The 576,716-nt window shown below is 32.1% G+C and overlaps 56 protein-coding genes, 2 long non-coding RNA genes, 1 other non-coding gene and 15 pseudogenes across 68 annotated transcripts; 39 read left to right on the forward strand and 35 right to left on the reverse strand.

The window, feature by feature from the left end:
• The first annotated feature begins 2,594 nt into the window (after positions 1-2,594).
• Positions 2,595-8,046, forward strand: LOC114403540 (protein indeterminate-domain 5, chloroplastic-like). Of its 2 annotated transcripts, none has more exons than XM_028366560.1 (4): positions 2,595-3,150; positions 3,277-3,493; positions 3,888-4,284; positions 6,662-8,046. In XM_028366560.1, the coding sequence occupies exons 2-4, from the start codon at positions 3,316-3,318 to the stop codon at positions 7,734-7,736; spliced, it is 1,650 nt and encodes a 549-aa protein (XP_028222361.1). In that variant the 5' UTR covers positions 2,595-3,150; positions 3,277-3,315; the 3' UTR covers positions 7,737-8,046. The 2 variants fall into 2 exon arrangements, with proteins under 2 accessions (XP_028222361.1, XP_028222360.1); XM_028366559.1 differs by having other exon boundaries at positions 3,286-3,493.
• A 4,050-nt stretch (positions 8,047-12,096) lies between these two features.
• LOC114402967 (protein indeterminate-domain 5, chloroplastic-like) lies at positions 12,097-20,210 on the reverse strand. The gene is made up of 4 exons (XM_028365680.1): positions 19,552-20,210; positions 18,749-19,145; positions 14,925-15,965; positions 12,097-12,416 (listed from the first exon to the last, which is right to left on the reverse strand). Exons 1-3 carry the CDS (start codon positions 19,703-19,705, stop codon positions 14,936-14,938), a joined length of 1,581 nt encoding a protein of 526 aa, XP_028221481.1. The 5' UTR covers positions 19,706-20,210; the 3' UTR covers positions 12,097-12,416; positions 14,925-14,935.
• Positions 20,211-31,189: 10,979 nt separating this feature from the next.
• LOC114402711 (putative Myb family transcription factor At1g14600) lies at positions 31,190-35,775 on the forward strand. The gene is made up of 6 exons (XM_028365368.1): positions 31,190-31,539; positions 31,852-31,928; positions 32,078-32,114; positions 33,898-34,036; positions 34,602-34,824; positions 35,465-35,775. Exons 1-6 carry the CDS (start codon positions 31,413-31,415, stop codon positions 35,744-35,746), a joined length of 885 nt encoding a protein of 294 aa, XP_028221169.1. The 5' UTR covers positions 31,190-31,412; the 3' UTR covers positions 35,747-35,775.
• Positions 35,776-36,436: 661 nt separating this feature from the next.
• LOC114402712 (uncharacterized protein At4g15970-like) lies at positions 36,437-40,045 on the forward strand (the record flags this gene model as incomplete). The annotated part of the gene is made up of 4 exons (XM_028365369.1): positions 36,437-36,655; positions 38,099-38,464; positions 38,801-39,282; positions 39,416-40,045. Coding segments are annotated over 4 exons (1,125 nt in total), but the record flags the coding sequence as incomplete, so codon positions are not given.
• A 4,370-nt stretch (positions 40,046-44,415) lies between these two features.
• On the forward strand, positions 44,416-47,404 carry LOC114402767 (annotated as a pseudogene).
• A 1,443-nt stretch (positions 47,405-48,847) lies between these two features.
• Positions 48,848-50,978, reverse strand: LOC114403507 (annotated as a pseudogene).
• A 2,827-nt stretch (positions 50,979-53,805) lies between these two features.
• LOC114403320 (squamosa promoter-binding-like protein 14) lies at positions 53,806-59,600 on the reverse strand. Its single transcript, XM_028366206.1, has 9 exons — positions 58,880-59,600; positions 57,265-58,079; positions 57,056-57,130; positions 56,843-56,950; positions 56,641-56,758; positions 56,328-56,463; positions 56,098-56,242; positions 55,354-55,956; positions 53,806-54,995 (listed from the first exon to the last, which is right to left on the reverse strand). The coding sequence occupies exons 1-9, from the start codon at positions 59,478-59,480 to the stop codon at positions 54,567-54,569; spliced, it is 3,030 nt and encodes a 1,009-aa protein (XP_028222007.1). The 5' UTR covers positions 59,481-59,600; the 3' UTR covers positions 53,806-54,566.
• An 8,085-nt stretch (positions 59,601-67,685) lies between these two features.
• On the reverse strand, positions 67,686-74,065 carry LOC114403664 (plectin-like). The gene is made up of 9 exons (XM_028366767.1): positions 73,853-74,065; positions 73,120-73,748; positions 70,436-72,727; positions 70,183-70,341; positions 69,902-70,084; positions 69,547-69,750; positions 69,331-69,429; positions 68,625-69,224; positions 67,686-68,273 (listed from the first exon to the last, which is right to left on the reverse strand). The coding sequence occupies exons 2-9, from the start codon at positions 73,738-73,740 to the stop codon at positions 67,926-67,928; spliced, it is 4,506 nt and encodes a 1,501-aa protein (XP_028222568.1). The 5' UTR covers positions 73,741-73,748; positions 73,853-74,065; the 3' UTR covers positions 67,686-67,925.
• A 2,563-nt stretch (positions 74,066-76,628) lies between these two features.
• LOC114403509 lies at positions 76,629-78,700 on the reverse strand (annotated as a pseudogene).
• Positions 78,701-86,274: 7,574 nt separating this feature from the next.
• Positions 86,275-89,982, forward strand: LOC114402567 (mitotic spindle checkpoint protein BUBR1-like). The gene is made up of 11 exons (XM_028365189.1): positions 86,275-86,542; positions 86,621-86,680; positions 87,299-87,443; positions 87,523-87,680; positions 87,924-88,005; positions 88,095-88,158; positions 88,239-88,293; positions 88,516-88,675; positions 88,811-88,893; positions 89,331-89,408; positions 89,496-89,982. Exons 1-11 carry the CDS (start codon positions 86,337-86,339, stop codon positions 89,557-89,559), a joined length of 1,155 nt encoding a protein of 384 aa, XP_028220990.1. The 5' UTR covers positions 86,275-86,336; the 3' UTR covers positions 89,560-89,982.
• Positions 89,983-90,245: 263 nt separating this feature from the next.
• On the reverse strand, positions 90,246-93,800 carry LOC114403510 (annotated as a pseudogene).
• A 273-nt stretch (positions 93,801-94,073) lies between these two features.
• LOC114403058 (splicing factor U2af small subunit A-like) lies at positions 94,074-97,777 on the forward strand. Its single transcript, XM_028365776.1, has 3 exons — positions 94,074-95,415; positions 97,112-97,209; positions 97,350-97,777. Exon 1 carries the CDS (start codon positions 94,254-94,256, stop codon positions 95,058-95,060), a length of 807 nt encoding a protein of 268 aa, XP_028221577.1. The 5' UTR covers positions 94,074-94,253; the 3' UTR covers positions 95,061-95,415; positions 97,112-97,209; positions 97,350-97,777.
• Positions 97,778-101,746: 3,969 nt separating this feature from the next.
• On the forward strand, positions 101,747-103,832 carry LOC114402818 (annotated as a pseudogene).
• Positions 103,833-105,932: 2,100 nt separating this feature from the next.
• Positions 105,933-108,258, forward strand: LOC114401616 (cytochrome P450 71D11-like). Its single transcript, XM_028364175.1, has 2 exons — positions 105,933-106,957; positions 107,457-108,258. Exons 1-2 carry the CDS (start codon positions 106,055-106,057, stop codon positions 108,078-108,080), a joined length of 1,527 nt encoding a protein of 508 aa, XP_028219976.1. The 5' UTR covers positions 105,933-106,054; the 3' UTR covers positions 108,081-108,258.
• Positions 108,259-110,626: 2,368 nt separating this feature from the next.
• On the forward strand, positions 110,627-113,422 carry LOC114401534 (cytochrome P450 71D11-like). Its single transcript, XM_028364057.1, has 3 exons — positions 110,627-111,639; positions 111,999-112,613; positions 113,073-113,422. The coding sequence occupies exons 1-3, from the start codon at positions 110,659-110,661 to the stop codon at positions 113,091-113,093; spliced, it is 1,617 nt and encodes a 538-aa protein (XP_028219858.1). The 5' UTR covers positions 110,627-110,658; the 3' UTR covers positions 113,094-113,422.
• A 75-nt stretch (positions 113,423-113,497) lies between these two features.
• On the forward strand, positions 113,498-116,232 carry LOC114401536 (annotated as a pseudogene).
• Positions 116,233-116,865: 633 nt separating this feature from the next.
• Positions 116,866-118,101, forward strand: LOC114402311 (annotated as a pseudogene).
• A 3,540-nt stretch (positions 118,102-121,641) lies between these two features.
• LOC114403409 (pyrophosphate--fructose 6-phosphate 1-phosphotransferase subunit alpha-like) lies at positions 121,642-127,158 on the forward strand. Its single transcript, XM_028366362.1, has 19 exons — positions 121,642-121,912; positions 122,028-122,200; positions 122,298-122,410; positions 122,625-122,699; positions 122,788-122,901; positions 122,994-123,061; positions 123,216-123,299; positions 123,690-123,743; positions 123,874-123,954; positions 124,039-124,132; positions 124,218-124,291; positions 124,476-124,586; positions 124,684-124,728; positions 124,830-124,886; positions 125,371-125,475; positions 125,576-125,692; positions 125,821-125,924; positions 126,170-126,335; positions 126,660-127,158. Exons 1-19 carry the CDS (start codon positions 121,823-121,825, stop codon positions 126,786-126,788), a joined length of 1,854 nt encoding a protein of 617 aa, XP_028222163.1. The 5' UTR covers positions 121,642-121,822; the 3' UTR covers positions 126,789-127,158.
• A 2,516-nt stretch (positions 127,159-129,674) lies between these two features.
• Positions 129,675-131,672, forward strand: LOC114403044 (annotated as a pseudogene).
• LOC114403511 lies at positions 129,728-130,334 on the forward strand (annotated as a pseudogene).
• Positions 131,673-141,400: 9,728 nt separating the features above from the next.
• LOC114402727 (G-box-binding factor 1-like) lies at positions 141,401-147,143 on the reverse strand. Of its 2 annotated transcripts, XM_028365388.1 has the most exons (12): positions 147,052-147,143; positions 146,009-146,116; positions 145,868-145,918; positions 145,662-145,751; positions 145,120-145,194; positions 144,721-144,896; positions 144,598-144,646; positions 144,366-144,414; positions 143,907-143,983; positions 142,893-142,970; positions 141,913-142,038; positions 141,401-141,656 (listed from the first exon to the last, which is right to left on the reverse strand). In XM_028365388.1, exons 2-12 carry the CDS (start codon positions 146,066-146,068, stop codon positions 141,591-141,593), a joined length of 897 nt encoding a protein of 298 aa, XP_028221189.1. In that variant the 5' UTR covers positions 146,069-146,116; positions 147,052-147,143; the 3' UTR covers positions 141,401-141,590. The 2 variants fall into 2 exon arrangements, with proteins under 2 accessions (XP_028221189.1, XP_028221190.1); XM_028365389.1 differs by lacking the exons at positions 144,598-144,646; positions 144,721-144,896.
• A 6,445-nt stretch (positions 147,144-153,588) lies between these two features.
• LOC114401270 (deSI-like protein At4g17486) lies at positions 153,589-158,505 on the forward strand. The gene is made up of 4 exons (XM_028363746.1): positions 153,589-153,826; positions 156,293-156,543; positions 157,280-157,567; positions 157,968-158,505. Exons 2-4 carry the CDS (start codon positions 156,333-156,335, stop codon positions 158,222-158,224), a joined length of 756 nt encoding a protein of 251 aa, XP_028219547.1. The 5' UTR covers positions 153,589-153,826; positions 156,293-156,332; the 3' UTR covers positions 158,225-158,505.
• Positions 158,506-160,985: 2,480 nt separating this feature from the next.
• On the reverse strand, positions 160,986-161,057 carry TRNAQ-CUG. Its single transcript has one exon. It is a non-coding gene; the product is annotated as a tRNA-Gln (tRNA).
• Positions 161,058-171,477: 10,420 nt separating this feature from the next.
• LOC114403676 (long chain acyl-CoA synthetase 2-like) lies at positions 171,478-178,348 on the forward strand. Its single transcript, XM_028366780.1, has 19 exons — positions 171,478-171,961; positions 173,120-173,183; positions 173,512-173,601; positions 173,695-173,751; positions 173,895-173,943; positions 174,093-174,169; positions 174,754-174,793; positions 174,883-174,977; positions 175,103-175,267; positions 175,753-175,863; positions 175,963-176,050; positions 176,168-176,234; positions 176,308-176,383; positions 176,460-176,577; positions 176,789-177,034; positions 177,119-177,258; positions 177,439-177,621; positions 177,720-177,839; positions 178,037-178,348. Exons 1-19 carry the CDS (start codon positions 171,813-171,815, stop codon positions 178,082-178,084), a joined length of 1,983 nt encoding a protein of 660 aa, XP_028222581.1. The 5' UTR covers positions 171,478-171,812; the 3' UTR covers positions 178,085-178,348.
• Positions 178,349-181,742: 3,394 nt separating this feature from the next.
• On the forward strand, positions 181,743-184,946 carry LOC114402806 (extra-large guanine nucleotide-binding protein 1-like). Its single transcript, XM_028365486.1, has 4 exons — positions 181,743-183,669; positions 184,069-184,173; positions 184,267-184,371; positions 184,461-184,946. The coding sequence occupies exons 1-4, from the start codon at positions 182,683-182,685 to the stop codon at positions 184,806-184,808; spliced, it is 1,545 nt and encodes a 514-aa protein (XP_028221287.1). The 5' UTR covers positions 181,743-182,682; the 3' UTR covers positions 184,809-184,946.
• Positions 184,947-188,771: 3,825 nt separating this feature from the next.
• Positions 188,772-189,872, forward strand: LOC114402243. Its single transcript, XM_028364746.1, has 2 exons — positions 188,772-188,968; positions 189,384-189,872. The coding sequence occupies exons 1-2, from the start codon at positions 188,933-188,935 to the stop codon at positions 189,762-189,764; spliced, it is 417 nt and encodes a 138-aa protein (XP_028220547.1). The 5' UTR covers positions 188,772-188,932; the 3' UTR covers positions 189,765-189,872.
• Positions 189,873-192,687: 2,815 nt separating this feature from the next.
• Positions 192,688-194,640, reverse strand: LOC114403512 (annotated as a pseudogene).
• A 241-nt stretch (positions 194,641-194,881) lies between these two features.
• LOC114402365 (cold shock-like protein CspE) lies at positions 194,882-195,653 on the reverse strand. Its single transcript, XM_028364904.1, has one exon. It carries the CDS (start codon positions 195,405-195,407, stop codon positions 195,111-195,113), a length of 297 nt encoding a protein of 98 aa, XP_028220705.1. The 5' UTR covers positions 195,408-195,653; the 3' UTR covers positions 194,882-195,110.
• A 5,936-nt stretch (positions 195,654-201,589) lies between these two features.
• LOC114401467 lies at positions 201,590-203,470 on the forward strand. Its single transcript, XR_003664277.1, has 2 exons — positions 201,590-202,258; positions 203,180-203,470. It is a non-coding gene; the product is annotated as an uncharacterized LOC114401467 (long non-coding RNA).
• A 2,494-nt stretch (positions 203,471-205,964) lies between these two features.
• Positions 205,965-206,868, reverse strand: LOC114401683. Its single transcript, XM_028364257.1, has 2 exons — positions 206,711-206,868; positions 205,965-206,550 (listed from the first exon to the last, which is right to left on the reverse strand). Exon 2 carries the CDS (start codon positions 206,542-206,544, stop codon positions 206,161-206,163), a length of 384 nt encoding a protein of 127 aa, XP_028220058.1. The 5' UTR covers positions 206,545-206,550; positions 206,711-206,868; the 3' UTR covers positions 205,965-206,160.
• Positions 206,869-208,581: 1,713 nt separating this feature from the next.
• LOC114403430 (B3 domain-containing transcription factor VRN1-like) lies at positions 208,582-214,316 on the reverse strand. 3 transcript variants are annotated; one of them, XM_028366397.1, is made up of 5 exons: positions 213,932-214,206; positions 210,739-210,856; positions 209,605-210,283; positions 209,305-209,504; positions 208,582-209,215 (listed from the first exon to the last, which is right to left on the reverse strand). In XM_028366397.1, exons 2-5 carry the CDS (start codon positions 210,739-210,741, stop codon positions 208,847-208,849), a joined length of 1,251 nt encoding a protein of 416 aa, XP_028222198.1. In that variant the 5' UTR covers positions 210,742-210,856; positions 213,932-214,206; the 3' UTR covers positions 208,582-208,846. The 3 variants fall into 3 exon arrangements, with proteins under 3 accessions (XP_028222198.1, XP_028222197.1, XP_028222199.1); XM_028366398.1 differs by having other exon boundaries at positions 208,600-209,215; positions 210,747-210,856; positions 213,932-214,205; XM_028366396.1 differs by lacking the exon at positions 210,739-210,856 and having other exon boundaries at positions 213,932-214,316.
• Positions 214,317-215,617: 1,301 nt separating this feature from the next.
• On the reverse strand, positions 215,618-228,322 carry LOC114402470. Its single transcript, XM_028365050.1, has 15 exons — positions 228,098-228,322; positions 226,784-227,186; positions 226,511-226,688; positions 226,284-226,423; positions 224,514-225,192; positions 224,221-224,321; positions 223,750-223,894; positions 223,591-223,659; positions 223,415-223,460; positions 221,840-222,279; positions 220,551-220,630; positions 218,867-219,002; positions 218,077-218,275; positions 216,307-216,389; positions 215,618-216,187 (listed from the first exon to the last, which is right to left on the reverse strand). Exons 1-15 carry the CDS (start codon positions 228,213-228,215, stop codon positions 216,062-216,064), a joined length of 2,943 nt encoding a protein of 980 aa, XP_028220851.1. The 5' UTR covers positions 228,216-228,322; the 3' UTR covers positions 215,618-216,061.
• A 1,273-nt stretch (positions 228,323-229,595) lies between these two features.
• On the forward strand, positions 229,596-232,033 carry LOC114403045 (pollen-specific leucine-rich repeat extensin-like protein 1). The gene has a single exon (XM_028365756.1). The coding sequence runs from the start codon at positions 229,664-229,666 to the stop codon at positions 231,905-231,907; it is 2,244 nt and encodes a 747-aa protein (XP_028221557.1). The 5' UTR covers positions 229,596-229,663; the 3' UTR covers positions 231,908-232,033.
• A 6,047-nt stretch (positions 232,034-238,080) lies between these two features.
• Positions 238,081-239,024, forward strand: LOC114402644. Its single transcript, XM_028365292.1, has one exon. It carries the CDS (start codon positions 238,224-238,226, stop codon positions 238,734-238,736), a length of 513 nt encoding a protein of 170 aa, XP_028221093.1. The 5' UTR covers positions 238,081-238,223; the 3' UTR covers positions 238,737-239,024.
• An 8,135-nt stretch (positions 239,025-247,159) lies between these two features.
• On the forward strand, positions 247,160-253,153 carry LOC114403699 (3-ketoacyl-CoA thiolase 2, peroxisomal-like). Its single transcript, XM_028366812.1, has 15 exons — positions 247,160-247,179; positions 247,289-247,433; positions 247,872-247,945; positions 248,983-249,067; positions 249,270-249,396; positions 249,560-249,658; positions 249,740-249,807; positions 249,886-249,993; positions 250,079-250,156; positions 250,231-250,363; positions 250,462-250,558; positions 251,195-251,318; positions 251,703-251,811; positions 252,073-252,156; positions 252,911-253,153. The coding sequence occupies exons 2-15, from the start codon at positions 247,329-247,331 to the stop codon at positions 252,955-252,957; spliced, it is 1,338 nt and encodes a 445-aa protein (XP_028222613.1). The 5' UTR covers positions 247,160-247,179; positions 247,289-247,328; the 3' UTR covers positions 252,958-253,153.
• Positions 253,154-253,664: 511 nt separating this feature from the next.
• Positions 253,665-259,264, forward strand: LOC114403718. Its single transcript, XM_028366836.1, has 9 exons — positions 253,665-254,078; positions 254,799-254,996; positions 255,451-255,548; positions 256,428-256,515; positions 256,604-256,807; positions 257,318-257,574; positions 258,275-258,365; positions 258,452-258,665; positions 258,800-259,264. Exons 1-9 carry the CDS (start codon positions 253,905-253,907, stop codon positions 259,009-259,011), a joined length of 1,536 nt encoding a protein of 511 aa, XP_028222637.1. The 5' UTR covers positions 253,665-253,904; the 3' UTR covers positions 259,012-259,264.
• Positions 259,265-260,579: 1,315 nt separating this feature from the next.
• On the forward strand, positions 260,580-263,320 carry LOC114403697 (protein DMR6-LIKE OXYGENASE 2-like). The gene is made up of 3 exons (XM_028366810.1): positions 260,580-261,111; positions 261,909-262,236; positions 262,764-263,320. The coding sequence occupies exons 1-3, from the start codon at positions 260,669-260,671 to the stop codon at positions 263,070-263,072; spliced, it is 1,080 nt and encodes a 359-aa protein (XP_028222611.1). The 5' UTR covers positions 260,580-260,668; the 3' UTR covers positions 263,073-263,320.
• A 73-nt stretch (positions 263,321-263,393) lies between these two features.
• Positions 263,394-264,722, forward strand: LOC114403698 (annotated as a pseudogene).
• A 1,699-nt stretch (positions 264,723-266,421) lies between these two features.
• Positions 266,422-271,652, forward strand: LOC114401577 (probable N-acetyl-gamma-glutamyl-phosphate reductase, chloroplastic). Its single transcript, XM_028364125.1, has 13 exons — positions 266,422-266,631; positions 266,810-266,944; positions 267,422-267,529; positions 267,809-267,895; positions 268,021-268,071; positions 268,184-268,255; positions 268,502-268,621; positions 269,508-269,568; positions 269,673-269,753; positions 270,393-270,472; positions 270,570-270,659; positions 271,006-271,134; positions 271,243-271,652. Exons 1-13 carry the CDS (start codon positions 266,578-266,580, stop codon positions 271,348-271,350), a joined length of 1,176 nt encoding a protein of 391 aa, XP_028219926.1. The 5' UTR covers positions 266,422-266,577; the 3' UTR covers positions 271,351-271,652.
• Positions 271,653-272,784: 1,132 nt separating this feature from the next.
• LOC114401674 lies at positions 272,785-276,446 on the forward strand. Its single transcript, XM_028364249.1, has 4 exons — positions 272,785-273,029; positions 273,684-274,112; positions 275,082-275,325; positions 276,125-276,446. The coding sequence occupies exons 1-3, from the start codon at positions 272,931-272,933 to the stop codon at positions 275,274-275,276; spliced, it is 723 nt and encodes a 240-aa protein (XP_028220050.1). The 5' UTR covers positions 272,785-272,930; the 3' UTR covers positions 275,277-275,325; positions 276,125-276,446.
• Positions 276,447-279,530: 3,084 nt separating this feature from the next.
• LOC114403492 (serine/threonine-protein kinase SRK2E) lies at positions 279,531-283,835 on the reverse strand. Its single transcript, XM_028366517.1, has 9 exons — positions 283,164-283,835; positions 282,258-282,332; positions 282,063-282,164; positions 281,923-281,976; positions 281,739-281,831; positions 281,405-281,497; positions 280,703-280,807; positions 280,529-280,627; positions 279,531-280,089 (listed from the first exon to the last, which is right to left on the reverse strand). Exons 1-9 carry the CDS (start codon positions 283,338-283,340, stop codon positions 279,793-279,795), a joined length of 1,095 nt encoding a protein of 364 aa, XP_028222318.1. The 5' UTR covers positions 283,341-283,835; the 3' UTR covers positions 279,531-279,792.
• Positions 283,836-284,361: 526 nt separating this feature from the next.
• Positions 284,362-287,760, forward strand: LOC114403394 (pentatricopeptide repeat-containing protein At2g15820, chloroplastic-like). Its single transcript, XM_028366336.1, has 2 exons — positions 284,362-284,836; positions 285,591-287,760. Exons 1-2 carry the CDS (start codon positions 284,462-284,464, stop codon positions 287,427-287,429), a joined length of 2,214 nt encoding a protein of 737 aa, XP_028222137.1. The 5' UTR covers positions 284,362-284,461; the 3' UTR covers positions 287,430-287,760.
• Positions 287,761-289,978: 2,218 nt separating this feature from the next.
• Positions 289,979-293,080, forward strand: LOC114403864 (myb family transcription factor EFM-like). 2 transcript variants are annotated; one of them, XM_028367066.1, is made up of 5 exons: positions 289,979-290,621; positions 290,957-291,201; positions 291,298-291,637; positions 292,063-292,139; positions 292,224-293,080. In XM_028367066.1, the coding sequence occupies exons 1-5, from the start codon at positions 290,402-290,404 to the stop codon at positions 292,446-292,448; spliced, it is 1,107 nt and encodes a 368-aa protein (XP_028222867.1). In that variant the 5' UTR covers positions 289,979-290,401; the 3' UTR covers positions 292,449-293,080. The 2 variants fall into 2 exon arrangements, with proteins under 2 accessions (XP_028222867.1, XP_028222868.1); XM_028367067.1 differs by having other exon boundaries at positions 289,985-290,621; positions 292,066-292,139.
• Positions 293,081-298,196: 5,116 nt separating this feature from the next.
• On the reverse strand, positions 298,197-301,452 carry LOC114401385 (annotated as a pseudogene).
• A 2,145-nt stretch (positions 301,453-303,597) lies between these two features.
• On the forward strand, positions 303,598-304,993 carry LOC114402825. The gene is made up of 2 exons (XM_028365509.1): positions 303,598-303,946; positions 304,362-304,993. The coding sequence occupies exons 1-2, from the start codon at positions 303,685-303,687 to the stop codon at positions 304,628-304,630; spliced, it is 531 nt and encodes a 176-aa protein (XP_028221310.1). The 5' UTR covers positions 303,598-303,684; the 3' UTR covers positions 304,631-304,993.
• A 4,196-nt stretch (positions 304,994-309,189) lies between these two features.
• Positions 309,190-313,804, forward strand: LOC114403862 (pentatricopeptide repeat-containing protein At5g39710). The gene is made up of 2 exons (XM_028367064.1): positions 309,190-311,744; positions 312,524-313,804. The coding sequence occupies exon 1, from the start codon at positions 309,222-309,224 to the stop codon at positions 311,556-311,558; it is 2,337 nt and encodes a 778-aa protein (XP_028222865.1). The 5' UTR covers positions 309,190-309,221; the 3' UTR covers positions 311,559-311,744; positions 312,524-313,804.
• A 6,672-nt stretch (positions 313,805-320,476) lies between these two features.
• On the reverse strand, positions 320,477-321,722 carry LOC114402702. The gene has a single exon (XM_028365356.1). The coding sequence runs from the start codon at positions 321,616-321,618 to the stop codon at positions 320,827-320,829; it is 792 nt and encodes a 263-aa protein (XP_028221157.1). The 5' UTR covers positions 321,619-321,722; the 3' UTR covers positions 320,477-320,826.
• A 12,222-nt stretch (positions 321,723-333,944) lies between these two features.
• On the reverse strand, positions 333,945-337,275 carry LOC114403254 (pentatricopeptide repeat-containing protein At5g13770, chloroplastic-like). The gene is made up of 2 exons (XM_028366086.1): positions 335,291-337,275; positions 333,945-334,078 (listed from the first exon to the last, which is right to left on the reverse strand). Exon 1 carries the CDS (start codon positions 337,174-337,176, stop codon positions 335,347-335,349), a length of 1,830 nt encoding a protein of 609 aa, XP_028221887.1. The 5' UTR covers positions 337,177-337,275; the 3' UTR covers positions 333,945-334,078; positions 335,291-335,346.
• A 2,700-nt stretch (positions 337,276-339,975) lies between these two features.
• On the reverse strand, positions 339,976-351,213 carry LOC114403332 (tobamovirus multiplication protein 3-like). The gene is made up of 11 exons (XM_028366229.1): positions 350,875-351,213; positions 350,683-350,773; positions 350,518-350,570; positions 350,283-350,375; positions 350,077-350,148; positions 349,259-349,331; positions 349,119-349,164; positions 346,856-346,919; positions 341,563-341,616; positions 341,401-341,478; positions 339,976-340,411 (listed from the first exon to the last, which is right to left on the reverse strand). Exons 1-11 carry the CDS (start codon positions 351,043-351,045, stop codon positions 340,319-340,321), a joined length of 888 nt encoding a protein of 295 aa, XP_028222030.1. The 5' UTR covers positions 351,046-351,213; the 3' UTR covers positions 339,976-340,318.
• A 4,357-nt stretch (positions 351,214-355,570) lies between these two features.
• On the reverse strand, positions 355,571-359,225 carry LOC114401721 (protein SRG1-like). The gene is made up of 4 exons (XM_028364303.1): positions 358,948-359,225; positions 358,014-358,261; positions 357,045-357,369; positions 355,571-356,035 (listed from the first exon to the last, which is right to left on the reverse strand). Exons 1-4 carry the CDS (start codon positions 359,191-359,193, stop codon positions 355,769-355,771), a joined length of 1,086 nt encoding a protein of 361 aa, XP_028220104.1. The 5' UTR covers positions 359,194-359,225; the 3' UTR covers positions 355,571-355,768.
• Positions 359,226-361,784: 2,559 nt separating this feature from the next.
• On the reverse strand, positions 361,785-366,824 carry LOC114401722 (annotated as a pseudogene).
• Positions 366,825-368,874: 2,050 nt separating this feature from the next.
• LOC114401391 (GEM-like protein 4) lies at positions 368,875-370,353 on the reverse strand. The gene is made up of 4 exons (XM_028363905.1): positions 370,060-370,353; positions 369,839-369,919; positions 369,449-369,723; positions 368,875-369,194 (listed from the first exon to the last, which is right to left on the reverse strand). The coding sequence occupies exons 1-4, from the start codon at positions 370,196-370,198 to the stop codon at positions 369,021-369,023; spliced, it is 669 nt and encodes a 222-aa protein (XP_028219706.1). The 5' UTR covers positions 370,199-370,353; the 3' UTR covers positions 368,875-369,020.
• Positions 370,354-374,165: 3,812 nt separating this feature from the next.
• On the reverse strand, positions 374,166-376,134 carry LOC114401296 (GEM-like protein 4). The gene is made up of 4 exons (XM_028363784.1): positions 375,872-376,134; positions 375,621-375,692; positions 374,792-375,066; positions 374,166-374,668 (listed from the first exon to the last, which is right to left on the reverse strand). Exons 1-4 carry the CDS (start codon positions 375,996-375,998, stop codon positions 374,495-374,497), a joined length of 648 nt encoding a protein of 215 aa, XP_028219585.1. The 5' UTR covers positions 375,999-376,134; the 3' UTR covers positions 374,166-374,494.
• Positions 376,135-378,789: 2,655 nt separating this feature from the next.
• LOC114402292 (glycine-rich cell wall structural protein-like) lies at positions 378,790-379,639 on the reverse strand. The gene is made up of 2 exons (XM_028364808.1): positions 379,488-379,639; positions 378,790-379,144 (listed from the first exon to the last, which is right to left on the reverse strand). The coding sequence occupies exons 1-2, from the start codon at positions 379,591-379,593 to the stop codon at positions 378,939-378,941; spliced, it is 312 nt and encodes a 103-aa protein (XP_028220609.1). The 5' UTR covers positions 379,594-379,639; the 3' UTR covers positions 378,790-378,938.
• A 3,179-nt stretch (positions 379,640-382,818) lies between these two features.
• LOC114403516 lies at positions 382,819-385,128 on the forward strand. Its single transcript, XM_028366532.1, has 2 exons — positions 382,819-383,983; positions 384,305-385,128. Exons 1-2 carry the CDS (start codon positions 382,819-382,821, stop codon positions 385,126-385,128), a joined length of 1,989 nt encoding a protein of 662 aa, XP_028222333.1.
• Positions 385,129-389,973: 4,845 nt separating this feature from the next.
• On the reverse strand, positions 389,974-390,876 carry LOC114401632 (probable H/ACA ribonucleoprotein complex subunit 1). The gene is made up of 2 exons (XM_028364195.1): positions 390,724-390,876; positions 389,974-390,432 (listed from the first exon to the last, which is right to left on the reverse strand). The coding sequence occupies exons 1-2, from the start codon at positions 390,830-390,832 to the stop codon at positions 390,167-390,169; spliced, it is 375 nt and encodes a 124-aa protein (XP_028219996.1). The 5' UTR covers positions 390,833-390,876; the 3' UTR covers positions 389,974-390,166.
• Positions 390,877-395,112: 4,236 nt separating this feature from the next.
• Positions 395,113-396,216, reverse strand: LOC114401386 (glycine-rich protein-like). Its single transcript, XM_028363898.1, has 2 exons — positions 396,062-396,216; positions 395,113-395,494 (listed from the first exon to the last, which is right to left on the reverse strand). Exons 1-2 carry the CDS (start codon positions 396,168-396,170, stop codon positions 395,298-395,300), a joined length of 306 nt encoding a protein of 101 aa, XP_028219699.1. The 5' UTR covers positions 396,171-396,216; the 3' UTR covers positions 395,113-395,297.
• A 6,836-nt stretch (positions 396,217-403,052) lies between these two features.
• LOC114401665 lies at positions 403,053-403,859 on the reverse strand. Its single transcript, XR_003664319.1, has 2 exons — positions 403,717-403,859; positions 403,053-403,354 (listed from the first exon to the last, which is right to left on the reverse strand). It is a non-coding gene; the product is annotated as an uncharacterized LOC114401665 (long non-coding RNA).
• A 6,974-nt stretch (positions 403,860-410,833) lies between these two features.
• LOC114403709 (transcription factor SRM1-like) lies at positions 410,834-421,614 on the reverse strand. Of its 2 annotated transcripts, XM_028366823.1 has the most exons (3): positions 421,461-421,614; positions 419,101-419,826; positions 410,834-411,725 (listed from the first exon to the last, which is right to left on the reverse strand). In XM_028366823.1, the coding sequence occupies exons 2-3, from the start codon at positions 419,484-419,486 to the stop codon at positions 411,221-411,223; spliced, it is 891 nt and encodes a 296-aa protein (XP_028222624.1). In that variant the 5' UTR covers positions 419,487-419,826; positions 421,461-421,614; the 3' UTR covers positions 410,834-411,220. The 2 variants fall into 2 exon arrangements, with proteins under 2 accessions (XP_028222624.1, XP_028222625.1); XM_028366824.1 differs by lacking the exon at positions 421,461-421,614 and having other exon boundaries at positions 419,101-421,427.
• A 5,743-nt stretch (positions 421,615-427,357) lies between these two features.
• LOC114401550 (annexin D5-like) lies at positions 427,358-428,581 on the forward strand. Its single transcript, XM_028364080.1, has 3 exons — positions 427,358-427,606; positions 427,696-427,785; positions 428,156-428,581. The coding sequence occupies exons 1-3, from the start codon at positions 427,514-427,516 to the stop codon at positions 428,357-428,359; spliced, it is 387 nt and encodes a 128-aa protein (XP_028219881.1). The 5' UTR covers positions 427,358-427,513; the 3' UTR covers positions 428,360-428,581.
• A 5,358-nt stretch (positions 428,582-433,939) lies between these two features.
• LOC114402992 (purple acid phosphatase 17-like) lies at positions 433,940-437,479 on the forward strand. The gene is made up of 7 exons (XM_028365702.1): positions 433,940-434,413; positions 435,112-435,268; positions 435,452-435,559; positions 435,774-435,898; positions 435,987-436,115; positions 437,016-437,083; positions 437,178-437,479. The coding sequence occupies exons 1-7, from the start codon at positions 434,231-434,233 to the stop codon at positions 437,389-437,391; spliced, it is 984 nt and encodes a 327-aa protein (XP_028221503.1). The 5' UTR covers positions 433,940-434,230; the 3' UTR covers positions 437,392-437,479.
• A 1,499-nt stretch (positions 437,480-438,978) lies between these two features.
• Positions 438,979-447,758, forward strand: LOC114403488 (tRNase Z TRZ1). 3 transcript variants are annotated; one of them, XM_028366505.1, is made up of 10 exons: positions 438,979-439,131; positions 440,765-441,490; positions 444,223-444,427; positions 444,645-444,807; positions 444,880-444,950; positions 445,401-445,496; positions 446,316-446,429; positions 446,808-446,876; positions 446,964-447,038; positions 447,316-447,758. In XM_028366505.1, the coding sequence occupies exons 2-10, from the start codon at positions 441,105-441,107 to the stop codon at positions 447,388-447,390; spliced, it is 1,254 nt and encodes a 417-aa protein (XP_028222306.1). In that variant the 5' UTR covers positions 438,979-439,131; positions 440,765-441,104; the 3' UTR covers positions 447,391-447,758. The 3 variants fall into 3 exon arrangements, with proteins under 3 accessions (XP_028222306.1, XP_028222307.1, XP_028222308.1); XM_028366506.1 differs by lacking the exon at positions 438,979-439,131 and having other exon boundaries at positions 439,192-441,490; XM_028366507.1 differs by lacking the exons at positions 438,979-439,131; positions 440,765-441,490 and adding an exon at positions 443,449-443,851.
• A 1,006-nt stretch (positions 447,759-448,764) lies between these two features.
• LOC114403465 (RNA demethylase ALKBH10B-like) lies at positions 448,765-455,836 on the reverse strand. Its single transcript, XM_028366464.1, has 8 exons — positions 454,917-455,836; positions 453,855-453,977; positions 453,484-453,542; positions 453,235-453,352; positions 451,231-451,353; positions 450,976-451,088; positions 450,733-450,887; positions 448,765-449,734 (listed from the first exon to the last, which is right to left on the reverse strand). The coding sequence occupies exons 1-8, from the start codon at positions 455,515-455,517 to the stop codon at positions 449,140-449,142; spliced, it is 1,887 nt and encodes a 628-aa protein (XP_028222265.1). The 5' UTR covers positions 455,518-455,836; the 3' UTR covers positions 448,765-449,139.
• A 1,684-nt stretch (positions 455,837-457,520) lies between these two features.
• On the reverse strand, positions 457,521-459,578 carry LOC114403517 (annotated as a pseudogene).
• Positions 459,579-461,118: 1,540 nt separating this feature from the next.
• Positions 461,119-463,785, forward strand: LOC114403518 (anthranilate synthase beta subunit 1, chloroplastic-like). Its single transcript, XM_028366534.1, has 6 exons — positions 461,119-461,122; positions 461,251-461,428; positions 461,576-461,613; positions 461,768-461,878; positions 462,117-462,252; positions 463,488-463,785. The coding sequence occupies exons 1-5, from the start codon at positions 461,119-461,121 to the stop codon at positions 462,149-462,151; spliced, it is 366 nt and encodes a 121-aa protein (XP_028222335.1). The 3' UTR covers positions 462,152-462,252; positions 463,488-463,785.
• Positions 463,786-469,946: 6,161 nt separating this feature from the next.
• Positions 469,947-473,281, reverse strand: LOC114403491 (probable xyloglucan endotransglucosylase/hydrolase protein 28). The gene is made up of 4 exons (XM_028366516.1): positions 472,824-473,281; positions 472,645-472,745; positions 471,928-472,136; positions 469,947-471,021 (listed from the first exon to the last, which is right to left on the reverse strand). The coding sequence occupies exons 1-4, from the start codon at positions 473,032-473,034 to the stop codon at positions 470,511-470,513; spliced, it is 1,032 nt and encodes a 343-aa protein (XP_028222317.1). The 5' UTR covers positions 473,035-473,281; the 3' UTR covers positions 469,947-470,510.
• An 11,220-nt stretch (positions 473,282-484,501) lies between these two features.
• On the reverse strand, positions 484,502-488,038 carry LOC114403519 (annotated as a pseudogene).
• A 1,710-nt stretch (positions 488,039-489,748) lies between these two features.
• Positions 489,749-491,791, forward strand: LOC114402982 (probable ascorbate-specific transmembrane electron transporter 1). Of its 2 annotated transcripts, none has more exons than XM_028365695.1 (4): positions 489,749-490,110; positions 490,208-490,256; positions 490,831-491,030; positions 491,462-491,785. In XM_028365695.1, the coding sequence occupies exons 1-4, from the start codon at positions 489,958-489,960 to the stop codon at positions 491,600-491,602; spliced, it is 543 nt and encodes a 180-aa protein (XP_028221496.1). In that variant the 5' UTR covers positions 489,749-489,957; the 3' UTR covers positions 491,603-491,785. The 2 variants fall into 2 exon arrangements, with proteins under 2 accessions (XP_028221496.1, XP_028221495.1); XM_028365694.1 differs by having other exon boundaries at positions 489,757-490,110; positions 491,422-491,791.
• A 4,064-nt stretch (positions 491,792-495,855) lies between these two features.
• Positions 495,856-499,854, reverse strand: LOC114402820 (protein OBERON 3-like). Its single transcript, XM_028365503.1, has 2 exons — positions 497,680-499,854; positions 495,856-496,653 (listed from the first exon to the last, which is right to left on the reverse strand). The coding sequence occupies exons 1-2, from the start codon at positions 499,640-499,642 to the stop codon at positions 496,076-496,078; spliced, it is 2,541 nt and encodes an 846-aa protein (XP_028221304.1). The 5' UTR covers positions 499,643-499,854; the 3' UTR covers positions 495,856-496,075.
• A 4,365-nt stretch (positions 499,855-504,219) lies between these two features.
• LOC114401462 (zinc finger protein 7-like) lies at positions 504,220-505,724 on the reverse strand. The gene has a single exon (XM_028363976.1). The coding sequence runs from the start codon at positions 505,339-505,341 to the stop codon at positions 504,406-504,408; it is 936 nt and encodes a 311-aa protein (XP_028219777.1). The 5' UTR covers positions 505,342-505,724; the 3' UTR covers positions 504,220-504,405.
• Positions 505,725-512,621: 6,897 nt separating this feature from the next.
• LOC114403520 (HMG1/2-like protein) lies at positions 512,622-515,820 on the forward strand. The gene is made up of 4 exons (XM_028366535.1): positions 512,622-512,720; positions 515,396-515,440; positions 515,564-515,644; positions 515,740-515,820. Exons 1-4 carry the CDS (start codon positions 512,622-512,624, stop codon positions 515,818-515,820), a joined length of 306 nt encoding a protein of 101 aa, XP_028222336.1.
• A 1,164-nt stretch (positions 515,821-516,984) lies between these two features.
• Positions 516,985-518,844, reverse strand: LOC114403091 (uncharacterized protein At4g06744-like). Its single transcript, XM_028365822.1, has one exon. It carries the CDS (start codon positions 518,709-518,711, stop codon positions 517,347-517,349), a length of 1,365 nt encoding a protein of 454 aa, XP_028221623.1. The 5' UTR covers positions 518,712-518,844; the 3' UTR covers positions 516,985-517,346.
• Positions 518,845-537,590: 18,746 nt separating this feature from the next.
• On the reverse strand, positions 537,591-540,030 carry LOC114403527 (UDP-glucose flavonoid 3-O-glucosyltransferase 7-like). Its single transcript, XM_028366541.1, has 3 exons — positions 539,866-540,030; positions 538,393-538,537; positions 537,591-538,006 (listed from the first exon to the last, which is right to left on the reverse strand). Exons 1-3 carry the CDS (start codon positions 540,028-540,030, stop codon positions 537,591-537,593), a joined length of 726 nt encoding a protein of 241 aa, XP_028222342.1.
• Positions 540,031-553,634: 13,604 nt separating this feature from the next.
• Positions 553,635-555,764, forward strand: LOC114402839 (transcription factor MYB3-like). The gene is made up of 3 exons (XM_028365527.1): positions 553,635-553,948; positions 554,461-554,590; positions 554,882-555,764. Exons 1-3 carry the CDS (start codon positions 553,819-553,821, stop codon positions 555,291-555,293), a joined length of 672 nt encoding a protein of 223 aa, XP_028221328.1. The 5' UTR covers positions 553,635-553,818; the 3' UTR covers positions 555,294-555,764.
• The last annotated feature ends 20,952 nt before the right edge of the window (positions 555,765-576,716 follow it).

Genomic DNA, 576,716 nt, shown 5'->3' on the forward strand with positions numbered 1-576,716 from the left:
CTGTTGCTAAACATTCTTTAGTGAGAAAATGAGATGTCACCAAGAGAGTATATATATTTCGAATCCAACAAATTAAAGAAGTTACCGGAAACAAATTGGACTGAATGAGCAGAAAATCAGCCTTTTTAGTCACGATCGAGTTTTCATTGAAAACCTTTTGTATTTTTCACTCACGAAGCTTTACCGACAACTTCTTCAGTGAAAATTTTGGATCGTCACTGGTAAAGACACACAAAATAAAATGTTGAAAATAGGGAGAATAAGAATAAATCAATAAGAGACACGATTATTATACAAACAGATTCACAATTAATGTGGGTCAAGCCTTATATATATATCTAGTGGCTCACTTAGGAGAACTGATATTACGACCATGACAAATCTGTTGTGTAATGAAATACACAACAGTACATTTCTCTTTGCCCAAGACTATTACGATGATAAAATAACTTGCAAAAAAAAAAAAAAGATTTTGGGAGACAAAACTTGCGAGTATTATGAAACTTTGAAGGCAAAAATGCAATTAAGCCTATTTCGAGGCATTAATTTAAATCCAGAAAACCATTAAAGTTAATAATATTTTTAAAATACCAAAAATAATTTTATAATTTTTTTAATTTGCCCGTTTACGTACATATGCACCATAAAGTTTAACCAAAAAGATTTTTTTAGAAGCAAGAGATTCAATTAATGGAGATTTTGAAGCTGAGATTTTTCCTCGATCATTAATTGGTTTAAAAGGACATTCATAATACGATCAAATAAGCGTCACTTATTTATATCTGAGCATTTCTTTGTTGGAATCAAAGAGAGATTCAACAACTAAAAGAAAAATCAATTTTTTGTTGAAATCTTTTTCCTTTCTTCAAATGAAATAAACAAAGATAAAATCAGACCAATTCCTCGTGTCACCAAATTAAGTCTGATTCTTGACACATCATTTGTATGAGTATCTATTTAAGTATATGTAGATATATGAATCTTAGATGATTAAAGAATAGATGCATTTTTAAGTATATTTGCTTAATATATAATGAATTATATTTTTTTTTATTTGATTTTGTTTACTTTTTTTCTAGGCTACCAAAAAAAGTTTATATTTCAAAAATATTTGAATAGTTTAATTAGTTGGTTGAAAGACCTAAAGTCTAGTCTAATAATAAGGAAACAACAACTATTATTGATACTAAGTACAAGGGTATTCGACCTAAGAGATGCAATCTAAACCTCAAAGCTAGGTTCCACCTATAAACAACAAATATTTTTCATTTATTTTAATAAAAATATTTTTTGGTTATTTATAATTTTTTTAAAATAAATTTTGAGCTCTTATACTTTTTTATTTTTCATTTAAAGATTAAAATTTTATTATTTAGTTATTGGAAAACGAAAATATTAGGGACTAAGACTGATTTTAAACCCCCATAATTGCTTAATATGGTTTAATCACTTTAGCATAATATTTTCTGGCGATTTTTAATGACAAAAAATGAACTGTAGTATCATATCATCACTTAATTCGAATAAAAAAATATAATTAACCTTTTATTCTAATTACATTTTTTTTATATTATATATTTTACTATTAATCTTATATTGTATCTTAAAATACTTTTAACCAAACCTAAAATAAAAAGTAGCATTCGATTAAGTAGACATTATACTTTCATTGATTAATATGACAATATCATTGTCTATTTTTTTAATAGAATATCACTGCCTAGTTTTAAATATATAGCTTAGTGTATTTGTATTGTCATACTAATTCATTATTAGTATCTTGAAAAATGATGTTAAAATAATAATATAAATAATCAAATAGTATGGTGGCTTAAATAAAAAATAAAAATAATTCTTTTGAACGAATTTTAAAAAATATCATATGTAAAAAAAGAATAAAACATATACACTCTCCAAAGTTGTTGGTATAACATAATTAGATTCATACTACTTCACTGTTAAATTTTGACAAAACTATTTTAATTTAAAAAAAACTAGAATCAATTTTTTGGTGAAAAATGAAATTAAATTGTTTTGTATCACCATGATATTAACATAGAATACCTATAAGTTTTTTTTATGATTAATTTTTGTTAAAGAATATGAATTATCACTTATAATAAGATCATTTATCGCAATTAATTTTTTTCATCCAAAACACTTAAATGTAACCACCAATTGAAGCATGTGAATCAATTGGAGGAAAAATTGGATTTAAGTCCTATGTATGTAATTGCCTTAAATATTAAGAGGAAAAATTTTATCACTAATAATGATTGTATCTAATTCAAATAAGATTATTTTTAATGAAAAATATTTGTGGTTTATATAAGAGAACAGAAGAAGACAGGAATATGAGATTTTACTTAAGGAATCTTAATCAAATTTAATTATATTTATGAAAATTTCATATCTAAAATAAAAAACATTTAAGATTAATAACAATCATAATAATAATAATTCACAAATGGCCTGTGGGAAAGGAAACGAGGCAACAACACAAGTTGTGTGTTTGTTGGCAATAAGATACGAAACAAGAAGGAGAGATAAGGAGAAACTGTAAGGCCTACGGGTCGGTGGCCCCAAACCATCCTCTGCTAAGGGACACAGTAGACTGTGTGCTGTGCAAGAGCTGCATAATATAGGGACATAAATTACCCTCCATCCATCATTTTTGCTACTTCTTCACCACACTTTAAATTATTTTCCCTTCTTACAAAATAATGCACAGTTCACAAGAATATGAGGAAAATGTATTGTTAGAGGGGCAAGGAAACAGACAAAAGAGTGTGTGTGTGTGAGAGAGAGAGAGAGAATTTGAGATAATATGGGTATGCGTATGGGTGGACAAGTATGCTAAGTATTATTTATGTAGAAGACATCAAATGATTGAGGAATAAGGGGAAGAAAAGAAGGTAGCTAGTGAAGCAAAATTTTATGCATAACAAAACAATAGCTAGCTAGAGAGAAGAAAGAAAAAAAAAAAGATGAGCAGGTATTCAGAGTGATATTGTTTCCTTCCTCTCTTCCTCTCAGAATTGTTGCTGTCTCCTTTTGAAAAAATCCTTCTTGGTGTTTTCTGGGTTCAATCTGAAACCTTTCAAAGAGACAAGATAGCAGTGAAAATCAAACGTATATAGCTTCAGTCAGGTCCTAATTCTTTCTCCCTTTTCTTTCTTTTTATGCCTTTTGTTTCCCTTCTTTAATTTTATACATATGGTTAATTTCCAAGAGAGAAGAATTAGATTTTTTTTTTCTTCTTTTTATTTATATAAGAACTTCCAGATTTGCTTTCTCAACTTTGGAAATTACAACATGGCTTCTGCTTCCTCATCCACACCCTTCTTGGGAATCAGACAAGAAAATCAAAGTCACGTTACACAACAGCAACAACACCAATCCTCTACTACTGCTGCTTCCTCTACTACTACTACTAGTGCTACTCCAACCACAGTGCCTCAAAAGAAAAGGAGGAATCAACCCGGAACACCATGCAAGTAGCTCTATTATGCATTCTTCATTAAATTTGATTGCTTTAAAGCATTTGCATGTTCATGGAAAATGCCCCATCTGTAATTTCTTTCTAGATTTTTTGTCTCTCTAGAAACAACATGACAAGAAAACCCTAATTAAATCGTGAATATTACATAGGAATATGAATTTCTTTAACTCAATAGAGGTCAATTAATAATTAGAATGACAAGGCTTCTTAATTTCCTTTATACATTATTCCTTTTATTTAAATTTTTAACTACTTTTTAAAAAAAATCTTAATTTTCACTTTCAGCATCTAATTGAAGTAAAGAATTTTCTAATAATTTGTTTTTTGGAATTATTCAAAATAATTTATTTTTTCTTTCTTGGAATGGAAACATGTGTGTATGCAGATCCAGATGCTGAGGTGATAGCACTATCTCCAAAGACTCTAATGGCAACAAACAGGTTTATATGTGAAGTGTGCAATAAAGGGTTCCAAAGAGAGCAAAACCTACAGCTACACAGAAGAGGACACAACTTGCCTTGGAAGCTAAAGCAAAAGACCAACAAAGAGCCAAAGAGAAAGGTTTATCTGTGTCCCGAGCCCACATGTGTTCACCATGACCCTTCAAGGGCTCTTGGAGACCTCACTGGCATTAAGAAACACTACTCTCGCAAACATGGTGAGAAGAAGTGGAAGTGTGAAAAGTGCTCCAAGAAATATGCTGTTCAATCAGATTGGAAGGCACATTCTAAAACCTGTGGCACTAGAGAGTATAGATGTGACTGTGGCACCCTCTTCTCCAGGTATGTAACAACATTAATTTCGCAACTTAATTAATTATATGACAAATTACCTTTGGTAGTTCTTTTTTATATATATATATATATTGAATGTTTGGTGTAAATGAATTATATTATAAACCAACTTTTCAGCTAAAGGCACTCTATGCGCATTTTGATTGAGCAGGGAATAAGATACGGATATTCTAAGATATTACATACACACTTTCCACCTAACTAGTTTAAGAAAAGTGAGTTTCTTATGGATACTAAGACTAGTAGATTTGGGTAAGTTTTAAAGTGAAAAGAAAAAAAACAAAAAGAATGTTAGCATGGTAGTTTTTTTTCGTACTCTTTTTCTTATGGATACTAAGACTAGTAGATTTGTGTAAGTTTTAAAGTGAAAAGAAAGAAAACAAAGAATGTTAGCATGGTAGTGAGGAAAATATTTTTTTTTCGTACTCTTTTTCTAATATTCCATGAACTTTTTTTTATGTTTTCTTTTAGTTAATTACATGTCTCATTGTGAGCTTTCTAATGTAATTTTCTAAGTAAGTGTAAATAGAATGTAATTCAAAATGAGTATCATAGCTCCATACTCATGTAAAACTATTAAAAAAACACCTTTTTTCATAATAAGAAACAGGGTTATGAAAATAATCCAAATTCAAAGAAAAATTCTCTAACAAGCAAATATCCACAAATTCTGATGTTCTCACGTCCTTTTTTGTACATTTTTTCACTCTTATTATTTTTTTCATATTTTTTCTATTACATCATCATCATCTTTTGTTTATTTATATATATATATGTCACATTTTATAATTTTTTCTCTCTTTTTTTTATATCTTTCTCTGTGAGTGTAAAAAAAAGTCTTTTTCCAATGTTAAAATAGAGCAAGACCGTTCTACTTTTTTTCTTGTTAGTTTTATGAGTGGGTGTTAGTGGAAGTGGCAGAAGACTGCTGGCACGTGAGTACAGTGTTATCAAAAGTGTTTAAAAAATTTGAAATGTTATTTGAGAAGGAAAAAAACAAGGCAAAGCTGATCAACTTTGTGTCCTCGGGAACAATGCCTCCCTTATCATTATTCCCCATATTCACGTGTAGCTATAAGCAACAATGTTAAAAGGCGGGCACAGGTTTATAGACACAGTGATACTGGGTTTGTTCTCACATGACTTGGAGTTGCATTGTTTTGTTTCGTGTTGGATACACACACACACACACACACATATATATATATATATATATATATATATATATATATATATATATATATATATATATATATTTCTACGTGTACGTGGTTTCAAATAGGGTAGTACATTAATATTCTTTGCCATGGGGTACAATACAATGCATGCTAGCTTCTTCATGTGATTTATTATGCAACAAATTGATGAAATTCTCTCTGCAATATTAATGTGTCGCATATGATATCTATAGTTTCATGTTTTTTCTTCTTCTCTCTCACTGAGAATTTTCCGAGAATTTAGCTAACCTTTTTGCTGGTGGTACGATCGTTTTCACAAGAATTTTTCTCAGGGTAGAAAATGGACAACTCATGAGGCAGTTTGCATTTATTGAGGCTGGACCCATGCTGGCCTTATTATTATTATTATTGACTTTAATCAAATGTGTAAATAATATTCTTTCTCCTCAGTGATCAAAGAGAGGACTCAAAGTGGTAGTTCGATAAGGAGTTGTTGGTGTGTATCAGATTTTGGCATAATCCTCTGGGCCAGCCCCTCTCTTCCTGCCATAATTTTTTTTAATTAATTTCAAAATAGTAGATCGAATTTCAACAACTATAAAAATATTTTCCAAATTCAATATGCTTAATTTGTTTTTGTTTTTGTTTTTTTTTTTGGACCCTATAAATATGCATTTGATCAGCTATATATAATTCTGTGTTAAACTACCTTTTTCTCAAATTCCGGCATCACTGATCATCACCACACAATTAATGATCTCACTTTTTAATTTTATATTTCATTCTTGTTTTGGCTAGTGTGAAATTGTTTGTTAGTGGTTGTGGTTGCATTGTCACTAGCTAGGTTCTTGAGATTGATAACTAACTAGGAAACTTCTTCTAATTGTTTGCTCTTAATTCTTTTTTGTTTTAGAGCCCAATTATGTGAAATGCTCATGCATAGGGGACCACAATACATTTAGTGCAATAAGTCTTGGTAGACAGCGGTTGTATATATTTTTCTTCTCAACCCTTTAAGCAACATACTTGCACGAAGATTTGGTCATGATTCATGAATCATGATACAATTGTATAAATCTAGTTTGGCTTATTTCCCCTGTGCTAATTTGTATTGACTAGAATTCTGGAATCATATATGTATATATCATTTATATTCTTTAGTTCAACAATATCTTAATTTATTGCAGGCGTGACAGTTTCATAACTCATAGGGCATTTTGTGATGCTCTAGCACATGACAGTGCAAGACACCCTTCAAGCCTGAACCCTTTGGGAACTCATCATTTGTATGGCACAAACCACATGAGCCTAGGCCTTAGTGCTCAGCTTCAGAACCACCAAGCAGCTACTAACAGCATATTGAGCCTTGGAAGTGCACCAAAGTTTGAGCACTTAATCTCACCAAATCTGCACCACTCACCATCATCATTTGGAGTGCAATCACCACCACCACCACCCCAGTCATCATCATTCTTCATGACTGATCCAAACCAAGCATTTCAAGACCTCCAATCTCAGAACCAAGGACACTTATTCTCAAACAAGCAACTTCATGGTCTCATGCAACTCCCTGATCTTCAAGGAACCACCAATATCAATTCCACTACTTCTGCTTCATCAGTGTCTGGTTCAGCTAACAACACCAATCTCTTCAACCTAAGCTTCTTCCCTAACACCAACGCCAGTGGAAGCATAATCAATGATCAATTCAGCAACATGACTGGAGTTACTAATAATAACCAAGGAACAGCAACACTCTACAGTACTAATAGCCCTGTGAATAGTAACCAAGTTGGTTTGTCTTCACTCTTTGGAAACTCATCAGTGCAACAAGATAACATGTCCCCTCACATGTCAGCCACTGCTTTGCTTCAGAAAGCTGCACAAATGGGTTCAACCACAACCACCAATGAGTTAGGTATGAGATCAAGCATGGAGGATGATGAGCACAGCAACCATCTACGTGGGTTGATGAACTCTTTTGTCAATGGAAACAACCTTGGTCAGTTTCACAACGTGGTGGAGGAGCCTAAGAAGATGCCACAAAACAACAACCTTGGTTTGTGCTTTGGAGGGTCTGATAAGTTGACCTTGGACTTTTTGGGTGTTGGGGGAATGGTGAGGAACATGAACAATGGTGGAGGGTTTTCACAAAGAGAGCAACAACAACAACAACACTCCATGGGAATTACTATGAGCCCCTTGGATCCTAAATTGGAATCAGCGAAAGCAAACCAACACTATGGAACCTCAACACTCTAATAATAAGTTGTTGGATAATAATAAGAGGTAAAAACATACGTGATTCATGTCTATGCATGCTTTTGAAAGGGATTAGTTTCTTCTCGTATTAAGAAAAAAGTTGGGTAAATTTATTAGGCAGAAAAAAAATGTTTTTTATTTTATATATTTTCTAGTTCTAAACTTTTCTTTTTCTTTTTTTTTTTTCCTTGAAGAAAGTTCGATTGCCACTTGATAAGTTAGGGTTTCATTTCTAAAGTTATGCAATCCATGTATTTTTCTTGAAACATATATATATATATATATATATATATATCGGTCCCTTTCCCTATCCACTCACTTTAACCACTAAGGAAATTCCATTCTCTTTTGACAGTGATAGATATCTAATAAATTTACTGTTGCATTGAATTTTACGACCCTGAGGTAAATTTAAGCTACTAATACTAACAGTAAAATTAGCACGTGGTAAAGACCGGGGCTCTGTACAATACTCACAAAACGAGGAAGCTGGCTCTCACTTTCTGAGAATCTTCACATGTTGGCTATATTCCAAGGGAAGTGACAAAAGGCTATAGCTGATTTCATTTCAGTTTAATTATTATTCTCTCCTTACATGTGATAACTCAAAGGTGTTCAAACTTTAAAATAAATAAGTTATTTTTTGCTTGACTATTATACCTAATATACCGTATATATTTTAAGAATAACTCTATGTATATGATATATATCAATTAAGTTTTATAACTAAGACAACAACTACGTGACATGATTTTCAGATACTTAATTAATTAATTCTATTGACATTGCCTTGATTAACAACGGCTCTAGCATTTTCATATATATAAGCAAATATTCCTCATCAAGTTGACTAACTTTGAAATTGTTAAACTCTCTGTCTCTTTTTCAACTGGTTGAATGATAGCATGCACTGTAGCGTACTTCCTTAGTCGTAAGGGTTAGCTCTCACATAATTTATTCAAGTTCTGAATGATTTTTAGGAAGTTAATGAAGGTGCTGGCTGACCGTACTGTATCCAGCAGAAAAAAGTAGCCTGTAATGTTCGTTAGAGTAATTATAGGTAAACATTATGTGACACTTTTGTCGCATGTGTGATGCCATCTGATTCCACATATGGGAATCATTTAGTCCGTGACCTAGAAAAGCGAGTTATGTTACATCGCCTTTGACAATGTTGTTAAAGAAAAGGGTGCGACCATTCGAGGACATTAATTCATCAACATATTCACAAATTAATAAGTTCTTAGTTAACTTAAGGTGAAACTCTTTAGATTAAATCAATTTAAAATTCCTGAATTATTTAAATATTTTTAAATAGATTCTTCTAATTTTTTTTTAAAAAAGTATAATCGGTTAAAATTCATTAAGTATATATAGGAATTTAATTGAAAATTAAGAACTAAATCGATAGTTGAATTATTCAATTTCAATAGCTCTTCTACCTTATATATTTAATAAATTTCAACTAATTAAGTTCTTATATATATATATATATATATATATTGTCTTTCTTACTTTTTATTTCTTTTTCTTTTATACTATTGTGTCTCTCCTTTGTATCATTTTAATATACTTAAACAAAAAGTGAGAGGGAAATTAGAGGGGATTGGCAAAACCTAACTAGAATTAAAGCTCTTAATAATACCAAATGATAGGAATCCTGCTAAGGAATTAGCATGATTGTGATTAAATTGATGTTGCTTGGACAATTATCAAATAAAATGAGTGAAAACCTTCATCCCAAGTGTTAATATTGTCCATGGCCTCATCAAATTTTATATATTTTAAGATATTATTTAGTTATAACTTACTAATGCACTAATAACATATGGGAATGTGGGGGAATGTAGAATTAGAGCGGAGAGTACGGTGAAACAAGACAGGCGAGAAGTGGTGTTTGGAAAAGAGAGAAAAAAGAAGGTTAATTAAATAATTTTTTATTTTAAAAAAAGTAGTGTAATTATGAAATGGGGAGGTTGTAAATAACAAAAGACTTACATCTTTGTCATAAAATCCAAGGTAGCTGTCTATATAAAATGGGCCAGGAAGCTCTACGGCCCAGATGACTATTAGCATACCCAATACTCTTTTGCTACATTCACTCGGTTGTTTATCTGTATTCTTTTCCAAACACACGTATCTGGACATGCACCTGCTCCATGTAATGCGGCTACAGTTCCAAAAGTTCCTCCTTTTCATTGTTGCATTTCCCAAACCTTTCCTCTCAAGCATGTTGCAAAATGGACTATCAATCAATAATATCAATGTTTGCACAACCTTTAGTTAACGGTGAAATATTTATATAAATTGGATTGAGGTATGTTAAAGTTGACATTACTTTTCTTACATGTAATTTTTAAAAGTCGTATTATTTTAGTGAATAAATGTGGTAGAACATGAAAGCATCTTCTAATAAATGGAATGTTTGGACTGTCATTAGAGCCTCACCAAGAAAATTACTGTACTGGTTTGTGTAAGGAAATCTCTTTGAGAAAAGTTTTCTATCGTGTTGCATTGCAACTTTGGTTTTTTCTTTACATCTTCGCCTACCATATCTATACACACACACGAGTTTATACGTTCCAATTAACCAATGCATATTTGATTCAAACTCTCTTCTATCACATTCCCCTTCCTCTTAAACACCTGTCACAATTCTTGTCTAAACTGACCCTGGAAGTTTGTAAAATACAAAGAGCTAAGAAACTGTTCCAATTGAGACTTAATTATTTTATGACTTTGATCAGTATTTTCTTCCTTCTTCGATGGCCTTAATTATATTTGCATTGTCCACTAGCTAGTTCTCTATATATCCTCACTCAACCCATCATTTGCTCTCTCCATCTTCTTGGTCTCACCACAGTCCATACATGCTCTCTCTATCTCTCCTCTTTAATTATCTCTTTCTGAGTGTAATTGGGTTTTTAGTGTCCATGCATGAATCATTTTTAAATCTGTAAATATATAGAAATGGTTTGTGATATATAACCTAAAATCATTCATATATATATATATTCCCTAGTAGCTTATAAATTTCTAGAATTGTTGGCTATTGGAGCTCCATTCTTACTGTCCCTATTTTTCCAATAAAAAGCTAAATCTCAGCATATATAAGTCGAGAAGCAATCTAAATTTGATAAAAGGAATTGAACCTTTGCATAAGAAGTGCAAAACGCCAGCACAGAAAGTTAGATCCATAACCTCCAATACCGCAAATAAAAAGTCCTCTCCAAACCTCGCGAAATGCTTATTTGAAAAGTACGTAGCATCAAATAGCAGTGATCATAAACCAACGTTACACAAGACAAAAGAAAGAATAGGACTCAAGTATAAAATTTAAATGAATATATAAGATTGACTTAGTGATTTAGGAAGAGTGAAGGAAAAAAAGAAAAATCATAAATTTAAATCCTTTGAGCTGACATTTATAAAAAAGTTTACGTATGCATGTTACTCGATCAACAACTAAATTAGAATCCCTTGTTTCATAAGTTAGATAAGTATATGTATTATTCGGGGTTTTTAATACAAAATAACTCTTTTATTAGAGATATATTATTTATAAAATATTATATATATATATATATATATATATATATATATATATATACCTATTATTAATTTTTATATTGTACTTTTTATTTAAATAGGATTATATAACTTTTAAATTTTATATTTTTCTTATTATTTATTTGACATGTTTGAATTTTCATATATATATATATATATATATATATGAAAAAGATTTATTTAATCCAAGAATAAATATTTAAGTTTACTCTCAATCCTCATTCTTGATTACTATAAAATAAAAGAGGATTTTTTCTTCTCCTTTCCCTCCTCTGTTGTTTCATTTTCCTCGCCAATGTTGTATATGTGCCTTTTACAATTTTGAATTCCAATTTTTTAAGCTACTACGTTCCTAGATAAAATTCTCAAAACACAAATATGAGGTTTTCAAAATAAGAAGCCGACCAATGACCATTAAGCAATGTTGAATGCCAATTTTCTTTTTCATTGGAATAGAAATTTCTTTGTCCCATTATTCCATAAATATGCTCGACACAAATATGCTTCATACCTCTTTACTAATGATTTCCTAAGGTTCCTATTTGGATTGGTAATGGTACGGCTAGGAATGGTTCCTTTCTAAGTGAAACGAAGTTGCGGTTTATGAATAAAGAAGACGTTATTTATTAACTATAAATTATAAAAAAAATTAATAGATAAAAAAAATATGAGATTGTTTTTATAATCGGTTATCTATTGAAGTTATGTGTCCTCTCAAAAAAAAAAATAGTGAAGTTGTGCCAAAAGACTGTTTTATCTTTTTTTTTGTTTGTCTAACTAAAAGAGTGGATGATGCTAATTAATATTTATATATATGGCGCTACGAAGCGTTATGGCTGGTATTCCTGACCATTTACATATCAAATTAAAGCATTGTCTAGTAACAAAATCTACTAAGTAAAACATGAAAAATATGAAACAAGTCTTGTTTGAAATCCTAACACCAATTGCTTACGGTTCAACAGTATGATCATCAAAGGAAGTCAATTTTCATTTTGTTTGAAAATGTTGAGACTAGCTAGGTCTATACAGAAACTCCAATATGCTTCCATGTTGCTCCCGAAAACCGAAATAGATGATCTAATTAGTCAATGGAACAAGTTGATACCCCTGCAAAAATTAAACCAAAGTCGAATATTGTAATTGTTATAGCATATAATAGGCTACGTACTGTCTGATAACAACACACTAAGTTTCAAAAAAGTAAAACTATGCAGATGATGATGAATAGATATTGTTGGCATTACATAACCTAATTTTTAGTCTCCTTGGCTTCAGAAAAGAAAGAAAGAAAACAAAGAAAGCTTCTTAAAGCTTTGTTTCTTACCCAAGTCATCCCCACTCTTAAAAACAGTACATTGAAGCAAACTGTTTACAGTGCATTCAACTTGTAATATTAAGATGAAGTTTTTTTTAGGGGAGTATTAAGATAAAGTTTAAAAACATAGAAATTACTATTACTAGGTCGAGGCTATTTTTTTTAACACAAGGGTGTAAAAGAGTGGAAGTAAGAGAAAGAAAAAAAATGTGATAATTAAAAGAGAGAGAAAAAAAAGAGCTGAGAGATACAAATGGAGTTTAAAAGAAACTATGGTGTGCGAAAGAAAAAAAGTAAAATATTTAATACAAATAGTGAACAACTTAAAAATAAAATAGACTATTAAGATAATTTAGTCAATAAATCTTAAAGACCTGTAGAGATCTATCTAAGATATCCAAATATGGAATCATATAAAAAAAAAAGACATGAGATACAATCAAAATATATTGACTGACACTAAAGGTCTCTGTCCAATTCCATCTCTTAGAGGGAGGGAGGGTACGATTGTTTTTTTCTTTCAAAGAGTTAAATAATGAAAATAAATAACTGGGTGTCTGCATGGTCAAATTTGATCGGACCATGTGATAACAAGTAATACAAATTCTTACGATACTCATTCTACTCCATCGTCACTTTCTTTGTCCTCCCATGGGACCCCATTATATTCTATATATACAAAAATAATAATAAAACATAATAAACTTATCATCACTACGCTTCAAATTATACTATATATAATTTTAATTCAAAACTACTATTTATGGTAAAACTATGGATGCAATAAATTATTTACGCACAAATCTTTTGTTAAGGTCGTTGATACATTCATGACTCCTCTGGTTAAATTATTCTTATACTGTAAAAAAGACTGATTGGACAAATCTTATGGATAGAATAAAATTGTAGTTCACTTTTATATATATATATATATATATATATATATATATATATATATATATATATATATATATATATATATATATATTGATAAAAATACATTTAACCCCTTAAATTATGTAAACAAGAATTGCTTTATAACTCTGAAACTTCAAATATTCACAAGTTGTTAAGGTATTTTTTTACCTAGAATTTTATAAAATTTAATGAGTAAGACAAAAATTAACACTATCTTTCAAGTTTTAGAAAATTAATAATTATATTTCAGTTCTAAATATTATTGTAGTTTATATACAATATTCACTACTTGATAGTATTTATTTATATAATGAAAAGTAATGTATCATTTTAAACAACAAAAATTTATATAAAATGAACTAAATAAAATAACACGTGGAATTTAATAAATAATATTTTATAAAAAAAATAAAAGTTTTCAAAATATTTTAATATATTAATTGTTATATTTTGTTTTTTCTTTATTTGTGGCGTTGTTGTTAAGCTAACTGTGACTTAAAAGAGAGAAAATGACACATAAGAAAGAGACCGAATAATAATAGCATCAAAGTTGATATGTTTGGCCATGCCCCTCCAATTAGGTTGAAGGACACTCGTGACTCTGCCAACCCATATACTAAAATATCCAAAAATTAATGAAACCAAATGAAAAGGAGAAGACACTAGAAGAAACAAAGTTCTGCACCACATCGTTGTCCACTCCACTCCATGCAAGACTGTCAGGATCAGAACACACAACACCCCTTTCATTCAAGAAAAAAATTGAAAAGCTGAACAAGGATCATTATGTCTTTTGAAACAAAATAATAATAATCTTTCACAGTTTCACGATAGAGTGTTGTTTATCACTCCGAGAGAGAAGAAAAACTATATATATATATATATATATATGTGTGTGTGTGTGTGTGTAAAGTAAAGATTTAAATCCTCTCTGGCCAACTTAACCATATACGTATTGGAATGAAAAGAAGATAGAGAGAGGGATAAAAGAAGAGTAGAGTGATAAAAATGTAATGAAGAATAAATAAAAAATAAGACAGAAGAAAAAATGAAAATATGTTGAATATTTTCCAAAAAAACAAAACACTTATGAAAAGGAATCTACTTATTTCATGTATTTTTCACGTGTTAAATATATACCTTAACTGCAGTAAAAATCTTGTGTAATTCTAAAGTCGGCAGATGTAAAAAATAAAAAATGTTTTGTAAATTATAACTACCAAATTAGAATAATAGAACCATTTTTTATTTTTAATAATTTGAAGTTATATTTTTAATATATGCATATTTAAAAGAAAGATAGAAAATAATAATTATGTACAACATTTCATGCATAATCATGATTTAATAATGTAGACAACAATAATAATGTTTTGACGTACCTTTTTGTACTTCACTGAAAGTTCCCACCACTTCCAAAAGATTGACCTGACGGCGCAGCGTTATTGTTTGTCTCTGCTTCCAAAGAACTCATCAAGTTAAACCCTTCTCGCTGTTGTTGTTGTGCAACTCCTAGAAAGTCCCTTGTGAGCCTATCAGAGCCTCCAACACCACCGAGTTTTTGTTCTTTGTTCATGCCACCATGATGATCATATGCTTCAAACCCTGAAATGTTCATCATTTCCTGAACACTGTTGTTGAAGATGGTTGCATAGTTTGCAGCAGCACCACCACCACCGAGTTGCCTCTGATGATCAGATTTTGATGCTAAGCTTCTAAGAAGAGAGGAGGCACTAGTGTTGTTGGTGGTGGTGGTGTTGTTGATGTTGATGCTGTTGCTTGAACTTGCAGAGCCAATTTGAGAAGCTTTTTGAAGCAGTGCAGTTGCGGACATGTGAGAAAGGTGGTTGTTTTGAAGGGAATTGGTGCTGAAGAGAGAAGGGACAGTGGTGGAGCTAGTTTGGTGATCAGTACTGCCAATATTCATGGTGCCTTCTGAGAAGAAATTGGACCCTTCAGCAGTGTTGAATTGTTGTTCCTCAGAATAGTTGTTGCTGTTGATGGCACGGTTGGAAAGAAAAGGAAGGTTGAAGAGGTTGGAGGCAGAAGGGTTATTGTTGTTTAGGTCAGATAATTGTATCAGTCCTTGGAATGGCTTGTTTGAGTCATGGTAGGTTTGGTTTGATTCTTGCAAGAAGAATGGAGGGGTTTGCATGGAATGTCTAAAGGGTGATGATGAGGCAATGTTGGGTGGGAGAATGTGGTCAAATTGACCAGCCCTTGGCGCACCACTAAAACGCATTAGTTCACTAGGTTGAGGGTTTTGGTCATGGATGGAAGGGATTTGAGATAAGCCTAAGGACATGTTGTTGCTGTTTCCATACAGTTGGTTGCCAATGGCACTGCTCAGGTTTGGTGCCTCTCTTGCACTTTCTTGTGCCAAAGCATCACAGAAGGCTCTGTGTGTGATGAAACTGTCTCTTCTGCATTATCAAAAGAAAATAAATTATGATATATATATATATATATATATATATAACATGATTTTAAGGTAATAAAAAATAGAGATCAAATCGTAAAAAAAAAAGAGTTGCTATGATATTCAACTAATCTATAACTTTTGGTACTATTATTTTTTGAGCTAATAGTTAAATGAGTTTAGGCACAATGAAACTCCTAAATTTCCAAGGTACTATAATTTTTTTTCTAAAAATATAATAGAATAGAATGTTCTGAAAGTAAAAATGGTGTGGGTGAAAGAAGGGTTTGGTTGAGCAGCTTACGTATACTGTAATTTGTAACTTACCAGATTCTTTTAAGATAGTAAAATAAACTTTAATTTATGTTTATAGTGTAAATTATTTTCACATAAATACTTAATATGAATTCACTATATTGACATACCATAGTAATTGAGCCTAAAACCATTTTTTTTCTTTTACCAACTTATAAATATTACAATTTACAAATAAAGGGTTGCTAGTAACTGAAAAAGGTTTAATTAACTTATTATCTGTGGTTTCCCGACGTAGTTCATATATAGAAAACATCGTAAATTACATTGAAAAAATTACATATTTATTTAATAAAACATTTAAAAAATGAATAATCCTGCCACAATGCATAAACATTTAAAAAACATACATATTTATTGAATAAAAAATTTAAAAACATATTTATTTAATAAAGCATTTAATTGACCAAAGAAACGCAGAAACTGACGACGTTATGTATTCAAAAATATTATTTAATTCATTGTCGGTGTATTCAGACAAGTTCTTATAGTTGAGTTTGAATAACGTTTGAATGGCACTCATTTTTTTTTTTGTACTTATCTCTACTATCTCATTTATGGTAAAATAGAGAGAAAAGAGGGAAATTTAGTTAAATGTGAGTTTATATCCGATCCCTTTCCCTTTTATTGGTATAAAAAATTAAAGTATAAAATATCATATAGGTGTAACAGTTTTGTTCAAATGCTATGAATTAGTTGAACTCTAGGCAATTTTCAGAAGGTTTGGACTATATTTAGTCTTAAGAAATAAATTAATAAGTCACATGAAATCAAATTAACCGCTCACAAATCACTCCAACATAAAAAAAATGGCTATCAAAACAGTTACTGCTATCAAAGATCCCTGAAATTTATAGGAGGACTTTGGCATTCCCTACTCCCTAGTAAAAGACAACAAAATCACTTAAAAAGGAAAATCTTAACACAAAGGACAATAATAATCCATAATGAGCCCAAGGACAAATATTTGCGTGTACTTATGAAACGAGTAGCTAATTAAAGAAAAGAACAATGTGAACGATACTTCAAGTGATTAAGAAAATGTGTAAAGATTACGAAAAAGACAACTTAGATATAAACGATGTAGGTGAAATAACTTAACCAAAACTTGACTAAAACATTTCAAAATTAACTAAATGCCCCATTTCAAGAAATTGATATTCAATAAATGAAACTGGAGAATGTGTATAAAGTTTGTCAAAGTTAAGTTATCAATATTCAATCAAGATCCCAATTGAAGGCTTTTGTTCAAACGGATTCAATTTTTTCTTTATGTGTCATGGAATATATATATATATATAATTTCTTTCGGTTCATTTTGTTTAGTTTGTATAAATCCAAATCTACCAAAACTGTGAAATATCTGTTTTGTACTCATTTTGACTGCAGTTCTGAACCAAGCATGACCACTAGCTCCACCAAGTTTAACATCAAATAATGTCAAAGAGAAGAGAAAGAGAAAATTAAAATAGTGCAAGCATGAAATGAGGGAGGTTGTTAGGGCCTGACGTTATCGTGAAAAGGAGCACCTGCGAGAGAACACAACACTGAACACATCTAGCCAATTCACAAGAGAACAATCCTCCCCCCCTAACAATAACCAAACTGCACTAGGGCCCCTTTCTTTCGATCTACTCAGCAAAACAGCACGTGAATAGGAAAATTAAAGGAAAACATTTCCTATCCCCACACTCATTCATGCATGTATGTAAGTAAAGAGAGAGAATATATTTTCCTAAACACAAATAGATATGTGTAAGAATAAAATTTGAAGGTTTCAATCAAAAACTCCCTAAATATGCCAAAAACAGCTGTAATTTTTAGATAAAATGAGAACTTTGGAGTTTTTTAATTTCAATTTTTTCTCTCTTTTTGGTTGTTAGAGAGAGAGAGAGGATGTGCCCTAAGAGAAATTATTATATATAATTTTTATGTGGCATATAAATAATTCTTTTTTTTATAAATTAATGATATGTTATGTGGAAATTGATCCAACCACATAATAATTTATTGTGCCGTAAACTGTTCTTCCTTGTGCTTTTTTCTGATTCTCAGAGATTATTCACGTGGGGGGATGTTTCCTTTCACTTCACCTGGCCACCATGCCAAATATATATACGAGAAAGATGACAAAGGAAACCATGCGAGAGAGGGAAAGAGAGGACAGAATCTGAATCAATTGGAAGGAAGCCAAACTCAATAGAAAAAGAAAGCATCAAAGCCATTTCCTCACTATAGTCACTTGAAGAATCTAATAATACTAAGCCTTAACCCCAGACCAAAAACAAACCTAAATCAAACCAAACTCTAGTACTTCTTCCTTCCAATGTGATCATGACACCAATTCTCTGTTACATGATAGCAACTAGAATTGCATCATTAAAAATAATGCTATAAGTAAAAAAATATCTTGTTTTTTTATGTCAATTGTCATATAATTAATTAAGTTGCGAAATTAATGTTGTTACATACCTGGAGAAGAGGGTGCCACAGTCACATCTATACTCTCTAGTGCCACAGGTTTTGGAGTGTGCCTTCCAATCTGATTGAACAGCATATTTCTTGGAGCACTTGTCACACTTCCACTTCTTCTCACCATGTTTGCGAGAGTAGTGTTTCTTAATGCCAGTGAGGTCTCCAAGAGCCCTTGAAGGGTCATGGTGAACACATGTGGGCTCGGGACACAGATAAACCTTTCTCTTTGGCTCTTTGTTGGTCTTTTGCTTTAGCTTCCAAGGCAAGTTGTGTCCTCTTCTGTGTAGCTGTAGGTTTTGCTCTCTTTGGAACCCTTTATTGCACACTTCACATATAAACCTGTTTGTTGCCATTAGAGTCTTGGGAGATAGTGCTATCACCTCAGCATCTGGATCTGCATACACACATGTTTCCATTCCAAGCAAGAGAAAAAATAATTATTTAAAATAATGCCAAACAACAAATTATTAGAAAATTCACATGATTAAAAAAATTATTAAAGAAAGCAATTAATTTTTTTGAAAGCTTGAAGACAAAGCCAAAGGTTTCCAAGACATACCCTTTTAATTAATTTCTATGTTCCATTTCACATTTATGTTTCAAAGTCAGGATTAGGAATTAGGGTTCCCCCACCCCAGATAGGGAATTACATCATTGGAAAAAAATTATAAGAATAATGGGTGGCCGAATAAAATGTTTGTAGACATGAAACCAAAAAAAGAGAGAAAATCAATTCATTTAATTGATGAGAAATGAATCAAAGATTAGAATTCTTTCTACAAAAAGTTTAAGATACTTGCATGGTGTTCCTGGTTGGTTTCTTCTTTTCTTCTGGGGTGGTGGTGCAGCTGGAGTGGTTGATGATGATGGTGTTGAGGAATGCTGCTGCTTCATCTGATTCTGATCCTCTTCTCTGATTGCAAAGAGCGATGCTGCAGAAAAAGGTGCTGCCATATCTTATAAAAAAAAACCTCTATGTATAATTAACCTTCTTCTCAAAGTGTTTCTTTTCCTTCTTGTATTTGAAACCTTACACCTAAATCAGAATTCTGAAAAACCCACGTGCAGTTTGAGTCCTTCTCAATTCTTATCCCCAATCTCAAAACTCAAAGGCAAGGGAATTTGGATTCTCTTGAACCTAACAGAGAAGTAGAGAAGAGAAACTAATAAAGGGAAATTTTTTTCTTGAAAATTTTTTTGAAGCAGAGAAGAGAGATATAGGAGATGAAGAGAGAGGAAGAAAAAAGGAAAATTAAATCAACCCCCATCATGGCCACTTGATATGAATTTTTCTCCCAAGTTGTCTTTGTTTTAAATGAGAAATTTCGAGGTAGAGGTTTTGTGAGTATCTTCCACTGATTTGGTGTCATGCAGATACACCAACACATATGCACACACAATTTTACTGAATTGTTTCTTTTTCTTTTCTTCAAACTTTTTTCCAGATTTTGCTCAATGCTTTTTCAGCAATAAATGAAAATTTACAATATATTGAAAATTGATGTATGTGAGAGAGAGAGAGGCCTACGGCACTGTGGACCCAATCCTTAGTCACATAACGACATGAGATGTGTGTAAGCAGCATGAAATGAAACAGCTATACCTCTCTCTCTCTCTCTTTCTCTTTCTTGTTTCGCATATTCTGACTCACTCTCAGACAAACTTTCACTAATCACTCAGCCCCACTATGGACCCTACGAAAATTCATAAGCAAAAACAAATAAAAAGGTGATGAACTGAAACCGCGTGTGTGTATACACAAAGATTGATCCATAAAACCGTATGTGCAAAACACAAGTTACCATGTTGGATTTAGGGATAAAAAAAAGTTTAATTTCTTCAAAGTAAACTTTAAATTTGAATTTTATAAATAAAAATAAGTATTAAGAGGACTATATCTTTATTAATTAATGAATTCATCTACATCAACTCAGAATAATTGAAGTTCAATATGTACCTTTCCAATACAGAAAAGTCTCTGACAATGATAATAATAGAAATTAAATATATAAGTATTCTTACTATTTATAAGTCATTTTGTACTCTCACTAACTTAAATTAAGTCAAATCAATTTATTTAAGGAGATAAAACTCTCCTCACACCTATATTTTTATATACAATGCACCTAAACAGTGTCTCCAGTAAAGTTCTAACTTTATTTAAAAGAGATACTATTTAAAATATGTTTGTGTACGCGTTATATTCAATTGATATACGTTTCAAAGCACCGCTTCGTGAGAAGTAATAATTTCTAACTTACTTTAACGTCCGTTTGAGAGGCCCAAAATAAAAATCAAATGTAGTATCACTTTTTATATAAATGACACAAGTTAATAAATATGACCTAAAATTATTTAGTAGGTTTCTCTACTATTTAAGAATTTTCAAATAAATTCATAAATTATTTTTTAATTGGATCCTTAAACTAAAAGGATAAATACATGTGGTTAATTTTTTGAAGGCTTGAAATTGTTAGAAAATGATAATTTATGTTTTAAAATTTTAAAAGCTTAATAAAAAAAATTATATAACTAATAACCCGATTTAAAAAATATTTTGGAAACATGTTTAAAAATTCTCAATTAGTTCGAGAGCCTTCTTAGTAATTTAACATAAAAAGAGCGTTGATAAAAACAATACAATAATTTAACTAAAAATAAAAACAAAGATAAATACAATTTAATAAATAAGATGTTGAAGTCTTGAAGAGGAGTTTTTAATTTTTATATTATTATGTACATAAATAATTGCTTTTATGGAAGTGCAAAGCACCTGAGGATCGATTGGGGAAGGGACTGAACAAAACTGTTGTCTGAAATTCAGCAGAGGCAGAGTGTACTGTGGCATTACCGTTTAGGGACATTGAACATGGAAAGGGCAAAAAAGCTTTCTGAACCTACCTTTACTGTGTTTAGATGCCTTGGGCTGCATGCAATGATGCAATGCAATGGCTGGCTGCTACTTCCCCAAAGTCACATCAAGGAGGGACATGGAATAATATTAGAAATTACCTGATATTTTTACAACATTATATATATATATATATATATATATATATATATATATATACATATATTTCAATTTCAATTTTATCGTAGTACCTGTTATATTTGTTATTATTTTTCTTTTTTACTTCAATTATATCAAAGATGTAAAAGTACAAGAAACTTTCATCCTATTGATTATTTTTCACAATAAAACCAACCCAACCACGTACTAGTAATGCAATTATTATTAATTTGAAAAGTGCTAATTAGCAGCACACTTGTCTTAATATATATTCTTTCTTATTGAGAAGAATTTATTTAAAACTATAAATTATGAGTACATTTGATTAAATAAAGAGTGGAACTCCCATGATTTTATGTTTTTTTAATAAATTTTAACTAATAAAAAAATTGTGTTAGATAAGGCGTTACGATATTTCTCTTATTAATATTTTAGAAAGGTAATTTGAACATTTAGGAAAACAAATTATTAAACTGGTCCTTAATATATTGAAGTATGATTATATTAAAGTTTTATAATTAAACTAATTCTTTAAAAATAGAAATAAATATTTAATTTACTTTTTATATATCATCACTTTTGCATGTAATGAAAATGTATGTAAAAAAACTTACACTGTATTTTAACGGTCTAAGTCGAATTTCTTGTTATTTTTATATGATGATTACATTAAGAGTTACACCAACAATAATTTTTTTTATTGATTAGTAAATATTTTTCACATTTAAACTCTTTTATCTTTATATGAATAGTTTAATTTCTATCCATTAATTTTAGTATGCATTTTCCATCAACAACAAAAGATAATCATTATAAAAGTTAATAAATTTTATATAAGTTGATATTAAATTATAATATGCTACTTATTCTTATATAAAAAGAAAATAATCATATTTATACGTTTTAGAATATTAACATTTAAAATTCCAGTGAATAGAAAAGGAAAGGGGAATCTCGATTAGAACACTCAGTGGAAAACCTAATCCAACCACTCTGGATAAACAAATCTCCCTCAGACATGTTGAGAAATTAGAGAGCACTTGCTATAGTCATAGCTTAATTGTCTTTTACTTTCAAGACACAGTTGAATTCTGACGGTGGATCGTGTGTAAAATAATGATCGTCTACGGAATTCTTTTTTTTCTTTTTTCTCTTTTTTGGACGAAACCATCTACGGAACTGAATAAAGTGAAATGCGTGCCTTTTGGGAATTATGAGGTCTTGAAAGGGATAGTTATTTAGCATATTCTCCATTTTGTTTTTAAATTAATTTTATCGATAAATTTTCATCCCTTTGATTCGAAGATTCAGCTCTTCTTGTACTCCTTTGTCCTTTTAAAAAAAAATATTTTATTGATAAATTTTCAACCAACAAACCAATAGTTGCTGGGGCAGCTGTCATTCTTTGAAATAATGACAGCTTAACTATAAATTAGATTTTTGAGGTTCATATTATAAATTATGAGATAAAGCTATAATATTTTTTATGTGGATGGCATGGAGTGAGATTAGATTAGATGTAGCTAGCTACAACTATGAGCATGCCCTCTAACCACCATATACGTACATGCAGCTGTTAATTTTTCTAACCAACCTACTTATTTGGGAAAGGTTAATGCACATAGTTGTTAAAATGGCTCCATCTAGCTGAATATGTATAGAAATGCCAGATACTAATAAGACTGACCCAAATATTTTTGACATATGGGACACGTTTAATTAGCTGGTAAAATAGGACATATTAAGAGGATTTAAAACATCAAAAAATCATGTACTAGTATTGTGGTTCAGGCTCATAACTATTGCTATATATGCCTACAATCTAACAGACAACTGCTATATGTGTAAGCCCATTAATTTGTTGGCCCCCATTGTCTCGTATGCAAGTCAGTGAAGGCCTCACTTTATATACCTAGGACAAAGCATTTCATTAGAACATGATTAGCAATACATTTTTTAATACAGTATATTATATATAATTTGTTTCAATTTGTCGTGATTTAGGAAACATTTTAAAAAAAAAGCTTTAATAAGTTTTTAGTTCCTCAAATTTGAGATAATTTTGTTTTTGGTCTTCCAGTTGGTCTTTTTTTGTCCTTGTAATTTTTTTTTAAAAAAATCAGTTTTAATTCCTCAGTTCAAAAGTTTTATGCTCAAACTTTTACTATTGTGGTAATGAACACTAATTGGAAAGGAAACACAAATGTGACAGTGTGTGCTTCATAATATAGATACAAAATCAAAGTGTGTTATCATGTAAGCGACCTACATCATCATGATCTTTGTAGTATAATTTTACTTTCCTTGTTTTATGCAAACAAATCATCAATGACAGTTATTTAGAAAAGAGGGAACGAGTACTTACCTAGTTTGCGTCCTAAGATGTAAAATGGGCTTGGACCAATTGTAATTAAAAATAATGAAGTGAAATAGAAAAGCCCAATTAGTTGTAACATAAATAGTGTAACTCTACATTTTTTGGACACACTGTATATTGCTATAATTAAAATAGTTTTTCTATTGCTTTTTGGGTTTCCGTCTACTCCCATGTGTTGTTAAGTTCTTTAATTAATCAGTGCATATTGGATGACATTTTATACTTTCAATGGATATATTATTTAATCTATTTTTTAACTATATTATGTTTCTTTAGAAGTTTCCATAGTTAAAAATGTGATATTTTATTAAAGTACTAACAACACTACAAGTAATAGAAAAATTTATGTATTTTTCTTGAAAGCATATTTTTTTTCTTTTAAATTTGGAGATATTTAATTATTTAAGTCATAGTTTATTTTCAAAAGGAATTAAATGACTTAATAATTTATGAAGTGACTAATTTCTTAAACAAGTTTCATAACCAAAGGTCTTTATCAGGTCGAAGAAAAAGCTAACTTGAGCCATTAACTAGTTTTTATCTTCGTTTTCTTTTATCTTTTTATGAATAGGCCTTCAAATAATTATAGGATGCTTCAGATTTACTGGACAGCCTTAAGAATGAATTTTGACAGGGCATATTGGGCCACTATGACGAGTTTGGCCCATCTAAAAGCAACATGAGCCCATCTAAAAAGCGATCAACAATCCAGATTAGAGAAAAAGAAGGAAAGAAAAGAAAAAACAATCATGAATTCCCAACTTAGGAAAGTTTTAGGAGTCGTTAGATGTGGATTAAAATGATCTGATGGTCAGTTTGAGAGTAGCTAATTAAGCGGTTTATCTGTTAATGATGTTAGTTAAAATAATGTTTAATTATTTTTCCACGTGTATAAAAACTTATACAAATGTACTTGGAATACGTGTGATGGTGAGCAGCGATGTTGTTCATATTTTCCGATCTCTTTGGTTATGGTGGTGCTAAGTATTTTTGATGTGGGTTAGAAGGAAGTTGAAAATGAAACGGGTGCAGATGACAAAATTGGGGAACCATTTCAAAATGATGAAGAAGATGGTTGTCGAAGATAATATGGTGAATCTTTTACACTTGCAAAGTAATTCATTATTTTCTATCTTAAGTAACATCATTATCAGATAAATCATAGAGTTTCAAGTCAAAAGATAAAATGCATGCACATTGAAAATTGAATATTTTTATCACTAAAATTCAAGTGGTTTAAATGTAAAGTGAAATATTTCATTTTATTATATAAACCTTAGTTGAATAGATACATTGAAAGTTATTTTTGTTTCAACTTTCAATAAAACTTATTTATTATAGTTGATGACAATTTTCATTATAAATAGAAAAGAAAATTAATGAAAAAACACAACATGAAGAGAGAGTGTGTGAGAAGATAGATTAAAACAAAATCATTTTGTTGAGAGAAAAATGTTTTTGTGTGAGAGTGTTATCATTTATTCTAATCATTAAGTGAGAGTGATACATTATTTGAGGTGAATTACAATCTTGTAATCATTTTTTTGTGATAATCAAATACTTTTTCAGTCAGTTTTATGAACTTAGACAAAACATGCTGAATCAGGTTAAATTCTCTTATGTTTCTTATGGTGTAATCTTTATGTATGTTCTTACAATCCTTCATAGATGTGAGTAATTTTATTTGTGAAGATGTTGATTATCAACACTGATATCACAACATTGATCTCCTAACATAAATCACTTAAATATTTACTCTCAAATTGAACGTCAGATCATTTTTAATCGGCATCAAACGACTCCTAAAAGTTTCTCAACTTGAAAAGCATAAGGATGGCTCCCACATTAGAAGGCATACTCCTTTAAACATATTTTATATCGGTTGTGAATTTTATCTAAGAAAAAATACATGCGTGGATTATTTTGTCGCCCCTAAATGTTTCGTACAAAACAATTACTAAAGATTTTTTCTTAATAGCTAAGATTAGTTATATATGAACAGCTGATGAGGCCCTTTAGATAGTTTTGTGCATAACAGGAACAACAATGACAACATTATCATTGTTCAACAAATTATTTGTTCAATGAAGTATAAGAAATGACCTTTGCTTGGATGTCAATTAAAATCAATCTAGAAAAGACATATGATAGATTAGAGAAGGATTTCCTTTCCGAATTTGGTTTGACATTACATTGTCAGTGATTAAAAAAAAAAGCTTTATAATGGAGAAACTATTGAAGACTTGTTCCATTTAAAAATATTAATAATTCTTTCTGCTAGATTCACGTCTTCTTATATTTGATACTTCTGTCCATAGAAACTTACCATTTAACAGAATAGACTCTTATTTTAATCCATGAGTGTCTCAAATTAATTTCTAATATTATAAAATATTTACTTTAACACTAGCTTTATAATAAGAGTCCCTCTCTGTAGAAACTTACTATTTAATTTCTGCTAGATTCACTTCTCTTGTTGATATCTGTCCCTCTCTGTAATCTTTTGTCATTCTTCACTGTATAATAGAATAATAAATACGACACCTTGACATTCTAAGTCAAATATCATTATAATATAAAGGGTAATAATAATAATAAATGAGAATAAATAATTGTTTTATCTTAAGAATCTTACACTTTATTACATATCTTAATGAGTTTTGGGATCCATGATCTTACCTTATTACTAATGTGATGCTAATATTTTATTATCCGATAATGTTATCTTAATTCAAGGATTATGCCTCTAATGTTGATCACTTTGTCGACTGTAGCAGAGTCGAATTGTCCCCAAAAGTTGAGTACTGTTAGGTTATGTGGTTGCCCAAGGGTTCTAGGCCCCTATAGGGTACAGTTCTTTTTTAATACAAAATGATACTAAAAATTAAAATATAACAATTGACTAAAATAAATAATATTACTGTAGAACAAAAAATTAAGAAAATATATTTTTATAAAATTAGGAGAATTAGAATAGTAACTTACCTGTATTGAGTAAGGGAAAGAGACTAGCTAGGTAGTAGTAGATAGATACAAAAGTGGAAACACAGTTGCCGAGACACATTACGATTTGCCTGCTTGCACAAGCCAAAGGTACCCCTACCTCGAATTGACCCCATCTGTTTTCGTTTTTTTTTTTTTCCTTCAATCTTTTCAGTGTTTACCACTTTACCTTGTGTGAAAAACATAACAAAAAAAAAAAGCAAGTTATCTTCGTTGTTGTGGGCAGTGCAAATCGCTTTTGATCACAAAATTACAACTGATGAAAGGTTATTTAATGCACATATGAGAACAGTAGTAATGATGGTATTAAATTTAATGTGGGTTTTGGAGTGTTTCATACACATCATGCCATTTGCACAGGAATTTCCATCATTCCCTCTCTTTAACATCAGACTCTGACAATCACAGAGAAGATAGATAGAAAAGAAAATCTTGAGAAGCTGTGCCATCTCTCCATTCTTTTTGCCTTGTAGCCCCACACAACTCTGCAGTTTCTGCCATCCTAACAACAATTCATTCTGAATAGCTGTGTGTTATTACTTTGTTTCTTTCTTCTCTAGCAAATGGTCAACTGGCTTGAGATATATGGACACACGCCAAGACCTAAGATCAATTGATTTGAATCCTTACGATGTTGTGTTTAGAAAGAAAAAAAAAATAGTTGAATTTAAATTTAATGAGTCTTATATAAAAATAAAAAATAATAACTATATATTGATCTTAATATAAATAGAAATGGCATATAATAATTATTAAATAATCATCGTGTTAAGAGTACCCTCCCCTGTAGTGTTTGGTTATTGTAGCTAGTTCTGTGACTGGGTTTTGAGAATGTGTAGGGTTTTTTGTTGAACGGTCACTGCATGGTCTTGGTGCATGTGTAATATGATCTCAGAGATGGTTTCTTTGACATGAGTTTGACTGGGTTGTTTGAAGGAAAATGTTTGGAAGAGTACCTTAGGTTTGGTAGAGAGAACAAAATGAAAAAGAAAAATAAAATTTCAAATTTAAATTGAAAAAAACGAAAGATTTTTTTTAAAAAATTCTTGGTTTTTAAAGTCAGTTTTTTTTCTTATGATTTTTTCTTTTTACTTTTTCTTCAACAAAACAAAAAAAAACATTATTATGAGTCTCTTTTTTTGTCTCAATTTTCTTTCTTTCCACCTCTTAAGTTGCATATAAAAAATCACTTCACTGACTGACAATAAATCTAATTCAAAAAAATAAAAATGTGGGAAGACAGATGCAACCGTGTTTATCTTTTCACTAGTATATAATAAATTAAGTAGATAATTTGAAGTGTGATCAATTCTGTTTTATTTATTGTAATTGATATACCAAATCATGTATTATAATTGATATTTTCAATACAATCGGACCGTGCATAGCTCCCTACATCCCCGTTGCATGATGCCATAAAAAATAAAAGACTTCTTGCAACCCTTGCATTTTTTTTATTAGTTATTAATTATAAGAAAAAATTAGTTTGTGGGATAAATTTGGGTAGCTTCCTTCACGATTTGATAAATTTTGGATTAGTAACTTCTTGGAGTTTATTGTTCCATTTTGGGTGTGGGAGTTGAGGAACCTGGTAAATCGAAATTACCTCTGACGCCTGTAAATCGCTATCTAGAAATTATTTAATGCATTTTAAATATTTTATCTAAATAATTTTTGACAATTTTTATTTGTTAAAATAAAACATAATAAAATATTAATAAAATTAATGTCATGTCATCTTATAACAATAATATTTAATGACGAAGATTAAAAGTATTAACAGAACAAAAAATGTAAGAGTTAAGACTGATCAACCTTTTAAAACCTAATTAACTCATTTTGTATAGAGGTTCATATAATTCTTTTTACAAAAGAAAAAAAATCTATCCAGAACGTGTAGTGGCATAAATTTTTTGGCAGCTTAAAAGTTAACATTTTTAGTCCTTTTAAGTTTATTATTTTAATTTTAGTCCTTTTAATATATTTTACCATTTTTAGTTCTTTAAGTTTATATTTTTTCAATTTTAATTCATATAAGTGTAAATTTACGAAGACTATAAATAAAAAATTAGAATATTAATGAAACTAAAATTAAAATAATAAAATTTATTAAGACTAAAAATAAACAAAAAAAAAACTCACCAGAAATAAAATTAAAAAATACAAACATACATAAACTAAAATTAAAATAAATAAACTTATAAAGACTAAAAATAAAAAAACATTAACTTACAACAACAAAAATATATTAAGCTGCCTCAACTTCATTTTATATTAGTCAAATTATCAAAACTATTTATTTATAAAATTCATCAAATATTTTTCAAATTGAGAAATGTATTATATATTATTTTATTATATAAAATTGAAATTAAAGAATGTTTTTTTATGGAAATTAAAGAACAATGAAATACGAATATTGATTGATTTTGATAGGATTGACGGGAGATGAAATTCTACACAGGAATGATCCATTTCTCACACGCGCGTTGACATGCAAATTTCTTTCCAAGTTCCAACCATTCATTCATACCTTCAATAATGTACAACTCAAATGTCACCTTATTTTCTTCTGTGACAAGAAAGGCATTCCCTGGGACTTGTAAGTTGTAAATGTCTAGCCAGAATGCATGTGACATTTTGGGTCATTAGCCATTTTAGGGCATAGACATCATGATTATATATTATTTTGAAAATATCCATTTGATAATGAAAACATTTGCCTGTATTTTTTTTTTATAATTTGTGCCTTTCATCGCAATAATAGTTTTTTTCACGAGAACTTATAAGTTGTAATCATCATATACCTTGAAAGTTCAAATAGCACACTTTTTTTTTATTTCCATATTCATGACACAAGAAAACTGCAAAAAAAAGATTTTTTATATAGTATGGTCTTTAATTACCGAAAAAAAAATTAGTTATATTGTCTATAATTTCATCATGACCACAAATTTTCTATGACCATTAACAAATTAGAACCTATACATAAATAAACATCGTCCTAGTTTATTTTTCTAGATCACAAACAATCCTATTTTAATTAATATCATCATTATAAGTGATAAAAAATTTCATTTAAATACATTGTAAGACTTAAATCCGATATCATAGATTAAGCTGAGACAACCAACGTTTATGTATATGCTAGGTGATATATTTGACGACTCTTTATATAATAATTTTTTTTAAAATTTTATATTTAAAATAACTTTTAATTATTTGATGGTATAAAAATTATTATATTAATAATGAATCAAAATTAAACTCTAAAATATGTACAAGAGAATTGAAAGAGAAAGATAAAGTAGAGGAAAAAAATATAAATAATATGATATAAAAAAGAATTTTATTAACATATACTATTCATTTAAAGTTTTATTATATCAATAATTAAAAAATATATTTTTAAATAATTATTATAAAAATTAATAAATTTATCCCACGTTAAAAATATATGTGAGAAGACTTTATATATATACATATATTATTATTTTTTTGTTAAAAAGAAAGACCAAAATATATTTATATATTCTGTTAACATGTCAATAAAACAGTCCTCATCAGAAGATAACAAAAGGATCTGAAAAGTATTTTCATGGCATCCATGTATTCTCCCCAAGTGATTATGACGATGTTGTCGCATATATTACTCACTAGTCACTAGTCCATCATCTAGAGAGAGAGGGTGTAGAAAGTAGAAATTAGAGAGAGAGACAAAGGTCAAACTTTGGCAACACACAGACACTATGCATTGGCATAGGCATAATCATTTCGTGGCCAAGCAAAACAGCATACATCAATCAGAGTTCAGAAAGCATCCTCGTGATTAATTACTATTATTTTTTTTTCATTTCAGAAAAATAAAAAAGGCTTTTGTGTACGCTTTTTGAGAGATTTCAGTTCCTTGGTGAGTTTTCTCTTTCATTATTTTTTCTTCTTCTTTTTGTCATTTGGCTACACGCTGGAAGCAGCAACAGCACCTACCATGAGGTATTATCAGTGACATGTTCGGGAATTTGCAGGACTTCTTCCCTCGTCATGTCCTTTTCTCTCGATATTTTCCCCTTTCACTATGATGATTCTGTGGTTCTGTTGCTTGTTTTTTTCTCTGTTTGCTTAGGGAGAAAAGCTGCATGGCATTATGTTTTATATATATGAAGTGAAGTGAAGAGAAAATCCAAGTTGTGAAGCACGAAATAGAGGGTTTTGTGAAGACCCTTTGGGTTTGGAAAGTGGAAAGTGAAGATCTTTGGAGAGAAGGAAAAAAAATGGGTAGTTGTGGAAGAGAAGGTGTAGTGAGGCAGTATATAAGATCAAAGGTTCCTCGTTTAAGATGGACCCCTGAGCTTCATCGTTGCTTTGTTTATGCCATTGAAACCCTTGGAGGTCATCACAGTAAGTATATTGTTTTGCCCCAACCCAAATTTTTCTCTTTAAGTTTTTGTTCTTTGGTTTTTGGTGTTTCTGAGACCTGATAAACTTGATGGGGTGTAAGGGGTGGAGGGAATAGAAAAAAAATACTAATAAATGGTGTAACTGATAAGTTATGTGAGATATTTAATGACATAGAGAAGAAATGAAAGAAAGAATAAGTTTATGTCGAATAATTTTCTTGATTATTCTTGATTTTTTTTTTATTACTACTATGATGAATTTTCTCATAAAAGGTTTTTTTTCTATTTTTTTTTCTTTTATTCATGTGTGTAGAGGCTACTCCTAAGCTTGTTCTTCAACTGATGGATGTTAAAGGGCTCACAATTTCACACGTCAAGAGCCATCTGCAGGTTGGTCATTTTTATTAACCTGCTTAGTTATTACAAAGTTATGTACATTAATTCCATTATCCTTGGTCAAAGTACACCCTTATGTTCACAACTCGCGAGGCTTTAATCTAAGGTTCCTTATTGGTTTTTTTTCTATTTTTCAAAATCAGATGTACAGAAGCATGAAAGGTGACTCGTGCAGACAAGGTACCGAACGTTGTTAATTTAATCTGACCTTCTTTTTACTGCAGAACACGTGTACAACTAGTAGCTTTAGTTTCCTTGATCATGGCTCTTCAATAACTCCCTCCTACCCTCATCTGATATATATGTTTATTATTCTGTAGTATTCATAAGGTGATATTTATCAATAGATAGATTTGGATATTATAAGAGATTACCTTAGGAGGAAAAAAAAGTAAAGGTTTTATGATTCATTATTCAAAAATGGTTTCTTTTTACACCTTATTTTTTTATACGGAAGAGACTCTTTTCGACTCTCTTCTTAGTGCATATTTTACGTGATCCAAATTTATATGGCCATGTTTAATTTAAAAATGGGACTCACTATATATATAAAAAAGACGTACTCATATTTAATTAAATTTACATTAATTTTATTCTCTCGGGTAGGGAATAAATTTTATTCTCTCGAATAGAGAATAATAGAAAGTGTCTCCCTAGCATTCCTCTTTTATTAGCCCCAATGTTTCCTATTTATGGTTAAAAGAAAAAGGAGAAAACTCGACCGAGAGAACTCAAATCAATAGAATAGAGAAGTCTCTTTCCCACTTTTTACTATAAATGGAAGTGGAGGAATAGGATATAAAAATATAAGGTGTGAATTTTTTTGTTTTGTTAATTAATATAAATCGATTTCAGGGGTACCATATAATTTACATAAGAATCACCTTTTTTTTTATGTTTGACTCAATCATTCGTTAAAACTTGATTTTAACAGAAAATATATAATAAATACCTGACTGATTCGTTTATTCAGAAATGTTTTTTGACACCTTATATTTTTACAGAGACCCAAGGTTTCATTTTTATGTTTTTTTTTTTTGTTGAGAAGCTTTTTATGGGTTGGCTTTATTTTAATTTTAGTAGAATACAAAATACACATTAATGTTCTTATTTTCTTAACTAAGATGATTTTTTTTATCTCCTTCGTAACCAAAGGAAGTACGGAGATAGAGTCTAAAAGTTACAAGTTCCATGGAAACTGGTTAAGGAACATAAAGCACACATATTTATTGAAAAAGTGTTTATTCTATGTAAACATAAAGACTTAATTATACACTATATGATTTTTAACTAATACTCATCCTAAAGAGTAAAGACAATGGTAGTCTATCTATATTGATGGCCACTTACTACTGGTGAGCAAACTGAGACAATGTTACACTTTTGCTTAATTTTAATAAAAAATGTTAATTAAATAAAAAATATATTTTTTAATATTTAATATTAGTATCTTGGTTGTAGCATTTATTGGTCAACAAGATTTATATTGATGATGGTTTTATTTATCCACCCTGCACATCGTACATTGAATAATGTAGATGCTTTATGCATTAAAGGCATATACAGACTCACTCAATCGTTGTTTCCCTTATTGGTTGCAAGTTGTAGTTCAAAATCAGAGCCAAAAGCTAGTCTTCATGCATGAGTTTAGGAAATTTTCAACTGCATTGCTCATTTATTAGTCCCTTTCGTATGCATAGTTGATGCCAGAATAGACAAGGGAGAATGATAAACCAATGTGCTTTTACCATCTTCTTATGATGGTATTTTGATGAAACCCACAACTTTTCTGCTTTCAACATTTAAGATGATGGGTTGGTTCATTAATGAATGACCTGTGTACAAATCCAAGCCCTGTTGATGCTACTATTGCTTTGGACCCATAAATAAAGTCTTGATTGTTTTTTCACTAAACATTTTACTTTAATATTTACTAGATGTGTGTTGGTTTATCTGTTGACAGATAGGACTTCTACCCAACATAGGAAACAATCTTTTCAGAAGCATGATGAAGCGAGTGATGTTGGTTTTCACTCTTGCTTCAAATTCATTAGAAAAGAATCTGATTCCCTCTCCGGCTACAGTAATTTCTCCTCAAAAAGGTAAGCTTATCTATTTTTGGAATAAATTAATAATAATAATATATACTTACCGTGTAATTTTTTTTACAATATTATTTAATAACAAACTTTTATACATTACTATAAATTTGTTAATTTTATACTGCTATGTAAAAAAAATGGTTAATTTTTATAATAATTATTATCTTAAAAGTTATACTAAGGAAGTTTTAAGATAATAATATAAGTTTTTTTTTAGAAATTAATGCTTTTGAATATATTTTTTATTGGTTAAAATTTATTAAAAATTACAAAATTTTGTAAGTTAAGCATCAATAAAAAAAAATTATTTGAAAGAATATATTAAAAAATGTATTATGAGTCCTTCTCATCATTTTTAGACTAACCGTACATGCTTGTTAAACTATTTTTTTTACCCGTTGAAATAATTTCAAACTTTTCAAAGGGACTAAAAAGTGGTAGGATGGAAAAGTAAGAAAACAAAAAGTCATGGGTCTTTGCTTGATCTTTGGTTTTTCTGAGCCAACTTTTACGTTTTAAGAAGATAAAGAAAAATATAAATCCTTAACGTTTGGATTCTCCTCAGAACTAGAATCGAGAAGACAAGTTTACTCTCAGGAATCCTACAATGCAGCCAAAGAATATGTGAAGCAGATCCAAATCCATACACTACTTTTTATGATTACCTGCAGAGCATGGCTAAGGAGAAGGGAATAAAGAAGATTTGTGTTGGTTCAATATGGCAGCAGACTCAACCCCTTTCCACAACCTTTCATATGCTAACAAAGCAAGAATCAGATTTGCTCCAGGTACTTTTCTCATTTCTTATTTTTTGTACTTCATTTGTCCTTCTATTATATATTGGGGCTCAAGTGGATTGTCATATGTGAGATGTGGCCCATGATAACTTCTCAGTAGTAGGACTCACCCTAAAACAAATAAATAAATGAAAATGACATGTTCTACTAAAATGTGAGTTTCCCCAGCTAGTGAAAAATATCAATTCAAAACACTATAATTTCTTTTGATTCCATCCCTATTGATAGCATCATGATTTTTCAAAAAGTATTTGCTTTGCTCCCTTAATTCAAAGCATCATAATTATTTTTGGTTTTCCACATATATTCTTCTATAGAAATAAACAGTTCAATGGTTTCTCATTAAATATAGACATTTCACTCAATAAAAATATGAATCATAGTTCTGCTAAGTTATGAAGAATTTAATTTTTTTTGCTAGACTCAACCTCAATTGCTAGTATAATTCTTTTTTTTTTTTAAAAAAAACTATTTGCTTTGGTCCCTTAATATTGCCTCCTTTGTGCATCAGAAGATGTGTGTAATCATCAAATGTTAGATCAAATTTGTACTTTTTTGCAAAATAAAAATAATGCCCTTGAATTGTCACTTTCTCATGAGTGTTCATTCCCTTTTCACATATGTTGGACAGGTTGCCAAATTAAATGATAAGCAGCCTTTGAATGAAGTAGGGAACACTTGGAGAAAAGGACTAGGAGCAGAGAATGAAGACATAGGAGGTTGTGAATTGTCATTGTCAATCACATTGCCACAACCCCATCCTTCCTCACAGAAAAGTAATACTTCTTCAGTCAGTGAGACCAGTGAGGCATTTTCATTGTGCCCTGAGTTTAGCAACAACGTTATCATGGGCTGTTCTAGTTCTTCCAATGTCCCAAAAACAATTAATTTGGACCTTTCTTTGGCCATTTGAATGTTAGTATTAAGGACTAATTTACTCGATCTAATTACTCTATTCATTTTAGAGGAATCAAATCAGATATTAACATGTCAAGAAATGTGCTATCTATTGGAAGGGCAGTGTCAAAATTGAGTATAGTGCCCGTTTGTTAAATTGCTAGAATTAATTTTTCTTATTATTACATAATGTAAAAATTATAAAGGAGATTATTTTAGGTTCACATTTTAACTTTTTTTCCTTTATTTCACATTTTAACTATATTTAACAGATTCAGTAAAAAAAAAAAACTATGTTTAACAGATTAAAATTAATTTAACTAATTTTAAAAGAACGTCTGATGTACTTATATCATGCTCAAAACCATATTATATGTCTAATAGATACTCCAACTAAATTAGTGACTTAATATATTATTTGAATTACATCAATTTGACTCTTCAAAGATTTGTAATATAAAAAAATTCAAAAAAATAAAATAAAAATATTTTTGCTTCTTTAAATATATAGAAAACTATTTAATATCACAAAAGTTAAAACGATTACATTAATATCAAGTAAATTATCGAAGGACACTAATCCACCACTTTCTCTTTCTATTCTACGCTTAACAGTAAACCCCACTACTCACTAAATCACTCTTTGTCGTTTTGCTCACACCACGACGCCGTTCACCGAAATGACCCCTCCAACGACACCCAATAATGGCCCCTTCCAACCGCCGCTAACTCCGCCGCCGCCTCCCTCATTTCGCTGGAATCCACCGCCCTCCGTCTCCGGCGGACCCTCGGCGCCGCGCTCCTCTTCTTCCTTGTCTCTCTCTCCTGCGTGCTCCTCTTCAAAAACGCCTATTACTCTCTCTGCGCTTCTTCCAATCCCTTGTCTCGCCTCACCACCGTTTTTCACCCCAACGATTCCGTCGCGGTACGTTCCGTTCTGTTTCTTTCTCTTTATTTGTGTTGTTTACGTGTGAGGTTTCTTGTTCTTGAAGCATTGGAAACTGAAATTTAGTCATGGTTTGCAAAGTGTTTGTGTGTTTGGAAATTATCAAAGTTTTAAACTGCGGTCGCCATTGCGGACAAATGCGGCGATGCGATCACACTTACGGGTAGCGGAAATTCCAAAATCCTTGTTGTTACCAAAATCGTGATTCTTGAAAACATTGGATTTGATTTTCCGAACTGTGGAAGGTACCCATCGCGATTATTTTCTACAATGTAAATGATCGGGGTGATTTCGGCCGCAACGTCAAGGTTTATGGAGTTTTCATAACCGACATCGCCACATTTAATGTTTTCGCAAGAAAAAACATTTGTGACCGCATGGATCACATTTGTCTGCAATTTCCCGTAATAGCGACGGAACTGTGACTGAGATCACAACTTAAAGCCTTGGTTTTGAGCTGAAAATTGTGTTGTTGAATTTGGCTGTTTGATCATTTATGTGTGTGATGAGAAGCTGTTTGGATGAGCGAATATTGGTGAATTGGAACAATGCATTGTTGAGCCATTTTTTTATATTAAGTTTTTATTCTCACTAGTTAACAATGCATAGAGTGAAGTGAATGAAATTCAGTGCCTGAAAAATGTTGTGGCCCTCTTATCTCTGTTTTGGTATTTACTTGAGAAAGATTGAGGTGATGATGAATGAGAAATGGAAGAGGGTGAAATCATGTTCTATTTCATTTTATTATTTGAATGATTAATTTGGTAACTGGTTAAATCTTTAAGGGACTAATTTGGCTACAAAATTAAAGACAGACTGCTGCTTTAGAAAAATATTAGTTTCTTCATTGGAAGGAAGACTGTACATTTTTAACTATTTTTAGATACATTAATTTCAAATGGTGAATTTCCATCATTGAGTTCTTGTAGCATACATTACGGTTGGTTGCTATAACAGGGAGTGGACTGATTGTCCCTTGCTAGCAGAAACAGAGCTTCCATAATTTAGTTACTCTTTGGTCTTATGAATATAGAGAATTCAACCATGTTTGTGTTTAAAAACTAAATCCTTTCTTGCTTAATTTTAGTTTCATAAGCATAGCATGCCTGAAAAGTAGTACATTTACCTAGATCCCTGATACTTTTATATCCGATTGCATCTCTGCCACAATGGTTAATCTGTCAAACACGGGCCTCGTGAAATTATTGGGCCAAAGTATCTTGGAACAATTAGGTTGCATTTCCTTGATGCCTTTTCGTTTCTGAAATTATGATGGAATATTACTATTTGGGCTGGATCAGCAAAAATATGATAGTCATTGCCTAAATTTGCAGATTTTATTATTACTGTGGTTTGTTTGTGTAATTTATTAATGGAAGAGGCAGTCACATATTTGTTCTTTCTGAAATGATTCTTTTGCAGGTAACCAATGACTATTCACTAGAAAATATTCTGAATGAGGCTGCTATGCAAGACAGAACTGTTATCTTGACCACATTAAATGAAGCATGGGCTGCAACAAATTCAATCATTGATCTATTCCTTGAGAGCTTTAGAATTGGAGATCGTACTCGTAGGCTTCTGAATCATTTAGTTATTATTGCTTTAGACCAGAAAGCATTTATGCGCTGTCAGGCAATACACACCTATTGCTATTTGCTTGTCAATGAAGCCACTGATTTTCATAAAGAGGCATACTTTATGACTCCTAGTTACTTGAAGATGATGTGGAGACGGATTGATTTCCTACGTTCTGTTCTAGAGATGGGGTACAATTTTGTGTTCACAGTAAGTATTTAAATTACTAACCTTTTCATGTTTAATTAGGCTGACTTGTGTAATCCTTGAGATCATGTAAACATGGGAATACTTTCAAAAGTTTTGAAGTTTGCAAATCATTTAAATTTACCTAATTTTATATCCAGCTGCTTAGTATAAACTGTATCAGTAAGCAGAGTCATTGCAGCCAAATTTGCAGCTTTGCATTTTTATTTTTCTTTGATTGTTGTTTCTCTTTGTGCAGTAATTTCCTTTTCAAAATAGAACTTTTTAGAGAGAGAGAGAGAGAGAGAGAGAAACTTAAATCTAAAGATATCTAAATCAGATACTTATGTCCTCTACCAGGATGTTGATATCATGTGGTTTAGAGACCCATTTCCTTGGTTTCACAGAGATGCAGATTTCCAGATAGCATGTGATCATTTCACAGGCAGCTTTGATGATGTACAGAACAGACCCAATGGAGGGTTCAACTTTGTAAAGTCCAATAATAGGTCAATTGAGTTTTACAAATTCTGGTATTCTTCACGAGAAACCTATCCTGGATACCATGATCAGGATGTCCTCAATTTTATCAAGGTTGATCCTTTCATTACTGAGTTAGGACTGAAGATGATATTCTTGGATACAGCTAATTTTGGAGGGCTTTGTGAACCAAGTAGAGATTTAAATAAAGTTTGCACGATGCATGCAAATTGTTGCTATGGTATGGATAGTAAACTTCATGATCTTAGAATCATGCTTCAAGATTGGAAATATCATTTGACCTTATCTCCAAGTTTGAAGAGATTGTCAATTATTTCCTGGAGGGTTCCTCAGAATTGCAGGTTGACCATGTACTTGTCATTCAAATATCTTGTTCTTTATTAATTGTTCTTTTTTCTTTTGGTCCATTTTATTAACCATTATTGATCTGCTTTTTAGTCCTTTTCCTTTCATTAATTGGTTGTTTCTTTTCAGCCTCGATTCTCTCAAGCATTATCATGGTTCACCAGAAAAGAGTGTTCAAGAGGATTGAAGTTGTCATGGCATATGTTAACTACTAAGACATTGACAGAGAAGTTCAGCTGAAATGCTGCTGGACCAAAGTTTTTTTTTCTTTAGTTAGGTCTGCTACTGTAATCGACTAGAATGGTGGCTAAAGTAAAGACAGCTCTGGCATATACAAATTTGAAGAGAAAAATCAATTTTGCTAAACTAAGTAGGCAAGTACCGAAGAAGTATCATCTCTACACTCAGAATTACACTTGTGCAATGTGAAAGATACAACATTCTGTTTCTCTTCATTGAATTTTTTTTTTTTTTTTGTGCTTTGCTCAATTTTGTGCAGCATTATGTTGTATTAGTTTCTTTTTCCAGTGGAGGGCGAGCCCTGGTGCAGCGGTAAAATTGTGCCTTGGTGACTTGTTGGTCATGAGTGTTCAACTCTCCGTCTTGTTTTCCCTCGAGCAATACAGAACACAGTAAATTTCAAACTCCAAGCATTATATACTTTTTACTCTAACGCATGTTTCTTTGCTTTGTAGGAATTAGGATTTATAGTTTGAAGAGATTTGTAGTTTGAAAATGGGCATATATATTGCTTTATTACGGATCCCGAAAGGTTATGGTGTATATAAAATAATTAATAAATTGTTCTTTTAGTTTTGTTTGTTTCCTACCTTAAATTAGGTTTCGTATATAAAATAATTAACATTTTGATTATCAAAGTATAAATATTTTCATAAAAATCAATGCATATATATTTGTCCAATAATTTTTTTTTTATCAATGCCCCCCGCCGCTCAAATATCAAAGTCTGGCTCCGTCCTTGAACACGAGATAGGTTACCGAAAATTGTAAAATTCGATTACCAACAGTTTGTAAAACTAATTTGAATGATTTTTTGTAAAGAAATTAATAGAGAGAGATCGAGAGAGAAAAGTATAAGATAATTGAGAAGATGAAAAGAGTTGTATCATTGTATGAATAATATAACTCATGAAAATACTTTTAAATGTAATAATTAAATAAATTCAATGTATGATAAAGAAAATTTGAATTAGACGAATCTATGTTGGACTATAAAAGGGAGAGGTATCTCCTTACTCATTCAACCTCTGCATGCATCTTCTTGTATTTATTAAACAATGTATTGAATTTTATTAGCAGTAGTAGGCATTTTGTTGCCACAATACAAACGTTTAAAATATCCTAGCCAGCTAAAAGATTTATCTGGAAGAAACATAGGGGCTGCGTTAGGTAACGAATTTTCTTTCCCTCCATTAGTTTATTCGTTGGGTAAGTCTTAACTATATATAACAAAAAGTGACAACATAACAAAATGAAACTATATGGTGGAAATCTTTTGTGGTGCTAAAAGTCTTAAGGATTAAAGATAGGAATACCGAATACGTATCTTAAATTTTTCCTTTTTGCTGTGAAGCTTGTGGATTTCTTGAAGCCAAAATGGGATAAAGCAAATATACATGTACGAATAATATAATGGGAATCACTTGCAACACTCAAACAAATAATAATTGGGAATCACTTTCAATGACACTTAGTCAAGTGATTGAAAGAGGCATCTAATAATCCTTCAAATATATGGTTTACAACTCAGAAAAAAACAATATAAAATCATATAGGAGTGCAAATCCACATAGCTTACATGAATCAGAAAATTTTATTTTACCAAAAATACCCTATTTTATCCCGAAAGCAAATAACCAATTCAATTGCTCAAAAGAAAATCTTGACTTTGGCGGCAGGTATCGCATTTTATTTCATCTAACTTCAACTTCGCTAGAAATCTCAATTTTGTTGGCCCTATTTGGAATCAAAACCATATGTTGGGCCCTAAACTATTCTAATGATGGCTTTCCAAGAAACATATATATAGGCCCTAGAAAATTGGTTCTATTACGTGTCTTCCTTCTATATATTTTCAAGGAATAGATAAATGATTACCCTCGCACTGTCCATCCCTTCTTTTTTAGGGCTGTACAAAGTACAGAGTAAAAGAAATTAAACTAATTAAATTAATTGGTTTGATTTGATTATTATTTTTTAAATCATTTTGAACCAAATTAACCTAATTAAAAATATTAGTTCAAATTGGGTTAATTATTTCTGCTTATATATACGTTGAGATTTTTTTAGTCACCATAATGATGCGTAGTAATGTTTATCAATAAATTACTATTTTTTCAGAGTCTTGTATATTTTTCATTCATAAGGCTCGTATTTAAGATTTTATTTTTGTGAAGACCAAATCCAACATAACTTGAATCAATAACTTATTTCTAAATTTCCTCAAGCAATTATTATTTTAAAAAGTATTATATGTATGATGCATGCATACATGAGAATAAAAAAGGTGGTTTTAATGTTTTAAAAATCATTGATGTTATCGTCTAAGGGTAAGGTATTAAATAATAGAGATCGAGTAATTTTTCAATAACAAAAAGTGCAAATTGACACTAAATTCAAAATGTTATTATTTCTCAAAAAATTGCTTAAAATGTGGGGGAAAAGCATAAATTCTTTTTTTTTTTCGTCGAATGTATGATTATGATGATTGGTACATCCAATATTAAAAAGTATGTTTCAACACAGGAAAAAGACGCGTTTTGGATTAATTGGAAAGCAAACCTAATGTATATGTATTAAATAAAGATTCTTACGTGATATCCACTCATATTTAAGCATGAGAATAATCTATTCTTATGTTATAAATGTAATGATTTACATTTGAACCAGATTTTTATATATTTTTCTCAAATACGATTGTTTAAATTTAATAATTCAAAGTTTAAAATTTTGATATTAATTAGTTAATGTGAAAATGATATTCCTCAGATAAATTAGTTTATTAATTATGTAATTTTTGTTCCAATTTAAAAATATTTATTCTTTAATTTAATCATTTGGAATAAAATAGAATTTTTTTTCTTCACAGGAAAAAATTGTTATATATAATTAATTTAAAAATCAACAAACTTATCATACATTCTAGAATATGTTATAATTAAATAATTATATAAAATATTTTACTGTACATAATCCTTTTTCTCAAAATCCTTATTATTGACAATGATGAACATATCTCCTAATATATCTTTATTAAATAAAAATGGGTCATTGCCCCTCTCTTAAGAGTTTCATATATTTGTTAGCAATATTACAAAGAGTTTTATGCCTTCAATAAACGCACAATAACCAATACTGTGAAGTTTCAATAGGCTTTTGATATTACTTGTAGACTTTAATTAACGCACGATAGTCATGTTAAAGCATCTACAGCGGTGACTTGTCAAGTTGTTTAAGCGAGTTTTTAGTGAGTCTTACACATCACTTCACACTTAAAAACTTTTATTAATTTTTTTTTGAAATTATTTATTGAAAAAAGTTATTGTTAAGACATTGCTAAGTAACTCTGCTCAAATAAGTAATGTCCTTTAATGCTAAAATAGTGAAGCATCATTACTTAACTCTAAGAAATTGAGATAAGCAGCCGCGTTGGTATTGTTCTAAGATAACAAAGTTCACCTATTAAATGAGTTAATATCAAAGAGTAACAACAACAATTCTGACAGACAATATTCTTTAAGTTAAATGTTTAAAAAATTACAAAGGTAAAAAATAGAACAACAAGAACACCCCTAAACTTTACTTTTTTTTTCAAGCAGACATCCTAAATTTTAATTTGTCTCAATTAATCCTTAAACTTTAACTCATTTGCAAATAGACATCGTGAACTATAAATTTATTATGATTAATATTTAAACTTTAATTATTATTTTTTGTAAATAGACACATTGAACTTTAATTACATTTAAATTGATCTTTAAAATTTATCCATTTTACAAATATATTTTTTAAGTTATTTATTTTAAATGATAACCATTCATTAATTTGTTTTGTTACAACTCATTTTTCCATATTTAAAACATAAAAAAAATATAATTTAGAAAATATATATAAAGAGAAAATAATAACGTTAATAAAACAAGTTTTTATATTATTTTTTAATTCTAAATTTTATTATGTTTTTAATGTTTGAAAAAGTGATTTATAAAAATAAAATTAATAAACAAACAGTTGAGATTTTTTCCGTTATTAATTTAAGTCCAAATTAATATAAGAGATTACTTATGAAAGGGGTAAATTTTAAGAATTAATTGAGATGGAATTAGAATTTATATATATATATATATATAAATATATATATATATATATATATATATATATATATATATATATAAAGATAAATTTTTAAACGAAATTAAAATTCATGGTGTATATTTATAAAAGAGATAAAATTTAAAGATCAATTGGGATAAAATTAAAGTTTATAGGGTGTCTATTTGTAAAAGGAGCAAAGTTTATGAGGTTTTATACTTTTTTCCTCTAAACAGACATTTTTCTTATCTCGTCAATTTTAGGTGTTTATAATTTTTTTTAATCAGACATCACATTGGATCAGAAACTAATATTATTTATAATCTGTAAAAAAAATATAAAAAAAACACTAGTTATCCAAAAAAAATTGTATAAATGAAAACTTTCTAAGATCAAAATATAACGCAAAATGTCATTTTCAAGTAGCAAATTAAATAGTTATTTTTCTTAATTAAGAATTTCATTTTATCATATGACATTTTTTTTAAAAAAAAGTAAAATAAAAACCTGAAAAAAACCGGACACAATATTTTAATAGATAAGTATATTTGAACGGGTGTCCATAGACCGAAGGGGAGAGTACATGTTACAGGGTAGCACAATTAAGCAAAAAATGCCCCAAAAGGCTAATACTAGTACTTCCATGCAAGATGCTTTGATGCATGGCATCTTCTTAATTTCAAAAAGCTAGATAGGCGTTTAATTTCCAAAGACATGAACAGTGCACTTTACTTTTGGCATGCCCCAATTAATATATATTCTCCACAAGGTGTGGCCATTTGTTCCACACCACTAAATTGGAGTTGGAAAAAAAAACACTATAGCTAGGTTATTAGCTAGGCAGAGAAGAGAATTCAAATATATACTTAGCACCACCCACCATGATGAAGAGCCTAAAACAAGTGAGGAAAACAAGAAGCTACAAGCTTGAGAGATCTTCATCAGCAATGGAATACCAAATCACATCTCCTAGTGATCACCACTACTCCACAGGCTATGTGACCAAAAAGTCCCCTCCTCCTCCTCCACATGTGGAGTTTCCTACCTCTCCACAACTCATATTTGGGGAGGAGATTCTTCACTTCAGCCACCCTCAGCACCCTCTCTCAATGGTGGATCTTCCTGACTTGTTCAATTGTGTGGGGTGCAAAGAGTATGGCTCTGGAAAGAGGTTTGTTTGCCAGCAATGTGACTTTCAGCTTCATGACTTCTGTGCCTTGGCTCCTCCTGCTCTCAAGGCACACCCCTTCCACTCACAACACTCTGTCTTGTTCCATTCCAAACCAGGTAAACATACATATATATACTTTCTTTTGAGGTGTGTTTGGGGCATGCAAATACAAGCTTCCACTTTCCAAATTAAGCACAAAAATAGTAAACAACAATATGTTGCTTTTCCGTTGAACAGAAGTTTGAAGGTTTGCAACACACTTTATCTCTCCCTCTTTAATTCTGTATCAATATGAGTGCTTATAAGTTATCATAATTTATACAGGCCAATACTAATTTTATTTCCAGAATATAATGTTTTTAACCTAATAATTGAATTATATGTATTCGTGAGTATAAATGTATAATTTTTTATTTAAAAATTATATTATAGTAAATGAAATTCATACATATTCATGTTTAAGATTTATGAAATTTTTTAATTTAATATAGTTCATAAAATGTTTTAATTCAACAATAAAATTAACTACTCAATGTTTATAGATATTGTTAAACAATACAAGTCTAACTGATCTCAGAATATAGTGTAATAATAAGGGGGCTTTGAAGTTAAATTCCTAAAAAAATTGTATTGTTTCTAATCTTCATAAGGTTTTAGTACTATTATTCGCTTCTGCATGGCTGGCCTTTCCTCAAGTCATGATTATTATGTCTACCTAGCTAGCCCTGCAGCTTATAAGTATCCAATTCAGTTGATAAGTATCAAATTAAATACTTCAATTTAAAACAGCGGTGTATAATGAAGTATCTTTTTGAGGAAACCAACATAACTATTTAATTATAAATTAAACTTGTAACATATAAATACTTTTATCTAGCTATTCTTTAAAAAATCTAATAAATAAAATTTTAAGTGAATTTATATCTACATGAGTTTCACGCAGATAATAATATAAAACGAACTATGATAAATATTTATATAATTAAAATCCATAATTTTTTTAGTTACAATTAATTTTTTTCAGTTAAAAATTAGGCTCTCTTTTATTAATCTTTCATTTAACTATATCAAAAAAACAAATAGTTATACCATCATCTATAAAATAACGTATAGAATGAATTATAAGGTCTTTTTTTTTTCTGATTTGAAATATAAGTTCTTGTCAAATAATATGATACTTTTCTCTATCAAAACTTCAAAAAAGTCAAGTATATAGATGCTGATAAATTAAGATCCACTTACATTAAAAATAAATTTGATCAAATTAATTCATTTAATAACTTTTTGTGAATAACGAATCCTATCAATCATACGAGATTGATTTTTAAAGTTTACACAATCAAATTTAACAAATTTTAAAACTATACTTAACGAGTCTGTGTGTGTGTGTTTTGGATCAAAATGCTTTTTATAACGAATGTTTTTGTAAAAATTAGCACGAAATCGATAAGCATCGCATATTTTTTAGTTTCAACTATTCAATTATCTATTTTCTCTCTCCATTATCTTACTCTCAATTGGTCATTTCGTCTTTCATTACTTTTTGTAAGAAAATTATTCCTACTCAGTATCCCAACTTTTGTTGTTTTTTTTTTTCGTATTCATTAATTAACTAACGAGATACCATTATCACACGCTATCTTCTTTGTTTTTTATTCGTCTCACTTTTAATTCTTTCTTTATTTCACATCACATAATTTATTAAACTTATCAATTTTTCATATCTTTGAATTTATTTTCCTCTTTATAGTAATTATGAAATGGTTTGTTGAAGAATATGCATGAATTATATAAATTTTGTATATATGTGTTCCATTCCTAGGATAAAAAAAGAAATGAAGAGCATGAGGCCTTAATATTAATATTGTGTACGTGCATGTTTCAGTGAAGAGTGGGATGGCAAAATCAAAATGCGATGTGTGTGGCAAACCAACAAAGGGCTTTGGCTTCCTATGCACGGCATGTGCCTTTCAGATGCACCCATGCTGCGCCATGCTCAACAACGAAATCGAGTACCCAGCCCACTCCCACACTCTCAGAATGCTCCCAACAACCGTCCTCTTTCGTCTGCGGCGAGTGCAAGAAGCGGAGGTCCGGGAAGGTGTACCGTTGCACCGTGTGCGAGTATCATCTCCACGCGGTGTGTGCCAAGACCAAGATCAATGGCCTCCAAGCCAATGGCATTAGACCACCTGAGAAGTCCAGCGTGCTTGCTGCTGCAGCACGCGTGGCTTCTCAGGTTGTCATTGAGTTCATTGGAGGACTCGTTGAGGGCATTGGAGAGAGTGTGGGAGATGTGCTTGTGCAGAATATTGCCAAGGGAAACAATGCTCCTGCTAATGCTACTCCAAAACCCCGATACAAATAATCATCAGGTCCATTCAATGTGGACATATTATAGTTTCCTTATAGGAAAAAAGAATTGTATATCATTGATTGATGCAACTATTTTATATTGTTTCATTCTGTTTTATAATTTGTTGTTGGCTTGAGGAGGGGAGTTTTAAACGGTGGCTAGGGTTTATTTAAGCTTTTTCTGTAAATTGAAGTATTTCTTAGGTGTGTAAATTGTAAAATTTCAACTATAAATATTAATTGCGCGTATTAATTTGTCAGTTTTATTTTCTTTATGCTTTTAAAATTTATTTGCGTGCTATTGACTATTTATTTTATGTTTGGAATAATTACAGAAATTCAATTATTTGAATGATGATTATACATAATTAATTGATATTACAATTGATTATAACTGTTGATTCTCAACGTGGTAATACATACATTTTTTTTAATATAAAGTAGTAATATTTATTAGAGTAAAAGAGGTACTCCTACCTTTACACAAATGCTTCACCTACTTAATAGGTTTTCGTAAGTCTATCACCATAAAACTTTAAACAATACATAAGATGATAGGATTCATCCACCACTCATAATAAATCATACTTGTCTTCTGTCAACAATCACAACTTATCTACAGCACCTCTTCTCTGTCTACAGCCATACTGATCAGCAGATAATTAACCATATAATAAATAAAATGCTTTTCCAAGATTCTTTTGTCATCATATATTATCAGTAAATATTGCGAGGAGTGACTTCTCCAAATTAGTATTTATAAAATGTTATTTCTACACCAAACCAAGTATTAATTCTTTGCACAATTTAATTTAATATAAGTACATTTGAAGAATACATGCTAAGTTGTCACCTTTTCTTGCTTGCAAAGAACACGTGTCCTTGGACCATTATTAGGTGGTAGGATTCCCCTTTTCTGCAAATTGACCTTTGATGGAATTCTATCTTGAATTAAACCTTCCATGCAAGTGTTGTCACTTTCAATGGAGTCCGTTGCATGTGACCAACATTCCTTCTATGCAGATTTTTCAGAGTAAACTCCAGTATAATTAAGTGATGATATAACACTCTATTAACCTTTCACATTATCACTTAACCCAAAGATGTGACTCTCTATTAATCTGTCATATTATTACATAATGGATTTTTATTGATAATAGATACTAAAATCAAATATAAAAAAAAAAATCAGGAATTAAAATCAAAATAATTATAAATCATTAAACTCAAACCGCATTATACATCTATTATAAGAAGAAATCCATTAATTACATGTGTTTGCAAGCCTTTGATTAAGTTCAATAACTCGCGAGCAGGAGGTGGTATCAGGTATGGCACTCGCTGGACGTAGGCTTTGTATGCCACACGAGTAGAATGAGTGTGGTTGGTGAACTAATAAAACTATATAAATCACCATTTAAAACATTCATACAAAATTGCACATGTTGAATTACCTGAAAGATTCTGAAGTTACACTAGTTTCACAATGAGAGACACCCCAAGAAAAAATCTATATGCCACCTGACTACATCGGTTCCCAGTAGTCACCACATGAACAAACACCATGCCAAAAATGATGGGACCGATTTATATCTCTGATAACAATTTCTCTCTGCACAATTTTTTATATCAACTTCATAATAGCATGACAATCTACACAAATACGAAGATTTTTAATGATACGAATAGTCTGTTGCATCATGTCAAATAAATTTAGAGCCTCCACAGATTATAGCATTCCATGAAACTTCATCTCGTTTATCCATCTTATCGAATGCTAGTCGTGAATCGTCAATTCTACCACATTTGGCATACATATCTATCAAAGAATTTGCAACTACACTATCCTTGTTATACATGGTTTTGATAGTTAAGGAATGAATTTGACGCCCTGGCTCTAATGCTACTAAACTAGCAGAGGCACGCAGAACACTTGAGTATGTCACTTCAGTTGGATGTATGTCATATCCAAGCATATTTGAAAATAAATTTAATGCTTTCTCCCCATCCCCTAACTGAACATAACCAACAATTATAGTGTTCCAAGTTACCTCATTTTTCTCAGTCGATACAGTGAATAATTTCACGGAGTTCTCAATTTCACCACACTAGGCAAAAACATCCATGAGGGCATTTGACACAAACACATTTGAGTCAAGGCCAACTTTCAATACATTAGAATGAATTTGCTTTCCCAAATTCAGTGAAACCGAAGATGCACAAGCTTGCAGCACACTAGCAAACGTAGAATTATTTGGAACAACAGATGACTGCCTCATTCGACAAAACAACTCCAAAGCCTCCCTACTTTTATCACTCTGAGCATACCGCGCTATCATGAGACTCCAAGGAATAAGATCATCTTTCGGCATTTCTTCAAAAAACTGCTGCGTCTCAGCAATCTCTCCAGACTTGGTTAACAATTCAAGCAGCACAGTGCCAACATAAAGATCCCTATCATAACACGCTTTCAAAGCACATCCATGAACACTTTTCCCAACCTCAAAATTGTTCGGTCTAAACCCCATAACCCTCATCTGGCAGAAAAGTAGCAACGAATCTTCATGGCAGTAATTCTCAGCATAGCAAGCCATCATCCCAGTCCAAGATACCATGCCCTTACAACAAATCCCATCAAAAACTTGGCACGCAGCGATAACATTTCCAGACAGGATACGCATCAATAAGCGCATTCCCAACAAACGCAGCAGCCTGATGACCAAGCTTATAAACATATGCATGCTAACTCAACATGTATCCGCCAAATCCATGCTCACCAGCAACTTCAGAAGAGTCGTGAAAACAAACTGGTTCACCTCATATCCTTCTCTGAATAACCCGCGCTAGGGATGCAGTCACATGAGAGATTAAAAACTAATTAGCAAGTAGGGTTTTCACCAATTGGATTGGATCAATTTTTAAGTGAAAAACCATCTTGTTTAATCACTTTGGTTTTCTTAATTCATCATCTAATCTAAAGCTGATTCCATTGGATCAGTTTTTGATTTTAGTCTCTTTTTTTTCTTAGCAGAAAGTATTAAATAAAGATAAAATATACAATAAATACAATAAAAAGTAACTTAAAATATCAAGTATCTCATCATCTATAAGTCATTGTACATCTAATAGTAGTGTAACTCTTCAAACATATATTATTAAAATAAATTTACACAGTTTAGTAATGATATTTATATATGATAAATAATTACAAATATATACGAAATAAAATATCTTAAACTAATTCACTGCATAAACATTCCAACTCTATATATACCTTTACTCAAATAATTACAACAAATTATCTATAAAATATATATATTAGTATACATTTTGTAATAACTTTACAAATATATACGAAATAAAAATGTGTATCAAATCCGAAATCAAATCCAATAAAAAAAATCAATTTTTGATCTTTTCAGTTCAGTTTTTTGTCTTTTTTTTTCCTTTTATTGGATGGGTTCATGATCGTCCTACAAGCAAGTAATTAACTAAATAGTAACTAGTAACTAGCAATTGTAAAAGAAGGTTACTTGAGAAGCAAGTGAAGGGCGCGGTGGAATTGGTGGGAGCGGGAGAAACCCTGGGCCAAGGTGACGAAAGAGACGGTGTTAGTGAGGGGCATTTGGTCAAACAGTTTGGAAGCGTCCTCCAAGGATTCGAATCCAACGCAACTTGGAAATGGTGAGTAGAATAGAAGCATGGCGTGTGATGCTACTAGTACTATCCTCAATAGCTTTCTGCTATCTCATCATCTCAACACTATCAACTTCTTCTCTTCTTCTTCCGTTTTCGCGGTTAAAGCAAACCTCAAATTTCACCTATTCTTTTTTACTAGAGATAGATTACAAATATTAACCATTTTTTAATTAAGATACAAATTTTGTTCATTTTTATAACCGTTCAAGGTTAGAGTGACTTTTAATAAATTAAATTATTTTAATCATTAACAAATCATAATTAAATGATACATCAATATAGCTTTTTTGGGAGTACTAGCACCACACTTTTTTTAACACACTTTTTTATAGGTTATAGGTTAAAACATATTAAAAACTATAAAATTGAGACACTTAAAAGAGAGAGGAGACTTATAAAATTTTCTAATTTTCAAAAAATTTCAAACGGTAAGAATATTATTAAGGTTGTTATCTTTTTTCCACTAATTTAGTAATTTGACCCCACCGAAAATCTTGTGGCAGTGAATTGTGTTTTAGTTTCAAGTAATTGTTTTAACTTCTTGACATGTGCAGGTGGCGATGGATAATGGGCTAATGGCATACTCCAACTTACGTAGTTATTAAATAGGTGAAATTGTCAGTTGTGTGAGGGAAAAAGAGGTAAGGGGTGGGAATATTTTTAAGTAAATTTAATAACAAAAAGAAAAAAGTATGTTTTTATTTCTTCGTAAAATTTTATTTTTAATCCTCAAAGTTTTATATTATTCAATTTAACCCATATACTTTTAAAAAACTTATTTTTAATTACTTTTCACATAATTCTCACAACAGTATTAAATTTTGGCTAACATGATAAATAGAGTCTTTTAAAAAAAAGATTAAAATGATGTGAAAAATTATTTTATTTTTTAATAAAATAAGTTGTTAATATATCTTAAACACATTTAATTGTAACTTTTAAGGACTTTATTTTTGTCTTTGTTTTTTTAATGGTTGTTGTATGGTCTTATGCCTTATCCTGATTTTATTTATTTCTTGAATGATACTTTCATGAATTCACATGATAAATAAACAGTATAATTTATTTGTTGTATAAGAAATTATGTCTACACCATTTATGTCGAGGGACTAAAAATAAGTTTTTTTATTATAAAGTATACGGACTAAATGGGATGATATAAAATTATGAGACTAAAAATAAAATTTTATGAAAGTATAAGGACTAAAAATATATTTTTTTTCTTGAAAAAAAAAAGAAAAAAATATTTAATAATTATGAAATGTATGTTTAACAATTGTCAAGCTCTAACGACACGCTTACTTAATAAGTTCTCTCCTATATCAGGAAATTTGTAAGCATAAATAACTAAGTATGATAAATCTACTTTTTCTCTCTAATCTGATTTCTTTGATGGCACCCTAACTTAAAGGCTTATGCCAAGTCTCTACCAATAATAATAATGTCTATATCTTTTTGGATTAAAAGTTAGTCTTACCATTCTCAGACCAGAAAATTGAACCCGTTATGAACATAAATATTCATGATATACCTAATACAGCGCTGGACCTAGTATCTTTGATTAAAGCAATTCGAGAGAAAGGTGAGGATATTACAATATCTTTTAGTTTACTTTTGTAAATAAATCTTTGTATATCTTTTTTATTAAAAGGTGAGGATATGACAAAATAAGAAAAATTACATATTCTAAAGAGTTTTACATATTTATTTATTTATTTTGTCCATTTCTAAAATTATCCGGTTGCCTTTTCAAAACATTTTCAAAACATTCCAAATGACATTGATCATTTTATTCACTGCTTTTCGGTCTAAGACGCAACCATGTTGAGGAACACATGGTGGTGGCTGCCCACTAATCAACATGCACGGTTCCAGTCTCCAAATTGAAATTAGTTCCCTCTCATAGCGTGTTTAGAAATTGGAAATATATATATCTGGCATCCATGTTTTCATGTCAAATCATGTAGAGCATATGTAGAATTAACGCAACTCACAAGCAATTTCGCTGTTACTTTAGACTTATCTCACATATGTAGGCTCCAAAGGCAAATCCAAACACGTTATTTGACACCTTTGCATAAATAAAACCCAAGTTATGGGCGATCACGATCCATTCAATTATAATTTACAAATTGAGAAACAAGTCTGAAGTCACCTATGACTAGAAAAAAAGCATCTAAGCAAATATTCATAAGAACCTGTTTTTAGTGGTGCGACGGAAAATTCACAATGGGTCCGAAAAGTCATGCAACTAGAGTGTTTTTTGCATTCACCCTAATGCAAGAAAATGGAGTTGATTATAGTTGAGGTTTAGAGCTATCAAACTAAGCTCAGCCCGATAGACTCTCACATGTCTCTTTTTTTTTTCCAACAAATCACATCTCTAAGTGAAATTAATTTTGGTAATAAACGAATCGGCCCTTAATCTCACACCATGTGCCACATTTTTTTAAAAACAAATGGTAAAACAAAGACACTCCAGAAATTTAAAAAAAAAAAAAAGGGAAGGTGAGTAAAGAGGAGAAAGTGTTCTGAACCCATCATATGGATCATGTCCATCCAAGAATTCAATAGTTGGATGGGTATACGCTTTTCTCACTTTCCAAGACACGTTAGAACGTAAATCTCGCCAATTTCACTCTCATGGGTCATTGGCAATCTATGGTGCACAACAGCTATTCAAGCAGATCCCAAATCCTGCTTCTAACAGTTTATGAAAAACCTAACGGAAAATCAATCTATTATACATTATACATACATAAATGCATCAGTTAATTTAATGTCCCCCAACTTCAAGTCACAGAAAAGAAACACTAATAAAAAAATTAAAAACTCTTGAGACTAGTCAAGCATTCATCATTTCTCATTGCAACCCTAAGTGCCCCACTAACTAGAATGTCTTGCATTGGAAGGTTGTAGCAGACTGAAAGGGGTTGATACATCACAATCTGAATCTAGGAACAAACAGAAAACGAATCTGGAACGTGAATTAAATTAGATATAACTTGAAATATATTACACTTTTTAATCATATAATAATATGGTCAACCCTATGTATGATCAGTCACCTCACATCAAACTTTACAGTGTCGAAAACTTATGCATCAGAACACCTTGGACTTGTAATTTTGACTTAAATAAAATAACATAACAATTAAAGGGAAAAATAAAGCATGGAACTTTTATTGGTTTATCGTGTTGGGAAGGAGGCAACGAGCCCAAGTATTGACCTTCACCAAAAATAACCAACATTTACTCACCACAGTTCTCTTTATTCCGAATGCTTACTGCTTTCATAATTGTTTGTGTTTGTGGCCACAATTCACCCTTCCATTCCAACTTATATTGGGATGTCAAGTTTAATCTGGCCAAAAAAGCTGAAACATTAAACTCAGAACTTCCAACACCAATCGATAAACATTCAGGTATAGCTTGTTATATCCTTAAACTCCGGAATTAAAGAAAATATGCAGCATTCAAGTCAGAATCTCTATACACAAGGCAGCCATACTTTGTTGTTTCCCCCGGATCTGCCAAACATCTCCACAACTCTATATCACCACATGATATGTTTACATAGGGCTCTTGTGACAAAATGCCCCATTTTCCCACAGAAGCAGTTTTGCCATGTAATGGTAAAAAAAGCAACAATTGGGTTTCCCGCCTGGTTAATGCCTTCCATTATCTTTATCCAAAATGCGAATCTCTCCTAATCCAATAGTATTACATTGTGCCATAATCCAGATTTTCCCAACTGAAGGGAGCAACTGAGCCAACAAAAGGGCGTCCACGGAAGAACACGCAAACACATACACAAACAGCTGCAACAGCTAGCATTGAATAAATAAAGGGGCGGTGAAGCAAACCGTGTGAACCTGGAACTCTTCTGTTGAAGCGAAATTCTGCATTCGCACACTTGGCACAAGAACTCTGACCACGTTTGACTAAGTTACTTTGCTTTTCTTTAAGCTCCACTCTCAGTGACTGTTGCTCTATCGCATTCTCAATTGTTACCGAAATTTCACCCCTTCGTCTATCAGCAAGTTTATGGGCAACCAGCGCATTATATGAGTCATTATTCCTCATCATGGCATAGGCATGTGGAGTCTGTCCGTTTGCATCCACAAGGGATTCCCAACACTTCAACCCAATCTATAGCAGCACAAAGGACCCACATGTTAAACGCGAAATACAAGAATGAAGGTTGAGAAATATAATCGTACAGTTAAAAAACAGCATTAAAAAGTATGCTAAAGTGAAAAACAACATGGAAATTCAACTATAATATATTTTAGTTTTCAGTCTGCCATCTCCCCTGCCCCCTTTCCTAAAAAAAACAAGAAAACAACAAGGAAAAGAACAAGTGATATTTACCCACAATAACTACCACAGGAATTCAGTGAAACCCAATTAATTTTATTCTTTTTCCTTCGGTTACTCAGAAGACAACAACTGATGAGGCCCATTTCTTCCATAAGGCATAGTACTAGAATAGGGAGAAAAAATTTACCTCCTGTGGGTCACTTGTTAAAGAGTCAACGACACTCTCAGAACCAGATGTGCATGCTGCCAAGTGCAAGGGTGTAATACCACCAGGACCCTCAAGATTCGGTGGAAATACGTATTTCCTGGATGTACCATTGTTGCTTGGTATAGAATAGTGGATGAGCAAATCAACCATGCCAACGTACTTTCCTTTCACTGCTCTATTTAAGAGTTGGATTGCATTCAACATCTCCACTGACCCTGTTGACAACCATTCCCCTTGCAAGTGTTTACCAACCAGCACATCCAGAAGGGTTTTGACTAGCATGCAACAGTTTCTTTCCACAGCAAATGTGAGTACAAATTTGAACCTGTCAAGCGAATAATATGGAACCTCATGCACATATGAGAATCTTTCTCTTTGGAACAGCCAGCCAAGCTCATTCAAGAAATGCAAAGCCTCCTCCCTTGATCTTGGCCTTCCAAAATGATGTTCATGCTCCTCTGAAATGGCATCACATATTTTTTCCTCCTCGTCAAATTCAGACTCAAGTGGTCTCAATTCCTTGCAAATGGTCTCATCAGCTATTATCACTGGAAAACTGTTGCCCTTGAAACCATTTTCAACCTGATCATAAATATAAGTCACACATCTTATTAGTATATGTCACATTAACACATGAAAATTGCTCTAGACATGCATGTGTCTGCAAGCACACACAGTTCGCTATGGTAATAAAATGCAAGATTATACAATATAGAAATCTACCTCAATAAAACAGCGACCCAGAACACCATGCGATACATCCTGAACTTTAAAAGCACTCAACTTTATCTTATCATACATCACACCAGAATATGCAGATCCTATTACTTCTGCCGATGCGTAAGAGCCGGTACCTGTACAGTGAATCCTGCAAAAATCAGGGACAAATATTAGGAAAACAGACTAGAAAGAAGCATATCACATCATCCAAAAAAGGGGAAATTAATACTGACTTTGTGCCTGGAGTTGACAGGTTTCTACCCTTCAATGAAATAGAGGTTTCCTGTCCACTAACAATTGCCAAAGGGGACACAGATATCAACTCTGGTGACTTCCATGTTCTCCATGGTTTGCATATGCGTATCTTCCCTGGAATTTCAGAACAAATGGATCTAATTCAACCCCTTGATAAGAAAAATCCAGCTATATCCAATTTATGGAAGGAAAAAAATAGTCCAAAGAGCAAAGCTTTGAACATAATAATATTCAATCTAAAATAAAAAAGACAGACCACAGTCACAGATCAGGACTAGTTATGGTACTCACCATCTTTGTGTGAAACAAACTGACTGCCAGAATGAACTAGAAACCTTCCATTTCTCCAAAAATCGGAATCTGAATTTTGAATTAAAGAATGAACATGTTGAAGGAAGTTTTCTTCTAGCTGTAAAAAACACAACATGCAAGCAATCAGCAAAATAGAATCATAAAAGCTACAAATATACATCACAATCAGCAGTTCACTTACTTTCTCCCAGTCAGCAGAAGACATTGAAGCATAAATTGATAGGACCACACAACCAGGCCGTATGTAGCTCTCCATGTCTGATGGCCTATTAGATAGCCAATTGTAAATCTAGAAGGAAGAAAAAAGTTATTAACATCATGATATATTCACATTTGACAAAAGGACATTTCATTAATAAAAATAACTTCGCCAGATAAAGGGAAGTGCTAACACCTGTGCTCTCAGTGTTCCTGGGAAATGGCTGGGATGCTTGTCAAATAGTTTAAACATTATTCTCCCAGTGCGATCCTGTTGGAAAAGCACAAAATAGATTCAACCTCAGAAGATTAATTACCTAAGCTAAGCTTAAATACAATACAGATAAAGCAAAGTACAAATTAAGTAAAAAAGAACACGGGACTGTAAAAGCCCAAACTAACTACCTGAGCATCTGAATTCAAACTGGGAGGTGAATGATCAGAGCCCGAAGATGTATACCCAGCTTGAAATGGAACACTTTGAAGTGAACTAGGTTGTTGGATCCTGTTATTTGACCCTTTAAACAAATCAAGAGAGATATTAGAACTATGACTTTGGCTAGCTTCCTTATTAGCAATAACTTCTCTTCCAGAGGATATGCTCTCTGGCTTGAGACCTCTAGCCCCACCCTGCAAATCAAACAGCATCTCCACAACAGGAGAAGACGATGGGGACCTCTCTTCAGCAGGGTTACTACTGTCAGACGAGAAATACTTTCTAGAAGATGCTAGTTTAGGCAGGCTGTCATCTTCCGGTGAGGAGCTAAAGAGTTGCAGTGGTAAATTAACACGAACATCCTCCTGACAGTCTGAATCTTCAACCGGAGACCGGGAACTGCTACTGCTTCTTTCCCCACCAACCGAAAAGAATTGCTGTTGTCTCGTCTGGTCAGCACTGCCACCATCACTGTTGCAGCTGTGGTTTTGAGAGGGCGACGCACTGGCATCAGGGGCAGACCCCCCAGAAAGAGTGGTGGAAAGAACAGCAAGCAAGTCCATAGTTAATGGGGCAGCCGGGGTGTGGTTCAGTTGGTCATGAGACTCGTGACGTTGATAGGAGGATGGTGTCTGCAATTGCACTTGATCTTTTTTCCCATTAACATTGCCACTGCCAGCATCCAGCAACTTGGTTGCAAGATCTGCAGGCAAAGGTATCCTGTTGAGAATCTGAACAAGCTGCTCTCTAACCGGTACTTGTGACCTTTTTTCCTCAAATTTTCCTACACGTGATATTAACCATCACAACACAAACAAACTTGGTGCATGCTTGTTTTACACTAGAAAAGGAAAAACCATAATTAACAACGGTATGCTGGTTTTGACTTATTTCCTTATAAACAAGCCATTATTTTCGACCATTAATTGCTTTATTTTTTTTTATTTTTTTTGCACGAGTTCTTTCAAAAACTTAAAAATAATTATTTAAAATAATTTTGACATCAGTTTATTATGGGAAAAAAAGAGAATTGTTTTCTTTTAATAGAGCTTAGCAGCTTTAAAAGGAAGAAGAAAAAAATCTTTTTTCCATAATTAACTCTCCAAAACCCTAAGCACTTTTTAGATTAATCAGCTGTTATTCCGAAAATCTAATTATTTATTTGGTTAAAGTGTGTTTTAGATTTTTAGTTCAATCTATTTTCGATCAAAATTGACCTTTCGTCCATATGCTTTAAAAACAATGATTTTGGTATTCATATTATTAATAATTGATGAATTCATCCGCTCTTTATGAAACTTAGATCCTAGGGTGAGGGCCGAAATCCACCAATTATAGAAAACAAGATCAAAATCGTTGCTTTTAAAGGAGAATAAGATTAATTTTGACCGAAAAAGAAGCACTTTACCCTAAGTATTTATCATAGCTTCAAGATAAATCTAAATATTCATGAAATAAATACTCCTTTAATATGTACAGTTATTTAAATTAAATACTAGAATTGAACAAAAACTAACCTATTTAAAACAAAAAGCATTATTTAATTTCCTAAAAAAAACTAAATTGAACGAGACTCGGTCTTACCCTGCGAAGCTCCAGCTATGGCAGTCAACAAGTCGAAGATTTCCAAATTCGCGGCGGCGGCTGGCGCGGGAGTCGCCGAGGTAACATCCTCGGGCTGCGTCTTCCGCCGGCGCCGGTTGTGTCCGGCGAGTCTCCGGCGGCAGCTCCGCTTCCCCTCATCAAACTCCGAGAGAGGATGAAACCTGCTACACTGCTGGCAGAATCTTTGCATTTGATTCGCGAGAAGCGCTTTGGAGGCCTTGCTATGAGCCTCACACACCTTGTGTCTCCGGTGATAGTCCTTCGCCTTCGACAGATCCTCTCTGCAGTTGTCCACCTGGCACATCGGATACGACGACGTTCCGGGGGACCCTGACCTAACTCTCTTGTTGCTGTTGCTGTTGTTCGTCCTTCCCCCGAGGTTTAACTGCAGAGGCGGCGCAACACTCTCCTCAAAAACGACGTCGTCGTTTGGGGAGGAGAGTGGTGGCGGTGGTTTGCCGGCGAAACGCACGCTGTCCCAGTCCCAGCTCCAGCTCGGGTTGGGAGCAGGCGAAACGACGGCGTAGGAGAGATCGCGCTTGCGGTGCATGAGAATCGGAGGAGGAGCAACTTGATCCATTTATGAAGATTTATGATTTATTTAGCTAAAATCCATGATTCAAAGAAAATCCTTGATTTCTGGAGCTGAGATCTGGGTCCAAGAAGATTCAGGTTTTCTTCCTTGTTATTTATTTAGTGTAATCGTGTCGAGTCTTTGTTTGTTGGATGTGGGAATGGCAGAATTGGTAAATAGAGTGAGTTTGGAGGGGGGGTTTGGGATGCATAGAAGAATCCAAGAGGGTTCCGTACGAGTGCTTTAAGATGGAGGGATGTGATGGGAATTCCACTGCTCTTATTAGATGAGATCAAACTCACTTTACACATCTACTCAATCCATTATTTTCTTTTATGTGAATTATTATTTTCTTTTATGTGAATTATTATTTTATTTGTTTAAAAAACTATCACTCAACTTAATGAAACATGTTAAATGCAGGAAAATCTTACATGATTTAATTAATCCATTGGATTATTGGTTTATCCCATCATATCATGTGTGCCGTACATATAAAGTGGCTGCTGGTGTCTATGATTCAAATAAATGGTTAGATATTCAAATTTACGCCTTCAATTGTGTGTCTTTGGTACGGAAATCTCTTTTTTAGTGCTTGTATTGTATTTATTTCGGTAAATAAATACGTTGTCACGTGTTATTGATAAAAATGTAGATGGGCTAATGTATGGATTTCCTTGGGATCATTGCTATCGTGAACCACTCTCGTAACTGGTCAGAAAAAAAAAATTAGTTAGATTAGTTTACCATTACATTAATCTAATATTCAAGTAAGTCAGCAAAAAAAAAAAAAAAACTCTAATATTCAAGTTAGATTAGTTTTTTCATTATAAAAAATAGATTATTTTAAAATTAAACATTTTTAAAGGGGATTGGGTTTAGTCCCTTCATTAGCTCAACTTTTTTTTTGTATATATAAAAAAAGGCAATTAGCTCTAAAAAAGAGTTATCTAGGTCCAATGATTGAAAAAGAAAAAATTAAGGGAATGAGAGGTCATAGTTTGAATTTCCCAATTAACATTTTTAACAAAATCTAATAAATAATATTTATCAATAAAAAGTTGTACTACCGGAAGAAATAGTTGCTAATAATGTAATAAATCAATGCTCAAATTTTGATTGAAAAAAGATGTTTAGATCTAGTGTACCAAGGTACTTCAATCTGAATTGCATTCAAAGGAGGATAATTTTTTTTGACAAACAAAAAAATTATAGAAAATGAAAAAAATGTTAAACCTTAGGGACTAAAAATATATTTAAGTCTAAAAAAATATTAGATAACGATCTTGGTTTTCTTAAATAACTAAAGAAAGTCTTGTAAAAAAGAAAAATATATTAATATTTATACCATAAATAATTATTAGAGTTTATAACTCTTGATTTTAAGTTCTATTTAATAACATTTGTTATTTTTATAGGTATTTAATAAGATTTATTTGTACTTCTCAACATGTATACATTCTTTGTGTCTAAAAAAAATAGAAGAAGATTTCAAAACAAAGAAAATAGGATACTTTTATACTTCAAGCTTAATAAAAATGTCTCAAACCTATGTTATTATTAAGGAATTTTTGTTTATTTTCATTATTTGCAAAAATGATTTGAACTTATTATCAAATAACCCTTAAAATGTAAGGAAAATTGTTTCTTTCTGCCTTTAAAATATTATTACTCTTGACTTCAATAGGGAATCATCATTATAAACTTATCATCCATTTTAAAGTACCCTTTGTGAAATAAATCTCTTAATGAATGAGATATAACTTACTTAAACATGACTCACGTAATTCTATCATTTTGTCATTTAAAATTCACTTTTCAATCATAATCACATTACGCATGAATCATACACTCCGATCAAGACATAATAACACATCAATTTCATAATAAACAATTAGCAAGTGTATGTAACAGTTATGCTAAGACTCAAGCCAATATACAATGTGGTACCATGTCAATGAAAAATCTCCCTGGGACACTTAGAAGTACATAACAAGAAACACCACAACATGAGTACGTCAGGTCACTCTCACTAAGTAAAATCATAGGGAGACCAGTCAGGGTCACACTGTTTTTCGAGAATGCTCCAACCATGTGGGATCGACACAGGCTTAAAGGAGCACTCAAACCGGGTGACCCCCAAGGCCTACACTCCAAAGAGTCCATTAGGGTCTCTTCCTCCTGATTCAGGTCCAACCCCTAAAATATTTTTTTTTGCATGCAGACACCGCTCATGAATTATACAATATCCACGACCTAACACTCGTGTTTCAAACACGTTTAACACATTATGCTACAATTTAACACTGGTTCCTAAATAGGAAACTTATACTTTCTCTTTAACACTACGCATCAAGATTTTTCTCTATATCAACACTGGTCGGGTTATTGTATAATTCACAGCTCACAACATAATTATTGTCATATAAGTGTTGAACACACACACTTATTTACAACCAAATATCATGCCCACAATTTAACATCTCATAATATCACAATCAATCATCTCATGTTTACATGTATCTAGCAAATTGACACATTCTACTTGTACTACTCAATCTCCATAATAATATTATAATATCATTATAATAATTTATTACACCTCATAATTCATATACACATCACACAGTAATCATATTTGCATGACACACTATATCTTTTGATATGATTCGAACCAAATTCTTTGAGACGTGTAACCAAACTTGTATTGCTCTTCCCTGTTACATTTCCAACCCATTGTTTTACTTTTATTTTCTCTATCTGCATCAAATCCGCATTCATACGATACCATTTTGAAATATTCCATTCCATAGCATGAGATGGAACTTGGAGTGGGTGTTGGAAAACAAAAGATGTATGAAAGTGATGTGGTAGGGTACTGCTGCTGGTGGGTGTTTTGGGCTTGGTTACCCACTTGATGAACAAGAAGCTTCAAGCTGTACTATTAAGGTACCATGTATCCATTCGAAAGATTTTCTGTTGGAAAGTGATTTTGTTATATAATGAATTAGAATAACAATAATTTTGTTATAGAAATTTTAGCTCCATAATTTCCTTTTTGAAAAATAATTTCATTTATTTAAGGTTTAAATATATTATATTCTATCAGTTTTGTATGGGTTTTCATGAGAATAAACTTTGAAATCACTATTGAAAAAAAATCACATTTAAAAACAATTAACACCAGTAAGAAATCACCTGGCAATGCAAATTAGAATTTTCGCAAGCACCAAAATAAGTAAAAAAGCTTAAACCATACAAGGTCTGGTGACTATATTTGTTAAAAGAGGGAAAAAATGAATCAAACACTGTAAAATAACAAAGAATAATACACTAAATTAGTCCTTAAAATTTTTCTTTTTTTGGATATTATAATTATCTTCTACCGAAAATCTGTGGTTTGTTTATACCAAAAAAATCTCCAGAAGACAATTTGAATATTTAAATATAAATGCTTACTTATGGTTCAAACCAAACTATTAATTAATTAAATTGAAATTTTTTCATGTGTTCATCCATGTAAGTAGATGATAATTACGAACAAAAGTTAATTAATTTAGTCTTTTATTAAAAATAAAAAAAATCATTTTAATTCTTGAAACTAGCTAGCAACAATTATTTTGGTATTTGACGTTATCAAATAAATGAGTTCTTTTTCTAAAGTTAAGTTGATCGTTATTCATACTTTTAGAAAATAAATTTGCGTATTACTAAAAAGAAAAGGTTCTAAAAATCAAGAGAAATTTTAGCAGGAGTTTTGAAGCTCTGAAAAAAAATCCTCCAAACGGAGTGAATCACCTTTATCATCCATTTTTTTTTTTCATATCACCTCTTCTTTCAAGGCTTTATATGGATAAATTTTTTTATAAGCACTTATATAAGAGAGAAAAAAAATTATGAAATAATTTTCTTCATAATTTAAAATTATATAATTTATGCATAAATTAATTTGTAGATATTTTCTTATATTAACTTCTTAAAAAACTTATTTTTAATTTATACATAATCTAATTTTTGTCTATAAAAAAATTTCATTTTTATTTTTTATAAGTATTTATAAAAATAAAAATATCCAAACAAGTCCTAAATGAAAAAGTCACGTTATCATTATTAGCAACCCAATATATAAGATTAAGTTGAAAACACGTCGTAGCTGCGACCTAAACGCAAAGTTGTTGATCAGCATGGCCACCTCAGACTTCGTAGATGCATCATATGTCATCCCCTCCCCACCACTGCCAAATGTCGATCTTTACGTAAATTTAGAAAAAGTTGGGAACAATTTAAAAGATATATAGAGAGTATCAAATTTAAACTATAAATCCTTAAGTCATATTATATTTTAAAATTATATAATTAATTATTTGTAGAATATGATTATTAAATATTTTTAATCTTAATTATTTATATATAATTGTTTGGTCTAAATTTATAGTTCTCCTCTTTTTCAATTAAAAGAGTTATATATATATATATATATATATATATATATATATATATATATATATATATATATATATATATATATATCTAATGGTAATCAAATGAATCTTTGTGACAAATGTTCTTGTTTCATTTGTAAATTCTAACATGCTTTTGAACATCCATGCAGCTTCCCATTTTCACTTTATATATATATATATATATATATATATATATATATATATATATATATATATATATATATATATATATATCCAACAAAGTAAAGGTGCTTGATGCATGCTTTACTAAGGCATACACCACGTACGACACAATTCTCTCAAATTTTGAAGTATATAATATATATATTTACAACCAAATAATATTAATTACTTTCAAGGGGAGAACCTAAAAAATATCTACTAGCAAGGATAATGAAACTATAAGATCAATAAAAAAATATTCGAAAGAAAGAAAACTTTCAATTAATCTATTTCTTTTTTAAGGGATTAATCTATTATTTAAAAAATATAGTTGTGTTTTGTTTTTTTATCATGTATATAGTTGTTTTGTTTCATTTGTCATGGGTGATTTTATTTTGACTCGTGGACTGTTAAATAATTAACACACGTCTAATTAGACCACTTTCTAATAATTAATATATATTGCAATCATGTACACTTCTCAAATCTACATCATAACTCATAGTGTAGGAAAAAAAATTAAGTGTAGTACCTTAATCAATTATTTTTATATTTTTTCCATTAAAATTAATTTTTCTCTTTGATAAATAATATTTCTTCAATGTTAATTTTTATTGTATAATTTACTGAATTGAAACTTAATCCTTAATTAAAAATAATACCCGTCACAGTTTAAAGCTACTCAAATTTACATCCAAAAGACAATAAAGTTCACAGCAATTGTACTCTTTCACCTTCTTTAATACGAGTTTAAAAGAAAAGAAAAAACATAAAATCATATACCTGTAATCATTATTTATTTTGAATCTGTAACATTCAGTTTATTTGAAAATCACATTCCTCTAAAAAATCACATTAGTAATCTTATTTCTTTAATTTAAATAGATTTTTATTAAAATTTTATGCTTATATATTAACTCTTATATTAAATTTATTTTATAATATGTATTTTGTGTGTTAAATTTACAAGTTTTATAATTTACATATTTTTGCATTTTAAATTTTTACTTGTAACATCAAACACACGATATGTAATTGGAAAAAAATGCTTAATTTATCAATGTTTCACATTCACAATAAAAACAATAACAGGACAAACAAAAAAGAAATAAAATTAAAGGAACAAAACGAAAGACCTAACTGCATGTCAGGAGTGTTGATAATGCCAATTCTGTGGTGTGACAACAAAAAATCCAACTCTGAAGGAGGTGGCTGAGATATGATTGTTTAGCAAAGAGAATGGGAAGAATATATATATATATATATATATATATATATATATATATATATATATATATGATTGGCCTCTCCAACTCCAAGCACATGCATGAATCAAGATTAAGTTATACGTCCACTTCTTTTGCACAATGCAAGCGACAAACTTGCGTAGAATCCGTCTCACAGCTAGCTTTCTACCCCATAACCAAGCAACTTTAGTTTAAGTACCAAGTCAGGCAAAAATGTCTGGCTCCAACCATTGAGCATTTTCTCATCAGTAGTGTGCTCTCAACATCTTACACAATTGCTGACACCACAGTAAAACAGAATGCCCGGGGTTTGTGTAAAAGTAACCTAATTAACCAAGGCATAAGTTGTGTATCAATTTCTTCTTTGACTGCATGTGTCATTGGTGAAAAAAAAAAGACTTTTAAGATTATTCTAAGAGAGATGTAGAATCAATTAACCAATGTCAATATATAAAGTAAGTCTTAATTTTCTTGATCAATTTTAGAAATGATTTAGAAATACACTATCTAAATCGATTAGAAATAGAATCGATCTAGAATTAATTAAAATTCACTTTTGAGATTGGTTGTGGTCACGAGTTATGACCAACATATAAAGTCTTTTTTTTTAATAGAACTAAAATAAACATCTTCTTTGATAAAGAGCAAATACATATCAACTCGATTTTGCATAATTAATTCACCACAGAATTACCTATTCATATAGAATCATAACCATTTTCTATATATTTAGTTACAATATATGCACAAAAATCATATGGCGGTTTAGGAATGAAGTATCTATATATTTTTAACTTGAGCTTATTAGCTAAATACAGATAAAGATGCTTAGTTAATTATAATGTCATTTTTTTATAAGTATGATAACATAAGTATGTTCATAGAAGAATAAAAAAAACTTGAATTACGAGACATAAATATATAATGGACTTGTAGGACTCACATGAGCTTGTGGATCCCATAATCTCATTATGTCTTTTTGCTTGAAAAATCCAATAATCGGACAGAATTCAAACATGTTCATAGAAGCTTATTGATAAACTCCTCTAGTTCTATATGGTGGAGGAATTTATATATGCTAGATAAAGACTATTAAAAAATGTGTAGAACCTTTCATTTTCTCAAAGTGTTATAAGAAATGTTAATTAGTAATGGAGAACAAATTTGTTTTTGGCATGATGTTTGGATTGAAAATGATAGTCTAAAATATTTTTTCCTCGGTTATTTCAAATCTTTTGGCATAAATGAGAGATCTCTCTCATGTTTTTATTTTTCTCCATTTCTCAATAGATCTTTTTAAGTTAAATCAACTTACGATATTTTATCACATTCTTAGTTGTAGTCAAAGGACTTCAAATCCTTCTAATTCTTTTATCCTTAATTATTTTTAGAAGTTTTGCACCCTTCAAGGTGCTTGTGTTTTCTTGGCAAGTTATCATGAATAGATTTCCAAATCAAATTAATTTATGTAAAATATGTCTCAAGCATATAAGATATTTCTTGTATATTTTGTTTCTTTAAACAAGTTGGTCTAGTCTAGCCTGAATTTTTTGTTGATCAAGATATTGATAAAAAGTTGTCCTTGCTGCTAGTGATAAATCTTCATTGGAAACTATGAATACACACAAAGTAGATAACCTCCTCCTAACACAATTTATTTCATAGCTAAAGGCTAACCAAAATTCAATCCTTAAACCACTTTATTAAGAAATACAAATTGTTATCACTTATATCAATAGTTGTTTTTGTTAGTCTGGTCTAGTCTGTTGGTGGAATAATCAAGGTCAAACTGATATATATATATATATATATGAATTTTAAAGAAAAATAATAATAATAATGATAATATTGAGGCAAATAAGCCAGATGATTTGAGGGCCAACATTTTCCAAACTCAATTGTTTTTGGGCTTCTATTTTAAGTGTTCAGCCTGTGGAAACAATTTTCATCTATGCATATTTTTATATATGTGTATATATAAAACAAAACTATCGTACGACTTAATTATCAAAATTGACTTATACATACACTTAATGCCACTATTTTTACCATTTGATATGTATATCCCTTAAAATTTCTCTTAATTTTCTCTTAAGCCAATCAGATTGAAGCATATCTAATGAAGTTATGCGTTAGAGCTCGAGCATACATATAAGCAACAAATGAAAATGCTTATATCACCTAGTGAAATAAGGTGTTTTTTTTGTTGAACGAGTTTTATGATATTCAAACGAAAAACACAGAAGAAATGAGCTAAAAAAAAACTTGGCTTCTTCTATCATAGTAATTAGAAATAGCCACGATAGAGAGAAAATTAGAAGAATAACAGTGAATACATATATATAAAGAAGGCACAATCACAATAATTTATTATTCTCATAATTGGTGGCAGAAGCATTCAGCAATCACATCACATTCCAAAGTAACAAATCTCAATATGAAGAAAATAATGGCTATAAACCAAAAACTAGCAGGAAAAAATTGCAAGGGCAAGAAAGAATTGCATCTATATGTATGTATGTCATAAATATGTAAGGGTAACTTCCCAACAAACGCCCAGTGATTGCTTCCGAGTGTCCTCAGTAACCAAAGCCTTCGAGCGAAGATCTCAAAGAGCAGTTATGGCCAACATAAAACAAGGCAACAGCAACGACAAGCGCAATTAGAACACATACCCATGGTTGAATTCGCCTCTTACCCCGGTTGCGAAGAGCTGCGGGTACAGATTTTACCTTGGTCTGCCTCGTGAATTGAGATGTTTTCTGTGGCTTTTTTGTTACCTCAGCTGTTTTCTCAGTCTGTTCAAACTCTTCCACGCTTCTTGTTAGAGTTTCTGGGATAGGAGCAGATTCTTGTTCTGTATTCTCTGCAGTGACAGCAGAACCTGCCTTTCTTCTTTCCTTCTTCTTTGCTCTCTTCTCCCTTTCCTGCATGAAATATGCCAATGGTTATATCGTTGAAGAAGAACATGTAATTTGTTATGGGTATGTTTGGATTAATAGAAAGAGATGTGATGAAATGGAATGAATTGAAATGAAGAGGAATGAAACAGTGGAATAAAATTTTCATTCTGCTAAATGAACAAAATGCTAATTCCATCTCATTCCTTTCAAATTGGGGTGAAAAAAAAATGAAATTAAACAATAGAATAAGATGGAATAGGTTCTACTAGTTTTCATTAGTATTGCATCCTAATTTTACCAATCCAAACAACATAATACCATTACATTCCATTTCGTGCATTCCATCCTCTTTGAGTCTAAATTATATATAGTTACCTTCTCTTTCAGTTCGGCTTCTTTTTGTGCCTTTAAGGCAGCCCTTTGTTGGGCCTTCTCTGCATTACGCTTTTTCCTCAGCAGGGCCTCCTTAGCTTTCTCAATCTCCTCTAGCCTCCGCTTTTCCTTCAACTTTGCCTCCTCTTCCTCCATCCTTGCCTTCTCAGCCTTCAGTATCAACTCCTCTTCCTCCTTTGTTCTCACAGGTTCTTCTTTTTTAACTTCATCTTCATCAGACTCATCACCCCAACGAGCCACATGCTTCTCTAAGGGAGCAGGTTTGGTAGGCTTCTTAGCTTTAGTTGTCTGACTCGTTTCAGTTCTTTGTACCACAACCTTCGAAACAGGTTCATCCTTTACATTAACAGATTCTGTTGGTGTCGATTTCTTTTCTTGTTCCAGAGTTGACTGCAAGACCATGGGAATATTTTTGGAAGCTCTTTCAGTTATTACATTAGGAATTACAGGGGGCTCTTCATCAGGACCAAGTGATCGGCCATCCAGGGTTTGCAGTCTCCTCAGCGTACTCCTAGTGTTGCATCGGACGTAGTCCCTTCTGAACCCATCATTTTTGTTCCATAGCTCCATAATTCTCTCAACCTATAAATTGGTTACTCATAAATGCTGAATTCAATTTATTTGCCTAATAGAATGCATGAAAGAAAAAGATAATCTCTCTACTTGATTAATGTCTAAAAAGAATCACCTGATCAACACAGAAGCATTGCAGCTCCTCTTTTTTTCCTCCCGCTGCTAGTTCCTGTGCTTTATTTGCAGCATCTCTGTATTCCCAGAAATTTTTGCTCTGTATTATCAGTACCAAAATAGGATCAATATTTGTACATGGCATTTGCAATTGTTTTATCGAAGAGAAAAAACCAAAAAGAAAACGAATAAAGTGGAAAGAATGGAAAACTCAAACCTTCTCATGCAATTGTTTTTTCAAAGCCAGTAACTTAGCATATGCCTCTTGACGAGAATCATCAGCGGCCCTAAATCGAGCTAGCAACTCATTCAGTTTATCACATTCATCATTATATTTCTTCTTTGCGGCTTTAGTTTCTGTATCTGACTTCAGAACATTATTTCTAAGCACTTCCATTTCCTTCTTCAAAAGCTGTAAATGCTGAAAACAGTGAAATATTGATTAATGCATTGTCAAAGATATTAGAAATCCCCTAAAAATAAGTACCCATACTTGATATCAATAGTGCCTAGGAAATGCAATCAGGTATTTAATTCAGGAAATCTAGCAAAGAGAAGCTTTCATATGGTACCTTAAAGTGCTCTTCAATATTGTCATCCTTGTTGTCTACAGATTGTTGTGATTGATCCTGCTTTTTCATATTAGAAGACAACTCCTCACGGTTCTGCTTCAATTGTTTGATCTCGCGTATCAATTGCTTTTCTTTATTTAGAGGCAAAGTTTCATGCTGGATCATGTGTTCCATGCTTCTTATCTGCCAATAAGTCATATATCTAGACAAGTAAACACAACAAAACAGGCAGCAGAATCAAATCCTTATAAATATCCCCAGGAAGAAAATTGAAGGCATACCTTGTCATCTATATCCCCAACAGAAATTGCATTGTTTAATCTGTTCATTGTGGATTGGACTGAATCTATTTCCTGGCGTTTGGATTTGAGCAAGTCACGAGCAGCTCTATGGGCTGCTATTGCAGCCCTAAACTCTTGGTCGAAATCCTTACAACTGGCCTGCCCATAGTAGGATTCAAAATAATTACGAAGATTAGTCTCAAACTTACAGAATACAAAAAAGCATCTTTTGTTGCCTTCAAAATAATATTACCTTTATAGTCTGGCTTTCGATTCGAATAGCATCTCGAATTTTAGTCTTCTCCTCTACTTGGTGAAGAGCGTTTTTTATCTTCTCTTTTATGTTTTCATCATCATCATATCTGGGAACCCTGATCAAATAGTAGAATGGCTTTTTCACTACCTCTGTACCCACATTCTGTCCATCCAAAGCATCTGAGGCAGGTCTTGAATCTTCATCTCCTTGATTACTACCTTCACTTTCAACAGAAAGCCCACCTTTAACTGAAAGTTCAGCTTCACTGTCAACTGCATTAGTTTTCTTCTCAGACACATCAACGGAAGGTTGAGCTTCACTCTCCACTGCATTGTTTTTCATCTCAGACACAACACAAGCCTCTCTTTCACTCTGCAGGGCACCACTTGAAGTTTCAGCTTCACTATTCACTACATCGTTTTTCGTCTCACACACATCAACAGAAGGTTCACTTTCACTCTCAGCTACACCATTTGAAGGTTTAGCTTCACTCTCAACTACACCATGTGAAGGTTTAACTTCAGTCTCCACTGCACCACTTGAAGTTTTAGCTTCACTCTCCACTGCACCACTTGCTGTTTCAGCTTCACGGTTCACTGCACCATTTGAAAGTTCAGCTTCACTCTCCACTGCATCTTGTGAAGGCTCAGCTTCGCTCTCCACTGCACCTTGTGAAGGTTTAACTTCACTCTCCACTGCACCATTTGAAGGTTCAGCTTCACTATCTACTGCACCTTGTGAAGGTTCAGCTTCACTCTCCACTGCACCATTTGAAGGTTTAGCTTCTCTCGCCACTGCACCATTTGAAGGTTCAGCTTCACTCTCCACTGCACCATTTGAAGGTTCAGCTACACACCGCACTGCACCATTTGAAGGTTCGGCTTCACTCTCCACTGCACCATTTGAAGGTTCAGCTTCACTCTCCACTGCACCATTTGAAGGTCCAGCTTCACTCTCCACTGTACCCTTTGAAGGCTCAGCTTCCTTATCAACAGCACCATTTGAAGGCTCAGCTTCACTATCAACTGCACCGTTTGAAGGTTCAGCTTCACTATCAACTGCACTGTTTGAAAGTTTGGCTACACTCTCAATTGCACCATTTGAAAGTTCAGCTACACTCTCAACTGCACCATTTGAAGGTTCAGCTTCACTCTCTACTGCACCATTAGAAGGGTCAGTTTCACTCTCTAGTGCACCATTAGAAGGGTCAGTTTCACTCTCGACTGCAACATTTGAAGGTTCAGCTACACTCCCCACTGCACCATTTGAAGGCTCAGCTACACTCCCCACTGCACCATTTGAAGGTTCAGCTTCACTCTGCACTGCACCATTTGAAGGTTCAGCTTCCCTCTCAACTGTACCATTTGAAGGTTCAGCTTCCTTATCAACTGCACCATTTGAAGGCTCAGCTTCCTTATCAACTGCACCATTTGAAGGCTCAGCTTCCTTATCAACTGCACCATTTGAAGGTTCATCTTCACGATCAACTGCACTGTTTGAAGGTTCGGCTACACTCTCAACAGCACCATTTGAAGGTTCAGCTACACTCTCAACTGCACCATTTGAATGTTCAGTTTCCCTCTCAACTGCACCATTTGAATGTTCAGTTTCCCACTCAACTGCACCATTAGAAGGGTCAGCTTCACTTTCTACAGCACCATTTGAAGGTTCAGCTTCACTCTCAACTGCACCATTTGAAGGTTCAGCTACACTCTCCTCTGTATTGTTTTTCATCTCAGACACAATTTCACTCTGCACTGCACCATTTTTCAACTCTTGCACATCAACATCATTTTCAACTGCAATGCTTTTCAACTCACAAACATCAACAGAAGGTTCATCTTTGCTCTCCACTGCAATGTCAGACACAACATCACCATCCCCAGTCACATCTGTGCTGTTTAAGGCTGTTAAATTTTCTCCTTGAGGAACTATTTCACTTCCTGCTTCCTCCTCGGACCTTTCCAACTTACTGCCTGGTTCACCTTCAATAGCTATCTCATTCTCCTCAGTGCATTCACTTGGCTCCGGCTTTGCCAAACCTGAGACAGACTCAACCTGCCCCTTCTCTGAACTGTTTCGAGCATCTTCAGGTTCACATTGCTTCAAATCTGTAGTGGCAGAGACACCATCAGCATCAACAAGAATCTCATTCTTCTCAAGAACTTCTTCCGCATCATGATCACCATCAGTTACAATGTCCTTCTCATCCAAAACATCTGCACTAACGACATTTACACTTTCCCCACTTTTATCCACATCTTCATCAGATACAGACTCACTTCTTCCCTACACGTTAGAAGAAAACTGATAAAGAAATCAAGTAGACTAATCAACCAAAATATGGCCTAAATAATTTAATTTAGTCAATTAGTCCTAAAAATAAAAAACATACAGATACATTGTCTCAATCGCTAAAATGACAAGTGATGCTAATCCTTATAATCATAATTTCAACAACTAAAACGACCTCCATCTGGTCAACTTAGGAGCTTAAACGAATTCACAGACTAATTTCAGAGTAATTAGCGACATAAACTACCACACGCACTAAAATGACATTTTTTTTGTAATTTCAGAGATTGATTTCAAGGACTAAACAGAATTAAGCTAGAAAAGAAAAACAAATAAATTTATTAAAAAAATAATAATTAAAAGTACTATTGTTAATCATTTCTTACCTGAACGTCATTTCCATTTCCAACGTTCTGATCAGTAGTAGCAGTTACTTCTTCCTCAACTGTTTCCACCGCGACATCATTGTGAACATCAACACATTCGAATTCGCGATCACTGTGATTCACATCAGCATCTCCCTCCACAGCACTCACAACGACACCGTTTTCATCTCCCGAACCCTCCGCACCATCCAGCATTTCGCATTCCTCAACTCCGTTAGCGTTCGCATTCACATCATCACCGTTCTGAACATCCGAATCACCGACGACAACGTATTCATCGTGATCCGTAACCAACTCCTCCGCAACAGCATTAGCACTCTTATCATCATTCTCCACGACGCCGTTTTGAACGGATCCCGTGTCGTTTTGACCATCCGCACATTTTAATTCATCATCCCGCGAAACGACATTAACCATCGCCGTTTCGGAAACTTCCTCTGCCGTACCGTTAGACACTGCATCTTTACAAATTTTCTCCGACAACGCAGCACCGTTGTTGTCGGCGGCAAGATCCAAATCGCCACCGACACCGTGAGCAACTCCATTGGCCTTGACGCTGCGGTGATCGGTGACGGAATCGCTTACTTCGCCGCGCACATTCACCACCTGCTCCTCCGTCATAGTAATCCCTGCGACATTAACATCAAAATCAAAATTCAAAACAGCAAAAACACGTCAAAAGAAAAGGATCCAACGCGGATCAAATCGCAATGGCGGAATCGAATTGGCTTACGGAGATGCAGAGTCGGATCAAGCGTGAGCGAAGAGATCGAAAGTGTTAATATGAGAGAATAGAAGAAAATGAGAAAACGAAAACGAAACGAGCGTTTAGGTAGGAACAGAGCGAGATGCAGATACGGATGCAGATATATAGCCGACACAGAAGAGAGAAATGAAAAAAAAAGACGAATAGAATAAGAAAGGTAATGCCAGTGTTCCACTTGGTTTCAAAAATACTAGTAATTGATTAAGTTCGTGAATTTGTCTTTACATTTCAAATTTGAATTTTTTATTTTTATTTTTTGGAATTTAGACTAGATGCATCTTTTATCTGGATTCTTTTTATCAAATCAGAACAAATTATGATGCCATCGCTATATACTGTTTCCTTCCTTTATCTCCACTAACAAATCATTATCATTCTGTGTATGTGTTAATTGTACTACTGTTTTTTTTTTAATAAGTAGCAAATAATAATTGCACTACGATTTGAAATATTAATATTAATTAATGTAATTAAGCAGGTGTTAACTAGTAATCTTAAAAAAATAATAGTCCATCACTCTCAAAATAGTTATCTTCTAGATTGTTTTATAAGGACTAAAAAACATAAATAAAAAATAATAATTTTATAAAATTAAACCTATATAATTAATTCATCATTAATATATTTATACATTTTGTAGTTCATAATTAATATTATAACTTATAAGGAATATAAGTGAAAATAAAATTAATGTTACATTAAAAAATTAAAATAATAATTATTTTAAAAAAATTTCTTACACAACATTTGTAATGGGACAAAAAAAGTGTAAAATTATAAGAATTAAAAGTTAAAAAATATTAAAGACAATTTACTTCTACCTCAATCATTCCATATTTTAGATATACAATTGCTTCAATACTCGAAAGACTTGTTATCTCAAGAGATTTAATAAAGATACTGCAAACTCATTCTAATATGTTTTCTTTTAGTTTAATTTTAATATAGCTAGTATTTTAGTTTGCTGAATTTGTGTATAGGATGCATGTATATTTTTATATAGTAAAAATTTATAATGAATAAATTTATAACAAACAATACTTTTTAATCTTTATATTTTATTTTAAATTCATATTAAATTATAATAAAAAAAAGTTATTTTTAAGAACCGGCATAATGTTAGTCTAAGTAAAACTAATCTCATTCTTTAGATAAGGTTTTGACCTGATAAAAAAAAATTGTGAAAACTTTGAAATCTACACCAATAATATGATTACTAAAATAAAGTTATGGTATTTTTTACGCATTTAATATATATGTATTGTCAGTCTAAAGATTTCACATGCTTAATCAATAAAAAAAATCAGTTTTAGTATGACTTTTATATTAATATATTCATTACAATAGTTTATTTTTTAAAAATATTATTGACATTTTTACACTTTCAAAGTTTTATTGCAGTCAATTAATAAAAATCTATTTTAGTATAGCTTGTCAGATAATTATTATAAATATGAATAAATTTATAATATATGATAATTTATTAGTGGATGATAGTATAAAACATATATTATTTATTTTATTTTTAATTATTGAAATTATTAAAATATTAAAATTTAATTTAGAGATAAAAATTGAAAAGGATAAATACTTAAAAAAATAAGTATATAAATAAATTTAAATAAAATTAGAAAAATAAGATAATGTAAAAACTTTCAAAAGAAATTTTGTGTTTATGTTACTACCGGCTATTCTTCCATTTTTTAAAACAATGATAATAATTTAATGTTTACATTTTTTTTCCGCAACAGTGATAACGATTTGAACTTAGTTCTAGTATTAGTAGATTAAATAATAATTTTGTTCTCATTAATTTTCTAAGATTTTGGTTTCTTTAATTTTTAATTGTAACATTTAATCCCTCTAATTTTATAAATGGATGATTTTTGTGATTATTAGATATATTAAATTAATTATGAATTAAATAAAAATTATTAATTATTAAAAAACTTTAATAAATTTTTTTAAACCCTATTGTGATGTTGCTCTAGAGTTACCTACGACAATGAAGATGGAAGAGGTATATGCAGAGAAGAGGGAGAACATAATATTTTAGAGAATTATGATTAATAATATTTTTTTATTAAGTTTTTAATTATTAATAATTTTAATTATTTTATAATTAACTTAATAACTCAAATAATCAGAATTATTTGTTAATAATTTATCAATGACCAAAATAGCCAATTTATAAAATTAGAAGGACCAAATGTTAATTAAAATTCAAAGAGATCAAAATTATGAATTTAAGAAATTAAAAGAATTAAAATTATAATTTAGCCAAAATATTACTGAAACTTTGAATCATTAAGTTGACTCTAGTTGGGTTAATCACTGTCTAATTTTTTTTTATAGAAATACTGTCTAAATTTAACTATACTATATTAATATAATTATAATAAATAAATGTTCACCAGTACTCTTAAAAAATAAAAAGTAAAAGCATTTATAGTAAAAAAATTGTTAAAATATATTATTAACACATTCTATTGTGATTTTTAATTTATTTTTAACATGATTTAAAAATTAATATTATTTTCTTAGCAGTGTTTTTCTTTTGTACAAAGGGGGTGTATAATATTATTAATTTCTTTAATGACTAGATTCCTTCTCCTTCTATTAAAACACCAACTTATTCATTTATACTTAACTGTCTTGTACGCATCAATGTTTAAGAACAATACATAATAAATATTTGAATACATTAAATTAGGTGGTCAATGAAAAGAGTTCCATGATTACCTCAAAACCTTTTTCGCATGTACTAACTCTCACCTTGCCTTGCTCCAAATTCAAGCATTGCCTCTAACTTAGCAACATCTCTTACACCCTCAACAAAATAGAGGCGAGGTTCAGCCACAAACTAACTCCCCTTCTTCTTCTTGATGGTGAATATTTCAGATACATCGTTAATAAAAACTTTTAATTCTTTAGTTACTCTACTGAATGAAAAAATTAAGGAGATTTTACTTTGTCCATCTATGAATCGATCGACATCATATAATAAAATTAAACTAGGTAACCAAGTTTTCTATGGAATCCACACTCAATTTGTAGGGTTCCATTCAAGCCAACAACTCAACACAAGGTCTTAGGTGATTTGGTGGAGACAACCATTACAAGCACTTATGAACATCCATTCTCCAAATGAAAAATGGATGATGTAAGGGTGATCTCGAGGAGGTAAGGTCAAATCCACGTGAGATATCATAGCTGAAAATGAAACCACCTCACACCCAACAAGCGCTCTTAACCCTATAATGAAATGCATACCCATATCAAGAATGAATTCTTCAGTGAAATTGCATCTGCAAGAGCTTGAAAAGTAGGGACTTAAACTCTTCATTGATCCTTCAAAGTATTTGTCCTCCTACTTTTTTGTTATGAAGCAAAAAAGCATTTATTTTGTAGTTTAATTCTCTTTAGATATTAGTAAAAGTAGTTCATGCATGAAAAAATAACTGATACTCTCCTTTAAATAATGTGTATCATGTTTATTTCATTTATTTTCCTAAAATCTCAGGATTCTTTTGATTTCCTAAAAAGCATAATACTACTGGACAACACAAACATTATTATCCCATGTTTGATTTTTAAAAAAGACATGGGATAACACAAAATATACAAAAATGTACAAGACCCAAAATCCACTTTTTGTTACTAAAAAAATCACATAATAACTTTTTATCCAAAAGTACAAAATATTTAAAAGATAAAAATATCCCCCTTATTCTCTCTCCTTCTCCCACTTTCTTTGCTTTTTTTTTTTTTGGAATTCTTTGCTTGCTTATTCTTCAATCCATTTGGTTGAATTGCAATTTTGACAGCCCCTTTAATTTTTTGTATGTGATTTTGGTCCTCTTGTCCCCACTTTTATTGCAATTTTAGTTTTTATATTTTAAAAAATCATAATTTTGATACAATCCTTAGTTTTGCATTTTTTTTTTATTTTAGTTCGATTAAATTTTAGATCTAACATATTCATTAAAGGTATCATAAAAAAATAATTTAATTGGTTAAAATATAAAAAAAATATGCCAAGTTGAGAATTCAGTCAAAATTGTCAAATTCTAGAATGTGGAAACTAAAATTATGGGAAAAAATAGGAGAGTCAAAATTATAAATAAATAAAAATCAAAGGTGGACCAAAATGGTAATTTAAAGAAAATATTAGATAGTTTTCTCATATATATTTTATCTCTTTAATTAATGACTTATTTATTCTTCCTAATCATTAGTTCCACTAAATATTGATTATGGGTAGTGTTGAAAAAAATATTTAATACAATATTAATGTTATAAAATGACACATATTTTAAAATGATTTTTTTCCTCTAAAATGTCATATAATCTGGAATGAATGAAGGGAGTATAAAACACAATAAAAGTGACTTTAACAACTAATCGAAAGAGACTCCAAGTCTTTAATAGAGGGGAAAACCTATTATATAACAGTTAACTAGCATAAGCTTGAACTTTAAGCCAAACAAATAAAATTTAATGGATTGAGTTTTTTTTTTTTTGAGAAATTGAACTAGGTCATATCAGCTTTAATAAGGCAAATTAATTTCTCAACCAAAAGCCTATGGTCAACAAGACTCAGTCAAGTGATTGGGTTGATTTTTCAAATAAACTCAATCAAAGTAGCATTATTTTTTTATGTTGTTTCTTAACAAAAAAAAATATGCATGGTGGTTGAGTTAGTTTGAGTATTGAATTGAAAGAAAGAAAAAAAAAAGTAAAAAGAATCAAACTACAGTATTTGAATCGATCAAGTTGAATTGGTTCAAATTGAATAAAACTTACCCAGTTCATGTTGGTTCGACTTCGATCACAATTAGACAAGTCATAAATTAAAGTAACAAAAAAGAGAGTATAAAACTGACTTTTTGTTGTTTAACATTTCCTCACTTTATTTCATAAATTGTTTGCATAAAGTTAATATTTTACTATTCCGTGTACCAAAAGAAAATGTTTTACTATATTTCTACTAAAAAAGAAGGTTAATAAGATTTTTTTTCTCTCAAGAGAATAAGACATTCATTAATATACTTTTTTTCTAATATATATTATTCATTGTGAAATAATTACCGTTTTAGGGTGTTATAAAGGGTTTTTAAAAAATAATATTTTTCTTAAAATTTAGAAAAATAAGCTATAATGAAACTATTTTTTTAACTATATATTATTTTGTCAGAACAAATGCTTTATCGTCAGTTCGTAGCCCATGGGTTCATGCCTTCACAATCACAACCCAAAATAGAGACCATGCTTATATATCAACTTAAGCCACATTGCAAGACTAAAGCAGCTTGCTTACGAATTCAAATCAGTTTACAATATGCTGCTGCTCCCTTATTTTTGTTTAATTTTTTTTCCTACCGACAAGTTCAAGCCTTGTTTTAATCTTAATAATAGAAAAAAAAAACAAAAAGATATTATATACCATGTGCTTGGATCCCATTATGTAGCTTAAACGTGTGCCACTTAAATAATTATTAATTAGTTGCTTTTGTTTGTATTTTGACTTGATAATTTTTTAGATATTGATTGACAATGATATTTTAAACATATTGTTTAAAATCAAGTCACTCCTACTCTTTTTTTAATATATTTTATTCATATTACCCTTGTTCTAGAATAGCTATCAAAGAAGTTTAATTCCGTGGGAAGTGAATTTTCAAAGTTATAAAACTATTCTCAAGCACGTGTATTATATAATGGAAAATTGATAATACCAAAATGCATTTAGTTGATATGTATCAATATTGTCACCAACTCACCATTTAGACACCTTGACTATAATAAAGACAATCTACTTCGTGATTAAGATTTTTGAAATAATTCAACCTTAACTTATGAAGTAAATTTCTTAAAGACAATCTCTAAAATGCTTTGGACCCACCCAACAATCTCTAGGGCAAATATACATCTAAGACTAATCTAGTCATGCTTAATGTACCCAAAGTTGGATATATGACTTGGAATTCGTGGACAATCCTGCTTAGCCTACAATCCATATATGCAAGCTAAACCCTATAAAATGAGTCCTAATTTGAACACAAGTTTTTCCAGTCTAGTTTGTGTAGTCCACTTACAATTGTAATGCATTGTATTTTATATCACATATTTGTTTTTAGTCTCTACCAATGTTTTTTCCCATAAGCTAATTAAAATTGAACAAAAAATTATAAGTATTAAAGTAAAAAAAAATATTAAAATAAAATAACAAGAATCAAAACTAAAAAATAAATAAATTATAAGGATCAAAAGTCAAACAAAAATTTTAAAGATCAAAAGAAAAATATAATTATATTATAAGAATAAAAATATATTTAAACCTTAAAATAATATAATTTGACGTGATAAAATTAAGAATAAAAAGATTTAATTGCTATCCATAAAATAATTTTACACTTATAATCATTAAACTCTAAATTTTTTATTTTATCCTCACAACTTTAAACAGCATGCAACTTTAAAAAAAATGAATAAGTTTATTTATTTATTTATTTACTTACTTACAATCTAGCTTTCATGATCAATAAAATAGAGTTTATACAAATAATTATCAAGATAATGAAAAATAATGTATGTATTATCGGTGTAAAATTATATTATATTGACACCTAATAAAATCTAACAATTTAGTCACATTAATTAGTTTTATTTGAAATTAAAAAATTAAAAAAGTTAATCAATCACCTATTTTTTTTTCTAATGACCCTTCTCCACCTTATTCTTTCATCTCTAAACTTCAACTTTCTATTTTTTTTAATCACCCTCCTTCGCCACTAATCTCAAGACCTCAACCCTCCAATTTTATTTTTGTCACCCTCCTCAACACTACTTCATCTTAAAACATCAACCCCGATAATTTTTGGTCACCCTCTTCAAACTCATTCCCTCATTTCAGAATCTCAACTCTCCATTTTTTCAATCGCCTTCCTCTTCCCCACTTTCCATGTCAAAACCCTACTAAGCTCGCATTGTTTTTAGCCAGCCTCCTTCTCTTTACTCCCGCATCTCAAAAAGGATCAAATTAAAATACAAATTTCGGGGGAAAAAAAGCATGAAGGAGAAGAAGAATGTTCTTTCTAGATTTTTAATTTAGAAATAAATTTTTACATGAAATGTTGACACGAATAATTACTTAAATTTTATTAGAGAATAGGGTAAAATAGTTTTACAATCTTAGTATATTAAGCTCTAATATTATATATTATATAATTTAACAATGGGATCAATTAAATTTAATTGTTATTAAAAATTACTAAAATATCATTTTCACACATAGACTTGTGAAATATTTTATCTTATCATTATAACTTCAAACAGATGAATAGTTTACTTTTGATAGGTTTATTTATTGATTTATGAAAGCTCGACGAATTGTTCTTTATGATCCGGTTTTCAATTGCAGACAAGAGATATAAATCATAAAACTCTATGGAGAATGGAAAAGTTTCCTTCAATAAAGCCATGATAGAAGAAAGAAAAGAGAGTATGAAAGAGGTAGAAATAGTAAAATGAACAAGCAAACAAAATATTCGATGGTCATGACCTAACTGTTATGGAAACATATTCGATCAAGGGATACTTATTTATAAACAGGTAAATTCCTCATAACAAAAATTTATATTCTTGTTGCCACATCAAAGTCATTCTTTTTGTTCATATAGTATATAGTTTGCATCATTCTAGCGTATGACACTGAATCAAACTATACCATTATATTAATTGCCTCCGTTGGTGCAACAACACAAGCTAGAGTCCAGCTAACGTAGGCTCTCAAAAGGGTGAAATTGATCAGAACTTCACTGAGTCACATAAATAATAGATCTAGGCAATACCAGAAGTCTTAATAGTCCAACACGTAATCCAGATTTAGTTTAGCACGTAGTGGTGCAAGTAAGGATCATGAATGTCAAAATATAAAACTTTCAAAATGTGAGGGTTGTCGTATTCAATCCTAATGGTAGTACGTGCACATGCGCTACTCATACAACTCATTGTACTCTGTTTTTGGCTGTCATGTAAGTGGAGCCATGTGATCAACACAGGGAAAGAAAACGTATATATATATATATATATATATATATATATATATATATATATATATATTTTTTTTTTTTATCTGTCCTTGTGAGGTTATTTAATATAATAATAATAATAATAATACTTATATTTTTAGTCGTTTAAATTTAAAATAGTTTTATTTTTGGTATCCAAATAAAAAAAATCATTTTAATCTCCTAAGTTTTTTTTTAAAAAAAATATGTTTTTAACCTTGGGAGTCTTAAACAATTTTAACAATGATGAAAAGTGATAATCTGACATTACCAACATTTGACACGTGTCTACTTTAAGACATCACCAAAATCATTTAAAAACATATATTTTGAAATTTAAGGAATTAAAATGAATTATTTCAATTTGAAGAATAAAAAATGGATTTATTTAACGAGTGAGAATGATGTATTTAGTGAAAGAATATGTATTTAATTATTATCATATACAAAATTTTCTTGAAACAACAATAAACATGAATCACAAGAAGAATTATTTTTTGACCCAAGTGGGTTAGAAGACACTTGTGGTTTCTAAACCATGAAAAAATTCCCAATTTTTAAAGAATAATAAGGTAATTAGTAATAATAATAAGTATGGTTCTCATATAATTGAAAACCATTTATTTATATATTAATTACTTTGAAATTATATTTAAATAATTTCTAATTGATAAGATAATTTTTGTATACTAATAGCATATTAAAATTTAAATTTATTTGACTTGGATAACTTAAAAGTCAAACTTTCTTAATAACATCTTACATCACTGACACAACTTACATGTAGGGTTGGTATGCAGAAAGTCCTTTCAGGAATGGCCCCAATAAAAATTAGCTGCACAAAATTGGCCCACAACTTAAATGGACCTATCGAATTTTGGTATCGCGTGGCAATGCAAATGTTTCACATTTTCTAGCAAAATTTTGGATTGGTTTTGGTTTTTTCCTTTTAAAATGCAGAAAGCCAGAAACTACATGGACCGCACACATATAGCCTATAGGTCATATTTAGCGTAAGTTGAATAAATTTATGGATGAATAAAACTAAAAGTTATTTCAAAATTATATTATGGCTTAAAAAAATGTCTGACTTTTTTGTAAAACTCATTATTAATGTATTTCAATCTTGATTATTTATCATAAATTAATCTAATAGTTAAAATTTATTTTTCTTATTTTTACGTAAAAAAATTATATGAATAGATACGTCTTTTTATATATGAGGAAGAATTACTTTTGGAGTATTTTTTTAATTTTTTTACTCTACTTAATAAACTTTTTATAAAATGAAAAATTTAGAAATTCAACCAACAAATTATGTTTTCATATAAAAAAATTAGATAAATTGAATGTGCATAGATATGTAATGCCATATCCAACATTTTTTATATTTGGAGTACAAAAAACTTCTTATTTTTTTTTGGATGGGTAGAAATGAATTGAAAAAAAAAAGATAGAATGAAACTACAATTTTTTTCATCTTCTGTTTGAGAGGATAAACATTTTTGTGGGACTCAAAAAAAAAAACCCCCATATTGGAATGAATTGGGAGGGAAATGATCTTTTTCTTATTTGATTAATTTTAAAATTATTCAATAACATTTTTTAAAAGTAATAAATAATTTTATGTTAAGAAAAACTATTAGATTGGAAAATAATTTTTTAGTTATTAGAAAATATTTTAATATAATTATTTATTTATTTTTACTTCTTTTTTTCACTCACCCAAACAAGCAGAAAGAAATTTCACTACTCCCTTTCTATATCTATCCATCCAAACAACATATTTTTTATTCTATTTCTTTCCCTATTCATATTGATTTTTTTTAGGTGACCTATTCATCTAGATATCACATATTTCATTTTGTTTTACTATATTTATTGCTCCATTATTTTTACTCCTTTACTGCTTTTGTCGTCCCATTAAAGTCAAGGTAACAAACCATAAAACAAAGAGTCAAGGTAACAAGTAATCTACTATAATTAACATATGATTATTATATTTTGAATTTTTGACATATATTCAATTCGATATTAATTTGTTGTTAGAGTGCTGGGCCGATATCAATGTAACTAAGGAATACATCACTAGATAAAGAAAAAGATTTTTAGGTACTACGGAATACATAAAATTACATATACATACTCATGTATAAAAGGTTAGGCCATCTTGAAGTAGTTGGCTACTTGGATTCACTTAGAAAAAGAAAAGACTTAGCTAGATGTCTAGAATCAAGCAAATTTATATTTAGCTAAATTTTTCTTCTAACTTATGAAGTGATGTCATGAAGAATGCAAACAAGATTGTAATTGTTTCCTCTACCATGAAGGTTGGATTTGTAACATGTTTTAGAAGCATGCTTGACGCATCATCATTGCAATTTTACTTTAAGGCTTGAAATTGACAACAATAAAACTAAGTCGTTAAGAATTTAATGTCATAATAATTCTACAATTATCTTTTTTTCCTATAAGAAATACTTAGTGTGCAAAATGTAAATATTTAAAATACTTGTGAGCCAAATAAAAATTTCATATGTGGCGTGTTACTTAAGTATATTGATATAAATTTAATGAAAATAAGTTCGTTGACTAAAAAGTTATTTGTAACAATTTTAATTGTCGATTTTTCAATGATTCTCACACTACGACATTTTACACAAAGGATGAGAGGGATCTAGAAACCGTGTAAACATGAGACTATATAACTAAGGATGACTTAAGAAATTAATTGAAACTACCTATACCATCAAGATATATCTACTTTTGGTAGCCCATCACATAATAACTTCATTATTAAGTGTGCTTGACTTGAAGTAGTTGTGAGATAAGTGACCTTCCGGAAAGTTTTTCGAAAAGTGAGTAAATGAGAACAAAACATGCTGAAAAATATTGTGTTGATTTGTAGGGTTGGTCATTGATCCTAGAAGTAGACAAAGCTGATTTTTGAGATCTCAAAAAGAGTTACATGTGGAGGTTTTTGACTAGTGGAGGATTCTGACCAACAAGGATGTTGAGTGAAATTTCACCGTGTGAAATGTTATAGAGTGAGAACCATCGATAAGTCAACAATTATGAATGTTACATTGTTGCCCTAAGACATTTATTCGCCTTATTGACTAAAGGAGGAAACAAAGAACATAAGAAATATATAAAAAATTGTGAAGTAGATTAGTTAATCACTAGAAAAGGAGTTGAATAGCGACACTTAAATGACTACTTTGATCATTTTCTGCACAAATATCACACTATTTCTTATACTTCTCAAAAGCTTTAGAAATTGTTTCTCCTTTTCAGAATATGATTTTTTTTAATAAAAGTTGATGCTATTTTTGAAGTTTTAAACTCTTTGAAAAACCCTTTTTGAATGAAAGATAAGTTAACTAAATTTAATCTTAAGGATTTTTCAAAAGCTAAGATAAATATGTAGCAACCATTCATATATGAGAAGAATAAAAGTAAAGGAAGATATCATATATAAATTTATATTGATTCACCCATAAATCTTGAGCTATATCTAATACCTATATATGTCGGATTTCCACTAAATTACAAACACCAAATACAAATGTATACTTTTTCCTCAATCCTCCTCAAGCTTTTTCAATATTTTTCTCAAACCTCTACAAGATGTGCTTCAATTCAGTATTCTCACCTTTTGTGAGTTATGACTAATATTCTAAACTTTTGTAGGTTGTACTTAATATTCTCAACTTCTATAGACCTTTCAACTAATATTCTTAGCTTATGCAAACTTTCACTTAATTGACATATTCTTTTACAAACCTCTCTATCTCTAGGCTTAAACCCAAACAACAATCTTTTGTTAACACACAACAACCCATAAGCAAATAAGATTGTTCCATAGATACCACGTTTTACAAAGGAAAAACATGAGATAATAAGAGAACGAGACGATCATGACGGGTTTTGATGATGTCACGTGAATTTTGAAGGGATTGTTGATTTATGTATTATTGATTGTTAATTTTACTTATCAAATCTCTTTTGTGTAAATATTAATTTTTTTGTTAAGTTAATTTACTATTATAACATTTTTTCTTGGACAATTTACTTATATTCTTTTCAGTAATTAAAAACTATTATTTTTTTCACTTTTATCCTATTTATATTCATCCAAATAACACATATTTCTCATGATATTTTTTAATTTTATTTTATTTCTTGCCTTCTTCATTCAATTGTAGTGAGATGATGATTCATAAAAAAAAAAGAATATTTTATTTGGAATGAGATGTAACGGCTAGTTGGCTCACCATATAAAATAATAATTAAATTTTCAAAATTTGAATCACAAAAGCCGACACCGCTCCCACTTAGCCTATTTCCCTTTGATTGATTGATTCACTGCAACAACAATGGCGGAGGCCGAGATGGAGAAGATAACAACAATAGACCCAGAGACGGAATTTCTGGCGTCGAAGCGGAAGAACGGGAACGAGTGGGAGACCTTCAAGGAGAACGTGAGGCCGCTCAAGAGAGGACGCAATGTCAACCTCTTGAACCACGCCCTCAACTCCCACACCGATAACCAACTCAAGAAATCCCTCGTCCAACAACGAAGGTTCCTTCTTCTCATTCATTCATTCATAAATAATTCTCTTTTGTGATTTCATCTCATTTCTGAGTTTTCCTGAAGCAGCAAACTGATTCAAGCCATCCAAGAATACCAGGGTGACGATCCTCTTCTCCCCTGGATACAGTGAGTATAAATATATCTCTTTCCATCCCCAATTATTTCACTTTTGTTTGCTTCCAGAAAAAATAATAAAAATGGGCAAATTAATCTTCCCACATGTCATAAGTAAATTGCCCCTTCTGAACCCTTAAAATATGCATTCAATAGCCCAAATCCCTTAAATTTAACAAAAAGTTATTAGAATGATCTACAGAGCAATTTCTGCATTAGTATCAGAACAGTGCTTGTAGTTATAATTATTTAAGATGCATTGAAATGATGATTAAAATTAAAAAGGTGACAAAGTTGTTTTATTGTAGTTATTAAAAATAAGTATAATAAGAAGTTCTTCCAAAAAAAAGTATAATAATAAGTATAACACTAACAATTTGTTTGCATGGAGAGAAAATTAGAGGAGAAAAAAATTTGGAAATGTCAATCGAGGGAGATTTTGAAATTTTGTTTTTTTAGTGATTTTCCCCCCATTTTCTCGTTAATCAAATGCAAACATAAAATAAAATAGTGTTAAGAATGTTTCATTTGATGTGTTTTATATATGATATGTGATTATTTAGTCATTAAGCAACTAAGAACTTACTGTTTTACTATTTATTTATCTAATTAATTTTATTGATGTTGAAGGTGTATCAAGTGGGTTCAGGAGGCCTTTCCTCCTGGTGGAGACAGTTCGGGGCTGGTGGTGATTTATGAGCAGTGTGTGCGTGCCTTTTGGCACTCAGAGCGCTATAAGGATGATCTTCGCTACCTCAAAGTGTGGCTGGAATACGTGGGTGGATTATCACACTCTTGTATGCATTATAATGTGGTTACTTCAATTATTTTTGACAATTTAAGCAATGTTGCAGGCAGATAATTGCTTTGATGCAGACGTTATCTATGCTTTTCTGGATGCAAATGGCATTGGAAAACCTCATTCCATTTTCTACATTTCATATGCTTTGCATTTGGAATCTAAGAACAAGTTTAAAGCTGCCAACCAGATGCTGGAGCTTGGCATATCTAGGTAGTGACCCTAATCTCCTGGAGCCTGTGTGAAGGAAATCTTTTCTTGTGTGATTTATGTTGCTACATTTCCCCTTCATTTCAAAATCTTTTCATGGTTTTGGAGTTTGTGGTTCACAAGTGTGTGTTCATAATCATATTCTGGTGGTATACTATCATGTACGACTTTGATGTTATATTTTTCATGATGACCTTCATGTGTTGCGAACTTGCAAATCCCTCATTTGATAGGTGCATTTTGCAGGAATGCTCAACCGATTGAGAAATTGAAGGCTGCTTATAGACAATTTTTTGCACGCTCAATGGCAAGGCCTATAGCTATAGATGTATGTGTTCCAATTGATTGCCTCTTTGAAACTGTTATACTTATTATAATATGATCTATTGATCTATCTACTTTTCTTTTGCTATCTAGGATTCAGTAGAAAAACTGGCACCCACGCGTAGCTTTGGAACTGTTCTTGCCAAGGGAGAAAATCGTGAGGCCTTTATTTTGTGCAATATCTTTAATCTCTAATTCATGAATATGAATTTTGAACAATCTTCCCTGTTGTGGCAGGTGCACCGCTGTCCATTTTGAACTCGAACCGTGATCCTTCTGCTAAGAATGATAGGTAACAGGGTTGTTTCTTTGGCTTTATTTAGTTGTTGGAGTTGGTTATCTGGTGGTTCTTCCCTTCATTTCCTTTTCATTAGTATTTTTGTATCATAAAATGCTTATTTTTCAAATTGCACACTACACAGTATTGCATTGTAGAGAAGTATATGAAATGTAAACTCCAAACTCATGCAACATTCCTCCCTGGGCATTTTTGAAATGTTCTCTCTTCATGTAGGACCCGAGCAGCTCCACTTTCCATTTATAAAGATTCAGCTGACACTGGTGATACTGATCCTCATAAGCCTGACCCGTCGCACTCTTGGCACACACTTGGAGCTCGAGCTGACAGAAATAAGGAAAACAATGCAATTCCTGGCAAGTGGAAGTCCTATAAGGTGCTAATTTTCACACTCTTTTTTTGCTTGCCTTTTCATGATTGATCATATACTATAACATATTACAAAACCGTACTTTCTTTTGGTGTGTGTGTTCTACATTCATTTAATGCCCAAGTTACTGAATGATTTCAGGTTCCACAGCGACCTGGGACTAGAGTTGGAGGGGCTACTCCAAGTGCCTTTATCCCAGTGTTTGTTGATGAAGAATGTCAAGAGTAAGTGGAATCACTTTCCGTTGTCAGTTTGTCTGTACGCAATTTTGTTCTTTCAAACTTAATTTACCTTACAAAATGGGGTGACAAATTTACTATTTTTATAATTTTTTATATCTATGTAATCCTGAAAATTTTATTCTCATCAAATTTTAGAGTACACAACTTGTCCTTTTTAGTTATCATTGGAAATGAAATTTGATCAGCATTAGTTTTAGTCATGTTTTTGTTTTTGAAATGTGGTGGATTTTATCCTTGACCCCCACCTTGTATTTCATTTTGACCTAACAAGGGACCGAATCCATCACATGTAAAAAAAGACAAGAGGGGACTTAAACGCATTTTACCTTACAAGAGAAAAAGCTTAACCTTTTTTTTCTGTGTGAAAAGAATAATGTTAAGAATGATTCAGTACTGAACTATTTTACATGTGGTAACAGTTCACAAAGTAAGAAAGCAGAGGGTTGTAAGTCCTCAAGTTTGAAGATAAGGCAAGAGGACGACAAGGAACTGAAAAGGTACTTATTAATCGTGATTCACGTGACAATTTCTAAAAAGAGGGTCCTCATGAATTGACACATTATCTGTATTGTTGTTCCTTTCAGGGAAACAGAGCTACTGAGGAAGAATCCATTACGCAATTTTCCTCAAAACAGCCTCCCTAGATAATTCAGTGAACTTTTGATGACAGCCATGAATTATTGCAGCAGTGTGCCATCATTTCTTCAACAGTTTCCCGCTCTCAGCTTTCCCCTGGAAAGCTTGACCGCATTTAACATGTGCTTTCTAGTTGGTGCTGGAATTTCGGGTTTGTTTGATTTGATTGGTTGAAAACAATGAACGAGTAATATTTGGACAGAGAATTTAAGAAATTTGTAATGTGGGACAACATTATTACCTCAATTCAATTCTTTTCATTTGTAAAATTGTTAGTCTATTTTGCCCAATAGAAGAAACCCTTGGGGCGTTTGGTACAAGGAAAATACTTTCTTTCCCAAGGATATGGGGATGAAACATTGTGGGAAATGTAACCCACCAATTTTTTTTTTGGAAACATTGTTTTATGAGAATATTATTTTCTTAAAAATCAAAGCATGAGAAACAAACATTTCCATTAATTTAAGAATTCTAGGAAACTATATTTCTCTTATTTGTGCTATTGACAGTCGCTATACTACATAATGAAATACGAAATCGAAAAAATAAATTTTGTTAAATACTTCGTTGTTGACTACATTTTTAATTTGATATTTTATATTTCTCATTTTACACATCAATAAAAATACCAACCAATTAAATGATGTAACTCTTCTCAACTAAAAATATACAGTTGTATAATAATGAGACAAAATATGTGTATATTTTAGAATACTTATATATAGGGGCCTTATTTTATTGTTTTGCAGGTTTATAAAATGTCAGGACCAACTTCGTTACAAAGGCATATTTATAAGACTTCACTTTACAAGATGATAACACCCATAACAAGTTGTTTGTGTACACTATTAGCTATGCCAATCAACTGAACTGATGCTTCATAGAATTCTCTCCCCGCCTCTCCTTTGTGCTTCAGTGTGCGTGAGCTGAGTGAAGGAAAAAACAATAGATAGTTATACACATAAATATGTATATATAAACAACATAACGAAACAGCCAAACAGGTAGGCAAACTAAGTTAAGCAGCCATAAAATGTATCTTGAAGAAGCCTGTTGTGAGAAGTGGCAGCAAATTAAAAATGATTTTAAAGTTGGTTAAAATTTGGAATTGTATGTTTACACAGAATGAGAAGACCCTAGCTTTATACTAATCATGATGTGCAAGATTATGAATGATGACAAAGACAATTAAGACAAAAATGATAACAATGAAGAAACCCTTTTGGAAATTCTTCAAACATGAATTTGAACATTCCAAAATCTGAATGAAACATGAATTTGGTGGACAGGCTAGTTAATTGGCCTCTGCCAATGATTGCAGGTGAATCAGATGATGAATGGGATTGGATTGTAATTTCAAACAGCATATTCTTGAAGGATAAAGTTGAAGTTAAGCATACAAAAAATAATTTGAATATTTCAAATAACACAACAAGGTACTAATTCTCAGATTTTTCCATTATCATTTTGTAATGACAGCAACACTAGGGAAATTAGAGAAACACAAGTAGAAACACAGGGAATGGTGAGGTTTCTTTAATATAAAAATCATGAACCAGACACCATAAAATAGCTGCAGAGTAATAGAATATGAGACTAATGAGATATGAAGCACCAAAGTGGAGAGTAGAAGTCATTCACACCAACACAACCTTCTTTCAACCCTTACTAAAATATTCATATTCATTTTTCGGGTTAAAATGTTGGCTTGGTGGTGAAGGGAGAAGGGAGGGGGGAGAGGTTGTGGGTTCGAATCCCCCTAGGAACAAAAAATTAACGACTAACTGTTAACATTTGCCGATAAAAAAAACTAAATATTCATTTTCCTTTTGCAGGGCACATTCATTTACAGTTGGTTCCCCATTTCAGCTAACAATGCGACTTTGCAATTTATTGCAACTAAATTTAACTTGTAGATATGGAGGTTCTTAATTTAATTGACACTGACTTTGGTTTCATCTAATCTTCAGTTCAAAAATCAACAAAGATAAACCAAGCTTTATTTCAGTAGTAAATGGATAGTAACAAATTCAAAGGATATAGCCTTTGCTTTTATGGTAATTTTCTTACCATGATAGGACGAAAAGTGATATGTATCAAGAATAGGTCAGCTTTTCTTGTAACAGTCACTCCAGATTGTTCAGTCATGTCCAGGTCCTCATTTTTCATTCCATTTGGAAGCTTCCAATCAAAGTGAAACAACAAAAATGCAAGTGCCAACTCAACATTTTTCAAACCAAATGTGCTTCCTGGGCATATTCTTCTTCCAGCACCAAATGGAATGTACTCAAAATTACCCCCTTTGTAGTCAATAGAGCTATCAATGAATCTCTCTGGATAAAACCTCTCTGCTTCACTCCAGTACTTTGGATCTCTTCCAATTGCCCAAGCATTCACTATGACCATACTTTTGACTGATATATGATACCCATCAATCTCACATGCTCTTGGAAGTAAAAGAGGAGCTGGTGGGTGTAACCTTAGGGTCTCTTTGACAACTAATTTCAAATATTTGAGTTCATCAATGCAAATTTCATCAACCTTTCCTTTCATATTGTATACTTCTCTCACTTCAGCTTGTGCTTTCTTCAATACTCTTGGATCCCTAATCATCTTTGCCATTGCCCAATTTATGGCAGTTGCTGCTGTCTCACCTCCAGCACCAAATATGTCCTGGATAGTAATTATTGACAAGGTTAAGTTAATGCAAAGATATCCAAAGAAATAATTAAGAATTTGACTTCTTTAGTCCTTTTAAAGTGAGGGGTTAAATTTTGAGAATAAAATGGAGAGTTATTATTTATAACTCTTGACTGAAAAATCAAAACTTGAGATTACAAGAACATGTATAACTAACTACTAAGTAATTAAAATCTCAACCATTGATTTTTCAATGAATGATTCCAATTTTACACTTTATCCTCTAAATTTCATCTCTCAGGAGCCAAATCCAAAATTGATAAGCTGAAAAAATCAAAAGTTGAGATTACAAGCACAACTAACTATTAAGTAGTTAACATCTCAACCCCTTATTTTCCAATGAGTGATTATAATTTTATCTCTCCGGAGCCAAATCCAAAAGTGATTAGCAGATGGTATCCAATAATACATGTCAGTTTGTGTACAACTCCAAAGAGCATATGTGTGAGATATTTTACGGTGAGTATTAAGCATAGCCTTGATATTGTTAATAGTTAAGCAAATATCCAGTTTGCTATCATTACCATCCTGGAATTTTAGGAGAACATCTACCAAATCTTCCTCTGCTTCACCCTGCTGGCCTTCTTTGGCTTTTGCCTTTGCCTCTCTGTGTTCATTGATGATGTCTAACAGTATCCGATCGATTTGTCGATGCAGCCTCTCAATCTTAGGCCTCAAACCAGTAACAAGTTGAAGCCATTTAGCAGAAGGAAACAGATTCCCTAAGTTAAAGCCTCCTGCAACTGTTACTCCTTCTTTCACTGCCGATATGAATTCTTCTTGGTCTTTGCATGTCATGCCAAACGCAGCTCTTGAGATGATGTTATAAATTGATAAAAGTACTGCTTCAGTGAGGTTTATGAGAATCAATCATTTTGATGAGGTTGGTGAGCTCTTCTTCTCTTATTGGCTTGAATGAATTGATACGTTTTTAGGTGAGAAGCTCCACTGTGCATATTTTTCGCAGCAGTCTCCAATAATTTCCATAGGGTGATCCAATAATGTTTGTGGAACCATAGGACAGTATATCTGCAGCCAGAATGAGAGGCCTTGATGCAAAGGTGACATCATGGGTTTTCATTATCTCCTTAGTATATTCTGCTGAGGAAACAATGACTCTGAAGACATGTGTCAATCCACTTTTGGATCATGACCAACGCAATAAAAGAAATTTAATATCCACTTTTAAATACTTTATTAGGATTATTAAAAATTTCAAAAAATAAATTTCAATCAAATGAAAATAAATATTGTTTTTCATTCTTAAGTACTCTTAAAATTCAAAGATTGCAAAAGAATATATTTTAAAGTTTAGATGCTTCTCCTAAAAGAATTTAAAATAAGTTGAGCATTTGAGAATCCATGGTGAAATGAGACTACTGCTAGTAAGGTTGGTTCTAGAAGTCCTGATAAAGATGGTTGATGCTGAAGGGGGAGAGTTGGGATTTTGGTTGCAGTAATTTGCTGCTTGTTCTTTCTAGTCTCTACATTCAGAATAAGATTACTTTTTAAATTAAATAAGATTACTTTTACAAAAGAGTCTTAATAATCATTACCGGTACTTAATAAGAAAGTAAAAAAAAAAAAATTATTATAAAAAGTTATAAAAAATATAAAAATATTATGAATTTATGTATTTAAATAAAATTACTAACACTTGCCTTTACAAATTATCTTAAAAATCATTTACGGATTAAACTTGAGTGTTAAATCTTTTGTCCATCACCATTAAACATAAACTTTCTAACGACTAGTACAATAATAAATGATCAAATAAAACAAAATGTGTTTATGTTAAGATAATAAATAAATACTAATGAATTAATTGGACAGGCGAAGGCGAAGGGAGTGCAAAACAGAAGGTTCGTTAAAGTCGAAGATAAATTAATGCAAAGTAGTTAGTTGGCAGATAGAAGAAGATCATCATCATAATCGATCCGTTACAATTAGGGTTTCTGATTGGAGCATAATAGCGTATTATCATCTCATCTCTCAGCAGCAGCAGCATGGCGGAGCACCTTGCATCGATCTTCGGCACGGAGAAGGACCGCGTGAACTGCCCGTTCTACTTCAAGATCGGCGCGTGCCGCCATGGCGATCGGTGCTCGCGCCTCCACAACCGCCCCAGCATCTCGCCCACCCTCCTCCTCTCCAACATGTACCAGCGCCCCGACATGATCACCCCCGGCGTCGACCCACAGGGCCAGACCCTCGACCCCCGCAAGATCCAGCAGCACTTCGAGGACTTCTACGAGGACATCTTCACCGAGCTCGCCAAATTCGGCGAAATCGAAAGCCTCAACGTCTGCGACAACCTCGCCGATCACATGATCGGCAACGTCTATGTTCAGTTCCGCGAAGAGGACCAGGCCGCCAAGGCGCTTCACGCGCTTCGTGGGAGATTCTACAACGCACGCCCAATCATCGCTGATTTCTCCCCCGTCACGGATTTTCGCGAGGCCACGTGTCGGCAGTTCGAGGAGAATAGCTGCAACCGCGGCGGGTATTGTAATTTCATGCATGTGAAGCTCATCGGGAGAGATCTACGGAGGCGACTCTTCGGCCGCAACCACCGCGGTGGCAGTGGGACCTACCACCGCGTCAGCCGGAGCAGGAGTCGCAGCCGCAGCGCGAGTCCGAGATACCGCCGGGAGAGACGGGAGAGTGATTCTCGTGGAGGGCGGCGGAGCAGGGAGAGGGACGGCAGCGGTGGACGGAGGAGACAACACGGGAGCCCTCCGGCCAGGGAAGGGAGCGAGGAGCGCCGCGCGAGGATCGAGCAGTGGAATCGGGAGAGGGAGGAGAATAAATGATTTCACGATGATTCTATGTTCATTTGCTTGCGATAGAATAAACCATCAATTTCATCATCAAACTATTATTATTACCCTGTGTCCCTCCTTAGTAGTCCTTAGAGTAATGAAATTAGTATTTAAGGAATAGATGGAGTACTTAATGTCCACCACTTTAGTCTAATTTAAAAGATTTTCTAATATTTGGAAGATTACTTGGCATGATTTAGGACTACTTAAATAGTTTTTTTTTTTTTTTTTTTTGTTAGTCGAGGAAAGAGGGTGATAGTGGAAGGATTGAATTGGTGGTTTACTTTGCATGTGAATGGTGGCAGCGCTAATAATGAAACCCTCTCACTGCTGTGTTGTACCTACGGTAATCGATTTCTCTTTCTCTTGTGGTATTTTGGTCGACAGAGAATGGAATGGAACTTTGTAGGAGCTTTTGTTATTGTGTTTTGTTTCCTGAGATTGCAGAATAATTAGTTTGGGGCTGTTCTGTATTTATTGTGCTGTTTCAGCTTTTGGATATGTGATGAATTGGGCTTCTATAACTATATTGAATATGCTAGCTTGTGCTTGTTACTGCTGAATGATATGGCCTCGTTTTAACTTTTATGATTACTACTTTGTTGTTGGGGGAGGGAGTAGAGTTAATACTTAGTATGTTGAGAGAGAGACAGGTGGAGTGGGAACCTTAAAATTGAAATTCGTAATGTTCTATTTTATTATTTGTGCCACAAATTTTCATTGTCCGTCACATATGCGAGTTAGTTCTTTTTTGGTGTGTGGCAATCTCATACTTGATATTGCAAGGGACATTTTTTTTCAGCTCATTAAAGGTTTGGGGTGTTTCTCTGCTAATTGAAGGTGTGCTAGTACAGTCAACAACTCTTTGATTGGATGTAATTTTGGTAAATTTGAATTGAATTAGAGCTTTTGTTAGAGGCTTCTATCGATTATTTTTACTTGTCTGGTTATTTCTGATTTGAGTTATGGATCAAATGGTTTCAGTCCTGATTGATAAATTGAGTGTTGAGTTGTGGCCCTGCCTCCATTGTCTTTTTATGTTGTTCATTTCTTGTTGCCCTTGTTATGCCAGACACAAAGCTAATTTCGATGGAGTGCATCCATGTGTTTTAATGGCAAATTCAGGCAAGCTTTGCGGCTGGGCTATGGGGCGATTCTCATTGGAATACTTCTTAGTTTTACCACATCTGGGCATAATAGTAAATTAGGACATCCTTTATAGACTTGTATTTCATCTTGCATTTTGGTTTACAGTTATGCAGTTAGAACATCTGGCCTTTATATCTCAAATTCTACTGAATATATCCCAGTGAATAAGGGATATGCGGATATCAATGAGTGATTTTTCTGCTTCTCTGTTAATTTTCCATCTTCCTTGGTTGGATTTCTTCCAGGTTGTTTGTAGATTCGATTCTTTCTCTCTTTTTCATGCTTAGGAGTTAAGACTAAGGCCCCAAACCAAAACATTCTCATTTTCCTGTGATGGTGTGATGCTTTGTTCTTCCTTTGTCTCTACCTTCCTCCTCCTCAGTTCTCCAGTTTTTTCTTTCCTGTATCTGTAACAATACTTTTGATTTTCTGGTGTTTTTCCCCCATTCTTTAATATGAGTACTGTTTTAATTTTGAATAGTATTTCAAAAATCGTATTTATTTAAATAATATATACTATATGCCTAAAATAGCTGCACTTGGCTATAGCCCTGCAAGCCAGCAATGAATTGCTACTAAGTGTGTTTGTGGTAGCTATATGTGCTAAATATTTTGCATTAACACATGCTATAAGGATATTTGTTAAGACATCGACACTTAAAAACATTAAATGAAAAAGTAAAGCATGCAATGTATTTGGAACTTATAAACAACTGTCGTTGATTTAATCTTTACATTTTTTATTCTTTAAAAAGTGCCTTTGGTGCTTTTAGCCAAACCTATCTTTAATAGTTCTTGTCTTGCTTGTTCTTTCTTTATTGTCTGTATTTTATTTCTTTCTTTTCAGCTGAAAATGATATCAAGATTTTTACATGCATCTTTTTCACCTGTAGGCTAGGTGCTATAGGGGGATTGGTAGTGCTGCTGCTGTTCTTGGAATGTAGGAATTGCAATTCAAAGATTAACAAAGTTGGGGTTTGAATTGCCTCTAGTAAGACTGCTCGTTTCTATTATTAGTTATTATCTTTATTTTAATGTTTGCATGTGAGATTGGAATCCTTTTCTTCAGAGGCCATTTCTGGCTGGTCCACCTGTGAATCTTATAACGTGCTTTCTTTCTTGTCTTTACAGCACTATAGGCATATAAAAGCATGTTTCGAAGAAACGTTTTTGATGAATCCAAGTGTTTAATTCTGTACAAATGAGACAACTAAGACGGGCAACTTCTGGTTTGTTATCGTGGGATTTTTTCCCACTTGGGCAATGGCAGTATTTGAGCTCGCCAAACTTTTGTTGACATCATTGCTTAGTGGGTTTTTTTTTTTTATCCATAGAAATCAAAGACAATGTCAAGGAGTTTACAATAACTCACGCACCCTGCTAAACCAATTGAGCTGGATCCCCTTGACTGCTTAGTGGGTGTTTGGTTTAACTTATTTAGGAGATATGGTCCCTTATGTCTTTTACCTTCTCGGGAGAGCTCTTGATAAATAGGCTATTATTTCTCTAAATTTAAGTTTGAACCAAGCCATCAATTTATGCTTAATCCAATTGATTTAGCCTTTGGTGTGTGTTTGGGAGTTTGGATTGGGAAGGGAGGGGAGGGTAAATTTTTTATTTCTAATTTTATAATTTTATAAATAAAAGAAATAAAATGATAGATTAATATAAACTTCTTTTATATTTTATATACAAAGTTATAAACTTAACCTCTAAATTTGCCCTCTCCACTTTTCTCATTCAAAACTCCTAGACTCCGAGAGGACAATTTAGCTAGGCACCACTAGGCAGCGTGACTTACAGGTATTTTATGGGATTGTCCAACAAAAGTTATCGTTTTAGGAAAAAGCAGTTCTTCACGTACTATCAGTTAGGAAGGAACAAGGATTATCATCATCTGATATAATATACAGTGCAGCAGTTTAGGTTCCTGAAACCCAAGATAATGGTGGAAAGATGCCCAGAACAGTATGTTCCCATTCTTGGTTAGACTACCTACCTTACCTCCTGTATCTGATTTGTTCATTTTTTTAAGGGGGAGGGTCCATTGACTGAACTTTTATTGTATGTTTGGTTGAGTGGAAAAAACATAGAGAAAAAAGAAATAATGATATATATATATATATATATATATATATATATATATATATATATATATATATATATATTTCTTTTCAGTTTGGTTACAGCAAAAATGGAAGGAAAAGGAAGAATGAAGTTGACTTCAGAAAACAAAAATTTGAAAATTTATAGTCTGTTTGACATAAAGTTTGAATTGAAGAGAAAGAGAAAGATTTTTTTTTCTTTCTGAATTCTTGTCTTTAGAAGCTGTATTTTTTCTCGATTTTCTCTCAGAAAATACATTGTCTTTATTATGTTTTCTTTTCTTTCTATCTTTTTCTTCCTTCCTAACATACCATCGGTATGAAATCTGTATAATATGATTATCATCCAACAAAATCAACTACAGTTGATTGAGTTCTGTTGTAGGCATATTGATCAGTAGAATTTAGGGTCTTACTGCGGTGGTTTTTTGAAGTTGCAAGAGGGAAAACTGAACTATTATGTTTCCAAGACAGTTTGAAAGTGAGCTAAGGGAATAAACCACCAAAACAACTGGTTGCCTGTCCCTTAACTTGAGATTCTCCCAAACGGTGCATTCAGAAGAAAAGGGGTAATCTATCTATAATTCAGAGAAAAAACAACTGGTCTTGTTCCTGTTTAAGCGGCTTATTTCATCCTTTTTGGTATAAATATAAATATTATAAGCATTGATGGATGTGGATGAAATTTAAAATCAAATTTGTGAGCAATGAAATTGTCGAGAAGTATGATTAATGATTTGTTGTTAATGTTTTCTCCTTTCTCCCGTTGCCATCGCCTCCTCGGGTTCCTCTTTATGCAACACACATGCGGCATTCTCCTTCCCCGTCGTTGTCCTGTGAAAGGAAGTTATAAGGGTTTCATCACTTTTAAAAAGATCCATTTTTAATTATTTTCAATACATTGTTTGTAAGAAAAATTATAGCCTTGATTGGTACAGCTTAACCAAAATCAATGATTTTATAAAATAGGAGGATTAAATTTTTTAATTTTATAATAAAAGATTAAAATTATATTTTAGTCTTAAATTTAATGAACTAAACATAGTCTAACCGTTCGAAAACAATATTGGATATGGAAAAACTCGAATAATAAACTTAAACACAGTTCCATTTGTTAGGGTAATGAGTCTCTCTTTATTTTTAAAGTGTTTTATTAATTAAGGATTTGTTTGAAAAGTTTTATAATAATTATAAAAAACTTTTCAAAATAAAACAAAAATCTTATGGTCCAGTACTAGAAAATTCATAGCTAGATAGAAAACAAAAGTTAGATAACCCAAAGAATTGACGTAATATTGTTAGATTATGTATGCTGTGTTTACATAAATAAGAACGTAAGATAACCCAAAGGATAAACGTAATAGACATTTGTGTTCTCTAACCTAGAACAAAAAAAAAAAAGCAAAAGTTAAATACAACTTAGAGTCTATGGAACGAATGAAAGTTAAGAGGTGAAAGTAGTACTCCAATTTAAAATACATACAAAGAGATGAAGAAAAAGATAAAAAGTTATCTTAAAATAGAGACTCTATAATTGAAAAGATGAAAGTTTAAAGATAAAAATAAATTAAATCTTAATTGGAGAAATCTTTATAAAATAATAAGATAAAAATGAGAAAATATTTTTGAGAGGATATGAAATATTAAATATGGCTAAAAAGTGAAAATGAGAAAAAAAAAAAAAAAAAGGATAGACACTTCCGCATCTTTTAATTTTAATCGTTCTTGACATTGCCTTTAATAATGCTATCGAAAATGGGTACACATATTTAAAGAGAAAGGTTATTCTTATTTTCTGTTTGGTCACAAAGAGAAATGTTATTCGTCAAAATGGTTGTACAAAAAAGGTGATCATATTGTTATGGGAAAAATGTGTAATTGTTCTTTTTTTTCTTTCTTTCATATTTATAATGAAAGTGAATTTCTTACGCATAAAATATACGAAAAATTCGACTATGATTAATTAAGACAATGTTTTGTTTAATATTTAATTGATTTATTATGCATATAAACACAGTATTTAAGTGATTGATTAATTGGTTAATTAATTAAAATATCGGTATTAGGATTATTAAATTTTCTAAAAATAAAAACGCTTAGTAAATTTATTTTATATTTCAGGGGTTTCATACCCATAGAGAAATAGCCATCCACACATACCTAAGTTCTTTACAAGGTATGACGCAAATCTTTAATTATGGAATAAACTTAGGAATCCTTACAATCAAATCTTACCCTTTTGTGATTATTCAATACATAAGAAATTTGTAAATCTTAATCTACCCATTTCAAGTAGTTGGATCATTTCAAAAATTAATATTAGAGTTTTGATAGTGATTAATTGTATATAATACGTGCATGTCTTCATGCACAAAATTTACTATATTTAATTTCGCTGAACTTCTAAAAAAAAGGAGCTAGCACAGACAGAAAGCCTGCATTGGATACCACTTTTATTGAGGACATACAACACCAACTAAGCACTCAATTAATGCCCATGAAAAATACCTTCCTCATCACTACTACAATCAATGTTGACCAAAGTTAGCAAGATCATGCATGATTTTAGGGTGCATTATAGGCTAGACAAGTAATTAAGTGGCTTCACCATTAGCAAGGGTGGTCATTAATAGGCATGCATTAGACGTAAGAGATAGAGATATTATACTAATATTCATTGTTCAAAACTATCTACATTACTAAAAGTATTTTTTTTTGTACCAATTAGATTTTGTTTCTTTTCAATTTAAGTGTAAGTATACAACGGGTAAGGGTGTAGTCTTCTCGTCCGAATTCACGACCATTCACACTCTTTTGCTTCATAAAATGATTAAAATGTCCTCTTCAACAAAAAAGACAAGGAATTTAACATTTCATGGGTTTCATCTACCCATAGAGAAAGTGCATGCTATCCATGCATAACCAATCTTTGCAAGGTTGTAACGCAATCTTCTTTAATTTAATGGAATATTCCCAAATTTATTGAAACATGCAAATCAAATACATATACTCTTAATGAAACTCACCCATTAACCGATACTCAGTAGCATTTTGATTATATGCATATTAATTTATAGTAACACTATCACGTAATTAATCCCTTTAAAAGCGTAAGAGTATCAGATTCATATTTTTCAGACTTCTAATTTCCTCAATAAGGAGGACTACTTAATTTTGTCTGTTGCCACTTTGGTGACTCCACACAAGTAATCGATACAAAAATAATAAACAATGTTGCTTCATTACTGCACGGAAAAACTATCGTCAGCACAAAAAAAAGTAAAAAAAAGGAAGTGGGTGGGGTGAAGCTATACATGAAAACATGAAAATTAATTAATTAAAGCAAAAAATATATACAAAAACTTTTCTTATTGGGTGCATATATGTATTTCCAACAGTATATAAAGGCTCAAGTCTTCCTTTTAATTCTCACTCTCTCTAATCACCTTCATTAATAATCCTTATTGCTTTGTTTTGATTTACCTCCATGGATTTTCAAATCTTTGATATGTTAGCTCCTATTTCCCTTTTCCTCTTCATGATTGTGGCATTGAAATTAGGTAGAAATCTCACCAAAACCAAGTCAATTCCAACATACCCCCTGGCCCATGGAAGCTACCTAACATAGGAAACATACCCCATCTTGTTACATCTACTCCACATCGAAAATTAAGAGACCTAGCCAAAAAATATGGACCCTTGATGCATCTAAAACTTGGGGACCTCAACCATAGTTGTTTCCTCAGCAGAGTATGCCAAAGAGGTGATGAAAATACACGACCTTTAATTTTCATCTAGGCCTCAAGTTCTAGCTGGCAAAATAATAGGCTATGATAAGAAAACCATAGCTTTTGCACCTTATGGAAACTATTGGAGACAGCTACGTAAAAATTGCACATTGGAGCTCTTCACCATAAAACGTATCAATTCATTCAGGCCAATAAGAGAAGAAGAGTTCAACATCCTCATCAAGAGGATTGCTTCAGCAAATGGATCAACCTGCAATCTCACTATGGCAGTGCTTTCATTGTCATATGGAATTATTTCTAGGGCCGCGTTTCTGCAAAGACCTAGAGAGTTCATATTATTGACAGAACAAGTGGTGAAGACTTCTGGAGGCTTTAACATAGGAGAGTTCTTCCCTTCTGCTCCATGGATTCAGATTGTTGCTGGTTTCAAACCTGAGCTTGAGAGGTTGTTCATAAGAAATGATCAGATATTGCAAGACATCATCAATGAACATAAAGATCATGCAAAGCCAAAAGGTAAAGAAGGCCAAGGTGAGGTAGCGGAAGATATGGTAGATGTTCTTCTAAAATTTCAAGATATGGGTGGTGAGAATCAGGATGCTAGCTTAACTGATGACAACATCAAGGCTGTAATTGAGGTAAGGATAATTAATATGGCCTTGTGAATATTAATATTTTTTTTTGGTTACAATGGTTGTGCTGAGGTTCGAACCTTGACTTCATGCATACTACTCCAATCCCACCACTAGGCTGATTCTAGTTGTTTTATTTGAATATTAATTATATGAACACAAACTTGTTACTTGCTGAAAGGCTTAATTAGTTATATGAATGTTTAATTAATTCTCATATATGACAATTAATTAGTATTACTCACATAATTGACAAATTGCTTTTTCAGAAAATGTTTGCTTCTGGAGGTGAGACATCAGCAAATAGCATAAACTGGACAATGGCTGAGTTGATGAGGAATCCAAGGGTGATGAAGAAAGCACAAGCTGAGGTGAGAGAGGTATTCAATATGAAAGGAAGAGTTGATGAAACTTGCATCAATCAAATGAAATACTTGAAAGCAGTTGCCAAAGAGACTATGAGGTTACATCCTCCAGTTCCTCTTTTATTCCCAAGAGAATGTGGAGAAGCATGTGAGATTGATGGGTATCATCATATACCAGTCAAAAGTAAAGTAATTGTGAGTGCTTGGGCAATTGGAAGAGATCCAAAGTACTGGAGTGAAGCAGAGAGGCTTTATCTAGAGAGATTCTTTGCTAGCTCTATTGACTACAAAGGGACTAGTTTTGAGTTCATTTCATTTGGTGCCGGAAGAAGAATATGCCCAGGTGGCTCATTTGGTTTGGTAAATGTTGAGGTGGCACTTGCATTTTTGTTGTATCACTTTGATTGGAAGCTTCCCAATAGAATGAAAACTGAGGACTTGGACATGACTGAACAGTTTGGGTTAACTGTTAAAAGAAAAAAGGACCTGTATTTGATTCCCTCCCTTGCAACATAAAGCTCACAAGCTGAGATTATAACTTTTGGATATTGTTAGGTTCACTCTTAAATAAAGTGTTGTCCATCTATCTTAAGATGTTTTAAGTAGAGCTGAAAACTTTCTAATAATGTGTCTCAGAATGGTGGCAATTGATTATATATGGAAAACTTGGTAGATTCGACCAAAAATGTTGTATGACATTGTGTGGTAGAACCGTATTCACACCTAATCACTATTACAACTTCATAAAATTCTATGTGAAACATTACAAGAAAACAAAAGATGATCTGTCAATTTTATATCTTTCTTACAAAAATTACATGTAAGATTATGGTATGTGGTCATCTCCTTAATCATATGCCTAATAATCTTTTAGTCAAACAAATTAATCAGCAAAATCTATTTGGGTAACTCATGTGTTGACAAGTTAGCCTCTCATGCTGCATAGAACTCAGGTTTTTCTTGGTGGATGACCCCACCTCCTTTTTTGTCGAGGGAGCTCCTTAATTAGTTATAGACAAGGACTACCCTCATATAGATTTAGATAATCTCTTCCTTGGGTTCGGCTTAGTCCCCTTAAGTGTTTTGTTTCTTCTCTTTATACTTTATATATTATCTGGTTTGGTTAGTTCTTAGGATCAGTAGGGGTTGGGGTGCCAACATAGTTGTGATGCCTTCCCCTGCTGTGAAGTTCTAGCCACTCCTCCTTTGCTAAAAAAATAAATAAATTTGGGAGACACTTGAAAAGAAGTATGGTGCGGATGATGCAGGTGTTCGTAAGTACATTACTGGCAAATGGTTAGGATTCCAAATGTGTCGATGATAAACCAATAATGGAGCAAGTGCGCGAGTATGAGAACTTGGTCTATAGTACGTTGTAATGGGAATTTCTATCACTTTTCAGACTGGTTCACTTGCCCAATAGATTGTATCTCCTTATGTGCCTAGTGTAGTCTATTTTTGAGTGTGTGAAGAGATGTCTCTTTGGAGGAAAACATTTGCTAATGAGATAGCAATTTGTGCTCACAATTTCAACTTGTATTTGGTAGTAATATGCACAAGAAGTTTCTATGAAATCAGAGACGTGACATTTCATTCATACATTCAGCAACAGATTGCTTAGTTTCCGATACGTATATTTCTTACAAAAATCAGAAACATGAAATTTCATTCATATATTGCTTAGTTAGTCTGAAAACACATTAACTACTGCATAAGGCATAAAATAAAATCGCACATCCTGAAACAGCAGAGTACAACAGAAATTTCAGCAACATCAAACTTTGGTTATTTGCTGCTAGTGTCATTGAAGGGAGGAAGGTATGTTCCTTTTCTTTTGTGATGCTTAGGAAGGCAACGGATGTGTAGGTCTCTTGTTTTGTACAACGTTTTTGTGGTGTGCCTGGATATTAAAACTGACATACTGTATGTGTCCTTTAGTTTGTGGGGCCATTATGCTTTCAGTGTCCTAAACTATGGTTTCTCTCTTTCTCTATCTCAGAATTCAAAACTTCTTATGCTCGTCGGGCAACAGCATTTCTTATTCTGCCATTCAGCTTTTTATTTCTTAAATGAATTTTTCTTTGCTTTTATATATATATATATATATCCAACTTGAGTCCGGGATATCCTACACTAATTTGATTTAATTTGTCGATTAAGTTCCATAACTTTTGATTGTCTTTATGTTAACTTGGAGTATTAATTAATGAAAGCTGTTAACTATTTAGTAGCACAATACAAGTTTTTTTATTTACGATCCACTAATGCAAGTTGTTTCAACTTAATAAAAGGTATCAAATTTGTGTCCTTACTATGTAATTACGTTAAATATTTAACAATTCAAGCAGTATTGTCCCCTGTGGTGAAACTTGGCATATACCTGTAATTCATAAAAAAAAATAAAAATTATAGCAACAGGAACTGTTTTATTGGCATGGTATGCGATATTAGCATTATAAAACAAGGTGATCCATTTCACTCAATAATGAAGACTAATTGTCCCCTTATTTTAAAATACATCCATCCTTGCCTTGGCAGACAATATGATAACTGCTTAATTGAATGTTATCCACAATTATTATGGTTCTGGCCTCCAGCAAAATATCATAAAGCTTGATAACGCTAAGATTGCATAGAAGAAGACGACAAAATCACGCAACAAGTTGTTGCTTAAATATACGCGGAAAGTCTAAATGAAATGGGGACATGCTTTGAAAAGTCAAAATTTTATGTTTTTTTCTACATAGATATCAAATAAGTGGCTGTTAAAAAAAAAGTTGGATCATAATATTAAACATTTAAACTATTAATATCTGCCGATATTTATGAAAACGAAATAAACCGGATTCTTTACTGTGAAGTGTGAACTGTGGAGTTTGCAGCAGCAGCAGCAGGAACAGAATCCACTAGAAAACAATAAACGGCAAACAAAATCCTCATTTTTATCAGGACTTTTAGAACCCCTTAGTGGTCTCTTTTGTCACTATGGATTCTGAATTACTTAGCATATTACCCCCTATCATGTCCTTTTTCCTCTTCATGATTGTGGCACTAAAAATAGGGAGCAATCTCAAGAAAACTGAGTCATCTCCAAACATACCCCCAGGACCATGGAAGCTACCAATCATAGGAAACATACATCATCTTGTTACATCTGCACCACACCGAAAATTGCGAGACTTGGCCAAAATGTATGGACCCTTGATGCATCTTCAACTTGGGGAGGTCTTCACAATCATTGTTTCCTCACCAGAATATGCTAAGGAGATAATGAAGACCCATGATGTCATCTTTGCATCAAGGCCTAAAATTCTAGCATCAGATATATTGTGCTATGAATCCACAAATATTGTCTTTTCACCGTATGGAAATTACTGGAGACAGCTACGGAAAATATGCACACTGGAGCTTTTCACCCAAAAACGTGTCAACTCATTCCAACCAACAAGAGAAAAAGAGCTCACCAATCTCGTTAAAATGGTTGATTCACATAAAGGGTCGCCCATGAACTTCACTGAAGCAGTACTTTTATCAATATATAATATCATTTCAAGAGCTGCGTTTGGCATGGAATGCAAAGACCAAGAAGAATTCATATCAGTGGTAAAAGAAGCTGTAACAATTGGGTCAGGTTTTAACATAGGAGATTTGTTTCCTTCTGCAAAATGGCTTCAACTTGTTACTGGTCTGAGGCCTAAGCTTGAAAGGCTGCATAGACAAATTGACCGGATACTGGAAGGCATCATCAATGAACACAAACAGGCAAATTCAAAAGGCTACAGTGAAGCGAAGGAAGATTTGGTGGATGTTCTCCTAAAATTCCAGGATGGTAATGATAGTAACCAGGACATTTGTCTATCTATTAACAATATCAAGGCTATAATCCTGGTAAAGTTTACCTCACTCCTTTCTCTAGAACTTAGACGAATGTTTAATACTTGCACCAGAATATTCACACATGAACCCTTCAAAATTGTGAACTATGCTCCAATTTCCATGATGTATTATTGGATGCCATCTGCATATACCTTTTTGAATTCAATGCCTTCAAAGTTGTTCTTATTAACGTGAAATTCAATCGTTGAAATATTTTAACTGCATAGTTTGTTATATATGTGATAATTGTTAGGAAATTCTACATTGCCTGCCTCAGTTCTCGGGAAACAACTTATACATCTGTTGGGTAACTTTACTTGGTATCAATTGGTTTTAAGTTGAAATTCAACAATAATATGTCTATGCAGTTTTTCACAATCTAAACAGTTGGTCTTCCAATCAACAGTTGTAATTGAACTTTATACTCAGTTTAGAGAACTCAAATCCATAACAATCTCTTTGTATACCATTGAATTAGCAAAAATTAGACTCACTGATAACTACTTTGCAGGACATTTTTTCTGCTGGAGGTGATACAGCAGCTTCTACCATAAATTGGGCAATGGCAGAGATGATAAGGGATTCAAGAGTAATGGAGAAAGTACAAATCGAGGTGAGAGAGGTATTCAATATGAAAGGAAGGGTTGACGAAATTTGCATCGATGAGCTGAAATATTTAAAATCAGTTGTCAAAGAGACACTAAGGTTACACCCACCAGCTCCACTTTTACTTCCAAGAGAATGTGGACAGGCATGTGAGATTAATGGGTATCATATACCAGTCAAAAGTAAGGTAATTGTGAATGCTTGGGCAATTGGAAGAGATCCAAAGTACTGGAGTGAAGCAGAGAGGTTTTATCCAGAGAGATTCATTGATAGCTCTATTGACTACAAAGGGACTAATTTTGAGTACATTCCATTTGGTGCTGGAAGAAGAATATGCCCTGGCAGCACTTTTGGTTTGATCAATGTTGAGGTGGCACTTGCATTTTTGTTGTATCACTTTGATTGGAAGCTTCCAAACGGAATGAAAAGTGAGGACTTGGACATGACTGAGCAATTTGGAGTGACAGTTAGAAGAAAAAATGACCTATACTTGATACCGGTCCCTTCTAATCCTTTCCAGGTAAGATAAACTGGTAAAGCCTACAAGAAAAGGCTAGAACCTTTGTATTTGTTATTACCCATTTACTAATGAAAGAAACTTTGCATTTTGTTAATTTTTGCGATGTAGCGTATATATCCGTTGAACAGTGTGAATTGGTCTTAAGATGAAATCTAAAAGATCTCTCATCCCATTCCTATCTTTCAAATCGTCAGATGGGCCTTGCTCACCCAATTTAAAGTCTGCCTTTTGATGATGGATGTTAATTTCGATATCCTGATTATAAAGTTGAACACTTGAACACACTTATCAGCGGAGGCATTCAACTTATCATTAATATTTCTGATTTTGAGGTTGTTCTTCAAGGATGCTATATCCACTGGATTGTTTTCTAACATGGCATGACATGAAAATGAATGTCATACGTGCGTATGATGGTGTTTAAAGATTTTCAGAAATTTATCTGTCAGCCTAATTATTGTTTGATGACTTTCAATTTTGTGAAATTAGGATATTTGAAGATTAAACATCCTAATTGTTGCAAAAAGTTAAAAGTCATCAAATAATAATGTTAAACTGGTAGGTAAATTTTTTTAAATTTGGGTTTCAATCAACATCATTATTTATTTTGGTTCGCATAGAATGAGTATTTTTACTTTAGTTATTTTTGGAAATAACAATGACTTATTTCCAAAGTATATATATTATTTACAACTAGACTTTCAACTCGTGCGTTGTATGGTTTTTTTAAAATTATATATATATATATATATATATATATATCATTTTATATTTTTTTATTTATTTAAATAAATAAAAATAATAATTTTTAAATATTTAGTACCATGTTAAACATAATTATCGTATTAATGAGAAAGTTGATTAATTATATTTTTAATTGAGTTAATTTTATCTTAAAAGTTAAGTATATTAACTTTTTTTGTAATTTTTTGTTCATTCAAGTAATAATAGTGATACAATATCTTTTGAAAAATAAATGTACATAAATAAAATTATTCATTTTAATGATTTTTAGTGAATTTTTATAAAGAATCAAGTGAAAAAAAGCAATAAACAAATAATATATTATATTATTTTAATATATAATAATAATAATAATAATAATGTCTACTATTTTATTACATATAATAATAATAATTTCTTAGAAAGTTTTAATATATATTATTTTACAGTATATAATATTATAAATATTTTTTATTTTGTAAAATATATACTTTAATATACATTTTCTTAAAAAATAAAATTAAGCATAATCAAATATTATTTAAATTACTATTAATATTTAAAATAGTATCAAAATTATAAAATTAGAGTTAATACATTTAAATGAATATGGATGAACTTCATTGAAAATTATATTTCAAAAATAAATTAACTTAGAGTTAACATTTATTTATTTATTTTATATAACATTAAATCTTAAAACTCATTCTCATATATATAACGGTTTCTATTAATCTTGTTTAATATGATTCAACAGTAGTTTAATACATGTAACCGTTAAAATCTTATTGGTATCTATTATGTAACTTCATCGTGGCATTAAAATAATCTAAAATATAATTAATTTTTTTTTATCATTGAATAAAAATTTATTTTAGAAAATCTTGTTAACTCTATCATACAATAAATTTTGTAATATATATCTTTACATATAGCTATCTTTATACAAAAGTGAAGCGAATAATATTTATTATTTAATTATTACATTTATAGTTTTTTTAAAAATTAGTTTATAAAATAAAATTTACAATAAAAATAATGTAAAAATTCTTATATATATATATATATATTAACTATTAGTCTCCTATCATTAATTTATATTTATCTAATTAGTTCTAATTTAAATAGTTAACATCAAATATAATTGTTAATAATTTTATTATATATATATATATGTAATTATTATATTTTTTTATTTTCATATTACATTATATTATTTTATAACTTTAAAGTGATAAATTTAATTTATTATTTTTCCAGAAATATATTTTAAAGTAACTAATTATAAAAATAAATAAATTTGTACATAGATAGTAATATTAAATTAGTGTAAAATTTTACATTTATTTTATTTAATAATTTTTCCTTCATATTTATTTAATATGTAAAATCAAATATTACAAATAAATTAAATTATTATTAATGTGAGAAGTTATTAATTTTATTAAAATATATCAACGACTATTAATTAGTATTACTTTGAATTAACATGGTGACACAAAATGTAAAATATTTTTTTCCTCCACCACTAATATTAATACGCTTAAAATATTTGTCCCATGCTTTGCACGGTCGCCCACTAGTGTATAACATATACAGAAAAGAATTATGCCAAATATTGAATTTTTTAGATGAGTAACTCTACACATGCCACATGCCATGGTTGTGCATAGACATCGATCATCACGACGAGAACATGCGCATTACAAAAAAAGGACAAAAGCAACCAACAAATTATTGCTTTGACACTGCATGGAAAGCCTGAATGCAATAAGGCCATATTAATATTTAATATTTGTGAAAATGAAATATAGTACTAAATTATTCATCATGTTGAAGATTGCAGCACAAGAAACCACTAGAAATGGCAACCAAACTAGTCATCTTCATCAGGACTTTTAGAACCCCTTACTGGTCTCTTGTCACCATGGATTCAGAAGTACTTAACTTATTAGCCCTTATCTTGCCCTTTTTACTCTTCGTTATTGTGGCACTGAAAATAGGAAGAAGAAATCTCAAGAAATCTGAGTCAACTCCAAAAATACCCCCAGGACCATGGAAGCTACCTATCATAGGGAATATACTCCATCTTGTTACATCTACACCACACCGAAAATTAAGAGACTTGGCCAAAATATATGGACCCTTGATGCATCTCCAACTTGGGGAGCTCTTCATAATCGTTGTTTCCTCAGCAGAGTATGCTAAGGAGATAATGAAAACCCATGATGTCATCTTTGCACAAAGGCCTCATAGTCTTGCTTCAGATATATTATCCTATGAATCCACAAATATTATTTCGGCACCTTACGGACATTATTGGAGACAGCTACGAAAAATATGCACTGTGGAGCTTTTCACTCAAAAACGTGTCAATTCATTCAAGCCAATAAGAGAAGAGGAGCTCGGCAATCTTGTCAAAATGATTGATTCCCATGGAGGGTCTTCTTCCATCAACCTCACTGAAGCAGTACTTCTGTCAATATATAACATCATTTCAAGAGCTGCGTTTGGCATGAAATGCAAAGACCAAGAAGAATTCATATCCGTGGTAAAAGAAGCCATAACAATTGGAGCAGGTTTTCACATAGGAGATTTGTTTCCTTCTGCTAAATGGCTTCAACTTGTTAGTGGTTTGAGGCCTAAGCTTGATATAATACATGAAAAAATTGACCGGATACTAGGAGACATCATCAATGAACACAAAGCAGCAAAGTCAAAAGCCAGAGAAGGCCAGGATGAAGCAGAGGAAGATTTGGTGGATGTTCTCCTAAAATTCAAGGATGGTAATGATAGAAACCAGGACATTTGTTTAACTACTAACAATATCAAGGCTATAATCCTGGTAAGGATAGTAACACCTTCTAAACCCTTTATTTTATGAAGATAATTTCACTCCTTTCAAGAAAACTTAGAAAATTATTTAATACTAGCACCAGAATATCTCACACATGGGCTCTTCAAACTATGCAGCATATGATGATTTCCGTGTTGTCTTAATGGATACTTTCTGCATATATAATTGTTGACATAGTTAACAACTACACAGTTAGTTGTACATCTGTACACGATCTGAACAGTTGACCTTCGAATCATCATTTCTCTTTATACTCTAAAGTACACTCCTCACATTTGAAAAGTCAAATCCATAATCTCTTTGGATATCCTTGCATTAGCTTAAGCTCGCTGATAATTACTTTGTAGGACATCTTTGGTGCTGGAGGTGAGACATCAGCAACTACCATAAATTGGGCAATGGCAGAGATGATAAAGAATCCAAGAGCAATGAATAAAGCACAACTTGAAGTAAGAGAGGTATTCGACATGAAAGGAATGGTTGATGAAATTTGCATTGATCAACTCAAATATTTGAAATCAGTTGTCAAAGAGACCCTAAGGTTACACCCACCAGCTCCTCTTTTACTTCCAAGAGAATGTGGACAGACATGTGAGATTCATGGGTATCATATACCTGGCAAAAGTAAGGTAATTGTAAATGCCTGGACAATTGGAAGAGATCCAAACTATTGGACTGAAGCAGAGAGATTTCATCCAGAGAGATTCTTTGATAGTTCTATTGACTACAAAGGGACTAATTTTGAGTACATTCCATTTGGTGCTGGAAGAAGAATATGCCCTGGCATCACACTTGGTTTGATAAATGTTGAGCTGACACTTGCATTTTTGTTGTATCACTTTGATTGGAAGCTTCCAAATGGAATGAAAAGTGAGGACTTGGACATGACTGAGAAATTTGGAGTGACTGTTAGAAGAAAAGATGACCTATACTTGATACCTGTCACTTCTCGTCCTTTTCTGGTAAGATAACCATACAAGAAAAATCTATAACCTTTGAGTTTGTAATTAGCCGTTAATTACTGAAAGAAATTTTGCATCTATGTTGACTTTAGTAAAACTGAAGATTTGTAATGCATCCCCCACGATGTTTTCATCATTGTTACTGTCTTATTTCAATAGTATTTTTCAAGGAATGAAACTACTTTGTCATTCTACTCTTTAATAAATAGTCTTCAATTCATCAGTGCCATTCATAATTCTGCACATCATAAATGTCTTACCATTAATTACTACTTTCAAATTAAAAGAAAGGGAATGATCATCCAATTGATGAACAGAACAAATGTAAACAAGGAGAAATGTGTATGAATCAACCAAACATGCTCGGTAAACATAGATAACAAATTGGCATTTACCATTTTCTAAAATCTTGTGTTAGGAACTTAGGAATTAACAGAAAAGTTGTTCACGATTTTGCAGGGAACTGGTGCAGAGAAATAAGCAGTGCAGGCAAAGAAGGCTGAGTAAGATTCAGTCAGAGGATCAAGAAATCCCTAATGTTGACGACACATATTTTAATCTGATACAGAAACAGTTAATATTATTTTATATCATATAAAAAGGATTTTAACTTCATCATAGGCCTCAATTTCACTATTCTCTGTAAGCATTGTAATTTTTGCTTTATTTCAGTTTCAAAGAAATATAATAATTCAGGACTGATTTTTAAATATGTTCCATTATTCTAACCTTCATGGATGCATATGCCAAGGAACTCGGAATGATACAAAAATGCTGGTAGTACCCAAATATAAGCAACATTTGTACAATATATATTCTTTTCTTTTTGTTCCTCTACATGTATTTTTTTGTTGTCGAATGGAAAGGGAGCTACGCTCCCGTACGTACGCTACACAAGCTTATTCACATGGATTTGGAACTCCTGTAGACTGTAGTTGAGAAGTAACTGCAGGGAGTGCAGTCTAATCTCTAACCATACACATCGATGGTTACGATTCATGCAGTTCAAAAATGAACTGTAGAAGATCTTGGTCCATGCTAACAGGTGGGCCATATTATTATTTTCTAATACTTGTCAAAATGAAATAAACCGCAAGATTTTTTATAGTACGAATACGAAGTTTGCACTTTGCAGCAGCTGAAACCACTAGAAATCAGTGACAATAGAAGCCAACCAAAACATTTATCTTATCTAGACTTTCAGAACCAAAATAGTAGTCTCTTATGGCGCCATGGATTCTGAAGTACTTAACATATTAGCCCTCGTCGTGCCCTTTTTCCTCTTCATGATTTTGGCACTGAAAATAGCAAGGAATCATACGATAACTGAGTCATCTCCAAAGGTACCCCCAGGACCATGGAAGCTACCTATCATAGGAAACATACACCATCTTATTACTTCAACACCACACCGAAAATTGAGACTTAGCCAAAATATATGGACCCTTGATGCATTTGCAACTTGGGGAGGTCTTCACAATCATTGTTTCCTCAGCAGAATATGCTAAGGAGATAATGAAAACCCATGATCTCATCTTTGCATCGAGGCCTCACACTCTAGTTGCAGATATATTGGCTTATGAATCAACAAGTATTATCACGGCACCTTACGGACGATATTGGAGACAGCTACTAAAAATTTGCACGGTGGAGCTTTTCACCCAAAAACGTGTCAATTCATTCACATAAAGGTCTTTCTATCAACCTCGCTGAAATAGTAGTTTTATCAATATATAATATCATTTCAAGAGCCGCTTTTGGCATGAAATCGCAAAACCAAGAAGAATTCATATCAGCTGTAAAAGAATTAGTAACAGTTGCAGCGGGTTTTAACATAGGAGATCTGTTTCCTTCTGTTAAATGGCTTCAACGTGTTACTGGTTTGAGACCTAAGCTTGTGAGGCTGCATCTTAAAATGGATCCGCTATTAGGAAACATCATCAGTGAGCACAAAGAGGCAAAATCAAAGCCATAGAAGGCAAGGATGAAACAGAGGAAGATTTGGTAGATGTTCTCCTGAAATTCCTGGATGTTAATGATAGTAACCAGGACATTTGTTTAACTATTAACAATATGAAGGCTATAATACTGGTAACGATAATAACATCTTGAAAATCCTTTCTTTTTGTGAAGATATTCTAACTCCTCTCTATAGAACTTAGACAAATGTTAATATTTAATTTCCATGTATCATTGGATGCCTTCTGCATATACTTCTTGAATTTGAATCCTTCCAAATTGAGACGTGCCATTTATAGGATCAGTGCAAAGTTATAACTGCTAAGTATTGATATATTTTAACAACTTCAAAGATTTGTATACATGTGTACATAATCACAATCTAAACAGCTGATCTTTTAATCATCAATTCTCTTTATACTCTAAAGTACACCTTCACATAATTAAGTCAAATCCATGACTCTTGTTGGATATCCTGATTCCTGATAATTACTTTGCAGGACATCTTTGCCGCTGGAGGTGAGACAGCTACAACTACCATAAATTGGGTAATGGCAGAGATAATAAGGGATCCAAGAGTAATGAAGAAAGCACAAGTTGAAGTGAGAGAGGTATTCAACACGAAAGGAAGGGTTGATGAAATTTGCATCAATGAACTCAAATATTTAAAATCAGTTGTCAAAGAGACCCTAAGGTTACACCCTCCAGCTCCTCTTTTACTTCCTAGAGAATGTGGACAGACATGTGAGATTGATGGGTATCATATACCTGTCAAAAGTAAGGTAATTGTGAATGCTTGGGCAATTGGAAGAGATCCGAAGTACTGGAGTGAAGCAGAGAGGTTTTATCCAGAGAGATTCATTGATAGCTCTATTGACTACAAAGGGACTAATTTTGAGTACATTCCATTTGTTGCTGGAAGAAGAATATGCCCAGGAAGCACATTTGGTTTGATCAATGTTGAGCTTGCACTTGCATTTTTGTTGTATCACTTTGATTGGAAGCTTCCAAATGAAATGAAAAGTGAGGACTTGGACATGACTGAGGAATTTGGATTGACTGTTACAAGAAAAGAGGACATATACTTGATACCTGTCACTTCTCGTCCTTTTAGTTACTAATTACCCGTTTACTAATAAGAGAAACTTTGTATCTTGGTTGACTTTAGTATAACTGAAGATTTTGTAATGCATCCCCCCCCATTATGTTATCATTGTGGATACTGTGCACATCATAAATGTCTTACCACTACTACTTTCAAAATCAAGGGAAAAGGATGGATAATCCTATTGATACATAGGACATATAAACAAGGAGAAATGTGTATGCATCAACCAAACATGCTCAATAAACATATATAACAAATTGACAGAAAAGCTGTTCAAGATTTTGCAGGGAAATGGTGCAGATAAGTAAGCACTAAGCAGTGCAGGCAAAGAAGGCTGAGTATGATTCAGTCCCAGGATCAAGAAATCGATCCCTAAAGTTGATGATACATCTTTTAATCTGATACAGAAACAGTTTGTATTATTTTGTAAGTATATAAAAAAAGATCTTAACTTCATCATGAGGCCTCAATTTCACTATTCTCTGTAAGCATTGTAATTTTTGCTTTGTTTCAGATACAGAGAAATATAATAATTCCGTTCTCATTTTGTAATATGTTCCATTATTCTTGCCTTTATGGATAATATCTGATCATCGAACTAGGAATGAAACAGAAATGTGTAACTACAATACAGACATACAAATACAACTAGGAATGAAACAGAAATGTGTAACTATAATACAGACATACAAATACAACTAAGCATCAGCCTTTTGTAAATATGTCACCTTTTGCTTTAGTCTTTCTTCCTCTTTTGTTTTTTGTCTTTGCAAGTATTTTATTTTTTTATTTTAGTCCCTTAAAATATGACTCTTTTGCCACTACAACTACTACCACCACCATGGCCGATACCACCACCACCACCATCGACACTACGCTGCCATCGCTACTACCATTACCACCATGGTCAACCACCGCTACCTTCCCCAACAACATTGTTGTTGTCACATGGCCATTGTCATTATTACTATCACACAAAAGTACTCATAAACTAATTTTAATAAGATAGGAAACTTTTAAAATGAATTTATTTTGAAACTAAAAATTGAAGAAAATCTAAAATCTGGTTGTTGGTTTTAAAATTTTTTAAACTTACTACTAAAAACTAACCCAAAAGGGGAAACATTCTCAAACTTATTCTGAAAAAAATGAACTACTGCCCCCAAGAAGACAAAAACAGCCAACAAGTGTCGTTGCTTCACTAGAAAGTCTAAATGAAATAAGGACATGGTTTGTAAAGTAAAAGTATCATTGTCTTTTGGTAGATACAGTATTAAATAGTATGGTCATATCATTAAACTGTTAATATTTGTCTATATTTACGAAAACAAAATAAACCAAAGGAATCTTATTGTAAAGTTTACAGCAACAGCAGCAGCAGAAACCAGTAGAAAGCAATAAACGGCAACCAAAATCCTCTTCTGTATCATGGATTCTGAAGTACTTAAAATGTTGGCCGTTATCATGTCCTTTTCCCTCTTCATCTTTGTGGCACTGAAAATAGGGAGCAATCTCAAGAAAACTGACTCATCACCAAAGATACCTCCAGGACCATGGAAGATACCTATCATAGGGAACATAGACCATTTTGTTACATCTACACCACACCGAAAATTAAGAGATTTGGCCAAAATATATGGACCCTTGATGCATCTCCAACTTGGGGAGATCTTCACAATCATTGTTTTGTCACCAGAGTATGCTAAGGAGATAATAAAAACCCATGATGTCATCTTTGCATCAAGGACTAAAATTCTACTTGCAGATATAATTTGCTATGAATCCACAAGTATTATTTTTGCACCTTATGGAAACTATTGGAGACAGCTACAAAAAATATGTACAGTGGAGCTTTTAACCCAAAGACGTGTTAATTCATTCAAGCAAATAAGGGAAGAGGAGCTCACCAATCTTGTCAAAATGATTGATTCACATAAAGGGTCGCCCATGAACTTCACTGAAGCAGTCTTTTAATTAATAAATAACATCATTTCAAGAGCCGCTTTTGGCATGAAATGCAAAGACCAAGAAGAATTTATATCAGTGGTAAAAGAAGCTGTAACAATTGGGTCAGGTTTTAACATAGGAGATTTGTTTCCTTCTGCAAAATGGCTTAAACTTGTTACTGGTTTGAGGCCTAAGCTTGAGAGATTGCATTGGCAAATTGATTGGATTCTTGAAGACATCATCAATGAACACAAAGAGGCAAAGTCAAAAGCAAAGAAGGCCAAGGTGCAGCAGAGGAAGATTTGGTTGATGTTCTCCTAAAATTTCAGGATGACAACGATAGAAATTAGCTTAACTATCAACAACATCGAGGCTATAATCCTGGTGGTGAGTATAACAACATCTTCTAAATCCTTTCTTTTATCAAGATAATCTCACTCCTTTCTATATATAGAACTTAGATAAATGTTTAATATTTACAACAGAATATATCTCACACATGAGCTCTTCAAAATTGTGCAGTATGTGATAATTTCCGTATTGTATTATTGGATGCCTTCAAAGTGAGAGGTGATTTTTAGAAGATTAGTTCTAAGTTATAAATCTTAATGTGAAAATCATTTATCACAATCTGTACAGTTGATCATTCAATCAACAGTTCACTTTATACTCTAAATTACACTTCTCACATGACTATATCTCTTTGGATATCCTGATTATTACTTTTCAGGACGTCTTTCTTTGGTGCTGGAGGTGAGACATCTGCAACAACCATAAATTGGGCAATGGCAGAGATAATAAGGGATCCAAGAGTAATGAACAAAGCACAGAGAGGCATTCAATATGAAGGGAAGGGTTGACGAAATTTGCATCAATAATGAACTTAAATATTTGAAATCGGTTATCAAAGAGACCCAAAGGTTACACCCACCAGCTCCAATTTTACTTCCAAGGGAATGTGAAATGACATGTGAGATTAATGGGTATCATATACCTTTAATGATTTGTTGTTTTTCCATTTTTAATATATTTTTGGCTGTACTGTTTTGGTACATCCTCTTTTGCTTAGAACCACTTCTTGCCCCCACAAGAAGTAAATACATAATTATAATTTTATAATCATATTTGAATAATAATTTTAATTTTAAAAATTAATATAATTTTATAATTTTAGGAATAATTAAATATAATTTAGCATAATTTAGTTAAAATTATATTTTCGTAACTTGTAAAAAAATTAAAAGTTATTTTTAAATCATATATAATTTCAATGAATAGTAATTTTTCCATTTGAACATAATTTATATGATATCCCTATTATTAGTGTGTATTAGCAGTAACTAAATAGAAGTAATTAATTTTATAAAGTACAGTAAGAAATAAAACAAAAGTGTGGATAGAAAAAAATTAAAATAGGAAGCTTCCAACAGGTTAGGAACGTACTCCCTTTTTCTATGGTCATGTACAATATATATTAAGGGAGATAAATTATTAAATTTATCATCATCTAGATTTTTTTTTTTCTTTTAAAAGGTCTATTACCATCTAGATGAAAACCATTTAGTCTAACCCTAGTCAAATAAAACAAATACATACATTTACCGTTAATTTGTCAACTGAAGCTATATATGCTGAATGCTTTTTCTTCCTCTAGAGCATAGAAAATTCTCTTCATTTTTTTCTGCTTCTGTGGGTTACGACAAATCTAGGTAGACTATTTTCTGTAAATGTTTTTATCATAATAGTAAAGTCACATCTTACGATCGAGTACTTGAAAACTATGGTTGACGATGTTAAAGGAAAAAAGAAACCATAAAAAATAAATGCAACTTTAGTTAATAAATTGCAAACTGCGAAGTACTTCACGTGAGAAGAATCAGAATAATACACCCCCTAGAATATGTGAGTTTGTTTATGTATTGAAATAAAATTGGATTTTGACAAAGTGAAAACGTTGGGAATTATAGAAGGGGTATAAAATAAACTTTGTTGTTGGGGTCACAAGCTATTGTCTTCTTAAGTTCTAGATGCTTTGACCATTGAAAGGATATACTAGAGAAAGATCGAATACATTTTGCTCCTGGACACAGAAATTCTCCACTCTCTAGTTTTAGAAAGGAGAAAGATGAATTTGATGTCCTCTTTCAGAATAAAGACGCATGCACGTCCACAGTGGTCAAAAAGAAAAGCACGTTTACGGTTTACATTAATTACCCATTCAACTCATACATGTACCCGAAGATTATGACTGGCTCTGATTATAGAAGTTGTAAACAGGAAAGTAACAGTTAAGTAAAAAACAAAATCAAAGAAATTATAAAATGCATAATTTAAATAAGTCAAGTAATTTATATGTGGGGAAAATAATTTTAAAATATAAACATTTATTTTGTATAATGCATAAATTAAAATACTAATTATAAGAACAATTGTAATACATAAAATCATATTGACTTGATTTGTATCTCTTTACCTCAAAATCAGTCAAGTCAATTGAAAAATATGAATTGAGTATCAAATACCTTTGGTTAGATAAAAAAAAACTTATAGAATAAATGTACAACATAAGCCAACCAAGAGGATAAGATTCTCTATTAAAATAATTAAAATTTATTGTAAATCATCCATTTTAATAAATTTTGCTTCTCATTCAATATAAATCGGATAAAGAATCATTAAATGAGAATCAAAACTTATAGAAAATGATGATTTTCAGTAAATTTTAATTCATAGAGAGATTCTTAGAAAGAAAGTATTTGGGAGAACTTCACTAGCAATTCTCATTCAATAATTTATGTTAAAACATTGGTGACAAATTTGGATGACAAATTAATAATGGACTAAATTTGCTAAATGTTTAATGCATGGAGCCAAATGTGCAATAGAAGTTTTTAGGAACTAAAATTGCAAATAAGAAATTACATGGACCAAAATTTGATTGAGTTTTTTTTTATTTTTAGATTAGGTGAGTTAGGTATATTACAAGATTCACCAAAGTTATGATAGACGTGAAACTAAAAAAACACTTACAAATTAAACGCTTACATATAGTGGAATTTAAATATAACTAATTTTTGTTAGTAAAAAATGATGATTAAGTTGATCCTTGCCCACATGACTAATCTTTGACAATAAAAAGATGATGATTAAGTTAAGATAAATTAGATAGTTAAGAGAGAAGAAAAGAGGAAAAGATGGTAGATTTGATTTCCTCTACTAAGAATTAATATTTTTTTATATCTATATTAAAGATATTTATTTAAATATTTATAGATAGTAAATAAAGAAAAAATAAATTACACATTAATAATGTAAAATAAAAATATTTATTTAAATATTTATAGACAATAAATAAAGATTTTTTTATTAAAAAATATAAAATAATTCCATAGGATCATCTGACTACAAATAATTAAAATCAACAAGAATCTTATCTATAATTTCAATTTGAAAAAGAAAATGCTTATCAAGCAATCAATTTATGGGTGTGGCGTGTGACACCCAAGCACACCAAATTTGGAGGTCAAATATAATTCAACACCAAATTTTGGGCGCACCCATTAATATTCCTAAGGAGAGGATCTCAATCGAAGCATAATAACCTTTTGAGATCAAACACATACGATCCGCTCAAAATTCATCATACTTTACTTTAATAATATTATTATTAAAACCATAAAGCAAATTTGATTTCTTTCTACCTACTTTTTCTACTACCTCGGAAAATGACAAAAGCATAAGCCAGAGGGAAATAAAGATAAGAATAAAAAAATCAAAAAATGAAAAAAAAATGGCTTTCATCAATGAAGGCATGGTAATGGTAACAACACTAGGGTTGAAAAAAATATAAGGCGAATATTCCAATAACTAAATGGTAAAGATACCCGAATCCGGTGGGCTTGTTAGGTCAGTTATTGTTGGATTTGGATAGATGAGTCATTTGTTTTGAAAAGGCAAAGAAAAGAAAAGAAAAAGGAAAAAAAATAAAAACCGAGTTGGGTAGGTGCAACTTAAAAAGGATACCCTACCCATTACTCAACATTTTCAACCAACACAACACCAAATAATAGTTACACTAACACACAGTAGTGAACAACAACTCCAACAACAACAATCAACAACAACAACAACGTTGTAGTGTGTTGTTTTGTTTTTTAGTGCAGTTTATTTTTTTGGCATCAAAGTGGTTGAATCCATGGATTCTGATTATGGTATTCCCAGGGAACTCTCAGATCTTCAAAAGATTCGGTCTTTGTACCAGCCAGAGCTCCCTCCTTGTCTCCAGGTACTGACTGATTTCAGATCTTGTGTTTTTCAGTGGCTGTCTGAGCATTAAGGGTCTGTCAAGTTTTGATTTTTTATTTATTTTGGTGATGACCCTTTTGAATTTTTGGGTGCAGGGAACCACTGTGAGGGTTGAATTTGGTGACGCAACCACCACTGCTGACCCCACTGATGCACTCACCGTCTGCAGGGCTTTTCCTAACACTTATGGACACCCTTTGGCTCACTTTCTCAGGGCCACTGCCAAAGTCCCTGATGCTCAGATCATAACTGAGTTCCCTCCTATTAGGTCTGTGTGTCTGGTTATCATGCTGGTGTGTCTATTGCATTGTTGTGAATCTGTTTATGTTTTGAATCTCACAATGATGTTGTTGCTGTTTTTGTAGGGTGGGGATTGTCTTTTGTGGGAGACAATCTCCTGGAGGGCATAATGTCATTTGGGGTATCCACAATGCTCTCAAAATTCACAATCCCAACAGTGTTTTGCTTGGATTTCTTGGTAATTTAATTTAATTTGCATGATGGATCTTGAGTTTTTTTCTTTAAATGATGAAAAAGTTGTATTTGGATGTCTTAACTATGTTTTGATTACTTTGAATATTCCTATATCTCATGCAATGTATTACACACCAGCATATACTTTCACCTTGAAATACAGATGTTTGTTAGACAACTGAATAACTTGGTCTGCATTCGCTTATTTCTGTCTGCAGGTGGTTCAGAAGGTCTATTTGCCCAGAAAACTCTGGAGATAACTGACGATATTCTTTCGACGTACAAAAATCAAGGTTGGTTGTGGCAAGTGAAGTTGTTGATGCTAGTCTGTCAATTGTGTTATTAACACCTTATAATCATACTATGTTTGTTCTTTTGTAGGTGGTTATGATTTGCTTGGGCGGACGAAGGATCAAATTAGGACCACAGAACAAGTTAATGCTGCACTTGCTGCATGCAACAATTTGAAACTTGATGGCCTTGTCATAATCGGAGGTATGCTTGAGCATCTCGGCCCTTCATGTATGATTGATTATTTTTACATCTTAAAAAGAGGTGTCTAAATGTTGTAATACATTATCTTTCAGGGGTGACATCAAACACAGATGCTGCACAGCTTGCTGAAACATTTGTTGTAGCAAAATGCCCCACAAAGGTGTTTTACTAGCTGATCTGGATTTTTTCATTTTGTCCACATAGATACAAAAGAGGGGCTGTTTTTAAATCTTTATATTTGGGATTTCTTTTATATTCATAGTTAGTTTAATTTCAATTTACAATTTATTAATCATGGTAGTTGGATTCTGCAGGTGGTTGGTGTTCCTGTCACTCTGAATGGAGATCTTAAAAACCAGTTTGTAGAAACTAATGTTGGTTTTGATACAATTTGTAAGGTATTTGTCCTGTAATGATTAGATTTATAATTTAAATATTATCCTTTGTCTTAACATATGATGAAGCTCAATATATTTTCTCTTCTAAATGCTTTATATAGAAATCGTGATATTATGAAGCTGGTAATCCTTACATTGTATCACCTATTATGAAAAGCAATAATGGCCAATTTATCTTCAATATGATAGGTTAGCAAGTATTAGGAATTCTCCCCTCTCTTTGGTGCATTGTGTTTGATAAAATAATTGCATATTCTCATTGGAGAGGGCCTTTCTCTCTTGACCAAAAAGAAAGACAGATTGGGATAATTGAGGCCATGATAGTTTGCAAAATTATGCTATGAAATAATGAGCAAATGAAGTACAGTGAAAATTTGCTTTTATTTTCAGGTTAATTCTCAGCTCATCAGCAATGTCTGCACTGATGCTCTCTCTGCAGAGAAGGTAATGAGTCTAATGTATCTTGCTTTTCTCTGATATCAGTGTGGGTGTATAAATAAATATATAAAGTAAGTGTTTTATTTTTTCATTAATTTTCTTTTCAATAAGTCTCTGAATGAAATTTCTTTTCTAGTATTATTATTTCATCCGTCTTATGGGACGCAAGGCATCACACGTTGCTTTGGAATGCACCCTCCAGTCCCATCCAAATATGGTGCGTATTATTGTCTTGATCATTTATGGCTTAATGTGTTATGGTTCCATGCTGACAAACTGTTTTTTTATATGCTTTATGCAGGTAATTCTTGGTGAGGAGGTTGCTGCATCAAAGCTTACCCTTTCTGAAATTGCAAAACAGATTACTGATGCAATTCAGGCTAGAGCAGAGCAAGGTTTGAACTATCTGAATTGCTCTCTCTCTTGTGTGTGTGTGTGTGTTTATTGAGATCTAATATCACATTCCTCTGTTTTGTTCAGACAAATACCATGGAGTCATTCTCCTTCCAGAAGGGCTGATAGAGAGTATTCCTGAAGTGTATGCCCTCTTGAAGGTACTCCCTTTCTCAATTGTCAAGCCCCATCTGAGCACAAAGCATAATGAAATTTGTCAATCAAGTATACATTGTGGACTGTTGAACCATCAGAAAATAACAGTTGTTGTCATTGCTGTTACATATTAGCATTACAATTTCTCTCTCCTTTGATAGTTCCTTCCAATACCTTTTTGTACCTCAGGAAATTCATGGTTTACTCAGACAAGGTGTTGAAGTTGACAAGATATCTTCTCAGCTAACACCATGGGCATCTGCTTTATTTGAATTTCTGCCACCCTTTATTAGGAGACAGGTAAACTCAATTATTGAGTTAAACACTGGCTGGTCTCGTGTGAATTTAGTTCTCAAGAGTATGGCAGAAAATTTGATTATGATCTTTAATGCTGCAGTTGCTCCTTTACCCTGAATCCGACGACTCAGCACAGTTATCACAGGTAATAATCATAAGATACTTTGCTTGTTTATATGAATTGATAGAGAATTTCAGGTTCCTTCATTCATGTCTTTGTTCTTGCTTCTTTGTAACGACTTGCAGATTGAAACTGAGAAATTACTAGCATATCTTGTGGAAGTCGAGATTAACAAGCGTCTGGTATGGTCACTCAATCTCTGTTCCATTCCGTCTCTAATGTTCCTCTTACTGGATTCTCCATTACTTTTGCATTTCTGCTGAATATTATCATGAATTTATTTTGTGTTTTTTGCAATGCATAGTATGATGTATATACGCAACCCTTGCTGTTATTCTTGGAGCTCCTTCACAAGCTATACCACATATTTCTTTTTTTTACTCCTATTTCTTGTGATTTGTGAAAATTTAATATTTTGTGACAAAAATGGTGGACATTTTTGGAATAATTTAATACTGTTTTGGAATCATCATGAAGGATCAAGGATGTGTCAGTTATGAATGATATAATCTTGTATCACACTTCTTATAAAATTACAATGATTAATTTCATTTTGTTGATGGTCTGAAAAGCATTGTGGATTGGCTTTAATTGCTTTTAGTGACTTGAAGGTAAATTATCCTCTGCTGCCCAGATGTTTAGAATATTTTCTTTTTCCTTTGACAGAAAGAAGGCACATACAAGGGGAAGAAATTCAATGCCATTTGCCACTTTTTTGGTTATCAAGCTCGTGGATCTCTGCCATCAAAATTTGACTGTGATTACGCATATGTATGCTGATTCAGTTACCTTTGATTATTAGTTCGTCTAATCAGTATCGTCTGTAAGTGTTTCCCTCTTTTGTTAATTAACCTTTTGATATAATTTTCAGGTCCTTGGGCACATCTGCTACCATATACTGGCCGCTGGTCTAAATGGATACATGGCAACTTTAACTAACCTGAAGAATCCAGTAAACAAGTGGAAATGTGGGGCTGCTCCAATTGCAGTATGTCTTTGTTTTTGTCATTATTTTTCTTGTATTACCTACTTAATGGGTTATTCATGATGGTTGTGTACCATATGCCAATGCTTTCCATTGTCTCATGTATTTTGCCTGTGTATGATGAACTGTAGTCTATGATGACTGTAAAGCGCTGGTCTCCAAATCCAGGAGCTACATCAATTGGAAAACCTGCTATTCATCCAGCTACTGTGGACTTGAGAGGCAAAGCATATGAGTAAGATTTTTTGTCATGCTGTATGATGCATGTGTGCATATGCCTGTATATTGAATTGAAGACTTAACTAGTGATTTTGTTTACAAATCATCTTGGTCTGCTTGATTTTATAAATCTCTCCGCCATTGGGTGGATTATTTGTAATGGGAACACTTAACTGGTTTTTTTCACCTCTGCTTGCTTGGTCTCATTTCTTGGTAGTGACTCTATTGAGGGCATTATCTGATGCATGATATTGATTGCAGGCTGTTGAGACAAAAGGCACAAAGCTTTCTTATGGATGACATCTACAGAAATCCAGGTCCACTTCAGTTTGATGGTCCCGGCGCAGATGCCAAGGTTATAACTCTTTCTGTTGAAGACCAGGACTACATGGGCCGCATTAAGAAACTTCAGGAGTACCTTGAACAGGTCTTGCCAATTAACCTTGTTATTTTAACAGCACTAGAGTTTAGGGCATATTTTTCTTATTCAATGGTGAGTGAGAAATTCAAATTTAATGCAATGTCTCTTGTGCAAGACTTCAAATCCAGTGACTGGTCGTCCTCATTGTGTGCTAAATAATTAGTTTTTATATTAATGATCATTGGCACCTTTTCTGGCATGTTGGAATTAGGACCTAGTTCTTGAGTAATAAGTTAACTCTTGATCCACATGTTGTTTCTATAGTTGGTATCAGGCATAACATTTTTTAAGACATGGTAGTTTTCATGAAATTTTTTCTTATAATTTCAGGTTCGAACCATTGTCAAGCCAGGATGCCCTCAGGAGGTTTTGAAAGCTGCTCTAAGCGTCATGGCGTCGGTTACCGAAGTTCTAGCTGCAATGTCAACATCTTATACCAACACCCTGGCATCCCTGTGAGAGTAGCAGATGGAAGTTGTATTCTTCCATAAAAATTCTACATTTTATAGCCATGGAAGTAGTTTTTGATTGGAAATAAGAGTTATAGCTGACATGGTGCACGTCAACGTGAGATGAGATTTACTGTAATCAAAGTTTTGGCTCTCTATGTTCCCAACTGGGTAATTTTTTTGTTTTTTGTTTTTTGTTTTTTGTTTTCAAAGACATGTGGGATCCATGTGAAATTGTTTGATAACTTAGCTTGCTGCTTGAAATTATTATTGTTCTTTTTAGGACATCTCTTTTGATATTCCAAACATTATATTTGAGGTGTTTTCTTCCTAACTTTATTTGGTATCCCATAATGAAATTCCGACCCTTTAAATTCTAACTTTCAGAACTAGCACGTGATTTAACCTGTAGTTTATAGTAGAACTTTGCATGTGCATCAAACACGTGGAAAATGGATTGTTCTTTTCAATGGGAAATTGAGACCATTAATATTGTTGACTAAATTATACACAAGCAAGGCAACTGTAAATAGTTATTGGGGGAAAAGTTACCTTTCTCCAATCACTTTATAAAAATAAATGTTGTTTGTTGGTCTGAGTTCCAAGGACATTGATTAAGAAATTAAAATAAAAAATATTAAATATAGAAATATAAGAGTGTAAAAAAAACTATGGGCATCATAATTTTTTGTTATCCAATAAAAGAATATATACTTAAGTTTCTTAAAGAGTAAGGACACTCTTTAACATCTCCTAAAATAAATTTATACTTAAGCTTCTTAAAGAGTAAGGACACTCTTTAACATTCTCCTAAAATAAAATGTACTTGCCGACTAAAATGTTAGTACCATAATTTATACATTAAGAAAGTTTATATTTATTTTATTTTACTAATCCCATTTAGAAAATAATGCCTTTAATTGAAATTTGATATAAAGAATAAAAAAAATCTTTAATAATAGAATTTTAATTAAATAAAATGTATTTTGGAAATGATATCATTAAATAAGATAAAAATTAATTAAAATTTATTTATATTTTAATCTATATTGAGATTGTTTATCTTTGTTCTGGAAGGAGTAATATGGAAGGAAGAAAAAGAAACGAATTTAATTTGAGATTGAAGAAATGTTGATTTTGATTTGATGCTAGTAGAAATTAGTTCACTGATTTCTAGATTTTATTCTAAGTGATACCATTTGCTGATCGTGAGTTTGAATGTTGAATATAAAATTGGACTTGTAACAGGCAAAAGACATTGGAGTTTTTTTTGAGTAAAAAAAATTGCTATATTCAAATTCAATTATTATAAAAAAAATCTTGTATGAACATTATAGTATATATCCTAGATGTTTAAATAGTAGTTCTGACCTCTTATTTCATTGTTTGACAGCTTTATGATATGACAAATTTGTATTAAAAAGTATTAAAATATTGGTGAGACCCATTTAAAATGAAAAAAAAATAAACTGAGTAACAAATTAAAATAACAATGCTGCTCTCAAGTGCCTCACTTAAGTTGCTCTCTAAGTCCAAGATGCTTTTACACAATTTATTTGTTGTCCAAATTGGCCTTTGATTGAGTTTTTATTTGTTTGCCAAGGGTCATATTTAGCCTTATGACTATCATGACTCATGAGACAATGAAGTGAACGACATTTCGCTCATTTATTTCTTATATATTATTCAAAAAAATAAAATAAAAATACGGATTAAACTATAGCAGTATTTGTTGTCTGCACTATGGATATATTTGACAAAAACAATAAATAATAATATATCCTATAGAAGTTGAACAAATCACATAGTGCAGGAGCAAATCACATTTTATCTCCACAAATCACATTTAAAACATTTATTTAAGATTTGAGTTGTATAATCTTTACCCAATAATAATAATTATTATAGAACACTGTTTGCGTATTTTGGTTTTGCATTTTTCAACTATTGACATGTGTCAACGTCAAATAGAAACAAGTAATACTCACTTTTACTATTGGGAACATTTTTTTACGTGAAATTATAAGAGATTGTGGATCATCAAAACAGATCCAATCATGCATTGTTTGCATGAATGTGCGTGAATCCATTTATGAGTGAAAGACTGTCAGATTTCGAAGCATAACAAAGAAAGAAAAAAGGAATTTTAATATGACAATAAACTTTTTAATTAATTAAAATAAATAAATTTAACTTCCCAAGCACACTCTCAATTCTATTTTTCTATTTTTAAGCATTTATCTTTATTTAATCTATTTCTTCTATTTCTATATTATAAATTTGAATCCTTGAATGATGAGTTTTCAAGAATTATTCTTTAACGATAATTTTCTTTTTTTGATAAGAATACTTTTAAGAGTTACTATCAAACTTTTTAATTTTTTTTAGATAAGAATACTTTTAAGAATTATTTTTAATTTTTTCAAGTGCACTTTTTAGTTTTAATTTTCTTTAAAAAAATAAAATAAAAAACAAAAATAAAAACTCTTTCTCGACTATCTCAAATTATCTTTTTTTCCCTATAAAATTATCTTACTTTTAAGTTTTATATTTATCCACACAGTAGATTTTCTGAACAGCTTATTCTTTCAATTCATCATTTTTATTTATATTTCTAAATTAAATTAGTAATCATTAATAGTTAAAAACAACTCTATATCACAACATGATTTTTTTATCATCTTTAAAATATAATTTATGTTAAAAATTATTTATTTATTATAAACTTTATCCATATAAAAATAAATATCCATTCTATACATCACGATTGCTACTAGTATTTATTTATTTATTAAATTAAAAAATTAATTGAATTTTCTCTAATCACCTTTGACACTATCAACGATTCCTTTCACTTTCTGATAATCACAACACATCATCGATTCCTTTCACTTTCTGATAATCACAATTCACAACACAAACATCCTTCGACTCGTTCATTCACCAACAACAACAATAACAATGTACCTCAAAAATGGTTATTCCCTGTTACTCAAACACCGCAAACCACCCTCACTCCCTCTCGTGCTCGCCACGCGCCGCACCCTCGACCCAGCATCACCACCTCCTCCTCCCTCCACGAGTCCCACGTAGCACACACGCTCCGCCGCTAACCCAACGTCTCTCACGCGCTGCAACACTTCCAGTACTTAACCAACACCCTCGCCTTCAAGCACACGCCTTTAACCTGGGAAGAACCTCCGAACTCGACGCGCTTCACTATCTCCTCCACCAGATGAAAATCGAACCGATCCCATGTTCCGAAGACTCATTCATATGCGTTCTGAACTCTAATAAAAAAGCTGGATTAGGTGAACGCGCTTAGAAGATGTTCTATAGGATCAAGGAGTTTGGCTGTAAACCCACTGTCAGAATTTATAACCACTTGCTTGATGCTTTGCTTGGTGAAAGTGAAAATAGGTATCATATGATTGATGCTGTTTACGAGAACATGAACGGGGAAGGATTGGAGCCTAATGTGTTTACTTATAATATTTTGTTGAAGGCGTTGTGTAAGAACGGGAAGCTGAATGCTGCCTGCAAGCTGCTTGTGGGGTTATGGTTAGGGAGGGGGTTAGGCCGAATGTTGTTGCTTACAACACACTCTTGAATGGTTTGTGCTGCAGTGGGAATGTGGCTGAGGCTGTGGCAGTTTGTGATCGGATGGAGAAGGATTGCTTTTGCCCGCTGAATGTGACTGCTTATAGCACTCTTGTTCACGGGTTTGCCAAGGCTGGGGATTTGCAGGGTGCTTCTGAAGTGTGGAACAGGATGGTGAATTGTGAGGTTCAGCCTCATGTTGTGGTTTACACGCCCATGGTGGATGTGCTTTGCAAGAATTCTATGCTTGACCAGGCTTATCGGCTTATTGATAATATGGTGGCTGATGGTTGTCCTCCAAATGTTGTCATATTCATCACGTTTATCAAGGGCTTGTGTCATGGTGGGAGAGTACGGTGGGCAATGCATGTTGTTGATCAGATGCAGAGATATGGGTGTTTGCCTGATACCAGAACGTATAATGAGTTGTTGGATGGCCTGTTTAGTGTGAATGAGTTTAGAAAAGCTTGTGAGCTTATAAGGGAGTTGGAAGAAAGGAAGGTGGAGCTAAATTTGGTCACTTACAACACTTTTATGTATGGATTTTCCAGTCATGGAAAGGAGGAATGGGTTTTGCAGGTTTTGGGGAGAATGTTTGTAAATGGAGTGAAGCCGGATGCCATTACTGTTAATGTAATTATTTATGCATACTCTAAGTTGGGTAAGGTTAGAACTGCCATCCAATTTTTGGAAAGAATTACAGCAGGAAAGGAATTGTGTCCTGACATAATAGCACACACTAGCCTTTTGTGGGGTATCTGTAATTCGTTAGGCATTGAAGAGGCAATTGTGTATCTAAATAAAATGTTAAATAAAGGAATATTTCCCAATATTGCTACTTGGGATGGGTTAGTTCGAGGTTTTTGTTAACAAATTGGGCCATATGGGACCAATCCGCATCTTGGATGATATCTTGGGAAAAGGATAATACTAAATGATTTTTCAGCTTCTAATAGATATTTTCAACAGTATGTAACAGATGATCTTGTTACCATACAGTGTACGCCTAGTTTGGAGCAGGATCAGTGGGTGGTCTGTGTGATAGGAAAGAACACTTGGTGAGAAATCATTTGTTAGGATCCCTGAAACTGGTTCTGACTTTTGAGGGATAAAGATAAGAAAAACAAAGAAAGGAATGGAAAAAGAATGTTTCGGCAGCATTTGTAAAATTATAGATAAATAACGTAAGGAGAAGATTCTCCTTCCAAAGGTTTCCCCATGCCATCCTAGGAAACACGCAGAGTGAAAACCGGTAGCAGAAAACTGGTTTGAACAATTTGTAGCCATGATTGAATTTTGTAACCATAATTGACAACCTTGAATGTTTTTCCTATACAAGTTTTTGAAATAGTTAAAGGGAAAAGGTTGCAGTACTTATTAGCATTTTTATAACAATAATTCCTCAATATTGGACATCCATATGCTGAATTCATATTTCATATGGCAAAATTGACATCAAAAAGAAGAAAATAAGAACTGGTAACTTCATTTTTGCATCACATGCAAATAAACATAACTAGCTGAAAAGTGGAAATCAATAAAATACGTAACGTATCAGAGAGGAAAACCCCAATCTTGACTTACATAGACCGTCCTTGACTTTCCATGATTTTGAAATAGATGGGTGGTCCGTGTCAAATTAGAAAAATCCAAACAAGGTTGAACCTTTTTTCTTGAGGAATTTGCTAACAAATGATTGAGCTCTATTGAAATCTCATATTGACTAAACACAAAGGCATGTTTATAAATAATAATAAAAAAACGTTAGAAAACACAAAGGTAACAACAAGAACTCAAAACGTAGAGAGAAGGACAATGAGCCAATGAGCATAGGGAAGAATGGCAGTGATAGAAGCGAAACTCACAAACAAGTCACAACATAGCAAATAGCAAATACAAAAGGTTTTTTTTTCTTCCTCTTTTTAATGGGTGGGAAAACTGTAAGAGAGAAGCTAAATTTGTACTGTAAATGTGAAAGAGAAGTTAAAAGGATTTAACTTTCAAATAAGATATAGTAATAAAACTAAAAAAATATTAAAGTATGAAGAAGGAAGCCGCAAGATAATAATAAAGACACGTAGTGTTATTGGTAGTTATCAATTCCACATGTTGTAAATGAATGATAATAATAAAGATATTGTGATGATTCAGTTGTAAGATGCTTCCTTCCTTAAGCTGAACCAGAGGTGCCAGGCTTCATGGATAGATTGGAAAGTGTATCCGCTACTGGTTCTGGTCCATAGCTCTTCCTTATTTGTGTGTTCTGTAGAATCTGTAATGTCTTTTTATTGTCGTTTTGCCGTCTGAGACAACTTTTTGGTCAATCCATTCGGTCAACTTTGAGTTGATTATTAAAAAATAATCCGGTTTACATTTATTTATATTTGGTTTAAATATGTTTTTATTTCTAATAAATTTGAAATTTTTTAATTTTGGTCTCTGAAAGTATTTTTATTTACTTTTAGTGCCGATAAATGTGTTTTTTTTTTAACTTTTGATTCCTATAAAACTTTTTTGTAGGTTTATATCTTTTAAATTTTAATCCTTTTAAGATTTTAATTTTTTTTATTTTTAGTCCCCATAAATTTGTAGTCACAGAAATTAAAATTGAAAAAACATATACTCACATAGAATAAAAATGAACAAAAAATAAGGACCAAACTTAAAAAAAAAAAAAAAAAAGACACAAACTTATAAGTACTAAAGTTAGACTCTGCTTATGTTAAAAAATTAGACCCTTTGTCAGTAACCCAAGTACTTGAATTGAAAGAACAGTAAATAATTCGATTGATGGAGTTCAAATGATGGACCTCAATGGCCTCAATTTCATTGCTAGTTTCCAGACACTCCACAGCTAGATTCCTGAGCCTCTGTGTGAGTCTCCTTAAGGAAGTTTCTTCCTTAAAGAGTTTCCATTCTAATGAGACTAATAATTATCAACGAAGGCAACTTAGGTCTAATGCTGTGCTCTATATTTCCATCCATAGTTCATAAGCATGTTTGCATCCTGCCATTGGTTTAATTATGCTTTGGTCGTTACTCCTAATAAGTCCTAACTAACTTACCCCTAATGAATTTGAAACAGAATATAACTACTTCTGCCTAGACTTAACCCTTTTACACTATGTTGTTTCAGTTATTTAATTATGCTTTGGTCATTGCAAAAATGTAGTAATTTAGTGTCGTTTTGCTGTCTGAGCCAGCTTTTTGGTCAATATCTTATATATTAAAAAAAATTGAAAACCTATCTTATGTAAAAAGAAAAGGTAAAAATAACTAAATCCTACCTTATGACTGGAAGAAGAGAAAAAATAATAATCAAATTGTATCTTATATAGAAAAGATTAAGAAAAATAAATATAATAAATATTCATTGACAAAAAGGAAATAAATACAAAATATTAGAAGTTAATGTTTTAAAAAATACTTCTTGAAGTAAAATGATAGAATTTATTAAAAAAAATTATCAAATAATTAAACAAATTTTTCAATTAGTAAAAAAAAATAGAAAGTAACTCAAATATCTTACAAAATATTAAAAAAAAAATAGTTAAAAAAGATAAGTGGAGCAAAGTAAGGAGTAATAACACCACCGATTGAAAACAGAGTTAGGAGATCAGAGCCATGTAAGAAGTTGGTAGCGATTCGAACGCTTAATTTCTTACTTTCAGAACCCTTTATAGTTCTTTAGTAGTTAAAGAACGTGATAATATCTTCATGGTGGGTAAAATAGCATGAGCTCTCATGGATTTTCTTTGTAGAGTTAAAAGAATGGGAGAATTAGATCCAAAACCTTTTCAAAATTAGTGATTGAAAAAGTACTCAGATGAACAATGTGCTAAGTTTTGTTCAGCATGGGAAGAGAATTTGAAGGATCCAACTTGGAATCCTTTCAAAAAAGTTGAGGTCAATGGCATATTACATGTAGATGGTTATATATTTTCTGATAGCACATGGGTCCATTCGTTTCAATGACTATCAATGGAAGTGAAGCACCAATTTTAAATCAGAAAGTTTTGTTGTTATAATGTTGACTTCATATGTTACATAAATAAGGTCAAGTAATTGTTTTGAGAATCTCACAATTTCAAGACACATTAGATGAAAATTGAAAGGTGAAGTTTCTATTAACATGATGTTTAACTCATAAATATTCTCTTTTTCTCTCTTATATTCAATATAAAGTTAAACAACTTATTAGCAATAGTTGTTTATGTAAATAATTCTATTCAATTTTAAGTAACTCAAAATTATGGGTAGCACACTTAAATAATATTTTTTTGATAAGCAATTTTCATTGTGGATGTTCTTTATACTAAAATATAATCCAAGCGATGTAAAAAAAAAAATGTAATCCAAGCAAGTGATGTTTTTTGGATAGTTCATCAACTGAACACTTTCATCATTAACAGTAATTTTCAGTCGTATATCCTTTATTATAACAATTATGTTTCGTAACCTTGCATTTCATCCCTTAACCTAAAAGAAATGAGCCAAAGCCAATTCATATTGTTATCATTCTTTTTTCAGTTGTAAGATGATTCCTTCCTTCATTCCTTCAGTTCTAAGAGGTGCCAGGCTTCAGGGACAATAATATATCTGCTGCTGCGGATTCTGGTCCAAGCTCTTCCTGTCGCCCCCACCAAATTCACACTCAAATTAGTACTAATTAATCTTGCTTAGAAAACAAACCACAATAAATACTAGCACCAACAACAACATTTCAGCATCATTCATCAATTGAAGGCTCATAATTAATTAACATTGTTGTTAACCATGCATCATCAAAGACTAGTGAATGAATAGTGTTATGTAAAAAACTAATTGAACTGGTGGGCATCATATATAAAAATTCACATAATGCAATTCTAAGTGATATTAGAGCTGATGGTTGCTGCTTAGGTTTGTGCAAAAACTAAACTATTCTAAGTGAAAAATACTTGAGATTCATTCCCTTAAATTGAGTTAGGATGTAGTGTTATGTTAGGCCTATCTCATTAGCTTTTGGATATTCCAACTACACAAAGACCATGCATACTACCATTCAGCAAGAACCTAAGTACTTCAATTGAATGAACAGTAAATAATTTAGCAAATAGGTGATGGAGTTTAATGATGGACCTCTATGGCCATGTCTTCATTGCTAGTCTCTGGACACTCCGCATCAAGATTCATGCGCATCAGTTGGACCATGGCAGTTTCTTCCAAATTACGTTTATATTGTTGACGTATCTCTTCAATTTCTAGCTGCCAAGAAACAAAAGGTGAAAACATCATATGAAATACAAACTTTAAGAAAACAATTATAAAGGTATTCATCGATCATCTATTTCAGTTGTGTTCCGACCTCAAATCTACAGGCATCATTAGGATTGCCGAATCCGAGGTATTATCCGTTTAGGCGCTGGATGACTGTCACGGTTTTGTTCTTGTAAAAGACATTTGGGTGGGTTGAGAGGAGAGACTTTGCGGCTACCGGAACAAGCCACCCAGTCAAGGCTAGGGCTAGAGTCAGCCAAGAGTGACTCTAGACCCTCCTTCTAGTGCTAATGTTCCGACCTCAAATTCACATACATCATTAGAGTTCCCGTATCCAAGGTATTGTCCGCTTAAGTAGTTGAAGACCACCATGATGGGTTAAGAGGAGAGCGTATTTATAAATGACCTATGACCTCGACGGAGAGTGTATTTATAAATGACCCGTGACCTCGACTCTTAAGTGATGTGGGACTTTGCGGTTGCCGGAACAAGCACCCCAGTCGAGGCTAAGGGGCAAGAGTGGTCTAGGCCGTCCTTCTAGCACCAATGTTTCGACCTCAAATCCAATGACTGTCACGGTTTTATTTTTATAAAAGGCGTCTCGGTGCGTTTAGAGGAGAGGATGTTTAAAGATAACCCATGACCTCGACTCCTAAGCGATATGAAACTTTGCGGCTACCAGAACAACAAGTTGTTTCGAGATAGAAACCAAACCACATTCTCAATAGATGTAATAATAGAAGTTAGTGAGAAAAGGCACAAGAAAAAATTTGCTACTTCAGTATCAAAGATATGATTTTGACTTTTAGGCAAGCCATGCTTCTGTGTTACAGAAGAAGGTATATATTGGTGGTTTTGAGAATATACTATAAGTTTATCACAATGAATTTATTAGCTTACTTTTCAGAAAAATTAGACCTTGCATTTATCAATGAAGGCAACTTAAGGTCTAATGTATCCTTTTAATCAATTGTGCTCTAGAACACATAAAAGTAGCAGTATTACCAGAAAAACAGAGCAATCAGGGTACAACTTTAAAAAAAAAATTACATGCACTTAAAGCAATGTGTCACATATCTACACTGCAATATGACTATAAACTTAAATGGTACAACTTACAAAAGGTGTTTTAATAAGTTGGTGGCTATACAATTACAAAATAGTCTATGAATCTTGTGTAGGCATGTGGTTATTTTTTGTTATTTTGCTATAAGGTCAAAAGTCAAACGAACAGTAAAAAAGAAGCACTGTACAGTGACAAAATGTGAAGTAGGAAACAATTAAGACAAATGAATTAAATTAAAACAATCACATTTAAAGGATCTAACATTTGTTCTTGTGTACAACAAAAGGGTGTATCACAAACACAATCTTTTTGATTGACAGAAAGTATTCATTTAAAGAACCAAGTAATTAATTTTCTTCAAAATCTTCGACTGGGTTGAGGATATATATTACTTACATTTAAGAAATAAACCTCTATAACCTTCCAGAATTCCAAAGCACATTCACATCTTTCGATTCGGTGAAGAAGCTTTGGATGCAAGGAATCAAGAAGCCACGTATAAAGAACCTGATCCTGCTCTATCCAGCTTTTGTATTCTTCACTCAACATGGGTGGCTGACCTCCAAAGTCCTTCATTGTGATGAACTTCTCAAGGCTGCTTTCTTTGATTTTTCCTAAGGCTTCAGCCTTCCATGCTGAGTAATTGTCATCATCCAGTTTGATTGAGATTGGATCCATTGTAGCAGAAGAAGAATTGAAGAGAGTGAAGAGATTGATTAATGAACTACTGAAGTTGAAGAGAGTTTTACTCGTAGTAATGCAAATAGAGAAGAGTTATTTATTACTACTAGAATTGAAGAGAGTTTACTCATAGCTGTGATGCAAATAGAGTTATTTATAACTACTCCTAACTGAAAACTACACTCCTAACTAACTAATTAACTGAATTTGTTACGGAATATAACTACTCCTAACTGATAACTGACTTAACCCTTCTAGTTTACACCTTGTTGTTTGAGTTATTTAATTATGTTTTGATCATTACAAAGTGTAGTAATGTCTGTCTTTGTATGTAGTGTAGTTTTGTTGTCTCAGTCAACTTTTTGGTTTGAATTTTGATGGATTTATATTATAAAAATTTAAAAGATTTTATAAATTTATAAGATTTGAAAGGATTTTAAAATTCTTAAAAACACATTCAAAATTTAGAATAATAATAATAAATTATCAGATTTGATAAAAAAAAGTTAAAATTAATAAATTTTTTAATATTTTAATAGTTAAATTGATTCTAATTTTATGTCCTTTTATACTAAATCTTCCTGCATTAATATTTTCTCATTTTTTGTTATTGGATTTTGAACAATAGATTTAGAAATGTACACTGCTTCTCTGTTTTTTTTTTTTTAATTACGAATTTCAATTTGATGGTTGTCCAAGCTCGATTACGTTAGCTTCAATTGCTATATTTTTTTATACGTGATTGCTATGTAGATTGAATGTTTGTGTTACGATTCCAGTAAAAGCATTACAAGGGGTAACCGAAAACAAATCCATGGAAGCTGCATAGTCACAAAATGCAGAACCCCACCCTCAACAACTATGGTTATCGAAACAACAAAGCCCAACAGCACCACAAATCATGACAAATATGAGCCCTTCCAATATAAACTATAAAGCCTTGCTACGTTAATTTCAATTGCTACTAGTTCTGCAGTTCAAAACACTATAAGAAAAGCTAAAAAATCCTTTGCTACTGTCACAAGAATTCCTTTACTGAAAATTCTTCGGAACGACGTTATTTGCAAAAATATTATGAGGAATTCTATAGTGTCTTTAATAAAGAGAGCAGAAATTATGCATGGTGAGAAATAGGGAAGTCTGGTAGCCAAGAAAGAAAAAGAGTTCAAGAAAATCCTAAGATTTTGGTTAAGATTGTTTGATGAGTGTTTTTTTTACTAAAGAATCAAATGAAATTCATTTTAATTTATCATAAAGAATAATTCATCAAAATTTATATATTTTTTAAGGTGTATTGAATTAGGATTTTAGAAGATTATTTTATCATAAAAAAATCTTGAAGATTTTGAATATTATCTAAAAATATTATGACATATTAAATTTCTTTACAAGATTTTTATAATAGTTTAAATTCTAATGAATTTATATCATAAGAATTTAAAGAATTTAAATGAACTTTATATATTTATAAGATTTAAAAGAAATTTATGAATTTTTAAAACACTCAAAATTACAAGAGTTGGTGAAAAAAAATAATAAAAAAGGACGATGTTTAGATGAAAAAGTAAAACTAATATAATTTTTTAATAACTAAATTAAGTATAGCTTTAAGTCTTCCTATATTAATTCTTCTTATAATAATATCTTTTTATTTTTCGCTTTTGGGTTTGAACAACATATTTAAAATTATACATTATTTTTTTAATTTTTTTTAATTATTACAATTATTTAATGATAAATCTAATTACATGTTTAAATAGGATGCAATAATAAGCATATACTAGAAGGGATTGATGAGGGTGAAAAATTTGTAGGAGAGTTACTAAATCATGGGAATGACAAAATTCAAGATGACGATCACGAAAACATTGGGTCGAGCAGGTGATAGACATAGTTAGTATAAGAAAAACATTATTAACCTTGACACATAAGACAAACATTAATTTAATTTAGAAAATAAACAGAAAAGTGCAAAGTGAAAAACTATATTTGACATTTTTTTTGTTCCAAAAGAATAGGAAAAACATATAGGTACACAAAATCTTGAAAAATATTGTTTTTTTGGCAGCTAATTGGTACATCTTTCAATTGAGTATATCTCGTTTTTGTGTTGGATATTGAAGAGAGAAGAGGATATGTGTAGAGAAAAGAAAGTTTGATAACCAACCGAAAAAGAAAGAAAAGAGTTTAACAAAATCTCAAGGATTTCTCAAGGGTTTGGATGAGATTATTTAATAGATCTTTTATACTAAAAAGTCAAATAAAATTCATCGAAATCCATTTTAAAAAATAATCCATCAAAATTTATATATTTTAATACCAAAAGACTTTTTTTAAGTTATAAAAAATCATAATTGACTACCACCAGATTTTGTTACATTTTTTAAAAAATCTTAAAAGTTTTAATTGAATACCACAAAACTTATTTATATCATTTAAAAATTTTGATTAAATATAACAAAACTTTTTTATAAAAATAAGTCTTTTAAAATCTTAATTTAATACATTTCTTTTTATATAATTTAAAAATATCACAAGACTAAAAAAGAAATCTTTTAATCCAATACACCCTAAGTTTAAATCGATTTAAGGTTATTGCTATTTACATCTACCGATTTACTAAGTACATTTTCCTTCTCTTTCTTTTTGGTGTTTAAATTTACCTAACTATCCTTTCTGTTGATTTTTTTTAATAAGATAATCCTTGTTTTGTCAAATTCCCTTTGTTTTCTAGAAATATTATTTAATTTGAAATCCTTTCTTTTAACGTTGTAATGAAATAAAATAAAATAAAAAGTATCAAAAATTACTTTCCAGAAACATAGAACTATGTTTTAACATAGTTTCACAAATTACTTCTCAAATAGGTATATGATTCTAAAAACTAATTTTTGGTAGCATTAAAAGAAGTCACATACAATATTGACAAATAAACGCAACATGGTGATGTACCTTTGGATAAAGTAATTGTTGCAGTGATTTATTGACGAAAACACAACTCACAATATCTTCCAAAATGCATCATTATGTATTGATAGAATATGCACAACACACTGTTGGAAAACACACAGTACTAATATCGAGTTTGATGAAAAACGTTATATTAAATGTAGGGAATGAAATTATCAAAAAAATCTTTTTTTTTTATGTAGAAGAAAAGAGGGGAGAGAAAACACATGTAATGGGTTTAAGGAATAATAAAGATGAGATACAAAAATAGGGTATAAAGAATAACAAAGTTGGGTTGGAAAATTAAGTTCAAAGAATAATGAAAATGGAGAGTACTAAAATGAGATTTAAAGAATAATGAGGGTGGATACAAAAATTAAATACAAAAGAATACTTTTGGTATTAAAATGTATAAAACAAAATAGGTGCAAATAGAAAATTATTGGATTAAATAATGCTCTCTTTACACTTTTTTTTTATCTGATTTAACCCCAATACTTAAATCAGTCTGAAGTTTTTGGTTTGGATCAAAAAGATTAGATCCACAATCGTTGTCGTTTTTATAAACCTTGCTCATTTTATCAAAATAACTTTATTATTTAAAAATGTAATATTATTTACGTTCTCTTATATTAAAAAGTAAGAGATATAAAATGACAATATCTTGAGTATCTAAAAAATCAAGTCAACTATACATTTATTTTTCTTATAACCGAAGCTATTTAATGTTTCAATTCTTGTACAACAATCTTCAAAGACATGATTATGAGTAATATTATTAAGGATAAATTATTTTTCAAAATAACTTAAACTACATTATTTTAAAAAAATCTACTTTATAAAAGATTAATATATATTATATTTTGATCCATCTTAATTTAAATGATTTCTTATATACAATTTATCGTAAAATGTAGTAGTACTTGGATATCATTAACGGGGCCAAATCCAAGCAAGAGAAGTTTCTTGGATAGCATTTTTGAAAGTTCAGCAACCGAACACTAAGGGAGGGGGTTGCTGATCTAATAAATTTAGAAGTGGTTAACTCAAGAATAGTGAATACCTTATTCCATCTTTAACTACAATTTTCATTCATAAATCCTTTATTATAATAATCCCTATTTTTTGTAACCTTACATTTCCTTCCTTAACCTAAGCCGACATAAGCAAGTTCAGAATTCAACTGGCCCTAATAAAAAATGAAACAATATATTCTGATTAGTTGTAAGATGCTTTCTTCCTTAACCAGCAACAGGGTCAGGTAGGCTTGAAGAGCAATAGATCTGCTATTGATTCTGGTCCATACATTTTAATCAGCTCTTCCTGTACCACCAAATCACACTCAAGTTTTTAGTAATCTAGGAAAAGAATTAAAACACAATAATCTATAATTTCTGTGATAATTACAATGGGATGTAGTGTTAGGCCATCTCATTGGCTTTTGGACATCCCAACTACACAAAGACCACTACATCCCAACTACACGAAGACCACTATCACTTTAGTACGAACCTAAGTACTTCAATTGAATGAAGGGTAAATAATTCAACAAATAGGCGATGGAATTTTAATGACGGACCTCGATGGCATCGTTTTCATTGCAGATCTCCAGGCACTCCTCAGAAAGACTCTTGAGCCTCTGTGTGAGCACGGAGTTTTCATCCTTAAGCATTTCCATTTGTTTATGTAGCTCTTCACATTCTTTCTGCCAAGAAGCAAAAGATGAAAACATCATATGAAATAGAAACATTAAGAAAACAATAAAGGTTTTCACCATATATCATTTGTCTCCAAAAAAGAAACCAAAACAACTGTATTCTATAATTTTGAGATTTTAAATATTTCATGCACTTCAAGCAATGTGTCACGTATCTAAATATGACCATAAATAAAATGGTACGGCTCAGAAAAGGTGTTGGTCAGTGGTAGTGTTATGAAGCACACCCACACAGGTCAAAACCATGGTTTATTTGATATTTTATCATCCATCTTCACTATCTAAAGTGAAGCCTAGGTTGGAGGTTGGAAGAGAACTGTCCCATGTTTAAATAAGTGGGTGGTTGTAAAATTACAAAATAGTCTATGAAACTTGTATAGGTATGTGGTTCTTTTGGTAGTTTCTTCACTACCGTTTGAATGTGTTTACGATTTCTTTCATATAAGGTCACAAGTAAAACCAAGGAAATAAAAAAAAAAACTATAGTGATAAAATGTGAAGTAGGAAAAAAGAATAGGACAAATTAATTAAATTAAAACAATTATGTTATTTCAATTATTTAATTATGCTTAGATAATTACAAAATTTACTAATTTATTAAGTGAATATAAAACTAAAATAAGGATTTAAAAAGAAAAGGGCACCAAAAGATAAGATGAAAAACTTTCGAACAATTCTTTAGTAATATAGGAAATGAACCAGTAACTTCATTTTACCTTTTATATTCAATTATTGTTGAATTCATAGAACAAATTCATATTTTTCTACAATTCTAATGATATATAGTTACAACTAATCCACAAAAATCTGTTTCCTGGCACAGTCATTTTACTAGTATATACCTCTTTCCGCATCCTTGATCTCCTCGCCGATTCCCTGTTTGACTGTCTTTTTCTTTCTCTTCTTATTTCATCCTTTTCCTGTCAAAAGAAAGACACCTCAGTAGGAAATAGTAGACATGGCAACATGGCAAAGAATTAAATTAAGCAACCTTATGAAGAGATTTACATTCTCAAATGTATTCACCAGAGAACCATATTTTCAATGCAGTACACATCAGTAGCTAGAATGCTAATAATCATATAGAGATAGCATCTCATATGAAAGGCTCCTAATTGACGGGAATGAAGTGTGGAAAGGAAAAAAGAAAATGCAAAATAAAGCATAAGAAAATTTTCAGATAAGTTGAAGATGTAACTTCTTCCAAGAGCAGCTGCAGTCCAAGAACAAAAAGCAGTAGGAGCAATATAGAACAGTAAATGGTGTAATAAATAGCTGTCAACAAAATTAAGTTTAACAAAATTTAAGGTGGAAAACTAATGAGTTTAATCTCAACCCGTATAATGTATCGTCTAAGGAGCATCTCATGTGTGATTCCCAATTAGAGTTGAATATCAATGTTAGAGATGTAAAATCACTCATGTATCTTTGCCTAATAGCTTGAGCTTTATCCTTGACAAATCTTCCGGAAGATAAACCCTTGTTTTGGGGGGCAGGGCGGGTAAGGATATAAAATCATTTTTGTTTATTGACAATAAAAATTACATTCCTTTTTAACCCTACAATCATATTTTCTTCTTTGTTAATTATATATGGCCTATGTAGAAGAGAAAATAAGAGGAGCTAATCCATATGACCTTTTCATTCTTTTGGTTTTTTTCTTAATATATTTCAACATTGAATATTTAGTTTACTACTAGCATTGAATGATGTAAATTTAAGATACAAAAGCACAATTACATAGATGTTCAGCATACTAATTTAAAAGGATTAGTAAATTGATTGTTCTTGCATTTTAGCTAATCCACCATAAAAGTTAATCAAACAGTATGAAAATCCATATAAGTTTTCCATACCAAATTTACAAGTTGAGCATTAGCGTCAGATGCATCTAGGCCTGTCTCCAAATCCTGATTCAGTTTGGTTGAACTTGCTGCAGAGTGGTGAGATGGAAGATTGTTAGTATTGGAAAATTGCCTTAGTTGCAGTCTCTTTGGGCTGTCTTCATTGCAGCCTCCAGCACCTTTATTGTGCTGGGTATGAGGGGATGTGTTTTGTCCCACATCACCTAGTGATATGGCCTAACAAGTACTTATAATGCTTAAGCAGTCCTCACCTAATCACCTTACAAGCTGGTTTGAGTGGCTGAGTTAAGTCTTAAGCCCAAATTCTAAGAATTAGTTACATAAATTTCATTACAAATTTCTATACCAGTCACCTTCAATGCATCTTCCCTTGCTTAAATCTCAGATCATAAAACATGAATTTTCATTGTTCAAATAACCAAAAGAAATATTTATGCCCTTAAAATATACCATTTTCAAGCATCAAATTACAGTGCTGCTTCTTAGTTGAAGGAAAATCCTGCAACATAAAGGATGTCATTAGACTTTTTTGGCCAAATATTCTAAGCATCTTGAACTACACAGAGTTCTATAAAAATAGCAGTATCAGAACACATATTACATTCCTCAGCCATATGCCCAATTGCCCATATACATATATGTGCCTCAATAAAATAAATAAATAAAAAATAGATCAACATACATTAGTAATGTGATCTTCATCTGGTGATCCCTTGTTTCCATTTGCTTCACTGTGGCACAATTTTTTTTTTATTTAGGTTTGCACAAATATGATCAAAATGGTCACCAGAAGTACAAAATGTACCTGCACAACACTCCATCCCTATTGGTTTTCATTATTGAAGATTTGCTTCCATTTTCTGTTGATTCCTTAGTTATTAAACTTTTTGGTTGCAAGTTTCTGGCACATTTTTTTATTGAATTCAGGTTTTGTTCGCCAAAAGTCCTGTGTACTATTTCTGAAAAAGCCAGTACAGCATCCTGATCAAAATGCAAAAAAGCAGTTTTATTGTATGCATCAGTGAATATAAGAACTGATACACTTATTCTCCATGGAAGTCGCTTTAGTTGGAAAAAAGTAAGTTTAATCCTAAAAGAATGTGAGTACACATTCAATTAAACCTAAACCAACTAGAAACTTGAATTTCATAGAAATTATAGTAGGAAAATGGTTTAAGTACTATGATGAAAGATTTAGGATTACCCCAGCTACTGTGGGTTTACTGGAGAGCATCCTTGGATCATGCAAAGCATCGGATTGAAGTAGTGTGTTGTTTACCTAGACCAAACAACAAAGAATGTGAAAATGAATCGTGAAACAGATGAACACCAATAGATAAACTGATAAAATATGATACTGAACAATGAAAGCACACACACAAAACAGTAAAAAACTTGCTATTGCAGAGACTAAGGTCTCCTACAGAGAGTATTCTCTGTCCACAAACTGCAAATACTACACCTTTCCTAATTACACAACCTACTATCAAATATATACTCTTACTCCATAGCTGCCAGCAATCATTTTCTATGCATAACTGCCATCATGCAGTTTCTAATTCAGAACTTCTAATACAGAACCAATTATTTTCTATCACTTATATTCCTAATAATTAACTACCACAAATCGATTAATGGATCCTTTCCTAACTAACTAGGGATCTCATTTCCTATCAGAAACTTGTCCCTTTGACATGGACAAAGAAAGAAACCTGATATAAGAGGCAATGGTATGTATATCAGTACCTGATTTACCCACATGTAGAGAGGCATGTGAGAACCAGCTGCCTGTTGATTTAAAAAGGGAGTTGGAGTAGACCCAGAAGTGTTATATGCCTATTTAAAAGAGAGATGTACAGAGTCAACCTTTTTATGTATGACAAACACAAGTGTGCATGATCAAGATACCAACACAAATTGGATCAAAGTTCAAACCAGAATATGTTTTTCACCTGCATAGAAGGAGTCCAATGTGATGGCAAAGGTCTGTCGGGAATTTCCTTCTAGAAACAAAAGAATCAAAATAAAATCAGCTATAAGCAGATTGCAAAAAAAAAAAAATTGGTTAAGATGGCCATAGCATGATTACTGACATCTTCAGGCACCATGTATTTGAAAGGTGCATCAAACATATTAGACTTTTGTGTCCCCATCAAGCTTGAGAAACTTGTGAACTCAGCAGTAGCTTTCTAAATGAATAACTGCTTTCAAATCAAAATACCAAGTGAATGAGAATCCAGCAATGAACACGGACAGGAAAATACAATGTGAGCTTGCTGTGCTAAAGAAAAACAATATAAGAGCACAATCCTTTTTACTTTCCATGCAAATTTGGTAGACTAGCTTGAAAGTTTCATTAGAAGTTCATCAATTACTTGACCAAACCCAATCACATTGGCATAATGGTTGATCAAGTTTCATTGATTCAAACTTTGAAGAAACAAAGAGATTAATGGTACATTTAGGTAAACAGCTCCATTAAGTGCTTACTAAAAAATCTTTCATAAAAAATTAATTCATAAACATAACTGTGAAGCTTCCTAAAATAAATTAAAGCACTTATTTTGAAATAAGGTTAAAAGAGTTTACAGTGTCATAAACTCTTTCCATAAGCCCAAATAAGCTCTTCCAAACGCCTCCTAAACAGATGTACCCAAATAAATAATAAAAGTAACTTATTTCCATTCAATAAATGCAAAATTGCAAATCTTCTCCCCGAACAGTGACAGACTGACAGCCATAACGTTTAAGGTGAACCCTCCAATCAGGTATACAATCCTCAATTAAAAAAAGAGGGTTTCTTTGATTATAAACTTCCCAGATTTTTTTCTTTTGCAAAAGACGTACAAAGAATGAACATTGCATTGTCAGAAGTACACAGAATGAATATTGCATTGTCAGAAATTTTCCAATAAAATAAATAAATTCACACATATTACTACAAACGATAAGACGAGCGGAGGAAAAAATTGAAAAGGTACCGTAGAGAGGACGAGAAGATAAATAACACAATAAACTTGAAACAAAAATAAATTAAGGAAAATTGAAGCAAACAACTTAAAATCTAGCAAAAACTGAAAGAATAGCGAATGTGAAGTTAACGAGAGGGCGAAGAAGAAAGGGGAGAGACGAAGACCTGAGTGGCGCGAAAAACACAAACTAGTGTGTAGTGTGTGGTGAGTGTACCCAAAGTTAATTAGAATAGAATCACTGTTTTATTACTTTGAATTCTAGACAAAAACAAATCTCTCGCGATAAGATTGGGATATTCTTCCCTTTTATAAAATATATTCTATAATTGTAAAAGAATAAGAAAATTCAAATAATCGAACCGTTATCACTCAATAATCAATAGTCAATTCTCAAATAATCTACTGCACCTGCAATTAATTATAGTTTTTAGGTCATAAATCCATACCTAGTTACCTACTTGTCCAACAAATATTCTCTCAATCTACTCGAGGCTCTAGTATGAGAAAACTGATCCCATCGTTAATCCACTCAAGTCATTGCTTAATGGGTTAGAAATCCAACTCATACATTAATTATTCACCTAGTTGATTTACTATTTATATTAAAAAATTAAAAATATATATAATGTAATCAATTCATACTCTATATGTTAATGAGCGGGTACGATAGAAATATATAAAATACATAAATATTAAATCATATGAAGCTAATAATTATTAGTTATTATATATTTTTATCAAGATTAAAATGATATTATAGAAAAATATTATATGCTAGTATTTAATAATTAGTTATTAATTAATAGTTTAACATGTTTTAAAAATTATAAAAAATAAATGAATTATAAAAAATAAAAAATGGTCAATTGGACCATCTGGTCAAGGTTATCAATTTTGATCAAATTTGACCAGATCAATCTAGGTCAATTATATTTTTTTCAATTCGATGGCTTAATCAGATTGTTGACTCGTTGACAAATGTACCAAATTGTTATAAATTACTGGGAAGTTCGAGTGTCGGATCCACAAGGACTTTGTTTGTCTTTAGATTAATGCAAATCAAATTTTTCAAGCAAGAGATAAGAAATTTAAAATAAAAGATAAAGAAAGATAATAGATAAGATAAAGAAAAGATAAAAGATTTCAAGATAAAATTAGAAGATAAAGGAAAAGATAAAATAATTAAAGATAAGATTAAAAGATAAAGAAAAAAATAAAAGATAAATTCAAGATAAGATGATATTAGGAACTGGATTGTCTTGTCTAAAATGTATGAGGTTATGATCTTTTAAAAAAAGTTTAAACATAAGATCCACAATGAATTATTATTTTTGTTTTTGATTCTTAAATTTTTTATTATTTTGAATATCCAATATATTAAAAGTTTTTGTTTGTATTTGTTGTTAGTTAAAAAATTTAAAATATTATTCCTAATGATTTAAAAATTGTCATTATTTATTTTAAATCTCTCTCTTTCTCTCTCTACATATACATACATATATATATATATATATATATATACATTTTAAGGGATCAACAGAGTCTAGCTTAGTTAATTGAGAAGCGCTTATGAGTTATTGTAAATTTTTTGACATTGTCTTTTGTCTTATGAATAAAAAAAAGTATGCATTTTAAAGGAACATAAAAGGCTCGCTAGTACATAATAGATGAATGTATAAATTCTTAAGAAACATTTGTTTCATGCAATCTTGTAGGATTCCCAAGAATGTGAGATGAAAATGTATATTCTCATATTTGTTTGAAGGTAATTGAAAAATATTATTGGATATCTTTTATCTTGAGGAAAGTGAGATGTTCATGCTTATATTAATTTTGTATTGAGTTAATTCTTATGAAAAGGGATATGGATTCCTATGGGATGGAAATCATATTAATCATGTAAAAAATTTATTATACACTCAATATTAATTTCTATCTATCCTTTTGTAAAAAAAAGAAAATCACATTTTGATTTCTATCGATCCTACCTTTGTAAGAAAAAATTCACATTTTGATATCATTATAATGAATTTCACTCGTGCAGTTAGTCTATTTTGTTTTGTGTTTACTTGGGTGTGATTAAAGCTTTGTTGTACATGCTTTTTGTGTTGTTTGTTCTTTATAAGGCTTAAGGGGATATTTTGGTGTTGGGTTTCTTTAATAATAAGGTGTAGTTAAGAAATTTATTGGAAAAATTTGTAAGATTTTTTTTATTGTTATTTGTAAACTGTAGTATGTAGTCTCATGTCTTGTGTATATGCATTTAATAAGTTTAATATAAAAAATATATTTTAGTAATATAACATATATTCCTAGGAAAAATAACATGAAACAAACACATTCTTTAAATATTCTTGGGAATGTAAAAAAGATTCACAACCAAATTTAATAGTTAAACAAACTTTTTTTTTCTTTAAATATTTAGGAACATCATTCTCATCTAATATTCATGGGATTAACATTCCTAGGAATGAAAAAAAAAAGTGAAAGAAACGTACTTGGGAATACACATATTTGTTGGCTCTTGCACCTCAATTGTTGTCTCTAATCCTTCATAATTATTTGTCCAGAATGAACCACATGTGAAACCTAATTTTTTGGATCACCAAGCACAATGTACATTTATCAACCAACGATAATTTTTGGATATATGCTCTAGCATGAACAATATGTTTGACAATCTAGTTATCAACAAATGAGCCTCTATGCATATATGCACCTTCGTCATCAACATACTTTTTAATCATTGAGCTTTTGAGCATATATTTCTCAATACTCATTTAATCAAGTTCCTTATAGTTTAGATATTTTTCCAAATCACTCGAATATGTTTGTGACTTTTTCCACCACACCATTGTCTACATACAATCCCATACCATGGATGAAATGTTATCATGCCACGTTGCCTACTCAAATGAGGGTCATGTGTGATGACCATGATGATAATAATAATGATTGTGGTGGTCATGATGTTGATCATGAACTTATGTGCACTTTACATCAACAAATGCACAAATGTGATAATCCTACGATAAAGGTAATACCTACAAGTGAACTACAATCAACTTGCCATGATGGTAAATCAAACGAAAGGCAATCAGAATCAAGTTAACAACATAAGGAGGAAAGGCCACAACATCATAGAAAAATAGCTACATGTGAGATATCCTCCTACAAAGAATTTTATTTTCCACATATTTGTAAGATATTTTAACTTAATTTTTATTACATTTCTATGATAACTTTCAAGTGTTTATGTATTTCTATTTTTAAAAATATAATTGAAAAATATAAAAAAGAAAAAAAATAATATTTCAACATTTTTTTTTAAAAAAAATACTCATTAAATTAACACCACATTTACAAAATAAAAATAAAAACACAAGTACAATTTTATAAACAAAAAATGAAAATTTAAACAACTTTTATTTTCGTTTAAATTAAATAAATACAGGTGGTGTTTTTATAAAAATAAATGCGATTTGATATAAATATAGACATTAATTTAATTTGAATTGTAAAAACATGTCATTCATTTATAACCCAAAATTATTAAAAAAATTAAAACAAATAAAAGTCATATTTAAGAGCATGAATTCATTAATTTAAATAAAAAATTGCTAAAGTTATTATTTCAATGATGATTTTAATAATTTAATTTTAAATAAATGAAATACTAGTGAAATCGTTATTAAAAACATGACTTCTAAAAAAATTCAGAAGAAAGTGAAGGAGGATGACATGTCCAAAGAGTGAGATATATTTGCAGGGAGGTGATTTCAAATGACAAAAGATGTGAAAGAGAGTGAAGTAATGGGAATACAAATAAAGTTAATGATTTATATATGAAAAATGCTAGTATATATACCTTGTTTTTTATATGGTCAGTATCTTCTAAGATTATGATTTAAATATAGAAAATGATCAATTAGGTTTCTCATAAATTAATCAGTTAAAAATTAGATCAAATATAATTTTTAAAACAAATATCGTTATATAATTGTTTAGGAATTGGATCAGAGTTTTTCTTTTAAAAAATACTTAAAACTTTCCCTTTTACTTCGCGTTCCCATTTTATTTTATTTCTGTCGGTTATAATAAAATATTATCAACATATGAAAATAAATACAAAACAGAGAATAATGCATTTTAATGTTGAATTATTGAAAAACAATTTTATTATTTAAAATGGGAAGGTTGTTACTTTTTCATCATAGGATTCCCTGCAACATCTGGAGGATAGAAAGAAGAATAACATATTATTAAAAGGACGATTGCATATATTATATATTAATCATATTCCAGCTGTTTCTTGAACGTGTGGGATCCTTACTTTTTGTTACAACTTGTGCATACAAACAAAAAGCAGCAAAATATTATTATTTTAAAATTCACAACTACGACATAATACGAGATATTTGGAGACATGAATTGTTAAACCTAGACAACGTATTTGATACTAGCTGTTGTATTTTTATTTTTTTATTTTTACAATCTACTAATATTTTAGGTCTTGTTAAGAATGAAACGAGTTTATATTTATTTATATAATAATGATTTCACTTTTATTATTAAACATAAAAATAATATTAATTACAACTTATATGGCGAACTTACATTAGCCCTACCCCTATGTTTGGTCGAATTTTAAAGTTTAATATATATATATATATATATATATAATATTTTAATATTAGAAGAATTATTTTTATTTGGAAAGTTTGATTGTGTGATATTTGAGTGTTATTTTTTTTAATTTTGACTAACTATTTTTTTTTATAGTTTTTAAAGTAAAGATAATGATATATTTTTCCTTTTAGAAAAATATTTTATTTATTTTTTAAAATCTTCATTGTGAAAATAATTGTATTTTTTAGATATATTATCAAACCTTTTTTTTCCTCAATACTATTATTTATTTTTCCCCTGTCATCTTTATTCATTTGATCATTGTCTGTGAAATTACAATGTGTGTTTTTTTTTGTCTCAAGGGCATGAGTTAGTATACATTATTGTCATATCAGTTATTCCCTCCATTCTTATATTTAAGATTTTTTTTCCCATAGATTAATAACAACAACAAATAAGTTATTTATTTAAACAGCTTTATTAAATTATTCTTACTCTCCATGAAATGTATTCCTTGTAACTATTAAGTGATTTGTGGTTGTTGATAGTTGAAAAATTGATAGACAAACTATTTAAAAAATTTATTAGATTGATGTAATTTATTTGGGGTAAATTTAAAATAAAATTTTAATATCTCATTAGAAATTGAAAACATAAGCTAATGTCATTTTTTTTATAATGTTAAAACATCAGTCAGTTTGAAATGAAAGAAGTAATTTGATAAAATAACGTATCTCTTTTGATTAAGTAGAGTTTTAAATCATAATTATTAATAAGATACTTTTCTTAAAAAATATGGTTAATGTAAATACCATTTTTTATTATTAACTTCCGGAGATCATTTATGACAAGTAAAACTAATGAGTTATATTTATAGTTTTAGTTTTTGGATTTTTAGTTTTTCTTATGTATAAATATATATTTCATTAAATTTTTAATAGATTAGTAATTTTATTAAAAATTTAAAATATATAATTATAAATATTGTAGAAATTTTGATTTGCATATATTTATTGGATAGATTTTATTTTTTTGTAATCCACCTCGTTTGCCTGTAAGATACTAGTAGCAGGTAGTAATAATATATACTCCTTATTAAATGAAAGTAAAAGGTAATTCAATGAAAGAAAAGAAATTCTATTCATGATTGCCTTGAAAGTATTTATTAAAGAATATTTAATACATCTTATTAAATACTCTGTACTTTTAATGTTTTAAATTCTCAAATCTCAATTAATTAGAAATTAATTTTGGTATGATTTTAAGATAATCATTATTAATCAGAAACTGCTCAAGCAAGCAAACTATTATAATATATTTTTGAAAATCTTATAAAGATAACAAAAGTTAACCAAGGGAGTTAGCTTTGTGAGTATTTTGATTATATTTTTTAACATTGTTTGAATTTAAATATTGTACATAGAACATATTTTGTTGAGTAAAATATGCCAAATTATATCATTACTAATTCTGATTGAGACAAAATTAAATTTTCTATAAAAATTAAATAACAAATTTTTCCACCATTTCATTTAAAAAACCATTTTTCTATTATCAATGAATATTGAGTAATGTTCTGTCCAAAAAAATGAACATTGAGTAATGTATACTGAATATAAACACACACTCCAGAGTGTTTTCTGGTAAGCACACAAATCACCTTATTAAAAAAAGGAAATCAATAAAGAGAGAGAGAGAGAGAGAGAGAGAGAGAGTAATTCATCGTTCAACGCAATGCCATGATTTCAGTCAATGTCAAAGTGTCAAATCTGGACAGAATTTCTTTCACTATTTTCACTTTTTAGTTGCAAAATTTTGTGTTTGTTACTTTTTTTTTCACTTTTTTATTTTATCAGTCGGAATGAAATATTTATCGATTAAAAATAATTTCTGTTAAAAATTCATCTGGTCAATTTTTTTAATGATGTTTTTTTTTTCATTATTCTTAAAACTCATTCAATATTACTGAAATGGTTACTTTTTTCACTCTACTACTTATTTTCTCCATTTTCCATATGAAATGGCTTATTTATGAAATACGAATGATTATTATCATTCCTCATTAGGCTCCAAAAAGAGACAAACCAGTTTTTCTGTCTGCACTCTTACTACATCACATTACATTACATACACACACACCCTTCACTTCTGTCAGAAGAGCTAAGACAATGTGTGAGTTTAAGGCACACACATTGTTCCATTATTCTCTTTCTCTTTTTTCTGTCTAAGACCCACAATGGCTCTTTCAAACTCCGAAGGAGTCTTTCACTTCATCCTCTCTTCTTTCAGCTACCCTTTGCAACACAAAAGGTTTGTTTGTGCCTCTCTTCTTTCCATGTTTTTTAAGAGCATTGCTTCACTCATTTCTTGTTTCAAGCTTCATTTTTCTTATATTCTTTTTGTAATTTTTCTATGCTTTTCTTTGTGGAAGATCAGCCACTCCATTGCTTGTTATCCTTGTCTAATTTATGTTTTCTTTTTTTCTTTTAACTTGGTTTTGGAATCTGATCTATGGCCTATTGTTTTTCTTCTCCTTCTGCTTACATTTTGCTAATTTTTCTCTCCCACCACTTTCATGCCACAGAAGTTGTCCTCATATATCAGTTAGATCTTCAGTTATGTTATTAATATTTCAAGATGTAAATTTTACTCATTTTTTGCTCCTATTTTTTCTGCTTGGAAGTTGGAACTTAACATGTCATGATTTATGAATCCATCTTTTAGCTAATTAGATTTGGCTTCGTTTAAAAGGAATAGATGGTTATGGGCATTTTATTGAGGAATCTGGGATGGCTTACATGAGTTGTCAGATTGGAGATGATTTTAAAATTATTACTTTTTTCCATATAGTATTTGCTCCAAATTCACTTTATATCGTATGAAATTGCTAGAGTTGAACCTTTTCTTGTTGTTGTTGTGGGTATCCAAAAAGGCATAGGTAAGTCCAAATGCTAAGGTCTTAGTTGAAGCATGGATGAACCTGGAGAACCTATAGCTTCAGTTCAAAACCCAATTAGTCGCCTCGGGCCAATTTAGTTGGTTAAGGTGCAGCCGTCCAGGATGTGATCTATCGACTCTCGCAACATGCTCTCCTCCTTTTTCATTTCCTTACCCCTCTGTATCTCCCCCTTGTAAAAAAAAAGTGGTTGTAACTAATGGATAGTTGTGAAGTTTGTTACTGTGCTTCGAGTCAAATGAGAATAAGGTATAGGTGGTAGTGTTACTATGGATTGCATTAAAGTAGTTAGTAGCTAAAAGTGAATTTATGTACTAATGATTTGTTCCCTGAGTAATGTGCAATGTCAAGTATTGTGGGCAATGTACCTTTGGATACCGGTCTACCCATTAGGAATATTTCTCTAGTTAATATACCAGTATTTTTTTTTATAATTGCAATTATGTTTGAAAAATTTTCTTTTGGAGGATTTCACAGATGAGTGGGTGGTCCTGAGATGTTTCTATGCATAAGATCTCTCCAGCAGATAACACTTCTGAATTAATACTAAATGTTTTGGTTATATTACAGAATTTCATGCAGTTCATAATAGAGGCACATTAAATGTCCTTATCATGTTCTTGAAGCATACATGACATGGCAGATATATAAAACAGACCTTGTAGATTCTGGCACATTTGTTATTGCCAACCCACAGAATTCTATTTACTATATTTTACATTGGCCAGGAGGAACTCTGTTTTATATATCCCTCAACTTAATTTTAATTTATTGACTGAGATATTGAAATTGCTTACTCTGAGTGTCTTGCCCGCCAATATTGACCAGATTCGCTGCACTCATACTTCTCATACTTTGATCTATACTTCATAGATCCTCTTTTTCCCATTCAACTAAATTTATAGTAAACTTTCTTGTTGGTGTTATTAGTCTTGAAAATATCATTTGTTAAAAGTAATGCACAGAGGGACCATTTCATAAACATAAAGGAAAATAGGAAGAAGATTCACATCCCTGTGTACAAGGAAATTCTCAAATTGATCAGGAAGATGGTTTACCTCCAATTTTCCCTTAAGCTTGAACAATACCATTTTGGCAGAAATGACACTTGAGGCCATAAAGGGAAGCCAACAAGACAATAAGCTCATTAGCTCAATGTAGCAGCGATGAGAATATTTTGTTGGATAAGTGAACATATTAGACAAGATAGGATCGAGAAAAAAATGTATTAGAGAAAAAGTTGGGGTAGCACCTATAGTAGCAAAAATGATAGAATCTCCTCTTAGGTGGTTTGGACACATGTGGAGATGACCTAACCTGTAAAAGACCTTGTGCAAAATTAGATGGAAAGTATCTCTATTGCTAGAGGTGTAGAGAAACCAAGAAAATCTACAAGTGAAAAACCATTAAGAAGGATTTAAAGGTTAATGGTTTGTAGATGGAAAGTAGTTCTATTGGCGAATCCATTTCTGGATACAATAGAGTCTGTTGACATGGTTTGCATATAAAGAAAGGAAATGATTTGGATATAAAGAATCTGATGATTTATCTGTTTCTGTTGTTCATTGTGTACTCTAGTAGTGTTTTTCTGCATGTAGATTGGTTCTGTTTATAAACCATCTCATGTCTTTTAGTGAAGTGATTTAACTTTTAAAGAGTCACATCATACATGACCCTTAAGCAAAAGTCACAATTTTTCATTTTGAAAATCTCGTAAAAATTCTATTTTGAGTATAATCAACTGCTTTCAATTTTGATGTTTTGTCAATTATATGGTCTTTGTGAAAATGATTTTTTTAGTTGTCTTTATGTATATGCAGGTAGGAAGTAGATATTGACTGCTTCCTGGGTTCACATACAATGAAATCAGGTTTAAAAAATGGTTGGCCCTCTGTTGTGCGTCTTCGTCTCCGAGACAAATCAGTGACACCCTTTTGCATATTCTCTAAAGTGAAATCAGCTGGCAACATACCTGGGAATACACCTGTCTATCTCAATGTCTATGACTTGACAACAGTAAATGGCTATATGTATTGGGCAGGCATTGGTATTTTCCACTCAGGGGTTGAAGGTCAGCTGACAGTTAAAACCTTTTCAAATATCTCCAAGAAAGTTTCTCTTCATTTTATACAAAGATATGTGCCTATAGTTTTTGGTTCAAAGTTGTTTCTATCTATGCAACCTTTCATGGAGCTTACATCCTATATTTCACCAAAAATGGTTTTCGATAGTATATCCATATGATCATTTAATGCTGTCATTTGATCCAAGTAATCAACTCCACCTGTGGGATGAGGCTTGGTTATTGCTGTATGCTCTTGTACTTCATACTTCAAATTTGTTATATCTTTTTTGTACCTTCAATTATTTAGAAAAAAATCAGTACTCCTGTAATACCTGTTCCCTGGATAGTAGTTATCCCTTCAATTCAATGGTTTCTTCTTTTTTTATTTAAAAACGAGATTAGAAAAAATAATATGTGCCAGGTTTGAATGGAGGGAGTACACACTTCTGAAGGACTAAAAATACATCTCCAATTATCATGGAGACAGAAATAACCTTTAATGTACCTACTTCTGAAAGACCATTTACCCCTCACTTTCAAGATATAGACTAGATGACTGTTTGGTTTCATGCATAGGCAAAGTAGTAAACTGATATTTCTTCATATTTTGGAGAAAGGGATTATGTATCTGTGTGTACTTATCACTTATATCTGTGAATATTTATTACTTTTGCTGTATTTGGAGAAAAGATAATTCTGGATTCCCTAAATATTTTCTAAAATGGAGTTATTATGCCGACAGTTTATGGAGTAGAATATGCATTTGGAGCCCATGACTATCCAACAAGTGGTGTCTTTGAGGTTGAGCCTCGACAGTGTCCTGGCTTTAAGTTTAGGAAGTCAATATTCATGGGAACTACAAACTTAGATCCCTTCCAGATTAGAGAGTTCATGGAGCGCCAGTCTGCAAATTACAATGGTGATACTTATCACTTGATTGTGAAGAATTGCAACCATTTCTGTGAGGATATTTGTTACAAGCTAACGGGCAATTCTATACCGAAATGGGTCAATCGTCTTGCAAGAATAGGTATATGAAATCTCTTTAAACTCCAGATCTATTCTATGTTTAGACCGTATCACTTTTGAGTCGGTTAAAATGATGCTTTAATATATCAGTTTTTCCTGAATGTATGCAAGTAATGAACAATTCGAACCTAAAAATGCTTTTACATTTCACTCTCTTCCGGTCCTGTCTAGTCTCTATTCTTCACCTACTTATAGCTTCTTAGCCTTACTGTGGTTGACTTAAAACTATGTGTTAAACTATATTATTATGATTTCATAGCAAAGAATCTCACAGAAATTTCACCTTTTCAAGGAAGGGCCATCTGAGTGGAATTCTGTTTTAGTAGTCAATTGCCTTCGCACACACCAAAAAAAATCTTAGTTATGCTTCTCTGACTTGTCATTTCTTGTCCTCCTTGTAGGTTCCTTGTGCAACTGCATACTCCCTGATGCTCTTAAAACTTCCACTGTTCAGCATGATGATCCAAACTTTCAAGGGTGTGATAGTGAGAAAAGAAGACTACGAACTGCCTTCAGTTGCTTGTCGTCAATCTCAATGCCTCAGAAGGAAGTGTCAATGTCTTCATTATTTATGCACTCTCACTATAAAGGTTGCCTACCACCATGGGAGTTAAAGAAGTCTAAAAAGGGCACACTAAAGCAAAAGTTAGAAGACTAGTTCACTTCTCAGTAACTCTTCTCTGCTGTAGAGTATCCATTTCCTTTCTGGTAACTGAATCACTTGAAAGAAATTATTGCTTTCAGTCACACCTGTGCAAGTGCTCTTCCTCAACTACAAATTTTTCTGTCAATATTTATTTTGAATGTTCAAGCTCATGGCTTTGTTGCTTCTTTTTTCTTTCCCTCTTTCTTTGTTTCTAGTTTTTGCTTGTAATCTTTGTTTGATTGTGAATCTATGTCAGATATATTGCTGTGTCAATTCAATTTTTCAAAGCTGGAGGAAAATCTTTCATGTCAAACAAACACACACATGGTATTTAAAAGTGTATTGAACATGATAAATGCTTATGTTTATGTATCTAAAACTTATAATAAATAAATGTTTTTAATATGTAAATTATATTATAAATAATTTTTTTATTGTGATATTATATGGTTATTTTTAATTATGTAATTTTTAAAAAATATTGAATTTCAATTTGGAAATAGAGATAAAAAAGATAAATTGAAAGAAATAGACAGCTAAGAAAATCATTACATCAATTAATACTTAATTAGAATTCTTAACAAATCCCCCCTTTATATAAACTATTATAATAATATGTGCCATCCTTGTAGAATATACTATAGGAAACACGTAATTATGGTAATATTATAAAATAATAGATCGTATGATTGTTATTGATTTATTAACACGTAATCAATTATTTAAGATAATATTGTTATTTTTTATATGGAGATAATATTGTTATTCGTTATAATAATTATGATAAGTTATTATAAAAGTCTTATGATAAAAATAAAATAATGTTCATTTAAGATTTAATTCATCAAAAAACAATTGACATAAGTAGTAGTAATTAATGTTCCTTAATCAAATGATTGGATGCTGATTCATCTTTGAATATGAAATAAATTGTGTTGAAAAGAAAATGTTCATCTTGTGTGTTAAGGTCTTTGAAAAAGATTTACCATGATTATAAAAAAATAAAAAAAATCTAAAATTTAGTTCATTAATTTAATCCGAGTATATAGTTGTTATAAATGTCTTAATTACTCTAATAATATATTTTTATGAATAAAAAAGAATTAAGCAGAAAAAAACATCTGTCCTAATAACTAAAAATCAAAGTCAACCTTGTTGAGGTTACTATCTTCTCCATCTTTCTGTTTTTTTTTTACTAAAAGACCTTACATCACATTTGGTTCATACAATTAATATACAGAAATAATATATGCACTAATAGTTAGTATAAAAAGATGTTTTTACCTAATTATCTAATCGTAAACCTATATATATATATATATATATATATATATATATATATATATTAAATTTATTAAATTTTATAATAATTATTTAAAATTTATAACAGATATAATTTCTGATTAGTTGACAAAGTCATAATAAAAATGATTTTTTTTTGGTTTACAGTAAGAAAAATTTATACCCAGTGCATGCTTATTAAACTCAACTAATATTATTTATCTCCTAATAAAGATGATATTTACTTCAAAATATAAATTTTATCTGTTTATGAATTAATAACTATCATGGTTTAAAACGGGTTCTTTAGTAGCTTTTGCACAAGTTGGCAATTTGCTATAAAATAATATTTTCGGACAATTTTTATATTTTGTTTTTTTTTTTCAATTTTGATAAACAGTAGCATAGCTGTGTATATAAGGAAAAGGATAAATTTGCGAAATTTCTTAGTATACAATTCTGGAAAAGAAAAAAAAAAGTTTCAGATAATATGCATGGATCTTGCGAGATTTTTTTTATTCAGTGCTTTAATTTCATTTCCTTCTCTCAATTTAAGTGATTAGATAAAGAAATAAATCTACTGATGGGTAAATTTTGAATTCATTATACAATTTCGAAATGATAACAAAAATTTCCAATATTATACTGAGATATTTTAATAAAATAAAAGGTAAATGAATTATAAACTCTTTAATAAAAATTAAATTAATTAGTGTAATATTTAATCACACCTAATTATTGTTTAAATATTTAATTATAGTTATCAAATTATAAATCAAAATAAAAACATCAATGGATTATTTGGATTTCATTTCTGAAAATTGTAGCATTAACTATTTTAAACATTTTAACAGAATACAAGTTATTTGAGCTAATATATACACAAATGATGGAAATTTGTATTCCGATTCTTAATTTAAGATATTCATTAATTTTACCAGAGATTATTCATGCCTTTATTATTACCATGGAATTGTTTGTTCATGTGTGCATGCATGCATTTTTAATGTTTTACAAACAAAAGTGTCAAATTCAAATTTTGCGTATGACAAAATATTCGTTAAGAGGGGTGTTTTTATTTTGTATTTGATTGTATCTTGAGCAGAATTATCCTAAAAAAAGAAACGTGATAAAGAAAAAAAAATCCTTGTAAAAAAGTTAATTTTATTGTTCTGTGAATGTTTCTAGCTCAAATTGAATTGGTTTTAGTAAAAAATATGTGTGATTTAGATTAAAAATATGCATTATTATTTTTATTATGAATCTTATATATTTTATTTTGTTAAAAATATTTTTAATTTTGCACCAACTCTCATGGAGATAAAATTTCCAACTTTTCGCTTTCGTTCCACGAAAATTTAACCAAAAATGCATTTTTATTATGAGAACTTTGTAATCGATTTTTGTTGGCAAATATATCTAGTAATTCAGGAATAAAGGATAACGTGTGTTTGTATTTGTAATATTCAACAATTATTAAAAACACAAAAAAAGGTCCTACCGAGATTTGAACTCGGGTTACTGGATTCAGAGTCCAATGTCCTGACCACTAGACCATAGGACCATTGCGAACATCTATTCTCGATTTTTTTAATAAATAAACAAAACGTTTGTGTCTGTCTGCCTGTCACACTAGATGAAAAAAAGTTAAACATACATTCATTTTTTTCTTCCATTTCACTTTGGCTCCATTATTTTCTTTATATTTCTCTCTTCATCTATACATTTATAAGAATTTTCCAATATATTGTCACGTGCCGACTGTTACTATATATATATATATATATATATATATATATATATATATATATTTGCTTATACGAGTGAGGTCATATCATATGACAGGTGTAGAATAGATAAAAATCATACAACACCACTATTATGTATACTTCATTCAAGTCCAATTCTCACAATCCCAAATACCAGAAAGACCACAATGTAACTTCAGCCACAAACAACACAAGCTAACTTCAAATGAGACGGGTGCAAGGAACTAGGAATAGGGTCATGCTACAAGTGTTCCATTCCTTCTCCTTCTTTGTTCCACCCTTTCTACCCCAAATGCTCCTTCCACACTCCGCGCTACTGCAACGCGTGCGAGAAGCCGGTGAAGGGGGTGAGGTTGTTTTTGTATAGGTCGTCTTGCAAGAGGTACAATTTGCATGTGGCGTGTGTGAGGGAGATGGTGGTGGAGTGTTGGCTTGAGGGTGGTGGCTTCATCAGTGTTGTGGAGGGGCAAAGGGTCTAGTAGTAGGGTGAGAAGGTGCTGTGAGGTGGCTGGGAATCATGGCTACTTCATAGATACGTGATCACCCACCTTCATAGATACTTCTTGTCTCTTCTTGTCAGCTTGCGTCTTCATGACTTGTTGTGCTCTGGCCAGATTGTTCTTGAGCTTAGCTAACAAGTTATCTCTGTTGATCAATTGTTCTCTTAACTCCACCGGATCTAAAGTAGTACAAGGCTGTCTGGTAAGTGTAGGAGGCTCTCTTCCATATAATGCTTTGAATGGAGTCAATCCCAAGCTAGTGTGGAATGCAGTGTTATACCAGAATTCTGACCATGGTAGAGCTTTGACCCATCCTTTGGGATTCTCATAAGTAAAACACCTAAGATACATCTCCAGGCATTTGTTCAGAATTTCAGATTGCCCATCTGTTTGTGGGTGATATGCTGATGACATAGCTAGTGTAGTGCCTTGTAATTTGAATAAATTCTGCCAAAAAGAACTAGTGAAAACTCTATCTCTATCAGACACGATGGATTTTGGAATGCCGTGCAGCTTCACTATATTGTTCATGAAAGTTTCAGCAACTGACTTACTACTGTAATCAGCTTTTAGAGGTAGGAAGTGAGCATATTTAGTGAGTCTATCCACTACCACCATAATGACAGAAAAACCATTAACACTAGGCAAACCTGTGATAAAATCCATAGCTACATTTTCCCAAACTTGCTGGGGAATGGGCAAAGGCTGCAGGAGTCCTGAGGGCAGTGTGTTACTCACTTTTGCTTGTTGACAAATCACACAATTTTGTACATACTCTTTGACATGTTCCTGCATCTTAGGCCAGTAAAATTGAGCCTTCAATCTTGCTAGTGTTCTTGTAATCCCCGCATGGCCACCAATGGGTGAACTATGGTACTCTTGCAAAATTCTTTGAACCATCTCTTCTTCCACTGGAATGACTAGTCTGTCTTTCCAATACAATAACCCTTGTCTTACTGCATAATGACTGGCTTCATTAGAGGACCTGTAATCCTCCATTAACTGCTTGAGGTGAGGATTTGCAGTTAGTTTACTTCTTAGCTCTTCTAAGAACAGCGAATGGGGCTCAGACCAGGCTAACAGGAACATTCTGGATAAGGCATCCGCTGCTTGATTATCTCTACCAGGCTTGTATTCAATTTTGAAATCATACCCCAAAAATTTGTGTAACCATGCTTGTTGTTCAGGGGTTTGAAGAGACTGATCCATCAAGCTTTTCAAGCTTCTCTGATCTGTTCTAATGATAAACTTATTGCCTAGTAAGTAGTGTCTGAACTTAGCCAATGCTTCTGTAATGGCTAGCAATTCCCTGGTGTAAGCAGATTGCTTTTGCATTCGAGGTGCTAATTTTTTTGAAAAATATGCTATAGGATGACCATTTTGACTCAACACTGCTCCTACTCCAATTCCCGATGCATCAGTCTCCAAAATGAATGGTTGTGTAAAATCAGGTAAGGCTAGCACTGGTGCTATAGTCATGGCATTTTTGAGCTTAAGGAAAGCTGCTTCTGCTTCAGAATTCCACACAAAATTATCTTTCTTTAAAAAATCTGTTAAAGGTGCAGCAATGTGGGCATAGGCTTTGATGAATCTTCTATAGTATCCTGTCAAGCCAAGAAACCCTCTCAATTGTTTGCTATTGGTAAGAGGAGGCCACTCCAAAACTGCCTGGACTTTAGTGCTTTCCATGGACACACCCTTGCCTGATACCCGGTGTCCCAAGTAATCAACCTCTGAAGCTCCACAAGAACATTTTGACAATCTGGCATACAATTGATGTTGTTGTAATATTTGTAACACTGCCTCTAAGTGTTTGAGATGATCATGCCAAGAAGAGCTAAATACCAAAATATCATCAAAGAATACTAACACAAACTTCCTTAAGGCAGACTGAAACACCTTATTCATCAGAGATTGGAAGGTGGCTGGTGCATTAGTGAGCCCAAATGGCATTACCAACCATTCATAATGGCCATGGTGGGTTCTGAAGGCAGTTTTAGCTCTGTCCTCAGGTTTTACCATAATCTGATGGTAACCTGACCTCAAATCCAGCTTAGAAAAATATTGGGCTCCATATAACTCATCAAGTAATTCATCCACTGTTGGCATGGGAAAACTGTCTTTCACAGTAATGGCATTGAGAGCCCTATAGTCAGTACAAAATCTCCAACTCCCATCTTTCTTTTTGACCAACAGGATTGGTGAAGAGAAAGGGCTGGTACTTGGTTGTATGATGCCTTGATCAAGCATTTCGTGAACCATTTTTTCTATTTGTTCTTTCTGTGTGTGTGGATATCTGTAAGGTCTCACCTTAACAGGCTCTGATCCTTGCTTCAGTGGAATGGCATGATCCTGTTCTCTTGGGGGTGGTAGTGAAGAAGGCACTTTGAACACCTGAGCATAAGTGTGTAGTAATATGGCAATTTCAGGGTCCATATCTGTAGGTAACTCCAGCAATGTATCTCCAGGTACTTCATTTGGTAACCATTGAATTGCAAAACATTCTTCTATTGCATCAGTGTTATGCAATCTTCTGAAATGATGAAATTGGGCTGGACTGGGTTTCATAGTACCTTCCCCTTGCAGTGTAATGAAATGACCATTTTGAAAGAATTTAAGAGTCAATGCTGCATAATCAGCAACATGAGGGCCCAATGTTGCTAACCAAGTTGATCCTAAGATCACATCTGCACCAGAAATTTGTAATAGATACACAGGTACTTTAACTTCTTGACCCTGAATATGTACGGGTAATTGCTGAATCATACCCTCTGCCTGTAACGTCTGACCATTGCCAACCAATACTCTGAGGTTAGGAGCTGGCTCAATTGGAAGCTTCAACACTTGAGCTACTCTTGGTTGAATGAAGTTATCCGAGCTGCCTCCATCCACTAAAATCTTGACCCTTATACTACCCACCTGGCCTGTAAATCTAATGGTGCCAACTCCATTAGACCCTTTCATAGCATTGAGTGACAGGTGGTGAGTTTCAGTTACATTTCCTCCTTCTTCACCTTCCTCTATAGTTGCCTGGTTCCGATCTGGCTGTAGCTCTTCATCATCCTCAAGCTGGAGCAACATGACTTGTCTGTTGGGACATTTGTGAGCTGGAGAAAACTTTTCATCACAGAAATAGCACAAGTTTTTCTCCCTTCTCAGTTGGATTTCTGCTGGAGAGATTTTTTTGATGTTTTGGTTTCTAGGGTTAAAAGGTTTGATCTGAGGAGTGGGTAAGAGAGGTGGAAGGTTGGGCTTAGTGGTGTGATCAAGTTTTTGGGAATTTTGGTTGTTTTTGTGGTTGAATGAAGTGTTTTGGCTATAATTTCTGGCTACATTGGTCATTTGGTTAGGTTTTTTGTTGGCTATATATTTTTCTTCAAATAATTTGGCTAAGGCCACTGCTTTGCTCAGGGTCCTAGGTTCCATGGCTTTCACATCCCTTCTAATTTCATCTTGCAAGCCACTAATAAAGCAATCAAGAATAGCTGCTGGGCTTAAACCATCGACTCTATTCACTAACGCAGTAAATTGTATATAAAATTCATTCACAGATGCAGACTGAGCTAGTTTGAACAAGGTAGCTCGAGGACAGTCATAAGCGGATGGGCCAAAATCAAGTTCTAGAGCTCGAGTAAGAGCTTGCCATGACAGCAATGGATCAGTTTTTTGCATCATTTGATACCAAGGTACCACATCATGATCTAAGTGCACAGACGCTATGAGTAATCTATCAGCATCAGGAGTAGCATAGTAATCGAAAAACTGTTCTGCCTTAAATATCCAGTCCATTACGTTATTTCCATCAAATCGAGGAAAATCCAGTTTGACAGATCTCACCTGAAAAGGAGTCCTCGTTTGTTCTTTGTTTGAGTTCGATGCACCATGGGGAGACACCGGAATGGATTGTAGTCGTTGCAGGATTTGCGTCATAGCAGAATTGAGCTGTGTAATCTGTGACTCATTTGCTATCTGAATCGCTTCCATCCTTTCCATATGAGCGTGGTTAGCACCTTCCAAACGCTCGATCTGACGATGGAAGTCCTCACTGACACGCGTAATGGCATCAGCATTTTTTTTTAATTCTGCATAGATCTCTTTCATGCGTGTGTTGTCTGCCATGATGAGATGAAAGCACCAATGTAATGAATGTAACAGTAAAATGGACAAGGAAAGTTGCACTTTATTGATGATAACTAACTCTGAGTTTTCAGTGTAGAAATTCAGAGTAAAGTACAAGAAGAAATTGCAGGAAAAGAAGTATCAGAGTAGAGAGAATAATCAGGGAGAAGGAGCAAATTCATACATCATACTTCATGCCTACTACATTCCACTATTGCTCTATTTATTCCCCTCATTCTGTTAGCTTCCAGCTTGGCCTCCTCACTCTCTTTCCACGTCCCAATTCCGCATCATCCGGAAGTTTGTTATTCATGCCTTCCACTATGCGTGACTCATCATCCTTGCTCTCATGCCCCGCACGTGCTCCACTAGCCGTTACATGGGATCCTTGATGTCAAGGGCTTGACTATATATGGATAACAGAAATTATTATATGATCGATGATCCTATGATCTTAATTAATTTTTATGTCACATGTTATTGTTTTTTTTTTATACTAAAAATGTCACAACTTGTTATGTAATAATTAGTTAAGATCATGGGATCTGGATCATACAATAATTTCTTGATTGGCATGAAATTGGGGTACGTTGATTCACTCGGAGAAAAAAAGAATTCAGATATATTTTTTAAGTGTTTTCTGTGATGTTCTTTGATTAAAAACTGTGCTTTTATCTCAATATAATTTATGTAATAAAGATTTACATAGTTATTGAGGTTGAAACTTTAATTGTAATTAGAGAACAATGTCAAAATTAAAGTATCTAACAACTACATCTAAGTTTTATTGAGCTACCGTGTGAGGTTACAGGAGATGCATATAAGTGAGTGAGTTGGATATCTGTAGTGTGGAAGGAAACTTAATTATGGGTTTGTGTTTTCCCCAATCCTAATTATGGTTTATCTAATGAATATGTATATATTCACGAGTAAGTTTCTATCTTGGATTCCTGTTTTGGAATGTCTTGGGTTTAATTTTATGTATGTAAAAGTTTTTGCAATCTGAGATTCCTATGGTTTTTTAAATTATTGTTATAGTTACAGTGTTCTTATGATAATTAAAAAAATGCAAGCAAATGTAACTATATATGGCATATATGTATTGCAGTAGGCTTAGGATCAAAATTTAAAATCATGAGCTTCCAAGTCTTGTGATGTATTTTGTACTCACTTGTGTTGCATCTCCAAGTTTCGCATTTCTGATAACTACTTACATGGTCCAGGGATATTCTAGGTCGCACAGTGATTTTTTTTCTTCTTTTTTTATAATTAAATGAGAATCTACAACAACTGAATAGTTGAGTACAAGAAATACTCAACTGAATAAAGTTGGATAAAAGTGGTAAACAAGCCAACCCCAGCAGAATCACAAAAAGAAATCTACCAACCAATCTTTTTACAAGGCCCACCTCAAAACCAGAATGCAGAAGCAATGTCTTATAACTGCTCCAGCCAAAAAAACGTATTACATAACCTGAAACAACTCACACACTGAGGTTAACAACAAAAAGCAACAATACTATTAACACACAAAAAATTCTGAAAGTAGTGATTGTTGATCCTTGGATAGTGGTTGAGAACAACAAATCAAAACTTGATTTGTACTACTCCTTTAGTACCCGCTTTCCCTATAACACTTGATACAGGATAAGACTTATCGGTTAATGTCATCGGAGAGAGACTTATGGAGAATGAGGAAAGTGTGTATATTTCCTGGGTACTCTAGGAGTAACAAATTAAAAAATAGCCGTATTAGTAATAAAGGAGCGTGCAAATAGCATTTTCCTTGTCTCCCATTTTTACTGTTCACTGACAGTGTTGTCCTAATTAGTGGGCCCAATTCTGCTTAAGCTTAACTGACTAGCTAAATTTGGCCTTTTGCTTCATGCAGCTCCATATTTTCTAAATTCCAAAATTGACCTTACCTTTTTTATAAGCTCCTATCAGCCTTGAGCTTCTTCACCCCATAGCTATTCAACAAAAGAGATCTTGATGGTTCTGTGGGGCCACCATTTCCCTCAATGATTTTCAGCACTCTTGAAGGAATCAACATCCTTTGAGATAATGTTGTCGACATCCTAATTTGGTGGAAGCGGTTGGACCGTTTTGGATTGATAAATCTAGAACTGAAATTATTATTTGCCATTCTAGATTAAGTAATTTGGAGAAACAAGTTGTTTCCAGAAAATATAATTCAGAACTATGTTTACATAATTCTAAATTATGTTTTCCACAAACAACTTGTTTTCCAGAATACTTAATATGGACTTGTGTTTTTAGAATTTTGGATAGCGTGTTCCATAAGGGAGAAATTTCTTGTATATTTTGGATTCATTATTCTGAAACTCATTTTATATTGTTCCAAATTCATTTTTCTGAAATCCAGAATATTGTTCTCCTAAATACTTGCATACTTATGGAACAACTTTTCCAAACATCAATAAAGCCTCTGGAATGGGTAATCTGGACAACATTGATGGAGGACCTGCAAGAATAAAAAAAAGAAAGTGGAATTTTTGGCACACAAATGCAAAAAGGAAAAGGAGGTATTCAAAAAGGACATTTTTATTCATTTAAGGTGTTCTAACTTTCCGATGGGTGCAGGAAGCAAAAAATGGAATGCAGGAAGCAATGTCCCTCAATTGGTTATCCTAATTAGTTGGGCGTCTTATCTCAGGCCCAATTTAATTGACTATCTGATCCCAAGCCTTTATTAGTGTGGAATATCTGAGAACAATTTGGCCTTCGGTGACATGTTTAACTACCTTCATCCTATTTAATAATCTCATTCTAAAAATACTCTTTAATTAATTAAGATTATATTTCTAATGATTATTTTATTTTTGATATCAAATTCTAATGAAAGAATTTTAAAAAAATATATTTTCAAATATGATTAGAAGAATTAAATGATATTAATCAATTTTTTTAATTACCGTAAACGTTAGCTAATTTTTCTTATATCTAAGTCTGAGAGAGTATTAATTAAATTATTATATATATATATATATATATATATATATATATATTAATTTTCCAATCATCAGTTATAATTTTATGGCTTAAATTTATTTTTAATTCCTGAAATATAAATATATTTTTTATTCTATCAATTTTGTAAAATGCTTTTGTTAGTTCACCCTGGAAGATTTTTTGACAGTTTAAATGTACTACGTAATTTGTGACAATTTTTTAACATAAGAGAAATTAAAAGAAACATTTCATGAATTTAAGAGAAAAAAATAATTTGAAGAACTAAAAAAATAGACTCCTAAATTTAAAAGATTAAAAATATATTTAACCCTAATTTTATAATTCGTCATTCTTACTCTCAAAATTTCCAAATTTCGCATATGACGACCTACTTGTATTACCCATTTGGGGTGCCCACATGCCGTTCGTAATTAATGTTGCATGGATATATATGATGGAACGTTAAGGCTAGCACAAAAAGTTAGGTATGAGTTATAAGTGCCCATCTTTTCAATTGGCCATCAAATTAATGTTCCATTTTTCTTTTTCCTCTTATTAGTATCCTAAAAAATATATGCCGCTACAATGCTACATAAGAAATTAAAGTTTGACATAGTCATTTTGACAAATGGTATATATATCTAGACAATGTTTCTATTAGCACCCTATAAAGTTTATTATCATGGTCGTTTCAACAAATTTCCTCTTGTCGGGTCTGTTTAATTAAGATCACTTCAACCATCTGTTGAATTAAGATGTTTCTACTTTGTTTTTGTCCTTTTGGTGGATAAGCTATGTACTATATTGTTGTTAACATAGTCACGGCACCTAATAAGTTTTGTTACACCTATTTCCAACTGCATGCATCAATTATTCCATTAATTAAACCTTGCCCAACTAACTTGCAAATCTTTTTTTTTTTTTTTTCCTTCTGTGGTTTACTGCCCCCATTGATTATTTCTGTTCTAGATTCATTTTTCAATCCAAATTTACCAACTCATTAAAAAGTTACAAATTGGCAAATGGGAAATCACGGGGAATTAAGAATGCTGGAGACATAAAGTACATTTCACACAGCTAGCAAATATTAGGATGATGCAAATATAGAAGAAAAAGAAAATCAATACATGTATTTTATGCTGAAATTCTTAAAACTTGATTTCTGGAGTATAGAATGAAAAGCCGGCATTGGGTGTATGACTTTCATCGAGAAAATACAGAACCAACTAAGTATTCATTATTCAATTAATGCGCGTCTAAGACACCTTCGTTATCACTGTTCAGTGTTGACTAAAATTAGCAAGAGCAAGATCATGCATGATTTCAGGGTGCATTATTGGCCAGACAAATGGCTTCCCCATCAGTAATGGTGGTCCTTAATAGGTATGCATTAAACGTAGATAGAGATATTATATGTAATTTTAATCAAAACTCTCCACTGTCATCACATTCACATATACTAAAATATATTTTTATGAAAAAATATATTTTGTACTAAGATTTCTATACATGGGACGAAGTCTATAGCTTTGGTTTCTTTCCAAACAATAATAACAATAATAATAGAACAATACCATTTTAAATTAAGAATTTAATTTTAATGTATGCAAATTTTTTTACACTATCAATCTATTAAATATGAATTTTACATTAATTATTATAATAGTCATCGATGCTTTCTAGTTAAATTTTGAAAATAATAATTATGTGATATAACTTCAAATACTCCTACCGGTATTTTGTATTTTTAAACTTTTATACTAATACAAATAAAATTTCATAATTATCAGATAAAATAATAATATATTTATGTATTTTTAATACTCATTTCCATTTTTAAACAATCAATACTTCCTTTAGTTAAAATTTATAGTTATTGTTTTTTTACACAAGTATTATGGTTGTGTTGTATATTATTAATATAATGCTTCTTAAAATATAATTGGTAGATAATTGAGTTTATATATTAATATGCTGACATGGTTTGGTTACCTGATCAGGTGTATAAAAAAGATTTATTTGGATAGATAAAATTTGCTTTAATAATCTTTATGTTTAGAGAAATTAATCTTATGCCTTTTAGTAGGAGAGTAGCTTGCTTTTAGAAAGAAAAAAAAATTCTCTAATTAGAAAGTAAGAGAATAAAGAAGTTAATAAAGTTTGATTTAATTAGTAATAGTTGAGTCCATATCTCATAAGGATGTGAGTTCATGATATCCCATTATCAAGATGATGAGTGATAACATGTTGATAGATAATCTATTATCTATAAATATCTTTGCGAATGATATGTTCCTTAAGACGTGTCTCAACTTTAATGAATTTTTGAGATCCAATTTATTCATATTTTTGAAGGGCGGGAAAAAAATAAATAAAAAGATAAGAGAATAAGTGATGAATAAATACCCAAAGTGGTGCAATACAAAAAGAATAGAAGAATAAAAAAAATGAGAAGAAAAACCAGAAAGAATAAAAAGTAGGTATATGTTAAACGACATTTTCCTTTTCAAATTAGAACCAAAGTTTATAGGCCCTTTATTTTATTTTCTGTTAACCATTTTGTCTATTAGGAAAATGGCAAGGGTAGCTTCACCAAACTTTTGCAGCCAATATAAATGCTCATGGAGGGTGTGTTGCTGAAAATATGCAAACACAGAAATCACAGCTGAAAGAGGGTACTATCAATAAAACAGCGCTACAGATATTGTTCAGAAATTTCTGTACCAAAAAAGTAAACATTGAATTTATTGCACTGGCTCAACCCCCCTCTTCCTTTCTGGCTCACATGCACTTCTTTTTCTTTCTTTGAAGTTCATCTATCCACACATACATATCCCTTTAGCCTTTATTACAAGCCTCAGATATAACTACTTCACTTGTTGTGACTAAGCTCACTAATCATTATCATCATTCATCATCCCCTAGACACAGTTCTGAAACATTCCATTCCATCTTACAATGCCAGAGGTTTATACTGTGAAGGTTGAAGAGGGAAGGCTTGCAACTGATGGAAAGCCATCAGTGGGTCCTGTCTATAGGAGCATTTATGCTAAAGATGGTCTCTTGGAGGTTCCTTCTGATTTTAAGTCCCCTTGGGATTTCTTCAGGTTAGTATTTTTTTTATCAACCAATATTAATTGTTAGTGAGAGGAATTCAAATCTGCCATCTCTTCCTCTCCGTTCTCCCTTCAATCACCAAGTTAAGCTTATAACTATTTCATGTTACTATTTATGATTTTGTTTACTTTTCTTTTTCATGATGAAGTTATTATCATGTAAACTGAACAACTCTCAACATATCTATAATGCATTAAGTTATTTTGTAGCAGGATTTTAACCGTTTTGTTGTGTTTAGTGACACACCAGAACATGACATTGCTAATCATTAAAGGAAATCTCTTCTAAATTGAGTAACTCACTCTAGAGGGTAAAGTGAGAAATCATAGTTGTTGATGAAAAAATCAACAATCAGTTAGGTGCACATATATGACAAATCATGGATCTGTTGGAATATTGAAAATGAATTTTTAGTAAATGTCTAATTTTATATTTGTTTCTTAATAGATTTTTGTTTTATGAAGAATCTTTAATAAAATAATAATTTTTTTTTATTCTTGACACTTATTTCTAGTTCCTAATAAATTAATAAATTTTGTGTTGATTTCATGATAAATATTTTTCATTTGTTATACAAGCGACAATAAAATTTATTAATTTATTAAAAAATAAATACAAAATTTTCTAATTTATGAGGAACTAAAATAAAATATCAAGAATAAAAAATAAATATATTTTTTATTAGACACTCAATACAAAATAAAAATTTATTACGAATAAACACAAAAGTCAAATATTTATTAAAAATAAAAAATATATTTAACTCTTCATTTTTATATCAACAACTAGGATTATACTTTACCTTTACTCAATTTAGAGGAGCCAAATACAAATGGAATATATTTAAGTTCAGATTAGTTTAGTTTTTGGCACCAAATTAAGAACTAAGAAGTAACATTATTAGTACTATGCTTATCCAACCGTACTAATACAGATTTTAATTTATAGTTTCTTGTTAAGTAATTTTAACAAGCTTTTATCTTTTAATTCCTTTATTATAATTTTTCAATTTTTCAGTTACATGTAATGTTCTTCGCCCAAATTGTATATATCATAGTGACGTGTCAAATGACTATTTATGTCATAATTTTGTAATAAAACAGAAAGTACACGTCACTTATCAGAAGTTTTAATGCTTCGTTTGGCAGGGACTCTGTTAAGAGGAACCCCAACAACAATATGTTGGGTAGGCGTCAAAAAACCGAATCTAAGGTATCAACTTCACATATTTTGGTGCTTTTTAAAAAAAAAAAAGTATTTTGGTTCCATGCACCATTTGTTAGGATCAACTTTTTTTTTCCCCTGATTAAAAGGTGACACAACACATTAACAAAAATAATACTCTCATTCTTTATTGTTAGACTTTCTGCTTACATGTCACTTTTTAATTAACTTGACTACTTGAGGGAACATAAAAATGATAGGAAATGGAGACAAGTTCTCTTATTATGGATATCATTAAGAGTCTAAACTATTGGGGAAAAAAAATAATTCTCTCAAATTTTGAAAACTTCATGTGAACATTGAGGTGAATTTACAGTTGGGTTCCTATACATGGCTCACGTATCAAGATGTTTATGATGCTGCCATGAAAATGGGTTCGGCCATAAGGAGCCGTGGTGTCAATCCTGTGAGTTTCCAACATTTCTTGCTCTTTCAAGATATTGCATTGGAATTACTGAATGTGAAATTTATAATCTAACTAGTGGTTTAAAATCACAAGGGAGATCGTTGTGGCATATATGGGTCCAACTGCCCTGAATGGATCATTGCAATGGAGGTATAACACTTTCTTTGTATCACCATAAATTATAAGTACTTCATTTAATTATTACCACAAAGTCTTACACCTTATGTTAAATTAATTGGCTTTGTTAATTATTCCAATTGGACTTCACATGATTCAATTTTTGTGTTTTGCAGGCTTGCAATAGCTGTGCAGTGTCATATGTTCCATTATATGACACCCTTGGTATGTGTTTTCTGACTTGACAAATGTCTCAGTGACCTTGCTTTTAAGTGTTATCATTTGAAACATTTCTGCTGAAGAATCTGTGGACACAAATTGGAGCATATATCATCAGCTAGGAAATGACTTTGACTTGGGTTTATACCTTCCAGGTCCTAATGCAGTGGAGTTTATCATAAACCATGCTGAAGTTTCAATTGCATTTGTACAGGAGAAAAAGATTCCATCAGTATGTTCTAGTTCTTTGAGCACAATCTTTTATTATTTCAAGTTGGACTACCTAAAACATTCAATTGTTATATTATTAAGATTACCATATTGGTTGAGTCATCCTAAATTAGTGTGACAAATAGTTTTGCTGCTTTTATTATTTGGTGATATGGCTTTGTTGAAGCTTCAATTTCACTAGGATTGTCTGGTTCTTCCTCATAGTTGACTTCAGTAAATATTCATGTTATGGAAGGATCATCATTCCATTAGTTAACAATTAATTTGCAATATTTTGATGCTACCTTCAATAAATAATCATCTCCATCAGCTATCAAGTAATCAACAATGTCTTGTCTCCCAAGAAACTATGTGGTGAGAAAGCCATTAATCATTAGCATCCTTCTTAGATGGATTATGTGCATAAGTTATTATATATGATATTACTGTAAGCCATTTTCTTAAAATAGAAATGTAAAGTCAGGTTCATATTTTGGAATTGAAAATATGTCTTACTTACTGCAAGACCTTTTTAATGGTTGTAATTAGTATGTTATCCATTGAATTTCTTGAAGTTCCCTTCTGAACTAATATCTGTTTTCACAGGTTTTGTCATGTCTTGCACAGTGTTCTTCAAATCTTAAAAGTAGGTGAAGCATGGCCATCTTAGTTACTCCTAGATTAAGGGTCTTACCTCCATTTTATGCTGACCAAGCTCTGTGTGTCATGGTGTAGCTATTGTGAGCTTTGGAAGTGTTTCTACCACACAAAAGAAAGAAGCTGAGGGGCATGGCGCGTCCTGCTTCTCATGGGGAGAGTTTCTCCAGCTGGTAAGATGTTAAACTTGGTTTGCAATTGCCTATTTGGTGTTCCAAAATTAGGATCATGAACCATTTTATATGAGTATTCTGAGATATAATTATAACAGTTTAATATTTTTTCTTCCTTTCTCTAGGGATGTCTGGATTGGGATCTACCATCAAAAAAGAAGACTGACATTTGCACAATAATGTACACAAGTGGAACAACTGGAGATCCCAAAGGTGTCGTTATTAAGAATGAGGCTTTCATGGCTGAAGTGTTGTCTGTTGACCACATAATTATGTTAACAGACAGAGTGGTAAGAACTATTTCCCTTGAAGCTTCATTAGTTTCATGTTGTATAGCTTATACCGCAAACACTGCCAGCCGCCAGGTCAATGTTTCTTTGGCTGCCATGTTGATTAATGTCATAATGATTATCAAGTGGCAACATTGGCAACATAATAGTTAAAAGCAATAATGGGGAAATCAAACCCCAATTATTTTTCAATTAATGGATGGTGAAATCCTGATATAAAGTACGGTGGACAGAAGTGCCTATAAAAAAATAAAAAAAGGTGAACATAATTATGCTCACCTGGAGGTTTCAAACAATTACTTTCCTCGCATTAGACTAAGGAAAGTAATGCTATTCTCATAATTTATCTTGGAAAAATATGGTACATATTTTAATCAAATTCAAAATTAAAACAATGAGAAGATGAGTATGAGTATCTAATCTTTGTTAAATTAAACACTGTAGTGCTGAGTGCTGACAGTGAAAATATTTTGTGATATTTTTAGGCAGGAGAAGACGATGTGTACTTTTCCTTTCTTCCTCTTGCTCATGTATATGACCAAATAATGGAGACGTATTGCATCTCCAAGGGCTCATCAATAGGATTTTGGCAAGGCGTAAGATTTTGATTGACGTCATGGAATTAGTTTTTGGTCCATTCTTTAAGTGTTCTGTTTTTAATGACTCGGGTGGATTTTTCTTGTTGATTCATGCAGGATGTCAGGTTCTTGCTGGAAGATATTCAGGAACTGAAACCAACTATATTTTGTGGAGTTCCTAGAGTTTTTGACCGTATTTATGCAGGTAAAACAAGAATGCTTCTTATGATCATCTTTGGTTATCTAAATCATGATCTTAAACGATGACTATAAGATCCTTATCTCTGTGTGACTACATTAACTATAAGCTTTTCACTTGAAGGTATCAAAAGCAAAGTATCTTCTGCAGGACCACTGCAGAGTACATTGTTTCAGTGCGCTTACAACTAGTATGTTTCATCATTAAACTCAAGTGTTTAAATTATCTGTATGCATGTAAACTAATCTGGAGTCTAATGACAGCAAGTTAAAATATCTGGAGAAGGGTCTTCCGCAACACAAAGCAGCACCTCTGTTTGATAGGCTTGTGTTTGATAAGGTATAATACCACTTTAACTTTGTAAGCTCTTTTCATAAAGTTTGGTTCAAGACTGAAATATAGGTTTTATTGATAGACAAAACTAGCTCTAGGTGGACGTGTTCGCATCCTGTTATCCGGAGCTGCTCCTTTGCCTAGGCATGTGGAAGAGTTTATGAGGGTCACTAGTGGATCTACATTATCACAAGGATATGGTATGATATATGAATCTTCTACTACATAAAAAAAGTCTTTATCAAAATTTTCTGAATCAAGGGCTATATTTTGATAAAGTAATCTTGTGGGAGAAAATAGGTATGATGGTTTAATCCTATAAATAATTCTAGAATGATTTTTTTATTTGTCATGGTCACATGTTAATTGTGTACATGTTCATATTAATTTATTATCATTTTGATGTGGCAGGTCTTACTGAAAGTTGTGCCGGGTGTTTCACGGCGATAGGTGATGTGTATTCTATGACAGGAACTGTTGGAGTTCCCATGACAACCATTGAAGCCAGGCTTGAATCTGTGCCAGAGATGGGATATGATGCCCTCTCCAATGTACCCCGTGGAGAAATTTGTCTGAGAGGAAATACCTTGTTCTCCGGTTATCACAAGCGTGAAGATCTTACCAAAGAAGTTATGGTTGATGGCTGGTTTCATACAGGTAAAACCAGGTTGTCCTGGATTCAAAATTAACATAGTGATTTGTAAATCAACACAAAATTCACATACAGGTAAACCATTGCAGGTGACATTGGAGAATGGCAATCAAATGGGGCCATGAAAATTATTGATCGGAAGAAGAATATCTTTAAATTGTCTCAAGGAGAATATATTGCTGTGGAGAATATTGAAAACAAGTATTTGCAATGCCCTCTTATAGCATCGGTATGCTTCTAGTTCAATCACAACAGTTGATAAAAGTAGAGAAACAATAGTTATAGTTCATTTTTGGTCATATTAAGTTTACTGGGAAAGTTTACTTCGAAAGTAGTTTTGCAGTGCACCTATTATACTAAATTTGTGTAATTAAATATTGGATAAAAAAAGAAATTATTTCACATGCAGATTTGGGTGTATGGAAACAGCTTTGAGTCATTCTTGGTGGCTGTTGTGGTCCCTGAAAGAAAAGCCATTGAGGATTGGGCAAAAGAGCACAATTTGACTGATGATTTTAAATCTTTATGTGATAATCTTAAAGCAAGAAAACACATTTTGGATGAGCTCAACAGCACTGGTCAGAAACACCAAGTATGTATATATAATTCATTATCATATGCTTCCAGTTTCTAGTTTTATGATATATTTTGCCTGTATTACCAAACATTTGACATCAAAGAAATATTCAGCTTAGAGGATTTGAGCTGCTAAAAGCCATTCATCTGGAACCAAATCCCTTCGACATAGAAAGAGATTTAATAACTCCAACATTCAAATTGAAGAGACCACAATTGCTCAAGTACTACAAGGTTTTCTTCTTGTGCTTTGATCAAAATTTCATAACTATTGACCTTTTGAATTAGTAGTTTGATTCACAGTTTGTACCAAATGTGCATCAGTTTTGGCTTCCATGTTTAGCACCAAATGCTGATCTATAAATTTCAATCAGATGTTTGAGTGTGCATGACTTAAATAAACATTACTCTTTGCCAACATTATTTTGCAGGATCATATTGATCAACTATACAAGGAAGCAAAGGGAGCAATGGTGTAAACCATGCAGCAAGTGGCCATGCTGTGTGCAACAATTTTAAGATTTCTGCTAGTTATGAAGAAAAATCCATTTGGCATTCTGTGTATTTGGGTTCATTATTGTATTGACTGAAGTGCAAAACCATAAACATAGATAGAATAGGCTGTATGCTGAAACAGCAGCTCCATATGTCATTCTTGTAAAAAATCACATAATAAAATTGTGTGGCCCATGCAAAATCTGTATTTTCTTTTGGCAGATATGCTTTATTCTTTCATTTTTATAGTTTTGGTATGACTTAATATTTCAAGAGTACAATAATTACTCAGAATTATATCGTCTAACAATCCACAATCTTAGCCATCAGAATAAGGTGGAATTTTCTACAATTTAACCTTGTATTTTCACACAACCATCAACATATTTCTATGTCTGGTATTGTCTTTGGGTTTTTAAATGCTTTGGTTCTATCTGATATTGATTGATAACTTCTAAAATGTGGTGAAAACTACGATAGACATTAAATCCAAACCACACACTCACACACACATGTCTTTTGAATACACAAGCTTGGATACCACATGTCCACATTACTCATCATTTTTATTTTTAAGGTTCAATGAAAGTAAAAATTCTTTTCAATATTTCACTTCACATTTTATACAAAAGCAAAAACTATTGGGACATGCATGTTAGATTTCATCCGATGTGGGACTTGGGTATTTCCCAACAATGCATAAGTCACATAGGCAGGGTATTCTAGTCTCTAGACATCAGTTCCTATCAAATGAATGGCAGAGGAAACAAATTAATTGTTTCATTCACTTACATCAACCAAGTCCAAATTTGCTACTCTATATTTGTGTGCCTAACCAGCGTGCGTCCAGACAGGATAGACTAACAGAATGATTATGCCAATTGTGATTGATAACAAATACAGCAGCAGCATCCAAATTGTAGAGGAATATGCATATATAAAACGACCAAATGCTTGAATGCATTCTTGCAGCAGCATCCAAATTGTAAAGGAATATATATATGCCCGAATGCATTCTTGCAGCATATAACAGACAATGATGAGGCATATTACCCCCCCCCCCCCCCAACTGCATTACTTCTACAGCTGTTTGCGAAGAGACTAGGAGCTACAACAATAAGAAGAATCAAAGCTGCAGGCAGCTCCAGCCAATCTGAAAAAAAAAATCATAAGAGAGAATGCTACTTTTTAAAAGAAACTCTTTTTCAAGACATGTATCATTATTAAATTAGATCGGTCGACAGAAAAAGAAAACAGAATGATCAAGACCTACAAAGCATGAACTCTAACATTAGAACAACATCGACACCAAGACACGGCTAGTGATCACTAACAAATTGAACTAAAATATGAGGAGCATAATAAAAAATCTAGCATGATAATCAAGATTTGTGTATTCTTATGTTCACCTTCTTCCTATGATATTAATCTAAACTGATGTTTCTAAATGTCTAAGAAAATTCAATATATATATATATATATATATATATTAACCATGCTAGTGTCCTTGAAGTGTTTGTTCAATTGTTCAAGCCAATGATTTTTTTTACTGGATACCTAGTGAGGAGTGTCCAACATGCATCATACATACAAGTGACAAAAATGTGTTAGTATCAACTTGAGACAGATATACAAGTTGCCATGTCCAACAAGGGTTAATTATGTCATTTGATGGGCCCTGGTGAAACCATAGATAAGGTCCTCTTAAATATAAGTATTTTAAAATCTAAATATATATTTAGGGATTTTATAAACGGATGCAATTCAATAAAAATAAAAAATAAAAAATTTAAAAATCTAAAAAAATTAAAACAACTATTTTTTTGACTTAAATATGTTAATACTCCTTAATATATACCTGAATTTTGTTTTTGCTCCGTGATGTTTAAAAAGCTTGTTTGTTGTTAATCCCTATCGTTAGGATTCACGGGTGTCATGGCCGTTAAATTTTTTAAAACACGTTTTGTGGCAGTTTTAAAACCACCCGTGACGGTTAAAAATCACACTAGAATCAATTAAAGGAGGTAAAAAGATTAGATATCCATTTCACGAAAGATTAAATTATAATGTATTTTATCTCATCTTCATACTCTTTTCCATTAAAATACATAAATATGGTAGGGAAATCACTTGTGATGTTCTTCATACTATGATATAAATATATGAACTGGATAGATGTGGGTAAGTGAAAACTGAGAAGCATGCACACTTATATTTATGGATACCAGTGAATATAGTTTTCAGAGACACCACTTATGATGTGCTTCTTACAAACAAGATCCAGATTACATATCACTTAGCAAAAATGCTTTGGAAGAAAAAGGCGCAATACCACACCAGTGGGAGCAATCCATTTACCAAGCTCTGTCCTGTATAACCACAAAAGTAAGTAGAAAGATACTACTAAGAAAATTTTGATATTGGACAAAACTGAAGATATGAACTATGAAGTCAATAACAATAATGCATGACGAGCTAATAACCTCACAACATCGAAAATCCATGAAGACATGTGAAACCCTCTACCCCAACATACATATTTATATAATATCGTACATGAAAGTATAAAATTAATTAAAGAGATTTTATTCAATGAATAAGAGTTTACGTGGATAAAAGGTTCGCATTTAAATTAATCATCAAATTAAAAATTTATTAAATAAGGATATGAAAGCATCTTTGTTCCAAAATAAGATGTCCAATTTTTACAAAAAAAAAGCGAGTTAAACAACGGAATAACATAAAGTAACATGTTAAAAACATTATACAAATAATATAAAAATTCATGTCTCAATCTGACATCTTATTAGAACGTTGTGTCTCAACATTCTCCGGTCAGTTCCTTGTAATAACTAATAAATCTATCGGTCTTGCACTCGTTAAGATTTGCCTAAGTCTATTTGTAAAAGGTTTGATACTATCTTTAGTTTACTGCATCTTTTTATCTCTGTTTGAAGTTTTTTTTGCGCCAACTGTTAGTTATTAAAGGCAGAAATGAAAACATGGAAATTCCTGTTTTCTTTCCTTTACTTTCCTCTTTGTTTCATTGGCCAACAAGATGATGATGATGACTATTAATTAGTTTTGAATGAGTAGTATGAGAACACCATAGATAAATGGTTTAGTATTTTTCTGATTTACAAACAAATTAAAATTCCAGCTTGGGGTTACGATTTATGAAACTTACTCCAGTATCCATTTTTTATCCCATTAGATGCTTAGAAGCTTCATTACAAAAAGAGTTCAAACAATAACGTACTCCTTATCACAGCTACATATATGAGACATAGAAACATACATTATTTTTTTAGTGTATAATGGTCGCACGGAGATTTAAACCTAGAAGGCTAGAACATCATGAGCCAGTAGGTTTCCTATATGAGATCTAAGTGCTACATGGAAATTTGTTCCAGCTAACTTCCCTTGTTTGAATGGAGGTTATTCACATAATTTGCAAGGACTTGGATGCACCACCAAATCTTCAGTTCTACAAAAATCAACAAAGATACAATTTGATAAAAGGGTTTGAACTCGAAGGAAAAGGACATTAGGCAATAGTAGCGCACAGGGTGACTTCCCAAGGGACTTAATAAGTCTGAATAACACAGTACGTTGAAGCATTCTGAGTCATCATGCATTTTCCTTTATAATTTCCCTTCAAAGTTCAAACGTTTGGAACACGTCCACTACTTACTCTTTCCACTTCGGTCAACCTTTGTTTATTTACTTCTCACTCTTCCTTCCAATTCCACCATTCTCTCTTCTTCCAATTTTGCTCCTCTTCTCTTTTCCCACGGCACAATTCTCTCTTTCCCATCTGAAATTTGGCATGGAACAAGGGTGGAAGAACATGATAGCAAGGCAACAGACTTGAAATTAGGTATATGTAGGTGCAAGCAGAGGCAAGAGAGTTTTGGGGTAAATATTTTCATAGGGGTAGCTAGTGTTAGCTAGGTCCATGCAGATTGAAAACAATAAATTTGATCACAATATTGGGTCACTAAGACAAAGATTGATCTAGTAAGTTACCATTCAACTTGCTTGACTCGTTGAATCAACCAAGTCACTGATTCGAAATCCACTCAAACCAAATCATGGACATTTCTGATGTAATGGGTGGTGACTCTTACTGATTGAGTACTCGATTTCTGACCTACGGTTCAAGCCGAGTCAGATAGTTATGGTGAGAGGGCCTGCATTGTTATGTTGCTCTCCTGCGCTGTTATTGCTATCAATTTCCCTTCAAAGTTCAAACGTTTGGAACACGTCCATTACTTACTCTTTCCACTTCGATCAACCTTTGTTTATTTACTTCTCACTCTTCCTTCCAATTCCACCATTCTCTCTTCTTCCAATTTTGCTCCTCTTCTCTTCTCCCACGGCACAATTCTCTCTTTCCCAATATAGCTGCATCCTTTGTAGTGTAGTTTTGAGGCTTTGTTTCCATGTTTTTCCTTCATGGGGTGCTGATATTTCTCCCTTTTGCATCATTGGTTTTCCCCAAAAATGGGTTCTTTTGAGATGACTTGGTGAGTGCTGTACTATTTGTTTTGGGTTTTGGCTTCAATTTGGACTGCATGAAATGGATTCTTCTGTGCCTCCTGTTGCTTTGGAAACTGAAGACAGCATAAGCAGTTACTCCATTCCTGAAATCCCTGCTTTCAAACTTGACCAAATCCTAGTTGCAACCCTTGCTCCTCTCTCTCATGATGAGTTCTCAGACCCAGTTATCCAACCTCTTGGCAAAAGCCTTCACAAAAGAAAGCAGAATCTGTGCACGGCAGATTCTGCTGTCCTTTCAGGCCTGGAGGACTCTTGTGCAGTCATATCACCACCAGCACCAGACACTTTGGAAGTGCCTGATGATAGAGATGGAACCGTTCTTCACACAACTTCTGAGACCACAGAATCAGGTCCAGGGTCAAGTTCAACCTCTCTTTTTGTCTCTTCTGATGAGATTTGTTCCTTCAGAGAGGAAGAGGAAACACCAAGTCCAACTCCAAAGCATGTGAAACGTGTTTCTGATGTGATCTTCAGTGATCTTGAGTCAAACTACACAGATACTGATGAGTTTGATGATTCTCAGATTGAGAGTGTTCCAGTGATGGAACGTGCTGTGAGTATTTCTGTGATGGAACGTGCCGTGAGATCTGGGAAGAAGGGTTCTTGCTATAGGTGCCTCAAGGGGAACCATCTCACACTAAAGGAGGTTTGCATTGTTTGTAGTGCAAAGTATTGCCGCAGCTGTGTGGTGAGGGCTATGGGGTCCATGCCAGAGGGAAGAAAATGTGTGACTTGCATTGGCTACAGAATTGATGAGAGAAATAGAAGTAGGCTCGGGAAGTGTTCTCGTATGCTGAAAGGGTTGCTGTCTGAGTCGGAAGCAGCCCAAGCCATGGATGATGAAAGGTCTTGTGAAGCAAATCAAATACCACCAGAGCTTGTCTGTGTCAACTTGCAACCTCTGAATAGGGAACAGCTTAAGTTGCTCCTCAATTGTCGAAACCCACCAAAACAACTGAAGACAGGATCCTATTGGTATGATAAATGCTCTGGACTTTGGGGAAAGGTGAATACTTAACCTCACCAAGGACTTACTTTAATTTAATCTATTTCGGGTGTGTTTCAGTGGAAACACTTTATTAAACTCATCTTCAATAAGCTCTTATTATTATGTGGTAGATTATGCCATAAATTTGACCATAAAACTTATTGAAATAAACTTAAATGACATTATAAGATTCATGAAGAAGCTTATTGAAATAAACTAAATAGAGCTTATCAACCTTTTTGTGGATGTATCTCTAGGATTAGTTTAGTGTGCCTTAAAAAATGGCACTTAGAACTCAAGGAATGTGCCTTCAGTGTGATTTGATTTTACTTACAAAATTTAATTCATGAATCTTTCACCCCCATTTAATGTTTTTCCAAGTGAAGTTCTAATATGTTACATTAATTGATTTTACAGGAAGGTCAACCACCTAGTCACCTGCAGAAAAACGCAAGCAATGGAAACACCAACGTGTTTATAAATGTTCGTGAGATTACAAAAGAAGAGAAATTGGTGCTGCAGGTTTGTTGTATGGAACACTATGATATTTTATTGCTTACATATATATTTTTTGGAATGTTAAACCAAAATGTTGCATTGCATTGATTTATGCAGGTGGCTGGAGTGCCGTGGGAGGGAACGCGCAACTTTTGGGTGCATGCCGATGGATCATACACGGAAGAGGGACAGATATATCTTAGGGGCAGTATATGGCATAAGGTGATCATTGTTGAGATGCATGTTCCTATACTTGTTTGGTTTTTATAGTAATGAAAGCTCATCAATAGTTTTGGATTTCCCTTTTGCAGCGCATAGTAAGGTTGACTTGTGCAGTTTTGTCTTTGCCAGTTCCTTCAAAGTCTGTAGCTCTTTCTTGTGAAGGTGAAATAGCTAACACAGACAGCCTTAGTAAGAAAATACTTAACAAATTTCTACTTATTGGCTCTGTCAATTCTGATTCAAAAAGTTTTAGTTGGGCTGTGGACAATGCGATAATGAGTGAGAGTGAGACTGCATCAAAATTGGGAGCATCCCCTGTCCGTAGTTTTGGTTCAGTTGTGGACAATGCAATAAGAAGTAGTAGTGCTAGTGAAGCAGATTTGGGAACTGTTGCTTTGTCAGTGAACATGAGGATGGTAGTAGATGCACTACCTTGATTGTGTGCAAGGTTTTCCAAATCAAAGAGTACTAATGTATTTTATAATACTACCTAGTATCCAGATTCATGCTACATGGATTTTCGTCCCAGATGGATATTTGCTTATATCCTATTTTCGTCCCAAATTGATTTTTGACATTCAGTTACAATATTATAAGCATGTTTCAATACTTTAGTCCAAGCTCCTATATTACCGAACAGACAAACATTCAATATGTAGAGTGGGTTGGAAATAATATTATATGAACACGAGGTAACAATTATTCCCTTGATAATTTATAAGAGTAAAATATTGGACTGAGGTAATATTTTATTAATAAATGTATTAAATTTTATCATACTTATTTTATACACTTATCTCTCACAAGATGATGATGAGTGGTTAAAAAAGACGTAATCCAATTGAAACAGAAGAATGAAATTGACGGAGAAGGTACTGTTTTCAAAGTACGAGAACTAAAATGTATATACTAAAATCTATAAAATTTGATATTATTATCGTTCTTTATTCTTTTTGTATGAGTTAAGAGCTTGTTTAATCGAATAAGAAAAACCAATTCAGCATTTTGTGTGGTTGTGCAAAAGTAAATTCTCTTCTCTTCTCTCTCCCACATGATGGAACACGGAATGAACTGTTCTGAAAATGCTCTCAGATGAACTCAAGTTTTTTTTTCACACTTAAATTTCAATCTGTAAATATTATTGTACATACATCTAAAAATATTTATAAATATAAATAAACACATCTAAAAACTACAATTAATTTAAGTAAATGCATAAAATTATAAATTAAAAAAACTAAAATATAAATAAACACATCTAAAAACTTCCTATGTGCCTAAGTATAAAAAACAGAGCCAAAACATCCTTTCTACAACGTACACACTCTCTTTCACGAAACCTCGAGGCTCATTCCCCTTTCTATTTTCTATATAAACTCGAACAGTTTCACTCCAACCATGTACACCATTTAAAACATAAATTGAAGAGATTTAGAGAGCTCAAGAAACAAAAGGGGTTCTTAAATTCTACGGTGCACAAGTGGTTTTATTTGTTAAAAAGTCAATTTTAGTCTTAAAAGAACTTAGCTACAATAGCAAGAACTCTCTCTCACTCATTGATTATTGATCGAATAGAAAGATATTGCATTTTGGGTTTCGCAATAGCTTCATATTGTTATAGTTCACTGAGTTCCATTAGAGCTGAGACGATTCCTTGCTGCAACTGTCTTCGGTTTCCTTGGTTGGTGCCGTCGAGGGATGGGATGGGATGAAGAGGACAACTTAGCTTCTTTGTGCGCCGTAGAATCTACCCTCAACAGATAAGCGTAACTTGAGAAATTTAATTATTTGAGATTCAAGTTAAAAACCTCACAGCAAAGAAGCGTGGCTTAAGAAAAAAAATGTTAATTTTCACTCACACAGCTCTTTGCAACATTTTGCCATTTATCTCCATCTGAAATTTGGCATGGAACAAGGGTGGAAGAACATGATAGCAAGGCAACAGACTTGAAATTAGGTATATGTAGGTGCAAGCAGAGGCAAGAGAGTTTTGGGGTAAATATTTTCATAGGGGTAACTAGTGTTAGCTAGGTCCATGCAGATTGAAAACAATAAATTTGATCACAATATTGGGTCACTAAGTCAAAGATTGATTTAGTAAGTTACCATTCAACTTGCTTGACTCGTCGAATCAACCAAGTCACTGATTCGAAATCCACTCAAACCAAATCATGGACATTTCTGATGTAATGGGTGGTGACTCTTACTGATTGAGTACTCAATTTCTGGACCTACGATCCAAGCCGAGTCAGATAGTTATGGTGAGAGGCATAAAAACAAAGTGACACCTCATATCCGATTAAGTGTAAAATTAAACTTTGAGGGAATGTAAATAAAGGAGGGAGTGTATCCATTCGCCTTTATTTTATTTCAGATTTTATAAAAATAAGGGATTTAAGAAAGAAGATATATGTGTTAAAAAAAGGAGTGTAAATAATGATTTTTATTTTATGTCAGATCTTAAAAAAACGAGTTAGGCCCAATAGAAAATGGAAATATATATATATAAAAGGGGTGTAAATAATAATATTATTCTTTTTTAGTTTAAGATTGGAAGTCAGGGTGACCCGACCCAATCTGCAATTAGGCAACAGGGTTGAGAAACCCTAATTGCCTAACTTCTCAAAAATGGTGTGGCAAAGGGGGGACCACCATGGAGGGTGACATCCCCTGGCACCACCGATGTAGGGCCTGACGACGCAAGACCGCCACAAGGGCAGCGATGCAAACTATGAAGGAGGCAGGATGGTGCGGACAAAAAAATAAAGAAAGGAGAAACGTATGTGATTTTCGAATGTGTGAAAAAAAAACAAAAACAAAATGTAATAACGAAGGAAAAACTACGATTCAATCTACATGAACCTCATCGGCGACTAAGGTGCCACAAACAAGAAATCATGGAACAACGAAGCCACAAATCACTAAAAGAAAGAAAGAAGAAAGAATGGGGGAAGGGAAGAGGAAAGGATGAGAGGAAATTGTGAAAGAGTGAGGAAATGAGGAGTTACTTGATCCTTTTTTCTTCTTCGATGAGGTGATATAATTGGTCTATTTTCATCCTCGAAATTCATGCCCCCTTTATGCAACAGATATTTTTTTTAGTTTGAATAAATATGATTTTTAAGATATAGTATGACATAATTTTATTATTTTTTTGGTATATAAAATCTTTTCGTTTATACATTTAATTTGTTTTTTTTTGTTACTAGAAAAAATCTTAACAAATATTCAAATGTATATTAATATAAAAATATATTATATTGAAATTGATAAACATATATGTGTATATATTTAATTATTTATTTCTAAATTTCCATATTTGATTATTATTTTAAATAGATTATAAACAACTATTTTAATACTTTTATGTATTTTAAAATTAATATAGAAATTTATTTTGAAATTTTCTAGACTTGAAAAAACTATTTATACAAATATTTAATGTCAATAATGTAATAATATTTATATAAATATATTAATAAATACAAAATTTCTTACACATGATCTATTTTTGTTATTTAACTATTTTTTTAAAAAAATTTATAATTCTTATATAAATTGTCAATTCATATGAACAATACATATCAATATTTCACATATGTAACAAATTTATTTTTATAATTGTCACCTCAACACCCACCATAACCATGACAAAATCAATAATACACCTAACAAACCACCATCAAAGGAAGGAGAAGCTCACTAGAGTAAGAAGAAATGGAAAACAAAAAGATGGAAGAAGAAAAAGTACAAAACATAATGTTGAAATTAAAAAAAAAATGAATGGTGTAATTGAGATTTGGCTGGTAAAGGAAAAAAATCCCTAATATTTGATTCGTCTGGTTGTGGTGTGGGGGTTTTGTCCTTGTCCATTCAGTAAAATATAAAAAATAAAAATGTAAAATTAAATATGGCATTAATTATTTGGTGGTCAATTAATATAATTGCACATATTAGTTTTTTAATAATTATTGTTTAACTTTAAGATGATTTTTAGTCGGTTAATAATATAAAACAAAATCACAATATTAATGCATCAAAACTAGACTTAAATGCTTTATCATATTTTATATTTAAAAAATTATTATAATCGATAACTGTTACTTGAATTTTGGCTTTTTTGGATATATTTTTTAGTTTTGGGTTTGGTAGTAAACATAAACCTTGATTTATTTTCAAGTTAATGCTTTTGAATTTGTGTTGATAATGTGCGTTTATCTTATTTTCAATGTCAAACCGAATAAAAATATAAAAATATTCTTAGTAACTTCCATATAGACGCGGATTCAATTAGAATACAGATCAGATCCAAACATGCATTTGGCGTGCTTTGGAAGCATGTTTAGTATATATAAATGCTCACAAGTTTTTAACCATCATTCACTTCAGTTTACATCAATGGAAATCCCTAGTGAAAATTTACAAGATCCGGGGCATACCCATTGAAAAAGTAGCTATCTTGAGGAATCCTTGTGTTTATGTCTTTACCTTTTTCCAAAACATTTTCACCTTTTCTTGACATACATTTTGCAACCAGCACAAATCGGTTTGTATAACCAATATGAATTCTTTAATAGGACGTGGAGTTAATTTTCAGGTGAATTCATTTCTTCTCGATTCCATTTATATATGTGTTACGTGATTTTTATTTCTTTTAGGGAATGTTATTGAAAAAAAATTCTTGAAAAGAAAAAAAAAACTTTAATTATTATAAGCACTCAAGATTTAAGGCACTGGTTATTATTTTTGTCGTCACCGTTGAAATCCTCAATGTTGTAAATAAATTTGATAAATATGATTTCAATTGCAGTCACGGTACGATACAATTGTGTAAAGTCCAAAACCACCTTATGATCGTCGATCTTTTTTAAGCCCTTGTGAACACTTAGAGACTATCAAATAATATTTTTCCTCCTATTTTCAATTTAATTAGTTAATTGAGATTTTTGTTGGAAAATGGCTTTTTATATATGATTTTTATTTTGTTTAATGGATATTTGATGGATTCAAAGGTTGAAGCAGCACAGAAGGGAGTGAAAAAAAGAAGCTTGACTGAGAGTGGAATGAATGAGCATGAAAATTGTGTAGGCCTTGATTTAGAGTTGAAGCTATCACTAGCGGGATCAAGTTCGGGTAATTTATCAAATGCCTTAAAATCTACAACTTCAAGGACTCTGCTGCCATCATCATCATCATCCCATAAAGTGTACTTACCTTCCTTATTGGGAATCAATGGGAACCATGAGCCAACACCATTAATTGCAACGGGATGTCCTCATTGTTTATACTATGTGATGATATCCGAAGCTGACCCTAAATGTCCGAACTGCAAAAGTTATAATCTGATTGATATGTTTCAAGAGAATCCTACAAAGAAAATGAGGACATGCTAAAATTAATTTGTACTTTTTTATGATTAGAAGTTAATATCTTTTAATTCTTAGTAGTAGTTGTCTATCAATTATTTTGATAGTAGTTTCAATTGCATCCCATTATCTATAAAGTGCTAGTTATTATTATTATTATCACATTGGGAATAAGAATAAATGTTATAAAGAATTTTTATTTACATTTTCTATTGCAATGAGTTGTTTATTTTCACTTGGAAAGTAGTTGCGTACAAGTTATTATAACAAAATTTAATATATGGAAATTCAGAGTTACAATATACCAATATATATACCAACAAAATTAAGGCCTTCCTTTAAGATATATAGACAAAATAATGATGATCATAATAATAGATTGTGGAGAAAGTGAAAAATTTCTCAAAATCATTTAAACATTTAAAAACTCAATTGCATAATAGATAGGCTTAATTAAGTTGGTTTGAAGTATTTGGTGAGAGCACAGACATATGAAGTTGTTGAGTAAGGAAAGGAATTGAGGATTATGCAGATACTATAATCAGGGGCCGAGTGTGATAATTATGGTTAAAGGTATAAAAATGAAGTGACACCTCATATTTGATTAGATGAATAATTAAACTTTGACTATACCAACTAAATGACCTTCACACTTGATTGAGTTGATATATCTTGAAATAGAATTGACACCTAACATACCAGCTTATTAGATATGTCAAATTAAAGTCACACCTCATACTTAATTAAATGTATAATCAAATTTTGACTCTTAGTAACTAAGTAATACTTTGCATGCAACTAACTAACTTGAGACATCTTTAAGGACAATTAGCATAGGTTGTTTGTGTGAGAAACATTTGATAACCTTATTAATTTTCTCTAAAAAAATCATTCAAATTAATTAAAATAATTGTTAAATGCTGAAATGATTATTCATATAACATAAAACAATATGTATTCCCAGTCGGATATCAGGCATTAGACAAAATAAAGTTTTTTTCTCACAAATTAATAAATCTGTTGGTAAAACATAAGTTAAAAAAATCATTATCTTAAATAAAAAATTTAATATCTTGAACAATTAGTCACGGACTCTTAGATAGAGATAATACCTTAAATTTACCACAAAAAAAAAATGCATGAATGAATTGGTAAAACAATAACATTTGGCTGTTATACTAATACGATCGAGTAGGGATGCATTTATTAATAAAAATTGAATTTGAAATCTTTTTTTTTTCACAACCAGAGAAAATTTTATATATTACCCGTTGAGGGTTCAAAAGGCACGAAACATTATGAAATTGAGATCTTATGTAAGGAAAACTTAAATCCTTATTACTTTTATTACGTTACTCCTATATCATAAAAATGCACAACAGAGAGTGAGAATCTCACTCTCCCCACTATTTCAGTTCGACACTTTTTTTTTTTCTTTCTGTTCTTTGTAGGTAAATTCACACATTACCTCTGTAACTGATAATTTATTTTAATCTCAATAATCTCAAATTACTCTTTATTTATATACTTGATCTTTTCAATCTATCCTCTCTCTCTCTCTCTCTTTTTTTATCCCCATCTCTAAATTGAATTTCAATCATTTTTTCAAGAAATTGTTAATAGTTAAAAATGATCTTATATGACAACTTATTTTTAAAATTGCCATTATAAATCCGAAATAAGATTTATATATTAAAAATATTTGTTTATTTAAATTTTAATTATAATTGAATCAATATATTTTAAAAAAATTATTTTTAATTTTTAATTACACAAAATTAATATTTATTCCCTACAATACATAATATAAAATACTAAATGGTACGTGCGCATCTCCTTTAGTAACACTATGTATTCTGTATAAATGTTTGAGTTTAAAATAAAATAAAAATTAACATTTTTTATTTCCTAAATTAAAATAAAATAAATTGAAATATTAAATAACTTTGAAAAGATTCAAACTAATTTAATATACAAGAATTAATGGTCAGTTACTGAAAATATTCCACCCAGGTAAGTATTCCTTCTACAGTAAATCATTCAAACTAACTTTTATTTTTAATTTTATTTTTCTTATATTGTTGTTATAAAAAAAAATTACACGGTCAAATAATATATTATTTTAAATATAATTTTTAGATGATTATTTTTAATTTTAATAATTTTATGATACTTGACAATTTTAATTTGGTTCAGAGTATAAAAATCTTTTATCTGTCAGTTTTTTTCTTTTTTATTTCCTTTAGTTTTAAAAGAGTATTAAGTAAACACATATATATAGAATAGAATAGAAATAATTGTATATGATTGCAAACTCTTTTGTTAAATTTGAATTTTTTTGAATATTTTTTTTAATCACGAGAGTTTATAATAATTCATGTTTCTTGTAATAGTTCATAATTCATGTATCTTGTCTAATTAATTTAACTAGAATTGTTGTTCTTTTTTGCCACTGATCCTGACAGAGTGTTATTTTCAAATATCTCCTGTGTCCTTCTTCTTGTACTCCCACGATGACTTAGAATATTTGGTTGGGTTGGTGTTAATAATATTTGGGGATTTTCTTTTTACATCAGTCGAATCTCAAATACAATCCACAAAAAGAGTGAAAAATCAAAATTATCCTTCACTTACATATTGTCAATTCATCACTCCTCTTATAACATTAACTTACCGTTTCACACCATTGCATTGCACCTTTGTGAGTCTTTCTTCTTCTTCTCTTTAATCCTTTCATCAACTCCTCCTTCATCTCATTAATCTGTGCTTCCTTAATCCATCTTTCATTTTATTGTTCCATTGTTGCGACTGTGAGTACCACTCTCACCTTGCCTATGTGTGTATGTTTTTATTGTGTTAAATTTATACGGATTGACAATTCATATAGATCATACAAATGTGTTTGACATAGTAAAAAAATATTGATTATGATAAGTAAGCAATTTCAAACTTCGTAAGAAAGTCATCATATTCTATCTTAGTAGGACAATCCACAAGACTCTCCCATGCTTCCATCACATAGTCTCATGTGTTTTCCTGATCCACAAGAATTTTACATTTTGATTCAGAAAATACAATTTTCATTGCATTCATCAATGTTAAATATTTGTTGGTAACAATGACTTGAGGGAGTACATCACTTCTCATAAAAATCCTAAAAGTGGTTAGAATAAAATTTACCTTTAAACTGTTCAATAATTAGAATAAATATTACACAATTGGTAATCAGATGTGACAGGTCCATAAACTTCATGTCTACATTCTCTTGGAACTAGAGGAAATGGAGGTTGTAATCTTAGGGTCTCTTTAACAACTGATTTCAAATATTTGAGTTCATTGATGCAAGTCTCATCAATCCTTCCTTTTATGTTGAATACCTTTCTCACTTCAGCTTGTGCTTTCTTCATCACTCTTGGATCTCTTACATCTCAGCCATTGCCCAATCTATTGTAATTGCTGATGTGTCACCTCCACCAACAAAGATATCCTGGTTATCAAAAAGTAATTATATGTGATGTTAGCTAATTCAAGGACATCTCTAAAGAGACACTTAAAAGATAAAGTTAAAAATATTGATTGAAAAATCAAATTTGAAATTGTGATAAGATACATTACTTTTGATGTTAGAATCTAAAAAAATCAACAGCTACAAACTCTACGCTTAGAAGGGATTAATTTTTTTTTTCATATTGGAGAATCATAAATTTTAGGAATAATTAAAATATGTTTGGATGATGATAAAAATTCTTAGGAATAATTTTATATGTATCATGTGAATCAAACTTTTTATGCTTAATTTTAATATATATATACATATAACTTTTTTTATAAATTTAAATTATTTATTGCATTAAATAATTTAACAAAAAAACATGTCATTTTATTACAGTAAAAAAAATCGTAATTTGAGAAAGTTAGATTTTTTTTCATAGAAACAATTTTATGGGAAACAGGAGAACAACATTCTAAAAAAAACAATATTCTTAGGAAATGTTATTTTAAAAAAATTAAACCAAACATGAAAACCAAATATTTTTTAGATTCTTGTGGGAAAGTAAAAAAATTCTTTATACCAAACGTTACTGCAATAAAAAAGATCCAATGTGAGATAATAGAAGGTTATAAGTATTAATCGTAATCATTGATCTAAGTTCTACAGCTAAGTGCAAGATTATCTTCGTAAAAGGTTTTGCATGTTAATTAAAATCCTTACCTGGATTATACCTTTGAATTTGCCATTGGTTAAACAAATATCCTTGTCACTACCATCCTGAAATTTTAGGAGAATATCGACCAAATCTTCCTTCTTTTGTTCACATTGGCCTTCCTTAGCTCCTGACTTTGCTTCTTTATGTTCAATGATGATGTTTTCGAGAACCCTATCCATTTGTCGATGCAACTTTTCAAGCTTAGCTCTGAGACCAGTGACAAGTTGAAGCCATCTAGCAGAACAATACAAATCTCTCCCTGCAATCTCAACTTCTTCTTTCACTAGTGATATGAACTCTTCTTGGTCTTTGTAGTTCTTGCCAAAAGCAACTGTTGAGGTGATGGAATATATTGATGAAAGCACCATTTGAGAAACATTGATGGGTGATGATGATGATCCTTTGTGTGAATAATCAATAATTTTGATGATGAGATAAGAGAGCTCTTCTTCTCTTATTGGTTGGAAATAATTTACACGCTTTTGGGTGAAAAGCTCTATCGTGCACATCCTTCGTATCACTCTCCAATAATTTCCATAGGGTGCAGAAGCAATACCTGTGGATTCATAGTACAATATATCAAATGTTGCACTTTGAGGCCTTGATGCAAAGACAACATCATGGGTTTTCATTATCTCTTTGACACACTCGGGTGAGGAAACAATGATTGTGGTCGTTTCTCCAAGTTGAAGATATATGCATTATCTTTATTATAAAATCCCTATAGGATTAAATATTAAACATAAAATCTTTGTTCAAGATCTAACAGTAAAAATACTCTTAAAAGTTAATTAATCCATCTCTCACCATAGGATTAACTTATTTTGAGATAAAATTATTCCAAACTACTTTTAGACAGATTCACTCACTTTATTTTCCTCGTGGATTTTTGCATATATCCACAATCTATCAAACCATTAATTAAAACGTAGTCTCTTTAAAAATAATATAAATATATTTTTATTTGACATTAATTCGACACATCCAACAACTTACTACATAACCACGTTAAACACATGATAAATGTATTACAAGTTTGGAACCAAATGCCAATAACCAGAGATAATATAATAAAATATAAAATACCAATGGACTAGTATATTGTCCAACTATCAATATAAATATCATACTCGCAATTCAGGAAACTCCAATAATTCATTCTCACTTATTTCTCAACATTGGCAGCATCACCACCAGAGTTTTCCCCGTTACCGCTGTCACTAGATTTAACCGTGGTGGTCGTCACGTTGACGGCCGCGGCTCGCCCGCTGTCGTCCTGAGTGACGAGGAACTCTACTGACTGACCCTCCGACAAGGTGCGGAAGCCGCCGTCGGTTTGGATCGCACTGTAGTGAACGAAGAGATCAGAGCCACCATCTTCGGGAGTTATGAAACCGAAACCCTTCTCCTCGTTGAACCATTTCACTGTGCCCTTATATCTTTGACTCTCGGTGGTGCTCATGGCTTCCCAAGAAACACAAGTTTTTTTTTTCCTTCTCTTTCTAAGGTCTTGAAATCTTATGATGAATTGGAGTGTCAAGTTCAGCCTATTTATTATGATTCGTTTATTACCGTGCTATGATGAATTTGTCTATTTCAAAAAAAGAAAAAGAAAGAAGAACGTGAATATGTTTGGTGTAAATGGGGACAAATTATTAATATTAGTACTAGCTAGCTACCTATAGTGTTTGTTAGAGTAGGTGAAAAAATAGACCACTTCATTATTCAATTATTGTAAATTTGATTATATAAAATAAATTATATATGTTTTAAAAATGTTTAAGTAAAAAATGATTTTAAGATAATTTACGTATCTAGTGTACGTAGCAGCAATGAAGTTTAAACCTAGGAATTCATGCCAACTACTTAGCTAGTAAGATAATTTATTTCCTTTGAACGAATTAAAGCTTAAAATAATATTTTTTACAACAATTTTTTTTATAAGAAAAATGAAATGATTTGTAGTTGTTAGTTTTGTATTTAATTCAATCAATTGTTAATGACAAAATAGGGAATTAAAAGTAAGCTAAAAAAATAAAATGTTTGTTTTTAATATAAGCATCAAAATTATTTATGATCAAAACACTATTTATTTCATTTAATTTTATAATCATTGATTATATATAAACATAATCAAACACATTTGATTAATAATACTAACATTTTGTTTTCTATTTTGAAAGCAGTCTAATTCAAATATGCTAAAGCCAATTTAACAATAAGAAATAAAATGTACCAAAAAAACGAGGTAGAGCATATTTATTGTGATTGGTTCATTCCCATAGTAGAAAGGACGTAATTAATGAAATTGATGAGGTACTAACGTGAACATGTTTAGTGTAGGTGGAGACAAATTTGTACTATTTTTTTGTGAAAATTACCAATAGCTTTTCTCTTCATTAGAATATAATATTTAACCAACCTAGTACAGTCAGCAGATAATTAGATTCATTCTTTAACCATGTTAATGGGTGTTTAATTTTCTGATCATATATATGAAAAAGATTTTGTTAAAAAATATATAATTTATTTTAGTGATCTCTATGTCTCAAAATTAATCTTATATGTAACTTACAGTTACAGGAATATCTTGCTTTTAAAAAAAGAATATAATATTTAATAATAATCTAGTCCACACATGCTAGTTGGATATTTTTTATTAGGTGGATTAGTCCTTAACTTCAATTCTTTGCATCGCATTCAGATTGTTCACTCCTTTATATCAAGCTTCGTTACCCCCCTTTGCCATTCACCTTCTCCCTTTGTCGGCATTCTAGCTATAATATTGATATAAAAACATTAGTCATAATGAATGATTATGGTATGTGGGGCAAAGGATCATTAGGAGTGGAGGTGTCAACCTAGTTGGAATTTCTAATCCTAGTGTGATGTTCAAGCATGCCTTCTTTTGATTAGAAAAAAAAATGATTATGGTACAATTTTATTTGATTAAAGATTCTTGGAATAGTAATTTAATTTAAGATGTTGCATCTCCTTTGTATAGACACCAAATAAATTCAACAGGATCCATCCAATTTTGAGAATTGCCACAAAAAACCAGCAACTAGACCAACCAATTCTTAATTTTCACAACTTCCATTACAAACTTCGTACTCTTGTCAACTAAATCATACACAAGATGAATAAACAACACATTCTGAGCACCTAACACACATGCACGTACATCAGCATGGCACAAATCTATCCATAAGCAAGCACACTGTTGCCTCTGACATGGTTTCATGAGTGTCTCTCTGAACAGCCATCATAACCTTGTGAGCCTCCTTCTTCACAACTTGTTCTTCTTCTGACCCCTCTTTGCCTTTGGAGAAGAGGCTCTTTCGGGCCATAACAACTTTCTCTCTGAGCTTTGTCAGCTCCCCCTTCCACCCCTCAACCATACTCAACTATTAATTAGTCACTCCCGCTCACAAAAACTATGTAATCTAAGAACCCCTTTTGTTTCTTGAGCTCTCTAAATCTCTTCAATTTATGTTTTAAATGGTGTACATGGTTGGAGTGAAACTGTTCAAGTTTATATAGAAAATAGAAAGGGGAATGAGCCTCGAGGTTTCGTGAAAGAGAGTGTGTACGTTGTAAAAAGGATGTTTTGGCTCTGTTTTTGATACTTAGGCACATAGGAAGATACCAATGGGATATTCTTTTGAAAGATTTATTTATTGGCTGCTGGTTATTACATTCCATGAGTAGTAGTAGTGCTGCATTTTCACTTTCATCATTTTCTCTTTTGGTTACTTTGACTCCGCGTACGTGTATCAATTTATTATTACATATTTAAGTTTGTTTTCTTGTATAATACCATTTCAGTTTTTTTCTTAAATTTAATTCTTTTGAAGTAATTATAGTTTTTTAATTTATAATTTTAAGAATTTAATTAAATTAATTGAAGTTTTTAGATGTGTTTATTTATATTTATAAATATTTTTAGATGTATGTACAATAATATTTACAAATTGAAATTTAAGTGTGAAAAAAAAAACTTGAGTTCATCTGAGAGCATTTTCAGAACAGTTCATTCCATGTTCCATCATGTGGGAGAGAGAAGAGAAGAGAATTCACTTTTGCACAACCACACAAAATGCTGAATTGGTTTTTCTTATTCGATTAAACAAGCTCTAAATAATGTAACACAAGATATGGAAGTTAAGTATAAACAACAATGAGAAAATAATAATCTTAAGTCTGAGAGTGAGGAGAGATTATTAACGATCGAGTTGAAAGGATGCCCTTCCCATTGATTGAGTATTTTTGTACGTCTTGCTACATCGGTCCCCCCCAATGAGTCAAGAATGGCATATACATTCTGTAACGTTGTGAGAGCCACAAAAATGTTTATGAAACAGGACAACACAATTAATGGTCCTATTTAGTCTATTTAATTTTCTGAGAAAACGTGATTTGAAATATTACAAGAATACAATTCGTGTCTGCTGTATTTCCCAGCACCTTCCATTTTTCTTCTTTCCCACTTATACTTGCAAGTTGTAACTACGTATTCTTACTCGTGTGTTGTTGTTGGTGTGTGTGTGTTTGATCTAAGAGTAACATTTTGTGACTATTCAATTCACATTAGGGTCTGTTCATCATGCTCTCTTCCCATTTTTCTCAATTACTTTTCCAACACTTACTTACAATTTTGACCATTTATATGTGAGCGAATTTCTTAAATTAGTCAGACTTTAGGTCTAGAGATTTTAAAATTTTCTGTTAATTCTTAACTTTACAAAAAAAAAACATTCACTTTAGTTCTATTTTATACAAAATGATAACTAAAATAAAATGAATGAATTTTTATAAAGTAAAAAATTTATGAAAAGATAAATATTTTTTTAGTGACTAAAGTGTCTAATTTATATAATCTGAAAGACTAAGTTAAGAGTTTACTCTTTTATTTACGCTAAGGCATGATAAATATGTTAGAATTTTTGCTATAAATTCTTGTGGGCTGGTTACAATTAATTTTGATATTTTTGTTTTACAAAAAATAGGTTAATGTTGTGATCCATTTGATGATATTCAAGTTTATTAATAATATGATTAATTTTTTATGCACTTTGATTGCTTAATTTTTATCACTGTAAAAAATAATGAGTTTAATCACTAAGTTCATTATCGATATTTTAAATTCATATAAAGTATGAGTTGTTCTTTTTTGCATGATTTGATGATGCAGAACATTAAAAAAAACAACATAAAAATAATAAAATCTTATTTTATAAAAAAGATTAAAAAATCTATTAAATATTTAAGAACATCAATTAAATAAACATAAAATTCTAGAACTTAATGCTTAAAAAAAATTAAACAAATTTTTTAATTAATAAAAAGTTAAAAACTAACTAAAATATTTGATAAAAAATAACTGACTTTGTTTAACCAAGACAACTTGTGTAGTACTCTTTCATTCTTGCAGTTTTAAGGTTGCTTTAGCTATGGAATGCCAGGAAAGACCAAATTTTCAATAAAATGAATTTAATCAACCCCCGATTAATTTTTAGAAAAGCAGTTATTTTGCCGTCGTAGTCTTTGTTGTAACATACAAGCATACATCATATTTTAGTTACATATATTTGATCAGCATATATATATATATAGTTTATTATTTACATCAGCTCCTAGGTAGAAAACTTGATCACAAATTAAAATAACAAGTACAAGAGTAGGCACTTATCCTTTTTTGTTCTTTCAAGCACTGAAGCATTCGACAAGCATGGAAACTGAAGCCTCGGAATACATCATCCTAGGTGTGTGAACTTGCACGTGTTGTTGGCCAGCAACCACAGCCAACCCAGGTGAACTCTTCTCCTTTCCTTGAATTCCCTGGCTAGGTTCACGGTGAATCCAGCCAGCATTAGAGAAAATTGTCTCACCCTTTTCCTTCAGCTTGGTCCACATGTCCCTTGGTTCAAACATGACTAAAGGCTTATACAGATGTATAAAGTAGAGTGATCAGCAAAATATGAACTGAATTCAAGACTTATATAATAAGTAAGAACACTTGGGATATGTTTAGTTTAATTGAATCTGTTTGGTGGTGGTGGTAGTATAGTAATTGATATATATAGTATAGATGGTTACGTTAAGTACAAATGAGATGAATGAGATGAGGTTTTACATAATTTGGATAAGTGAATGGACGTGGCTCCCACCTTTCTTTCAATCTGTGTGCTTTTATGTGAAATAATGATGGAAAACAGGAGGCCAGGTGGGTCTTAACTTTGGGATTTGAAATCGATCTTATCTTAACTACATTTAAAAAATTAAAAGATATTCAAAACCGATGGATAGAGATGCTGGAATTTTCTTCGTGTTTCTTTCTTTATTAGAATCGAGGAAAGATACGAAAGTCTATAATAATTTACCTACTTTATTTATTCAACTAAATTAAACTCTCTTAATTTTATTGAATAGATTCAACGTGTGTGATAAAATTAGCGAAGGTTTAAACAAGATTTTTCCCTTATAAATATTTTAAGATTGGGTTTATACTCTCCGTAAGAAAAATGTTAGTATTTAATTTGCTGCCTAAGTTTTCAAGCATAAACAAAATTAGTTTTGGCTAACACTTCTCCAGCTCCATCATGAGTGAAGGTAATAAGGTGATATCGTGTCCTGAGATGGATTCCCTTGGGAGATTGGTTATTTTTAGCCAAGAATCAGAACTCTGATATCATAGTAGAAAATAAAAGTTGAATGGAATGCACAAACGACAACAATATGTAAGAGTGATGAAAATATAAAATCATTCAATCAATTTCTCCTGTGCTACCAAATGGATAACTAGAGAGAATAAAAATATAGCCTGTAAATATTCTAAAATGCTGAGTGTTGCACCAGCACCAAACTGTCTTGTATATATGCGGTCTCCTCTTTACCACATTTTATGGATTTTGAGGACATTAATGATGCAAATATGTATATCTAAAGACATTAATATTATTATATGGTTAATAAATAATCCCATATATTTAGAACAAGAAACTTGTAGTTCAACCTTCGTAGTTTGTTTAGTTTATTATTATTTTTATCAGTTATTAGGTAAAGGGGTACCTCAACTCATTTACAATATAAATTGACATTGACCTACAATTCTATATATACTTCTTACCCTCCATAATACAGCATAATACTGTAGAGCATTTCCCTCTTTTACAAAAAATACCTTCCACATAATAAAGTTGTCAACACCCTGCAACCTACTATATATACTTCTGTTACATTCGAAGTTATAGATACCAAATTTTGAAAAGCATTTTAAAATGTGAATTGTTGGCATTCCCCCTCCTTTAAAACCACATGGCCAAGTTGAGAACAACATCAAATTATGTGCGTTGGGAAGATATTGTGAGTTGTGTTTTCGTCAATAAGTCGCTGCAACAATTACTTTATCCATAGACACATCATCGAGTTGCATTTATTCGATCGTCTATATTGTGTGTGACTTCTTTAAATTCTATCAAAAGTTACTTTTCGAAAACATATACCTATTTTGGAACATAATTTCTGAAACTGTGTTAAAACATTTTTGAAAATTACTTTGCAGGGTATATGTTTCTAGAAACTAATTTTTGGTACTTTTTTATTTTATTTCATTACAACTTTATTTATTTCGTATTTTCTTCTTTATCAGCACTAATATAGCGAAGGTATGGGGGAGAGATATTGTACTCAGCCTTACCCTTGCATATGCAAAGAGGCTGTTTCCGGATTCGAACCCATGACCAACAAGTCACCAAGGCACAACTTTACCGTTGCACCATGGCTCGCCCTCATTAAAGGATAATTAAATAACTCACAAAAAATTGTACACTAAAGGATTAAGTCAGTAATCAGTTATGAGTAGTTATATTCCGTTACAAATTTAGTTAATTAGGTAGTTAGGAGTGTAGTTGTCAGTTAGAAGTAGTTATAAATAACTACTCTCTATTTGCATTACTATGAGTAACTCTCTTCAATTTTAGTAGTTCATTAATCAATCTCTTCACTCTCTTCAATTCTTCTTCTGCTACAATGGATCCAATCTCGATCAAACTGGATGATGACAATTACCCAGCATAGAAGGCTGAAGCCTTAGGAAAAATCAAAGAAAGCAACCTTGAGAAGTTCATCACAATGACAGATTCTGGAGGAAGGCTACCAAAGTCCAATAAAGAATACAAATTCTGGAAGGAGCAGGATCAGGTTCTTTATAGGTGGCTTCTTGCATCCTTGTCTACAAAGATTCTTCACAGACTCGAAATATGTGAATATGCTTTGGAATTGTGGAAGGCTATAGAGGCTTATTTCTTAGATGTAAGTAATATCCTCAACCCAGTTGAAGATTTTGAAGAAAATTAATTACTTGGTTCTTTCAATGAATACTTTTTGTCAATCAAAAAGATTGTTTGTTTGTGATACACCCTTTTGTGGTACACAAGAACAGATGCCAGATCCTTTACATGTGATTGTTTTAATTTAATTCATTTGTCTTAATCTTGTTTCCTACTTCACATTTTGTCACTGCATAGTGCTTCTTTTTTATTGTTGGTTTGACTTTTGACCTTATAGCAAAATTACAAAAAAGAACCACATGCCTACCCAAGATTCATAGACTATTTTGTAATTGTACAGCCACCAACTTATTAAGACACTATATGTAAGTTGTACCATTTAATTTTATAGTCATATTGTAGTGTAGATATGTGACACATTGCTTTAAGTTCATGTAATTTTTTTTTAAGTTGTATCCTGATTGCTTTGTTTCTCTGATAATACTGCTACTTTTATGTGTTCTAGAGCACATAATTGATTAAAAAGGACACATTAGATCTCGAGTTGCCTTCATTGATAATTAGTCTCATAAATAGGATATGCTTATACTTCTAACTATAGCAATGAAAATTTGTTAACATAAATGCAAGGTCTAATTTTTCTGAAAACTAAGCTAATAAATTCATTGTGATAAATTTATAGTATATTGATCTCAAAACAACCTATATATACCTTGTTCTGTAACACACAAACATGCCTTGCCTAAAAGCCAAATCATATCTTTCATACTGAAGTACCAAATTTTTACTTGTGCTTTTTCTCACTGACCTCTATTATAACATCTCTTGTGAATTTGGTTTGGCTTCTTTCTGGAAACAACTGACATAGATGGTGAATACCTTTGTAATTGTTTTCTTAAAGTTTTTATTTCATATAATGTTTTCATCTTTTGTTTCTTGGCAGCTAGAAAAAATTGAAGAGCTACGTCAACAATATAAATCAGCAGCAGATATACTGAAAAATGAATGATCACAATCTGTTGCTTTAGTTATTCTTTTTTGTTAAAGCAGAACTTGTTGATGTGAATTGGCTCTTTTCTTTTTCTTTTTCTTGAGTTCTGATCCTGCTTATAGTTTCATCGGCTTAGGTTAAGGGAGGAAATGCAAGTTACGAACCATAGGGATTCTTTTTTCTTTTATGCAGAAACATAAGGATTGTTATAATAAAGGACATACGACTGAAAATTACTGTTAATGATGAAAGTGTTCAGTTGATGAACTTTCAAGTTTCAAGAATGCTATCCAAAAAACTTCACTTGCTTGGATAACATTTTTCTTTTACATCGCTTGGATTACCTTTTAGTACTAAGAGTGAGGGGGGAAATAGTTAATGTGTTATCAAATTATAACATTATTTCTTTTTTGAAGAAGCAACATTATAATAAGTATAGTTTATAAACATTATTTTTGTACAATGAGTAAGCATAGTTTATAAACATGATAATGAGTATTGAATTTGATGCTCTTCAACGTTAAGAAAAAAGATAAAATAAACATTCAATATAATAAGGATGATTGTGTATCTAAGTGTTTTCACACTCATTTTTGAAGAAAGGTATGCCATTTAATAGGTGAAAGGCAGCATTAAACAAATCCGCCACAATTTTATTTTTGACCAATTTTTTAAAAAATAATGTGAAAAGAGATTTTTTAATTAGTATTTTTTATTTTGAAATATTATCTTCCTTTAAAGTTATTTTAAAAATATTTTTTTATTTTTTTATTTTTTATAAATATTTTAAAAATAAAAATATGTATAAAGGGGACGAATGACCAAAAAGCATAATTAAAAAAATGAAACAACATAGTATAAAAGGGTTAAGTCCAGTTAGAAGTAATTATATTTTGTTTCAAATTCAGTTAGTTGGTTAGGACTTCAGATTAGTTATAAATAACTCTAGCTATGTGTGTATTACTTTGAGTAATGATCAATTCTAGAAGTTCATTGAATCTCATCACTCTCTTCAATTCTCAATCTGCTGCAATTAATGGACCCACTCTCTATCAAACTGGATGATGACAATTTGTCAACCAGGAAGAGGAAAGCCTGAGAAGTTCATCACAGTAAAGTATTTTCTTGTTCTTTAAATGAATGCTTTCTTTCAATCAAATAGCTGCGATTCTTGAAAATGAAATAATCCCACCAGAGTTGCTTCAATCTTGTCAAGAACAGATCCTTTGCATTGTGATGAAATAACAAGACAATAATTGTTTTAATATAATTCATTTGACCTTTTTTTTAGTTTCCTACTTCAGATTTTATCAGTATATATATATATATATATATGTATAGTTCTTTTCTTTTTAATTACTTCTGAGTTCTGACCTTAATAGGAAAGGAATCATAAAGGCATATTCAAACGGCAGACATACATATACAATATTCATAGACTATTTTGTAAAACACGGGGTTTGTGCTATGGAATTCTGCATAGCGAGTGATAATGACAAGCCTGAGCAGTCACAGTGGCTCTAATGAGGTTGATTTTCAGGCAAGGGAATTGGTCAATTTAAAATTCAGTTTTATCTTTGCTGCAATTTTAATATTTGGAGAACTTGTTAACCTCAAAATCAGAAAAATTATCAATATACAAAAAGTATAATGAAGGTTTCAAGCAGACCAATTCATAGTTACCAGAGAGTTAATCAGACAGGGTATTTCTGCATTTTTAAGGCAATAACCTATAGACACTATAGAATACTAAATTTTGAAAATATGCTTAAATATCTCTATTGGAAATGTATAATTTAATTTTTAAGAATTTGTTAATTATGTTCCAAATGTTTAGGACTTATGTTTCAATAGAGATAAAGATCTTAGTCTTATTCTTATCAGTTATCATTTAGACATAAGTATATTATCAATTTCTTTTAAGATTAAGATGGTTTTAATATTTGAATTTTCTGTTAACACTATAGCTCTATATACAGAGTATTAGAACCTAGCAATAAAGGTTGGCAGACTCCTCAGCATAACAAACTTCTAAATACTAGCCCTGCTTTACAAAGTAACAAAGATGCTGTATCCAACTGTGAGTTGAATTTTGTAACTTGTGACAATATTTAAACAAAATTATCAGCTATATAATACTGGCAGTTTCTTTCAATTATGCAAGAAGAATGCTAGCTCCAGATCCCATTGATTACTTTAAGGATTCCCTTAAACTGACCAATTTCAGTCAGAGGGAATACTGTTCCTGAACCCTTTTTCAATCACAAGAAATGGAAACATATTATATAATCCGTTGTTAACAAAAACTTGAGGTGTCTGTCTTCTAATTTCTAGTCAACAAATTACTTCAGTTTCCGGTGTTGTAACACAGATGCAAAGAAAACTTAGCTGTTTCATAACAATTAGGAAGGCAATTGAAATGGATTTCTTCTTTAGACAACATACTTCAGCAAATTCTCAATAGGGTAGTCTTATAATGAAGGTTTTAAAAATGGTCCACAACTGCAATTTAGACTGCAATGCCTATGTTTTTGGGCCACTACAAGGCTACAACCACAATGCAGCCATAGTGGCTGCATTGATTGTATTTGTCTGTAATTTCCCACAATATAAAGAAATGTGACGAAATCGCAACCATGACCAAAATTTAAAACTTTGCCTCTAATCTTCCAAAAGGGGTGTTATGTTCGTTTTCATACCAATACCCAGTTCATTATTAAACATAGATCCCACCAAGTTTTCATGTCACAAGCCAGATCACTTTGTGTGCAATTTTTCTCCCCAAATAAAAATTCACATGGTACTATTCAGACACCCCAAAAATAATGTAGTTCTACATCATATCAAGAATTAAGGAAGATACAACTTTTTCGCTTTTTTTCTTCTTTATAAAAATACATATATGAAAAACTGATTAAAAGTTGATGCAATTCTCACTCAGACTCTTCCACAAACGCTTCGACTCGAAGAAGGACAAACCCTATTGCCACCCCAACAAGCACAAGGCCATTCATGATGGCTGCAATCTGGAAAATCTCACCAGCAGCATTGCATGTTGAAAAGGCAGCACCTCCACCTCTCCCCTTACGTGATGATGATGATGGATATTTCAATGAGCTCACCACCTTTGCAAAGCACTGCTCAGTGCACACAGGAAGGCCTAGTAATGTCACATTGTTCTGAGCCTTCAACCCTCCAAAAGAATTCAACCCTCTGATGAAGTTCACATTCCTCTTCCCACTCCTTCTGCTGCCAACACTGGGGCTAGCCGCCACAACAGTGATTGTGGCTAGAGTTGTTGCACTGGCCATTGCCATTATTTTCTGAAATGAGATAACATTACCAAAACAAAGGGTCAGTTAGTTAGATTTAGACACACTTGATGCTGTTGAAGTTTGCTTGAACAATATATAAACAAGAAATAGTGAAACAAATGTGTAATCATGATAGTGCTAGAGAGAGTTATGTTATGAGTACATTAACCTTTTTGGTGGTGAAGATTGTATGGATTTTCTAGTTCCTGTGGTGTGCTTCTGTAAGTAGATGTTACAGTGGTGTGGGAAGGGACTTTGTATTTGGATCCACAGGAACGAAAGGATAAGGTATGAAGAGTGTGGTTGGTTGATAAGAAAATGTGATAGCTTATTGATTTTGTGGTGTACAATTTTACATACATGCTGACCAACAAAACAATTGGAAAACCCATCAATTCATTTTGTTAGTTGAGTTAACTCTTTTTTATGAACCTTATTCCGCTAATTACTTCCTTCTTGGCTTTGAGAGTTCCACCTCGTCTCAATGAAGTAAAATGAGTTCAACTAAATTTAGAGTCCAAAAATTGGAATATGGCATTTGGGGGTGTTGGGTTATCTTAATTTTTGAGAAATTATTAATTTTTTATTAAGTTAATCCAAAAGACACGCTTAATTTTCATTGCTAGGTTTTATTTTTTTTATAAAAAAATTACAAACATAATTTCATATAATAATCAAAAGAATTAGCCTAAATATATTTTAATCTTAATTGAAACTTTTTTTAAGAGAATCATCTTATATTCTTTCATTCGTAATAAAAAATTCAATGGAAATACAATCAAAAAGTTATTAACCGCCATAAAATCTAGAAGTCCTAATAATAGTGTGAACTACTTGATTAGCTTGTCTACAAGTGTTCACAAGTTAAATTGGATCGAGTTTGACTAAATACATGATCCAATTCAATTAAAGATAAACTAGTTAAGTTAAATCATTTTCTTATAAAAAAATTATAATACTTAATCTTAATCAACTTGCTTATAAAACATTTAAATTTGTTTATTATTTTTAAAACTATTTTTTTATAAGCTAAAATTTTATTAAAATGAAGATGAATTCAGCACAAGACCACATGATGGAGGTATACATCATTTACCCAAATTTACAAGTTAATATAAAAGGGATAAACAAAAGTAAATACATAAAATAAAACTCCATGAACGTCTCTTAATCTTGATCATGAGTGAAAAATAACGTGTAAATGTAATTTGTTGTCTCAACTAGCCACTGTTACGACTAATTTTAATTTATAAATAATAGTAAATTAATATTAAAAACGGGAACAAGAAACATAAGGATGAACCACTTTTTTCTTGCACAAAAATTAAGAAAAATGAAAATTAGGAGGATCATTTTGCCAACAAAGACACTAAAATTATGCGAGTGGAACAACAGGGCCCATTAAGCAAAAAAGTCTCTACCACAAGCATAAGCCGAAAAAACCAATTTACACCAACCTACCTTCCAATTAATCAAATTCTATTCTATTGACACATTTCTCTTTTCCACCAATAAAAAAAATAGAAAGCTGAATATTTCATCAACTATTAGAGCCAAGCAAACTTTTGTAGAAATATGGTAAAAAGAAAGTGCTGAATTGCTGCTGTCTAAAGTGCAGTTTAATTGCACGTTGGCCTACAACTCAAGAGGAAGTGCTTAATTGCTGTCTGAAGTTCTGTTAAAAAATAACTATAACTATATATAATATAATAATATAACTCCAAAAATCTAGAAAACAATTTTTAGAGCCAAAAAGAGAGAAGAGAATCAAACAAGCCGAAATTCAATTCTCTGTATTTGCTGTCAACTAAAAATAATTTCAGTTGAGAAAAGAAAAAAAAACATGCTCCTCAACAATATGAAGAAAGCTATCATCCATGTTACCTCATAATATCCATATCATATTACAATTCTCCCAAAATCCTAATCCTAATCCTAATATAGATTAAATGTCAGATCAGATTAAAATAAAAATCAGCAAACAGTAGAAACACGCAGTAGAAACCATCATACTCATGCAGGTGGAGCTACAAACAAATATAACTTCATAACAAAAAATATTAAACCAAAACACGGCAATAGCACAAGCATTTCGACTCAGTTTATGATCAACTAGATTTAACAATCTATTTACAACCCAAATCAAAAACATGAAATTTGTATCAAAACTACAATAACTAAGTTCCAATGTTTATGAACATGTAAAGCATCAAAGTTCCAAGTGAAGAAATTAGATGAACAACAGATCACTCAGAATCCAGGGCTAAATGGGCACAATTTTACTATCATAAATTAAATCTCCCTGCTAATTTCTAATCAATTTGGTAGTACTGACGCGATGCTGCAAGTGAGGGTTCAAGAGTTTAGTGTGGCTCATATTTGGGATATGCTGCTGCTGCATCATAGGAGGCTGGTTCAACAACCCTGCATCCTCGGTTACGCGAAATACCGTAACTTGCAGCACAACTTCCTTCGTTCTAAGGAGCTCAAACACACAGACGTCACCTTCTCCCAAATTGTTCTCCACTGTGAATTCAAACCAACCTTGGCTTAACTTGGCTCGACCTCCCCTATAGAGGCAGCGAACAGACCACTGTCTACCGTTGGACAACTGAAGTTTGATGAATCCCGAAACCCCATTCAAATTCTTTTCAGCAAAGCAGGAAGGCAGATACTGGAAAACAGAGAAACATGAGTTAAGTCTGCAAGATAACATGCTGAAGAAGAAGAATGATTAAAACATCAAATTGCAAAACATTTCACCATTATGCATCCCCTATACAAATAGGAGGGTCGCAGGACAACTCGGCAGAAAGGATTAGTTGGTTCAAATGTTTTTGATGCATTAATTGCCCTTTCTCTTTCTTCTGCTGTCACGGTTCTTTTCCTTGCAGATGCACTTTCATAAAACCTATAGCGCATTTCTGCCTCCTCTTCATTTTCACCAGAGGGTTCCTCCCCATCTATAGTTCCACACATTGAATTAGTAATAAAAAGGAAAACATCATCTTTTAGATTACCAGACACAAAGAAAACTGGAAATAACAAAAAAAAAAAACTTACAGGGCTCTGATTTTCGCTTCTTTTTTGCAGTTTTATTAACTGTTTCCTCGTTAGAATAACGCAATTTCAATTCTTCAGTGGACCTTTTAAACTCATTAGCATTAAACTGAACACCTATGTCTCTGGTTGACTGATTGCCTTGTGAATTGGCATTCTTCGAAGAAAAAGCACTCCCACCATCACCCCAGTTTATGCGGTTGAGTTTTGATCCACCATTGAACAAATTCTGCAAAGCTGGAGTATGACTCTTCCCAGGTGTCAGTTGATCGACAGATCCAACACAACCCTTGTTTTGCAATGAACCAGGAGTAAGGTACTGAGGTGACAAATCCGACAAATCAAGGGAGTCTACATCTTCCATTTCATCAAAAATATGATGATAATTGGCCAAGCAAGATCCTTCATTACGGTTTCTAATGGCCGATTGATAGTTTACCTCAGAGGTACTCAAATTAAAAATATGAACAATGAAGGATGAATTCCCTTCATACATGAACACCAAGAAGTATCCAACACCAATGGAGTAGTGTTGAACAAAATCTTGCCAACCATCAACAAACAAAATTCTGTTGTCTGCTTTTTTCAATCCTATACGCCAAACACTACCATCAGGAACAGTGAGGGTAGCAATTGTAGAAAGCTGGGTCCCATATTTCCTCAGAAAATTATCTGGAATCCTCTGAAATTCAAAATACAGGTTAGATTCCAAATATTAGTAGATACTCAAAATACAAGACTAAAAAAGGAGATTCCATTTCCACCAACTTTATGATATTGTAATTAACTATAAGATTGGGAAATTTAATAATGAAAAAGAATGGGCAGACCATCCCTTCCATCACCTAAAAAAGGCCTCATCATCCCTACCTTCATGAAGAGTGTGGTGGAAGGTATATCCTATTCCTATTTAGGGAGAATATCATCTACCTAAGCTGTACTATTCCGATCTTATTTGTATAGCTATCCTACTCCCGTGTTTCCTCATTTACTTAATTTCCTATTATTACTGATTATACATCTTATATATAACGGAGTATGCTGAATTGCTGAAGCTAATTAACTCAAGCAATCAGTGTTATCAACAGCGGATGGCGGAACATGGCAACAGGCCGAAACTCCGCCATATAAACACACCATTGCACCTTATGGCACCGCCATGGTGGGCCTCCCTTCACAAATTGTCTATGGTGGTTGGCAAAAAATCTGCCACGTCATTCCGCCATGGAGGCACCATGGCCGCTATTTAACAACACTGCAAGCAATTCAGTAAGCCTTTGTCATACCAATAATCTTATAAGTAACAAGACTTCAAAATGTAGGCAAAGTTATTAATATTAGATGGGATGTGGTATTATAGTAGAATCATGACAGCTATGAAAAATATATATTTATATGCAAAGAAACTATATTAAAAATGAAAAATATAATTAATATAGAAAAACTGATAAATAGATGAAGAACAACAAACTAGAAACATGAAAAATTCACCAAAAATAACCCAATTTACATATTAATGGGATAATATCAGAAAAATCATAGCACAAAAAGAATAGAACTTATGAATTTATTTGTCTCAATATTTCTTTGTAAATAAAAAACTATCTAATGAAAACTAAAAAAGAGGAAGATAGTAAGATTGGAAAATAACCAAGAACACAAGACTATAGAATTGTCTGTTTTTTTTGTTAAAAGAACAGTATCTGATTTTTTTTGTGAAAAGAAAAAAAGAGTATAAAAGACCATAAAAGGATAAGGATAAGAAGAGAAAGAATGAAAAAGGAAAAGGGAGAGGGTGAGGAAGAGGATGCACAGAAACAAAAAGGAAAAAAGACCAAAGAAAGATTATCACTAAGACTCACTGGAGATGTCTAGAGCATAGTTATCAATCATAGATAGCAACGTGGAGCGGCCAACCCAAAACTGCTATAGCAGGATAATGGATAAGCAGATAGTGGGATGACTGCTATTCTGACATTTTTTTTTATTACTTTATTATATATTCTTTATTTAGCTTTTCATTAATATTATTGTTTAGTTTATTATATTTTTTATTACTATATTATTGTTAGTTTATTATGGTATATGATATGCTTTAAATAAAATATAAAAAAATAGAGAAGCTAAACTGGACCTAAATTGAGGCCCAGCAAACAAAAACAAAAATGTTTGGGCCACATGGACCAATTCCCCTGAAACCCAAACTCCCTAGGACCCAACAGATGCTAGATATGTATCAGCTCCTGTCATTAAATCCAAACTCCCTATGGGGAGAGATTGCAGATAGAGTGGGAGTTCAGTGGCACTAAGAGGGAGGTGGTACAGGCAGTCCAGCAACAGCACGGGTCGCAAAGCCTTTGTTGGACTTGGAGCAGCCAAATCATCACATCTATCCTTCCACCCCCATCAATAATGTCCATGAAACACCATCTGCACTGAAACACCTAGAGCAGCTGCTATTTGTCACAAAAGGCACAATTTGCTTTGCGATTTGGGCCTCAGTGATAGCAAACTGCAACACCACAACGTTAAGAGAAGGAAGGGGTGCCCACAACAATGCCATAGTGGTGTATTCGCACACGATTAACAACTATGGTCTAGAGGACAACATGACTAGGATGGAAGAGGAGGTGTTTCATTTCATAAGAATGGAAAGACCTTGCTGACATCAAAATGGACGTGTATTTTAAAAAACGATGCAATTCTAAATTGTCAGCAGCCAGTACACCACCAAGAAACCAGCAAATGCAATCCAGAATTTGTATCCGATTAGAGAAAGACTCGTTAACTATGACTATGCTAGTGACACTTATAGTATAGTTGCATGACATAAATATCTAAGGTTCAACCAGAAGTGGTTCTCCCTCCCTTCAAAACACAATCACATAAATATTGTATTAATACCAAATTGAGTGGATATATATGAAAACAAATAAAGAAAAAGAAAAAACACTTCTGCACAGTCATAAAGTTCTTTCCTTTCTTCCAGAACAAGTGACAAAGGAAAAGTGCAAGTGTTCAATGAAGAAACTAGAATTCTAAAGCAACAAACGAACTTAATTTATATTTATCAAGTAAACATCTCAAAAATCATAGTTATTAATAGCACATTTTCCCAGCAGAGCATGGCCACCAACCACTACAAAACCAAAACTTCCATCAAGGGGACATGTTTCTGTTGTGGACATTGCAGCCCCTTTTGCATCCCAAAATGTGGGATTTCATGGTGCTATAGTGCTGCTATGGTGTTGGACCGAAAACCCTTTGGCTCTCTGTTCTGTGGCTGCCTCTGTTGGTGTGACTAGAGCCGACACTTCACTCCTCTCTATTATGCCTCTGATTAGGGACTTCATTAAATGTTTGGAACTTTAATAATTAAGATATATTATTTACTTGACTTCTGTTATTTACTCCTATGTTTTGCTTTAGACCTATAACTTTCTATTGTCATTATGAATATATCATAAAATCATGAACCTTGAGTAGTTCATCTAATTTTGAACTTTTATATGTATATAGCATAAACATAAATTATATAACTATATAATCAGTATAAAAAAATATCACAATAGCAGCCATCCTGCTGGTGCTATGTGCTACACAGTTATAGCATTTTTCGAGTCAGCCACTATGCGCCATGATTGATGACTTAGCTCAAAATTTCCTTCAGTTAAAACCTTGTTCCACTAAATAACCAAAGTGGGACAAAGCTATATAAATGTAAATGACCAAAAAGTTCTCTAATTTACAGAGAGGAATACACCCAAGAGCATAAAATTTATCATGAAATCAATCTGACAGCACATCCTCAACTTCTGTGCCACAAGTTATGCCAGATTCATGTATCACTCCGAGAGTAGGTAATCAGCAACAACTCCTCAACCAACATATTCCAATTCCAAGAAAAAAGCCAACAGAGAAATTATAGGGGAGATTGTTCAATTAAGAACACCAAACCAAAGAAAATTGCAACACTTTACATCTAATGCATGCAGTGTTAAGATAAAGAGGTAAACTAACCCAACCCACTTTTAATTCTAGGACCAACATTCAGTTCAACCTACTTTTTTGAAGAAATCATAAAACCTTAAAAGAAAATCCATGACCACACCCCCCCCCCCCCCCACCCAAACAAATTCAAAGGGTCAAAAAATCAAAACTTGGTGAAAAGTGGAGTCAGAAAAAAGTGGCAAAGACCCAGAAAGCCTTTTTTCCTTGCAATCCTCACAAACAACCCCAAATCAAAAAAATCAAGAGCATAACATAACCAATTGCACACAAAAAAAATATGAAAAAAAAAACACTTGAATAAGAGAGAGAAAGGGGGTACCAGTTGTCTGGATTGGAGAGTAGTGGGGAGAACAAGCTTGTGGAAACAAGGGCGAGGCATTGTGTTATAGTGATTGGGGACTTAGAAAAAGAAAAAGATGAAGAAAACGAAGGTTCAGAGCATTTTTTTTAGGACCCTTTGATTGAAAGATGAAAACTTTGGAAGAATTTTTGCTTCACACTCAGATCTACTCCACTCTCACTTCCTTCACCTTCTTCTCCATCCTTTCCCTGCTTTAAAGTCAAACAAGGATTTTTAAACCTTAAAAAAACCCCAACCCTGTGATGACCTAATTAGAACAAAAACGAGTGCGCCACTCGCCCGAGTCAACTCAATTCCTATTTCACCAATTCATAAAACATGTCTTATAATAAATCAAATGACTAAGATCCAAACTTTACATTTTCTGGTTTTATATAGGTTTAAATGCAATTTTTGTTGTCCTCCGTAAAAAAAAATACATTGTTGCTGCAATTTAGATTTTTTTTCATTTTCGTTTCATGCATAAAAAATATTATTTTAATTCTTATAAAATAGGTTTGCTTATTTTTCATTGCACCTTAAACAGTATTTTAAACGGGGAAGAAAAGATTATTTAAAACAATTTAAAGATAAAAAATAAAACAAACACATATTACAAGTAATAAAAGAAAATAAAAAAAAATTTTAAAATTGAACTAATCTATGTTATAAAATAATTCATATAATTATATATAACATTAAAATTTATAATATATATTTAATACTCATGTAAATTTAAATAATAAATTGTGTAACAATTAATTTTGATATAATAATTAATATATTTATATATATAAATTTTAAATAAAAATCATATATTTATTAACATAAATCTACTAATATATTTTTTGATCTTATTATAATTAATTTTGATCTAATAATGTATTTTTTTACATATATAAATTTAAAAAAAAATCATAGATTTCATAAAAATTTATATGTGTAAACATATTAATTATTATATTAAAATTAATTATCACAAAATTTATCATTTAAATTTATATGCACATTAAATATATATTGAAAATTTTAATATTATATATAATAACATTAATTATTTTATAATATAATTAACTTATTAACTTAAAACGTTCATCTAATAATATAAAAGTTATATGTTCAAGTCATGCTCGGATATAAAACATATTTTTGAAAGAAAAAAAAAATGTTTGAACCACTTACGTTAGGAAAGGGCAAAACTAGAAAATCAGGTACACGTCGAAGTGTGTTGGCACAACTTTTGACGTTTCAAGTTTAAAGTTACAGCCATAAGTCTCTATTATATATCAGTGTTAGTTTTTTTTGTTCTCTTGACTTTTTTTCTCTAGCTCTATCCTTCTGCGAGAGATTATTTCAGCTTTAGTTTTGACTTTAAGTTATGAGAATAAAAATAAAATCTTCAAATAATTAACTAATGTTTATGTTTACTCATCATTATAGCATTATTATTAACCCGGTGTAAATGATCACAATCTCATGCATTTTTACATCCTACCCAAGTTTTAAAATGAGTTATTACATTTAAGTTTATGTAGTGTATTCATTTAAATTTTTTATACATTTTTAAGTGTCAAGCATTGGTAACGCTGGGTGTGGCTTTTAAATAAAATCCGTAACAGAAAGAAGACGAATAGCTAAACAAGTACTCACAAATAAAGAATTCCATTCAGTGACATACTAATATCATCATATTATGATAGAAAGACAAAAGTAAAATTAATGAAACTTACGCAAATAATGTTGGTCTTACTATAACTATTTTTGTGTCGATCCTTTTTCTCTTCTAACATTACAAAATTCAACATGGAATGATCTGATTTTTTGTAATACGTTTCATGAGTCTGCCACGATACAAAATTCCCGTGGAATGGAAAAATACACTGAGAAAGCATTCAGAGTCCACAAAACTGAATGCTTCTGTACACAATCTATGTTTACAAAACAACTTCCTAAGCTCTCCCCCATCAATTATGACTCTTGTTCTAGCTTATAAAATCACTACTAGCCAGCTTAACCATAACAATGGCATCATACAACAAAATACATGCATTGTCTTCCCAATCTCATGAACATAAGCTGGGGCCACTCCAAGTGGCTGTTAAGGAAACTCTATACAGGCTGGTGAACGTGCATATTCTCATGAACACTAATGACAACATTCCGCAACTCAGGGAAGATGGATATAAGTAGAAGTTCAAGTATTGCATAAGCAAGTTGCTTCACACATATAGAAGACTGCAATGAAATAATTAAGATAACACAATTGTGTGAGTAGACAACAAAAACTAGCAAAAAGAAAGAAAAAAGTCAGCAGTTACCAAGTGAATATATACATCAATGGGAAATAACTTAACCTGACTAAAGTAATATATATCACTGGCACAGCGTTTGTACTGCTTCTGACCAATTAAGCTAACTAAGGCTGATGGAGCTCCATCTGACAAAAATGGAGGCAAATTTATATGTTAAAGTCTAGGAATGGAAAAGTTTACTTCATAGTTTACAAGGTTACAAAGACCATACAAACAGCAAGAAAGTACCATAACATTCAAATTAGACACGTTCATTGGCAACAAAGCCATGAAGTTAAAAAGGAAACCTCTCAGAATTTGAGCTTAGAGACAAACTTTATTAGTTTATAAGCTGAGAATTGTCCAAACTTCATAAACTCTAAGTCATATATCTAATTGATGTCCCAAATAAGCCGCAATTAAGGCATGCTAGGGGTGACCACAATTAAGGTGACTTCCAATGCACCCGTCACACCTAAGGCTATAGGCTTGGAGCCTGACAATATATGTAGTCCAATAATAATTCTAACAAATTCTAATATCATGTTAGAATTTGCATATATGACTATATTGAACCCTAACATACTAACTTGTAAAGTGAGGATTGTCCAAACTTTATAAAGACTACATTGGTCACATCTTTAGTCGATGTAAAACTAAATACAACCCTCAAAATGAAGGTAGCCAAAGAAGCCAAGACATCTTTTCAACACATTCCCTCACGCCGAAGGTTATGGGCCTGGAGCGTGACAATACAAGTAGCCCAATAAAGAGGTTAGGATAAGTTCTCATATCATCTTAGAATTTAAACTTAAGACTGACTTAACTTCACATAATCAGCTTGTGAGGTAAGGACTTCTCAAACCTTATAAGAACTACATCTCTAGCCAATTTGGCACTAAACACACCTCCTGAGGCTGCAATCAATGAAGCCCCCAAAGAGGCCTAAATTAAGGTGACTTTCCAACAACCTTTCTTCCAACCGGTTTACAAAGCTAGAATACTGCACTACATCATGAATTCCAACTAACTAGTAATGTTCCACCATTACACTTTTACTTTTACATACTTTGATGGTTGGAGAAAAATAGTACATTAAATTTATCAATTGCATTTTCAAATGACAAAATCTATACCAGTGGCCCAAAAAACTCGTTTCCTATACAAATAAAATGATATATATTTAACTTTCCAGAAATTCAAAATTTTCATTAATTAAATTGGAATCCAATATTTTGTTCATACCAAGAGGAACTGAAAAACCATAATAGAGGAAGATAATAGAGAAAGAAATTTAGGAAACAAGTAAAAGATTACAACAAAAATCACTAAAAAATAGAAAATAAAAACCGAAAGAAGAGACACATAGCAATATCCTGTTTGGGAAAATATTCCTAGTATGTTAATAGAAGGTAAAATGTATAAACACATCCGAACTTCGACCAACTACCCCATCGAGTTTTGAATCATACATTCTGTGGTCATGAAATTTTTGTTCATAGAATGAAGTTACTCTCAAATTAATTATAATGGAACCATAATTTTTAGAAGTTGGTACCTTTTGAGTACTGGATAATCAAACTTGCTAAATGCCTTTATTTACTACTAAATTACATAATTTACTGAACCACATGGGAGGTGATTACAAGAAATTAATAAACCTTGATGATGTCTATGCAAATTGATTAAATTTGAACAGGATGTTTGTACTTGCCTAAGAAGGAAGATAAAGATATAAAAGAAAGAAATTTAAATAAAATTTCAAAAGAGCAAGAATATTCACTGATACATTTCAATGCATCAGTATAGGACTCTGCAGAAAATAGAACTAACCAAAGAGCAGTTTCTTCAATTCACTTGCTCTACGAGTAGCCTCAAGCTGTTGCTCGAAAGACCCTGACTGTGATTTGGGGATGCTGCTTCCACCAGATTCACTTATGGTTGCTGAAGACTTTTGATCACATGCACTGCCACCAATTAACACCTGAGGGGTCTGTACTCTTAAAAAAAATTTACCACCAGGCCAGAGGATCTGCAAGCATGAAGTAGACAACAAGAAACATAAGCACAAGCCATTGGCTATAATTTTATAATGTTTCTTTTTTTTTTGGCTGGTGAAGGTTGGACAGATTGACAGAATTTTTTTTATATTGATGATATCATAATATCTATTGAAATTAAAAACCATAGAGGATAAGATGTCCTGTAAAATACAGAAGCCAAAATTAAAAGAGCACAAAAATAAAAACTACAAAAATGAGAACAAGCAATGACATTAATCCATAAAAACTCATCAATCTTGCATGTCTACCAGAAACACAGCCTGACCAGAAACCACCTACACTCAAAGTAGTTTTTTCGAGTGTTTGATGAATATTTGGTTTGCTCTCATCTTGAAACAGTTTCTTTTGATTAGTGTTTAGAGCTTTCAGTGAGAGTAAATAGGGTATAGCTAGCAGTAAAATAGCCACAAACAATCCAGTGGTCTAGATGCTCACATCAAATTGAGAAATAGTGTGTTTAGGGTGTGATCCAGTTAATTTGCATTTTCTTAAAAAAAAATCTCTTGGTAAGTAAACAATGTCCCAGTAAAATATGTTTAAAAATTTGGTTCAATCCTTACATCTTGGACCCACCGAATCCCTAGGGCAACGGTCTCCTCTTTGCGGAGCCAATGAATCTCACTCAGGAGCCAATCATCAATAGCATCTTCCATCACCACCTGTAATATCTGTTTTGATATCCAAAACACTTGTCTTCTGCATGAACAGAAAGGAACTAGCATTAGTAACTTCTACGTCCTGGAAATTAAAGAAATCAACAGCATCATGGCACTTTATATTTGCTCTGTCAAATCTAATTAGCCTAAGTTTGAAATCTAACTACTGGTTATTAGCATGAATGTTGAAGAAAACATGAAGCTGAAATAAGCAGCCTATGGTAGATTATATATTCTTGACAAATAAAAAAATAAAAGGAAATCAAGATAGTACATGCCAAAGAGTGAATTTTATTTCTATCACACTTCCTCGAAGTCTAACAATTCCCTTTAGGTTCAAAGTATGACAAAGCATACATTCATCAATCATCACAAAGTTGTGCTAAAATTATATTAATTAGTGCAAGGATCAAATTGCAATCATTTCACCATGAAGGCTTTATAACTTATACCACGCAAGGGAATGGGACATACCAAAATCTTAAGCTGTTAGGTGAAATTGTAGAAATCAGTCTTGTCTCTCAATAGAATATATGAAGATGTCCAAAATATCTTGCTCATATCTTAGAGTATCTTAGATTGTCCTTTAGATTAGTTTCCATATTTATTCATTATCTCTTTGAACTTATTACCATATTTCCTTATCATATGAGTTGTTTATCCATTTAGTTAGGCTTATGATTAGTCTTGAGGTTTTAGTAACATATCATATTGTAATATGTCACAATCCAAAATAGAATATCATGCAAAGTCTCTCTTCTGTTTATTCTCTCAAATTGTTTCTCAATACCTAAAACTCCATAATTTCAACATGGTATCATAGTGGTATCATCTTCTGTGTAAAAGGGTTTGGTACCCCTAGTGCCTATAAATTTATAAATATATATATATATGTTTTGTGGGAAAAAAACAACTATTCCACTATCACTTTTTTAGTCACCATTTGTGAATTTTCCGGCCATCCCTTGCCACAATGTCCTTCTGGCATCTCCTCATGGTATTTCTGCTTCTGTCCAACAGCCATTTTCCAGCTACCTTTGTCACTGTTTGTCACCAGTCATTGCTGACGCAGCAATATAGCTAGCTTCTCAAAGAGTCTTCTGAGTCTTAAGTCTATAAATATGTACTTTATTATATTTTTCATTGTGGAATAATATCTTTAGCTTCTGATTCATTTTCTTTGAAAACACAAACTCTAGTAGGTTGTAAACGAATATTGCAATAGATTCATTGAATTAGTACAAGAAAAATGTTGAGCTTTACTTGGGGATTGGATTGGACATAAGTCATAAGTAGTTGGTGGCCGAATTAGGATAATTCTTTGAACTTGATTCCTTCTTCCCTGAACTCGTTAATTTCAATATTTGCTATATCTTGTGAACTTGCTATTGTTCATGTTGGAATTGGATTTTGTCTTGGCTTGCATCTTTATTTTACTCTTTCAAGTTGGTTTTTAACAATATTAAAAACATTAAATACAACACCAACAGAAGCTTCTATGAATTGGCATAAGATTAAAAGTTTTTGACAATATACAGACAATAGCAGTCAACATGGAATTATAGGAAGACCAGAAAGATTAATATACCTTAGCCATCCTCTTTTCTTAAGCTGAAATACTTTGTCAACCAAATTCAAAATAGGGACAGTAACGTTAGGTGGGGTCCACTGCAAAATGGTTAAAATTATGAAGGTTAATAGTGTCTTCTAAACCAAAAATAAAAAGGTTAAATTGATCCATGGTTCCTGTAATTTTTAAAAATGCTCAAATAGGTCCCTATAAAATTTATAATTGGGTCATTATAGTTTCAAAATTTCTAATTCGGACCCTAGTGTCAGCGCACCTATGTACTGTATTAATGGAGGGCTGAATTCATGAACTCAAATTAAAAGTTTGAACTTATAGAAATCCAATTAATTAATTTTTTTTAAAAAATTATAGGGACAAAATCAGAAACTCTTAAATCCTTATAATTTCAAAATTTTTTGATCGGATCCTATAATCTGGCATACTATTAGAGCACCGTAACAGTGTTTTAACTTTAGGGACCTCCTGATTTAAGAAATTTGAAATTATAGGGACTCAAATAATAATTTTAAAATTATACGTACTCAGTTACAAACTTTTGAATGTAGGAATGTATTTGAATATTGTCCATAAGTATAGGGACTGACAACTAATTTAACAAGAAAAAGTAATCATCAAAGAATGGACAGCAAATGAAAAGCCAAGATCCTGACAACATCCTGCTTATCACAAGTAAAACTTCAGTCTTGCTTTGTTCTAGTTCTTAAATAACTACTCTTTCCTTTAGAATTGACAGAGGGTTTCCAAAATATTTTCTCAGAGCACACCATCATTTTGCCTCGTGATGCTCATTTTTTACAATTAAAAACTATAGGAATGTAACATCCTGTTGAAAAGATTCCACTAATAATTAGGCTAACTGAGGTTTAAACACTTGAGCAAATCTAGAAAAATTAGGATGCTTCATATCAGTTCACCACACAAACGAATAAAACAAGCCTTTAGCCAGCTAATGGAATCAAATTCAATATAAACACAGATTTATTTTCGTCTTACCATTTTATTTGAAGGAGGGATCATCCCCCCCCCCCCCCCCCCCAAAGAAACCAACACTATTATAGTAATGTTGTACAGTTTTCATCAGGTATCATTAATCTAAATGTCATTCCCAACATTACCAAGTAGGCAGCAGCATAACATTCAACAGCTTGATCCCAAAGAGAATAAGCAGCTAATGCATAACTTAAGAACACATTAATAAGTAAAAAACAACAAACCAAATATCACAATCAACAAATGTGCAGTGCATATAAAAAAAAAAAGGATAGCAATCCCAGCAGACTACAGACCTCAGGTGGAACGTCCTCCAAATTATCAGGAACTAGATTGAAATTTGTAGCTGGCACATCCTTGCCAACCTTGGCTTCCACTGTTGCATCATGTTTTCTATCAAGATCCAAGTTACTAGATTCACTACCATGATTTATTAGGTGTTGTGAATAATCCTTTGAGCTCAATTCATTGTCAGAATTCCACTCATTGTCTTCTGCTACTTCTTTATCAATATTCTCATCACCTTCCTCATTATCAGAGCTTAATACACACTCTAAAGTATTTTGCCTCGAAATACTTTTATCCATTTCATCCACATTCCAGGACATGTTCCTACTGGTTGATGTAGAAGAACCTTCAGTAGAAGGGGATGATGAACCAACAACTTTTTGAATGAAACCATCTGAAACACCTTTAAACTGGCGTACAATATCATCCACTGCATCATCTACATTGACTGCCAGTATAAAAAAAGTTTGAGCATTATAATAGGAACTCATTTGCTGACAACAGTATAGCTAGTAACAATAGGTAAAATGTCTCTTGGTTAAACTGAAATGGAAAATAAAGATAGAAACACCCTCAGATCTTTGAGGGTCTGCCAACCTCCATTCTCAAAAAGCCTTAAAACAACCTTCACACAATTTATTGGCTAACTACTACTCTTCTTGTTCTTCACATTTATCTCAATCCCCATACTGAATTTCTCTCCTTTCTCCTCGTGCTATATTTGAAAATTTCCCATTCAGTCCTCCTGTGTCCTTACCCACACGTGCTGATTCTCTACTTCTCATCCCCTACCTAGTAGCATAGGTGTTACTACTAGGGGATCTATTTAGAATTATTAATACACATGAAAAAACCAAAAAAAAAATAAGCTTTACGTGGAAAAACCATTGCAAATAATGATTAACTTCAATAAATAAATGCTTAAATGATGGAAAACAAAGAAAGAATGATGAAAAATTAGTAAAATGGCATATTAAATTTCAACACACAATCTTCTCATGAGTAGCTTTACAGAAATCTAGTTCTGTGATAAGCTAAATGGAAACGAAAAGTCATTTATAAAACATTTTTCTAACAATTTGAGATAAACAATTCATTGGAAAAACATTCTATAAAAATACAGCTTAGGCTCCAACGTGAAATACCAAACACTAAAGGCATAGAAGATCTATATTCTACATCAACCGAAAGGTTTTGTCAATTGTTAAAAATGTAATACATTACAGAAGCTACCAAACCCCTGGTCAATCCTGGCCAACAAGCCCCACAACAATCATAAATATGCTAGATGCAATATAAAACCATTCACGTGTGTCTTCACCTAATAACTTAAGCTTTTGGGATAATTTGTTCATGATATGGTATCAAAGCCCTCTATGACAAGTGGTTTAAAGTTCAATCCTTGCTTGCCACCCCTCATTTTTCTTATTAAAAGTTGATTTTTAGAATAGGCGGACCTGTGCATTGTTCATGTTTTGAGCCCAAAGGCCCTTGCATGAGGGGACATAATAGAGAATCCTAACTTGTGGGTCACCACTTAAACAGCAAGTATGACAAAAATCCAAAATGTTTAAACCATATACCTGCCAGGGTCCTCATCATTGAAGAAGATTTCCCAAAAGAGTAGTTCTTCGGGTGAAAAACAGGAAAGAAAAAATTTGTTAGATTGTCGTTTTCCCCATCTTCAAGTACCGGAAAAAATTATACAATAGCCACTTGTGAATGTTATGATAAGAAATGCTGACGAGCAGATACAAACCTTTGAGGAAACACTCAAAAAGTCCCATACTTCGTGTTGTTCAGCAATATTAGCTATTGATAGGAGGTCCTGAAGCAAGACATCAATTTGATGCAATGATATAGATGTTAAAAAAACACAACACAAAAAATTAAGAATAGTAGAAATGACTGAAAATACCTGGAGATATTTATCGAATTGAATGCAACGCTGATAGACAAAGGCATCCTCCGTGCTTGAGGAAAATATCCTTTTGGGAGGCAAATGTAACACGTAATTGGGAATATCTTTTAGATGTCGATGCAATTGCTCAAAATTCCTGTATCTGAATATCACCAAAAGAAAGTTCAATGATGTTAAAGCACAAATATAAATATGGAACAAAACAATTTTGAAACTCCATCATACTCATTCCCCAATATCAAGGATTAGTTTAAACTATAAAATGGGGAAAAGCGAATGGTTCAACAAAAAATACAATTGAGTGGTCCCATATTTTATTGTTTGCTAAAAACTTAAAATCCAAATATGGAAATTTACAATCAGTATAAACCCAATTCTTATTAACTTGTTGGAAACTATCCAAACTCAAACAAACATAACTTGTGCACTCCACTATTATAGAAATGAATGTAAGCAAGTTTTCTCTACCTTCTTCTAACAAACCAAGTTTTCTCTTGACCATCAGTCACTGCAATTGAATAGACAGCAAAAGAAGTGGATCCTAGTTTCTCAAAATATGCTCCCAACACCTGTAGTGTACAAGTAGACAACAAACAACAATCAAATTGAATAAAGGAAGCACACCAAAATATCCCGTCTATCACAACTTGAAATCCATTCTGATTTATATAAGAGTGAATATTATATAGGTTCAAAATTGATTTACATTTTACAATAGTATAAATCAGAAGTTGCAACAATATCAGTAAAAAAGTGCATACCCGGCACCGAAGCTTGGGAACAACATGTGCCTCTCTTCTAACAACCATGTCAGAACTACTCTTTCCTCGAAATCCTTCACCATGTTTCTCAGATTCAGCAGTGTGGAACTCTGACCTTGGAGATCCTCCCTTATAAGTTTGGATTCCCACAAGAGAAGCACTCCTAGATCTCTTGAACGGATCCTTATATTTATTACAACTGAAGTCCTTCATATCCTTCACCTCATCAAGTGGATCTGCTTCAGAAGACAATTCCTTGTCATGATCTGGTGGAGACTCTGACCTATTTGTGCCTCCTGCAGTTAGGAGGGGATCTGAACTCACATAATGCAGAGAAGACTTTCCTTCTGGAATTGCATCTGTAGCAGGATTTTTCACAGAAGGGTCCTGAAAGCCAACTTTGGTTTTTTTATGCTGTTTCCGTCTATAATTCCTTCCTCTTGCCCACATGTTCTCAAGATTCTCAGGCATAAGAACTTCAGTTCTTCTCTGAGTTGCAGCCTCCAGCATTTGTGCCCAATCAGAAGAGGATGCATGGTTATCATGTCCACCCCCAGCAGCACCAGAATGACCATGATTATGAATTGTTGTATTAGTTGAATGATCGCCGCCCCCCGTCCAATTTATACACTCGTCATTAAGGAAAACTAGAAGGGATTCAATAAGCTCATTGATATACCTGATAATAAAGACAAATATGTTTACATGAATAGAAATTGGAATAAGTTAGTTAAATCTCTACAAACTTTCAGTCTTAGATAACCAGTGTAACACGGTAACAGGTTAATCAGGATGAAAATCCAGTTTCTTCAATGTTTGTGCATTGAAGTGTTTTCAACTGATTAGATAGCAAGCTAAATATTTTTTTTCTTGGATCAATAGACAAGATACTTTAGGCTTGTAATTAGGTATTAAATTAGCCCAGTTGAGAGCTTAACGTGAGTAGCATGTACTTTGTTTGACTTTCCAGTCTCCCAAACAAACAAAAATACATCTTAAGGGGGAAAAATCTTCTTCATCAAAGAGGACTCTCTAAAATAGTTAGTATGTTATTAGTTAGCACTTGAGTTGTTACCAATGGTATTCTTAAACATACAATTTTGACAATCAGGGTATTGATCACCATACATTGGATCTTCACATAAGCTTTAATTATGTTATTGGATACTTACTGTGATGGTCACTTGTTAAGTTATTTACATATAAATCTTTTTGTCAAGTTATTTACACTTTTTTAAGTTATTCACATAAGTTTAGAGAGTGCTCTTTGATAAAGCAACCATCTGTAAGATGACTGATAGGAAACACCCAAACCTATTGTTTCAAAAAGGAATCCCAATTAGTAGATGGGATCACAGGCACAGCACACTTTATTCTTCTTCATAAGCATACTTAAAGACCCATTCCTCAATCCAACTCTTAAAACCCTAAATCCCATAATATTTCCCCTAGGCCTTAGATGTTCAAATTTGGCTACTGCCAGGAAGTACCAGTAATACATACTTCTATCCACTCTTTTATATCTCAACCTTGAAGCTTATCAGAACAAAACCATGGTAGGAACTAGAAAGGTGATTTATGTCCCATATATATCAAGTCTGATCCGAAATCTCACCCGCTATAAATACAAACAAACTATAAAAAGTTCTGACTTCTATCTAAAGATATTGGCGAAGGAAACCCTTCAACAGATTACAAATTGTTAATGCCCATCGGCCCAACAAGAAAGATTTAAAGTAAGTGAAATTTAAGACAAAATATTCAGCTTACGCAGGGCTAGCCAAATTCATGACAGGTTGCACTATCAAACAAGTTACAATTTCTCGAGCTATAGATCGAATGACAGGACATTGAACTTCTCGTTTTCTTATTACTGTAGCTAATAATCCACTCATTAACCGCTGAAGAACCTAAAGAAAGAGAAATCATCAGATGGAGGTATGAGATGTATTTTGCAAAAGAAAAACATAGACGACATCTAGACACTCCACTCACACCTTGTACTCACTCTCTGGAGATATTAGTGCTGGATGAAGCTCCTTAGAATTCAACAGATGGAATTTCAATCTTTCATCCCTCTCCTCAGAAGATAAGGTTAACATAACATCAACACCTATAGCATCTTGATTTCTTCTGAAAAGGTCTATGTGATCGCCTATTAAATCAACTATGTCCCTGCAATCATAAGTGACACATAACAAACTAGAGAACTTGCCAAATTCCTTTCTTCCAGAAGCAAATAAATAATTGAAGAGGGAAAAATCATGCACCTTGTGAGCAAGTCAACGAGATTTATCTCTTTAACCCTCGCTGACACTTCAGCAATAGCATCCATGATTAAGTCACGTACCAGCTCAGGAAACTCCATATCTGGAGTAATGTCTGCGTACCACATATTTATCACAAAGTCCTTCAATATCAAATCAATGAAATCATTCAAGGCAGCCTCCACAACAGGAGAATCAATCTTCTTCTTCCATTTGGGAGTTGGAGGTGAAGAAGAGAGGCGTTCGTCATTCAAAGGCAGTTGATTTTTCTCCAAATGAGATAGGTAAGTCTGTAATCTAGGTGGCTGAACCTTCCAATGGAATTCCACCTTGTTCAGAAGAATGCGCAGAGCAGCAACAAACAGAATGGACATGGGAAGATTCATCCACATTGATTTACTTGTATCTGTGGTGTACAACAAAGAACAACAATAAAATAATAAATAAAAATGGGCAGTCCTAACTCTTAAGAGCATAACCCAAATAGAAAAATAGAAAATTTACATTTAAAGTTAAAGACTCTAAATTTTGCAGTAGGTGGGAAAAGGACAAAACTTAGATGCAGTTCCTTAGGTACTATTGGTGTTGTTCTCTAATCAAAATAGGAGTTTCACTTAAATAATCTGCTTAATAAAGGTTTGCATTAAATATCACCATAACTTACCGAGTTGAAACTCAAATTCTGACAGAAGTACAACACCAAAAGCACTTAAGGATATGTCTGCATCTAAGTTTTGGTTATAGAAAAATGGCATGTTTCGATCAGGACTCTATATTTGGAGTCTTAAAGCAAAACCCAGGTGGGAAAAAGGCAAGTTTCAATTAAAGACTCAAAATTTGGAGCCTTAAAGCAAAACCCAGATAGAAAAGCAATAAAACAGCAATTACAATCTATGAAGCATGGACACCTCTCTTGTTCAAAGTATCGCCATGTCAGACACGTTTCCGACACTGACATACCCAGAAACTTATACTACACTTCTTAGGTGTCTGATTCAAAAATTACTTGTTTGCTTGATTAACTTAAGTCATCACCTTTACCCAACAATACACTTGAGAAAACATAGAAGGTTGGTTTAAAAAAATGAATATTCCATTAATATAGATATTTTGTTATATGTTTCTCATATTTCATTTAATTAAAATCTCCTTATTCGTGTATGTATGTGGTGATCTTGTGTCGTATATTTTAGACATTAACCATGTCAGCAGTATCTGTCAAAATCCGTGGTTCATTTTGCAACAACAAGGAATCATTGTGAGAACGTGAGATTAAAAAGAAGACAGAAGGAATGGGGGGGATAGGGAATAACTTACGAGTGAAGAAATAGGAAATGGCGAATATACAAAGAGCCCACCATAGAAAACGGAGCTTGGCCTCTTCAATGAGATCATAGATGATATCCATTGTTGGAGTGGGTGTTAGAGGACCCATCTTCTTTTTCCTTCTGTAACTGAAACCGAACTCCTTGCCACTTTCATGAAAATGTCACACCGACAACCTCGCTATCTTTGTTCGGTTTCAGTTCGTTTCTTTTTTGTCCCCAGCCACCTAAGTAATTCTTTCTCAATCAACTCCTCCTATTTCTATATATATCAGCTTGTTATTAGAAATTGACATTTTTTTTTTAATTTCAACTAGTTTTTTGGCCCGTGCATGTGTGGGGAATACATTTTGAATGTGTTTGTTTATTTGCAATAAAATTCATTTTTGTATGGAGATATTAAGTTATCGAAGAACATAAAAAAATGAAAAATGATGATGTGATATTAAATTGAATATTGATAAAATGACATTATATATGAAAAACATGTCAAAATCATTAATATTGTATACATAGGATAAATATAAAAAAAAAAAAATCAGATAGTTGATCTTAATATGATACACATGATTGTTGCATTCCCCCACCACCAACATGGGATGATGATGTCCTCCCACAATTATGACCCTTTTCAGCCAAGTACTATATTTCATTTAATATCTAATATGAATATGATCCATATAACCCCCATATGATCTATAGGACCATGCAGTAATATTTAATTTTTGGCCATTGGCTTGTGGAATAGCCTTGAATTTGAATATTTATTCATGCACTCGTGGCCTATTTTTTTTTTTTCTTTTTGACCCTCTGCATGCATGATATTACATGAATGATTGATTGAAATTAGACGAACACCTACGGTTGCTTTGTCAGTACTCAAATTTCAAATTCAATAGCTATAGTTTGTCTAAATTTGTGCACCTCATAGATGCTTTACAGTGTGAATGTAAACCCACTCAACAAATTCGCAAAAAAACTTATAAAAGGAAGAAGGGAGATATATAAGATAATGAAAAAGGATAATAATTTTTTTCAATAAAAAACAAAATATTATATCACTTTTCTTTCACTTTTGTAGCAAGTTGATAAAATGTTATAGCCAAAGACCGTATAAACTGTTAAACAGAAGGTTGTTATAGTAAAAGATAAGGGAAAACCCTATATAATACCTACATTTGTCTGTCACAATCTAATATAGATATGTATTTTTAATTTGGTACTATAAAGACTAATCTAATATTGGATAGAAGGACCAAGTCAATCAATTTATTATTAATTGACTTGTTTTATACCAGGTTATCTCATCATGATCACAACGTAAATGCTCTCTAAACATGCATGCCCAATTATAACGATTAGAGGCATGCCAAAATTTGTGGGTATGTTAGAGAGTATCCATGCTATTCGGAACTAAAACTAGCAAGAGGCTATAGTTTTCTACAACCCTTAATGGTTGTCTACCAACAAACCTTGCTTTCTACCTCAATATGATGTCTTGACCATTCCCTCATATTCCCATAACTACGGAGCCTTGGGCCAACCAAGGTGGTCAGCTATGGCTCACCATTGTTCAAACAAGGCCTTAGGTTGCTACCTCCTATTTTCCATTGTTGTGTCTATCTTTTCAACCTTTACTTGTGCTCATTTTGATGGATTTTTCCCTAATGAACCAATAATATTCCAAGACACTAATGCTTATGCACCAACACTTGAAGTTGATGTTATTGAACCAACTCTAAAAATTGAAGATGATTCACAACTTGCTCCACCACCTGTAGTTGGTGCCATTCCACCAACTTTCGAAGTTCAAAATGATGCACCACTTCTAAATGAAAGGCTAAAAAAGGCCTATGTTGCTCTTCAAGCATGGAAAGAGGCTATTTACTCTGACCCTTTGAACACAACCGGTAATTGGGTTGGTGAAGATGTTTGCTCCTACAACGGTGTGTTTTGTGCTCCCGCCATTGATGATCCCACATTGAATGTGGTTGCTGGTATTGATCTCAACAACGCAGACATTGCCGGTCATCTCCCAGAAGAGTTAGGCAACTTGTTAGATATTGCACTTTTCCACATTAACTCCAATAGATTTTGTGGAATTGTGCCTGAGACGTTGGAGAATCTTACACTTCTATATGAGTTTGACATTAGCAACAATCGCTTTGTTGGTGGTTTTCCATCTGTGGTTCTCAAATTGCCAAACTTGAAGTACTTGGATATCAGATACAATGACTTTGAAGGACCTTTACCTCCAAAGCTATTTGAGAATGATCTTGATGCAATATTTATGAACAACAATCGTTTCACATCTATCATCCCAGATACTCTTGGAAAATCCAAGGCCTCGGTTGTGACCTTTGCTAACAACAAATTCACAGGTTGCATTCCAAAGTCTATTGTGAACATAAAAAACATGAATGAGATTGTGTTCACGGGCAATGACCTTGGAGGTTGCTTGCCACAAGAGATTGGAATGTTAGAAAGTGTAACTGTTTTGGATGCTAGCCATAATGGGTTTATAGGGACTCTTCCTAACTTGTCAGGATTGAAGAATGTCGAGGTCATAAACATTGAGCACAACAAGCTTAGTGGATATGTGTCTAACACTGTTTGCCAACTTCCTTTGTTGAAGAACTTCACATTCTCTAACAACTACTTTAATGGGGAAGCTCAAGCTTGTGTGCCTTCTTCCAATTCATTGGTGGCTTTGGATGACTCAAAAAATTGCTTATCAGGAAGGAAGAATCAAAAGTCATCCAAGCAATGTTTTCCATTGCTAACTCGCCTTGTGGATTGTAGCAAACATTGTGGTAGAGGCAAAGGTAATGACAATGGGAGTACTTTATCACCTTCACCTGTCCCAAAACCACCTAAGTCTAACCCTCCAAAGCTCGAGACACCAAAAGCTCAACCACCTCCAACCCCAAAGGTTGAGCCACCTCCAACACCAAAGGTTGTACATTCACCACCACCCCCCGTGTCCTCACCACCACCACCAATCCACTCCCCACCACCACCAATCCACTCTCCACCTCCACCAAAACTTGTTCTCTCTCCACCACCACCTGCTTACTCACCTCCTCCTCCTATCAACTCCCCACCTCCTCCTATCAACTCCCCACCTCCACCAGTCCATTCTCCTCCACCACAAACATCAGTTCTCTCTCCACCTCCCCTAATACATTTTCCATCACCACCAGTTCACTCACCTCCTATGCCATTACATTCTTCACCACCACCTGTTCACTCACCTCCTCCTCCTATCAACTCCCCACCTCCACCAGTTCATTCTCCTCCACCACCAACACAAGTTCTCTCTCCACCTCCCCTAATACATTTTCCATCACCACCAGTTCACTCACCTCCTCCTCCAGTTCACTCCCCACCACCACCAGTTCACTCACCTCCTATTCCAGTACATTCTTCACCACCACCTGTTCACTCACCTCCTCCTCCTCCTATCAACTCCCCACCTCCACCAATCAATTCTCCACCTCCACCAGTCCATTCTCCTCCACCACCAACACCAGGTCTCTCTCCACCTCCCCCAGTACATTTTCCATCACCTCCAGTTCACCCACCTCCTCCTCCAGTCCACTCCCCACCACTACCAGTTCACTCACCTCCTCTTCCAGTCCATACTCCACCACCACCAGTTTACTCTCCACCTCCACCAATCCATTCCCCACCACCACCAGTTTACTCTCCCCCACCACCAACATGGGATGATGTTGTCCTCCCACCACACTTTGGATCTGCATACTCGTCGCCTCCTCCTCCAACAATTGATGGCTACTAAAAGAGAAGTATGCAATGCCATTAAAATCGTTGTCTTTGTTTTTGTTATAGTTCCAAAAAAAAATTTTGTGCAAAGCTAAACTCCATCTTCATGAATTCTAATTATATAATATATACTCATTTCCAATCCAATGTCCTTTTATATCTTCTAACATATGTTCTTGTTTTTAATCAATTAATTCATTCTCTTTCCCCTGTTTTCTTTTATTTTTATGCTAGTCAATAGATTTGTACGTCATGCACATATTTGAATTTGAAAACTTTAACAAGTTTTAAAATTTATGATTTCAAAAAATTAATTGTAAATTATATAAAAAAATTAAGTTAAGAAATTCTTGGATTCTTTGTAAAACTAATTGTAAATTGTTAACTCGTTGGCAGGTGTACCAATTCGTTTTAAGTAGTAAAAGACTCGAAAGTCCGAATGTCGAATTCACAAGGATTTTGGTTGTATTTAATTGATGTAAACTCAATTATTAAGTAATTAGAAGAAGTAGAAGAGATAGAGAAATGTAAGTGTAAAAATTGGAGTAAAAGAAAAAGAAAGAAATAACAAGACAAATAAACTATGATTTAAATGCAGAAAGGTGAATTCAGAAAGTGATAATATTGGGACCTAACATGCCAAAAATATTTGTAATACAATGTTAATGATTTTCTGTGTCTAATAAAATATCTATTTCCACCCACATCTACTCATATATTTTATCTTTGGTTTCCCGTACGAAGAGCCTAATTTATTTATTATTTTCACCCAAATTCCTTTGCAAAGATAAAAATAATAAATCACATTCAGATTAGAGATGCATAAATTGGGCAAAACAAATATCAATTTATTTCTAGCAATAAATTTATTGAGACACTTCCTGAGTTCTTTAGAAAATAACCATTTTTTAATGTATTACCTTTTAAACATTATATGAATGATCAGACCATAACAAACAGAAAAACACATAGAAAAATAATAGAAACTAAATTGCATTAAATAGATAATGAAAAATAGTTGTTTGGCCTGTCAGACTCCCAACAAGGGAGGTTTAGCCTCTCATGAGAGGCTTCAGGTGCTAATGTGGATGGAAAAAGGAGTTAGATGACTATAACAAATAAAGGGAGGAATGGCTAAAGAAGGGGGATTTCTCCTATGAAATAGACTCAGACTTTGGATTTCTTCATTAGAGAGCTCTCAGACTCGATATGTCTTTTTATTATGCTTCCTGGCCTTCTTCTCAGACTCGATGTGTCTTTCCTCTAAAGCACTTAAATTCTTCTTCTTTTAAAGTTTGTTAATAAAAAACTATAAAGTTATTAATTTTTTTTTATTTCATTAAAAAAATAAAGTAAAAAAATTATAATCATTTTTAGTCAAAATTAACTATCAAATTAACTTAAATGTCACAGCTATCATAAACACTTATAATAAGTATATTAATACATATATTCAATATTTAATAATAAAAAATAACAATTTTTTATTATATTTCATATTTATTATTAATACTTATGCGAAAATAGCATTATGCCTGGTTAAACTTGACTTCCTTTTGCAAATAGATATTTTAAACTTCATTTTGTGTCAATTAATCCTTAAGCTTTATCTTTTTTAAAAAAAAATAAACAACATAAATTTTAAATTTATTTTGATAGATATTTGATCTTTATTTCTTTTGTACATAGACACCTTGACTTTAAATTCATTTCAATTTATCTTTAAAATTTATCCTTTTTACAATTTTTAAGTTACTTATCTAAATATTATCCCTTCATTATTTTTTTTTTTGTTACAACTCATGATTCTATACTTAAAATATAATAAAGAATATGAACATTGAAAATATAAAAGGGGAAATAATAACATTATTAAAAAAATATTTTATTCTTTAATGATAAAATTTATTATGTTTTAATGATTGGAAAATTTATTTATAGAAATAAGATTAATAAATAATTAACATTAAATAAATAAACAGTTTTTTTTTTGTTAGTAGTTTAACTCCAAGTCCAATTTCATATAAGAGAATATTTATTAAAGTGGTATATTTTAAGAATTAATTGAGACCTAATTAAATTTTAGGTGCTTATGAGAAAATGAGGTAAAGTTTAACGAATAATTTAAAAGAAATTAAAGTTCATTGTGCCAATTTGCAAAAAATCTAAAATTTAAGGATCAATTGAGACAATATTAAAGTTTATGGTATTTATTTGTAAAAAGAGTAAATTTTAAGGGAGTTGAATACATTTTTCTCATAATTATATTTCAATAAGTATAAAAATAAATTTCAAAAGAATAATTAATACTTGTATTTCAATAATTTTTTATAGGAATTACTAAATATAATTGCTAAAATATAAGTATTAGTTATAAATGTTATATACAATAAATATTTGTTATTTTATTATTAAATATATTTATTAACAGATAACAAATACTTTTAATAAGTACATTAACAAATTTATTTAATAAAAAATATCATAAATATTTATTATGCTTATTATTTGCAGTCTTGTCTGTCTCTTAAGGTTTCTTTGTTGAAACAAAAAAATGCAATAATTTTTTTTATTCTAATAAAATAATTTGTGACAAATAAGGGTATAATTTCTAAAGGAGTAATTAATAGAATCTTTAAATTTGAAAAAATGATTAATAAAAAAATTCTAATAATCTAAAAATTAAAAAGAACGGAGGGAGTATATAATAAATTATTATAATAAGTATATTACTGAATATATTCAATACTAATAAAATGATGAATATTTATTATATTTAATATTTGCAATTAATAATTACATTTAATAATTTTTAAAAGAAATATCAAATATACATATTAAGATGGTAATTATTAATTATACATGTTAAGTATAATAAATATTCAATCAATAGGCATTGTCGGGAACATGTCCAATAAGCAACCAACTATCGTTAATTAAAATATGTGAGCAGACAAAATTATTCTAACATCTTTATTAAATACTCAATAACAAATTAAGAATTGATCCTGTGAATAGACATTTCTTATTCTAATAACATTTTTTTCCTTTATTATTTGACTTTTACTTCATTATTGTTAACACTTGAAGAAGATGAAGTTTTTGATTAAGACATTATATCAAACACCTAGTCATAAAAAATAAATATTTCAAACAAAGGAGTTAGAAACATAAATACAAGAACAAAATACTAAAATTTGAAGCAAATTGTCATATTCAATCAATAGGCATTTGCTAGGAACATATCCAACAAAAATACAACAACCAAATGATCTAACACAAAAAAAAATGAACTTAAAAAAAGAATAAGAAGAAGAAAGAGTGTTAATATACGTACCAACAAGTTCAGTTCATGTCCAACAAAAAGTTAGGTTCACGTCCAATTAAAAAGAAAAAAAAAAGAGTGTTAAAATATTTTTAAGTTGAAAATGATGTTATGTCTTTTATGGAGTTAAGAGGAAGAAGATATAGATATTTTATATATAAATTTTCATTAAAAGTCATGTAATTAACATGTGTCTATTTTTTATTAAATTATTAGATGATGTTTAGGAGAGAGGGAATCTAGTGTAATATGAGCTAAACAATTAAGAGAGTTTTTGTAGGATGAAAAAAAAAAAGAAATGTGAGGTGTAATTAAAAAAAAAACATAAAAGTGAGTGTAATTTACTCTATATATATAAGTGAGTGTAAGCCTATTAATTAGTCCATCACAAAGGCAAGTAAATTTAATCATTGAGGTGATCTATCGTTGCTTTAACAGATCATAGGCAATAAACCTACTAGAGTTGGTGGTGGGAGGTTTAAATAATTTACATGAGAATTTAAATTCAAAGTTTATTGTTCGCAAGCCAGCAATTCAAATCCCACTAGCTAACTTCAACGTTGGATGCCATTCACACCCGTCTTGGTATTTGGCACATGCTCTTCCTTATGTTCCCACTAAATATTGATAAGATAATTATTCATGCATATATAAACATTAATTCGTTTAATATTGTTTCAAATGTACGTACAAATGTTGAGTTAATTATCAAATTAATCATTAAAAAAATATTTTTAAATTTTTAAATTGTTCTTAGCTAGCTAGGAAAGATTATGATAAACTAATACATAGTTCCTCAATAATGATAAATGAATTTTATGCTTAGTTTCAACAAATTAAATTTTCTAAACAACACGTTTTTACTAAAAATTGAACTAAAATAATTTTTTGACTCAATTCAAATAATTTTACATTTATTTTCAATAAAAAAATTGTAAATTTATTTATTTTTATATAAAAAAACATCATTCTTACATTTAATCATACTCTTTCTATTATTTGTCATTTTGATCACCTTCACCACAATCATTAATATTATCATAATCATTATTGCCATAAACACCACTCACATAATCAACTTTGTCATTACTAACATTCATCATATCATTATCGACATCATCATCATAAACATTGTCCACAATCATGATTACTGCACATCATCATTACGAACACCAATGAAGTACTAAAAAATGATAATAATAATTATATTCAACTGAAACATTAACCCTAACTTTAAGAAAATACTACACGTCATTGTACTTAGAACCTTCCACACATTTCTTTGGATCCAACGCGCAGCGGCAAACTACAAATCCCACGCCACACAAATAAAAGTACCTAACTCCCACAACCGCACTGGTCAACACGTCTCACGCGCACTTGAGAACTCTTCACAATGTGAAGTTCCAATGTATTCCCAACTTGACCAAACAATATTTCTGTGCATTAATTCATTGGCTTTTTAAATATTTTTAATAATTTTACTAATGAAGAGTTATACGATTAAGAGATTGATTAATTAAAAATTAAAAATATGTCTATTTTAAAATACTCTTAATTCTTTTTAAAAGAGTGTGATATGGTTCTATTAATTAGTATAATTTTTATATTAATTAAAAAGACCCCGGCCACATATATAAAATTGATATACACTATTTTTATTTTTTGGAAGAGCTGATATACACTATTTGTATATCATATTATTAGTAAAATACATTATCAAACTATCTGTGTAGACTCTATTTTTAATGTTAATAATTTAATTTCTACCAAACAAATTATAAGTATTCTAACAAAATTCGGAAGCAATGGCCCCTATCCAATTTAGTGTTTTCTTTATGATAGCTTGGTTTAAGTAAAATATGTTGTGATGACCTGGTTTTCAAGATTTAACGGAAATTTGGGTGTTTTTTTTGTTGATGATTCTATTATAATAATTTGGTGCTCTTCTGTTGTTACAGTCTTAACAAATAGCTTGATAGTTTGGCGTAATTCTAATCATATCAAATGAATTACGACTAATAGATCAAAATCTATATTAACTAATTAATTAGGAGACCGGTTAAGTTTTTGGTTTAGATGCATTTCACATAGGAGAAAGATTACAATATAACATATTTATTAGGATGATGCTTTCCATTATATGATATAAATTACATGTCAATGCATGGAATAGATTATTGCTACCAAGTAGACAATTTATTTTTGATTGATATGCATAGAATGTATTATACATTTAAGTGTCTGTATTTCTTTTTAAGATTGTGATGTTGATGAGGAGATAGAATAACTTTAAAAATGTATTAATTTTGACTTTACAATTACAACTAATGAGTATGATGTATATTTTTTTTAATAGATTAATTTGAGAGAATTGATATCAGTTCAGATATAACAAAGAGAGAGGGAGAGAATCAGTTGATCAAGACTTGAAAGTAAATAGATTTATTGCATTTAATAAAATTATGTTACGTCCGTACTATTTTATGTTATGCTCGAAAGATCTTTAGTAATTATTAAATTAAATTCCAGTTATGTTTTTAAATACTTTTATTTGTTGATTTTATAATTAATTAAAGTAGGAAAAGACATTCAATGTTAATTAAATTTCATGAACTGAAGTGGACATGTTTCATTGACTGAATAATAATAAAATTAAAAAAAAAGAAAGAAAAACAGGCAAAAACAAAAATCAAGTTAGCTAGGGAAAAGATAGAAATCTGGCCAAGTGTTTCTTGGAAGTTGGAACAGTTTTAGCCATACTTGGTAATATTTTAAACATTTTCCTTTATCTCAACTTTTTAAAACAAAAAAAAATCTCGTTTCTTAATTCACCGTATGTATATATATATATATACACTCAATCGTCCATCTTCGATTCCTCATGTGAGCCCTTTCTTTTCAACCCAAAACCCATTTCTTCTCTCTTAACCCCAATTTTCTCTTCCTATAGTTAGGAATTAATCTTTTTTGTTCTCCTTGTTTAATTAATTGATAATTTTTGGTGATGGGCAATTACATTTCTTGCACCTTGGCTCCTCCTTTGATGAAGAACACAAGGGCAGCACGCGTGATCTTCCCCACGGGCGAAGTGAAGCAATACAAGGAGCAAGTGATCAATGTCGCCGAGCTCATGATGGAGTGCCCCACTCACTTCTTAGCCAACTCCAACTCCCTACACATCGGACGCCGGTTTTCGCCTCTCGGCGCCGACGAGGAGTTGGAGTGTGGCAACGTCTACATCTTCTTCCCCATGAGAAGACTCAATTCCGTTGTCACTGCCGCCGACGTGGCAGTGCTTTTCATGGCGGCCAATATGACCGCGAAACGGATAACTAACGACAAAGATTTAATGTCATGTGATCATTTAGCTGAAGGTGTTGGAACAAATGATGATGTCCCAAGGTTGAGCTTGGAAGGGGTAGAGGTTGAGTCAGGGTTTCGGAATAGGTTTAGTTATTGTAGGTCAAGGAAGCCTGCATTGGAAACCATCAACGAGGAACCCATTTGGTTAAGGTGAAGAAAAGTGAAAGAAAATAGATAGAGGCGGCCAAAACATCAATGTACGTAGGTACGTTAGTGGTAGATTTTTATTAATGATCATATACAAGAATTGTTATGTGATATTTAATTGACAGACTTCAGATTATAGAGAGTTGTGGTAGATTCATATATATTTGTGTATATACAACACTTTTGATCTTTGTATACAAAGAGTTTGATCAAGGAGGTGTATGGTGGCTTTGTACAAATTAAATTGAGTTTCAGAAAAATATAAAAATTGTATATGGGCGTATATTGACTTAAATTCTTCTCTCTTTTTTTCGGGGACGATCTAGATATTTTATGGTTGTTTTCCCTCCTTTTCTTGTAGGTGGAGTGAAACAGACATAGATCATATATAGATTATATAGGCTATATATGACTGGTCTTTTTTTTTACAGAGATCTTATATACAATGTTTTGGAAAACGGTTGGTGACTGTAATTATATATAGTCACATCAATTATATTTGTATGTAATTTGTTACAATATTATAAAATACAAGGCAATAAGTGTAATCTTTGAAATGACAAGTACTCCATTTTGATTAGGTTTTTTTTTTTTTTTATAGTAACCAAAGTAGAATTAATAGGAACAATAAAATTCTGGTTGTAAATATTTAACACTCAATATTTAAGCTTGAAATTAGTGGCTAAGGTGAAATAACCACGCACATTGCAGCACATTAATATTAATTTTGGTTTTGACATTTGTTTTTCATTTTCAATGAGAATATTAATGTTGTGTGAATTGTTCAACCACTTTTTTTTTTTATCAACTTGTTCAACCATTTTTGTGGCTTGAATTAATGGTCTAGACGAACCAATTGGGAAGTTGCAGCGCGGAATATATAGAATGTTAATTAAGCTTGCAAGTTACATTCAGCGTGTGGACCATATAGAGCGAAATGAGAAGAGGAGTTGAGAATAGTCTTCTAGCTTACACTTGCAGTTTTAAATTAGAAGACCTTGTTTTCGTTTTTGAACGTTCGGTCTTCATTACTTTGCACACGTTTCAACCAATAAACACTATTCATTCCTTACATCTCGAATTTAAAATGGGAAGAATAAGGGTAGCTTTTGCATCAAAACTTGGTAATATTTAAACTTGTAATACATTGCACGATCAGAATAAATTTATTCATCCTAATGAATTATAATTGAAGCACAATTTCTGATAGACAAAGAGGGGTGCAGCAAGTAATAGAGGTGCAACAAGCAAACCCAAAATAGGGTACAAACAGCAACACAGAGACCCAAATAGAAGGCAGAGCAAAGAGGATACTTAACAAACCTTCATACCTGAAGGATTTCGTGTGATGAGGAATGAGCTAGCACTAGAAGAATCTGCAAGGATTTGTTGTCGAGGATCAGGGGGCAACCATAACAAACTTCCATATTTTGTAATCTTTGCACCTAGCACAGAATCACAATTCTGTTAGGAATTTCATTATAAATATGGACTAATTGTAATAAGCAGATTATGAATGAAATACTCAGCTTTGAATTTCTCTCCTTCCCTTTCTCTGGAGGAACTGGTCCTCGAAACCAGCCAAATTCATACCTAACATTTGGTGCTCTCATTCACCATGGCCGATCAACCTCACAACACCTCATCCTCTCCGCTCGAAACAGCCATCCTCAAGCTTACCACCCTACAGGTCTCCCTTGGGGAAACTGTTCATTCCATGGCCCAGAAATTCGATGAGCTCTTACTCCGGCTACCCTCCACTTCCCCTTCTCCATCACCTCAACCTACACCTTCCATTTCCCCTGTACCTGCACATAACCACAGAATGAAATTAGACATTCCGCGTTTTGATGGTACTGACCCCTTCGGGTGGATATTCCAGATTAATCAATATTTTCAGTACCACACTACCCTCGAACACGACAGACTTACCATTGTGTCCTTCTACATGGACGGCCGGGCTCTCGCCTGGTTCCAGTGGATGACCACGAACGGCCAACTCACCTCCTGGCCTGCCTTCATTCAAGCTCTTTAGACCCGTTTCGCACCTTCTCACTATGATGATCCCACTGGTAGTCTCTTCAAGCTCACTCAGCGTGGTTCGGTGACTCAATATTTGTCGGAATTTGAGGAACTCGCTAACTGAATCGTCGGTCTCCCTCCCCAATTCCTACTCAGCTGCTTCATATCGGGCTTGACTCCCGAAATCCGCCGTGAGGTGCAATCGCTGCAGCCTCTGACTTTGGTGCAAGCTGCTGGACTCGCGCGTCTTCAGGAGGAGAAGCTCCTCGACACGCGTTCATCCTTCCGCAACCGCGCTCCTCCGGTTCTCTCGGTTCCTCCACCGCGACAGAACTCCACACCTGCTCTTCTCCAGGCCCCTTCGTCTCCTGCGACGTCAGCAAGGCCTCCTCCGGTGAAGCGTTTGTCTCCAGCTGAAATCGCTTCTCGCCGTGAACGCGGCTTGTGCTTTACCTGCGAGGAGAAGTACCATAGAGGTCACAGATGTGCCTCTAGGGTTTTCCTCCTGGTGGCTGCTGAGGACGACCACCCTGACCCTCTTATAGAGGACTTGGACCCAGGACCCGACCCACCCGACAGTCCAAACCCAACTGCGGCCCAAATTAGTTTTAATTCACTATCGGGTAATCTAGCACCCGAAACTCTCCGCTTATTGGGTCTGGCCTCCGGCCACCATGTCGTCATTCTCGTCGATGGGGGAAGCACCCATAACTTCATTCAAGAAGAATTGGTGCAGAGCATTGGTCTTCCAACCCAGACCACCACCCCTTTACGGGTCTTAGTGGGTAATGGCCAGCACTTAGCTTGCTCAAGCTGGTGTCCGCGTGTCACTCTCACCATTCAGGACCTCACTTGTGACGTGGACCTTTAGGTCTTACCCATTGCAGGAGCAAACATTGTCCTTGGAGTACAATGGTTAAAGACATTGGGACCGATCCTTATTGATTACTCTCTCATGACTATGAAGTTTTTCTATGACCAGCGTTTAATTGAGCTTCGCGGCGACACTGACCTCACCATTAACATGCTCACTCCACCTCAGCTTCGCAGATTTTTGAAACACAATGAACATGCATCCTGCTTCCACATTGCGGTCCTCACAGAGGCAGTTCCTGATGAGCCTTCACAATTATTGGACCCTCAAATTCAAGCATTAATTGATCACTTTGGGCCATTGTTCCAGACACCTACATCCCTTCCGCCGGCGCGCATTACCGACCACCACATCCATTTATTTCCCCAGGCTACTCCTGTTAATGTAAGACCCTACAGGTACCCCCATTACCAGAAGCAGGAGATTGAACTCAAAGTCGAATCCATGTTGCAGAAGGGCTTGATTCGACCCAGCACCAGTCCTTTCTCCTCTCCGGTGCTCCTTGTCCGCAAACATGATCAGTCCTGGAGGTTTTGCGTGGATTACAGAGCCCTTAATGCCATTACCATCCGTGATCGATTTCCTATTCCTACAATTGATGAACTGTTAGATGAATTGGGCCACGCATGTTGGTTTTCGAAACTTGATTTGCTCCAGGGGTATCACCAAATACGAATGCATTCCTCAGACATTGCGAAAACGGCGTTTCGAACGCACCACGGGCATTATGAATTCAAGGTTATGCCCTTCGGGCTATGCAATGCTCCCAGCACCTTTCAGGCGACGATGAACATGCTTTTCCGGCCATTCCTCCGCCGGTTTCTCATTGTCTTCTTTGATGATATTTTAATATATAGCATCACTTTCACTGATCATGTTCTGCATTTACAGCAAGCTTTTCAGGTTTTATTAGAAAATCAATTTGTCCTCAAACTTTCCAAATGCACTTTCGCTCAGACAGAGGTCGAATACCTTGGCCATGTGGTGTCTCAGCGCGGTGTTGAGCCAGTCTCTTCTAAAGTGGATGCCGTCCGACAATGGCCCCTGCCTCAGTCCGCCAAAGCTCTTCGTAGTTTTTTGGGTCTCGCCGGATTTTATAGACGCTTTATTAAAGGCTATGCCACCATTGCGGCCCCTTTAGTTGCGGCCACCATTACAGAGCCCTTTCAGTGGACCCCTTCAGCCCAGGAGGCCTTTGACCAACTGAAGCAAGCCTTGTCGGAAGCCCCTGTGCTTACCCTCCCTGACTTTCAGCTGCCCTTCACGATCGAGACGGATGCATCCGGCATTGGGATGGGCGCGGTTCTCTCCCAAAAGGGACACCCCATAGCCTATTTCAGTAAACAATTCCCACCCAAGCTCCGCCATTCCTCCACCTATGTTCGAGAGTTATTTGCAGTGACTTCGGCGGTTAAACGGTGGCGTCAGTACCTTCTGGGTCACAAATTCACGATCATAACGGACCACCGCAGCTTAAAGGAGCTACTCACACAAGTGGTGCAGACCCCTGAGCAACACACATACCTGGCTCGTCTAATGGGGTATGACTTCCAAATTCAGTTCCGTTCCGGCGCCACTAATCAGGCGGCAGATGCGTTATCACGACTCTCTGAGGAAGACTCCTCTTTGTCCCTCATTTTGTCGGTCCCTTGTTTGACATTTATGGAGGAATTGAGGAAGCAGTTGGCTCAGAATGAGTCTTATCAGTCCAAACTTCAGGACATTCAAGCAACTCCCGCCAACTTTCCTGATTTCAGTATTTCAAACAACCTCATCTTACGCAAAGGCCGCATCTGGCTTCCTCCTCACCTGCCATTGCTTCCCACACTCCTCACTGAGTATCATGCTACTCCTACCGACGGCCACCTTGGCGTCGCAAAGACCATAGCCCGACTGACGGACAATTTTTATTGGGACGGGTTGCGAGACGATGTCGCACGGTTTGTCTCTACCTGCTTAGACTGTCAACACTCCAAGTATGAAACCAAGCGCGCCGCCGGCCTCCTATGCCCTCTGCCGGTCCCTCACCGACCATGGGAGGATCTCTCTCTAGACTTTATTACTGGTCTGCCTGTCTTTCAGGGGAACACCACCATTCTGGTGGTTGTCGACAGGTTCTCTAAAGGCATCCATTTGAGAATGCTTCCCACCTCACACACAGCATATACCGCCGCAGCTCTATTCATGAACATTGTCGGTAAAATTCATGGTCTCCCTCGTAGCATGATTTCTGATCGTGATCCCCTGTTCCTGAGCAGGTTTTGGCAGGACCTATTCCGTCTCAGTGGCACCCATATGAGGATGAGCTCCTCTTACCATCCTCAGAGCGATGGTCAGACAGAAGCCCTGAATCGCGCCATTGAACAATACCTCAGAGCTTTCATTCACCGGCGACCAAGCTCATGGGGCAAGTTATTATTGTGGGTGGAATGGTCCCACAATACTTCTTGGAATGCCGCTACTGGTTCCACTCCATACGAGATTACATTTGGAAAAAAGCCCTTTAACTACCCTGCATATCTTGCCGGAGATTCAAAGATCGACGCTGTTGACGATATGATTACGAACAGAGAAGACACCTTCCGCTTGATTCGTAAAAAGCTCCTCAAAGCTCAGGAATTGATGAAGAAATATGTAGATGCTAAACGAAGACATGTGGAATACCAGGTTGGTGACTGGGTTATGGTCAAACTCAGACCCCATCGTCAAAATTCGGCCAAGCCTTCTTCTTCTTCTAGCTCCGACAAACTCCAAAAGTGCTTCTACGGTCCATTTGAGATCACTGAGCGCATTGGTCCTGTGGCCTATCGTCTGAAACTCCCTGAGGGTGCTCGTATTCACCCCGTGTTTCATTGCTCTATATTGAAACCTTTCAAAGGGTCACCGGCATCTGCAGATTCTGTTTGTCTCCCTGACCAATTTGCTCACGGTCAACTCATTGTATCTCCTTTGGCCATTTTGGATTACCGTTACAATTCAGATAACCCCGACTCCCCGTGGGAGGTACTGGTGCAATGGGAAGGCTTAGATCCTGATGAGACCTCGTGGGAATCCTGGACTCAGTTGAGTCGTGACTATCACCTTGAGGGCAAGGTGAATTTCCAAGGCCCGTGGGATGATAGACAAAGAGGGGTGCAGCAAGTAATAGAGGTGCAACAAGCAAACCCAAGACAGGGTACAAACAACAACACAGAGACCCAAATAGAAGGCAGAGCAAAGAGGATAATTAACAAACCTTCATATCTGAAGGATTTCGTGTGATGAGGAATGAGCTGGCACTAGAAGAATCTGCAAGGATTTGTTGTCGAGGATCAGGGGGCAACCATAACAAACTTCCATATTTTGTAATCTTTGCACCTAGCACAGAATCACAATTCTGTTAGGAATTTCATTATAAATATGGACTAATTGTAATAAGCAGATTATGAATGAAATACTCAGCTTTGAATTTCTCTCCTTCCCTTCGAAACCAGCCAAATTCATACCTAACAATTTCATTGTTAACTTATTTTTCTTTTAATTAGTGTTTACCTTTTGTCCCAGTTGGTGTGAGTGTGTTAATTAGTGTGTTTTGGTTTTTGGTTAAGGTTTGATAAATTTAATAAATTTAATCACCTAAATGAAGTTCATCTTAACTTTGATAACAGTGGGTTAGGACTTAGAGTACATGAAACTGAAATAACTGACAATGCTTAATTACAGCATCTTTAACTTATTAAGAACTCAATTTGTTGGGGTTTTAATTCTATTTTAGTGCGTCTTTTACTATCACACTGTAAATTTAAGACACTCATTAATTTTTACAGTTTTTAACTTATTTTTAGAGGGTCTCATTTTATTTATTTACTCAAACAATAAATATCATTTTAACTTCTTTTTTACAAGACTATCGTTTTAACTTAAAAAATATTTTTTAATAGTCAAGCAACTTTGGTGATAGTTTGTTTATATAAATAAATTTTATAAAAATTCTACAAGAATGTATTTGCTCCAATGGCATTTTTAAATTGTTTAATTTTAAGAATAAACTTAAACAACTTCATTAGAGATGCTATTAGTGGATCATGTTTTGAATTCTCACTAACTATTACAGTTACGATATAATACTTAATTAAATGTTTATATAAAATATAAAATTTATTTGATGGTTAAAAAAAAAAAAGACCGTGAGTTGGTTCACTCCTAAAAAACTAACAAATTAACATTTATTTTGTATAAAAAAAACCTTAAAACAGCCACATTTGTTGCTAAGTTTCCATCTATATTCTATGTTTAAGAAAAGCTTAGGAACTTATTACTCTTACGTAAAGCTATGTAAAGGAATACACATATTGTGCTTGTCACTCCTATTGAAGAACCATAGAGAAAGGTTCGGTTCAGGGATGGCAAAGTATTATCATGTAATAAGATCTATAATATTACTCCATAAAATTGTCCATTCAAACCCACCAAGAATTGACTAACTTTATCTTGTTGCTGAAACAATTTGGAGTTTCTCATCACCAAACAAAACACATGCAACTGGGCAGGTGCAGTGCGGAATGGGTCTATAGTATACTGTTCAAGTTTTTCACATAAAACATCTTAAATCCGTGAAATACTATGAAACATTCAAGGTACCTAATCCAGATATTTCTTGTTGCAACTCAGCAACTTGAATGAAATTACTGTTACATCAATCGGCCTATAAGTTGTCTTCACAAGAATTTGCTTGTATTTCAGTGAATTTGTGTAATGTTATACTTAGACAATTATAAAATAATTCAAAATTTATAGGTACAGAATGCTATTTTTTATATAAATAAAATTAGAAGGACGAAAAATATATTTTGAATTTATAAAAAAAAATTCTCAAAAACAAATTTAATACATGTTTAGATTTACTTTAATAATTCATGTTTTCATACAAAATCATGTATTAATGTGAAAGTAAATATTATTTGTTTCAACTTGCACAGGGTTAAGAGAGGTGATACCAAACATACAGTTAGAGTTGATGCTTTTGGGCGTTTGGCCAAGCCACCTACTTTGGTTTTTCCTGAATCAGTCTTCATTCTGGTTAGTGGGTGTCATTAATCACGTTTTGGCCGGAGGTCTCGTTTTCCACGTTGTTCGAGGAACTTTGCCAGTGCATTTCCTCAGACTCAGCGACCGACAGATGCATGTTTCAACCAAAATATATTTATTACATTTATTTATAAATAAATAAAATTATCGTGCACTGCATGGTCAGTAGTAGCAAAATGAAAAAGTAACCCAACTTTTTTTGCTTTTTAAGTATTTCTGAATAAGATAAGATAATGGCTAGTTTGTTTAAGTTTATTTTTTAAAAAATATTTTTTAAATAAAATAAGCAGATTCATGTTTTTATGAATAACAATTTTTTGTTTTTTAGAATAAATAAATTCTATCTATTTCTTAAATATTTTAAAAAAAATAGTTATTTTAAAGTTAATTTTTCAGATTTGAAGAAACTCACCCAACATTATTCAAAGATGAATAATAAGTTTATTCAGTGAAGACATGACCCTTTTGAAGTCAATTTGTCCCTTTGGTATGTTACTTCTTACACAGAAAGAGTTTAATTTATATAATTTGCTATGTTACTTCTTATAAATAGAAAGGGTTTATTTATATACTTGTTTCTCTTGGCTAAAACTCAGCATCACATTCACTCGCACAACACAGTACAGGAGCTCAAATATGGATAAAGCAATTCAAAGACAGAGAGTCCTGCTTGATCATCTTCAACCCATTTCTTCAAGTTCAAATTTTTCTTCTCAAACCCATCAATCTACGGATCTCTCAGTAAGTGGGTGTTTCATTGTTTTTCTTTTAAGTTTCTCTGTTTTTCAAAGTTGAGCTTTTCTGCCTCTGCTGAATGCAACTATGATTGATTTCTAATCTTCAAGAGCTTAATTATGTTGTCCTGTTTATGTCAGTACATAAATTTGATCCCTTGTTAACTAGTTCATTAAATAACACATGGACCCACAAAATTTGGTGATTTCTAGTAAATTTCAACAGATAAAAGAGTGTATTGATGCATTCAATTTAGTGTATATTTTGTGATTTGTAATAAATTTCAACAGATAAAGAGAGAGTGTATTAAAAATAGTGTGTTACTAGCATTTCTTAATTGAGGATTAAATTTATTCATAATATTCTGAGTCTGTCCTTCACTTTCTGAAGCATATGTGGAAATGTTTTACCCCTTTTTTAAGGTCTTTTCCCACTTCTTGTTAGGCTTCATTATGTTTTGCCAAGAATTCTTCGCACGGTCAAATAGGTGGATCAGATGACGACGTGGTGATTGTAGCGTAAGTTTGCCTATATAAACCATCCTTTCGTGTGATTTCTAATTCGTTGTTTTGTGGTAATAATCCAATTAGTCCTTGAAATATACGTGTTCATGTTGTTAGTCCTTAGAAGTAGGAATGCTCATAACCCTTCTCGGTCTGAAGTATTTTTTGATGTGTTTGAGTTCAAAAAGTTAAATCTTATGCATTTTGAAGACAAATTTAAGTTGTATTTTGGGTTGAGATTATACTTCCGGTTGTCTCAACCTAGTTCAATGTCATATATTCTTTAAAAAAGTGTATTTTTTTAAATGATTATGTTTTAATAATATAATTTATTGGCTTAATAGATAATATTTTGAATAACATGATATTATAACAAATTATCATATATGGTAAGTTTATTGACTTTTACAATACTTATCTTAAAAAAAGACAGCAATGGTTTGGATGACAGAGTAGAAGTTTTTATACTTCTCATTAAACTCTATCTTACATTGATATTATCTATCTTGAGATATATATCTTAAAATACACCGTAATTATACATGTATATTTCTTCAATTTTATGATTTAACAATAAATAATGTTAAGATTCGTATATTGTGTCAACAAAGTGGGTTGATGATCATGTTTCATATATTGTGGGTCTTAATTGGGTCGAGTTCGGATTTAAATAATGATCCTATCAATATTTTGGATCAGGTAAAGACATGTAAATCCATGCCGCGAACACCCTTACTTAGAAGATGAGAAATATTACATCCGTGGTCCCTGAATATACATATGATCCTCATGTTACTGAATGTGTATTTTGATTACTGTCAAATTAGCCCCTAAGGTCAGCGATTAATTTGACCGAGGAAATACATATTCATGGATAATTGGATATCATTCAAAGACTGGACTAGTTTGGCTGACGCTATAGTTTTATTACTATCATTCAAAGACTAGTTTGATTGATACTACATCATTTAGGGACAAATTTGACTATTTACTCTATGATTTTGTTAATGGCATTATTGAACCTTTAGCTTTAATTTCTCTGCAATAACCAGTGCATATCGTACTGCCATCTGCAAAGCAAAGCGTGGGGGCTTTAAGGATACCCTTCCAGATGACCTGCTTGCCACAGTTCTGAAGGTAATTATTTGGTTTGATTAACTAATTAGTTAATAAAAAAAGATTGGAAAGAAAAGTATTGTATAAAAAATGGTTTAGTGAACATTTATAATGGTTTATGATTGGAACATGATGTCAACCTTGAAATGTTTTGAGCTACTTTTGTTGATCAGTAGTTTATTTATTTATTTCTGTAGTTTCTAAACTATGAGTTTTCCTATAGGCTGTAATAGAGAAAACAAATGTGAACCCAGCAGAAGTTGGAGACATTGTTGTGGGCACTGTACTGGCACCTGGATCAGATAGAGGAATTGAGTGCAGAATGGCTGCCTTTTATGCAGGTTTCCCAGGTACATTTTGTAGTCTTCATTGAGCATGGTTTATATGAAATTTCTTATTGACTTTACTGAATGTAGAAGTACTCATGAGGTGACTTCATTTGATTATGCTTGAAGTTAGTATGTATTTTAGCGCATTTTCTAATATGATGGATCTTCTTCATTTTTCAACCAGAGACAGTGCCTCTTCGAACTGTCAATAGGCAATGTTCATCTGGACTTCAGGCGGTTTCTGACGTAGCTGCTTATATAAAAGCTGGGTTCTATGAAATTGGTCAGAATGAATCTAGACTGTGTACTTAAATGCCATGGCCTTGTTATTTCTTTGGCCTAATCTTCCTAATATTTGATGCAGGGATTGGGGCTGGATTGGAGTCTATGACAGTAGATCGTGTGAATAGGCTTCGCAACATTAACCCAAAGGTATGGTGAAATTGTATATTATTATGTCCACATTTTCCGTTGAGGTATATTCCGCTTGACTTCTCATTATATTCACAGGTAGAAACCTTTGCAGAAGCCCGGGATTGTCTTCTTCCAATGGGAATTACTTCTGAGAATGTAGCGCAGCGTTATGGTGTGACAAGGCTAGAGCAAGATCAAGCTGCTGTGAGTATGACAAAAGTATTTAGTGTGCCAAGTATATATGAAAAAGATTATCAGGAAGCATGAAATTTTTAATTTGTATAATTAGGTTGAGTCTCATCAGCGTGCTGCAGCTGCAACAGCAGCTGGTAAGTTCAAAGAAGAAATCATTCCAGTTTCTACAAAGGTAGGTACCAACTACCAAAATGAATTTTCCTATAGTGTTAATAATGCTATTCTACTAATGATTTGTTTACAAAGTTTGTGGACCCTAAAACTGGAGTGGAGAAGAAAATTGTTGTTTCTGTCGATGATGGTATCCGGCCAAACACAAATTTAGTGGATTTGGCAAAGCTGAAGCCTGCATTCCAGAAAGATGGAACCACAACAGCAGGTGCTAAAGAAATCTTTTTCATTAACTTTGTTAGTCTGGGGGAAATCTTCTACCTTGTGAATATGAATGTATTTTTGTCTCTCTTTTTTCAATTTCAGGGAATGCTAGCCAAATTAGTGACGGTGCAGCAGCTGTTCTCCTCATGAAGAGAAGAGTGGCTGTGCAAAAGGGGCTTCCTATACTTGGAATCTTCAGGTACACAATAATAATGCATCGTCAAAGAAATTATTTTTAAATACTAGTCACATCAAATGTGAATCTAGACACAAACCTGCATCTGTCCTATAATGTGCACACCACCTGCATTTAGCTCGAAGTACATGTTTTCTTGTAGTCCAACTCAATGTCTATAGAAGCTGCACTTTCAACTAGTAATTTGATTAATTTTACATCAAATTAGAAGAAAGTTTAGAAGTCAATTCAGTTTCTGAAAGTATGTTTTAGATAAACATAACTACTAACAAAACAGGCATGTAGATGTAGGGCTTCTGTACAATAAATACTTACATTTGGCATCCTGCAGGAAAAGCAATTTAAATTGAGAAATATTCCTAGTTATATTAATGGGATACTTATTAGGTAATTTGTCTGAAAAAGTTGTTGTAATAAAGGATAAGCAACGCTTGAAACTGTGCTTCGCAGTTTTGATATTAGAATATTATATGCTGAAAGGATATTTGAAATCAGTAACTCATAAATATTACTTGGAAATCTATTCAAACATGGACCTAAACTGAAATCAGGCTTCTAATAAAACCTTATTCATTATTATTTTTTATATTTTTACTTTGAAAACTTGAATTCATCTCACAAGTGAATTCGATTTTTCAGGAGTTTTGCTGCTGTTGGAGTAGATCCTGCAGTCATGGGTGTTGGCCCTGCTGTTGCTATCCCAGCTGCAGTGAAATCCGTGGGCCTTGAACTTGGCAACATTGACTTATTTGAAATCAATGAGGTAAAGGTTTTAACAGTTGTCATTACAGGTTCTATTTAGATAAACTTCTCCATAAACACTGATAGCCTATAGGAGAAGAAAATAAGAAGGCAAAATTCATTGAGTTTCTCTCATAAGCTAAAATCAACTTATGCACCTTAACTTTTAGAGAAGTTAAATGTTAGAGCTTCTATAGAAGTCAAGTGCACAAGTTTATTTTAACTTATAAAAGAAACTCAAATTATTTTACCTTCACATTTTCTTATCCTATAATTGCTCAGGGAGAAGTTCATTCAAACAAGGCTTTAACTAATAACTACTTTTTATTGCATATTTTCACTACTGCTAAATCTAATTTCAAATAATCTTGTACTGAACATTTAGAAATATAATGGTCTTGTGTAGGCATTTGCATCACAGTATGTTTATTGCCTCAAGAAATTGGGACTTGATCCCAGAAAGGTCAATGTCAATGGTGGTGCCATTGCTCTTGGACATCCTTTGGGTGTTACAGGTGATGTTGAGATGTTCAGTCAGAAATTTAACTTACTTTTGCCTTATTATTTTCTTATTAAATGGAAGAGGTAATGCTAAAATCTTCAGAGAGGCACCTGCAACTGGAATCTTTATATTACTGTGACATGTTTGCTCATGTATTTTTCATCTTACGACAGGGACAAGCCGTCTTACACTTCCAAATGAACACATTTATTCTGTTCATCTTTCATGAACCTAATGCTGACTTTGTTGGTGAATTTACATGCTGCCATTTCAGGTGCACGCTGTGTTGCAACTTTGTTGAATGAGATGAAACGTCGTGGCAAGGATTGTCGCTATGGTGTAATCTCAATGTGCATAGGTGATTTCTTCTTCCGGCCTCTCTCCATCTCACACATAACAGTAAAAAGTTGAATATTTGAGAAAAAGTGAAAATTGAAGTCAAAATTAGTTTTGTAACAAATGCATGTCACTCAAAAGCTGGGAGATAAATTTTAAGAATACTTTCTTGGTTTGTAGGGCAAAATAGCAAATTAGTTCTTGTAAGTTGACACTAGTAGCCTGGTAGGTGTATAGCTAGCTTACACAGAAGATGGCTAGGCTAGGGGCCATGTTTGGATAAACTTTTTCATAAGCACTTATAGCAGGAAAAAAAGGGTAAAATGAAATAAACTTATTCCATAAGCCAAAATTAGCTTTGCAAAAGTTAAAATCAGTTCTTGGAGTAGCTGAATAAAATAAGTTTCTTACATAAACTAAAATTAACTTATGCATAAGTTAAAATTAGTTTATGAGAGAAATTTATTTCATTTTTCCTTCTTGTTTCTTATACTATAAGTGTTTACAGGGAAAATTATCCAAATATGGCCCTGACAGTTAAAGTACCTTGCCGAATAAGTTAGTGTATTTATTTCCAGAAAATGTGCTGTCTCAGAACAGGAAAAGAAAAGAAGCACAAGAAGAAAAGTTCTTACCAATAAAATTAAAAATGGAACTGAAATGAGAACAGTGAGTAAAACTAAGGAGAAAATAAACAGATTAAGAGTTCATGCATGTGAGAGTTTAGAGTGTTATTCCTTTCCTTTTTAACATTATTGAAATGTGCATCATTCCAGGGTCAGGTATGGGAGCTGCTGCTGTATTTGAAAGGGGAGACTTTTGAAGATTTGTGCAAGTTTAGAAGAGTTCATACAAATAACGATCTTTTGTCACCGTATGCTTGACATTAGACATCATTTGAAGTCTTTCTATTTTGAATTCAGCTTTGATTGAAATATTACAAAAAATTGGAAGTGTAAACAAGAATTATTTTAACCATGAATTATGACTCAACTATAGCATTGAGTTTGCTAACTCAATTTTGCCCTTGTTGTAAGATAATCTCTTTCAAACAAAAAGATAAGAAAATGAAACAAGGAAGATACAAAAATGTTAATGAACCCAAAATACAATTCTCGCTACTTAAGAGTGGATACTTTGACCATGACTTAAATATTACCTTGGCCACATAGCCTAAGTAATTTGTGGGTAAAGTAAGTATAAAAATTGTCTGTGCAGTATCCTATCTCCTTTCCCTTTTAGTTTCTGTACTTGTTTTTTGATTTTTTTTTAGCTTCTGGACTATGGTTTTAAATGTAATCATCTTACAACAAAAACCAAGTTTAGATCATTGAAACAAATTTTATTCAAATTGAAAAGTTTCATTTCAAAAAAATAATATAGGTTTCCACGTTCAGAACCAACTTTAAAGTCGCCTAAATTAAATAGGGCACATATTTAAAATTCGATTAGTTTAATTTAATTTAACACACCGAACATAAGGTGATGTTCACTTAAACACTCACATAAATGTGACGTAAAAACGACGTCGACTCATTCCGTCGTTCGTACGCTTAAAACCTCTAAAAACGACGTTTGGCATAGCATCACATTGCTTTTGCAAGAACACAGTTGCATCCTTCATCCAATTCAAAACGAAATTGACACAAACTCAACAGATCGAAAATCCATAATGTTGTTGCGTAAGCAACAATAAAAATCTCCCATTTGTGTTTTCTTCTCTTCACGCACACCAACAAAACCTCTCTCTCATCGGAATCTCCAAAAAGAATGGACAACAAAACGCAGCAGTCCGAGAGTAAGCAAAACGACAACGACGAGGAAGTTGCGCCAAAACGACAAGACCCTAACCCGTCGTCTGGCGGGTGGGGCTTTTCACCGCTCTCGTTTCTCTCCGATCTTCAGAAGGCCGCCGCTGTTGCAGCCGAAGAGATCTCTCGCAATGTGCGTTTCCAAACGACATAAATATGTGCAGTTTTGTTTATAATTTGGTTTTGATCCAGTGAATGCATTCATTTCAATCTCTGAATTAGTTGTTTATTTGTTGGTATATATGTGTTTTTCCCTTTTTATTATTGTTTTAATTTTTTGCAATAATTTTATCATGAAATTGGGCTTATCGGAATTCTGAAATATGCTGCACTAGGTGTTTTCGGTCAATATATTTGTTTTTTTTGCAATATAGTACACTTCGTCAGTGTGAGATTTTCTAGTAATACAAAGCATGTAGATTTTTTTTTTTTGAAGGAGACTATATAAGGGTTATGCCTGGTTGGAGTGAAAATGGATAATGTGGGAAAGAGATTAATGCTTTATTTTTCCAATAAAATCTATCTTGATTGCTTGTAATAGATAATATTGAATGAAAAAGTAGAGGCATTAGTTATTTAGCTATGGAGGATTATTGGGAAGAATGATTGAAGAAGACTAGATAAGGGTTATTTTTGGTTGGAGTCAAAAAGGGTATGTGGGAAAGAGATTGATGCTTTATTACTTCTAATAGATCATATCTTAATTGCTTAAAATAGACAATATTGAATGAAAAAGTAGAGGCATTAATATCTTGAAAATTATTTTGATTTGGAGGGTTGTGAACTTGTGAGGCAGAATCATTAGGAGGGTATCGAATTATTTGTTGTGAAATGATGGTGTTTTGAAATGCAGGCTGCTGTAGTTGCAGAGACAGCATCAAAGAGCATTGTGGAGTTGCAAAACAAAGATGAAGATTCAAAATCTTCCAAAAAGGTTGAAGGGGCTGAAGGATCTGCAGATGAGAAGGAAAGTGACGATGAGGGTTCCAAACTGCGAAAATCTGCTCTCGAAAGATTGGAGAAAGCTAGTGAAGAGTCACTGCTTAGCCAGGCAAGCATAAAAGGATACTTTCCCTTGGGGGGTTGGGGTGGGTTAATTTGCAATTTAGATGTTAGATTTTAATGGAGTTGAGCATCTAGCTCTACACATATTATGCAGATTTATTCTCATGTCTTTGCTATGAATTAGCAAATATGCAGATTTTCTGTTCACTATCACTTTTGCTCATCTTTTACACTGATATTTTTTCTGCTGAGTGATGATTGAAACTTGTACTATCTAGCTTCTAGAATATGCTCCTATAAGTATTCACTCTTAGAAGTTTGGTTTTGTCTCGTGATTGTCATGAGTTGTGACTTGTGAGTAACATTGATGGTGTAATTCCGTCGCACTGTTCTATCAGAGAAAAATAATAATTCTGTATTTGTGAATGCAAATTGTGTGCTTTTAGGTAGTCTGTACTCATTCATTAAGCACTTATACCTGAGCTCCCTAATGTGTGTAGGGTTTGAAGGTTTTTGATAACTCTGTGGAGACTTTTGCTTCTGGGGCATGGAGTGCTTTAGGGAATGCATGGAGAGGGGGCACTGATTTTGTTCAGCGGTATAATTCATTGCTTTATTTATTTATTTTTACACTGACCCACATGGGGGTTGTTCTGTATGTCTAGTTACTGATCATTGCTCTGATGGTGATATGTTGATATTTTGATGGAGATAAACATCTATGCTACTTGAAAATATGTAGAATTAATTATTAAAAATACTTCAAATATAGTAATAGGAAAATGCTACAAGTTGTGAAAACTTTGGATTTGTTAAAATAGCTTTTGTGAAGAGCATTTTTCTTGCACTCCCTCCTATTGGTGCCACATTATTTACAATTTCTGAGTTGGCAAGTTTGTTAGGCCATGCAGCATGGTTATTTGGGGAGGGGGAGTGTAGAGAGGAGGTGGTTTGTTATTTTGGTTATTGTTGGCTGAGAAATAGTTTTCTGGTGGTTCCTTGTAAGAGCTCAGGCTCTCCTTTCTACTTTCATTAATAATATTTGCTTATTTTCTGGTGTTCTACCGATTCTCTTTTTAGATCATTCAGCGTTCCTCAAATTTCTGGTATAGATATATCAGTATTATAGTTGCATAAAACTTCTCCACTCTCTTTGCTTGCTTCAAATATGCTATATTTTTCTTCTTTTTTTTCTTCCTGTCTTTTTATATTTAATTTATAGATCTGACTACTGTTGACTGAGAAAAATGTTTCATTTTTTAATTGAAACCACGACCATTGTAAACTTTCCTGCATTTTGTTCATAGTATCCGTTGATATTCAATGGAAGCCTTGTGTTGCCTCTAGTATTCCATCCAAGTCACTCAGCAAGGTTTAATTTTAGAATGCAATCATAAAAGATGTGGTTGTTTCTTATCATTCAACAAACTTTGTGTTTGAAGGCCATGAACCTGAATGATGTCCTTGTGTTCTGTAGGCTCGAGAATTCTGCAACAAATCTTTCAGGATCTCCGAAGCATGACGGGCCAGGAGCTGCAGGTGCTAATGCATCTTCTCTATTAGAGGTTTGGAAAATTTGTCATTCTTTGATTGATATTCATTATCAATAATTACAGATATACATGCATATTTCTTCTATTCATTGTGCTGCAGACAGGAAAAGCTTTTACTGCAAAGGGAATGCAAGTTCTTGAATATGTTGGTAAGGAGACAATGGACTTATTAATCAGTGAAACTGGAATTGAGGTTGAGAAGGATAAAAAAGAAGGTGAAGAACAAAATGATGAGGATCAATTATTAGAGGAAGTGACTTTTGATCGATGCTTTTACATTTATGGAGGTCCAGAACAATTGGAGGTATTCTTATCGTCAAAAGATATAGAAAAATTCTCAAAATATCATTTCTGTATGTTATAGAATATCTTAGAGTATCTTAAATGATTTTCTTAAACCAACACGTATTAATCCCAGTGACAAGAAGCTTGGTCCCCCTTAAGCAAGGTCTCTGGTTTGAGTTTCAACTCATGTGAATGAATAAAATAGGTGCTAGGAGAGATTAGCTTCCTTAAGTGAGTCCATCCAGCTCAACTTGGATTAGCTAGGGGTCCAGAGTGGCTTCTAGATACTCAGGGTCCTAGACCAAAACGATCTCTTAGAAGTGGTTTCCTTTTTTAGTTTTGAATTAGAAGTCTAATAATAGTATGAATAGGGTTGTGCATTGTATTATATTCTATTGTTCAAGAATTTGTTCTCTTTTTTCCTCCATCTCCACCTAAATATCCCTATAATTTCAACACTATCTTTTATGCATTAAATTGTGCTATTTTAGATTTTGGTTTAGCAAATTATTTCATATGCAATACTCAGGAACTGGAGGCTTTGTCTAGTCATTATGCCTTGTTATTTAACCGAAGAAAAGCAAAGTTATCAGCTGAGCAGAAGTCTGTATATGATGGGAAGCTTAAAGAGGTCCAACAAATATTTAATTTGAATACTGAAATTGATAGAAGCAATGCTGATTCAAACAAAGGAAAGACAATAAAGAAAGGAAATGAGGGAAGCAGTGATGAGATGAAGAATTTACACGATTCTAGTGTTGGCAAGGCTGCTGAAATGGCTGGAGGGTAATTTAACTGGCCTCACAATTATTGATGTTTTATTCCCCTACCATTGCTGCCATAAATTTGAGTTTTAAAGAGTTCCATTTCTGATATGCTAAAATATTACAATTCTATGAACCAAAAGAATGGTTACAGTTCGATCTGCAAGGATGTAAAAGTATGGGTTTAGAAACTCTACGTGTAGATAATTTGGATGTTTGTATGCAGGATAAAATAGATAACATGTAATTATGGGCACATGATTGGTAAAAGCAAACCAAGTTTGAATGTGTTTGCCTATTACTTTACTACAACTGTCATGAGCCAACTATCCCAAAAGCCATTAGGTGAAGAGAATAATGGTTTTACTTTAAATCTAACACATGCCCTCACATGCAAGAGCCCTTTGGATAATAATGCACAGCTACACTTGGTCTATACTTCTACTTATTATTAGAATGGAGGGTGGTAGGCAAGGATCGAATCTAAACCACTTGGCCACAGAGGCTCTGCTGATTTGTCATGTGCAAACTATTCCAAAAGCTTAAATGATTTCATATATAATATTACATCTCTTTAATTTCTTACCCCCTCCCACTTTATGATCCTGGTCTTTCTGAGTGGTTCTGATCATTATGCAGTTTCACCATTTACACAGATTGAGGATGCCTGCTTCACTTCACTATATTATATGCTATATGTGATGCCTTCTTACCTGTTGCAGTTTTGCTAACGCCTTGGCTGGACTAGCTGCTAATGATATACTTCAGAGAACTAATGCAAGATTGGAATCTCTTCATTCTGAGGGAGTTCACGTACGAGAAAATATTACAGAAATTGTGGGCAAAATTTATTCTTATTGTCATAAAAGTGAGTAAAATGGTGCTGCTTTTCTTTGCAGAGACTATCTGAAATGTGCTGTTTTGCCGTGTCTCAACTTCTGGTGTTGGGAAAATCCATCATTTCTCGTGCCAACAACACTGAGGATGAAGCTGATGATGATAAGGCAAACGTTGAGTGGCCCGAAGATGTTTCCGCAAAAGCTAATATCATAAGAATAAATGCCCAAACCATGATTGGATATGTGAAAGCAGTTTCCCACAGTTTCATTACAGGTTGGTTGCCTACTGATTTCACCCTTTATCATCATCACATATTAAAGTATATCCATTGTATTTGTATGCCACGAATTTCGATCATTCTATGCTCACTTAGGTTTACCATTTGGCGCTTGTGATGTATTTATCAGGCATATCTGATGTAACTGAGGCCTATCAAGCTGCCATTAAAGCTGTTACTTCTGAGTCTCTTTCAGTTGTTACCCAGAAATCAGTTCAGGAAAAAGCCAGTGCCTTCTCTGAGCACCTTCGAGCGGATCAAACCACAGCAGCTTGCAAAATCCAGGACGGGATGCAATTTTTAGCTCACGTTCTCATTTCAACCTCTATGAATGCTGCTTGAACACCAATGTTCCTATTTGTAAATAGTCAGTTTAATTAGAAAAGTGATACCACTCAACTATGCTTAGTTTATTTCGACCGTGCAGTGATGATTGAATGTTACTCGGTCTTAGTAGTGTCTGAACTGGGGCAAATTTGTCCTGTTAAATTAATTCATGCAGCTTGTTTTATTCTTTAATTCCTCAAACTGTAGAAACTGTCACATTTTCTTCAAATCAAATATCACTTCACATAATCTATATGGACTTTTCTCATTTCATATATGTATGTCATAACATTTTCCAAATCATTCATGTTATTAATTTAAAGCAACCTAGAAGTTGATATTAGTAATATATTGAATATTCCGCAACCCTTAAGTCGAGCTATTCCTTAGGTATTTATCACTGAACTATTCTGTTCTGGCGGTTATTTATGTTTTCGAGAATCCACCACAATGTTGTCCCCATTTCATACCATTCTTCTAAATTCTAGTCCGACCTTACATTTGCTCCTTTTAGGGTCAATTTTCACATATTGATATTTGATAACTATGCAGTTAGTGGTCATTCTAATTAATGGAAACTCACTCCACAAAGTAATCATAGCATAAAAAAAGTTACTTTCACATTACATTAGCTTGTGTCTTGGAATGTGAGTTTTTCCGTTGAACATTAGTTTAAACGCATAATCAATACTAACAGAGTCATGTGGAAGTGATTAGGATACATGTTTTTTTTTTATCAATAAATATTAGTTTTTGTTAAAAATATTATTGATTAGGATACATGAGATAGTGGTAATGTGAATTACAATTAGATTCACGTAGTAGTGTCAAGGTGGATTATTGTTAGCCAAATCAACACTTAACAAAACTTACTAATAATATGAACAAATTTTTTTCACTCTTAAAATATTATTGTTTCAAATAAAACAGAAATATGTTAGTGACTATGATCAAATTTTAAATTATTTATCAGAACCAAAAATTTATTGAAACTTATTTTGTACCACATTTTGTGAGGGTCTTATAAAATCCAACAAATTTATTATATATAATATTATATAATTCTTCTAAAATATATATTATATAATTAAATAATAATAATAATATACTAATATTTACATTATTTTTTAAAAAAAATTGGTAAATTGAATCTTGAGGCATAAAGTACAATTATAAACGTACTTACATATTATTCATCAACATCATCCTTAAATTGGCAGCAAAAATCAAACTCATGTTCGTGGATATAAGTTAATTATTTACCAATTGGACCAACGGTCTAATATTTACACTATTAATTAATGCATTCTAATTAGTTTTCTTTCTTTCTTTTAACAGCTTTATATACGCTGACGAGTCTTTTTTGTATATGGGGCAGTGCGATAAAATCCTTACTCAGTCACATGTTGGTTACGAGAAATTGTGAAGTTGCTGCGGTCCCACTTCAAATATGTTTACACATTTATTTGTCTTTCCTGCAGTTGCAATTCAGGCATTTTTGTCCGCATTCACCCTTCAATGGCAAAGTACTAAAAAACATGTCCAGATTCTATGTATTTCAGGCTAAACCCACACAATAAGAAACAACAATAAGAAGCAAAATTAAACTTGTGTTCTTCCCACAACTTAAAGTAAGACTCTAGTTATTTGCAAGTATAAGGAATATCTAGCTATGGGAGACATTGATCCAGCTTTTATACAATCCACAGAACACCGTCCCATAGCAAAGGTGGTGGAAGTTAGAGAGATTCCAGTGATAGACCTTTCAGAAGGTAGAAAAGAATTACTCATTTCAGAAATTGGCAAAGCATGTGAGGAGTGGGGATTTTTCCAAGTAATAAATCATGGGGTACCCTTTGAGATTAGTAGAGAGGTTGAGATTGTCTCCAAGAAGTTCTTTGAGACGAGCTTAGAGGAGAAGAAGAAAGTGAAAAGAGATGAATTTAATGCAATGGGGTACCATGATGGGGAGCACACCAAGAACGTAAGAGACTGGAAAGAGGTGTTTGATTACCTTGTTGAAAACACTGCACAAGTCCCATCTTCCCATGAGCCAAATGATTTGGATTTGAGGACTCTCACCAACCAATGGCCCCAAAACTCTCCTCATTTTAGGTAATCTTAATGAGTTCAATGTCAATTTCATTCTTGAAATTGAGATTTCTTATGTTATCTATTGGTTTGTGATAGTATGAAATAGTAAATTTAATCCTTGTTTTTGTTTGGTAATAAATAATAATCAATTGATTTATTTGCTAACTCTGAAATTGGTACAAATTTTCAATTCAGTTCTTCAGTGTTGTAACAAAGTATATTTAGTGGCATTGGTCAATGAATTTGGTCCTCAACACATACTAACATCAGGGTAGGGTCAAATTGGGTTTTTTAAACCATCATAATTAGGGCCCAAGTCATGATACCTTGGGCGTATTTCTTCATGTTTAAGTCCTTTAGGCCAACTATAAGACTAATTCTTAGTGTGGAATTTAGTCAAAAAAAGCTTCATGCTCCTCTTCAAGGATGTGTTCTGCCAAACTCGGCTCATCCCCACTAAGGATCAAATTGATTGAAGATTACTACAGTGAGAAATTAAATTTGGTTCTTTGTTAAATGTAAAAGGACCAAATTACCTGTTTCGTAATGTTAAGGATCAAGTTCATTGTTGGCATCAATTTATGACAAAATTGATGTTTTACTCTGGTGTTAATCATGCAAATGATCAAAAAGAACAGAAGAATAGAATTTATTTTGACACACAATAGAGATTGTTCTACACCAACATAACTCATGTAGGATCATGTATACTCTCGTTTGATTTGACAATAATTATTTAAAATCAAGATGAAACTTGCACATTTCAAAACTAAATTCGGCAGAGAAATATTCACGGGTTGAAGATTATGTTTCATTAGGGAAACATTGCAAGAGTATGCTCGAGAAGTGGAAAAGCTAGCTTACAAGTTGTTGGAGCTGATTTCACAGAGCTTGGGTTTGGCTGCTGACAAATTCCATGGCTGTTTCAAGAACCAACTCAGCATGGTGCGACTCAATTACTATCCCGCATGCCCTTTCCCTGACCTGGCACTTGGTGTTGGTCGCCACAAGGATTCCAGTGCTTTAACTGTGCTTGCCCAAGATGATGTTGGAGGATTACAAGTTAAGAGAAAATCAGATGGAGAATGGATTCCTGTTAAACCTACCCCAAATGCATTTATTATCAATGTGGGGGATATAGTTCAGGTATGTTATTAGTACATGATTTTGTTAACATCAACTCTTGAAGTATTACCCTTTCTCCTAAATGGTCCCTAAAGTCAAAAAAATACTTAAGTAGTCAAGTATTTGAAATCATTCTAATTAGTCTTCCAAATGTAAAAGAATCCTTTTCAAATTGGTTCTTAAACTTTACTCAAATATGTCAACTTAAGGACTAAAGTGATACATGTTCAACGCTTTGGAGATTACTTAAAATAGTTTTATTACTTTAGGGACAACTTAAGAGAGAGGATAATACTTTGAGGACGAAATTGGTGTCAAAATGTACTAAATGATTTGTTTCTTTTCCACAAAATAATATTCTATTATTAGTTTCTTAAAATTAGTCCTTCATAGGCTGATGTGAACAATTACTATGTAATATGCTTTAGCTTGAATCATCAATTGAGGACAATATAATTGGTTCAATCTAAATGCTTTAGCTTTACTCCTTCATGGTTGAATTGGTTCAATCTAAATGCTTAGGCCAATGTTGGGGGTTACTTTTGCAGGTTTGGAGCAATGACAAGTACGAGAGCGTGGAGCACAGGGTGGTGGTGAATACAGAAAAGGAAAGGTTTTCAATTCCATTCTTCTTTTTCCCTGCTCACCATGTTATGGTGAAGCCTGCCGAGGAGCTGGTAAATGAGCAAAATCCAGCAAGATATAGAGAATACAAGTATGGTAAGTTCTTTGCCAACAGAAACCGGAGTGATTTCAAGAAGCGTGATGTGGAGAATATCCAAATTCATCACTTCAGGATCTTGGATGAGGCATTTGGGTTGGCATCCTCAATATCATCCATATCTGAGCATAACTAGTTCTATCTGCTAGTTCCATCATTTCAAATCCAAACAAAATTGTGTTGGTTCGATTCTGCCAATAAATAATAAAATATTGAGCTTTAGTTCTAGTATGTGTTGTTCTCTAAATTTTTATTCTATATAAAGAGTTCAAGACATGGACTAGTGTAAGTTGTAGTGTGAGTATCTGGTAACACCTTAGAAGTCCTGGTTGAGTATAAAATCACTGTGAAATCAATACAAAAGAAGACATTTTATCCATTTTATACCCTTAATTGTAGGAACTCTGTTAATCTCTTCATATAAATAAACATGGTAAAATTGTCCTAACAGAGGTGTATTTGTTTACTAATGAATTAGTTTGATTAAATCCTCTTTTTCATAAAGTTAGTGACTAGTAGCCATTGTTCCAGTAGAGTATAGATGCGGCAGAAAAATCCCGTTGCTCCAGTAGCCGTCGCAGGAGTCGATGTACCAAAGTGATTTTATATAATTTCACCAACAAAAAAACTCATTTCTTTTAGCGATTTTATATAATATTGGCTATAAAAAATGTTCGTTGTTTCTTATAAAATTTTTAATATGTTTGAATCCATGTAAAATTAAAATATATAACTGTTTCACTTACAACTAAGCTCGGTCAACACAAACTAGCTCCAAGCCAAATATTTCAATTTTATACAAAAACTTTGTTAATCAGTTAATATTGTTTCATCAAAATTCTTTAAAACCGCTACAAAACTGAAATTACCAATCAAAAACTATATTAAAAAAATAGATAGTTTCATAAAGAAAAATTTTAGACAGTTAATTTATTTATTTCATTCAACCCTATTATTCTACCAATGTTTAACCTTGTTAATTGATTATGTTATACTGGTAATCTCATTCACCAAATACCAACAAAAACATGTGCCTAATGTCAATGTGTGTATATAGTTGAACACCAACACCAATATGATATATATGCCCATACATCCATACCATTCTATATATTACAATAACATATTTTGCTTCTTATAACAAACAGCCAAAAAACCATGGTAGAGATAGATCCAACTTTCATTCAATCACAAAAGCACAGGCCAAAGCTCTCCATCATTGAAGCTTAGGGCATTCCTGTGATAGACCTCTACCCTTTATTAAACAGTTCTTCCCTTGAAGAGCTTGTGAAGGAAATAGGCAATGCATGCAAAGAGTGGGGGTTCTTCCAAGTGATAAACCATGGAGCCCCTATAGAGCAGGGAGAAGATTGAAGCAGCTGAAAGGAAGTTCTTTGGGCAGAGGAAGGAGGAGAAGAGTAAGGTGAGAAGGGATAATGATGGTGTGCAGGTGATGGGGTACTATGACTCAGACCACACAAAAAATGTTAGGGACTGGAAAGAGGTGTTTGATTACACCGTGGAGGAACCTACCTTGATGCTAGCTTCACTTGGCCCTAATGATGATCATAAAGAACTCACTCAATAGTATAACCAGTGGCCTCAATAACCACCTGAGTTCAGGTACTACTACTTCAACTATATATATTCATTCTCATGATCTATATATGCCTAATTGTAACATGATGGGTTTTATGGTAGCTTCAGAAACTTAAAGGTTTTGGTACAATTGTTTTCTGAACTAACAGCTGAATGACTTTTGATACACTATAAAGAAAAATTATTATTACATGGTCCATATCTATCATAGCTCCAATCAATCTCTACGTAGCATATAATTAAGTGTTTTTTTACTATTACTTGTAAATTAAAAAAATCTTAAATATATATCACATAAAGATTCATTAACATATTTAATTGAGAGAAAGTTAATATATTTATTATGGATATCGTTCTCTGTGTGTCTGATGAAAGACTATAATATTTAAAATTGACATGTGCCACGCGCGGATATATTATAATGAAAGACTATTTCCCACAGTGAACAAATAAATTGACTGCGATTATCAACTTATAAACGGGCCATCCATAATGCAACTCTTTAATCTCCCAATTTCGCATAATGTTGGGAAAAACTTAACCCACTTAGCCAAAAAATAAAATAAAATTAAAATATATAAGTGAAGAGCAACTTTTACTTTTGAGTTAATTTTTAGGATTCAATTAAATTTAAACTTATGAGTTAACTTTTTTTATTTTTTTATTATTAAATTTAATTCCAGAAAGCGAGTTCTCCTCTGATTTTGAATAAGAGGTGCAACTGCAATAAATTCTTCTTGAAAAGTGGAAAGAGTAGGATTGTGCTATTTGGTTAGTAATTTTTTTTTACAAAAAATCCATTTTTACAAGAGGCACAATTTATTTGGAAAGTCAATGAGCAAAAGTGAGATTCAAACACAATTTGGAAAGTTCTCCAAGAAACAGAACACATCAACCATCTTTGGTATGCAACGCCATCAAATTCGATTTGGAAGCGATGGGAAATTGTAGTGTAGTGAGTACAAATTAAAGAAATAATAATAAAAAATGGCAAAAAAAAGTAGAAAGGATGTTCACAATCTAATTTAACGACATTATAATAATTATAATTAAATACAATTTTTTTTCTCTCTCCTATATTAGCTGCATCAAATTTTTTAACTTTCTCTTCTCTTTTATCATCATTAAAATTTTAATTTATCTTTCCTCTATCTCTAAAGTAAATCTAAATGCTAAAAAAAAAAGCGTGAAATCTAAGTTAATCAATTGTTGAGAAAATTGATTCAAAACTATAAAGGAATTTGAAAAGGCATAATAATAATAATAATAATAATAATTGTTTAACTTAAAGGAATTTGAAAAATCAACAATTTTTATAAAGGAAAATCACGTGAATTGGAGCGCTATTTTGTTCTAATTTTTATTTGATATATATATATATATATATATATATATATATATATATATATATAATATTCAAGATAGGGGAATTGTAATGGAAATATATCTCTCCATAAAAAAATATAATAGAAATATGTCAATCGTTAATTAAAAATGTTTTGACAACAATTATTTGAGTGCAGAAAATAATATAATAAAAAACTTAGTGAATTAAAGTTATAAAAAGGAACTGTTTAGAGTTATGTTTATTTTGCTGTCACAAAACAGTTGCGTTTATTTTCATATTCAACTTCTTTTTAATTAATTTGATTTACTTTCTTTAATAAGCAAATGAAATTATAAAAAAAAACTAGAAATCGAAAGAAAACATTTATTTTTATAATAATTTATAATTTTTATGATGCATTCACATTTATATTAAGAGGGGGGAGAGAGAGAGAGGAGGGAGAAGTTAAAAATTTAATACTAATAAAAAGAAGAAAGAAAAGAAAAAGTTTGAAAATTTAATTATAATTATTAAACGAGCTTTAAAAAGTAAAACCCGACCCGAATAGAAGTATCCGAAGAAGAAGAAGAAAGAATCAGTTCCGTCATCAGAAGAATCGTGGAATCTTCATGCAATGCTTCTTCCCATTTTCACACTTTGTTAACACTTAATTTTCTGATCCCAATCTCGTTAAGCTTCTTAGCAACAACACAAAATGAGCGCCATCTCTTTCAGTTCCATCCATTTTCACACTTGGAAAAACCCCAAGGTACTCTTTTTTTTTTTTTAAAAAAAAAAATTTGTTTTGTAAAATGTTGCCACACAATGTTTCGTTAGTAATTATTAGTATGCGGGGCACGATTTTGTTTTGATTCTGTCACTTTTTTCTTATTCTTCTTTTGTGGATAAATGAGTTTTATGTTGGTGTTGTTGTTGGTATTTTTCAGGGGTTTGGAAAGGTGAGAAAACAACCACATGGGAAGCTACTTGTAAAGTGTTCCAGCCAGAGTGGGAACCCATCTTCTTCGCAAAATGCGGTTCGTGTTGGTGTTGTTGGAGCTAGTGGCTACACTGGTTCTGAGGTAAGTTACATGGCACATAATGGTTCTAAGTGTGCTTTCTTGGTTTGGCATGCAGAATGGTTGGAAGATGGAGAATTAGTAGAGAGGACCGAGTAAAATTCATTTTCAACCCTAGTTATGGTTTACAGTGAGAATGAGTTATAATCAAGGATAATTTCGGCCCAAATGTCAATGTTTCTGGATCTCTACGACCTTAATTGTGGCTGCGTTGATCACATTTGTCTACAATTTCCCACAATTTCAAGTATTGCGATGAAACCGTGACTGAGATCGCAATTTAAAACTTTGGTTATATTTAATTTCTTGATTTTTGCTTGTGCTTTTGGTGTTTACAACTCAAGTGTAAACCGTGAAGTGACTTTTGTTCCAAATTGTTTGCATTGCCAATTTCCATGTACTTACCCAAGCAAGTTGAAGTCACTGTCTTTTTTTATCTGGTGCTACTGTGTTGTGAGATTGTGATACTTTTTGGGTTAGGTTCTGCGACTCTTGGCAAATCATCCACAGTTTGGGATTGCACTGATGACTGCGGATAGGAAAGCTGGGCAGCCAATCTCTTCTGTGTTCCCACATTTGAGCACTTGGGTATGGCTGGTTTTAGATATGATGTGTATTGTAAAAGATATTTTCATTCATTTTTAGTTAGTTTTTTTATTTTATTTTATTGAGGGTATGGTGTGCTATCACCTATCTGTTTTGCTTCTTCTAAGTGAAATTTGCGAACCTTTTCTATGATGATCATAGAGGTTGTTGATATTCTCAGTCATCATTTTCTTGAGCAATCCTCATGGCGTGATTATGAATTATGCATGTTGATGCACTGTTATGTAAATTACATAATTTGAACTTAACCCATGTTTGCAGGACTTGCCAGATTTGATTTCAATAAAGGATGCAAACTTTTCTGATGTGGATGCTGTATTCTGTTGTTTGCCTCATGGAACTACTCAGGTTCTTTCTTATGTCTTTTGAGTTTTGTATTTACCCGAGTTTGCCAAGAGAGTGCTTGATAAAGTATATCAAATATCAATGCTTAAAAGTTAAGACTATTCCTTAGATTTTCGTCTTGTTTCCAGGAAATTATTAAAGGCCTACCAAAGCACCTGAAGATTGTTGATCTTTCTGCAGTATGTTTTAAATAACTTTTGTCTCTTTTAATTTTTTTTTCAAAAGCAAATCATTATACAGTATGAACAAAGTTTTGCTTCATATCAGAATTGTAAATGAGGGATTTTGTAGGATTTTCGTCTAAAAGATCTTTCTGAGTATGAAGAATGGTATGGTCAGCCGCATAGAGCACCAGATTTACAGGTGGGACTCTTGTCCTCTTCAATTACACAAGGGTCTAATTTATCTAGGTCCACCTTAAATCAGTATAGCACGTTATCAACTTATATTATAGACTGATGAAGCACAATGCAATCACTATTTATGAATTTGACTTATCAGCTTTTGTTTCTGTTCATATATGAGAATCTTGAATCTCAAGTTGAAACCACCTTTCTTGTTGTATAATTTTGTTTTTAATGCTGAGTTAATCTAGTTATCTGTATCCAGAAAGAAGCTATATACGGATTGACAGAGGTTTTAAGGGAGGAAATACAGAATGCTCGTCTAGTTGCTAATCCTGGTTGTTATCCAACTTCTGTTCAACTTCCTCTTGTCCCATTGATAAAGGTCAGCATGCTTACTTTGCACTACACAATGCATATGTAAAATAAGTGAATTTTCCTTTTAAGAAAATGGCATGTGATTAAAATGCTAAAATTAATATAAAATTGTGTTCTAAATTTCTAATGCTTCTGTTCTGTGACTGTAACTTGTATCTACTAGCTTTGGCTTTGCATTGGCTTCAAATTTATGGTCTAGGCTGTTAAGCTTGATGTACTTTTCACTTTAACCAGATTTCTCCGATGTTCAGTTCACGGCCTGTTTAAGGGAATCAGTGTTTCAGAGATGTGAAGAAACTGATAGCTCTCCTGCAATGACTAGTTTTTAGATCACCCTTTTTTTGTCTTGTTTATTCTCCTTTTGTTTTTCCTTGATGATGATTTGATTTCTTATCCTCCAACCTTTTATACTTCTATCATTTTCTCTAAACAAATTTCTTGTTTTATCAATAAAAAATAACTATGCATATTTTGCATTTATTCAATAACATTTATAGCACAAAAGGGAGGAGTATTGAATTTATGTTGTTGTCCATTTAGTTTGCATTAAAAGGCATTACATGGCAATAGTGATATTACTGCTATCATGCTATGCATTTACATCTATCTAGTGAATTGGTGAAAAATATCCAGGATTCTGGATAACATATGAATTTGGCTTTTGGATGTGTACCTGTACTAAACTTATTTATCGAGTCTGTCTACCTTGACTTAAGTACTCAAGATGCTAGATCAAGAGTTGTTTTCAAGGATGGAAGCATTGTCCAAGGACTTAGGCTCAGCTTTATGCTTATTTTAAAAACTGATTTTTCTGTATTTATTGATTTTATGATGCTTGAAGTGTTTCAAATCCCCTTTAAGTTTCTTCTTTCTGAGTTTTCTTAGTTTTGCAGGCTAGTCTTATTGAGCTTAAAAATATTATCATTGATGCTAAATCTGGTGTGAGTGGAGCAGGTTAGAATTTTGATGCACATCTTTTGTATTTTATTGCATGTATTTCACAAAACATTCTCAGCTCAAGCTTTCCATGTGGTTCTGTTACTTGGTTCTTGTTGCAGGACGCAGTGCCAAAGAAAATTTATTGTTCACTGAAGTAACTGAAGGTCTCAATTCTTATGGTGTTACCCGGCATCGCCATGGTAAGTCTAATTTTCTTCTTATTGGATTTATGTATTTCGAATCTTACAACTTCAGCCTAACTAATGCACATAACATATTTTATCTTCCTGTTTATACTTTTGTGATATTTTGGAATAAACTAAAATGATATAAGTGAAAGTAATATTATAATAGTCGATTTAATTATTTATTTTCACTTATATCCCTTATAATATTAGTTTTTCAGCCTAACTAATGATGAAGTGTCGAGGGATTAGTTTTATTGTAAGAGCTGTGTGATCATACAATAACCACTTGAGGCAGAACCAATAATACTTGTTACACAAGTTTTCTGATATTTAAATTGGTAGAGCCGTAGGAGCCCCCACCTTTTATTACACTAGTGTCAAGAAGGGCTGAGTGATTTCTGCCGGGGCTCCATAATTTAACTGCAACTTGATCATGGACTGTGATTGTGTTGTGCGTCTCTTCATTAACTTACATTGCTGACCTCTTTTTTGGTGATCCCTTTCCCAATTGAACAACATTGGATTGAGCATTTTACCATCAAGCTCTTATCCTATTTGTTATATATTGCCAATGATTTGATTTTAGCTATTGGGGACATATTGGCATCTGAATTTGAATAGATCTAATTACCTTATTTTTGTTGTATGCAGTTCCTGAAATTGAACAGGGACTTGCTGATGCTTCAGGTTCAAAAGTAACTGTTAGTTTTACACCACACCTAATTCCAATGGTAAGAGTAGCACCGACAGTTCTAATGTTCTATCTTCTGTATTCTTTTCTTCTTGTTTGTCAAGTAAATTAACAAATGCTTCTTTGCCATTTATAAGAGCCGTGGTATGCAATCAACTATTTATGTGGAAATGGCTCCAGGAGTGAGAATTGAGGACCTGTACCAGCAACTGAAGCTCTCATATGAGGTTTATCTTTTTATTTCACTACTTGTCACCTACCACTAGTTTTCAAAAATGTAATGTATGATTGCATATATGCCGACAAATACAAAGAATGCAGGTTGAAAATGATACTTAATGGTTGTCCTTCATTGTTGAGGAGAATTTTTTTGGTCATCCAACTCTCCGCATCATATTGTTTGAGATCTCAGAATTCTCTTTAACCAAGGATTTATCCTGCCTGTTTCACGGGGCTGTGGAATGTGCTATCTTGATTCATGGTTTATTGCTTTATTAGTATACTTTTGGGTTCATGTTTGAATTTCTTGGTTTGACCCTTTATTAATTTCTCTTTTCTTTCTGGTGATTTCAGGACGAAGAATTTGTTGTTGTGTTGGAAAATGGAGCCATTCCTCGAACTCACAGCGTTAAAGGGACTAATTACTGTTTAATCAATGTTTTTCCAGACCGAATTCCTGGAAGAGCAATCATTATATCTGTTGTATGTTTTAATTTTTTTTCTCCTATATATCCAGCTGAAATTGTGTATTTAATGATATTATGATATTATTGTTGACATGACTCTAAGTATGTTGATGTGTTGTTGCAGATTGATAATTTAGTGAAGGGAGCTTCAGGTCAAGCTTTACAAAACCTTAATTTGTTAATGGGATTTCCAGAAAATTTGGGACTTCATTACCTGCCTCTTTTTCCTTAGAGTAGTTGTCTTGTCCAACTAGAGCTCCAAATCTGAAGCCACAGTTCCACCAAAATACTTGATGGAGCAGAGGAAATATTTTCAAGTTATGTATTTTCATTCTCTAGATTGTAATGTGAGATTCTTCAAGAATTTAGAAGGGAATTGGTTATGACATTGGCAGGGATATTAAAGCAATTTCTGTTTTTTTTTTTTTTTTTTTATCTGTAATGTTAGAATAAGTCTCGAAGGTGGTGGCATGTAGTTTTCCAAGGTTGGATATCATAAAATATTTAACAATAAAAAATAATCTAATTTGAATACTTGTGGCAAAAGATATATCACTCTCATGATATTGCCCAAACAGGGCATTTTATCTAAACCAACCCACTTTAGTAAAAGACTGGAAATAATCCAAGCGTACGCTAAATTTTAAATTCTATTAACATATGGTACGCATCTTCAACTTTTCAACAAGCGAAGGAACACCGAATATAAAACTATCTAGATAGTCAAGTTATCATAATTTAAAACTAACTGATTCATGTCAGGTGACAAGAGTCATGATACAACAATTTTATTCGTACAGCTAGTGAGATTTATGTAGATGAGATAAAATTGTTCTTGCAAAGCACACTATAGATTTGGATGCTAGTTTAAATGCCCACCATTATGTGTTCAGAGATTATACAGTACCGATCCAAAAGGAAAAATATTTAGGGTGAAATCTCAAATTTCTAATGAATGTTTGCGAGCTAAACTCCAGTTTGTCCATATGCAAGGATTCTAAACCTCTAAGTCAATATTTCTTAAAGATGGTGAAGTTAAAATTAGAGACCGTGCACCTTTAGTTGCTAGGTTTTCTTATATACCTCGCCTTAAGCCAAAGGTTAAGTTTTCCACGTGGTGTGTGAGGAGCTCCAATATCTTGAATTTCTTGATTTGCATGTATTCTTTACCTTGTCTTGTATAATTATAATTATATGTTTCATTATTAAGAATAAATTATTACAGGATGCTTCACTTGAGTTTTGGAGTACACATACTGACATACTCTACTTTATTATGATTGTTTGTAAACTATTTTAGCATTTATCTAATAATTTTAAAAGTTTACATCTTCACACCTAATAATTATCAATATGAAAAAACCCAGTCAAGAGTCTTATTACAAATATTGGGAATTCTCACAATACTAAATAAAATATGTAGATTATACTAATAATATAATTTACAATGAGGTGTGCAATAAATTTCCTTAATACAATTATGCTATATATATATATATATATTATAATCTCAACTACTTTTTCTTCTTTTTTTTCTCATTTACAATTTTATCCTTTCAATCTCCATCGAACAACTGAGAAAAGGAGGGAAAAAGAAGAAGAAAAAAAATGAAAAAATCTTAACCTTTGATTAAAGTAATAGTATATCCAATGGCTGTTATTACTTTCGCATCGTTCGTCCTGAAACAGACCTAGTACACTACGCTGTATGATTACTCCGTTCCGTTGGCACCTCTGCAAAACCCACTTGTTAAATTGCAATCCCCTTTCAAAAGGGTGTTCCAATTTGGTTTCAAGTTTTTATCTTTAAACATGTCTCACCTTCTATCTGCTGCTACTACTTTTTCTCGTTTCCAACTCTTGACCCTCAACAACACATTCACAACCCAACCTCCCTTTCTCGGATTCAAGGTACCCTTTTCAACGTTTTCTCTTACAATATTCTTGCTTTCTCCTAGTAGGCAAATGTGAAATGCAGCATGTATTTTTTTCATTTATTATATTATTTATGTTTCAGGGTCAGGAAATTTGTATATAACGCATTACTCAATCTGAACATTGCCGGTTATGATATGTTGTGGAGTTTTTGAATCTCTTAGTATAACCATGTGTGTATAAGTTGTTTCTACAATTTAACTAGAAAATTAGATTAAACTTTTTCATATAAGTTTCATAAGCTATCCTAGAAAGCTTTTTGAAAATAACTTATGAAAATATCATAAGCTTTTTACAAATACCATAAGATAAGTTCAAATAAGTTGTAAATAAGCTCTTCCAAAAAGACCCTAAATAATACATGTACTCACGGTAAATGTCTTTTACAGTGTCATCCAATCACAGATCATCGTGTATAATAAGTTCATTGACTTTTATAATAACCACCTTAAAAGTCATTCAAAGGATGATTTCTTATTGTTTGATAGCATAAAAACTTATATTAACAGTGTATGCCTATTAGAACTCTTTTGAATCTTGTCTACCTCTACATTTGGTTAAAAAAGTGTTTTTCTAAGGTCTGGTTACTGGCTTCATAAGGTAAAGTTCCCCCTTTTTCTTGTTGCACAGGGTACATCATGTTTTTTTGAGAAGCACAGTTGCTGCTTGAGTGTTAAACCATTTTGTGCATCCCAGAAGAGAGGGGCCAATATCTTCTGTTCTATGAATATGTCAGCACAGCAATCAGATGATCATGGGAAAATGAAGCTGGACCAATTAATAGACAAAGTGCAAAAGCTTTGGGACAGTTCTCCTGAGCCGGTGAAGAAATTCCCGCATAACAAGGCTTTAGACAACTTCATTCAACTTATTCTTGATCTTATTTTGGTTGTTGTCAAATACCTAGCTGTACCTGTATTCGCAGTTACCTCCCTCAGTGAAATGTCGTACTGTGCACATGAAAGGAAGCTAGTCTTTGTTCCTCTTCCGGTTCTCTTTGGAGTTGCTGTGGCTGGGATCCTTAAAGAGACTGCCCTTCAGTTATCTCCACGTCTAAGGGTAAGATCATTGGTTGGGCACCATTTTATATTTTAGATATCAGAGACATTTGTCGAATGTAGCATTAAGCTGTTGTTTTTTCTAAAATTACTTTCCCACATTCAGAACGAAACAGTTGTGATGCTTAAGCTCATTTTGTTGAATGTAGCATTATGTCTTTTACTCATTTAGTAGAAGATTTAAACAGTCACATTGCCTCCATATCATGAGTTGCTAACAATTGGGGTATGTTCCTTTTGAATCAGTTAATCTCACTCCACTTGATGAGTTTTCTTTGCGGATATTTGACAGTGATTAACAATACAATGACTACCTTAGATGTTCATTTATTTCCAAATTCCAATTTAGGCATCCAGCTTGTATTAAGAATTCAGGATGAATTTGATGATATATTTCAAAACTAGATACTTGCCTTGTTTTCCTGGGGCAGGTCTGTTAGGAACTTATGCTGATATTTGATAGGACCAGGGATAAGAGTTTGGACTTAGAAGGGAGGCCCAAGGTTTGGAGAGTGTATGTGAGGAGAAAGAGGGGTGAGAATAGTAAGGGTGAGGTGGCAAAGGCTGTAACAGAATTGGTGTGAGAAAGGGATTTGGGAATATATAGGGAATGATTAGGAGAGAGAGAGGGTTCACGTTTTTGATTTGTGAATTGTGTGATGGACGGAGGGCAGTAGCCTCTCTGTAGGAGCCTAGCTCTGTGGCAGTAGGATTATACTCCTTCTGTATGTTTCCTTTTTCTGTTAGCAAATAATACAAACATTCCCAGATTTATGTATACTTTTCCTTCTCTGTTTTTTGGTCCCTAACAATATTAATATATTTTGAGATCATTTTTATTTGTTATAATAGAAAAAGATATGAGAAACTCAATCTGGTGCTGCCCCCCTCCCCATTTACTGTGTAGTGTAGCTTATGTCTTGTTTAATTTCACCTTTGTACCATAGCTTATGACTGGTCTTGTTTTCAGGATTCAGAAGTTCCATGGCATTTAATTGCCATTGCAATTTTCTTCACATTGATCAAATTGCCTGGACCATATTACCCTTACTGGGTACGTATAATAATTCCTCATTTTGCAAATGGGGTTCTGTTGAGGACTCTATTGTTTGCAATATTGTGGTATAGAAGACCTAAAGCATTGAAGATGTTGGGTTCTAGTTAGTTAACTCACTGAGTTATGATACTTGTTGCCTGCAAAGTCAGTTTCAGTTGTAAGTACTATTATTAACTCATTCTACAATTTATTATCCTAAATCCAATACATGTGATTCTTTGGAATTTGCAGGAGGCTATAATGTGTTCTCCTGTTTTATGAGTAAATGTTATATATTGTGGGAGTTTAACAAAGCGGAAATGCTTGAGTCCAACCAAAATTTAGTTTTATCATCAAGCTCAAGCCTTGGTTAAATCATTTGCAAGTCCCTATAGTTTCACTGATTTTTTTAAATTTTTTTATCAGCAAATGTTAGTTTTGTTAGCAGAGGGGATCAAACCCGCAACATTTTTCCTCTTTCCTTCTCCCTTAACCATCCAGCCCACCTTATATCTTCTTTTTAAATTGGTTCTTATAATTTAAAATTTTGTAATTGGGCCCGTATGCTGTCCAATATTTTCAAATAAGTCTCCACTCATCAGTAAATATTAAGTTTTGCTAAAACTATAATGATATTTTTGAAAGATTTTAGATAAACTATAGGTACCTAGTCAATTTGCATTTATCAAATATAGTTTTTGGGGGGTTTTGTTTATTGCATTTATTTTTTAGTTTTAAGCCGGAACATGCTATTATTAAAAGATTGTTTAGTAAATTAGGCCTGGTGAAAATGTTTTGTATAATAATGGTTCTAGTAATAATTAACCAATATATTGAAGTTTGCTTGTTTTAATCCTGCAATGTAATATAGGTGTACTTGTCAATACCATGTATAAGTTGGCTTCAGTTGTTTATTCAATAATGTTTTGTATTAAAATGTTGTTGGTGAATCATTGACTATGTTTACTCTGATACAGGAGACCAAGTTTTTACTCGTGAAGATTTTAATGGAGTTAAGCAACCCGTTGAGATTTTGATTGAATTTGGATTTCACTTTGTTGAGAAAATAGTTTGTCTTGCGAATATGTGGTTGTGATGAATGGTGGGGGTAGATAAAGTATCGAGAAATAGATGTCAATGGTGACTTTGCTTGTTGTACAAGAGAAAAATTTCATCTTATATTATATCATGTTCGACTTTCTGTTTGGAGTGACATAAAATGTTGGTCCAGAACCTTTAGAGCATCATTTCACCATTAAATTTTATGTATAGCATAAATCTATGGTGAAGTAGTCGGTATGATTTGTTGTTCTCTTCTTTTCTGCTCATTGTGATGTGGATCATATACGAAATTTTTTACTCTTACATAATAAGTTATATTCATAATTTTGTAGTTTCTAATCAATTTTAACCGATAATAATGTATTGAAATGAGTGTGTTGAAGAATGTGTAACTAAAGAATAATGTGTAAAATGTCCTAGTGAGATCTTTCAGCCATGAAATACTAACATGCTCTTTTAAGCATCAATTTAGTTTACCTTACGCGGCTGATAATAGAGATGTTAATAACATTTTTTAATAATAAATTTTAGTATTGGCTAAAATTTAATGAAAGTTATAAAACTTTCTGAGTTTCATCTTATATTATTTATATTTTTTAATAAATTTTAATGAATAATAGAGTGTGTTAGAGTGCATTTCAGTAAACAAAAGGTAGTGATAAATAAAATAAGCCTTTTTTTTAAAACTCTATCAGAAAATTGAGGGATAAATAAGCTTGTTCAAATGAAAATAAAATTACAGATGAATTGTCACCACTGATCGAAATTATACACGGGTAAAGTTTGTCAAATTAGCTGTTTTATATTTGCACGTAACCTTCCTTTGCATCATTTCAATCTGTCGCGATCTATACTTGTGTAATAAAAATCTTACAGAAATTAGGTGAGGGTGGGGGACAGACACAGGGCACGTTTTTGTAATTATATCATGGATTTGTTTATTAGTTGTACGTTTAAATGAGCTTACTGTTTATTTTAAAATATAACGATTTGTTAAAGGGAAAAACATAACTAAGTGCATGCTTAATAAAAGATTATTTTAAAAAATAATCAACTTTTTTGTAAGTTGTTGCAAAAAGATTAAAGAAAATGAATATATCTTAAGAATAAACTAAACTAAACATGCACCAAGACATTTTATCAATTACATTTTGGTAGGTTTTCATTGTAAATGCAATGAACTAATTTGAACATGCACCAAATATTACCCAAGTTGTTGTCTCTATCTATTTTTGTCATTGCCGGTTACTACTACTTTGACGTTTGTTTCTTTGTTTCAATTTCCAACCTTCTCGCAATTGGCAGTTGACAATCAAGCATCAACCCTGCAGGCGAAAAGCAACTGTTGGGGTCCTTTTTTTACTTACATTTTAGTTTGTTATTTTGTTGTATATTTTATTATTTCATAGTATTATTTAATTGTAAATTGTCACATACGATAAATTTATTGATTTTTATAATAAATATTATTTTAAAAATCATAATAAAAATTATTTATGATTGATTGATAATATAAAATCTTACATTGATAGTGCTTGTTTGAAACTCTTTTTATAAGCTTATGATATTTTCTCAACCTTTGAACTTTGAAGCAATGCATTTTAAAATATGAGTATAGAATCCAGTGGTGTGCCCTTGAACATAAGCAATAAGATAAAGTAGAAATGAGTTTGGATTTTGCTGAAAATACCTCCCTAATAAGATTAAGTTTCATTTTAGATAGTTTCCCCCTATATAAACAAGCATGCAAGCCAAAAGGACGTTATTACCAACATTAGATTAGTTCGAGTAGAATTAAACTTTGATCATTTAACTAAGATACAGCCTTATAGAAAAAAAAATTATTAGGAAAGAAGATTCCACTATAATGAACACTTAAGTTTCTCAGTAATAAATATTCTTCACTTCACACCTATTTATTCCAGCCAAAGAGAAATGCCAATACAAGTAAAAATGCAGATGCTGTCTACCTTTATACGCCGAAAACACAAGCTTTCAAAAATGTATAAAACCTTTTTGGTTAATGGATTGCAGATGACAACAGGAGAAGCTTGGTTGAAAAAATATTTTATTTTCAACTTTTTACTTTTACTGACAAATATAAGCATACTGTCTTATTTTGTTTTATTTTCTACATTAAAAAACTAATAACAAAATACCCAAAAGAAAACACTAAAAGCCCCACGGGAAAGCGGTGCCAAGAACAACAGCCAAAACAGCGTTCGAAATGAAAGAAGGAACATAAAAAAAAAACAAACAAACAAACAACTCAGCTGAATATTAAGAGAGTAAGCAAAATTTCCTAATCTATCCGCAACCTGATTCGCTTCTCTTAAAGCATGAGACCAAGTAAAGTTGCCTCCTTCTGTAGAAAACTTTCTTATCATTTGCACAATACCATGGCAAGGGTGAGAATTCATGCACTGATGCTTGAGCATATTAATAGTAACAAAGAGAATCAGATTCAACCACAAAGGTCCTAAAGCCACGGCCTCAAGCAACAGAGATCCCAATGTAAATTGCCCAGAACTCGCCATGCATAATATATATAAACCATGTTTTTTTAAAAGAAACTAGTCCTAAGTTTTCATATTTAAGTAATTGGACATAAGTGATTAATGTGTTAAAGTTAAAATTAAATCGTTCAAATACTATCTCGATAATAATTCTCTGACAGAATTTTGGACTAACCAAGGTTTCTTTCCCCTAATGAAAAGGTTTAAGAGAAAAAAAGTCCTTAAGTTTTCATGAATCACCTATGATTATGACTCATTAATGCACTTCATTTTTAGGACAAAAAGTTAGGTCTAAATTTAATGATTCCAATCTATTGGCAACGCTACGCAAGAAAGCTATTTACGCATCCTTGTATACGAACCAATTAAGCATGCATGCATCAAAATTCAAACCACCATTTTTTCAGTTACACTTAGATACTAAGTCAGTAAAATAAACATTCAATAAAATATAACTACAATGTGATCTATTCATTAATATAATATAGTGATAAAGTAAATTCGTATTAAATGTCTATAGAAATATTTTATTAACCACGCATATAAATTGAACTCCCAATTTTCTTAAGAGTGGACCCCAACCCCCACCAAATAGATGATGCTAGAGATGAAAGAATGCGATTCGTTGACACATTAAACATTGCAACACCCATTTAACAGTTAACACCTCATATCACCAATCTTATCAATTACTTATTTTTATTCTCTTTTTATATTTATCTAGCATCATTTCTCAAAATGAAAATAACCTAACATATGACCACATGACAAGAACAGAGTACTACTTTCCAAGGAAAAGAAAAGATTGAAAGGGAAAGACAACCACTTCATAATATAACACCACCACAACTATCAATACAAAGCAGCATGTAATCATGAAAGGACCATAAAAATATAAGCAGGAATGATCCTCGCAACATAAAAAAAAAAAACAAACTTTTTCACAGAATCCTTCCCTTCAGATGTGAAATCTTTTTTTTCCCACATATTCCAAACCCACTGAACAACCCATGCTATACTATTTATAAATTGATCAGAGAAGTCAGTTTGCATTGTTTGCCAGCAGCTTACATTGCATAAACTATTTCTCCACTGCTATCAATGTCGAGGTCGGGATCCGTCTCTAGGTCCTCATCCATGTCGTCATCATCAATGTCCAAGCTACCGGTAAGATACTGGTTGAGAGACTGAGTTCCGGCTGCAGGAATTGTAGCCTCACTGATTATCTGCATGATTTCTTCAATGCTCTGCATTGGTTGATCAGGCTCCTCAAACTGGTTGTTCATTGTGTTCTCGACCATAAGATCAGCCGGCAGGTTCCTCAAAAACCACTCGTGATTTCGAATCTCGGGAATACTTATTCTCTGTTTAAAACAATATTAGTCTCCAATTGAAAGGTAATGCCATCATATTTTAGGAAAGAAAAACACACAAGAGGAGCATGCCTTGGAATTGATCATAATCGAAAACAATTAAAGATCCATTTCACTTCAACTCTTTACAAGGTAGTACAGGTTTATGTATAATAGGACTCCAGAAGACAGCAACATACTCTAACAAACTCTTTTGAACACACTATTATTGGTTGAAATTTAGTGGAAATCACATTTTTTTTGTGAATTCCACTTGTTTAATAAACCTCACTCGTGATTTTGTAGTTTCCAATAAATTTTAACTAATGTAGATAGTGTATCAGTGTGTGAGAACTTAGAAAGTGTTAGAGTGTGTTGCTAGAACTCCTTTTGGCCTCAATTGTATAAATAAAGCACATAATTTTCAGATTAATTAAAGGAAAAAGCTGACCTGTGCAGGGTCTGCCACAAAGATCCTTGAGATTAGATGACGGCACTCGGGAGATATATGAACATAATCAGGAATTGAGTACTGGACTTTCAAAATCCTCTGCAAGCAAAATCCAACAGTTTAAGTAATTCAATATTATTACTACGTTGACCTAAAAATGGTGCAGTAGGTTACATGAATTGTCTTCCGGAAATTTTTAGGTTCCTCTGGATCCTCAAAAGGATATGCACCCACCAACATGACATATAAGGTCACCCCACAAGACCACACATCTGCAATCTGAGTCATAGTAGAATGGAAACATCAATACAAGGCATTAGTAAATAAGAAAGGGAAAAAAAAAGCATAGCTAGCCTGAAATCAGTGCTTTCACATTAATATCTAATATCAAGTTTCTTGTGCAGGAGATAAAGCATAAAGTTACTCACAGGCCTATTTCTAACTGTAAATGAAAATCATATGTATTTCAAGCAAGACTGTCTATTACTCACACATTTATCGATTTTTTTCTCCTCAAGATTCACAACCACTCAGCTGAAACACACATTGAAAAAGCAATGAGAAGCAAAGAGCCTTTCAAAGTGGGGAAGCTAAAAAAGTGACAATCCAATTAAACCCCCAGTCATTACAGAATATATCATTATAAGTTTTTCCCAGGAAAACACCTTGAAGCTTATGTTGATAGTGTCTTTCCAGACATTAACTTAGTAGATTCTACAGGGGCACGAAGCCAACTAACAACTGGTTGTCGTTGTCACAATTTTATAATTATGAACTATGAGTTAAATTGTTCTAAGGAAAACAGCAAAGGTCCACATAAGCTACAATAAATACAGCTCAACGAATTTTCTTCAAGGGATAGAAGTTACATAATACCTTGCCGTCATATTCCTTCTTAAGCAAAACTTCAGGAGCAATGTATGCAGGGGTACCAACAGTAGATTTAGGTTGTGAATGTAGCACAGAGGACTGCAAAAGTAAGACAGTCAAGATTTGTGTCACAGATATTACAAATTAATTGTGTCACAGATATTACAAATTAATCAACCAAAGGCAAAGGACAGATAAAGAAATATTCTTGATCTTGGAGTATAATAAAAATGCAATGAAATTTCTAAACAATGCCCAATTCAAAAGTGATATCAATCTGGAATGCCGGTACTATAAGCCTGAACCAACCAACAGATATAACAGTACGAAGAAAGTGTACCTTCGAATACCCAAAATCACAAATCTTCAAACGAGGAGCTGGACTACCATCCAGCAATGTGTTCTCCAACTTCAAGTCACGATGGCATACTTGCTTTATTAAATAAGATAAATAGAAACATTGAAGTCAGCAACTCATTATACCTATTGTAAAAGTAAAGACTAAAGATGCCGAACTTATGTACCATTGCATGACAGTAGCTAACCCCTGATATAAGTTGTTGGAAGAAGAAGCGTGCCTGCAACAAAACATAATAGACATAAATGGTAAGCGGTAACTGCAACAGCACTGCAACAAAAATGCATGAAAGGAATAGATAAGAACCTCATCCTCACTAAACCGTCCTGCATTGCATATCCGCTCAAATAACTCTCCTCCAGAAGCGTATTCCATCACAATAGCCAAATGTGTAGGGGTCAATATTACCTACACTTGCAGAGAATGAGAATAAATTAAAATACATCAGGTAGGAAGAAATAGGTGAAGACATTGGATGTGTACAGAGTTTCGAGAACAAACCTCCTTGAACCTGACAATATTGGGATGCCTCAGTGATCTGTGATTTATAATTTCCCTTCGTACATTTTCATCTATCTGTTAAGAAGAAAGCACAGTTGAGCTCAATATCACGCAGGGAAAACCATATGCACACAACACAATTCCTTCCAAACTTCAAATAACTCTACCCCACAGCTTAGCATGCAAAATCCAATGAAATTGACTCACATGAACTCTAGAAGAAATAAAATTCCTCATAAGGGGGAATGGAGGTGTACATGTGATTATTGAACCAACACAACACAACCTTGTTGAGGGGTTAAAGCAGCTATACCAATAGTTATAAATTCTCCTATACTACTAAGAAGTTCTCCCGTCAAGCGTACTTTAGCTTTTTTACTCTCAATTTCACCACCTCATCCAACAAAATATGCCATTATGTATAAAAACAAATAGACTTCTAGCATCTCCCATTATGTCCACCAATTCACATAAGAGGCACATGGGGGCACCATATTAAGCTCAATAAATAGGTAGAAGAGGAAAGCAAAAACTAGGTTCACATTCAAATAAGCACCCACTATTACCCCCAAAGGCCTCAAATTCCATCCAGAAAACAAGAATAACAAAACAGTATACACAGTTAGATTGGGCAACACATCTCAAAACTTGAAATCAACATTTACACCCCCATTAACCACCAACACCTCTTTTAGCACCATATCCAACTGAAAACAAAAACACCACCACCGAAAGCACCAAAAACTTCAGTTGCCAAAATCCCCCCCCCCCCCCCCCCCCCCCCACACACACACACAAACCAAACTTTACAACAACCAACAGAACAAGAAAAGAAAACTCAATTTACTTAAAAAGGAAAAAAAAGGGGAAAAAGCATAGAAATTAAGCTGAACTTAATTAACAAACCTTATCACCTCTCTCAATATACTTGACAGCAACAAGCTCCTCAGTGTGCTTGTCTCTCATGAGCCTTGCCACCCCAAAATTCCCAGACCCAATATCACGGACCAGCTCATACCTGTCACTGTCATGCATGATCGGCATATCCATTCCTGGCCCAACAGTCATAGCAGAACGATCCATCTCCACCACCCCCTTTAAAAATCCCACCTTTTTTTGTTTCTTTCAATTATTACTATGCAACAAAAAAAACCTTAACTTTCACATTGAAATATCCACGACCCAGATCAGATCTTTGCAAAACACAACGAGAGTCGATGTAGAAAAAAAGAGACCGCCAAGTTAAAAAAGTTACTACCAACTTGAGCTCGTGAAAAGGTTTCAACTTTCACCAACCAAACCAAATGGAGATATTTTCTTTTTCTTTTCTTTTCTTTCAGAGCTAAGCTTGCAGTGGTTGAAGTTGAAGTTGGAAGTTGCAGTTGCAGGTGCAGAGAGTCGGTGATAGGCTCGTGAAAGTGTGAACCAGAACAGAACAGAACGTGAACGTGAACCTTCTTTGCTTTGCTTTTTTTTCTCTATCTCTCTCTTTCTTTCTGTGTGTCTTTCTTACACCAAAGTTTATCTTTTTTATTTTATCCAAACCTGATCATCTAAGATGCATGAGGCAGCAAATTTTTAATTTTTAATTAATTTATTTATTTGTTGCTTTGGATTTTCTTTCTTTTTTGTGCTTTCAGCAATACCAATGATGATGATGAGTTTAGAGTAAGAGTAGTATTTATTTATTTGTCACGGAATCAGTGAAACGTGTGATCCACAAACTGAGAAATTAAGGTGCACCTTTCGTATTTTTAGTTCAAGTAAGTAACTACACCTTTGTGTTTAGACTTGGAGAAAAGCGTAATGAATGACATAATTTTAGTAACGCACTTTTCTTTTTACTATTTTAATGGAATTGGATTCTCTACTATTAATGAATATATGGGTTAATTATTTAATTATATAAAATTTATTTATTCTAAAATTTGTTTAAATTTTATTTTTATTTTTATGTTTTATCCGTAATTTTAATTTTAATTACATACAAACAAACATTTAGCTTAAATCTTAAATATATTACATCCTACAATACTAATTTCCTTAAATCTTAATCGTAAGAAACATGTCAAAAAGCAAGTATTTACTGACATCTATCTTTTCCGCAACGAGGAGTTCGAATTTTATAATAATCACTTTTAAAAGAATTTTATCTTATCAACACTTCTTCTTCTTCCTTAAACCCTAATAATAATCTTCACTCAATGCGCTCCACCTTCACCCTCTTCCGATCTCTCGCGCTCTCTCTTCCCCACCTCCCATGGCCGCGCCCCTTTCTCTTCCCGCGCCCCCGCCAGTTCCCTCGCCTCGCCGTGACGGCGCCGGAGAGTGAGGTTCTCCGGTCGGCGGAGGCGGAGGCGAGGGGGCCGGAGGTGGAGATGGAGGTGTTGGAGCTGAGCGCGGTGCCGGAGGAGTGGCGGAGGGCGAGGGTGGCGTGGCTCTGCAAGGAGCTGCCAGCGCACAAGGCGGGGACTCTGGTGAGGATACTGAACGCGCAGAAGAAGTGGATGAGGCAGGAAGACGCCACATATGTCCTCGTCCACTGCCTCCGCGTTCGCGAGAACGAAACCGCATTCAAGGTAGCTAACTATTCTTCTTCCCACCTCGTTACCATGAATAATAATGTGCTAACTTGCGTTATCTAAGTTGTGTTGGATGGTTAAGGGAGAAGGGAAGAACTTGCGTTTATACTCTGGTCTCTGAAAGTTTGCGTGTTTCAAAAAAAATTGTTCTTTGAAGGTGTAATGTGGCTTCACCTTTGGGACCAATTTGCATATAGTATTAGTATTTTCAGGGAATAAAATAACATGAGTTGCCTCTTTAGGGAATGAAATTGTATATTGAGTTGTGGGAATTGATGAGAACCGTAGGCTTTCAACTGGAGGATACTTATGGGTGAGTTTAATTTATATGCATTGTCGGTGTGAAACATTTGTGGATAGGCATCTAATAGGAATTCACCTTGTCATATCATATTAATGAATAGGATTATGTGGTAAAATAATCAAATCCTATTGATTTGGTTGATAAAATGAAAATTGTTCTATTCTTGTTGGCTAATATATATTTTGGTGTGGAATAATGGATGGTGCAAAGCTTCCCTATTGCTAGTTTATATTGTTATTTGTCATGGAAATGTTGTTTTATTGAATGAGTCCGTCTTCCTGCCTGTGAATCGGTTGTTCGTTCTTTGTTTCTTCTACTGCTTGGGAATTGGAATTGGTATTTGGCTGTAAATATTGTGTTTGATTACTTAACCATAACATTTTACAGAATCTCATTATGAGCCATTAGGTGTGTTCACAAATTTAATTACTTTTGTCCTTCCTAAAGGTATACAAATGGATGATGCAACGAAATTGGTATCGATTTGATTTTGCTCTTGCTACCAAGCTAGCAGATTACATGGGTAAAGAGCGAAAGTTTTCAAAGTGCCGTGAGGTATTTGATGATATTATCAATCAAGGCCGTGTTCCTAGTGAGTCAACATTCCATATATTAGTTGTTGCTTATCTTAGTGCTCCTGTTCAAGGTTGTTTGGATGAAGCATGCAGCATTTACAATCGTATGATTCAGTTGGGTGGTTACCAACCCCGTCTTAGCTTACATAGTTCCCTCTTCAAAGCTCTTGTAAGCAATCCGGGGATCTTGTCAAAGAATTACCTTAAGCAAGCTGAGTTTATATATCATCATTTGGTTACAACTGGCCTTGATGTGCATAAAGAAATTTATGGGGGCCTAATTTGGCTGCATAGCTATCAGGATTCCATAGATAAAGAAAGGATAGCAGAATTGAGGGAAGCAATGCTACGTGCTGGATTTGAGGAGGACAGAGAGGTACTATTATCTATCTTGAGGGCTTGTGCAAGGGAGGGGGAGGTGGATGAAGCTGAAAAAACTTGGGTCAAACTTCTCAAGTTTGAAAGTGAACCCCCAGCTCTGGCTTTTGTGTATAAAATGGAAGTCTACTCAAAGGTTGGCATGCCGATGAAGTCATTGGATATATTTAGGGAAATGCAGTCAAAACTAGGTAGAACAGATGTTGCCGCATATAATCAAATAATAGAGATACTATGCAAAGCACAAGAATCAGAATTGGCAGAATCAATCATGGAAGATTTTGTCAGGAGTGGTCTGAAGCCTGTTACGCCATCATATGTTTATTTACTAAGCATGTACTTCACTTTGGAATTACATGATAAATTGGAAGAGGCATTCTACCAGTGCTTGGAGAAATGTCGTCCAAATTGTACTTTATACAGTATATATCTGAATTCTTTGGTGAAAATAGGTAATATTGACAAGGCCGAGGATATATTTAACCAAATGAATCGTGATGCGACTATCGGTGTTAATGCTCGATCATGTAACATCATCTTAAGTGGATACCTCTCTTCGGGAAACCACTTAAAGGCAGAGAAGGTCTATGACTTTATGTGTCTAAAAAAGTATGAAATTAAATCCCCATTAATGGAAAAGCTTGACTATATCCTGAGCTTGAAAAGGAAAGTTGTTAAAAGACCAATAAGCCTGAAGTTAAGCAAAGAGCAGAGAGAAATCTTGATTGGGTTGCTTTTAGGTGGTTTGCAGATTGATTCTGATGACCAAAGGAGGAATCACATTATTCGTTTTGATTTTGATAGAAATTCTGGCAGCCATTATGTCCTGAAGAGTCATATATATCACCAGTTTTATGAGTGGCTGCATCCTACTTGTAAGCCAGGTGACAATAGTGAAAACATACCGGATAAGTTTTGCACCATTGCAAGCTCTCATTTTGGCTTTTATGCAGATCAGTTTTGGTCAAAAGGTGAACCCACAATTCCAAAACTAGTCCATAGATGGTTGTCACCATGTGTTCTGGCATACTGGTACATGTATGGGGGCCATCGAAATTCATCAGGGGATATTTTGCTGAAAATAAAGGGAAGTCGTGAGGGTGTTGAGAACATTGTCAGAAAATTTAAAGCCATGTCCATGGATTGCAAAGTCAAGAGGAAAGGAAGGGTTTTTTGGATTGGTATTCTGGGAAGCAATTCAACTTGGTTCTGGAAATTGGTTGAGCCATATATCAAAGAAGATGAAGAGTTTTCTGAAGCAGGCGATGAGACAAAGGAGCAGGATACGGAGAAAACTGAAGATATTAACTTCAATAGTGATTCAGATGAATGAAAAAGAATGATACCACATTGATGATCATGATTTGGAGAAGGTTTTTTTAGGGAGTTTTCCTGGCCAGATGGTGCTTTTACACCTGTTTCTAGGACTTGTTTGATTTCCGTACTTCCACAGATGCATTTTACTATAGTCACTGCTATGGTTGCAAAATGAAGGCTTTCTTGAATATTTTTGTATCCATCCTCTGAAATATTCTAGTTGTATATTCCTAATATCTGATGCATAGAAAATTAGAGTAAGGGCTTAAAACTTTGTTACACTACACAAATGAATTTTATTCAACATGGTTGGAGCATTACATGGAATGTTTGTAATTCTATTTTTACAACAGTTTAGTTCTTTAAATAAATGGGAACTGCGAATTATCCCCAATCAGCTTCTTTAAAAAAAGCAAATGACCATATAGTTTATCTCCTTGTGAGTCCGGAAGGAAAAATTGAAAAATAATCTCAAGTTGTTTTTGAGTAAGGATTGGTATATAAGGAATGTAAATTTCAACATAAGAAAAGTAATGAGAATAATTTTTTTTACATGATTGATAGAAGAGAATAAAAGTATTTTTTTTTGTTATTGTTGTAAAAGATTTTTGAGAATGTTAATATATTAATGAGTGCAAATGAAACATTTTTTGTGGTAATTGATTGTAAAGCTATTAAACTTTTCCGTTGTAATCAATTTTAAACATATTATTAATAGAGAAGTTAAAAAATAACTTTTTTTTACAAACAGAAACTCATTCTAATTCATTCATAATAATAATAAACAAAAAGTGGATACATGGTGGAATAAAATAAAAAAATTTGTGGACTGACATGAAATCAAGATACTCCAGTTAAAGCATGAGCAACTATAATTATACTCTAGCTAAATAATAAATAAATTATATCATCCAAAATTTTTCAAGAATTTTATATATTGGAATGATATTCCCAAGAAGGTGATTTATTTAGAAATGAAAAAAATTATTGTTTCATGAAAAATATTTTAAATAAAAATATACCTATGATAATTCAATAAGACTTTTGAAAAAAAAACACCTTTTAAACAGAACTACTTTTAATGATTTCTCAAAAGTTAAAATGAGTAATTTAAAAAAAAAACCCTGATAGCAAAAATTTTAAGCACAATACCTTGATATAATAACATTATTACAAGTAAGGAAAATATGTTTGTGGTTTCTGTAATTTAAGTCAAATTTAATTTTAATCTTTGTAGTTTTAAATTAATCATTTTGATCTTTATTATATTTTAAAAATAAGTGAATTTAATTTCTATTTGGTCCCTCAGCCGTCAGAACGTAGGGGCTAAATAAGGATTAAATTTATCAATTTAAAAGTATATGAAATAAAATCAAGTTTAATTAAAAGTACTTATACCAAAAACATATTTTACCTTATAACTAATTACAATTACATTCTTCTCATAGAGAAATTAATCATTTTTTTTGTTTTATTTGTTTTATTCATATGAAGTGAAATTACCCTAATTAGTATTTTAAAAGTGCATAAGATATGATTTTTCAAGAACATACATAAGATATGATAGGAGAAGGAGAATATATAATATAATTCTTAATATAGGAAACAACCCCTGAAAGAGACAAGGATGCCAAACCCTTGAAAGCTTAAATATGCATCGCAATTTGGTGAAAAACTATCAGATGCCCGTATCACTTTTTTCTTTCAATTTTTTTTTTAAAGAAATCAACATTATATTAGTTTTTTTAAACCAACATTATATTATGTTTAATATAATTTTTATTGTTTAGTAATTTTTCATATAAATCATCCACATACCACATGGAAGCGGGGAAACTATTGTATTTAGTGAAATTTACATAAAAGATATATAACAATAAAAAAGTATACAGAAAAAAAGTGTCACTAACATTCTTTTTCATTGTAAAAGATTCCATCCTTTATAAAATAGGATTAAAATAAAAAACTTAAGCTGCTTTTATAATTATCATAGATCATAGATTGGAAAAAAATAGAAGAAAAAAAAATAGATGCCTTCATGAGCAGGGAGGTGGTGGGAGGCTGACAAAAATGCCTTGTACCCATGAACTAGAGCTAGTCTTCACGTGAAGGATTCTCTAGGTAAGAATTTTCATGTGTTTTCTTCTAAAGCTTAGATAAGGTATCTTATGTTCTTTGGATTCTCAACCAAGTTGGGGTGTTTTGTAACTTTTGTGAAAGTGAGAGCAAATTTGCATGTTCACATAACCGAGTGTAAGTGAATCTAATCTTTAGTAGAAGTTAAATATTGGGAGGGTAAGAACTCAAGGAGGTTTTAGTTCAATTTGTGGTTTGTTAAAATTGATTAGTTCTTTATTTTTTTTTCAAACTTTCATTAATTGGTTCCAATTAAAATCGTGACTTGTGAAAGTCCTTCTTAATTCCCTAAGAGAGGCCAACTTTCAAAACAAGGTAAATCACAATTTGAAGCTAGTTATTATTATTATTATTATATAAAAAAATAGTGTGGGTGTGTTGGGAGAAGCCATGTTAGATAAGTATGAAACTTCGGTCACTGTTACAGATACTATTTTCTTCTGCAAACAAAAAGTATGTAAGTTTTTTTTTATAGGAGATTCGAGAAGACTTTATTTATTTATTCATTTGAGTTGAAATTCTTCTGCAAACAACTCTGATTCGCAAATCACAATCAAACAAACCCTCTTTCATATTCCAATCCAAAGTCCAAACCCATGAATGATGAAGCCCTCCACCTATAAATTCCCTTTATTTAATTCCCCTTCTATGTTTTCCCTATTTCACTTCTCTCTCTTTCTATCATTCATTCCTTCAATCCTTCCCCACTTTTTTTACTCCAAAATCAAGGAATGACATAAACAGAATAATTAATCTCCTTACCACTGCAACTCACAAAACAAAAGAATAAAAAGAAGACCCTTTTGTCATCATAACAACTCTTTGTTACATTACACTGTAACACACGCCAACATGGGTTTGGTGGTTCCTGAAGAAGAACTAAGCTTAGATTTGAGACCCTCTTTTGTTCCAAAAACCATCACTGATTTTCTCTGCCACCTTTCCACCACCCCAAATGCATCCCACAAGGTGTCCTTGCTCGATGACTTTGTCCACAGATTGGAACTCGAATTGGCCAAGATCCAAGCATTCAAACGCGAACTTCCTCTCTGCATGTTCCTCTTAAATGATGGTTCGTTTTTTTACTTAGAATAAAAAACACTTTTGGTTGATAAGGATACAAACTCGTATCCCACAAGGATATAAGTTTGAATTCTGGTGTTGATGTGAGGATTTTGTGGGTGATAAATTTATAAGTATTTTTGTGAGCGTTCTTTGAACCGTAAGGTTTGTTCTGATCGTGATGAGTTCTTGGAATTTAACTCAGCTAAACTTTTGGGGAACATAGATAAATAAAGAAAAAACAATTTTGAGCCTGCTTTGATGGTTTTGGCACATGGGTTGTGTTTATTTTCTCATCAAGTTTCAATGGAATAATGCACTGTTCTTGTTTCTTTGTGGTTGCAGCAATTTCAGCTTTGAAGGTGGAATCAGAAAAATGCAGGGCTTGCAAGTCTGAGCCAGTGTTTGAGGAGTTCATTCCTCTGAAGAAAGAGTGTGATCAGAGGAAGGAAATTGAGAAGGAGAAGGAATGCAGGGACAAGAAGAATTGGATGAGTTCTTTTCAGCTTTGGAACAATGATGATAAAGCTGATAATAATAACAATGCATATGAATGTGACAAAAAACACAACTATAGAGTTGAAAACAAGGTACTGTTAATCAAACAGGATGAGAGTGTTTGTTTTGTGGGGTGCTGAAAAAATTATGAATTTACATTTTTTTTTTTTGTTATTTGATCATGGCAGAATAATGGAGAAAAAAGAAAATCTGTGACCAAGGACTTGTTCCAATATGGTAGAATTAGAAATGGAGAGAAGGGGTTTGTTATTCCTTTTTCCTCTTACCCTGCAACAAAGGAAGAAAAGGAAGATTGTGTTGCCAATGGACTTTCTCTTCAGACACCTGGAACTGCAGTGAAAAGCACTAGGGAGGGATCTGGTTGTAGAACCAGCTCTTGCAGGGTGGGTTCCTCCGCTCCTTCACCGCTGCATCAGCCACAAAGCAGCCGGAAACAAAGGCGGTGCTGGTCACCGGAGTTGCATAGCCGGTTTATTAAGGCTTTAGAGGTGCTTGGAGGTTCTCAAGGTTAGTAGTTAAGGCTAACAATAACATCAAAATTATCTTGGCACATGAATTTCATTAATTAGTAGTGCAATTATTTTGCTTCTTAGAATAGGGTCTTAATCACACTTCATCATTTTGATTGAAAGGAAATTGTGGATGGACTATTAAATGGATGATTGTGCCAAAAATGTCTTCTAGTGTTAGAAATTGAGGGATTGGATGCTGGAATTGTGTTGATATGAAAATAAGTTTTTTTTTTTCCAGTTTGATTCATGTTGAAGTTGTGAATTAAGTTAGGATCATACATTCATATTTCATTGCATATCATACTATCTGTCAACCTGAAAGTTCTTTACAGAAACACAGATTTGGCAAGTCATAATCATATTGTCTCTTATTTGGTTCATAATTGTCTAATTTAAATCTCCTGGTTACTTCGACTGCAGCAGCTACTCCAAAGCAAATTAGGGAACTCATGAGGGTAGATGGCCTGACCAATGATGAAGTAAAGAGTCATTTACAAGTGAGTTCATATTGTTCCATCTCCCCTTAATTACTGCCTTCTAATGTTTGATTTGATATTACATATGGTTGTTTATCATTGCAGAAATACCGGCTTCATACACAGCGAGTTCCAGTTGCTACAGCTGCAAATTTTAGTCGGTCTGCTGTAGATCTTGGAGGCTTGTGGATGCACAATGAATCCTTGAAGGGTGGCAGTTCTGGTTCTCCTCAAGGCCCTCTCCAATTAGCCACACAATCGGGGGAAGCAACATCCCAAACAGAAGGTGACAACATGATAGATGATGATGATGTAAAATCGGACTTATAACTGGAAAAAGTCACATTCAAAAAACATGGAAAAGGTGATGTGTAGATATTTTCTCACCATGAATTTAGCAGATAAAAGTAGAGGAGTTTTACAACTACTCAAGAACAACACATGATACATAAAAGAGGATGGATCTTTGGAGAGAGGCTTTTTGAGATTTTGAAGTAAAAATTGGTTTTTGCACAATAAGAAGCCGGAGCAGTTCATTTGTCCAAAATAATAATGATCATTCATTTCTTTTTGCCCTGAGAACACTGTAATGCTGCAGGAGAAATTACTCCAACATCTTAGATGGATTTTGGAGTTTCATGATTTGGTGGTTGACTTAGTTAATAGTAGTTTAGATGATTTATATTTGATATCTTGCACTTGTTGCATACCGTTGTGCCAAAATAGGAAAGGAAAGCTATCAAGTAACTCCCAGTTTTGCTCCCCAGTGTTTTCTAATAGTTGTGAAGGAGGTTGTGAAATTCGTCATCCGGGTCAGGTGCAAATTTACCATGCTAGCTAGATAGTGAGAGAGAGAGAGATAAAATGTTTGATGTCATTTTGTGTACAAAGTCCATAAGACTGTTAGAGAACTTGTTAAAATATGATTTTGAATAAAAAAATTATATATTGTTGAAGTCCTACATATGGAATGGTTGTGATATCTAGTGTGTTTGGTTCAACTTTTTTTATAGAAATAATTGCTTATTTTTTGTTGTTTTGTGAAAGAGCCTTTGAAAAATATGGAATTATTTTCCTTGAAATAATTGGTGGTGTTGTATAATTCTGTCCATGGAATTAAAGCAAAAGTTCCACGTGCTTATAAAAAAAATTGGATTTCTCTATTTTGCTAATGCAATGTTTTAAAGTTCCTGATTCATTTATTGAGTTAGCAAAATGTGCCCTTCAATCTACAGATAATATGGTGACTATGTTGGATGCACATGAAGATAATGCCAGGGAAATCGTCTCTTCATTATCAAATTATCTTGTCTTTGTCTCTAAGATACTCTATCATTAAGTGAGGGCTGTTGTCTATATTTAATTTAAAGATATGTCCATAACTTGAAGTTGACAGTGTCTCCAAATTTATGCTATAATTAATTAAAATACTTATGCAGGTTAGAGGAAGAGGAATTTGCTTGGAAAGAAAAAACAATCTATTTATTTCTATTTGGAGTGTAATTTTCATGTAACAGATTATAACAAGAAATAGAAGAGTCACATGAGAACAATATCCTCATGCTCTTCTGCGTACTTTTTCTTCAATTTGCATCATCACTGTGGACCTGTGGCATTGGTATCCAATGAACTTAGTTGGCTTTATCCAATGTCATTGAAAATTAAAAGTTTTAGTAAAGATTAAAGAAAGTAATATAGTGATGTTTGTCTGATACTAAAAGCCAAATGAAGCAAACACGTGTTAAAAATATCAAGCATACTAAGAGGTTACAAAATACATTAAGCATTACTTTTTTTTTTCTTTCTAATATAAGTGATTAAATAATTTTCCAATATTACATTACGTATTATTTTAAATATAAATATTTTCTTTTAATACTCATTTAAAAAGAATCCTTTAAGTTAGCATCTGTTTTTTTTTTAATTTGTAAAATTTGAAATTTAAATTCATATAATTTAAATTTATCTTTTATAAAATTAAGGAAGTCATAATCTTTTGTTATTTTATCATTTTTTCCATATATTTACTAAAAAAATTAGAGAAAATATTAACAAAGTGATCATATGCTATATAATTTAATTAAAAATTAATCAAATTATATAATCATAATTTCTTAAAATAAAAAACATTCAATAAGCTTCTGAATCATAATTTGATCAGTCACCTTATATGGCATGTTTTAAATAAATTATTAGAGTACATATCAGTATCTCTTGTTACTTGGCAATATATAATTCTACTTGAATTGTATTTTAATATCTTACTCTAACTTTAAAATAGAGATAGCTTCCTCTTAGCTTAAACTTATATTCATTAATTAAAAATAGGCCAAATCTAGGGGTAGAAGACTACCCAAATAAAAAGCTTACAAGCAATGAAGCTTGTAAGAAACCGCAGCCAAGTCATCCCTAAGCAAATTTAAACTAATCAACTCCACCGACTGACCAGGCACCAACAGTCAACCTAATCAAATGTTTGAACCTACTCAGTAAAAAATTTATCACTAAAAGGTTCAATATTTTATCATCAAGGTTTGTACATTTGGTAAATAACTGAGATTCTTAATCGTACTGACAGAAATTTAAATTATTAATTGTGTGTATGAAAAATTGTTGGAATAAATAAATTTATTTTGATAATTTTTACGAGGGTTAATCTGTTTATTTAATTAATGTTTATCCGTTTACCTAAGCCTTGTCATGATCGTGTAACAAAATCGCCCTTTTCTGATCTCTTAAGAAATAGAAGCACTCGGTTTCAATGTTTATCTTGTTGGAAGGAGCATGACAAAACGGTCACTCTCAAACAAATAATAGAGAAGAATCTTGCAGAGAGAAGGTTGATCATTGATCCTCTATGTATTGATAATAGCTCCAAAGTTATATCATATAATATTCTATATATCATGATTAATTGTAAGATTTATTAAAATCATTTATAAAATTGCATCTTTATTTTTTAACAAAAACATAGTACTATATATCGATATCATATTATATATTGCCAACGAATTAATATTTGAATCTTCACTGAAATTCAAGAATACTTCATATTTAGATCTGTTTTGATGATTCTTTTCAAAAAAATACTTATTAAAAAAAGAAAATAAATAAATTTCTTCATTGTGCATAAGGTAAGATAAGTTTATATCAAGTTAATTTGTGAAAACTCTTTTATATTAGTTTCTTTAAAATTAACCTTTTACTTATCTATAAGGTAATTTTAATTTATGTAGAAGTTTATTTTGTTTTTTTTCCTATGAATATTTTTAAAGAAGTTTATCTAAACATATTTTAATGAAGATTATATTATTTAAGAATAAAAAAGTTGCTATCCAATTTTGGCTCAGCTACACGCTATCATAATTAAATTAAGTTGCTTTGAAGACTTCAAAAACCATTCAAATGTTTTATTACACCTCTACAGGGGTATAATATGCGGAGAATAGTATTATAATATAAACATTCAAATAATCAAATCACATGGCGAATAAAAAAAACAAATGTGTGTAAGTTATATATAAATTAGGTTGGTCTTACCCTAGAAGAAAAAATTTCTTGAAAGATTCTTTCAGACAAGCCAATTGATAGCTATCTATCTTATCTATGTTATGGTATGAATAAGAAAGCAAATATAATATAAGATATTATTATACACACAATACTATAAGTATGAGACAAGGAAATACCACCAAAAATTTGGCAAAAAGGCCAATTGCCAACTGCCACCCACCAATACATGTTCAAAAATATTAATTTCCGTGCCTAAATTGCAGATATCTTATCTTGGCTTGTCCCAAAATCTATGTGAAATTTGATTTTGTTTAGCGTGCTTCTCTCTGTTTAATTCAATGACAATCTTTGCCATGGAACATTCACCAACAGTTCAGAATTTATTGTCCAAGGGTTGATCTATATATCTTGAACGGTTTTCATTAATTAATTAGATTAGATGACGTTCAACTTTTTCCTTAACGACAAAGAGTACCTTGTTTTTTTTTTTTAAAAAAAATGATCTGAGGTTTGTGTTAAAATCATATGAGTGGTTAAGATTTTGTTTGGATAAGTTTTTATTTGTAAGGAAAAAAAGTTAAAATTAATTTATGTATAAAATAATTTATAGATCTAAGAAAGCTAATTTTAACTTATGAGTTAATTTTAATACATGAGATTTTTTTTTATAAATACTTATAACTTTTTTTTTTTATCTAAATACGACCTAATAATTGTTTTTGAAACAAATTGTAAAACACTTGTGTTTTCTGTAAGCTGGAAGTTTTTGTCTTGCAAGCTGGAAGTTTTGACTTATGTAACATCTACTAGTCAGCAAGGATATCTTTTATTTGACTATCTAAAGAATTTTACGGCATATACTTTTTTTGTATTTTAGGTATTATAACTATTTTTCAAAAATGATTCTGTTACTCAATAATTTAGATTTTAGTATAATTATATTTCAAAATATTAATATTAAAGAATTAATTTAAAAAGGTAATTTATATTTAGGAATAGTATTTGACAAGTAATTTAAAAAATATATATTTTTTATCCAGGTAGTGAAGTAGAATTGTTTCTAAGGTATAATCATGAGTGTATGTATATTCACTTGGATTAAACATTTAAAAACCAATTGGTAAAAGGATTGTCTCAGATTTCTTAGAAAACTCATTTTTTTTTTGTGAAACATGCTAGAGAGAAAAACAAAAGAAAATCTCTTTTAATTCCAAAAATATTGTTTCCACTTCTAGTCTATTTGAGTTATTACATATGGATTTGTTTGATCAAAAACCCTTGATCTTGTTCTCGGAGGTAAAAAGTATGCTTGATCTAGTTATAAATGGATTTATTTTTTTTCTAAAGTCACAAACATGAATCTTTGAAAATCTTTGAAGTATTCTATAAGAATGTTTAAAATGAAAGTGTTTTTTTTTTTTTTTTGCATTTTTTTCATTTAGAAGTTATCATAGAACGACACAGTTTGAAAATGACGAGTTTAAAACCTTTCTGAAAAGAACGACATCTTCCATAATTTTTCTTCATAAAAAATAACTCAGTAAAATAGGATAGAAGAAAGGTAAAATAAAGCCTTACAAGAAATTAAGAGCATGTTGTGTAATTACTCACTTCCTGAGCATTTCTTGATAGAAGTTATAAATGCAGCATGCTTTGTGTAATTAATATATATAGCTTGAATATTGATGAGATCATTGTCAGATAATATTTCCTATGAACCACATAGTAGAATATCCAATATTTCATATTTCATATTTTCATCCTTCTTGAACTCCAAATATCAACTTGAAAAGTTTGGCTCAAAGTTGATAAGACATCTTTCTTAGATACTCTAATACTTCTAAGGCATATAGAGTGTTTACCATGTTATTTAGTAGATAAATTACAATCGCGTCTCTCTAAATTCACCAATTTTCTTTACATTACACTAATTATCGATTGGATATAATATTTTATTGTCATAAATTAAAGTATATCTGTGTAGGATTAATAAAGAACACTATGATATTATTAAATCTTCTTTATTGATGATAATTAAATAAGAACTAAAAAAATTTAACTACAACTGAGATAGTGAATGAGACAACTCAAACTAATGAATGATGTGAAAACTTAGCATAATATTACTGTCTATTATTTGTTTATTTTTACTTTTTTTTTGGCGCAATATGCTGAATCTAATTGAACTTGCCTTATTTTTTTTCAGATTGAATTTATTTATGTTACTTATCTAATAGTATTTATATTTTAAAAACATGTAACCAATCATACACAACTACACATAACAACTTCCCCTGTTTTTACATGTTAAAATCATTGATTTATTTTGTTTAAAAACATAATTCAGTGGCCTTTTTAACCGGAATTGGCTACAAATGCACTCATGTGATTACACCCATATTAGTTAATAATATAAAAATGTACTTTCTCAAAATAATGTTAACCGATCCCTATTAATAGATGCTAGACAGTGTAAGAGATTTGTGCGAAGTGAATTGTGAAATGAATTGCGTAACTAATTTTTGCACAAGGGGAATCAGAGGGCAATATGAACAAATGAACACACCTGCAAGGGATATTGTGAATTGCACAAGGGGATATCTAAGGGCAATGCAAATAATAAGCTAAAAGCTTTACGATTTTACATGTAGAAGATAATATGATAGAAAGAAAAAAAAAATATAGTATTAGGTTCGTTCAGCCTCAGTTTGTACATTGAAGTCCACAAATCCAATAGAGACGAGACGATTAAAATCTGCAATCATATACACTCACTTTTTTTCTTCAGAAACAAAAAAATTATTGGTGGGTATTACATTGTAAAACAATAGAGGTCAAAATTATCAAGCTCCAAATCCCTCGACCCATCTGTACAGTTGCTATGTGTTTGCTTTGCTTTCCTTATGTATTTCTCAATTCCATTATTAAGCAAGATAGTTCTGTCCAATAGAAAATGTGCAAGAAGGGTAACCATAATGAGCACACTTGCCTTATAAAATAAAATGTTACTACAAGGCAAGGATTACAAAACTACAAAAGAAGGAGAAAAACCGAAAAGAGTGCCAAGCACTGATTAAATGTATGTCTTGAATTATAAATATAAAGATCACAAATCATAAACTTGCCTGTTCTCTGGATTTCTCCATTGCTTGAATAGCGAGGTCACCAAAATAATAGACATAATCTGTGCCACAAATAAAAGCAATAAAATCATAACAGGTACAGGGTGCACAGATTCATATAAACTGAAAGGAAAACAAGTATATCATGAACTTTATAGATAAAATTCTGTCCAGGATATGGCCTGATACGAGTAAGAACCCAGTTTAACTACATTCAGTACCTTGTAAACCCTGATTACAGCCTTTCCACATTTCAACAACTATCATAATATCTAATGTCCATCCATTCTTTGAATTTCTATAACTAAATTGCAATCCTACAATGGAATAATTCAGTAGATGGAATGTCATTAAACCAATCTGACTCGAAAATCATTATACTTGGAGCACGATGTTTAAGACTGATAGTAATTTTAAACTGGCTGCCTAGATTAAGATATTGCAGGTTCTCACCTCTTGCAAAACAGAAGGGTCATCAGCAAATCTGGCTGAAAGTTTAATTAGCTTATCCATACCTCCTTTCCCAACAATTGTACTCTTGTTTGCGTCACTTCCTGCTAACTTATCAATTAAACAACTAAAAGAGTCATTCAACTTAATAAAACAAATAACACAAACACACACACATACGCAAAAAAATAAATCCTATTACATTTAAATTAAAAGATCTTCCAAGTTAGAAGATATCAAACAATGTATAAGTTTAAGGTCATTTAATTTTAAAGCACTCTCATGTCCAAGCAATAAAAAAAATTTAAACACAAAATATAAATGTTCAAAGAGAACTTTCAGTTCATGAAGAAAGAGTAGGACAACAACCATCAAAATAACAGAGAACGACACAATGCAATCCCTACAAATTAAAAAATTAAAAAATAATAAAAATTCTCAGGTGACCTGTCCAGAGAAAATCTTTTAACCTATACCTTTGAAAGTAATGAGCAACAAACTTTGGCCACAGCTTTGTTGCCTTGTTCACCACTGTCATCTATACGTCTGAGTATTGCATCAATACCACCTTTCTCAGCAATGGATTTACATATTTCATCCTGCAACATAAAAGGAAAATACTCAGCAGTGATAACACAAGGCATTAAGGCAATGCATACTTGAGTCAACACTTCAATTTGACAATGTTAGTAAGGCTGCAGGCCCAACATACCGAATTTAAACCTCGAAAAACATTAAAAATCTAAGGGGGATAAAAAGTAAAAGCTAGACTTCAAGACACCCAATTTACAAATCTTACAAACTACAAGTCCTATATAATAAACAGGCAAGTATACCTACCATTAGCCCTAAGTTTTTATTTCCACTAACATGTCCACCTTGATGCGTCAACTGACTCAAGAAAAGGAATAGCAAACATTGCAGCAACTCAACATTTGGATCATACTGGGAGAGGCAGCTCATAAAAGCTCTTAACAGCCATTTTGAGACAAGAATGAAGGATGACTGAAAATTTGTGTAGGATCAGTCACCATAAAAATCACCTAAAACCATCTGACCATATAGTTTTGATCCAACTGTTATTTTCCTGTGAACTTTCAATGCAAACACAATTTTTCATGCTCAATGTAGGATTAGATTTTACTTCACTTACATTTACGGCAATGGCCCTCAAAGTGATGCATGCTGAAATCAAGTCAGGTCCACAAGGGCTTCTTCAATTCCAATCTTCGCAAGTTTCCGTGCATAACCATACACCTGGAGATAGAACATATTGGACATTTTTAAGTCATGATGTACGCACAATTCAAAAGATGGCGATCCTACAATTTCCAAGGACCAGAATATAGGAAATATCCTGTTCACTGTTCACCAAATTAGGTTTCTAACTCTGCATCCGTTTCTTCTCTATTTACATGTACCTATGTGCATGAACACCCATGACACTTCAGGAACTATATAGTTTGTAAAAATATTTTCTATTATCAACCTTACAAATAATGGCAAAAATGTCACCCTGTTTTTATTTTACTTTCTATATTCATTGTTTCCTATATTCATCATACAAGTATATAAAGTAAAAATAACAATATTCTTGTAAGAATTTAATTTTCATGCACCGTCACCATAAACATTTTTACGATGTCAAACAATCTCTGAAACCTTGATCTTTAAGAGAGTCGATTGGGTCATATGATCTATATAGTCAACCTCACCTAGTATGATAAAACTAATAACAACCAATTAAAAATTATCTTATGCATGACTTTCAAGTAATTATTATGAAAGTGAATAAACCTACTAAACATTGTGATTAGATAACTTTTACCCTGTCAATGTATTCTAATTAAATTCTTTTTGTATTTACATGCGAATTCATGAAAAACTAGAAATGTCTTCTACAACCAATATATGGACACCTGCTACAACATAAAGACTCAATTGAGACATTTCATTTCTCTATATTTCTCCGGGGAAGCACGTGACAATGCCTGCGAAATGACGGCGTAATGAGATTGGGAGAGTGAGAAGGGAAGAAAAGAAGAGGGTGAGGGTTTGGATGGCGTCTAGGAGGGCCTCGGTGGGGTCCTCGATGTTCTACTTCACCACTTCTTCCTCGTCTTTGCCGCAGGACCCATTGTTGCTACGTTCCTTCTTCTGCTCTCAGTCTCAGTTATTATCAATATAAACTTCTAAAGACAAACTATTCATACAAAAGACTATTCAACTCTTCAAAACGGAATTCTGATCTCAAGTCATTCCAAATCAAGTGAAATTCTGTATAAAGATTTCAAACATATTTGCTTGTCTTTTTTTTTTTTTAAAAAAAAAATAGTGTTTTCTTGTTCACTTGTCTACATGGAGATAATTTTTTTAAAAAAATAATTCTTGTGCATATAAGTTTGCTAGTTTTGGAGTGTCATTTCATAACACTTCTTTTTGGTGGAATTCGATTCCGAATTTTGTGAAGGATTGATTCCTTAGGGATCAATATTCTTTACCTAATCATAAGTTTTGTTACTTTCCCTTTTGGGTTTTTGCATAGTGTCCAATTGTCATTTTTTTTTTGTTAATTTTAATTTGATGTTCTTTGGGGTTGGTGTGCTTGAGTAACTTTTAGGGGACCCAATCTAGTCGGGGTCTTTCTTGCCCCTCACCTATTATTCTCAATTTTTTTTTTGAAAAAAAAAATTAAAAACATATCATAAAACCTAATTGATTTCCTTCCTCGTATATAACCATTTATAGATATAGAGAAAGATGTTTTCTTTACAGTGTATAGACATAGATGTCTTAAAAAAAATATAGACATAGATATGCTTATACTCCAATCTTATGATTTGATATAAAAGTACATATTTCTTATGATGTTTAATTTATGATCATTTAGTTCCTCTTCTTTCACTTTCTAGCATTATTAACCTCAATCACGTTCCGTCATGGCTTAATTATTGTTCTTGATCTGGGGGTTTATTTACTCAGAGTTTTTTAAAATTATTTGATCAGCCTTGTTCAGTTGTTCACTAAAGAAAAGCGAATTTCTAAATTAAATTATATAATATTAGATTAGATAAAAAGTGTACCCAAAAAAAATTAGATAAAAACAAACTCTTGGTATACACGAAAATAAAAATTACAGTCACTTTTTAATTTTTGAAACCATGAAAGGAAGAAGTTAATATATATGTTGGCTTTCAATGTAATGATACGCCATTAATCCGTCATGATCGCATCACTCAAGTTGCAACGTATTTCATTCACACAAAGTATGAAACCATCCACACCATTTTGTGGACATTTCTACTACACTAGCTAAATTTCCGTTAGTTTTGCAATAATAATAGTGTTATCATTATCATTACACGCTGACTTTGATTTCGTTACTATTTAGACCTCTAACGACATTTTATTTTGAAACAACAAAGAAAATGTATTATAACAGGTACCTGGTGTACCACCCCTATATTATACAAGACAATGATAAACACGTTTTAGAAAGCCATTCGATCTGCACCACAGTTGCATATAACCATGGTATAGTGTAACCTGTTAGAAGAATTTCTGTTTCTTACCACTGTTACCAAGCCACTGATATTGCCTCTCACTAGACCATCACAAGAGATTAACTTTATTAAAATGTGAAAGTTATAATTGTTACGCTCTAAAAATCACATTTAAAATTTGGAACCAAACACACTATTTATATTGTTGTTTTTTCTTCTTTAAAATTTGTTAGAAAGTTCATAAATGATAACACTACAGGTGAAGAATTTAGTATATGGATTCAAATGAGAAATTATTCATTGATTGAAAAATTGAAGGTTGGTATTTAATTAATAACTGCTTAATACTGTACTTGTATATGCTTTTAACCATATTTACCATTATATAATCTTTTAATGATTATAATTAATTAAATAATTTTAAAAGTGTAAGGTAAGGGACCTTTTAGTAAATAAAAAATAAAAATCTAATTACTCGTATTAAATTATTATTATTATCATTATTATATATTTTAAAAAGTTATTAATACGTATATATTGTTTCAATTCATCTCTTATCATCATAATTCAAAATATACGAACATACACTATCCTCGCCATTTTCCTTTATCTAACAGAAAACAATACTACGATTAATTATTTATTCGACCAGGTCAAACACATGTTCCGTGAAAGAGGCCAGGCGTAGAACAAAAGTTGACCAGCCAGTGATTGGGAAATTAAAAACACAACTATTCAATTTGTAGTATGCCAACCAACAATTTTTTTTTTATTAGAAAAAATTAGAAGTTGATTTGGCCATTTTGCACCACCATATTTCATGACACGTTTTTCCCCCTTCACCCTCCCTATATAAATACCCATTAACCCCAGCAAACAACAACAACAACAACCAAATCATACTTTACATTGTGCACTCTAATTCCCTTGTTTTGTTTACCCACATTTGTGAGACTATATTATATTGGAGCATATATCATGGGTCTGAAGTTTACACATGGAGTGGTGATATTAATTGTTATAAGTGCTTCAATGTTTTCAGTGAGCATGGCCAACAAGGATTGGTCCTTTGGTTTCAACTACACTGATTGGTGGTCTAGATTTGGGAATCATCCTCAAAACAAAACACAGCAACAACCCAGGCAAATTCTCGTGGGTGGCTCAGAGCATTGGCACTACGGTTTCAACTACACCGATTGGGCCTTCAAGACTGCCCCATTTTACCTCAATGATACTCTAGGTGAGTTTTCTAGTAAAACATGAGTACCTTTAATATTTTGTTTAATTAATATCATATATAAAAGTGAGTTGGGAAGAATCCATTTTATTTATACATATACTTTAAATTTAAACTGCATTTAAATATATATACACGTTAATTTTTATGTATTTTTAGTATATAACTTCTTTTCACATACATGTAATTAGATTTTATCATCTTACCATATCATTCTTTTAATATGTTACGGGGAAAAGATGAATTATTGGACCTATTTTTTCAATATTCTACATTCAATTCATTTGTTGGTTGTTGTTAATCAAAATAAAAAAATTACTATATTGTTATCTATTGGTCATCTGTATCCCTGCTAATTAGTTGCTATTAAAGGATGCAAACACATGGGCATGAATTGATTGAATTTTTTGTGATGTAGTTTTCAAATATGATGCTCCAAATGCCACCAGTTTCCCACACAGTGTGTACATGTTCAAAAGTTTTGGGAGCTTCTTGAAGTGTGACATTAAAAAGGCTAAGATGCTAGCAAATCCCACACAAGGTTCGGGAGAGGGCTTCAAGTTTGTGTTGAAGAAGTGGCAGCCTCACTACTTTGCCTGTGGTGAGAGAAATGGCTTCCATTGCAACAACGGTACCATGAAGTTCGCTGTGATGCCAATGTTTCGTCCCTTCTGGAAGTGGCCTTGAGAAAGTTGCGCCGTTGCAGCTTCTTATATTTTGTTTTTCTTATATGTTATGCCTTAAGATTCTGTTGGCAATTCAGATTTTTCTAAGCTGTTATAATAAAATATTTTAATGACTCTGTACTTTTTTGTTTTGCTTGTAAGTTTGGTAACTTTGGTTAACGTTTGTTTGTGCTCAGAAAAGCAAGTTATAGCTGGAGGCTAATATGGTGCTCTCTTTTTAGCATAGCCATAATTTGCTGTTTGCTTTGTTCAATTAGAGGTTTTATAGCTTTTTCTATTATTTAAGATCTTACTATAATAATTTAGAGTGTGCAAAAGCTGTGTTACAAATATCAAATACAACAGATGTCATTATATGTTGTCAAATTTAATTGCAGAGTTGATATATGTTGTCATAATTTAATTGCAGACAGTGATGATATATGTTGTCATAATTTAATTGCAGAGTCTAAAAGATGTTATTGGCATAGAATTTTCAAATGTCTATGTATTTAATTACAATCATTTTATGGTAAATAAAATCATTTTTGTATTAGTAAAATGGTCTCTTAATTTTTTAATTTTTTTTAAAAAAATATTTTAAGATGATTATTATAAGAATTGTCTTAAAAAATTTATTTTCTAAGACGATTTCATCTTAAAAGCCTCATTTTTTATTTTTTTTTAAAAAAAGACATTTTTAAACAATTATTTTGAAAATCATTTTAAAAGTTTACTTTCAAGTCAAAATCGCTTTAGAAAGATAGTTTTTTAGTTACCAATTGGAAAGTGGAAAATCTTGACTTTCCACAACTTTAGCTTTAAAGACAGTTCAAAATCATCGTTGAATGTGTTAAAAAAATATCATTGAATATGATTTTTGCATTAGTGACATTTGTTTTTGTTTCCATCCTTTTTCATTTAGTTTCACAAATGGGAATATAAAGTTAACTTGGTGATGAAGGGAGAATGAAAGGAAGAGAACAACATTGTAGATTTAGATCTTTTGCTAATAAAAATTAACAATTAATATTTACTGATAAAAAAACGTTCCACCAAATAAATTTTATGGTAATTTACCTTTAATTTTAAGAACAATTTACATAATGTGAATAAGTTCTTGATGGCCTAGATATTGTTGAGACTAGCTTACCCCGCAAAGTAATATTAATTGGCACAATGTAGGTTAGTGGGATGAATTATCCCACTTCTTGGACTCTAACTATGAACTCTTTGAAAATAATCATGCTATTACATTTTTTATTAATTAGTTGACTTAATATTAGGATTAATTCAATAGTGAATGAAATCTAAAATAAATTTTGAGATATTTTTTATTGAAAGAATTATATGTTGAGTGTTTTTGTTAATATATATAACTTTTTTTTATCAATGTCTGTGACCTTTAGTGTTTTATTATAAAAATTAATAATAAATACATTTTTTTTTGTTGAGAAACCTAAAAATTAAATTTTAATTACTTTATTCTTAAACCAACCCTATAATTAACCCTTCTATATAGTTATGACAAAGGATATTTCCATCTCTAGATATATAACAAGTTAATAGTAATATATCAACATATAATTTTATTAAGCTTCGTTCTCCACTAACAAATAGCAAACACACATCCATAGTTATTAAATTACCAGCACAAAATCCAACATCCCACATCCCAGACATGATAAAATTAATGTATTAATTTTGATTTAAATATTTTATTTTTATATCTTTAAGTAATATTTTAAAAAATTTCATTTTTATAATATTATTTTTAATATCATAATAACAATTTATTGTAATGTGAGCCTTAGATGGATCTAAAGGTCAAGAAAATAGTCCACCATAGACTACATATAAAGGTGGTTCACCGTAACCTCCACCAATATGTATATAACTATAGATGAAACTTTTACGATTAGATTTAAATTAAGAGGAACTAATGCACCAAAGGAGGAAAAAAAAACATAAAAAGGAAGTAAATTTGTTGTCATTCCATGTAATAATACGCCATCAAGGCGTCATCGTCATATTACTCATGTTGTTGCCATGCATCTCATTTACAAAAAGTCTATATAAAACTAGCCACTAATTTGTGGACTTAATTCTACCCCACTAATTTGTGGACTTAATTCTACCCCACATGGGCACGAATTGATTGAATTTGTGATGCAGTTTTCAAATATGATGCTCCAAATGCCACCAGTTTCCCACACAGTGTATACATGTTCAAAAGTTTTGGGAGCTTCTTGAAGTGTGACATTAAAAAGGCTAAGATGCTAGCAAATCCCACACAAGGTTCGGGAGAGGGCTTCAAGTTTGTGTTGAAGAAGTGGCAGCCTCACTACTTTGCCTGTGGTGAGCGAAACGGCTTCCATTGCAATAACGGTACCATGAAGTTCGCCGTGATGCCAATGTTTCGTCCCTTCTGGAAGTGGCCATGAGAAAGTTGCACCATTGCAGCTTCTTATATTTTGTTTTTCTTATATGTTATGCCTAAGATTCTGTTGGCAATTCAGATTTTTCTAAGCTGTTATAATAAAATATTTTAATGACTCTGTACTTTTTTGTTTTGCTTGTAAGTTTGGTAACTTTGGTTAACGTTTGTTTGTGCTCAGAAAAGCAAGTTATAGCTGGAGGCTAATATGGTGCTCTCTTTTTAGCTTAGCCATAATTTGCTGTTTGCTTTGTTCAATTAGAGGTTTTATAGCTTTTTCTATTATTTAAGATCTTACTATAATAATTTAGAGTGTGCAAAAGCTGTGTTACAAATCTCAAATACAACAGAATTGTTTTGCTCCTCACTCATTCTTCATATACGTTTATATTTTTCTGGATAAGTCCAATACCTCTTTTTATGCTTTTTTTTGTTTTGTTTTTGTAACATCATATCAAGAGCTTCATTGATCTTTAAGGATCTGTTAGAAGAGGAAATTAAGAATCTTTAAGTTTTTGAAACTTTTCTCTATCGCGAAACTCGTTTTTTCCTTCTATACGTACCCTTAGTCCCTGGCCTTTCTCTTCAACACCAGCACACAGTTCTTTTTCAGCAAAAGGCAACACTCAATTTTAGGTTTTTTCTTATTCTTTTGTTACCAGTTTTCCTCCCTTTGCTCAATGCTTACTTTTCTTTTTCAATTCCTTATCTGATACTTTTATTCTTATTCATCAATTACTCATTTTGAATTAACATGGCTGACTAACAATGTCACTCACATATTAATATTGAATATTAAGTTAACAAATATACTAAAACTGCATAAACTTAAAGTATTAATGCAATAGTGTATGACTCTCCGGGTTTACATGTGTGAAAACAATTTATTTAGTGGAAGAATATATGTTTGATTCTCATCATGGGTAGAATTATCTTGGGTCAGGGTTATCCATGCACAGTGAGTAGGGATGAAAATAGGTCGGACTTTGGTGGACCTAAGCTTGACCCACACCACTATACTAAGCATAAGTCTGATTTGTTATCTGTTAAAAATAATTTATTAAGGTTTAATCCTGACCTACATAAAAGTCTGATTTGACCTAAAAGTCTATATATAAAGTTTGATCTAATTAATTAAATACATAAAAAAGTCTAAAAGTTTAGATTACTCGTGTGACGGATCAAGAGTTTAAAATAGGTCCACTATTGAAAGAAGGAAAATGAGGAAGTAAGAATGCGGAAATAGGAATGGAAGTGATGGACTGATTCTAAACTTATGCATCACATGATTCTTGTGACCTATATTACAAGTGACGTAATTGATAAGTGGATGTAAGAATATATTTAATTTAAACAAACTCACTATTCATCCTTAGTATGCTTTTTTTTAAGCTTACAACTTGACCTTTCTAATTAAAAAATCTTTTTAAAAAATTTAAATTTAACCTTTTTAATAAATAAGTTAGGCCAAGCCAGATTATAGGTTCTTGACGGATTGTCTGACTTATTTCCACCTTAACTACGAGCAAAGTTAGTCTGATTCAAGGTTAAAGGATAAAATTGACAAATTAATAATAATAACGGAACTTAAAAAGAAATAATAATAATAATAATAATAAAACAAAAAGTTAAAAAAATTAAAACACTGAAGTCACATATTTGATTGAAGAAAAAAAATGCTTAAACTATACTCATAATTAATAGTGGGAATTCTAACTTGTTAGATAGGAATGGATTATAAAATAAATTTACGTCTTGGTATATTACATTAAATTAATTTCTAAATTAAATTCTATTTTAGATTAGATAAAAATAAGTTTTTACTCCCTAAATTTTTTTAGATTTTAAATTTTGGTCTTTAAATAAAATTTTGATCAATTAAGGTTCCTACATATTTTTTTCTTAAAGTTTTAGTCTATGCCATCTATTTACATCGTTGTTAAATGATAACATTGACATTAATTTTTTCATTATTTTATGGTGTGTTTATTAAGAAGTATATAATATTGGATATTAGATAAATCAAACACTTGGTATAAACATAAAAAATAAGAAATAAAATTATAATTAATTTTTGAAAGCATGAAAGGAAGTTAATATGTTGCAATGATACGCCATTAATCTGTCATGATGGCATCACTCTAGTTGCCACGAATCTCATTTACTTACACTTAGTATGAATTTGTGGACTCAATTCAACCTTTCCCAGAATCACACAAGAGGCATTGGGCACAACACAATGGCTTTCCCTTCATCTTCTTCTTCTTCAAACCACTCTCTCATAGCCGACAAAGCAATCGCTTTTCTAAAACGCCACCCTCAAAGACTCGCATCTCTCTCTCCTCACTTCACTCCCCAAGCAGCTTCTTACGTTCTCCTCAATTCCCAATCCGACCAACGCACCCTCCTCAACTTCCTCACCTGGGCCCAAGCCCAAGCCCAGGCCCACAACTTCTTCTTCACGCCTCACTGCAAGTGCCTCGCCCTCCACATCCTCGTCCGCTTCAAGCTCTACCGCACCGCCCACTCCCTCGCCGCGGACCTCGCCGCCACCCTCCCCGACCCCACCGGCGCCTCCCTCTTCCGCCACCTCCACGACACCTTCCACCTATGCTCCTCCCCCTTCTCCTCCTCCGCCGTCTTCGACCTCGTCGTCAAATCCCTCTCCCGCCTCGGCTTCGTCCCCAAAGCCCTCACCCTCCTCCACCTCGCCAACCGCCACGGCTTCGCCCCCACCGTCCTCTCCTACAACGCCGTCCTCGACGCTCTCCTCCGGCGGAGCTCGTCGAATCATCGCGACTACGACGACGCGGAACGAGTGTTCCGCGACATGGTCCGGAACGGCGTGTCGCCGAATGTGTACACTTACAACGTCATCATCCGCGGCGTGGTTTCTCAAGGGGACTTGGAGAAAGGGTTAGGGTTTATGCGTAAAATGGAAAAGGAAGGAATTTCACCCAATGTGGTTACTTATAATACCCTAATCGATGCTTCTTGCAAGAAGAAGAAGGTGAAGGAGGCGATGGCGCTGCTGAGAGCGATGGCGGTTGGGGGCGTCGCCGCAAATTTGATTTCGTACAATTCAGTGATTAATGGATTGTGTGGTAAAGGGAGAATGAGTGAGGTTGGGGAATTGGTTGAGGAGATGAGGGGGAAAGGGTTGGTTCCTGATGAGGTTACTTACAATACTCTCGTTAATGGGTTTTGCAAAGAAGGGAATTTGCATCAGGGGTTGGTGCTGCTTTCGGAAATGGTTGGTAAAGGGTTGTCTCCCAATGTTGTTACATATACTACTTTGATTAATTGTATGTGTAAGGCCGGGAATTTGAGTCGCGCCGTGGAGATTTTCGATCAGATGCGTGTCAGGGGGCTGAGGCCGAATGAGAGGACTTACACTACTTTGATTGATGGGTTCTGCCAGAAAGGGTTGATGAATGAGGCTTATAAGGTCTTGAGTGAGATGATTGTTAGTGGATTTTCGCCATCGGTTGTGACTTACAACGCCCTTGTCCATGGATATTGCTTCTTGGGGAGGGTGCAGGAGGCTGTGGGAATTTTGAGGGGGATGGTTGAGAGAGGTTTGCCTCCTGATGTTGTTAGTTATAGCACTGTTATAGCTGGTTTTTGCCGGGAGCGTGAGCTGGGAAAAGCGTTTCAAATGAAGGAGGAGATGGTTGAGAAGGGTGTCTTGCCTGACACGGTCACCTATTCGTCGCTCATACAAGGTCTTTGTCTGCAGCAGAAACTGGTGGAAGCTTTTGATTTGTTCCGAGAGATGATGCGCAGGGGTCTCCCGCCTGATGAGGTTACTTATACTAGTTTGATTAATGCTTATTGCGTTGATGGGGAGTTGAGTAAGGCTCTTCGTTTGCATGATGAAATGGTGCAGAGGGGTTTTTTGCCTGATAATGTTACCTATAGTGTGCTTATTAATGGACTTAATAAGAAAGCTAGGACAAAAGTAGCAAAGAGGCTTCTTCTGAAGTTGTTTTATGAGGAGTCTGTACCAGATGACGTAACATACAATACGCTGATAGAAAACTGCAGTAATAATGAATTTAAGAGTGTGGAAGGTCTTGTTAAAGGATTCTGCATGAAGGGTTTGATGAATGAAGCAGATCGAGTTTTTAAGACAATGCTTCAGAGGAATCATAAGCCCAATGCAGCAATTTATAATTTAATGATACATGGACATTCTAGAGGGGGAAATGTTCACAAGGCATATAATCTGTATATGGAGTTGGAGCATTCTAGTTTTGCTTGTCATACAGTGGCTGTAATTGCTCTCGTTAAAGCACTAGCTAGGGAAGGGATGAATGATGAGCTGAGTCGGTTATTGCAAAACATATTGAGGAGCTGTAGGCTCAACGATGCCAAGGTAGCTAAAGTACTTGTTGAGGTTAACTTTAAAGAAGGTAACATGGATGCTGTTTTGAATGTGCTAACTGAAATGGCCAAGGATGGCCTACTACCTGATGGTGGAATTCATTCATCTGCTCCAGCAAGTACCTAATGTCTTTTGTTTTGTGTGCTAAACTGTATTATGCTAAAATAAGAACTTATCCTTCTAGTGGACACCTAGCATGATCAGTTTGGTGACTTACAATGTGGAAATGAAATTCTCTCTTGCTGGGAAAGTAATTTATCAATTTTTTTTTTCTGGAGCTCCACAATTATCTAAAGCCTCCTTCTTGGCCAGGTAAATCATCTCCTATTTCTGTCTTGTCTATGAATTCCTAGCCCAAAATTTACTTGTGAGGTATCTTGCAATTGAGTATTGTTTTTCTTTTTAAATCTACTTCCCATACATGCCTTAATTTTTATTACACCAAAAATCATTTTCTTGCTAATCACACCAAATATGTCAAATAATTCATAATTCAATTTCATTCCCATTCCTTCAAATGTCATTTAAACAAACCAAATATGGCCTTTTCTTTAGTTGTTTTTAATTGTCAAGTATGAAGTAACTTGCTTGCAATCATAAACGGACATTGTTGTGCTTTTTTATCAAAGCATAATTTTTTCTTATAATGGCAAATTTACTTAATTTCAAATTGTTGGTCTTTATCATTTATGTGTTATGAATGGGTGCTGTGCTGCTTAAGTCGAGAAAGCATAATCTGGGCATGATCCGCCCTTTATTTTATCATTTGAATTGTAAATTTGAATATTAGAGTCTTTGCAAAGCAACATGAATATGCACACATTCTGAATAGTTGGGTCGTCATGGTAAAGATTAAAATTCATGATATTGAAAGAAAATACGCTTAGTTCCATAGCAGTAGCGAAACCTTGCTTGAAAAGTATCAGCCAGGATTGATCAATTCGAAATTTTCATTGCTGTTTTTTATATTAAATGATTTAATGGTCGGTTTCAGCTTCCTCTCCCCTTTTTGATAGATTGTGCTGTTAATGTTAAGAATTACTTAGTAAACAATTTTTTAATCTGATTTGTAGTATATTGTCTTTTGCCAGAACGGAACTCGAGTTGATTGGTGATATTCTTAAAACTGTTATCACAAAACGAGACAAGGCACCACTTATTTGCTGCATATCACCTAGTGGGAGTGAAATCTTGTGTGCTCGAATGAGGTTTCATGGAAGGTATCTTGGGCTTGGGAGTAATTGGTAAAACAACCATGGCTAGAGCCATTTACAATGAAATCAATCAAAACCTTGGACGTAAATGTTTCCTTGCAAATATAATGGTAATTTGGGACCAAGATGGTGGCTAAGTTTATTTGCAAGAACAACTTCTTCCAGGCGTCTTGAAACTAGAAGGATGAATTTACATGACATTGAATTGAGGACTATAATAAGGGAAAGTCACCAGTGGGTTAGTCAAGAGAATAGATTATTCATCACAACTAGAGATGAGCATTTACTGAGGATAATATATACAGAATGAAAGGAATGGAAGAAAGAAAGTCTCTGGAGCTTTTCAGTTAGCAAGCTTTTACACAAGCTGTTCTAATAGCTAGCAGATATCATTGAACTCTTAAGAAGGGTTGTTGCTTACTCTGGAAGACCTCCACCTGCTCTTGAAGGTTTTGGCTCTTACTGGTTTGAAAAGGCTATTGCTGAGTGGGAAAGTGCATTGACGAAACTTGAAATTATTCCCAATTATCCAATACGAAAGAGATTAAAATTAAACTATGATGGTTTAAGCGATCGTATGGGGAAAATGTATAAGCTGTTTCTTTTTAGGTAAAGACTAACACTGTTGCATGGACTTTGTATGGCAGTGGACTTCATGCAAAAAGATTAGTTATATCTGTCCTTATGGAACAAAGTTTTCTAAAAGTTGACAAGAATGACAAGCTTCAAATGCATGATTTGCTGCATTGGCCATACAAACTCTGTAGTTGGTTGAAAAACCTAATCAGAAGCTCTACCCACACTTTTATGGCCATGATAAGATGCTGGAGGCAAGGTTGCATACAGGTTGGAATTGCCTGAAGACAGTTAGTTCACTCTATTTTTCATATCTCCTTGCTGAAGAAAGTGGCTACTGCTCAACAACAGGCACAACCACTGCCCCTTGCATTGTCAGATGCACACAAACAGTAGTACAGTACTTTTACCACAAGAGGGATGCAAGATTGCATTTGGGGAGAAATTATTTTATGGTCCGGAAACATCCGTGTTCATTGTTCCCGTCAATGAACATGTATCATGTAATTGAGTTTTTCAATTTACAAGAAAAGATTAATAAATAAATTATTATATATTATGTGATTATTAGTTAGGCTAAAATGTAATTTTCATTTTTTAAAGTTCACTTATTGAGATATTTTGTCCTCTACTTTTTAAAAATCCACAATTTAATTCTCATATTTTTTTAATTGAAACATTTTGTCCCTATTTTTTTTAAAAATATGTAATTTTAGTTTTCTTTTTCAATTTTGAGATTTGAATATGTATTTTTTTTAATAAATTAAACTTATTAACAATTAAATAATTAAAAAAATATTTGTGTGGATAATAAATAAATGTGTTAGTTAATATTTATAAAGTATATAGATTAACGATTGAAATGAGTAATAAAAATTAAAATTGTGAATTTTTTAAAAGTGATAGACGAAATATCTTAATTAAAAAATTAAAGATTAAAATTGTGAATTTTTAAAAAATAAAATGTTTTCATTAAAATATAAGAGAATTAAAATCGTATATTTAAGAAAATAGGATGACCATAAACATGGAATAATCTTAAAGTATATAATAATTTCAGTGTAAAATGATAATGCTTGAAAAGAGAAGACTTGGTCTGTTGCAAAGAGGGTGGTAAGAAAATATAAAAGAAAGAAGACACCATTTCTTTAAGGAGTAGACACCATTTTAGGGTGCTAAAGAAGACAAGGATTCCATGAAAATAAATATTATTTTCTAAATTATTTTATAGTGTTTCTTAAAAAACGTACTACATGGGCGTGCTTGCAAAAACGTCCAGTTGAACATAACGACCGTTTTTTCAATCCATTAGTATTATAGCTTTTGGATTTTGTATATTGGAAATCGTGAACATAAGGCATGTGAAATGCCAATCTAAACACGCACTATATCGTCATTTGTCAATAAAAGGGATGGCATTGGACATATATTTCAATCTTTAGGTTTATGAGTAGAAGGAAAACAGAGAGAGATGAAAACAAAAAAAAAGAGAGGAAATGATAATTGTAATAAATAATCTGATGTAAAACAAAAAAGAAAAAGAAAACGAAAAATAGAATGAAAAAAAGTTAAAAGAGAAAATAGATTTATAAATATATACAGCATTAATAGCTCTTACGAAAAGATAATTCTTCTTTGAAGGAACCTTGTCTAAGGTGTTACTAATAACAAAAAAATTTATTTTATGAAATTATCAAACTAAACAACAATAAATTTTATTCCTAAAATTATAATATATGATAATATTCAGTAATTTTAGGATTTGAAGTGTTTTTTTTTTTAAATTTTATGGACGAAAAGTGTCTTCGGTAAGATAATTTAAAAACTTATGAATTAATTTGTCCAAATTAAATTTGTTTGGTACATGCGTTTATTTTCATAAGTTATACTTCAACTAACTAATAAAAATAAGATAGCTAATAAGCAGCTATCTTTTTTAATTTTCTCAATATTATCTTCACTAAGTTATTTGAAATCTCTTATTATTATCTTTTTTTACTTATTATATTAATCTGAATGCATATGGCAACCAACTAGCTAATGGCCACCACTATTTCGTCGATTGTTACTATGTTGTCCTTTGACATACTCTTTTGCGACTGAGGCTACCGTGAGTTTGGCACGGTGCGACACTTTCTTTTTATATTTAAGAGGAAGTACTCATTTTTATCGTTAAATAGATAGTGTTAATAAATTTATCTTTTAAAGATAGAAATTTAAATTTTAAATCCAGGTGAAAAATAGTACAATAAATTTATTAATTCATTAACCGTCTATATTAATGAAAAAGACTATATGTGCAAGGACAAATTTGTTTGTACTCTATAAATTTATGAATTTTATAAGTAAAATATTACAATAAACACTTAAAAAAAAAGAAAATAAAAATAAATTAGAATAAGCATAATAATAAATATAATATTGATTAATTAACATAATTTGTTTATTGTTATGAAATTTTTAATATAATAATACTTTAGTCAAGATATGATACTCAAACAGAAATACACAACTATTAAGTTAATCTTTAAAAAAAATGAGACTAACTTAATTTTGTTATTATCTAATATTGTCACCATAAAAATTTCAAAATAATATACAGATTATACTTACCGATCAATATTATATTTATTATTATGTTTTTTTTTAACTTATATTTTTTCCTATATTTTTAGATGCTTATTGTAATGTTATACTTGTAACTGATAAAAGAAAAGAGAAAATGAAGATTAAATTATATTTTGAGTAAATAGTTATTTTCATTTGTCAAAGTTCCTACAAATTTGTCTCTTATGTCACATGAAGTATGCTTTTTTATTAATGGTGACAAAGAAAAATGGACCGATAGATAAATTTATTACATATTTTTTTAATTTTTAGAGACTAAAATTTAAATTTTTATCTTTGATGAACGAATTTATCAATTCTAAGACATTCAGAATTATTTACCTTACATTTAATGGAACGGATGATGACTTTTTCTTTTATTGTTTTCTACTTTTCTCAGTTTTTCTTCACATTCCCGAATTAGCCTGGCTTTCCATCTTCGGCTGTCTCCATCAACGAACGCCGCATTCATCTCCACCACAACCCACACCAGTTCACAGTGAAGGAAATCGACATAAACGCTCACCCAAACCATAGAGTGGTGCAAACACGTTTTCTGCTCTCTAGCGAGATATCGTGCAGCGAATGAATGTCCTAGGCTCCACCCATTGGCCTTACAAGAACCCTACCAACAAACGCACCTGAATGTTGCGCGTCTCCTCATTTACTTGCATTGCACAGTTTAAGGTTAGAAGTAGTACGTACTTTTAATCATACCAACTTTAAAATCATTCGTTCAACTGCTTTTGTTTTGTTTTTTTTTTTAATTATGGTCTTACTTTATAAGATTATAAGTTATTAAAAATAAATTAAAATATTGAAATATATATATATATATATATATATATATATATATATAATCAAATAATTAATATGTCATTTTATATTATTTAACATTTATTAACTAGCTTATTAATTAATCTTATAAAATATTTTTAATTAAATTAGTTAGTTTATAAACTGTGTTTATAACTAGCTTATAATTTAGCTCATTTATAAACTAGTTTTAAAGAATAATCATATCTAATATATACATTATTCACTGAGAACACATAATTGATGTATTACTCTGGGTTGGTTAACTTTTATACATTTTGGAGTGTTATTGCTTGTTTCTTATGATACCCACGCTTGACATAATTATCCAATGCGTTTTAATTAGTGATGACATCTTCAAAAGAGACCAGTCAAAGACGTGTAATTCAAGTTAATAAAGCAATCCAAGTTTAACATGATAACTGAAAAGTTAAAGACCTTGGTGAAAAAGGCCGACTTTTGTATAACTTCACTAGCTAGGCATAAAGGTAAGAAGTTAGTGCATTGGTATCTATCTTGAGGCTAAATGATTGAGTCAAATGAGTTAATTACTATGATTCTAATATTGGATTAGGCGATGACTTCTTTTTATCCATTCTAATAATCATTCATATTTCAACACTATTAGGTATTAATTATCTTTTTATGTATGCATATAAAATTATACTAGTAAAACTTTAGATGCAACTCGAAAAGAAGCGCATTCATGATCTTAACTCAGATTAAAAATCCTACAGAGTATGTTTGGATAAAGAATTTTAACTGAGAAAAGTAATTTATTATAAAATTTGAATTTCTGTGATCTAGAATTCATTATTTGGATGTTTTTTTTGAAGAATTTAAAATTTTGAAATTTTAAAACAGAATTTTAAACAATTAAAAATTTGGAATTTCAATTTCCTTCTAAAAGGTGAAAAATTGAAATTCTCTTCTTACGGTCTTCTTCAAAAAACACAGTATGAGATTGTGAAACATCGGGGTCTGAACATAGAAGAACATGTATAAGTAACACATAAATAATATCTTTTCTTTTTTTTCATTCATTTTTTTTCACCCTCATAATTTTAACTTTTTTTATTCAAACATAAAATTTTGAAAATAAAAGAATTTCAATTAAAGTATTTAAAATTCTTAGAATTTAAAATTTTTCAAAATTTTAAATTCCTACATCCAAACACACTAAAAAAAACTGAAATTTAAAAGAACAAATTACCAATTGAATTTGTATGTACTGCATGCTTCATATAATAAATGTAATAAAACTTTACGAACAACATCAATAGCCTTTAGGATATATAGTACCATTGCAATGATGATCCAGCTAAAACAATTAATGAGCATCAATATACATATATAGCCACATAATTAATACCGTCATCATGAAAATTTATCTTTGTAACCCATCAATGATCGTCATTAAATACACACAAGGAGACATATTTTCTCATGGGTATAATACGTGCACGGTTAAGTGACGTGCCCATGAAGCATCATGCTATCATCTACTGCTCCAAATTATGTATGCTATAGAGTTCAAACCTTCAAATAAAGGCGTAAAAATGGAAGTTAAAGTAGCTAAAATATGGTAACCTCTGCAATTGGTAGCATTAGACTTTACGTAAAGATAGCTTCTCTTGCATGCATGGCTAATGGCATTAGTTCTTCGTTCAAGTAGAGGTGGCATAGGAGTAGGAAATAAATCCCCCATTTTCATCTCTGTCTCTCAATTATTCTCCTGCTCCCACCTCTGACTCTTGCTTTGGAATAATTTCCTCATTAATTATGTTCGCTGATTCTCTAGCTAATATTAGACAAACTGTAGAGACCTAGAATAGTAATAAATATTAAAAATTAAATAAATTTAACAGTTTAAAATTATAAAAAAAAATGAAATTAATACATTTAGTTGTATTAAGGAACAGAATAAAAATATTTATTTATTAATTATTAAAAATAAGCATACATGTTTACATAAAATTAAGAATGAATTTTCCTTTTCAATATATCTAGTGAACTTGTGGGGTGCGAAGTACAATTAATTATTCCTCACCTCGTCCCCAAATTTGCACAAACAATTAAATATTTCCAAATTTAGGTCTTTGAATGAGGACATGATCCACGTGAAAAATTTCAAATGACAAAATAAATGTCACCTCTACTTTGTATGGCAAGAATAAAAGGGAAAGACTTACATGAAATGGGAAGGAGGCATGGAATAGTTTCATCTCCTACTAGCAGATCAGTCACGATTTCTCACTAACACAATCATAAACAAATATTCTTTATGTCATTTTTTGTTATAGCCAACCAACAATCTCAACATGAAATTGTCAACCCATGTATTCTTTAATACGAAATTACTCTTCACTTTCATAAACAATAAGTTTGATAAGATTACACAGTATATCAACGCATTGTGTAAGGGTATGAAGGAATAACAGATATAAACGACTTTGCAAAACAAAGAATAAACTATTGTGGCTCAGTGTTTTGTCCAAAGGTTAGAGCAAGAAAGTTTCCGGCCAAAGAGATATATAGATTCATTAAAGTTCTTTCTTTGAGTCTTGCTTTTATAGGCTTGAGGGACCATATGTTTGTTGTGAGAAAGGATTGTTTCAATCCCACTTGACTTCTCTTAGTCATTTTTCAAGTTGTATCTGTACTGTTCCTTTGAAATGATATCGTTTTCATGATTTTTAAAATTGAATCACAACCCTAAATATTAATACAACTGTTTTGTGACGTCATTTTAAATGGACAACACATGGACAATTTGAAAAGGGACAACAGACAACACATGGACAATTTGAAAAGGAACAACAGAGAAGTCAAGCCTATTTCAATCTTATGATTTTGAATCTTCATTAAATGCATAGAGACTTCAAGCACTAACATGTTTACTTCTATAAAGGAGAAAGAAAAGATAGGTGTTCTTTCTCTCCCAAAAAGACAATGACACATTCTAAAAAGAGTGCTGCTTCCCTACTCATGTCTACAAATGAAGCATACTACATAATTCTCTGCTTGTATTTTACAAAGCGACAAATGAAGCATACTACATAATAATATGCAGAAACTATATACACAGACATGAGTGGATGTGTGTATAGCATCTTTTCTCTTTCAAAGAATGGCATTTTCCAAAGTTTTCATCATCACAATAGTTATATATTATTTAAATATCATTTTTTTTCTTTATTTTTCTTTATTACATCATTTATCTTATTATGCACTTCACATCTCTCTCCTTTTTTCGTACATTATATACAAAAATAAAGTACAGTTAGCATGTCTCTCGTCTCAATATTTGTTGATGGCATAATAATCACCGAATTTTCGCACGCAGTCTTACAGTATATCTTTAAAAAAATCAAAGACTTTGGATGTCGAACTCAACGACAATCCTTGCTCTGTACAGCTATATTACAATCATTATTCAACATCCTAATGATATTGAATAAAAGCTTCTTTCTTTTCAAAGGTCATGTTTAATTTGTCCATAAATTAATTTGTGTTCTTAGTTATTTTCTTGGCATGCTATATGTTGTGGGCGTTTTCATAAACTTTTTAACTTGGAAAAGCTGTTACCAATCACCAAATATAAGTACCTAGTGGAAACACATTATGGTGGGTAACAGGCTGTTCTGGGTAAAATAAATAAAGCCCACTTTAAGAAAGAGTACTTAATCTGTCAAAAAAAAAAAATGAAAGAGTGCTTAATGTTTAATTTTAAAATCCTCAATAGGTTCCCCAAGTCCTAAATTCGGTACATAGCTTGACAAGTAGACTTTTTCCTCACCAAAGCAAAGTCATAAATACACGCAAAGAATATACAATATGTGGAAAATTATATTGCAACATGCAAAACTATCACACAACTTGTTAATGTGTAGTCTAACACATGATTTGGCTGAAGGGGACATTACAAAACAATTTTCCCGAGTCAACCAAATACAATGGACAAAATATAAAATACCAAAATTAATCCTAACAAAAGTTTACTGTATCTGTGTGTGAATAATTTCACTTTCAAATTTTCATCCAATTTAATTTTAGTCTCTTTGTGAATGAGAATGAATATACAAAGAAAATTTGAAATTACCATTCACGACACGAATGAGGATCATAATAATATTAACATTTTGGAGAACACCAAAATCACAATTTGATTAAAACGTGAACTAAGACCCATGCATGGCAGGGTTGAAGGCCAAGCAGCCCAAGAAGCCCTGCTTATAAGGCAACAACGTTTTCTTCTTCAACTCCACTGAAGCAGCCCGGTTCACGGTGTAATGCAACTCGTGAGCCGAAACCGGCCCTCTCCGTCTCGAAACCGAACCGGAACTGACGTTCCGGACATCCTCGTGCGCGGTCGTTTTGGACAGAACCGCGTACTTCCGAAAAGGATCCTTGTCCGAAGCTCTTCCCTCAGAGGCGCTTCGGAACAGAAGAAAATCCTTCAGCCTCCACTTTCGGTACCCTTTCCCGAACGAAATCGACGACAAAAATGAGGAGTTAGAAATACTCTCCGAGGTTTTGCTGCTGTTACTTTTGTCTCCCAAAGAGAAGGTCGTAGAGGAAACGGAAAATGATGAAGCTCTTTCCTTGCCTAACTTACGTTGTTGTGATGGTGGTGATTCTTGGATAACCCTTTTCTCTCTTCTTCTACTAGACGAAGGGGAAAGAGGTTTGAGAGGTCTAATCTTTCCGCCCAGGAATAGTTCCTCGGCGGAAAGGGAAGGCCTCTGGAGATGACCACTGAAGTCGAATTCGAACTCGTCTTGGGTGGTGTTGGGAGTGGAAGCAGAGGAGTGTCTGCGAGTGGGGCTGGTGGGGGCACTGAAGAAGAAGTTGCCAAAGCGTTGGGGGCTGGAAGGTGCAGTGATGTAAGGGGAGGAACAGTTGCTATCGAAGTTAAAGTCCATGGAAGAAGAAGGTGGTGGAGGAGGAGGCACTGCCACCACCACTTCCATGTCTTCTTCTGTTAGTGTTACTTAATTACCAATTGTGATTGTGAGAAATGGGTGGCGGCTATAAATATATAGATCAAGTTAAGAGACAGAGAGAGGACAGGGGAAGGAATGAGAGAGGAAAGGGGTGGAGATTTCACTATTGGGAATGATTTTGGTCATTAGAATTTTCTTACATTTGATTGGAATTTTCACCTATGTTTTGTCTAATTAGTATCTTCTCCAATTGTTTTGTTGCTTTCCATTGGTCTGAATAAAATGTAATAAATGGTAAATTTATTTTTAGGTTAGTTTCCTTCAAAAAAATATTGTTAGGTTATAGTTAATATAATTGAGATTTGTCAATCCTTGACTTGATCAACGACACTGCGAGAGGTTGGTTAGTGACAATTTGAAATTGGTCGATTTGCTTTGTAAATTGGTAAATGTGTTTTTAACTAGAGAAAGGGTGTTTCTTTTTATCGTCATTATTTTGTGAATATGATTTTTTTATTCACTAAAGTATATAGTAAATTTATGTAAGTCTTGAATTATGTATTATTAAATTATTAAGAAAATTACTGTCATCGTAATTGTTTGCTAAAAAAACTTGTTGATGTATATTGATACGTTCTATACGATAATATGAAAAATATATGACTGATCAAATATAAATTCATTTTTATTTGGAAATAAATAAAAGAAGAAGAGAATTCAAAACCATTTTCTTTTCTTATTCCGGCTAAAGTAAATTTTGATGTGGCGTGAACAAATATGGCCATTACTTCAGCATTTGGCTGGATTTAAATTGTTTGGCCAAGAAAAATAGTATTCCAGAAGGAAACTGATGGAGCAATAATTATTTTATTCAAAGGGTATAATCAATTTGGCCTGCGTAAATGATATAATATGCATGACTTTGCTTCGTTTAATTTAGGAAAGAGAGTGACAGTGGATCTAGAAGAGGAGAAAATTTGAAGAGAAAGAAACGGAAAGAGTAAACACTTCTTATTTTTCCTTGTTTGATTAAGAAAAAGGAAATAATTTTTTTTTAGAGGAGGAAATAAAATTAAAAGTTGGTAAAAATAGTTTTGTATCTTTTATTAAAAATCAAACTTCTATTATAGTTTTTTTAAGAGTATTAAAAATAAACTATAAAGCTAATAAAAATTAACGGCAAAAGAATCAGTAATTAAAATGTTTGAATTTTTCGAAAATCCATCCAAATCTGTTCATCGAAGTAAACATACAATCCAATCAAATTAAGCATAGTTTCTATACAGAAGGAAAAAAATTAAGCATAGTTTCTGATAATGTACGTACGTGGTCGTTCAAATTTAAAGAAAATTACCGTTGAAATTAAAGAGAAATAGCATCTTCTCTTCCCAAAAAAAGAGAAAACGTAAAGATGCAAGTGACAGGCAAAGTGCTTCAGAATGGTTTTACGGTATAATAAGGTCATTCAATTCAAGTTTTAATTAGAAAATTGCCGTTGAAAGTAAAGAGCACCGTGCTGAAGAAGCTAGGAAGAAAATGAAGATGCAAGAAAAAGACAAAGGAAGTGCTTTTGCTTGTTTCTTTGATTTGATGATATTATAACGAGTTCCGGGGTTAGGTTATACTGTTTTTTGTATCCCAGTTTTGATCCTGCTTTTGTTGGTTAAATTTGACTAGGAATAGTGCTGTCTTTTCTTGGTAGGTCTTTAATGGTCACATGCATGTTCAGATTAAACATAAGTTTGGTTAAGAAAAATATTGATCAACCTCCTTGAAAGCAATGAATATGAAATTGACTAAAAGACATATTCATATATCTACACAGGGTAACTGGCCTGTTAATTATTTGAAAAGTACTTTACCTTCTGTATTATAGAATTTCTTATTGTACTTTTACCGTCTTAATTCTTCATTCTATAACCTCATATTGTCACTTTAATATAGTTTTTATTTATTTATTGATGATTAATATAGTAAAAATACTGTTTATTTTCTTATTGTTTAGTTTGAAATTATCATTTAAAAATATATTTATATTTTGTATAATTATTTCTTTTCTTACAAAATTATATTTAACCTTTTAGCCTTTTTTTCCAACGAATTGTTGAATATTTTATTGATATTTTTAAAGGTTAACATTTTTATTTAATTAAATTTAGAAATTCCTTTTGGTAATTAATTTACTGTTAACTAAAAACAGATATTTTGTTACCAAAAATTACAAATTTAATATTTTCTGTTTGACCCATACAAATAATAAAATATAATTTGAAGGACTAAACACATTATATCTCTAGTTTGAAGGAATAAAAATATACATAAGTCTTAATAAATTTTTTTATGATAATAGTAAAAGTGATGACAAGTCGAATTTTGTTTATAACTAAAAAATTTAAAGACTATGTTATAAATATTCATTTCAAAATAATCAATGATCATGAATTATTTTATTAATTTTATAATAATTATTAATACTCTTATATACTTTAACTTTAGCAATTGTGTTATAGTTTACTGTTTCATTATAAATATGCTTTCATTTTGTTTCATCATTAGATTTTTTTTGCAATAATAATTTTGAATTAAATTTTAAAAATGCAATTTAACGCATTCTACGTTGTTAACTATTTTTTTTATTAATTGTAAAAAAAATTATATTTAATTTTACTGTGCAAACGCACAAGTGATATACTATTATAATATAAAATAACTAGATCAATCTTTGTTATTTGTTATTTGTTGAAGAGTGCGCATGAAGCATTCACACATTTATTCTAAATATTGTGCGTGGCAATGCTCATTTCATTTAATAATTAAACTTCATTATGACGGAATTTTGTATAAGTATTTTCATCCTAATTATGGTCTTTTGGAAGCCATTGATTTACTTGAAATAGTACTATTTGAATTTGAAGTTGTATCATTAATCGCAGTCAAACCACCAGAAAACAAAACATAATTAAACGGCCCTTATATTCATCATCTTGTGGATAGCTAGCTGGCTACACAATACACATTCTCTCCAAACAGATTTATAACAACTTGACCATTTGCACTTCCATGATAATTCACCAACCCGCAGGATTCTAGGTTGTTGGAAAATCTCGAAGATGATGTCTGTTTATATCTGTTCTATCTATAGACATAAAAGTACTTTCATTGTTTAACCTTGTCTCCCATGATTACAGGCTAGGATTCGGTTCAACCAATAACGTACTTTAGTGTACTGTACAAACTCTAATTATTAATCATGTCCACCTTATATAAAATTGATTTGGCACTACTTGAAAATTCGGTGAATGCTTTTTTCTTTTTCGTTTTTTAGCATTCTTACTTCCCCTTTGATTTTCTCTCTCTAATGATTTATTTTTAAAAATTTACTTAAATGTTCCTATCGATCTCTATTTCTTCCCCTTTGATCTTCATCCCAAAAGAAGCTTCCATGATATCAATGGGAAAAATAAAACTCACAGACTAACGCATAGCACAGCTGAAAGAGAACAAGAGAGAAAAAATTTGCTCCACACACGCGCACAGAATAGAGAAAGGGGCATGCATCATAACATTTAAGAGTTTTGTTTGGGTGAAATAGACATGAACAAGATGGTACAGGTCACAACAGGTTTAACCTGAACCTTAGGAGTTTCTAAGACCTGGTGTGGATGTTTCATTGACTCATAATGATCATATGAGTTAAAACTTAATTGCAAAGTTAGGTAACTCTAACTAGTCATTAGGTGGATATCAGCATCGATGTGGATGATGCTTCTTATGGATATACATATGCTCCTAGACTATTTTATGATAGTCTAGTTGATACCACATGATATACAAAGTAGAGTCAAGAGGTTGTATCAAATTTTTTTTTGGATAGATTATTACTGTTGTATGGATTGCACTTTCAACTATTGCATGGATATTGTACTACTATTAATTTTTTAAGTGTTTTTTATTATTTTTTTAAGAGTTTTATTTTTAGAGGTTTTTATGTATATGAACTATAATTACTTTTGTTTATTTGAAAAACAAATCTATTTTTTTAAATTGTGAAAATATGTTTATTTAGCTTGATCTTTCCTTTTAAAAAGAAAAGACGCATCAAGAAAAAGTTAGTCAAGTATTACCTAAAATGGTATACTAATCAGCCTGATTACCAAAGATGAAATTAAATTAAAAGGCCTAAAAAGAAAAACGAAAGAGAATTTAAATAACTATTTCTCGTTTACTTTGTGGTTCTACACTTCTACTTCATTGGAGTCGTTACACCACTTACCTCACAATTTTGGAGTACTCAAGAGACATTAATGACTTCAATGTCCTTACAAAAATCAAAGTACATAGAGATTTTACCACCTTGCAATTCAGCTTTTTTCACAACATCAAGACTATCTCCTTCCTTTTTCCCACCTGTATTAATTATCCATGACACCACTCAATGAACCCTCATGGAAAATTTGCCATACACTTCCTAAACTTCGTCCATAACACAATCCATAGCCTGAAGAACAAGCACCACGTTCATGTTAGGCTTCCTAGGCTTGATTTGTAAACGCAAATCAATCAAACCAAGCCTTTGCAACTCTTCCATAATTTCTTTTTGTAGATTTAATATATTCAATATAAACTTTTGATTTAACGGTTTGCATAGATATAATTTGATGTATAAAAGTTATTGAACGAAACAATTCTATTAAAAGTTACTATTAAAATAACTTAATTTCACTAAAATGTAATAGCACATTTTAAGTTTTCAAGCAAAGGATATATCAAACACCGGTGACAGTGACAAAGACAAACACCAGAAGGAATATAAACTGCAAGAGCATAACCTAAATTCACTCAGGAAAGAAAAATTAGCTACTCCATGGAAAACAAGACAACCAAAATGAGTACACAAAAAACAAATTTTCCAACAGACATCAGCCAAACGTTGTCCACACCTAAGACAGATATTATTTCCGCAAACAGAACCCCAACAAACCCCGTTCTGAGTCCCATTTGAAAATCTTTCTTTGCCGGAGCGGGACGTGGGCCTTGCCGATTTCCTCTTCCGCTCCGGCAATGGCTCGTTCACATTCAGCAAAGAACAACTTCCAAAGTGAACTTCACAGGAAAATTCCATGTGGGCTTGGAGCCACCATTTCTGTCCACGAAAGTCCTGATCTTTTGTTTGCCAGAGAGTGAGACGATGGCGTATACAGCCATCTTCTTGGAGTTGGCATCTCTGAGTTCCTTTGCGGATGTCATGTTCAGTTCTAGCGTTCTGTAATCCATGATCAGTGTTATATGCTAACCTAATGCTAGCTAGCTAACAGTGCAAAAGAAGTGATATGGTGTATATTTAGGCTGTGTTTTGGTATCTAAGCCTAGAGGTTATTAATACTATCATCTAAATTTGGGCTTCAGCCCTATTTGAAATATAAGTTTTCGTTGCATAATAGGTAATATTTCATGATGAGAAAAGAGGATTTATATTAGAAAGGTTTTCTTTTTTGACTTTTTGGTGAAGGATTCTTTTTATTGTATATTGAGTTTATTTTATATGTTAAACATGTATTCTTTCATTTAGGGATCGTCTAATTGATCTTAAGTAAAAACAATCTTAAGGTCAATTAGACAAATATCCACCTCAAGGGTGTTTATCTCTTCTTTGGAGTGATCTTGTAAGGATCTTTTGGCATGACTGCTTGTTGGTTTAGGGGTTTTATCCCCTCCCCTCATAAAAAAATCTAATAAAATTTAGATAATCATCTTATTTTAAATTCAATCATTAATGTTATCACTGTCATGTTTAATTAATGCTTTATTTTTAATTTCTCTTTCATATCATTTATTTATGTGTACGATTAAAATTTTATAATTTTTAATTAAAAGTTAATAATTAAAATTATAGTAAAATACATAAATATATGTGTAATATAATTATAAAATATTAAAATCTTAATAATTATTTTTTAATCATTATATTCTTTAGTTACCTTAGGAAATATATATATGATTGTAATTTTAATTTCTATATTTTTTTATCTATAACTTTTAATTAAAATTTACACTCTTTATCTAAAAAATTTAATTAAGAATTACAATAAAAATGTTGGGAAAGTATTTAAAGTATTACACTTAGAATTTATAAAATTAAAGATGATGTATTTAATGTGGTAGTCATAACGGTAATTGTAGATAAAAAGTCCAAGATTATATTTTCATTTTGTTAATATTTTTTATGAAAAATTTAAATTAATTGTAGATAACATTCCTATTTTTTAACTAATCAAATTATTGGTGATATAAATTGTAATTTTTTAAATTAAAATCAAATTAATTAAGATTCAATTTACCCCTTTTTAAAGTTCTATTTTTCCTTTTTTAATAGTAATAATAACAATTAAAATGAATTAATAATTAATGAAGATAGAAGTTATCAGTTGTAAAAATAATTGAATTAATTATTATAATTTTCCTTTATTAATATTAATCAAATTAATTATGATGTTTATTTGTAAAATTAGCCGAAACGTATATATAAACTTGAAAAACATTAAGTGTACATATATAAATTTAAATTAGCAAAAAACACATAAACTTGAAAAACATTAATTGTACATAATATAAAAATTTAAACAACTTTCATAATGAATACATACATACATATACATATATATATATATATATATATATATATATATATATTTGGTAAAAGAATAATATATACATATACCACACAATTTTAATACAATTTAAATTAAAATATATCTTCAGTTTTTAAATAAATTTAAAGTTTTAAAAAATATTAATCATATTCAAATTGAAACAACATTTCATAAAAAAAATTCCACGCAACAATCAGTGACATGGCCATCGTTAGCCGTGTTAGTGATTTTGTTAACGTCGTTAGTGATTATTAGAAATTAAAAACATTTTTTTAGATTCACATAAATTAATTGATTTTTAAAAATGCATGGACTAATTTTTTATTTATTTAAGGGACATAATGTTTAACCCATATTTTAGGAACTTAAAATATAATTAAGCCTTTTTTTGTAATATTATTCGTTTTAATCCTTTTTTACACATTAGTGACTATATTTATAAAGTTAATTACATTCTAACGAAAATATTTCAAATTTAGAAAATAAATGTCCGGTTTACATATAATAATTTCGAAATTGAAGTTATATTTGTGCTTGATATTTTTGCTAGCTAACATGAGAAAGGCAAAGAAACTTTATCCTTTTTTTTCTTTTTCTTTTTCTTTTTCTTTTTCAAAAATTACATGAATATTACAATAAGCCTCATGAAAAACTGAAAATTAAGCCTTATACTTATCTCAACATGCTACAAAACAATTAAATCTGGAAGAACATGATTATTGCAAACGGGGATATAAGGTACGATGCTCAAAGAATCAACAAAAGGGTTAGCACTTGTGGCTATAGGCAGGCTTGTATCCATAACATCATCAAACACCTCCCAATGGTCAGTGATCACCGTCTTGAAATCTAATTGCTTCTGCTCCAAAATGGTGGTAATGGCTCTACAATTATTGCCCTCATACACCACAATAGCATTATTATTATCACCCTCCAAATTTTCCTTCTTGGAGACACCACCATCTCTTACAATTTTGAGTAGTTCATGAATGTCTTTCTCATCAATCCTCACAATTTCGGGACACTCGGAGACATTAATGACCCCAATGTCCCTACAAAAATCAAAGTACATAGAGATCTTACCACCTTGCAATTCAGCTTTTCTCACAACATCAAGACCAACTCTTGCTTCCTCTTTCCCACCTATATCAATTATCATCGACACCACTCGATGAACCCTCACGGAAAACTTATCATACACTTCCAAAACCTCGTCCATAATACAATCCATGGCCTCAAGAACAAGCACCACGTTCATGTTAGGGTTCCTAGGTTTGATTTGTAGAAGCAAATCAATCAAACCAAGCAACTTCTCCAAGCCTTGCAACTCTTCCATCACGGTCTCTTCCTTCTCCTTGCTCCCACGCTTGGTCCCTTTCATTGCCTCCAACCGCACAAATGCGGATTTTTGGTCCAAATACGCAAAATAAGAACGAACAAATGCATTGAAAACCCACGCCTTATTAGGGTTTACGTGTCCGTCGCTGAAATGTGACAAATCAAATGGTAACCTTCCCATTTTTTGCACCGCGGGTAGGTCAAAACAAAACAACGCATGAGTGAGCATTAGCCCTTTGAGTGCCACCACCCATGAACGAGTCTTCTCCATTCTCATGGAGACAATGTAGAGAAGAGGTTTAAGGTACAAAGGTGAGATACGTAGCCATTTGAAAACCCTTTGAACGTTCTTGTAATCCATGCATTGTTCATCGTGGCTTGTGGCCTTGATGATCACGGTTTCGAGATCAGGATTCCTACATGGACCACTCGGTGAGAGCTTCGCAATCCAAATGCTATACGTATCTTTCAATGCACCCGAGGCCTTAATCCATAGCCTCATTGTTTTGTTGTTGTGATCGATGGTGCAATGGTTGCAAGAACAAGAAGGTTGTGTGAGGAAATTATGTTTTCCTTGTTTTTTAACCTTCTTTGGAATGTGTGAAGATTAGTGATAGTTTTTGGAACTATGTTGGATCTTGATGACACAACCGATTTGTCCAACCGTCATGTGCTGTACTCCTTGTTTATATTGTTTGTCTCGCCATGTATTTTGGGGATTGATCTGGTGGAATTCGTCAAGGGTTGTTATGCCGCGAGCTACAATGATGGATCATCCTTAAAACGCACTTTAATTTCGAAGCTTCTTTAAACGATGTATGCAACATTGTTAACAGTTAATTAATGTTGTTGCTATCGTCATGGTGTCAAAAATAGAATGATGAATCATGCATGTTGAACTTGTGACAAACTGTTACATTCTAGAACTAGGAACGTTGGGGTTTTCACTTGACACGTTTTACCCCTTAAAAGGATTGAAGTGTTGGTTTCAGACAAAATAATAGTTTTAGTTATGATATAAATATTTGTAATGTGTCATACAGCATATGAGCGCATTATTTTCCTAACTTATGATCTTCCAGAAATTATATACTTTTATTTAATTAAAAATTTTATTGTTAAATTTTGATATAAAAATAACTAAACTTTTTTTTTCATTTTTATTAAATATTTAAAATTAAAAATAAAGTAATATTTTTATAATCAAAAGAGTATAATTTATATATACTATTTTAGTGTAAAACTTTATTTCACAAAAATACAATAGGAATTCATCCTATATTGTTGCATCACGGTCTATTTGCTTCAAATCTTAGTCTCCTAGGATTATTATGCTTTCAGTTTTAATTTCAAATATGGAAATAAATTAGATACATATAAGAAACCCGATGAATAAGTAATGCAATATATTTGTGATGCAAGCAAAGAAGGTAAATATTCTCATTTCAGTGAGAGGGTTCTGAAGTGTCCATGGTTTACCATCAAAATGCCTTTACCAATTTCATGTTTAAAATTTTCACATACCTTGAGATCTTTGATGCATTCATTTCTGTTATAGGAGAATATACTTGACAGAGAGAATGTGTCAACACATTCTTTTCCCTGAAAACCTTTGGCTGCTTCTTCCAGTGCGAAAATGTCATTCCTTTTGAAAGTAGCGTAATTTCTTCCACATAAACAATTCTGCGGTGCAATGTCTGCATGGCATAATAAGCAGAACCAGTAAGTCCTACGTCATCTTGTTGCTAGCAAAATGAAAATTAACAAGTCTCAAATCATCATGAAGTCTACATCCACATGGTAACTGAAAGCAAGTTCATCTATCAATAACTGAAGCATTTAAAATAACAATTCTCAAAATGAATATATTAATGATGTCTTAGCATGGAAAAGATAAATTGGATGAGAAAAGCAGTACTTGCACAGCAAGTAAGCTACATAGCAATACCTGTGGCACAGGCAGTATAGCAGGGAACCTGATGTATTTGAAGAACTTGACAAGTTTGTTGAACTCTTTAGTCACGAAGGGATGTCTTATAAAATTGCATAAGATGGAAGACAGGCAGCATAATAGCTCGATAAGATGCTGTGTCTTCAGGCTTGTTCTTGGAACTTCTGATTCTTGAGGACCTGTAAACCAACATCGCCTCTTTACAAAGAATTTACTCATATGGAATTAAAGGCATCATTCTGAGATGTGCATAATAACGCCTGCTAGCTGCAGCCCCGAGTGGAAACCAATCTCCATTAGCAAAGTTTACTGATTCTCCACAGTTAAAACCTAGGATCAACAAAAACAATCAAATAATTGATAGAATTTGGTTACATTGTATTGACAGTATAAAAGATTTTTACACCGCCATCCTATTATAAGTTGTCATGTACAGTAAGTTTTTTTACTTTTATTATAGTTACTTTAAAATTTATACAAAATGATTTTTTATGTGTTAACAATATAAAAATCCTTACCCTGACCTTGCCTGAAAATTAAACTCTAATCCATGTCTAAAACTAGACCTTGTATCATTGTATGTCACTTTACATGTGTAGTCAAACTCACACTGACACCTGCAAAGAGAATGATGGATTACCATGACTAAATCTAGCATGATATGCTATGGGAAAGGTGATGATAAACTTGGCTTCTTTACAGACTTGTAAACTTCCACATCATGCTGTAGCAGGACATTTGGTTGGAAATTGTTTGTTTTTTGTGCAAGAAACATGAAAGCTTCATCATCTCCATGTTTTGTTAAGATCTAATTGCAATACACATGCTGTAAGACAGTCTTTTCAAATTGTGATGCTGCATAGCTAGGCACGCCATACCAAGTTTTATTTTGCACCTGAGTAATGATAATTTATGCTGCCATTGCTGTGAAGGAAATATATATATATATATATATATATATATATATATATATATATCTGGGTTAAGTTAAAGTTAAACAATGGTCAAAGGAAAAGGAAGTGGAAAAGCAGACTGTTCTTATATATACCTGTACAAATAATGATCTTCTACATGCCAAGCAAAACATACTGAACAGCATCCCAGCCTAAAGCGTGGGATCAGTTATTCCCTAAAATTTTGCGTTGGAATTAGAAAGAAGAAATTGTAACTTTTGAATTCATCTCAGGTTTCAAAATTTGCTTCTCACTAGAATTTCCCTGTCAAGTGTCAACTAAACGTAACGGGGACTGCAGCAACAGTTAGAAATTCTGAAATCAAATGCAAAATATCAATAAAATAATGAATACTTGCATAAAGAATGTTACTGCAAATAACAGTCTATATATTAACTTCAAATAGAAGACTAATTTTTTAGAAGAATGTATGACAACCAAAAATCAGTTGAAGGAGTGCTGATGTTAAAAGAGAACACTAAAAAGAAATGGAGAAAGCATAAAGTTAAATTGAAAAACAACCTTCAAAGCTTGTTCCAAGCCTGTCAGCAGGATCAAGTGAAAAGGCGCCACCTTCAACATTGACTCCATACTCAACTTTTCCCTTCTCTCCAAGAGCCATCTCATCTCATGCCAGAACTCTTTTTCCACATATGAAGAAGGAAGGCCTCTTACTGTGAAATCGACTGAAAAAAACCTTGTTTGCAAGAGCCTCAAATTCATGATATTTGTGAACAAATATATAATTAGATTGTTTTTTTATTCTTGAAACCATCAATCACTGTTAAATGTTTCTACAATTGACAGGGTGTAAATGACCAACGGTGGCACCTTAGTTGTGTAATTAAGTTAATCATGCAGTGGAGAAGACTTTCATAACCTACTTCGACAATTTCTATACCTCAAAAAGAATTCTGTCTCAAACTATCAGTTGGAGATATCTTTGATTAAAAAAAAATAATCATCCAGTATATTTGTAGACCAAATTTATTTCAGCCCAAACGCTTTGTATAGAAGAAGCAGGTTTCAGTACTTTATTATTAGAAAAAAAAGGATAAATGATCAAATTAGTCCCCAAAAGTGTATATAATTTTTAGTTGTTAGTCCCCGAAATAAAATAAATTCAAAACGTTCTTAAAAGTAGCTTCCATCATTCACATTTGTTCTGTGGATGATAGTTAAGTAACTTTGCTGAAGTAGACGGACCAATGTCAACTGTAATGCTTAGTTATAAGAACGAAATTGTATTTTAATGATAACATACAATGACTAAAATTGCAGTTTAAGGGTAACGTGTAGAGACCTATCTGAAACTAATAAATTAGCAAAGCATATTAAGAAGTTATCAAAGGCCTTTGTAGGAAAGGTGAACTACATTGAAGACGTGTTCTCTATCCAAGAAAAATTCCACAAGGAGGGATATTTTTCTATTAAGACATCTGGTTTTGTTGCAGGCTGAGGCTGAGGATGATCAGGAGATTTTGTTATCCATTGTATCAAATAGCATGGATAGAGCGTTACGGAGTATTAGTCCATGCGTGGAAAGAAGCTCTATTGGAGACTAGTTCTCACTTCTGGAGCGTTCATCATCAATTCTGATAATGATACCAAGGAAAGGAGAATGTTAGATGTTGCCAAAATTTTAATTAAAACATCTCTTCAAGATTCTACTAAGAAAAATTTCAGAGTCCAGATTAGTGGAAGAGTATTTAGTAGAGTTTAATAGCTATGAACTTATTTAGTGTGAAGATTTCTACACTATCAACCAATCGGAGACAATTGTCGGTATGACTTTTAAGATTATTATCGTAAAACTCAACAAACTTATTTAGTGCATGATCTATTTTTTCTTTAGTATATCTGTCTAGTGGAAGAAGCATAGAGTGTTTGGATAGCTACCACAATTGATTCTAGCCCCCAAAATAATAGTGGAAAATCGAAAAGGTGAAAGCTACTATTAGTTACTTTGGCTTTCAACGTGAAATTTGAATTAATTCTGGAAAAATTGAATCTAATCCAAACCCATTATACTTCGTTCACAAGACTACAGTGTTTTTTACCTTCTGGGAAAGGCCTGCAGTGCAAGTGCAACAAGGTCTGAGACCCTATTACTATTCTGATTCTGTTTCAATTTCCTTCTTTTATTTCCTGTTTTCTTTCATCAAAAACAAAGTATCATTGTTAATTTCTTAGGGGCTAGTCCCCATTATCCATCACTACTATAATATACCTCAGTTCTTAACATTGTTTAGCTACATTTCTCTTTTCTAAATGTTATTTTGTTGTGTCATTGTATATTCATGGGTTTTGAACTACGCTTAATATCCTGCAAGTCTGCATTCTGCAACGTTATAAATTGGGCCACAAAATTACTATTATGACGGTCACTAGAATCCTATATTCCCACAAGTTTAGTTTATGTCAAAATTTATAAGAAATTACTGCTATGAAGTCCAACAGAAAACAGAACCCCTGCATTGATGGATGCTATGCTAGTATGCTACACTGAATATGAAATTCTTTGACTAAATGTTATGTACATGTTTGTTTCAGAAAGACTTTACACTCTACGCAGTTCCATCTTGTGCTGCTACTAATGGCCTTTTACTTTGATTATGGAAGTCATAATTAAAAAGACGTTTCTTGAGTACAATCTGATTTTGGAAGCATACAATAGAAAGGGTATAAAGCTAAAAATTGTACAAGCAAGAGCCTTTCATCACCAAAACCTATACATGATATATATCTATGATAGATCTTTTTGTACACCTCAAAGTGCCTGAAGAAGCAAGCATCAAATTACTCACCGGTTTCGAATATTTCAGCTTCAGATTTGGCCACTGTTTGCAAAATTGAAAGAACACTATGTCACAAGGAAGCTCTCTTTCATCCACCTTGCCTGAATTTGCAACCCGGCATCTTTAAAAGCATTCCAAGCAGATTGGTACAACCTCTGATCTAGTCTTGTTCCTTCTGCTTTCATGTCTTGTAAAAGTTTCACCAATTCATCAACCAGACCAACTTTAGAGAACACACCAACCATTATACCTGCCATGGCCCTATCAATAAGCCCTCCATTCATCCTATACTCATTGAAAAACTTCACACAGGTTTCAAACTCACCTGCTTTACTATAAGCACCAATGATGCTAGTATAACTCACCTTATCCGGTGCTACCCTTCTTCTCTTCATTTCTTTCCACAGCTTCTCAAGCTGCTTCAAATTCTTGTCCCTCCCATGCATGTCTATCAAGGAGTTATAGATCCACACATTTGGTTTGCACCCTCTTTCTTTCATCTTGGCCACCAACTTCATCGCGCTTCTCACCCTCCCCGTTCTTCCATACATCACAATCATGGTAGAGTAAGCATAAACACATTTATCAAACCCCTTTTGCTCCATCTCTAAAAACACCTCTTCTGCTTTGCTATATTGCCCGAGACGCCAATATGCATTTATAACCGAAGCATAGGTGACTTGACCCGATTCATAGCCCTTGGAAATCAGCTCCTCAAAAACCTTAACCGCAGCCAAAAACCCTCTTTTCTTGCTGAAGCCATTGACAACAGTACATAGTATACAATCAGAAACCTTGACATCTGCATCCTCCATTTCCTTGACAACTTCCAAAGTCTTCTCCAACAAACCTTCTTCAATATACATATGCACAAGCTTCAAATAGACCTCAGGATCCTTTATCGTCATTTTTCCTTTAGCTTCTCTTAGAAGTTCCTCAGCCACGACAACCTCACGCAAACTCGCAAACGAGTATATCAATTTAGAGTAAATTGAGTATTCAGAAATTCCTTTCTTAGCCATCTCTGTAAAGAAATCAAGCGCTTCGAAAGCTCTTCCATGCCTCGCTAATGACTCACATAGAATCACATATATCTGAGCCAAATAACTTGAACCTCTTAACTTCCTACTCTCAAATTCACGAAACAACTGAACCACCTTCTCACACTCATTGAGCTTAGAGTAAGCTTCCATAATGTGTAAATAACCTCTCGAATCGAGAACAACATTACTCGATTTCATTCTTTCAAACACCAAAACAGTGTTCCTAAACATATGCAGCTTGTTGTAACTTCTCATGGCAGAACTAAAAGCCAAGAAAGCAACCTTACTATCATCTTTAAAAACATAAAGCAGAGACTCAGCAACCCTGAATTTCCTATGCTCAATGCAAAACTTAACCAACCTAGAGCAAGTAGCCCTATCAGGCAACACATGGTAAACCTTAAAGTCTTCTGAAACAGACAAAATGGAACCCCAACTCTTCAAACTCACCAAGTACCTGATCACGTGCTTCAGTGTTGGCTTCTCGGGTCTAAACTCTGGTCTCTCTTTCAACCTTTGGTAGTAGTCAAAAGCAAGTTCTTTAGTCTTTGGATCCTCAAACAACCCACATAAGAACTCGTTCAAGTTCTCAGGTTCTGGCTTGGAATATTGTTTCTGAACATCAGCAGCGAAGTTAACATCTACAACATGGATGATGGTGGGGGTGTTGGAAGAAGAAGGTTCTTCTTCCAAGATGGGTGTGGGAGAAGCTGAGAAATTGGCATGGAAGAAGAAGAAACGTCGGTGGTGGTGGGAGGGTGAGACAGTGTGCAAAGAAGGGAAGTGGCACGTGGGGATGATGGGTGCATGCACGTGATGGGGTGGTGGTGTTCTGCAAAATTGAGTATTCATTCTGCAGAACTTGAAATGGCCATCACAGTAGTTGTTGTTGTTGTGGTTTTTGTTTGGAAGAGAAAAACTTTAAGATTGAGGATTGTTGTGGTTTAATTGGGTTCTCATACATAGATAGATAGATAGATGTCATGGCATTATCTGAAGTACGATATCTTAGAAACATGTGGATCTAGTTAGCCACTCAAAAAATGACGTGTGGTGTGGGACAATCACAAACATACTATTTTCAGATTCCCACCAATGACGAACGTTAATGTTTTCTAGCCATAACCCATATTCCATTTTATCTGTTCAAAGTCAAATGAAAATTTATTTTGTGCGACATCACTGTATTTATGAACAGTGGTGGCTTGTTTATCCATAGCCAAGTTATATTTAATAAATTCTAAACATTTAAAAAATACTAGTTAATATTTTTAAAGTACTAGTAGTGGTTGGGGGAGAAAATTAATTTATTGTTTAAAATTTGCAAAAGATATTGTTTTTTAAAATTTTATCATTGTTTGATTAATGTTTTTTTAACTAAAATAAAACAATGTTGATGTTGAAAAAGAATAATCTGATTAAATATAATTATATTTAGCTAACCTTAAGATACTCAACAACTTTTTTAATTCTAATTTTTATATATTGTTTCTTGTAAAAAAAAAAAAACAAACTCATTCAAATGTTTTGAAATGAAATACAGTAACCTGGAAATGTGTAGCAAGTATCCAAAGGTACCGAAATTTGACAAAGTAATTGTTAACCGAGTGGTAAATGTACCAATTTTGTGATAAGCAATAAAGTACTTAAAATTTTGAGTATCGAATCCACGAATTTTGTTTGTATTTAGATTGATGCAAACTCAATTATTAAGCAATGAAAAAAGAAATAAAATAATTGATAAAGAAAGATAGGAGATAAGATAAATATTAAGAAGAAAAGATAAATATAAGAAGAAAAAAATAGAAGATAGAAAAGATAAAATATTTAAATTAAAAGATGATAAAGATAAAAGAAAATAGAAGATAAAGAAAAATAAGATAAGAAAAGTAAAAAATAAGAATAAAAGATAAGATGAAGATAAAGAAAGATAAGATGTTGGGACCTAGTCTGCCTTAGCCTAAGATGTATTATTTTAAATTTTTCTCTATCAAATTGGTGAATTTTTCCTACCTTAATATGCTCAACCCGGGTCTCTCACGATCAAGAGCCTAATTTATATTTTCTCTCCCAAATCTCTTTACAAAGATGAAATCATAAACATGTATGCAAGAGACAACAAAGTAACTCTGTCCTTAGAAATGCAATGTTGAGATACCTTCTCCTGTAGATATTATCATTTCCCAATGAATAACCCTTAAAACTAATGCATGTAAGACATTCCTTGTATTTCTATAAAGGATGATTGTCTCTCGAGTGACTAATCCCTAAAGATGATGCAAAAATGAATGATACATGAACTTAAAATAAGAAAGAATAATAAGAAATAGGAAAGAAAACATCTGATTGTATTGATAGATATAAAACATTACAATACATCTATTGACTTTTTAGATCTGTAAGACCCTAATTAAGGGGGGTTTTAGTCTCTCATTGTCATGAGAGACTTTTACACTTTAGGAGGTTGAGATGGATGGAAGAAGATGATGGATGACTAAAGAGGGAGGGTTCCCCCTAAGGGATAGACCCAGTACGTGGGTTGTGAGACTCCATGTCTTTTTCTTCTGCTTCCTCCTCTTTATATAGGCACTAGGGTACCTTAATTTTTATGTTGACTTCGGACTTAGCACGAACTTTCACGCTAAGCGTGTCTTTGGGTTTCTTCGTGGACTTTTTTTGCGCTAAACGTGTGTTGTGCTCTGGACCTGTCTTGCACGTTAAGCGAATTTTTCAATTCTTCCAATTTTTCTTCAAGACTTTTTCTTCCAATTTTTGTATTAATTTTTTCTCTAAAGCATTTGAAATCTTCTTCTTTTAAATTTTGCTAGTAAAAAATAACAAAGATGTTAATTTCTTCATTATTTCATTAAAAATAATAATAAAATAAAGAAATTACACTTACTTATTAATTCAAATTGACTATCAAATTAACTTATATTTTACACCTATCAGTAATGAATAATTGCTCTTTGACAAACTAATGTTATTTTTCATACTATTAATTCAATCACTTTTTCATCTCGTTAAAAGAATTTAAATTTTCAACTAATTTTTTGTAGGCAATTACATTAAATAATGTTACATCACAAGCATCTTATTTTACTTTATTTCTTATTCGGCATTAGAACCATTTATGTCGTAATGGAACAAAAAAAATAGTATTATATACATAACAATTATTTGCTCTCATTGTATTCAGCTAAAAAAATTCTTGACGTTTTAATGTCGTGTATATCAATTCAAAACTACCATTCAACCAGGAAGTCATACCAAACATTCAAATACTAAGTAGCTGATAATTCACACTAACACCAATTGACAATTGAATGACTGTTTATGAAGAAGCAGGTTCACATTATCGCTTAAGATTCCACAACCAAGCATAGCAGCAACTTTTTAATAATCACTTCATCAAATCTAAAGCAAATCTGACCCAGGTATGCAAATCTTCAAAATGTCATCATATAGAAAACACGTACTGAAATGCTTGTTTTCTTTTCTTTTCTTTTTTTCTTTTACTTTCTTTTGGTTGTATCTTAGTAATCATGATAGTATTTAGTATTCAAACGTGGTAATTTCAAGGGGGAACATTTCATCTAGGAAGACTCCGATTCCGAATGAATTTTAATGATCAAACTAAAGAATCAAATCTGTAAAAACAAAAACTAAAGCTCCACTAAAGAAATGAAATTAGGGATATAGTGCAGAAATTAATGTAGTAAGTTAATATGAGTGAGAAATCAAAGGGGCAATACATTTTACGAACTCGTAGCAGTTCAAAACACTAATTATACAAGATATCACTATATCCCCTTCTCCCAATTATCATCGTGTCGAAATGCTGGATCGCAAAACTAAACCATAATGTTCTAGAGACAAAGCATACAAGCTTTGCCACCGAACATAGAAGACTGACTTGTCTCTACTCTAAAAAATTACCCTTGGAGAGTGATAATCATTCAAGAAAATAGTGAACGATTGATAAATCCCCTTTTCAGCGAATTGGGTGATATTGTGTGATACCACGCTTAGGTGGAAGCTTCCTCAAAATGAAAAGGACCAAAGAAGAAGGCAATATTTCCACCACCTGCAGCAAGAATGGGAAAACAGTAAGAGGAATAGAGTGGGAGACACTTTCTAGTAGAAGACATACAAACACCTTTCTCAATTGCTTATCCTTGAGATGGAGGTTTTATTATTTTAAAGTAGAGATGGAGGTTCATACAACAATTTATACAATCTCTTTTCTTTGTGTCTATCTCCCTCCACCCCATTATTTATTACATTCAGACTTCTATCTTTTCTCTCTTTATATCTCTCGGTTGTACAACTTGAATAATTTGTTATACAGGAAGCATTTCTCTTTAAAGTATTATAGAGTAAAGCATTTCAAAAAACATGGTAAAAAATGCTATTATCGATACCTCACAATAGCAATCCAATACCCTTCCAAATGGAAATCAGAATATCAACATCAGAGTATCAATAGGCAATATTTTGAGAAACAACATCTCTGTGGTTGAAAAGTTGTTCAAGAGATATCCTCACTATGAATTGGTGGGGGTTTTGAAACGGATGATTTGTTATCCAATTTAGCTCAATTTCCATTTTGGTTGCAGGTAAAAAAAATCTTATCAGAACTAAAGGCTAACGGTAATGCCAAACACCAGAAAGCAAAGTTGAATTTAAGTAACTAACAGTTCAGGTTAGAAAAAAAATATAGGCAGAGGATATGTCAGAGCTTTCCTCACCTCACTCAGCTTAAAGAAAAAGTAACCAGACTAGTATAAAACAGACCCAAAAATACAAATGATAACTAGTATAGTGGCATCTCTGTGAGGAGCCAATGGCCTCAGAGCCTAGTGGCATCTCTGTTTGCCAAGGGGGGCTGACGCTGTGGTGTTCAAAGTTGGCGTTTCAATCACCCAACACACCATTTACCCAATTTCCCACCTATATTCCCTTATTTCCCTCCTATATAAAAATGGTCTTCTACCATACCAATAATTTAAAAGAAACAGTAAGGAGTATGGCAATATAAGTACCAAAATAAGGGAAGGAACACAAACATCTTACCAGGTAATATATGAAGTTTAGAATAGGATGATCCAAAACATCAAGGTTCGCATTTTTATCAAATGCATTAAAACACATCTGATACAACAAAATACAATCAAACTCAATTTCGAAACCAAGCAAACAGGAAACACTATGAATTAAAAATAAAAAGGGGCCCACCACAATGCATCTGACAAGGAAACATAAAAAACATATGGTTGTCACATATCCAACCTACAAAAGAAACATGTAGATTGTTAGAATATATAAAAAAATATTTTTAGATTTTCTACAAATATCCATCTAGCTATCATGTTATATTATTATTCAGAGACTCTAATATCTCTTTTTCCTTCTTTCTCTCTCTCTCTCTCTCTCCTTTTTAACTATAAAAGCCCTATAATTTTAACATTTTTTTTTTGGTCAGAAAAAGTATTATATATATATATATAAACAGTACAATTAGTACTAGAATCTGTACATCCCAGTGTGCAAGTTGTCAATGAAAGATTATGGTATGGAAATATGCAATATATATTAGAATACCATAATCCCCACCCCTAAATACTGGAAAGCGGAAACAACCATTACAAAAAATATCTATGGCCTAGTCCCGCCCTTGTACAAGAAGCCAGATTTAAATATCATTGTCTAAATATCTAAGCCACAACCAGCAGAAGAAAATTGCATCCTCCATCAATTTCTGTCCATTAAACTCCTCAGTTGAGAAAACAATTCTATTTCTGAGATTCCAAATGCACCATGTGAGGGAAGCCCACCAAATCCACTATCTGTTTTGGATTATTTCTGGTGCCTTACAATAAGAATGTTGAAGAAAGTGTTCCTTAGGTGATGCAGGGAACATGGTTACAGTTTCTGTCCATGCAAGGCTCTCCCACCAAAAAAGACATTATTCTTTTGCATCCAAAAAAAGTGTGGGATGCTCGAACAAAACGGGCAGAAATAATCATCTAACATCACATTTCTTCTTCTTAGGTTTGCTCTTTTTGGCAATCTGTCCCTCACCAACCCCCGAACAAAGTGTGCAACCTTGCTTGGGATTTTCATTTTCCAGATGATTGTGAATGCCCCATCATCGTTCTCATCCGCCACCACTTCATTAAGCAAATGAAGTCTGCTTCCCTCTAAATACAGCCCACTCACATCCCCTTTCCAAATCCATCTGTCTTGTAGGTTAGGCTGAATCCTCAATATCCTCCATAAAGCTGGTTGCTAATTCCATTTTCCCTTCCAGCATCATTCTCCGTCACTCAAAATTTCATTCCCATGATTCCCCCACCTCAACGCCCATCTGCTGAATAGTGTGGTGTTGCTGTTGCAATATGCAATTCTCATCCGCCACCACTTCATTAAGCAAATGATATCCACTTCCCACTAAATACAGCCCACTCACATCCCCTTTCTAAATCCATTTGTCTTGTTGGTTAGGCTGAATCCTCAACTCCTCAATATCCTCCATAAAGCTGGCTGCTAATTCCATTTTCCCTTCCAGCATCATTCTCCGCCACTCAAAATTTCATTCCCATGATTTCCCCACCTCAATGCCTATTTGCTGAATAGTGTGGTGTTGCTGTTGCGATATGTAATAGACTCTGGTACTTTTCCATCAAAAGCAGCCTGTCCTCCCTCTACCAATCTTTCCAAAACTTTATCCGCAACCCACATCCTATTTTCCACTTCACACCATCATTGAGCCACCCACCTTCCTCTTCTGATCCACACACCACATAAGTCCCACCATCATATCAACTCCTTATGATTCCTCCTAGCCTCATCTAAATTTCTCCATCCCCCATACTTCGACTCCAAAACCTTTGCCCATAAAGCGCCAGTATGCTGAAATAAGTTCCAACGCCATTTACCAAGTAGTGCTCGGTTAAAAGACACAAGATCCTTCCAACGCCATTTCATAGTCGACTTTAAAGACTATACAACTTTTTCTTCCCCTTTTTGCTTCATCAAAAGCCTCATTAGCAACCCCACGTTGTGCAAAAGATGTCTCCCCTCTATAAAGGCGCTCTGACGTTCATCAATGATAGTGGCCATAACCTTCTTAAGTCTTCTAGCTAGGATTTTGGCGACAATCTTGTAAATATAGCCTATCAGAGAGATAGGTATGTAATCATTTAGATTTTGGGGATCCCAAACCTTTGGAATCAAAGTCAAGAAGGAGACATTACTGCCTTTTGGGAAGCACCCATTTACATGACATTCAACCAAGAAGCATAGGACATCTATTTTCATTACGTCCCAAAATTCCTTAATGAATTTAAAATTTAGTCCATTAGGTCCTGGACTCTTGAAACTTCCACATTCGCACACCGCTGCCCTTACCTCATCCTCCTCAAATCAGGCCACCAATTTAGCATTTTTCTCCTGATTAATGGTCTTGAATTCTACACCACCCAATCTTGGTCTCTCGAATGATGATTCTTCAAACCTTTCCATAAAGAATTGTTTGACTTCCTCCCTTACTCTGTTTGGCTCCTCCACCCAACATCTGCCAATAAAAATCTCTCGCAACATGTTTTTGCGTCGTTTCCAATTGACAATCATGTGGTAAAATCTTGAATTGCAGTCCCTCTTTCAACCACTTTATTCTTGCTTTTTGCCTCATAATGGATTCTTTTGAGTGCGTAGTCACCCAAACTTCTTCCTGCAGCTCCTTCCTCAACCTGATTTCCTCCTCAGTCAGATCTCTTTCCTCCCTTTTCTTTTCCAAGTCATTGAGTTTTTGCTCTGCCCTCTTTAGCTTCTAGTGGATATCCCCAAACTGCTCTCTATTCCACACCTTTAATCTCTGTTTCAACAACTTCAATTTTTCTTTTAATACATAGCCTCCCCACCCTAGTACTGGCACTCTCTCCAGCAATCCCGAACTGTCTTCCTAAAGGATTTATCTTGAAACCAGCAGTCTAGAGTCTTAAATGGCTTCGGGCCCCAATCAGCAATGATTGATTTCAGCAGAATTTGACAATGATCTAAGTAATTCCTATCCAATATGAATTGTGTACTTCCACTCCATTTAGAGAACCATTCAGCAGATATAAGAATCCTATCCAACCAGCTTTTAGCTGTCCTATTTGGCCTATACCAAGAGAATTTACACCCTACACTTGACACATCCTCAACTTCTAGATCCGCTATCCAATCATTAAATTCTGTCATGACCCCCCCCCCCCCCCCCCACCTTGCTCTCTTTGGCCAACCCTCACTTGTTCTAATTGTCTCCTTACATAGTTGAAATCGCCAACAATACACCACAATTTGACATGACTTGCATTTCTTAATTGTTTAATCTGATCCCACAAGATTCTTTTTAAGTTTGCATCACAAGGGGAGTATGTATTTACAATTGTGATTTTTGCGCCATCATCCTTCCAAATACCTTCTAGTGAAATTAAGTCCACTGCCAATAAGCTCCTTCTTTGGTACAAAAGATGATTCACTCCATATACATAGGATGCCTCCAGCACTGTTCACTGCTGGACTGGTTGCCCATTTCACCTCTAAATCCCCCCACAAAGCCTGACATGTAGTTCTGTCCACCATTTCCTTCTTAGTTTCACGTAGACATAGCATATCAACTTGTTCATTTACCACCAGTTTCTTTACTGCTCCCCATTTAACACCCCTCCCCGAACCTCTAATGTTGTAGGTAATTATCTTCATTGATCACCCTCCCTATTTCCCAACTTCTCAAATTTAGACTTATCTCTTCCATCTAAAGCAACCATTCTAGTCAACACTCCATTTTCATCTCTTCCATCTAAAGCTCCCATGTTTTTAGCCAATTCCCATGTGCACGCAACATCCATCATAGCATCACATCTTCTCGGGCTCTTGTATATAGAACTTGAAGTTGACCCCTCATTATGCACCCCTTTCATATTGGCATCCCACATGGCCCTATAATTTTAACATGATATCTAAGTAGTACCATCCAGCATGATATGGTCTTGACACTAGTTGCCTGCTGAGTTTCCTAGCATCTGAAAAAGTGTCTTTACCTTTATCTCTTTGACAAACCCTAACTGCAGTAGTAGTTGGGAGCAAAGTTTTGTCATGTCTCAATTCTGGCATTCTCTTCCCTCTCAATACCTCAGATTTGGCAACATACCTTCCTACAACAATCTTTCTAGTGGTGACTTTTCTACTTACAGACACTCTGGTGACTTTTCTTATTATTGTGGGATGTGGATCATAGAGATGGTGATTTTTCTATGCAACTTATGAACCATAGTCATTCTACTGAGTTATCTTTCCAACGATGCTTATGTCTCTAGCACGAGTTACCGTTTCAACAAAGTTTTGTGGAGCCCACTTTATATTTATGTCATTTTCTAAATTGCATTCTCCTGATTAATATATTATTCAAGTGATTTTTCATAATATATATATATATATATATATGCACACACATTAATATTTGTCTATCAATACTCCACAACGAGCTATTTATATTTACTTTTTGTTCTTATGATTTAAATTTCCTTTCAGCTTTTTCTTTTCTAGTTAGCTTGCTAGTCACACATTTATGTTTTAGTAAGTTACTCATTACTTTCTCTATATAGGAACATGACATAGCTAGAATTATTTGATGACCTTATATTTCTAAATTTAGGTAATTTAATTATATCAAGACATTTCATATATAAGCTATGAGCTTATGTATTGTATTTTCAAAGTGAAGCATTTTGGTGTACAAGAAAAATTAAGATTAACTAGAATGTGAAAAGATAAAAGTAATATAATTACTTAAGATAAAATTGAACATCAATTTTTTAGGTGCGTTGTTAGAGAGGACTTCATAGGCAATTGGTAAATTCCATAACCTCAACCCAAAATAGAGCTACTATTATTATTAATTAGTGACCTTCAATTTGTATTAGTAATGCTACATTAGGTATTTGACCAGGTTATTAGCAGAGATAGGATCATTTGTGTAAGTATTATGTATGATATTATTACACACCATATCAATATAATCTTATATTGAGTATTCCTTTTCTGTCTCTTCCTTTTTGCTTAGTCAAGCCCCTATAATTTTAACATAGATTAAGATAGCATTTGCCTTGAGTTTTTTGAACTTTAAAGCTACTTTAAAATTGAATTTAAAATTAAATTTAAATCCATCTAGTAATTCCACAACTTTTTAAGCTTAAAAGTTACTTTTCAGTTGAAACTTCTTGGGAGTGTCATTGGATTGATTTGAAATTATGGAGAAGTAGAAGCCAAAAGCTCCTAAAACTAGCTTCCTTGAAGATCCTTTTTCTTTAGTTTTCTTCATTTAAAAAAAGCTACATTTCTTAAAGCTCCTTTTTAAAAATTTGTTTGACTCAGCTTCTCCTTTTAAAAAGAGGAGCCCAGAATAAGCTAGGCGATCACTACCTAATTCTGGGTCAAAGTGAAGGAGGGAAGAAGAGGAATATCCCATCATCAAATTGCATACCTCTTGCAGCTTCTTACATCGCCCTTTGGATTCAACAGGAAAGCGTTGTAGCATTAAGAATAGTCTGTAAAAAACAGTCAAGAAGGGGATGCAGAATCAGAAAAGTCAGAAGGTAATACAGATAAGTACACAAAGCATAAGTACATTGACAAAATTCAAATTTTTAATTTAAAAATTGAAGCTAAAAGTATCTATCTGCTTTAAAATTCTCTAATTTTATAAAAAAACTTCGTACCCCATTGCCCAGAGGCTCTTCGCTATGCGAAGGTATGGGGGAGGGACGTTGTACGCAGCCTTACCCTTGCATATGCAAAGAGGCTGTTTCCGGATTCGAACCCATGACCAACAAGTCACCAAGGCACAACTTTAAAATTCTCTAATTTTATAAAAGAGGAAATTTCATTTGAGAACCAGGTCACAGAGAAACAGAAGGATATGCTAACTAGTAAACGGAGAAGAAAATTGACATAGAAAGTCACAAAAGCTTAAAAATATAAAATGAGGTATGATCACTAAGTAGCTTGTAAAGGCTTGTGATGCAGCAACATAGCTCCCAGGTAAATTATGATTTATGATAACTTTACTGCTACCAAATCTAAAACCAAATATAGTTCGAAATTTTAAAAATCTTTGAGGCCACTCACAGCAGTATCCAAATCAGGGTAATAAATAAGACCATGACTAACTAAAGACGATTAAAAAAAAAAATCCTTCGACCTGTTAAGCTGATTATGTTTATTTTTGAAGGATTTACCAGTCCCAGTTTCTGTAAATTTCTAGTTTGGATAAATAAAAAATTGTCCATACTGGTTGCCACATTTTCAGATAATATCCGTTTCTTATCTTCACATACAACTGAGTTCCTTTGGGGTTAGGAATAAAAAAAATAAAGGCCAAAAAAAAAACACATACAAAAATTGTTTCTAACTTGATTCTGCTTTGTACATTGGATAAGTCTGAAAGGAAAGTGGATTGTTCACTCTCCTGGCATGTTTTCTTGTAAATTCCTTTTTTCCCAAAAGTCAATTCTTCCTTATCAACAAACCCATTTGGAAATCTAAAGCTCTCCAAATATTCTTTCAACTGCGGTGCTTAATAAGACATAAAAAAAAATGATTTGCTACAAATTTGTTAGCCTCATGGCAGCTACTGTCCCTTGGAACAATCCTTTTGGAACACTAATTCCTGCCTTTTTATTTTAAAGGTTTTGGTAAAAGTAAAGAGGCCAATATTTAGTGGTAGAGTAAAGCATACACAATTCTTTAGTGTACTTCTTCAGTTCATTCATTGGTCTGGAATGCATGCATTTTCATAGGTGTGGCATTGCCATTAAATCAGCTCTAGGACAATTAAGTTTTTATCTTCTCTTTGGTTGCAGAATACATGTTTGTTGCACAGATTATATAGCACTAATATGAGAGTCAGCCAAGAGAGTAAATGGTAAAATAGAGTCATGGAGAGAAACTTTAGAATTTTTTAAACAAAGGTAAAATGGGTCCATGAAGCGTCCATGTTTACCAAGATATGCACTAAAACTAGCTTGGTGGTGAAAATTGAAGATCATAATAACACATCATATGACAAACATTATGTCATTTCAAAATTAGGACTCTCAAAGGCCACAATTGTTATCCCTTTATCCTTCTTCATGGATATCCTGGTTACAATCATATATCCTACCACCTCACAAAACCAGGACAGTGCAACTAATGTAAGAAATTTCAGAGAAGACCAGATCCCAAATATTGAAAGCAGTAATCAAGACACAAAGGAACTATCTTGGAATTGAAAATAATTCATTTGTAAAAAAGATTTCAAATGTGGTAAAGATCAGTCTATACTTCTGAGTTTGACTTAAAAGATCCAACAATACAACAAACTATTTAATTGGGATGAAGAGTCCTGTCCACACCAATGGCCTATGAAGTTAAATTTTAGCTGCTATAGAGAATTACAACAGAAACTTCAATATAGGATTGGACCCTGATCTCAATACAGATGTATACCAATCTACAAAGTATGCTCCCCCAGGCCCATCTTTTAGCACCATTTTATTTCATCAGTCCAGAAAGGAAGAACTGACCAACCAGTAGCAAAAACAAAGGCAAATAATTTTCATTTCTGCTCATTCAAGGAGTCGTTATTCTAGATTCTACTTCATTTTTCTCTACACAACCAATCCCCAACTCAATGGGTGGCATCTTGTAACTTAATGCAATAGTTTCATGCATCAAAGGGAGTTGGATATGAATACAGCAATTACCTTCTACCATAGAGAAGAAAGCCTATGGCTGCACACAAAGAGACCCCTATTGCAACATATATATTATATGCGTTAGCAAAAACTGATAAAGGTGTCACAAATAATAAAAATGACAAACCAAATCTCCAGCATAGACAAACCTGCAAAGAACATCTTAGACAAAATGAGCAGTCCACTGATAGGTTTCCACCACAATATTAACCATAAAGTAATCTGATATACATTAAACCAAAAAACAAGATGGATCATATTCAACAAACTCCACTAGTCAACTTGAAAGTAAAAGCCATCTGAAACTTTCAATGCATCTTAAAATAAGAACTAATGACACAAGATAAATAAATTGAATATTAAATGTTAATTACCAACAAATGGACTGAGCAAAAAAAAAAAACGGATAGAACCCATAATAAAATAACTAAGGTATTTGTAAGAAGAGGGGAAAGGTGCAATGCAACTGATCAGACTATGAGGTGCGATGCACCTGATCAAAATTAGGAGAGAAAATAGTCTAACTAACTGCCTAATTGAGCTATGCTTCAGCTAGGCCTAGCTTGATTCACTTCTACATAGAGAAGGCAGAGGAAGCTATGAGAGTGGGAGTCACTTGTCAATGGAAAGAAGCATGTTAACAAATCTAGGATGCCAGCATAGAGGAAGCAAAAGAATTCAGTTTGATGTTTCAAGGTGAAATAGAAAAAATTTGAATCTAGTTTGTTATTATTAAATGCTTGAATATTGCTCACTTAGAATTTAGAAACCAATATTATTATCTATTCCTTCATATCTCTACAACCATAACCTAGTTGCACAACTATACTACTATATCCTATTATTGGATATCACACAAAATTTTCCTTCTAGCCACCATATAGTGAATCGCAACGACGCAACCAAAGTCAAACATCATTCAATAGTTGATCACATACACAAACTTTGTAAACAATAAAATTTTCACCTGAACAACATAAACCACAATATTAATCGTATAGAAACTTGGTTTCAGCCCATCAGTTGATACAGCACGTGCCTGCAAAAGCATTTAACACCGAGGCAGTAATCAGCCCATCAAAACCAATCAGCAAAACACACTGCCATGGAATAAGAAAATCACAGGAGGCAAACCAACCATGTAGAAGCAAATGCACCACAAATCAAACTTGCCTGGTAATAAATCTCAGCCCAGAACAGGACCAAAAGTGCATATGTTGTAAAGAAAGCAAGACTCGGCACGTCAAGCAAGATGTGTTGAACAATCTACAAACATAAGCAAACGCAGTGAGTGAGTATAAGTGAGTCTAACCACATTCTGTAATTAGAAAATAATAAACAACTAATCTTATGTTAAGAAAAAATTACTCAAATTAAATGTTACATTCCATTCCCTATACTCGAATACCTCTGGCTTCAACCTCTGCACGTTCCGATAGAAGATGAAAACTACACACCGAACTGCAAAATTAAAAAGAGTGCACAATCCCTTAACAAAGCGTCACATTATTAAGCAGTTACTAAACAAATAATTTCAAAAAGTAAAATAACAAAAGGTTTGAACGATACAAACCCCCATTCACCAAAAAATTGAGAAAGTGAAAGACCTTCTGCGTGGTCCAACCGTACTCCGGCACTCTCAAATGTATCCGAGCCAGTTGAACCTAAAGTTCAATCAAAATAAAAAATTTATAAAAAAAAAAAAACGAATAAACAAAAATAAAGCCCTAATTTGGAATTGAAAGAGTACGCCACGCGACGATACCAAAGCTACGGTGGCCACGATACCGTAGAGTACGGCGAGAGTGTAGGACATACGATCCTGCCACAGCGGAGAGTCGTCGATGTCGTGCCACCAGCTGGAGGCGTCAGTGAGCTCGACGGCCGCCACCGACATGACCTCCGCCACCGTCGACGGCACGCCCTCGCTGCCCATTCTGGAATAGACGGTTTTTAGCACGCGCGGCGGCGAGAGTGAATGAAGGAAAGAACAAACGATAGAGGGAAGAGAAAAGCAGTGGTATGATGAGGAGCTAGGCTTGTGTGTGGTGATAGCAATGAATTATGAATGTCTATGTGTACGTTGTATGTGATAACTTAGAGAGAGGGTCAGAAGGAAGATGGTAATCTTATAAATAATCTATATTTTTCTTTATCTGTTATTATTTATTTTTATTTTTATTTATCTTTTATAACTTTTTAATTATTAATTATCTTTTTATCTTCAAATGAATATACATTATCATTATCATTTTCTCTAAATTCAACTCTCTTCTTTTTTTTTTCTTTCTATTATTTTCACTTAAGTTATATTATATTTAACAGATACAGAATTTTAATTAATTTATTATTGTGAACACTTTGAATTGAATGTGAAAGACTTTTGGTGATTTTTTCTCATTTTAGATTATTAGATTAATCTAATGGTCCAGATTTTTCACTTATTTTAAAAAATATTTCATTTTAATTATTTTTTTATATATTTTAAAATTATAAAAATATTATTGAAAGCATAAATTAATTGGTATAGAATTATTTCACTTTAACATTTAACCTGTAAATTATCTCAGGTATTGTTCAGATTGTCATTTGTAAAAAAAAAATGGCAGTGTAAAATTATTAAAAAAATTATAAATATTGAATTGTTGGAATGTTTTTACTTTGAAAGATGTTTCTGGCAATTTAAGAACTATCACCGATTAAAATGAAATGATTTTTTTACAAGTTAATCTATACGTTCAACAATATTTTCTATTGTTTAAAAGTATAAAAATAAATTAATAATTAAATTAAAAATATTTTTCAAAACAGTTGAAAAAATTTGGATCCCTAGATTAATCTAGGAAATTCATCAAATGTCAAAGTCACTAAATTTGTTCCCATGAATGTGTGGGATGTGCCAATTAATTGCATCATGCAATAACGGTTAATGGAGAAATGGTGAGGCCTGATTGGTTGAACGGATACTAGATACAAGAGAAATTAAAAAGTGAGGTTATTGTCATTGTTTGATAAAAAAAAAAATACTTATATAACGTTTAAGTGATGATATAATATTGATATATTAATATGATAAATAATGTGAGAGGATTATATGTATGTTAAGATGAAATTCACTGTTTAAATTTTTATTATTGTTATCTGATTAACACATTGAGAGTATCATATCAAGATATATGTTAAATTATCATATAATTCATCATATCAACACATCATTACTACTTAAATGTTATGAATATAAATTGATGATAAATTAACTATAGAACATAATTGTTAAATTTTAAAAAGAGTGGGACCAAATTTACAATAAAACTAAAATTGCACAATCATAAATTATAAACACCAAAAGTAAATTTAAAAAGAAAAAAATGTGAAACTTATATTTTTTTATTTTTTATTGAGATGTGTAAAAACCGTCAAGATAGACCCATATTAAAACTTGTGCCATTTTTTTTACAACCAATTTGTAGCTTGGAGAAGGACTTATATCTTTGTTTGTTTTGTTTTTGTCAAGAATTATGCTTTTAAAAATATTAAATACTTTGTGATGGCATTTAGCCGCCACAAATTATTTCTTGTTTTTTTAATTTACTTTAAAAGAAAAACAAGAAACAATTTGAAAAGTCCTTCTCCCAACCAAAATAGCGTTTAAGATAAAAGCAGGAATAAAATCAATAACCTTGAATTGACCGTCTAAAGAATGACCAAATTTGGAAAGAACATCAGCAACCTGGTTGCCTTCACGAAGGGTGTGGGACCAAACAGAATCACAATCAAACCTTTTAATTCTAAACTCTTCATTACTATGAACCAAAAGTTGCACAAGGATGAGAATCAAGACACCCATGCTTCAGGAGATTGATAGCAAGCTAAGAATCCGACTCCATAGTGAACCTCTTGAATCCTCTTTGTCAAGCAATAAGAACACCAATTAATACACACAACCCATGATTCTGCACTAACAACTGGACAAATACCAATATCAACTACACATGAAACCACAACAAATCCACAATGATCACGCAGAATGACTCCCACAAAAGCTGAACCAGATTGTGCCTGAATCGAGGCATTAGAATTCTGCTTATAGCAATCAACCAAAGGGGGACTCCAACAAATAAGCTTGTCATGATCAACCGAATTATGGGAGCAATTAAGGCGATATGCTATCCGAGATAGCAACAACTTGGTGCAAAATCTTTGAATAGAAATTCGACAAAGAAGAGGTCTTATTCTTGATGACAAATTAATTTGTATAAATTATCTAGAATAACACCAAAAATTAAGGGATTTGAATTTCTCAAAAGCCATGATCTGAAATCCAAATTAAGAGCATCCAAATGATTGTTAAGGGGAAACAATGAGACCATACATTTTTCCCAAGCTCACATAAATGAAAAACATGATCAATATTTTTAGGACTACCCAAACATAAAGGACAACTTGCATTATCAAGCATCCCCCTTATTCTCATAGCATTGGTAACAAGAGAATCTTTTGCCCCTTTCCAAAGAAAAAATCTAACTCTTTTTGGACCCTTCCACCTCCTTATAACTTTGAATAAAGGTTCACCTAGGAGATACGCTCAAAAATCAAACTGTTACAAGCTTTTGCAATAAAAAACAAACCATATGAAGTATCAACCCAAACAATTCTATCACCTACTCGAACAGGGTCTGCAGTTGGAATGGAACAAATAAACTCACAAGTGAGGCTAGGAAGATACCTTGTACATTAGCTGGAGATTCTAGGCACCAGAATTAGTAACAAAGTAACTAACTGATTCAGCTTCAAGGTCACTAAGAACAACACATGTCGATTTGTGCGCCAAAGGATCTTGAGAAGGAACCCAAAGTTGGTTCCAAAAGTTGACAGAATTCCCATCACCAATTCGCCACTCCAGGTTTGCAGTAACATTTTCCCAATTGTGACAAATTCCCCTCCAAGTATTTGACCCAGGCTGAAGGACATTAACATTAGGCACAATAGAATCACCACACTTATATTTTTTCCTAAGGATTTGCACCCATAAAGAATTTCTTTTGCCACACAAGGACCAACCTAATTTCACCATAAATGTAACATTGAAATCTCTGAAGTCCAAATAGGGAGCAACATTCCTACTCTATAGTCAAAATGGCAAAATCCAAGATGAGGTGAATTGGATCTTCAGAGTTTTTCAAGCCCATCAAATACTTTTTTTTAGAAGTTTGATTGGATTCTTATAGATTTATAGATTCAATTAATTTCACAACGAGATGTAGAAGAAAGATTAGCCGAATGTGATTTTCTAATGTAAAACTTATATGATCAATGCTTGAACAACTTCAATTATTCAATTTAAATGATCACAAATAATCAAGATCAAGAGAGAAAAGTAGAGAGAAGATGACACAATGATTTTTATATTGTTCGATCACCCTATGTGCTCTACATCCAATCCACAATCAACCTAGATTGAGAACATGAGTTGTAGCTACTCGTTAGTCGTTCATTGGATAGAAACCCACCCTTTACGTGCATGAGTACTCCTTTAGAAACTTTATGTAGGTATCTACAAATATTCATGGATAACTCTTATAAAAAAAAATTAACAAAATTATTTTTTGTGATCTTTCGACAAACATGTAGTGACAGGTGCATCAAATATCACCATATTTATAAATTAAAGAGTTGTAAAAAGTAATTACTTTAACATGTTTTTTAATTATTTTGCCAATTTTTCTAAAAGAAATAATTGAAAAGGTCCACAAAATTGCATCTTTTAAATAAAACTTTGCATATTCGTCCCTATCCCCTTTACAAATGGGTATAGAAAAAAAATCAAATTGAATTACTAGTCGGATACTCATTTAGATATCGGTTCTATTTGTGATGGATTTCACCCCGTGGGTATTCACGAATGCAGTTTTAATTTGGCCATATCCCTGGATATGGACTGGACATGGAGAACATTAGCCACCTATACAGCAAAGCTGAGATCATTCAAACATTCACCGGAGGGAGGTAGAACATGAAAATCAATTTCAATGCATTAGATAATGTATAACGCATTCAAGTCGGTTGTTGAAGACCCTAATGTCGGCTAACGTCGGGTTGAGCCAACCGATATGGAATAGGTGCTCAATGTAAAAGTTCATTAATTTTTTTTTTATGGAAAAATATTAGTTACTAATTGTTAACTTTTTGTTAGGAGGAGAATAAACATTTGACCTCTTTCTCTCTCCCTTCTACTTTTATCAAAATACAAAAACTATAAGGAAGGTCTGATAAAGAGAGAAGGGAAATAGGAGAACTCACAGGCTTGAATCCTCTGTTAACAAAAACTAATAATATTAACTCTGTTAACAAAAACTAATAATATTAACTTTAACATTTGTCAATAAAAAAAAACAATAAAGCTCAACGATTCTGACAGATTGGCCAAAATATCTTATATGGAATTTTTTTTTAGTGTATCATTAACAAAACCAATTCAATAAAGAAAAATATAATTAACAGATGATGACTCAATCAATGATCAGCATTCAAATATAGAAAAGGAGTAAAGGACCAATCCACTCATGAGACCATATTCTATTGAAATTACACACAAAGAATATCAAAACAGTTACGGCTTCCATAAACTATACAAATAACTTTCAATTATTCCCCACGAGCTAGCCTTTGATGTTCTCATTTCGGATCCTCAAGACATTATTTATGTATGATTTCCCACGATGCTGAGGTGAAAGGTATCCCTGGTAGAAGTCTGCTACCCCAATTGTTTTGAACAATGCAGGTCTTTCTGGAGTAACAACAGATGGTGTTGGACCTATGTTTGCACTCCATTCCGGGCCACTAAATGTAGCTATGGATAGCCTTTCTTTCTGTGAGTTTACCACTGCTCGATGCTCACTGCTCTTGTATATCCCATTTGTCACTACCTATTAAACCATATATATAGAAAAGGCATGATTATATCGAATTGTCAACTTAATTTCTCTAAATATATAATAATTCATAAAATTCACTAATGTAATAAAAAAATAGTTTATAATACACTAAAGAGAAATGACACGTAAAATTAAGTTGCATGATATTAAAGTGGCCACTTGAGTTCGTGGAAAACTTATGTTAACTACGGAGTTAATAAATGAATTGAAGAATAAGTTAGTGGAATAAAGTCGTTAACATATGCGTGGACCTACTAGAAGGTTAATTAGTTAAGAATGTACTATACCTAAGTTTTCTCCCTACTATACATATATAAATAATATTAAAACCCTTAATTAAATACATATATCAACTTAAGTCGACAACATTTTTATTGTGAGTGATTATAATTAATTAAGAAGGTTAATTAATTATATTAACCTAGGTTGGGGTTGAAATGAGAAGTCAAAGGCTGGACAGTTCGGAGGTGAATGGTCTCAATGCTTTTTCCTGCATAAAATACTATAGCTAGCTAGGTAGTCTCAAATTTTTAGAATTTATATTTTCCTTACCTCTTGATTATATATCATGTTATATATGCTTCCGGAGAGTACCTATGTAGCTCTTAAAGTGCAGGTTTCATTGGTTAATTGCACGAGAAGTAAAAAACTACACAAATATATCATGATATGGGAAAATAGCTAGGATATAGCCATATAGAATATACACCAATAATAATAAAAAGTTTAGGCATCTACTCACAAACCATTACATAGGAACTCACAAGATAAGATGGTATGATAGTTGAGAGGAGAGATATGATAATATATCAATATGAAAAGAAAAAGTTTGAATTTTTTCACTAATAAAACATATTAATTATTAATATAATATTTACTTAAAGATCATATTATACATGATTATAAATTAATTGACAATACAAAAACTTTTATACTGACAAATGACAATGCATACTTATTTAAATTTTATAATTTTTAATCATAAATTTGAATCACTTACCTCCAAAACATCTCCAAGACTAACGATGAAAGCATTAGGGAGGGGTTTCACAGGAACCCAAGTTCCATCTTTCTTTATTTGGAGGCCTTCCACTTCGTTGCCTTGGAGAAGGATGGTGAGGGCAGATGCATCAGTGTGAGCATTTAGGCCAAGGACATTTTCTGGTTGGGGACAAGGTGGATAGTAATTGATCCTTATTGCTTGGCCTGATTCCCCTAATGTATCTTTAATTTCATTTGGTTCTGTACCAAGGGCTTTTCCAATAAGAACATACATGTTGATGGCAAGGTCTCTCATCTCATTACAATAAACCTCTAAATTCTCCCTGCAAAACGTTAACTTATTAATGTCATCATGATTTTCAGATACTAGCTACACGGCAATGACAATCTTCTAATCATGTGTGCATTCGGTAACAGAGGCAAGAATAATTGTTCATTTCAAAGGAGCAATCATTACATGAAAAATTGAAACCATAGCACTGATATAAAATATAGAGAGAAAAAAAGTTGTAATTTTATTTGAATATATTTTAGCTTCAATGCAAATTCGAATTGAAGATAAAAATTGAGATTCACGCGAACTCTACCTCTTACTACTTTATTATAGTTGGCACTAGTTGAAAAAAAAGTGGAGATTAATTACATTTTGCACTTCCCACATTAATCAAAGTTTAGGGAGGGGGAGGGGTACTTAAAGTGATTAAATATAAAATTATGGGAAGTTATATTTAGGAATCTCTTGTTTCTCATACCACTTAATAAGAGATAGAAATGAGTCAAATCTTTTTTAATGAATTCTACAAGATGTTATTTTCACAATTAATTTATATTTTACATTTAAACCCCAAAATCCATCTAATTTTGACCTAAAAAGATATAAAGTTGAAATAACTAATTTCTTATAATGATCAATTACGTTTAGATTAATCGATTCTAAAGAAAGGAGAAAAATAGACTTAAAGAGCACCTGAAAGGTTGTGGTAAATTAGCAAATATGTGGGGCTTCCTTGAGTGAGATGGAAGAGTTAAAATGTAGAAGCCATCTACCCAATCTGAGGGCTCCTCTTTAGGTTTGTCAATCAGTTGACCAAATCCTTCCATATCTCCTGGTTTCTGCCAAAGTTTTTTCTTCTCTTCCATTGAAAGATTGAAGAGTTCTTGTGCACCTTTCTTTACATCTTCCACCAATTCAGAGCTAGTTGCATGATTTATCAGCTGTTATACAAAAACCATAATTTGATAGATTAGCGTCGTCATGTTCTCTCTTTTAATTTTGGTCAACTTTCATTTTAGACTCTTAAAAATGATTAATCATCTGTTATACAAAACCAATAATTTTGCGCAATTAGACTTAATCTGCTTGTGTTTTATTTTGATTGTGTTTAATATTCGATCGATTTCATGCCTTCGAATTTAAATACAAATTTATTAATGATAAAAATAAATTAAAACATAAAATACTAATACATGTGTTAACAGTTTTTCATATTTTAAAATTAAATCTTAAAAAATATTTTTATGGATTAAAAATTATAACAATAAGAATGACCAAATATTTATTATGTTTAATGTTAGTTTACATTTTGAGTTGTATTGATTAAGAAATTAAAACACACACACACACACACACACACATATATATATATATATATATATATATATATATATATATATATATATATAATTAATAAATAAGTAAAGAAAATATTATTTAATTAATGTAATTGTTTACAAGACATATATACAGTATTTTATATGAAAACGATTAATGGCTGCGTCAGAATAATATAAAAGTCATTTTCACTTTTTATGACAACTAAATTTACTGTTGTGGTTGGAAAAAAAAAACATGGCATCAAATAGAAATAGCAAAGCAAGTGAAGGTGTAGATATATACCAACCTGAAAGAAACCCCATTCTTTGCATGCAAGGTCCAGCTTCTCCAGTTCAGGACCCTTCACTTCCTCAGCCAACAACTTGTTTAGGTCAATGACAGGGAGCTGAGGCAAAGAGTCTTTGTTAGATAGAATTGGAGGGTCAATATCTGGACGAACATATCTCTCTGGAACTTTGGTTAGTGCCTCCTTTGCTAGTAATTCTTTCACAGAATAAGGAATAACAAGCTCTTCTGTTGTTTCTGGTTCCATAATGCTCTCTCAACTCTGTAAGACAAGAGAATGATGTGTAATGTATGTATATATGTATATGTTTGGACATTGATACTGAATAATGAATATTCTAAGACAGGTTGTGGATTTTGATTTATTTTATTCAAAGGACAGTTGAGGCTTCGCTATCCGATCCGTTGACCTCAAATTTAATAATTATAACAATAACAATGAAATTACGGATGGCAGATTAAAGGTTTCACAAAACAAAATTATTATTTGTGGATTTCATCGTAAATGGCTTAGCTGGGGGTGGCTTATTTTCAGGCGCAGCCACGGGTCTTTATGTGAAAGAAACGCATTTTCTTCCTTACACGTAATTTGTGCGTGATTCCAAGCACATGGGTTGGAATTTATGTGATAATATAGCTTGAAATATAATGGTTTTATTAAGTTGCAATCAATGCTTATAAAATCATTTTGCACGCAGCCATTAATTTGTGAAGTTAATTTATACAGTAGTAGTAGTATAGTTACTTTTGTTAAAATAAGATAATAATTAAATATTAATTAATATCCTTTAATATTCTATATAATAATATAGAGTTTGATTAGATACATGCAATAATAGTATATAATGCTTTTCTAAATTATTGTCGAATGTAAGCTATAACATATGGTTTTATATTTTTATAATAATAACTATTTAAAGTCATATTTGTTCCCTTCAAACAAAAAAAGTCATATTTATTATGAATAATCATATATTTAATTATCTTTTATGATATTTTCTTATTTTTATTTATCTATTTGTAACTTTTCAATTATCTTTTATATTCATAAATAATAGACCATTCCTATTGAATAGATTATATACAATTATTTTTATATATTCACCGGAATCTTTATCTTATCTTTTTTTTCGGGTTATATTTTATTTAACAATATTAAAAAGATGTTTAGATTAATGAAAGGATATAAGAAGAAAAATATATATTGAAATAGAACATAATCAAATAAAAAATCTATTCCGTTACTTATTGGGTATATTATGATGGAATAGAAGCAAAATTCTCATTCTGTTGCTGGAGTAATGAACATAGCCTAATAAATCATTATCATTGTTTATTCCTACTTGTACTTTACTCTTCTTTAAAAAAATATTAAATTATTTTTCGTGAACATCTTATAATTTTCGTCCATACTCTTCCTTGTCAGTATCTGTTTTCATTACTTTTATTGTTGCGAGCAATGACATCTTCCATTGGTTTAGTGGTCACTAGCATGGTTGTAATATATACATGGTAAACAGCGACACTAGGTTATCTTTTTTCCAGTCTTTATCATTTAAGCACACTCGGTTATTTTAGACGTAGATCTTTCAATTAACTTGGTTCATCGACAAAGGAGCAGGTTAGGCATGGTATGCTTGTGTATAAAATAACGTCTCATAATAATTGTTAATATTTAATTTTGAACTCGTTCCATAAAAATTATAAAACAAAGAAATTAATATTTAATCGTGAACTCATTCCATAAAAATTATAAAACAAAGAAGCCAATTTTGATATGCTTAAACCCAAGGCAAGTCCCTCACGCATGCATGACTGTAACGACCAAATTAAACTTTCCGGCATAAATTCAGGTATAAATTAATAATCATTTTACGCAGTGTCGGCCCAGAACCATGCCTAATAGGAACCTAAATTTTTTAAAAGATATTATATATAGTCATGTAGTGATTTTTTATTTTATTTTTATTAATGGATTGAAATTGTTTTTCTATTTTTATTCAAATTAAAATATGACATTTGATTAAATGGTATAGAATTAATCAAGATAATCTAACTCAGTTAGTTTATTAGAATGTGTAAATGTTATAAATTTGTTAATATTATATTTGATTTCTACTGACAAAAAATAAAAAAAAATAATTATTATCAATAAATTTTAGTTAATAAAGAAAGTAAAAAAAAAAAAAAAGAGTATTGTTATCAATATATTTCTAACAAAAAGTCTTCAGGGAAGAAGTTGAAACAGAGGTGAATATAACTCCCAAATTCCTATGTCTTTGGTTGTGGACAGCACGAAAATCCCTCATGTCTGGCATATAAACCATTGGAACCTAACAAGGAATCGGTATCTTAATCTTACATAATTTTTATCTTTTTTCTTTTTTTATTTCTTTCTCTTACAAAGTATTTGATGTGATCCGAATTCCGAACTTAAGAGTATCGAAATCCGAGCTCCAACATGGGGTATGATCTCTGGTGTGCATTGAATGAGTTGGTTTTTTCATCAAAATCCGAGCTCCAAAAACATGGATGTCAAAACATATTTAAATCTTTAATAAACATATTTCAACCTAGATGTGTCAACTATAAAGAATATTTCTTTATCCCTATGAATCATGTTTCTTGGAACTATCATACATATATTTAACAAGTAAAAAGGAACTATCATACATATATTTAATAAGTAAAAAATATTTCCCAGAATAAAAGACACAATCATAATAAGAAAAAAAATTCATTTCCATCCTCTTTCACGGGAAAATTTTAGCGAAAAACCCAATTAAAAAACGATTCTAAAAAATGTTAAATTACTGAGATTATTTTTTTAAATTATTCAACCAAATATAAAAATTCTTATTAAACAATCCTAAGGAGCATATATACCTTTCTCCTTGACTATTAAGATACAAGTAGTAACTAAGTTTTCTAATCACCGGTCTCCTATCACCATTCCATTAACAATTATTACACCCTTGATAATTTTGGATGAGCAACATTAAGCCATGTCTTTCACATGCCGAGCACTTCTTAATTTGTATCTACTTCAATCCAAATCTTGTGACAAATAACTACATACGCAGTATTTGAAACGAATTCATTACATTATTGTTTTGTGAGGGTTTTGTATTCTGTCATGTTTCCTTCACTGATGACAAGCAAATTCAATTCTAGCTAGGAGCTAGCTAGCCTTTGACATGCCCATTTTGGATCCTCAAAACATCATTTATATATGATTTTGGTTTCCCAAGATGCTGAGGTGAAAGGTATCCCTTATAAAAATCTTCCACGCCAATTGTTTTGAACAAAGCTGGTCTTTCTGGAGTAACAAGAATTGGTGCTGGACCTATGTTTCCACTCCATCCTGGGCCATAAAATGTAGCTATGGATAATCTCTCTTTCTGTGAGTTTACCACTGCCCTGTGCATAGTGCTCCTATATATTCCATTTGTCATTACCTATGCAAACCATATATTAAGATTCAAAAGTGTAACGACATTATCAAATAATTAATCCTGTGGTATAAGGAAAATATAGTCTTAATTATGATATAAATCCTTTAGATATAATTTTTTAATTTTATATTGATTTAAAGAGAGACTAAATGATATTTTAAAATCCCTAAGAGGCATTGTAAAATCTTTTTTTGTGATATATTAATTTTAAATTCAAGACGCAAATGTGTACAAGTATAATTGTCAGTAATACTATTAATCTTTTTCTGTTATAAGCAAAGGTAATTTATTGATTAAATGTAGCCTAACTTAGCTCATAATGTGCCAAAAGTTTTACATAAAAAAGATACATATGAGATAAATAATCAATTTTGGTGCACCTCAAAATATATCCAAGTTAACTTTTTTTGCTTGGTGAATATATCCCAATTAATAACCAATCCCCTTTAAACCTCTATATACAAAATAAAAACATAATGCTAGCTTCCCTAATACATATTTTGATAACAATAACAAAGTCACAAATTAATGATCTAATACACCATACCAAATGTGACCAAGATCTAAAAAGTGTCATTAATGCAATCTTAACTAAATTTTAATTATTTACCTCCAAAACATCTCCGAGACTAACGATGAAAGCATTTGGGAGGGGTTTAACAGGAATCCAAGTTCCATCTTTTTTAACTTGGAGGCCTTCCACTTCATTGCCCTGGAGAAGGATGGTGAGGGCAGATCCATCAGTGTGAGCATTTAGGCCAAGGACATTTTCTGGTTGGGGACAAGGTGGATAGTAATTGAACCTTATTGATTGGCCTCCTTCACCTAATGACTCTTTAATATCCTTTAGCTCTATACCAAGAGCTTTCCCTATAAGAACAAAAATGTTGATGGCAAGGTCTCTCATCTTTATACAATAATCCTCTAAATTTTCCCTGTAGCGGTCAACATTAATTAACTTATTATCAATGTGATTTTCAGATGCTAGCTAGACAGCAATAATCACTACAACAATTTTATGAAATTGCAACACTAATATTGTTACTTCTGACTTCATATGTGCGCATTAGATGACAGAGGCAAGAATTTGTCATTAAAGAATTCACAGTTAACGATTCTGTGAGAACCTTACTTCTCTCACCTCTCAACGCAATCAATTCGAATTGAAGATAATAGCTAGTAAACTAAGCTTAAACTATATTGCTGACATCGACATTTTTTTTTCTTTTCCTTGGAGACAATTATGTGTTGAAATGAGTTAGACCAAATTACATTAAAACTCCAACCTTAATTTTTTTCTTGATCCAATTATAATCATTTTTTAAGACTTTGCCTATTTTTTCTATTTTAGGAAAGCTTTACCTGATTTAAAAGCCTATTTGAAGGCATAATTTGTAATAAGCTTTTCAAGAACCACTTCAAATTAATAGAGTAATAGATTCAAACTTTTAATTAATAGATATATGTATTTCAATAAATTATCGAAATATTAAAACATCCATCTTGTTGCCGACCTTTTTATTTAATTTCTTTCAATATTTTTAATTTTCAATAGCACACTTTGTTTCTCATAAATGACAATGATAGCAATTAACTAAGAGATGGTATTGAATTAGAATTTTAAAAGATTATTTTGACATAAAAATCTTATGAATTTTAAAAGATTTTGTAAGAATGTAATGACTTTTAAAAAAATTTAAAAGATTTTTATGTTTAGATTTTAAAATTCAGATTTTAATGGATTTAGAAAATATAAATTCATAAGATTTGGATGGATATTATGAATTTTTAAGATTTTACAAAATTTTGTAAATTTTTAAAAAAACATTTAAAGTTATTGATAAAAAAATCCATGAATGTTGTCTTTCTAACATTTTAAATAAAATTTTCTTATATAAAGAACTTTAAACCTGTTACATAACAAATCTATCTTGCCTAACATATTTACAAGCACAATATATTCATTTCTCTTCAATCATCAATCATATTAATATTATAAAAATTATATGCCACAATGTCTATGATAGAATATATAATTGTATTCATTCCCACAATAGTGATTCCACCAAACAAAAAACATGCAATTATTTGAAACCTCATTTATATGTTTATCCAGTTATATATGAGTCAACTTCCCACCTTTATTAAAGCTATATATTTCTTATATTCGTACATATTCATGTGTACATTTATATGCATTAACACGTAGTCAAAATGTTCCCAAATTTAAAGAATTGAAAAAATCTCTCCTATCACACATAACAGGAAATGTTGAATAAAAAATAAAAAGCATGTCAATTTACAGGAAAAGAAAAGAAAAAAAGTTTCATAAAATCTCAAGAGTTAACATGAATTTGTTTAATATGTATTTTTTATTATTTTAAAAGGTCTTATGAAATCTATTAAAATTCATTTTAAGAAAGAATTTGTGGAAATTTATTTATTTTTGAATATCAAAAGACTTTTTTAAGTTGTAAAAAAATCTTAATTAAATATTATAAGACTTTATTGAATTTCTTAAAAAATCTTAATAGTCTTGATTTAATATCAAAAGACTTATTTTTATTATTTAAAAATCTTATTAAACACCTAAATACTTTTTTATAATTTTTTTTCTTTTAAAATCTTTTGAAATCGTAGTTGAATATACCCTACAATAACAATTAACTATTTTATCATTAGAATCATTAATAATTAATTTATTCATTAAAAGAATATATAAAAGGACAAAAAGAATGAAATAGCACCTGAATGGCAGTGGTATATTAGGGAATAGGTGGGGATTCCTTAAATGGGATGGAAGTGTGAAAATGTAAAACAAATCTACCCAATCAGATGGCCCCTCTTTATAACCAAACATTTGACCAAACCCCTCCGTCCTCCTGGTTTCTGCCAAAGCTTTTTCTTCTCTTCTATTGAAAGGTTTAAGAGTTCTTGGGCACCTTTCTTTATATCTTCCACCAATTTGATGCCAACTCCGTGATTAACAAGCTGTCATATACATTCGTGACCACAATTTCTTAGAGTTGCATTACTTTCTTTAGATCTCTTTAACATTATTACAAATTACTCAGCTGTGAAATATTTTGAATATTGCTAGCCATTATAAACATATAATTAAATTTTAATCTCTTCCATTCATTTTTTTAATTATAATCTAAGGACTAAAATTGATAGTTCTTATTTCTGATTCTCATTTGAAACATCACATATCCTTCCTTTAACTGGTAATTTTTTTCTTTAAAACCAACGAACCAGTGAAATATAATGAATATATAATATTTTATTTTAAGAAAAAACTAATAGTCTTTACAAGGAAAAAACAGAAATAAAAGAATAAAAAGAGATAAAAGAGAGTTATTACACATTATTAAAACCGCGCACACACAACTCATGTCCCATGAAACTGGGTTCAGTTAAGGTGCATGAATATCAATTCACGTAAATAAACTTTTCTTGAATTTGTGTAATCGATAAAACATTGATTTATAAATATTCTATTATGTTTTGTTGATAGAATAATGATCAATTGAGCATTGCTATTTCGTACGAAACTTTTCTTAGACAAATTGCACAAATAAACAGGTGTCAATAGCACGTACACGATTACAGTTAACAGAATACAAAATATAATTTTAAAAAAATAACACCAATCTAATACATTCGTATATCTATTTACGAAATCAGTTTCATACCAACAAGCATTTTCCTTATCAATTATAATTAAGAAATTACAAAAAATAATTTATTTAGATTGAATAGATAATAAAAAAGAAAAAAGATTTATTTAATTTAAGCAACCAGTTGAAAAATATGTATTATAATATGAAAATATTTAAGATGCTTTTTTTTTTTTTTACTGCATCTAAGATACTAGTTAAGGAATGAAAAATAATAACATTTCATTATTACATCTCATAATTTCTAATGTATTGTCAACCTTATTTTTAATAAAATCTTTTTATGTAATTAATTCTGTGGGTGGATCAAAACAATGGGCAAGAAAACACGTACATAGAAATGAAAAAGGAGGTGAGAAAAGATGTAGATGCTAACCTGAAAAAAGCCCCATTCCTTGCAAGCAAAGTCTAGCTTTTCCAGTTCCGTAACATCTTCAGACAATAACTTGTTTAGGTCGATGATAGGGAGCTGTGGCAAAGTGTCTTTATGAAATAAAATTGGGGGTTCAATATTTGGATGAACGTATCGCTCAGGAACTTTGATTAGTGCTTCCTTTGCTAGTTCTTTCACAGAATCAACAAGAAGAGAGGATCCAAGCTTTGCTGTTTCTGGCTCCATTATCACAAACTCCGAGCTAGTTTCAGATGGGTGTTCTCTACTTCTTTTTATCTCAACATTTTTAAGACATGATAAGAATATTGATGTCAAATATGTTGTATATGGAAACAGATAATTATTTTCCAAGACATGTGTCCGATAGTTGAGGCTTTTGGCCAACCGTTGACCATATGAATGAATATAAAACAAATAATAATGAAATCATTGGTCGCGAAATATAGGCATGAGAAAACAAAACATTACTATTAACTCCTTTGCACATGGCTTTGCCGGGGTGGCTTGTTTTCCGGAGCAACCACGGATAATACATGTGGCATGCATTTTCTTCCTTACACGTCAGTTGTTGTTCCAAGCACATGGGTGTCATGCTTTAAAATTCATGTGATGGCCCATTGAAATATATATAGTGGTTTTATGAAGTAGCTGAAACATTATTGCTGTAATTGTCCCTCGCATATTATTGTAGCCAAATAGGATATGACGACGTATATTGTTGATAATTTGATAATATTCATTCAAAGGCATGGCGACCTTATCTTATGTAGTTAATTTTATACATGCATAACTATATATGGTGATCATGTGGGACGCGTGAAATTGATAGGGAAATTGTAAGTGGACAATCGTCATTAGTTAATAAATATGAAATTTACATGGACCGCGTTTCGATTTTGCAATTATCACGATTCAGTAGAAATAAAACAGTTGAGAAAATGTTGAAAATTAATTTGGAAAATATTTAGAAAAATTAAATTAATGATAAACATAAAAATAAACTAAAGAATATAAGACAATATTTGATTGAAATTTAATTTCAGATTTTGAAACATTCTGTGATTGGGAATTCACATCAAAACTCTTGTTCAACAACTAATATAACAGGGTTTTTTCTAATTCTTTTTGAATGGCGAGTTAATCTAATGTAATCTCCATTTTCTTTCAACAAATAAAAATATGCTTAATTGAATTAATTCTAACTATGGTGGTGTTATGTTTAATTAAATCCTTTGCATTCCTTACTAATTTGTTTTATCTATCTATAATTAATCCTATTGTCGAGAATTAAAATATAAGCTTTCTCTAAAATTCTTTACATGACCGTTGATAAGAAGGGTTTACCTAAGATAATGGAGATTTTGGATGTCTCCTCCATTATTTCTAACACCACAAAATCACATGGAATAAAACAACCCCTCATCTTAACTGGAACAGCCTCCACAATTCTCACAGGATGTTTGACGGGTCGATCCGTCTTTTGCAATGACATATGGTAGGTTTCTGCTCATCAATAGCAAGCTTTTTGAAAACAACTAAATAGGGACATTAGACTAACACTAGCCCCCAAATCAAACAAGGATTTTTCAAACATCGTGTATCCAATAACACATGGTACAAAAAACTAACTGGGTCCTTAAACTTAGGAGGTAATTAAACTACTTTGAGCAAGGGTCATGGTTTCAGGCTCAATAGCTAGTCTTCCTCCTATTAGCCAAATTATCCTTGAGAAACTTAGCATAACTAGGCATTTGTTCTAAAGCTTCTACAAAAGGAATATCCATGATAATTGTGTTGAGTTTGGTTGCTAGCTACTCTTCATTTGAAGGTAGAGAAATAGTCTATATTGTCTAAAACAGTAGTACAAGAAGTTTTAGTGATGTGTATAAGCAAGGCTGTAAGCAAGTTACTTTTTACCATATAGTTTTTGTTAGAATTTTCTGACGATGACTTCATTATGTTGTTATTGTATGTCAATGACATGCTTATTGTCAGAGATAATGCTTATAGGATTGACGATGTAATATTATATTGTAAATTTAATTTGTAAATCTATCCTTGAAATTTTACAAACTGGAGCATGCAATATTATATTATATTATATTGTAAACCTATCCTTGAGATTTTACACACTTGATCATGCAATATTTTATTGTAAATTTTTTACGACCTAATCTGTTACGTCATTGGGTTGATGTATGTAATAATAGCTCAAACATGATAGGCTGGCAAACTGAGAGAATTGTTTAAAATCTATAGTATTAATCTAGCGTGGCAAATTAATCTATAATATTACCGGCTTAAGTTAATCTAGCGTGACAAATTGTTTAAAATTGAAATTCGGGATTGTGAAACTTCCGAAAAATGTATAGAATCTACTTGTGGAGACAAGTGAAGAATTGAAGAAACAATTTGCTTTCTTTTTGCCAACAAGATTATGTACAACGTATGTTTGTGCCTGTGCTAGGCCTTTTGTGGCTTCACACAATAATTACTATACTAATGAAGAAATCATGAGAATGAGTAAAGTAAACTACTCCTTTCTCTACGCTTGAGAAATAACCTGCTTCAGGTATTTCAAAGCTTTCTGATAATTTAAGAAACCCATAAACCAGAAGTCAAAGTCATCCACTGTAACTATTTCTATGTACTTTTGCGAAGGCTTCTTCACGCGTTGACTTTGGTTAATGCTCCTTATCTTTTCAAGTGGGATCACAACCTGCAATGACAGTTTTTAAATTTTCTGTTAGAAAACAAGAGACACATATACAGAGGTTTTGTGTAAATTAAAATTAGCATATGGATCTTGCACGGGTTAAGAAATTAAAAAAAAAAGTTTTTAATGTGAAAATCATTGAAGAGTAAAAGAAAACATAATTTTATGCTTTTTAATAAAAAAGACTTTTTACTAAGTTTCTTAAGTAGTGTCTATAGAATACTGGTTAACATTTGTGTTAGATATAAGTGTATTACCTTGTAATGGATTCTGATCAAATGACCCTTTGAAGAATAGGCCTTGATTGATCTCTCACTGCAAAAGGCAACTTTATCGGTGGATATGAATAGGAGGCCTGCTAGAGGACCAGATGTGGTTGATAGGTAGCACTGAGATGCTTTTAGTAACTTCTCTCCATCTTTTACACTGAATAGTTGCATGAAAACTTTTTCCACTCCTCCAACTTGAAGAATTCTAGCTCCTAGACTTAATTTTCCTTTCACTGTATCAGTTATTTTTTGCCCAAGTTTTACTGCATGTCACCAAAATCATTTATCAGTCAATTACAACTTTATTGTGTGACTAATTATGATTTATAAGTTTAAATTATTTTATCTCTAAATGTGATTAGAAGTGTGTTTATATACCATGTTCCTTGAGTCCAGTTGCAAAGATGTTAGTCTTTCTTCCAAGCTTGTTCATCCTGGTAAGAACTGAATTTACTCTACCTGAAAAAATCAAGACATTAATTCAGTGTTGTTAATATTACCATACCTTTATTGAACACCTGATGAATAATTGTCTTTTCTCTCATTTTCTAATTAAACAATTGATCAAATTAATTAATAACTTTCAAATAAAATCTTACCTTGCTTTGAGCTTGTGGTAGATGTGATATATTGGGTGGCAGGATCTGGCAGGTACCTCTTTGATGATTTCTCACCCAAATATGCTGCTGAGGTGAATGGAAATCCAATTAGAAGCTCTTGAAGAAAGGATGCCATCATATCTAAACTTTCAAGTAAATTTCTTCTTCTTTATGTGATCTTCAATTAGATATATGCAAGATGCGCTCTTAATTTGGATGATGAAGCCTTATGATCAAAAGAGGTATATATAGCAATGAAGACATAGAAGATGAATCTTGACTTTTGTTTTAGCTGAGTCATCTGCTTGTCATTATGAAAAATAAAGGAAAATGGTTATTCTGTGGTTGAAGAAAAGTTTTCTGCTTGCTTTTATCAGAAAAAATTATGTTTGTAAAAGGGTCCTCATCAAAATTAACAAAAAGAAAGATCATCCCAAAATGTTGGATATAATGTGTATAATTAAGGTAACTTCTTAGTGTGCAAGGCTTCATGATGTTGATATATATTATTGATTATGAAAATGAAAATAAATGCTACAACAGTTAGAATATATAGGGGTTGCAGTTGGTTCAACTAATTAGTCGGTTCCTTTTAGGGCAATCATCCTTTATTCAAAATTATAAGGAAATCTTTCCAAAAGCTATTTGCAATTAAAAATATATAAAGGCAATCTTTTGGGAATCGAATAGCATACTCTCTCGCAATATGTTTTGAGGGAACATATCTTCGTTAGTTTGAAAATTTATGACATATACCTGACAAAATACGATTTATCACCTCCTTTTCTTGTATAGACTTCTTATTTGTGGGTGTCAACGAACTTTTTGAGTTGGCAAGTTAGCTTTCTGATGAACTAATATGCGATCTTTTTTTATGGTTGAATATATGCGATCTCTTGCAATAATAAGATATGAAATCTAGAGAAGAATAATAATAAAAGAAAATAAAAACACTCCACGAGTGTATACATGCACCTTTATCAGGTAGAAGAGAGATAAGAAAATGGGAGAAAATAATACTCTTGTCATTTCAAAATTATAGATGTTTTAGTATTTTTTTTATTCCAAAACTGTTGGTGTTTTACAAATTTTAAGTCCCATTATTTTTTTTTAAATATACTCCTATTTAAAATAATTATATATATTTATCTTTACAAGGAACACTACACTTACCGTATGTAAGAAAAACATTTCAACAAAACAATAAACTACGTACATTTTACATCATATATAAAATAAGCGAGTTTTAAACAAAATACATTAATATTTATTAAATGTCACTTAATTAATTGATGTGGATGAAGGTTAAACATATGTTAATTCCTTGAAAAAAAGAAAAACGTTAAACATATGTATTTTTGGAACGGATGGAGTATATGGTATGTAATATGATGAAAAAGAAATAGAGAAATACAGAGATATAAAGTAAATATAAAAATTAGAGTGTATATAAAAAAGTTAAAAATAAAATGGTCATCTTGCAAATAACTTTTTATACGTCAGACACATTTGCTTGGCATCCAGATATAGTTTATGGAATGACATCTATTTAATGTTTGCATAAAGATAAGATCAGAGTTTTTTCCAAGTTGGTTTCATTTTTCACTTATATTGGTCCCAGTAGAAATTAACATCAGCAGCCATCCGTGAAAAAGTAGTGTTCTTAATTTGATGATGAATGGAAATAAAACACCGCAAACTAAGCAAGTTGTTGAAAGATCAAGTGTTTCTGATTACTTCTCAGCATGTATACATGGTAATTTGGCAATGCCTGAGCCAGCTAAGGAAACATACACATGTTATTAGGTTGGCTATGAGAACATCATGTGGAGGGGAGTGAGGTGAGACACAACTTCTTCTGACAAAAAGGGAATGCCACATCGTTCCCACATCATCCTTATGTCCCACATGAAAACCGCGTTTTTTATTTTAATTTGAAATGAGACCCTAGATTTCTAAAGAAGATACTAGAAGGAAGGCTTTTAGAAAACAATTAGAAATTAAAACAAAAGATTAATACTACACTATTAAAATTTTAAAAGTTTCTATGCATCTATCCAAGTTTTTTATATTCACCAAAAGAAAAATCCATGTTTTTTTATAAGCTAAACAAACCAAGCTATTGAAATAAATATCTAATCTAAAGCGCAATATGCGATAAATGTTAGTGTTGGAAATAAATATATATAGTTAAGATTTAATTCATCATGTTATTAATTTTAATAAAGAATTGTTCTTTATTTTATTATCATATTTATTATTTTATTAAATTTTTAATTTGACAAGTTCTTAATTAAAATTAGATATTTGTTATCATGATAGAAATTATGATAATGAGAAACAAGTCATTTACAATTTTAATCTAAATTGTTTTTAATCGTAGAATTATTGTGAATAAAACATCAATAATTTCGATAGATTAATATATATATATGGATGTCATCATTAAACTGACTTAATTAAAAAAATTTAATAGTTAATATTATATTGATATGTCAATAGTCAAGAAGAAATATAATAGCTTCAGTTGACCTGAAATTACATAAAAATTAACAAATTATTTTTTATATTTTAATTTCAGACAGCTAATGTCTTAGAGTACTAGTTGAATGAATATCGAATATGATGATAAATACTTGTAGAATTAATGATTAATCAAGAAGGAATGAAGAAAAAAGTTTCTTAAGTCATTTGTTGATTAAAAGTGTTAGCTTATTGAAGTTTGACAATAATACTATATTTTAGAGTTAACCTTGAGGTTTAGTTTATTGGAGTTTGACAATAATACTATACTTTAGAGTTAACCTTGAGTTATAAACGATTGAAGGAAATATTATATTATTTTTCTATTGGTTCTTGAAGATATTCATGTTATTTGGATGTTGAGAAGTATTGTTACATGCCTACCTTGATTAGTAAAATAATTATGATTAGTTTATTATCGATTTAGTATCAAACCTACATGGTCACACAATGTTTTAATCTTTGCAAAAGAAAATAATTTATTTGATAATTAAATTAGAGAATTTAATTTAATTAAATAAATATTTTAGTGAAATATTATTATATTTTTTGCTAGAACCAAGAATATAATTAATATAAAAAAGGGAATATTATTTTATAAATGTGAAAGTTATTCATAAATTAAGAATAATATTCTATTGCTACATATTAGAATCAGATCATCTGATTAATTATCATAATTAGTCATATGATTGATTGTGAATTATTTTTGTTTTATATTAGAAAGTTTATTAAAATAAAAGATATGGGATGATTTTTATTTTTTTTATAAAAATAAAGAGATATAAAATTATTTTAAAAATCTTTCCTTTTTTCTTTGAAAAACAACCGAAATTCATATTTATAAATAGAAACATCCATTTGAGACATAAGACACAAACTAAAAAATTTAAACTAATTTTAGACTGAAAAAGAAGACTTAAGATTTTCTCTTTAGAATTTCATTCATCAAAGAGTTGATGGTAGAGATTGATTTTGATATGACACTATTAAAAAAAAACTTTGTTACTCTAAGAACGCCAATCCGAATATACAAACATGTTTTTCTGTATTTATTATTGTTATATATTTTTTAAATATAAAATAGATTAAAATTTTTCGCTATAAATGTTAAAAACACTTTTATATAACTATAGAGATACATAAACATATCCACAAGAAAATGCAAGTCACATACAATATCATGAAGAAATTAAAGCACCCTAATATAAAGGATAATATCTCCTTCAATAATTTTCATAAGGCCTAATAGTGAAATTAGTGTACGATGAAAAGTGTATATAACAGTACCAAGTTAGTCCCAGAAATTAAAAACCTTAAAAATATCTTCTGTCATTCATGTTCGTCCCTCAATAGATAACAATTAAGGTTAAAGGTAGTTGATGATGTGTCATATTTATAATTAACGACAAATCCTCACCCGGCCATTTGTTTGCCAACATACATGCATGCCAACTAATAACTTTTAGATTATTTAAAGCAACAATAACATTAATAGTTAATATTATTTTAAAATTCGTTATTATCAATAACATGAATAATTAATAAATCATACAAAATTATTTAAAAGTCATTATCTCATATTTTTGGTCTTCTAGCTCAACTTCATTCTTCCTTCCTTAAAAAACAGCTCAACTTCATTCTTTGGATTCTCTTATATATTTTTACATCAATTTCTGTCTATTTTCCTCCTTCCATTCCATTCCACTATATGGTATGGCAGTACTCAGTATATATGTATTCTATCTTCTACAGCATTAAGCCTCTAATATGAAGCTTAGTTCCTCCTCTACTGCAATATATGCCAATGCAGCTAGGTCAACTCTCATATCTTAATGAGGTGTGTAGATTAAATGAAGTTACGCTTTGAAGCCTTAGGTACAATGGGTGGCTTTAGGCTTTAGCTGTTCATCTAAGCTTGAGAAATTGCCAGCTCAAGATAATTGAAAGTTTTCTGATATTTTAAGAATCCCATAAACCAAAACTCAAAATTGTCTTCTGTGACTATCTCTATATACTTCTGTGTTGGCTTCTCAACATTTCTACTTTGGTTCACGTACTTAATCCTCTTCAGGGGAATTGAAACCTGTGACAAGACAGAATAATTTTCGGATGTAAATCATAATGTGAAAACTATTTTGGACTAATTAAGGAAACTAAAGTCAGGGATAATTTATTTATTTTTATCACTTCATCAATTATTAATTACCTTATAACGGATTCTGCACATTTCGCCTTTACTAGAGAAGACTTTCATTGATCTCTCACTGCAAAAGGTAACCTTGTCTGTGGAAATGAAGAGGAGCCCTGCTAAAGGGCCTGATGTGGTTGATAGATAGCACTGTGAAGATTTCAACAGTTTCTCCCCTTTTCTCACTGTGAAGAATTGGTTGAAGACTCTCTTAACACCACCAACTTGAAGAATTCTAGCCCCTAGTCTCAACTTCCCCATAACTGTCTCAGTTATCGTTGGCCCCAGTCTCACTGAAATTTCGTCAAATTTATAAATATTGAATCAATATAGGATTGTATATGGAGGTTAAATTGATTTGGAGAAAATTAAGTCAAATTGCATGGTTGAATTCTTTGGGTATGATGACAAAATAAAATTTAAACCTAAGTACTTGCGTAAATAGAAATTATAAGATTGAGTAGTAAAAAAATGAGAAAAAGATTATGGATTGTAATTTTTTCACTAACAAAAATCTAATAATTAAAAAGTAACATATGCGGTTAAAAAAAAAGAGTCCATGTTATTAGAAAAATTTCCACCAAAAGGTCAATTCTAGTAACTTAGTTGAATTGTACGTCTAGTTGAATTTTTAGGTGACCTTGTTATGCAAAAATTTATGTCAGTTGATCTCTATTTAAGATAACAATAAATAGGTAGGAACATACATATATTGTTCGGCATATTTATGAAAGAAAGAAAAATTATACAAAGAAGTTTTACATTGAACTAGCACCTCGTAGTGCATGCATTATCACTTGGAATGTGGGAACCTATATGGCTATATCAAGTTTACATGAATACTCACCATGTTCTCGTACTTCTTGCGAAAAGTTATCAGCCTTCCTTCCAAGCTTGTTTATAATCGAATATATTCTACCTGAAATATTGAAGCTCTAAATTAAGCCATTACTTGATATATATATATATATATATATATATATATATATATATATATATATATATATATATATATATATATATATATATATATATATATATATATATATATATATATATATAATTTAATGTTTGTAGGTAAAGAAAAGAAGGTTTTACTTTGCTTTGACGTTGTTGTTGACAATTGGCGTTCATTGGCAGGATCAGGTAAGAATTTGTTGAGTATTGACTTATGCAGTTGATTATAGGTAGCTATGCTGAGTGAACGAAGTAATGTGGTGTTCATGGCTGAATTCTGATGCTTCAAAGGACTTGAGTTTTATTGAAGGTGTAAGAAATTTATGCTTGTAATGGATTTGGTAAGTCCCTTGATTCTATTCCAAAGAGCTATTTAAAGAGAAGTTAAGCTAGGATGTGCATGAATATTCGCTTTTTTTTTTCTTTTTCTTTTTGGTGACTCATATTCTTAGATCATCAACTATGATCATATATACGGACACAACTTGCATGGCATCTTCAAGATAGTATAAAAGCCACATGGACTGTTTTGGTTGCTTTTAGAGAAAAATAATGGTACAGAAAGATCCATGTCATCTTTTTAACACTTAAAAATGTTTTTAAAGGAAGTTGCTTTTAAAGTTTAGAGAGAGGTTATGTACCTTAATGAGCAAGGCTCCATTGTGGTTGATCAATGATCGGTATATATTTAAGCAATAAATGACCTTTTTTAATCAATTCTTAAATTATTGCTGTGCCTGTGTGTTTTCCATGATTTTAATTAAATCCTTATGGAAGCGCGAAAGTTTTGAGCTCGATATATGTTTTTACTTAGTTACTTTTTATTTTATTTGTTAGTGAAGGATTAGTTACATGCTATTAGTTTATGCTCGGGCATTTACTTTAAGGTAGAATATGTGTAGCTTTAATTTTTTTTTAAATATGGCTTATTTTAGTTTTAGTCTTCTACTCTCTTTTTTTCTCTCTCCTAATTTTGCTAAATTTTTAAAATAGAATCTAGCTATCATCACTTACTGATGACATGATAGACATCTAGTAGACATTTTGGTATGTTGTATGTTACTTTAAGACAGTCATTGACATAGCTTAACTAGATGTATATACGTGATGAGGATAATTTAAAAAAAAAATTAGAAGAATTAAAGTCGAGAAAAATTGAAGATAAAATAAATTAGTCAAATTTATAAGAATAAAATGCATATTTACACCTATAATGTCAGTTTCAAAACTCGTGTGAGTTGACAACATGAGTCTATTAATTAAGAGTCCATAACTTTACCTATATTATCAATTGAATTTTTCCTCAGAGTGTTAATTTTTTTTTTTTTGCTTATAAAAAAATTCTAAAACATTTTAATTTGACTACTTTGATTTCTTTTTCTAGGAAAATCCATAGGTCAGTAGGTGAAGAATGTAGTCTTTTGCAAAGCGGAAAGTAACTTATAAACTAATGAAAAGAAAAAGTAAACATATTATTTGGTACACTTTTTAATTGCACTTGCTTAATAGGGTTGTTTATTGCAACTGCTTATAAATGTGAATGCATCATCCAAGCTTTTTCCAGCTGGCATTTTAACTTGTTAATGCTATACCGTTCTTTGCATTCTCTTAGGATAGGATAAGAAAAAAGTAATGATAAAATGCTGAAGTATATTCCATGTCATGTTACTCTTTACTAGAGTGCTCAACTTAAAAGATCATCAATTCTGCCGTTCTTTATCATGACCAATTGGTGAATGAAAGATATTCACTGCATGATAATTAGGTGATGAAACCTAATTCCGAATAGGATTATATATATATATATATACACATCAAAAAGAATTCCGAATAGGATTTGATCACCTATAATAAAATTGGCAGCTACATAATTTTTAAAATTAAGAAGACAGTTATTACAACATGCCACGGAAGTCAATTCCAAAAGAGAATGAAGAAGTGTGTTTGTTTTATGAATTAAATACTCATTTTTAAGAATGTAAATTTGGGAATGTAATTTTTTGTTGTGAGTTTTAAATAACCAATTTTGAATAGTTTTTAAAAAATAGATATACCATGTTTTAAATCATTTTTATTTTCATGTTGAAAGTTGAAAATATATATTCTCGTCAGTATGAGAAGTTATTTTCTAACTCAATTATAACATCTATTCCAACTCTTTTTTTTTATTTCAATTATGTGAAACAAAATATTCTATTTAGCATGTCATGTCTTGTGAAATTACTTCTCAAACATGTTCCATGGAGGTTAATTTTATCTCTAATCTATGTGTATAAATAAATATTTATTGGGAGATGTTAGTCTTTTGAATGAATCTTGTTACTTTGATAGATTATCTTTGATTTTCAACAGGGGATATACTCAATTAAAAAAAATAAATAAAGGAACCGATTAATGAAAGTCAAGTTTTAGTCTATACATGGGTCAAAATATGCCGACATAGGAAACAACACTATATAAATTATTTAATATTAATAATGGCTAATGTACATTAAATTATATCTATTGCATTCTGATACATATATTATTTAATTAATACATTTATCATTTAATATATGAATAAACATGATAAAAACATAAATAAATGAATATTGAAACAATAAATAATCATTGAAGAACTTATTACCTTAAGAAATTATATATTGTTAAATAAATATTATGATCATAAAATAAATATTTAAAATTTCAAAACGTATAGCAATCTTTTTTTGGGTTTAATTTTTATATATTGTAAAAGTCAATTATATAACTTTTTTGTTTTAAAAAAGTCAATTAATTTATCATCCATACAAATTGTAATTCATATATAGTAGTGCAAATTTTCTTTACATTGTCATACACATGCAAAATATTTTCTTTTCATTTATCAATTGCCAATGAATTCTTCTGAATTAAATTGATGTTATCACCTTGTTAATAAACTGTAATACATAATCTGGCATCCAGTTTTTCAATTCTATCAAATTCCTCTAGCAATTGCTTTCTTGGTCGTTGCAAATTAAACATGTAGTTTTATTTATATATTTAAGTTTAGCAAAATGGAACAGAGAGAACATATATAAAGATAAGAAAATACATATATAAAACTATTATTCCTTTATATAACAAGAGAAGAGAGACTTCCACTTTTATTACAACTACACTTCTCATGAAGTTTTATTTATTGCGAAAACCTAAACCCGTAAAGAAGCTTTAGCAAGTTTTCTTCTTAGTTGTGAGGGTTGCCATTAGGTCGACGCCAACCTCCCCAGCCACCACCGCCACCACCATGCCAGGGACCGCCCCAACCACCGCCATAATAAGGGCCACCCCAGCCGCCACCATAATAAGGGCCACCCCAGCCGCCATACCAAGGACCACCCCAACCACCGTAACCCCATTTGCTATCATATAACCCATTTGGAGCATGCTTCCCTACAATAAAAACAACAATATATAATAATAGGGTATCAGATGAAATAGTTATTTTAGATTATACTTTTGCTATATATTCCAAACAAAATGATGAATTTGACAAACTGGCGAGGTAGCCTGTCTCAATCTTAATCTAAATGCCTATGCAATTCTTGGTGAAACTATATATAGCAAGTTGTTATTTCAGTAAAATTGTCCACATAGAAAAACATGATAGGATATTCTTACAAAATCTTGTTAAATATCTTTATACGTATACTAAGTGCTATCATCAAACTATCTTGAGTTACAACCAATAAAAGCTATTATTAAAACAAACGAAAAAAAATATGAACAGAATTACCATCTTTTTTGTTAAAATTTTCGTTTTCATTGGCTGCAACCTCAGCAGAGATCAGAAGTATAGCCGCCATGAACATAACTACAACAAGCAAAACCTTGGAACCCATTTTTCAGAACTGACGGTGAACTTATAGAACACTAGCTAGTAAATATATGCCGATGTGAAGGAAGTGGCTTAGTGTTCTCTATTTATAGGCAAGTGAAGTAGAGTGAGAACAAGAAATATTCAATTCATTACTTGATGGGGAAGTACATTTCAATTTAATTTAGTCGTATCTTTTATCTTCAATTTCTAAAAATTATCATCAAAATCTTGTCAGGTTCCCCTTTGTTATCGTTTGCATTACCGTGTTGAAATTGAAAACAATCATCATATATTGTAGGATAATGTAAAAGCAAATGCATCAACGAGGATATGCATGGCCATTGCTATTTGACTTGCTAGAATTTGGAGTTGAGAACAATAATGTGGACTTTTAAGATTGCTATGACACTGTAAATATAAATGCGATTGGATGTTTTAGACTGCATGACAAATAATGCAATTAGTTCTCCGTGCATGCAACTCTTGGTACATAAACTATCATGACGCAAGGATTGCATTTCATTGAATGAAAGCAAGGTTCAACCTGTCTCTAGTCAACTCTCCATTTCTCTCAAAAAAAAAAAAAAAAACAAATCCTTTCGTTCTTGCACCGCCCAAAGACTAGTTTAATTTACATAAAAGGAGCTATAGTAAAGAAAACATCCACTGACTACAAATATTTGTATGATGACAATATGCATTATATGGATGCCTTAAACCCAAAATGAAACCAGAAATTACATTTCATCGATAGAAATCAAGTTTCAACCATTTTCTAGAGTCAATTTTCCATTTCTCTGATCAACAGATAAAAATAATTTAATTTATATAGAAATGGTAGATCTTAATTTAATAATAATTTATCATTCGTTCATTTTCTTTGCAGGAATGACGAAAGTTGACCTTTGAATCAGATAAAAAAAAAAACTAGTTGGGATCAAATAAAGAATAGAAACAAGAAGTCAGATATCACCAAACTTCTTGTAAACTGCATGGCATTTGTGGAACGTCAAGGATAATTAGGATATTTTATTTTCACTACTTCAAAATGGGGTTTTACATTGGTTGTATAACAACCGATATGGAAATATATGTCATGGCAATTTATAAGTTAAAAGCAATAAGTTCTCATTTTTAACCGATATAAATTAATTTACATTTACATTCACAAAACTACACTAAGTTCCTATTCGATCTCTCATTGCTTTCTCACATGGACGCAACACCTGACCCACACGATCCTCTCAGAAGACGAAGCACGTCGTGAAGAGCACCCCACTTAGAAGCCCAGCAACAGCAAAAGACAAGATCAAGAACCTAGTAGAATCATCGATGGCAGATCGAGACCAACAAATGTGGCTATCAAGTTTTTTGACAAGGAGGATGTCGTGATCTTCGAGACTTTCACTATTTGTTGAGGGTGGTGTAGAGATCTTTTTATTTAATAGGGTTTGTCAAGACTTTCTTTATGCTCGTATTCTTGTGGATTATTGATATCTTGCATATTGGAACTTTATTAAGAAAGTGCAAGTAGGTCCCTTAGCTTTGATCGATTTCATCTTTTTGAGTGGTGTCGTGGAGGCCTTGCGGCAATCGATTGAAGTCGTAGTGGAGAGAGAAAGATAAAAGACAATCTTTTACACGTTGTCTTTACTATTTGTATCAAAATATAAATAAAAAAAAAAACACTTTCATTCATAAAATTTTCAGTTGCAGATACCTAATAGACGATTCATATATCAATCTTATGTGTGCAACCTGGTGGAAGATCATTTCAAATATAAATTTAGAGTAAATTTTGTAAGACAAACGTAGGGATATCTAGTTCATCGTGTCTTATTATATAACTCTTTCAACTCATTCACACAAAATAATTATAATATTAAATTTATCAATTATTTATATTATTATTCTAAAATTATTAATTTATTCTTTTTTTATTTACGTACTTATTTTTCATTAATATCTCGAGAAAGAATATAACCTTTCGTAAACGTAATACAAAGTTTCATACGTAAAAGTTGTAAATGAATCTTATAACATTTTACAAATAAAGTAATTATAAATAGTTACGAAAGATATATAAGATCAATTAGAATCATCCAGAACGAAATTACAGGTCCTAATCCAACAAGGATGATACATGAACAGAGACTAACATCTAGTGACATCATTAACATCCTTGAGACACATTAGAACTACATCCCCTACTACCTGCGCACACATGATATGACTCACTAAATGAGTCAATAGAGGAATTCTTATCACTTCACTACTACTATTCCAAGAGAATGTAGACACACGCGGGAGAAGTTTCAATATTTTTTCCATTTGCAACTATCTTTCAATATATACATTATAATCGTAAGAGTTTTTATTTTCATTTTTTTTCTGTCTTCAAATTAACAGTCCCTCTTTAAACCAGTAAACTATACCTTAATTCACTTTCCCTCTTTTGAAATCGTTACTTAAACCAGTTGAATTCTTATGAATTAAGTTTTTTTTTAATCATTATTCTTATGAATTAATTAAGTTGATGTTATTTTGTTTTGCCTCAAGTTTTTCAATTCTTAGTTGAGAGAAGATAAGATAAGGAAACACATAAATCCTATATATTATTGCTTTATATCATAAGAGAAGAAAGATTTCCACTCTTATTACAACTACACTTCTCGTGGAGCTTTATTCATTGCGATAACTTAAACCCATATTATAAGCTAGCTTTAGCAAGTTCTCTTCTTAGTTGAGAGGGTTGGCATAAATCCCAGCCTCAACATGTTCATTAGGATGCCAACCACCACAGCCGCCACCATGCCATGGGCCGCCCCAGCCCCAGCCACCACCATAATAAGTGCCATCGATCCCAACCTCCATACCTAGGACCACCCTAGCAGCCCTTTATTTCATATATCCCATTTGAAGCTGGTTTCCCTACAATGTAAACAACAATATAATAATAATAATAATAATAATAAGGACTAATGAAAATAATTATTATAGATTATACTTTTTCTATATATGTCCCAAACAAAATGATGAAATTGACAAATTAGGTAGCTTATATCCTTCTGAATGCTTAATCAAAATGCCTATACTATTCTCGGTGAAATTATATCAAGTTGTTATTTGTAAAATATCTTTGTAGGTACAGTAAGTGTTATCATCAAACTATCATATGCTTGAGTTCTAGAGTGTTAAGAGAGAAACACTTTGTGAGTTGAGAGAGAAACACTTTGTGAGTTGAGAGATGACAAGCAATGGCTTGAGTATGTTTCAATTCCCTCGTCTTACCAAAGAGAATTATGATAATTGGTGTCGTCGCATGAAAGCCTTGTTAGGTTCTCAAGATGCATGGGAGATTGTAGAGAAAGGTTATGCCCAACCTCAAAATGAGGCTATTTTGTCACCAAATGAGAAGGAGACTTTGTTGAAGTCGAAGAAGAAGGATCAACAAGCACTTACTTTCATTCATCAAGGTTTGGATGAAGCTATGTTCGAGTTGGTGTCAAATGCAACCACATCCAAAGAAGCATGGGAGATTTTGAAAACCTCCCTTGAAGGTGTTGATAAGGTAAAAAAGGTGCGCCTACAAACTCTACGTAGAGAGTTTGAATCATTGCATATGAAGGAATCTGAATCTATCTCAGATTTTGGCAACAAGGTGTTGGCTATTGTGAACCAAATGAAGCGTTATGGAGAAAATATGGAAGATGTTCGTGTGGTGGAAAAGATCCTTCGCTCCTTAATCGCTAAATTTGATTATGTGGTTTGTGCTATTGAAGAGTCTAAGGATTTAGACTCAATGACCGTAGACCAATTGATGGGTTCTCTTCAAGCCTATGAAGAAAGGTTCAATAGAAGACATGATGAGCCATTGGAGCAAGTCCTCAAAGCCAAAGCTTCTTTGAAAGAAAATGGAGGAGAAAGTAGTCAAAAAGCACGTGGACGTGGAAGAGGACGTGGTCGTGGACGTGGTCATGGCCAAGGAAGAGGAGGAAGAGGAGATCGTGATAATTTTGACAATAATGAATGGAGGAGCCATCAATCCACTAGAAGTCATGGAAGAGGAAGAGGAAGAGGTAGAAACAATTATGAAAAAGCATATGAAAGGAGGTATGATAAATCTAATGTTGAATGTTTTAATTGTCATAAATATGGCCATTACTCTTGGGAGTGTAGAACAAATGTTGAAGAGAAGGTCAATCTTGTTGATGATAAAGAAGAAGTTGAAGAGTCAACACTACTACTATCACTTAATAATGGTGAGAAGGAAGACAAATGCTTATGGTATCTTGACAATGGAGCAAGCAATCACATGTGTGGATGCAAAGAGAAATTTGTGGAACTTGATGAGAAGGTGAAAGGAAATGTTTCTTTTGGAGATTCTTCCAAGGTGCAAATCCAAGGAAAAGGTACCATTTTAATTTCTTTAAAAGATGGTGCTCACAAATTAATCACGGATGTTTACTATGTTCCTAAACTAAAAAGCAATATTTTGAGTTTGGGACAACTTGTTGAAAAGGGGTATGAAATTCATATGAAAGATTGTTGTTTATGGCTTTGAGATAAAAATTCTAATTTGATTGCCAAGGTGTTTATGTCAAGAAATAGAATGTTCACTTTGAACATTAAAACCAATGAAGCAAAATGTTTGAAGGCTAGCATAAAAGATGAATCATGGTGTTGGCATATGAGATTTGGGCACTTGAATTTTGGAGCACTAAAATCCTTAGGAGAGGAGAAGATGGTGAAAGGGATGCCTCAAATCAACCATCCTAATCAATTGTGTGAAGCATGTCTCCTTGGAAAGCATGCAAGAAGGAGTTTTCCAAAAGAAGCTAATTCAAGAGCAAAGGAGCCTCTCCAACTTGTTTACACCGATGTGTGTGGCCCAATCAATCCTCCTTCATGTGGTAACAATAAATATTTCTTGCTTTTTATTGATGATTATAGTAGAAAAACTTGGGTTTATTTTCTAAAGCAAAAATCTGAGGCATTTGTAGCTTTTAAAAATTTTAAAGCTCTTGTGGAAAAGGAGAGTGGTTATGTAATCAAAGCTCTAAGATCCGATAGAGGTGGCGAATTCACATCAAAAGAATTTAATGAATTTTGTGAAAAATATGGGATTCGTCGCCCTCTAACGGTTCCTAGATCTCCACAACAAAATGGGATAGCGGAGAGAAAAAATAGAACTATTCTTAATATGACTAGATGTATGTTGAAGGCTAAAAATATGCCAAAGGAATTTTGGGCCGAAGCTGTTGCATGTGCCGCTTATTTGTCCAATCGCTCCCCAACAAAGAATGTCAAAGATCAAACACCACAAGAAGCATGGAGTGGAGTGAAGCCAAGAGTTGATCACTTGAGAGTATTTGGGAGCATTGCATATGCTCATGTACCCGACCAAGGAAGATTCAAGCTTGATGATCGGAGTGAGAAACATGTGTTCATTGGCTATGATGCAAGCTCAAAAGGCTACAAATTGTACAATCCAAACAATGGAAAGACAATTGTGAGTCGAGATGTAGAGTTCTATGAAGAAGGCACATGGAATTAGGAGGAGAAAGAAGACACTTATGATTTTTTCCCGTACTTTGAAGAAATAGATGAAAAAGCCTTGACTCCAAATGATTCAACTCCAGCACTTTCACCAACTCCTTCAACCAATGAAGCCTCATCATCTTCCGAAGGGAGTTCAAGTGAAAGGCCAAGAAGAATGAGAAATATTCAAGAATTATATGATGAAACTGAAGTTATAAATGATTTGTTTTGTCTTTTTGTTGACAGTGAACCCTTAAACTTTGATGAAGCAATGAAAGACAAAAGGTGGAGACAAGCCATGGAAGAAGAAATCAAAGCCATTGAGAAGAACAACACTTGGGAGTTATCAAGCCTTCCCAAAGGTCATGAAGCAATTGGAGTCAAATGGGTGTTCAAAATCAAGAAGAATGCAAAGGGAGAGGTTGAGAGACACAAAGCAAGACTTGTAGCTAAAGGTTATAAGCAACAATATGGAGTTGATTATGATGAAGTGTTTGCACCGGTTGCCCGCATGGAAACCATTCGTCTTCTTATTTCCTTGGCAGCTCAAATGAAGTGGAGAATTTTTCAGCTTGATGTAAAATCGGCATTTCTAAATGGCTATCTTGAAGAAGATGTCTATGTTGAACAACCAATGGGTTTTGTCATCGAAGGTCAAGAAGGAAAAGTCTTGAAATTGAACAAGGCGTTGTATGGTCTAAAGCAAGCACCGAGGGCATGGAATACCCGCATTGACAAGTACTTCCAAGACAATGGGTTTGTTCGTTGTCAAAATGAGTATGCTCTTTATGTTAAAACTTTTAATAATGGTGATGTCTTATTTATTTGTCTTTATGTGGATGACCTTATCTTTACCGGCAATAACCCAAATTTGTTTGAAGACTTCAAGGAGTCCATGTCTCGTGAATTTGATATGACAGATATGGGACTCATGTCATATTACTTGGGAATGGAAGTGAAGCAAATGGAGAATGGTATCTTTGTCTCACAAGAAAGGTACACAAAAGAAGTGTTGAAGAAATTTAATATGCTTGATTGCAATCCCGTGAACACACCTATGGAAGGTGGCTTGAAGTTATCAAAGTTTGATGAAGGAGAGAAGGTAGACTCCACGATCTTCAAGAGTCTTGTGGGGAGTTTAAGGTATCTAACCAATACAAGGCCCGATATTCTATATGCGGTGGGAGTTGTGTGTCGCTTTATGGAGGCTCCTACCTCTCCTCATTTAAAAGCCGCAAAAAGAATTCTTCGTTACTTGAAAGGTACAATTGATTTTGGATTGTTTTATTCTCCCTCCAATAACTATAAGCTTGTGGGATTTTGTGATAGTGATTTTGCCGGAGATGTTGATGATAGAAAAAGTACTACCGGATTTGTATTTTTTATGGGTGATTGTGTTTTTACATGGAGTTCTAAGAAGCAAGGCATTGTGACACTTTCTACTTGTGAAGCCGAGTATGTAGCTGCAACTTCTTGCACATGTCATGCCATTTGGCTAAGAAGATTGTTGGAGGAACTTCAGTTGTTGCAAAAGGAAAGCACAAAGATCTATGTTGATAATAGATCTGCACAAGAGCTTGCCAAGAATCCGGTGTTCCATGAACGAAGTAAGCATATAGATACAAGGTATCATTTCATTAGAGAGTGCATTGCCAAGAAAGAAGTAGAATTGACTCATGTGAAAACTCAAGATCAAGTTGCGGATATTTTCACCAAGCCTCTCAAATTTGAAGATTTTCGAAGATTGCGAGCAAGACTTGGTGTGCAAAAGAATTTTCCAATTAAGGGAGGATGTTAGATATTAATTAGAAAAATAATAATAACAAGTTTTATGAGCCTTAAATTGTGGAAGATGAAAGTTGTAAGGTTGTGAGTTACAAAGTCTTGAATAAGCAATTATGTGAGCATTTAGTATTATTGAATAAGCAAATTATGTGAGTGGTCACTCTATTTTAGTATAAATAGGGGATCATACTCTTATATTTGGTGTGGCAAATGTAATAAAATCTTCTTCTTCTTCCAACATTACCATCTTTTTTGTTAAAATTCTTGTATTCATTGGGTGCAACCTCAGCGAAGATCAGAAGTATAGCGGCCATGAACATAAAAAGAACAAGCAAAACCTTGGACTCCATTTTTTTAAAACTTGCTGAACTAGTAGAAAACTAGTACAATGCCAATGTGAAGGAAGTGGCTGAGTGTTCTCTATATAGGCAAGTGAAGTAGAGTGAGAACAAGAAACATTCAATTCTTTACTTGGTGGCCGGGGAAGTACATTTTAATTTAATTCAATCTTATAACTTAAGAGTGTATTTGATTTGTATTTTTATTTTTTATTTTTATTTTTTGAAAAATATTTTCATTTTCAAAAGATTTGAATTCTGAAAACATGTTTGATTTGACTTCTTATTTTTTATTTTCATGAAATATAAACACTGAAAATTTATGATATATTGACTTCTTGTCTTTTTTGTATTTTTATATTTGTTTAAAATTATATTCCTTTCTACCGTATTTTTATTTTACCCAAAATGAGATTCCTGTTTTCAATCGAAAATGATATTTTATTATTTTCATTTCCTGGTTGTTTCTTATTTTCATTTTCATTGAAAATGTTTTTAAAAATCTAACTAAACACATTTTCATCATCATTTTTTATTTTCAGTTAAAATAAAAACAGAAAACAATCAAATCAAACATTCCTAAGATTTTCAAAATTATCATTAGAAGCTTGTCAGTTTCTATATTGTTTTTTGGAGTTGAAAAGGGATCATCATATAGAACACCGTAAGAGGAATTGATCACTCAACGAGGATATGCATCATCATAACTATCTGACTTGCAACAAGAATGTGAGTTGAGAACAATAATGTGGAGGAACTCCTTATCCTGAAATGGACCCTCCGCTATATGACCCTCCTCCAAAACACAAAAAAGAAAGAACATTGTGGAACGAATCGATGACAATAATTGTTGTGGAATTTCTCCGAAGGAGTTTTGATTCGGAAGAAAGAGAATGAAAAACCTAGAGAATTGGAGAGAGAGAGAAACCAAACCCTAAGTGCAAGGGGGAAAATAGTAGAGAGAGAGGTTATTGTTTCACGGTCTTCTTCACTCTGTGCTGCGCGGCCTCAGTGGGCTTCTTCTCTGGCAACACCACGACGATACAGTGAGGGTTCTTCTCTGAAGCGTCCCTTTCTCCTGGGTGAGCTTGTTGTGTTTCTTGCTTTTCTTTCTCCCAAAAAAACTCCAACCTTCCTCTACGTCTTTCTCTGTGAGCCACCACACTCCTCTCTCAAGTTTTATATATATATATATATATATATATATATATATATATATATATATATATATATATATATATATATATATATATATATATATTACCGTTAGAACTTTTATAATTAACGTTTGAATATTTTAAGAAAAGTAATTAAATAACTAATTAAAATAATAAAAAAATAGACAATTAAAATAATAAATGAAACAAAATAATAGATATTGTTTAAGAATTTTTATAAATTAATAATTATTAAATAAATATTTAAATTTTAAAATATATTATTAGCGATTTTAATTTTCAATTACAAATGAATTATATATGCATATTAACGTTAGAAACTTTCTAACTAACCTTTGAATATTCTAAATAACTGATTAAAAAATAATATTAATTATGTGTCTTACATCGTTGTTTTCATTCTCATGCTTAACCCATGTTGACACCGTTTTTTTGTTTAAAATTCTGTATTTAATTAATGGCTATACAATCTGATTAATGGTTGGATTTTTGAAAATGTACTTAAAGTTCTAACAAAAAAATGTATATACATATATTGTGGGGTCAAATCTAACAAAAAAATATAGCAATATGAGTATGCACCAGTTAAATACACAAAGCCACTCATATTCTGATTAATGGTTACATTAGACCCCACAATATATATATATATATATATATATATATATATATATATATATATATATATATATATATATATATATATCAGTATTTTGGGTTGTCAAAAAAGTACTTAAAGTTCTAACAAAAAAAATGTACTTTAAGTAATATGTATTATGTATTTATATAGTTTATCTTCCATTAATTTAAATTTTTGTGATGAATAAGAATCTTATGCATCTAATTTAATGACCGGTTTATAAATTCTATTGACTATATATTGAAATTTTAAAGATATTTTAGGATATATATTATGATTACCAACATGTGTCATTATTCACTTGTTTAAATAAAATTAAATTTGATTCGAGTTTGTCATTAAAAAAATATAATTATGAGATGAGACTTTACTAAAAAGATAAGTCAGACTTTTTTATAAAAATTAATTATCAACAAATAAAAATCTATAGATATTTTGTTTTCTACTAATATATATGGTTAACTCCAAAAACACTATGTACTGATTCTATTTTTACGTTTCTTTTCTTATTTTTCCTATTCAACTAAATTCCTTTTTCTTTCAAGCCTCAAAAGTTTTTAAACAAATTTTCCTTGAATTTCAAACAGAATGAGTTTCGAACCGTCATTGAACCTGAATTATTTTTAATTAAGGAATCTCTTTGAACTTTCTTCGAATTTTTATCCATTTACTATCCTTTCATATAGAAATTATTGCGGTAGGATTTTTTTTTTCTGTCATCAAATTCACCTCTCTACAGCAATAGTAAATTATACCGTCACTTTCCCTGTTTTGGAACCATTACTTAACCCAGTTCAATTCTTATGAATTAAGTTGATTTGTTATTCTCTTCTTAATAAACTTCACTAATTAATCTGGCTTCTAGTTTCTCATTTCTATCAAAACCCTTTAGCAGCAATAGCTTTCTTGGATGAAACAAATTAGACAATATTATACAATTTTATTTATTTGAGTTTAGCAAAACAGAACCAGAGACAACACAAAGATAAGGAAATTCATGAAAGGTATTATTCCTTTACAAAGTTTTCCACTTCTATTACAACTAACCTTCTCATGAAGTTTTATTTATTGCGATAACTTAAACCCATATATAAGCTTTAGAAAGTTGCCTTCTTAGTTGTGAGGGTTAGCATCAACCCCAGCCTCGTTATGTTCATTAGGACCATAGCCACCACGCCCGCCACCACGCCCGCCACCATAGCCACCACGCCCGCCACCATAGCCACCTCGTCCGCCGCCATATCCACCACGTCCCCCTCCATAGCCTCCACGCCCACCTCCATAGCCTCCACGCCCACCTCCATAACCACCACCATAGCCGCCACCATAGCCGCCACGCCAATACTTGCTTTCATCTACCCCATCTGCACTAGGCTTCCCTACAATCAAAAAAGGAAAACAATTACAATAATAATTAAGTAGAGACTAAAATAATTTGCCCTAGGCAACCTTCTCAATGCTTAATCAAAATGCTTATACAATTAGTTCTCAGTGATATTATATAGTGAGTTGATATTCCAAATAAACTTATTAATCATAGAAATATTTGACATGTAGAATTCTTCCAACAACTTGAAAATATCTTTATATAGGTTTACTAGCTAAGTGCTGCCATCAGTACAACCAATAAAACTTATAATTAATGCAGAAAAAATTATGAACTAAATTACCATCTATTTTGTCAAAATTCTCGTATGCATCATCGGGTGCAACCTCAGAGGAGATCAGAAGTATAGTGGCCAAGAACATAAGTAGAACAAGCAAAACCTTGGAACTCATTTTCAGAACTTAGTATGAACTAATAGAACAGTACAAGTGTATATATGTCGATTTGAAGGAAGTGACTGAGTGTTCCCTATTTATAGGCAAGTGAAGTAGAGTCAGAACAAGAAACATTCAATTCTTTACTTGGTGGTGGGGAAGTACATTTTAATTTGATTCAGTCTTATCTTATAACTTAAATTTCCGATGTTAACATCAGAAGCTTGTCAGTTTCCCCATTGTTTCTGTTTGCAATTTGGAGTTGAAATTGATAATCATATACATATTGTTGGACACCGTTAGAGGAATTGGCTCAACAAGGATATGCATTTATCATGTCATATCTGATCACTTGCTAGAATGTGAGTTGAGAACAATAATGTGGACTTTTAAGATTGCTATGACACTGTAAATATAAATGCGATTGGATGTTTTAGACTGCTTGACAAATGTTGCTGTTAGTTCTCCGTGCATGCAACTCTTGGCACATAAACTATCATGACGTGAAGATATTGCATTTCATTATAAATGAAACTAAGTTTCAACCAGTCTCTAGTTAATTCTCCATTTCTCTCAATCAATGTATTTTGTCCTCATGTGCTTTGCACCGCCCTAATTTATATAGAAATGATGCATCTTGATTTGAAGATAATTTTTCATTCCTTTACTATTATTTAATGATTCATAGTTCATTTAGGCATGATTATCCTTAGTAATTCACACAATTTACTCATTTTAGTTCATGTTACTATAATTATTTTTCTATTTTCTATGTAGGAATAATGAAACTTGACCTTTGGATAGGAATAAATTAAAACTAATTGTGATTGAAAATGAAGGAAGGAAACAAGAAACCAAATATCACTGGTATCCCAATGAAATGCACGGAATTTATATGTTTTCAGGTTTTGTTAGATGTTTTTGTGTCTAGTTTAGAAATTCTTATCTTTTATTGTATTTTGGATTTTAGGATTTTTTATTTTTAGTATATTTAAGAGGCTCGCTTTAGAAGCTACTTGTAAAAGAGGTTTAGAAAGTTTAAGGCAAGACATTTTTTTTCTCTTGTGATTTTTTTTATTATAAGCAAATAAGAGAATATATTAATGAAAAACATAGGGGTACAAGAGGTAACCCAAGTGGCCAACCCTTTTAGAAAATAAGAATCCTTTCAGCCCTAAATTTATATTTATATACAGATCGAACAGAAGAAACATATAGAACATACTCAGCCTTCTCTAATCTGTTCCCCACCTTTAGCAGATTTAGCTTTAATGTTTCTATTGCTCTGTAGCTATACACCTTCCTATTTAACTTGCCAAACATATTTAATCCAGCGTTCCATTTTTTAACAGCAATGTATTCCTGTGCATCCATATATATGTTAGCTCCATATCACCGCGAACCACACGGGTCTCCACTTTAATAATTAGCATTAGTTGACTTCATGTAATGATCTATAATAAAGTTGATGTGCAATTTACACTATTTTCATTTATTATAAAAATCACAAAGGTACACATATAGTTCTACTCAACGGGCCTTGCAAATTGCCCCACTACAAAAAAAGTTACAATTTGTGGGGATAAAAGATACCACAAATGACAATTCTGACAGTTAAAAAACTATTAGTATTATGCATGTCACAAACAACTTTTGACGGATTTCCAATAGCAGCTGGTATTGACTCTTTAAAATTGTCAGAAAATCCTTAATATTTACTGGCAGCTAGAAACTGGTGGAAAATGCATTCTGAATCAGTTTTAATTTTGCATTTAGTGGCAGTTAATGGCCACCAGAAAATGCATTCACAATTGTTTTCGTTACATTGTGAGACGTGTTATGCTTGCCTTCTTTAGAAACCGATATCAGAGATGAGTGCAACCACACACTAAAATAAGTAATAAATCAAAGAAAATAACAAAAAATAGAGAAAGAGGAAATCGAAAGCAACCAACATTTTGCCTAACATGTTTAGCATCCACATACCAATAATATAATAAAACATGATATAGAATTTCAGATCCACGAGTATTATCTTGATGAATTGGCAATAAGGTTTCCAATGATGCAGACCTTTTCCACAAGTATTATATTAAGGAATTAGTAATAAGGTTTCCAAGGGTTTCCATTGACGCAGACCTTGCAAATTTCTTCAAGAACCTGCTTGCTTTTATTGCCATCCTGTATTGATAACAGAGAATTGTAGAACTTAAATATACCTAGACAAGAAGTTGAACCTTTATCTATTTATATTAGTAAAATTAAACAAGGCTTAGCATGCAACTCTTTAACATCCCGAGGAATTTTAGATGGCAAAGACATTCTCTTGACCTCTTTACGAGTATTAACCACACATAAAAGAATCAGTTAGAACAAATCACATATTTTCGTCGCCAATGTCGAAACGCTAGCCTCAATGTTTCCAACGCCGGAATTAAAATATTTAGGAAGACCCCACAAATTAATTAATCAATGCTAAACATTGTTTTCAATACTAGAGTGGTGGTTCAATCTGCATGACATGGCGTTAAAACGGGCATTGATTTTCTTAACAAAACTAACACTTGGCTGATAAAAAAAAGCCCTAGTCAATTGCATTAGTTTTGCTATTATTTCTTACTGAGTATAGGGAAATCCTCATAGAAAACAACAATAATATTTAGAAATTAAGAAGGTGCATAAACAAGATTCATGATCATTTTTATCAGTTTTTTTTTCATGGTTACATTATTTTTGTTTGCCTTCTTGTTAAATTTTCCACAATAACATGCACATAAATTCATTAAATATGAATTTACCATCTAACATAGTTAAATTTGCAAAATGGTAACTTTTTTCTTTATTTATTTCACCTACAATTTGTGTTTGATTTTCTGTTCTTATTCATTTCTGTGTTGGATGCGTCAGGAACACAAGGGGGGAACAGCAAGATATATATCTTTTTTTTTGTGTGTGTGAATGACAGGGAAAAACACCCCTTGGATAGATTAAAAACCCTGTGAAAACACGATCGATAGAGTTTACATCAGCCATATAAGGACATAAGAGATTCAAGGCAGAACAAAATCAAAAACCCTCATCTAACCCTCCAAAGATAGGGCAAATTTGTCATCCTAACTGGGACTTGATTAACTTTCTGCAAAACATGCAACCACTGCAATGTACTCACCTTCCAAGAAGAATGCATTAATTTTCTGAATCAAACTAAAACATGGATGATATGAACTGCAACCATGTTTAAGAAGATTAATCGCACTCAGATTCAACAATAAAGTGTTTGAAGCCACGATTCCAGACTATACCAATACCGAGATATATTGCCCACAATTCAGCATGAAGGACTAAATAAAAACCACATTACCACAATAGCCCCTAAACACCCCACCCGCAGCACCTTTCTTCATCACAGTTAAGCTTGTAATGGCCAACTGAAGGACAATTCCACACCGAATAATTGGTGAGTCATTATTCAAAATATCCACTGAAACAAATTGCCTCTGGACCTGATTGCTCATAAAATTAGTTGAACAATATCTTTAGGTTGCTGCCATATCTATAGAAACTGCAAATAATTGCACCCAAGTGAATATCACGCAAATTCAATAGCTTCCAATATTTAATTTCTTGTTGGGCTGCGATCACTTGCATTGGTGCATTTGGAATAAAAGGAACCAATGCATCTTTAGAGGTGGATGCTTCGGAATTGGTGCAAGAAATTAAATTCAATGTTTGGAGTTGGATGTGCCTAGTTTCGGCTTCTCCTTTGTGCAGTGGAGTTTGAATGCAGGGATCTTTTTAAGCTGCAAGCCCTCGTAGGTACCACAGCTGGTGTGAATAAATTTGCCTTTTTGAAGGGTTATTCTTAGATGATTTTAATTTGCTGGCTGTATTTTCTGGTGGTCTGTGTTAGCTGCATGTTTTCCATTTGCATCCTTTTTTTAGAGATTCAGTGTATGGAATTCCTGCAAGCGTCAATTGAGTTCTATGTTTTTTCTCAGTGAAATCTCTCAAAATTACTATTATTTTTTCTTCATTTGTCCCCTCTTAATTAAACCATTAATTCTTATTTGTAAGTTCATTGTGCAAAAATCCGGTGCCCAAGCATTTTCAGAAAAATTAACTGTTTACTCGTGAGAATCAACTTTAATAGCACTATTAATTTGTCATGATCTTCAAATTCTGTCAAACGCCTTTAGCAAATATCTTCTATGACAAAATACATTTCTTCTTTTTTTTTTGCCTATTTCATTTTACCAAACGAATGGAGAAAATAATAGACACTGAAAGAGGAAAAGAAATTGAAATGAGAATCATGCCGATTGCCAAATCCATTAATTATTCCTTTAGTAATAATGCACAGTGAAAGATTTTCACTTTTATTTCATGCATAACTAGATAAGTACACGTCTCATGAAGTACACGTCCCATGAAGTTTTATTTATATAGATAACAATAGCCTATACTTTAAGCACAATGTTCATGTTTAGTTGCGAGGTTGAGCATCAGTACGCACATCAACATGTTCACCAGGATAATAGCAGCACCTCCAACAGGTTTGATAGTAGTAGCTCCATTGACAACAACCATTGGGGCAATACCAACCACGGCGGTATCTATCCCAACCAGACCCCCAACCACCATAATATTTCATTTCATCGACTCCTTTTGTATCATGGTTACCTTCGATCAAAACAAAAAAAATATAATTAATCAGTTAGTTACAAATTACAATATAAGAGTTTAATGATAATGTAGTGATAATATATAAGTTTTTATGTTACCAACTTATTAGAAATCACAAATTCCATTATTTTTAAAGTAATTATATATTATAAAATTAACAAATTTATTTTATATATATACATATATATATATATATATGATATTTTGTGATTAGAGATGATAGTGTAATTTTTTTTACATTATTAATATATAGTCTATTTTCTCTTGCAATAATATTTATCATCATATTTTTTTGTACATATGACAAAAAAAAAACTTTTAGAAAGCTAGTTGATTGTTCAAATGCACATACAATTTTTCATGACCCTATGCAAGGTAGCTGAATTTTATCCAACGTATAAATTCTGTTTTCTAGAGAGAAAAAAATAGTTTTCTAGCTTCATTACACATTGTAAGATCACCTTAACAATTTGACACAAAAAATATCACAGATCTACAAAATTTTAGTATTAAACTTGTACCTAATAAAGCCAATAACGGTGAAAAATTCATGAAAAGAATTACCATCATTTTTATCAAGTTTCTTATCTACATCTTTGGATGCAACTTCCGCTGAAAGAAGGAGGACAGAAGCCAAGAGCATAACAAGAACGAGCAAAGCCTTGGAACCCATTTTTCCTAACTCAATGTCAAACAATTGCAAACTAGTTCGTATGTTTGTTGATGAAAAGAAAGTCACTTAATATTCTCTATTTATAGACAATGTGAGAAGAGGTAGTAGTACTAGGGGTGTTCACGGTAAAGGTTATATGCGAACTCGAATTGACTCAAATTGATCTAAACAATTTGGGTTGAGTCATTTATGTATTTGAGTCGAAATCGAATCAAATCGATCAAAACAGTTCATGTATGGATTGAATCACGGGTTTAGATTTATAGATCCGATCGAAACCGAACTGAACCAATCAAAATTTTTAGAGTTATTTATTTTGACATTAAATATTACTAATATTGGGACTACAAATATTGAGACTTCTAGTGTTAGAAACTTCTTAAGATATTACTTTTAGATATATTATTATTTGTTTAAACTTTTTTTCATATTTATTTTTTATCATGTTTATAATATTAATGGATCATATTTTGTTCATTTGTTTCAGTAAATCTGACTGTAATAAATTTGATTACAACAAAACTTATTTGCAAGAAATTAATTTATAAAAAATAGTTGTGATTCAAACTATTATAATAAATCTTGTTGAAAAATATTTTATTTTAATTTGTATTAGTCTATTTTAGAATATTATGTTGATAGTATTAAATGAATCAATTTTACTATTTTCAAATATTTGATAATATTTTATTAGTTGTATTGGATATTTGAATAAATCATGATATAAAATAATAGTTCTAAGAAAACAAAAGATCAAATTTAAATGGATAACTTATTGACCCGAATCGAACCAAATCATTCATGAATAAGTTGAATTGAATTTTAAAAAAAAATAGTAAAAATCAAACCGATGAAATTTGATTAAATTGGATCCTGAATTTAACCAAAACTGATTCGAATCAACGCACAAACACTCCTAAGTAATACAAGATCATTCAATTGTTGAGTTGGTATTGATTTAATTCAGTCTTATCTTATAACTAAGAATTCCAAAACATACGATCACCATAGTTTTGTCTATTTCCCTTTGTTTGTGACAAGGTTATATTCATGATCTTATCTGTCTGAAATACTAGTGTTAGAGTTACAAATGATCATGTAAACTTCTAATATATAAATACTATAACACCGTTAATGTATTTGCAAAAGCAAGCTTTGAAGTGCATAAGACACGAAATTCAATTAAGTTTCGGTGAATGAAACTCACGGCAAGGAATATCAGGACGTAAGTGTAAGACAAGAATTTTCATTTAATGAAACCTAGCGTCAATCCATTCTCTGGTCAATACCTCATTCGAGTCAATCCTCAAATTATACAAATATAGTCATCTGCATAATTGCCTGATAAAATGTTGGGTGATCGAATCTATGTATATATCTCACCCTGAGGTAATTGATTTTTTATACAAGCATATATTCTATATACCTTAATAGAGTATTAAGCAATTCCACAATTTTTTCTTGAGTATTAAACAGTTAATTTTTTGTAAAGCACGCTAATTTTATCAACATTTTATTAATTAGCAAATAGAAAAATGTATATTCATACAAAATAATAAGGTTATGAATGACGTATGACTTAATAAAAATCAAATTTATTTTTTGAGTTCACATAAGAGAAATAATTCATCGAGTTAACTTTATTTTATTTTATTTCATCATATTAATAAAACTAATTATTTTATTAATTGAAATGTGTGTTTAAATTATCTTTCTTTATTAACCATTAATATAAATTTATTATTTTATTAAAATAAGTAGGGCCAAATACACTTTAATTAATACTTTATTGTCTTACACATAAAAATAATATGAAGTAATATTTTATATCATGATAAAATTTATCAATGATAATTTGTATGTTTTAATACTCTCAATATATACTTATATATTTTCTAAAAAATATAATTCCAAACATTTTTTTGTTAAATAAAAATATATGATAAGATTCTGATATATACTTCATTAATTTGTAAAGATGATTTAAAAATTATTTCCATAATTATTTTAATTGAAAATAAAAGGGGTAAAATCAAACAAATTTTTAAGTTTTATAAATAATTTAAACAATCAATTAACTAAAGGAAACCATTTTTATTGAATGTAGTAGTAGTCATTAGAGGTGTAGTGAAATTTAGTTTTTACACTTCCTCCTTTTCGATATATAACAGTCTCCAAACCTAACATAGACTTAGTAGACTATTATTTGTTTTTTGACAGAATACACCATATGTATATTAAAGACTAATTTTGTGGTTTCTAATTGAAATGTGATTATAGACTTATTTTTTGTCACTAATAATCATAAAATATTATTTACTTTTTAATAAGAAACTCTCTCTTTAGTTTGTAATTGATATATAACTACTAATGGCATGTTGTGACATTAATAACAAATAATCTTATTCTTTAAGCATTTGATCAAGAACTCAATTTTAGTGCATAGTATAGAAAAATATCTCTTGAAAGAAATTATCTTCAATAGATCTCAATAACTCAATAATATTATGAGTTCACCGAAAACTTTGATATGTAATTAGTGGCCAATTCTTGATTGCTACTTAATTAAACATAATTTTGGATATCATTTTTTTCATTAGTTGAATTATGATTACAAATTGATTTTTCATTCACTATTAACAGATTTTAGACCCTAAATTGATCATATCTTATTATAGCTATAATAGCAGCCATGATCTCAGTCATGAAAGCACAATCAATACCAATGTTGACCGCAAAAGCCACAAGAAAAATGGGCTCTCTGATCTTTCTTTCTCTCAATAGTTGTTGCTCTTGTCTCATTTTAATATTCTTTCTCCCGATCATTCTCGGTCCTCTCTCATTATTTCTATCAATTAATGGTGAGGTTCTTATTCTTTATTCTTAAGAGACTAACGAAGCCCTAAGAACAATAAGACAGCAATGACTCACGTCGATGGTGTTTTTCACTTTTACTAGTTCTCAGGTTCTGCCATGAAATCTCCTCTTGTAAATCTCTCATTTAAAGACTTGTCTATAATTAAAGCTGAAAAACACAATTTTAACTTATTATGTACCTCTTTCGTTATTTATTTTTAAGTGTTGGTGGAAAGGTCTATCTAAATTAAACCTAAATTGACGCTCTCCATAAAGTTGATAAGCTAGCTAAAAGTTTTATAAAACATTTACCGTCCAAAAAGTGTACAGTGCATACCACTGCTTTAAAGATACATAATTTAAGAAACTCACCACTCTACGGAGACTCAAACAATTTTTTTCATCTCATTTGCAATATAATTTCTTTGATCTGAAACTTCTTGCGTAAAGCTTTTCCTCCCGTGAAATCTCTAAAACTATTTTATCTTCATTTGTCCCATCTTAAAACCATACATTCTTAATTAAGTGCATGATGCAAAAATCAGGTGCTGAGCCATTTGCAGCAACATTGTTTACTAGTGATGAGGAGCAACTTATATTAGTATTAATTTGGTGACACCGTCTTCAGATTCTGTCAAACACCAGTAGTAATTGTCTTCTTGGAGCGTATATAATTTTAGCCAAAACGATTGGAGAGAATAATATACACGGCAAAGAAAGGAAATTGAAAGAAGAATGTGTAAATCCATTATTCCTTTAGTAATTACAGTGAAATATTTTCACTTTTATTATGTGTATAAATAACTAAATAAGTACACCTGAAGTTTTCCTTATATAGATAACAAGAACCTAACTTAGCACAAATCTCCTGTTTAGTAGCGAGGTTCAACATCAGCATGAGCATCAACATTTTCACCAGGATAATAGCAGCACCTTCTACAGTTGCTTCCATAGCTCAAACGACAACAACCATAGGGAACAATACCTGCCATGCCATCCACCTCAACCACGGCACCAAACGCCATTACCATGCCCCCAACCTCCGTAATATTTCATTTCAATTACCCCATTTGTATCAAGATTATTATTTAGGCTTAAATATGTTAAAGGTGTCCGATATATGATCGAATTTTATTACAAATCTCTAATAAATTTAGGTTGTTTTGAATATTTGATATTTTAAAAAAAAAATTGAGTTATTGTCATCAGTTAAGTAATGACATGTGATATCATTATCACTGTTGAAAATGTTGAAAAGATTAGATAACACATCATCACACAATTAATAACAAACACTCAAAACAAAAAATTTCATATATGGAGGATTCAAAATAACAAAAAAAATTGTTAGAGACCTATAACAAAATTTGACCATTTATTAAAGATCTTAAACATATTTAAATCTGTTATGTAAATATATAAAAAAGGAATATGTTCAGTTAGTTACAATAATGTTTATCATCATTTTTTCTAAGTATGTGTTACTAACAAAATAATGATGCTTTTAGGAAGCTATAGCCCTCCATTGTTAATTGTACAAATTAGGGATAGATAAATGGGCTCAGGTTGTGGATCAATCTACGGGACCTGTGGTCCAAGCGGGCCATGAACCAATTTTTTTAAAAAAATTCATGATTATAGAGAATTTTAGGCCTGTCTTGCAAAATTCACAGGTTGTGCAGGTTTGGACTGTGGGGTTCACGGGTTGGCCTGCAAACCAGTAACAATCAGCTAAGTCCAACCCAAATTTAATTAATTTTAAAAGTCTAATCCAAAATTTCTTTGCATTTATGTTAAAATTTATTTGATTGTGTTAAAATTTTTGTAATTAAGTATTTATTAAAGATTTATAAAGACTTTTTAATATATATATATAATTGAGCCTAATTGACTATTTTTTTAAGAGAAAAAAAAATATTTATTTTGAAATTGCATTTTTTAAAAAGAAATGAAGATAAATAATTGCAAACGTGTTCCTATGTTTTCGATGAAAATGATATGATCGAATAATCTCTATTTATAGGCAATGTGAGAATAAATAAAACAAGATCATTCAATTCTTTAGATGGTAAATATTGATTTAATTCAGCCTTATCCTATAACTATATAAGCATTCCAAAATATACGATGACCATAGTTTTGTCTATTTCCCTTCTTTTTGTAACAAGTTTATAAGAATGATCCTTTTAACTATATCTGAATTGCTAGTGTTGGAGTTAAAAACAACAAAGTCTACTTCTAATATATAAATACTATAACAGCGTTATGTTATCTAGAAATGCAAGCTTTAAAGTGCATGTGACAAGAAATTCAATTAATTTTCGGTGAATGCATGAGACTCAAAGGCAAGGAAATTAAATGTCATGACGTGAGACTTTAATTTTCATTAAATGAAACCAAGCTTAAACCATGCTTACCAAAAAAAAAAAACTTCAACCATTCTCTGGTCTCAATATACATTCCTGCCGTGCCAAGCTAATTAATTGCCCGATGACAAGTAAACTTAATTTTTCACTCATATTTTTCAGCGTACAACCTTGGCCTTTTATAGGCAAATTACATAATATAATAAACACTATGCTAAGTGTCCTTTAAGAAACAGTGCAGTTGCACGTAGTAACTAGCTATTAATCACCCATCTAGCAATGTCGTAAAATCATGGAATTACTCTCTTTACACCACGTAACAACTTAATGGTACGTAGCGTAAAAAGGATAGCTTTCTCTCTGCTATATGGAGTTAAGGAAGTTAAAGTACATGAGTTTGCAGTATGTTTCCTAATTCTATTTGGCAAAAAAATGGATATATGAAGGTGGTTGGGGGATCAAGTGACTGTAATCCACTTTTTCAAAAAGGGACCTGAAAGAAGTGGTATTTAATTTGATGTGGAAAGTGGCGAAAGATGGCCTCTTGACCAATCACAGTAGACATAGGAGGGGGTATTTTGACTCTAAAGCAGCACTCTGATTCAAACTAAACCATTCTTGCTTCAGCTATTCAATCTTTCGTAAGTGATGCTGGAATTTTAGCATGGAACCATGCCTATCATCAGGCAAGTGGTGGATATCTTGTCCAAGTTTGGCCTTAGTTAAATGTCTAATTTATTAATCGATTTTAGGATTAATTTCAATAGCCATTTTTTTTAGAAAGGGGGACAGTCGATAAAAAAAAATATATGCAAATCATCATATTTTTAACTTTTTAAAATAAATAAAAAAGAGTATCCTTAATTGACTTGTAACAACACTTGTACACAAATCTTAAACTACATTGCCTTACTACTAAAAATAATATAAAAAAAAAAGATTAATTAAGTTGTTAATTCTCAATTTTTTCTATTTCATTTTTTAGTCTTTTAAAATTTATTTGTCAATTTTTAGTCTTTCATTAATTTTTTTATCAGCATTTTTAGTCTATAAAAAATTTTCTACTTTTAGTTTTTCATTTATTTTTATTACTCAAAACTAATTCAAAATATATAAAAAATAAGAGACTAAAATGATTAATCTTGAGTAATAAAAATAAATGAAAAACTAAAAATATTGAAGGACTAAAGGTACTAATGAAAATTAACAAATGATTAAAACTGATTAAAAACTTTTGAAGGACTAAAATTTAAAATATGAAAAAGTTGAAGGATTAAAAATTTAATTAACTTTAATAAATAATATATTAATTGTATCATAATCAAATTTATCAAAGATAATTTCAATAAATAATAAATATTTTTTAAAATAAGAATTTTTTGTAAAGTCTTAATAAATCTCTCCTAACTATATTAAATTTATCTTCATTTCTTTTAACGAAGTTCATAATACAGAAGTTAGGTAGCCACAGAATTCGGAACAAATTAAAAGAGTTCATTTGTGAGAATCAAGTTTATATGTATTAATTTGGTATAGTCTTCAATTCGGTCAAACTCATTTAGTTTGGGAAAACAAATGTACTTACTTATTTTGTGTATTTATTTTTTTGTCAAAACAAATGGGTACAGCACAAGACAAGGAAAACAAAGGAAATTGAAAGGGAAAACATGTCAAATTAATCTATCATTCTTTTGTTAAGAAGGAGAGATTTTCATTTTTATTTCATGTATAACTACACTTCTCATGTAGTTTGTGTTGCATTTCTCTTTATTTATATATAGTGATAGTGACAGCAACAACTAGTTCTTAGCAAAAGTTCCTTCTTAGGTATGAGGTTCAGCAGCACCTTATACACTTTCCACGGAACACATAACAGCAATTAGGAGGACAATGCTGCACCAGTTCGCCAACTACCGTAACCATATTTTATTTCATCTACCACATTTGTATCAACAACACCTACTAAACAAAAAAATAGGCTAGGAATATATAATTAATAAGGTACTTAAAATAATGTTGGTGAAATAATCATATTTTGGTTACGTTTGTATCACGAACAAAACAAAGAAATTGATATGAAAGTTAGCCCTCGATGGTTAACTAATTGTCCAAATGCTTTTACAGTTCTCCTTTGGCAATATAAAAATAAAATAGAAAGGGGTCAATTTCTCTACTTGCTTGAATAAACTTGGTCAGATTAATTAGCATATATATTAATGTGAAGAAAATATCTACATTTATCTATAAAATGATACTATATTAACCTATTAGAGTCGTACAACTAATAACTTATGCAGGTGAAAATTTCTCATGAAAAGAATTACCATCATTTGCATGAAAATTCTCATCCATATCTTTGGGTGCAACTTCAGCAAAAAGAACGAGTACAAAAGCCACGAACATAACAAGAACGAGCAAAGTCTTGGAACTCAGTTTTGCTAACTCACTGTGAAAGGATTGAAAACTTGTGCCTATGTTTGTCGATGAAAAAGAAGTGGCTGAATATTCTCTATTTATAGGCAAGATGAGAGGAGGTATAATAAGATTATTCAATTCATAAGGAGGTAGAATAAGTATTCCTTAATTTATAATCATGATAGTTTTGTATGTTTTTCCTTTGTCTCCGTTTTCATTTTATAGCTACTACTAGTACTATAGTAAGAAAGTTTTGGTGTATTTTTTGTCACCCAAAATAAGGGTGTTTTAGACAATTTATTTTCAGCTGTTTTTCTTTATATGCACATTTATTATTAAGAAAAGAGACTCATTAATGAGTATTTAATGTTGCCTATCACATGAGTCATTAATGGTACATCATTAATGAGTATTTAAATTTATTTATTATTACATTGGTTATTGTGTATTCATTTAATAGATCATAAATAATCATTTTTATCTTTGAATAGGACACCAATAAATTCGTTTTCGAAAGATAAAAATTTAAATTTTAGTTTCTGAAAGTAAAAAAAATGTGATAAATTCATTCATCTATTAACTTTTAGTTGTTACCGTTAATAAAAGAACTTACGTTATACAAAGAGACAAAAATGTCACAAAGATAATTATCAACATGGCTCCTCAATAGATTGGATCACCATGTCAATAATTTTTTATTAGACTAATTTGTTAGATCTCAACTTTTTGTTTTATTTAAGGATAAAATATAATTGAATCTTTATTTTTTTCCCTTTTTTATCATTGCTAGCATAATATTACAATAAACACTTAAAAAATAAGAAAGTAAACATAAATTAAAAATATATAATAATAAGCATGGTAAAAAATGAAAAATTAAGTTAATCCTTATAAAAAAAGAGACCCAACATTATCTTTATTAATCAATATTATGTTTATTATTATGTTTGTTTTAACTTATATTTGTTTTCTTATTTTTTTTAAGTGTTTATTATAATGTTATACTTGCAACGATAAAAAAAAGATGAAAGATGAAGATTAAATTATATTTTATCCTTAAATGAAATAAAATTTGGGATCTGACTAATTAATTCAATGGAAATTTATTGACATTTTGATTTAATGAAAATTTAGTGACATTTTGATCTAATTTATTTAGCATCCATGTTAACATTTTTGTAACATTTTCGTTCATTTGTACCATACATATACTCTTTCATTAACGGCAACAGACGAAAGTTAACATGTTGATGAATTTGTCGCACTTTTTTAACTTTTGGAGACTAAAATTTAAATTTTCATCTTTCGAGAATAAATTTGCCAACACATTCAGGATCGAAAATGATTATTTACCCTTCATTATATTTATAAATTTTAGTTTTTAAAATAAAAATACCATGCTAAAAAATGAAATTAAAAAAAAGAACAAAAGTAAAAAAATATAACAAGGAGGAGCATAGCCTAGAACCCATTTTTCTTTACTTACAATGAAATAATTTAAAGAGTTTAATATTTATGTACGGACAATCTTAAACAATTTTATACTGTCATTCAATTATATATTACTGTTTGAATTACTTTAATATAGTTATTTTAAAATACAATAAATTTACTATACAAGTTTCTAATTATACCCTAACATAATTACACATCCAACAAATTTCACTAAAAACTTATTAAATGTTTAGCTTAAATTATCATCTCACATTCTCTCTCTTCCATGTCATTATTAATATTCATTAATTACTTTCCTATCTTCATCAATGGATATAGACCAATAATAACCTTCAATCTCAATATTTATCTTCCCTAATAATGAATTATTGAGAATAGTATAAAAGACACAATTGAAAAATTATTATTAATATGTTAGTTTGTGACTTATAAATAGGATCAAATATTATTTTTAGAATGTGACCAATATATAAGATCAGAAGGAGTAAAAAATAAGAAAATAAAAGAAATTGAAAGAAGAATCATGCATGTCAAATTAATCTATAATTCTATTATTATTAAGCAGGATAGATTTTCATTTTTATTCCTCGTATAACTACACTTCTTATGTTGTTTATGTTAGTAGTCAGCATTTCTCTTTATTTATACTTTTTTTTATCAACAATAAAAATATCATTAGAAAACACAAGAAGTGATGAAACATCAAATACACAAGGGCCAGTTCCTGCACTGCTCTTTATTTATACATAGTGACTGTGATTGCAACAACTTGTCTTAGCATAAGTTCCTGCTTAGTTATGAGGTTTTGGAGGAGGAGGACCGCAGCAGTACTTTAAACACCTTCCATGGTACCAATAACAGCAAGGATGAGCACAACGCAATGGAACACCACTTCGCCAACTAACATAACCATCTTTTTTTTCATCTACCCCATTTGTATCCACAACACCTACTAAACAAAACATAAAGAATATATAATTAATAAGGTACTTCAAAGAATGCTAATAAAATAATCATATTTTGTTTACGTATGCATCGATCACTAACAAAACATTGAAATTGATATAATTGTCCAAATGCGCATACAATTCTTCGGTAATATAAAAACAAAATAGAAAGGGTTCAATTTCTCTACATAATAGTTCTAGCAACCTAATGCTTGATTAAACTTGGTCAGAAATTAGCATATTAACTTGAAAAAAACATCAACATGTATCTGAGTTGAACGTACAACTAATAACAAATACTGGTGAAAATTTCTCATGAAAAGAAATACCATGCTTTGCATCAAAATTCTCATCCAAATTTTTGGGGGCAACTTCAGCAGAAAGAATGAGGGCAGAAGCCAAGAACATAACAAGAACGAGCAAAGCCTTGGAACCCATTTTCCCCAACTCACTGTGAAACAATTCCAAACATGTACTTATGTTTGTCGTTGAAAAGGAAGTGGCTGAATATTCTCTATTTATAGGCAAGATGAAAAGAGATAGAACAAGATTATTCAATTCATTAGTTGGTATTGATTTAATTAAGTCTTATCTTATCACTTATAAAAAATAAAATTGTTTTTGCCTTCGAAAAAAAAAATGATATCCATGCATTTTTTGGGGTAAAGATCAGACATCTCCCGTTGTCTAAATATAAGTCGCGCATTTTTTGGATAAATATTTGGCCTCTTTTGGTGATCTAAATTTAACTTCCTGCATTTTTTTTTATAAAGAATAGAGATCTTTGGGTTGTTTAAAGTTAACTCAAATTATCTTATTGTAATTATAGTATGAGGGTACTAGTAACTAAGTATTCCAGAATTTTGTGTGTTTTTCATAAAGAATAGTTTTGTGTGTTTTTCCTTTGTCTCCGTTTTCATTCTATAGTTACTATTATTTTTTATAATATAAAGTAAGGAAGTTACATATTTTTGTTGCCTAAAATAAGGGTAGTTTAGATAACTTATTTTCAGTCATTTAATTTTTTTATTTATTTAATAAATTACACTTCTTATATTTATTTTTATCGTCTTTTGAGGTTTTTAAATAAAAATCAAGAAATTTAATAAATTTTCTTGATCATAATAAAATAGTTATAGGTTTTCTAATTTATCTTGTTTCATTTCTACTTCATAAAAACATGTGTAAATTAATTAAAGATTAAATGAAAATAATGATATAATTGGCAAAAAGAGTCGTTAATGTTATTTTAAACTGTGAAAAGACAGATAAATAGAAATAAAAATCTTTTAAAAAAATGAAACTTAAAAATAAACAAAAAAAAATTATATAATGATTAGTGAGACATTTAATAGAGCGATGTGAGTTTTAAATGCGCATTTATTACTAGATATTAAGAACAAGAATGAATTTTAATAATGTCATTAATGAATGTTCACGTGTCCTTCCTTGTTATTCGGTTTATTCATTTTTTTTTTTTTTGGAACATGACATACTATAGTTTTGTCATTGGGGCTTATGAGTTATGAGAAATAATATTTTGTTTAAGGGTATTTCTTCTGAGATTATTGGTCTGATGGATTCAATTAAAGTGAGGTTTTAGTTTTGGCTTAGCTCCAAGGTAAGAAAGGATTCTCCCTCTTTTTCACATTGTGTATGAACCCTCTTTCTTGTATACATATGGGTTCATATATTAGCAGCTAAGATGTATATGGGATTGAGTATCCTTCCCATATTTCATTTCATCAACCTCATTTGTATGCAAAACACCTATGAAAAGAAAAAAAAAATACATAATAAGGTGCTTAAAATAATGTTTGTAACAAAAAATCATATTTTGGTTATGTATGTATCACTAACGAAATAATAAAATTGATAGATCTAGTTGTTTCCCGGAGTATTCTTAAATGTTTTACGCTTTTGTTTAATTACTATAAGATATATCTAGCTGAGCTTTAAGCCTTCACCGAATTTGCTTCCTGTTGAACTGACGAGGATGGAACTGACCAAGGTGAGATAAAAATGAAGAGTAGTTGTAAAAATACTTCAATATGCTTAGGTTAACAGGGTTGTATCTAAAAATAAATGTCTTAGGCCAAATTTATGTTTAAAAGTTTAAATTAAATTAACCTGATTCTTCAATTTTCATATTAATTTTTATTATTTACTACTAAATTTTTATATTTAAAAGTTTTTAATAAGAAGAATTAATTTTGAATATTCAACTCTATCTCAATATAAAAAAAATAACAAATTCATTGAATCTATATTCTTTAACATAATTAATCTCAAACAAAATTTGAGTAATTCCAAATTAGTTTTAGCAATGGTTACAAGTATTACTAAATATATCTCAGAAGCAATATATGCATATTTGAAAAACAATATTTTAGCGTTTTATGTAATTTAATGCTTTTAGTACAACATATATTTCTTATGTTTGTATGTCTTGCAATTGGAAATAAATTAAAATTTTCAATATTAATATTACAATACTCTATACTTAAAATCCTTTTTTATTTAATTCATCTCCATCTAAAGTTTTGAATTTCTATGCGATTGAACTGAAAAACACAAATGTAATTTCATACTCTGAAAACTATTCACATTTGCTTTCAATATAAAAGATAAATTAATCTAATTAATATGTATATATAAAATAATCAATACAAAAAAGAGTTATATAGCTAAATGAGTGTGTTTTTTTTAATTAAATGTGATTTTAAGTAATAACATATCCTATATATATATATATCATATACATTTATTCATGAAATTCAGGATTGATTTCATTATCTTTTTCTGAGAAAAATGGAGGTAGAGTCGATAAAAATGTGGCATAGTTTTAAATGTGCATTTACTATTAGGTATTAAGAGAAGGATATAAAGGTTTTAATGGTGTGATTAATGAGTGTGCAAGTGGCCCTTCCTTGCTACTTGGTACTCGATTTATTCGTGGATGGGTGTGCAAGTGGTCCTTCCTTGCTCAGCTAAACAACACTAATTAAAACTTGGTTCCCTTCTTCATGAAAACAAGTTAGGTCTTTCTGTTTTCTTTTGTGGCATACTGTAGTTTGGTCATTGTGGCATATGGGGAATAATATTTGGTTTAAAAGTAGTTCTTTTGAGATGATTGGTATGTTGAATTTCATTAAAGTTATCAGTCTTGGTTTTGGTTTAGCTTTTAAGATAGGTAAGGATTCTCCATTTTTTTCACAATAGTTATCAGTCTTGATTAAAGTTAACAGTAAGCTCACATGTTTCAACATCAGACAAGATAAATAATAAATAAAACACTGAAGCATCATACAAATCTCACAAGCAAGACTCAAGAAAATCCCAAACTCATACAACGCTTTGGCATACATCTATTGGAAAACAACTATATGCAAAACAGAATTGGAAATGGAAATTGAAGATGTTGTATGTAACATAATAATTTTCTTAACTTATGATTCTAAGTGATTTGGAATAACTACAAGATTAATTAAATTTTACTTTGATGAAAATATAAAAAAATGAATATTCGATGATGCTTGGTGTGAGTTTCAGTGAGAGATTCTTGTTAATTTAATTATGAATAGATGTGGTGTCACATTTTTCTTAAATGACATAATGAAGTGCTTGAATAAAAAATACAAAATGAAACTAAATTTAAAATTCATGTAATTTAATAAGCTCAATAATAAAACACCATTAATCACTTATGTATTTGATGTGTTGTTAGTGTACCTTATGTTTATTGGGCCTTTGGTGGGCTTATGAACATTAACTTGGGGTGTGAATAGAGGAAGTGGGTAGTAACTTAGGAAATATGCATAACACAACCCCTCCTACGGCCTTAAAAATATTTTAAAAAAATCTTAGGGTGTTGTTAGGTGCACTCAGCATATTGCTGGTGCACCCAACATTTTTTGAAAATGTCAAAATTGTCCCTACACTTTCTTCGCATTTGTGATGGGTATGCGTGAGAATGATCTGTAAATCGTACAGATCAAGTTGATCCATAAGATTGATACGGATCATGTTAATCCGTATGTTGATATTAAGCGCATACGGATCAACTTGATCCATAAAAGACTTACAGATCAAGTTGATCCATAAGGTTGATACGGATCAAGTTGATCCGTATGTTGATATTAAGCGCATACAGATCAACTTGATCCGTAAAAGGCTTACGGATTAAGTTGATCCGTAAGGTTGATACGGATTAAGTTCATCTGTATGTTGATATTAAACGCATACGAATCAACTTAATTCGTAAGTCTTTTACGGATCAACTTAAAAGGCTTACGGATCAAGGATATTTTAGTCTTTTCTCCTTAAGTGTTAGGTGCACCGGTAACAATGCTGAGTGCATCTAACAACACCCAAAATCTTATTATCATCCACACAATAGCAAAAATTGTACCCACATTTGGTCCAACAACTTACTAACCCAGGGAAGAAATTCTGAAATGTTATGTTGATTAAAGTTGGTCGAGTTTAAAAGTACGTTTTTGAAAACAATTTATTTCTTTCTTCATTTGATGCATTTAGGTTTGTTTTATCATGCATTGAAATTCATAAAAGTATTTTCCAAACTTTAATCCAAGCATAACCTTAATAATTCGTGCCAATTCAATTGTAGTAACTTACACACATAAAGTTAAGGTAGACCATAGGCGAAGAGTTTATTTCCTACAAAAACCAAGAGTGCAACAATAATTTACACTTGAAATCCATAGAACCTTCCTCTATAGCACGGTTTAATAATAGCCAGTTCAAATGTCTACAAAACAACCGTACTTTTATGCTCTCCTATGTCAAGGCTGTCAAACATTCCATGGCAGCCTACACGGATACATTCAATTGCTTCCTCATATGGCTTATTTGAAATGACAGATTATGCATATAACTCATTGTTGCATATAATAAGCAAAAAGCAATTGTCAAGAAAAGAATTTCATTCACTGCAGAAGCCACCACTAGTCTCTTGTTTCTTTTGTACACTAGGCCTCTAAACAGCACTTCACCTGTGAGGAACAGACGTATGCTGCATAGGGTACGTCACAGGGCCCATATTTACCGGTGCACCAGGTACAACTGCACCGGGTACTGGGGCTCGGACCCCATATGCCATGTGTGCAGGTGCAGGAAGGTTCACTGTGGTGCCAACAGCAGATACTAAGGGTCCTCCTATAGGTTGTCCAATGGTTGGAGCTGCATAAATTCCAACACCTGGCACCCCAGTTGAGGCCGGGGTGGCCGCTTTGGCTGCTTTGGCAGTAGAATTTCCAGCAGAACCGTTTGTTTGACCGGTTATTGGCCCTTGAGGTGCTGAAATATCTCCATTGTTAACACTGGTGATATCATGTATGCTGGATCGCCTTCTATCTTTGTTCATTGAGTTCAAACGAATGAAGTATTTTTGGGCATGGCTTGCTACTTGTGTAGGAGTTCGTGTCACCACAAAGTTCCTTGATATGCTTCGCCAGTCGCCTTTTCCATACTTATCCAAGCCCAGAAGAAATAACCTGTTCAACCAATTTGAAATTTTAAAACAAAATAAAGCTTAGCATATGGATACATCTATTTGATATCCAAAAAAGAAAAGCATTCAATAACAGTAACCATAAAACTGTAAAGTCCACACAGATACAATCATTGATCCTCAGATTGTAACTCATTACTGAAGAAATTAAATATAGCATCAGCTGCTGGCACGTATTAAAGTCAGCAATTAGCTTATCAATAGTAGAGATATCATTAGTAACTGGCATATATTAAAGTCAGCAATTAGCTTATGAATAGTAGAGATATCATTAGTAACAGCTTTCCTGCTTGTTTAACCTCACTTGATAAATGTTACAAATGTCCTGTTCTAAACTTGTAATCCTAGGCAACACATAGCACCATTATAAGTGCTCTAAGTTTCAAAAGAAAACATCGAGTCACACTGACAGCACAGTATGTAAACTCCATGCTTAATCTAACAGAAACTGGATCAGAAAGGAAAGCCTCTATGAACAAGAGTGCTCTAAGTTTCAAAAGAAAACATCGAGTCACACTGACAGCACAGTATGTAAACTCCATGCTTAATCTAACAGAAACTGGATCAGAAAGGAAAGCCTCTATGAACAAGAGTGCAAATGATTCGCAGGACTTTCGAGAGGCCTGGACTCCCCCACAACAATCTGAATTCCCTCCCAAATCACAAGATACAATCTCCCTATCAACCCCTTTTCTTATTTATAGGCAACATGCCTTGTTTGTCTAATTATCTCTGCCTCTAACTAACTCAACTATCCAATTATTCTATGAAACTAACTATAGGGGTTACCAATCAATCTCCAGCTTCACCCTGAAATTTGATCCTATTTCTTTCTAATGTTTTTTGTTTTCCAGGTAATATCAAATAAAAAATACATTGTTTTTGGCAGGAAGGAAGAATAGTCAGCAGCTCATTCCCTGCTCAGTGTAAAACCAATTTAGGATGGGAGACCAGAATTTTTGGCAGTAAAGAAACTGGGTTAGCACATTGACAAGTGGAATTATTTTGAGGGACAAAGGAATGATATGTCAGGCATAAATTTGACAGGGATCAGAATTTATCATTGAATTGTGATAAACAATTCAGAACATGCTGCATGAATCAGAGAGAGGCTTTGTTATGTGACCATTTTAAAGTCTATGTGTGCCGGCATGAAGCAGGGATATATAGTGTGTGCTGAAAGAGCACCACAACCAAAAGCTTTAGATTTGACAAAAGGCAACCAGCAAGAAACGGAAAACAGAAGCTAAGTTGTAAGAGAATCAAGAGATGGTGCCAGGAATAATAAGTAATAACCAAATTTCCAAGCCTACTCATGAGCTTGTCTACTATACAATAAAAACAATACATGACAATCATAAGACATCAAAATACACACTGACACACATATGTGGACAAAACTTACATCAAGTTTTTTATATTATTGCCAAAGTTCTTAAATCAAATTGTGAGATGAGGATACTTTTTGAAATTGCACATGTCCTTAATGGAGACTAATCTAATGTTGGAAAAAACATCCCCAGGTCATTGTTTGATTGAGAATTTAATGAGGAATATAAAGAACTTGCTCTATATATTTAAAAGAAGGCAAGGCAAGGGAAACAGAGGCTGAGTTTGAGGACAACCAAGATAGTGCCTGAAGTAATAACTGAAGTTCCATGCCTACTAGTGAACTTAGCTACAATAATATAAAAACTACAAACGCATCATAACAATAACTGTACTACTAAAAAAAATGAGATTGCTTTGATATTTGTGAAGGAAGATTAAGAGTGGAATTCTTTTGACCCTAAACTATCAGAAAAATCTAAGGAATAAATCCAACTCTGGAATCCTTGATTAGTTGTTTGACCATTTGTATATGTCGAAGAATCTTATAGAACTCAAGCAATTGTGAATAACAAAATTAAACTGTAGCCACACATATGTAGGCCTAATATCAAATATACTTCCTACACAAAAGCACAATGATGACAACAATCAGATTTGTGATATGACTGCTGCCAATATGATCAAATATTATTGCACATGTGGATTTAAAGAACAGCAAATGAAATGGCAGCAGAACACTTCATTTAAGAATCTTGTACTACTTTTTCTATATAGTATCCTAATCTTGGATTTACCAATAACAAATTTGTTTACAAAACAACCAAATGTTCATCCAATACAAACTTAAAGCATGTAAGGCTTCAAACACCTAGACAACCATCTCTATCAGATCTTATTTTTGAAGTTAAAAGGAATTCTATTTGCTTATGTGCTACATTTCTTGTAAAACCCAAAACAAACAATGGGGTTCTTAAGGAAATGTGCTAAAAAACCCCAAAGAAATAATTAACACAATTTTCATACATTAGCCACTCTTGAGGTTCATAAGTGTAATTAACCCATAAAGGATTATGATTTTGCAAGGTCTGTAACTTCATTCACTATAAGCTCAACATAAGCACAATTTCTTACCAACCACAGCTGCAGAACAGATGTTACCTAGGGTTGCAAAAGAGCTTATACAGAAAGTCCAACGTGAGACTCTGGTTAAAGAGAGTACGCTGAGAAACATTAACTTAAGACATTTGTCAGTACTTTATAAAGGATCTTGAAACCCTAAAAATAAACTGGACAACAAAAAATGGATTGATATTGCCTTCACTACCCAGAGCCTTTGGCTTAGTGGCATATGGTGTTTCTGATGTACTTGGGGTGAAAGGTTCAATCCTGATACACTAACCCCCTTTCCCCCTCCCTTGGGTCTCCTAGTGGAGGATCTTGTAGGCCTCACCCCAATGATGGGACTTCCCCTATGCCCCAGAAAAAGTAATCCTGCTTTTTCTTAAACAGAAATTAAGTAGGACAAGATCTATGCATCACCATAATCGTTGCAGTATACAACCAGCTAGAATAGAACTACTTGTGGAAAATGTTGCAAAATTTGTTAGCATGCCAGTGCTTTATCCTGACAAACTTATGAATTTAAACTTTAACTGTAAAAAACAAAGTATCATGGAAAGAAAGGATTGATACAAGCAGAAAATCATTAACATGAATGAAATACAGTTGTCTTTTCATAATCATGGTTTAAAAATATTTTCTTGTTTCTACTCTCTATCTCCATTTTCCCAGTCCCATCTAATCCATTAAATGATAATAAATAAATCTTATTTTGTCTTTCATATAAGCTCTGTTCAGACTACAGAGTAATGTGAAATTTTGTCCAAGAATTTGCAGTTACTTCAAATTAGCAACATTAAATGCCAGGCCTCATGGCACTTTTAAATCCTTCACCAACATTTTGTAATTACTCCAACCACGGCATGAACCATGGAGCAAAAACAGTGTCTTAATCATACAAACAAACAAATAATTGCAAGGACAAGGGGAAGTAAAGTGACTAACACTGCTGAAGCTCATTAGAAGATCTTTATTTCAAAAGCATTCTACCAAACAGAAACTCTATTAACAATTTTGGCGGAAATAGTTTTGCATTCTACCTATTGAGATATCTTACGTTAGGATATTCCTATTATCTGTAATCTTTTCTTTTTTTTTTTTTTGATCAGCAAAGATAATATATATATATATATATATATATATATATATATATATATAGTGAGTACCAGAGGTACAAAACAGTACATGTAATTAGATTGCCAGCAGCATGGTTCCAAGCTCAGACTAAGCTCAGTCTCGCAAGGAACCATAGCTGGGTACAACAATGATCTCCTGCTCCCACTTCCTATGATTTCTACCCCCCTGAAGAAGCAAAGCCTGATGCGATGTAATCTTTTCTTACCTTAAGGAAATCTACAAAAACTAATTATGAAGTATATCCAATTGGATTCAATTTCTCTAGCACACAAGAATGGGTTAATTAATCACAAATTCTTGATCTAAGATGAGTTGGTTGTTGAAAATGTTTTTTTTTTCCTTTAAAAGTATAAAAAATCCAAAATGTGTCTAATACCTTTATAGCAATGTAAAATTTTGCAATATAAAAAGGAAAAGGATAGCAATATGAGTATGCACCAATTAAATACACAATGCCACTCAATAAAAGAAAAGCTTAAATCAGGATCTATGACTTTGCGAATGAGAATCAGAACAAGTACGAAAAACACAAACTCCAAGCCAAATTAAAGATTGAGGAAGAACTCCTTATCCTGAAATGGACCCTCCGCTATATGATTCATCTTTTTTTCTCATAGAGCCCCAAAAGGCATTATAAAATTGCACTCCAAGGCTATGCAGGTATCCCAGCCTCAGCCATATTTGCATTGCATCAATGATAGAAACCAGTACCAAAAATTGAAAGCAAGAATGATTTTATCACTAATCCCCAAGACCCAATGTGAAACAGACTTAAGAACAGATGAAGAACGATTACACTAGGCTGCTGAGAAGTTTGAGTCACCCAACTCACTCACAAGTTCCCAAATTACAATCTGTATGCCCTTCAACAGACCCTACCTTCACATATTTAGTCTCTAGCAACTAACTAATCACTGCCACTTTTTACAATCAACCCCTTCATACAACTAACTAAAAGGGTTATGATGCCCTACAGCTTCCCTATGCATCCTCTCATAGACTCTCCCAATAGGAGGTCTATTCCCAAACAATCAACCCCTTTAATCAAACCAAACTAAAACCCTGAAAACATCTTTAACTTACAAGGGACTAAGAACATGTTGACTAAAATTAGGCCCAAAATAGATGTATGAAGCGGCAGTTTATGCCAATGGCTTTTTCATTGTTAGTCACTTTGACTACAAGAATTACATTGTAATTTAGATGGGAGGTTAGAAACTAAGTTACCTACTTACCATACAGAATAGTCATCAATATCAAATAGCAACTGACCCCAAAAATGCTACAGCAGTATAGTAAGATGGCCACTACTGTGATATTTTATTTAGATTATATAATTTATATTTATACTACATACATATAAATGCTGGAAAAAAAACTCAAAATTCATGATATATTCATAATTAACAAAAAAAAGGTCATAGGTCTTAAGCAAAACATACAAGTAAATACCGATTGCAATAGAAAAAGGTTGGAAAAAGAACCAAGGTGGCCAGAAAGTTGGCTGGAAACAGAGACAGAATGCAGCCAGCAACAGGAGAGAATGATAGAAAGTAGAAAATGGCTGGAGAAAAGAATGTCTCTGACAACAGTGGATGGGCATCCTTCAGAGTTCAGAAATGCTGAGTGTCTTGAAACGGAAGGTCAGGAAAGAGCTAAAGTCCTAGCTTTCCCTTATCCTTATGGCCATAAATGGGAGTAAAATCCTATTTTTACCCCTAAAATCGACAGTGTAACAGAAACAAAAAGGGGGTTTTGATTGCAATTGGCATGGTGATACTATAGCACTATTTGCCACAATTTTGCTAGCTATTTCTGCCACTACAGTCATGACAATAAAATGCCCAGTGATTGCTTTCCAATATCAGCCAATGGCCATCCGGCCCACTATTGTGTGCTATTAATATTCCCATATAGGTAGCCCAATTTCCTTTTTTGTTTTAAATATATTTGCTTAGGAAAGACTTGAGGGACAGTATTAGTCAACTTTTTCTATTTCAGAGAAGCCTATAACTAACTATTTATTTAAGGTTTAACTGGCCACCTAAATGTTTCTTCTCATGGTCAATCTATTCTTTCTAGTACACATCTCAAAATCATGACCACAAATATAAACTAAAGATACAAAAGCACTTGATTATGAAAATGTACTGCAAAAAAATGGTTCAGTCCAGCATGAACAAAATCAAATAAAATCTCAACATAATACACTTTCTAAGCCATAGATAAACGTCCTAAGCTAGCTTTCCCCATTGCATAACAGAACCCTAATCTGCATATACAGCTCAATGCCATCTACAGATGCAAGAATTCACATTTGTGGTTTGACAAAACAAGGGTGTGAGTGTTAAATCTTTTTACAGTTTTAAGATCTACTACCATCATATGCTCTAATTTAGTTAATTAGCAGTTGATATAGGACCATAAGATTAATGTTCAATCTAGACCACAATTGTTAAATTGAAGATTGTAGGAGCATATCCGTAAAAGATGTAACATTTAAGCTTCTTGCTAGACTTGTATCTACTACAGTAAGATGAAACAGTAATTTCTTGAAGCTATGATCAAAAAGACAAACTGTTATAAGCACAACAATTTGACATAATTTAAAATATGACTTATGTCATCCAATGAAGATAAGTACAGAGTATATAGAGCAGGAAATAAAACCAAATAACATAAATCAGCGCAGCAGTAAAGAACTACTTTCATGGAACATCCTTAAATTAAAATCATAAGTTTGCACTTTTATAGGTTTATGTCTTCAAAGATGTTGCACAGAAGATTAAAATAATTATACTCTCTCATTCAAAGACAGTTTAGGTCCTCTATCCTGGTAAAAGAAAGTGTAGAATAGAAAAAGAAAAGAATAACATAATTGGATTTTAAAATTATAGATTTTTGGGCCAGGTTGCGCGACCTGATTCTCATAAACATGGATTTTAACCCATTTTTGTTCCCTAAATTGTTGATTTTACTTCCCAAAACAGATCCCATCTATTGTTCAAGCCATTCGCAGGTCACAGCATCTCATTCATCCCAAGTTCTGAACCACTGTTCATCTACGCCATGTCTCTCACACATCTACCTTGCTGTCTTGAGCCAACCTTCCAATCTGGCATGTCTCTCACACATCTACCTTGCTGTCTTGAGCCAACCTTCCAATCTGGCATGTCTCTCACACATCTACCTTGCTGTCTTGAGCCAACCTTCCAATCTCTCGAGTTGTTTTGAATTTATTATCTGTAATTTTACAATTTGGGCAAGATCTTACTATCCTACGTTTTATGATCTTGCACCCCCCCCCCCCCCTCCCCCCCTCCTGATCCCAAGTAGGTTGTTGACCTTGACAACATTGGAAATAGTTGTTAATAATCATAATGCCTGTTGAGATGGAACTAGCAGAGTGCAAACTGGATACAACTAGAACTATCCACACCTAAAACTGTTACAATTTTAAGGAGTATGGATGTTATGTCATCTTATTAGTCAGTACAGATAAATGTAAAATAAAAATGAGATTTACAAAAAGCTGCAAACAAATTTTTTGAGGAATATAAGCAAACTGTGACTCAGAATATATCATGATGTTCAGAATGCCAGATGCATTGGATAGGATACAGAGTCCACAACTAGAGACAACCACAACTATCCACAAAAAGCATATGTTTAAACATCATAAACTTGAGATTGAAAGAATAACCATTTAAATGTAACCTATACTAGCATATATAGGTTTATTCAAATTATATAAGCAATAATAAACTTGCCTGTGTTCATCCTCAGTCCAAGCAATCCCCTTTCGTCGTTCCTGATCTGATCTTGAAGCCTTAGTTCCATGATTAGACTCACCGCTATAATGCCCAGGACCGCTGCCCTTCTTGCCAGCTCCTTCATCACTGGCATGGCTTGTTGAGCCCTCTGAAGAAGAATTATAAGATGGAAGAGGCACGCAACCGGATTCAATCTGGTTAATATCTTCAACCAAGAGCTCATAATGCTGTTTGATTTCTTCTATAGTCTTCCCCGGCACATCAGCGGCAATCTTCTCCCAACGATCTGAGTCATCTTCCGGATGAGTTGCCAATGCATTTTCAAATGCTTTATCCTGCTCTCTGCTCCACTCAGAGCTACTATCCACTTCATCCACAGTCATCTAGTCTTGTTTGAAGCAACTACCGAGTTTTATTAGAAGGAGAGGAAAAGTTTCTAACTAACTGCTCTAAATCTAGGTTAAGGCCATCTTATATGCCACAAACTCTGATTTGTTCTATGGTGAGTACCACAAATATTAACCTTGCCAGCATGCTAAATGCTATAAACTTAGGGAGCAGATGTGTTGGACTACAAGGTGCAGCCTGATGTGCAGAAAATAGCAGGAAGCTGAACAGAGTTCAATACCAATGGTTTCCCAAAAAACTTATGAGGTATGTGAAATTTCAAAGGTGATTTACTTCAAAATTCAGAAAACCAGACACTTGTGAATTTCTGACTTGCTGATGAATGAAAAGGCAAAGAAGTCCAATTAGAACATGGAAAAATATCTCAGTCTGACAACCATAAAATCATGGATGCAATACATGACGGTTTAAGGGAAATGAAACCTAGAAATTAATGCGAACGCCAGTCAATGAAATCAATGTAATAACCGTCTAGGATTTCAGATTGAGAAAGAGACCTTCCAGAAACAAACAAAGAAGGAAGAATAGATAAGACTACAAGGGAAAGCAAAGGGCATTCAAAATAGCTATTTCCCATTCAATAAAAAAAAAAATTTCAGCTTAGCCCTACTGATAATAACAACAGTTTTAACAGCACAGGCCCACAAAACTTTCACCCATAAGTATAGCCACTGTAGAACTCATTTTCACTGAACACACTCAGCATCATATTCTGTTTTCTGTCCATGCCATGGAACAGACAGTAATTCATAGTAGTAACTAATTAGGCATGAAAGGCCTCAGAATCAGTGAAACTTGTAAGGTTAAAAATTAAAATCTCATAAAGTAAAAAAGGGTGTAGGAATATACACAGTGATTAACAATTTGGTTCAAAGTCTTTTTCCCAGATTGGAAGTTAATAAAGCCACCTTGTACTCGAATACAAAATCCATTAAATATTCTTAATCTCAATAGTTTTGATCCAACAACTTAACAGAAGCAAGAAAACCAACCTCATTAACATCCAATGAATTACTCAACTGTAGAATCCATTCAGTAGTTGTATGAAAACGGAGTATTATAAGAACTCAATTGAATTAACAACTAATCTCCACCTTAAAACACTGGATGCAAAATATTCATGATAAAAAACAAAAGAAAAAACAAAAAGAAAAAATGGATGCACAAAGTCACACGCACTGTCAAGCTTCTGACACATTAACCAACCAACAATAAAAAGATTTCTTCAACGCCACCTAACATGTTTTCATTCACAGTTCAAGTAGTAAAACCTAATTCTGAGTGTGACAGTAAAAGAGAAGAAACTCACCCACCAAAATTTTCCCAAAACACTTGAAACAAATACCATCGAAGACAACATTTCAATTAGATAGCATTAATTTCATCCTAATTAAAAAAAAATCACATCAATCTGATAAAGACAACCTAAAGAGTAAAAAACACAAACACACAGATAATAAATTCAGGTTTAAGTAAAAACCTTAAACATTTGGTGAAAATTTTCAAGGGTAGAATTCACACACAAATCATAAATGACATTGATTGTTGTCTTGAAAAACCAGAGAGGTTCAGGATGGGTCTATTTGGTCCCATCCCAACAACTGCTCTTTGCTACAAATAGGGACAGCTGGAGTTGAAAAGGCCCCAACCCAAGTTGCAAACCACAGGAATCTGCAGTGCCCCATTAATATCTGACAGATGATACAACATCAAGAGAGAGAGAGAAACTCAAAAGCCAAAATCCTAGAGAGAGAAAGAGGGGCAAAAAAATTTAAAAAATAAAGGTTTAATTTTTACACCATTTTATCCGACCCAAATGAAAATTAACACGAAAAATACTGAAATGAGTGTGTCAAGATGTAATTGAGAGGTAATATCACAAGATGGTCCAAAGTTATGATGAGGGTTGTGATGATTTGTGAGCAATTGTGAAATAATGAGGTCATCACCTTTATCTGTGTTGTGCAATGCTTCAATCTTTCTTTCTAGCTGCTGATTGAGTCTGAGGGACTGTTACACAACACATACGGGAAATTTTTACCCAACTACACTCTCTCTCTCTCTCTGCACATATACTGTACTGTACGACTGACATGTCCCTCTCCGCCTCTTATTTTGTTCCCCTTATTCAAAATTAAAATTCCTAAAAAATTCATAATTTTTTAAAATATGTTATTGAAATAGAGTTTCCAAAGGTTTGTAGATGACTAATTTTTATTAGTGTAATTCTTACTCTTAATTATATTTTTTCTATCTACACAATATTTAAATTTAAAATTATACTTAAAAGAATGAAATTTGATATCACTCGAATAAACAACTCACGGGTTCACAATTCATAATTAAAAATGGTTTGAATAAATACATATTTTTTATTTCCAAAAATATTAAGATTTTTTTTATTTTAGTTTCTATAAAAATATTATATATTTTTAGAATGAGTTCACTTTTATGTATTGTGTAAAAATTTTATAATAATTGAAAAAATAAATAGTTATTTCATCATAAATGTGTAGATCAATGATAAATTTATCTTTGAAATATGAAAATTCAAATTTTAATTTTAAAAAAGTGTGGCAAATTCATTCATTTATTTGTTAACTTTTGTCGATTATCCTGAAAGAGCCTATCTGCATGTTCAGAGACGATTTTAGTAACATTTTATACATTTAGAAGAAAAAAATGATTATTTATCCAAAATATAATTTAATATTCATATTTCCCTCCTTATTTTTAATTGTTGTGAGCATAACAACATTACACTTAGTATTTCAAAAATAGGAAAACAAACATAATATTGATTAATAAGCATAATCTATCTATTGTTTTGAAATATTATTTTTATTAATTAATATTATGTTTAATATTATATTTGTTCTAACTTATGTTTGTTTTTCTATTTTTTCAAATATTCATTATGATGTTATGCTTGCAATGATTAAAAAAGAGAAAGATAAAAATTAAATTATGTTTTAGGTAAATAGTCATTTCCATCCTAAATGTAAAGATAGCAGACAAATTCGTCTCAACGATAATATGTAGAAGTTAATGGATAGATAAATTCATCCCACTTTTTTCACTTTTGTAAACTAAAATTTGAAATTTTTATCTTTCAAAACAAATTTGTCAGTGTTATATATTTTCAAGAACAAAAATAACTATTAATCTTAATTAAAAAGTCTTGAATATATTTTTTATCTTTTAAATTTGAATAATTATTTTTTGTCTTTAAAAAATTATATTTATTAGCCTCTCAAATTTTTTAAAATCTACTTTTAGTCCTTCCTTAGTCATTATGTTCATAGTTTCATACTTTATGTTGTTTTTTAATAATCTAAATTTATTTAATTAATTTATTTTAAAAAAAATGATTTTTCGTGACTTTAAAAATTATTGAAAACTCAAAAAAAAATTTGAAAATAATTCTAAAAAAAATTATTGTTTATTTTTATAGTTTTATAATTATTTATTTCTGGAAATTTTTAGCGATTTTAATAATTATTTTTTATTAAAATAATTATTTGACCATTTTTATAATAATTGTAATTTTTAAAATAATTAGTAAAAAATAAACAAAAAAATTTAAAAAACTTAACAAATTTATTATACATGAGATAATGTAGAATTAGATGGTTTCATTAAATTATGTTAATTTCCAGACAAAAATATGTATTAAGTTACTTGATATCAAACTTAAAAAAGTCTTTTATTCTTATTAATTGAAGGATATTTTTAAAAGTAATCTTATTAAGTTAAAATTAGTTAATTTTAATTATATTTAATTTTTCCTTTCATACTTACAATTATTTTTTGTCTATAAAACACATGTAAAATTGGTATTTTATATTTATACAATAATCAAATTAAAAGGATATACGTAACTCTAGACAAGCAGCCATCTCGTAGCCATTGCTCTACTTTACTATATTTGTGGATTATTGCCCTTAAAATTTGTTGAGGCATATTTCGTATCCTAAATTTAAGATAATAAAAAACACCAATATTAGTATATTGACAATTGAGATCGGCAAGAAATGTTTGCTAAGTTTATTGTGTGTTTCATTCAAAATGCCATAAACAGATTAAAAAAACAAAACAACTTATCTATGCAATAACATTTGATTTGTTTGACAGAGATACAGAAGAAAGATTGGCAATAATGACAACTTTGAGCATACCTCCATTGATACCCTCGCCTAGGGAAGATGCTATCAAGTTGCATAAAGCTTTCAAAGGTTGTTAATGAACACACGCAGAATTCACAAAGGCACATATTGATATTGTAATGTTTCTTATATCATTGTTGCAAGTTAAAGTACTCTTAGAGCCACCATATGCATAGCTCAAGTGATTTCTTTGGTGAACATTTGAAGAAATGCCATAAATTGAAATTAGCATGATCACTTTTATACCATAAAATAAATCTATATAGTTGGTTTGTTTCTGTTAAATGCTAAAATTCTGATACTCAATATCAAAGGACTTAATTAATTGCTTGAACAAAATTAATATGATAATGGAGAGGCAAGTCTTTAGATTGGTTAATTAGTAGACATGAAAATGGAAGAAATAGTTGAAGATCAAGTAAAATGGTGGTAAAGAGAAAATTTGACAAAGCATAATGACACCAAGCATTTGTCACATATGACAAACTTTAGACTCTATCAAATTCGGTGCCTTTGAGTTTATTTCTTTTTCCTATAACCTCGCCCCTCCCCCCACCCCTCACCTTTTCACATTTCACTTTGACCCTTTCCTTATTATCATATACATACTCACCTTTCCTTCATGTCTCATTTCTCAATTTTATGCTTGACTCAGCCACTAATGGTGTAATGGGCTAATAAAAAAGGTTGACGTAAAACTCTGCTGGGATGTAGAAGAAATTAATGCATGCTAATTCTTTGAAAACAATGTGTGCTACTTTTCCTCTCGTTTTTTTTTCTTCGCTTTACTTTTCCATCTCACATTGAATATGGTAAGATAGTTTTGGTTTCTCTTAATGCTTGTACAAGACAAGATATGAAATTCAGGTAAATGAGTGACCATTTGAATTCTGAGTCATCTTATAATGTATTTCTCTCATTATAGGTCTTGGTTGTGACACGTCTAAAGTTATCAAAATCCTTGCTCACAGGAATGCAGAACAACGTAGCCTCATTCAACAAGAATTTGAAACCAACTACTCTGAACTACTTTCCAAACGATTATCAAAAGAGCTTCGTGGGCATGTTAAGGTACTTAGACAAATGTCACAGTTTTGTGTTGTTCTCAGCATAATTCTATTCAAGTACTTTTGTTTGCGTGGTTGTATACCTGTAAAATGACTCAAGGTTTTTTGTTTGTGTGTGTGTGCTTTTTTGGCTGAATTGCATGGCACTTTTGGTACCTTTACCATCATCATTTTGTGAATTTGATCTCTCCATTTTTGTTGTGAATTTGATCATTCATTATTTTGTAATTTTGGTTCATCAATTAACTTAGACATCCAATATTTAACAAAAATACAAATGCAACAATGCAATAGAGTGTGTTACATCAACATGGATATTGTGTTAATGCAATAGTGCGTCACTGTGGCATTTCCATTAAATATTGGATATCAAGTTATAATTAGATGAACCAAAATTGCATAATTTAAATAATAAGGAGATTCAAAAGAAAAAAAAATGGGGGACCAAATTCTTAAAATGACAATAATAGGTGGAACAAAAGTGTAATTAAATATTGTGTATCATCCCACTCTCAAATGAGAAGAAAATGTCATTTTATTTTTCTCATATCACTTCTTAATGCTTTCAGAAAGCAATGTTACTTTGGTTGCATGATCCTGCAACTAGGGATGCTAAGGTAGTAAGAAAAGCCTTAACTGCCTCAGTTGTTGATAATCAGGCTTTAACAGAAATAATATGTTCTCGTACCCCATCACAATTAAGGCGATTGAAAGAAGTTTATCTGTCAACTTATCATTCCTATCTTGAGCAAGACATTGAGAACAAAACCAGTGGTGATTACAAGAAGGTGCTGGATCCATTCCCTACTCCTATCTTTTTGCAAGGCATTTTTGGTTGTGCATTATCTCTAGTATGATTCATATATCCCAAGTGCAAACAATAATTAGAGTGAAAGCTAGCTTGCTATAAGCGATGATTTTTATGAAGTTCAATAATAAAAAATAGTTGATAGTATTGGTTATCATGCTATAGGTGTGAAATATATATTTTTTAATTTTATCAATGATTAATTTTTGTTAAAGAATTAGTAAATTATTTTTAATTGATCTTTCTTTTCAATTACGTTTTATTATTTACAAGAATTAGACTCAAGATTTTACTTAAAGAATTAAAGATTTACTTAGATCAATGTAATGTTAATAAATTAGTTGATAGTATGTGGCAATTATATCCTTGGTCTACACTCTCTTTTAAACTAAGTATGTCTAGCGGATAGGTTTGTGAGTGTAAAAAAGGATTAAAATACCTTCATTTTTAGGTCATAATGCATGTCATTTGGAATGAGATAGATATAGGAACAATTTCCTATGCATTAATGTGGATTCCCAATACAAGATTTACTCACACAAGTAGAGAGAGAAATAAAATTAAATTTATGTATGATATGGTGGAAATTTTAGATTCATCACAAATAAAATTATAGTAGAGACTTAAATATATTTGAAGTTTTTTATATGTATTTGATTTTTGTTGAGTTTTAGATATTTTTTTATTTTAAATTTTTTATATATTAAAAGTTTTGTTTTAGATTTCAACATCAGTTTAGTGATGATGTAGCATCATCTCAATAACTCTTTCAATATATGTTAATCGTTAAGATGATGTCGCATCATCACTTAACTGATAATCGAGATCCAAAATAAAACTTTTCTTATATCGAGGACTCAAAATAAAAATCGAGTATATATTATGAAAATAAAAGTTAAAGTTATTAGGATATTATATGAAATAATTAGGATAATAATAACGATTTAATTGACTATGAACTAGTATTGATTTTGTTTAGAGTAAGAATTTTCATCTCCTTATATTCCACTCCTAGAACTTTATTATTGGGTGAAATGCACTACCAGCATAGTATGATAGGATTTAGAGATAACATGTCTCATAATAATCTTGTAATCAAAGATTCGATATATGTATTGGGATAGATTTATCTCTTAAATAAGTTTGATCAAGACTTTAAGAGATTAGTCTTTTAACTTTTGGTCCGGACTTTTGGAGGATTTCCCAAAAAATAACACAAGTGAATCTGACTAAATGATGTGTAGGTCCACTATATATTTAGCTAGATCCACTTGTATTTCTCCCAATATATACCAGTGTGTTTGGGAATACAATGTGTTACAAATTGTTTTATAAATCTTATAAATTTATAATTTTTGAAGTTAATTGATAAGGTCCCTGAAGGTGATAAGGAAAAGAAGCAGTAATGTGCCTTTTATTCGAGAACAAGAAAAACTCCTCAAGATAAGAAATGACTGAAAAATTGCTGTGTGTGTATTATTCTTATTACTAAATGGTATTTAAAGGCTATCCTAGTGCAACTCCATAACAGAATTGGTTAGCTATCATAGCAGAAAGATACAGAGCAATAGCACAATTAACAGAATTGAAATATCTCCTAACGAATGAATTTCGCACGTGCTTGGTTCTTGAATCTTCTATGTGTAATCTGCCAAATAAGTGGGCTTGCTACGTGTCCTTATGGGCCTGGTAGGTGATGTTGGTATTGCTATCATTAATTCTTGTGAATAATCAGATTCTTACAGCATTTGCTGACATTGCATTTTAGTAGTCTGCAACACATATGAAAACTAATGCAAAAAAATCTTGACATGTTAATGTTGGATACTTTAATATAGTTGTTGTTGGCGTATGTGAGTATACCACGCTATGAAGGCCCAGAGTTGGATCATATAATAGTCCAGGAGGATGCAAAACAACTCTATAAATCAGGGGAGAAAAGGATAGGAACTGATGAGAAGATGTTTATAAAGATTTTTAGTGAGAAAAGCAGCACACATTTGGCTGCAGTCAATTCTGCTTACATAGCTTCATATGGACACTCACTAGAAAAGGTATACAATGCCTCCAAACAATTAGTGATCTATTTTTTTCCCTCTTTATTTTGTGTGCAAACTCTAACTCATATATCTTTCTCATGGAGGCAATAAAGAAGGAAACATCTGGCTCTTTTGGGAGTGCCCTCTTAACCATACTACGTTGTGCTACTGATCCTGCTATGTACTTTGCCAAGGTATTTCTTGTTCCCAAGTTGTCATCTCCTAAAATCTATATTCTGTTATAAAGCGTCTAGAGAGTGAAAAACTATATATGTACCTTTTTCTTCATTTAAATGGACTTTATGATTTCTCTTTTGAATATATTCTTCAACACCCTAATTAAAGCTTGTGTACCTGAAGAAATTATAGAGATTAGGGAAAAGTTAGAACAAAGGACTGAATAATTTAATATTAATTGAAAGTGCTTGGCTAGCCATTTCAATTAGAGGTGTTTATAAAAAAGCCTATATTTCACTGGCTTATGCAACTTATATGGCTTCACTTTGCTTTATGGTATATGTTAGTTTTTGCCACAAAATAATGTTTACCCTTGATATTTTGCAGATTCTACGCAAGTCAATGAAGGGTGTGGGAACTGATGATAGTAGACTAATAAGGGTAATTGTAACAAGGACTGAGATAGACATGCATTATATAAAAATAACATATTATAAGAAATATGGAAAACCATTAACTCACGCTGTTAAGTCAGACACATCAGGCCATTATAAAGATTTTCTTCTGAATCTTTTAGGTTCTGATTATTAGTGGAGGACAATTTAAGTCATGCACTACCATACTACCATGGCAAGGAAATAATGTCTCTCTCTCTCCTTGTGGCAGTTTGATAACTTCTAATTAAACCATCCAAGGAATTATGTTATGGTATCAGAAAAATTTACTCATTGGAGCTAAACTCTTTATACAAGTGGTATTGGCTTAAATGGAAGTGGGTTTGTTTTGTTTTAGTTTCAACATTTGATAGTGTTTCTTGAGAAATAGTTATTGTATTCATGCTAGTTGTGATGATTTGAGTACATTTATTATGTATATTATTTCAATCATAATTTTTTTGTATCACTTCTTAAATCGTGTGTTGCCTCTTAACTCTTCTAAAATGTATTATTGAAGATAGAAGCATCATGCATTATTAACTCATGAGTAAAAACTTAACCGATGTGATTATAATAAAATATGTGTATATGTTAAATAAATTGTGAAGTTGTTTAAATTTCAACCGATATTTTTTATAATCAATTGTTATTAGTTCATGTTTTATCCGATGAGAATGGGCTCATTCTTGTAACACCCTACGGGAAATTATCCTTAACTTTACATTTTAGTCATCAAATGGAGATAATAAAAATATATGTGATTTCATTACTTAAGAATTTCAGAATTACAAGCCATACATCATTACAACTTTGCATTTAAAATGTAAGATAACATTTTGGCTAACTTGCTTAAGCTCAAGGAATATACAACTATAATTAAGCTTTAATTACATCTTCCATATTCTTCCATACAAGCTCACCATTTATTTCAACTTTATATATACCTTTTTTTAATAATATAGCTTTTCCTTTTCTTTTATTTTTCTTGAATTATTTTATTGTTCTAAATTTTTTTCAAGTATATTGTAAGTATATACTGGAAGCAACAAATGATAGAAATTATACTAGTAGGCATATATTTACTTTAGCCTGCTTTCCTCCCCAAACTTAAGAATAATGTTTATCGCCAACCATCTTGAAATGGAAATAATAGAAAAATTTATCAACTGTGTTTCATATATCGTAATAAATAAAAGATGGGTTGTTTGGAGTTTTAAGATTAAATGACAGAAATTGGTTTCTCAAATCTCTAGAGGTAAATGATATTGTTGGAGAAGTCGATGTGTGTGTTTGGATCTGATGCGCGCGGAAGAGTCGCATATATAAGGCAACAAAGAGAGTAAAGAGGAAAAACATCATATGATAGAAAAGGTGTACACTAACCTCGTGTTACTTAGATTAACCCCAATTCTGAGGACTCCTAGAATCTGTCTAATATATATTTAATACAAATTAATTTATAATTAAAAAGATTAGTATATATTAATATAACTTAATTTTAAAATAAGTCATAACAATGTATTTATAAAAATAATTAAACATAAAAATCAATAAAAAGAAACTATATATTTATCAATTAAAAATATTATACTAATATTTATTTAATCTTATTATTTAAAAATATATTTTATAAATTATTTTTAAATATTATTAAAATATTTTAAATTAGAATTATGTATATATCTAAATATTAAATAGTTATAGAGTAATTACTTTATGTTTACTATTGAAATTTTCAATATTATATAAATAAAAAATTCGTATTACACATTAAATATAATATATCCATTGTATATACATAGTGTTAAAAAAATTAAGTTACCAATACATTGATCGAAATATCTATTAATTTTTTTAAAGATCGATCTTTATTGGTAATTTGAATGACAACTTTTATTAATATTTCTTCTCTAATTATGTTTTTTCTATTTATAAGTCTTAGAACTTGAGAATACTATTGTTAAGAAATTACAAAATTCAAATTTAATATCACTCAACCTAACATCATGGATAAAATGGGATAAGAACCCTTGTCTTTATGTTATTATAAAACTCCTTTATTAGCGGGTAAGTCATTTGACTTATTTATATTCATTTAATATATTTTAAATGTATATTGTATTAATTAATTTATGTAGCATTAATTTATGTGTACATGAAATGTTTTATATGTATATAACATTATTTTAATATATTAAACTGATATTGCATTAATTATATATAGATAAATTTAATTAATTAATGTATATAACATAATGTATATAGCATGAAATTTTTTCGGGTCACGACCGTTTTTTTTCTATTCATGACATTCATATCTAAAACTTCTTTTAAGAATCCAAATTCAATGTCACTAGCTTAAACCAATTACATAGTAAGATGAGATAAGAATCCTTACCCTTATCCTATTGTACAACTCACATAGCCCGTAAGTCATTTGACTTATTTACATTCATTTTAATATATATTAAATTAATTAATTTATGTAGCATTAATTCATATGTGTGTACATTAAACGTATTATATGTATATAACATTATTTTAATACAACAAATTGGCATTGCATTAATTAATGAATATTTTTTACAATAATTAATTAATGAATATAATATATATTAAATGTATCATATTGCATTAATTATATAGATAACTTTAATTAAATGTATTACATTTAAATAATTAATGTAGATATAATTAATTTCATGTATAACATGAAATTTTTTTAGTCATTATAATATTATTTGAAATATTCATTACTTGTTCCAAAAATTAATTTTTATTAAAAACATAATTAATTATTTTTAGTAAAATCTCTCTTTAATAGCATTTTTTTATACAAAAGATTTGTACCAAAAACTTTTCTTTAAGGATCCGATCTCGATGTCCCCCTGCCCTCACTCATCCTATTGTACAATTCCCAAAGCCAGTAAGTCATTTGACTTATTTAAATACATTTAATATATATTAAATGTATATTACATTAATTAATTTATGTAGCATTAATTTATATTTATATGTGTGTACATTAAATGTATATTATAAATATTAAATGTATATAAGAATGATTTAAATATATACCACTGTAAATTGATATTGCATTAATTATATAGATAGATGTAATTAAATGTATTATATTTAATTAATTAATGTATATAGTATTAATTTAATTATGCATGTATGAGTAAAAAAATCATAAAATTTTAATAAATATTTTTAGATATTAAATTTTATATGTGTGCTTATAAATAGATAAAGATAGAGGTATCACTAACACGCCTTTGCTTACCCTAAGTTGCCCAAAATCTTTGCTTGACCAAGATTCCCTTCCAATTTGCTTACCCTTAATCTCACCCAATTACCTTCCCATCAAAGTTTCTCCTCTATCTCTTATCAAAGCTTCCGCTCTTAGAGGGAGATCACTCATCTCGTTTTGGACACAAACCATGAGGTGGTTCATTCACTTCACATTCGAGAACCACACCCTTATAATCCCTCTCTCTTAAAGTGTGTCTAATTGAATCCTTGTTTTCTTCACCTAGCTAGTTCTCTCCACAAAAACATAAAAAGAGGCTTTTTCTTAGTGGAAGTCCTCAAACACCATATAGTAGAGCAATGAAGGGCAGACTGAAAGGACTCAATTTATTACCCAAACTCGATCGTCTTCACAAACACAAGTAGTAAGTGGTTTTTGGGATTTCTTAATACATTAACTTCAGTGTCTATGCATGTCATTTTCATTTCCAATTAATGCTAAATTCTCAAACTAAAATTAAAAAAAGAAAAAACTTAAAACTAAACTTATGTTATGAAGTCCACTAATAGCTACCTATCTTAAAAAGCAAGAGCAACATTGACTTTTATTATTCTACAAAAGCTAAGCTAGACCAGGGTTATTGAACTGAGAAAGTATATTATGATTAAGTAAAAGAAGTTTGAGTATCATATCTATTTAAAATATCTAAGCTCTATGAGAAAAAAATAGTGAAGTCCAATCTGTTATAACATCAAGAAGCAAACATTAAATTGTAAAGATATAACTATGACATATATTCTGTTTTTTTTCTTCTTTTTGATCTTCTTGGCGGAAATCAGGCTACTTGTAATTCAACTACAAGTTTCAGACAAAGCCTTATCACTCGTAATGAACCTGGGCTTCAAAGATCGTGATGCTGGGAAAGGCATTAAGAATGAACATATATGCAAGACGCGAAAGCTGCAGTTGATTTTCTGCCAAGGAAAAGACAAAGGAAGTGGTAAAAAAAGGAAGACATTAAAATACAAAATGAAATTTGGTGGGTGATAGTTGATCTTTATATCTCAAAATTTGGCATCTTTAAAGATAATCTATAGTTCAGTAAATAATAAAGATCAAATGTCGTACCCACCAAATTTCCTTTTGTCTTTGAATGTCTTCCTTTTTTAGCACTTCCTTTGTCTTTTCCTTTGTAGGAAATCATCTGAAGCTTGAACGTTTTGCATGTTCATTCTTGATGTTTTTTCTGTATCACGATCCCTGAAGCCCATGCTCATTATGAGTGATAGGGACTCATCTGATACTTGCAGTTGAAATAGAGTTTGTTTGATCGTCTCTATGGAGATCAAAAAGAAGGAATGGTTAAAACTTCACAATTTAATGTTAGCTAATTAATGTTACAGCAACTTGGGCTTAACTAATTATTTTCTCATAGAACATAGATATTTTAAATAGAATTGATACTTGGACATTTTTTACTCCTTGAATTACAATATGCTTTCTCAGTTCAACATAACCTGGTTAATAAAAGTCAGTAATGATCTTTCTTTTTAAGCTAGCTAGCAATTAGTTGGACTGCATAAGATTTATTTTTTTACGCTTCTATTTTAGTTTGAGAATTCGGCAATGGAAATGATTATGCATGCATGAGCACTTAAGCTAATATATTAAGAAATTCCAACAGTGACTTACTATTGCATTTGTCAAGATGGGTAAGATTGGAAACTGATTCTTCCCTCTTAGTTCACTAGTTTAACTCAGGTTCTAATGTTCGTTGGTCTATTAGGAATAGGTGGTTCAATTGTAAAAATCTTTTGAGGTTTTTTTATTTTCGAGTCTCTCATGTTTACAGAGGGGCCAACTCTTGATTGGATAACTCGCTAATCATCATCATTGGAAGGGCTTGGAAAAAAAGGTTTGGAAGGGTTGGCATTGGAGACACATTAGGAAATAAAATACCAAATCATTTTTAGAGTTTTGGAGACCATGAGAAGGGATTTAGCAGCACAAATGCAACATACCCCTTCTATTTTCTAGTTTTTGTTTAACATATGTAAGTAAACCAATCTTGACTAGGGTTGATGAAATTGAATTGGATTCTTATGTAATTTTAATTCATTTATCTAATACAAGTTTATTTCATGAAGCTTGTGCATTTGTTGATTAATAAATTATTTTCAAGAGGTATATAGTTTATATTAATTTTAATAGTGCTGCAAATTTTAATACAAATCCAATCAACTTTAACTAACATGCCACCTTGATTTCATGAGTTTTACACATTTCCCTTTTTAGTTATCACATTTTTCCTATAAAATTAAAAAAAAAAAAGAATATTGAAGGTTCAAATAAAATTTTCCTTCTCATATGTGCTCAATCATACATAGTTTAACTTCGTTTCTAAGGTATGTATATTTTAGGCGGAATAGAATAGTTTTGACTAGACAACTAAAGATAGAAGACAAATGTATTTACTTTGCTATGTTTTTGTGAGTTTCAGAGGGTTGCTCGGGTATAGGATTGAGGGCACTACTATTTTACCATAATTATTTATTCCTCAAACCTTTTGCAAACTATTACCCATTTGTTGCATACCATAAATAGTAATCTTCCTTGAAACTTGGACTCCTAGTTGCATGAACCTCTCTATCCAAATACAAGTTATCCAAGAGCTTCAGCCATTCTCTATCTCTCAATTACCTTTATAAAACAACCCTCCATCACCATATATCACTAATAATTGTCTTTCTGCAAAACCATGGTTTGTTTGCCATGGCTTCCCCATCATCTCCCCTTCATTCAGCAGCAATTTTATGCATATATTTTGTGCTACCCGCTTTTGCAGAGCTTCAGAGGTTCCAACATCAACCAAAACATGATGGATCCCTCAACTTTCTAGTCATTGGAGATTGGGGTAGAAAAGGGCATTATAATCAATCCCTTGTAGCCACACAGGTTCATCTTCTTTGTTCACCATGAATTTTACTATAATTTGATTCCAAGGCTATTGTCCAAATTCCTACTTACCCTGTCCAAATTCCAAGGCTATTATATTAAGACAATGCTTATACACAAATCATAGGTTAAAGGAAGTTTAACTTAATTGTTTGTGTAGGATACGTAAATTATTGTAAATCCTTTGATATTATTTTTTATTCTTAGGAATAAAAAAAAAAGAAGCAAATCATAGATGTTTTTGGTAGTATTGTCTAATTAAAATTAGAATTTCACCTTGTTAACTCATAAAATAAATAGACATTTAAAGTAGACATTGAATATCAAGCGGAGGTTCTAATTTTGATTGGAGAACGATGCTGAAAGTACTTAAAAAATTACACTTACATTTTGTCATTATTATTATTAATAATAAAAACACTATGATTTTGTCAAAAACAAACTCATCCGTGAGACTATGAAGTTTCATAAGAAAATCATATGTTGTCTCACCATATGAGTTCATTGTGGATGAAGTGAAAAAACGAAACACAGTGACTCTGTTTACCAAAGCTAGGCTCCCCCAAAAGTAAAAACTATCATTAACTAATTAATATAGACATAGATTTGACAATTAGCTATATTCATATGTCATTGGTGCTTCTTCATTTGAAACGGTATTGTTGGCTAACCTCAAAAGTTTATACTGGACATGACAGATGGGAAAGATGGGAGACAAACTTGATTTAGATTTTGTTGTATCAACTGGAGACAATTTCTACAATAGTGGGTTAAAAGGTGTAAATGATCCATTATTTCTGCAGTCATTTTCCAACATTTACACTGCTAAGAGCCTTAGGAAGCAATGGTACTCTGGTAAGTCAAATAATTCCTATTTTACCAAAATAAATCTCTCTCAGGATATAAAACATGAGTAAAAAAAAGGGAAAAGGGTGAAAAACAATAATCATGCATCATGTTTGTGAATCCTTTACTATAATAAATTATTATTTTTGGTATATATGTAAATGCTAAATTTTAAAACCATATCTTGTGCAGTTTTGGGAAACCATGACTATAGGGGTAATGCACTGGCACAGTTAAGTCCACTCTTGAGGAAGATTGACAGGAGATGGTTTTGCCAGAGATCATTCATTCTTAATGCAGGTATAATAATAGTAGCTAGCACTTTCAATTTTCAACATCTTAAACACCATTGGTTAGAATATCTTCCTAGTAATCCTCTTGTTATGTTTTTAATTTTTCATTTAATACTTTTTTAATAAAGTATTAGGAAGATTTGTATAATGATGTAGCATTATTCCATTTGTATCTCATATTTAAACATCATTTTCTTTTGTTACCAACTTTCTTTACCTAGGAGTTGCTGAATTTTTCTTCATAGACACAACCCCGTTTATGAGAAAATATTTCAACAATTCGAATCGTCACTATGATTGGCGAGGCGTGCTTCCGAGGCAAAAATACCTCAAAACCCTTCTGAAGGTACCAAATAATTGATGATTGACTCAACGAATTGAATAAATAATGTCTCTTGTACTTAATTAAGATTTTGCAAAACTTTTGTGACAAGGATCTTGAGGAAGAATTGAGGAAATCAACTGCAAGATGGAAAATCGCTGTGGGTCACCATGCAATAAGAAGTATTGGCCATCACGGTGATAGTCCAGAACTTGTAAAGCACCTTGTCCCAGTACTTAAGGTATATGCATATTCATTTTATTTGAGGGAAACATCCAAGAAGGATAAAATAGAAAAATGACTGAGATTATAATTTTTTTTAAGCTATTAGTCATGTCTTTAATGCAAATGAATTTTACTCTTTGAGCAAACATTCCATATATATTTATGACTTTTTTCTTTTCTTCAACTAAAATATGAGCAACACTAAATTCTTCCAAGGCCCAAACCTCCATTTCACCTACCCTTTGTCCTCCCTGCTTGGCCCTTCCTCTAAGTTGTTGTGTAAATGAGTGGTGGATAAAAAATTTTAAGATGTGAGAATAATATTTATATTATAGATTATTTTTTTACTGCAAAAATATAAGTTATGAGAGCAATTTATAATCATTCATATATATCATATCAAGAATTTTTTTAAAAAAAAATGTGGAAACAACTCAATGAGGATCTGTCTCAGCTTGAAATAACACTATTCATCAACGTCAATAGCTTCAGGTAGTAAGAAATAGTTTCCCTCAGTTATAAAAAAAGTTTTCCTCAAGTAATTAAGATCTTAAATTCAATTTTTTGAAATGAAAAAATAGATAGTGGAAGAACTTTTCTTCCTTATAATAGATGTACCCAACTCGAGTTAGATTAATTAAGATATAATGCTACTTTCAAGTTTGGAGGATTTAAGACTAACATAATTCAATCCGACAATTTATATAATGTTAATATGTCCATTAGTAATTTTCTCATGTTCCGGCATCGGCATAAAGGTAAATTAAAGCTTAAGTTAAATTTTAGGTTCGCCAACAAAAATATTTTCTTATTAGTTTTTATGCTTGTCTCATGAATTGACATCACCATTAGTTTATCTACAATTGTTTTGTTCTTTACCAGAATATGTGCTTATGATATTTTTGTGATTATCCAGGCCAACAATGTTGACATGTACATAAATGGGCATGACCATTGCCTCCAACATATAAGCAGCACAGATAGGTAACAAAAAAACAAAAATACATTCTCCCAATCAAACTATATATGTGGTTTTATAAAGTAATTTCTTCTTTATTATACCAATATCAAAATGCAGCCCACTTCTATATTTAACGAGTGGAGCGGGATCAAAGGCATGGAGAGGTGATGTTAAAGAAACCCACTTTGATGTGAATTTTTTTTATGATGGTCAAGGTTTCATGTCTGTTCAAATGACTGAAAATGACACAAATTTTGCTTTCTACAATGTCTTTGGTGAGAAGATACACCATTGGAAAGTGACTAAGTCCACGATGCATCCTTCTATATGAAGTATCTTTAGTTGATGTACAAGAAAATGTGTACGAAATTTTATGTAGCCTTATTTGTACATAACATCTATCTAGTTTACCTCTTTCACTACTATTTAATATAGTACAAAGCATTTTTGTTATATTTTATTAGTAATTATTATAAGGGGAATACTGAAATCTGCAAAATTATTTTCCTAATATGGCATACATAATTATTATTATTTTTTTTTTAAAAAAAAAAAGCAAAACCACAATATTATTAATAAGACGAATTGGTATAAGACGTAAAGAAAAATAGTATTAATATGATATAAATGAACTTGAAGTTTAAGCATGACTACCGCGACTATCTAGTCATTGTCTACAAACATGTTCTAATATCTTGCATCATTGCATTCCACTTCTTCAAGATCATGGGACACATTGTGTGGCTTTTATGCATGAATTCACTCACTAAGAAAACTTTTGTTACAAAGTAATTCTCATGTCCATAGATTTATTGTCAACTTCACTTGTTTGAATTGATCATTAAGTCGAATCATTAACTCTAATAACAATTGTTGTGCATACGATAAGGATAAACATTAAGAAGATTTTCACCAATGAGTCATGAACAACCACATAAATAAACTTGACACTACACTTTAATCCAAAACTTTAAGATTTAAATTTATGGATCTTTCACATGATGCTCAACTTTAGCATTTATATATCGAATACATAAATTTTACCTCATACCTATACTTTAACATAATTTCTGCAATAGAATTGATCATATTAACTATGTAAATTTCTTTGACATGCCTTATCATTTTCCTTATTTGGGTGAATTGTTAGAATCACTTTCTTGGCAAGTTAGAACCATCACTAAAGCCTCAACAGATTTTAAAATAGGACAAAAATAGATTTTTAATCTTGAACCGGTTTCAACATCAATCTTTAAACTAGTTTTAAAACACTGTTCCAAAGAAATAGTTTTAGAACTATATCAAAGTTCAAAACTGATTTGAAAACAGTTTTCAAGTTGATTTATAATTAAAAATTAGTATTTTAAGATGTGTATTAATTGTATTATATAATGATTTTAAACATATAAATTAAACTATATTTAAAATTTTATAATAAATATGTTTAAATATATAAACTAAATATATTTTAAACTTATATGAAATAATTTATATACAATTAATACAAGGTTATTACTATTTATTATATTTGTTTTACAAAATCTACTTGTTGGGATGTTGGTTACAATAGAGATGGCACTAGGTTGGGAAGAAGAAAATTCGTACTTACAACATTTCAATTAGATAGCATTAATATTTTTGGAAATAAAAAATATGTATTTATTCAAACCATTTTTAATTATGAATTGTGAACCCGTGAGTTGTTTATTCGAGTGATATCAAATTTCATTCTTTTAAGTATAATTTTAAATTTAAATATTGTGTAGATAGAAAAAATATAATTAAGAGTAAGAATTACACTAATAAAAATTAGTCATCTACAAACCTTTGGAAACTCTATTTCAATAACATATTTTAAAAAATTATGAATTTTTTAGGAATTTTAATTTTGAATAAGGGGAACAAAATAAGAGGCGGAGAGGGACATGTCAGTCGTACAGTACAGTATATGTGCAGAGAGAGAGAGAGAGTGTAGTTGGGTAAAAATTTCCCGTATGTGTTGTGTAACAGTCCCTCAGACTCAATCAGCAGCTAGAAAGAAAGATTGAAGCATTGCACAACACAGATAAAGGTGATGACCTCATTATTTCACAATTGCTCACAAATCATCACAACCCTCATCATAACTTTGGACCATCTTGTGATATTACCTCTCAATTACATCTTGACACACTCATTTCAGTATTTTTCGTGTTAATTTTCATTTGGGTCGGATAAAATGGTGTAAAAATTAAACCTTTATTTTTTAAATTTTTTTGCCCCTCTTTCTCTCTCTAGGATTTTGGCTTTTGAGTTTCTCTCTCTCTCTTGATGTTGTATCATCTGTCAGATATTAATGGGGCACTGCAGATTCCTGTGGTTTGCAACTTGGGTTGGGGCCTTTTCAACTCCAGCTGTCCCTATTTGTAGCAAAGAGCAGTTGTTGGGATGGGACCAAATAGACCCATCCTGAACCTCTCTGGTTTTTCAAGACAACAATCAATGTCATTTATGATTTGTGTGTGAATTCTACCCTTGAATATTTTCACCAAATGTTTAAGGTTTTTACTTAAACCTGAATTTATTATCTGTGTGTTTGTGTTTTTTACTCTTTAGGTTGTCTTTATCAGATTGATGTGATTTTTTTTTAATTAGGATGAAATTAATGCTATCTAATTGAAATGTTGTCTTCGATGGTATTTGTTTCAAGTGTTTTGGGAAAATTTTGGTGGGTGAGTTTCTTCTCTTTTACTGTCACACTCAGAATTAGGTTTTACTACTTGAACTGTGAATGAAAACATGTTAGGTGGCGTTGAAGAAATCTTTTTATTGTTGGTTGGTTAATGTGTCAGAAGCTTGACAGTGCGTGTGACTTTGTGCATCCATTTTTTCTTTTTGTTTTTTCTTTTGTTTTTTATCATGAATATTTTGCATCCAGTGTTTTAAGGTGGAGATTAGTTGTTAATTCAATTGAGTTCTTATAATACTCCGTTTTCATACAACTACTGAATGGATTCTACAGTTGAGTAATTCATTGGATGTTAATGAGGTTGGTTTTCTTGCTTCTGTTAAGTTGTTGGATCAAAACTATTGAGATTAAGAATATTTAATGGATTTTGTATTCGAGTACAAGGTGGCTTTATTAACTTCCAATCTGGGAAAAAGACTTTGAACCAAATTGTTAATCACTGTGTATATTCCTACACCCTTTTTTACTTTATGAGATTTTAATTTTTAACCTTACAAGTTTCACTGATTCTGAGGCCTTTCATGCCTAATTAGTTATTACTATGAATTACTGTCTGTTCCATGGCATGGACAGAAAACAGAATATGATGCTGAGTGTGTTCAGTGAAAATGAGTTCTACAGTGGCTATACTTATGGGTGAAAGTTTTGTGGGCCTGTGCTGTTAAAACTGTTGTTATTATCAGTAGGGCTAAGCTGAAATTTTTTTTTTATTGAATGGGAAATAGCTATTTTGAATGCCCTTTGCTTTCCCTTGTAGTCTTATCTATTCTTCCTTCTTTGTTTGTTTCTGGAAGGTCTCTTTCTCAATCTGAAATCCTAGACGGTTATTACATTGATTTCATTGACTGGCGTTCGCATTAATTTCTAGGTTTCATTTCCCTTAAACCGTCATGTATTGCATCCATGATTTTATGGTTGTCAGACTGAGATATTTTTCCATGTTCTAATTGGACTTCTTTGCCTTTTCATTCATCAGCAAGTCAGAAATTCACAAGTGTCTGGTTTTCTGAATTTTGAAGTAAATCACCTTTGAAATTTCACATACCTCATAAGTTTTTTGGGAAACCATTGGTATTGAACTCTGTTCAGCTTCCTGCTATTTTCTGCACATCAGGCTGCACCTTGTAGTCCAACACATCTGCTCCCTAAGTTTATAGCATTTAGCATGCTGGCAAGGTTAATATTTGTGGTACTCACCATAGAACAAATCAGAGTTTGTGGCATATAAGATGGCCTTAACCTAGATTTAGAGCAGTTAGGTAGAAACTTTTCCTCTCCTTCTAATAAAACTCGGTAGTTGCTTCAAACAAGACTAGATGACTGTGGATGAAGTGGATAGTAGCTCTGAGTGGAGCAGAGAGCAGGATAAAGCATTTAAAAATGCATTGGCAACTCATCCGGAAGATGACTCAGATCGTTGGGAGAAGATAGCCGCTGATGTGCCGGGGAAGACTATAGAAGAAATCAAACAGCATTATGAGCTCTTGGTTGAAGATATTAACCAGATTGAATCTGGTTGCGTGCCTCTTCCATCTTATAATTCTTCTTCAGAGGGCTCAACAAGCCATGCCAGTGATGAAGGAGCTGGCAAGAAGGGCAGCGGTCCTGGGCATTATAGCGGTGAGTCTAATCATGGAACTAAGGCTTCAAGATCAGATCAGGAACGACGAAAGGGGATTGCTTGGACTGAGGATGAACACAGGCAAGTTTATTATTGCTTATATAATTTGAATAAACCTATATATGCTAGTATAGGTTACATTTAAATGGTTATTCTTTCAATCTCAAGTTTATGATGTTTAAACATATGCTTTTTGTGGATAGTTGTGGTTGTCTCTAGTTGTGGACTCTGTATCCTATCCAATGCATCTGGCATTCTGAACATCATGATATATTCTGAGTCACAGTTTGCTTATATTCCTCAAAAAATTTGTTTGCAGCTTTTTGTAAATCTCATTTTTATTTTACATTTATCTGTACTGACTAATAAGATGACATAACATCCATACTCCTTAAAATTGTAACAGTTTTAGGTGTGGATAGTTCTAGTTGTATCCAGTTTGCACTCTGCTAGTTCCATCTCAACAGGCATTATGATTATTAACAACTATTTCCAATGTTGTCAAGGTCAACAACCTACTTGGGATCAGGAGGGGGGGAGGGGGGTGCAAGATCATAAAACGTAGGATAGTAAGATCTTGCCCAAATTGTAAAATTACAGATAATAAATTCAAAACAACTCGAGAGATTGGAAGGTTGGCTCAAGACAGCAAGGTAGATGTGTGAGAGACATGCCAGATTGGAAGGTTGGCTCAAGACAGCAAGGTAGATGTGTGAGAGACATGGCGTAGATGAACAGTGGTTCAGAACTTGGGATGAATGAGATGCTGTGACCTGCGAATGGCTTGAACAATAGATGGGATCTGTTTTGGGAAGTAAAATCAACAATTTAGGGAACAAAAATGGGTTAAAATCCATGTTTATGAGAATCAGGTCGCGCAACCTGGCCCAAAAATCTATAATTTTAAAATCCAATTATGTTATTCTTTTCTTTTTCTATTCTACACTTTCTTTTACCAGGATAGAGGACCTAAACTGTCTTTGAATGAGAGAGTATAATTATTTTAATCTTCTGTGCAACATCTTTGAAGACATAAACCTATAAAAGTGCAAATTTATGATTTTAATTTAAGGATGTTCCATGAAAGTAGTTCTTTACTGCTGCGCTGATTTATGTTATTTGGTTTTATTTCCTGCTCTATATACTCTGTACTTATCTTCATTGGATGACATAAGTCATATTTTAAATTATGTCAAATTGTTGTGCTTATAACAGTTTGTCTTTTTGATCATAGCTTCAAGAAATTACTGTTTCATCTTACTGTAGTAGATACAAGTCTAGCAAGAAGCTTAAATGTTACATCTTTTACGGATATGCTCCTACAATCTTCAATTTAACAATTGTGGTCTAGATTGAACATTAATCTTATGGTCCTATATCAACTGCTAATTAACTAAATTAGAGCATATGATGGTAGTAGATCTTAAAACTGTAAAAAGATTTAACACTCACACCCTTGTTTTGTCAAACCACAAATGTGAATTCTTGCATCTGTAGATGGCATTGAGCTGTATATGCAGATTAGGGTTCTGTTATGCAATGGGGAAAGCTAGCTTAGGACATTTATCTATGGCTTAGAAAGTGTATTATGTTGAGATTTTATTTGATTTTGTTCATGCTGGACTGAACCATTTTTTTGCAGTACATTTTCATAATCAAGTGCTTTTGTATCTTTAGTTTATATTTGTGGTCATGATTTTGAGATGTGTACTAGAAAGAATAGATTGACCATGAGAAGAAACATTTAGGTGGCCAGTTAAACCTTAAATAAATAGTTAGTTATAGGCTTCTCTGAAATAGAAAAAGTTGACTAATACTGTCCCTCAAGTCTTTCCTAAGCAAATATATTTAAAACAAAAAAGGAAATTGGGCTACCTATATGGGAATATTAAGATGTGTATTAATTGTATTATATAATGATTTTAAACATATAAATTAAACTATATTTAAAATTTTATAATAAATATGTTTAAATATATAAACTAAATATATTTTAAACTTATATGAAATAATTTATATACAATTAATACAAGGTTATTACTATTTATTATATTTGTTTTACAAAATCTACTTGTTGGGATGTTGGTTACAATAGAGATGGCACTAGGTTGGGAAGAAGAAAATTCGTACTTACAATCGGTTCATTAACTATTAACTATTGGGTATATACCAGCAGATTTATTTTTTAAACTTATGGGTATTCATGCATATCTGCGATACTTCAAATTAAAAAAGATATTCTTTTAAAAGACACTTTATTAAGCAATCCACTATTTGCTAAAAAGTTTGAAAATAAAATTATAGTATTTTGAGTACTGTGTATGTGAAGAAATCAGATTTTGGTGTGGCGGCGTGCATAGCGACTTCCCTGGCAGAGAAATTCAAGAGCCCAAGCAAGCATTAAGCACGTTGTCGCTTCGGTCTCGTCGGACTCTGTCTTTGGTAACGTTTAATTTATATTTATATGCGAATGAATCTTCGTTTAATTTCCTAATGTGCTGCTTGTGTGTTTACAATTGATTATTCGATGGATATAGCTTGTCCTAGTTCCAATTGAATAAGATTAGGAAATGAAGCTGCTTCTTAATGCCCGTTGTTTAATTAAGATGGATCCAATTTTCATGATTAGTTCATTGTGCTTGTATTTGTGAATTGCAAAGCTCCTACTAAAATCTATATATAGTGTTTGTTGATTTTAGTTTACCTTTTGCCTATCGTCAAGGAAAGCACTATAATTATACATGTGACATTTTGTATTCAGTGTGTGTATTTATTTTAAACCTCTGCTTCACTCTATCATCAATTATTAATAGTTCATTGGAGCCGGGAACTGAGCAATCAATGACTGGAAAGGATTTGGAAATTGAAGGATACACAGTTGGGGGGCTGTCTATTGGAGGCCATGAAACATGCGTCATTTTCCCCACACTTAAAGTAGCCTTTGATATTGGTCGCTGCCCACCTCGCGCTGTTTCCCAGAACTTTCTTTTAATCACCCATGCTCACATGGATCACATTGTTAGTCCCTTTCTTTCTTTCATGCACAACATTCAATTTTTGAATTGTGATTGGATGATAGTGTAAAAGTGTTTTACACTGTCAGTCAATCAGTGCGTGCGTGAACATTAAACTCTTATTTTTTTTATACTTATGATGAATGTATTGCTGAATTAGTTTGTTGTTGAACTTGAACATCCATTTTAGGACTTACATTTACAAATTTACTTTTTGACAGGGAGGACTTCCTATGTATGTTGCCACACGTGGTTTGTATCGTATGAAGCCCCCTACGATTATTGTGCCAATTTCAGTAAAGGAGGATGTAGAGAAGCTTTTTGAGATTCACAGGAAAATGGATCAATCAGAACTTAAGCACAACCTGATTGGCTTGGATATAGGTAATTACACAGTTAAACTTTGTGTCTTTCTGCTCATGTACCCTTTTGTTGCTAATTCATGCATTACTGCAGGAGAAGAGTTTTATTTGAGAAAGGATCTTAAAGTAAAAGCTTTCCGGACTTACCATGTTATACCTAGCCAGGTAGCCAGCCAACACAATGTGTTTCTATTGAGTCTTAAGTTAATCACTACTAGTTCCAGATCAAAAAATGTTTTGGCTGTTGATTGTAGATTTCTGGTGCTTTTTGAGAGTGAAAGTCACAAACTTGAGTTCTTTTAAATTGTTTCCTCTTGAACTTTTGAGAAGCACCATAGTGCATGGTTTTTTAAGCTTTAGACTGTTAAAAATATAAAGGACCTTTATGTTATGTTAAATTCATGCTTTATCTTTTCCAAGTTTAAATTTGTGTCTTTAGTAGTTTATAACATATGCTTTGTAATTTTATATATGTAAAGCAGTTTTAAAATGATGTTTCCACTGCACCTTCATCACATTTTCACCAAACAATTTCAAATGACCATCCACAGCATCCTTATCTTGACACTTGAAGCTTACCCTTGTGCGGCCTAACTATTTGCATGTTTTTGGCAGGGTTATATACTATATTCTGAAAAACAGAAACTTAAACCAGAGTATGTTGGCCTTTCTGGAAATGAAATAAAGAATTTGAAGTCATCTGGCGTGGAGGTCAGTCTTAACTATTGTACAAATCAATGATTTGGCAAATTTGACTATCTTCTGTCTGTGTCAACCAATTTTAACACTAGTTAATTTGTAGTTTTCTAGTAGAAACCTGATATCTTTATTAGGACCAAATAGGGATAAACCCCAATTACAAAGATAGAACTTCAAGAATCTATACCTCCCAATGCCTAAAGGCTCTAAATAAATCTCCTGTTCAACCTTTCCTCTTATTCATAGACAATATGCCTTAATTCTTTTCTATCTTAACCCAACAAACTAACAGATATTAAAAATAAACTAACTTTCTCACTAACAGATATTAACAGACACGTAACATTTTCGTTTATTTTATTGTTTACTTTTGATGACAAGAAAGCAATGAACTTGCAGCAGAATAATGAAAATGGTGAATCTGGCCATGAAGGAGGATCTAAACTTATACTCAACAACTCAACATAATGTTTCGTTGTTTCTGTGATTTATGTTCATTAGATGAATACAATATGTTTCTGTGATATAATTGTTTTAGCTCTCTTAAACTTCAGATCTCGTGCAATATTAGTTCTGAAAAAATAGCAGTTTTAAGTTTGGTCTCATTTTCTTGCTGTACACAGCAAATAAAGTTGTCTGTTGCTGAATATTTCTGCCGTGGATATGCTAAATCATATAATTTAAATTGATTTTTTTGTAACTTTTTAATTATTAATTAATTGTTCTTAAAAAATAAATTTGTAGCCTATGCACCATTTACATTGAATTTTGGGATAGAAGTTACATCTATATCTTTTGGTTTTAAATGCAACCAAGCTGGGTTCTTGGCAGATAACGTACACTTTGACAGAACCAGAAATTGCTTTCACGGGAGATACCATGTCAGATTTCATAGTTGATGAAAATAACACAGATGTCTTACGGGCTAGAATTCTTGTATTGGAGGTGAATTACTTTATTCTATACTTTTGTGGCTATTAATTATTATTGATTAGTAACATAGAAGCTCTGCTAGTCACTATGTACATACTCCTTCCTCAAATACAAGAAAACACAACCTTGACTTTTTAAGTAATGGAGTAAAAGGAATTTTAAATCTGCATTTGTTTTTGCTTATATATATTGCTTTTTCTTATTTATCCCGGGGCTAAACTATGTTCTCCATTGTTAAAGAGAGCATCTCATTGTCAATTTACTTAATTCTCTGTCGAATTGCAGTATTGCATTCTTAATTTACTGATTCTACTTTTTCCTGTCTTTAATTTTTTATGGTTGATATTATGGTTTTACAGCCATTTTTTTCCTTTAACTTTATTCATATAGTGCACCTTTGTTAACAATTCAATCACTGTGGAACATGCCAGAGATTATGGACACACTCATCTGTCCGAGGTATGCACAAAAGATTCATGTAAATCTGAGTGGTTTTATCATTGTTTTTCTATTTATTTGTTTATTTTTCTGATTAATGTTCTTCAGATAATAAGTTATGCTGAGAGTTTACAGAACAGAGCAATCCTTTTGATTCACTTTTCGGCTCGTTACACAGTAGAGGTATAACATTTTGCTTTTTTGACTCTAGAAAATGATACATTACTCCTTCTAAAAGCCTTGGTGAGTGTGATCCTGGGAGAAGGTTGGTATAGCTTCCCATGTTTTACTCATGGGAAGTTCCCTCTTGTTTGATGTGGAATAAGTGCCTTCCATGTTTCAAATTAATACAAAAACTCGTTTGTGATGCTTGTTATTAGCTTGTGGAATGTTAGTTTAGTCCAGTGATGTTTATTTGTTAGGACACTAATACACTGGGTGGTGCTTGTGATATTTTCAGGAAATTCAACACGCTGTAAGTGCATTGCCTCCCAGTTTATCTGGTCGAACTTTTGCGCTTACCGAAGGTTTCTGAGTCCCTGACAAGTTGGGAGTTTGGTTGATACATAAAAATGACTATGGAGCTGTTTTTGCCTCCTCCAAACCCACCTGAGACTATTGGACGCAGTTAGAATGTACTGTCATCATTGATGACAAATGTGGGAGAAGTGGAGTGCAAAGCCTAATCCACTGATGCATAGTATGTTTCGATTACCGTATGAATCACCAAAAACGTTTATTTGCACATTTCAAGAGAGAAAACGGAGAAGCAACACCACTGTTTCGTTGAATATAATGTATGTTTGCGTTGGAACGAACTATTTTCCAAACATACACTATCACTCTATCAGCTACCTTCTTTATTAAGTTGTTTCTAGTAATATTTATTTGGTATCTTTTGATATATATATATATATAATCAGCTACCTTCTTTATTAAGTTGTTTCTAGTAATATTTATTTGGTATCTTTTGATATATATATATATATATATATATATATATATATATATATATATATATATATATCAAATGAGAAGAATTGATTTTAACAGTTAGATTATAATTAAAATAATTTGATGCTGAGATTGAAATTTCAATTTTTATACATTACGTTTACTCAGCTGAGAGGACATTACTAAATAAAAGATTTTTTTACACAGGATAAATTTTTTTTTACATTGATTGTATGGCTGAAGTCTATGAAAGTGACATAGAAAGTTAAATTTTTCAAATCACTTATTAATCTAGTCTTAAAAGTTAATTTTTTAAATTGATTCTTTAAGTTATCGATCTTAAAAAATTAACTTTTTAAATTGATTTTTTAAGCGACGATTTAAAAATAATCATTTAAACCAATTTTTTTTTAAATATAATGTATTAAAAATTGGAAAGATATTTTTATCTGTAAATATATTTTTCTAAGCTTTGGTTGGATAGTAATTAGAACATCAACAAAAGGTGATATTTTTCTTCATAAACTATAAAGAATAATAATTACATGTCTTAAAACCAAAGAATTGACATATTGATGTGAGATTCATTGCGGTTATATGAGTAAAAATAATTTATTTAAAAAAAATCTATATTTGATTCACACCATATGTAAAAATTTCATTGGTCCGCGGCAGTCACAAACCATAAGCAAAAAAAAATTAAACGTCTTAATCAAATATACAAGAACCAAGATGTTAGTATTTGGCAACTCATTATCTAACAATTGGTTTTAAAAGAACAAAAATTTTGAGAACTATTGCCATACATTTTATATCGTTTATAATGCACAACTACAATATATAATATATTCGATTCAGCAATACGACTATTAAAATATTTAGAATTCAATAGGTGCAAAATAAGTCGGTTGTTTTAAACATTTTCAAAGGGTTATTTTGCCTGCTTCTACTTTAATTCAAGAGTCCTCAGATTCTATTTCACCATGCATGCATCAAAATTGTTTAAAAAATGGTAGAAGAAAACATTACCACAACAATAATCGACCCCTAAACACGTAAAATAATTCAAAGATAGGAAAAATCAAAATCTGAATTAAGAATGGGGTTTCCCTTGCTGTAAAAGTTAAATATAATAAGACAAGAAAAAAGGAATGAGGATCAAGAAGTGAACCAAAAAGTTGTGCCTACTTCCCTTGTTCTCTCCTTTGCAGTATTGTATCGTGTCGTGTCAAATGTTGCCGCTCTTTACATTTGCTTCAAACTCGTTAGATCCGTAGCCTACCCCTTTCCTTTGATAAGCTTTCCCTCTTTCTAATCTGCCATAGCTCAATCAATGGCTTGCAGCCGTCATGTCGTTGCTTTCGTGTTCTTTCTCTACACCAGCTTCTTCAGCTTCAGAATTTGTCTTGTTGTGATTAGATTTCCCATTTTCCTTTCCCGACACAGTCCAAGTTTCCACACTTGGGTTCACTTCATGTATGGTACCTGAGCCAGGTGGAGGGAGGAAAACTCCTGTGCCAGGAACAGGGATTCGAGGAGGAGGATGCCTCGGAGGAGCTGAGGTCCATCCAATGGAACCAGGTGGGATTGGCACAGGTGTGGGAAATGACATGGGAGATGCAACTGGCACCGGCACCGGCACCGGCACAAACAACGGCTGCATACCGTTCGGAGCTGGCAGTACTCCAGTTGCTTGAACCGTGGGATAATGCTTGGGGCCTAATTGATGACGCACATGATTGGGAGATCTGCTCGGTGGTGGGGCCCAATGGGACGCTGCTGGTGGAGCAAGTCGTTCAGAATCATTTGGCAGGGAACTTCTCGGTTGGGACTTTGTGAAGGTTACAATTATGCGTTGTTTGTGAATAGAAGGAAGAGCGTGCTTGGCGAAATCAGTTGATTTCCCTTGCATCACCAGAAGGGACCTACAATTGCCAGAGTAAATAGGTCATATCAGGAGAAAGCACAGATACAATACCACATGGACATAGAAATACAACAAATTTTAAAAATCATTGGACATATAAAATTAATTTAAAGTGAATGAAATAAAATTTTAAATCACAAGAGAACTCATGTTTTAAAGATTAGCACAAGTCATTATAAACATAATAATATACAAAAAGTTATTTTATTATCGTGGTATTCTATTAGTATTGCTACAAAAATTATAAAAAAATTCAATCAAAAAGTATTTCAAATGCCCATCCAGTATCCGACCTAGATACATATCTGACGCGGTTACAACATGACACGACCACTACTTAGAAATGCTCAGTCTTCTTAGATATATTAATTGTAGAATCAGATAAAAGAGCATACCATGTAATATTATGCAGCATGAGCTGCTTATGAGGCTACGGGAGGATTTAAACCTCTAACCATCAGCAAATGTTAAAACAATGAAACTTGTCAGGGCCAATATGCATCACGGCAGAAAAAACCATTTCCATACCAGACAGCCAAATTACAATTACAATAATATAGTAGGGAGTAGGAATATACAAGTCCTCTGAAAACAAATCTTCAATAGTGTATCCAAAAAACAAAAATTATTGATACACTCGTCAAAAGAGTTAATTTTGATTGGAAACAAATATCTGACTCATGGAATAACTAATATATAATTCACAGATGATGGATTCAAAAAATAAACACCTTTAGCTTTGTTTTTACGTTAATTTAGAGATGTGAAGGCCAATGAAGGGAATTTACTCTTACCTAATAATGCCTAGTGCATTCTACTGACTCAACTAGATCTAACCATAACTTAAAATTCAACTAAATTGTATGGTATAGACATTTCTGTATAGAAATGTCACAGTTTCTATAATGCCAAGATGATCCTATGCAAAAAATGATACTAACAATAATAATATCAGAAGCACCAGCATAACAAATAGATAAGGTTAAAAAATATTACCCGGGTACAAGAGAAAGCGTGACAGCACCCCTGAACTCCCCAGGATGATCTGAGACAATTATTCTCCCAAAAGTCATGTCACATTCAGTCAGGAAAAGTATATAAAGAGGTCTTCCAAACCAAGGAGGCCAATTGTTGGGATGTGAGTGCTCACCCTACAGATGATTGCAATACCTAGTTATGTAAGCAAATCTAACACCAATATAAATCCCTCCCCCCCAGAAAAAAGGAAGAAGAAGCAACCTCATTAAAGAAATCCACAATGCAAGCATCAGGCTTCACAGTCATCACTTGCGAGGCAACCAAGCGCTTGATAATATCTTGGAACAAAGAAGGGATAGATTCTACTTTCTTATCTGTCAGATTCAATTGGTGGAACTTCATCAATCATTACTAATACTACAAGGGTAGTGAAAGATAAATAACATGCAGCAAAGAGAAAAATATGTGAATTATACTAATGATCTATATAAAATAAATATGCATGAGATAACATGCCTTTGGAGATTCCTGTTACATTGTCCACATCTGGTGGTGCATCAGCAATGGGAACACCCAACTGAATCATTTCCCTTCCATGTCCTTTCATGGGCCTTTTTGAAACCACAAATGTCTGATTTCCTGTTTACAGAAATCATCAGCAATTAGCAGGATATTTAAAAAGAAAAGAATCTTTGCATTAGAGAAGCACCGGTGAGTAGGTTGTAAAAATAACTCAATTTATTCAAGTATACAATAAAATAAAATATATAATAATATTGTAGATCTTTGGAAACCATGGTAAAATGCATGGTCTATAGATAATATTGTAAGATGTGGAAGATTGGTACCAACTACCAAGTCCCAATATATTGGAAAATACACTACTTCTGAATCTTAATATTACTTGAACATAAGACACAAGTTTAGACAAATGGATTTACAACAAGAGTGAGACTCGGCCTTGATTGACTATTAAAAAGGATTTCCTTAATACAGGGGTTTGTACAATAGTGATGCATGCAAAGTGAACTATGCACCCAAAGCAGCATCCTTTCTTTACATCTTATTGATGAAATGAAAGACCTATTCTCTGTTTTGAAGACAGGGTCTCGGATCACATTCCATAAATGGGAAGTGGAAACCTACTCAGCTATAAGAAATATAACTTGCATAACACACAAATACAAATTGCTAATTGTCAAACTATAATCACAGATTGTAATTTTCTGCACACGAGCCATATATGTAACCTGACATTTCCTGCTTTGAAAATACTTGGTTAACAAATGTTGTGAGAACTAAATCATATTAGATCTTATTAAATGTTTCTTTGCACATGTAAATTTTAAAGTAGTTTGAAAGATAGAATTTTAAGAAGATAATTGGTTGTTGATAGAATTCAATTGTGAAAACGCAAGGTAGGGCGCCAAATAAGACTTCCCCCCAAATTTAAGACTACACCTTTGGATGTGCCTACTGACATATCCAATAGCTGCCACCACAATGTATGTCTTTTTCAAATGAAATAGTCTTTTTTTTTTTTTTTTGATCGGCAAAAATATTAATATATTGATAGAAGTACCAGAGGTACTAAGTACAAAAAGTTAGGTCCATACTCATGGTTCAAAAATAAAACTAATGTAGTTTGAAAAGGAACCATAGTATGGCTACATAATAAGGTATCTAATATCTGCTACAAGCCTACAACTCCTACTCTGAGCTACTGAAAGCTAATACAGAAATCCCTCTCGGATGTGACGAGAAAATATAAATGGAAAGCTAGATGAAATAGTCTTATTTAGAGAGTGAAGAGAAAATATAAATGGATAGCTAGATTTGCAGATACAAGAGAATATAACTAGGATGAGGTGCATTTCGTTGGAACAAATTGCCATAATTTAGCAAGAAATCCCTCAATTATGCATCTTCTCTTTAGTCAAACTGAAATAGAATATTTACTGTTTCATAACTAAGAATCCTTTTAAGCTGAGCTGATATAATTTTCTTTAAATATTTAACCTCCTATTATTTCTTTGCATTGGGAGGATTTGTTATTCTTCGGTTTTGAATTAGTCATCTCTGTTGATAACCAAGTGTCTTCTTTTAACCAAATATCAATAACCAAGTGTCTTCTATTGCACCTTGGAATCTCAGAGTCGGTGCCTTTTGATAATAATTCATCATTCATCATTTTACACAAATGGAAATACATATGTTCACAACAATCACAAGAGTCTGAATGTATATTACAATTAAGTATTTGACGCGGCATAAGTCACGTTACCAATTTACAGTTGTTAGTTAGCATCATGGTAATTCCAAATAATTCTTTGTTGATAGCTATTCAACTACTATAATGAAAGAGAAAAATATGTACCAGTGGTCATTTCTAACTGAAACCACCAACTTTGAGAATATGGGCAAAGACACTGACTATTGCATATTGATCAAAGAAAGTTACAAAAAGAAGCAGCGATAGATCCTTCCAACATACTGACATAAGACACACAGTACACTTACCTTGAAATTGTCCTCTCTTTCCGGCAACCCTCAGATCATTGACCAATGAAACAAGTTTTGAAACTTCAGTCCTATCCAATAAATCTTCATACAACTTCAGTCCGTCAACCACATTCACCTAAGATTAAAAAACAGGTGCACTTTAAAGATAATATATTAAATGGAAAGGAAGAAAATTTATGAGGTGTTACATGTCAAGAAAAAACAACAAGGAATGAACAAAGCAAACTAACATTTAAAGGACCCTACCATCTTCCCATCAAACATCTCGTTGCCAATAAAAGTTTTTCCCATGGTAGAATCATTCTCTGGAACACATTGCACAAGAATCACAAAATCAAATCCATGTGCAAGGCAAATTATGTCTAAAAGCTGACTCTGATCCTATAATTAGATGTAACTCTGTATGTGCATGTGTGACTGCAAGCAAAGTAGTATGGACATTTTTTTTTATTTGGTATGTCAATATGCAGTCAAGGTATATTGCATTGCATGCCGGTGGCAAACACAGAAGGTGGGGGGAAAGAATCTGAGCATTTTTACTTATTCCAAAAATTCATGCATATAACTAACATAGTCTGGTGCCCTCTAGATTTAATCACAGTCAGCAGTAAGAAAACCTTTAGAATTTGATACACATTCTTCATTTACACCCACAGCTTCACATTCAGAGGTGGACAGAGATCCTTGAGAATTCCCAGAGCCCTTCAAAATACCATCAGATTGATGATTTGTAATAGTATCTGCTCAAGCAACCAAAAGATGAAAAAGTCAAAATAGCAACAAGCATATAAAATGTATTCATAAAGTAAAAAACTCTGAACTGTGTTACTATTTTCAACAGGTTTAAATGTGAGGGAGTCTGTTTCAAAGTGGACAAAGTAAAGTACAGAGCCATCAAAATAATGCTACACTAGATTTCAACTCAAGAAAAAGTAAGGGGAAAACAAACAGGAGAGCAAAAAGAGAAGACCTTTCATTAATTATCAGAATCAAAAAGACAGTATTGCCACCAATAGATTTTTATAAGTGAATAAGACATTTATTTTGTCCTCACTCCCACCCATTTTCAATTTGCAATGTATTAGAGTACTAGTTATTTAATCACACACCTCCTGGTGCTTAAAGGAAACCATTATTTAATTCACAAACTCTTCATAACAGAGACTAATTCCAATTGTTAAGTGTCATTGATTTATAGTGTGTCAGTGTTTGTGAAAACATCCACTACCTTATCGTTAATAGGGAAGAAGGAACCACATTATCATATGAAACAATAGCCATAATAAGCATCTCATAGCAATATGTAGAAATGTATCAGTGATCCGTGAATTCATCCTCTGGCTCTACCATGTCATGAATTCCAATGTTTGAGATCTACCTTATCCAAAAAGCGATGTACAAAAGCCATATTTCTAAATCCTAATGGAGCACTCAATTTATAATTACTATATTAAGTATAATACAAGATCAAACTTGTTTTAAAATAACAATATTCACCAAGCGATCCAACATTCACCACATTGTAGTTTAACACTTGTTTTATAATTATAGTCCACAACTACAATTAAGACCACAGCATTGCAGCGACAGCTTAAGCGGTTAAGCCAGCCTCCAAAACCGAAACCATAATCTAAAACCATGATACAGTATACATACATTCCAAAAGACACATTATTTACCTTTCCTCTCCTCAGGAGATGCTAAACTCTTGTTATCCATGGTCCCAACCTTGCCACCAGATTTAATTTCTCCATTCTTCTCGGTCAAAGGGGTCCCTTTCTCCACACCTCCAGCAACCACCACAGCATTTGTCCCATGACAAAAAGACTCTACACTAGAATTATATCCATCCTTGGCAGCCTCAAGCCTGTGCTGCCCTTGCCTAATCCCCGAACCGAACTTCCTAAACTCCTTTGCACCGGTTTTCGCCAGATCAACAACCCTCTGCTGCCTCCTCCATGACACTTGCTGCAGTGCACACACCACCTCAGACACAGAAAAGTACTGCTGCATAAGCAGCACCTGAGTCCAATTACACCTCCTCTGCTGAATTGCCCCAACAACCATGTCATACTCCCCAGGCTCCCCAACACAACGCAAATGGTGGCACAGAGAGTCTATGATGGCATTTGCAGCCGCGAATTCGCTGCGAAGCCAACCGATAAACCCGTCCCTCTCATCCACAAACCACTGCTGGCGGTAGTGGATCTCACTACCACCACCGCCACCCGGAAACTGCAATTTTTCCGGCATTACTGCATTTCCCGATGGCATTGCCATTGTAACTCACTACCTAACAATACACTACTCACTAATGCCGCATGCAAAGCATACCCAGTTGAAAAAAAATGTGACTTTTTTTAGTGGGGCTTCAAATCCAGTGTAATTCAAGTGGATCCCACAAGATGGAATGCAAAATTAAGAGGGTTTGAGGCTCAAAGGTGGAAAATTGTTAAGGAATGAGACTTGTCCGGGAAGATCTGAGAATGAAGTGTGATGTAATGTTGTTGAGTTGAAGAGAAGGAAGAAGGTTCGCGCTGTTGAAGGATGAAGATCTAGGGTTGGGTTAAGGTTATGTTCTGATGTTAAAAGAAATTTCATGGCTTATTCACCACGCATCCGTGGTTTAAATTAGATTAAACTAAATGTGCCTAATTTTGGAGAAATTATGAACTCTAGCAATTTATAATCTCACTAATAATTATGTGATACATAGATAATCTAATGCTTTAAATAGATTAAGATTTCTTAAATTAAAAGATAACATGAATTATTTTTAGATAATTATTGAATATATTTTTAATTTAGTGAATATATCTTTTGATTATTCACGGTCACATTATTATTGATGGGTTACATAAATAATGTGGTGATTCTGGACTATATGATTCTTTTTCTTAATTTTTTTGCTTTTTTTAATTAATATTTTATTAGTTTATTTAATAGTTTATGACTAGAAGGTATGCACAATTTTTTATGAATAAATATTTATTTTGATCCTTAAAAGTATGGGACATTTACATATTGATTATTGAAAGATAAATTTGAATTTAATCATCGAATGTGTAAAAAGATGTAACAAATCGATTATGTGGTTAACTCTTTTTTGTTATCCTTAATGTGCACACCTAACAATTATCACATGTCAAGCATGTGGTTGTCATGTGTAACACATAATTGTTTACATTTCAATTTAATCATTGAAATTAACAATTTGTTGTCATTTAGTCCTTGAATTTAAGCATTTATTGATATTTTAGTTCTTGAACTTAATGCATTGTCATTTTTGTTTATGGAAGCACTCTTAAATTTTCAATTAAATCTCATGTTACATGTAAAATATTAGCATAGACATTAACATTATTTTTTTCACTTCTATTCTTTATCCTTCATATTTTTCATTTCCTTGTATCATTCTAACTATGTTTGTAAAATTATCTGAAAAACTAGCTCTAACTTATTAAATATAGGTGTTTGATAAAACTAGTTGTTAAAATAGTTAAAAAGTGTAAAATAATTGAAAAATAATAAACTATGATTTATTTTAAAAAGGTAAGTAAAAAATTTGATAAATATTATGGATAAAAGGGAAAAAATATAAAAAACTAGAAGCTAAAGTTTTAAAAAATATTACTTTAAGTAGCGTTTCAAAAAATGCTAAAAGCTACTAAAAAAACTTATTTATCAAACAGTTAAATGAGTTTTCAACTAATAAAAAAAGTTAGAAGCTAGTTGAAATATTTTATTGAACATAATTTTTGTCATTTAAATTATACTATAAATATGAAACTAAATTATCTTTATACTATAAATATGAAACTAAATTATCAGTGATTATAGAACAATAGTTAACGGCTAAATTCTAGAGATTGTTAACAAGATTCTATAAGATTTTAAATCACGTCTTCTATGCAAATCACATATTATATCATATGTTATTAATATGTATAGAATATTAGATTAATTAATCTATTTTATGAAAAAATATTAATCATGAAAAGACAATTAAAAAATGTGAGAATGAAGGGAGAAAAATGAAAGTGTTAACACTATTTCCTTACATATATACTCTCTTAATGGGATAAGTGTAAAACATCTCTTAATGGGAGAATGAAGGGAGAAAAATGAAAGTGTTTTTTTTTCTCTTAATGGATTTTTGAGATAAAATATCTCTTTCCTTGCAGGGAATTGAGAAAAAATAATGCAGTTGTTCTATCCACGTGAACTCTACCTTCAAGTGAGTGATAACTTGAACATAAATCAATTAAAATATTTTTGCATACTTACCCGGCCATAATTAAAGACGGGAGTAGCAACTCTAGAGGCTTCTCAGGTGTCCCAACCATTACAAGTTTCCCATGACACTTCAACATATCAATCAAGGGCATGAGAGGATGGACTGCTGAAACAGTACCAATTATACCATCCAAGGTGCACATTGCAGCCTATATATAGTTATGGAAAAACATTATAAGTTGTCCATTTACTATTGTGTAGATGCATGCCCCTTGGTATATGTTGCAACTAAAATCATGGTGGCGGACCATTTTTTAAAACCATGATGCCAAAGAAAAACAATTGTTAACAGTAATTAATAATAGGCACCTGCATTTGATCTTGGTCTCTACTGACCACAAAGGAATCAGCTCCAAGATTTTGTATGGTTTCTTTCTTCTTATTAGGAGAGGTACTGATGACAGTGACCTTCAAGCCAAGGGCTTTTGCAAACTTGACAGCTAGATGGCCTAGTCCACCAAGGCCAACCACACCCAAATGCATGTCAGGTTTGTGAAGCCCTAAATATCTCAAAGGACCATACACTGTGATCCCTGCACAAAGGAGAGGAGCAGCAATATCAAGAGGTAGGTCACTTGGAATGCTGACAACAAAGTGTTCATCTGCAACCATGAAGTCAGAGAACCCCCCATATGTGATGGTGCCATCCACATACTTGGCACCATAAGTGGGAATATTTTGTTGGCAATAATTCTCAACATTGTTGACACAATTTTGGCATGATTTGCAAGACCCAACCAAGCATCCCACAGCCACCTTGTCTCCAACCTTGAACTGGTCTACTTTGCTTCCCACCTCTGTTACTTCTCCAACAATCTCACCACTGTAATCTGTTCATCCAATATCATGAACTCAATTAGGCACTTCAAGCTTCTTACACTTGATTAATAAAAACGTTTAAATATTTTTTTCTTGTAATTTAGTTAAAAATAATTGTTCTAATCCTTACAAAATATAGTTGTTTCAGTCCTAAATGGCTTCGAATAGTAAAAAAATTATTTAAACAATGAAAAAATCATTATCTATAAAGTATTTTAAGAAAAACAAATATAATTTATAAAGATTAAAACAGATTTTTTTTCAAGAATCAAAAATAAAAAAATACTAAATTACATAAACAAATTATATTTAAACCTTAATTAAAATACTATTTTAAGAGACACAAACATTGTTAATTAAAAAGTATAAACCATACCAGAAACAAGTGGATGGATGGAATCACTCCATTCATTAATTCTTCAACTTATGTAGGTCCGAGTGGCATATTCCACAGTACAACACTTTGAATGTCACATTTTTCTCTACTGGTTTTCTGTGGTTGGAAAAGATTATTTTAGACACCTTTATTTTGTTTAAATTAAGGGGAAAAAAATATTTTCAATCCCTGTATTTTTCTTTAAATATATTCAAGATTCTTATACTTTAATATCAATCAATTTGGTCACCGAATCTTTTTAAAACATGTGGATTGCCCTTATGTTTAAGAATTCATCGTTTTTTTTTTAAAGTTAAAAGAGACTAAATTCGTGTTATTTCAATTAAGTTTGAAGTATCAATATCAAATTATAGAGCTTTTGATCACGTTTGGTTGAAAATATATAAACTAAAAACATATTTTTCACTTAAATTAATTATCGATTCATATCATAATAATAAACAATAACTTCTCATTCAGAGGGGTTAGAATAGAACTTTATAACATGCATCATCATTGCCATCTCTCTTATAAACTTATGCATTGATAGTATTTTTTGATTTTTTATACCAATAAAATTGTTAGTATTACTATATGTATAAATTTTCAATGTTTATACTAATAAAAGGCTATAATTTAATTTAACCCTCCCCCGGTAACTAGTACTTCTTCTTTGTTGTTGTTGTTGTTTTATAGTTCATTAGAATGTTAGTTTTGTTACTATCCCCTTTTGTTGCAAATTTTGGATTTTGATTGCAGGTGGGGATTCTGTGGCCAAAAGGGTGATTGGGTTTGTGGCAAAGGCCACCTTGAATTCCGTTGAGGGCATTTTGGCTAACAACAACCCCATTGCTGTTATTGACAACTATGACAGCTTCACCTATAATCTCTGCCCAGGTTGGTTCTTTCATTTCATTTCTTTCGCAATTGTCCGTCAATTCCTTCTTCTTTATTGTCATGGCTTTTTTGTCTGTAATTTTTGTTTCTATCTGATGCCTTTGAAAACACTTTTCTTTTTTTGTTGCCAAAACTTACGTAAAAAGGGGGGAAACAGCGATCAATAAAGCTATCTCCTCTCCTTTAGGGATGACCAAACTCACATCCCCAAAACGACGGCGTACTGTGTAATTTTTTTTATGTTTTGTTTTTTAAGCTAGGCAACTTTTTGTGTTTTACTTTCCAACTTCCAAGACACACGGACCGTGGCTTTTAACTTTGGGCCCTCAGTTATATTGGCTCTTTTGCTCGTATATAAGACTTTTTAATCTCTTTTAATTAAAAATATAGAAATAAAAAATCAAAAGTAAAATCTAGATTTTTTGTTTGAACAAAGTAGAATCTAGATTCGATATGATCAATCAAGTTTTATTTTCCAATCAAATTTAAATAATGATATTTTCTAGTCAATATATTTTGAAAACTAAAATTAAAATTAGTTTGAGACTTACATGTCACTTTGCTTAGCTGTTTCACTTCATAATGATAATATATATATATATATATATATATATATATATATATATATATATGGCTTACACAGTATGTTTTATTCTTGATGTGGTTTGTTTTCAAGATTGTTTCTCTCTCTTTTTTTTTTTAATATTTGATTGATGACTGTGTCATGTGCTTTACTCACTGTTTTAGTGTGAGGAAATGTAGGGGTTTTGATTGTATGTACTGCTACTTTCTTTGTGTGTGTCTATTTGTGTGCTGAAAATCCTGGGAGTTAAGGGGTTTGAGGAATTGTAGAAGACCTAAATCCGTTCTTTATCATTTTTGTGATTTCTTCTTGATGTTGGTTTGTTCTCAAGATTCTTGGTTGTGTATGTGTGTGTATGTTTATTTCTGTGCTGAAAATCCTGGGAGTTGATGGATTTGAACTTTGAAGAATTGTATAAGACCTAAATCCGTTTGGTAAAAGTCCTGGTAGTCATTGTAAAATGATTCAAATTCGTGAAACTTGTTGAAATCAAGGCAATGATTCAAATTCTTGACATGATTTGTAAATATGCAGCAACCAGAGTTTTGGCTAATTTCAGGATCTTTTGTGTTTGCCATCTAAAAAAATATTGCACTTCAAAGGAACCAAATTTATTGAATGGCTGGCATGAGATTTGGTTTAGATGAGATAATTTTTTGCTTGATTTTGAACCTTTTGCAGTGAAGGGGGAGAGGCTAATGGCAAATTTAACACTGAACTTAATATCTAAAATGAAATATCATAGAGGGATTTCCATACCAAGTTTGTTTACTTCAGGAGCTTATTTGGAAAAGAGTCTTAAATTCCCCTCCCCTCACCTTGCCTCCATTTTCTTCAAATTTAACTTAACTTTTTTCAAATGAGCCATAACAAGTTTGACATTATTACCTCCTCTTTTTTTTTTTAAGAAATGGGCAATTAGGAACAAATGAGAGCTTTGTATAGAATCTGTTGTTGTACATGTACATCTTTACAAGTGATTTTTCTAACATTGTATCATTTTTATTTGAAGTATATGGGGGAGTTAGGGTTTCACTTTGAGGTCTACTATTAAATTTTATAGTGCAGCAAAGGCATCCGAAAGGTCCCCTTAAAAATCGGTTCATAAGGGGGTGGACTACCCAGCTATATAAGCACTTATCAAGTTTGTTAAACATCCGATGTGGAACTATTCTCAACATCTACGGCAATGATGAGTTGACAGTGGAGGAGTTGAAAAGGTAAAATTGTTTTTTCTGGTTATGCATTATCATATAACAGTTCTTACTGATGAAGCGGTTTGTGGGATAATGCATGTTCCTTTGAAGTTCCTGATGTGAAAGGCTAACTATGTTTATTTATTTATTTATTTTGTGTCTTTTGAACAGTAAAAATTCCAGTGGAGTGCTGATATCACCTGGGCCAGGTAAGGCTTGGCTTCTTTAGAAATTTCATTTTTTTTTTAATTTCCGAGTTAATAAAAACTTAATACATGATCAATATTTAGATAATAGATAAAGAAAAAGAAATAATAGAATAAACACAAGGCTGCTAATTTACATTTTTTTTCATCCTTGCAGGAGAACCTCAAGATTCTGGCATATCTTTGCAAACAGTTTTGGAGCTTGGACCAACTGTGCCATTGTTTGGTGTGTGCATGGGTTTGCAGTGCATTGGAGAGGCTTTTGGAGGTGAGAATATTAGGTTCCTTGTAATCCCCTTAGCCGCAGATCTATTAGGTGCATAGAAATGAGTGTAAATTTTTCTTGATATATTTGTATGTTGTTCATCATAAACCTGGCTTTCATTTTAAATGACAAGCTTCCCCTACATTCTGATCTTTACCATTCTGATCTTCCCCTACATTCAAGTTACAACTTTTTCTGAGCACTAACATAATTTTCTCTATTCAATTCACATCATTTTCAGTCCTTTCTTGGCTGGTAGATATCATAGCCTTGTAATTGAGAAAGATAACTTTCCTAATGATGAACTTGAGGTTACAGCCTGGACAGAAGATGGTCTTATAATGGCTGCTCGTCATAAGAAATATAAGCATCCACAGGTAACATCTTAATTTTCCTTCAGAACTGATTGTCTTATTCAGCATTGAAATCGATGTTCTATCATATGATAATTTTCCACTGTTTTGTATCAATCTAAAGTAACTTGGTGTAAATGATTGAGTGTTCTAATAATACATGAAAGTAACATAAAAGGAATAGCCTGTTATGCAGAATAAATAAAGTGGGAGTATTGAAACTTGATGATTAATATATGGGATTGAAGTATTCATATTGTAGTTTAATTGGTTTAATAGTAACTTTTAATTCCTGGTGTTCATTTAGGAGGAGATAAATCCACAACTTGGTATTTTCTAATACAATCTAGAAAGGAATCTATATTCTTTACACAAATAAAGGAAAATAGTGGATTCAGTTTCATTCTTGATATGGAGTGTAGTTGACATCATCCACAGGCTGCATAGTATTCCTTATGTTTGACATGTACTTCAATACTGTTACCATGTTCGAGAGTCTTGTATTAACATGAAGTAAATCAAAATAAATCTCAGTTTTTTCTTGCAAATTCAGAAAATTTAGAAAGGTGAGTGCATAAGCCATGAATTGATGAGTTCTCTGTCTAAAACCTGCAGTATTTCTGTCGGCTAGCCTCAAATGTCAAATCACCTAATTCCCAGTATAGCTTCTGTTACATGCCCTTAAATTTTCCAGACTAGAACATATTTTGTACACTATTTACTCGTGTTTAACAAGTCATCAACATAATTTCTATATTGGCTGTTGAAGAACTAGCTTATGTTTGATTCAACTCATTATGGAAAAACAATCACTTTCAAACCAGCTCTGTGAGAGAGCTGAAAAATTCAATTATTTCCTAGCATTTAAAGCCAAAACAAACATGGGCTTAATTTCCTGTTTTGTCAAATAGAATCACATAGTAACACTAATTTATTTTACCATCAGTAAATGTCTTTCTTTTCCTGGATTGATGCAACCTCCATATCTTGTCAGTTGTCACCAATCCTTTTTAGTGTTTATACTTTTATAGGGCAAAATCTTAATAGTTTATGCTGTGTTTATAAAGTAGGAAGCTTAGCTACTTGTGGGGGTGGTTTCCAATCAAATTTAAACCTTTACCTTATACATTCCTAGTTAGCAGTAAAGGATTCTGTTGATTTGAAGTTCATGCCTTATTATTATTATTATTATTGCCTTTGAACTTGCACTTTGTCTCCATTCTCTTCCCATATTGAAATTTATTTATTTTTCACTACAGGGAGTTCAGTTTCATCCAGAGAGCATTATAACCCCAGAAGGCAAGACAATTTGTCCGTAATTTTGTGAAGCTTATTGAGAGAAGGGAGGCTGGTGGTTCTTGAAACAATGTTTGATGTGTATAGTTAAAATTGTGGCTTGACACAACAAACTAAAATAAAGGAAAGGTATAATGACACCTTTGTCAGCAACAGTTTAGATAAATCATAGAAAATCTTGGTGGGGAAGAACCTTGGCCTGATATTGATCCATTATTTGATTTCCCTAAGATCTATAAAAGTTTGATTTTAGTTTCTCCCTGGATTCTCCATATCTTGCTTCTCTGCAAATCTTCAGGTAGCTAACTCCCCCCCCCCCCCCCCCCCCTTTCCTTTTGTATGCAAGTACCAAGTAGTATATAATGTGAATAGAAAAACACATGTGCACACACACACACAGTAGAGTTGAAGGGGTTAAATTGGGATCGAAAAATACTAACAACACACTTTATTTAGTATCAGGTAAAATTCATATAGATCACCTATCTAATGAGTCCCATTTATAATTTATTTATGACTTAGAGATAAAATTTATCTTTTACCAATAACAATTACTATGTATGTGAGAAAGAGTAAAAAACAAAGGAAAAAATATTTGAGGCCTTCTGCGTGCATGCAGGATCAACCACATGATCTCACGTATAACAACATGAAGTGTTATTACTGAGCCGCAACTTTTGATAACACATATGCTTAATATATATATATATATATATATATATATATATATATATATATATATATATATATATATATATATATATATATATATAAAGTAAGGATTTGGATCGCCTTATCCTTGGGTCAGCCTTGAAAAAAAAAATTGAGTTTCTCACGTAAAATTAAAATTAACTCATGTACTTAATTTTTAGAGAAGATTTTGTTTTTCATTTAATTTTTTCAAAAGTTAAGTACTTAATTTTTTTCCATAAAATTAAAATTAACTTAGTGTTTACGGTTGAATGTATTAAACAAAAATTTAGAAAGAAAATATTTCTAATGTTAGGGAGAGGCCCGACAAGACAAATGGGGAAGTTTCATTGGGCACTACGGTCAAACAAAATTGAATTTGACTATAAAGGTGATATGGTCTTTCAATGAACATAGGATTATTTTGAAAATCATCACAATTGTGAATAATGTCCAAGTAATGAAGTTGAAAAAAAAAGCTTATACTTGACGTTGGAAATAAATTTGCAAAAGAAAAAAAAAATCAGTACAGTCGTATGTTAGATTTTGAAAAAGAAAAAGAAAAGAAAGAACAACGATTTTAACCGTGTACTTTTGGCTGTGATCTTAAGAACGTGAATAAGTGTTGGTCTAGAACAAAAAGAGTGTCAGTAGGTTGTTTAATAGTTCATCTGAAGTTGGAAAATTGCTTACTTCACGAATATTTTCCTTTGGGGGACTCATGAAAAGGTCAAACCTTGCAAATTTAGGGGTGGTGGTGGTTAGAGACCTTTGCGTCCCTACTAGATATGAAAGCTAAAAGAATATATATGCACTGATATGGCTGTATAGTTTTTTGGGATAAATGTGAGTCATGTGACTTCTATGCAGATAATTGACCAACTTTACCTCCAGCTCTAACCTGGTTGGTACCAAGAAAAAGGTTATGTCTGAAACATACTCAACACTTCAACCAAAGGCAGTTTGTAAAATAGATTCACTTAAACTTTAGTAATTTGACTTTAAACCTTAGGTAAATTCAATTCCTTCTGTGCATGTCAATAATTAATATTTGTGTAAATCAAAATTTTGAGTATGCAATTATATTAAATATTTAAAAGAAGAATTTTATTGTGCATAAGGATATAATTGCATCCTATAAAAGATACATGTATTCTTTAAAAAAAATCTATTCCATATGCATGATTGGATAAATTTAATAAATCTTGTTACTGAAATTTTAAATCACATTTTTTTTGTAATTGATCTGCTAGGGTCAATAGAGTTTGGGCAATCCAGAATGATCAAACTCAAAGGTAAAATAAAATAAAGTAAAAAAAAAAAAACTCAGAAAGTGCAGAAAGCAACAAGATGTAGTTTGCTTATATTTTAGGCAAAGGTTTTTGGTCTTCAAAAGGAAGCAAACTGACCCGGCAAATCTGAGCGTACTTAATTTCAGGTGTGGGACTGTGGGGTTATATATCATTTATTTGAGATGATAAAATTATAAGACAAACGAAAAAAATAAAAAAGAGATAAAGACGTAATATTAAAAATTAAAAGCCAACAATATTTATCTTTATCTTACTATCCCAAAGATTTTTTTTATAAAAAAAATGGAATAATAATTACTACGTTTCATTTATGACGTAGCTCTGTCCATTGGACCTCGGTTCGGTAACACATTTCTTGCACTTTTAATCTCATACTTCTTTTTAAGGAATTTAATCTTTAACATTTCATGCTAAAGATTGCTCCCCATCCCCCACACCCAAAAAAAAATCTCCGTAAAATAAATAAAACAAATTTTTATCTTTATATTTATCTTTTATAGGTGACTTTGCATGATATGAGCTAATCACTCGTTAGTAAAACAAATGTTTCTATTCAACTTAGTTATATTATAATTTTTTATAACAATAGCGGCAATGAAATCTGAATGAGGATTTCATGCAATTTACCCATATTCTCTTCTACTAAGCTGACACTGACCTAGTGGGTTCCTAGGGATAAAGAATCAATTCTGGGTTTTAAGGATAATCAGACAAGAAAATGCACATTTGCAGTTTAAGCTAATCAGATGCTAAACTGAATTTATTTATTATTAATCCGTCACTGCAACAATTGTCTTTAATTCCAATTTTCTCATTCTTTTTTAACGTTTAACGAGATAAATGTTCCTTTAGTGTTAATTTAACCCTTAGAGATGCAGTGCCAAATAGTAAGTCTCATAAAAAAATGTTTTCTCAATTTTCCCCTCCAAATGAGCAACACCAACATAAACATATTTTTGCCGACACAACTGCAGAAAAAGTATAAAATAATACATATTTATGAACTACAGTAATTGTTTAAGTTGTGTCAGTTATGTTTTCATACTCAATATGCATCAATGTGAAGCCAGAAACATTAATATTTAACTTTAAATCCAGCAGTTATTACAATATTAAAAGAAAAAAGAATCAGTTACGGTTTGGTGTCGTTTTCTGCAGGAATAAAGATTTTACTTGAGTTTCATTGAGCAATGTAAAAAAATAAAAATAATGAAATAAGTACAAGGTTTACATGCAAGTGGAGACTTGTGCTAATTGGTAAATAAAAACAAGTACTCCTAATTAAACTAAAGTTATACTCATTTTTGTTAATGGTGTTTGTGTTTAAGAATTTAATATTTTATGCATTATTGATGTAATAAGAATTATATTATCAGTCAATAAAATTTTATAGTAAATATGATTTTAAAGTTAGTTGTTATAAGAATCAACGAATTTACTATAGAGGATAACTATTATTGTAAAAAAAATATTATTAGTGCATGTATTATAAACCTTTTATATATAAACCCGTTATGCTTGTCGAAATTGTTATAGAGATATGTAGGGTGTATTTGGAAAATAGTTCAGCGCTGAATGTACATAACACAAGTTTTTTTTCTTTTTTCAGTTCAATAACGTTGTTGCTTTCCTTATTGGTTAAAATATAAAAAATAGCCCTTTATCTTGTTTTTTTTTAAAAATTAATCCTTAACCTTTAACAGTTTTAAAATGATTTCCTTACTTATTCACTTCATGATAAATTAGCATAAATAGAATGAAAATCGCATGAAAGATATGTTTCATGAATAATAAAAATTTTAGGTTTTCGATCGCTTTTTATGAATTTTTCACTTTATTTACATCTTTTTTTAGTCCGAACATTAGTTGACTTTCATAATAATTTTTATGTAGATGATAAATTTCACATTTTGAATCAATAAAAATATTATTTAAAATTGTATTAAAATTGATTAATGGTTCCAAAGTATTAACTTATCATGAATTAAATAAGAGAACCTGTTCAGAACTTTTAAATGTTAGAGGATCTATTTAAAACTAAAAAATAAGTTAAATGATGATTTGTATATTTTAGCCTTTCTTATTAGAATGGTGATTTCTTCGTGTTCTTCCTTCATCCCTCAAATTCTCATTTTCAATTAGCAACTAACGTTATAACTTCTCCAACAGAAAGTTGAAATTTGAAATTTTTCAAAAATTGAATCGTAAATGATAAATTACCATTGATTGGGCAAACCAATGGGGGAAGACAGGTGAGATGGCCATTGATTCAGCATGCATGTTCATTCTATGGCCTAAATTTCTGGGTTTTTTTTTTATTTAAAAAAAATAGCAACCTCTCTCTTCCATCATCTCATCTTTCGTGTTGGCCAATGGACAAGTTGAGGCTTGAAATTTTACTTTTGTAGGTATGATAATGACCTTTGATGAGTATTTCTCATCTAGGTACTTAATACCAAACGTTGCATCAATGTGGAGACTGATTCGGTGGTTCCCCTTAATAAGGGGTACAATTATTTTAAAAGGCTTTAATAAATTTTTTTCTATAAAATTGTATTTTTCATTTTGGTTATCTAAAACATTTTGTTGTCGGTTTGTATATCTGCTATTATTTGTTAGTAATTACTTATTGACATCAAGATTTCCTAAGTGATGATGTAACTAAGATAGGTTAAAAAAACAAAGCTAATGTTGTTTAAATAATATGCACTAAAATAATAAAAAATAATATTTGAATATAAAAGAGACCTATATTAGAACTTTAAAATTTTATAGGGATTTAAAAATGAAGTATATGAACTAAGTGTCAAGTCAGACTAGAATCCAACAATTTTTTTTAATTGGAACACAAAAAAAAAAAGAGAACCAAAACGAAAGAAAAACATATTTTATAAAAACTAAAATGTATTTAAACATATTTTTAAACGTGGCTATAGTTCATATTCACTCCAATATACGAGGGAGTATTTGATTTTGCTGTAATCAATCTAAATTAAAATAATAGTAGAGCTAACATTGCTTTATCAAGAGCTACTTTTCTTATTTGTTTTTAAAAGTTTCGGATATTTTTCAAACTAGTGCTATTGCTTTTCCAAAATGCTTTTTAAAAGTAGAGCGGATTGCGGAACATTGATTAGTTATTTGTACTAATTAACATTATCATTTACACTAAAACTAATGATATGAAATGTTTTGTCACTTTCATGGCAATGAAATGATAGTTATGAGATAATTCACAAAAATAATCAGATCAAATGAGATTTGTGAAATACTTGGCTCGGAAAACTGTTCATGTTTTACAACATAAAGTGATGGATTAAAGATGCAAAGTATTTATACATTTTTATATAAATTAAATTTCTACACTATTATTATGTATTTTGTGATAGAGACATAGTTGACCATTTTCTCACAATATTTTTTTTTTCTTAATCCTTTTGTTTATAAAAAAATAAATTCTGATTAAATCTAGAGTTGAATTTAAAAATCAATAAAATTTGACTAATAATTATTTTTATCAATGATCAAACTCAGATTTTAGTCTAGCTTATGCATGTTGAATCTTTTTTCCTTGACAAAATTTTGGGTCATCTTAATTAGTATTTTCTTTAGAAATCATATATATTTTATTGAGATAATACATGGTATCACTGACTCTAAAATTATTTTAGGATACAAAATTCTTTCTAAATATTTAATACAATTGTATGCTAAAAATTCTAATTCCAGGACAATGATTAAATTAGAATAATCTCATTTGAATTAATCCACATATTTAGTGGTTCTAAATTAGTGATTTTTGGTGAGTAGTAAAATGCAATTATACACTTTTCTACCAAACTCAAACTCAATCCTTTATGGTCATTGTCCCCTTATGGCCATCGTAGTAAGATAATTACCACAAGAACCAGGATTATCAGTACTAAAATGCCATTATTATTATTATTATTTGAAAAACGAAGGACACAAGTTGTCCTCCTTGTTTGCTTTTCTTAGATGGAGAGACAGTGCAAACAATAGGATAAGAGGCCAATAATCACTCCGAATGTTGTACTTAGAGATCCCAACTGCCCATTTGAAATTCCCAACTATAGGCCAGAAGACAAAAGCATGGGAAAGAAAAAGTGGAGAGAGAAATTTTGGTCACACTATTTAATGAAAGCACCAGTAAACTAACCAGCCTGCAGTATTTGTCACATTCAAGACTTGACTTTGGATTCCAATTACCTTGACAAAATGGCCACATTTTGTGTCCTCAAGCTGACAAATCTGACCATGTAATTTTCCAGACAGTCCAAACACACCTCAGTACCAGTCATGGACTAAATATAAAAGTCATTTTGGTTGGTTTCATACTGGATGTGGCATACCAACACTAAAATAATTCATACCTAACACTCATTAAATCACTCCTCCTCATAATAAAATAAATACTAGTTTATTGAAACCCTGGGGTGTGTCTCCACATACATAAATCATCAATGAAGAGGTTCAATTTGTAAAGTAGCATAGGACATCAATGAGGAAATACCCAGGAACCTAGAGGAATGAAGGACTATACAAAAACCCACCAGCAAGAACCATATCATAAACTAACATATTAAGGACTTCTATGTCCAAACCCCTCTCTCTCTCTCTACACCAAAATGAAAGGATAAAGGAAAAAAAAGATATCAAGTTAATGATATTTTTAGTCCCTGAAAAAACGAGTCATATTGGGTTTTAGTCCTTTACTTTTAAAACCATAAGTTTTCATCCCTATATTTTTTAAATACACAAACTTTAGTCTTAAAGCTAATAGTGAAGGGGACCAAAACTTATGGTTTTAAAAGTTAGGGACTAACAAAAAAAAATGACTCATTTTTCACGGACTAAAAAACATCATTGATCAAAAGACATATTGTTTGTAACCCAGGTAAATCAAACTGATTCATTATATGAAAATATTTCCTTTATGACAAATTCTGCATATGGAACCATACATTAAAATGAAGAAGCAGTAATCTCTTCTTGGCTTCCTCTACTACTATGGTGGTGTCGTTTACCACGGTGGCGCCGGCCATTGCCGAACGTTATGGGATCAAATTTTCTAAGCCTTTCAGCTTCTTGGTGGCTGATGACACACTCCGGTGGAGGGACTTTGTATCTAACAGTGTCATAGCAGTAAGAATATGTCATGTGCCTCAACCTGAAGTTTCTCATTTTGGTTATTTGTACTTGGGTGACACCAGAGGGAACTTCTTCAGAACCTAGGGCACTGTCACACTTGGCCACATGCTCAATGGGATCAACTGCACAACCATGCAGGACCAGGTCAGAGAACTCAGCAACATAGGGTGCATACTTGTAATTTACTCTATATTTGCCTCCATTGGTTGCCCAATCAGAAGCATCCCATATGGTGGCATACAATGTCATTGGCTTTGAAGGGAAATCTCCTCCCATAGATTCTGTTCTCTTAACTTCCCTAATAGGAACATCATCCACATAAAATCTGCACAAGAAAAAAAAATAAACACAATTTTATTTTATTTTTATTTGTAGGAATCAAAGACATGTACCGAGAGACTTACAATAATTCACGCATCCTGCTCAACCAACTTATCTAGACCCCCTCGATAAATAAACACTTAATTAACAAAACAAGTAAACCACAAATAATTATCAAATTGTGCAAATAGTCTATGTACTGTCCAAACACAAATGGTCAAGTACGGTAAACTTGACTTTTACAATAACTATCTTAAAGTCTATAAATGATGATTTCTGATTGATTAACAATACAAAATCTTTCATACGGGATAGAAATTAAAGTCTATTAAATTTAACATTACAAAGTACTAAGTGACAAGGTGGGACATAAAAGGAAATTCAGCATAATCTCTTCCTATCTCCTATATGCAAGGGACGCATGAGACCCACTAGGTATGGTAGCTATAGTAACTAAGGAATGAATATTGATTGCTAATTCATGAAATTAGGTAGACAAAAATAGTTCTCCAACAACTAACAATTCATCTTGTGGGTCACACACCCCACCAAAATTTCATCATGTGGGTTCCTCTCCATAAGGATATACACAACTTAGAAAAATTAGGCCATTTCATATCTGGTTTTTATTCACTATCAGCAAGTAATCAATGCATTACAGGCAAAAACTGGTTTTGATTTAAAAACTGTGGATGTAGTAAACGGTAAAAGAAAACCAGAGAATCTTTTGAACAAAAAGCCCCCACAATTCTAGTAACAAAAAGCCATCAAACCACTCCATCAAAGCAAGGGATTGTTAGAGTATAAAAGGCAATAATAGAACAGTTGAAGAAACTAGTTTTACCATAACAAGGAAAATGTAATAACCAAATATGGCATGTGGGATTCAAATAGATTGCATCATACATACATGATCTTAGAATCTGTCCAAAGAATACTGTACTGATGGAAATCCTCAGCAGGATCAAACCATAAGCCATATCTTTCCTCTCTACCAATGCTGGTGCTTCCATTGCCATAAACATTGGTCTGAATCCTCCAGTCTTTGCCTCTAATGTTCCCCAAAAACTCAAAGTCTATCTCATCATGGTTGTTCTGGAACATGTCACCATTTGACATCTGCAGCAGAAAAATGTTAGGAATAAATTAAAATGACTCGTGCCCCTTATCTTCTGGGGAAAGGAGTTAAAAAAAAAAGGAAAATCGAGACAAACAAACTAACTGGCGTTTTCATTTCAATAATACAAACAAACATTGGAGTTTCCCTTAAAAACAGGAAAAAAAATTAATCTTTTTTTGTCCCCATTAGTAACCTCATGAAGAAAACGAAACTGAAAGCAATATGCTTTCCTTTTTTGTTCTCATAACGCATTATTTACAAGCAAGCTTCAAAACATCTTCTAGAAATTCCTCAATTAATACCTTAGTTAATTGGAAAAAAAATGAAAAAAAAGAAGAAAATTGATATGAATGATCATTTTTCATGAAGGAGTGAAGAAAAAGGAAAACATGTACAGTTTCTAACAAATTATGATGGATGATTAAAATTCTGTAAAAAGGGTATGAAATTATAATAAGAAAGGTATGATTTTTATTTGATCATCAAGCATTAGAAGCCACTACTCACATAAAATGCGACCACAACTCCAGCAGTGTAATCGGCAGGCAACTTGATCGAGGCACTGAAATACCCGTGAAGGTAAAGGTCATGAGACACAAATCCAGAACCTGTAATCACAACTCAAAATAAAATATAAAATAAAATAAAAATAAAGGCATCATATAAGAAGAAGAAAAAATGAAAACCTGTTCTTTCATCAAGTGAAAGGTGAACTGATTTGCCATCTCTATGGATGGCCAAATTATGGTCACCAAACAAGGGTGTGTAGCCATCCTCAAAGGCTATGATGGGCAAGTTTCTTCTGGGTGACACAGAAGAAGAAGAAGCAACAAAAAAAAGGAGAGAAGAAGAACAACAACAGAAGAGGAACCACCCCATGTGACCCCTTCCTCCCATGTTAATTAGTTTCCTTAAAGAAAGTGATTAATGTGTCAAAGGATTTCTTGTTCTGGCTACTTGTCTGCTGTTTTTGTGAGTGTTGTGTTGTGTTGGTAATATTATTATATTATTATAGGGGAGAAGAGAGAAGAGAAGAGTGATGAAGAAGAATAGCAGGGGATGAGAGAGAGAGGTTGGAATATAACGTTTTATTGGCGAGACTTGGGAGTTGGGAATGTGCTGTGCTGTGCTGTGCTGTGTTGAGAGTTAGAGATGTTGGAATATTATTATATGCGGGCAATTTTATTTTATTTTTCTTTTCTTTCCCTTTCATTTTTAGTTTCCATCCCCACACAATTCTATTGTGGTCATATTAAGCTTATTGTTTTACTGGAGGTACTAGAGTGAAGTCTAGGAATGTTAGTATTCTGTGCTTTTAAAAGGATTGCTTAAAAAAATAAATGTGAAAAATAAAAAAAGAATTATTATTACTAACATCGGAGCTACGAGAGTTAAGTTTAACAGAAGGAATTAATCTTTTAATAATGTGACAACTAATGTTTGAATTTTTGTTTGTATCTTTTCTTTTTATATTCAGAAAAATTAATTCCTTACATGAAGAGTGTCACAAGCATCTGTCAACAAATCCAGATTGACCGAAAATAACTAACTTATCAAAGGAAGAAGATGAATTCCTAGCAAGAAGAATTCGAAAATTCCATTGCATAGAAGACAAACGCCTAATAAATATGGTTGACCCCAAAATACAAAACTTGAAGCCTGATTTTAAGTCATGGACCCCTTTCATAATAGGGTTTAGCCTCAATATTAAAAATGTATTTCCCCCTTTGCACACACAACTTATTGTGATGTCGTATGAATAAGCTCCCAAATGTGTTTGCCAAGAAGGGTTACCAACACCCCAAGCCACCAATACTCTTTGGTTGAGTTATTTTTCCCAACTCACCCAAACAAATAAAACCACGAACCAACTTATCAATAGTCAAAATACTATCACATAAATTCTGCATATTATAAGTTGCCATTCAATTGGCCAAAGTAATACGTCCCACTCTACTCAAGACTTTACTTTTCTAACCAGCAAGTCTACACATTAATTTTATCCGATGTATGCGCAAAATCAGCATTGATAACACGACCTCTCAATAAAGGAAAACTAAGGTACTTATCTAAATTGCTTTTAAAAAAAATGTTTAAGAAGAAAATACATGTGAAAAGCCAAAAATAAAATATTAATTTTATTGGATGTCTTTTTAAAGTGAAGTTATCAAATTTCATTATATGTATGTATATAATAAATTTAAACACTAGACTAGAATCTAATATACAAGTATAATGTAAACAACTTTTACATTTTTATGTCATAGTAAGAACGTTGATTTTTCCAATAGTAGTTTTGAAAATTATATTAATGATGATTTTTAATTTGTTAGATTATGTAATTTTTTTATATTAACAATATATAAAAATTAAATTATTATATTAATTAAGATAAAATGGTTAAATCTTATTAGATTTCTGTATAAAGATGTTCTACATGTATACGGTATATAAATCAAACTCTAAATAGTAACACCTTTTGAATTTAAAAAAATAAAAAATTAATTTTTATGCAAAAAATTATATTTGAACAGGAAAACTACGTTAATATTTTCTTAAACATTTTTTAAGGAATATTTTCTTAAACATAAAATCAACTTTTAATACATTGTATTTTATTGTTTATATATGGATTGATTTTCTTCTTTACTCAAGTTTCTTTATGAAGGTTGATTAACTATTTTGAAACCCTCATTTTCATTGATTTGCAATAAATAGTAATGATGATGAAAATGAGAAATGCACATGATTTATCATTTGATATTTCTATTGCCCTTTTTTCTACTCTTGATTTCTTTTTTCTTTGTTGCTTTTTTTTTTTTTTCAATATACCTTTCTTTGTTATTGGGGTACAAGTATAAGTGTTGAAACTGAAATTATATCAGTTGTTTTCACAAATTTAGTATGTGTTAATAATTTAACAATACTTATGGGTAGTTGATAAAAAAACTTTTAATATGTGCCTAGGTTTACATGTCTCTAAGTCCTCTTCATCGCAGAAGTAACGTTTATCTCTCCAAAATTTATAGCTCTTGTTCACTTATTTTTAAAGTTTCATTAATGATTTTTTTCCATAAAATATGTATATAATTTTCAGTTACATTTCCATTTGAAGCTGTCTGCACTCTGCAGTAGATTTAATTTAATAGATATCCTGACATGGATATTTTTTTTTTTAAGAAAAGAAGGAAGTAAAATTATTACAATACAAAAACAACTTCATATTTGCCTTAAAAAAAATCATCTTTAATTGGGATTTGTTTATTATTAACACATTACTTGGAGTAGAAATGAGTTATGTGAAGTTAGACTTTGCTAACTTGATTCATAATCTTAAACTAAAGTTTGATTTATATATTAATAGTACTTTTTATTATAATATATTTGAACTGATTTATGTAAAAGTTTGATTTGACATAAAAGGTTTTCAAATTTTTCATAATAAAGTCTACACACAAGTAAACAGACCATTGACACCACACTAATAAGCTTATAAACAAATATAAGTCGAAAAACCTATTAGTGTAAGTTACAAAAAAGCTAATAAATTTATCAATATAAAACTAGAGTTATAAATTAATAATAATAATAATAATTTATTGTTATTAAATAGATAAACATACGGGACCAAACGAGTTATTTAGGTAATTTAAGGCTTGACCTTTTTATTTAAACAAAATTTGAAGAAAGTCTTAACGTAACCTTTTTAATAAACAAACCTAACATATATAAACAAACCTTTAAGCATATTCATTTACTTTTTCTTTTATAAATATATGTATTATATAGTATTATATATACAAAATAGAGAATAATATACGAGTATAGGCTAGTAGTATTTTTTCAACAATTTAATAAAATGAATCTACAATTTCATTTTTTTGTTCAGCCTCCAATTTCATATACCATTATGCTCTGTACTAAATACTAATTCTGGCATGCATGTTAAGAGACATTCTATTCATAAAATGCAGTAATGTACACTATCTCCAGGCTTCCAATTTGCGCGTGGATACTACTTACCCCCCCTTGTTATATTGTATCAGAAGTAGAAATGTTCTCTTTTTTTTTTTAAAGGAAGTATAAATGTTCTTAAATGTTATACAAACGGAAACATATATTAATTGATTGACTTTGACCCAACCATTTATCATACTTGCTCTCTAGTTTAAATTTTTTTTAACCATAACTGAAAAATCAGTACGTGCCAACTTTTCTTTAATATTTTGATTGATTAAATGATATTTTTATATATCAATGTGAAGAATGTACCATATAGGTGGTGTTTAGTCCATTTTCTTAAATATGAGATTCTCAAGAATAAGCTTTTAGACAAAATTTATAAAATATATTTAATTAAGATATAAAATATTATAGATCATTATACAAAAGAGATCAATTAGCAAATGACAATGTAAAAAATCTGGTAGGATAATACCACAGAGAAGCTAGAGAAAATGATGGTGAATGATAGCTCTTGTAATTAAAAGGAAAATGAGCAATGCATACATTCTATTTTAGGGTGTAAAGATGGAAGGAAGGAAAAGATAAAAGGAAAAAAAGAAAAGAAAATATCAACTGTAATCAATGATGTGTAATGTAAAAAAATTGAGAAGAAAATAAATAAAAAGCAAATGGAAAACTATAAATATATGCTAATAATGGGATTAGGAAACACCCGTGTTCTCTTGCCAATATATGTTAATTAACAATAATTAGTGAAATATTTATTGGCATCCTATGCCTACTGTAACAGTTTAAAACAATCAATTAAAAGCTTATTAAAATTTGAAGGGTAGAGAGAGACAAAGTGTCAAAAGCTTTAATAACAAAAGCAAGTATGAACAAATAAAGGCAATGAGTTCAGTGGAGGAAACGAAAACAGTACTATATAACAAAAGTAGAATGATTGTGGAAAATAATCATATTCAAAAAACTTTTGGGCAGAAAGGATAACCCCTTTAATCAATTACTTATTATATATATCAATTGAGGGGTTTGATTCTGTAGATTAAACAAGAGGAATTATTTATCTGGTTTTAATTCTTACTAATTAATAAAAAATATCAAATAAATATAAATAACAGATTTGCCCTTTATTGCGAATGGGGCAGCTACTTGCATTCTTCGTCAGGCAAGCGCAACCAGTACCTGACGACCTAGTTCCCGTTATTGTTTATTCAAGCGTTAATACCCTCCCATTATGTGCACAAATTAACCCATTTGCCCCTCAAATTAACTTTCCATATTGATTAAATCAAATACATATAATTTGACTAAAGTAACAGATAATCAATACACCCTACAAGCTGAGGGCAAATGCAAATGTGCTATGCTATACGAAAAAGAGAAAAATTTTACACAGTAATTTAATTATAATTTTATATGATAAATTTATTAACTTTTAAAATAATTATCTTAAAATAATTTAAACGATAATTTATGATTAAAGGACAGTATAAAACTAACACATAATACATAGACATTAATCTCAAAGAAAAATGCTACACTGCATGAAACAAAATAAATGACACACGAAATCATATATCTAAAATCTGATTGGTTATTTGATTATCATTTAAACCACTCATATATTGTGTTTAGGGCTTAGATTTGTCAAATTTCTTATTCGTACTTTTCGTGTCTATTTTGGTTCGTAATATATAACATCTCTTGTGTTATAAATGTTGCATCAAGTAAAAAAAAACATGATTACTTGTAAAATTATAATAAATTGGTCGTATATATGATATGATATATCTGTGATTAGATTCCATGGTGCCAAACCAAATTCAATAAGGCCAAAAGAAATACCAAACAATCTCTCTATATATACAATGTGAATTATATTGTAGGCAAGGTGGGGTTCCATATATGATATATCCATGTTCAAGAGACTTTTCCTCGCACCCTCTTTAATTTGCCGTTTAGTTTTTTCATGCATATGCTATTGTAGGGCCTCTTCACATCATTTATTCCCGACATGTCAAAAACACATAAGATAGCTCCAACTAATTAATAATCCGGGCCAGTCGTCTTCTTTCTTTCTGAGCCATGCATGCACTTATATAGCTTGTATTATTGAACTATTCTTTGCTTATATCCCAAGTCAAATGATTAATTTTGTGGAACTTAACATGTAAAATGGTACACTATATCTAAAGGAGGTTCTCCTGTCGAAGATACGGACAAATGGATGAGGTTTGTTCAAAATAAGGTATATGCACTTTTTGAAAGTGAAGGTTCCTATGGGGTTAGAAAATGGCATTGCTTTTCCTTCGTTGGGAAATTTAATTATATTTAAATATGGGTTTGTAACATGCATAAGTATGTGATTGGGTCCATCCAAATCATGTTCTTATCAACTTTGGCAAATTGCCACTATATTAGTGATCTCCACACGTTATGGTGGGTGGTGGGTGGTGGGGGGTGGGGGTACTCCGAAAACTAAGGCCATGGGGAAATATTATAATATACATGGTACAAAATACCTTGATATTGGTAAAATCAGAGTATGCTAGCTATAGGAAATTACTTACATTTTACAATTAATAACCTTATCTATTATCTTACACGGAATCAAATTACCTGTGTTTACATTTTTATTCTTCTTTAATATTCTTTCAATTAAAAAAAATATACTTTTCAGTGAAAAAAATAAACAATCAAAAACAAAATATTATTTTTTATGACATATTTTTAAATAGAGGAGTAAAGAAAAAAAATATATAAAAGGATTTTATCTCGATCACACGGCTTAAAATCCTTTTTAAGTCATTGATTTTCTCTTCCGTGCGAGGCATTGAAATTGTTCATGCGATTAACTTTAAGGAATTAAATATAGGATAATGAATATTACAAAAAATATGAATTAATGATTAATGATCTATTCACATAAAATGATAGGAAATAGCAACCTATGCTTTGAGATGTCTGGAAAATTCAAGTATTAATTTATATCTTAGATCTTATTCAAAATTATAAATATGCTATAATTGAAAATTAAATTAATAACGACTTAAATGAAACTTAATTATAACCATTCCAAGTTCAATATATTATTAAATATGAATCTATGAAGATAACTTTTGGACAAATTTATTTGATGCACAGTGAGACACTAGTTGTGAATCCTTCTTTTATGGTGAAGACTAATTGAGCCTTAATTTGTTGAGTGGTAGGGGGTTAATTCATTCTTCTTATGAGAAATTATGGGAGGGTGGATCTGGACCATCATGGTCCTAATCGATCTCCATATATCTAATAATTTATTATTTTTAAATAATTATCTCATTGTTAACTAATTTTTAATTTGGATATCTAAACGATTGTATATTTAAATTTACAATTCTTATTTTTTTTAATAATTAAGAATTCTTATATTTTTTTGTTCTTATTTCATATATCATACTATAGATTTTAAAATATGTCCCTACACTTGAGTTGAGAGCATTAATTGGTCAACAAATCAAAGCTTTCCTTATTTTAACCAATTGTTTTCGATTTGAGATTGAACACACGAAAGTGAATATATGATTCTATCGCTGTAAAGCTCATCCCCAGCGTGATACATCATCCAGAGGTGGAGCTTTCCATATCTTGACAACTCCCATGCATTCTCCTCCACAAGCTCAAAGCCACACATGAAAGTTGTGTTGTGGAGCTAGCTATGAGTAGTGCACATTTAAATTTTGAAAAATTAAAGGATTTGTTTTTCTATAAGAATTTCTTTAGAATTGCAAAAAGAACTGATGCTTTACAATAAATTAATTAATCATGCATTTATAGTACAATTTTATTGAGTTTTAGTTTCTGCTCTATTGAGTTAAATAAACATGATAGTAATCTATCCAACTATTTTGTTTATTAAATTCTATGAGACACTGCTTAGTAAGAAAAAAAATGTAAAATGGTGAATTTAATTTTATCCTAGCAATGAATATATATATGGAAATCTATTGAAGCCATGCTTTTTATCTATGATATTTCAAAGTGGTAATTTGAAAGAGATCGAAACACTGACAATGCTGAAAAGGCCAAATGAAAAGTGAGGCTCATGTATATGTCTTAACTCTTAATTATTGCACGTCTTAATTTCATATATAAGGAGATAATCATTCATTTATTTTTACCGCAGCTTTAATTAATAATTTTCCTTGAATGTAATGGATTTGATTTGAGTACCTCTTATATTCAGTTGATATAATTAATCGTATAATGTATGCAGCAAAAAAAAAGTATAAATAAATGTTTGTTTATAAAAAAAATTGCAATCCAATTACCCGCATTAACTAAATTAGAGGAAAAATGGATTTGAGTGTTTCTGAGGTATGTTGCAAATCTTTTTCTTATATGCTCAACTTTCCCTGGCTCTTTTGGAGAAGATGTACACAATTATATGACAAAGACATTGATAGTGCAAAATAAATAAACTGAATATGTGGCCTCTAGGGTCTTCTTCCATTCTGTCAATTTTTGGTAGTAAAATAAATTACTTTTGCAGCTAAGTGGCCTCGAGGCTCTTCCATTTCTTTCAAATTATGTTAGCCACCTTTTGTTTCGCATTGGGCAATTTGCACGCGGTTATCAGATAATCTATCATTCATATCTTATCCTACCAGGTGGTTTTGATGGGGTGTACGTGAGAGAAACAAAATTTGATGATATATATAATTTAGATAGTTCAAATTAAATTTAATTAAAATATCTTCATTATTTATAAATCATTATATGAGCATTGTGTGTGTAAATTAAATGATTTGAATCTATAAACTATTCGAGATTAATTCATTGGACATTGGTTCAACTTCGTTTGATTAGTTAAATAATCAATTTTAAATATATAGGTAGGTTTGCTGATTCAAATTAATTAAGACTAAACTTATGAACAACTCAAAAATAAATGTATTACTTAAATTACAACTTCTTCTTTTTTTGCTGCATTACAACTCTATTTATTACATATACTTTAAAATATATCTGAACAATCGAAAAAAAAAACTGATATTAATTATTTTTAATTTTTCAATTACTTGTTAAATTTACTTTTTATGCAATTTTAATCCTGTTTATTCAAAAGTTAGTTGGATACTATATAATTTTCATATCTTTAAATTGAATGATTCAAAATCATGTTCTAAAATTAAAAACAACTATTATTTAAGAAGGATTTTTTTAACTCACTTAAAAAGCATAAAGGATAAAATTAAATATTCTAAAAGATAAGGACCAAACTGAATATAATAAAAACCATAAAAAAAAAACTAAAACTGTATTTTAAAAGGTTTTAGTCCCATTTAATTTCTTTGATTTTATTTATCTCTAACTGTTTATATGTTAGCATGTGTTAGGACCTAGTAGGTTTCATGTAATACAACTCTCCTGATGTATGAGGAATGCAAGTTGATAGACCGATCCTGACCTTTTATGGGTCTATGAAAAAAATAATAAGGGACCTTAATATACAAATATTTTAAAAAGATTCAGTGAACTATCGTATTGTGTCAATTGCCGAAACATTAACTCTAACGAATAACCCATGGCTAACTACAGTGCGATGTTAGTTTTTTTTTTTTTTTTTATGTAATTTTCTCAAGGTTCTTATCCTTAACAATAGGTTTTTAAGGGTGAATTCCCCAGTGTTTGGGTGCACATTAATCAGTATCAAACTTGTATCTTTATAATACTAAAATTAATAGGTGTTTATTCTAGATAAATAAGCCTTGATTACCATGTGTCCATAGAAGATCTTGTTAGAACTCAACATAACAGCAACTTTGCCGATGTTGATGAACAAAATGAAGCTGCCAATAATAATTACGCGATGGTCCAATTTTGATGCAATTTGGTTATTCGCAACAGCTTCAAGATCTGTAGCATTTTAAAGATTGTTCACATTAGTACAGTCATTTTAAAAAGGTAAAAAATTTAATGAGGAAAAATATTGCAGAGTAATTAAATACTATCATATAGTAGAAGTTTATGTACCCAGCTAGATCCACAAATAAACAGATTAACTTAGAGGCAGGTTTCTATGAAATTTGGAAAATTCTGATGATATTCTCAAGGCTGTTAGTCAATTATAGAAACCTTTTGTTGGTATTCTCATTCAAAGAAAAGTTCTAGTTGTTATCATCTATTCACATATGGTTCTATGTAAATATATATGCCATAACCTTAGTTGTACGTGATCCTAATTTTGGTTCTTTGCTCTTCTTTGTATATAAGTTGGGGTGCCCTTTGTGCCCCCATATAATATATATTATGTATATGCTGATTTAAAAAATTAAATAATTCTGATGATATGTGTAGCATATGACAACTAAAATTTAAATCATTAGAGTAGAAAAGTAGATATTATTGAATCCAATGTCTCTATCAGACTAGCTAGTTATAATTATTAGACAAGCATAGCATATACTTTCCATGATTTCCCAGCAATGAGGACCAAATGCAAACAATAATTAATGCAAATTAGTTGCTTAAATGGAAGAGCATAAAAACGAACACTTAATTATATAAAAACCAACATAGCTACATATATAGTCACTGTTATCCAAAATCAATTAGTCACAGTAGAAATAAACCGTGACTCCAAAAGTTAATTACCATTTTAAACAGGGATTTACCTTATGACAACCTTTAATTTTGATGTTAATCGCATAATTAACTATGGCTATAAAGTCATCAAGTCATTGACCGGAAAAAAACAGCAACAATGATAGCAAGCTACATTGCCATTGTGGTCCTCCTCCTTCCACTATTTTTATTTCCATTTCCTTTTTCCTTGTTTTGAAATGGACTATCATCCTCGTAGTATTTGAAAAGTGCACGAGAGTTTATTGTTTCAAATGTTTGAGGTTTTCTTATCTGGCGTAATTATGTGCACTTTATGCCATGGACCAGTGATGGTTCAACCTTATCGCGTGCACTAATGAACACAATTTTAATGGCCTAACTTTTGCTTTGGAGATGATATCCCCAAAGGTTTTGAAAACTTCTTTCCCCTTTTCAGGTGGCCATGAATGAGCAAACATATTCAGTGCTCTATGCTATGCCTATGCCAATTGCTAAGGAAGACTCTCTTTTGTGTGTGTGTGTGTGTTTTTTTTCCTGTTGTGCCTTTCATTATAATTTAATTTTTATGTACTGTTAAAACATTTTACTTTAAATTAACAAGAAAATCATTGTTAATATAAATATTAAAATAATGTCATCAAAGTCAACAAATTTATTATTTGATTATTTATTGAATTTTTATCCTAATTTTTTAATTATTTATCCTAATTGCATTTTTATCCTAATTTTTTATCCTAATTGCATTTTTATCCTAATTTTTTAATTATTTATCGAATTTTACCCCCAAATTTTTAATTTGACACTTTTACCATAACTTTTAAGAAACTTGCAAATTTTATCCAAACTATTTATCCATTAATAAACACAAAAATTAGGGTAAAATTTGTCAAAAAAATTGGGGGTAAAAAGTATAATTATGTTAAAAGTAAAATAAGAGAGAGTAAAATTCGCAAATTTTTTAAAAGTTGAGAGTAAAACAGGCTAAATTAATTTGTTGGGAATAAGTTATCTTCTAATTGTTCTATTTTATTTTTCTCCTAAAAAGGTACAAAAAATCCTTTATCTTTTGAAATATTTGCTAAATTAACAAATAAAAGGTAATTATTTCTCCTATTTCTTTTATTTTTGAATTTTTGTCACTAATCCTTTTTCAATGCGTATGTGTGTGTACATTAGCCGGAGCCCAATAGTCCCAAGCTTCAACCAAAGGGTTTTTTTTTTCTCTGCACTTCTAGAATTGCTTCTTACAATTCCCACATTTGCTTGCAAAATCTTCTCATATTGCTTCCGAGGCTTCTCATATTGCTTATGGAATGGTCATTTCGAAAAAATATGGGAAGTGCAGGAAGCAATTGCCCAATCAAAGTCCAACAGTCCCGAGCATTAACTGGAAGCCCAATAGTACATTATCCAGCCCAAATGTGTTGGCCAACGGGGCTTTCACCAGCCTAGTTTAATGAAATTTTGAGAGACCAAAATTATACCGTGACAAAAAATAAATTAAACCTCAATAATATTTTTAAATCATTTTTTTGTAATATTTTTGGTAAATAAACATAAACAATATTTTTTAAGGCATGCATTTTACCTTGAAAGACAAAAAATGTGAGATGCAAGAAGTAATAACGAGCGAACCGCTCATTAAGCAACTTGCACCATTGGTTTTGTTAAAAAGAAGAAAATTCAATATAAAGCATTCCACGAATCAAATAATTTATTTATTACAAAATAATAAAGAATTGGAAAGATAAAATCACACTGAACCAATCCAATTTATAATGTGGAGTCAAGTGTACAAATGAGAGAGTGTTTTTATGGCAAACTAAGAGAAACCAACAGAAAAGTTTACAAAAACTCCAAACAAGAGAATCGCAAGACCCGTGAAGTTGATCAAATTAGATTCTCTCCCATGTAACAATTTTAAATTTGTTAAGAAACAAGACTTCTCCATCAATCCTGTTTCAGCAGCGCACACAGCCATGAACAACAGTGCTCTACCACCAACTTTGTGCCATGGTAGCACTTTAGCTCTTGTATTGACTGAAGCTCCTTGAAGCATGAACACAACGAAACCAAAAAGCCACTGCAAACAACAATTCTCATCAAGAAAGTTATGTCAAAAGTGTAATCAAGCTTGTCCTTTGGTAATAGGCTTTTAAGATTAAATAACCATAGTATTAGTTCTTCATGGGCTGCAATTATTTGTAGGGAGTCATTATAGGATGTTCTATATTAGTTTTGGACCACCCATGATCCACTGAGTATAATAAGCAAATTATTTTAACAATTTTGTTGAGGAAAATTATTTTAACAATTTCTTAACTAGAATATAATGTTAGTGATTTTTATGATATCAACTTATTATAATTTATATAATATTATTAATTTATGTATTAATTAATGTAAAAGTCATACTTTAGATGCAAACTTATTTTGACACTGTAAAAATCTTCACACTGATCATGCATACTTTTAAAATTTTACGGTATATATATATATATATATATATATATATATATATATATATATATATTCCGTATATATGTTTTCAATTGAAGGTAACAATTATGGTATTTAATAGTGGTCCATAATTGCAATTAAAGCAACAATATTTGGAGTTTTTAATGTATTGATTTAATCTTACAGAGATAATGAAAATTTAAATTGATTTTTTTTCTCGTATTTAGAAAATAAATGTTTCATTAGGACTACACCATTTATTTATAATTTTTTCACTTGTAATGTTTGTGATTTTTCATGATCTTGCTAATCATAATGTAACTGAAAGATTCCAACCACAAATTAAAACTATCCACAAGTCATAACTAGTTATAATTGTTATATAGTTATTAACTTATGTTTTATTATATTCTTATTTTACTAATTCAAGATCATTGAAATTAAAAAGAATGAAGACAATTCATATTCATTGAGCAAGATTTTATCTAAAAAGTAAGAATGAAACACTTTATGTAATTTTAGAATGATAGAGTTATGTTAATTTAGATTAGGTTACAAATGATTTTATGTATTGACTTTTATTACTTTAAATATTTTTTTTAATTGATAGTAATTATTCAATTATTATGGATAAAATTTGAACTGTCTAATAAAAACTTTTTGAAAACTGTTTGAATTGATCTTATTTTTTAATTTGTAGATTAATTTGAGGTAATTAAAAAAACATACAGAATATTAAAAAAATTTCAAAAAATAACATCCGTTTTTCTAATAACCGATGTTGATTTATATATTTTTTACATTTTTTTGGTTATTTCTTTTTATACACCATCATTTTTTAAAAAAAAATAGATGTTGTGTAGTTTAGTTTAAAATCGATTTTTAAAAACCGATCTTAACTTTGATACTTTTAACATCAGTAATTTAACATGATTAATAACTTATGTTAAAAGTTTATTTTTTTAGTTATATTGATTCAATTAGATAACCTAACGAACTAGATCAAAATGAACCATAAATTAGAGGTCTAAATAAAATTAGACCAATTTGACCCACCTTAGCATGCCAATCAAATTTAGACCTCAATGGTATCGATCCTATTAGTCCTACTACTGTTTTTTTTTTTAAAAAATCTTTTAAAAAAGAATTCAAAACAAAATTAATAAGTAGGTCAAATTGACCTAGTCTAGTCCAATAAGCCAATAGGTCAAGCAAAGCCAACAAAATGAAAACGCTAAAAGTTTTGAGTCAGATCGAAACAGACTAGATGGACTCATTTGACAGATTTAGCCATAACCATCAATTTGGCCCATGACATAGTCACAAGACAACCTCCCTTACCATAAACTATTTTCTACCAAAATAATAGAAGGCATAAATGTATGATTGGTATTAATAATCAGGTTACCTGCAATCCAAATAAGCAGAAGGTGACAATGCCAATCCATGAATGGAGGCTGTAAACATTGGGAATGTTTTCCATACCATGGAACTTGAAAACGGCATTCAAACCAACAATGCCAAGAACTATAGCAATCAAATGCAGGGCATGTGAACAAACTTCCTGACTTTCCTTTCGCTTGGTATGGTTTGGAATGCCATCATAGCTGTATATATGTTTCAATTCAATTAAAAAAGAAGCCAAAGGATGAAGAAAATTAAATATAAGATATTTGTTGTTGCATTTTGACACAATGTTATGTTGCTTTTTGAGACAACCACATGATAACTTGGAAGTATCAATTTTGAATTTACATAGCTCTACTACAGAAGGCGAATATTGAAGTTAATTAGCAGATAACTTCTCCAGCAAGGAAAATGAAGCACGAGTACATCAATAAAGGATGAGCCTGCATGCAGAACGTATATATACACGTAAATTTAACATCACATGGTTGTTAACTATGTAACCAGTGTAGGGACAAATATGTAAATTATATAATGGAGATAGGACAAAATAACATTCTTTGTATGAGGGAAAAAAATTGTACAATAGATTTGTATAACGGGGGCAAAGTTTTGAATTTATTTTTCCTCCTTCGTACAGAGATGTCCTCCTTTCTCGAGCAATCTTACCAAATACTATCAAACATTAAATATGTGGGTATATGAGAGACTAACTACTACTGCTAGACTCAATGCCTGACAATCAATAATGATAATCGTATTAAAGAATTTTGAAAATAAGTGGAAGCATGTGCCACCATATAGCTATGATACATCCCTTCCCTTATGTGACAACTAGTATTCTTGTATCTCTTTGGATGAATGTTTATATTTTATATAGATATATATTTTTGAATATATAAATCATATTTTCAATTTATATATAATGAACAATTTAAATTTTGTAATAAAAGACTATTTTTAACTATTGACAATTTCACTAAAAAAATTAATTTAGAGATACAAATAAAATACGGAAAATTGAAAGAAAGAAATAGTTAAGAAAATCAAGTATATTAATAAAGATAAAAAGGAGAATAATTATAAATACTTGAGACAAAAAAAAATGGCTAGTTGTTGAAGTAATGTGTGAAATATACCTCTAAAAGAGACAAAATAATAATATTGAGAATGCTAATTGAAAGAATCATACTCTCTAACTCATGTAATCTAATATATATATAACAGAAGCAAATAAAGAAAAAGGGGGAGAGGAAACAATATTACATTGAAGACGCGAAATCCCTTGTCTGAATCATAATCAATTCCTTCACGGTAATGCAACAACCAAACGAGCAAGAGGATGAATGCTAAGATGCCAAACAAGTGTGCCAAACCTGAGATACCCAAGGGACTCATCGTGTCACACTCTCATGGAATGGAAGAGAGGCTAGTGACTCAGTCTTATACCCTTTGATGAATTTGATGGAAAAATAGAATTGAAATGAGGAGAAAAAAAAGGGATCATTACTTTTGTTCTTAGTTTTGGAATTTTGATGAACAAAGAAACTTAGGAATTTAGCAAGCATCTTAATTCTATTTGTACGTAGGCATATATTCTTACCTCTAGTAGTTTTTATAAACGGGACACACACCGAATCCAATTAACCCCAAAATGTGGCCACATTGAAATTCATAATATACTTGGAATTTAAGAGTATGTCCTTTTAAAGGTTGAGTTGTTTCAATGATAAAAAAAAAAGAACGTTGAGTTATATGAAACTTACTGGAATAAAAGGAGAAAAAGAAAAGAATATACAGAATCATGTCGTGACTCATGAACCGCATTGATGCTATTCTAACCAATTCAGGATTGGTGGAAACAGGTGCAGAAGAACTCACATAATTTGGTGCTGAAAATCAAAAGAACTGACACGTCCAAAATGCTTTGGTCCAACCCATTGTACTGATTTTGTCTGAACAAAAAAATTTAGAGATCATGAGATTTTCGACATTTGGGCGACACATTTTGTAGATATATTCACATTTCAACCATCCAAGTTTGGCACTGATGATTGAGTTATTTTTTTCTTTTTAATATGGATTGATGTATATTAATCATAATTACAATTACTTTAATTCAAACTGTAATTTTCATTTTAGAATTTTGTATAATTTGTGTCATGTTAATCATATGTACGAATTAATTTTTAGAGAATTTATGATTGTACATGCTATTGTTGAATTTGTTTTTGAAAAAAAGTATAAAAAATGCCACAGATGATATGATTGTACATACTATTTATTTGTCTTTGTCATGCTCTTGCATCCGCAAAAGGATACATGTGTAGAAAAATGCCGCAAATGATATTTCAGCCGAAACCGCTCAATAAATACTTATGCTTTAGTATTTTTTTTTCTTGCTATATTTGTTTTCACCAATGTCTTACTAAGCCAAATATAGTCCTTAAACATTAACTAACTATATGTTCTGGAAGATACAAAATAGAATATACGAAGGATACAAATATAAGTTATTAGTTTATATACATTTAATAAAAATTTTGTCGTTTAATTGTTGGCCTCAAAAGGAAAATTTTCTGGTTCAATGTCTTCGAAAGTAACAAGCACTACACAGCCTGTCAGCCACAATATTTCTGTGATTTATTATTAAACAAAGATAATAAATTTTATTTATTTTTACCAAGAATATCCTTTAACTAATAATCAGAAACTAATTCCTTTCCATCCTTTCCAGACATCAATTCATGAAAGTAAGTTTTGCTTATCTCAATAAAAAAAAATTCTCTAAAAAAACCAAAAAGTTTTCTTGATATACATAACCAAGAAGCAAACCTTGATAATGTAATTAAAGAACTTAACTATCGATCCGCTATTATGTTGGACCTTGTTTAATTTTAATTAATGTCTTGACCTACAACAGAAATAATAAGTATATTTTGCTTTGTGATTGTGATTTATTTTTCTTTCGATGTAATAATAATATACAGAGTAACCAAACTTTCGATTTACCTTTTGCAAATTCTAGCTCTTTACAGCTAATCCTAGGCATTGATCAATATTAAATTTCCATAATTATAATATATATAAACAGCTAGCTTTCATCGATCGATATAATTACAATCATATTTGTTGTTACACTTGTCAGCAATTTTCCTGCCGGCCAAACCGTTTTCCTTAATCCTTTTTTTGTTATTATCCTCATGTAAATATGTGTGCATAGTTTGATTCTTTCACCACTTTCCCTTTTATTTATATACAGAACCATTGAAGGGATATCTTAATCTCTTAGATCAATTTGCAATCAAATACTAATAAAGGTCTCTAGTTAAGGACTTGGTAGCATAGAGGTGTTACTCTTTGAGTTGAACAAAAATGGCTCGTGGCTTCCAAGTTCGAGCTACTTCAGTTACCATATTTGCTCATTTGTTGTTCATAGCAATAGCAACCCTTGTGTTAGTTTGGTTGCTACACTTTCGAGAAGGTGTGGCCTTCTTCAGCTCTTCCAACCCAGTCAAGATTTTCAACGTGAGTTGTTCAAACTGTGTAATTGATCATGTTGTTGTGTGATATTCGTTTTGATCAACATGTCTAGCTACTAACATGTTCTTTACTTTATATGCAGCTGCATCCTCTTCTAATGGTAATTGGATTTATTTTAGTTGGTGGAGAAGGTAAAAAGAACTATACTTAAGCCGTTATAGACTATGTATTCAGGTTTTAATTAAATTATGGTCATAGTCGCAATTTGTTTACAATCCTTCATATTACGAGATCCACGTTTATTCGAGTAAAATCACATCAAAAGTAATACAAAAACAATTATTAGTAACAATTCATATTTAATATAGTTTTTAACGTGTTTTAAATTAAACACACCATACGTCGCGTTACAATCACGTTGACTCTAAAAATCTTGATGTTATAGTTGAAATCATGATTGCGAACGATTTTTTAAAACTTGTGTAATAGATTTATTGCATTTGAGCTCGTCCTATTAAAGAGATCAGGAATCTTAATATTTTTTTTGCTTCCAATTTTGAATAATTTTTTAAATATGAAATTCATTCTCAAATTTTTTCATAGGCTTTTTAATCCAATTCCCATTATTTTTCTGTTTTTCCCCCATAGGCTAACATTTTCTCTTGGCATATTTTAGTATGATATTGGGAGCAGTGATCAAATTTTCACGATTGTTCAAAACTTGAATTCATTTGGTGACTTACACAAGAATATTACTTGCAACAGCAATCATGATATACAAGTCGGTGCCTGAAAAAAGGAGGTCAGTGAAGGTGGTTCACCTCCTATTGCATCTGATAGCTTTAGTGGCTGGAATTATAGGGATTATTGCAGTTTTCAAATCTAAGAAAGAGGCAGGTCTTGCTGATATGTATACATTACACTCTTGGCTAGGCATGTCAGCAATCTCACTATTTGGCTTACAGGTAATTAATTCCATTTAACTATAACCTTCGCCAATTTCTAATTAACTTCCCTTTAAAGCAAACCAAAAGGTTTATCTTAGACTAATTGGTACGTTGAACCGGTCTAATTAGGAACAAACAAGTGATATAATCGATTCAAGTTGACGAGAAATGTTATGGGAACCGGCATGATCTGATTGGTTTTTTTGGAATCAATTAAATACTTAATTAACAATTAAACGCGCGCATTGAGCATTGTTAATAGATACTTTCTAAACTATTATTATCCTTTATAGTATAACTTTTTTTATATTATAATTTAATCACAAATTATCATATATTTTTTGAATTTTCCATTATTTATATGATAAACTCTTGTAATAAAACCCGTTTTTTTAAATTTCTTTTGCAGTATATATTTGGGTTCTTTGCTTATTTCTTCCCCGGTGCAGAAATGTCTGCTAGAGCTTCCCTTTTGCCATGGCACAGGTTTATGGGCATGGCCATATTCCTCCTTGCAGTTGCCACAGCTGAGACGGGTTTGGTTGAATATTTCCAGTTTTTACAGCTTTTCCGCACTCAAGAGGCACTAATTATCAACTCCACTGGTCTCTTACTCTTCCTCTTTGCCGTCTTTGTTACCCTCTCTGTCATTCTCCAAAGAAATTACTGATGAAAATATGTATGTGTTTGTTGCAACATTTGCTCCATTTCTGTTATTTAAATTATTTAATTGTTATGCTATATCATGATTCAATAAATTATTCACTTCCTTTGACTCTCTCCCACAATATGCCCGATTAGCTAAACAAACACGACGACAAATCATTCCATTTTAACTTAGTGTACATGTGTTGGTATTGTCATGACTTAGTTACTTTTAATAAAATTTTGTGTCATTTTTTATCATAAAATTAATTAAAAGTTACAGATTGATAGTAAATCTTATTGCGCCCAAGTATAATGATTGCATTCACGATAGCAGATTGTAGTTCGCTAGTGACTTGACCAAAAATGTATAGAAAGTTTGCTTAATTAAAGTCAATCCAATTGAGAGATAATAAAACAACATATACAAGGATAGAAGGTGCACATATAATCCAATTTAAGCTTTTTGGTCACGCACTGATTTGAGTGCCAGTAATCTATCAGATATGCCATAACATACTGGTAAATTAGTTTGAATGTTGGATAGAAAAATGTTTGACAAGATGCTCCAAGCCACGTGTGATGCACGAAGCCGCAATAACTGGTGCTCAAATAAACAAGTCCCAGCAGAACAATATTTTCTAGGGAGGGCACCATCCAACGCGCGTTTTATTTAATGTGTTGTTACTTGGTATACTTACACAAGTTTCTCCCTTGCATCTATCATTATATATTTTCATGTCAAATTCAGAAGACAATTATGAGATTAGTTTATGTGTTCCTTGAAAATATCCAACATGCAAGTTTGGGCTCCCACATGAATCTGGCAGCTGTTCTAAAACTGATCATCATCAAACAATTTCTCTCTTCAGTTGTAGTATAATTTTGTTTACGTGATAATATTGATAAGAAAACCCTCTCAGATCGAATCTGTCTTACAATGATGTCATCAAGGCTAAGAGGATTTATATATCCATCAAGTAGCATGTTAGGGTCAGCTTAACAAATCAGGGAACATATTGGTTTCCAAATCATGTATACTAACCCTAAATTTAAATTTTAAGACAATATCAAAATTTACAATAATTATTTTTATTGAATCCTTCATGTCACCTACTATATCAGATTATAATTGAATCGATCAATCATAAATATTTAATCCTATGAATTTTATGTTTAAGATGTTTAATCTTCGACATAAGAAATATGTATTAAAAAATTTCAACTAATGATATAATTAAAATGAAATATATAAGTAGAAGTAAGAGAAACTTTCACTTTACAAATTGAAATTTTGTATGATTAAGTAAAAATCTAAATTCTAAGAGTAATGCCAAATACAAGTTAAAAAAAAAGGGAAATGTATATACTACTATTTATATTTTGTTCTCTTATAATAACCGTCTGTGGATAAGTTTATTTAAACAATATCAAGCATAATTCCAATGGGCAATGGCACAAGATTAATAAAATTACATGCATTTTATGAGAGTTCTTAGAAAGAAAAGGAAAAAAAAAACTTCAACAATAAATACAAAACCCATTGTTGCTTTGTTCTCTCACAAGTGATTCTTTGCACATATTTACTTGGTTTCTTTTCTAAATTTGCTAGAATCGCTCTCCTGTTGCAGAACTCCATAGGTATCATGTGTTCCATGGCCTTGTACGTGGTTCGCAAACTGTTTCTCTGCAACGTTTTAGTATATGTTGTTACAGCAAGAATAAATATTTTTCCCCTGTTGCATCTAATAACTCTTAAAAGTGTTCAGGAGACACTTTTCAAGTAACAGCAGAGATAATAATGTTCATTCCACGCAAATTAAAATACACCTTTAAACCAAATAAAACTAAAATTAATTTATACTTTCTGAATTAGCTTTGCAACGCCTAGGTTTTTGCATCTAATTTTAGAATAATTTAAGGACGTGTAAATTTTCATCCGAGGCAATTCACGTTGATTTGATTATATGTATTTATCATGTAATAAAAATATGCTCAAAGATAAATAAAAAAAAAATAAAAAATCGTGTCCCCATATAACAAAACTACGTACAGATATTAATCTTTTTGGTTTTTGGCCAAACTATAATGATTACATTGTTCAAGCGTGATGTGAATTCAATTCGATTCTAAGACTATAGTGTTGACTGTTTCTGCAACTGGCAATAGCAAATTGTAAGTGACTTGGCCACGACAAATATTATATGTTTGATTAAAGTCAATTCAAAACGTGCACCGTACCAAGCCTCCTATGGTGCACGAAGCCTCAATAATGAGTGATCAAATAAACAAGTCACTGAATAATAATGTCTAGGGAGGGCACCATTGAACATTATTCTCCTTCTCCACCTCCTAGTACAGTTTTGTTTATGTAACAATTAGATAAGAACCCTCATATTCTTATATAAATTTGTCCTACATCACTACGTGGCAATTGGCAAAGCTAAGAGAATAATCTATCAAGCATATCAGGGACCAACTTAACAAATCAGAATATAGAAGATCCGTTTCCAGACTCTTATCCTAAATTCAGTGCTGCTAGCTGGTATAAGACTTTTTTACCAAATTAATGTAGTTTACCGGCTAATTTATCAATATTGTTTTTTTTTAAAAAAAAAACTATGTATCATTATAAGTTTGTCAAAAGACTATTTACTAACTTGGGTGATTTTTCTAACGTAAGACACTATTGTGACGTCAGTAAAAAATACTCCTTCAAGAGATATTATTTTGAATAGTTTTTCTCTTTAAAGTACTTTTTTAACAAAATTGAATAGGAGATGTCACCCTACATAATTTCTCCTGGTTAAATTGTTTTTTTTAATAAATTAAACAGGAGCCACCACCCTAAAAGGCATCTCCTATTTAAATCCTAAAAAAATATTTTTTTTCTATGACCTAAATTTTTTTTATGTACAACCTAAAAAATAATTTTTTATCTACAACCTTAAAAATTTAGTACATTAATTTTTTTTTCTAAAAACTAAAAAAGGACATCAAAGTCTTTCCTACTATATTTTCTTACAAAAATATGAACTAAAAAATTATTAAAAAAATAACACTATAGCAAATCACGAACACTAATATTAATTTCTTTCTACAACTATATTTTTTCCTATCATTTTTTTTACAAATCTACAAAATGACAACAATAATTTTCTATTAAATTTTATTATACAAATTTTTTATTCCTACAATTTGTTTTCTACAACTATATTTTTTTCCTACAAAGTTAAAAAAAGGACCAACCAAATATTATCTATTTATACAAATAAAAAACAATAATATATAAAGTTAACCAATAAAAAATATTCACTTATGTACTATATAATAAAATAACAACTGAAAAAAAACTTAAAAAATTAAATAAAATTAAAAAAAATATACATAAACAAAATTACAGAACTTACAAGATAAAAAAAAAAAAAAAGCAAGTTTCACAATCACCAACAACAACTTCACTAGCACGGGAGGTTTAGCACCTCCTGTTCAATTTATTTTAAAAAATAATTTAAACAGGGAAGCCTTTTAAGGTGATGCCCCTTGAATGGAATAAATCAGGATAGCACCTTCTCTTCAATTTATTTAAAAAAGAAAACAATTTAACTAAGAGAATTCATGTAAGGTGACACCTCTTGTTCAATTTTATTAAAAAAATACTTTAAAGATGAGAAATCATTGAGAATAACGTGTCTTGAAGGAACATTTTTTTATTATCGCCGCATGTGTTCTACATGACAAAAATATTCAAATTAATAAATAGTTTTTGACAAACCTATAATGATAAATTGTTTTTTATAAAAAAAAAATATATTTGTATATATTAGCCGTAGTTTACTTTAAAATTATCAAACAAGTGTATTTTTTTTTTTAAAAAAAAGGCAGATAATTTCTAGGAATTTCATTACAAATGCTGGTCGTTAGTAAACTGCGATGAATAAAAAATAAATTAATTAATAAAAGGAAGCTGACCTCGTGAAGGTGAAGTACAGTTTACCCAGTATTGGTATGTTTTTCAAAAAGTACACTAATTTAGTCATTTTAAAAGCAAACTACACTAATTTGGTAAAAAAAACGACAAATGAAATAAAAGTCAGAAAAAAAGGATATATATATATATATATATATATATATATATATATATATATATAAAGAAAAAATTTCACTAACTTATTTTGTCTTAGGTCATAAACAGGAATTACAAGCTCTCATGAAGGACATGGCTAAATTCACGTTTAAGCCCCTCTCAATTTTGAGAAGGAAAAACTTGATTCTTGAATTTATCAATAGAAAGGTATCTATTCTGAATGATAAGAAACAGCAGAATACAAATCGGCACTAGATCAATAAAGTACACACATTTTACTAGTGTTCTAGACAGTAAAACATTAAACAAGAAGAAGAAGAAAATATGTATATTAAACCCGTTGGTGCTTTGTTGCTTCCATTCTCTTCAACAAACCATGGATCTCATCTTGCATTCTGCTTTTCATGTTGAAGTAATCGTAGTGGGAATTTTGCAAGACATTGAGTTCATCAAATTTGTTCTTCCTCCTTTCCTCTGCCTCATTCAAGCAAATCTTGCCAATCCTTTCTGCATACTCTTCTTCCATCTGTGCAGCCTTTGTCTTGATCATCTTCTGGAACCCTTCTGCCTCTCTCCTTGCCTCATCTGCCTTGTTTTGGTACATTCTCGCTTCGGCCTCTTTTATCCGCACGATGCTCTCCAAGCTTTCAAGCCCTCCTCCTTTCCCTAATAGAGCCTCTAAGTGGAAATCACTCTCATTTTTATGTTCACTTAAGAGGGAGGATTTGAGGTCTTTTTGTTGAAGATCATTTGACCTAGTGTAGCTCATGTCATAAGTGTATTTTTGTATTAGAGAAGTAGATTGTGGAAGAGATGATGTTGTTGTGTCCATTGCAAGGTTAGCCTTAGATGTTGACAAATCCTTTGAGGATATAGCAGAAGCAGGAAAGTCTGACACGCCATCCACGTCTGTTTATAGGGAAAAAATCTTTCAAGTTAGATATCAGATATCATCAGTATAATCAAATCAAGAAAGGATCTGTTATAAGGAGCTTAGCAAGACCTAAGGTAAAAATGGAAAAAGGATGCACACTTGTGAGGAAAATTGAATTTGATAGAAAAACAAACTCACGCATATTGAAATAAATATCAACTGTAAGATTTAACTATCTCATCCAGGGAGGGAGGTACATGCATACAGCATATGAACTTTGAAGCATTTTAACTCTTAAGATTTAATTGAATGGCTAATGCCTAATGATCAAAGACATTCATCTCAGTCATCTACCAAATCTGTAAAACCCATCTTAGGCATTAGTGCTAAATGTAACATAATTCATTATTCACCAAAATCAAGCACCAGAAGACTAGAACCAATTATTATGTAACACATAGATGCCTGTGTTAAAAGGACATTCCTTGTCTTATTTCTGCAATCTAGAGTAAACAACTGAGTCAACACGATATCAAATGCAGCAGGACCAAATGATTTATAAAGTAAAAAGTCATTCCATAACCCAATTGTCAAATGACATCAAAATCTTGAATCTTAGACATCCAATGCCATAGTATGATAATTGATAACTAATCTTATATAATACTTTACATAGCTAGATCTGAAAATCATTTATATTATACATAGCATTCTCAAGTGTTGTGGCTATAGAAATATAAAAAGTGGAAAGATAAATCATTTTAAAGGTTAAATAGCAGGACAATGCTCTCCCTCATTGTCTGAATGTCTGTCATTATTACTTTCTAAAAAAGAAAATCTCCATATATCAACATTAATGCTTTATCTCAACCACATCACATACTTTGAATAAAATTGATGTGTATTACTAAACACTAATCCATGAAGAAAATGATGATATATTAATATTGCATGGTTCCCATTTAAATGGTGTATGATGTTTAATAGCACAATTGTTTTGATAAACACTTGAACAGATGAAATGAAAATGAAAACTAAAAGGCCACAGTTCAGAGACTTACAGTTGAAAAACTGTATGATGTGGTTGCAGGCATCTAAAGGAGAAACCAGTTTAGCTTGAAGCTTTAACAGCATATCTTCGGTTTTAATATGCAATTCCTTCCCTTTGCGATCTTCACTTCCCCGGAAAATCCTCCTCACACAGTCAAGCTCTTTCGCCAAGGTTTCTAGCCCCCAATCCTTGGCACAACACACAAAGACATCTTTGACAAAACCATACATTTCTGAAGTATGTCCACAGCCAATACAATGAAACTGCACCTCAGAGGTCCCAGAAGGACCCTTCAAACTAGGCCCAGGTTTGATTAGATTCCTCTGAATGGCACATGCAGCATGACACCAGTGAGAACAAACATCACAACCAACCCAACTACAAGTGTTGCTTGCATAATCAAAGCTCATACAAACAGGACACATGCAAGAACTGCAAAACCCCTTATTTCCTGAACACATCTTGCAGTCACAGTCATCAACAGGAAGCAAGCTCTTGCAGTTCACATTTCTACACCTCATGTACAAGAAAACATCCACTGTCTCCGCGAATTGGAACTTACCGGACAAGAAGCTCCCAAGCCCCATCTTGATAGCAGCCAAAATCTCCAGCTGCTGCTTATGACACTTTGAAAGAGTCTCTCTGGTGAGGTCAGATCTTCGGCCGAGCCGGTTCTGGAGGCTCTCTAGTTCTCCTTTCTTCTCTGGCATTTCAATGAGACCTTTCAGGTATTCCTTAATTGAAGTTATGACTTCTTCAGTGAACTCCTGAAATGTCAATGCCATGGCTGGGATAGACTCAGACACAATCTCTCTTAGAACTCTCTCTGATGTAGAAAATTTCATTTTCCCACCATCCACACCTTCCAACCCTCTTAAATTCCCAGAATTCTTTCCTCTTGAGCCCTCTGACTTGGCTTCAAATCTCATTCTTGCAGGCAATTCTGAAGGGAAAACAGATTGGTTTTCTGAGCTAGTAGCCTTATACTGACTATTCCCTTGCATGAAGGAATGATTGACCAAAGCAACCCCATCTCCAATTGGCTTGAACCTGCTATGAACCGAGCCATTAGTCCCCTCCCCACAATGCCAAATTTGATCATCTTTGCTGTGTGAGTACTCGAAATTCTCGGTCGAATTTCGGGTGAGTGAGCAACTTTGGTTGTGTGAGAAAGGGTGAGAGTAAGAGTGAGACACAGAAGCTGCTGTGTAATCATTTGAACATGAATTGATAGTAGTTGTGGTCCTTGTGGATGGCTTACTAGGCTTTGGCCTAACGAGTTGGTCGCCATTTTGCAAAGCGTTGGAGGCTGTGAGAGAGAGCGACACATCAGGCAAAGCAAGAGAGAGGCTAAGAGTCTCAAGCTTCTGCTTCTTGCTGCCACCATTCGTCTCCCTTTCACACTCTTCCTCCATGGATCTCTTTGAAGAATTCTCCCTTGTCTCACTCAAACTCAAGAAATCCCTCTCTACCCATTTCTCATCTTGATCTTGCTTTTGGTTTTGGTTTCCCACGGATATCTTCCTTCGAAGACAATTCTGTTCGAAGTACTGTTGCACACTAAACGGGGACACCTCTCCCAACGACGTTTTAAATCTTAATTCGTCACGCTGCGAGAGACTAACCCCTTCTGTCAGACCCAACCCAGATTGGCATTTCTCATCTTGATCTGAATTCCCATAAACAACAACTTCTTTGCCCTTCACCAAGCTTCTATCACCAACCTCTCTCTCAGCAAGACCCAATTTTGGATTCTCACAGAGATAGCTGAGGGTCAATTCTTGCATCCCAGAAGTGGCAAACTTTGAGGGTGTTGTTGACCGAAACTCATCAAAACTCGGTTTTTTCTCTTGAGGGTGTTCCTTGTTAGCATGAGCAAAACCATGATGCTGCTGATGTTGTTGCACCTTGTTCCTTGAGTTCTCACTCTCGGAGTCAACGCCATTGGGAACAAGATCTTTGCCTCCAATCATGGCAGATGGAACAGGAAACAAGAAAAATAAGGACAAGGAAAAGCTCTTAGTACCAAAGGCAAAGACACAAAGAGAAAGAGAAAGAGAGAGAGAGAGAACACAAAGACCAAAACCAAAACTGTGTTTGAGACACGAAACAGGGATAGTTCAGAAAAACAAGCGAAATAGCGGGGGATTTTTTTTGTTCAGAGCTTCGGTTTTTTTATTCATCAATCAACACGAGACAGCTAAGTGAGATAACTTAACTCTGCAACGCGTAGGGAGTTTCATTTTTCAACCGTTTAATCCTCAATTTAATACTTTTTTTAAAAAATTAAGTACAGAGATTTAAATGAAATAATTAAAAATTTCATAAACTTATTCAACTTTTTTTAATTTCAATAATTGATTAATGTAACACTTTTACTCTTTAGGGTCAAAATAGCAGTTTACTTTAAACTTGGTTATTAATAATTATTTCATGAATAAATAATACTCTTTTTTCCTATATATATAACTTAATTAACTAATTTATTAATGTTAAGAAAAATAATTAATTTAGTTGATAATAATAAATTTATCTTAAATTTTTTAAAAAAATTCAAAATTATTCTTATAATTAATACTTCTCTCTTCTAATTATTTATTAATATATATTTTTTTCTTTTTTAAATTAAGAATAATTCTAGTAAAAAATAATTAATACATAAAACATTATAAATTGAGTCTTATTAAAGAAAACTATAAATAAGATCAGACGTAGGATATTTATCGATAGTATAAAAGTAAATCATTTTTACATTATTATATTAGCACAAATTTTATGTATAATATATTTTAAACAAAATTATTCATTAATTATACAATAGCTATTTGAAAAGTTATACTAAATATGATTGTTTATTAGTCGTTATTATAATTTTTTAACATTAATAATGCTAAATGAGCATTATATTAGTTTTCAAAATTATAAAAAAAAATTAAAATAATTAATCTTTGATAAATCTATAAATCAAAATAATAGTTTTATCATTTGTGAGACTAAAGATTATTAGAAACAAAATTATTAAAAATTATTGGTACAGTAATTCAACATTGAGATTCCTTAATTAAAGTTTGGGGGTCAATTTAATTAGCTTCAGGTAAAAAAAAAAAATAGAAACAAATTTGTTGGGTTAGTCAAAATGAGAAAGAGTCAGCCGAGGCTTATTCCACGAGTCAAGTTACAGTCTTAGCCCTTGGAGATGGATGGAATTACAGACTAGAATGGGGACCTGGTTTTGACCATGACTTTATTCTTCTGCCAGCTCATTTTATTTTTTATTTTCACAAATTCGTTCTTATTCTTATCATATGCTTTTTGCAAGTTTGCTGTGTTCATCATTTTCTTGTTCCCTTTCCTTTTCACTCCTTTTGTTCTACACTTTGGACCAAATTTAACGATCGAATTCCCTTGGGAAAGTTATTTGATTTTGAGAGGATTTTTTTGGGTCAAAACTCGTGGTCAAAGTTGGTGAAAATGTTCTATAGTCTCCATCAAAACGGACAATTTATGATGCAGTTTCTTTTGGCTTCAATATGGATATTAAATTTGTTTTATGATAATATATATTCTTGGTAATAAAAAAAAAACTCAGATAACTTTCAAGTCCAAATTAAAGGTCATTTATAAGTATTTTTTTTCTCTTAATTTGTCAAAATATATTTTATTTAACAATAAAATAATATAATCAATCAAACTCCTAAACAGATAATATTTTATCATAAAATCTTACGTCAATATGAAATTGATGTAAATATTATTTATAAATATTTTTTCCTCTCAATTCACCAACAATATATTAAAAAAAATACTTAATACTACTATTTTTTAAATGATAAGAAATAAAAAAAATGTGTTTCAAAATAGGACACATATAAAAATTTACAACTTTATAATGATTAACAAAATAGCATCAGAACTAAAATTGAAAAATAAGTTTTATCAGAATATAAATTCTTTTTATAGGAACTTAATCTATAAAATAAGTATGTTATAAAGATCAGAAATATATTTCAATTCAGCAAAAAAAAAGTCTTATTTCTTTTATTTTTGCTGACAGGGTCATTGCTAATTACTTTTTCTTATTATTGATTTTAAAATTTTAAAAGTTAAAATAAATATTTTGAAAAAAATAATTAAAATCGATCAAAAAATATTTAAGTAAGTCATATTGAATTACTGTTAAAATATCAGGTTTTCTATTTTTATTATATTTGGAAGAGAGTAAAAAATAGAGAGAGAGAAACTTGAATAATAATTATTTTTTGTTTAATTGAAGAAGAGTGAAAAGAAAAGAAAATTAACTTTTAGGAATATTTTTTCTAAGTTATTCTTTGTTTTAGTTTTCTCTTAAATTCAAATCCAAATTTTTATCTCCTCATCCGTTCCCTTTTCACCCTACCAAACATAAAGTTAAGGTAATAATTAATGAAAACTCTCTAATAATTTTTTTTTGAGAAAAACTCTTATAAAAATTTTATACTTTTGGTTTCTTAACTATTATCTTTAACACCTTGTTTAGATTAGAAGTAAATTAGAGTATCCAACAAATAAATAAATAAATTAGAGAGAGAGAAAAAAGGAAAAAATAATTATGGATGATAAAAATAGAAGAAAAATACAATAAAAAGATATATTATTTGGATGGATAGAAATAGAAAAAAGAAAGTAAAAATAAAAGATTCATTAGCCTTATTTTGGTCCTTAATTGAAACAATTAAGACACTAAAATTCATGATTCATGTTTCAATAATTTCGCCTTCCAAAAAAAAGTATTGTTTCAATAATTTCAGGTCATAATTTATTCAACAAAACAGTTTCATTCAATGTATGGATGAAGATTAATAAATTTGGTAAGACCAGGTCAGCATCAACCAAAGTCCAAATATATATATCTATCAGAAATCACGATTGTCGCGTTTCTTTTTTTCTTGTTTCGATGTCAACATGCGATGCTGCTACTAAGTTTCGTGGTGCTCCTTGTGTACACATCTACACGCACAAATAACGGAAATGCTAAACCAACATTCTCGTCTAACGTGTGCCAAATCTATGTTTAATCAATGTGTTCATGTTTGTGAGGACAATTTTATCTAATGGCATCTGAGTTTTACATTTTTTTTTTCTTTAGAGGCTGGAATCTTTCAGCCGAGATCATTCTATTAGAATCTGATAAAATTATTAGAGCAGTGAAAAAGTTTCTTGAAATATTTAAAGTAGCTATTATATACTCAAGATTTAAACTTGAGATAATTGGAAAAATTAAAAGTAAAGTTTTATATAGTATACATTGTCAATACTTACTATTTTTTATCTCTCTTTTTATTGCATTTTATTATTTATCATACTTATAATTTCTAATCTCTTTTTTTTTTCTTTCTCTAGATGTCAATAAGCATCTAGGTATCCATGAAATATTTTCTATGACATAATTGCAAACACATGCTCAATTGTTTGGTGGTTACAAGCCAAGAGGTGTCATGCATCTCCTTTTCACCTAAAAGAAGAGAAATCGTATGTTAATTATGACAACTTGATGGTTTGAATTTTTTTTATAAATTTTGATCAAATACTACTTCTTTTACGATAAAATAATATTTCATGTTTTTTTTTTTTCAAAATCAAAAGCAATCAACCAATTTATTTTAAAAAAAAAACGATGTGATGACTATATATAAATTTATTATTTTATTAATAAATAAATATGTAGGAGCAGGAATTATATAGTCCTTTAAAAAAAAAGGAATTGTCTCGCCAAGTCAAAAATATCTCTCTTTCATAATTCAATTTCTTTTGTAAAATATATTATGTTGCTTTATTCCTTGAAAGGTTTCATCTGTTTACAAATTAATTAAATTCTTGAAGGACAATATTGTTTACAATTAAGTTGACAATTTTGTAAGATAAAACTTGTTAACAAGTAGGATATTTTTAAAGACTAATTTGTATAGACGTACAACACACTTTCTAGAAATCAAAACAACTTAAAGTTAATACTTTTGGAGATTGTATATTTACTCAATACTTAAATAAAAATCAAAGGACTGTTTCAAGCCTTGAGATGCAGGACTGTTGCCTACTCATATAACAAAGCTTGGAAAAGTTTGTAATGTTTTGATGTTCAGAAGACTCATCATAGTTTTTGAGTAAATCAATTGCAACCATGATTAATTCAATTTAACACTTTTACTTTGACCAACCAAACCTCAATATTTTGTAGGCAAATTTCTTTCAAAATGCAAGTTTTGGACTAAGATCTATTTTGATCCCTACCAATAGAAACCTTTATATCACCCTTTTAAGTTTTACCAAGGACACATTGAAATGAAATAAATTTCATGCCAACAATATGGTAACTACAAAACCATGGTTCAAGTAAAAGCTATGAAAGAAAAGTTTTACCAAAACTACATTTCTAACAAACATCCAAACGCACACTGACATTTGAATCCATGGATCATGGTGTAGTAGCTACAACATCAATAATGGCACCAAATATAAGTGACAAGAAAAGTTTAATAATAATGAAAATTGAAATAAGCTAAATAAGCCATTGAAATACAAGTCTCACTGTACAGTACAATCACCATAAATCAATAATTTAAAGTCTGAAGAGAATGAAACTAAAGATGAAAAAGCTTTAAAGCTTTACAGTGAGAACATGAGGAGGCTTGTACAGATATGTTTGTGCATGCCACAAAAGTACAAAACTAGTATTTGAATTCAATCAAGATGAAAAATCTTAAAGCCTCAGAGTGAGATCAGGAGATGCAGATGTTTGTGCTGGAGGTGCAGTTGCTACTACAAAACAAGTATTTGAATTATGAGCATGCTCACCATGCCCCAAATTAACACCACCCCTTTCATCAGTCTGTCTGAAACTTCCAGGCCAAAATAGACCGACATCATCATCTTCCAAGAAGATCGGCATCCGAAAATAGTCTTTACCGAATTTTGCTGCAGCTCTTATATCAGGAGCCCTCATTGAATGATGATGCACATGTCCTTGGTGCATTGCAGCATGAGCTTCAAGTCCGAGCGACTGAAAAGAGGAACCATGAAGAGGCAGAGATGCTAGGCTTGTGTACCTTTCAGCGAACATCCCCATTCGCATTGCGTGCTTCGCCATTGTCCTCTCCCTTTTGTGAGCATTCTGGTGTCCACCTAATGCCTGTGAGCTAAAGAATTTCCGCCAGCAATAATTACAAGAGAAAACTCTAGGAATTGCTGATGCTGAGGCATGAGTTTCAGGTCCTACTTCACAGTTAGTGTCACTTGTAACTTTCAACTCTTCATCACCGGGATTGAAGTTGAGGGACAAGTCCAGGGAAACAGGACCTGGGTCAGGATCGGCCTTGGTAAGATCATGTGATGTCTCTCGTATCGACTTATCAGAACCTACTTGGATGAGGACTTTAAAATCATCTTCTGGTTCCAGATTCAAGTTTGGAGTCATCATGTTTATATGGATCTGCCGTGAGCTAACTTCTTTTAAGCAATTGGAAAGAATGGAACAAATTTTTGCTTTGGTTAGCTTACCATTTAGGCATCGCCTGCATTGATGAAGCACAATATTTGTTATGACAAAGCAATAAAAGGCATGGAACATACAAAATTCTGGTGTTAATATCAACTGGTCAATCAAAGTCATGCAAACCATGGCCAAGCAATTCATCATGTATAAGCAAAAATACAACCTGTCTTGGTAAGTAAATTAGAAATTAACTTTGCAGAAAAGTATCAAGGTTTCATAGAAAGCTCCTTCTATAAGATAATATTAAATAAGCAATATATAATAAGTACTTGAAAAATGTGAACAATGTAACTCCACTTCCTTTTACAGAAAGTTTAATCATAGGTCAAATCTTAAGAACAAGTGACAACTGCAAAATAAATCTCATGCAGATGCCAGATGCCAGTTCATTTCATGAATCTCTCTAAGTAACTATCCAACTCAAAACTAAACACATAAATCATGCATGTAGATTTTATCTTATATAAACTGCCTCAATTACATTAGCGCCTCCTCAAACAAATATGTTGAATATAATAAAACTGTCCAATTTCATTGTTATTTAACATATATGTTTTTCTTTAGACTTAGAAGGGTTTAATGAAACACAAACCAAAGGGAAAAAAGCACCAGAACAGAAAATTACTACATAAAACATTTTATATACCTTTATTCACATAAAACCTAAATGTCAAAGTAATTTAATTAATGTCTGGATACTAATACGTTTTATACATTGATTTTCAGTAGACAAGCCTAAGCTGATTCATTAGTCACATTACATAACCAATTGTTTCATACAGCTTATTATCTGAACGGCAGTTCACCAAAGTTATAATAGAAAACCTTTTTTTTCTAGGTCAAGCATGTATGGTATAAAGATGTATTAAAAGGAGAGTCACAAAGCAAATATAAAAGAAGAACAGAATATATATTAAGAATACTAGAAATAACATGTGTAAGTAATCAAAAGGGATATTAATGAAAAAGTTGTACAGTAGATAGAAACGAATAAGATCAAAGAATTCCTTTCAAGGATCACAACTATAAAGAATTATTTTTGTCTTATAGCAGGACTCAAACCTTCTATGGCAAATGTTTTGTGTCTTGTTTACTTGACCAGCTCTCAGCAAGTAAAGTTACCAGTATTATCTTAGATGCAAAGTGTCTCATGATGGATATACATATTTCATGTACTTCAGAATATGATTGTGTTCCTTTGTCACAATGGATGCGAAGTGTCTTGAATCTCTCTGCTTCCAATGGTCTAACTTTATTAAAATACTGCATGATCAAATAAAAAATAAATTAATAATGTAATAACAATGATAAGAAAACCAATTTTATTTGAAATAAACAATTACCGTTTCCCAATTAGTCCTGAAAGATCCTAAGATTATTGTAGACATCTAGTGCATGACGTAATAGCCGCATTCAGTGCTTTCTTTTTGTCTATTACACTAAATACATAATGAAATTTGGATATTAATTAAACGTTAACCACAATTAGTGTACACACACATAAGCAGTATATATAAGTAGAATAAATTTAAATCACGTACCTTAACAACAATCCACCTAGAAGCAACCTTAGATTTAGGTTGTGGAGTATCATCAAGTCCTTTCAAAGCACTGCTGAATACGAGGAGCTTGGATGCTGACATTGCTATCTTAGAAGAACTGTAACATCCCAATTTTTGTAAACTAGATTAAAAAGGATTGTTATTTATAAATAAATAGAGTTTAAAAAAAATGATGAGATTTTATAAATGAATAAATAAGGAGATATAATTATTAATTAAAATAATGATTTGAGAGAAAATAAAAAGGGTATTTTATTTAATTGTTTGATAGAGAATAAAATAAAGTTTGTTTTTATAAAATAATAAATAAATAAATAGAGTAAACAATAGGTCGTAAATGCCCCTAGCTATAAACAACAACATGCTAGGTCAATTTTTAGACGGACTCCTCAGCCTCCTCTGTGTCTCACAATGTTGTTTTTTCTCCTTCTCCCAAAACCCTCTCTTTTTCCCGCAGGCCACCTAACCTGTCTCAGAAAAACAACGATCTCGGACTCATTCACCGTTGGATCGTCGTGAAATTTGAGCACCACGTTCGCAACCCAATTATGAGCACTCTCACCGTTGGGAATTTCGATATTATGTCTGAGCTAAGAGAAATACCCCTAGCATTGTAGCATTTTCCTTTCCCATAGAAACCCAGAGCTGTCTCGGTAAAATTATGATCCCGGTTTCGTTAACCGTTGGATTTTCATGAAATTTGGATATGTTGTTCGAAATTCAATTTCTCAAGTTTTCACCGTTGGGATTTGCGATATAATATTTGTGGAGGGAGAAAAATAAATCGCATGGTGACAGTACAAGTGGAGGCTTCAATCCCTTCTCTGTCTCTTTGACGTTTAGGAATTCTATCGGAGCAGCTAGAGGAAAAAATTGGAGGAATCTCAGAGAACCGCTAGAGATGCTGCTATCGCTGGCTGAAGACACGTGAGTCCGCTTAGAGGTAAGGGATGAGTTATTCACAATTGGGAATTAGTGAGAATATGTGTAGGGATCCTTAAAGATATCAATTGGAATGAGTTTTGGGATGTTTTTGCAATTTTTATTTTATCCTTATAATTATTACAGTGAATTATATATATTTGACAGACCAATTGTTGTGAAATTGATATGCTATTGTGTTGTAGCGTGAACCCTATAAATCGAGTACTTTTTCTAATTAATATGAATTGATGAAATAAAAGAGAAATTTAGAGAGAGATATTGATTTTGTATTTTCTCTTTTTCTTGTTGTTTAGGTTTTTATATATAATTTAAAAAGTTAATATCATAATTGAAATTGACCAAAGTGTTCATATAATTATTTAGAATTTGTGCATTGAAAGCTTATTTTGTAATTTGTGATTCAATATGATGTATGCTAGCTTATATATATATATAGAGGTTATTATTTATATTAATAATTTATGTAAATAATATTGTAGAGTGTTATAGTATGATTCCAAAAATTATTAAGTGTTGGAGTTTGAGAATATTATGGTTAAATTTGATGAACATGTGTATGTTGTACCTTATGAATATCATTAGGAATGTTATGAGATGGTTGATGTGATGTTATGAGATGTTAAAGTGTGGACATGATATTCGATTGTAAATAAGTGAATGTGTTTAACACTTGATGTTACATTAATTATATCGTGAGCTATGAATTATACAATAACCCGACCAGTGTTTATGCGCAGTGTTAAAGAGAAAGTGTAGGTTCCTAGTTAGGAACCAGTGTTAAATTGTAGCGCAATTGTGTTAAACATGTTTGAAACATGAGTGTGAGGTCGTGGTATTGTATAGTTCATGAGCAGTGCTTATAAATGGAATATGTGATGAATTGTGGAATAATATGTTGCCTTGAGATTATAATATTGTTATTGAGATTGAGTAAAAGTGTAAAGTAGAACAGGTGTTGAATTGTGAGATACGTGAAAACATGTGATGGTGGATTGTGACATTATGAGATGTGAAATTGTGAATGAGTTTTGGTTGTGAATAAATGTGTGATTAATTCTTGATGTGACATTATTTGTGTTGTAAGCTGTGAATTGTACAATAACCCGACCAGTGTTATCTTGAGAAAAGTGTAAATGCGCAGTGTTAAAGAGAAAGTGTAGGTTTCCTATTTAGGAACCAGTGTTAAAGAGAAAGTGTAGGTTCCTATTTAGGAACCAGTGTTAAATTGTAGCGCAATATGTTGTACGTGTTTAAGACACGAGTGTGAGGTCGTGGGTATTGTATAATTCACTAGCAGTGTCTGTGTGCTAAAATGATTTTAGGGGTTGGACCTGAATCAAGAGGGAGAGGCCCTGACGGACTCTTCGGAGTGTAGGCCTTAGGGGTCATCGGGTTTGAGTGCTCCTTTAAGTCTATGCTGATCCCATATGGTTGGAGCATTCTCGCAAAACATCGTGACCCTGACTGGTCTCCCTATGATCTTACTTAGTGAGAGTGACCTGGCAAACCCATTGTGTGGTGTGTCTTGTTATATACTCCTAAGCGCCCCAGGGTGGTTTTTCATTGACATGGTACCATATTGCATGTAGGCTTGAGTCTTAGCATAATTGTCTCATGCGCTTGCTAATTGTTCATTATGAAATTGAGGTGTTATTATGTCTTGATCAGAGCGTGTGATTCTTGTGTGATGTGATTGATGATTGAAAAATGTGATTGATGGATGAAAAGTGAACTTTGAATGACAAAGTGGTGAAATTACGTGAATTACATGTAAGTAAGTTTTATTTGGTTTATATGATATGTATATCTAGTTGTCTTGTTTCTCTATTAGTTAGGAATGTGATAACTCACTCCCAGTTTGCTGTTTGTGTTTGGATCTTGTGATGATCTTGAACTTTGTGTTCGGGGGAGCAGATGACTAGGTGAACTGCTTTAAGGAATATTGTGTTGAAGGACGTCGGGACACAACGCTCTGATAAGATGTGACATTGGGATATAAGTTTTTATGTTAATTTTATGATGTTAGTCTATTTTATTTCACCTAACTGATTTAACAAAATATTTTTGTAAATTTGACGGCCTTATTTTGAGCCGAATATATTTTTAATGAGTTTATTTGGTAATTGAAATGAATGTGAACCTTTTACCCATTTGATTTTTGTTTACCAATATATTTTATTTATTTATATATATGTCGGGGTAGAGGGTGTCACAAGAACCAGAACATTTGAAGTGGTATCCTAGTAACCTTGGATGAAGGTAGAAGCTAATTCACTATATTTTTGTTTAGATGCAAATGAAGGTAGAAGCTTGGATGAAGGTAGAAGCTAATTCACTATATTCATGTTGTACTAGAGCACCCCAGAACCAAATCTTGAATCACATGCAGTACTAGAGCATCAAAAGTTGGCATCCCCATCTAACTATGCTCTAACAGAAGAGTCTAAGTCTTTGGTTCTTCACAACAATTTTATTAGTCCAGATTCTCAGGATGCACCTGTAAAGCATGAAACTTTTGGACACAAAACCTGCACTATTTGTTATTTACAAAATTGGTTGAAAAGAATTCAAATGTTTCTGGAAAAGAAGCTAATGGGGAAGTCATTAAGGATCAACAGCCACGCCCAATTTCACCACTCCTTTTACTAGTTGGCAGTGCTCAGATTCTGTACCTATTCTTTTCTTTTGAGTGTCCTACACCGAACTCATTTTCGCTAAATTATCAACAACAGCCAAATATTTATGTACTGTAAAGGTCCACAAAGAGAAGAATTGATATCCCCACATTGAAGAATGATCTTAACCTCAATGCGTGTCTCCAATGTATTGGGTTAAAGGAAACTATATGATATCAAAATTGACCAATGGTATGTGGATCTGAATATATATCTTGTACAAGCTATTTGGAGCCACATAGGACAAAGAAGACAACTTTGTATGTAGCATGGTAAACAAAACGTACATGCATGATTTGTTTCTTGTGCAGTAAAGGATTAAATGGAACCTTAGGTTTATGTTAGTTAGGCTAGTAGCTAAGCTTTTTAAACTATAGCTTAGTGTTTGTTTATGCAAAATTGTCATATCAATAAATATTTAGGGAACATGCTAGTGTGTGTGTGTGTGTATATATATATATATATATATATATATATATATATATATATATATATATATATATATATATATATATATATCATTTGAAAGTATGATATGATGCTAAAGTGTTGAAAGATAAAACCCACTAGAAATTCTCAATCTTAACGCATAAATTAACCTAAGTTGATTGGTTAACGTCTTTATCCTATTGTTGGACAGTGATCGATGAGGAGTTTGAGTAGTTGATCAAACCTACTTGTCATCCCTATTGACAGAAAAATTTCATGAGAAAGCAACAAGATAAAGTTAATTAGCTACAAAGAAGCACTAATTACTTCAAAGATCTCAATTTATTAAAAAATTTCAAGGAGAAGTGTTTAATAAAATTAAAGAAGATGCATATATGCTAGACAATTAGATGATCAGTATGTTGTAGTCCTTCAAACCCTACAACAAGTTAATATATTTTGAAATTTCTTAAACCTTAAGTGTAAAGTGGTATTACATTTTTTTATTTTTTAAAGATTAAATGTGTGATTTCATCAAAGTTAACCGAAATTTTGAACAGAAATTAGTAAATTTACATGTAGTTGCATCTAGCTAGAAGAGTTTCTCAAGGTGTATCATCCACTGAAATCCCCTAGTCATCATGTTTTTCCAACTCTACAAGCCTATGGGCTTCCACATTTCCTTGTGTTGTAAACAGAAAAGACTAGAAAGGCAAATGATTCACGATGTTTAAAAGTGCATATGGGATTGATATTACCAATCTATCTCTTCAACAAGACAGTGAAAATCAAGAACTAATGTAACTGGCAAATATCCATATATGAGTGCTAGCTAGGGCCTAATGCTTCTCCTAGTTTACCAACCATAAAGTAGCTCTCCCCACTCCATAGTTACCACCAACCAAGAGTGCACCATCCTTCAATTGGTTTTCGTTAACTTACCATTAAAAACTAATAAAAGTCACTCATAATTCACCCCTTTATCTAAGGCGCATGCACACATATATTCCTACGCATAGACTTTTTGGTATAGATTACATTACAAGTGATCCGTGTTATATCTTAAGGACTCTTTTTCTTCTTTGGAAGCTTTGACTTTCATTTCCAAATCATCCTTTTCTTACTCCAGTTGTGAGATTTTTCTATGAAGCCAAATCTTCTTGCCCAAACTTTAACATTTGATCGCTTATAAATTATCTAACAATTCATCACTTTAAGGTTAAAGCATGATATAGACACAAATAACTAAAAATGATAGACAATTATTCTCTCATGTTTCAAAGGAAAAAAGGGCGTGCCAATTGCGAAGAAGCTAGCCTTTAATTTTTTTATAAACTGTGAGCTATAATGTCCTTGCAATTACAGTATGGTAATTGTGTATTAAAACAAAATGCACTCATTTTGACTTGTTTCTAAATACTATGAGGAGGAAGTATATGAAAGAATCTCGTTGGATCTCAACATTAATAAAGAGAAAGCAAAAGGCGTGGTTCTAGAGCTTGCAGAAAATAGGTTATCTAACTATCTAATTCAAGCCATGGCACTATTAACACAGTTACATCGTCAATATACACAAACTGAATGCAAGTGCTTTACTATTATTCCCAAAAAAAGGCAGAGGGAAACACGAACCTGTGTGAGTTACTCGTGCGACGTACTGTTGGGTGTTTCACAATTGGAGATCTAGTGTGTGGTAGATGGAAAACACAAACTTAGCCTGAAACTTCAACAAGAACAACATTGTCATCACAAGCATGGTCGTGGAAAACATGCAGTTAACACGTACCTTGGGTTGATGCTCACAGTCACGATAATGACGAACGCAGAGGGAGAAGAGAAAGCTTTTGTTTGTCAGTCAGCAGAGCGCGCGGGGGAAAGAGGGTTTTTGGCCTTTGGGTTTTATAAAGAAAGCGTACGGTTAACATCGGTCTTTTTTAAAACTGCTGTTAGTTACCCAAACTTATTTATGGAAATGCCACCTTGTGTTTGTTGACATCGATTGTTCCAATAACCGATGTTAACTGTACGATGTTAAATCTATTAATTCTAGTAGTGAATAAAACCATGCTTTCGATTTGTGAGGGAAGGACACGGTTGAATTCATTTGTGTTGGACTATTGGTTAATGATTTATAGTGGATTATGATTGTTTCTTCAATCATATTCTTTTATTTATTTATTTAGACCACATATTTTTTTTAAAAATAATTTTATTCAAATTAGATAAAATTATTATGAATAACAAAGATCAAGATCGACTTAAGTTGTTTCAGAGCGGATAAATGCACCTCATTTTAATAAATTCACATATTATTTTTCTTTTAAAAAATTATATTTATACCCCTAATTTTATGTATCTAAACCCTTGAATTATTCTCATCCAAGTGTAAATAAAATGCATTCCTTATTTTAATAAAATGATGAGTATTCATCTTAAAACTTTTATACATATTTTACATTTCTTAATTTTTATGTATTTGAATTATTTTCTCATTTTTATTAGTCAAATTTATTTTTTAAATAGTTTGTTCCCACGAATTTCAGAACTTAGATTTGAGACTGATAAAAATTGTATATCAGAATTTGAATTTAAATTTGTAATGATTGATTAATTCAAACATTTCATTCGCCCACTTAATGATATTTCTTCGGTCATGAAATGATTTAATTTACATGTATTTCTTCTTTCCATGATAGTGGTCATGTGGCGGATGTCAATTAGGTTTGTGCACATTTCGCACTCGGAAAGAGGCCAAGCCCACCAAGAACTTGTGTTTGGAAGAGTTTGGTAAGGTGGCATTATGCGCGCACCACCGACTTTAAAATGGAGCACATATTGTGGTTTTCGAACTTTGTAAAGTAAACCCCAAAATTAAATAGAACATGCGAACTCTTTATGCGGTTTAATTTATACATATTGTAAACCACTTATAAGATCCACTTCTAACTTAAATGGATGTCCATCAGTTCAGTCCTGTCGCTATATAATTTATACTGGTAAGAGCCGAATGCAAAACGTGATTTAAAATTGAACCATCTTGGACTTTTGTGAAATTACACAAATATTTCTGCCTTATTAATATTTATAGTAATCTCTCTTATAGGAGAGGTTAGTGTAATGTATGACAAAATATAATTGTATAATTTTTTAAAAATTACAAGAGAATTAGTGTAATATATAGAAGAGTATGTCTGTGTCTCAAAAATTAAGAGTAGTTAATGTAAGAGTAGATAGAAGTAGGAGAAATTGGTGCAATTTCATAAAATCTCGTAGATAGTTAGTATCATTTACTTTTATTTAAAAGTAATATCAATATCTAAAATTGATTTAATGAATGTTTGAAATTTTTGAAAAATAAGAAATTTTTTAAAACTTTTAAAAATATGAAAATTAAATTTTTATATAAAAAAATATATGTGAGAGCAAAGATATTTTAAAATTCATTAATGTAATTTTTATCTTCATTTAGTTATTCAAACCAATCAAATTAATTTGATTTAAATTGATAAAAAAAAACATTTAACAAATTAAATATGATCATTGAATTTATTTTTACCTCAACTCCAAATGATACTATAGGTCATCACCACTGTTTTCCATCAATTGGAAGTTTTGACTTATCATTTTCATGGGACTTCAACTTCAAAGTGATTGAGCTTCGTGGACCGTTGTTACAGACTGGCGAAGACCATATCAAAGACTATTAAGGAGCCCATAGCCATATGCAAGTAATTTGGGCTGCATCACCTGTCTTAGCTAGCCCTTTTCTCTGTATACATTAATTTTTCATTACAAAAAGTGACATATTTTTCATATGACGTTAATTTTTATAAAAAAAAAATTGTCACGTCAAAATTATTTTATACAAATGTTCCCAAGTGACTGAATTCTTATGAATAAATTAATTTATGTACTATGTGAAGGGTTTGCACATCCATTCAATCATAATTTTTTAGGGATGTAAATGGGTGGTGTCCAAACCAACACAATTATATTTTACATATTGTATTGAGTCATTGAGGTGGGTTGAGTTTTTCTAGTGTATCCAATTGGAAATGATTTACACAACAAGTTTTAAATACGATCAAAATCAATTCAATCTAATTATATAAGAAATATACAATAAATAAAATAATGGTCTAATATAATTCTTTTTATGTGTCCTATGTGAGAGTTTTAGTGATAAAAAAGTAAAAAAAAAAAAATGGAGTTGTAAACCAATTTTAATAACTTTATTAATACTAACTGAGTTGTAAAACAATGAACTAATAAAAACTAACTACTAGCTTATGAAAATTAAGAAGTAATGAAGCAATACTAAATTAAATTACTAATTTTGAGATATTTTCTCGTTAAAATTAAAAAAAAATGATATATTTTTTTAATTACTCAACTTGATGATCCAATTCCATTAAAGTTAGGTTAGGAAGTTAAAAAAAAATCCCAAATCAATTAATTTTGAGATATTTTGACAAAGTTACCTTTTATATGTATAGAGAGAGAGAGAGAGAGAATTCAACCGCATTGGAAGGCTATTTGACGCTATTTTTTTGTTCTTAATAGAATTTCACTGTGAACATATTTTAGGTCGGTAAAGCTGGTGGTGACAAATGGAAATCGCTGTCTGATGCTGTGAGTATTAAGATTTTGAGAATTATTTTTCATTATTAGTTTTTGCGTGTGGTCCTATATGATTTAATTTATTGACCATATCTACTTTTTTGTAACCTAGTTTGCGTTAATTTAATGTTTCAGGAAAAGGCCCCCTTCGTTGCTACGGCCGAAAAGAAGAAACAAGAGTATGAGAAAACTATTTTGGCTTACAATAAGAAATTGGTGAATACTTTTTACCCTATACTACTTACTCTTATTTTATAGTATAATGTAATGTAATGCAATAATCGATTGAGCTTGTTATTTTGATGTGTTAGGAGGGGAAGAATTCAGAGGAAGACGAGTCTGACAAGTCAAAGTCTGAAGTCAATGACGATGAGGAAGATGAGGTAGATTGAGATATTTTCTCGTTAAAATTTTTTAAAAAATGGTATATTTTTTTAATTACTCAACTTGATGATCCAATTCCATTAAAGTTAGGTTAGGAAGTTAAAAAAAAATAATCCCAAATCAATTAATTTTGAGATATTTTAACAAAGTTACCTTATATATATATATAGAGAGAGAGAGAGAGATAGAGAGAATTCAACCGCATTGGAAGGCTATGCTAGGCGAACTTGGAGAAACTCAGATATCAGTCTATAGAAGCACACCAAAGTCAACACTCTCCAAGAATCCTGTGCTAAATTACCAATCCATTTCAAATACTTAGCAGTTCACCTTGAACACATCATTCACATTCATTTCGGACAAATCAAAAATCAATTTTTCTATTGGTCTTTTGTCAACATCGATCAAAGAGAGGGGAAAAAAAGCAAGACACAGGAAGGGGAAGAAAAACTGGAATCCAAAATGGTTCTTCTTATTCGTCAATCGTGTTATCTTAATTTAGCAAAAACTAAAGCCTTGATGACCCTTACAAAAATACAAATAGTTTTTACTAATAAGAAAAGGAAAAAATAAATCATTCTCGAAACAGCGCAGTTGAGAGTTTTGATTTTTTATAAGCTAACTGTTATAGCTACGATGCTTACGTTTGTCTTTGCATTGACATTAACTATTAGTCACTTGCAAAAAAGAAATCACTGTGATCGACTTTTATGGCGTTATACTATGAAAGAAAATCTTCAGTCTTATACATCAAGCAAATTAAAATTATCAAACAAACACTGCATTTACTTATACACCCAAATTAATAAATTAAGTTTATGTTATCATTTCTCATATTTTAGTTAAACCTTTTATTCCGACGAAATATTTTAGTTAATTCAAACTTGGCTGCTAAATGAATGACTTAAGGCCTGACAAGTAAACGCCTGAAATCAATATCCGAACTAAACCCTTATCTTCTTGAATATAATAACACATCCTTCTCTTTATAAAAGAGAACATGACTAAGACATTTGACCATAAGAAACTGATGTTGATAGAAATGGGGAAGGGACGAGCAAAGAACAAAGAAAAATAAAGTTGTAGTGTACCAAAATAGAGAGTTAGTGAAAGACAAAGGCAGCTTTACCACTTTAATTTGCTTTTAGCAAGACTCATCAATCCATCATGTGTTCGACCCGAAACAAACAAAATTCGATTTGAAAGATCACATATTTAACACAACCCTTCATCCAAATATATACAGTACCAATTTTATTCGACGTTACATTTGAATGACACCAAACTTGTAATAGTCAAGATGCCCAATTCCAGGGCAGTACTTATTCATGGGCATAGATAAATACAAAATAACAACAGCTAATCATGAAAGAGAAATATACTAACATAACCGCGTTAATAACATGAACCCGAGTGAACCAAGATTCGAAATCCCCTTGAGAAAGATGTTTCCATCCAGTGAGATATGTGAAAAACTAAAAATAATAATAACAACACAAGGGACTAATATGAGCCATCCTATGATATCTGATCATCACAATCTCAAGCGATGTGGTTTGAGAGCGTTGTAAGTCACAGGCTCAGAAGGTGGAGCAGGGGGCTTGTTGCTCTGTGTCCCCCAGTGGGATTTACACGGGACGTAGTAAAATGAATTCTGGTTAGGGCATGTCTTCTTTGTTTTGTAAAACTGGTAGCATTCTTTGGGTGATTTTTGGTCTGGAAGCCCCGGAATGCAGTTTCTTGACACATCCAAAACCTTGGACTTGATCAAACTCCAACACGAAGGTCCAATTTCCTTGAAATAATTATCCGCCAAAGAGAGATTCCCATTGTTCCGGATAGAAGGAATTTGACAAAGGTTGTCCGGAACACAACCGTAGAGCTTGTTTTGCGCCAAATTAAGAAACTGAATGCTCTTCAAGCATCCGAAGGAGAGCGGGATAGGGCCGGTCAAGAGATTTTTGCTTACGTCAAACACGACGACCTTCTTGAGGTAACCTATTTCGAAGGGCAGACACCCTTCGAAATGGTTCCCCAAGAAGAGCACCTCGGTGAGACTCGGCGCGTAGCCGAGACTCTTCGGGAGTGACCCGGAGAGTCTGTTGTTGGCAAATGTAAGGTACCGGGCCGGCGTGGACCCGAAATTCTCCGGGAGGCACCCGGTGAACTGGTTATCGTTGACAAAGATCACATCGAGGTCCCTCTGGAAGAGTTTCGGGTCTATCGGCCCGGTAAGCTGGTTGAACCTGAGGTCCAGGAAGACTAACTGGTTGTTCTGAATCGCTTGCGTGGGGAACTGGCCACTGACTTTGTTGTTACTTAGGTCAAGCTCGAAGAAGAAAGGGAAGGTCGTGATGTTGTTGGGGAAGCCACCGGTGAAGGAGAAGTTGTTGGAGTTAACGTGGAAGAATGTTAACTCGGGTATGCTGTCGACGAGACCCGTGAGGGGCAAATTGCAACCGTCTTTAGTGCTGAGTTTTGCTCCGTTTAGGTCAAGTCCAGCCACTGCTTTCTCTTCTGAGTTTGGATATGTGGCGCATCGTACCCCGTTGAAATCACACGTGTCGGTGTTCTCGTTCCAGCTTTGCGTGTAACAGTCTGGATCATAGATTAGGGTTTTGAACTTGAGAAGCACTCGACGCGCTTTTTCTAACCGGCTCAGTGGTTTTGGTGGAGGAGGTGGGCAATATGCAGGGGAAGATGGAGAAGGAGAAGGAGCAGGGTAACCACCACCACCACCACCACCAATGATGATTTCAAGTGTTTCTCTTTTTTCTAATTCCGGTTCCCCTAATGCTTCACTTTCGGATTTTGCAATTGCTACCTCTTGGGCTACTACTACCACCACCCAAGAGCATAATAAGAAGGTGAAGAAAATGGACTTGGTTTTTCTTGCCATGGTGTTGAATGAAAATTGAGAGAAAGGGGTTTATTGTGGCCTTATCGAGTTGTTATTTGTGGGATGGACTATATATATATATATATATAATTATTATCGTGTGTGTGGAAGATTATTGGATTTGATGGAGCTGAAGATATTCTTCTTCACTCACTCTATATAGTGAGAAGCTGTTGTTAAGCTTTCTCTTTCCGAGAAGGACAATGATTTGTTGTGATCCAGTGGGTAGCCAAGTTGACACGTTCTCCATCGTTTTGTGAGCCAAATACTACCAAAAGAAAAAAGAAAACAGTGCAACCACTACAATAGATTAGATTTGACTCATAATTTTGTTTTCTGGGATATTTTGCAATATATTTAGTATTAGTAAATATTGTAAACTAATCTAGATTATTTTGATTAATTCGAATTAAATTGTCAAATTTGCCGAGGACCTTGTAAGAATTAATTTGATTGATAGAATAGTAATTACATCAAGTCAATTTAAAGGAGCTTCATGCTAATATGAGGATACGCTAATGTATATATTGTTACTATATTTATCTGTGTGGTATCCAATCATATCAGTAAAGATTGAGATATGATTTGGGAGTTATTTTAGGAAGGTTGTTTAGATGATTTGTATATATCTTTGACTTTGTTATATTAGGAAATATGTAATCTGATAGCATAATTCTAGAAAAATTTCGTGGGAAGTCAGTAGCTAATTCTTGTATATATTGTACACAGTGGTTCAATCAACGCAGGCAATTCAAGAATTTGGCATGGTATTAGAGCCATGGCAGAAAATAAAAAGCCTCATACCGATGGTACCAAGAAAACACCTTCTCCTTATGATCTAAACTCAAACGACAACCCTGGGAACTTGATCACACAAGTGCAGCTGCGGGGTGAGAACTATGAAGAATGGGCCCGAGCAATGAAAATCTCGTTGCGTGCCCGGAGAAAGTGGGGCTTCATCGATGGAACCTATGAACAGCCTGACGATGGCTCACCAGAAATGGAAGATTGGTGGACTGTTCAATCCATGCTTGTGTCGTGGATATTGAATGCCATTGAACCCACCCTGCGTTCAACCGTGACATATGCGGAAAACGCAAAAGATTTGTGGGAGGACATTCGAGATCGTTTTTCAGTTGTAAATGGTCCGAGAATCCAGCAATTGAAAGCGGAATTGGCTTATTGCAAGCAACAAGGGATGACCATGGTTTCCTACTATGGCAAATTAAAGACACTTTGGGACGAGCTCGCGAATTATGAGCAGATCCCTCGGTGTTCATGTGGAGGATGCAAATGTGATATTGCATCCAAACTCGAAAAACGAAGAGAGGAAGAGCGGGTTCATCAGTTCTTGATGGGCTTGGATGATGCGAGTTATGGTACTGTGCGGTCTAACATATTAGCTGCCGATCCTCTACCTTCATTAAATCGAGTATACGCAATTCTAGTGCAAGAAGAAAGGGTGAGAACAATTAGCAGAACAAAGGAAGAGAGAGGAGCAGTCATGGGTCTTGCAGTACAAGCAGGACATAAAAGTAAGTGGAGAGGAGAAATCAAAGACAAATCGATGGTGTATTCTATTTGTAGGAAAGCAGGACATGATGATAAGAACTGCTTCCAAGTCGTCGGATATCCTGACTGGTAGGGTGATCGCCCACGAAGTGAAGGCGGATCTAGTGGCAAAAATCAGCAACGAAATGGGACTTCAGCTGGACGTGGCAGAGGAGGCATGGCCCGAGCTAACGCAACACACGTTGAGAAATCTGAGCTGCCTGGTTTAAGCAACGAACAGTGGCAAACTCTTGTTGAGATGCTGAACAACCGTAAGACAGATGAGACTGAGAAAATGACTGGTAAGCATCCTGATAATTTGTGGATAATAAACATTGGTGCTTCTAACCATATGACAGGGTATTTGAAGAATTTATGTCAACAAAGAACAATACGAGGATGTCCGGTGGGATTGCGTGATGGAGAAAAAGTAATTGCCACCAAAGAAGGGACGGTGATTCTTGATGGGGGTCTCAAACTTGAAAATGTCCTTTATGTACCAAACTTACAATGCAATCTTATCTCTGTGTCACAAATGATTGATGAAATAGATTGTGTAGTCCAATTTACAAAAAAATTATGTGCCATGCAGGACCGCACTTTGAAGACGCTGATTGGAGCGGGTGAGCGGAAAGATGGGCTTTATTTGTATCATGGTGTTCGAAATTCCAAGGCTTATCATACCAGTACAAAATATGACCTTGATATCTTGCACAAACGCATGGGGCATCCATCCTTTAAGGTTGTTAAATTGATCCCTAATGTAACTAGTAGTGGTAAGCATTCGAATAAAGTCTGTGAAATATGTGAAAGAGCAAAGCAGACAAGAGAAAAATTTCCCTTGAGTACTTATCGTGCATCAGGAATTTTTGATTTAATACATTGTGATCTATGGGGTCCTTATAGAACTCCTTCATCATGTGGTGCATCCTATTTTTTAACATTAGTAGATGATTATTCCCGTTCTGTTTGGATATATTTGTTGAGTGAAAAGAGTGAAGTGTCTCAAACAATGATAAATTTCTTTGCTCTAATTAAACGACAATTTGATAAACACGTTAAAGTGATTAGAAGTGATAATGGAACTGAATTCACTTGTTTGAAACAATACTTTCTTGAACATGGCATTCTCCATCAAAAATCATGTACTGGCACTCCGCAACAGAACGGAAGAGTCGAGCGGAAACACAGACATATTTTAAATGTAGCAAGGGCTCTAAGATTTCAAGGGAGACTTCCAATTCGCTTTTGGGGTGAGTGCATTTTAACCGCAGGTTACTTGATTAATTTGACACCATCGCCCATCCTTGATGGAAAAACTCCATATGAACTCGTCCATGGAACCTCTCCTTCCTATGACCACTTGCGCGTGTTTGGTTCGCTTTGCTATGCACACAATCAAGATAGAAAGGGAGACAAATTTGATAGTAGAAGTCGTAAGTGCATTTTTGTTGGCTATCCATATGGTCAAAGGGGATGGAAATTATATGATTTAGAGAGAGAGGTCTTCTTTGTCTCACGAGATGTAAAATTTGTTGAAACAGAATTCCCATTTGAAGAATCAATCAATAATCCTTCCCCAACATCACTGGTGCCCCTCATTAATCCATGTATGGATGGGGAATGCATGGTTGAAAATGGCCATGATAATGACACAAATGCTGACGTCAGGGGGGGTGCTAGTGAAGCAAGCAATGAACCCCAAAGCTTTGCACCACCACTAGAAACACAGAATTGCATAGATGTTGTACAATGTAGTAGTGAAGGACCGGAAACAAGAAGCAACATTCCTCCCACCTCTCCACTTGGAAAAGGTCATCGGATCAAGCGACCGTTTGTGAAGTTAAGTGATTATGTGACCAACACCATGATCAAGTTGAGCCCATCTACCTGTTCCTCCGCTTCATCACATGATTCAGGTGCGCGTTATCTTATAGCTCACTATGTAAATTGTGATAGATTTTCAACAACTGATTGAGCGATGAAGATCGTTCCTCTAGTTGTATGTTACTCTGGAGTCTGTGGTCTAGCAGAAATGAGAAATTGTTGATATGACTATGGATAATATTGTGGATGGAAGGCCACCAATATAAAACATTCAATTCAATCATTGAAGCTTCAAAAAGGTGTTAGGAAACTTCATAGTTAAGTACAATTTTCATTAAATATTTCAAAATAAAAAAATATAGAAAAGAAAAATATATTATGCTAACTATGTTCTACTTTCCTCTAAAAAAAATTATGTTTTACTTGTTTTTGTTGAGCCACTGTTTAATTAATTAGCATTATAGTTTGTTGTTAGGTGAATGCTAAATATTTTTTTTTTCAAGATGTATCCATGTCGTAGGGTAATTAAGAAAAAAAAAACTGGCACATAATTAAGAAAAGGTTTAACTATTGCTAGCTACCTGGAGGAATATTTTTAAGATTTCGTGAATATTCGTATTGATGATATTGTTTCACTTTTAAAATTGAAATGATTAAGATAAGTGCCAAAAAAATAATTTAACACTAATCAAAATTTTAAATTATATCAAAACATTTTTTTCCAAATGTATGTATTAATTATAGAGTAATAATAATAATAATAATTGTTATTGTTAGAAATAATTTTTTTAAGAAATTAAAATTGTTTACATTGTATAATAAATCAACGATAGTTCCTTCATCCTATATTATAATTGTCCGTATAATTTTTTTTAAATTTTTAATGTAATATTAATTATTTTTTTATATCTCTTATATATTAATGATAAACTAATATTTTAAAAAATATTAATAACTAACTAAAAAATCTAAAAATGAATTAATGATAATGTAAGTTTAATTTTCTAAAATTATTATTATTTTATCTATTTATTATTATTTTTTAGTTTATGAAAATAATTAAGACAACAATTATTTTGGGACAAATAGAGGACTTGAGTTATCCATTTTATTTATTAGAATAAAATGTTAAAATTACGTAATTATAAATATTTAATGAATGTTTTCACAGTTCTTGAAAGAAATTAAAAAATATATAAAAAAATAAAAATATATTATGTTAATTATGTCGGTTAGAACAAAGGATGAAAGTTTGAAAAAAAGAAAGAAAAAAAAGGCTTCAAGTCCCATATTACTCAGGATAAACACTTGAATAGTGTTTCACTCCCTATATATAGAAATCTCATTTTTTCATTTTTCCTTACCCCAGCTGAGAAGCATTTCCTCAACTTTTCTTTCTCTCTCCCATATTTCAGCCGATGCATTTCTGGCAAACTTCTCCCTGTTTCTTTTTGTCGCTCTAAAATTTTCAATTGGCTATAATAGTGACTTTTTAAGTCATATTTTTCGGTTGACTATAATAGTGACTTTTTAAGTCATATTTTTAGTTGGCTATAATAGTGACTTTTCAAGTCATATTTTTCGGTTGGCTATTAGAGTGACTTTTCAAGTCATATTTTCGGTTGGCTGTTAGAGTGACTTTTCAAGTCATATTTTCGAGTGGCTTTAGAGTGACTTTTCAAGTCATACAAGAGGGTGTAATTCTAGAAAAGGTTCCCTCAGTGCAGTGGGAATCTTATACAATGATCTGGGCTGTTTTATCCTGGGGACGTCGTGGTTGATAGTCTGTTTGCACAATTTTTTGGCAGTGCCACGAAACGTCTTAAAGAAAGCGACATTGTCCGTGACTCAGTCAGTAATTTTTTCAGTCTGCCATAAACTATTGTTACAACAATTTTAAGACGGTTTCGGTTCTGCTATGGCTACCGTAGATATTACTGGCTCGAACAGCAATGACCTCAACAAACCTTTTAGGTTTGAAGGGTATCATTTCAAACGTTGGCAACAAAAGATGATGTTTTCTTTAACTATGAGAAAAGTTGCTTATGTTTTGAACACTGATATTCCGGTGGTACTTGAGGATGCTGAGAAGGAAGTGAAGGATAAAATGACTATGAAATTAGCTCTTTGGAATGAAAATGATTACCTATGCAAGAATTTCATTCTGAATGGGTTAGCTGATGATCTCTATGATTATTATAGCCCATATAAGTCTGCCAAATTAGTTTGGCTGGCTTTGGAAAAGAAGTATGATACTGAGGAAGCTGGGACTAAAAAGTATGCTGTTAGCCGCTACCTCAAGTATCAAATGACTGATGATAAATCAGTAGAGTCTCAATCCCATGAGATACGGAAAATTGCTCATGATATCATATCAGAGGGTATGACATTGGATGAGCAATTTCAGGTTGCTGTCATCATAGACAAACTGCCTCCTAGCTGGAAGGATTTCAAAAACCTTCTCAGACACAAGACCAAAGAATTCTCTTTGGAGTCTCTGATCACACGTTTGCGCATTGAGGAAGAGGCACGCAGACAAGATCAGAAAGATGAAGTGTTGGTTGTGTCTCACAACAACATTAAAAGGAAGAACACAGGTGCAGTTCTAAAGCCTATTGGCAAAAACTTTAAGAATCAGAACCGCAATGTGAGCAATACCTCCAACTGCAACAAGAACCCCCAAGGGTCCAACATGCTAGACAACATCCACCTGCCAAGAATAATCTCGGTGAGCCATTCCTCTGCTACAATTGTGGCAAACCGGGACATATGGCACGTAAATGCAGAAATCCTTCAATGACAGGTGCTCCCCAGGCTAACATGACTCAAGAGCCATACATAGTTGTGATAACATAAATCAATATGATTGGAGGATCAGATGGATGGTGGGTAGACACTGACGCCTCTCGCCATGTCTGCTATGATCGTGCTATGTTTAAAACATACACGAATGTTGAAAATAAGAAAGTGTTGCTGGGTGATTCCCACACCACTACTGTTGCTGGAACTGGAGATGTTGAACTGAAGTTTACCTCTGGAAAGACTTTGATTCTCAATGATGTGATGCATACTCCAGAGATGAGAAAGAATCTGGTTTCTGGTTTTCTTTTAAACAAGGCTGGGTTTACTCAGACCATAGGTGCAGATTTATTTACTTTGACCAAGAATGGGGTATTTGTAGGGAAAGGGTACGCCACTGATGGCATGTTCAAATTGAATCTTGATATTAATAAAGTTTCTCCTTCTGCTTACATGCTGTGTGATTTTAATATTTGGCATTCTAGACTTTGTCATATAAATAGTCGTTGCATATCTAACATGAGTAACTTAGGTTTTATTCCAAAGCTATCTTCTAATCACTTTGAAAAATGTGTTTTTTGCGGTCAGTCTAAAATAACTAAGAAATCATATAAATAAGTAGTTAAAGAATTTAAGCCATTAGATTTAATACATTATGATATATGTGAATTTGATGGAACGTTGACCAGAAATGGAAAACGATATTTTATCACTTTTATTGATGACTGCTCTGATTATACATATGTATATCTTATGAAAAATAAATGTGAAGCACTTGACATATTTAAGTTATTTATAACAGAAATTGAAAATCAATTCAATAAGAAAATTAAGAAACTTCAAAGTGATAGAGGCACAGAGTATGATTCCAATTTGTTTAATGAGTTTTATAATTTGCATGGAATCATACATGAGACGACTGCTCCATATTCAGCTGAAATGAACGGTAAAGCTGAAAGAAAGAACATAACTTTTACAGAATTAGTTGTAGCTACTATGTTGAGTTCTAGTGCAACATCTTTTTGGTGGGGCGAAATTTTGTTAACTGTTTGTTATGTGCTAAATAAAATCCCCAAATCAAAAAGCAAGACATCTCCCTATGAGATATTAAAGAAAAGACAACCAAATTTGTCTTATTTGAGAACTTGGGGATGTCTGGCCTATGTAAGGATCCCAGACCCTAAGAGGGTTAAACTTGCAAGTAGAGCCTATGAATGTGTGTTCATTAGTTATGCTATTAATAGCAAAGCGTATAGGTTTTATGACCTAAACGCAAAAGTGATCATAGAGTCAAATGATGCTGATTTTTATGAAAATAAATTTCCTTTTAAATTAAGGGATACTGGGGGTACTTCATCCAATTATCTTTCTGCTATTAGTAGTGAAAATCTTGCACAACCAGAACAAGATATAGAGCCTCGAAGAGGTAAGAGAGCAAGAATTGCTAAAGATTATGGGCCCGATTATATGACTTATACATTAGAGGAGGATCCATCAAACCTCCAAGAAGCTTTGTCTTCTTTGGATGCTGACTTGTGGCAAGAAGCCATTAATGATGAGATGGATTCTTTAGAATCTAACAAGACATGGCATTTAGTAGACTTGCCTCCTGGTTGCAAACCAATTGGTTGTAAATGGATCTTGAAAAAGAAACTAAAACCTGATGGTACTATGGATAAATACAAGGCTCGCCTTGTAGCCAAGGGTTTTAGGCAAAGAGAAAATGTGGATTTCTTCGACACCTTTTCACCAGTCACTAGAATAACATCTATTCGGGTGCTAATATCTCTTGCTGCTATTCACAGTCTAGTGGTACACCAAATGGATGTTAAAACTGTTTTTTTAAATGGTGAATTGGAAGAAGAAATCTATATGGAACAACCTAAAGGGTTTGTGATTCATGGACAAGAAGATAAAGTCTGCAAGTTAGATAAATCTTTGTATGGCCTAAAACAAGCACCTAAGCAGTGGCATGAAAAGTTTGATAACTTAATAGTCTCGAATGGGTTTAAGGTGAATGAAAGTGACAAATGCATTTACTACAAATCTGTAAATAATATTTGCACTATCATATGTGTATATGTCGATGACCTTCTCATATTTGGTTCAAATATTCATGTAGTGAACGATGTGAAATCATTGTTGTGTAACAACTTTGATATGAAAGACCTCGGAGAAGCAAGTGTAATCCTTGGTATTAAGATTACTAGGTCAAAAGAGAGAATTTCTCTGGATCAATCTCACTATATTGAGAAGATCTTAAAGAAATATGACTACTTTGACTGTAAAAACCTGCTAGTACACCATATGATCCAAGTGTAAAACTGCTTAAGAACACTGGTGAAGGTATATGACAAACTGAGTACGCAAGTATCATTGGCAGCCTTAGGTATGCCACTGATTGTACTAGACCTGACATAGCCTATGTTGTGGGATTATTATGCAAGTTTACCAGTAGACCTAGTATGGAGCACTGGCACGCTATTGAAAGGGTAATGAGGTACCTTAAAAGAACCATAAACCTTGGATTACATTATAAAAGGTTTCCCGTTGTACTTGAAGGATACAACGATACAGATTGGAACACTCTTTCAGATGATTCCAAAGCAATCAGCGGCTATATATTTAGCATAGCTGGTGGGGCTGTTTCTTGGAAGTCAAAGAAACAGACTATCTTAGCTCAGTCCACTATGGAATCTGAGATGATAGCACTAGCAACTGCTAGTGAGGAAACAAGTTGGCTGAGAAGCTTACTTGCAGAGATTCCTTTATGGAAAAGACCGATATCAATTGTGTTGATCCATTGTGATAGTACTACGACTATTGCAAAAATTGAGAACCGTTATTACAATGGTAAGAAACAACATATACGTCGTAAGCACAACACTGTTGGAGAATTACTCTCAACAGGAGCTGTTAAAGTGGATCACGTACGCACTGATGATAATTTAGCAAATCCTTTGACGAAAGGATTAGCTAGAGAGAAAGTCCATAACACTTCTAAAAGAATGGGACTATTGCCCTTACTATGATGATCATTCATGATGGTAACACGACCTAAATGACTGGAGATCCCAAGAACTAGGTTCAATGGGTAATAACAAGTTATGAAGTGATATGAGATGAACATGCTGTTATAAGTGAAACCAGCATGATTCCTGAAGTAACAAGAGGATGAGTTATGAAAAAAAATTCATAATTCTTAATGAGATCTATACTTTACGTTGAGTGGAGTACCTAGGCTACAGGAGTACTCTTGATAGACTCACTTATGTGAATGTTGAAGTGGGGGCCGCTTCATATGAAATTTTGGGCAAAAATTTCTAGAGCGTTCACTATACCGGGATAGAAATGCATGGCCTTTAACGCACGGGCTTTATAGAATACACCTATGAAAAGGTTGTGTGTGGTTTGATGTCAGAGATAGAGTTCAAGACTTCGAGTCACTCTAGTAAAATCTAAATCTTACTCACTATGCAAAGGTTCAAGCTATATGACACCTTTGTTTATGCACAATTTTATGAAATCCTCGAAAATCTTCTTTTCAAATTTCAAGTGGGGGATTGTTAGAACAAAGGATGAAAGTTTGAAAAAAAGAAAGGAAAAAAAGAAGAAAAAAAAGGCTTCAAGTCCCACATCGCTCAGGATAAACACTTGAATAGTGTTTTACTCCCTATATATAGAGAGCTCATTTCTTCATTTTTCCTTACCCCAGTTGAGAAGCATTTCCTCAACTTTTCTTTCTCCCTCCCATATTTCAGCCGATGCATTTCCGGCAAACTTCTCCCTCTTTCTTTCTATCGCTCTAAAATTTTCAGTTGGGTATAATAGTGACTTTTTAAGTCATATTTTTCGGTTGGCTATAATAGTGACTTTTTAAGTCATATTTTCAGTTGGTTATAATAGTGACTTTTCAAGTCATATTTTTCGGTTGGCTATTAGAGTGATTTTTCAAGTCATATTTTCGGGTGGCTTTAGAGTGACTTTTCAAGTCATACAAGAGGGTGTAATTCTAGAAAAGGTTCCCTCAGTGCAGTGGGAATCTTATACAATGATATGAGTTGTTTTATCCTGGGGACGTCGTGATTGATAGTCTACTTGCACAATTTTTTTGGCAGTGTCACGAAACGTCTTAAAGAAAGCGACATTGTCTGTGACTCAACCAGTAATTTTTTCGGTTTACCATAAACTATTGTTATAGCAATGTCTAATGATTTTGCCTAACGATCTAGAACTTCCAGGCACACAACTCTGTTTAAGATACTGTACTTACAAAATAAGCCTTAAACCACAACAGATTACCGAGAGATAACCTATCAAATAATTTCAGTTCCTCATAAGCATGCATTGCCATTCATTTAATCCTGCCAACTCAGTTTCACAAATATAAGGTAATGAATAATCTTCCTGGCTACATCGTAGGGATGATGAAGAGAGAGAGAGAGAATAATTGAATTGAATTATATATGAGACTTTTTAAATATAAATAAATGTATGTTAAGAAATCTCTCTGGGTAAATATAATTAAATATTTAATAATAATATTCATTGTAGCTTAGTTGATATTTTTTTTAAAGTTCTTTCTTATGCAATTATATGCAAATGAAAAAAAAACACTTTTTAAATTACTGAATAAGAGAACTTGCAAATTGAAAGTTGTAAAACGTATAAAATCCATGCAACAACAAAGGATTCAAATGCATTATTAGACTCGTGAAATACTTTGTCCCGTGAGAGGCCAAAGACAGAGGAGGACTGATATGATTTGCGATGCTGTAAGATATCTTGATTGCACAAATAGTTAACCAATTTATTATCTCTTCAAGCTTTTTTTTGAATAAAAAAGAAAGAAAATATATAACAATAATATTTTTATAAAATATATATATATATATATATATAATAAAATAAGTAAAAGGAAGAAAAAGGTAAAAAAATATTTTTATTCAAATAATAGGCGATAATAAAAATAATTTAATCTGATTAAAGAATTAATTATACAGATCACACCACATCACTAAAACTTAAATTATTAAAATATTATTTATTATGAGATTTCTTTTATATCTTTTTTATCTTCTTTTTATTCCTTTCTACACAATTAAAAACTATCAAATTCATTATACTCACCTAAATACATATAAAATATTTCGTTAATAATACATGTAAAATAAGAATTTAATCAAAACCATTATTTTATATATTTATAATATAATGAAAATTATTAGATTATCAATAATAAATTTATCCATTTTTTGGCTTAAATATCCTTTTATACCTATAAAATAGGTTTTTATTTTATATTAATCCTCTAATTTTTTTTAATTTTAGTCCTTTAAATATTTTTTTTTTCAATCCCTACTCTCAAATAATAATATTAATCAATGACATAACAATAATACTAATTATTCATTAACTTGTCATGTCATAAAAAATATAACAAAATAATCACACATTTTGTTTTGTAAAGTGTATTTTTCAATTTTTTATCAATTAATTTGACGCCATTAATTATTTTAAATATATGAGGTTTTAAAAACATTATTTATCTGAAAAAATTATAAATAACTAAAATATCAGACTTCTTAATAACGAGGGAAGTCAACCGAGTGTCAATGTTAAAGAACAAAATGTTATTTAAGTTTTTTTAGATACCTTTCATAAATACCCTACATGTGGCACTATAAAGAAAAAAAAACGTTATATCCTAGTAAAAAAATGTCGGTATTAAACTTGTTTTTATCAATTAATATATTATTTTTTTATTCATAAGAATGAGATTGAAGAACCAAAAGATTTACTATAATTCGTACATTTTATTTAATTAATTCAACTAGATGTTTTTAAAATAAATATAATAATTATTTTAAAAAATTATTAATATAAATATTTTTAGTTGTTTTACTCTAATATTTTGATTGATCAATAAAAAACATTAAATATGTATAGTAAATGATATATATGTGCAGTAAAAAAATGATATCTGAGTGTTTACTAAGCAAAAATTTCTCTCTAATTAAAAATTTATACATCCCTTTCTCTATATAAAAGTGTAAATTATCTACTTTGTCAGGCCTCCATTATTCATTTTAATTTTCTCTTATACTCACTTTCATTTGAATATTTTCTTTCATAAAGTGAGACTTCACTCTCTCAACATGCATCAATTGGTACATTTTCTAATACTTTTAATATCATCGAATGATTTAATAAGATGTAACTTAGTTAATATAAAAAAACCTATAATTTAATTTGAATAATAATAATAAACTCCGTTGTTTAGTAAGTTTAATTTAATGATATACAGTAATTTTTAATTTAATTTAATTTTTTTTGGAAGAAATAGATTCTTCAATAATTGTATGAAAGAAGAAAATTGTAACATGGCTGGAAAAAAAGTTGCAGCATGTAATGAACACCTATAGTTTCAGATATAAAGAAAATGATATTTTCTTTTGATAGAAAAATATATTATTCGAACGAAAAATATTTTTTTATGTTTTTGTTAATTACTAGAATTGAAATCTGTGTAATACATGATTTTTTTTAATAAAAGAAAGAGTGAGAGAAAAAATGCTAAAAAAGATAAAGTATTTAAAATTTTTGAAAAACAAAAATAAAATGTATTAGAAAAATAAGAAAATGGAAATATATATATATATATAACAAGTTTTGTTTGAAGTTTTTTATGTATGAATTTGTACTCCTATTTACATACGAGGACCCACTCATGACATACTAAGACTTATGTCTACAACCTACTTTTTGTAGTGGCCTAAAAATACTTTTTATATAAGGATATAGATATTAATTATTATTACCACAAGCACTCCAGAGCAGAAGTGCTGAGGAATATTCATGTCAACTAATTCTAAAACTTTGTTTTATCAATATTTTCACGAGCTTATATAATATGTGACAAATTAAAAAATCCAACTACGACCAACGATCAGCTAAGTGGAAGAGTCAAGTCTTTTATGCACTAGTTTCAATAGTGCTTGATCCAGAGATTTCAGCTGTATAAATCTCTAAACTAATCATAATTCACCCAATTATACAACATATTTAATGTTTTTTTAGGTTTAAATACGTTTTTATCTATGATATATACCCATTTTAGATATCTAGTCTCTAATAAATTTTTCCTTTGAATCAGGTTCCAAATATTTTAAAAGTTTTGTCTAAGGTCATTGCCGTTAGTCAAAATTTTTTATATGCTTACATGACCGTTAACCGGACACGTAAACATGTAACTTGTGATGTCACATGTAATCTTTGTTTGAGTGAGATTACACGTAAAAAAAGTTTTTTTTTTGTAAAAAAAAAGTAAAAACGACGTCGTATTATTTAGGTGGTCTTGTACCCTAATTTCCTAATCAACGGTGCATACATCTTCTCAAGGTCCACCCTTTTGCTGAAAAAAATTGTCCACCCAAAGGTACCCTCCGCCTCTCAGCACCCTGTCCACATCCAGTAGCAGGAAATTCCATCGCCGTCAATGGAATCCACTGATTCATAGCGTGCCTACATTGCACCAAATCCACAACGCCGTCGCACAACAGCAACCGTTGTTGCAGCGACACAAGGTGGAAGGGTTTCAACAACGTCGTTTTGCTAAAGCTTCTTGCGGAGGTGGAAGGGTTTGTGGGGTTTGAGGGTGAAGTTGAGGAAGGAGTCAACGATGACATGCTAGTTGCTTCATCATTACCATTGTAGTAGTTTTGTTGTGTGCTTCCTTTGATGGCATCGTTGTGGTGGCTACGGTGGTGTCGTCTAAGTGGTTCTTGGTGATGACGATGCAATGTGCGTGTGGAGCCATTCGGACAATTCCGACAATACATGTGGAACAACCAAGTAGACTCTTAGAACATGTTTTGGTCCAAGCCTGAACTCGTTTGTCAGGTTCGAGGACTCTGGTGATTATTTGAAAGGGTGTTACCGTGGGGATGCGGGGTGTGATGATAGGTTTCAAGATCTGGGGGATGTGAGATTTGGGTTTGGGAATGTGAGCTTGATTAAGGGGAAATCTAGAAGCTTTTGTGAAAGGAAGTGTTTGAGGGATTGTGGGTGTGGTGGCTTGAGTTTTGACGAAGGGAGTGGGGTGTGCAGGAATTTTTATGGGTTGCTTTCGGATTTTGATAGGAAGGTGGTGAAAGTGAGGGGTTTTATGTTAGGGTTCCAAAGAGGGATCGGGTGGGAGGAATAAGGGGTTTGATAGGAAGGTTTTGAGTGGGGTTGTTGTGGTTTTGGGGGTGGTGGTGATGAGTTTGTTGGTGATGGTGAAGAAGAAGAGGGGTGGTGGAAAAAATGGGTTGGAGGAGGAGGAAGATGAGTTTGTGCTTGTGTTGAATTTGAAGGATGTGGTAAGAAGTTTTTAAAAATTAAAAAAAACTTTTTTCTTTGTGTAATCCCACTCAAACAAAGATTACATGTGACATCACAAATTACATGTGTACGTATCCGGTTAACGGTCACGTAAGCAAATAATGAGTCCCGATTAACGATAAAAACCTCATACAAAACTTTCAAAATATTAGGGACCGAATATGTAAGAAAATTTTATTAGGAATCAAAGGTCAAAAATGGGTATATATCATGGAACAAAAACATATTTAAATTTTTTTTATTGTTTGAGTTTTCTTTCTCCCAAGAAGAATTAATGTATTTATATATGTAAAATTTATTTAAATTAAAAATGATTTTATAAAACTTAATTTTGGTTAAAATTACTTTTCAATCGAAGTAATTTATATCTAAATGTTTTAATTCAAAAACAAAATTAATAATAAAATTAAATATAATTTTTTTTATGTAAAGAAAAATTGGACTAAATTTACATTAACTCAAAATTATTTTTATGCAACATAAAATATATTTTTTGGGAGAGACAATATACTTTAAATGTGATTACTTAAATCTCGAATTTAAGATTAGTTTCATAGTCCAAATGATCAAAACTTGTAAAAATATATCAGACTCTTATCTTATCGAAAAGTGAAAGATGCTAATTATGGTAATTTACTGAAACAAATATTAATTTTAACCTCAATTAATTTTTGAACGTTAAATCAAATATGTAAATTTGACAGAGGATCTGTCGGTATAGCCATGTAGGGGCTTATTTTATTGTCAACCTGAAGACCTGTACCTACCAACTAGTGATACCCGTGGACTTAAATTGACCTAAACATTATCAATAATTTAGTACGTTCAAAGGTTGTTAGATTGATTTTGTAATTATACTTTTACTTCTTATACTTTAATTTATATGTGATTTCGACATTTAATTTTTATTATTCGTATTTAATTCATGTAATTTTTAATTGACATGATTAAATTCTTACATAAATTTTGATTAGTCACTCTAATCAACATTTTGATCTTCTACTCAACCAACTAATCAAATCAGATAAGTAAGTTCCCTTGACAATCATTAACAAGAATATAAGTTACGTTACATTAATTTATGTGAATTGTCAAGGGAAAAATGCATGTTAAATATTTGAATAAAAAAAGGGCTTCATATCTTCCACACATAAAGCTTCAGCAAACTCATTATTTATCGTGGAAATTAATACTACATTTTTTCTGAATTAAAAATAAGCACGAAATGAAATGAAATAGACATGAATAGAAGAATCTCGGTTTAATTGTATTTTTGGTCTATCAAATATTATTTTTTTAAAATTTTTTCTGTAATCATATTTTTTCTATTCAAACAACTCAAACGACCTTGCTTAAATGAATTAAGTTTAGTATTACTTAGATCAACGACTTGGTGTACATATATTATATTTTTTATTAATCATATTATTAACTCAAATTTATTTATACAAATATATATTAGTATATACTTACAATTAAAAAACATATGAATACTTCTATCTAAATATAAATATAAATACTTACAAGTGAAAATGTTGCTGAGCAAAAGAAAATTAGTCAAGCAAGAAAAAATGGTCCTTCACCTTTTTTTTATTTCTAGCTGAAGATATAAGGACTGAAAATTGTTAGATATTCTACTGAAAAAATAGATGTGGTGTTTAGAGTTGGCATTGGTTGCCATTCATTTAATTTTATACCAAGTGAGATGTGCACGGTAAATGAAATTCGAAAATTATGCGTATGACGAGCTTAACTATTTGTTGATCCTACTTAAATATGTTATGATTGTGGTTGATATAAGTTGGGAACTATATTTGCAAAAAGATAGTAGAATTATTGATTGAAAGGAAGCTGCTTGATGATGCTTTGAACTATATGGACCTGAGTGCTTGAGGCAACTTAAGAAATGACTTTCATTTGCTTTGAAAAATAAATGTTTGATTGGTCATTAGACTGACTGTCGTGGTTCAGAACCACATAATATGCTATACATGCGTCTGATGTAATATAGAAAATTTAATTTCCTAATTCCTCAATATTAATGAAAGTAATTAATTTAGTTGATTGTAATAAATTTATTTTAAATTTTTATATATTTATTTTAAATTATCATTATCATTAATATTTTTTCTCTTTTTTACTGTTTTAATAAAAAAAAAATTCTTTTTTTAATGAAAGGTATTTCTAATTTAAAAATAATTAATATAAAAAATATTAAAGATTGAATCTTATAAAAAAAATAATTACCAATTTAAACTTAAATCTTATAAATAGAAACAGATAAAGTAATATTTTTTTCTTCTAGGCTCGACTATTCAAGTAACCTCTTCAAGTATGTACAGTAGTATTATGATATTTCAAGGTCATGCTACATATATTTTTTTAGCTTTCTAAAATCATTTATTATGATGATTTAATCATTTACTTATTTCCTTCTCTTCTCTTAACTTAGCAACATAGAATTTTGAGGATTAGATAACAGCATCTTTTAGGGATTATTTTGGATTTATCGTTCTTGTTTCTGATTTATAGTTAGCAGTTTGTAGAAATGCTGTCCCATGCTTACAGGCTTGTTCTGATGTGTGCATAGATGCTTAAATAACACTGTCTCCTCTCTAATTTTAAAAGTTGCCCTTAATTTCCTCCAATGAGAGATGACTATGAGCTAAACTTCAATCCATTTTAGTATAATCGGATCCAAGAGAAACCACATTAGGCTAATGATATCTCGTATATAGAATTCTAAAAGCTGAATTGTTAGTTATGAATACAATGTTAAAACTCTAGAAGCTAATTAGAACACGATCAACGTGGCAGCTTTAAGTCGTTCATGCTATCAATGATTTTCCTTCTATTTTGCCTTCACATTCCCACACCCACCACCTAAGTATATGCAAATTGCCAACATTGGGGGCAGAAATATGGAGATTAATAACAGTTTAAAGAGAATAGAGAGGTAGATATCTATATGAATCTGTTCTATGTTCAGTTCAACAGTCAACACCTCTTCTGGTGGGAGAAATTTCTGTCTGTCCCCTTAACAAATTCTGTTGATTTCTGAAGCACAACATTCTTGAAATTAATGACTTCTTGAACTTAAGAGAAAGACCTCTGCATTCTAACCCCATTCAAGCTACTCCATCATTTCATTGAGGGAGAACCTCTTCCTTGGACTTGGTTCTAGCCGTTGCTTTGGGAGCACTATGAGACCTTCATGTATTTTTGATCTGTAAGAATTGAAGACAGGTACCAGGAGAGTTTATAACAACTTATGAGACCATAATCTTGCCTTAAAAGAATGAGTATCAGCCATGTAATTTGGGAAATTCCCATATTGCCTTAGGAACAAGTTATCAGTGCACACACTATTCGCCTATTCGGTGTTTTAAGCACAACTGAACCACAATTACATGAATTTGTGAAGCGTGGAGTGCTTTGTGCAGTAGAGAACCTAAAGTTTTCTCCTCTTGGTTCAAGAGAAAACCACATTAGGCTAGCTGATATCTCATATGTAGAATTCGTTGTTTCTTTGAACAGCAAATTTCTACTTTTTAATATAGTAATTTGAGAAATTTAAACATAACAAATGAAACTGGCAAGGATAGAATTATTTATGAACTTACCTAGATATTGGCTACTTTACCTTATGTATTAATGCAAACTGACTGACTGTCACCTTTTTTTGTTTTTTTGTCATTTGAACTAATCAGTATTTATGTCCTGATATTTTGATTCCAAATGAACATACCTTTTTAACTTTAAAATGTGGGAAAACTCAGTTCTCTCCAACTTGAGATCATAATATACTCAATTCATGTATGATGTTATGAATATTTCTGTTTTTATATATTATACTGGCTTAATTTATATACTGGTAGCAAAAGGTTATCTTCTGCTACTGTAATTATCTAATATGCTCATCTAATACCAGCTTTTATGATTGTGTATTGTAATATGCTCTGTTATACTTGTACTTATTCTAATAATTGGTGTAAATTGTAAAATATTAAGAAAGACAAAACCACACCAGAATAGGCAGAAGAACACAAGTTACAAGTGAGCTCAGCTTTGGATGTCAAACTCGACAGTTTGAAGCTCCACCTTGGGTTGGAACACTTTGCAACATCCTCCCTTTAACAACAGTAACAGTGAAGCAAAACTCACCTTATGTTGTATAAAGCATATCTAATAATTAGTTATTAAGTTCACAGGACTTCAATCTATTTTAGTTCAAATCGTTGAAATTTAGATAGCAAAACAAAATCCTCAGTGGAAATACACTAAACATATGCATACTAGCTTTTGTTGCGGGGTATATTAGTAGTTCAATGAACTTAACTCCTCAACTAAAGCTTCCAACTCAGTGAAAGATGATCCTCCTCCTTTCATGGCCTGCTTAGCTAACTGCGAAGGCACCTTTGTTCTGTTCCTCATTTCAATGGCTTCTTCACCAATCATTATCCTCTTCACAGCCTCCTCCACTGCATCACATGTAATACTATCTCCCTCCAATCGAAACAATTTTCTAGCACCAATAGGCATCCCAATTTTAAGGACCTCAGTCACCAACTTCTCATTGAAAATTTGGTCGGCACCCATAGGCCAAGTGATCATGGGAACCCCTGCATTCACTGCTTCCAAAGATGAATTCCATCCGCAATGAGTCACAAACACGCCAATCGCTTCGTGTTCAAGAATCAACACTTGAGGCACCCACCCTCTTTTGAACTTTACTGTGCATCCAAAGCATACGTGAACAACTGAATTGGGTTTCTTTGTGTCACGCCATTTTAGGCACTCATGCTCATCTATAGATGCCTACTTTCCTCTACGTGCTTTCTCTTCCGTGTCTTTGTTGCAAAGAGATAAGGGACCAATATGCCACGATTTTCTACCAAGCACGTTCCTGGAATGATCTGCTAGACCTTCTCAAGCTCGTAGAAGCTATTAACAACAACCCCATAGCTCCTCGACTCTGATTCCTTTGCTACCGCGCCTTTTTTTCTCCTTAATCTGGTTAGAAGGTGGCAGCTGATCACGGCTTGGATAATTTCCATCAAAGTTGTGATGATCTTGAAACATGTAATTATCTGTTTTCTCATATTCTCTCTCTACTCACCCATTTTTTCTTGTTTCAGTCTCTTGTGATTACAACATGGTTGGTGAAGGCACATCCAAGGGATGTGAGGAGCAACAGAGAGCAATAAGGCATCAGCAGCAGCCACCACCGTCTCCATTTGAAACAGCTGACCAGTTGCCACTGTCTACTAATAATTCAAAAACAAAATGAGAAATTAATTTAAAATTTGAAACTGACTTATTCACGGACAATAACTAATTCAAATTAAAAATAAAAACGATCTTGACAACATCTGAGGCACATTCATGTGATTGGAGACAATTCACTGGTATTCTCTTTTATTGAAAAAACAATTTATGCCTCCTCCAATGGATTTAAAGCAAAACTTTTTCCTCTCATTTTTAATTTGACAATATCCCTTGTCTTCAACATCTTTAATCAAACAAATTTTATTTTCGAACAACACCTTATAACCTTTCTCAACTAGTTGCCCAACACTCAACAAATTCTAATCAATTTGAGAAACATACAACACATCATAAATGAATTTTGTATCTTTGTTGGTTGAGATTGTTATAGTTCCCTTTCCATTCCCAGTGATGAACTTATCATCTCCAACTTGAACCTTCAATGTGCTTATATTGCTCAGTTCCTTAAATAAATCCATGTTATTTGTCATGTGATTAGTATAACCATTATCAATAAGTCAATTTTGACTTGATTCAATACTAGAGAAACATGTAGAAACAAACAGGTACTCCTCCTCTGGATCAGCAACCTTTGCAGCCTCATTGTGTGGTTGATTCCTGTTTTTGCAAATACAAGCTTCGTGCCCCATTTGATTACACTTATTGCACTTAGCATTAGGTCTTTTCCAACATCTGAATAGAGGATGCCCTTTCTTTCCACAATGTTGGCAAGACGGATAAGATTTCTTCTAATTTCCTTTTGCATTGGTTGATGTTGAACTTGATCCTGTCCCATCAAAGTTCTTGTTTTTCTTGTATTTGGTCGCATTCTGGTGCTTGGCTGGTAAAGCTCCTTCAACTATTGATTCTTCCCACATCAATCTTTTCTAATCTTAGGATTGCAAGACATGCATCAACTTTGTTAAAGAGATCTTGGACATATCTATTGTAATCTCCAAAGTGGTTATTGATGCTTCATATCTCTCAGGCACTGTAACAAAAAAATTTCAACAATTATGGAATCTGCAAATGTAGTGCCTATCAATCTAACCTTATTAGCGATGTCAAACAATCTATCCGAGTACCCTTTAATTGTCTTGAATTCTTTCATCTCTTGCACCTCAAATTCCCTCATCAGGTTTAGCACTTGCATGCCACGAACGTGTTCATATCCTTCATATTCTTTCTTTAAATAATCCCAAATTTCTTTGGGTGAATTGACATTCATGATCTTCGTGAAGATCGTTTGAGAAACACTAGCAAATAGGCATGTCTTTACCTTCACCTTCTTGGTTTTAATCTTCTTGTGATGCTTTATTTAGACCATGGTGGGATTTTCAGGTAGTAGAGACACTTCATAATTCTCTTCCATAGCATCCCACAAATCAAAAGACTCCATGTAGGACTTCAGTTTCACCTTCCAAAGGTCATAACTCTTCCCATCAAAGACAAGATGAGCAATTTGTGAGAAACTAGATTCAACATCCATTTCAGAAATCCCTCAAGAAGAAAGCTCTGGATACCAATTGTTGGTTTTAATTTGAGAGAAAAAAACGTAGGAGAGAAGAGAAAATAATAGAAAATAAGGTGAGTTTAATTTGAAACAATTGACACAATTTTTTTATTGAATAAGCTTCATATTTAAATACATTTAAAATAACTGAATAAAAAGATCATGTTCCATTATTATAGGAATTGTTATTGCCTATTGATCATCCAAAAACAAAATAAAAAACTAATTTAAATTTTGAAACTGACTTGTTCACTAACAACACAATAACTAATTCAAATTAAAAATCAAAACTGCCTTGATAACATCTAAGGCACGTTCAACAACACTCACATTGCAAGATTGCTTCTTTCATGGTCAACCTCCGACTTGAGAAGGTTTTTTGTTGTTTTTTTTAGTTTCCAGTATTTTTTTTCAATTTCTTATTTCAGTACTTTTGTTGTCTTCATTTAAGCATTATTTGCTTCAATTTTGTATTTATTTTGATTGCATTGAGGACAATTAAAGGCAAAGTGAACTCCAACCTCCTCTCTTGAGTCAAATAAAAGAGATCAAAAGTTATTCAAAACAAAAAATTGACCCAATTACAACAAGAAAGAGAAAAGAAGGAGGAAACAAGTGAAATTCAAAGCGAATAAGATTGGTGAAAGTCAAAGGTAAAAGTTCCCCTAAACTTTTAGTTAATTGTTATTGAAGCCCTTTGTTGCTTATTCCTTTTAGTATCTACCTCACATTACAAGTTTAACCCCATTACAACCTGAATTGCCTCACTTGTTTGAAATTTTTTAGTGTCTATTAGAGTTGAGTTGATTGATTAACAAAATTGTGAATATGTTTGTTGTATTGTGATTTGAGTGTTTCTTGATATCTGATACCACTCAGAGATTGTGAGAAAAGTGAACCAACAACTTATTAAGATTATTGTACAAAAGCAATTAAGCCTGATGATTCCTTGAGATTCTATGTGACATGAAGTGTCGAATGTTTTGTATAAAGAAGTACAATGAACTCTATTAGACTGTTACATAAGACTTGATTGGAGAAATTTGCTTAATTTTGATATGAGAATCAAAACTATTGCTTGAGAATAAGCAAAGCTCAAGTGTAGGAAGGTTGATAAATCGGATTTTGAGATCACCTTTTTATTTGTAGTTCTAGGCCTATTACATGCATTTATGATATAAATTATTGGTAGAACTTATGGGTTGCGGTTAGTTTTATTAAACATGTGATCAAAGAGCATTTGTAGAAAAAAGACTAAAAAACTTGCCAAAATCTAATGAGCTAGACTCTAACCATTCATCACGACCTTGTTCAATCATCATGGTCGTCATCAACTTGGGCATCATCAAAGTTGTGTTGTTTTCATCATGGGTTAATGTTGGCAAGTTATCAAGGACTTGATCAATTTATCAACAGTTAACAAAGCCATGGTGGATTGATCATGACCCAACACAAATTTGAATCTGAAACACCATCATGGCCTTGATGGATCGGCCAAGGGCGTGATCAGGACGCACTGGCTATACTTAAATCTTTTGTTATAAATAGTCTCTTTTAGACCTTAGGTTTCTACTCTTTTTATTCTTTTGCAATTTTGAGAGTTCTGAAAAGCAAGAGTGTTGTTTGTGAGTCCTTAGCCAAAGATCACAATTGAAAATGTTGCTCGCTCAAATTCCAAAACCTCTTGGTATGTTTGGGTTTCTTATTGGGATTTCTAGTTCATTCATGGCCATGAACAACTCGTCTCCCTAGTATGGAGATTATGATGTACCTTACCTTAAACACTTTCTTGATTTTAATAAGATTCTCGATGTTTTTTCAGTCTTTTGATTTTCTTCTTTACACTTTAACTCTTATTTAAAAATGATCATTTTAATGCGTAATCGATTACATGGTCATGATCATCTACATGTAATTGGTAGATCCAAGAAGGAAATGTTTTATATCAAACCACATGGTCAAACTGGTTGGATAATCTTCGGCTATCAATTGAGAAACTGATCAATCACCATCGTCTTCGAACTTAATCATTTGTTTTAAATTAAATATGTCAACGATCAATTGAGTATTATTTAAGACAAAGTACATTTTTAGACCACGATCAATAGCTAATAATTAATTTTAGGATGCCACAATTGACTATTGAAAGAATCTTGGTTATTAGCTAGACTTCAAGTTTGCTAATATACGAAGGGGAAGTAGGGAAAGATTGAGAGAGATCGATTGAGAAAAAAAAATTATTTTCTTTAAATTACTATTTTATCCCTAAAATAAATGAAACAATGGTTTTATTGTCTTAACTTTTTTTTGTATATAATACTAATGTACTCCAATTGAAAAAAAAAAAGTGTGAATATTAACAAATATAGGGATTTGAAAATATACAAAGGGCAAATAGGAGGATGACAATTCTCACCTATCTTTCTTCTGAGTTGCGGTCATCCAAACAAACACGTGCCATCGAGCAGTCCAAACAAACCGAAAGCTTAGTTGATTGTAGCTCCAAAGATGTGAGGAGAGGATTCGTCTGAAATATAGCTAAATCTATTATTATCCAAAATGTACATATAACTTCAAAGGGTCATGCTGATATTCTGGCTGCTACAATAATGCCGTACAGGCATTCGGGTTGGACCTCTCCATGCATGGGAATGGTGCTTATATCTAGCTAGGTTAATTTCGTTATTTGATTTGTATGTTTGGTTTGGTATTCCATGTGCATGCATGCCAAGTGCCAACCGTTCTTGCCTATGCCAATCTTACCATTCAGACACTTTTTAGTTGACTGCTACACTATTCTCGTATTTAAAATTTTGTTATATTAATGTACAAGCAGTTTTGTCTGGAATTCATGTACTTCAGTTTATTTTCCATGTTATGTGCTGCATCTTTTTTTAGGGAAAAAACAATATTATCACTAAGAACTAAAAATGATAGCGCAAAATTAATGAAGGATAAAAAAATGTGTGAAGAATTGGTGACACTAGCTAAAACAAAAAATATTATTTTTTTAGGGAAAGAATATTTAAGCCTATAAGAAATTTAAAATTGATTTATTAATTGTAGGGTGTTTTTCGGCCGAGAAATGTCAGTACATTAACGTAAAACACGACAGTCATTCACTTTTTGTTATGAGCAAATGGGCATAAAACTGGATTTAAAGTACCTGATCTACAAAAGTATCGTGATCTGATACGTGGTTGCTCCAACTCAAAGAGTGAGGATGTATTTTTTTAAGTATATATGCTTATATGTGAGAAAATAAAAAATAATTATATATTATATTATAGTATATATATATATATATGATATTAGTTTTTAATATTCAAACAATAAACTAAATTGTATACATGCAAATGTACTTCCTCGAATGAGAATTAGGAGTCAGATAAAAAAAGGATTCACTTTCTTAATTATTTATCGTCATTTTTAGCTGAAAACAAAATATTCTTATAATCAAACCTTATAAGACTAATTTTAAAGGATAGAAATTATTGAGATGAAATTTACTTTTCTCAACCAACTTTTCATAGAAAATATTTGATCATTTTCATCTACATAACTGTTGTCATTCTCTCTTATATTACATAAAGTGCTGATTTCTATATAATATTTAACCATTTAATTTTTCCTACATAATTGAGTTTTGCTCCCTTATTATAATAATGTATCACATCACTCTAGAGTAACTTTTAAAATATAGGATGATGATGTAGGACATTTATATATAAGAAGCATCATTAATATTTCCTATTTTTATTTTTTTTTCTTTATGACATCACATCACTAATTATATTTTTCACTTAACTCTCCTAAGAATAATGTGTTGAGTTTGTGTTTACACAAATTTTTTTTCTCTTATGTAAACTCTAAAAAAATGTCTAAGAACCATTTTCCTGAAATATAATAATGAGTGCAAAATTAAGACTTGTACTACAATAATATAAAAAATCAAAATATAAATATCCTTTAAAGGTAGAATTTCATAATTTATAATAAGATAAAAATCGTTTTATAATTGTGAAATTTAAAATAGCAAGATCTGTTAATAATTCCATTTGATTATTTTATTACAAAATATAAAAACATATTTAAAATTATAAATTATAAAATTGATATTTTAATAGTTAAAAATAGAAATCACAATAATATTAAAAAAATAAAATAAAAAATAAATTAATTATTAATAGTTTAAAATAAAAATATATGAAACTGTAAAAACATAAATAATATATATAATACCAATTATATTCAATAAAAAATAGAACATAAAATGTATCGCTTATCTTCACACAAACTGAAAATATTTTACAAATTTAGAGAAAAAAAACTACATTATTATTTTTTTTTTTTAAAAATGTTAGCAGCAGCAGCGAGAATGAAGCCCCGCCACCTGCAACTCACGAGGAACGCCCACGAAGGAGTATCACGCGACCTAAACACTTGGAGGATTACGTCTAACCGCTCAAGCACGTGACTGCATGCATGCATAGTTAAGTCAAGCTTTGTATGGACCATGGGTTAGTTAGTTAAGTCACTGGGTAGTTGGTTGCAACGGTTACGAAACCGTTAGAGTCTGTTAGATTCCTGCAGCAAGTGTAAACTCATTGTATAAAAGATTGGCCCTTATTCGAATAAAGCACGAAAACACATTTTGAGAAACTTAGCTTTAGTAAGGAGGATCCTTGACCTCGAATCAAGGAAGTTCATTGCTCTCTTCCGTTATTCTCACCTTCTTCTTCCTTCCCTCCCTGACCACGTCTGGAAGAAGCTATCGCAGCCCTCTCCGAGAGGCACTCAGACCTCGCCAACAAAGTTGAGGCCATGTGCAAACGCCTTTCGCACCTCACCACTCCTACTCCGCCGTCAGCTCAGCCTTCCTATCCCTCCAGACCGCCGGTCAAGCTCGACGTTCCTTGATTTGATGGCCATGATCCACTAGGTTGGATATTCAAAATCTCACAGTTCTTCGAATATCAAGGAATTCCGGAGGAAGAGCGCATTACGGTGGCTTCCTTCTACCTCGATGGCCCAGTACTCAGCTGGTTTCAATGGATGTTCAGAAACGGATTCATTACGTCGTGGCCGGCGCTGCTTCAGGCAATCGAAGCCCGTTTCACTCCTTCCTTCTACGATGATCAACGAGGAACACTATGCAAGCTAGTCCAACAGAGATTAGTAATAGAGTACCTCACCGAATTCGAGAGACTAGCAAACTGTATCACTGGCCTTTCCCCTTCAGTCTTGTTAAGCTGCTTCATCTTCGGCCTGAGTCCAGAAATCCAATGGGAGGTACAAGCTTTTCAACCAATATCATTACCTCAAGCTATTTCTTTAGCACGCCTTCAAGAAGACAAAATAAATGATCGTAAGAAACACTACTCTAGACCTTCGTCTTCCCTCCCACCATCACATTCATCCTTTCCTCTCCCAAACAACAACCAGACACCAAAGCATAAACCCCCATTCATTCAGAGAACCCAAGAAGACATGGCTTATAGGCGTGAAAAGGGCTTATGTTACAATTGTGATGAGAAATGGAGCTCGTCTCACCAGTGTAAGGGACGTGTCTTGTTCCTCATAGCTGACTCTGAGGAGCCCTCACCATCGGAATTATCCCTCGACGAATAGTCACAAGCCAATACACTCGAACCCCACCCTGTCTCACTCGAGCCTGAGTCAACCTTCGATCCTACCACACTTCAACCCCATGTCAGCCTGCATGCCATGGTAGGAGTCCCCGCTACGGACACCTTCCACCTTTATGGATCCATCAACAAAACTCGCGTCACCATACTGATAAATAGTGGGAGCACTCATAATTTCATTCAGCCCCGCGTCGCTAAGTTCTTGAACCTGCCCGTCAAAGACACCGTACCTCTCAGAATAATGGTAGGTAATGGCTCCGTAATGGACTGTAATCAGTTGTGTGCCGACACGAAGCTCTTCATCCAAGAACATACATTCACGGTGACACTACGAATACTTCCCTTAAGTGGAGCTGAAATCGTCTTGGGCGTAGAATGGCTTCGAACTTTGGGGCCTGTCATCACCAACTACGCCTCCTTCATAATGCAGTTCTCGTACTCGGGCAAATCCATCAACCTTCACGCCGATGTTCAGACTGATTCTAGTCCAGCCTCAGCTAACCAGGTTAAACGCATGATTTCCACTAGTTCTACTTCAGGTCTGTTCCATCTTTCTCTTATACCCATGGATTCGACTGCAACACCTTCACACCCCTTCCATTCCATCCTCGCCATTAACGAGCTCCTGCTTAAATACCAATCTCTATTTCAACAACCCTCGTCCCTACCCCCTTCCCAACAACATGATCATCACATCAATATCCTCCCTACAGCTAACCCCATCAACGTTCGACCTTATAGATACCCTCACTTTTAGAAGACAGAGATTGAACGCCAGGTCTCGACCCTACTCGACTCCGGCCTCATCCGACCAAGTCGAAGTCCCTTCTCTTCCCCGATATTGTTGGTGAAGAAGAAAGATGGAACATGGTGGATGTGTATTGACTATAGGGCGTTGAATACGATCACAGTTCGAGATCATTTTCCACTCCCAACGATAGATGAACTCCTCGACGAGTTAGGGAAGGCATCGTGGTTCTCCAAGCTTGATCTATGGCAGGGATTCCATCAGATTTTGATGGCAGAAGAAGATATCCCGAAGATAGCCTTTCGCACTCACCACGATCACTACGAGTACTGGGTGATGCCTTTTGGACTCTGCAACGCGCCGTCAACGTTTCAGGCCGCCATGAACGCTTTACTCAGCCCATTCTTGAGGAAGTTCGCGTCAGTTTTCTTTGACGACATTCTGATCTACAGTGCAACCTTCAACGATCACCTTCATCATCTCGAATGCGTCTTCAATTCTCTTCTGCAGGCTCATTATTACCTGAAACAATCTAAGTGCTTAATTGGTCAACGCCAGCTTGACTATCTAGGCCACATCATCTCCGGCAGCGGCGTCAGACCTAACCCGACTAAGATTCAGGCAATCGTTGAGTGGGCTACGCCGCGATCTCCGAAGGATCTTCGTGCCTTCCTTGGCCTCACAGGATTTTATAGAAAATTCGTGCAGGGATACGCCGCCATTGCAGCTCCACTAACGAAACTCCACTGCAAAAATGCATTTCAGTGGACCTCGGAGTCTCAAGATGCCTTCGATAAACTGAAAGCTGTCATGACTACCGCGCCAATACTATCCCTTCCAGATTTTTCTATCCCCTTTGCACTCGAAATAAACGCATCAAGCACGGCCATAGGTGCTGTCCTTCAGCAACACAACCACCCCATAGCTTATTTCAGCAAGCCATTTTGCCAGCGCCTTCAACATGCTTCAGCATATGTTCGTGAATTGCATGCCATCATCACCGTCATTCGCAAGTGGCGACAGTACTTACTTGGCCATAAATTCACCATATTTACCGACCATCGGAGCCTTCGAAAGCTCATGTCTCAGGTAGTACAAACGCCGGAGCAACAATTTTACCTGGCCAAGCTGCTTGGATACGACTACAATATCCAATATAAAGCAGGATCTTCAAATATCATCACCGATTCACTCTCTCGCAGGGATAATCACTCCCCTGGCCAATATTTTATCCTCTCAGCTCCTCACCCTGAGTTTATGATTCAATTAAAGGGCACACTCCTGGCTACCTCGGAGTTTCAGAAGCAACAAGAGGCCATACATTCTCAGTCCAAAGCGTATCCTGAGTTTTTGATTTCAGATGACTTCATCATTTTCAAGGGCGCTATATGGTTAGACTGTCAGAACCCATTCATCCCATCTTTATTACATGAGTACCATGCGACACCTGTTGGCGGTCATTTTGGAGTGAAAAAACTTTGCATCGTCTTCAATCTAACTTCCGATGGCCTGACATGCTTAAGGACGTTAAAACCTTCGTTCGACACTGTGCATTGTGTCAACAAATCAAACATATCACATGAAAAAATGTTGGCTTACTGCAACCAATTCCGATACCCACCGGGGTTTGGGAGGATCTTTCCATGGACTTTGTCACCCATCTCCCCACCTCTCATGGGTTCACCCAATCTTCATCAGCTCATTCTGGAGGGAGCTCTTTAAGATGAGTGGCACAACGTTGCATATGAGTACTGCCTACCATCCACAAACGGATGGCCAAACAGAGGTGATGAATCGTACCCTTGAACAATACTTGCGCTCCTTCGTGCACCACCAACCCGCGGCATGGTACAAGTTCCTCGCATTAGCGGAGTGGTCATATAACACCTCGCAGCATACGGGTACTGGTATGACTCCTTACGAGGTCGTCTACAACAAACCTCCTCCCCCCTTTCCAGCTACCTATGAGGGTCGTCCTGCAACGACGCGGTTGATACGGTACTTGGCACACAAGAGGAAGTTCACGTGACCCTCAAACGGAAACTTCTCAAAGCTCAGGAGGCCATGAAGCACTTCATAGATCAGATGCGCCGCGACGTCATATACGAGGTTGACCAGTTGGTGTACGTTAAGCTTCGACCTCATCGACAATCTTCACTTTGTTCTCAGCCATCAACTAAATTGACCAAGCGTTACTTTGGTCCCTTTCAAGTTTTGGAGTGTATCGGCAGTGTCGCGTATCGTTTGCAGTTGCATGAGGGATCCAAGATACATCCCATGTTTCACTGCTCACTGCTTCGACCTCATTATGGCCCCTTGGATCTACAACAAGCTCCTCTCCCACCGGATGTTCTTGATAACCACCCTATAATGGAACCTATGGCCATCCTTGACTCACGCGTTGACTCCTCAACTCAGCCACCCACACAAATGGTACTAGTGCAATGGACGGGTTTGGCTCCAGAAGATTCGACCTAGGAAAAGTGGACTGACGTTTGCAGCACCCATCACTTTGAGGACAAGGTAATTTTCCCAGGGGCGGATAATGTTAGCAGCAACAACGAGAATGAAGCCCCACCACCTGCAACTCACGAGGAACGCCCACGAAGGAGTATCACGCGACCTAGACACTTGGAGGATTACGTCTAACCGCTCAAGCACGTGACTCCATGCATGCATACGTATGGACCATAGGTTAGTTAGTTAAGTCACTGGGTAGTTGGTTGCAACGGTTACGAAACCGTTAGTCTGTTAGATTCCTGCAGCAAGTGTAAACTCATTGTATAAAAGCTTGGCCCTTATTCGAATAAAGCAGGAAAATACATTTTGAGAAACTTAGCTTTAGTAAGGAGGATCCTTGACCTCGAATCAAGGAAGTTCGTTGCTCTCTTCCATTATTCTCACCTTCTTCTTCCTTCCCTCCCTGACCAGCGCATAACAAAAAACTACGTGAGACAGATCAGAAAAAAAAATATTGTAAGCACATGAGTGAAAAGAACTAATAAATAATATAATATGATTATAAACAATAATTAGAATTTTAAAAGAATTTTTGGCATAAAAAATGTGAATTTTAAAAGACTATTTAATGATGAATAATTTATTTTTAAAGTTGCTAAAATAAAGATTTTCATGTTTAGATTTTAAAGGACTTAAAATGATTATATGGATTTATAAAATTTGAAGGGAACACAAATTTTAACAAACATTTAAAATTATAAGAGTTTGTAAAAAAAAAATATTAAGATTAACCTATTGGTGAGTGGTATCAATATATAGTATGCATGAGGACATAGTTTACATAAGGTCATAGACTTGAAACTTAGTGTGATATATTATATAAATAAGATAATAAAGAAATAACAATTTTTAATACAGAATTTCATCAAGAAAGTCAATTTAAAACACTTGAATTTATACGATTTTTATTTCTTTTTTTTTACAGGTATAATATTTTTACTTGTTGAGAAATCCATTAGCATCACACAATATATCCCTGATTTACATTATTTATAACGTCTATTAAGAGGTGTAACAATTTATTGGTATGCTCCATGGTTCAAGATTCATAATTCTCATTTTATTTTATTAAATTAAAATAATCGTGTGTCAATTGATTTACACATGTGTAATCTTTGATGTGTACGTGATGAGTATGAATACTTTTATCATTCCAAATGAAATTGATATGGTTGAGTAAAAAGGTAAATATATAAACAATGAACTTAAAATTAATGACTTTATTGAACATATAAAGTTTCCAAATTTTTATTTTTTTAAACTAAAACTTGAAAAACATATAGCTTGTAATGATCAATATGTGCCAACAAAGGTTAGTTTTTTTTATAAAGTCAACAAAGGTTAGTTTGATAGGTAATGACCAGATTTACATCCTCCAAATAAGTGAGTTTTTAAGTCTCGCGCGCGTTGCCTCTCACCAACCATTGTTGCAAGCCCTAGCTTATTTTTTTTTTGGACATCATTGTGAATACATTCCATTTCCATGCCCTTTTTTCTCTCCTTCAATTAAATACCATCACCATCACACGTTCATGTAGGCCAACTCAATAGATCAGTGCCCCAATTAGGCCACCGCACCAAAGCACCCCATCTTAAACGGACACTAGCTCTCCAAATGGTATATTATTTAGATTTCTTGCATAATGATATAATGAATTATCCAAGATTCAAATAGTTATTCAATCAGTAAGAAACTAAGAATGTGTCGTTTCCATTACATATATGTGTATGATGGATTTAATATATTAACTTGATTTTTGTTTTGTTATGATATTAACATATCTTTTAACTAATACTCAAATTAGTATACCTACATCTAAATTCAATAGGACTAAAGTTAATCTTTGTAAAGGTGATGTAGAAATTAAGATGTTTATTGATTTAATTCTTCATTCATTGTATATGGTGTCCAAGTCAAATGGACGAAATTAGTTCTGACTTTTGAGTGATGCATTATGAGATTTATGAAGGATATAAGCTTCTTCGATCATAAATTTAATATCCTAGAGACAATATTCCAAGTATAAAATCTTTATATTTTAAAGATTTATTGCATTTGACAATCAATTCTTTTAATTTAAAAAATGATATATTGTTTTTATTTCGAGCTCTAATTCGGGCCTCAAAAATTTATGAAGTCCAAGACGGGAAAACCTTGAATTTTTTCAAGATTTTTGTAGGATAAGCCATGATCGGGACATGATTAAATTGAGATAAATAGCTCAACATTTAATTTGAGCTCAAAATTAAAAATCCAAGCCATACATTCATCAGTATTCAAGTTGGTTCAACTGACCCAACGCATTTTGTTGTATGGTCCAAATTTGTGGTTCTTATTTTTCATAATTAGAAGAGTTATCACTTTAACTCTTTATTATGAGCAATGAAAATTAAAAATATAGACAAATAAATTATTTTTGAATGGTCAATTTTTTTTAAAAATATGACTTGTTTTAGATGTCATATTATAACTACTAACTAACTTTTCTCAATCATCTATATATAGCTGTATGGCTTAGATTTATAGTTTTTATTTCTTACAAATAAGCATAATTATCACTTGATAGACTCTCTCTGTATATATTGCTCTATTTTAATTTTAACACATACACAAACTTGTTATAAGAAGAATTAAAATTAACGATGAAATAATTTATATGTATTTTTTATTAAAAAAATCATTAGAATTTTTTGTAATATTAGAATTAGATAGAAAAAAAATATTTTTGTCACTAAATTTAATCACTAATTCATTATTAATTTTTCCTTCTTAAATTCACTTCTGATCTTTATGATTGTGCAATTTTATTCTTAAAAAAAATTAAACATTTGGTCGTGGAATTTTTAATTTTAATAATTTTGATCAATCATTAGTCTATTGTTAACTTTTTAAAGAAAATTATTAACATAACATACTAATAAAATGTAACATTAATATAGTGATACATAATAGGACAGTTTATCAAATATTTTGATGTCACATTAATAATGTTCTAACATATCAGCATTGACATGTTATAATATGACATTACAATAATTATGGGTTATCATCTACTATGTTAACATGTGAGTATCACATTATTACTAATATGACTTATTATCAATAATACATCACATCAATATTTTTTGTTAAAAATTTCGTGAAAGATTAACTATAAATTTAGTGACCAAGTATACAATAAAATTTTTGAGATAAAAAAAATTAAACAGTAGCAAAATCATAGGAATTTTTTTACTAAATTAAAATGATAGGAATCAAAAGTAGATTTAAGTCTAATTTTTTTTATAGCGTGCTGGTGATTCTTTTTTATACTGATTAACATAATTAATCTTCGAAAACATTTTAAAACTATCACGAGATGGTTTTCAATTTACGTTAATTATCACATATCTAGTGCTATTAACATGGGCATTTTATAACCAGCATCAAAAGCCTTTCTATAACCGAACATTATGAACCAAAACTTATGACTTATACGTAAAAAAATTAAACTATAAATTAACAAGGCTTTACACGCATACACATAGCATACGAATTTGTATATGATAATTAACTGGTCTAATGCTGTGGTTATGTGATCATGGAACCATTGTAACACCGAAAAAGAAAAGATGCTAACCGTTTGGCGCAAATATGGTGAACTATAAATGTGTCTGTTGGGAAAGATTATCCACTAAACTTGTTGAGAATGGACTATATATATATATATATTAGTAATAATCAAATTTTTGCATAGCATAAAAGAAGAGAAGACCTAGCTTGTGAAAACATGCATGCACCCACCTTATAATCCAGTTTCGTGTTTCGTCAAAGCAGAACAACAAATGAGCTTGAGAAAACTAACAGTCAACACTGTAACGTGTGACACACACCGCCAACTTACCATTTCCTCCTTTGTACTGTTGTACCTTTTCAATATCATTTCCATATAATTTTTATTGCACAGCTTCAATAATTTTGTAAATTTAAAAGTCCAAAATGACAAGACATTGATTTTCTCCCATTTCCTTACACTCAGAAAATTAAGGAACCAATGAAAGATTTAGCACAATTAGATAACAGTAAAACTATTATTTTATAATACCAGTGTGTTTTTCTAATATTATTATTAAGAAACTAACTATTTTTCTTTGAATTAAAATCTAAAGATTTTGATATTGTTATTAAGAAACTGACTATTTTTCTTCCTCCTATTTCGAATTCAATTATTGAGAAAAAAAAAGGGTTCAAAGTTCAAACTCATTCAATTATTGAGAAAAAAATAACTTGTTGCTAAACCATCAACCCTCTTATTTTCATCCCACCATCTCTTCTCCTAATTGAACCGTGTAATCTACTCGCCTATCATGAGGATCAATATATCTGACGGTAAGTTAGAGGCAATAAATCATGCAACCTCACCGCCAAACACATTATTCATTAAAACCAACCGTATGTCATATCCTCCAAATTTGGCAAGAAATTGGTAAACAACACAACCAATTCACACTCCCAATTCCCTAAATAGTGTTTTTCATTGCTCTCTCTCTCTCTCTCTATGTCTGAAGGTGTGTTGTGAATCACGCAGTCACGTATTAGCAAAACCACCGGTCCAAGTCAACCCTTTACACTTCCTTATATTCAAATAACTAACTCACAGTATATATTACCTCCTTTGATCTTATAACCCCTCCCATTCTTCTCGTGTGTCCTCCTCCATATCGCTCTTTTTTTTTCTTTATTTCTTTTTACTCTTTCTCTAACACTTGCTTATTATATATATCATCCCCACCTAGGTTCTTCCGTTTTTGTAGCTGGGGTTTATACCCTTTGAGGTTTGAAAGGAAATCCAAGCAAAGGTAGAAAGAATGAGGAAGCCTAGTTGTGATATCAAAGAATTGAACAAAGGAGCTTGGTCCAAACAAGAAGACCAGAAACTCGTAGATTATATCAAGAAACATGGTGAAGTTTGTTGGCGTACACTCCCCCAGGCTGCAGGTATATATGAATTTTTTTTTTATCAATAAATATTAATTTGTTAGTTTTTGTTAAGAATATCAATTAAAATATTTGAATCTTTGACATTTCACATCTCCTTTCATCTTTCTCTAATCATTATATCAATCTTATATCTTTCTTAACATCATATAATTGTTGGAAAATCAGATATAATTGGTTAGTCTTATTTTTTGGTGTATAACTGTAACAATAAAGATCATACTTAAGTTTTTATACATTATAATTACTCCAATCTCCCACCATTAGGATAACCCAGTGAGTGATTAGTCTTATATCTATTGAGTAGAAAAGGATTCATCGAAAGATATATGAAAAACGTGAATCCTATATCTGATGTCTTAATAAATCAAAGGTGCAAGTGTGTAACAAACGATAATTATAATAATTATTGCAATACATTATATGTATATCCACACAAGCGATAGTACTCACAGACATGTAACAAACAAGATATATATTTGACCAAATACATTTTGTTTGATGATGATTAGGTTTACATCGGTGTGGTAAAAGTTGTAGGCTGAGATGGATAAACTATCTACGTCCAGACCTCAAAAGAGGCAACTTTGCTGAAGATGAAGAAGATCTCATCATCAAGCTTCATGCCCTGCTAGGCAACCGGTGCGAATTTTTAATTCGAAACATAACATAAACCCACTTTTTTGTTGTGCTTTTGATGACCTATACATGTGTGTATTTGTGCGTGTAAAAGAATGAAAAGAATTTTGATTATAAGGTAGATATGTGTACTGAGCAACCATATTATCACCACTAAATAATATAAATGGAAATTTAAGTTAACTTTTTTCAACGTACATTGCTAAAAGGGTTTTCTAACATAATTCATTGTTTGGTTGTATAAATTGTGCTTATAAAGGAAAAAAAATCATTGATTAAAATTGATTCGTACAGGTGGTCACTAATAGCTGGGAGATTGCCTGGACGTACAGATAATGAAGTGAAGAATTATTGGAATTCTCATATAAGAAAAAAGCTTATTAGCAATGGCATTGACCCAAATAATCATAGATTAAACCATACAATCCCTTCCGTTTATCAGAATCCACCTATGTCTGATGATAGTTCAAAACACTTTGGCATGAAAGACAATAATAGCAAGAACGAGACAAGCAAATCACCTCGTGTTTACAACCATGGTGAAGTCTCAGATGCTGCGAGTGGTGAGGCTGAGTCATCATGTGCATTGCCAGATTTAAACCTTGATCTCTCTATTTGCGAAAAAAATCTAAAACCATTTCACGAATCTAAGTTGTCGAGGAAAGTGCCATTTGATTCCCCTTCTACACTTCTTCTGTTTCAGTAATTAATCAATCAACATCGACCTTGGCTTGAATATGGTGATTCAGCAAATCGTCATGTGGAGACGCATGCAAGTGTGTTGTGATATATAGTATATTGAGATCTTAATTATCGACATGGAAAAGGACTTAGCTTGTGTTTCATTTTGAAGAATGAAAGCCCTCAACTAGCTAGAAAGAATGTTGGCTTATGCTTTGTTACAACCTTGCAATGGCATACAATTGGCAAACATTAATTGCTGCTATCTTGAAACTGAGTATTCACAAATTTGAATGTGAAAATGAGAAGGGTATATATATATATATCCATGGAAAATCCAACTATTAGCAAATAGATTGAATCCATTGAAACGTACTTGTAGTAATAATTTCCTTGTGTTGGTCCTGAAGAAGTGAGGACCATTTTAATGAATATTTCAAATGTACAATATGTTTGATACGGATTTGGCAGATATATATTGTGGCGTTAGAAACAATATGGAAGAAATATTGAATATGTACCTTTCTATCAGAAGCCTTCATTATTCGGGAACTAATGCTGCAGTGAAAATTGTTTATTTGCTAAATGAAAATTCATTTTGGGGTAGGTGATTTCTGGGATTCAACTGCGGTTCACAACTATAATGACTCGTAAACATGAGACGGAATGTATATATATATATATATATATATATATATATATATATATATATATATATATATATATATATAAAATATGGGCAGACAGAAGTATAGGAGAGGAGGGATAATTTTTTTAATATTAAATTAATTATTTTTATTTGATGACTTTGATTATAGAAAAATAAATTAAATATTTAGTTGCACACTAATAAATTGTTAGTTTGGGTAGTAATAGACTTAAGTAAAGTCTTATGGATAAAAAATAATATTATTGTAAAGAAAAATTATTAGGTATTTTAGAATTATTAAGTCATTTATGATTCTGACCAATAATCATATGATATGTGGACAATTAAAGATATATTCATTAAATTAACGATGTAGGCTAACAAAAATTAATTGTGTTATTCATTAATTTAAGAAAGTTTAATCAATTTTAAATATTAAGTTATCTATATGTTACATGATTAACGGTAAAAATTATAGATGGTGTGATAGTTCTAAATCACCTAATATTTTTTGGATTTGGAGGGAAAAAACAATAAAAATAGACAGTTAAATTTTTTAATAAAAATTAAGTATTGATAAAGTCTTTAAGTATTTCATACCATGATATAATAAAAAAAATATTAAGTTGTACAAAATATTTGTCAAAATTCATTTTAATAAATTTTGGATTTTTTTTCTTATAAATAAGTAGTTTTTTAAAGATATAAATAAATAGTTAATATAAATTTTTATTATAAAATTATCTAGGTTATATTTGATTTTTTTTTTAAAAAAAAAAACTTATTATATCGGTCGTTATATATATTGATCACGTTATATATATAATTATCATTTAATAATCAGATTAATTAAATTTATTATATAAAATTATTGAATGATATAATAGTTAATATAAATTATGCGGTGTCATTTTTAATCATAGTTTGGATCGATCCTAGACGAAACACTGAATGGACCTCAAAAGAGGGAAGTAACTATAATCTAAGTTATATTTTTCGATTTTTCTAGAACTCGAAAGGGGCCATAATGTCTGCTTTTAATTAATTGGATGTTTACCAATTGTTGTTTATGTGTCGTAATCTGGTTCTCTTTCTTCAAATGTTTGCATCCTTTTATCCATATACCTATTCATTTGCTCTTGGGCTTAATTTAGTTAAATTATACTTCAATCCTAGCAAAGTTTCGTTATGTATTAGTGAATTTTCCTAGAAATAATTTAACTAATTTTATTATTTTTTATGAAGGTCTTTCTTCATATAAGACATTATTATAAAATAATTTAACTAATTTTATTATTTTTTATGAATTGAATTTTTTTTATTTATTTATAAGAACAGAGCTGCTAGTGATAATTAAGAAAATTTAAGGACGAACTATCAGTTAGTTGTTTTTAGTATGCCGCCAGCCAATGCTATAACTAGACCAAGCTTTTTTCTTTTTTCTTTTTTTTCTTAAGAAAAGTGCCAAGCTTAAAAGTCAAATAGTTTTTAATTCTTAAGCACAAAGCAAAAATACTACATTCGTCTTTAAGGTATCGTGTTCGCTGGAGTGAAAAAAAAAATATTTTTTTAATTAAAATAAAACATAAAAGTATGAATTTAATTAAAAAAAAAATATGGATTTCACTTTTTTTTTTTCTCTTTTAAACGAACAGGACCTAAATGTAAGACTTTTTTTTATAATTTGTTTGTCTTTTATTATAATACTCATATCAAGTTATCTCTTATATTAACTATTTTATTAAAGGGATTTAGTTTATCTAGTTAAATATAATGTGTGTGAGTTGTTATAAATCTATATTATTTGTATTAATTATTTTTTATTAAAATATTCTTAATTATTTTGCAATAAATATTACTCTCCTCTGTCGCATAATAGTTGTTCAGTAAGAAAAAGAATTATTCTAAAATAATTATTATTTTAATTTTTCAATGTAATATTAATTATATTTTTTTACTTATATTCTTATAATGTTATTATATGGAAAATAAAAATTAAAAATAAATTAATGATAATAAAATTAATTTTGTAAGATAGTTCGTTATTTTTTTCATTTATTCATTAGATTTTCTTAATATCTCTAAAACAATCTAAACCAATAATTATATTGGGACATAGAGAGTATAAATTAACAAGATATTATGAAGATTGGAGAAGATGATTAATACACATTAATCAATTAAGTAAAAATAATTAAATAAAAAAAATGAGATTTAAAGAACATAAATTAATAAGAAATTTAATCCTATAGGTATGAATTAACTAGTTAAATGAATCTCACGGACCGAGGTGGCTTTTTTAACCAATTAGGGGTAATTTTTTTTTCTTTAAGTATTACCAAATTGAGGTAATTTTTGAAAATATATTCATTTATGGATAAATCGTATACATATGAAAACATCATTTTATAAGTAGAAGTCGTAAATATAGATATAATTTTTTAATTTTATTTTATTTTCAATTTTTGTAATAGAAGTCACACAAAAAGGTACGACTTCATCTTTTCTCTTTGAAATCAATTTTTTAATCATAAAGCAAAACTCGTGGATGAACTCACGAATTTGGTGTGAAAAAGTAAAAATAAAATAAAAGTTTAGAAATCATAAAAGTAAATGTCTTTGGTGAGTAAAATTAAAAATAAAAATAAAAAGCAGAAGTCATTAATTCATATTCCACTTCTTAAATAAAGTCGTATCTCCATTACGACTTATTCCTGAACGACTAATTATTCACAATCTACTCCAATTTGATAATTTTTTAAAAATTACCTCTCTTGATAAAATAAAAAAAAATAAAAAAAACAAGGGAGGCAGGGTAATAATAAATTGTATTATGGATCAAATGATTGCTTTTCATGTAATAATGTATGTTTTTTTTTTAAAAAAAAAAAAAACAAGCCGAAGGAAAGAGATTTTACTATTAAAAAGCATCCAAAACCAGTACAAGTAGTATTAGATTGGACCAAATCCGATTTTCATGTATGTATGTATGTTGGCTTATGAAAATCCAAATCGCTGGTGTACTATCAACCAGTACTCAATACTTCTAACCAAAATTGTTAAGTAGTGTGTAGTATAAAAGCTTAGTGTGATTAGTTTTGATTACTAAGTGGACAACTACTATAAGTAGTGTGTAAAAGCATTCTGTTGAAAAAATATAATAAGAATAAGTCATTCTTTCATCATCTGTGTTAGTATTCCATCTTTCTTTCTCAGCTCTCTCTCTTTAGTTTCCCTAACAAAGTGGTATCAAGAGCCAAATCAAGATCCATTTGTGATCTGTGACCATGGCCCAGAAAAGCTCAGCCATCTCTCTCCCCACAACCCTCCCCATCCTCGACGGCAAGAACTGGAGCCGGTGGTGCATCCAGATGCGCGTGATTCTTGGGTATCAAGAGGTTCTAGAGATTGTGGAGGAGGGATTCCCGGCGCTCGGCGAAGCACCCACCGCTGCAGAACGCACCGCCTTCAAGGAGAACAAGAAGCGGGACTGCAAGGCGATGTACATTCTTCATCAATGCGTAGATGAAGCCCATTTTGAGAAGATCGCTGAGGCATCCAGTGCTCATGCGGCTTGGGAAATCCTGGAAACGGCGAATGAGGGAGCGGCGAAGGTTAAGAAGGTGAAATTGCAGACAATGCGACGGCAATACGAGCTGATGGCGATGGAGGACTCCGAGACCATTGCAGCGTTCTTCCACCGCGTGCTTGTCCTCACGAATGCGATGAAGGCATACGGCGAGGAATTGGAGACCTTGACGATTGTTGAGAAGATCTTGCGGTGTTTGGCTCCAAGATTCGACCATGTGGTTGTTGCCATGGAAGAATCCGGGAAGGTGGAGTCCATGACGATTGCTGCGCTTCAAGGTTCCCTCGAAGCTCACGAACAACGCCTACTAGAGCGTACCACAGGTAGAGCTTCGGATCAGGCCCTGCAGGCCCAGTCTTCACGAAAGAACGATTTTCACCGCAAAGGTAACAATAGGGGCAAAGTGAAAGGCAAAGAATACAAGAGTTCATCAGGAAAGGGTTCTGGAAATCATGAACCTTCAAAATCTGATCAAGAGCCAGCTGAATCATCAAGGCGTAGAAATGGGGGAAATCAAAGGTATCGGGGCAAGAAGAAAGTGATTGATCGCAAGAAGCTGAGGTGTTACAATTGTAACAAGATTGGTCATTTCTCCTCTGAGTGTAATGCCCCTGCCCAAGGAAATCATCATGATGGACATGGTGGTGATGAAGCCAATTTGCTCAAAGATGATGGCGATCTTGATGAAGATCCTCCTGTGATGATGATGATGACCACCAATTCAGATTCTGGCAGTTCAAGAACATGGTATTTGGATTCTGGTTGCTCGAATCACATGACGGGGCATAGGAATTGGCTAGTAAATTTTGATGATTCAAAAAGAAGTGTCATTCGATTAGCTGACAATAGAACAATTGCTGCTCAAGGAATGGGAGATGTCCTGATATCTAAGAAGGATGGAAGCAATGCTCTCCTCTCAGATGTCTTGTTTGTTCCAGGTATGAAGAGTAATCTAGTGAGCATTGGTCAATTGGTTGAAAAAGGATTCAAACTGAAATGTGAAGAAGGAGTTCTGGAGTTGTTTGATCAACAAGGGAAGAGAATGTTGAAGATCCCACTTGCCCAGAACAGAACCTTTCAAGTGGATCTTTCAGTCACTGAATCTCAGTGTATGTCAGCTGAAATTCTGGATAGTGATACTTGGCTTTGGCATCTCAGGCTAGGGCATTTGAATTTCAAAGGAATGAACATGTTAAGATCCAAAGGCATGGTTCGTGGTCTGCCATCTATTACTATTCCAAAAAAGGTATGTGAAAATTGCATCTTTAGCAAACAACCTAGAAGTTCATTCAGCAGCTTTACACACTCTAGGTCTCAGAATTTGTTGGATGTTGTATACTCTGATTGTTGTGGTCCTTTTGATACACCTTCACTTGGGAACAACAAGTACTTTGTGAGCTTTGTTGATGAATTCAGTAGGAAATTATGGTTGTATATGCTGAAGCTCAAGAGTGAAGTGTTTGAGACTTTTAAAATATTTAAAAGTATGGTTGAAAAGCAGTCAGGGAGAAGCATTAAAATTCTGAGAACAGATGGAGGAGGAGAGTTTTGCTCTACAGAGATGTCCAATTATTGCAAGGAACATGGCATTGTTCATGAGATAACAGCACCCTATACTCCTCAGCATAATGGTATTGCTGAGAGGAGGAATAGGATTGTGCTTAACATGGTGAGAAGCATGCTAAGAAGCAAGCAACTTCCTCACAGATTTTGGGGGGAAGCTGCTACAACTGCTGCCTATGTTCTTAATAGGTGTCCAACACAAAGGCTCATTGGCATGGTCCCTGAGGAAGCCTGGACTGGAAGGAAACCATCTGTGAGTCACTTCAAAGTGTTTGGATCATTGTGTTTCAAACATGTTCCTGACCAGAGAAGGAAGAAATTGGATTCCAAGTCAGAGGTGATGATTTTTGTTGGGTATAATCCCACAGGCTCATATAGACTGTATGATCCTAATGCACATCAAATTGTGTACAGCAGAGATGTCTATGTGGATGAACAAAGATCATGGAAGGATTATACTGAAAATTTCAGTGTTTCAAGAAGACAAGTGCAGCTCAGTTGGGATAACTCTGAGGTGATTAATGATCCTACAAGGTCCAATCATGATGCATCCCCAGCAGGAGTTAGAGGAAGACCAGTAAGAAATAGACAACAACCAGTGAGACTGCAAGATTATGAGTTGTTTCCTGATAATGTAGTGACTAATGATGGTGATTTGATCCATTTAGCACTCCAATCTGACATAGAGTCAGTCAGCTTTGATGAAGCCATCAACAGTGAGGTATGGAGAAAAGCTATGGCTGAAGAAATTGAATCAATTGAAAGGAATAAGACATGGGAATTGGTGGTTTTACCTCAGAATAAGAATCCTATTTCAGTGAAATGGGTCTACAAGACCAAACTCAATCCAAATGGCACTATATCTAAGCACAAAGCTAGATTAGTGGCTAGAGGGTTTCTTCAGGAGCAAGGCATTGATTATAAAGAGGTGTTTGCACCAGTTGCTAGATTTGAGACAATTAGACTCATTGTGGCTTTAGCAAATCTAAATCATTGGGATCTCTGGCAATTAGATGTTAAGTCAGCATTTCTCAATGGTCCACTAGATGAGGAAGTTTACATCATGCAGCCACCTGGATATGAGAGGAAAGGTGAGGAAGAAAAGGTGTTTAGGCTGAAGAAGGCTTTATATGGATTAAAGCAAGCCCCTCGAGCTTGGAACAAAAGGATTGATTCCTTTCTTAGTCATGTGGGCTTTGTTAAGTGCACTGTTGAACATGGTTTATATGTCAAGCAAGAGGGAGCTGGAGATATCACAATCATTTGCTTGTATGTTGATGATCTACTTATTACAGGTAGTGATGTGAAGTTGATTGATCGAGTCAAGAAGCAGCTCAGTCAAGAGTTTGAAATGACTGACTTGGGACTACTCACTTACTTCTTAGGCATTGAATTTCTAAGGACTAATTGTGGAACATTCATGTTGCAAAGGAAGTATGTGATTGATATGTTGAAGAAGTTCAACATGAAAGGCTGCAATTCTGCAGAGACCCCAGCTGATATGAATGTGAAGCTTGAAAGTTCCACTGAGGAGGACAAGGTTGATTGCACAATGTACAGGCAGATTGTGGGGTGCTTAAGGTTTGTGTGCCACACAAGACCTGACATTTCATATAGTGTGGGAGTGGTGAGTAGGTTCATGAGTGATCCTAGAAAATCTCACTTGGTTGCAGCCAAAAGGATACTGAGGTATCTACAAGGCACTGCTAGTTTTGGAATTCTATTCCCATATCAAAAAGAGAAGGTTTGTCTACAGCTTGTAGCCTATTCAGACTCGGACTGGTGTGGGGACAAGGTAGATAGGAGGAGTACAATGGGTTATGTATTCTTTCTTTCTGGGGTTCCAATTTGTTGGTGCTCAAAGAAGCAGGATGTGATTGCTCTTTCCACATGTGAAGCAGAATATATTTCTGCTTGTAATGCTGCTTGTCAGGCCAATTGGATTACATACTTGCTGGAAGAATTGAATGTGAAGATGAGTGGAAATGTGGAGCTGTTGGTGGACAACAAATCTGTTATAGATTTGGCCAAAAATCCAGTCTCACATGGCAGAAGTAAACACATAGAAACTAAGTTCCACTTCTTGAGAGATCAAGTGAACAAAGGCAAAATTGATTTGAAGCACTGTAAGACAGATTTGCAGGTAGCAGATATTATGACCAAGGCTTTGAAGATTGACAGGTTCAAGATGCTCAGGAAGATGATGTGTGTTGTTAATTCTGCAGGTGTCTGAGTTTTTTTTTTCTATAAGCTTTTGTACTAAGGAGGAGTGTTAAGTAGTGTGTAGTATAAAAGCTTAGTGTGATTAGTTTTGATTAGTAAGTGGACAACTACTATAAGTAGTGTGTAAAAGCATTCTGTTGAAAAAATATAATAAGAATAAGTCATTCTTTCATCATTTGTGTTAGTATTCCATCTTTCTTTCTCAGCTCTCTCTCTTTAGTTTCCCTAACAAAAATTTCAGTTTGAATGAAAAATCATGATTGAATGAGAAAATCTGACTAAAAATAACTAATAAGATTTTCTGATGAAGTAATTATTAATTTTACTAAAAAAAATTACATGTTTTAATTTTATAAGAATGATAAACATACTAAAAATTTTACAAAAACAAAATCTGAATATATCTAATTTTACGAGGTGAAAAAATATATTTAGAAAATATCTCTCATGTAACAAAAAATACAGTATGATAACTATGACATACTCCGAAAATGAAGAAGTAATTAATTTGTATCGAATTTACTGAACTCTGATCTCCGAACAAGGGTGAAGGATAATTTAAGACGTGGATATAAATTTGAAAGGACTGAGGAGTAGCAGTTAATTATATAGGTACATGCATTGGTACACTGTCAGACAATAAATTCTTGGATGGCCTATATTGAAAGCGTCTGGGAGACATGTTTTCATTCGTTTTCTCTCCCCTCACCTGTAAGTCTTACCACTCAAAAAGTTAGCTGCTTGATCTTTCCCTTTCCATGGCTAAGAGATGTTACTTTGAGTTTGGAAAGTCCTACTACCATGCTGCAATATGTTATAACTAATCTTCATAGCAAAATTATTATAGCGGTCTAACTGAAATACACTTTTTTTTTTGCCAGAATAACATTCAGAGAGGGAGGGAATGTCGCTCCAATTCAAGGCAGGAAAATAAAGTACTTATATTTATCTTATTCTAAAGAAACCAGTAGGAGTTCAAATTTGAAACTTGCCAAATGCGAGACCATGTATATCTTGCTCCACTCAACCAATCCTTGGGATTAACTGAATTACAGTTGTTTCCTCTAGTTGGCATTTTTGTAGGAGAATTGAAAATATTTACCTATTCCATTTTCTACTATTTTCATATCAACCTCAAAATATATTCGAATGAAGTCTAGTAAAGTGTCAAGCCAAGAAATTAAGATTGAAGACAAACAAACAGCTAGCAATTAATTTCATGATTCTTTAAGGTCCCCTTTTGTTCCATCCAATGCAAACAATATTATATTAAACGACTCATGTAATACTCCATTTTTCGTTAAATAAATTAAAAAGAATTTTATTTAAAAATAAATAAAATTTTAAGAAAATAATGAAGTTTTTTAATTAAATAAATAAGAAGAAATAGTTTTATTAATTAAAATAATGATTTTAATATAAATAAAATAAATATATGTTCTTAGAAAATAAAAATGATGTTTCATTTATTCATTTATAGAAGTAAAATAGAGTTTCTTTTTATAAAAAACAAAATAAAGAAAAATAGAATAAATAATAAATTGAGAGTACTCTAGTCATAAATAGAGACATATTAGGTCATTTTTACATTTACGATCCGTCTTTATACTCTCTCTTCCTCTCTCAAAATTTTCTTTTTTTCCCTATACACCCAAATTTGTCCTAGTGAAACTAGGATACTAAACTCGTCAACTGTTGGATCATCGTGAACTTTAAACACTAAGTTTGGAATTCATTTTCGGACATCTCCGTCGTTGGGATTTGTGAAATAATGTCTGTGAAGAGAGCAATGCCCCTCGCACGCAGATAATGAAATTGAGGCTCCAATCATTTCTCTTTCTCTCTAACGCTTGAAAACCCTAGCAGAGCAATCAAAGGAAAAGCTTGAGGAATCTTAAGGAACCGCTAGAGACACCGTTATCGCTGCCAGATTACACATGTGAGCCCGCTTAAAGGTAAGAGATGAATTTATTGCAATTGGGGTTAGAATGAACATGTGTAGGAATCCTTAGAATATCAAATTTGGGTTTATTTTGGGATATTTATTGTATTGTAATTCTTCCTTTATGATTATAATTACGAGATTATTGTATTTGACAGGTCAATTGATGTCCTGATGCGAATTGGTTGATAAAATTAAGTGCTCTTAGTGTTTTTTTTTTGTGTTTTTGAACCTACGATTTTGATTACTTTGATTTTGATATGATTATGTGAAATTATTTGAGGGGTTTTACTCCCCATGTTGTGAGAAACATTTTTGTATAATTCGTTTGTGTTTTGGACATGATTTACTAGATTAGCATGATAAATTGTTATATTGGGATCAGGAAATTGTGATTGAGATTGTGTGTAAGTGATAAATTGAATATGTGATGAATTGTGAGATACATGTGTATTGAGATGTTGTGTGCATTGAGTTGTGATCTATGAACTGTACAATCACAAGACTGTAAGACTCTTTAAGGGCGACGAGTTAATGTGCAACGAGTATTGTGATGGGATCCACTGTGAGAGCCTGATGAGTTTAATCACTTTGAGGCGCAGCGAGTTAAAAATTCTTTTGAGAATAGTTGAGGAATCTTGTGTTTTGTACATTTCATAGATAGAGTCTACGTGCTAAAATATTTTCTAGGTTGGACTTGAATTGGGAGGGAGAGGCCTTGACGGATTCTTCAGAGTCTAGGCCTTAGGGGTAAATATACCTAGTTTAAGTGCTCCTTTAAGTCCGTGTTGATCCCACATGGTTGGAACATTCTCTCAAAATAGCGTGACCCTGATTGGTCTCCTTATGATTTTACCTAGTGAGAGTGACCTAACTTACCAGTGTGTGGTATGTCTTGTCATGTACTTATGGGCATCCGACGAGGTTTTTCACTGACATGGTACCACATTGCATATAGGATTAAACCTTAGTATATTTGTTGCATAACGCTTGTGTATTGATCGATATTGATTGGTTGAGTGATATTGTATTTTGATCCTTGAGTACATGAATGATGTGAAAATGTATAAGATGTGTAGTGTTGAGATGTGATGTTACACGATAAGTGGTGGAATGACGTGAGTTCTGTTTAAGTTGTATTTCATTTATATGATATGTATATCTATGTTGTCCTGTTTCTCTCTATTAGTTAGGAATGTGATAACTCACTCCTTGTGTGTTGTTTGTGTTTGGATCCTATGATGATCTGTAATTTTGTATTCGTGAGAGCAGATGATTAGGTGGATGGCTATGGAGAATCTTATGCTAGAGAACGCTGGAACACAATGCTCTGATAAAATGTGACTTTAAGACATGGGTTTTTGTATTAATTGCATAAAGTTTTGGACATGTAATTTTAATCATTTTATTTCACATGTTGAGTCTTTAGTTCATTCTTTGGAGTTTGGACGACCATGTTTTGAGTCGAAGATGTTTTCATACCCTTAATTGATAAGTTTTTAATTTGGTGATTAACGCGAATGTGAATCTTTTATCCACGTAGATTTACTTACGATTTTATTGAATAAAATTGATTAAATTAGATTCTGCATTTTATGTATTTTTTTCATTTATATGCATGTTGGGGTAGAGGGTATCACCTCATGATTCAAACCACTACTTTGTTAGATTATTGATATGATAGAGTAATTAATTATAAGTTGTTACCATTTAAATTCAAGTTATAGATAATTTGAGTTTGTTATCCATTTGTACTATATATATATATATATATATATATATATATATATATATATATATATATATATATATATATATATATATATATATCTTGTATACTCACAATTAGTAGTGAATAAAATCTTAATTATTACATCCTTTTAACATGGTATCATAGAGTCAGGAGTTTAATAGTTAAATTGATGTTTTTTTCTCTTCTTTATTATTTTTTTGTTTCCTCATGATCACCTACCAATACTTCTAATCTACCCAGTGAATTTAGCCTCTATCAATTATCAAATGGATCATCTCCTTGAAGTCATAACTTCTTGGTGGTTATATAATGAGGATCACATCATGTTCTTCATTCGAAATTATTCATGATGGTTAAGCCTTCTTACTTTGACCTTTTTAGGTAGTTAGTCATTTTGCTTCTGACTTTCAGGTGGTTAAACCATTTTTTATTGTCTTTTAGGTAGTTAAGCCATTTGTTGCCCCTACCTTGTTAGAGGGTTAAGTCCTTTTGCTTCTGTCTTTTTAGGTGGTTAGCCCTTTTGCTTCTACCTTTTTAGGTGGTTTAACCTTTTTACTTCTGTCTTTTTATGTGGTTAAGTCATTTTGTTTTTTCCTTTTTAAGTGGTTAAGCCATTTTGCTTCTACCTTTTTTAGGTGGTTAGAACTTTTTTCTTGCTTACCTTTTTCTTTTTAGGTGGTTAAACTATTTTCTTGCTTCTGTCTTTTTAGGTGGTTAGTCCTTTTGCTTCTACCTTTTTAGGTGGTTTAACCTTTTTACTTCTGTCTTTTTATGTGGTTAAGTCATTTTGTTTTTTCCTTTTTAAGTGGTTAAGCCATTTTGCTTCTACCTTTTTTAGGTGGTTAAAACTTTTTTCTTGCTTACCTTTTCCTTTTTAGGTGGTTAAACTATTTTCCTGCTTTTGCCTTTTTAGGTGGTTAAGCCTTTTTCTTGCTTCTGCCTTATGGTGGTTATGTGTGTTTGCTTTTTTCTTTTGGTGATTAAGCGTGTTTGCTTCTCTTAAGAGATTAATCCTTCTGTTATGACATATGCTTAATGGTTAAGTTTCCATTTGTTAGTTTTGATCGATGTGCGGACTTCCCACCAAAGATCTTACATTTTTGCCCCGCAAATTTCTAATTGACAAGGTTGGTGTTGTCTTCATCACCACCATATTGTTGGGGCATGCTAGACTATAGATATGATAGAGTAATTAGTTGTAAGTTATTACAATTTAAATTTAAATTATAAATATATTTAACTTCAAGTTATAGATAATTTAGTAGATAATTTTGAATTTGTTATTTCTTTGTACTCTATAAATATCTCTTATACACTCACAATTAGTAGTGAATAAAATCTTAATTATTTCATCCTTTCAATATACATCACAATTCAAAATATCATCATAATGTTCCACCATATTGTAACCACTACTACGAATATGAGATTCAATGACGGTTATTTAGGGTCTTCTATGATGGTTTTTAACCTTCATGGAAATCACTGTCGTAGAAAGTCCATCACTTTCCACGATGATTTTTAAACCGTCATAGAACATGCATTTCAATGAAGGTTTTTAAAAATTGATGTGGAATTCATTACGTTTTTACATTAAAAGTCTTATTTACGTCTATTTTTATGATGGTTTTCTTAAAAATCATTATAAAAAATTCATGTTCTATGATGATTTTTTAGAAAATTATCACAAAAAGTCCTTTTTTTCTATGATGGTTTTTGAAAGCAAATGTAGATTTGATTTTTTTTTAAAAAACTATTTTTTTGTTTTACAATCAACCTAGCCTGTAGTTTAATATAGAACAGACTCGGGCATGCCATCACAAACAAATATTAATAATAGACCAAGACAATCCAAACTAAATCATAAAGAACTATTGATATTTACAAGTAATTTGTAACACCCTCTTCCCCAACATGCATATAAATGGGAAAAACATATAAAATACGGAATCTAATTAAATCAATTTTATTCAATAAAATCATAAGTAAATCCATGTTGATAAAAGGTCAACATTCGCTTCATTGTTACCAAATAAAACTTCTCAATTTTTGGCTCAAAACAAGGTTGTTCAAGTTTATAAAAAAAACTCAAGTTAAGTAGCAAAATAAAATAAAGTAAAATAACATTTTTGGAACATCATGCAATTAAAATTGAAACTCATGATCCAATGTCACATCCTATCAGATCATTGTGTCTTGACGTCCTCTAGCACGAGGTTCTTTAAAGTCATCTCGCTAATCATCTGCTTTCATGAATACAAGGTTTGAGATCATCACAGGATCCAAACACAAACAACACACAGGGAGTGAGTTATTACATTCCTAAACATGTAGAGATAAACAAAAACACATATGTATAATATAAGTATAACAAGTTCAACTTAGCACAATTCGCATCATTTTACCACTCATTGCATAACATCACTTGTCCTAAGGACTTAATCACAAATCACATTTCACACCTTCACATTAATCATGTGTTTAAAACAACACATCTCAAGAACAACACAACATCTCACACTCACACAATTCATTACTCACCATCACATAACAAGTCACAATGATCATTGTACAAGCGTTATGCAACATATATGTGTCGTTGAAGTTTGAACCATGCAATACACACAGCTACTCAATTGCTTTCAAAATCATTTTAACTCGTCGCGCCTCAAAGTGATTACACTTGTTGGGTTCTCATAGTGGAGCTCATCATAAAACTCGTTGCGTATTAACTCATCTCCCTTAAAGGGTCTTACAGTTGTGTGATTGTACAGTTCATAGCTCACAACTCAATGCGTACAAAATCTTAATACACATGTATCTTACAATTCAACACATACTCAATTTATCACATACATTCAATCTCAATCACAATGTTATAATTCCTATGCAACATGTTATGACACCTTATGAAAAATATACACATCACAGAATATTAATATTTACATGGCACAAAACATGTATATATTAAATCAAACTATATTTTTTTCAATTAAAAATAGTTAATAAATAATTAAACTAAAAATGCATTAAAAGTATTTATCGTTGAATCTTAATATATTAATTTCCTTTAATTTAATTTTATTATTTGAACTATTAATTCCTAATTTATTTTAACAATTCATATAGATATATATGTATTATAATCATCAACACTTAATAAGCTTATGAGACCAAAACATGACAAAGAACGTTTCCAACTATCTAATTCTCATGTTAATCTAGTGAATCTTGTCCAAAACACACAAAAATTATACAAAAAAGTTTCTCACAATATGGGAAGTAAAACCCCTCAAACAATTTCACATAATTATATCAAAATCAAAGGAACCAAAATCATAGGTTCAAAAACACATAAACACCAAGAGCACTCAATTTTATCAACCAATTCGTATTAGGGTATCAATTGGTCCGCCAAACATAACAATCTCGTGATTATAATCATAAAGGTAGAATTACAATACAGTAAATATCCCACAATAAACCCTAATTTGATTCTCTAAGAATCCCTACATATGTTCATTCTAACCCCAAGTGCAATAAACTCATCACTTACCTCTAAGCGGGCTCACGTGTGTAGTCTGGCAATGATAGCAGCGTCTCTAGCGGGAGTTTCCTAAGATTCCTCTGGTTTTTCCTTTAGTTGCTTTGCTAGGGTTTCCAAGCATTAAAGAGAAGGAAAAGAGATTGGAGCCTCAATCCCAACGGTGGGAATGTTCGAAAATGAGCTCCGAAGGTGGTGTCCAAATTTCAGGACAATCCAACAGTTAACAAGTCTGGGATTGTAGTTTTACTAGGACAAGTTTGGGTGTATGCGGGAAAAAAAAAGAGTTTTAGGAGAGAAAGAAGAGAGAATGAATTTGAGAGGAAGAAAGAGCGTAAAGACATATCGTAATGGTAAACACTTACATAATATATCTCTATTTATGGCTAAGTACTTTGTACCTATTATTTACTCTATTTTTTATTTTTTTATTATTTTATAAAAAGAAACTCTATTTTACTCTTTCATGAAATAAACAACCAATTAAAACATCTCTTTATTTTCTAAAACATTATTTTACTCTATTTATTTTCTAATACTATGAAACTCTTATTTTAATTAACAAATTTTTTTCTCTCATTTATTTATTTTCTAAAAACTTTATTAATTTTTAAATAAAACTCTTTTTACTTATTTTACAAAAAAACAGGTGTTACATAATTAGTATCTCAATATATAAATTGCGCTTAAATTGATAAAAGCATTCTCAATATCTCAATAAAAACAAAAGGGTTCATTTGTTAATACAAACTAAACATCAGACATATTCTACAAACTAAACGGCAAGCAAACACTACACTACCAATACTAGATGAAAAGGTTCTCCCTAAATTGAGACCAACTGTTAATACAGACTAAAAGAGTTGCAAGTCCATTAACCCTATAGGTTGCAATTCTTTGAGAAGGCTCTCCCTTAATTGAGACTATTTGTTGGAAATTGTTTCTCATATATGATCCTTCTACTTCATTTCCTTCTGAAAGTGCAATAGCACATTCATAAAGCAACTTCTTGGGGTCTGAGAAATTTGTGATGTTTCTTTGGTGTTGATGATGTTGTTGATATTGGAATTTGATCCTGAGTTTGACTAATAAGCATCATGATGCCTTGTAGACATAAAAGAAGAATGAAATGGGTTATTGGCAACCATAGAAGTTTCTGAATTGGCTGAGTTGGTAAGAAAAGGCTACATCAGGGTGATTTGAACTTCCAAAGATGTTGGAATTAGATGGTTCTATCTGTTCTTTTGTTTGTGAGTCATGGAAATACTTCTCATAACTCTCACCGAAGTAAATATCTGTCATGTACAAGCTTCTATTATTATCAGGGCCAAAAACTTGGGAGGATAGGCCTGGTCTAACATCAATTCCCTTTAGTGAGAATAGCTTATCATTTTCATATGATGTAGGAGCTAGATCAGCAGACCTAACTAATGACATGATTTGCCTTTTATTTGCTTCACATTGAATTCTAGGTTGCATCAGAACCATAACTTATTAGCCGATAAAATGCTATAAAATCTGCAATAAATTAAAGCTATGAAGGTTTCTAACTTTTTTTCTTTCTTTCTCACCTTAAGAAATAGTAAACATGATAGAGTCTCTCAATGATGTAATCTCATTGAACCTTCTAGGATGACTATGCCCTGCAGGAGAAACAAAAGGAGAAGAAAACAAACTTAGATGAACTTTTCAAGTAGAAATATTAATCTATGTGATGAAAAATATATACTAGATACACTTATGAATTTTGTGGCCTCAGTTAACAGATAAACATAGTCAAACCATCATAAATCAACTTCTTAATAAATTAAAGTTAGTTATTGGATTCAGTCAAATATGAGTTGACATGGCATTCAAAATTCCACCTTACCATAGAAACATCATATCTCCCAAAAAATAAAACAAAAGAAAAAATGCAAACTCAAACACTATTAAGAATAGGAAGGTTAGAGATTTAGTCAGCATAGTAGTGATAAGTTGACCAAGCTCTGATCAGGAAAGTGACCTTCCTGCAATTTGGTATTGAACAAAGTAGTGGATTGTGTTTCTATAAAAGAACTTACCTTCTTGCAATTTCTTGGTATGTACTAGTGATTATAAAATCTGCATTTTTCATTGTAATAAGGTCAGCTGCGAATTGACAAGTAAAATGGTACTTGTCTTCATATTTTTTTCCAATATATATCAGAATCAAGATGCTTAGTCTTCTCCAAGGCATGAGCTGTGTTGCACTACATGGAAATTTCAGTAAAGAAAAGATTAATAAAGTCTTGGAATCTTTCTAGGCTAAAATAATGGGTGATTATGAATTTATAAGTTGATTGATATTTGAATTTGATAATAACTTAATGTTTAAGAGTTAGTGCACTTGTGTGATTCCTAGCTTATAAGATAACAAGGTTGCAACAAGATTTCCATCACTGTAGTTTCCAATTATCAGATCTGGAATTCCTTGTAACTCAACTGCAATTTCTTGTGATGCATTCCTTATAGAGTAAGAGACAATCCTATTCCACAAACCAGAAATTCCATTAGACCATGTAGACAAGACAAGATTATTAATTATTGAGTGCTCCTTCTTGTTACCTTAGAGGAGAATGAAATGATAACTAATGAAACTCTTCGACCTAGATTGCTGCTTGCAGGCTAGATTGTGGCATATAAGGTCAACAATTGCTCTGCATCATGGATTTCTAGCATGTAAATTAAAAGCAGAAAAAAAAAAGATCTGACAATTCTTAAGCTTATCACATATATCAAAAATTTCTTGATATTAGTTGACAAAAAAAAAATTCCAAGTTAAAAAAGCTATGCATATAGTCATTTACCAGCCAATTCACACATGGTAAAAAGAATTCCCAAGCAACTAAAATGTGAAATTCAACCCGCATTTTACCAAGATTTCATTGTCAACCTCATTTCTGAAGCTCTCACAACCACAAGTGGGAAGAATCTTTTGTGACCCACAATGCCTCTAAATCCACCTTTCTACATGAATTCCAAAGTCATAGCAAACTTGTATAATCTAGTGTATACTTTCATACAGAACGAACTACCATATCTCTAATAACCACATAGATGGTCCCCTAACCTGCATTTCTCCATGATTATGTTACGAGTTGCTTGTTGCAAACTTTATCTTCTCATCCTTTCACTTACCGAAACTCCAGTAGTAATAAGATATATTCAATAGTTCCTATGAAAAGAAGAAAAAGAACATTAGACACACTTTTATCTAATTTTTGTCTAGATGAAATATTATAATCAGACTTGATTGGAAAACTATCAATAGAATGATCCGTTGCAAACTGCTGCATCGCAACTTCCAAAAGCTGAAATGCCTCCATTACATCATGCTTTTCAACCTATTTGCATCTGGTTATTAAATAATTATCCATGCAATTTCATATATGCACTTCATGAAGAAATTAAGTCTAACTAACCCATTCTAAGAAGCGCATTCGAGCTAATGCTTCAATTAGGCATATCAGACTCTCAATCTGCCTTGGTGTTGTTGTTATCATCTGTTAATTGATTGGCAAGGTAAGCAAACACAACAGGAGATTATCTTAATTAATCAGGAAGAATTTTCCAGTATAGTTTGCATCAATTAAGAGAGCAAATGGTGAGAAATTTCATATGAAACATGTACCTGCTACACTGTTGGCAAAACCTTTGTTTCTGGCCTCCAATTGTACTTAAGGGATGCAATTTTTCAATTTTCACTTAGGATTTACACTCACAAGCAGTCATGATAATATTATCTCCTTCAATCTCAAGTAACTATAAAACCAAAAACATAACATTAAAAAATAGATTCTACCACATTTGTGATTTCCTCATAAAAAACAATGTAAAAAATAAAATGAAAACTACAATCTAGTACTACATTTATACATTTAACATGACGTTTTGCTGTTTTCAATCACGCTTACACCAAGCAAAATAAACTGACAATATCATTCCAAGAGAAAGCTTTTCATACCAATTTTGGAAAAAAAAGATAATTTATACATTATTATAGGTTGCCAAAAAAAATATAATAGGAACGTGATTGAGGTCAAAGAAAAAAAAGTAATAACTTGCTTCATGATTGGTTTAATAGGAACGCTTAGATGCTTTCTTCCTACTTATAGCAATGAACAAATCCGAAGGCGTCCACTTTGTATTTTGTATAAATGGGCTCTTGTGAAAGACCAAGAGGTAGCAAAGAAAATGGCTAAATTCATAGAACTGAATACAATTGGAGCATCTAAGGATTCACAACGCAGGGCTACTAAGGTTTTAAGGGCAGTTTCCTATTAGCTGGGAACAAGGAAACTTATCTCTTCCTTAAGTTTATGTCATTCCCATATTAAATTTCTTAAGGGCAGCTTCGGAATACAATTTTGGCAAGCTACTGATATTGCAATAGCTTCATTAAAATGGGCTTAATATTTATCAACTTTTCATTAGGATGCTTCATTATAATGTACTGAGAATAACAAAATTATATTGATATTGGTGTGAAGGATGTGATCCAAAAGACTAAGAAGCACTTATGCTCTAATTATAGTACTATACCAATGATATACTCCTGAGTCTTGATCATAATTAAATAAGGAAAAAAAATCATGAAATTAAAAAACATAAGGAAACTAATCCGTAGAGATGATCAGTTATTTTTCCATTGAACTTGGTTCATCTTAAGTTCTCATTTAACGGTTCTAGATATTTAAAATTTATAAAGTTACTCAATAAATCTAAACGATGTGAGAATGAGACAATCAATTGTTCATTGTTATATATTAGGTAGCTAACCTGAGTCACGTAAACTGACCAGTTTGACAAAATTTGAAGTTACTCAGGATAGTTAATTAGTGTATAAAGAACTAGTCTAACAACCCATTCATGGAAAGTATCTAAGGAAGACCATGTACAGGGGCATCATCCTTTATGCAGCAACATAGATTTTGTGCATCAGTAGTGCATTTCCCGTTATAATCTTTAAAGCCAAAAATTACACATAAAGTATAACTAGCTTTAGCATATGGACAATCTCCGCCCTTGACTCTTCACGCAAACTATTTTCGCGGATCATTCATTAGAAATTATATGCAAATCATAGTTTTATTTTAATAAACTCAAATATGTGAATTTAATAAGTCTATATTGATCATTCCATATGTACTAATAACTAGTAAAATTAGAACAAAAAATATCTTTGTTTAATGTAAATACATGGATAGGATTAACTATTCTCTCGTTCTTTCATAAAATATTTAATCTATTAATATTGTATCTAATTTTCTTTGATATAGAATGAGTTTGGATAAAATTAAAATAATTAAAAATTTGAATGAAAATGAGCTTTTAAAAGAATAGTTTCCTTTTTCTTATTTTTCTCTCTCTACCATCATCACTCTTTCTTTGGTATTCCTTTGGTTGTTTCTTCTCTCTTTGTTTTTTCTCAAATATTTTTTTTATGCAAAGTACTACTCATGTATCATCCACAAGAGTAAAAAATCATTATAAATGTCAAAATTTTAATTATCCTAAAATATTTGACACAAATACATATTTAAGAGTCGAGCAATCAAGACTTAAATGGGTTACGTTAAAACAATATCAACCTAGTTAATCCCACATGCTAGATACTTCCAATTATTTCTTTTAAGTTAATGAAAATTAAAGTTCCAAATCAACTTTAAATAAATAAATAAAAAAACTAAACTAGCATGAAGTCAAAATATAGATAATACACATAATTTTCAAGATAAAGATGAGATTGGTGATTCTTCTAGTAGTCATTTTTTGCAAAGATGAACTTGTCGATATTTTCTCAATTTTTATAAACATAAATATTAATGTTATATTTAACGATTCTAATATAGGATTTATATTTATCTAAGTATTCAAATAAAAAGATTTTTTCTTCTGTAGCATTAATTATTTTACTTTTTAAATACAATATATAATTAAAATTGAAAATATCGTGGGTCAAAAAATAATAATATATTGCATTTATCAGATTTTAAAATTTATTTTTTATTTTATTTTTAATATATATACGTGCGTGTGTGTACATAAATAATTATTCAAAAATTTAATATACAGATATACATATATTTAAATATGCATAAAAGTTATATTATTTTTATTATTATTATTATTATTTAAAAAGAATTGGTTTATTTATGTGTGAA

Source organism: Glycine soja, chromosome 20, assembly GCF_004193775.1.
Source record: "Glycine soja cultivar W05 chromosome 20, ASM419377v2, whole genome shotgun sequence".
In the NCBI taxonomy this organism is placed as follows: Eukaryota; Viridiplantae; Streptophyta; class Magnoliopsida; order Fabales; family Fabaceae; genus Glycine; species Glycine soja.

Bases quoted from the DNA above. Each gene is read 5' to 3' on its own strand.
- LOC114403540 (XM_028366560.1), top strand. From the start codon at position 3,316: ATGGCTTCTGCTTCCTCATCCACACCCTTCTTGGGAATCAGACAAGAA. The intron at 3,494-3,887 runs GCAAGTAGCTCT...GTGTGTATGCAG, and splicing joins GAATCAACCCGGAACACCAT to ATCCAGATGCTGAGGTGATA. The intron at 4,285-6,661 runs GTATGTAACAAC...AATTTATTGCAG, and splicing joins TGTGGCACCCTCTTCTCCAG to GCGTGACAGTTTCATAACTC.
- LOC114402967 (XM_028365680.1), bottom strand. From the start codon at position 19,705: ATGGCAGCACCTTTTTCTGCAGCATCGCTCTTTGCAATCAGAGAAGAG. The intron at 19,146-19,551 runs GCAAGTATCTTA...GTGTGTATGCAG, and splicing joins AAACCAACCAGGAACACCAT to ATCCAGATGCTGAGGTGATA. The intron at 15,966-18,748 runs GTATGTAACAAC...TTGATAATGCAG, and splicing joins TGTGGCACCCTCTTCTCCAG to AAGAGACAGTTTCATCACAC.
- LOC114402711 (XM_028365368.1), top strand. From the start codon at position 31,413: ATGGGTAGTTGTGGAAGAGAAGGTGTAGTGAGGCAGTATATAAGATCA. The intron at 31,929-32,077 runs GTTGGTCATTTT...TTTCAAAATCAG, and splicing joins ACGTCAAGAGCCATCTGCAG to ATGTACAGAAGCATGAAAGG. The intron at 32,115-33,897 runs GTACCGAACGTT...ATCTGTTGACAG, and splicing joins AGGTGACTCGTGCAGACAAG to ATAGGACTTCTACCCAACAT.
- LOC114403320 (XM_028366206.1), bottom strand. From the start codon at position 59,480: ATGGATCAAGTTGCTCCTCCTCCGATTCTCATGCACCGCAAGCGCGAT. The intron at 56,243-56,327 runs GTCAGTATTAAT...TGATTTTTGCAG, and splicing joins CTGTCAACTCCAGGCACAAA to GATTCACTGTACAGGTACCG. The intron at 54,996-55,353 runs GTAAATTTTTTC...GTGCTGCTATAG, and splicing joins TAACAAGTGACCCACAGGAG to ATTGGGTTGAAGTGTTGGGA.
- LOC114403664 (XM_028366767.1), bottom strand. From the start codon at position 73,740: ATGACGGAGGAGCAGGTGGTGAATGTGCGCGGCGAAGTAAGCGATTCC. The intron at 70,342-70,435 runs GTAATATTATTT...TACTATGGGCAG, and splicing joins TCGAAAGCCAGACTATAAAG to GCCAGTTGTAAGGATTTCGA. The intron at 69,225-69,330 runs GTGATTCTTTTT...ACCAATTTATAG, and splicing joins AATGCTTCTGTGTTGATCAG to GTTGAGAGAATTATGGAGCT.
- LOC114402567 (XM_028365189.1), top strand. From the start codon at position 86,337: ATGGCGGAGGCCGAGATGGAGAAGATAACAACAATAGACCCAGAGACG. The intron at 87,681-87,923 runs GTAGTGACCCTA...TGCATTTTGCAG, and splicing joins CTGGAGCTTGGCATATCTAG to GAATGCTCAACCGATTGAGA. The intron at 88,006-88,094 runs GTATGTGTTCCA...TTTGCTATCTAG, and splicing joins CAAGGCCTATAGCTATAGAT to GATTCAGTAGAAAAACTGGC.
- LOC114403058 (XM_028365776.1), top strand. From the start codon at position 94,254: ATGGCGGAGCACCTTGCATCGATCTTCGGCACGGAGAAGGACCGCGTG.
- LOC114401616 (XM_028364175.1), top strand. From the start codon at position 106,055: ATGGATTCTGAATTACTTAGCATATTACCCCCTATCATGTCCTTTTTC. The intron at 106,958-107,456 runs GTAAAGTTTACC...ACTACTTTGCAG, and splicing joins ATATCAAGGCTATAATCCTG to GACATTTTTTCTGCTGGAGG.
- LOC114401534 (XM_028364057.1), top strand. From the start codon at position 110,659: ATGGCAACCAAACTAGTCATCTTCATCAGGACTTTTAGAACCCCTTAC. The intron at 111,640-111,998 runs GTAAGGATAGTA...ATTACTTTGTAG, and splicing joins ATATCAAGGCTATAATCCTG to GACATCTTTGGTGCTGGAGG. The intron at 112,614-113,072 runs GTAAGATAACCA...ACGATTTTGCAG, and splicing joins TCACTTCTCGTCCTTTTCTG to GGAACTGGTGCAGAGAAATA.
- LOC114403409 (XM_028366362.1), top strand. From the start codon at position 121,823: ATGGATTCTGATTATGGTATTCCCAGGGAACTCTCAGATCTTCAAAAG. The intron at 125,693-125,820 runs GTATGTCTTTGT...GATGAACTGTAG, and splicing joins GTGGGGCTGCTCCAATTGCA to TCTATGATGACTGTAAAGCG. The intron at 125,925-126,169 runs GTAAGATTTTTT...TATTGATTGCAG, and splicing joins TTGAGAGGCAAAGCATATGA to GCTGTTGAGACAAAAGGCAC.
- LOC114402727 (XM_028365388.1), bottom strand. From the start codon at position 146,068: ATGGGGACACAAAAGTCTAATATGTTTGATGCACCTTTCAAATACATG. The intron at 145,919-146,008 runs GTCAGTAATCAT...TTTTGTTTCTAG, and splicing joins AATACATGGTGCCTGAAGAT to AAGGAAATTCCCGACAGACC. The intron at 142,039-142,892 runs GTATATACTAGT...GCTTCTTGGCAG, and splicing joins GATCAAGGATGCGGAAAGAG to AAAGAATGTGAAGAGCTACA.
- LOC114401270 (XM_028363746.1), top strand. From the start codon at position 156,333: ATGAAATCAGGTTTAAAAAATGGTTGGCCCTCTGTTGTGCGTCTTCGT. The intron at 156,544-157,279 runs GTCAGCTGACAG...TTATGCCGACAG, and splicing joins TTTCCACTCAGGGGTTGAAG to TTTATGGAGTAGAATATGCA. The intron at 157,568-157,967 runs GTATATGAAATC...TCCTCCTTGTAG, and splicing joins CAATCGTCTTGCAAGAATAG to GTTCCTTGTGCAACTGCATA.
- LOC114403676 (XM_028366780.1), top strand. From the start codon at position 171,813: ATGCCAGAGGTTTATACTGTGAAGGTTGAAGAGGGAAGGCTTGCAACT. The intron at 173,602-173,694 runs GTGAGTTTCCAA...TAAAATCACAAG, and splicing joins GGAGCCGTGGTGTCAATCCT to GGAGATCGTTGTGGCATATA. The intron at 173,752-173,894 runs GTATAACACTTT...TGTGTTTTGCAG, and splicing joins AATGGATCATTGCAATGGAG to GCTTGCAATAGCTGTGCAGT.
- LOC114402806 (XM_028365486.1), top strand. From the start codon at position 182,683: ATGGATTCTTCTGTGCCTCCTGTTGCTTTGGAAACTGAAGACAGCATA. The intron at 183,670-184,068 runs GTGAATACTTAA...TTGATTTTACAG, and splicing joins GCTCTGGACTTTGGGGAAAG to GAAGGTCAACCACCTAGTCA. The intron at 184,372-184,460 runs GTGATCATTGTT...TCCCTTTTGCAG, and splicing joins GGGGCAGTATATGGCATAAG to CGCATAGTAAGGTTGACTTG.
- LOC114402243 (XM_028364746.1), top strand. From the start codon at position 188,933: ATGAATTCTTTAATAGGACGTGGAGTTAATTTTCAG. The intron at 188,969-189,383 runs GTGAATTCATTT...ATGGATTCAAAG, and splicing joins GACGTGGAGTTAATTTTCAG to GTTGAAGCAGCACAGAAGGG.
- LOC114402365 (XM_028364904.1), bottom strand. From the start codon at position 195,407: ATGAGCACCACCGAGAGTCAAAGATATAAGGGCACAGTGAAATGGTTC.
- LOC114401683 (XM_028364257.1), bottom strand. From the start codon at position 206,544: ATGGCAATGGCCAGTGCAACAACTCTAGCCACAATCACTGTTGTGGCG.
- LOC114403430 (XM_028366396.1), bottom strand. From the start codon at position 213,991: ATGCCTCGCCCTTGTTTCCACAAGCTTGTTCTCCCCACTACTCTCCAA. The intron at 210,284-213,931 runs GTACCCCCTTTC...TTTGAATTTCAG, and splicing joins CTCTCCAATCCAGACAACTG to AGGATTCCAGATAATTTTCT. The intron at 209,505-209,604 runs GTAAGTTTTTTT...GTGGAACTATAG, and splicing joins GAAGCGAAAATCAGAGCCCT to ATGGGGAGGAACCCTCTGGT.
- LOC114402470 (XM_028365050.1), bottom strand. From the start codon at position 228,215: ATGGGTCCTCTAACACCCACTCCAACAATGGATATCATCTATGATCTC. The intron at 220,631-221,839 runs GTCTGTAGTCTG...ACCATTTTGCAG, and splicing joins TGGAGGACGTTCCACCTGAG to TGGACCCCACCTAACGTTAC. The intron at 218,276-218,866 runs GTAAGGATTGAA...TCATGCTTGCAG, and splicing joins GGATTCGGTGGGTCCAAGAT to ATCCTCTGGCCTGGTGGTAA.
- LOC114403045 (XM_028365756.1), top strand. From the start codon at position 229,664: ATGGCTCACCATTGTTCAAACAAGGCCTTAGGTTGCTACCTCCTATTT.
- LOC114402644 (XM_028365292.1), top strand. From the start codon at position 238,224: ATGGGCAATTACATTTCTTGCACCTTGGCTCCTCCTTTGATGAAGAAC.
- LOC114403699 (XM_028366812.1), top strand. From the start codon at position 247,329: ATGGATAAAGCAATTCAAAGACAGAGAGTCCTGCTTGATCATCTTCAA. The intron at 247,946-248,982 runs GTAAGTTTGCCT...TGCAATAACCAG, and splicing joins GACGACGTGGTGATTGTAGC to TGCATATCGTACTGCCATCT. The intron at 249,397-249,559 runs GTACATTTTGTA...TTTTTCAACCAG, and splicing joins CTTTTATGCAGGTTTCCCAG to AGACAGTGCCTCTTCGAACT.
- LOC114403718 (XM_028366836.1), top strand. From the start codon at position 253,905: ATGGACAACAAAACGCAGCAGTCCGAGAGTAAGCAAAACGACAACGAC. The intron at 257,575-258,274 runs GTAATTTAACTG...TACCTGTTGCAG, and splicing joins GCTGCTGAAATGGCTGGAGG to TTTTGCTAACGCCTTGGCTG. The intron at 258,366-258,451 runs GTACGAGAAAAT...TTTTCTTTGCAG, and splicing joins TTCATTCTGAGGGAGTTCAC to AGACTATCTGAAATGTGCTG.
- LOC114403697 (XM_028366810.1), top strand. From the start codon at position 260,669: ATGGGAGACATTGATCCAGCTTTTATACAATCCACAGAACACCGTCCC. The intron at 261,112-261,908 runs GTAATCTTAATG...ATGTTTCATTAG, and splicing joins CAAAACTCTCCTCATTTTAG to GGAAACATTGCAAGAGTATG. The intron at 262,237-262,763 runs GTATGTTATTAG...TTACTTTTGCAG, and splicing joins ATGTGGGGGATATAGTTCAG to GTTTGGAGCAATGACAAGTA.
- LOC114401577 (XM_028364125.1), top strand. From the start codon at position 266,578: ATGAGCGCCATCTCTTTCAGTTCCATCCATTTTCACACTTGGAAAAAC. The intron at 266,945-267,421 runs GTAAGTTACATG...TTTTTGGGTTAG, and splicing joins GTGGCTACACTGGTTCTGAG to GTTCTGCGACTCTTGGCAAA. The intron at 271,135-271,242 runs GTATGTTTTAAT...GTGTTGTTGCAG, and splicing joins GAGCAATCATTATATCTGTT to ATTGATAATTTAGTGAAGGG.
- LOC114401674 (XM_028364249.1), top strand. From the start codon at position 272,931: ATGTCTCACCTTCTATCTGCTGCTACTACTTTTTCTCGTTTCCAACTC. The intron at 273,030-273,683 runs GTACCCTTTTCA...CTTGTTGCACAG, and splicing joins CTCCCTTTCTCGGATTCAAG to GGTACATCATGTTTTTTTGA. The intron at 274,113-275,081 runs GTAAGATCATTG...TCTTGTTTTCAG, and splicing joins AGTTATCTCCACGTCTAAGG to GATTCAGAAGTTCCATGGCA.
- LOC114403492 (XM_028366517.1), bottom strand. From the start codon at position 283,340: ATGGATCGTTCTGCTATGACTGTTGGGCCAGGAATGGATATGCCGATC. The intron at 282,333-283,163 runs GTTTGTTAATTA...TCTTCTTAACAG, and splicing joins ATATTGAGAGAGGTGATAAG to ATAGATGAAAATGTACGAAG. The intron at 280,628-280,702 runs GTAACCTACTGC...TTTTGCTTGCAG, and splicing joins ATTTCCGGAAGACAATTCAT to AGGATTTTGAAAGTCCAGTA.
- LOC114403394 (XM_028366336.1), top strand. From the start codon at position 284,462: ATGCGCTCCACCTTCACCCTCTTCCGATCTCTCGCGCTCTCTCTTCCC. The intron at 284,837-285,590 runs GTAGCTAACTAT...TCCTTCCTAAAG, and splicing joins AGAACGAAACCGCATTCAAG to GTATACAAATGGATGATGCA.
- LOC114403864 (XM_028367066.1), top strand. From the start codon at position 290,402: ATGGGTTTGGTGGTTCCTGAAGAAGAACTAAGCTTAGATTTGAGACCC. The intron at 290,622-290,956 runs GTTCGTTTTTTT...TTGTGGTTGCAG, and splicing joins CATGTTCCTCTTAAATGATG to CAATTTCAGCTTTGAAGGTG. The intron at 291,638-292,062 runs GTTAGTAGTTAA...CTTCGACTGCAG, and splicing joins GGTGCTTGGAGGTTCTCAAG to CAGCTACTCCAAAGCAAATT.
- LOC114402825 (XM_028365509.1), top strand. From the start codon at position 303,685: ATGGGTCTGAAGTTTACACATGGAGTGGTGATATTAATTGTTATAAGT. The intron at 303,947-304,361 runs GTGAGTTTTCTA...TTTGTGATGTAG, and splicing joins TTACCTCAATGATACTCTAG to TTTTCAAATATGATGCTCCA.
- LOC114403862 (XM_028367064.1), top strand. From the start codon at position 309,222: ATGAATTTGTGGACTCAATTCAACCTTTCCCAGAATCACACAAGAGGC.
- LOC114402702 (XM_028365356.1), bottom strand. From the start codon at position 321,618: ATGGAAGTGGTGGTGGCAGTGCCTCCTCCTCCACCACCTTCTTCTTCC.
- LOC114403254 (XM_028366086.1), bottom strand. From the start codon at position 337,176: ATGAATACTCAATTTTGCAGAACACCACCACCCCATCACGTGCATGCA.
- LOC114403332 (XM_028366229.1), bottom strand. From the start codon at position 351,045: ATGGGCAGCGAGGGCGTGCCGTCGACGGTGGCGGAGGTCATGTCGGTG. The intron at 350,376-350,517 runs GTATTCGAGTAT...TTATGTTTGTAG, and splicing joins TGCAGAGGTTGAAGCCAGAG to ATTGTTCAACACATCTTGCT. The intron at 350,149-350,282 runs GCAAGTTTGATT...ATGCTTTTGCAG, and splicing joins GGGCTGAGATTTATTACCAG to GCACGTGCTGTATCAACTGA.
- LOC114401721 (XM_028364303.1), bottom strand. From the start codon at position 359,193: ATGGAACCAGAAACAACAGAAGAGCTTGTTATTCCTTATTCTGTGAAA. The intron at 357,370-358,013 runs GTGCTCTTTAAG...AACGTTTTGCAG, and splicing joins AATTTACCACAACCTTTCAG to GGAGAATTTAGAGGTTTATT. The intron at 356,036-357,044 runs GTAAGTGATTCA...ATGGTTTAATAG, and splicing joins GTCTTGGAGATGTTTTGGAG to GTAGTGACAAATGGGATATA.
- LOC114401391 (XM_028363905.1), bottom strand. From the start codon at position 370,198: ATGATGGCATCCTTTCTTCAAGAGCTTCTAATTGGATTTCCATTCACC. The intron at 369,920-370,059 runs GTAAGATTTTAT...TGATTTTTTCAG, and splicing joins TACCACAAGCTCAAAGCAAG to GTAGAGTAAATTCAGTTCTT. The intron at 369,724-369,838 runs GTATATAAACAC...GGTGACATGCAG, and splicing joins AACTGGACTCAAGGAACATG to TAAAACTTGGGCAAAAAATA.
- LOC114401296 (XM_028363784.1), bottom strand. From the start codon at position 375,998: ATGAACACCACATTACTTCGTTCACTCAGCATAGCTACCTATAATCAA. The intron at 375,693-375,871 runs GTAAAACCTTCT...TCAATATTTCAG, and splicing joins AACAACAACGTCAAAGCAAA to GTAGAATATATTCGATTATA. The intron at 374,669-374,791 runs GTAATTAATAAT...GTCTTGTCACAG, and splicing joins TGTGCAGAATCCGTTATAAG to GTTTCAATTCCCCTGAAGAG.
- LOC114402292 (XM_028364808.1), bottom strand. From the start codon at position 379,593: ATGGGTTCCAAGGTTTTGCTTGTTGTAGTTATGTTCATGGCGGCTATA. The intron at 379,145-379,487 runs GTAATTCTGTTC...TTTTTATTGTAG, and splicing joins AAATTTTAACAAAAAAGATG to GGAAGCATGCTCCAAATGGG.
- LOC114403516 (XM_028366532.1), top strand. From the start codon at position 382,819: ATGACAAGCAATGGCTTGAGTATGTTTCAATTCCCTCGTCTTACCAAA. The intron at 383,984-384,304 runs GTACCATTTTAA...TAAAATCCTTAG, and splicing joins GGTGCAAATCCAAGGAAAAG to GAGAGGAGAAGATGGTGAAA.
- LOC114401632 (XM_028364195.1), bottom strand. From the start codon at position 390,832: ATGAGTTCCAAGGTTTTGCTTGTTCTACTTATGTTCTTGGCCACTATA. The intron at 390,433-390,723 runs GTAATTTAGTTC...TTTTGATTGTAG, and splicing joins GAATTTTGACAAAATAGATG to GGAAGCCTAGTGCAGATGGG.
- LOC114401386 (XM_028363898.1), bottom strand. From the start codon at position 396,170: ATGGGTTCCAAGGCTTTGCTCGTTCTTGTTATGCTCTTGGCTTCTGTC. The intron at 395,495-396,061 runs GTAATTCTTTTC...TTTTGATCGAAG, and splicing joins GAAACTTGATAAAAATGATG to GTAACCATGATACAAAAGGA.
- LOC114403709 (XM_028366823.1), bottom strand. From the start codon at position 419,486: ATGACTGTGGATGAAGTGGATAGTAGCTCTGAGTGGAGCAGAGAGCAG. The intron at 411,726-419,100 runs GCAAGTTTATTA...TTGGTTGAACAG, and splicing joins TGGACTGAGGATGAACACAG to GTTATTTCTTCTGGGCTTGG.
- LOC114401550 (XM_028364080.1), top strand. From the start codon at position 427,514: ATGTTTATAAAGATTTTTAGTGAGAAAAGCAGCACACATTTGGCTGCA. The intron at 427,607-427,695 runs GTATACAATGCC...TTTCTCATGGAG, and splicing joins ATGGACACTCACTAGAAAAG to GCAATAAAGAAGGAAACATC. The intron at 427,786-428,155 runs GTATTTCTTGTT...GATATTTTGCAG, and splicing joins CTGCTATGTACTTTGCCAAG to ATTCTACGCAAGTCAATGAA.
- LOC114402992 (XM_028365702.1), top strand. From the start codon at position 434,231: ATGGCTTCCCCATCATCTCCCCTTCATTCAGCAGCAATTTTATGCATA. The intron at 436,116-437,015 runs GTATATGCATAT...GTGATTATCCAG, and splicing joins ACCTTGTCCCAGTACTTAAG to GCCAACAATGTTGACATGTA. The intron at 437,084-437,177 runs GTAACAAAAAAA...ATCAAAATGCAG, and splicing joins CATATAAGCAGCACAGATAG to CCCACTTCTATATTTAACGA.
- LOC114403488 (XM_028366505.1), top strand. From the start codon at position 441,105: ATGACTGTGGATGAAGTGGATAGTAGCTCTGAGTGGAGCAGAGAGCAG. The intron at 444,951-445,400 runs GTAGCCAGCCAA...TGTTTTTGGCAG, and splicing joins ACCATGTTATACCTAGCCAG to GGTTATATACTATATTCTGA. The intron at 445,497-446,315 runs GTCAGTCTTAAC...GGTTCTTGGCAG, and splicing joins TGAAGTCATCTGGCGTGGAG to ATAACGTACACTTTGACAGA.
- LOC114403465 (XM_028366464.1), bottom strand. From the start codon at position 455,517: ATGGCAATGCCATCGGGAAATGCAGTAATGCCGGAAAAATTGCAGTTT. The intron at 451,089-451,230 runs GCATGTTATCTC...TGAATCTGACAG, and splicing joins TGTAACAGGAATCTCCAAAG to ATAAGAAAGTAGAATCTATC. The intron at 450,888-450,975 runs GTTGCTTCTTCT...AATCATCTGTAG, and splicing joins TTGTGGATTTCTTTAATGAG to GGTGAGCACTCACATCCCAA.
- LOC114403518 (XM_028366534.1), top strand. The intron at 461,429-461,575 runs GTAAAATTGTTT...TCTTTTGAACAG, and splicing joins ACAGTGGAGGAGTTGAAAAG to TAAAAATTCCAGTGGAGTGC. The intron at 461,879-462,116 runs GTGAGAATATTA...CATCATTTTCAG, and splicing joins CATTGGAGAGGCTTTTGGAG to TCCTTTCTTGGCTGGTAGAT.
- LOC114403491 (XM_028366516.1), bottom strand. From the start codon at position 473,034: ATGGGAGGAAGGGGTCACATGGGGTGGTTCCTCTTCTGTTGTTGTTCT. The intron at 472,137-472,644 runs GTGAGTAGTGGC...TTTCTGCTGCAG, and splicing joins GAGTTGTGGTCGCATTTTAT to ATGTCAAATGGTGACATGTT. The intron at 471,022-471,927 runs GTATGTATGATG...TTTCTTGTGCAG, and splicing joins TGGACAGATTCTAAGATCAT to ATTTTATGTGGATGATGTTC.
- LOC114402982 (XM_028365694.1), top strand. From the start codon at position 489,958: ATGGCTCGTGGCTTCCAAGTTCGAGCTACTTCAGTTACCATATTTGCT. The intron at 490,111-490,207 runs GTGAGTTGTTCA...CTTTATATGCAG, and splicing joins ACCCAGTCAAGATTTTCAAC to CTGCATCCTCTTCTAATGGT. The intron at 490,257-490,830 runs GTAAAAAGAACT...TACTTGCAACAG, and splicing joins TATTTTAGTTGGTGGAGAAG to CAATCATGATATACAAGTCG.
- LOC114402820 (XM_028365503.1), bottom strand. From the start codon at position 499,642: ATGATTGGAGGCAAAGATCTTGTTCCCAATGGCGTTGACTCCGAGAGT. The intron at 496,654-497,679 runs GTAAGTCTCTGA...CCCTATAAACAG, and splicing joins CATCATACAGTTTTTCAACT to ACGTGGATGGCGTGTCAGAC.
- LOC114401462 (XM_028363976.1), bottom strand. From the start codon at position 505,341: ATGATGAATTGCTTGGCCATGGTTTGCATGACTTTGATTGACCAGTTG.
- LOC114403520 (XM_028366535.1), top strand. From the start codon at position 512,622: ATGACGAACGCAGAGGGAGAAGAGAAAGCTTTTGTTTGTCAGTCAGCA. The intron at 512,721-515,395 runs GTACGGTTAACA...AACATATTTTAG, and splicing joins TTGGGTTTTATAAAGAAAGC to GTCGGTAAAGCTGGTGGTGA. The intron at 515,441-515,563 runs GTGAGTATTAAG...TTAATGTTTCAG, and splicing joins GGAAATCGCTGTCTGATGCT to GAAAAGGCCCCCTTCGTTGC.
- LOC114403091 (XM_028365822.1), bottom strand. From the start codon at position 518,711: ATGGCAAGAAAAACCAAGTCCATTTTCTTCACCTTCTTATTATGCTCT.
- LOC114403527 (XM_028366541.1), bottom strand. From the start codon at position 540,030: ATGGATGTTGAATCTAGTTTCTCACAAATTGCTCATCTTGTCTTTGAT. The intron at 538,538-539,865 runs GTCTAAATAAAG...AATTATTAGTAG, and splicing joins TACCTGAAAATCCCACCATG to ACAGTGGCAACTGGTCAGCT. The intron at 538,007-538,392 runs GTGAGTAGAGAG...TTGGATGCACAG, and splicing joins ACTGAAACAAGAAAAAATGG to TAAAGTTCAAAAGAGGGTGG.
- LOC114402839 (XM_028365527.1), top strand. From the start codon at position 553,819: ATGAGGAAGCCTAGTTGTGATATCAAAGAATTGAACAAAGGAGCTTGG. The intron at 553,949-554,460 runs GTATATATGAAT...GATGATGATTAG, and splicing joins TACACTCCCCCAGGCTGCAG to GTTTACATCGGTGTGGTAAA. The intron at 554,591-554,881 runs GTGCGAATTTTT...TGATTCGTACAG, and splicing joins CATGCCCTGCTAGGCAACCG to GTGGTCACTAATAGCTGGGA.